This window comes from Panthera leo, chromosome F2 (genome assembly GCF_018350215.1).
Source record: "Panthera leo isolate Ple1 chromosome F2, P.leo_Ple1_pat1.1, whole genome shotgun sequence".
Classification (NCBI taxonomy): Eukaryota; Metazoa; Chordata; class Mammalia; order Carnivora; family Felidae; genus Panthera; species Panthera leo.
This window is the reverse complement of record NC_056695.1, coordinates 43853448-44373950: the sequence shown is the minus strand read 5'-3', so window position 1 is coordinate 44373950 and position 520503 is coordinate 43853448. Positions and strand designations below refer to the sequence as shown.

The window sequence follows — 520503 nt, the reverse complement described above, 5'->3', positions numbered from 1 at the left end:
TCATCTCATCTCTAAAACAGGGCAGATAATTATTGGGGCACCTGGGTGGCTCGGGCAGTTGAGCATCGGACTTCAGCTTAGGTCACAATCTCGTGGTTTGTGAGTTCAAGCCCCGCCTTGGGCTCTGTGCTGACAGCTCAGAGCCTGGAACCTGCTTCAGATTCCCTCTCTCTCTCTGCTCCTCCCCTGCTTGCTCTCTCTCTCTCTCAATATAAACATTAAAAAATGAAAATTAAGAATTAAATCATAAAAAAATAAAGTAGTGCAGATAATTCCAAGCAAACAGTGCTGTTGTGTGGATTGAATTAGATAATAAGTGTTAAGAAGCCTGTGTGCCTTCTCTCTCAAGTAACTCAATTAAATTGAACGAGTACCTAATGAGCATCTTGCTTGTCTGGGACCGCACGAGGTGCTGGGGATCCAAGTCCAGGAGCTCTGCCCCCCGGGGGACATTTTAGTCTAACAGGACAGATGTGCAAACAGCTTTTTCACAATGTGATTAGATGCCCAGTTATAGGAGGGGACACAACAGAGGAGAGAGTAGTTAATTCTGGAGGAGTCAGGAAAAGTGACACGAAAAGGGTTAGAATGAGCAGTGTTTTGAGAAAGAAATAGAGCTTGCCAGGTTCAGTGAGGCAGGGGTCTGCCCCAGGTGAGATAGGGTGTTGGGTATAAATGGTGAGCTGTGTTAGTAAGAAGGGCCCTTTTCTGGTCTCCAGAACATTCATCTCAGTCCTAAGATCCTCAGACTCCACTTTCGATTGGGGATGACCCACCCTCAGTGAGCAGCCAGGGGTGAGTGAGGGAGAGAATGAAGTTTTTTTGGTCTTGGAAAAGAAAACACAAGTTTTCATTCTTTTTTAAGGCCATGACAAACGGTCCTTTCTTTGTATTCATTCTGAAGGGAGCGACATTGTCCTCCTCTGCCTTCCCAAAGAGACCGCGTGCTCCGAGGGGACAAAGATAGACCTGGTCATGCATGTCCCTGGGGTCCCCAAGGCCGGGGGCCCGGTCTGCATATAGAACTCCACAAGCACCCGTTGAATCCAAAGGAACACAGAGCTCGGCCAGTTCTCGGGCTGCAGCACTGAGCAACAAAACCGAACGCCTCTCCCTTGGTGCTTTTTTGGGTCCCCCAAAGTCCCTCCATCCCAAGCAGTCCTGGCACTGAACTGAGGCTCCTCTCTGAGACCTATGGGGGCGCCTGTGTCGGTCCACGGCGCCACCCCGCGGCCATGCCTGGGAACTGCACGGACGGAGAAGCGCCCCGGGCCCCTGTCGCTGCGTCATCCTCTCCTGCCCACAGTTAGGAAAACCCGGGTCCTGGGCCGGTCATCCTCAGGCCCACTCTCTTCCCCTGTGAAGTCCCTGAAATTGGACAGGCACTGCTTTGACCACGGTTATTTTGATCTTGATAGCTTAAGCCCTGTTTTCCAAGACACTGAAGAAGGAGTCGCTGTGAGAACCCAAATGGTATGTGAGACACAGGGACAAAGACAGGGTGTGGCGAACCCTCACCAAAGAGCATGTTGGGTAAGGACGCTGACAGATGTGGGTTTGATCCCAACGAGTGGCGTGACCCTGGCAGTTCCCTCACCTCACTGAACCTCAGTCTCCCTCTCTATAAAATGGGGATGATAAAACTCATAGAATCGCCACGAGGATCTAAAGATATAATCCATGCCAAATAAGCCAAGGTGAGAGGTACACAGCAAGTGCTCAATAAGACACTTGGGCTTCTATGGCTCCTCTGAGTCTCACTTCAAGATAACGAGGTAGAGGGGTGCCTGGGTGGCTCAATCGGTTACGCATGATTCTTGGTTTCAGCTCAGGTCATGATCTCACGGTTTGTGAGTTTGAGTCCCGTGCCGGCAAAGCCTGCTTGGGATTCTCTCTCTCTCCCTCTCTCTCTCTCACTCTCTCTCAAAATAAATAAATAAACTTTAAAAAAAGAGAGCAAGGTAGGTAACAATTGTATTTCCATTTTTATTGACAAGAACACTGAGTTTGCTTAAGGACCCGCCCGTTGCCTTTCAGCCAAGAAGTGACAGGAGTTGAAGGAAGCATTCTAGGCGGCACCTTGAGAGGAGAAACGCGCAGGGCAGAACCGCTGAAGAAAAGTTGGGATGGCTGCAAGGAAGAAAGAGGAGATGCAGAACTTGAATCCAGCATGGCAACGTGCTCTCTTCCTTCAGGGATTTGAGACTCGTCCGGAAAAAAATCCGTATTCAAAAGTTGGTCTTGAAAGCACCTGGCCCCGTCAGGAGACCTGGGTTCTTGGTCTCAGCTCTGCTACGGGGCAGCTGTGTGACTAGGGGATCTTCCTTCTCAGCAGCATTGGGGGGGGGGGGGCGTCGAAGAAGGCACCTGCCTGCTCAGGGCCCCTCATCTCTCACCGCATCACTCAAGTCTGTGCCTCATCCAGGCGCCCTGTAGGAAAGCTGCCCAACGTTCACCCTGCGACGTCCATGGGCAGGGTGCCACCATTTGCCTTCAGAAACCTCCGGGAAGGAGGAAGCAAGGACATAGAACTCTGGCCTAGGGGGTGACAGATGGAAAGAATAACTCTTGACTCAATCACATGAACGGGAGATTAACATTAATCCTTGCCGGGACTGAGTAACTGCCCAAGGAGGCCCACACGAGCCGCCGAGGGAGCAGCAGGCTCAGAGTGATGCAGGCTGGGGAGCCAGGCCCGCTGATTTATGGGCAACATTCAAAAAGTTAAATGAGCAGAGGCTTTGGAGACCAACACGGGGCAGAGCGGGAGGAGAGGCCAATGCTTGGTGACGACCTCTCTGGATTCAGAAAAAGAATGCTGCATAGTGTACCCACTTCTTTCTAGGTGAAGGGGTGGCTGTGTGTGTGTGTGTGTGTGTGTTTTCATGTTTTGCTTTTGGCTGATGTTTTAAATACGAGCAGGCCAACTGGGAGATGTAATCACAGGCCTTTCATAACTGCCTAACGATGGCAAGATGAATGGTTTGGGTGGTGCTGGAGTCATAAATAACAGCAGCATATCAGGGCAAAATTAAACAGCAAGAAAAGCGAATGAAATAAATCTCCTGGGACTCAGGACCATCTTTTCCTAGGAAAACATCAGGATGAGAAAGCTTGACTCCTATGCCAGACCAAGAGCCAAAATCCCCAACACCCTTCACATGGCACCACAGCAACACGTCATTGACCTTGAAGTGCTTAAGGACAAGTCCACGCCTGATTCATGTTTGCATCTAACCCCTCCGGTGCCCGGCACAGAACAGGAGACACGTTGTGCCCAAATGGATGGGGGATGGGTGGAAGGACCGCATGGCATGCTGTTGTGAACTCAGACTTGAAGTCAGCTGATCTATGCCCAAACCCCGACTCTGTGTCTTTCCAGCAAATTATCAAGCCTCTCTAAACCTCAGTTTCCTTGTCTGCAAAAATGGTGATAATGATAAAAGTGTGGTTGCAAATACTAAATGGAATATTGCACATGAAGCCTAGTGTATGGTGGGTTCTTAGTGTTCCCTCTTTAGCATTACTAATGGCTGAATGAAATAACTGGGAACTAAAACTCCATTCCACAGGCCAAACCGGTAGAACCAATTTTTTTCACACCTCAGGGAGATAAAGGCTAAGGAACCATGGATGACTATGATGAGGGAGGTGTCATGCTGGGGTTTGGGGGCTCCCTTAGCCACCCCTGCTCTTGGCCTGACTCTTGGTTACCACACCCCCCACCTCCCACCGTCCCTTCCCCTTTGACTTAGGGAAGAATCTACAGATTTAGACTGGGAACACGGCGGACACCCAGCCCACAGCTAGCCTCATCTCTGGCCTCTGGGAAGGGCGGGGAGGGGGAGAGCCCTCTGTGATGATGCCTGCCCAGGAAAAACAAAACCCCAAATTCCAACCGTCATTGTCCCCGTACTGAAGGCCTGCTTCTCTTTGGCCACCACTTCCTTCCCGACAGGGAGTACCCAGCCCAGGTATGGTCACTTGTAAGAGTGCCAAGCTGTGTGGGGAGCCAAGCTCTGCCCTTGGTAAGAAGCAGTTCCTACTTTTCCAAAGGGACAGCCCTATAGGCTAGTGACAGGCAGAAAACAATGATGCATCATGGAATTTTATGACATGAGGTATTATTTTGCATGAGAGCCCAAGTTCCAGGAAGACCTTCTGAGGAAATCTTTTTCAGTCTGGAGACTCTTGTAGCCTCTCAGCCTGGTGGGGTGCCCTGAGGGCTTCGACCTCCCTCCTCTCACCTCCCAGTGCTGGGCGCTCTGAGGGCCAGTTAGTGCCAAGCCCACTCGGCTCTTCTCCTCTTGTGAGGGGGGGCACCACCACAGACGCCCGAGCCACGGCTCCCCGGGCAAAGGCTTGGAGTGCTTCCTCGAGACCACTCAGGCTTGTGTGGGCATGATGTAGGGGGACAGGAATGACTCGGGGCCATCCAAGATGCCGGATGAGACCAAATGCAAACAGACGCTCTGACCTCTCTCTGTGACGCTTCAGGCTCCATCTCTCAACAGGGAGTCAGGTCTTGGCATCTCAGACAAATCCATCCAGAGCCTAATGGCTGAGGGGCCGTCCCAGACGCCACCGGAGCATCCCCAAAGTGTGAGGTCGTGGGAGCTCGCAGGGCCTGGCAAAGTACCCGGACATTACTTAAATGCTGGAAGAAACACAAGCTCCCAACCAGAATATTTAGCAACCAGAAACTAGGCCTCACTATTAAAACAAGCAAACAAGCAAACATTTAGGCCTTACGAATGCCTAACACCCAGAAAGAGTGGCATTCATATTTGTGAAAAGTCAGCATCAAAAATACCAGAATCTCAGGATTGGCAAAAACCCAAAGATCCCCATCCTGGTGATTCTCAAGCCCGATCCCATGAATGGTCTGTGTTGGAATCATGCAGGGTGCTTAATAAAAATGACAGACTTGGGGGCCATACCACAGACGCTCAGAAATTTCTTTCAGCAAGCTCCCCAGATGCTTTTGATGATCACCAGGTCCGGAAGCCACAGACTCAGTCCACTGCTCCTGCAACTTTTCTGTGACCACGAATCCCTGTTAGCAGTCTTATTCAAGTGCAGACCTGTTTCAGGTCTGGGGTGCAGCCTGAGATCCTGCCCTTCTAATGCTGCGGGTCTCAGGACTGCCCTGTAAGAGGCAGGACTATTCCCCAACCTCCTCCACTTTACTGAGGAAACCGATCAACATGAGGGGGTGAGGGCTGGGAGTGGGGGTGATGAAGTGGGCAGGGGGTGAGCACAAGGAAGTTGCAGGCCTCGCTGGGCAAGAATGCTGGGAAAGCCAGCCCTGGAGGAGCCCACAGAACATCTCCCGACAACAGTGTCAGGGCTTGTGCCCTAATGACTGTTGCAGGCACACAGTGGCAAATATTCAGAACCATGCCGGGTAGTGCCCGCAAACAGGAGAATCAAGCTCCTTGCCCAGATCCAGTCTGAGGGCTCGCAGAAGCCCGACCGTAACTGTCCCTCCCCCGCCCCGCTTTGGCAAGATCAACTTTACATCTATATGCCAACTGCTGGTACTTATTCCAGAGTGCTCATCAGGCACCCCTGACATTTCCTCCCACGCTCCCCATGCATGTGTGCGCACGCGCACACACACACACACACAAACACACCCCTCTTGGCTCCTCACAAGTCACAATGGGAAATAGCCACCCCATCTCCTGAGAGCTCTGGGCTAGACATCTTTTCTCCCGGCTCACATTCCCTCGGCACACTTCTTGTCCAGCTCTAGCTGCAGCAACCTGCGGGGCACAGGTGTGGCCCAACAGCACCTTGTCTTAGCTGCACCTCTTGTTTCTGTCCTAGGGGCTTCTTGCTGGCCTTCCGTGGGATGCCCACAGAGCAGACTCAGCTATTCTAGCACCTGTACAAACCCGGAGGGGCAAGGAAAGGAACGCTCCCCGGGACAACCCTTGACCAGCAGGACTGAAAGCTGGGAACTGAAGACTGCCTTCTCTCTCGTGGACAATTCAGAGGTGCGTAAGCCCACAGGCAACCGGCTAAACGATGCACGCTTGGATCAGCTTCCACTCCTTCCTCCTGCACTCTGCCAGTCTCCACATTTCTGTCCCCTTAGGTCACTTCCTAAAATAAACACCCTGCAGGTAAGCTGTTCCAGGCTCTGCTTTTGAGAAACACCAAGCTCACGCATGCCTCAAGTAGTAGCGGCTGAATCCTGCAGAGCAAGGGAAGAGGAAGCCGGAGACTTCAGAGAGGGCCCACGGTGACCCAGAACATTTGAGACTCCCTGAAGCCAGCGGCCCTGCCTGAGGATCACCCAGCTGTGCAGGATTGTGCATAGAACAAATTATGTTGTGTCCAAAAAATAAATTTAAGATCCTCCGTGAGATGCTGGAAACAAGAAGGAAAGCTAAAGAAATGAGGCTTGTTTAGCCTGGAGAAGAGAAAGCAAAACTCCCTTCCTAGAAGGTCTGGCTCTCAATATCAGCGGACATAAGTCAGGAGGAGGGGAGATAGGCTTAAGCTGGGGCTGAAGGGGCAGTTCAACCACCTTATGGTGCCAAGGGAGCATCCTTGAAGGAATGAGCTCCCTGTCATTGGAGGCATTCGGCTTGTGATGGGGCGGGGGGGGGGGGGGGGGTACTTCCCAGGGATAACGTGGAAGGGATTCATTTTTGAGATATGCAAATTGTTTCTTATCTAGGACCCTCTTTAAAAATCACAGAGACTTTTCAAACTAGGATTTTAAGAGTATGGATCTTCCCCAAAAGAAAGAATATTGATTGATCTGTAACTTCATTACCCCCCGCCCCCCTTTACACAATGATATACACGACTGAATTGTATTTTAGTTGTTTTTGCCCAGCAGGCTGCTTTCTCATGAGGTCTTGGCACCACCTAGTGGTTCTTTAGTCCATTGCAACATATGCCTCGGATAAAACAGTATCTTACAATTTACTATCAACATGCTTTGATTAACGCAGCAACTCAACAAAAATATACTAAATACAAGGCACGGGTTAGGGGCTCAGCTAGAGCCTGGGGTGCAAGAGTGATCAAATAACACATGGTCTCCCCCTCGTGAGGCTCACAGCGTAATAAACAAGTAAACAACCAAAGAATGTTGTGGTATCATCAAGAAATAAACCCCTTCTGTGATAGAAAATAATATAGGCAGGGGGAAGCCTCTCTGAGAAATATGAAATCGATTTGGAAGGATGGATAAAAGGGGACAGGGGTGCAGAAACTGGGAGGAGAGGGGAAGGAACGTTCCATGAACACAGAGCACAGGGCATCCAAGTCCTGGAGTCACCAAGAGCTTGGTTATTCAAGGAACCAAAAAACAAGCCATTGGAGGGAAGAACAAGGAAAGTTCTATGTTTATAAACATTTCCTTGGTGAAAGCACGCAGATGGTCAGCACGGTTCTTCCAGAACCGTACCTGGTTAAATTTTAACTTTAAAGAAGCGGGAAAGGGAAGATGCCATTACGTGAACTTGGCTGTTTCCTCAGGTCCAGCAGGATCCTACCCAGGGCCATCAGTGTTAGCTGTGCCCCCCACTCAAGACAGCCTACATCTGCTCCCACCCTGCACGGTTCCACGTTACTGACAGGCTTCTGTGTCCTTGCCTAATTACACTGGAACCTCATATTAAAAGTCTAGAACTGGTTCTCAACCCTGGCTGCCAAGTCACCTCTGGGAGCTCTTAAGAATCCCAGACACTGGGTCACAGCCCTCACCAGTTAAATCAGCATCTCTGGGAGGTGGGCCCCAGGCCCCAGGGCTTGGAAAGCTCCCCAAGTGATTCCAGGTGCAGCCAAGTTTGAAAACTGATGATCTGGAAGGATACTCACCCAGAGAAAATATTTTATACTCCCAAATAGTGAAGGTTATACATGTAATGAGCCAGGTTGTTTTCTCTTTCAAAACCAGGCCTTCTCCCCAGGTGGAAGTCCCCACTCAGGGCCACCCGGCCCTCTCATTAAGTTCCCAGCTAGCTGCTTCACAGTGCAGTCGACAGACCTGTGAGCTGGGCCTGCTAAAGGCCCAAGAGTGGTGAGGTTCATTCACACCTTCCCAAGGTGCAGGGGCTCCAAAGAGCCAGACGTCCTGCCACCACAGCCTCAGCCCAAGTCACATCAGAACAGCCTTGGGGCTTTAAAGAAATACCACTGCTTGGGCCCAACCCGAGACTGCTTTCTGGAGGAAGAGGCCTGGGCTGTCCGGTGATTCTAACGTGCAGCCAGGACTGAAAGCCACGGTTGTCAAAGAGACCCGTGCTACTGACTTCTGGAGAGAACGGCAGTGGCCAGAACCGCTGTGTAACTGGGGGTGGCGCTCTGAGTAACCCGCAGTTGCTGGTCTTTGTTATCTTCTATTACCTGCTAAGCAGCCCAGTCCCGACCAGTTAAAACCACAGCAGAGTCCACCCAGCTGTCAACTGCCCACCTCACTTCCCCCTGGCTGGGAAGAAAGGATCCCACCCCCCCCCACCCCCCCCACCCCCGCCCAGGCTTGCAGCAGCCAAGTCAGCAATACAATGAGTGCATGATGGGTCAGTTACCTACAATAAAGGTATGAACATTCAGGGTCACACTAAACAAGCTCCATAAGGAACTGGCAATATGCACTTAACCTGCACAGGTACCATGTAGGATTTCAGATGAGCAATTTACCAAAGCTTTTTTTTTTTGAGAGAAAGGTGTGCACGAGCAGGGGAGGGGCAGAGGGGGAGAGAGAATCCAAAGCAGGCTCTGCACTGTCAGCACAGAGCCCAATGCAAGTGTCGAACTCACGAACTGTGAGATCACGACCTGAGCCAAAATCAAGAGACGCTTAGCCAACTGAGACATCCAAGTGCCCCATGAAGCTCTTTTATTTTACTGAAAAGAAAACTACAGACACACGCCTCAAGGCCTGGAAGGATATGTACCAGAAAGGTAACAGTGGTTACATCTGGGTGGTGAAAATCCAGGTGATTTTAAGTTTGTTGTTGTTGCTTATCTGCATGTTCTAAGTTTTCTTTTTTTTTCTAAGTTTTCGATGATGAATATGTATTAATGTAAAAATATTACTTATGTAAAAGCTGAGCATGATCCTACAGAATCAGTTGTTTCTCACACAACTCAGGAAGTGAGTAGCTGGTCTCCAGGCGTTCAGCTCACAACTCTGCTTTTTAGGACACTTCCTGATTTTGCAAACTCTGAGGACTCTGCCCCCATGACAAGAGGCCAGGAGCCACACTACTTTTTTGGTAGCTCTGTAGCACTCGTAGGATCAAAATAAACATGTTTATTCATTCTACTGTTGTAGAGAATAAGACCATTCCTATGTCTTTTTCATAGAAGAAATGCATCCTTCACTGAATATGTGCATATTTTATCAGTGTTTTGCAAACTATAATCTATGAAACTAGTCTTCTCTGGACAATAGGTATAAAAAAAAAAAACCAAAAAGGGGGGGCGGGTCTGTGAAAGAGTTTCCTTCCTGCAGGTATCTGCAGGGCCTTGAGTACACTCATTCATGGTGAATCTTCAATAGGAGAATACGGAATACAGCTTTTCCCCAATTTATTTAGCCATCACATTTTTCCAGGAAACATCTCCAGGGGCCAGAGCTCCCACGAACAGATTTTGGGAAATGCTAGTCTATCCTCTCAGCACCTAGTTCTTTGACCTTCTACCACAAAACAGAGTTAACTGCCCTGTTCATGACGCAGGCAGCAGGCCCCAGGCAGGGTGCTGCACAGAATGAGGTCAGGTGATTCACAGCACACTCAGACTTCTGTCATCCAGAGAGCTAAGCCACAGATGAAGTGGCTCAGAGCCTAGAAAACAAATTGAGGAATGGTCCAATAAACGTTCACAATGGAACATCAGGTGACACTTTAATTTATTCTGTTTACAGACACCCCTAAGTTACACTATTTTTTTCAGTCTCATTTGGGTTGGATACAAATACATCCAGAGGCATGGCGAGAGGAGAAACATCAGACATTTCATTAGCTACTGTAACACTTGCTGTCTCTCTCCCCAACTCATCACCCCCAAAGGCATTTATACCAAATGCTACTGCAAAAACCCAACACATTTACATGAAATAATGCTTAGCTGTACATTTAAGTTAAAAAAACAAACCACACTCAAACTCTGCTAGAAATGCGTGGTCGGAAGACAAGGGTCTGACGGTGTGACATACACGTGGATACTAAAAGTGAATGAGCACCTACTTTCTCCACAAGTGAAAAAAGCAATGACTCTACTCTTCCTGTGGGACAAGATGAGACCTTCACACCCTGCTCAAACGTCCGGTGGACATCATGACTGCATGAGTGTCTAAAAGCAGCTTGTTATTTTAATCATCACCTTGGAGGGACGCCTGGGTGGCTCAGTCAGTTAAGCATCCAACTTCAGCTCAGGTCACGATCTCGTGGTTCGTGGGTTCGAGCCCCACGTCGGGCTCTGTGCTGGCAGCTCGGAGCTTGGAGCCCGCTTCAGATTCTGTGTCTGCCTCTCTGCCCCTCCCCCACTTGCACTCTGTCTCTCTCACAAAAATAAATAAACATCAAAAAGAAAAGTCATTACCTTGCAGAGTGCTGCAGTATACAGCCACATTCCCCAAAGTGTGTTCCTAAAAACACTGGTCCTACAAAGTGCTCCTTGCAAAACGAAGTTTGGCATCAAAGAGATTTAGAAAACACTGTAAGCTGTTATCCACTTCCTGGAGAGGCACAATGTGCATTATCACATGGAAAGTTCTAGAAATCCTTTAAAAAGAAATTGCTTAACTGGGTTTAATCCAGAGTTTCCCAAATCAATCTGACCTCGGAATCTTTTTTTTTTTTTAGATAACACATTTCATAGAACATATTTTGAGAAACCATCCTTTACGGTGTTTTTGAGAAATTCTTTGCAAAAACAAAAAGCACAGAAAAATCCAGAAACTCCTAGAATCATGCGTTGTTCAACAGCAAAGAGGACAAAGGGTCCTAAAGATCAGCACCCCATTCAGATTCCACCCCAACACCTCTGCCATACACCGAGCCTGCCTGAAAATGGGCAGCAATAAATTTTCCACAATTTCCGTCTGCATGGTGTAAAGCGTTAGGCATGTGGGTTCCGGTATGGAATTGAACATGGTCCAGACGGGGGAACCCTATTTCATGCACAGAGGCCAGATGTTCAGAGCCTTTTCCTCTTCTGCAGCAATCAAGTCATTAAACAACCACTGTTGCTTATCACACATCTATAAGGCTTTTCAAACAGACTTGACAGCCCTTTGTTCCTTATAAAAAAGGAACAAGAAAACGGAGAGCTTCTGATTATTTTCAGCAAGTATTATGCAGACCAAGAAACCAAAATATAAAAGCTATGTGGCAAATAATTTTAAAGTGTTGAGCAAGGGCAGGGAAAGATGGAGACCAATGATCTTGGAATAATGGAATGATGTCAGTATTTCATCACATGCATAATACAGAATTCTTTTATTCTGGTCTCCAAGGCATTTCACGTGGTATTTTAAAACAGAACATGGCAAAAACAAAGCTCTCCAGTGGTGGGACTTGGCAAACAGTTAACATCTACGCCCTGCAAGGACGTAAACCAGCATTCACACCTCCACGGCAATTCTCGCAAACCGATACTGCAAAGAGGCAGGGGCCCTCAGCAACACTAGGCCCCTCTCTGCGGCTGGCTGGCCGGACAGCATATCCAGCAGACCCGTCAAGCTAACAAACCCCAGGGCTTCTCCACAGCCCACGGCCATGGAGAAATCTCCCTGGGTGACAAAGCCAAGGAGAACTCTGGAGCAATGAGAAGTCACATCCGGGAGAGGGCCTGACCACAAGCCCAGGGTCAGAGTGTGGTGCCCAGCCGCAGGGTATGCCCCGGCCGGACCCTCAGACACAGTGCACCCTCGGTTCTGCCTCTTCTCTATTTTCTTCTTCTCTTTCTGTTTCCGGATCTTGCTCTTGAATGGGTCACTGTGCTTGGATTCGTGGGGCCCACAGTACAGCCGATCCTGACTGAGCTGGAGGAAATCCTCCTTGGCTGGAACACAGATCATGGTGTGTGGCTCGGGGCTGCCCTTCCCCAGCAGGGACAGGCTGACCCATACCAGGGCCCTGGGGAAATGGTCCAAGATGGACAGGCAGGCCTCTCTGGTCAATGCTTGCTGCCCGCTGCTGGGAGCTCGCTGGGCTGCCCAACGGGGTCCAGAACTGGGCCCACACCAGGCTGACAGCTGCTTCAGTGATTTTCTACTCCTATATGGAATTAGAGACACACGTTTGAGGATATTTTGTTTGAGGAGAAAACATGCAATTAGAAGATTGGGCACTGCTAGAGTTAATTTGACTTTTTTAATACTCTACGTGGGAAAGGATCAAAACTAATTTTTAAAAAATTAAAAACAGACATTAATACACTTCTGTAATGATATTTTTGTTTTTATGTGACTACTATTCTTAGACACTGAAGGATTAAAGGTTTAAGAAGATGAAGGCAGAAAAAAAATAAGACAGAAAGACAGAACCTAAGGCTGAGAGAGATAGTTACAGGGAATGAAGGATATGAAATCTAAGGTTACTGTATAAAAAATAAATATAAGGCAAGAGAGGTGGGCACTTATTAAAAATATGAGCACAGACTAGAAGGTAACTTAAGCACAGTCTAATAGGCTACAGCAGGAACATGTCTTGTACGGTAGCCTCTTCAACGTGATGATGGTCCAATGAATGGGCACTTAATCGCTCATAAATTCAGATCACTGAAAAGGAACTAGAAAAAATCTAATTCAGTGATTTAAGAAAAGAACACTTGCTCAGAGCTTCGAGAGGTTCCTCATTACTGAAGGTCACAGTCATGAGGGTACTGCTTTCTAAGCAAAAACCAATGAAACAGGTCACAGGGAACAACTGCCTTGGTTTATGTCTATGGATGACAATACTTTAAATCATTTGGTCAGTTAGTATCATGCCCCAAATCAAATGTGACTCAGCTATTTCCCTGAGCCCTCTATGGACACTGGAGGACTGGCTTTCCCCTCTAGAAAGTCCATGCATTCCCTTGGGCTTTGCATAAAGGAACAAAGATAACGTTTACATCCTGTAGCCCGGTCAGTATTAAAACAGACAATCTAGAACACATCCGGAAGTCGTGTGCACTTACCTAAGAACGCAGAGGAGACTGCTGGTGGCAGCTGGTCCTGTTACCCACTCAGTCCCCATCTGGGCTGGACACTCTGTGTCCATCACTTCTCTGGGCTTGCTGGGGCTGCTCAGAGACATGCCCACTTCATCAGACATTTGATCGGATTTTTCAGGCGTGGGGGTACAAGGCACCTTCTCTCTTTTCAAGTTACTCTCCTTGCCACGTGGAGAGGAAGCTACAGGTGATTTCTCTTGGGCCTGGACTCTTGATTCCCACTCTTGAGTTAACTGCTCCCAGGGATAGCAGAAAGGTGCCAGAGTGCCAAGCTTAACATAGTTGGGCCGTTTTGCAGGAGGGCGCCTGGTGAAAATCAAGGTGGAGAACCAATTTTGAACAATTTAGGATTGGACCATTAAAATAATTATGGCCACTTGTACTACATCTCTATTTAAAACACAAACATACAAAAAAAATGTTTTCCAAGAAATACAATAAAGAATAACCACCAACTCTACTGGCCAAGCTTATGTTTTCTTCAGTTTTAATTTGATTTGATTTATTTTTATTTATTTATTTTTTTATTTTAGAGGGAGAGAGCACACAAGCAGGGGACAGGAGCAGAGGGAGAGAAAGAATCTTAAGGAGGCTCCACACTCAGCACGGAGCCCGAAGTGGAGCTCGATCCCATGACCGTGAGGTCATGACCTGAGCTGAAATCAAGAGTCAGACACTCAAACAACTGAGCCTCCCAGGCATCCCTCTTTAGTTTTAATTTCAAAAGGTAATGCATCCACAAAGTGGCCCCATGTGGCCTCTGCACAACTCCAGGGAGTGCTGTTCTTGAAAGACTACAAGTGAATGGTGTCCCTGGAGTTGTGCAGTTGGTGTCCCTGCACATTACAACATTCTACGTTCTAAAGGAACAGAAAGGATGGTGAAGTTTCTCCCTCACTCTTGACCTGTGGCTGGTGAAAAATGTTCCTGGGGTACCTGCCTCACTCGAAGACCTTTAAAAGGAAATTAATGAACCAGCTGCCCTACAAGAGATAGTACCATTTCTTAACATACCCTTCTGGAGACATTTTCTGTACATATGTGCAGATACGTACATATTTCTTTCCTTTTTGTACCCATTTTACACAAATGTCAGGTCATGATCTCACAGTTCCTGAGTTTGAGGGTGCAGAGCCTGCTTTGAATTCTCTCTCCCTTTCTCTCTGTCCCTCCCCCACTTGTACTCTCTCTCTCTCAAAATCATAAATAAACTTTAAAAATAAATAAATAAAAGTTGGTGATATCCTATGTTACTGGGAGTAAGGGGAAGCAGGCACTTTCCTAACTACAGATGAAATCCTAAATTAACACAAACAGCAATTGTCAATAGTACAACAAATCCTTGAGATGTGTATCTTTTTTTTTAAACCAGAGATCTTATTCGTGGGATTTAGCCTAAGGTCAGTGCTTTCTTCCCTTCCAGCTCCTCTCCAGAGGCAGCTGTTTGGTTTTTACATCCACGGGCCTGAGTGGGGAAGATGTCCTCCTGATGCCCACAGACCATCTTTTCTCTCCTTCCTCCCCCCAAGACCCCAGCCCCCTGAAGCACGTGACATCAGATAAACCACTGGCTCTCCCTCCTCAGCCAGGTCCCCCATCAGCTGCCCAGACACCCACTCCTAGTCCAGCCCACCTACCCCTCCCCACCACGAGTCAAGCACTGGAGTTTACTGTACATTTACATCCCCTCACTGTAAACCACCGTGCTGCACCTCTCCTTATAAAGCTCAAACTCTCCTGTTCGTGGACCCTCCACCCACCCAGGCTGGCAAAGCCCATCCGGTTACATCCAACCCTCCGCCCACCCCACACCAGCCCCTGATGGGCAGAACACAACTGGGGAAGAAGACACAGCAGTGCTGAACAGTCCTGTCGTAAACACAAAACTCAAGTGGACTACCTTACACTTCTCCAGCCAGTTCTATGTTCCATGCTCCTGGAAAACTGTCCACGTCAATTCTTTTCTCCTCAGATCTCCAGCAGCCTCTGGTCCCTTCTTATTCCTAGCTGATACCCTTGCCTCTCTGTTCACTGAGAGGACGGTCACGATCAGAAGAGTAGCACGTAATCTGCACTAGCGTCTGCCCTAGTCTACCTAAATCTGTATTCACGTCTCACTCAGAGCCAGACTTCAGGCCTGCTAAAATGAGATCTGAGCCTGACCCTATAGAACACCATCCCCTCTTCCCCACTCAAGAGCTTTGCTCTTGCAAAGTTAGCCTCCCTCCGCTCTCCTGGGTCCCTCCCACCAGCAGGGAAACATGTGCTTTCATCAAGAATACAAGTGGGGCACCTGGGTGGCTCAGTCGGTTAAGCGGCCGACTTCGGCTCAGGTCGTGATCTCACGGTCCGTGAGTTCGAGCCCCGCGTCGGGCTCTGTGCTGACAGCTCGGAGCCTGGAGCCTGTTTCCGATTCTATGTCTCCCTCTCTCTGACCCTCCCCCGTTCATGCTCTGTCTCTCTCTGTCTCAAAAATAAATAAAGGTTAAAAAAAAAAAATTTTTTTTTTAAAAAAATAAAAAAAAAGAATATAAGCTCAGTGGGTGGCGTCTGGGTGGCGCCAAGGTGGCTCAGTCAGTTGAGTGTCCGGTTGAGCTTCTGACTCTTAATTTCAGCTCAGGTCATGATCCCAGGGTCGAGCCCCACATCGGGCTCTGTGCTGAGTGTGGAGCCTGCTTCAGATTCTCTCTCTTTTGCCATCTGCCCCTCCCCAGCTCTCGCATGCATGTTCTCTCTCTCACTCTAAAACAAAAAAACAAACAAAAAGAGTATAAGCTCCAGGAGGCAGGAACAGACCTTGCCTGCCTTCCCCTGCTGTAGCCCCAGTACCTACAAGGTGTTTGACACATAGCAGGTTCCAAATAAACATATATTAAATGAATGAATAAATCGGACAAAGGTGTAAAGATGTATATGGAAAGCTATTTATAAAAGCACATAGCACAAAATCAGAAATAACCCGAAGGGCCACTGATAAATTACAGTACACCCACACTGGAGTCCTGTGCAACTGTTCAGATGTATTTTGAGCAAGGGTTGGCAGATTATGACTCACACATCAAACCTGGGCTGCTGTCTGCTTTTAAATGACCCATGAGCTAAGAAGCTTATACATTCTGAAATGGTTTAAAAAAAAGAATATTTTATGGCACATGAAATTACACGAAATTCAAACCTGAGTGTCCGTAAACAGAGTGAGACTGGCACACAGCCATGCTCATTCATTTATGCATCATCATGTGTGGTTGCCTTTGTAACACAATGCAGGGCTGAGCTGAGCGGCTGCCATAGAAACCAAAAGGCCCACAAAGCCAAAAATATTTATCATCTGGCCTTTTGTGAAAAAAGTTTGCCAACACTTGGTTTAGAGTCGCATTTATTGATATGGGAAAACCATCCGTAATACATTACTAAATTAAAAAAGCAGGTTTTCAAATAGTATTCATACTATAATCCCTTTTCAAAAAAAATTATACCTAGGGGCATCTGGGTGGCTCAGTGAGTCAAGCATCTGACTTCGGCTCAGGTCATGATCTTGCAGTTTGTGAGTTCGAGTCCTGCATCAGGCTCTGTGCTGACAGCTCAGAACCTGGAGCCTGCTTCAGATTCTGTATCTCCTGCTGTCTCTGCCCCTCCCCTGCTCGCACTCTGTCTCTCTCTCTCTCTCTCTCTCAAAAATAATACAGATTAAAAAAAAGTTTTAATTGTACCTCAAAGGCACCTCAGCGGCTCAGTCAGTTGAGCACTGAACTCTTGATTTCAGCTCAGGTCATGATCCCAGGGTCATGAGCTCAAGCCCTGAGTTGGGCTCTGTGCTGAGCATGGAACCTATTTAAGATTCTCCCTCTCTCTCTCTCTCTCTATCCCTCTCTGCCCCTCCCCAATTCGAGCCTGCACGTGCTCTCTAAATAAAGAAGTTAAACATTCTAGAAAAAAAATATTTGTACTTAAGAAAAATTTGTATGCGTGAAAAAAAATCTAAAGGATGAGAAATAAGTATTACTGTCGATTACTTAACAAACACATCGAAGTCCAGAGCTGCGTATTATAGGAGGCACAGATTACATGATTACTGCCCTCTAAGAGCCTGTAAGCCAGCAATCCAGGAAAGTGTCTCTGTGCTTTCACTCACTCACTCATTCACCTATCCCCTGACAAAGTCTGAAAACCAGGCACTGCCTGCCTCTGTGGCTGCGTGAACAGGAAAGCACGATAATTGAGCTCACGGTTAAGGAACTACGACATCCCACTTTCTACTCCTTCATCAATCAACTAATACAAGCTATTAAGGACACTGTGCACCAGGCACTGGCTAGACGTCGCAGATTCCACAACAAACAAGAGAGTTTCTGTTTCCGGGAGCCCACAGAGTCGTAGGATACAGGTTCTCAAAGTTAGCATGCACTTCATAGTATAAGGGTTGGTGAAGCCCCTCACTGGCCACTCCCCCAGTGAGAAAAAAGAAAAGAAAACTCAGTCTAGATGGATAGATACAAAAATGCAAAAATAGTGCTTATCTCTTTGGAAGGAAGGACTACACCAGTTTACAAAGCATTTTTGCACATTACCATAGTTTCAATAAAATTTTAAAATATGGGGGGCGCCTGGGCGCTCAGTCAGTTAAGCATCTGACATCCGACCCAGGTCATGATCTCGGCTCAGGCCATGCTCTCGCTGTTCATGAGTTCAAGCCTCACATCGGGCTCTGTGCTGACAGCTCAGAGCCTGGAGCCTATTTCAGATTCGGTGTCTCCTTCTCTCTCTGACCCTCTTCTGCTCACAATCTGTCTCTCTCTCTCTCAAAAATAAAGAAAACCAGGGGCGCCTGGGTGGCTCAGTCGGTTGAGCGTCCGACTTCGGCTCAGGTCATGATCTCGCGGTCCGTGAGTTCAAGCCCCACGTCAGGCTCTGTGCTGACTGCTCAGAGCCTGGAGCCTGTTTCGGATTCTGTGTCTCCCTCTCTCTCTGACCCTCCCCCGTTCATGCTCTGTCTCTCTCTGTCTCAAAAATAAATAAACGTTAAAAAAAAAAAAAAATTAAAAAAAAAAAAGAAAAACATTAAAAAAATTTTTTTAATTTCATAAATATGTTATTACCTCAATAACCAGTTATAAAAAAACACAAATTCTATCTTGAGGGGGCAGGGGCTGGTAGTGGAAATCTTGAACAAGTGTCTGAAACTCAGGCCCATAGTTTTAGGCATGCACCATCATCAATGTCAGCAAATGACCAAAGGAAGGGTCTGTAGCCTGGAAGGGCCAGATGTGAGACAATCCTAACTTAATTATGTCTTGGTCATGTGAACTAAGAACTAAAGGAAGTCTATGAAAACTCCACGTAGTGTAAGAGTTACTGAAGCTATTCCAAATGTCACTGGCCAAAGTGAGGAGGCCCTTCCCTTCCTCTTAAGACATTAGGAACCAAAGAAGCCGGTTTCTTACCTTTTGTACTTTTCAAGGAGACCCTTGGCTTGCTCTTCAGCAAAAAGAACCCCAGCAGGGCAGTCTGGGAAATCACCAGGGACGTCAGGCGATCTTTTATACTGAGAATGCACCACAGCCTCTTTTAACCCACCAACTCTTGCACCTCGATAGATCTAAAAGAAATGTCAAAAAGATCTTAACAACGTACCAACTTACAGTAAAATTAGTGCTTAATGTTTGTTTGGGGAAATGGGAAACAACCTAAATGCCCATCAAAAGGGAATGGGTAAGTGTGGGATAATCCTACAAGGGGTTATACAATAGTAAAAATGATGACACAGAGCGTCACCCATCAATATGGAAAACTCTCAATGTTGAGTGAATATGGTTAAGTTGTAAAAGCATATATATGGTGAGATATATAAAGTTTAAAAACATGTCAAATATAGTTACTTTATTTTGGGATACAAGCATGCTTAATAAGCTATAAAAATAGGCAAGGTAGTGACAAACACTGGAAATAGGAATAGTGATTCTTTTAGAAGGAGGGTGGGAAATGGAACTGGAGAGAAAAGAGAGAAAGTGCTTCCAATAAATCTGTAAGTTGGATGGTGGGTGAAGGGTACACAGGTATTCACTATATCAGGATTTATACTTTTTTGTATGCTTGAAACACTTCATAATTTAAAAATTAAAATTATTTAAAAATATTCCCATTCTTTTTTTTTTTTTTTTTAAGTAAGCTCCATGCCCAACATGGGGCTCGAACTCACAACCCTGAAATCAAGAGTTGCATGCTCTACTGACTGAGCCAGTCAGGCGCCCAAGAAATATTCCCATCCTTAAATGATTAACTGAGTATCTCTTGTACTAGGCATAATTGCTAAAATTAATCACCTGTGTGAATTAACAGTTGTACATGTCTTTTCTACTCTCTTAAAATAATATTTAAACTATTTGGAAGAAAAAACACACTGGATTTTAATAAAAATTTTAGCTGCACTTAGGAATATATGGTCAGCACTTAAAAATGAAAAATGTATTCTATACATCTGTAAACATTAGAAAATTATAAAAATTCTTTTTTTTAATGTTTATTTTTGAAGGAGAGAGAGAGACTGAGTGTGTGCAGGAGAGGGGCAATGAGAGAGGGAGATACAGAATCTGAAGGAGGCTCCAGGCTCTGAGCTGTCAGCACAGAGCCCAATGTGGGGCTTGAACCTGAGGCGAAGTCAGATACCCAAATGACTCAGCCACCCAGGTGCCCCCAAAATTCTTTTAAAATGTAACAAATTTCTTCAATTAAAAAAAAAAAAAAAAAAAAAACTTCAACATTTTGTTACCACTACTATTCAAAAATCAGGACACTTTTAAAATTTCAGAAATCCACATTAGGTCAGCCCAACTCTTATTAATGAAAATCTGGCTCCAGGGACTTTATGAAGTATCTCATATCAGAATCATAGCTCAAAGGGTAGAAAAATAGAACTCAATTTCTAAGTTGTGCGTGATGTCTGGAACACTTTCAGCTCTTGGTATTTACTGGGAATGTATTTTACACACTGTAAAGTCAGAATCGAAAAGGAACTTACAAATGGAATCCAGAAAGCCATGCCCCAGCCCTTTGGGAGCAGGACATCCCAGCCACTTCCCCAGCCTCGTCGGTCGTCACCAGTCACCCTTCCTGGCTGTTGAATCAAAAGTATAGGTATCTTGGATTCACGGGGACCTAAAACAAGCTGTGACCCGGGCACCAACAATTCACTTCTCTTCCGGTTTAAATCCTAAAGTGGAAGAAAATAATTCAAGACAAACAACCCTAATTTTCTGGGAGATTCTACTGGTTCTCCCTATAAGCAGCTTTAGAAAGTTAAATACTCTTTTAAAAAACAAGAAAAAATAAACAATGATCAATCAATAAATAATAATCAATAAATAAATGTGAGCCATTTGAAATACATGGTATTCCTCCTACAACGATTTTCCTCTATACAAGAGCTTTGTTAGAAAATGCCAAATTATCTTAAATTTGAGCTACAATATACCAGATGACTCAAAGCTATAAAATAATATACATCCATTCTACTAATCTCTTCTATCAGGATTAATCTTATCTTCTGATTCTCAGTCCCTACATTTACTTTGGTTAAGATCTGTTGTCATGAGGTGAAAGAGGTACAAACAATCAACAACTTTTTCAAGGAGGGGCAAGTGGGAAAACGCTCTCACCAGGTTTTCTCACCAGGTCTTAAAGATTTAAAAGAGAAGATGCTATAAATTATTTGTTACGTGTACTGAAGGGAGCAGTGAACAACACCGTCTTAGACTTTCTTGCCAGCTGTAAAAAGAGATGAGCAGGTAGGAGAGAAGCCTAGCACTCACCGGAGAAACTATGCAAGAGACTGCCTCCGTGTTGCCAAGTCTAACTGCTCCCTCAAGCCTGACCAAGCCCTGATTCTCCCTTATTTTTACTTCTGGCTGAGTTTTCACTACCATCTCTACATGTTGTTAATTCCAAAATATCTATCTCCTTAGCCAGGACTTTGCCTCCTGGGATCAAAACTTGTCCTCTGGGCATCTGCTCTGGAAAGTCCTGAGGACCTTCACATTCAGCTTACCCCAGACTGAAGTTGTCCCCACTGCATCTGCTCTCCTCCCATGTTCCCCACCTAGCTGACTGATGCCACAATTGTTCAGTCACTCATTCATTCATCCATTCTCATATTTACTGCCCATTCATTTACTCATCCATTCGAATGTTTACTGAGCACCATTTTTGTGCCAAACGCTCTTCTAGAACTTGGGAATGCAGCTGTGACAAATCAGGCTCTGGCTCTCTTTTACCTGAGGTGCGGAATCTAAGCTAGACTGTCAGGAACTAATCTACCAGGCTCCTCTTTTCCCACTTCCCACCATCGAAGCAACCACTGCGTCTTGTCAGATTTACCTTCAGGAGTCTGTATTCAACCCCAGGCCCTCCACTCCAGCCACCCTGCCCCAGTTCAGGCCCCCATCACATCCTCAATTAAGGACTATTTCCAAGGTCTCTTTTAAGGCCATCCAACCACACGTCCTCTCTCCAGCTTCTCCGCCTCCAGCCCCATTCCTACCTAGTCTAATGCATCTTCCACAGTGCTGCCATGTCTGATCATGTGGCCGACTTAAAACCTTCCCATGGCACCTGATATCTTCTGTTCAAATCCTTAAAATGCCTCAAGGTCTTTTATGCTCTCGCCCCTATTCACTTCTTCATCTCCTGCCTCACCCTCAACTCCAAGCCACCAATCTACTTGGATACTCTTGAACACATCATCCTGTTTTTAGCCTGGACCCTCACGCATGCTGGTCTTACTTCCAGCAGTCCTTTCTTCACTGCAGCCTTGGCTCCTGGCCCCAAGGAGTCTTGCTAATTCTGACCACCCATCTAAGAGCTCAAATTCCAGCTCCTCCGTCCAAGAAGCTTCCCCAATTTCCCTCACCTGGGCTTCCGGCTTCCCTTGACCCTATACTTTTTCGAACATACCCTAGCCATCTATCCCATCATCTACTATGATTCCTGGTCCTGGTAGGAGCTCAATCATTGTGAAATTAAAGATAGAACATTTATAAGGGGGAAAAAAAACAATAAAAGAAAAATGTATTTAAACCATGGGATTATCATTTTAAGAAAAATTCTCTGTGTTAACTTTTTAGAGAGATTATTCTTCTCTAAGAATAGAAAAAAAATCATAAATAAGGGATCAATAGATTAAAAATAAAAGAAGTCTATGAGATTCTATAAAGGATGAAATAACTTTTACAGCATCTAGAGTGAGGAATTTCAACCTGTCTTCAGGACTTTACCAATAATCCTTACACCATTAGTTACCTGATCCGAGATTTTATTCTCTGTGACATTCTTACAGATAGCTTGGTTCCAAATAAAGCTATGCGCACAGTCCACAGGCACACCCTCCAGAAGCAGCTGTCTAACTTTCTCATTATCTAAGAGGGAAAAGAAATAGCCTTCAAACTACATCCTTTAGATCAATGAAGTCAAACTATAAACATTGCCGGCTGACCTTCTGTTACAAGAAAATGTTCTGTAGGCACTCAACTTCTCTAGAAAAATTTACTTGACTAGAAATTATGTTACCCCTATAGCTGGCTTCATACTAGTCTGTGAAATAGCAAAGCCTCCTAAACTTATTATTTCCGATGTTTATTTTTAATGTATAAGATATAAACATCATATTCAACTGCCTCTAAATAATTGTCTAATTCCACATTTAAGATAACCAAATTCTAGGAACTACTGCACAGGTGAATAATTTCTTTATAATGTGCTATGACAGTACAAGCCACATTTTAACTATTGGTTTCAGGGTTCTTAATATCATTCTTGGCCCAATGGTGGTGAGCCAACAGATACCAGCCTTCTCTTCTGCCCTATTATTTCAAGTCTCTTAAAACCCTTTCTCACGGAGTATTTATTCCTTCTGTAAAACATGTTTTTCCCACTCCTTTAAGATGAGCGTATTTTCTGTGAAATCTATCGCTTCTTCCCTTTAAATAAGCTACACCGTGCCAAAAAGTACTCTAGTGGGAAAAAAAGGAGAAACTTTTTCAATTATAAACATATATATTGATAGATGAGATTTCCTACATGCAGTCCACTAAGGGTAAAAAATCTTCCAGATCTTATTTTTTTGGACTGAAAAATTAAAAGAAAAAAAAAAAAAGAAGGAAAGAAAGACAATTCCTGAGTTTGGGCTAAGGTCTAAACTGCCTATAAAGAAAGGTCACTCAAAGGCACGTACCTGCATGGGTCTGATGGCCAGAAAAAAATAAGTTGGAAGTGACTGAGCCACAGTGTGACAGATTTCAGGGGAGAACAAAGATAGAGAATATTAAATTGATGAAAAGATTGGAGATAAAAGCTCCTTAAAGCAGAAACTGCCTCTAGTTGCTGCGGTTCCTCATAGAGATAATAACCAACAGCATTCTGAGTAACAGTGCTGTGTGCCGTGAAGTTCACACAGCCTGTCTAGGAGCAAACGGGCTCCATTTCAAACAGCCCCTATCTACCCAGAATGCCTTCCTGTGGGGTCCCGCCATAGATTCTGAGTGACAGAACTGAGATTCTATTCAGAGCTGGCTGCAGACAAAAGACATGGCACAGGAAAGCACGACCTCACCTCTAAATAGTCTAAAAAAATAATAAACAAATAGATGAAACAAAGTAGGTAGTATATCCAGACAATGGAATTTTATTCAGAATTAAAAAGAAATGAGCTACCAAGCCATGAAAAGACATGGAAGAAGCTCCGATGCATATTACAAAGTGAAAGAAGATCATCTGAAAAGGATACATACTGTATGATTCCACCTATACGACATTCTGGAAAAGAAAATTATGAAGACAGTAAAAAGATGAAGGCTGAGAGAGGGAATGAGAGATGAATCGGGAGAGCACAGATTTTTAGAGCAGTGAGACTATTTTATGATACTACAATGGTGGACTCGTGTTGTTATAAATGTGTCAAATCCCACATAAAACACCAAGAGTGAACGTAATATAAACGATGGACTCTGCACAACCATGTGTCAATGCAGTTTCATGGGGGCTGTGCATATGTGGGAGCAGGAACGTTCTATTCCTTCCACTCAATTTTGCTATGAACCTAAAGCTGTTCTAAAATGTAACATCTATTTAAAACAAAACAGAATATGTCTGAAGGCAAAAGGGAAGGCCCTTTTAGGTCAACAGTCTTCAGTAGTTGAGAGAAAGAGAGTATTACCAGCTGAGTCAGCATGCACGTCAGTGGGCCTCGAATGACTTATCAATTCTGAATGTAATTCTAAGTCCTTTGCCCAAAGCTCATATTAAGCATATTTTCTTTCATACGCAGGCAAAAGCCTTCTAATTAACTACATAACTCCAGAATAACTTAAAGGTTGAAGGAAATAGCTTGTTTCCTCCTCTCTTAAGTAGATTTGAGGATGACCAAATTTTAAATTAAAACTTTCTTAATAAGTTTCCTTACAGAAGCAAAGGAAATTAATAAATGCTTTTCTCATTTGGGAATCAAATAAACCAAATTTATAATCTTTAGATTCACTCTAAATTAAATATGCAGAACAGTTTAAGGGGCACAGCTGAAGCTGAGGGATTTTTCTCCCAAGAGCAGAAACAGAGAAGTTGGGACAAAATGACCAATAATTGGACACTTTGCAGAGTCAACTATAGATCAGTGCTCTGAAGGTGCTTGGAAAAGCTGTAAAAAGGGACAATCTCTCACCTATCACTCTAAAGGCAACTTGACTCTTCCCGTGGTTTGGGTACACACTACCAAAGAGTGGGTAAAGAGAAAGATTATAAAAATTCCATGAGCACAACGTAAAGCATTGTCTAAAGCAAATCCATCTCTGGAAGACAAAGACTAGTTAAAACAATCAGGGCAAATCAGCAGATGCGAAAGAGAATACATACTAAAATAACAGTACAAGAGAAATTCGATTTTATTTACATGGTGAAATACTGTGTTACGTTGAAAAGATTTGCAAAAACACACTATTAACATTTAAATCAAATTCAAGAATCAAATGATCAAGTAAACTTTTTCTTCATTTTTATTTTTTATTTTGAGAGAGCGTGCATGCGTGAGTGTGGGAGAGAGCAGGGTGGGGAAAGAGAGAGAATCTTAAGCAGGCTCCACGCTGAGCATGGAGCCCAACAAGAGGCTCAATCCCATGACCCTGGAATCATGACCTGAGCTGAAATCAAGAGTTGGACACTCAACTGACTGAGCCACCCAGGCCCCCCTCAAAGCATCAATATGCATCGTTACTTCAGGTTCTTCACTGAAAGAAACTGTTTCCTTCTCTGCACTCTTGCTGTTCTACTCTCAATACTTCTGACACGCAAATGTGTAGCCATTTTCCCCAGAGCAAGCAATTCTGCAACACCTGCTGATGTTCTACAATCCAAATCAATTCTGACACTATCCACCTGGAGATGGTGTCAGATCCCACAGTTTCAGGGCTCAGTCCCACAAGACTGCCCCTTCCTCAGATGCCAATGCCAATTCGAAGTCCCTGGTTTCCTGTACTTCTGACCAGCTGGCTATAAATTGGTCTCACCCATGACCCCCTCCTCAAATTCAATAATTTGCTAGAATGGCTCCCAGAACTCAAGAAAACAGTTTACTTACTACTAATGTAATGTTCTTTTCTGTTTTTAAATAAAAAGATTTAACTCAGAAACAGCCAGATGGAAGAGATGCATAGGGTAAGGTATGAGGGAAGGGATGCCCTTGACCTCTTTGGACTTAACCACCTTCCCAAAACCTCCATGTGTTTAAAAAACCGGAAGTTCTCCGAACCCCAACAGTGTAAGATTTTTATGGAGGCTTAATCAAGTAGGCAAGGCTGATTAAATCATTGCTGTTGACAATGAAGCTCAATCTCTAACCCCTGCCCCTTTCCACAAGCAGGTCTGGATGGGGCAGGGGTAAAAGGGCTGAAAATTCCAACCTTCTTACCTTGTGGTTGGTTCCCCTGGTCACCAGCCCACCATCCTTAGAGGCTTTCCACCTCATTAACATAAAAATTGTGACTGAAAGGGGCTTTAATGAGTAGGAAAAGACACTCCTTTAGCCTTTAAGGTTTTAAGGCTGTTAACAGACAAAATGGACCAATTTTGGTGCTACTTAAACCATAAAGAAGGGTTTGACTTATGTGGATAACAAACTATCTTCTCATGTGTACTAGGAATTAGAGAACTCTGAAAAGAGAGGGTATATATCATTCGGATACTGTGATATAAGAAGAAAATATGGGGCCCCTGGGTGGCTCAGTCAGTTAAGCTTCCAACTTCGGCTCAGGTCATGGTCTCGCAGTTCATGAGTTTGAGCCCCATGTCGGGCTCTGTGCTGACAGCTCAGAGCCTGGAGCTGCTACAGATACTGTCTCTCCCTCTCTCTCTGTCCCTACCCTCCCTCCCTCCCTCTCTCAAAATGAACATTAAAAAAATTTTTTTTAATTAAGAAAATATGTATTTAGGTTTTGGGGCAAATGCCCCTTTCCTGGCATATAGCTCCTTAAACCCTTGTAATTTCCTAAGTCAAAAAGGCAGAGAATGACTTCAGATATAGAAAGAGAAACTGGAAGTTCTATATCAGAGAATTAAGTTTTAGATCGTGACATTGAGATTCTTCCAAGGATTAGTCTTCCATCAATTGACCCAGCTCATCAAAGTTTATTTCTAACTTTAATTTTGAATTATAATCCTAGATGATATGTCACATTTGTTAGTAATATTGATATAATACTGCTTAAAAAAGTTTACTGCTTTATGTGACTCACATATGACTATGTCTTCAAAGAAATTACTTAAAACGGTTTTAATAAAATACAATGACCGATAATACAGTAAGCTTTTATAGAAATTAAATCATGTTTTTCAAGATGAACTTTAATTTTCCTGGAACTGATTTATATTAAGATAAAAGCCTTAAAAAGTATTTAATACAGGGGTGGCTCAGTAGCTTCTGACTTCAGCTCAGTTCATGATCTCACAGTTCGTGAGTTCAAGCCCCAAACGAGGCTCTCTGCTATTAGCACAGAGCCTGCTTCAGATCCTCTGTCTCCCTCTCTCTCTGCACTCCCCCACTCACTCACTCTCTAAAATAAATAAACATTTTTTTAAAAGTGTTTAATATATAACTGCCTCATTCCAAAAAAGGATTGCAGGCAGCCAAGGAAACTAAATAGAGTTTAACTATGGCTTTAAGGCGATTATTGTAGTCAACATTTAATGGCATAGTGAACACTACAATTTTCATGGTTGCACCAGACCATAATGCCATTAAAAAAGAAAAGAAAGAGGCAACAACTCATTGAGAAAAGTCTAAGGCTCCATAATTAACTAAGTTGCCTATATATCTTCAAACACCTCTACACCTCTCTCATCCAATCCACCTTTCATGTAAGGTCCTGAGACAGTAATTTATTGCTCCCTTAATAAGCTATTAACTACATGTGGAGGTGAAAAAAAAAAAAAAACAAACGAAAAAAACAAACAAAACTGAAGTTGTTACTACACATACCTGTATTTTTCCTCTCAAAATTCACAACAGAAACTTTATGATTCCTCCAATGAAGAGTGTTTAAATGACAGTAAATACAATGAGATATTAGCACCAGTGTGGCAAACGTGAGACTAGACTAAAATTTTAGCCAGCTCCTGCCCTAGGCCACCCCCACCAAACAACTCCCGTGAGCCACTCCACTGAGTCTAAACCAAGACATCTTACCCTTCAGCACCTGGGATGGCCTTGCCAGGATTCGAACCTGGATCATCTGTATGGTCAGACAGAGGCTTCCAATGAGCACAAGACCAGCTGCGGGTGCGGATCCCTTCCTCACAATTAAAATTCTGAAATGCCAGCCATTTTCAGAGAACCCAGTTTCCAGAAAGACAGTTTTTACCAGATACTAAAAATAAAGAACTCAAGGGGGAAAAAATGAACGTAAGGATCAGGCTACATATCTCAAAGCTAAAAGACACTTCCAAACACACCATCTCCTTTGGTCATAATCACCTTGAAAAGGAGGCAGGTAAAGATCATCTCAACTTTTCATAAGTGAAGTTAATGCAGAGGTGTCAGACAGAAGTCTTCCAATGGGACTAAACTACTCAAAACTGTAAGGAAAACTAAGAGTGTTCTAGAAACTTTACCTTGGCATTTTTCTGGGTTGGGCAAAACTCTGGACCTCTTTTGAGGCAAATTTATTCGAGGATCCCCAACTGTCAGTCCCAAAATAGTACCGGCTGGAATTTCTGCTGGTGATGTTATTCCTTTAACAAAAATAAAAACAAACAAAAAAACAAGTTTACACAAAGTCACTCACAATATATATACATATGCTTATATTTTCAGTTTTTTTAATAAAAATTTCTTCTTGGGCTATTAAAAAACATGTATTCCTCTTTTTTCCTATTAATACTTTTAGAGAGTAGATTAACATTCATAAAGAATGACGTTTCTTATCAAAAACATTAAATTAACAAAACATTATTTTACAACACAAACATGTATATTGCCATCACTGATAACTACAGTAGCTTTATACACAAACGCAATTACATACAAGTAAGTTTAGTCCTTGGTTTAGTACCTGGTCTATGTGTTTACCTATCATGACAGAATGGGAGCTATTTGGAATACTAACATATACTCAAATAGCGTTTCCCACGCTCACTGAGTCAGGTACCTCTCCGACATGTTTTCTTGCTATATTATGACAAGCAGTAACAAGTTAAAAAGTACCACTCCATGTAGGCAGCCCAACTGTAAAACACTCTTTGAACCCACTTCCCACTCCTCCCTTCTTCCCCAAACCACCCAGTCAGCATTCCCTCTGAATACCTCCCAACAATTCAAAAATGGCTTCTTGTTTGTGATGAAGGGAAACGCTATCAGGATTCTTACAGGTTTCAATCCACCAATGGTGAGGTGTCTTCTCTGTGTCCTCTCCCTCCTGAAAAATAACAATTCCTATTCACCAAATAATGAATCGGACTTGATAATTTTATTATGGCTGTGATATGTGAGAAACTGCCATTATATTTAACACAGTAATTAACACCAGACTGACTACTCTTCTCACTAGAGGCAAGGACATAGTGTTACAGTTCTCTCGAGATTTCACACACTAACAACAATACCCATGGTTTTCAGAGAGACCACGCAAGCTACTCCATAGCTGCATTCTTCTGTCAGCACACTATTGACAAAAGAGGCCTGCTCCTTGCTCCTCTCCTACTACCACCAACTTCATACCAATTTAAGTAACAAAACGTTCCCCACCAAAGGAAAACGAAACCTTCTGTTTGAAAAAGCAAAAAGATATCTTATAATCACATTATTCCAAAAAACTTCAAATAAGACACACAAATGCTTTACTTATATTTTTCTCAGACAGAAACAGGAATCGAGCAAGGTTTCAAAAAGCACCTCAGGGGTACCTGGCTGGCTCAGTTGGCAGAGAGGAGTATGACTCTCGATGGGGTCACAAGCCCCATGCTGGGTACAGAGATTACTTAAAACAAAACAAAACAAAACACAAAAATCCTTAAAACAAAAAACCAAAGAGCACCTCAAGCACCAGTTACACACCAAGGAAGAGAACCTATAGCCATGATTCATACTGAAGTTCACTGAAGTAGGATGTGCTCCTACAGATTCTAAAGAAGCACCCTGTTAACATATGGGCTATTTACCTCACAGAAACTCAGACAACATAGCTTACAGGTTTAAAGTACAGGCTCTGGAACCTAACTTCTTAGGTTCAGATCCTCACTGAGCAACTTATTAGCTAGAGTGGAGCCCCCACTCTGTGCCAGGCACTGTGCTAAGCACTGGAGACAGAATCTTTGCCATCAAAGCTCCATGTGAACATCGCATAAGTACCTAAGCAGATCTAGACATATAAATTGAGGAAATGTGCAAAATATAATGAAATATAACTTATATAAGTTAACTTGGGGGTCAGGAAAGGATTCTAGAGGGAAATGATAATAGAGGCTGAAATGTGAAGAACAAGGAAGGTTTAGCTAAGAAAAGGCAGGGGCCGGAGGAGGAGGTGGGGGGCAGAAAGTTCAGCCTGGTGGGGAAAGGGGGTGTGAAGGCTCTAAAGGAGAGGAGATCTGACATATTCTGGGACCTGAAAGAAGGCCAGTGTGACTGAGATGCAGGTGAGGAGAGGTGAGGGCAGACGCAGGAAGGCACAAGAGTATGAAGTCACATTAAAGGCTTTGGATTTTACCATAAATACAATAAGAAACTATTCAAAAGCTTTTAATTGGAAAGTAACATGATGTGAATAAATTGTTAAAAGATCATTCCATTGCCTGCATGGAGAATGGAGTGAAAAGAAGGAACAGTAGAGGAAGCGAAAAAGCTGCTTCGGTATTCAGGCAAGAGACACAGAGGTTGAGACAGGTGTGGAAGCGATGGAGAGGGGAAGAGAGAGAAAGAGAGAGAGAGAGGGAGGGAAGAAGAAGCTGCCTTTGTTTTTTTTTTTTTTTAATTTATTTTTGGGACAGAGAGAGACAGAGCATGAACGGGGGAGGGGCAGAGAGAGAGGGAGACACAGAATCGGAAACAGGCTCCAGGCTCCGAGCCATCAGCCCAGAGCCTGACGCGGGGCTCGAACTCACGGACCGCGAGATCGTGACCTGGCTGAAGTCGGACGCTTAACCGACTGCACCACCCAGGCGCCCCACTGCCTTTGTTTTTTAAAGTATCTTTCTTCATTAAAAGCTCAAAACCTATTCAGGCTTAACATCTTATTTGGCCATGTCAAATCTGTGAGAGGCACAGTCAACAGAAGGGTGAGTTGCACTAATACAGAGGAAACAAATAGGATCTGAATCCGAGTGTCTGATTCCTAACTTAATCTCTCCTCTCTATATCTGCGTGGTCCACTTGGTAGCCACCAGCCACAGAGAGCTATCTCTATTTAGTTAAAATTAATCGAAGGCACAAAATCAGTTCCTCAGTAACACTAGCCACACTTCAAGTGCTCAAGAACTACATGTGGCTAATGGCTACCATACAGATGCCACAGAAGACTATCATCCTTGCAGAAAATTCTACTAGACACTGCTGCACTAGACATATTGCTCTTAACCTTTTAGGGATCACAGACCCTTAAAACAAGCCCCAGAAAATACGCACCACACAAGTACAAACAAACAAATAAAACCCGGTACACACTTTCAGTGATTTTAGGGGTTCTCTGTTACCCACAAAACTCACAAACTTGCAAGGAGAGTATGCACTTAAACAAGTTAGTTTACTTACTAGATTTCCCTAGATTTGTTCCTCTAGAAGTGAAAGATGACAAAGTATTTGATACTAAACATAAGTAGAGAAATAAACATTTATAGGGCGTGGCCCAAAATGCTACTGAAATATGTTAGGTTTCAAATTTGCTAGGAAGGACATAACTGGATTAAACCACTACAGTCACATTTACTCTTACGGTATGGACAGAAGCAGCTTTTAGTGCCTCAGTTAGGATGGAGTGGGAAAGTGGACCAATCAACCGGAGCCTGTTCATCTCCATCGTCAAATCACTGAAAGAGAGAAAAGATCTTAAGATGGAAACCTTCATCATACACAGTGTCTGAGCCACTGGCAAAAACAGAACAAGTCTTCACTAAAATTGTTCGGAGGATTCAGAGAGAATTCACCTGTACCTGATTATAACGCCCGTGGCTGGAGAGACCCAAGAATACGGTTGATGTGGATCTCTAGTTCCATCACCGATGACTTTTTTAACCGGTTTAGCATTTTCTCCATCATCTTTCCGTTTTCTTTTCTTGCCAATTCTCTCATCAGGTAGTTCCGTTTGGCTTTTTTCCTGCAATGGTATCAGCAGGGGCTCCGGGGTACAGACAGTTGATTTGATGGGTTCCATACACTGGCACGCTGCTTTTATTTCCTCTAAAATATCCTAAGGAAATATTTAAAAACTTCAGGTAGTTCAGTTCGTATTATTTTTTTCTTCCTTTAAAAATACACATTTTTATACCTTTACAAATTAAACGAAATTCATCATGATTTATCAAAAAGCTTTTTTGGCGCTGCCGAACAGTGCACAACACTTGAAACAAAAAAACTTCAAAGTGTCAAAGATTAATGAAAATAATGTGACTACTCTGAACAATTAACATTTTCCAAAATCAGATTAAAGAGAAAATTTATAGTCTACCAGAAAAAAGCAGTGACTATGCCAAGAAAAAAAAAGAGAGATTAGAAATCATCAGAATTTGGGGCACCTGGGTGGCTCAGTCGGTTAAGCGCCCAACTCCTGATTTCGGCTCAGGTCATGATCTCAGGTTGGTGTGTTCGAGCCCCACATCAGGCTCTGCACTGGCAGCACAGAACCTGCTTGGGATTGTCTCTCTCTCTCTCTGTCCCTCCCTCACACACACACACATGCTCTCTCTCTCTCAAAATAAATAAACTTAAAAAAAAAAAAAAAGAAATCATCTGAATTACTCAAAATAGCTTCTTATCATCAAAGAGGTTCTTACAAGGACCTGGATACCAACGAAGCAATTCAGACCTGGTAGGACCATTAGACCAAATGCAGCATTTCAAGCCACTGCGTACATAATATGGTGGGTTTTATCTCTACTTCCACTTAGGATTTACTAAAAAGTGAAAGGTCAAGATTTGCTTCATTTCATATTCACGTAACGTTCTTCCCTATACTCTAATACCAAGTTCTCGGCGAAACTTTTATACTATTTAAATTTCCAGAGCATTGATTTCAACAGGAATTAAGAATGCAGTAACAGAGTCATGAGGAAATAACTCAAGGATTATACCTGTTTCAGAGTTGGATGAAGCCAGATCCATAACTGCCTGCTCTCAGAAGTGTGACCAGGGGTCCACTCAGGCTTCCAAATAAACGTAACAGGCCCCAGCATCTCTCTAGGGTATTTATTTGCCCGGTAAAGTATGACACTACCTTGGCGTTTTCCAGACAAGTAGTGAACTGCTGCAAAAGTCAGTCCTGACACAAACAAAAACAAAATTCTCTGATTTCCAGTGCTGAGATAGTATTTCCTGATTGCCATCCTGTTACCTGCTGTCTATCTCTATGAGGGATGAGGTGCTGGTGTTGACCACTGCATAGATCAAAGCCTGGCACACAGTAAATTCTCAATAAACACTGAATGAATGAATGAATGAATGAATGAATGGGAACTGAGTTTTTGCCCCACTGAATTCACTACACCAAAATAAAGGTTCTCTCACCTTCCACTTAACAATGCTACAAATAATTTGAAACCACCCCACCTTTCTTACATTAACATTCTCATTGGGAACAAGAACTGTCTTACGCATTTTATATATATTTAAATTCCAAAACACTTACTTGCTCATGAAATGAACAAATACGCAAAGACTAAAAGAGCATTCAGCTTTAAAACCAGTTTACCTGCGTCTATGCTACACATCGGAGAAAGTGCCTTCAGTATTTCTTCCTCTTTGCCCTTCAGCTCCAAACAACAGTAGTAGGATAGATCCTGCACAAAGGAAGAGACGTAATCAAATACTTAGAATGGGACATGGGGGAAAATTGTAAAACGCCAAAAGTCACATCAGAAAAACTTCTACCAGTCCAAGACTCAGAACAAATTGCCAAGGCTATCATTTCTTTAAGACAAAACCTGAAACCTGTCTATTCTTAGGACATTAGCAAATATTTTTAAACCAATCTAAAGCAAAATCAAAATGAATTTTCATTTAAAATTTAAGTTACTGTGTCTTTTCTAGAAAGAAAATCTGTGGGGGTACCTGGCTGGCTCAGTAAGAGGAGCATGAGACTCTTGATCTTGGGGCTATGAATTCGAGCCCCACATGGGGTGCAGAGATTACTTAAATAAATAAAACATTTTTTTTTAATCTGCGTTTTATGCCATTTTTACAAACAAGTTTTAAGTAGAGTATAAAAACTGCTGCCTCTAAGTAAAGGGTTATTCCTCCCCCAAATCTATCTAAGAAATCAGAGTAGAATACCACGATATCAATATATTCTGCAAAGTTATGTTAAAGTTCACTTTGGTTAGCTAATTCAGGACTCCAAGATTATTTAACACTGAACCTAGAGACATAATGTCGTAATTAATTTATCCTATATTCCTCCCATGCTTAATCTTGACTAGGATATTCAACTCTGACTAAACAATGTTCAAGGAAAAATGAAAGTAATGAGAGCAAGACCTTACCGACTTAAATGAGATGGCAAGAGATCAACTGAGCTAGTAAAACAAGTATGTTAAAGAACCAAGACAACAGTAACAGTCACTGAACGGATGCTGAGTGCCAGGGCCTGGGCTGTCATCTACTACATCGTACACATACCAACACATGACGAGCCAGGTACTTTCTGCTGCCGTATGACAGACGAGGATACCGACATAGAGACTGTCCCTGAACAAAGCTATACATCAGCAAGTGGAGAAGCCAGCATTCGACTTGGGCTCACTGACCCCCAAACCAGCCCCTCTGCCACATCACATTTAAGCAATTTCAGTACACTCAGCACCTGAGACTAAAAGGGAAACTATAGCTAAGCTTCTGACAAACTCACAGAAATCAGTGCTATTACACACACACAAATCTTCCCAGCAGCAGGGATCCACCGTCAGCTATCAGTGTGCAGGTGAACCACACCCAAATCTGTACAACTGAGTGTCAGCACCAAACAACGGTTAATAGCCTGGAAGTCGTGGCATCAGACCTGGGCTGAAATCTCAACGTCACCACTCACTGGTTGTATAGCCGTGGGTAAATTACATAACTTCTCTGTTCCTTAGTTTCCTCATCTGTAAAGTAGAAATAATGCTAACTACGTCTGCTGTGGTGTTGTAAGGACTAAAAGAGTAAACGTATATAAACCATTAAAACCAGGCCTGGCATAAGATTAAGTACTCAAAATGTTTGTTACTATTAGCTATTATTTGTATTACTTAGGGCTGATCAAATGTAAAGAAAATATCTGATAACGGCAGCAAAAATCTTGCCCCAAATAAGAAGTAACTTACCCATCTGTCTTAAAATTTGGGAAAGGGCAGTGTATGGCAGAAAAAGCACAGGCCAGGGAAATCAGCTGCCCAAAGGCTACCTAGCCACCAACAAGGTGCATGACCCTGGACAAGTCACTTTATCTCTCTGGATCCCAGTTTCCACAATATAGATAAAGGATTTTACTATAATCAATGATTTCTGCTGCTGAATCTTCAAATCAAAAGCCCTTAAAAGGTTCTTGTATTATTTCACACCCATTAGGATGGCTATTATCAAATAAACTAAAAATAGTAAGTATCAGTGAGGACATGGAGAAATTGAACGCTGGCACATTGCAGGTTGGAATGAAAAATATCATAGCCTCTATGGAAAACAGTAGAGCAGTTCCTCAAAAAATTAAACACGGTATTACCATGTGAAACAGCAATTCCACTTCTAAGTATATACCCAAAGAACTGAAAACAGAGACTTGGAAAAGATATTTGCAAGTTCATTTCATAGCAGCATCATTCACAACAGCCAAAAGGTGGAAGCAATCCAAATGTCCGTTGCTGGATAAACAAACAAGATGTGGTATGTACATACAATGGAGTACTATTCAGCTTTAAAAAGAAGGGAAATTCCAACACACGACACAACATGGCTGAACCTTGAAGACGTTATGTTAAGTGATGTAAGCCAGTCTCAAAAGGATAAATATTGTGTGATTCTCCTTATATGAGGTATCTAGAATAGGCAAATTCCTAAAGACAGAAAGTAGAATGGTGGTTGCTGGGAGTAGGCGAGTGAGCAACGGGGAAGATGAAAAAGACCTGGGGATGAATGGTGATAACACTTAGACAACAATATGACTATAGTTAATGACACAGAACTGTGCACTTAAAATAATTAAAGGGTAGGGTGCCTGGGCGGCTCAGTCAGCTAAGCATCCGACATTAGCTCAGGTCATGATCTCACAGTTTGTGGGTTTGAGCCCCACATTGGGCTCTCTGCTGTCAACATGGAGCCTGCTTCAGGTTCTCTGTTCCCCTCTCTCTCCCCCTTCCCGGCTTGTTCTCTTTCTCTCTCTCAAAATAAATAAACCTTAAAAAATAATAATAATACTTAAAAGAGGTGCCTGGCTGGCTCAGTCAGTGGAACATGTGACTCTTGATCTCAGGGTTGCAAGTTCGAGCCTCACACTGGGTGTAGAGATTATTCAAAAATAAAACCTTGGGCACATGGGTGTCGGTTAAGTGTCCAACTCTTGGTTTCAGCTCAGGTCATGATCTCTTAGTTTCGTGAGTTTGAGCCTCCCATTGGGCTCTGCACTGGCAGCATGGAGCCTGCTTGGGATTCTCTGTCTCCCTCTCTCTCTGCCCCTCCCCCACTTGTTCTGTGTCTAAAAATAAATGCACTTTATTTTTTTAATTACTTTTTTAATGTTTTATTTATTTTTGAGAGAGAGAACAAGAACAAGCGGGAGAGGGGCAGAGAGAGAGGGGGACAGAGGATCCCAAGCAGACTCTGTGCTGATAACAGAGAGCCCCATGTGGGGCTCAAACTCAAAACCATGAGATCATGACCTGAGCGAAGTAAGATGCTTAACCAACTGAGCCACCCAGGTTCCCCTTTTTTAATTAATTTTTTTAATGTTTTATACACAAATAAACTTTAAAAAATAAATAATAAAATCTTAAATAAGTAATTAAACCGGTAAAATTTGATGTTATGTATAGTTTACCACAACTTTTTTTTAAAGGTTTTTATATTGATTATTCTCCTCTACTGCTTGATTATACTCCTCTACTACTTGGCCAAGGCTTCTAGTTATGGAACGAATCGGTCAGGGGGATAAAGGGTCAGGCACAGGGAATACAGCCAATGATACTGCAATAGTGCTAGATGGTGACAGATGGTAGGTAGCTACACTGTGGTGAGCACAGCATAAAATACAGAGAAGTTGAATCACTATTTTGTACACCTGCGACTAATGTAACTGTTTGTCAACTACACGCAGATAAAAAAATCTTAAAAAACAATAAAACCTGGTCAAGGCCATCCTGCCATTGAAGACAGAATCTTCCAAGAGTAAATTTCTAAATATGTCCTGGAAGAATGAAAGCCATTGACTTACCAATTGGGGAAGGGGAGAGGGACGACCAGATAAATACTATTACCAGGCATAAAACAAACTGTCCTCTCAGAGAATTTAAAACAAACTTCCTAGCATCCCACTGAATCCTAAACATCTACAACAGCATTCTGAACACTGCTAAGGGCACACAAATATTTGTTGTTGATGAATGACTTCCAAATGAATCAATGCTGAATAAATTTCAAACATGACCACCAAGACCCTGTGGTTCCTACCTATTTTTCCAGAACTAATCTCCCCTTAATGTTATCCTCTCTTTTTTTTTTTTTTTTAATTTTTTTTTAACGTTTATTTATTTTTAAGACAGAGAGAGACAGAGCATGAACGGGAGAGGGTCAGAGAGAGGGAGACACAGAATCCGAAACAGGCTCCAGGCTCTGAGCCGTCAGCACAGAGCCCGACGCGGGGCTCGAACTCACGGACCGCGAGATCGTGACCTGAGCCGAAGTCGGACGCTCAACTGACTGAGCCACCCAGGCGCCCCAATGTTATCCTCTCTTAATGGTCTCACTCTCTTCATCTTTATCACACCGAATTTACTTCAATTCTTCCCTCTTACCTGACTTCCTCTGCCACGTCAACTCTCTCCTTTCCTGATCCTTTAGAGCTGAGCCCAAACATCACTTCCATTTCGTCTAAACAAACATAAAAAGAAAACCAACTAGAGAAGCATACCTGGAGAAGGCAACGGTTTGTCATGGCTCGGTAGCAGGCTCTGTGGCTCTTGACTGTCGGCCTCTCCCCGAGACAGTAGCCCCACTTCTTGACCATGTGAAACCGTTTGGCGTGCCAGATGTGAGTCTCTAACCATATGTTCTTCTTTTGTCTACGGTTAAATTCTAGCACCCGGTTTTTGTGACATCTTCGAGCTTTATGGCATTTATTTTTTGAATGTTCTTTTTTCTGGTGCACTGCTTTCTCTGCCTGCGATTTCAAGAAGAGAGGCGGGTCCTAGTTGGTAACTATCTCAAAATAAAAGTTACATGTGAGGAATTCAAACAACTAACTTTAGATTAGGTGGGAGTACCTTTCAGACTCCATCAGTGTGCTTAATTTTTTGACTTGGCAATTTCTCCAGTGAAAGAGCAGACAGAAGGCAAGCGTGAAGGTTTCAGAAACGGGCAAACTCAGAGAGGAAGCACAGTTCTATCACTTACTAACCGGCAAGTTTGTGGACTATGAGGATTAGAGTCTTTATAAAATGCTCCACACAGTAACGCAAGCTTATTGTGGCTATTCGTGTTAGAGAGCAAGAGAAGAAGATGCCAGCTCTTTTGTTATTGGTTTTATTGTTTTGTAAACCTCTAGGATTGGAACTAAACCCAAAACAGGACGAAAAACGTGAAGTGAGGAAAACCTATACATTTCAATGTCAGTTAGGTACTGATAGACAAATGCCATGGGAGACAAACCTTACAATCTAAATCTAGAAAGCACAAAATTCCTGTTCAGTTTTCACTCTTACTCTCCTCCATAGCTGAGCTAAACTTTTATGGGGGAAAAAAACCCAAAACTCTTCTCCGTTAGTTTGCTGAACTCCTCTCACCCCAACACCAGTATAGTACCACACACAGAAGGCACTCCATGAGGAACTTTTGAATCAACTAGTAAAAGACATGGGTAGCTGAGACAACCTGAAAATGTCCAAGCGAAGAATTTTGATAAAGCCAAAAACAACTAGACTTGAGGAAAAATTAAATCCAAGTTTCAAGTTTTCAATGTTGAAAAAGTCAAAAGGCAAGTACTAGGCATTGTTGCCGCTTTTTCTCTTGATTTTCCAACTTTAAGCTGGCCACACCCCCAAAACGTAGAGCTAAAATTGCTTATGTGGTAAGAAGGTCAGGATTTTATTTTTAATCTGACAGCGGAACATCAACTATTTAACACCATTAAAAAAAAAAAAGGGACCTGAAATTAATGAAAAAAAAAATTGAAGGAAGGAAGAAAGGAAGGAAGGAAGGAACAAAGAAATGAAAGAAAGAAAGAAAGAAAGAAAGAAAGAAAGAAAGAAAGAAAAAAGAAAGGGTTTCCAAATGCTATATGTAATATCCAACTGCTTGCCAATTAGATAGCAAGGAGGAAGGTGGGGGGATAATGATTAAATCCAAAAATAATGCAAAAGAGTACATTGCTTTTGGTTTTCACTTTAATTCTATTAGGTTAACATTTCTCAATTTCTTTTATGAACTACTAACTTGAACACTTACACTAAGTGAAACATATACCTCTTTCTGGGCGATTTCCTGCAACCGCCTGGGAAGGCGTTTGACATTGTGGCTCATGGCTCTCCGTCTCATGTGCCGGGGCAGCGTCTGGAAAACCAGTGAATTAGAAGATTTCTGGGTCACTGCTTTCAACATAGCACTGATTTCAGCAGCTCGGGCTTGAGCAAAAGTAGAAGCTGTAGACAAAAATAGCATGATAATTAAAGACAAGTCTAGAATCAATACTTCTGGTCAATCTCAGAAGGAAGACAGATTTGAAGTATATGAACTTAAAATTCACCCACCACCCAAACCCTTAATTAGATTAATACAGATGGTGGCTATATCTGTATTATATATAAAGCCATTCTGTTTCTACTTTTTTTCAAGTTCTCTATAAGGATTCAGTGTTACTTTTTTAACCATAAAAAAAGTTTAAAAGCATGTTTACAAACAATTCCTTAAAACAGAGGGCTACATGCCATATAAATCACAACCATTTTTTTAATATAAAGTTATTTATTTATTTTGAGGAAGAGAGAGCATGTAAGCAGGGAAGGGGCAGAGAGAGAGAGAGAGAGAGAGAGAAAACCCCAAGCAGGCTGTGCACTGTCATCACAGAGCACAACGTGGGACTTGATCTCACAAACCATGGGATCATGACCTGAGCCAAAATCAAGAATCAGATGCTCAACCAACTGAGCCACCCAGGCACCCCAACCACAACCATTTTCAAGTGCAATAATCACATAAGAAAACAAAGAAAAAGTAAAATTGAAGTCACAAAGGTTGTGACTTCAAAAGTTTGTTTTCTTTAATATTTTTTACTTTTTCTAAATATATAATCATAACTTTACTAGTTTTCCTTATTGAAAAGCAGACCTTTTTTTGAAGTAAACAGAGTGCTGGGGACATTTAAGTGCATTTTTCCCACCAGGCACAGAGACCAGAAGGCATACCTAATGAATACAGAGTTATGCATACCAGGGGTGCAGGTGATGGGGGGAGGGAGTAACAGGAGAAGAGATCTGAAGGGGCCTGGAGACAGGTATTTAAAGGTCTTGGTTGGGGCACCTGGGTGGCTCAGTCGGTTGAGCGTCCAACTTCGGCTCAGGTCATGATCTCACATTCTTTGAGTTCCTGCCCCACGTCGGGCTCTGTGCTGATGGCTCAGAGCCTGGAGGCTATTTCAGATTCTGTGTCTCCCTCTCTCTCTGACCCTCCCCCATTCATGCTCTGTCTCTCTCTGTCTCAAAAATAAATAAACATTAAAAAAAAATTTTTTTTAATAAAAAAAATAATAATAAAGGTTTTGGTTGCCCTCGGAGTGTGTTAAATTCGGTTTCATCCTTGGAGAATGCATGTAGACGCCATTTTATATTTTAAAAAGGAGTGGGGCGAGGGAAAAGGTTTTAGGACAAAGTAGAACAGTTCACAGATAAGGACTTAAAAGAACAAGAAGAGGAAAAAAAGAGAAACTGAAGAATGGAGAGCAATCAGGCCCAAGGAAACTACAGCCACAGTCCAGACTAGAGGCGAGAAGAACCCTCAGTGGAAGGAGGAGAGGAGAGAGACCGGGAGGCAGGGCCAAGGTGGAGAGCACTGAAGCAAAGGGCTCATCGTATAATCAAACTTCACTTCTTCACAAACACCTACCAGTTATATACTTGGGAATCTCCTGAGAGGTGCCCTCAGGACCTGCTTTCCATCCTCCCTTTTTTTTAAACATTATTTTGGAGGAAGACTGTTCATTCACATCAGGATCAACTGGGGAATGGTGGATCATTTTGGTATGCCGCGGTCGTGAAGTTCCAGGAAGAAGCTCTAGTTTGTTTTCAAAAAGAAAACAAAAAGAAATATGTCAGCCTTACCAGGAATACAGATTACAGTGGAGAACATCATTTGCTGGGTGGCAATCAATGCTAATTAGGTTTTTAATCCTACAACTAGCCAGTAAGGTGGCTATTACTATCTTTCCTTAAAGAGGAGGAAATCTACCTACAATAGGGAGGTGAATTAATTTGACCAAGGTGATAAAGCTAGCAGGCAGCATACTGGCTCATCTTGTCAGCATGACAAATAAACCTTGCATATAAATTATGAGGGAACTTTTCTCCGAACTTTTCTCCAATAAATTATGAGTACAACATAAATTTTAAATCTAAGCTCCCTTCAATATTACAATTTACATGATTTTGTATATTCAGTCTTTTGTCTTAATTCTCTGCCACACTCAAGTTGGGAGCCTGTGTTAAATTAAAGAAAAGAAATAAAAGCAAAGTCTATACAAATGTCTGTGCATTGAAACCACTGACTTTAAGACATCAAATCACAGTCTGCAAAGGGAGGGAGAGACTAGCAGAGAATTTTACAGTGTTCCTCTTATTCCCATTACACTGTTAATTATTAAGCCCCTATAAACCATGAAACATGTTACAAGGTTTGTCACTGGGAGATTTAAATGAGGTAAGACCCATTAAGGCTTATGTGGCATGACAGGCATCAACTGTTGGATCTGAAATCTAAATCTTACAAATAGAAGAGTCTAAAACTTACTTCACCAGACCCAATGCACACTATTCTTTAAAGTGTCCCCCAAAAGTTCTTGCTCACCTGCTTGCTATCTTCCCAAACTGGCATTTTCTATTGCTACCCAATGAACAACTAACACCTTGATATCACTTTATAAGGTTCTAAAATCAGCACACAAGTTAAATGTATACAAAACACACTATTTCTTTTAGAAAATAAAGAAGTGTAATTTAATAATAACTGTTAAGGTAGAAATATATCTGTTCTAAGATACATACAGCCAATTCTTGTCATTCCCAATAGTTATGCTCTATAAAGTCACAATGAACGCTGAATTAGCAAATAATGAACCACTGTTCCAAGAAATATATACATGTATATACGTACACAAGTATACATACACATATACGTACATATATACACATATATACACACATACATACATATATATATACATATACATCACATGGATTGCGATCTCAAATCATAAAAACAACTCATCCTAGTAGATTCTGTTTCCCTTATTTTACAACTAGAAAAAAGAGGCTCAGAAGTGTTAAGTGATCTGTCTGAGGCCACCCACAACTAGAACTCAATCCCCAGCTAGAGCAGGGGCTTCCCGAATTATGCCGCACTGGCCCATCAGAGTCTCCACCCTCTGGCCATCTCTGTAAGAAAGTTGAACCAAGGCAGCTGGGAACCTCAGCTGAGAATGCCCACATGGAGTGACTCAAATTTTTTCCCTCTCCTCGCAAATCCACGAATAACCACCAAAGTACCATGAGTATTAATTTGGGGGTTACAAATAAACTTAACAACTAAGTGAATGGGCAAAACAAAATGTGCAAATAATGAAGGTCAACTGATCTGTTTTTAAAAAGTGCAGGTCATTTAACCATTTAAATAATAACTATCAAAAAGAGCTGACATAAGCATTTTGATCCAAACAGAGTGGAGAGAGTACCGTGTGTATCTTACCTTGTTTTTGAGCTTGGAAAGATTTCCCACCTCCATTATAGTGCTTTGTGGCTCTATCAGCCATGAAGCCAGAGGATAAAGTCACGTTGGTGGGCTGATTTCTCATTTTCTTAGCATGTTTTCTTTCTTTTGCATTAGACATTTCTGGAAAGAAAATAATAAATTTGGTATAGGGAAAGGGAACTTCCATGCAAAAATAAAAAACATTTAGTAAATAAATATTCATGTAACTCAAAATTTGATTCTTCGGTAAAATAAATCTTCATTTATTATAGGTGGATTGATGATATCAAAATGCTATCGCGATCCTGACCTACAGCAGAGATTCATCACCAGGGCATCTCTAGGGGAGCCATGAATGGTATTAACACCACAAACCCAATTTAAAAGAAAAAAAAAAAAAAAAAAAGTCTATTGATGGAAGAGACCATTATTAGTATATTCCAGATCACACCTAGCAGAGTGCCTTGCACAAAGTGGGGCTCAACATAAATTTGCTCAGTGTACACGTGCATGCATAAATGGAATAAAGTGTGCCTATAATATATTTATGAACAGAATAAGAAATATTTGGCCAAGTACCACGCCTTCTGACACAGCATGACTATCTGCCAAGAGACCAGCCTATCTTCCTTTTTGAAAGCAGATCCCAGTCACCAGGGCTCTCACTTCAGATGTGAGGGGGATGCGTGGAGACCTGTAAAGCTAGAAGAGGCACCCGTGAATGGGAACATGGGAGGGGCGTTAGGTGGACGACGCCGCCCAGATCTCAGCGTGGTCCCCTGAATGACCCAACTCATTCCTTAGAGTGGTCAGCAGGATAGGGGTGCAAGCCCATTCCCAGAACGGCGTCCGTCGGGCGGGACAATGCGAGGAAATGACCAACGCAGGGGGCTCGAGCACAGGGGCCGTAGGAGGCGCGGGGCCGCAAAGCGGGGCCCAGGCGCAGGCTGCAAGGGACGAAGAGGAGGTCAGCGGGGTCTGAGCGGAAGAAAACCGGGAGGAAAGCCGGCCCGGTGCGCGGGCGCCGGGCGGGGGACCGCCACGCACACTCCCCCCAAACTCGCGGACCCTGGGGGACACCAGCCCGTCACGACCTACCTGCCAAAGGCTCTGAGGCAGGGCTCCTCGGGTCAGAACGACAAGGCTCTGCAACACTCCCCTCCGTGGAGACGTGTGTGGCAAGCGATCTGCAGGGCGCATGCGCCAGCGCGGCCGTGGCCTCCACGTGGCCGGGAGCCCCTCACAGACTACAACTCCCAGAATGCGGAGCGAACCCCCTCCCTCCCGCCCGGGAAACAAGTTACCACCGGGATTCTGCCCTGGGTTGGTCAGTCCCGTGAGACGCAAACCGGGGCGGTGTGCAGCATTTCTCTCTTGGAGGGGCAGCAAGTAAAAGGGTTAGCTATGGCATCTTTAATCAGAAAGGTGATCAGCACTGCGAAAGCTCCAGGGGCCATCGGTCCATACAGGTAACGACGCGGGCGGGTGCGCGGATGGACTCTGGGCTTGTGGGGTCGGGGATCCGAGGTTGGAATAACTCTGGGTCAGACCTGGAGCGGGCTTCGACCTTCATCGGGTCCAACCTCCTCGAACACGCTGAACCCGGGAAACTGAACCCGGGAAAGGAGTTAACATACCCTTTCCAGTGGGAGCCCCACTGGCAACAGGAGCTTGTGTTCCCTGGGACTCTGCCCGGAACTGGAGGCCACAGAGTTCTGCCTGCCAAGTGGTCAGTTTTTTTAATGTTTGGACTTTTTTTTGTTTGTAACCATTTTATCCAGATATACTTCACATGCCCATAAAATTCACCCCCTTAAAGTGTACAAGTCAGTGTTGTTGTTGTCGTTATTGTTTTTATTATGCTCACAAAATACTCACTACTACATAATTTCAGAATATGTTAATCACCTCCAAAAGAAACCGCATACCCATTAGCAGTGACTCCCCATTCTTTCCTGCTAACCCCTGGCAACCACTAATTTACTTTCAGTTTCTGTGGATTTGCCTGTTCTGGACTTCTGTAAATGGAATCCTACGATATGTGGTCCTTTGTGACTGACTTCTTTCACTTCGTATAATGTTTGGTCTAACCCTCTCTTAATTCAAAGGAATAAATCCCATGAACAGATGTGCCTCTCTGGAGAGCTGAATTTTTTTGACAGAAACGCTTAGAAAATCGCTGCTCATCTACCTAAGACACTGATATTTACAACCCAAAGAGAAATGCAGTAGGATGTGTATAAATTAGTTGCCCATGCTTATTTCCCACTAATAAAATCAAAAACAGATCACAACGAAAATCATTTGCTAAGATTGCCCTGACATGCTCTAGCTAAATGTGTATATACTGGCCAGAAAGTCTACACCGTGTACATGTACTCCCACTTGTCAGAAGTGCTGTTAATATAAAAAAGTTAATTGCTTTCTTTTTTAAGTTTATTTATTTATTTTGAGAGAAAGAGAGAGAAGAGAGAATCGCAGGCTGACAGCGCAGAGCCCGACGTGGGGCTCATTCCCACAAACCTCAAGATTATGACCTGAGCCGAAATCAAGAGTCTGATGCTTAATCGACTGAGCCACCCAGAAGTTTCTAAATTACTTTTTTAAAAAAACTGTATTTTCTTAAAATGTCTCAGCTTTAAAACTACTAAATCTCATCCTATGCATTCTTGGAGACTTTTTGTCTCTAATATAATTTTTGTTACGTTAAATACTTCATAAAGTATACCATGTAACCCTTTCCCCATTTTTCCTTTTAAAAATGTAGTATCTGATCACGGTTAAAAGAATCACAGATGGCAAACTTCTACAACTGAACCACTTGGACTATGATATAATACATGTATTGAGTACCTACCCTATGTCAAGCACAGCAGAGGATGCAAAAAATGTATAAGAATCAATCCAGTGTGAAAGACATTCACACACGTAGGGGAGAGAAAAGGAAACATTTTCATTTAGTGCATGCTGCATGACGGCCACTGTGACAACCACCTTCTTCTCTGAGTCCCATCCTCATTTTATAAAAAAAAAAAAACCTGTGTCCGAGGTCAGACAGTCTGTAAGTGGCAGAACTGGATTTGAACAAGCCCTAGCTCCGTCCTCTAAACCACACTGCCATGAGAAATAGCACTCCTAGGTGGCAGAACAATAATTAACAATAGCAGGGTTAGAAATAAGTGCAGTGGGAATAAGGAGTTATGGGGGCAGGGATGGCAAAAAAAAAAGGAGAAGAAAGAAATTGCTGGTAACTGGGGACAGAGGAAGAGAAAGATTTAAGAGGACTCCTGCGACAGGTGGTCCTTGAGCTGGGTTTTGAAGGTTAGGTTTGCCATTTGTATAGTACTGTTGTAAAGTGATTTTTAAATTACTTTATTAAGAACTTCAGCAGAAAGTCATTGGGCGAAGTTCATTCCAGATCGAGGGAATGACTTGAGGCATAGTGGTGGAAGAATACATGGCATATTTTTTGGAGGAAGTTTTAGTAATCCAACTACGACTTTTACTCTTTTTCTTTTCCATTTGCCAAATCTGTGTACCACCTATATCATAATTTACTTAACACTTTTATTTAAGAGGGCTCACTTTAACACCTTTAAAAAGGAAACTTTACAACAGTACTCTAAATAGAAAACAACCTGAGGAAGGTAACAGTAAAAAAAAAAAAATAAGCTCAAATAAGTAAAAAGCGTTATTCTGGGAAGCTGCTGCAGTTGGCTCAGAACCTAAGACTGCTCTCTCTGTTAAAAGTGATAAATTTCAGGGGCGCGTGGGTGGCTCAGTTGGTTAAGTGGCAGACTTCAGGTCAGGTCATGATCTCGAGGTCTGTGGGTTCAAGCACCGTGTTGGGCTCTGGGCTGACAGCTCAGAGCCCGCTTTGGTTCTCTGTCTCCTTCTCTATCTGCCCTTCCCCTGCTCATGCTCTCTCTCTCTCTTTCTCTCTCTCAAAAATAAATAAACTTTAAAAAAAAGTGATAAATTTCAGGGCACCTGGGTAGCTCAGTAGATTAAGTGTTGGGCTTTTTTTTTTTTTTTTTTTTTTTAGAGAGGAAGAGCTCAAGCTGGATGGGGGCAATGCAGAGAGGGCAGAGGGGGAGAGAATCTTTAAGCAGGCTCCACACCCAGCCTGACACGGGCTTGATCCTTTGACCTTGAGATCGTGACCTGAGCCAAAAACAAGCATCCAGTGCTCAATCAGCTGAGTCACCCAGGTGCCCCAAGCATCTGAGTCTTAGTCTCAGCTCAGGTCTTGATCTCAGGATCATGAGATCAAGCCCCACATTGGGCTCTACACTGGGCATGAAGCCTACTTTAAAAAAAGAGAAAAAAAAGTGATAAGATTTTTTCCCCCTAAAAATGGTATTTTTTCTTTCATATAATTAGAGGATTGATGTCATAATCGCTAACATTTAATGATGTTCACTCAGCACAAAGCACTCTTCTAGGTGCTTTAGGTGCACAGTTATTATTACAGTACTCGTTTTTTGGGTGAAGAAATTGATCTACTTGTAGTTAAATAATATGCCCAAGGTCGACCACTAGGATGGGATATGACAGAATTTGAACTTAGTCAAGCTCTAGAGCTCAATCTTCATCATTTAGTTTGCTATCTCCTGCTATGGAATTACTGAAAGAAAATTGAAAAGGGAATCATTTCCTTACTGTGATTCAGTGTTTGTATATGACCTACACTTTGAGAAACACAGGTTCAGAGTTGGACTTTGAATCTAAATTTTTGTTTTGCTTCTTGCTAAAAATTAGCTTTTAGCAAGGTCTGGACTATGATCATTTTCAGTGCTAAACTGAAGAGTATAAACTTTATTTTGTATGCGTTGAGGAGCATTCAAATGTTTTTGTAGAGGAAATGACATGATCAGATTTCTTTTTTTTTTTTAATGTTTCTATGTATTTTGAGAGAAAGAGAACACACGCTAGTGGGGGAGGGGCAGAGAGTAGGGGGGTAGAGAGAATCCCAAGCAGGCTCCAGATTGTCAGCGCAGAGCCCAACGTGGGGCTTGAACACACAAACCATGAGATCATCACCTGAGCTAAAATCAAGAGTCAGACGCTTAACTGACTGAGCCACCCAGGCGCCCCTGGTCAGATTTCTTTTAAGAGGAAAAATTATTTGGAGAAGACATTAAAGATAGTTATGGGGGTATTACAATAAAAGTAAAAATCAGCAATCTTTTTCCTCCTCTGCTCTGATCGTTCTTCCTCAATCACCCAGTGGTTTTACTTCAGAACAAAATCAACACTTAACCAGACAAAGTGATTATAGAGCCTGGAGCATACACCTTCCTCAAGTGTGTACGTTGTTTAAGAAAGCAAGCAGGGCAGTAATATGCTGGTTGACTTTATAGAGCTGCAAGAAAAAAGAAGGGAAATTTAATATACCAGTATGATGAGAGAAAAAACATCAACCAGGTCACTGTGTGGAGACTTCCCAGGACATAGTGCCCTTAATGCTCTTTTGTATCCAGAGATCATACAAGGCCACTAAAAATGGTGCTAATTTTCAATATTTTATCTTGAAGAAAACCACACTCCCAAGTAACTAGTTATATCCTGATAAAGTTAATTAGACATGTTTTAAGAACCATTTGAAAACAAATTTTTGTGCACAGAGTTTTTATGAGCACAGTTGTTGAAAATTCCAGGTCTTCTCTAGGAAGAATTCAAATGTGTTGAACTTTCAATCCTTGGCATTGTGATGGATGGGGTGTTGTCACCAATTCACTAATCAGCTGAGCACATTTCAGGAGTACCCCAGGACAGAACCTTGAGAGATTTCAACATCACATTGCATTGCTTTCCATTTTGTTAGCGCACTATCCAAATAGTCATGACATTTGGAAGCGATAGTCCATGTGGCATAGATTACAATACATTACAATTACAATGAGAATTCTTACTAAGATTCTTTTGAAAGTGTTATTATCCTTTGAGCTGGCAGTAGAACAGTACACTTAAATGTTCTGGAAACCTAATGACTTGTCTGTGGATAGTAGGTTTCTTATTCTCAGGAAGAGCTAACTAGCTAATTATTTTTGTGAACATCTCTTCACTAATCTATAAGCGATAATTCACATAGCTCAGATAGCCTTAGAGGTCTGTTAGTTTTCTGAGAATAAATGAATTCCTTTTTACTATCATAAATTTTTACTTTTTTTGTTTGCTTTATGTTTATTTTTGAGAGAGACACACACAGAGCACAAGTGGTGGGGAGGGACAGAGAGAGAGGGAAATACAGAATCTGAAGCAGGCTCCAGACTCTGGGCTCTCACCACACAGAGCTCGACGCAGGGCTCGAACTCACAAACTGTGAGATCATGACATGAGGCCAAGTCAGACGCCCAACTGACTGAGCCACCCAGGTGCCCCAATAAATTTTTTGACCAATGATAATGCAAATGGGCTTAAACTATATTTCAAATATAGGGAAAGTTAAAATTACTTTGCAAAGGGCCTAAGGTAGCCTAATTCTACATAGGACAGTTAATAGAAACCTTGTTAGTTGATGATACTTTTCAACCTGAAGAAAGCTTACACATTAACAAACTCCATAGTTACCTGTTTCTGGGCCAGGGTGAATAGCTATCTATTATGGCCCAGATAGTTGAGAAGAATTTCTAGACTTTCTAAATCCTATTAACCAAGTTTAAATCTACCCTCTTTCGCTCTCCAAGCCCACACAATAAGCCAGTGGGTCCTGCTAAAAAGCTACTTTACTGACAGCCAAAGTCATTTAAGCTAGTAAGTGGTTAGAGAGCAAAACATGAACAAGAAGTTATTATGTGCCCACTAGTGCAAGGAATCACCTAGGCCCTGCACAGCTGGAGACAGTAAGACACAGCTCCTGCCTTCAAGGGGTTTACAGTCAGTCTGGCATACCCCAGAAATAGGATAAGAACAGAACTAGTTATACTATAAGACAAGATCCTGCTTATGGTATAAGAATGGCTCCTCTGAGGTTCAGATGAAAGAAAGGCTTAGTACTTGCCCAGGGAAAGTGTGTGTGTGTGTGTGTGTGTGTGTGTGTGTGTGTGTGTGTGTGTGAGTGATACGGTTTTCAGTGTAGTTTTGTTTACAGTAGCAAAATATTGGAATCAAGGGGTGCCCAGGTGGTTCAGTCGATTGAGTGTTGGACTCTTGATTTCAGCTCAGGTCATGATGTCACCGTTGGTTAGATCGAGCCCCTCATCATGCTCCATACTACCAGTGCGGAACCTGCTTGGGATTCTCTCTCTCCTTCTCTCTCTCTGTCCTATCCCTGCTTGCAATCTTTCTCTGTGTCTCTAAATAAATAAATAAATACATTTTTAAAATATATTGGAATCGATGGTAACTAGTAAAGTATGTCCAAACAATAAAATACTATGCAGCTGTCAAAAGAATAAGGATGCATTCTGCATATAGTTACAGAAAGATTGCAATATACCATTGAGTGAAAAAAGCAAAATGTAGAAGAGCATTTAGTATACCATATGTTATATAAACAGGGAAAAGATATATTTCATTTTTACTCATATATGCGTGCAGAAACTTTGGAAGAATACGTAAAGGAGAGCATTCGTTATCTGTAGGGGCTGGAAACTGGGCAGGAGGAGGATAAGGAGAGAAAGGAGGAGATTTTTCACTGAGATTATTTGTATTTCTAGATTTTTGATCCATGTGAATGTTCTCTTATTCAAAAAATTAAGAAAAGAATTATAGGGATGCCTGGCTGGCTCAGTCAGTAGAGCATGCGACTCTTGATCTCAGGATTATGAATTCAATACCACATTTGGTGTAGAACTTACATACATACATACATACATACATACATACATACATACATAAGTATATACATACATACTATATTTTAAATCATAAAGAGAAAAATTATGGTCAGGGAAAATCAGGGGAAACGAAGATTAGAAATGAGAATGTAATATTAGAAATGTAACGTTGGAAATGAGAAGATGCTCTTTCTAAATAAACATGGAAATGATAAAACAATTTTACTTCTAAATTTAAATTGATACTAAGTTTTCTTTATCAGGATTTTAAAAATGGTGGTACTTAATGCCACTGAATTGTGTACCTAAAAATGGTTAAAATGATAAATTTTGTCTTATATATGTATATATATATATATATATTTTACCACAATTAAAAAGAGAAACAACAGAGGTGTTTTCTTTATCCAAAAACTAATACATTTTTTTAAGTTGGTTTGTTTGACTCTTTTTCAGGTCTCAGCATGGCTTATTCTGTTTCTTGTGATTGTACCCTAATTCTGAAATTTAGTATCCTCATTACAAAACAAGCCTTTTCCAAAAACAAGCACTTTATAGAAATAAAGTGTTCCCATCATAGGTGGATCCTTAATTGACACTTCAAGAAGCAGTAATGAATCTTGTCCGAGAATAACTACTTCTTTTCTAGCAGTGCTCTTGGCATTGCATTTTTGTTGTTACTGTCTTGCAGTTCTGTTGAGGTGTAAGTTACATTAAAGTTCACCCATTTTAAGTTTAGAGTTCCATGAGTTTTGGTAAATTCTTAGAGCCATGCATTTGCTACCACAGTCAAGTTTTAGCACATTTCCATCACCCCCCAAAAATTCCCTCATACCCATTTGTGGTCAGTCCCCACTGTCCCCAGGAAGTCACTAATCTACTTTCTGCTGTTACACTTTCTCTTCTAGAATTTCATATAAGTGGAATCAAATAATATGTAGTCTTTAGTTGGATCTATCAGTGGATGTTTATTTTTTGTTTTTCTTTTTTGCTATCATAAATAATGCTGTTCTGGACAGTCATGTGAAGTCTTTGGACATATATTTTCCTTTCTTTTTGGTATAGCTGCCTAAGAAAGAAATTGCTGGGTTGTATATTAAGTATATGTTTAAGTTTTTAAGAAACTTGCCAACCTATTTTCCAAAGCATCTGGACTATTTTTGCACTCCCGCCGATGGGGTACATATTACAGGATTCTGGTCACTCTACATCCTCACCAATCCTTACTGTTATCAGTGACATCTTATTGGGTGTAATGGTATTTAGTGAGGTTTTGCTTTACATTTTTCTAATCAGTAATAATGTTGAGCATCTTTTATGTACTCTCTAGCTCTCATATGTCTTCTTTTATGAAATATCTGCTCAAATCACTTGCCCATATTTTATTGGGTTGTTTATGTTACTGAGCTATACGAGTTCTTTATATATTCTGGGGACAAGTGCTTTGTTAGATATATGTTTTGCAAATAGTTTCTCCCAATCTGTGACTTGTGTTTCCATTTTCTTAAAGATCTCTTTCAAAAAGCAAAAGGTTTTCATTTTAATGAAGTCCTATTATTCTTTTATTTTACATTTTGTGCTTTTTGTGTCCTAGCAAAGAAATCTTTTAGCATTGAATTTTGTGTTTTATATTTTATATACGTACTGTATTTCCGTTTATTGCAGTCAGGCTGTGTTAGTCGACAGGACCATTTACATTTCAGGACAGATAGGCATGGACCCTGCAAGTGGACAGCTCGTGCCAGGAGGGGTGGCAGAGGAAGCCAAACAAGTAAGTCATTTTTCACACTTGAAGTTCCCTTCTTTATTGCTTTTTAATACTGAAAGTATTAAGAATCCATTTGGCTGATTTTTTATAGAGGTTATCAGATAAATGCTTTTAAAGTTACTTACTGATTGATTTAAGACAGTTTTATATCAGCAGAAAGTCCAAACTTTGAGGAATCATTTAACAACAACAAAAAAGTCTACCTTCCAAGGGTGACTTCAAACCTGAATGTTTGGATAGTCACTAAACTGCAGTAATTATTTTATAGTATATACATATATCAAATCATCATATTACATACCTAAAACTGATGCAATATTATATGTCAGCTCTCTCAATAAAATTACTTAAATCTCAATTAAATTATTGAAATCAGATAGCATCTTGCCACTTCCACACGGATTGGGAAATTTCTTATCAGGGCCACTTAGCTGAAAAAAAAAAAAACAAACCCACAGAAGTAACAGTCAACATTTGTTAGTAAGAGAGAACTATCAAAGATTATGTGCAGGGGCGCCTGGGTGGCTCAGTCGGTTAAGCAGCCGACTTCGGCTCAGGTCATGATCTCGCGGTCTGTGAGTTCGAGCCCTGCGTCAGGCTCTGTGCTGACAGCTCAGAGCCTGGAGCCTGTTTCAGATTCTGTGTCTCCCTCTCTCTGACCCTCCCCCATTCATGCTCTGTCTCTCTCTGTCTCAAAAATAAATAAATGTTAAAAAAATAATAAATTTAAAAAAATAAAAAAAAGATTATGTGCAATATGTGTCTTTTAAAATAAGAATGAGGAGTATAATTCTAATCCAATAAATAGAATTAAATTATAATTTTATGCATTCACTGAGTCATTTATAATATCCAAAGATAGAAAACAATCTAAATGTCCATCTGTAAGGAACTAATGAAATAAATCATGCTAGTTCCATACAACTAAATTAATGTGGAAAAATCTCCCAACATAAATTGGTAGGTGATAGAATAAAACACAGATGCAAAACAGCTTTGCACAATATGCTACCATCTGTGTGTGTGTGTGTGTGTGAGGGTGTGTGGGGTGGGAGTGGTGTGCATTTATGCTGGTGTAAGTATTGACTGTCTCTTCAAGGATATACAAGAAGCTGGGGAAGAAGGAAGTAAGGGTAGGAGACATCTTTTCACTGTATATGGCTTTTTTATAGCTGTTGAATTTTTTTGCCATATCTATGTATTACCTATTTAGAAGACTTTTTTTTTTTTTAATAAAAATATCAGGGTGCCTGGGTGTCTCAGTCAGTTAAGCACCTGACTCTTGGTTTCAGCTCAGGTCGTGATCTTACAGTTGTGAGATTGAGCCCTGCGTCGGACTCCACACTAAGCGTGGAGCCTGGTTAAAATTCTCTTTCTATCTCTCTCTCTCTCTTCCTCCTCCCTCTGCCCCTCCCCCACATGCATGTGTATACTCTCTCTCAATTCAAAAAAAAGAAGAAAAAAATAAATAAAAATATCAAATATAATGTGCCCAGTAAAATAAAGAGGAATAATGAACTGAAAAAATTGTACATTAAGGAATGAGTGAAAAACTGATGTTTTTCCAAAGGCCAGAGTGTCAAGCATATGCATAATTTACTGATACTGTTTTTTGAGAAAAAGAACTCTTTAAAATCAATTATCGCTTTAAAAGCAAACATGTTTTAATGCTCACTAGCTCTTATTTACCCTCAAAGCAATACAGAGTTCTGAACTCCAGAAGCTATCTCTTTCAGCTTAGTGGACACTGGCTGAGAACTTTGCACCCTCTAGCACTGAAGAAGAGACTTCAGTCTAGTCTTTCTACTCACAAAAGGAGACAAGGTCTCACTATATTTCAGAAAGATTCATTCCATTACAGGAAAGCCAAGAAGCAATTCCCTTGTATAGAGGTGGCCCAGAAGGAGTAGAATTTCCTAGAACGGGAGGATTTTTCTGCAATATAAGCTATTTAAGGAGATATTAGTAAAAGTTGATTAATTGAGTTGAAATAAAGCTTTAATGTAACATCCATCCAGTGCCTTAGGTCTTTCTTGCCTTGCTTCATAGGCTCTTACAAACATGGGTGAAATTCTGAAAGCTGCAGGCTGTGACTTCACTAACGGTGAGCAACTCGATATTCCTTCACATTTGTTTGATACCTGTTTGATTCCTTCACATTTCTGTTTGATAACTCTTTTTGAAGAATATGGAGCATCCAGTAACATGCCATGCCATATCTTGGTTGCTTTTGAAAGCTGTTTTAATTTCAGTCCCATTTTAATCAATTCAGTCGCAGAACCATATGTTTTTCTAAGTAATATTTTGAGTGAGATCAAATAGCTAAACCTAATAACGATGTATGTATCTTTTAGTGGTAAAAACAACTGTTTTGCTGGCTGACATAAATGACTTCAACACTGTCAATGAAGTCTACAAACAGTGTAAGTAATTTGGCTTCATTACTGTATTCCGTTTTAAGAGAAATGAGTGTATTGACCTTAATGATTGTCCATTATGAATTAAGAGTGATAGGAGATGCTAAAGAAATGGCCATAGATCCTGTCCTAAAAGAATTGTCTGATTGCAAACAGTGTGCCCCCATGAAAAAGATCCAAGATACTTCTATGGGATTCCCTAGAATAATATACTACAGTCTTACAAATTCATTTTCCGAAAGCTTAATATCGATACACTCTTCTCAGGCTTTTAAGCCCTCCTAATAATAACACATAGATTGTATTTTTTAGTGCTGTGATATGACCTCGCCACCATCTCTGTTCTGGCTCTCAGAATCCTTAGCTGGTTAATTAGTTAATGGTTTTATGCCTTGGTTTCTTCATATGCAAAATGGGGATAAAACTTTATAGGGTTGTTTGAATGCTTAAATGAGTTCATATCACATAAGTATCACTTTAAAAATAAAACCCTATTCATATCAAACAAGATCAAAGTCTCAAAGCATGTGAATATTTTCCTTTTTCCCAGAAAGCGAAGACATTTTTAAAAGTATTCACTGTCATAGGAATCCTATGGCAAAATATTTTATCAAACTAATATGAATGTTAGCTTCTTTTTGTTCAGTGTTGCTTGTATCTAAGCACTGATAGATCTATGAAGCACTTACCAGATTCTTGATTGTGCAGTCACAATACAGTGTCTGAAAACTAAAATGAAATTCTTTTAAATTTAGATTTTAAGAGCAGTTTTCCTGCAAGAGCTGCTTACCAGGTTGCTGCTTTGCCCAAAGTAAGTACACTTTAAAATGACTAATGTACACGATTTTAAATGCCTACATTGTTTTCTGAATATAACAAACTAAGCACTTTTGCAGCAAATTTTTAAAAGAAAAAAAAGAAATAATCTCTGTTTTCCAGGATCTGTTTTGTTTGTTTGTTTGTTTATTTACCTTAGAGAGAGAGAGAGACAGAGCACAAGCCGGGGAGGGGTAGAGAGAGAGGGAGACACAGAATCCAAATTAGGCTCCAGGCTCTGAGCTGTCAGCATAGAGCCCAACGCAGGGCTTAAATTCACGAGTAATGACATCATGACTTGAGCCTAAGTCAGATGCCCAACCAACTGAGCCATCCAGGCACCCCTCTGGTTTCCAGGATCTTAAAGACTAAAAGGAAATACCCAATATTATATGTACAAGGAAAAAAAATTAAGAAACTTAAGAATTTTTTTTTAATTTATTAATTTTTGAGAGAGAGAGAGGGAGCACAAGCCGGGGAGGGGCAGAGAGAGAGAGGAGACAGGGAATCCCAAGCAGGCTCCGGGCTGTCAGCAGAGAGCCTGATGCAGGGCTTAGACTCACAAACTTCGAGATCATGAGCTGAGCTGAAATCAAGAATCTGACACTTAACAGACTGAGCCACCTAGATGCCCCAAGAAACTTAAGAAATTTTTAAAAGTTGTCTTAAAAATTAAGAAAATTAAAAATTAAGGCCACACATAGACCTTCTATTAGAAAAAGAATCTCAAAACCAGTGGCTCACATATTTTCTCACCATTCCTAATTTGGTATTCGAGCCTAATCAGAAGCTCTTAGTAGCACGGTATTCCTGCCTACAAAGAAGCAGCCCCTACTGACTTCCACTTGTAATTGTGAGTGGTATTTTTTATTGTTTTAATTGGCTGTTACCGGAATGCTCAGTATCATCAAACTTAATTAAGGTATTGGGTATAGTAGAATGAGCTCTGAACTTGGAATCAGAAGACATGGGTTTGAACCTCTGCCACTTAGCTCTGTGTCCTGGGACAGGTTGAATAACCTCTCCAGGCTTCAGCATATCATTCTCTGGACTGAGGAGAGAACACTGTCTGATATAGCTGCAGTGAGAATCCTATGTGCTAATGCTTATGGACGTGTTCGGCACAGGAGCCTGGCCTGTGGTAGGTTCCCAGGGAACGCCTCCTCGTCCTTTCTTTCTTTGAGAAATTTAATGTTAAAAACGCCCTATTGCTGTTAGTTGCATACGTTTTTAGTAGGTATTGCACAGCTCTCTTAATTTGTAAAAAATTACCTAAACGTTGCTTCCTTATTTTCCCTGCAGGGAAGCCGTGTGGAGATTGAAGCAGTGGCTGTCCAAGGACCTCTCACAACGGCGTCGCTATAAGCGGGGCCGGCATTATTCAGTCTGGAATCTCAATAATGTTTTTAAATTAACATCTTAATTTTTACAGTTGACGTTGGAAAGTGTATGATTGACTAAAACATTGGAAGTCACTATGGAAATACCATATAATAAGGGGAATTGAGTGTGAACTGAAGATTGGATGACAACTCCCGTTACTGGTGTTATAAATCACACGCATACTCGTGACTGGATGTGGGGAAAAAAACGTGCATTCCGTACTTCCTCAAATAAATGAAAGTAAAGGGAAATAACATGTAGGAGAGAGAGGTTGCTATTCCTGATAAATAATAAAAGCACACCTAATTCAATTAAAGCCTATTAATTTAACGATGTGCAATATTGAATTCTCACGTCAGCTGTATAACTCTGCTTTCACTTGAGTAAAATTAAAGTACTGAAGTTTGAATGATAGAGGTGAAGGGGAAGAGAGTGGACCACAATTTTCATAGATAATATTTTTCTAATGGAAATAAACAGACATGCAGATTTTCCTTGGTGTGATCTGTTCACTTATTTTTTAACAGTTTAATTTATACATTAAAGCACTTACCTAAAGGTGGGGGAACCATGAAGTTAAAACTCCAACTATTTTTTTCTCAAAACTTATTTCTGACTTTCTGCATGTTTACAGTGTTGTAGTCAGGCTGTGTATAACTATTTTGTGTTTGATTCATTAAAGTCTTTTAATTTAGATGAGGAATACATGAATACTTCCTTGCTGTAGAATAAATTCCAACACAGAAGTGTATAGATTAAAAAGAAGTACCCAGGGGCACCTGGGCGGCTCAGTTGATTGTCTGACTCTGGATTTTGGCTCAGGTCATGATCCCACAGTTCGTGGGATTGAGCCACCAGCACAGAGCCTGCTTGAGATTCTCTCTTTCCCTCTCTCTCTGCCCCACCCCTGCTCACGAACATGCACGTGTTCTCTCTCTCAAAATAAGTAAACTTTTTAAAAAAGTAAAAGTACCCTTCACTCACTGTCTATCCCACTTAACTCCCCAAAGAGAACCACTGCTAAGAGTTTTCACTATAACCAGCAGACCATTTTCTTCACATACTTGATCATCCAGTTTGGTTTCCACTTGTTTACGTAAGTGGCACTTTATGTGTTATTCTCAGGTTGCTGTCTTCTGTCTTGAAGATCTTCCGTATACATAGGTATATGTCTACCTCATTTTTTAAACTGTCAGAGAGTGTTCTTTTGTGAGAACATGCCTTAGGTGATTTAACCCCTCCTCCAAACAGTTCTGTGTTTTCCAGATGATCATATTACAGCAAGGCCGCCATAACATTCTTAAACGTACACATACCATTCTTAAGTATACAAAATCTTGTTAGAGCATCTAACAAGAGCACAGACTTTGGAGTAATTCCATTGGGGTTCTAGGCCCACATCTACCACTTAGTCACACGACCTTCAGCTAGTTATTTAACCTCTTAAAGCCTCAGTCTCCTGAGACATAATTGCACCTCTCAAAGGGATGTCATTAGGATGAAATAAAATAATGAATATGAAAAATTACTTTGCAGAGTTTAACACACAACAAAGGCTCAAAAAGGCCACCTCTATTTACCAGTATTTAACAATTATTAATCGTATGGAATAACATGCTAGATGCAAAAGTTTCTGCAATTTAAATGACTAAATTTATTAACAAAAGATAAGTATGACAACTCTTCAAGTAGGCAAGTTTGGGAGTATGGCAGAGTAAATTGATGAGATTAGGCACTGAAAATTATTTTAGACACTTTTACATGAAGCAGTATAGTTTAGTGGTTAAAGACATGTACTCTAGAGCCAAACTACCTGAGTTCAAATCCTGGTCCACCATTTATAAGCTTTGTAACTTTGGGCAAGTCATTTAAGATCTCTGGGCTATTCTGTAAAATGGCGCTGATTCATCTATAAAATGGGGATATTAGTAGGACCTACCTTATAAAGTTATAAGGATTAAATAAATTAATATGTATAAAGCATTTAGAATAATGCCTGGCACATAGCTATGATGATGATGATAATCCTAGAAGCCTTCCCATTATTTGGCAATAAAAAGAAATGAGCTGTCAAGCCATTAAAAGGCATAAGCATTTACTTAAATGCATGTTGCTAAGTGAAAGAAGTCCATCTGAAGAGGCTGTACGTAGCACAATCCCAATTATAGGACATTCTAGAAAAGGCGGAACTAGGCACCCCTTCTTCTTCTTTTTTTTTTTTTAGATCAGTCTTGCCCAGGAGTTTATCAACTTTCCTAACCTTTTTACAGAATCATTTTGGGGGCTTTCTTGATCCTTTCTATTGTATCTTTTTATTATAATTAATTTCTGCTCTTATATTTAATATTTTCTCCAGCTCTTTTATAAAACATCTCTTTCTACTTTTAATGTCAAGACTCTTCTTGGTAAATGACAGAAACGCAACTCAAACTAGTATAAGTGGAAAAAAAGAAATTCTTAGACTCGTGTAGCAGAGAAGTCCAGAGTACAGCTGGCTTTATTTACCCATCTACACACCAAAAACTTCCTGTCTCCACCTGTCTCTTAGAGGAAGTAGCTGCAGGCCCAGACACACAGACCACCAAGGTCCTAACTCCAGCATTAAGGCATCATTTCCTGGTATCTCTGGCAAGTGTCCCAGAGAAGCCTCTGATTGGTCCAGCTCAGATTAGGGGCCCATTCTTAAACCAATCACTGTAGCCAGGAAATTAGAGACACAAGCCAGACTGGGTCTAAGGGGCATAATTATAAATAGGTCATGGCTTCAATTCAAACCCTAGAATGAAAAAGCTGGAAATAAAATGCTGCTACCCAAATTAATTAACTTGTTAGTGGCTGGGTTGGGATTTTGAGTCTTCTTTTCATACTGAAAGAGAATCACTAGATTTTGTTAAAGGTGAAAAGGAACATGTATTTCAAGTTCATCTTTCAAACATACAGAAATAGCAATCTTTTTGAAATGTGCAACCACTAAATGATCATGAGATGTCTAAAAAGATATTTCCCTGCTATTGTCAAATTCCTTACCTTTCACAGAGGGTGTAATTTAAAGAATACTTTTCTTTCTGAAGGACACAAAGAGCCAAAAGTAATTTTGTATGTTTCTGTAATAAAAAATTGTTTCAGATAAAAAATACACCACAAAACATTTTCAAACACTTTATTAGTTCTAATAACATATATTCAATCAAAATTGTAAATATTGAACCAGCGGTACAAAATAATTATTAAAAAAATTGGCCACATTTTCCCCTACAGCCAGTTATATTCAGTTCTGAGGAAACCATCAAGATTATATAAAATTAAAGAGCACTGATCATCAAAAAATATTTGAGTGCCAAATTTATACTAGGCTCAGTAGGGCACCATCCCTGCCCTCTGAAGAGCTTACAGTCTTTAACATTTGGTTAGCAGTTAGTATTAAAAATGATTCTAAATAAAATATTAAGTTTCAGTGTTTTTCCCTAAGATATCAAAAAAAGTATTTATCATAAATTGTGGCCAGCTAAGTGCTAACATACTGGGGCATAGCTTCTCTCTATATAGCACTAATTAGTATTTACTAACATAGCACATATTTATTATTGGAACATTCTCTAAAACCTATTATCCCCAGTAGATTCCAATGAGGAAAATCTGGAAATGCTGCACTCAACCCTTCAATAGACTTAAAGTTCTATCCATAGCTGAGCTTAGCTAACTTTGTATTCCAATACTGAAGAAAAAGAAGAACCCCTCATATACATCAACGTGAGTTTTGACCAATTATGTGTAATATTTAGATTTCATCTTTTAAGGTTTATATTATCTGAAGTTTCTACCGTGAACATGTACTCATTTCACACTAAGAAAAAAGTGATTATTTCATAGTAAATCTTTCCTTGCAATTATTACCTAAATAATCATTGTGTCACATTCAAATACTTAGGCACTACCAGTGTTACTTTTGCCAAAAACACTTTTTAAACAAAACTCTGATACCCGGAAAACATGAAATAAATCCGTACTGACCCACTAAAGAAGAAATATCTGTAATTGAAATAAACTACTTGTCTGTCCCCTCACAGAACGGCTATGAGTGTGGTGATGGTTAGAAAGTCACCTGTGGACCTTGTGACTTCCTAGTTGGTGCTGGGGCTGAACTCTTGCCAACCCAAAGTCACCCTACCACAGTACAGCTGCCATAGAAAGCCTCTGCTCTTGTCATTGAGTAATTTTTTAGATGGTTTATTTATTTTTGAGAGAGCGCAAGCGGGGGAGGGGCAGAGAGGAAGTGGGACAGAGGATCTGAAGCAGGCTCTGCACTCACAGGAATGAGTCCCATGTGGGGCTTGAACTCATGAACCACGAGATCATGACCTGAGCGAAAGTCAGACGCTCACCTGACTGAGCCACCCAGGTGCCCCGGGTAATTTTTTAAAAAGTATTTGGGGGTGCCTGTGTGGCTCAGTCGGTTGCGCCTCTGCCTTCCACTCAGATCATGATCTCCCGGTTTGTGAGTTCGAGCCCCACATCGGGCTCTGTAATGACAGCTCAGAGCCTGGAACCTGCTTCGGATTCTGTGTCTCCCTCTCTCTCTGCCCCTCCCCCACTGATGCTCTGTCTCTCTCTCTCTCTCAAAAATAAACGTTAAAAAAATTTTTGTAAAGGTATTTGGAATGACGGTTGTATAAATCAATATAATATGCATTACTTTTTTCATCAATTTATATAATCAGACAAATGATATTTTGCTACAGTTACTTTTATTAAGAAAAATTTGAAAGCCATTTATGTTCTACAAGGAAAAAAACTGAGGCAGATTTCAAACCAATGTTTGTCAAGTATACTTCAGTGTCAAAAAAAAATTAGTATCCCTAACTGGTTTCTCAGAACTCTTTCCAGAAACTGGTAAGGCTTACTGATCTCCGTCCCCAGTAATGGGTAGGAGTAACATGTTTATTCATGTCAATAAGAGCACATTATGAAACCAAAGGGGTAAAAGGCTGGCTTTGATGTCTGGAGACTTCTTTCATTAGGCACAAAAATAACAATACAGTTGTGAGCTTGCAGTATCTCAAATATTGCCCAATAAATGCGCTGAGTGGCATTACTGAATAAAGCTAATAATGGCCTCCGATTTGATTCTACATGGGTTAGTAATGCTGGGGAGTCCCCTAGCTTTTGTTGACCGGAATAAGAACTGAACACAGAAATTCCATACCTGCCATCTGCTCTCTGGAATTACACGGATTCTGTTCCTGCAATTAAAACCTTGTATTATAACCAAATGTTCGTTAACTTTATAAACTCTGAGGAAGAGGAGAGCTGACAAAGTTTCAGATTAAAGGATATCTTGTAAACGAATACTTTTAACTTCTCAGACACACCTCTGCCTTGCTATTTGGTGCAGTGTGGGGAGAGAAAAAGAAGAGGGTCATTCTCTCCTCCCTTCCAAATGTAGGTGGCTTTATGATGTTCGCACTGCTGACATTTGTGAAACAATTCACAGGTAGGTCGCCAAATTATCTTTATAAAAATGAGATGTTTGTGGGGCGCCTGGGTGGCTCAGTCGGTTGAGCGTCCGGCTCTGGTTCAGGTCATGATCTCATGGTTTGTGGGTTCAAGCCCCGTGTCGGGCTCTGTGCTGACAGCTCAGAGCCTGGAACCTGCTTCAGATTTTGTGTCTCCTTCTCTCTCTGCTCCTCCCCCCACTTGTGCTCTGTTTCTCTCCCTCAAAAATAAATAAATGTTAAAAAAAAAAAATGAGATGTTTGTGATATTAGGTGCTCTAACAAGCTTTTGTATTTTCCAAGAGAGCACAGATGTAAACCCAGTCAAGGTTATTTGGTGATGACTCCCCAACACTATCAGATTAGTTAAATGTGGGAAAAACATTTTCCTTTTAAAGCCATTCTTAATTCAAGGCCAAGTGTGGGACAAAGCATTTGTTAGGAGGCACGTTGGTGTTCTGACTGCGCAAGGCTATGCTAGGAGCTCTTACTCCAAAGTCGAAATGGAAAAGGCAGTAAGGTCACAGGTTGACCACACACTCCTATCTTGTGGTTCCCCGGGAGACTCTGGGTACAGAGCACTTCTGGCCCAGTGTTCCTGAGTCAGACCGGGAACTTCCTAGCTTTGCTACTGGCACCCTCTGTTGGTAAATGCAAACGTTCACTCCCTATTGGGAATGCTAGCAGGCAAATCATTTGTTCACCATTTCCCTCCCAGTTAGGTATAGAAAATACTGAGATTATCTTGGTAGAACACAAACGGGGCTACAATCCTGGGGCCAGACAGCCTCCCAGGATGAGAGAATCCAGCCCCAAAGGTAGTTTCTCTATTAATTCATCATGAATAGTTCAAGCCTTTTGTCCAACTTGTGCATTTTGAATCTGGGGCAAAATTAATAATCTCTCAGAGTCTGAGCACTTAGAAGCAGAGAGCACTTGGGTGTGCTGTCTACTAGTCTTAGGCAAAAGGGAAACATTTAAACACAGGAAAGAACAGAATCGTGGTTTCACATGCACTTTGCGTAATACAAAGCCTATGTAAATTCTCATTTGTGTTTTACAATGTGGATATGAAAATATACATTCATGTTTTGGTTTATGCATATAGCATGGCATGTACATTACCTTTTTGTGGAACTATATGCAAGAAACCTTATTATCTTTTCATAGAAGGACTAAAAGATATGGGAGGAAGAACTTCGCTGCCCATTTTATAGCTTTCCGTATTATTTGAATTTTACTACAGGCACTTATTACTTTCATTTTATTTTTAAAAATAAATAATTATTTAGAAGAAATATTTCAATGTTAGAATATTCAAATATTATGGAACATTTTAATTTTCTTTATAGGTTTTGAATAAAAATTTACTAATATTATCTAAGAGAATGAGAACGGTTTCTAAAAATGTCTTAATAACCACACTAAAGGCGAAAGACAAAAGTATAAAAAGCACCAGAAATTTATACAAATTTCCAAAATTTTCTAAGAATAAATTATTTTAGTAATTCGTGGAAAAAGTAGGATTAATAAACAATTTGAAAACTTTTATATTACAACTATAAAATAATGCCTTTGAGAACGAGTTCTCTCAAGAATCAGTTCTGAATAGGTCTCTTTAACACATGTTAATGATTAAAAAAAAAATTCACACAACGGAGAATGGACCTTTATGTCTATTAAGTAAATGAATCTTACTATTTTAGTACTTGATACAAAGTACAATTCCACCTTTTAAGGTGATCAGATATATTTTACACTGAGCTCTGTCATTCTCTACTTACTAGATATCTGTATAAAAATACCTTTTGGTCAGGAAAAACACCTTTGGATTATAAAAGTCAGCTTGAGAGATGTTACATCAGTTCTGATTTATACACTTCCTGACCTCAAAATTTTGCTGTTTTCAGAAAACTACACCAAATATATAGCACATTGCTGAGTTTGAGCAGCCCTCAAGAAAATGTTAGTGCTACACAAATTGATATCTTAAATATATTCTTTTCTAATGAATTAAACATAAATGGGTATTTATTATTCATGTATTGATTTGACAAATATTTATCAAGTGCCTATAATGTTCCATGAAAGGAGATAAATGCCTGAATCAAAGATACACAAAACAGTCCTTGGTCTCAATAAAATCACAATCGAGCTACTTTGCAGAAAGGGGGACATCATCTACTCAAGTACCCCCTCTTGTTGTCTACTTCAACTCTAAAGTCAGAAACATAAACTAATATTAAAATCAGAATAAAGATAATTCTTCCCTGTATGCTATATTCTTGAAATTAATTACAAGTCATCTTAGTAGTCATTTTAATATAAAAGCCAAAGTAAAAGAGTCTACTGATGAATGGATAAAGAAGAGATTATTTATATACAATGGAATATTACTCGGCCGTCAAAAAGAATGAAATCTTGCCATTTGCAATGATGTGGATGGAGCTAGAATATATTTTGCTAAGTGAAATAAGTCAAATCCAAGAAAGACAAATGCCATATGATTCCACCCATATGTGAAATTTAAGAAACAAAACAGATGAACGGTGGGGGGGGTGGTGAGAAAGAAGAGAGGGAAACAAACCACAAGAGACCTTAACAACAGAGAACAAACTGAGGGTTGATGGAGGGAGGTGGGTGGCAGATGGGCTGTGGGTGATGGGTAGTAAGTAGGTCACTTGTGATGAGCACTGGGTGCTGTATGTAAGTGATGAATCACTGAATTCTAAACCTGAAACCAATATTGCATGATATGTTAACTAAATTTAAAAAAAATTAAAAATAACAGAGTCTAGTTAATTCATCTGAGCAGTTATCTTAAAAATACACATTTACAAATAAGAAAAGGAAAGAAAATGTTTCCAGAATATAATTCTATCCTGATATACATAAACACAGGTCCTCAATGGTAGACAAGATTGCTATTGTCATTACTATATTCATGTATAATCTTTTACCAAAATCCCTTGGCAACTTAGGAAGAATTCGTGAAAAGTAACTTTCAATGGTGCATCATTTTAACATTAATGCAATATTATAAATGGTTTCTAAATCTTGATTTCTTAGCTCCTTTCTACCTCTAAAGCCTAACATTAAGCCACAGCAATCTGAAAAACAAAACAAAACAGGACCCAGGGAATAAATTCCACATAGGCAGCAAATCTAGGTTTTAATTCTTGCTGTCTGTTGTCTCTGAAATACGTTTAAAAGTCAATAAGTTTCAAACGCCTTTAATGTCAGTTAAAAGGATAACACCAATGAAACGCTTCACATAAGTGTAAAATCAACAACTGATTTAAAATGGCACCTGGAAAAACGTGTAGCCTTTCAGTGTGGAAATGCCTGATCTTGCAACAGCACCAGAGACTGCACTCCTTTGACATAAATAAGAGTCTATGGTAGTAGACAGACTTAAGGTGAGTAGGTTCCTACCAGCTTTAAATTCTGCAACAGGAAAAAAAAAAAAAAAAAAAAAAAACGAAATAAAAAAGAAAAACCCACTAGATATATTTTGCCCTGATGTTGTTGTTCATTCTTATCCCGTTGTAATTATAACTGTGTTACTTGATTATCATATGCTCCCTAAAATTTAACTCCTTTCTCTAGCCACCTACACCTAAGGTTTATACTTTCTTTTTAGGGTGTCATTTTCTGAACCGAATGGACGTGTTGCCACAGTGAAGAAAACACCCTCACACTCTTCAGTGATCCTATACCCCAGTCCTTACTGGCCGTGGCTACTGTAGTTCTAAATGTATAACTATTCTAAGTGCCTGAGAAAACTGTTTACAGCTTAGCAGTTTTATGGAACAATGTAATCAAGAACATGATAACCATACTCCTTGTATAAAACACATAGACATTTATAGACACAATCAGATCCGAAGTCACACACTTCACTACATTTTCTATCACAACACCTGTGCCTATTCATCCTTCTGCTACCACATCCATCTACATGGCTGCTGAAAGGTCCACAGCTTCCCCTGTTTCTTCTTCTTTTGTTCCAGTCCCTTCACTTACTTTCTCATCCTCCATCTCTGTTTCAACTTTTTCTCCTGTCTCACCTGGAAAAGTAACCAAAGGAGATATTAAGATACTCTCATTTATCATTGACAATAAAGCACCTCACAGCTGACTTCCAGTGGGGCAGTTTCTGCTCTTTAGGTCAAATTAATAAATTTCTCTGATGGTATCTAGAAAGGCAACTGCCCTGGGGCACCTTCAGCTCAGGTCATGATCTCACGGTTCATGACTTTGAGCCCTGCGTCGGGCTCTGTGCTGACAGCTCTGAGCCTGGAGCCTACTTCAGATTCTGTGTCTCCCTCTCTCTCTGCCCCTCCCTTGCTGGCACTCTGTCTCTTTTTCTCTCTCTCTCAAAAACAAACATTAAAAAAAGAGAGATTAAAAAAAAAAAGATTGCAAATATTTAAAAGTCTGGACGTTGTAGATACAAATCTGTCTCCCTAAGAAATCAGAATGGGCCACACTGACCCCCATGCTCATGGATGGAGCCAAGAAGCGGTGCCTCTTTTGCTAGGACAGTGCTCCTGTTCACCACGGTCCCCAGGGCTCCCCATGCCATAACATGTGCCCCTCGCTTCACTCACGGTCATTATCCTAGGCCCTAACGACTTGAGTTTGCTAACCCTAGTGCAACAAGTACATCTGCCCTGTTTTTCCTGGAGCACTTTTCTATACCTTCATTAAAGCACTTACCTCAATAGATTGTGGTAACTTGTTTCCATTCTGCCTTCTTCCCGCTAGCCTATGAGCACCGTGAGGACAGGGCCTATCTCCTGTACCCCTAGAACTTGGCATATGATTAGCACTCAAAAACTGCTGGGGTAATAAATGAATCAAGAAACAGACAGATGTGTGCTTTATTTAATTATGCTGTAGTATGAAGCTAAAATTTACCAAAATGTAAATCATGTCCCAGAAGAAATGTTATTTTTAAATTAGAATTCTAATAAAGAACAGTATGGATACCCTTTGTTTTATGCTGGTGAGGTACATTTTAAAAACACATTTTACCAAGACATAATACATTTCCTCCAGTCTTCCCAGAAAGACAAGAGGACTATATGAGGACACAAGCAGACTGACCGTAATTTTCTAAGGATAAGATTGGCAAAGATGAAAATTATAGTGTAAGATCCATTATGTGGGTATTCTTTCATTAGAAGCTTAATTCCCCCACTAACCACCTATTCGTCTTTACTTTGGATCCTCGTACCCTCCATGGGGCCTGATGAAAAGCGAACTCAGAAAAACTCAGAAATTTTAACATGTTGCCTTCAACATCCAAGTGTATTCAACAATGAAACTCCAGGTTAAAAATTTCAGACACGGACTATGGTTTAGAAAATTTTTGCTAGAAAGCTAAGAGCTTGTTTTTCAGGTATGGAAGTCTTTTTGGTTTGGGTAAAATGAAGTTCAAACCCCTGAAATAGAGATCCCCAGGGATGATCTCTTACGTAGCACATCTAAACAACCCTGAATTTTGGACAACATCACTTTTACCTTCAATGTGTTGGTCCTCTTCATTAGTGTGAATTTTCCTGACCGTTTCCATATTAGCTCCTGTTTCTAGAATTCCCACTGGATGCTCCGTGCTTCCAACTATTCCTTCAGGTTGAATCTGCTCCATGTTTCCTAGACCATCAGGAGTTTTATGGAGCAAATCATTGTTTACAGCTGTTTCCACAAACTGACTTTCCTCCAATACTTCTGGTGTTTCATTCTCTTTGGGAATTGTTTCTAGAAGTTGGGATTGTTCATCTTTTATCACTGTTTCTTGAAGTTGCCGCTCTCCAGCTGTCTCCACAAACTGGCTTCCTTCCAATGTTTCTGGAGATTCACTCTCTTTGGGAATTGTTTCTAGAAGTTGGGATTGCTCATCTTTTCCCAATGTTTCTTGAAGTTTCTGCTCTCCAGCCATTTCCACAAACTGACCCCCTTCCAATCCTTCTGGAGATTCATTCTCCTTGGGAACTGTTTTTGGGAGCTGGGTCTGTTCACCCTTTCCCATTGCTTCTTGAGGTTGTGGCTCTCTAGCTGCTTCCAGAGGAGGAACTTTCTCCGCTGTTCCTAGAGGTTTCATCTCTCTGGCAGTTTGTGGATTCTCAGTACCTTCCACTGCTCCAGGAGAGTCCCTCTCTCCTGTGATCCTTGACGGCTGATACTTGCTATCTCTTCCTACAGATTCAGTCTCAGCATTTCCTTTTAAAGACTGAGCCTCTGTCACTGCTTCCGTGTCATTCTTCTCTCCTGCTCCGGGAGTATCATCTTTGACATGTGGCTGAAGTGGCTCAGATTCCCTGGGTCCTTCTAAAGGCTGAGCGTCTTCTGTAGGTCCTGGTGGGTCTGTAGTATCATCTGCCAGGGGCTGTTCCCAGAGGGATTTAACACCATTAGCTGTAGACGCTGCTGAAATCTTGAGCTTCTCTAATGGAGGAGGACTTTCCTTTTGTACCTTGCCGTAAAGAGTAGATGATTCTTTTCCCGGAGTATGTGGTTTGGGTTGGGCAAAACAGGACTCACTTTCTTCTATGGTTGAAAAATAGATATGCAAAGTTACTTTTTGAATATTCACTTGAAAAAGAAAAAATACAAATTTTTGGTTAGTTTCTATCCTCAGAAAATATATCACAATCAAGTAGTAGATTTAAGGGGCGCCAGGGTGGCTCAGTCGGTTAAGCATCCCACTTCGGCTCAGGTCATGATCTCACCATTCATGAGTTTGAGCCCCACGTTGGGCTCTGTGCTGACAGCTCAGAGCCTGGAGCCTGCTTCGGATTCTGGGTCTCCCTCGCTCTCTGACCCTCCCCTGCTCGTGCTCTGTCTCTCTCTCTCTCAAAAATAAATAAACATAAAAAAAAAAGAAGTAGATTTAAGAGAGTCCGGTGGTGGGACGCCTGGGTAGCTCTATCGGTTAAGCGTCCGACTCTTGAAGAGTCCGACTCTTGATTTCTGCTCAGGTCATGGTCTCAGGGTGCGTGAGACTGAGTCCCGCATTTGGCTCTGCACTGACAGTGTGGAGCCTGCTTTGGATTCTCTCTCTCCTTCCCTCTCTCTCTCTCTGCCCTTCTCCCCGCCCCCAAAATAAATAAACAAACTTAAAAGAGAGAGTCCTGTGTATAGTTGAGTAAAGAGAGGCCATACCATGACCTAAACATTCCCCAAGTCAAACTTCTTTACTGTGTTCAGCTCTAACATGTCCTCCAAAACTACAATATTTTCTTGTTTGCTCCTTAGACACATTCCCACATTCTCAATAAGCACATTTCACTTTGCTTTTTCTCATGGTCTTTCTCCTTCTCACCCTTAGCCTTAGAAGATTTTGGTGTGTGGTGTTGGGCTGCTACAGAGGTCTTACTTTTTCCCAAAGCAGAATGGGCCTCAGTGGAAGGAAAGGGCCCCATGACGGAGAAGCTCCACTTGGTAAAGATCAAGATGTCTGGGAAGGAAAGTGGCAGGGACAGTTCAACCTGCATTTCATTTCATCTGGGGGGCAGAAATCAAGAAAGAGTTGGGAACCATGCATTGTAATTCTGGCTCTTCCCCCAGCTGTGTGACCTTGGGGACTTAGCTCCTAATTGTCACATCTGTAAAATGGCAGTGAATCTCTCTCTCCCCCCCATCTCAAGGCTGCACGAGGCATCAACATTAAAGGAGGAACACAAAAGTGCCCTAGACAGCTAAGCAACTTGGCAACATGATTATACTCTTTGACCCAGTAATCCTCCTTCTGGAAATTTATCCTAAAAGCACAAATGTCAGGAAAATATATATTTTTTGATATATATATCATCTCAGTATTCTTCACAATAGCAAAAATTAAAAACAACTTAAAAGTCTAATAAGTTGGGGAAAAGATAAATATTCTGCTGGATGGAATATTACTGCACCATGAAAAAAGATGGTTATGAAGATGATATGTTAATATAAGAAAATATTTATGGGGCACCTGGGTGGCTCAGTCAGTTGAGCATCCCATTGTTGGTTTCACCTCAGGTCACGATCTCGTGGTTTCGTGGGTTCGAGCCCCACGTCTGGCTCAGCGCTGACAGCATGGAGCCTGCTTGGATTCTCTCTCTCCCTCTCTCTCTCTCTCTGCCCCTCCCCTTCTCACACTATCTCTGTTTCTCTCAAAATAAATATATAAAACTTAAAAAATATATTTATGATATAATAAGTTAAAATATTGGCACGCACAGTTGGGTTAATCAAACGAAATGATGCATATAAAATGTGTATTGGCACAAGGTCTTGCGTGCACTTAACTGCTCAGTAAGTTAGCTACCAATTTCACATATAGTATGAGTATAGCAATGTCAATGATTGGAAGGGAAAGGGGGAGGAAGAAAAAGTAAATCACAAATAGATGGTGAAAACACTGAGAGAAAATAAACCAACATGTTAAAATGGACCTCTAGGTGATATACTTCTACCCTTTTTCTCCCCCCAAAGATTGTTTTTCTTTTCTTCTTTTTTTAAATCTTTTTTCCCTGGGGCACGTGGGTGGCTCTGCTGGTTCAGCATGAACTTCAGCTCAGGTCATGATCTCACGATTTGTGGGTTCGAGCCCCATGTCTGGTCTGTGCCGAGAGCTCAGAGCCTGGAGCCTGTTTCAGATTCTGTCTCATTCTTTCTCTGCCCCTCCCCCACTTGTGCTTTGTCTCTGTCTCTCAAAAATAAATAAATGTAAAAAAAATTGTTTTAATATTTTTTCCCTAAGTTACTCCTCACCCCAGTTACATATGCATACATTTATACTGAATATCGCTTATCTAATGTAAAATGCACAACCAATACTCAGATCTCCTCTCCCATTTCCCCTTCCCTAGGGGCAAATATTTTAATTCTTTTAGCTGTCTGAAGGGATATTTTTCTTCTATATCTCTAAGCAAATTGCTACTTCACGATTTTTCGGTTTGGGCTTTTTAATGAACTCCCACTCTGGAAAATAAAGGCTTCGGTTCCTTCTCCTCCTACCTCTATCACCACACCCTCTCCCATTACACACTAACATTTCCTTTCAATTCACCAACTATATATTAGCAATCATTTAACATAGTAATCATGTTGTAATTTGGGTAAATCAACATTCAAGTGCATGTCCGTAGAATGAGTATGTCTGCTAGGAAGAACTGAGCCAAACAGTAAGCTCTTACTCTGCGTAAATTTCTTTTTGTATTTCCCTGAAATAATAATTGTCATTGTCTTCACTTCCTCAGTTTATGTGTTGTCATTAATTCAACTCACTGCCAATTGTTTCTCTTCTTAATACATGTGTTCACACTAAATCATTTCCCACCCAGCCTGTGGGGCTGGGTGGGAAGCCCTGGGTGGAGAGTAATTCAAGCTGAGGCTTAGAGAAGCAGAGTTTGGGAAGGATGTGGGGAAATTCAGGGTCCTGGCTGTGGGCCCCCCAGGGGTCATATGTCAGAATAGGGAGAAGAGCTATCCTACGCCTCTCCCTCAGGCCTCATCATGAAGAAGGTTTTCAAATTAATAGCACTTAAGGCAACTTAATAAAAGTGATTTCTCAGGCCTACAAAATAATTCATTATGACAAGACGATTCATTCAGATCACACGAAGGATGTTCTGGTGAGGGTTGTCTAAGGAAATTAACAAGGAAATGTGTTAGTATACTAATCACAGATGTCTGCCAAATTATATTTTCTGGTAAAATAGTTATTACGGTGATTAGTACTGTCAGTTAAATGACATGAACGACTTTCATCCAACTGTGCCAGCTGTGGATGCATTCTAAAGGCATCATTCTTCTAGAGGAGAAAGCCATGGGGGGGGGGGGAAATGTGTCAACACACCCAAACCAAAGTCACCCAATTCTATATTTTGAAAAACATATTATGCTATCAGACTAAGTCAAGTTTTCTTCTCCAAAAACAAAAGTTTTATAAAAAGTTATTTTCCATGAATAGTGTCACAAATACTCAAGTGTTCTATCAATTTTTGCCATAACTAGAATATTTATGCTCATGATCACAGTATCAATTTTCATTCTTAGGTACTTTTCCTAATCTTATTGATATACTTGAAGTAGGCAAATGTCCTTGACATGTAATATTTTTATAATATAACCTGAAAATAGTCAGCCAAACTGGGAAATATTACAGTAGAATGTCACTGTCTCTAATATTTTTCTAAGGTAGCTCAAAGGAGATAAAACATCTTAAAAATGATCACCAAATCTTGGGGCACCTGGGTAGCTCAGTCGGTTAAGACATCTGACTCTTGCTTTTGGTTCAGGTCATGATCTCGCGGTTCGTGAGTTCGAGCTCTGCGTCAGGCTCCATGCTGGCAGCACAGAGGCTGCTTGTGATTTTCTATCTGCCCTTCCCCTGCTCTCTCTCTCTCTCTCTCAAAATAAGTCAATAAACTTTTACAAATAAATAAATAAAATGATCACCAAAACTTTTTTTTTTTTTAATCACCAAATCTTAACTATAGAGAACAAAACTGAGGATTACTGGAGGGGAGGTGGATGGGGGATGGGCTAGATGGGTGATGGGTACTAAGGAGGGCAGTTTTGTGATGAGCACTGGGTGTTGTATGAAAGTGATGAATCACTCAGTTCTACACCTGAAACTATAATATTGCACTCTGTGTTAACTAACTGGAATTTAAATAAAAACTTGAGGAAAAAAATTAAAAATAAATAAAATAATCACCAAAAAAAAAAAATAAAAGAGAAAAGTTTAGTGACACCACATTCATTTTGTATTTATATTAATTAACTGCATTCTGCTTGAATTTTGAAAGGAATGTATTTTGGAGGTAATAGTTCTTTTTTTTTTTTTATTTCTCCTTTGTTTTTTAATGTTTATTTACTTATTTTTTTTTTAATGATCAGTTTTATTAAATCTCAACTCTTTTTTTTTTTTTTCAACTTTTTTTTTTTTTTTTTTTTTTATTTTTGGGACAGAGAGAGACAGAGCATGAACGGGGGAGGGGCAGAGAGAGAGGGAGACACAGAATCGGAAACAGGCTCCAGGCTCCGAGCCATCAGCCCAGAGCCTGACGCGGGGCTCGAACTCACGGACCGCGAGATCGTGACCTGGCTGAAGTCGGACGCTTAACCGACTGCGCCACCCAGGCGCCCCTATTTACTTATTTTTGAGAGAGAGAGAGAGAGAAAATAAGGGAGGGGCAGAGAGAGGGAGAGAGAGAGTCAGAATCCAAAGCAGGCTCCAGGCTCTGACCTGTCAGCACAGAGCCTGACATGGGGCTTGAACCCATGAACTGTGAGATCATGACGTGAGGTGAAGTTGGACGCTTAACCAAATGAGCCACTCAGGTGCCCCTGGAGGTAATAGTTCTTACCTAATAGCCCCAAAGTTCTTTTTTCCTATGCAAGAGAAGAGCACAATCTGTTTTGAAAGGCAGGGCAGAGATCATATGACCTTGAAGACAACACCCATAATGTGGCGGGTTCGAGTCCTGATTCCTGTACTCACTAGCCTGATTAAGCCTTTTTTGTGCCTCAGTTTCACCACCTGTAAAATGGGAACAGTATCAGCAGAGTCGTTGTGAGGACTCCATGCATCACATTGCTAGTGGAAAGCACCGGCACAGTGACCGGCACCACTGAGTGACAGTCCATGCTAGCCGTCACCGGTATCATACCTCACTTGATGGCCCTAGAAAGGAAGACATTATGGTGGGCAGACACGTAAGGTAATTTCATTCATTCTAGTATCGGTACCTTTCTGTAAGCTTATTCAGAAAAAAAGAGATCGAAGTAAAAAACTGAAAAGGTTGGAAAATAAATGGTAATTTCAAACCGCCTCTCAGAGAATACAGCAATGAAGTCTACAGTTGCCACAAACACTTCCTCTCAGGCACCAGACTGCATATCCTTCAGAATGTTTTTATCCCCAGCCGCTGAGGGAAGTAGGATTTTTGGATCTGTTTGATCTTCCTCCTCTTCAGCTGGAACAGTGCATTCCAGACTGTTCTGATGTTGGATGTGAATCTTGATTTCACCGTTTATTCAACTGTGCAATCTAGACAAGCTCCTAACCTCTCTAGACCTCAGTTTCCTTATCTGTAAAATGGGAATATGAGAGCTGCCTTTCAGGCCTCTTTGGAGAATTGACTGAGGTGATAATATGCGTATTCCCCAATACGGTGTGTGATGTGAGAAGGTACTCAGTAAACTGGGGAGAGCAGCATACAGCTAGGCAGGTGCGGGTTTCACTGCACAAGGCATTCTGCTGAGAGGGAGAGAAAGAGAGAGAGAGAGAGAGCTCAACTCCAGCCTTTGTGCACCTGCAGGCTGCAAGGCTGCATGTGTCAGGGGTGGGGAGGGCATCTTTTTCTAATTTCACAAAGGTCCTGTGTGGTCTAGTGGTGGCCCCTGTCAAATAAATTACAGCTAACTGAGCAACAGAAAGAATGAACGTCAACATTAAAGAGCTTGGATAGGGGCGCCTGGGTGGCGCAGTCGGTCAAGCGTCCGACTTCAGCCAGGTCACGATCTCGCGGTCCGTGAGTTCGAGCCCCGCGTCGGGCTCTGGGCTGATGGCTCGGAGCCTGGAGCCTGTTTCCGATTCTGTGTCTCCCTCTCTCTCTCTGACCCTCCCCCGTTCATGCTCTGTCTCTCTCTGTCCCAAAAAAATAAATTAAAAACGTTGAAAAAAAAATTAAAAAAAAAAAAAATAAAGAGCTTGGATAAATAGTCCTCTAAACACTATAAAACTGTCAATGTTAACCTACAGAATTGTGTCGTTACCATGGTAAGTTTTAAAATGTGATTACTGATAGGGGTGTCTGGGTGGCTCAGTCGGTTGGGCATCCGACTTCAGCACAGGTCATGAGTTCAAGCCCCGCGTCAGGCTCTGTGCTGAGAGCTCAGAGCCTGGAGCCTGCTTTGGATTCTGTGTCTCCCTCTCTGCCCCTCCCCTGCTCATGCTCTGTCTCTGTCTCAAAAATAAGATAAAAACATTAAAAAAAATTTTTTTTAATGTGATTATTGATCAATAATGTGATAGTATTCATAATGTCAGGCAGGACTTGACTGGCATTAATAAAGTCCACCGGCAGCTTTTTATAAATAAATCTCTTTCATTCTGTTTGTTGGCTTTGATTTCACTTATTCACTGAATTCAAGTATTCGAGTGCCTAATATGCCTCTTCTGAGCTGAGCAGTTTACAGCGGTTGACAAGGAAGATCTGGTCCCTTCCATCCTTAAGTTTATTGTCAGAAAAAAAAAAGTTTACTGTCTGCATGGAAATTCAAATAATGGCTACTTCCCTCACTAAGTACGACTTGGTACCTATGCCTTACCTCTCACCCAAGAATCTCCACATGCTCTGTCTGTGTGGTTTTGTGAATCCCAGATATACCTCCTTGAGGTAGAAGAAGGTACTACATCATTTCTTCTAGCACTCTAACTTGAAGCAGTGAGATTTTTTGGTCCACACACAGAAGACATTCTGTGCCTAATCTGTATTACTATATAATAAATATTGTGGAGAGATGCATTGTTTCCACATCCAAAGTTGTTTAAAGATGTGTCTGTTTTCTGAACCCTACATTTTATCAAATCATACACTGCTCTGGGCCTAATCCTTTGGTGCTCATTATCTCTCTTGATTCTGTTGTAAGTTGATCCATGCACAAATTTGTTGTGACAGCTGAACTAACAGAACCCTGGTTGTAAGCACCGTTGTGATAGGCACACAAAGAAGTTAAATACTAGGCAACATTACAGAAGGGATTAGAACTAGAGCTAACATACCTGAAATTCACATTACAATGGAAGCTTTTCAACTCCGTTCATTACCCTAATCAGAAATGAAAAGTTTCTACCCAGCGAGGAGAAAAACTTGAGGTCAATATTTCCTATCCCATGGCTATGACCCATCAGGCATCCCAGAGACCTCACTGGTTTGTCTGCTGGGTTTTCTAGAGAATCAATGAGAATGGTGGGGGGGGGGGGGGGGGGGGGGGTGGTTCCCTGGTATTTTCCCTTGCTGCCACCATTTCTAGGTTCCTGCAGCTTTTGGGCTTTGGGAACCCAGATGCCACATGAGTCAGCCCCAAGGGAAGAGTCTACTCATCTTCTTTCCCATTTTCTTTCTTTGTTTTCTCCTCACTTTCATCGTATCATTTATCCAACAAACATTTGTGGGGCTACTAGTGGAGCTATTCTAGATGTGTCTGTGCTCTTCCCTCACTAAAGTATGTAAAAACACTTTCCTCGCGGGCCATGGCACAAATGCTAAGCCCCAAGGGCGCGTTCTGTCAGTCAGTAGATGTTGGCAGGGCATTCATGTTGAAGAGAGATGAACTTAAGCAATACCCCATGTAACTGAAGTGTGAAACCATCAGGCAAAAAAAATCCTAGAGACGGTAAATAAAAATCGGAAAAGCCATATTTTTTTAAAATAATTTTTTAAATGTTATTTATTTATTTATTTATTTTGAGAGAAAGAGCATGGGCAGGGAAGGGGCAGAGAGAATCCCAAGCAGGCTCAGCACTGTCAGTGCAGAGCCCAACGTGGGGCTCGAACTCACGAACCATGAGATCATGACCTGAGCCAAAATCAAGAGTTGGATGCCTAACCAACTGAGCCCCACCCAGGCACCCATGAAGCTTCTTTTTTTTTTTTTTAATGTTTATTTATTTTTGAGAGAGAGAGCGAGCACGTGAGCAACAGAGGGACAGAGGGAGAGGGAGACAGAGGATTTGTCAACACTGCCTGATGCAGGGCTCGAACCCATGAACAGTGAGATCATGACCTGAGCTAAAGTCTGATGCTTAACTGACTGAGCCACCAGGCACCCGGAACAAGCTATCTTTTTTAATAGAACTACCTGGTTTGATACATTTAAACTTAGTTTTGACCATCACAAAGTAAATTTGATAAAATATGAAGGTAAACCTAATGTGGAAATTTAACTATAAAGAAACAAGAACATGTAGTTGGAGAGACACTTCTGGAACACTTGATGAGCATACATGGAGATGTAGGGCCTGAAGAGGGGGAAGGCTGATATCTAAAAGCTACAGAGCCAAGTAATGACAAATAGTTACCTCCTTCAGAAAAGATTTTCCAATTTCATTTTATTTCTTTTAGACTCCTAGAAAATAGACTCTTACTTCAAAGAAGCTGTTGCAGAAAACATCACTTTTGAAATTATCAACAGTATTCACCACTAAAAAAAGACAGCTTCATTGACTGATGGTCATTACTGGCACACGGGGATCCAACATTTGGGCAGAAATCAAGTCTACGAAATCAAAGGCATCTCGATGAGCAAGGACGAGGAGGGAGAAAGTGAAGATCATGTCTCTAACAGGCATAAGTTGCGACACTTCACCAACCTGAACAGGCCTTGTGGCTGATGTTTATTGAGGCATTTTGCCTAGAGCTTTTTGTGGATTATCTCACTCAATCTTCCTAAAAACTCCACAAGGTAAGTCGGTTAAGCATCCGACTTCAGCACAGGTCATGATCTCACAGGTCATGGATTCGAGCCCCAGGTCAGGCTCTGTGCTGACAACTCAGAGTCTGGATGGATCCTGCTTCAGATTCTGTGTCTCTCTTCCTGCTCCTCCCCTGCTCTCTCCCTCTCTCTCTCTCAAAGATAAATAAACATTAAAAAAATTAAAAAAATTTTTAACTATAAGATTTCAGTAAGACTAGAGTATAAAACAAAAATCTACGTTCACCCTTCTTCAAGCTTCAGAATCTTAGAAAAGCTTACGAGGCAGTAATAAGTCACACTGAGAACTTGTACCCTTGATATGATGTGATGTGAAGGGCACTTTACCTCTGTGGTCTTCCTCCCAAAACCCACAAGCCTAGGAGCATCATAAGAAAAGCAACAGATAAATCCCATTGAGGGATGGTCCTCAAAATACCTGACCAGTACTCAAAACTGTCAAGGTCATCGAAAACAAGTCTGAGAAACTGTCATAGTCAAGAGGGGCCTAAGGAAACACAACAACTAACTGTAGTGTGGAATCCTGAATGGGACTCTAGAACAGAAATAGGACATTAGAGAAAAACTGAGGAAATCTGAATAAAGCATGGACTTTGGTAAATAATAATGTATCAGTGGGGCGCCTGGGTGGCTCAGTCAGTTAAGTGTCCAACTTCAGCTCAGGTCACCATCTCATGGTTTGTGAGTTCGAGCCCTGCATCGGGTTCTGTGCTGACAGCTCAGAGCCTGAAGCCTGTTTCAAATTCTGTCTCTCTCTCTCCCTTTGCCCCTCCCCCACTCATGCTCTGTTTCTCTGTCTCAAAAATAAATAAAAACCTTAAAACAATTTTTTAAAATAATAATGTATCAGCATTGGTTCATTCATTGTGACAAGCCTGCCCTACTCATGCAAGATGTTAGTAATAAGGGAAAGTGGGTATGGGGGGACATGAGAACTCTCTGCACTACTTTCATGAATTTTCTGTAAATCTAAAACTTTTCTAAAATAAAAGTTTTTTTTTTAATATAGCAGCAAAAGTACAAGAGCATGTAACCTAGCAATGTAACATCTGCTAGCTTTAGAAAAACCGTTTCATAAAGTTGGATCATTCCCATTCCACTTTTATGATTTTTTGCTATTTTTGTACCACTTGTGCTACTACTAACTTAATAGTTTTTTTAAAGACAATTTTTTAAAGATTTTTTTCAAATGTTTATTTATTTTTGAGAGAGAGAAAGAGATAGAGAATGAGCCGAGGAGGGGCAGAGAGAGAGGGAGAATCTGAAGCAGGCTCCAGGCTCTGAGCTGTCAGCACAGAGCCTGACGCAGGGCTCGAACCCACAAACCGCGAGATCATGACCTGAACTGAAGTCGTACACTTAACCGACTGAGCCACCAGGTGCCCTTATTACTAACTTAATATTTTTAACAGTTCCTTTCCTTTTACAAATTTACCAAAACGAAAATGTCAGGAAATCAACAAACTCCAGGATTTAGAACTTGATCTTGAGGAAAAAAAACAAAACTTGATCTTGGAAAAGCAATACAAAAAAAATTGAGATTTACTAAAATTGATGTTAATGACAGGCAATTTTTATTGAGGACTTACTAGGCAATATTCTAGGTAGGGGTCAGCAATTTTTTTTTTCTGTAAAGGGACAGACAGTAAATGTTTTCAGCTTTGCTGGATTGGGGTCATTATTGCAACTACTCAACTCTGTCACCATGGTAAGAAAGCAGTCAAATGACATGTAAATGAATAGACATAATTGTGTTCCTATAAAACTTCATTTACGAAAACAAGTGGTGGGCTGGATTTGGCCAGCAGGTAAGTTTGTCAATCCTTATTCTAAGCACTATTTAGGCTACCTCTAAGTGCTTTGTATGTATTAACTGATTTTATTCCTTAGAACAAGTCTATGAAACAGGTACTATTGTTAATTCCGTTTTACAGATGAAGTCACTGAGGCACAAGGAGATTGAGTGGCTCAAAGTTATACCACTAATAAGTTATCATGAACCAGGATTTGAAGCCAGTCTAACTCCAGACCCACATTCTTAATCAGCACTCTATACGGTCTCCCATATGCTGAAATTTACACACACACACACACACACACACACACACACACACACACAAACACACTCACGTTCAAATCCTCTCATAACCATCTAGTCTATAGAGGCTACTACTCCACTGCAAAGGAAAAGGAAATTAGCCAAAAGAAACTATGTGGTTCCTATCAGTCTTAGGAAAATGGAAACGGTAAGAATAGCTCCCCTCCCCAAAATCAACTAAAGGGAAAAGGAGAAAGAGTTCCTTATCACTATCAATAACAGCAAGGTCCCTCCCTGCCCAGCTGCCTTAAGGGCTGGAAGAAATGCTGGCACACTGAAACTCATTCTCACAGGCTGGGGGACTCTGATACATGCAACACAGGGACAAATATATTGCTGTCACCATCAACAGAACTAGAGGAGTATTTAGGTGGGCAAGGCTGAGAACGTAACAATGACAGATCAATCAGGGCTGTCTGCAAAGCGTGGAATGTTCTCATCTTGCAGGGACCCTTTAAGAGGAAGTTTTAAAGGCAAGCCTCTGAAGAAAACATTTTCACTCAGTGTAAGGAAAAATATATTACAGGCTTGAGAAAGTATTGTCACCACACGGGAAAATCCTGATGAGGGGAACAGACTATTAATTGATAGTCAAAAACAAACAAACAAACAAACAAAAAAACCTTGGTTTGATGCTACATCCAAGGAAGTGGATGTCAAGGACACTTCTTTTAGTGGAGAGGAGACAGGTCCGTCACTGAGAGAGGGGGGTCTGGGAAAGGGGGTACTTAGGGGCGAGGCAAAAGGAACAGCTACAAAGAAGCCAGGAAATACTAGGGGTTCAGGTCATAGAGAAGGCTTGTTGAGTGGTCTCTTGAACATGAGTCATTTCCATCTTTGGCTTATGAGGTCATGTTCATTTTATATCTATCTTGGATGGTGTTAATTCGTGCTGTTTTGATGTCTGCTTTGTCATGTTCTACACTGTTCTACACTGTCATGGCTACAGAGTACATTGTTTATAAATGAAATGTGAGTTTTGGTGACCCTACAGTAGATCGATAGGGCAGGGGTGCCATTTTGCTGTCTACGGATGCTTCTTGATCTTCTTGCATCTTGACTTTTCTACTTAATGTACATTTGGACACTCCATTTATCTAAACTAGCCTGATATAATGTGCTCATCTCAAGCAAGTTTTCAGAGCCATACAGATTTGAATGTCAAGCAGTGTTCAGTATGAATGAAGAACATGTTATTGGGTCTTGAGTTCTTTTGTCTCATTAGAGAAGCCAGGACAGAGGAGCAGCCATAAGGAACTGTTGAGTATGTAGTCTTGAGAAAAGAGGGTCATCCCTCCTAGGTGTGGGACTCCAGCCACCCAGTCACCACAGCCCAGCCCAGTTATCCTGGGGACCCACAGATCCTTGGGTCCTTCCATGGGGAAGAAAGTGATGTCAGCTGAAGTTGCCCCTACAACACAGGCTGCCCTTTCTTTTCCTTGCCTTTTTCCAATGACCACTCCTTGTTTCTGAGCACACTGGCATCGCCTGGCCTATTTTGTTTACCTTCATAAAGTAATTCCCATGGGTGTTTAGCTGTTTAACACAATGTGGTTTTTCTTTTCAATCTTAATCTTTAAAGGGCAAACCTCTGACACCCTTGAATATATACAAAAGAATGAACTCCAGAACCTGATGTAAACTCCCAAGGAGGGGTTCAAAGAATGTGAACAATAGCAACATCCCTGGGAACGTAAAGAAGCTTCTTTTTGTTTTTAATGTTTACTTATTTTTGAGAGAGAGAGAGAAAATGAATGAGTGGGGGAGGGGCAGAAAGAGAGGGAGACACAGAATCCGAAGCAGGCTCCAGGCTCTGAGCTGTCAGCACAGAGCTTGATACAGGGCTTGAACCCATGAACTGCGAGATCATGACCTAAGCTGAAGTTGGACGGTTAACTGACTGAGCCACCCAGGCACCCCTGTAAAGAAGCTTCTGAGGTCATTTTGATACTTCCCAGACATTAACACTCACCTGGAGAGCTATATTCTGGTATTTTGCTTAAAAAAATTACCTAGAACTACATGCAGTTAAACACACCAGCTTTTGAAGCCTGGCCAAGTTTGATGCTTTTATCAGTTTTGGTGAGCCTTTCAGTAACCCCCCACAAGTGTTAGGTTTTTATTTTAAACTTGATGTTATAAAACATTAACACAGAAGTGAAACTGTGGATAATACCTGGGACATGTGGCAACCTTACAGGAACATGAATTAAAAGAACACAATAAAGCTTTGTTTTGCTGTGTTGACCTTCTCCTGCCTGATTAGGAGACCCTCTTCACAACCTATTCTCTTCCCAAGCCCACCTCAACCAATGTTTCCTTCCAGTTTCTGTTATTACCTGGGTCCTGATTCCTACTCTCCCTCTGCCTTTTTTTTTTTTAAATCATTTACTGTCAAGTTAGCTAACCACACAGCGTATACAGTGTGCCCTTGGCTTTGAGAGTAGATTCCCATGATTCATCGCTTACACACAACAGCCAGTGCTCATCCTAGCAAGTGCCCTCCTCAATGCCCATCACCCATTTTCCCTTCTCCCCCACCCCTGCCATCAACCCTCAGTTGTTCTCTGTATTTAAGAGTCTCTTATAGTTTGCCTCCCTCTCTGTTTGAAACTATTTTTTCCTTTCCCTTTCCCCAACGTCTTCTGTTCAGTTTCTCAAGATCCACATATGAGTGAAAACATACGATATCGGTCTTTCTCTGACTGACTTATTTCACTTCACATAATACCCTCCAGTTCCATCCACAGTGTTGAAAATGGCAAGATTTAATTCTTTCTCATTGCTGAGCAGGATTCCATTGTATCTACAAACCACATCTTCTTTATCTATTCATCAGTTGATGGACATTTGGGTTCTTTCCATCATTTGGCTGTTGTTGTTTTCCCTGTGCTTTTCTAAATAGGACTTCTCACTCCCCTGAGTCCCCATCTCTGTCAATCCATCCATTCTCCCATCCACCCACCAAACAAATATGGATTGTGTTTTTCCTACAGGGAAGGCCATACAATGAGTTATCGCAGAAGTGGACTAGACTCCAGATGGAACTGGACTGTGAAAAGAGTAGCAGCTTCTGAGTCACACACACTGGGCTTCAGCCCTATCACTTGCTAGCTCTGAGATCTCGGACAAGCTATTTATCCCCATGAAGCTGTAGTTTCCTAGCTGCATTTGGTGATACAGATGTTTGCTTCAGAAGGCTCTTGTGGAGATTAAATGAGATCACAGTCCAAAGTATCTGGAACCAAGGGGAGCTCCTGCTTTGTCTCCTGACTTCTTCACACCTATGTTTTGATGTGGCTGCACTAATCTCGAAAGTCCTTCAATTTTATAAGAAACTTACTGAAATGTTTCAAAAAAAAATTGTTTTTTTGTAATGTTATCTTTGAGAGAGAGAGACAGAGAAGAGTGTGAGCAGGGGAGGGGCAGAGACAGAGAAGGAGACACAGAATCCAAAGCAGGCTCCAGGCTCTGAGACGTCAGCACAGAGCCTGATGTGGGGCTCAGACTCACGAACAGCTAGATCATGACCTGAGCCGAAATTGGAGGCTCAACCAACTAAGCCACCCAGGCGCCCCTTTTATTTTTTAGTTTTCTTTAAATGTTTATTTATTTTTGAGAGACAGAGTGTGTGTGTGTGTGTGTGTGTGTGTGTGTGTGTGCGCGCAAGGGAGGGGCAGAGAGAGAGAGAGAGAGAACTATACTGTTGAGGAGAGTGTAAACTGGTACAAGTCTTATGGAAGGCATTTAGGCAGATATCCGTCAAAATCATAAATGCACATACCCTTTAATCCAATAATGCCACTTCTGGGAAATTGTTCTACAGCTGTGCTTGAACACATTCAAAATGATGCATATATAAAGGAATTCGTTGCAGCCTTGTTTGCACTAGAAAAAATTGGAAGCAAACCAAATGCCTATCAATAGGGGACTGGTTAAACAAATCACACGCTGGATTATTAAGCAAGGATAAAAAAGGAGAAAGACGTTCTCTATATATCAAGATAGAAAGATGTCCGTCTTGTTAGGTGAAAAGAACAAGGTGAAGAACGGTGGGTATAATACATTTTATAATGAAGATTAGAGAGGGAAACAATATTTACAATGTATAAGGAAACTTTAGAAAAATTAAAAAAAACCCCACCTAATAAAAGTATTTACCCATGGGTGTGATTGGAACTAAGTAGCTGGTGCAAACAGGACCGGAGGTATACTTTTCACAGCATGCATTTTTCAACTGTTTGCAAATTTTTGAACCACTCAAGCAATTCCCTCTTTGTTAAAAAGTTTATTTATTTATTTTTGAGAGAGAAAGAGCAGAGCAGAGAGAGACGGAATCCCAAGGAGGCTCTGCACTGTCAGCGCAGAGCCTGACATGGGGCTTGAACCCATAAACTGTGAGATCCAGACCTGAGCCGAAATCTAGGCCTGGACGCCCAATCCTTTGAGCCACCCAGGCGCCCCCATGTATGCAATTCTTATGTTCCATTTTAATTAGCTGTATGTAATAACCACCCTACAACAAAAACTTGCCAAACATCCTCTGTATGCCAGGCTCTAGAGGGGACACAAAGACATACAAGACTTGGTTCCTACTTCTAGCATTTTCAAGAAAGAAACCCCATTTATATAACATCTGCATGCAAGGAAAGTCCATTAAAATGAGTTTTGGGGCACCTGAGTGGCTCAGTTGGTTAAGCGTCTGACTTCAGCTCAGGTCATGATCTCACGGTTCGTGAGTTCAAGCCACGCTTCCGGCTCTGTGCTGATAGCTCGGAGCCTGGAGCCTGCTTCGGATTCTGTGTCTCCCTCTCTTTCTACCCCTTGCCCACTCACACTCTGTCTCTCTCTCTCTCAAAGATAAACATTAAAAAAATTTTTTTAATGAGTTTTAATCTTGATGTTTATTCTTCAATTACAAAGAAAAAATGTCTGCTTAGGACTGAAATGTCACTATGTGAAAATATTGGTTGAAGGCTGAAGGTATCTCCACAGAACAAAGAACAATTCACATAACAGCATGAAATTCAAGCCTCATTCTATTGCCTAGGTAACATGGACTCCAAGCAGCTAGCAAGAGTTCAGGTGAGAATAAACAAATGATTATAGCTGTCGGTGAAAATGTACACATTAACCTAGCAATGAATTTGTCAATAATTACCATCTATTTACTTTGTCAATGCTGGTGCTTAAGCTGTAAGATCTCAGGAAGAAAGTCTGCCAGAAACGGATGGCGATTTATATTAGGAAAGAGAAAAGCAATAATTGTGCATGTACACAGAAGGCTGGCAGGGAGGAAGGTTCGGATACAAAGACCTAGACACCTGTGGGTCCATTAGTCTGTAAAATCAACAAAACCTTTGTGTTCAGATTCCATCAGATCCGTGGGGCTCTGAAAAGAACAGCAATTGTGAATAGAATATTGCCCTAATAATTAGAATTTGCTTCCACAAACATAAGAAATTCCACTCAATCTGTCTAATAGTCCTTCTGGAAAGAAAAGCCTCTTTCCTTGCACATTTTAAGGCATTGAGTAAAAATCTATGCGTACCATGTACCAGGCCCTGCTCTACACTTTGAGTAGCACTGGGTAGTTAGTTGACTATCCACCTTTGTCCTGATCCCTCCGCACCTCTTTCCCTAGTCAGTCATCTGGTGTCTGTTGGGTCAGAACAAATGCATCTGTGTGATCGGTAGAATGGATTTTTCCTATTCAGCCTAACAGCAACCTAACCAAGTAGCTGCTACCTGATTTAAACTTAAGCCCAGAAAATAAACAGCTTCATATTTTAATGCTATAGGATTTTAGAGCTATAAGAGATCTCAGAGGTAACCTACGCCAACCCATTATTTAATGATTCTTTTGCTTATAGGCTAATACTGCATCATGTACAACAGTTCTTAAGCCAGTTACAGAAAATTAAGTTGGGCAGAACTGTCAACACAAATCCAGTTTACAGGCTAGTTCATATATTTTAACATCAACCCATAGGGTTTTAAGGTTGATATTGTGATGGGTGCCTGGGTGGCTCAGTCGATTAAGCATCCGACTTTGGCATAGGTCATGATCTCCTGGTTCATGAGTTCAAGCGCTACATCTGGCTATTTGCTGTCAACGCAGAGCCCACTTTGGATCCTCTGTCTTCCCCCGTCTGCTCCTCCCACATGCCTTCTCTCTCTCTCTCAAAAAGTAAATAAACATTAAAAAAATTTTTTTAAAGGTTGATACTGTAAATTTAAAGAATCTCTGGCATGATAGGAAGATTATCTGTATCTCTATGGGAGGACGCTGGTAGTTTCTCTACATCTATGTACATCTAAGGTTAGGGGCACCTGGGTGGCTCAGTCCATTGACTGAGTCCAGCTCTTCGGTTCAGCTCAGGTCATGATCTCATGGTTCATGGGTTTTTTTTTTTTAAGTTTTTTTTTTTTTTTTTAATGTTTATTTATTTTTGAGACAGAGAGAGACAGAGCATGAACGGGGGAGGGTCAGAGAGAGGGAGACACAGAATCGGAAACAGGCTCCAGGCTCCGAGCTGTCAGCACAGAGCCCGACGCGGGGCTCGAACTCACGGACCGCGAGATCATGACCTGAGCCGAAGTCGGCCGCCCAACCGACTGAGCCACCCAGGCGCCCCTCATGGTTCATGGGTTTGAGCCCCACATTGGGCTCTGCGCTGGCAGTACGGAGCCTGCTTGGGATTCTCTCTTCCTCCCTCTCTCTCTGCCCCTTCCCTGCTCTCTCTCTCTCTCAAAATAAATAAATAAACATTAAAAAAAACCTCTAGGGTTAAACAAATGTCCCCCAAATATTTCTAGTTTATAGTTGGAAGTAATATATATAAGCTTCATATTTTACCAACTTATCTAGGGGTAAACAAATATGTGTTAAAATATGTATATTATATATTAATATCCAATAAATTTATAAGTTATATATCACATCTGTATAATATATTACAATACATATCTTATTTAGGGATTATAATATTGTGATTATATTATTAAATTTATTAAATTATAATGCTCTATTACATTTTATTGTATTTCTTTTGTTGTTTGCATAGTGGATGAACACACCTCTAATGGGGATCCAGAGTGATCTGAAATTTAAATCAGATTTAAATCGGGGTGCCCGGGTGGGTCAGTCAGTTAAGTATCTGACTTCCGTCAGGTCATTATCTCACTGTTGGTGAGTTCAAGCCCCATTTCAGGCTCTGTGAGGAAAGCTAGGAGCCTGGAGTCTGCTTTGGATTCTGTGTCTCCCTCTCTCTCTGCCCCTTCCCTGCTCACACACTGTCTGTCTCTCTCTCTCTTTCTCTCTCTCTCAAAAATAAATAAACATTAAAAAAAATAAAAAAAAATAAAATAAATCAGATTTAAATCTAGTTATCACAGGTGGTTTAAAGAGAAAGAAGTCAAGCTCTGGAATCAGAGTACCTGAATTCAAAGCCTAGCTCTGACTTTTAAGAGTAGATAATTTGCCCAAGGTCACAGGGCTCCTTATGTGTGAAATGGAGATGATCATAATACTTAGTCATAGTATTGTCTTAAAGATTAAATGGGGGTGCCTGGGTGGCTCAGTCGGTTAAGCGTCCAGCTTTGGCTCAGGTCCGTGAGTTCGAGCCCCGCGTCGGGCTCTGTGCTGACGGCTCAGAGCCTGGAGCCTGTTTCGGATTCTGTGTCTCCCTCTCTCTCTGACCCTCCCCTGTTCATGCTCTGTCTCTGTCTCAAAAATAAATAAACATTAAAAAAAAAATTAAAAAAAAAAAAAGATTAAATGAAGTAATTCATTCAACAACTATGCGCCAAATATTGTTAGGCACCAGGGGTACAGTGAGTAAATGCATATACAGGACATTTAATATACTTAGATTTTTTCATCTAAAAGCTCATACCCACAGACTTAGGATTATATATAGGATTTAAAGAAGTTTTGAGCTGCAGAAACAGGAATGAATTATTTATTGAGCCTCCAAGATCATGGATCAGCATTGAAATGCTGATGAACACACAATAGTATCCAATTACAAGAGAGTATTGTGTGATTGGGCATCAAAAGCAAAATGCACCTGTTGACTGATTTAATACACGCATTGAGCAGTTTATGTAGCGTATTAATTAATTTTCAATGCACTGAAACTGGTTGTCAGGCGTTTAAATATTTCTTTCAGAACAACATCTGTGAAAACTTAGAACAATGATGAAAGCATGAATAAAAAATGAAAAGGTGTGACTTATGTAGACAGTTATTAATACTGGTGATAAAGTTTTGTTTTTTTTTAAAAAACTTTGTTCATTATTTTTTGAGAGGATTAAAAACCCTTTCCCCCTTTTGGATACTTTTGCCCTTCCCTAAGAGTAACATTCCCCTCAGTCATGTTTTTATCAAAAAAAAATCTATGACGATTTAGTTCTCTGCTTTTAAAATCAGTATGTTACTCCTAGGATATCTGGGACCATGGAGGGGGATGAGAAAAACCAAATATGGTGTACCTTTCTTGAAGCATCAATTTTCCTCAATTTTTCATACTGAAACCAACAAGGATTTATCATAGAGCAGGATGCAAAATCCACCTGACTTCATAAAATAAAATGAAACGTTAAAGAAATTGCTCCTTGTACTAGCCTCTAATTAATCAATTAACTAACTTTTTGCACTGGCCTCTTGAGAGCATATTTGGGGTACAGAGGCTTTCTTTTCTTTAGGAGAAAGGTCAGCAACTATTGTACACAAGGAATGGATATTTCTTCACTTTGCATTGTCAGAGACAAAGGGTTTGGAATCACACTTAAACATGGCTTTAATTACTTTGCTTATTTCTAAACTTTTTATTGCTTTCTGTTATCTACTGAAATTAAAAATAAATTATCACACACCACGAAAATGAATTCAACGCAACATACTTCTAACTAGGACACGGTGTCTCAACTCTGAAACAGCATTCACGAAAACCCTGTGCTACTACAAAATCAGGGAGAAAGACATTTCTGTGTTATTGGAATAACACAAGATGCTAAAAGAAGACCTGTGGAAAAGAATGAACTTGAGTGCAAATTTTCCCCTACAGTTAGCCTTGAATATGACTGCAAACTAATTTGAAGGAATTTACTTAACCTTCGAAGCTTTATCCAAAATGTCAGCCATTCAAAATCTAAGAAGTGCTTATAAAACCCATTCTCTAGTTCATTAATCTGCTTACTCTTTTCACAGGATTTACCACGGTCAGAAACGTATCTTAATCATTCGTTTAACTTGTTTATTGCCTGTCTCTTCTATCCCTGACCCTCAAAAGTAGGGTCACTTGTATCTCCAGCATCTAGCCAGGCACCTGGCTATCGCATAATAGACGCTCAAAATATATTTGTTGAATTTCGGTGATGACCGCTTTATATGGCACGCATATTCGTCAAGAAACACTGAAGCGAAGGGCAGGGGAAGTGTATCTGACCTCTTCAAAAGTGCAGGATCCTACTTGATGGAGTGAATGTCCATCTGTGCTCTCCGCATCCGTTACCATCTCTGATGCTGAAATGCTGACGGAAGGGCAAGGTCTTGGTAGAAAAACGGGGATCACGTTTCTCCTTAGAACCAGAAACTAATGGTTCCCAGGGAATTTGCAGCTTTATATGATCTGAAAGTTCGTACTTTTAGGAGATTAAATAGCACATCTTGTAAGGGCAGGACATTACTCATCTGTTTAAGGGAACCCCCGGCCAAGCGCGGTAGGGGTTTAACGCCACCTCCCCGCTCGCCCCGCGGATAACCCCGGGCCCGGCCCTCGGCCTCCCGCGTCCGGCAGCGCGCGCGGCTGGGGCGCACCGGGACCTCCACGCCGCAGCTCCAGCACCCGCGCTCCGGGGTTCGGGAGGGAGGGGCGCTCTGCCCTGGGTTCCACTCCCGTCCTCAGCGAGCAGCCCGCCCCCTGCCGGGCGGGTCGCACCTTTCGGAACCCTAGGGAGCAAGGCGACCCCGAGGCCCGGGCAAGGGTGGAGCCGGGTCCCCTGCTCACCGCTGCGGAGCCTGTTGCCGTCGCCGGCCTTGTTGAGGGCGCTGCTGGAGCAGCCCATCGCGGGCAGAAGGGCGGCCTTGTGGGTGAGCGCAGCCACCTGTCCCAGCCTGGCGCGAGCGTCGGCCAGGAGCTCGGATCCCGCGCAAACTGCACCGGCGACGCAGAAGCTTCTCCGGCGGCTGCCCCGGCTCTGGCGGGGGCAGAGCGCAAGCGCACAGCGGAGCGCCGGGGTGCCGGGCGCACCTGCGAGGGAAGGTTGCCGCCGGGAGGTGGAAGGGGCCAGGGGGCCGGACAGGCGGGAACGAGGAAGCAGAAGACAGGAACAGGGAGCCCGGTTGGCAGGAGGTGGAGGGTGGGGTCAAGGAGGAGAGGAAAAAAGACTCAAGAGAGGCATAGGGAGGATGCCCCGGAGAAAGAACGAAGGACTGGGAGGGCTCATCTGAATCATCACTAAATAGCTGGGGCGGGGGGAGGAGGCGATTGTGGCCTGTGGCTATTGATTGGTAGACCAGCTTTGGATGGCAGATCTGTTCTTACATAACAGCAGTTGTGTTACCACAAGGAAGTTTGCTGTTAATACTATTTAATCCACCTCATATTCAACGTTGGCCAATTGTCCAATCCAGGACCACACATTACATTTAGTTGTCGTGCCTCTTTAGTTTGCTTTAATGTTTATTTATTTCTGAGAGAGAGAGACAGAGTGTGAGCAGGGGAAGGGCAGGGAGAGAGGGAGACACAGAATCTGAAGCAGGCTCCAGGCCCTGAGCTGTCAGCACAGAGCCTACGTGGGGCTCGAACCCATGAACCGTGAGATCATGAACTGAGCTGAAGTCAGATGCTTAACGGGCTGAGTCACCCAGGTGCCCCTAGTTTGCTTTAATCTTATGTAGTTCCCCAGTCTTTGTCTTTCATGACCTTGACATTTTTTAAGAGAACAGGCCATTTATTTTGTAGAATATTTCTCAATTTGGATTTGTCTGATGTTTCCTTATGACTGTTTTCAGGCAATGCAGTTTGGGCTGGAATACAAGATATTATGTCGTAACATAGGCACATGATGTCCCCTTGCTAGTGATGTTAACTTTGATTAGTTAGGGTAGTGTTTGCCAGGTTTGCCGCCAAAAAGTTACGATTTTACTCTCATAATTTATGGGGAAAGACTTTAAGACTAATACCCTGTATCTCATCAAACTTTTATCTGCTACTGTTAGCATACATTAACATTCCTGCTGGGATCAGTTATTACTATGATGGCTATCAAATGGTGATTTTCTTTTTTTAACGTTTATTTATTTTTGAGACAGAGAGAGACAGAGCATGAATGGGGGAAGGTCAGAGAGAGAGGGAGGCACAGAATCTGAAACAGGCTCCAGGCTCTGAGCTGTCAGCACAGAGCCCGATGCAGGGCTTGAACTTACCAACTGTAAGATCATGACCTGAGCCGAAGTCGGACGCTTAACCGACTGAGCCACCCAGGCACCCTATAATTGCCCCTTCTTATAAGGATACCAGTCATGTTGGATTAGGGCCCACCCATATGACCTCATTTTGCCCTAATTACCTCTTTAAAGGGCCTGTCGCCAAAAGAGCCATATTATAAAGTTTAGGAATTCAACATATGAATGAGGGATCATGATTCAGACCATAACACCATCATTACTGATTTGGATGCTCAAATTGCCTGAAATTTGGCATATTTCCTTACACGGGCCATAGGGGTACACAGCTATGGTCTTTACAGTGTATTTAGAGGTCTCCCTCCCTTCTCCTCCCCTTCCTGCTCCCTTCTCTTCTCACTTTTCCCCTTTTTCTTTCCTTCCTGCAGTGCAGGCCCAACAAAGCCTAGGCCACCCCAGCAATTAATTCACAAATCCCTTCCAGTGAGGAGAAGACTGGGTGTCTTTGAGGAAGTACACTTTACAACATTACAAATACATATTATGACTCTTCTAGCCTTCTATCCAGGGTTATCATGTCCCAAGAGAAGTACTTTGCGAGTTGGCTAAGGATTTGGCTGGATTCCAAGTCCCTGAGTAAATTGACAGGATTAGTGAAAGGAAGGTTAGGGGGAGAGGTATGTGAATGGACCTGGCAGAATAGACCAAAATTTGGGGGAATATTTATGTCTTATATAAATGCTATCAAAAGGCTGTTAGGTTGGGCTGTCCTAACAAAATGCCATAAACTGGGTGGCTTAAATAACATACTTATTTCTCACAGTTCTGGAGCCTGGGAAGTCTAAGATCAAGGTACCGGCCAATTTGGTTTCTGGTGAGAACTCTTTTTGGCTTGCAGGTGGCAACCTTCTCGCTGTGTCCTCACATAGGGGATGGGGTGGAATCTTCTTCCTCCTATAAGGCCACAGCCCTAACAGATTAGGGCCCCACCCTTATGACCTCATTTAACCTTAACTACCTCCTAAACCCTACCTCCCCATTGAGTCACATTGAGGGCAAGGGGTTCCACATATGAATGGGGGAGGGAGGGGACACAAGTCAGTCCAGAGCAGGTTCCCACTTCAGCCGACGCTTTTGTAAGTTAAAGTCACATTTAATTTTATTTAGCTAGTGAAATTTTTCAAAACTCCATTCTTCCTCAAAAGAGCTGCAATAACTTACAGATTTTGTTTTATTTATTTATTTTGAAAGAGGGGGAGAAGGGGCAGAGAGAGAATCCCAAGCAGGCTCTGTGCTGTCAGCACAGAGTCTGATGCGGGGCTCAATCCCATGAACGAGAAGATCATAACCTGACCTGACTTCGAGAGTCGGATGCTCAACCGACTGAGCCACCCAGGTGCCCCAAGATTGGTTAAATATGAACACTAACTTGAAATTCTCTGAGTCCTAATGTTTTCATGCTTACTGAGCCCAGTTAAGTTTCTTCTTTTCCCCATCAATTATTTTTTGGCTGGGGTATCTTACTTTTCCTTGAAGATAATTTGTCAGCCAAGCCGTGGTCTCTTCCATTTTTCTTCAGAGGAAGCATTTTATAATCAGGTGAGTAATACTAATCAGGTGTCCTGTGGATGTTAGAAAGTCTTTCTCATGAGCCACCTCAAGTCTTGCTCAATGAACTCAGGAATAAAATGGCTCTAAGAACAGGGAGAGAAGCCATATATATGCTCAATACCATGTTCCTCCACTTAACATGGTTTCCCTGGGTAAGTGCCCAGTTTGCCAGCAGCAGTAAGAGTAACCAAGCGTAAGCCTCCAAAATGGCACCTCTAATTTGAGGGGACCTATCAGCCACCTTGTGAAAGAGTGATCAGACCTCTTTTGAAGCACTAGAAAATCTTTATTTTAATAGACAGTGGATTATGTTTGCTTTTCCTGCACTTCAGGCCCCTGGCAGCACCATCCATTAGTGGATGGTATCATCAAGACATTACATACCAAGACATTACATTCGGTGTATCTTATTAAATAACTCGCTTTACTATGAGACAAGTAATGTAATAGGTTAATTTCTATGTGATTTACTGGTCTTCTCTTCTACCTCAATAGCCAGAAGCAGCTAAACCCGTAGGATGATGGAAGGGCACAGTAAACACTCCCTTATGGCACCAACCAAGATAAAACCCCTTTGAAGGTTGGAGTGCTATCCTGTGGTTTGCAGAGTGTTCTGAACCAGTGACTAATAAATGGTACTGCTTCTCCCATGACCAGTATGCACAGATCTGGGTCTTACTCTCCAAGCTTCCTGTTCACTTGGTAAACTACAACATAATTTTCCTTTTATGCTTAACTGAGCTAGTTTGTTTCTGTTGCTCACAACTTAAGTATCTAGACTAACATACAATGATTACCCTACCTCCCCCTCTCCATGACTATTCTCCTTCTTAGCAATTACCTGTCCTGTCTTATTCTTGATAATTCCTGAACATACCTGATACTGCGATTTTAAATGCTAATAGTACCTTGATTGAGTTGTATCTTGAAAGCATAGTTCATAAGTCTTTTCACCTCCAAGGAGTCCTTTTATCATTTTTCTTCGACATACTCATATTTTGATGTCACAAATTTGCATTTATTATTTCTCCATTAGCTAATCAGTGACATTTTCTGATCAGCATGACATAGTTACATCATGTATAGTATTAATTAAGTTTCAGTTAAAAGCAAAAAACATCAGTGTCTTAATCTGTGTATTACAGCTTTATTAAGGATAAAAGTACATGTACATGGCAAGCTTTTCAAATTACTGAATATGTAAAATGTTATTATGGACACTTAGAAACATAGTAACCCCACTTATACTAAAATTTCAAAAATGGACTCTAAGAAATATAAAATAATCCAAAGACATTTATAGACACTACTTTCCCAAAATGTCACCCCTCTATAGTAAAATAGTGAAGTATTCTGGGTTCTTTGTATCCAAGAATATAAAAAACCTATGCTCCTTGGATGGAAAAATGGTTTAAAAAAAAAAAAAAAAGGAGAAAGCATTTCCCTGGCTTATTTTTAATCCAGTGCAGTCTGGAGCATTCCTAGTCTGAACAGAGAGGGGAACAGAAGAAATATTTTGGATTCCTTATTATTGTGGAGGCAGAAAGGGTGCAGAGGAATTGGTAGCATTCATTCCCCTTTGTCCTCTAATGGTTCAGAATTCTTATATTGGTCTATGTGTGTTTAGTTAGTCAAAAGGTCACCAACATTCATTCAGTTTACAGGATCTTTTCACTTGGATTCATTGTCCCTCCCTCACCAGATTTCTGAGCATGTTTAATGTCCGGGTGACTTAAGAATGTGAAGGGTGAGTTAGACAAATAGAGTTCCAAATTACAGCTGACCCTTGAACAACACTGATTTGAACCGGAAGGGTCCACTCATATGTGGATTTTTTTTTTCCAATACAGAACTGTGATGTATTTACTCTTATGATTTTCTTAGGAACGTATTCTTTTCTCATTTACTTTATTGTAAGTATATAGTATATAATACATAGAATATAAAAAATACATTATCTGACTGTTTGTTATTGATAAGGCTCTTCTGGTCAACAGGAGGCTATTAGTAGTTAAGTTTTTTAGGAGTCAAAAGTTATACAATGGGCTTTTGAAAATGTGGGGGGTCGGTGCCTCTGACCTCTGAGTTGTTCAAGGGTCACCTGTATTAATGGGCCACTTCCTAATCTGGACACTAAGTAATAGCGATGATAATGAATATGATAGTTTTAACTGCTTAAGGGGATGGGCCAGTGTACTGAACCAATGAATATCACATGAACTTGTTAGTATTTGCTCTAACCGGGAATGCAGCCTGTCACTTTTAATTCCCATAGCAAGTATAAACCAAAAGCACAATGAATGCAGGTGCCTGCAGAGTTCTCAGAATCTTGGAGCAGCGATTTTGGTGAATGGAAATCCAAAGTCTTGTGTTAATTCTATTCTATCACATTTACCTGTTGGTATTTTTTCAAAATCACTCTGAAATGCTACAGATGGGCATCCAGAAAAAAACAAAATAATATCTAGATGGCAAAGTCCTTTCTTAAGGCATATATATTTCTCAACTTTTTAGTATGATGATTTTCAAACTCAAGAAAGTTGAATAATACACCCAATACCTAAATACCCTCCACTTTAAATCCAACAATTGTTAACACTTTGCTGCATTTGCTCTACCCAACTGTCTACCTTCATTTATTTTAGGACTTTATTTACGTTTATTTTAGCAATTCAAAAATAAGTTGCAGATAATCATGACACTTCATCTGTAAATACTTCAACATACATCTCTTTAGAATGAGGACATGACTTAAAGCACCCATTTTTAATAATAGTAAGAGTAATATTTTAACACAAGGGTCAGCAAAGTATGGCCTGCAGGCCAAATTTGGCCGGCTGCCTGATTCTGTAAATAAAGTTTTACTGGAACACAGCCATTATATATTGCTTATGGCTGCTTTTGTGAAACAACAGCAGAGCTGAGTAGTTGCCTTGTAGAACATATGGCCTCAAAGTCCTAAAATATTTATTATTTGACTCCATAGAAAAAGTTTGCCAATTTCTGCTCTAATAAAATACAAAGGTGGGAAATTTAATTAAAAAATTTTTTCATTTTAGAAAGACCAAGTGAGCGGGTGAGAGGGACAGAGGGAAAGAGAGAGAGAATCTTTTTAAATTCATTTATTTGAGAGAAAGAGAGAGTACAAACAGGGCAGGAGCAGAGAGAGGAGAGAGAGAGAGAAGCCCAAGCAGGCTCCAGACTGTCAGCACAGAGCCCAATGCAGGGCTTGAACCCACAAACTTTGAGATCATGACCTGAGCTGAAGCTGGATGCTTAACCAACTAAGCCACCCAGGTGCCCCAACAGAGAGAATCTTAAGCAGACTCCGCACCATCAGCACAGACCCCAATGTGGGGTTGGATCCCATGACCCTGGGATCAAGACCTAGCTGATATCAAGACCTGAGCTGACATCAAGAGTTGGATATATAACCAACTAAGCCACCCAGGCGCCACAATTTTATAAAATCTTCTTGAGCCAAAAGATTTGACTGTCATTTTTGTATTGCAAGTGTTTCTTCCCCTAGTGCATAGGTTTTATGATGTTGTGAATGACTTTAGGTATGGGGGGGGTGGCTGTGCTGGGGAGGTTGGGGAGGTTAGGGAGGTAGGAGTTGGATTGAGGAAGAGAACTAATATTCACTGCCCATTTATTCTGTACTATGGGCTATGCTAGATGTTTTATACACCATTACATTTATTGTGATCCTCATAACAATACTATGAAGTAGACATATTATTCTAGTTTTCTGATGAAGAAACTGAGGCTTAGAACCTTTAGACAATTTGCCCCAAGTCATGCAGATATTAAATAGAAAAACCTAGAACCTGGGGTGCCTGGGTGGCTCAGTCGGTTAAGTGTCCAACTTGGCTCAGGTCATGATCTCATGGTCCGTGGGTTCAATACCCTTGTTCTGCTCTGTGCTGACAGCTCAGAGCCTGGAGCCTACTTCCGATTGTGTCTCCCTCTCTCTCTGTCCCTCCCCCACTTGCACTCTATCTCAAAAATAAACCAAAAAAAAAAAAAAAAAAAAGGAAAAGAAAAACAAAAACCAAGAACCTAAATCTGTCTCCATAGAGATACAGCAAAATCCATTAAGATCCCCTAGGAAGAATTCTCAAATATTTTGTGGTCATGTTTCATACATAAAATAAGTGTTTTGGGCTTCTCTGTCTTCCAATTCAAAATAATAATAAGATCCCTGGGAGAAAGCAACTAAGGCCTTTCTTTAAAGTATAGAGAGGACATATATAGTAAGGACCAGAAACTTGGTAACATAGAATGAAAAGTACCCCAGGAAAGTCAGATCAAGTACTTTAATCATTTAATCTCTAAAATGGGGGTGATCTCTGTCCTGATTACTTTGGGAGAAAGTTAGTATTAAAAAGCTTTGAAAATATAGGGCTCAGTATAAAAGTGTAAGGCTTCATTATTTAGTTTATGTCTTTACCTAAGCAGGTATGCCTCAAAAACAACTTGCCTGTCTCATTCTTCAGTTGTGTGTGGGTGTTTAAAAGTAACCTTTACCCACAACATGGGGCTCAAACTCATGACACTAAGATCAAGAGGAGTCATATGCTCTACCTACTGAGCCAGTCCAGCGCCCCTCATTCTTTAGGTCCTTACTCCTCAAATTCTAGTATTTATAAGAATCACTGAGGCTGCTTATTAAAACGATTCCCAAGCCCCAACCAAACACTTCTTCCACATACCTGGGTGGGGTCCAAGAGTCAGAATTCAAGGTGATTCTGAATTACGTGATCTGGGAGCCATTCTTTGAGAAATATTCTTTTCAGATATAACTGATGTTTCACAAGATCTATTTAAATCACCACTTTATGATTAATAAGGAACTTTACATAATGCATGCTGTGAAATAATTCAAGTAGTACTGAAATACTTAAGGTAAAAAATGTCCTCTCATCACCCACTTTTCTCATATCTTACCCAGTGGTAAGTTTTGATGATTAGCTTTCCAGACTTGAATTTTGTATGCATATACAAACACATGTATTGGTTTGTTTATATATATGCATTATATATTATACATATATACATACATACAGAATGATGAGCATTTGGGGCGCCCGGGGGGCTCAATCGGTTAAGCATCCCACTTCGGCTCAGGTCATGATCTTGCAGTCCGTGGGTTCGAGCCTAGAGTCAGGCTCTGTGCTGACAGCTCAGAGCCTGGAGCCTGCTTCAGATTCTGTGTCTTCCTCTCTCTCTGCCCCTTCCCCGCTCGTGTTCGGTCTCGGTCTCTCTCTCTCAAAAATAAACATTAAAGAAAAAAATAACAAAAAAAAAAAAAAATGATGAGCATGTTTCTGATTTCCTTTGCTATCAAAAATAATACCAAAATAAATATCCTTGTTCACATGTCTTTGAGCAACTGTGACTGTTTCTGATTCCTAAAAGTTGACACATAATGACAGCTTACCTATTGGTCCGATTTTACATTTTTGGTGCTGGTACATTTTGGAAGCTCTGTGCTTCCTATTTTGAATAATCCTTCACTGGACATTTATATCAAGGTCCAACGTTCACAACAAAAAGATTTCTAAATTAGAACTGTTTATTGCTCTCTGTTGCAAATTGAGCTTACAAGGTCGCACTAACACCGCCACTTAAGAGGTGAGTTTGGGGAAGCCAGCGCGGGGGCGCCACCGTTCTCCGAGACGCCGGCAACTTGGGCGAAGACAGGGGAGGGCACACAGCTGCTTCGGCCCACGCGGAACTGACGCGGGAAGGTAGACCCGGGAGCCGAGGCGCACCGAAGTCTTCCTCGAGTCTCCCCACGAGCCGCGGCTTCGGTACAGACGAGTTCAGCGGCAGCAAGACCGTGAATCCAGCCGCCTCTTCTCACCGCCCCTCCCGCCTCACCCTCAGTCGGCCTCTCTAACTCCCGCCCCGTTCGACGTTCCTCGAGTCTGCAGCTGGGAGCAACACACTAACACAGCTTTAAGTCCCGCAGCAAGAGAAGGCACAGAACCCCACCGCCACTCTAACTGGCTGTACTAACAGCGACCTGCAGCAGTCCTCCTCTTCTTGCCCTGCCCCTTCCGCTTGCGGCTTACTTCCGGTTCCGGCGTCCCGGCTTTGCAGTGAAGAGCTTTGCATTGTGGGAACTCTTTCCTTTCTCTGTCCCGGCCATTTTGGCGGTTGCTTCTGGTGAGTGGGCTCTGCGGGGCTGAGGTGCGGGCCGCACTGGCAGCGCAGTGAGTTGCTCTTTGGAGTTCCGATCCTAAACGACCTGTCCTGTCCTTTGTATGTTCTAGGTTGGGTCCGCCCCGCACCTAAGGCAGGAAGATGGTGGCCGCAAAGAAGACGGTGAGTGAAGCGGGGCAGGGCCGGAAGCCGATTCACGTGGAGGAATGTCTAGGCCGGGGTGGGCCGATCTGAGCACACCGGGGAGACAGCATGCTCACTGGCTTGGAGGGACCCGAGAGGAAACCGAGCGGTCCTCTCAGTGACTTGGGACCCTAGACTTAGGAGGTTTTTCTTAAAGGGGTCAGCTTCCAAAAAGCTGGATTCTGTTTTGAGATGGTTAAAAACAAGGCCTTCAGGTCCGTGTTAAATGTTTGCTTTGTAGAAAAAGTCGCTGGAGTCCATCAACTCTAGGCTCCAACTCGTTATGAAAAGTGGGAAGTACGTGTTGGGGTACAAGCAGACTCTGAAAATGATCAGACATGGCAAAGCGAAACTGGTCATCCTCGCCAACAACTGCCCAGCCTTGAGGTAATCAATCCAAGGAACCTTGAGTGTGTGTATCGTCCACTGCATATTCATCGAAGTGTATATCCAGGAGTGTAAGCTTGGGCAATCGGGGTAGCACTAACTCGGCTTTATGTAAAATTTGTTTTAGGAGCGAGCACCTGCAGAAAATTTACGGATGCTTCTGTGGTGTTTGGGTCTTGAACCACCCCTCCCCCCCCATCATGTTTTCTCTTTGTAAGCTTATATTTTGGAGAAGTGTGGCAAGAAAGGGAAAAACCATGGAACGTCAAACTTTGAGGGAGGCACAGAAATTTGTTTTTCCATGTATTTTGTGTCATGCCTTTTTGGTCATTCTTGAAAAGTACTCCGTTTTGGGGCGCCTGGGTGGCTCAGTCGGTTGAGCATCCGACTTCAGCTCAGGTCACGATCTCACGGTCCGTGAGTTTGAGCCCCGCGTCGGGCTCTGGGCTGACAGCTCAGAGCCTGGAGCTGCTTCGGATTCTGTCTCTCTCTCTCTCTCTGCCCCTCCCCTGCTCCTGCTCTGTCTCTCTCTCTCTCTGTCAAAAATAAATAAACATTAAATTTTTTTTTAAGTACTCCGTTTTGGGGGCTGCCTGGGTGGTTCAATCAGTTAAGTGTCCACTCTTGATTTCGCTCAGGTCATGGTCTCAGGGTTAGTGGGTTAGTGGTTTCCAGCCCAGCATAGGGTTCTGTGCTGACAGTTTGGAGCCACCTTGGGATTTTTTCCCTTTCTCTCTGCCCCTCCCCTGCTCTCTCACTCTCTCTCAAAAATAAATAAGTTTTTTAAAAAAGTACTATTTTTTGAACTTGTTACAGTATAGTAAAACTAAGGTAAGAAAAGCTCAGGCTGGCTGTGGAGCTACAGGTTCCTAGTTCCCCAAGTTTTTGCTTGACTTCACTGTTTTGAAATTGAACTTAGCATGGAAAATAAGTTAAAGAGACTTGGACTGTACAGAATATAAGCCATGTATCAGTCTGCTACACTGCATTGAGTTTTTTCTGTGGTAATGCATAACCTTCTCGTGGCATTTTATATAGGGTGTCTGTACATAATTGGCTTGCCTGGAGTGCTCTGTCCTCCATCCCATCCCATGGTTTGGTCTTCAGGCTTACCTTCTATATCAGTGCTTCTCAAACGTGAATGTGCACACAATTACTGGTAATCTTGTTAAATGCAGGTTCTGATTTGATGGGTTTGGGATGGGACCTGACATTATGCATTTTTTGTTAATTTTTTTTTAATGTTTATTTTTGAGAGACCAAGTGAGAATGGGGGAGGGGCAGAGACACACACACACACACACACAATCTGAAGCAGGCTCCAGGCTCTGAGTTGTCAGCACAGAGCCCGAAGCGGGGCTCAAACTCACAAACTGAGAGATTGTGACCTGAGCCAAAGTCAGCCGCTTAATGGATTGAGCCACCCAGGTGCCCCTGAAATTTTTTAAATGTTTATTTGGAGAGAGAGAGAGAGAGAGAGAGAGAGCGCGCGCCCAGGAGCAGGAAATGGGCTAGAGAGAGGGAGAGCAAGAATCCCAAGCGGGCTCCCCACTGTCAGCGCAGAGCCCTACCAGGGGCCACGAACCATGAAACCATGAGATCGATCGTGACCTGAGCTGAAATAGAGTCAGTGGACACTTAACCATTTGAGCCACCCAGGTGCCTCTGACATTAGGCGGTTTTAACAAGCACCCACACTACTGCTGGTCTGTGGATCCATATTTTGAGTAGTGGCAAGGTTCCGTTAGGACTCTTCTAACTTGTAAAACCATTAATGTTTGTCTACTCAATTGACGCAGAAATGTTAACTTTATGTAAGTAATATCATTCCCCATCTAGGATTCAGAGCACCAGAGAGTGATAAAAGTGGTTTATCTTTTTTTTATCATTTTTTAAAGTTTATTTATTTCTGAGAGAGCACTAGCGGGGGAGGAGCAAAGAGAGGGAGACTCCGAAACAGGCTCTGCGATGTTAGCACAGAGCCCAATACAGGGCTTGAACTCACAAACCTTGAGGTCATGACCTGAGCTGAAACCAAGAGTCCAACGCTTAACTGACTGAGCCACCTGGGCACCTCCAGAAATAGTTTATCTTTGAAACATAACACAGGTTTGGATTCTGGAACCTCCACTTACTGATCTGTGCCTGGATGTCTTTATTAGTTAAAAAAAAAATGAGTATGTTTTACTTAAGAGGTTATTGTGGGATTATATAATGTAAAGTGTCTGATGTGTAGTAAATGCTAAGTAAATATTTTTATTTCACATCCTGCCCTCTTTTCCATAAGCATAGTTATGGTCTTAAACATAGGTATTCAGAAGATATTTATTTGCTGGGTGTCCCATTTCTTAGAAAGACCAAAGGAAAGGATGGTTTGTATTGGCTAATGGATATGATACTTTTTTTAGGGTGATTATTGATTTGATGACCGTTGGAAGTTAAAACTTCTGAGGGAAATAGTAACATGTAATCTGTCAGTCATTTGGTATGGCATTTATTTATTTGTCTTTTGTTTACCAAAGGAAATCTGAAATAGAATACTATGCCATGTTGGCCAAAACTGGTGTCCATCACTACAGCGGCAATAATATTGAATTGGGCACAGCGTGTGGGAAATACTACAGAGTGTGCACCCTGGCTATTATTGATCCAGGTATGTTTTTTAAGTCATAAAAGAATTTTCCCTTTATAATGTAATTACAAGTACTCTTTGGTATACAAATATCTTTGCTAACTAGGTTCAGATATTCAGAATATGGATATATAGCAAGGGATATCCTGTAGTTTTATTTCACAGAAAATTGATAACGGATATAAGTACGTTATGATAGGTCTTGGTGTAAATGAAGTTTTTTTACTTTGAGATTATGAAAATTGTTTGAAGCCCTTAAAATTTAGGACCTTGGTAAAGGTGAAATTATAAAGGGGGGAGGAGGGATCAAATGAAATAGTAGAAAGGAATCCTTACTGGCTGCCTAAGGACAGATGGGTAAAGATTCAGTTGAGAAAAAGAAGTGGCTACAAATACAGATCATGTTATATTTTAGAAATTAAGAGTCTTTAATTAATTCATAAAAGACTGCGAATATTCTCGCTGTTCTGATTTTGTAATAATCAGGGCAGGCTAAACATTCGCTATATTAAGACCATGCATGTGTCCCCAGACTTAGTTCTTTCCCTAGGTCTGGTTTTATCAATGCTGGTGATAAACCAACTCTGACTTACATGATGCATCTGTGGAAAATGTCTGTGACTCTAGGTATCTGATCATCCTTGAGAAATGACAGCAAAGCTAGTGTAACAACTTTTGAAGATAACCATTGCCAATTTGATGATTACCAGTTGCCATTAAACAAATTGTAAAACTGTTATGTCTTATTTTCTAGGTGATTCTGATATCATTCGAAGCATGCCAGAACAGACTGGGGAAAAGTAAATCACGTAAAATTTTTCGTTAATAAAATTGGCTAGAGCTTGTTTTAAAAACTGTATTCATTTCCGTTACTTTCTTTGTATCTTTCTGTTCCCATACATTTTCCTGAAGATAGAATTTGAGAGGATGAGGCACTTAGATATGGTGGCAAGACTTGGGTTAATAGCTGTACATCCCAGTTGCCATTTTCCTTTTTATAAAGGGAGTGCAGAGTTCCTTTCCTATACTAGATTTTTAAGAGATTCCAATCTTGGAATATTGTTGGCATTTTTTATTTGAATATGTTTGAGAGGCAGCAAAGATCAATACCCAGAATTTAACCAGAATTGCAATTCATAACGCAGCTTATATCTACAAATGAGTAGCAGACAGGATTAAATGAAATATCCTCACCCGAAATGTTTTCAGTCTGAGAAAAGTTCTATTGAACTTTAATGAAGAAGGATTTTTCCAAAGGGTGTGTAGTGGTTCAGGTAGAAGAAATGTACTTAGAGCCCCTCAGAATAATCCCAGGTCTTCAATAAGTGCTAAATCCGGTTGCCCAACATTTTATATAATTTTATTCCTGGAAGATAGCACCGTGAAGTGTTTGGTGTTCAGATTTTTAGGAAGCTGCATACTACATCTTCCATGTATGTCCATTGGAACCCTTTTCCCACATTTCCCTTGGAACATTCTCAGTTAATTTAGGGAAAAATACTGTAGATTTATCTTGATTTACAGAGTCAAATGTTGCTGGTGGGGTATACTGTATGCAATGCTGTGCTCTAAGGCTGCAAAAGTGTCAGAAATAACCACATCATATCGTTTGGACTTCAGATGATCCAACTTTCGTACTACCCAAAACCGGGTGGTAGATGAGTGAGATGTTGATGAGGCCATCAATATGCTCTGGAATGTCACAAGACTTTTTTTTGTTTCTTTTGGGAGCTGAGCATGCCAGTGGGGGAGGGGCAGAGAATCTTACGCAGGCGCCACACCACCTGCCTGAAATCCAGCGCCTTGGGGCTCCCATCTCAGGAACTGCAAGATTGTGACCAGAGCAGCCTGACATTTCACCCACTCAACTACCGGGCACCCCTGAGGCTTTAATTGCTATGGTAACCATGGGTGGGTCAGATTCCCAGTTTCATTGAAAGGGGAATGGGTTTCTTTCAAGATAACATTACATAATTTTAGTTTATGTCTGGAATTTGATGTTATGGATACCATGTGAAGAGTAGCTGTTACCAACTAGTTTTACTGGTTCGTCAGTTACTCAGTATTTCTCAATTTGGGAGCACTACTGACATATTTCAATGGGATAATTCTTTGTTGTGGAGGGCTGAATACTGCAGGATATTTCTTATTCATGTTTCTTCCATATTGTGAGGACACCCCCAAATGTTACCCCATGTTTTCAAAGTAGCATCTTCTGGTCAACAGCCACAGAGATATGAAAATCTAAAAATTTTTAATGTTTTTTTAATGTTTTGAGAGTGAGTGGGGGAGGGGCAGAGAGTGAGGGAGACACAGGATCTGAAGCAGGCTCCAGGCTCTGAGCTGCCAGGACAGAGCCTGATGCAGGGCTCAAACTCATGAACTGTGAGATCATGACCTGAGCTGAAGTTGGACCCTTAACTGACTGAGACACCCAGGCGCCCCTGTAAATGTTCTTAAGTGCTCCTATCTTCACATCCAGAGACTGGTATCCCCAAGGTGGTTTAAAATGTTTGAAATCTGTCAGATAAGACTTGCTTGGTCAGACTACTGCTGGTCTCTAATGCCATTAGTCTGTTCCTTAGTTAAAAATGGTTGCCCTTGGTTAAGGAAGTCTGTGGTGCTTATTTTCTACTTGATAAATCTTGCCTTTCAAATTGAGCTTCCAGCTACTTGGGTTATTTTTGGATTATTTTTCCCTCCAGTTTGACCAGTTACAATTTAGTTAAGGGGTGTACTTAAAAGAATACATTGTTGCCAATACCAGGGTACCATGTCTTTGTAAGGATTCTGTTGCAGGACTTGTGGCTGCAGGCATTTTGGAGCGATGGCTTTTAGAAAATAATTGGTGATTTTTAGGGGCTTCTAGGTAGTGATAATATGCTCTAAGGTCATTCGGCTTTTGCCTTTTCTTTATATGTGCTTTTCGTGCACTCCTTGTTTTAAGCAAGAAAGGAATTTACAGTTCAGAGAAAACGAGCTTAAAGCTAGTAGATAAGAAACGTATCTCACCCATTCTGGCCTGGGACAGCTGTGATGAAGTGCCATTAAAATGCTGCCAGAATTGGAGAAAATACCACTGGTCAGGAAGATCTGGGAAGGTCTTAGTTGGCATTTTTAAATGTAATTTTCCGATTACAATCAAAGTAATGTGTTTGGCTAGGAAGCTCTCTTATGCAGGGGATTGTGGGAAATTCCAGCCAAATGGATTTATTCCATACTTGTACTGAGTTGTTACGTCTGGAGATAAAAATGTCCGAAAGAAGAGGTTGGTCATTGTGGAGTGTATTAATTGTAATCCGTGTGGTATGGTGGCAGGGGCAAAAGGTAGGTAGAGAAGAAAACAAGGCTGGTGGCCATGAATGCAATGAGTTGGGCCTTCTGGAAGATCTGGTTCATGGAAAATTCTCTTTGCTTTGTTGCAAATCTTAACTTCCAGCTGCCCCTTAGATGTGTGCTCCCCCTGTGTGCAGAGGCATCTGGTTTCCTTCCCCTCCATTTCCAGGCCTACTCCAACATCCTCTCCAGTCTAGATGGGGTGCCTCTGAGTTACCATAGAACCTTTTTTTATAGCATTAGTCACATTTGTTTCTCACTAAACTAAGATCCTAGAGGACAGAGACTCCGCATTTTCAACTCTGTTATCACTTAGGAGTTCAAACAGGGTGAATAATGACTTTAGGGTTTAAACATTGAATTCTCATTGATACGCTTGTGGCTTTCTAGGCCAGAATTTCATCTTTGTCTTGTTTATAGTAGGTCTTGAACATCTTGTACATTTACTATAATTTACTATTCCTATCTCTTTGCTTCAAAAGGTAATTTAGGAGTAGGAATCTTCCAAAGTACTTTCCTCAGGGTAAGGTAAGCAAAGCATTCATTTGCTCAACATATACTTAAATTACCTTCTTTGTGTCAGATAATTCTAGGAGGCTGAAGAATAAAAACATAAGTAGTGTACATGTTAAGCCATTTAATCCTCTTGACAATCCATTGAGATAGTACCGTTAGTCCCATTTGACAGATGAAGAAAGCAAGGCCTGGAAAAGTCACACAAATGAAACCTGAATGCAAAACTTTTTAACACCTGAGACATGTACAAATAACAAAATAAGGAAAATAGGGAAGTATTTCAGATTCTAGGTAATCTTAAATATCTTGGATTAATATGTAAATGTGATAAATTGGTTGGAGATCTTTTTTTCTTATGAAGGCATTTTCCTTCCCAATATGAAGAAAGTCGAAAACCTTATGATGAAATGTATTCAATAGCTAAAAATGAAGTGGGGGGAGGTACAGTCTAGAGCCACTAGGGGGAGCAGGGACTCAACAAAAAGTGAAGTACAACTGTGCCAAGGAAGCAATGCCTGAACTAGAAGTGTATCTCAGAAGGTAAGGCCAACCCAAATCAATACTTCCTCATGAAAACCTGTTTTCGGGGTCAACTGGATGACTCAAATACAAATATAAACTGCGGTTTGATACTTTGAACCACACAACTTTTATACTTAAATTCCAGTGATTTTCAGATAGGATTGAAGCTTAGATGTTCTCACTCTATCACACTGCCTTTTGGGAGGACATTCTGATGAAAACACTCATTTTAAAATATTTAAACAAGCATACTAAAGGTGTTTCATTTAAAAAGCATCATTTGGCCTCAAATACATACAGTAGCTTCCATGGGAAGGATGTCATGTTGGGGGTCTTCATTTCTTCATGAAGTTGTTACCTGTATTGTTTCCTGCTGCTCTAAGTGCTTTGAAAGACTTGATGTCTCCTTTGACCCATATATTCCAACTTTCTTATTTTCTCAGGGATGTGAGATCATGCAATCATGACCAGAAACCAAGAGCCAGATGCTCAACAGACTGAGCCACCGGGTTCCCTGATTTATTTTTTTCTTTTAGTAGGCTTCACACCCAGTGGGAGCCCAATTCAGGGCTCCAACTTATGACCCTGAGATCAAGACTTGAGCTGAGATCAAGAGTCAGATGCTTAGCCTCATAAGCCACCCAGGCGCCCCTAGTACATTCCTTTTAAATTATTTTTATTTTTTTTAGTACATTCCTTTTAAATGGATAGTAGTTCTGAGGTATGGACTGTGCTACAATTTGACAGTTCTCTTTGTGATGATGATTAGGTTATTTCTAATTTGTAAATTCGAGTAACATTCTGTATAGGTTTCCTTGCCTGTATGTGCTAAAGTCCTCTAGTTAGATGCTGGTAAGTGCAGTTGCTAGAGTGCAGGGTTGTGGGCATTTTTAGTTTCACTAAAATGTCCATTTGCACGAGCATGCCCGTTTGCATTCTTGCTAGTGTACAAGAGCTCCATTTTTTACATCCTTGTCATACATACTAATTTTTGCCAAGCTGATTGTTTTAACTTGCATTTTCCTGATTGCCAGCAAGTTTAAATATTTTTTGAGAGAGAGGGAGAGTGTGTGGAGGAGGGGGGGAGACAGAATCCTAAGCAGGGTCCATGCAGCACAGAGCCTGAGGTGGGGCTTGATCCCACGACCCTGGGATCATGATCTGAGCTGAAATCCAGAGTCGGACCCTTAACCAACTGAGTCACCCAGGTGCCCCAAATACTTTTTTTCAAATGCATATTGACCATTTCCCATATACACATACCTTGTGTTTAAAGTTAAACTAGGAATATTTACACAGAATACCATCCTCTGAAGTGGTGAACTTTAATACTGTATAAAAAAAAAAATCCCAACTTGTTAATACAAGTACATACGTTCTACGATTTTATGCATACATCCATATACATATATCAAGGTAAAAGTCCAATACAAAAAATAGCTTTTCCTATGGCCAGTGTTCTACAGAATTCAGACTGCAAACTATTTTGTAGTCAAATGAGATTGCAACACACTAAGGCAGGACAAGGCAAAAGCAAATCAGGTCCACAGTATGTTACAGAATATCTTGCATAGCTTACTTGTTCTCACTTGATAATCTCATTTTAGGATTCTGAAGGATTTTTCATTCTCAATAAATGTATACAAGTTAGTGTATAAAATTTTTGTCTTTGTTCTATAGCAAACCAGCTCTCTCAGTACTACTTATGTTTTACTTGACAACCTAGAAGTAACAACAGCCTGAGCTTTGGGGCTCCGAACTGCTTTCACTGTCAGCCTTGATATGGTGTACAAACATGTAGAGCATTTCAAATCCTCATCTGTATCTCAGGCGATTTTCCAGGGCTTCCATCCTCTGTGTCATTTCTTCTAGTAAATCTCAAATTAAGGAAGAGGAATCTGAATTGCCTGTTTTTATTTACATTCAAATACAAACTTGATTTATCTACATAAAAATTTGTCCTGGAAAATAAAAATTTTTCCATTTCTGTTAAGTTTTTTTTTAATTTTTTTAAAGTTCATTCATTTTTAGAGAGCGACAGAGCATGAGTGGGGGAGGGGCAAAGAGAGAGGGAGACACAGAATCCGAAGCAGGCTCCAAGGCTCTAACTGACAGCACAGAGCCCAACATGGGGCTCAAACCCATGGACCGTGAGATCATGACCTGAGCCAGTGTCAGATGCTTAATCAACTGAGCCACCCAGGTGCCCCTCTGTTAAGAATTTTTAAACTCTGACTTGAAGGTTTTCATTTAACACATGCTATCAACACTATAAATCTCTTTCAGGTTAAATGTTTCTTTAACATCAAAGCCAGAGAGTTCAGTTAAAATTCTTTCAGAAAAATGTTTAATTCTACTCACATCTGTGTGCTTGTAAAGTAGTTTGCCATAGCACACCTTTGGGAGCCAGAGTGATAATGTTGGGAATGTGAAGAGAAGGATGAGGCCTTAGTAAATAATGTCAGGAAAGAAAAGAGATTGGGGAGTTTTCACCCATGATGCCAGATACAGCGAAAAGGTAGCAGCCTTGAAGTCTTAAGACCTATGCTCTTTTTTTTTTTTTAATCTAATGTTTATTTTTGAGAGAGAGAATGTGAACAGGGGAGGGGCAGAGAGAGAAGGAGACACAGAATCGGAAGCAGGCTCCAGGCTCTGAGCTGTCAGCACAGAGCCCGATGTGGGGCTCAACTCAAGCACAGCGAGATCATGACCTGAGCCAAAATGGACACTTAACCGACTGTGCCACCCAGGGGCCCCTATGCTCTTTTATATGTAACTTCCTTAGTCACTTCTGAAACACCCTCAGAAGTGGGGTGGGAAAAGGCAGAGGAGAGGGGCATTAGAACAAGCATTTGTCTTCACGTAAGCTCCTTAATCCCCTCCACCCGTCCCCTTGGTGACAGAGTGAGAGCCTGGATTCATCACCCACGTTAACCACTGTCAGGTTGTTTTACTTGAGGGAGCATATTTCCAGCTTTCAGAAAGGGAATTGCTACATCTGTTCCTTATTATATCAACCCATTGGCACAGAGATAGTTCAGGATTCAACCATTTCCCTATAGGCTAATTGATGCATGTGGAGATAGACATCAGCCAGCTTTAGTAAGCTTACTGTAATTTGAAGTTCAGAGCAGCTGGCAGTATAAAAACACTGAATCCTCATTTCTCCATTATCTCAAAGCATTCCTTTTATTTGTAATAATTGGTTTAATGAATCATTGGACCCTGCTGTTCCCTTGATAGCATGTTTCATCTTAGAGTGCTGATATAAAAGATCTCTGCTGCCAAACAAACAAACAAAAAACCCTAGTCTTCTAGAAACTACACACTGACCAACTGTGGCTGCAGTATGGCTTGGGGCCAAAGGAAAGGTCTGGAGTTTAGATGGAGTTTGAAACCTCTTCAGTCCACATTCTTTGCCTGTACTTACTGTACCTTTGATGCACATCAGACCCAGTACATTTCCTTTTCCTCCCAGCAGAGAGGCAGTTAAATTTTCAGTCTGTTTTCTCTTTACTTTGCAGACTTTTACTTTCCTGGCAGACTGGCCTTGCTGCTAAACCCCTAGAACAGCAGATAGCAACTACGTGCTTGACCCTGGCCACGAAGCTTGGCTTGCCCTTGGCTCTCAAACACCTATCAGGTTGCTTAAGTAAAAAAGCCTTTCTGGGAGTTCACTACTCTTGATTTCATGGAAATAGTTTCATTTGATATACACCCACAAATAGTATTTGTGAAGTTTGGTTAAGATTCTTTGCATTGCACATAGAAGCATAATACTAGAAAAGGATATAGCGTTGTGTTAACTTTCTCACTTCTTCATTTGCAAGGTTCTGGAACATTATTAGGTTTTCACATTTGCACTGATCGTGTTTTTCTTCCAAAGGGCTTCCTGAGAAAGCACACGGAAAGTGTTCACTCACCTCTATAACCCACCAGGCTTCCCAGATGCATAATAATAGGACTGAATCAGCATACGGAAGAAACCAAGATGAAGGAACTGTTCAACTTTTTCCGCACAGCCAGATCCAGTAAATACCAGGAAAGGGCCGCGTACGCTTCCAACACTGCCTTTCGTGTGGAGTGCAGGGAAGGCTGCCCCAGTTTCTTTTCAGTTAATTTTTTTTGAGTTCTCATTTTACTTAAGCTGTTCTCTTATCCTCTATCCTGGTTCCTCCTCCCTCCTTACTTTTCCTCCTCTCAGCTGAGATTGTTGGCAAGCTAAGAGGCTGGTCTCACGTTCCCTTCTAGTAATACTGTATTTGGAATTACCTGAAGATTTTGTTGAATGGAAAAGCTTTTGTGTGGACCGTGAAACACTGTCTTCTTCAAACAGATATCGGTGTTGCACTGCAAAATTAGAACAGGAAAGTAGGTCTCGGATATTTATGGTGACTGGCTCAGATTCTGTAAAGAGAAAGAAAACTGAAGTCAAACCTGCTTACCACGGTTGTGGTTCTAAGACAGCCATCAGCTGTCTCAGTAAGGTACTTGATGTTCCTAGCATGTAGTACACGGCTTTACTTTGGGGACGTACTGTGGCAAAAGACTCAGCAGAGAGGCTATTACCAAATAGGGCTTAAAGTGGAGAGTAAATGTTTCCTATCTGACCAAGGGAAAAAAGCCATAGTTAACGTAATTCAAATCTTACTCACTTTCACTCCTTTACAACTTTTGTCTGAGGGTGGAAGCATCCACCAAAGGTTCTAGAAACACTGCTTTTTAAAATTTACCTATTGGCTTTTTAGGATTTTACCTGTTGGCTGGTGGGCCTTCTTTGGCAGTTCTCCTGCTGGGGAGTCCTGACTTCCATCGGAGTCTTCCAGAGCTGAGAGGAAAAAGATGACCAACAGGAGTGACAGCTGTCTGCATGCATGTGTGCTCTTTAGGAAACTGGTCCCAGACCAGCTCCTTACCTACCAGCTGTAACCCAGGGGATTTTGGTTTTATTTGGTGACGCCAGTTTCAAGAAGCAATTGGTTCCCAGGGTAATCCAAGATCACTCTGGGGGTGTTCTCTAGTAAGAGAAACCTGGACCCCTCAAGTGCATCTTCCTTAAGAATGCCTTCAAAAATGTCATGTCTACAAGGTGGGTGGGGAAGAAACTTAAAGTTGTCCAAGGACTAAGCTCTAGTGGCAAAGGCTCCACTGGACATTCCAGTTTGAACTAAACAGCCTAGAGGTGAAATCGAATCTACTCGCATCAGAAATTGGAAAGGCCTGGGGTGCCTGAGTGGCTCAGTCGGTTAAGCGTCCGACTTTGGCTCAGATCATGAACTCATGGTTCGTGGGTTCGAGCCCTGTGTCGGGCTCTGTGCTGACAGCTCAGAGCCTGGAGCCTGCTTCGGATTCTGTGTCTCCCTCTCTCTCTGCCCCTCCCCCACTCACACTCTTTCTCTCTTTCAAAAATAAATAAACATCTAAAAAAATTTAAAAAAAAAAGAAATTTGAAAGGCCTTCCCTCCCTGGGTCCCCCTTCATCTCGTTGTTCTTTCCTTTAGAGGAGTGAAACACATGATTTCGCTTGGGATTTTACTGGTGACTGAACCTGGGACATAAGTAGGGGAGCTGGGCAGAGCTGCTATAGAGAAGCTTCCTGGCCCAGGAGTGCAGTGGAGATAAGCAGAGGGAGCTCTTGGACGTAACAGAATCTACATTCTGTAAATAGGAGTGCTCCGTGCAGGAAGGCATTCTTTAAATTTGAAATATGAATCCCTTTCCACTCCGTCATAGGCATATCCTGAAATTGCGCATCAGCTCTCTGATGTGTATAATGGTTGTTTCTTAGTTAAATGATGATTTCTGTGGGGGTTTTCTGGGGATTAAGTATACTGGTGTGTCAAAAGATTTATCATACTGCTCAGCACGCAGCAAGCACTCATCAATTCTAGCTGTTCCTTTTGTCCTCTGTCTCTCCCGTTCCCCTTTTTGTGCTTAGTGTTTCCAGGCATTACTGGCCCTGAACACCAGGGAGGCACTTTTTTAAGCACTTTGAAGGAAGAGGTTGAGAATTTCTCATTCAGGGGTCCATGCCGTCCTGTGTGATGTGAGGACCTCTCTTATAGGTAAGCGATAGTACCTTCACATATGCCTTTCTTTAGTTTTTCACTTATCTCTCCCATCGTACTGAAGTCTTCGGCATAGAATAGATGCTTGTCCGTGGGCTCAGAGGCAATCTCTTGTAGTTCTTCCTCAATAGCTTTTCCTACCCCGACAGCATACATAGTTATACCTAAGTTGCAGAGCAAATTAAGAACAAGGGAGTTAGAGCTGTGCTCCCGGGGTCTGGAAGTTGTCTGTACGGCACCCAGAGCCAGGTGGGGATTAAGTGGTGCGACTTGAGGGGTCCATGTCCCCCTCCCTTTATTTCTCCACCATTTCTGTTTTGGCCCTACGGAAAACAAAGAGGGGTTTCCAAGAGGGAGGAAGGTGAAACCTCTGGGGAAGTTGGGAGCTAGACCACCAACCTGTTGCTCAGCTCAGGGCAAGGTCATTTAACAAACCTGCAGCTTCTGCCTGAATTAGCCTTAGGGATAAAGTAGAAAAGAGCACTATCTTATGGCTTACTAAATGGGAATCTCTTCGGGGAGAATTCTAAGAAACAGGTCAATTTATGACCTTCTAACCTAGATTCTACTTCTCCAAGGTACAGGACAGGATCCTTAAAGGAGGGGGTGGGAGGGCGGGGCAGGGGAAGCTGCTCTCCACTCACATCTCTTGGAAGGACAAAGCCTTATGAGGGGTGCTAACCTGAAAAGGGAAATCTGCAGACCAATGGAAATCCCCAAAGTGTGAAAGAAAGAACAAACCCAAGTACCAACCTTAGATTTCAACAGGGACATGAAATTGCTCCAAAAGCTTTTCTAAACAACAGAAATCACTAGACTGCCTTCCTCCATAGGTGCTTCACTTGAAAGTAAAACATGGTAAGAACTTAAATTCTGCCTGATTTTCAACATTTTTTTAGCACTGATATCTTGCTCTGGCTAATTCATTAGGCTAGATTTTTTTTTTTTTTAAATTTTAAATACACATAAAAATGGCTCTTTAAGCCAAGGGAAAAGAGTTATGTCTTGTTCTAAGTCTGTATAAGGTCAATAGGCGAGTTCAACATATTTGTCCAGGAGCCCAGTGACCTGATCAAACTCCCTAAAAAGGAGAACTACTATTTTAAGATTATATTAGCTATGCATAGGAATAATTAAAGTCATCAGAGGATGTCACTTCAGGTAAATCTTGTTGATTAAAAAGTTTTTTTAATGTTTTTTTTTGAGAGAGAGAGACATAGCGTGATCTGGGGAGGGGCAGAGAGAAAGGGAGACGCAGAATCTGAAGCAGGCTCCAGGCTCTGAGCTGTCAGCACAGAGCCCGATGCGGGGCTCGAACCCACGAACCATGAAATCAGGACCTGAGATGAAGTCTGATGCTTAACTGACTGAGCCACCTAGGCGCCCCATATCTTGTTGATTTTAGAACCAAATTTCACCTACCACTTACCTGTCTTTGGGTGATTTGTGGAAATTTAAGTAGGGGAAAGAGTAAGGTAGAGGGTCTTAATGGGACAAATAAGAGGTCTAACCACTGTCTTTGGAAACAAGATGCTTCCCCGTGTGCGCTTTAAAAATGCAGGGTAGGGGCGCCTGGGTGGCTCAGTCGGTTAAGTGTCCGACTTCGGCTCAGGTCATGATCTCACAGTTCGTGAGTTTGAGCCCCACGTCGGGCTCTGTGCTGACCGCTCAGAGCCTGGAGCCTGTTTCAGATTCTGTGTCTCCCTCTCTCTCTGCCCCTCCCCTGCTCATGCTCTGTCTCTCTCTGTCTCAAAAATAAACATTAAAAAAAATTAAAAAAAAAAAAGTAAAAATGCAGGGTAGAGGTGGGGCACCTGGGTCACGCAGCAGATTCAGCATCCAACTCTTGATCTCAGCTGGCGTCAGGATCTCACAGTTCATGAGTTCGAGCCCTGCATCAGGCTCTGTGCTGATGGCACAGAGACTGTTTGGGATTTTGTCTCTCCTTTCTCTGCCCCTTCCCCCACTTGTTCTCTCTCTCAAAATAAAGAAATAAACTTAAAAAATGCAGGCTAGTGGGGTTCATGGGTTTGACATGAGCTCTAGCAAGCTAGTCTGGAAGCAGAAGAACTGTGTATGAGCAGCCAGTTTCACAGTCCACTCAGATGATTCAGAACAGGACACTTTTTGTGGCTACTATTCTATTGGGCTAGAGGAAAAGGAGTCAATGTTCTATTCTTGGACAATAGAAAGAGGAGGTACAATACCAATAAAATGGCCTCTTTCACAAAGCGTTGTTGAATGTCAGTGTGAGCCAGCCTTTCTGTGGGGAGGAATGGAGTTCACTAACGGGATTGCTAGTACTTTCTCTCCTTGTTCATTGACTCAGATTAGTCACACGTCCTATATGCCGTGCCTGGTCAGGGAATGGCTCCATAAAGTCTTGGGCGAAGGCCTGGTCTGCACACCCTTTCCCCCCTTATAGGACTTGTTAAAGCAATGCACCCTCAACAAGTTCTTAAAGAAAGTGGCTTTCAAGCAAACTGCTGCAAAGTCTCAAGTTTCCTCATCTCCCTGAGGAATCCAGTCACTTCACCTTACGCTACCTCTCCCGACCATCCTAGCTTTCGGGTTTCCTTTTCGGAAGGCCGTATTCCTCTGCCATACTTCACATCTCTGCACAGCTCACGTGAGCTCAAGCCCCCGTCTCCCCCACCTTAGGCACTGTGCTCGTACGGCTGTGCTTGCCTGAATAAGAGCCTAGAGTGGTAATCTCTTCCAACGTTTTGATTTTCTCAGAAGCTAACTTTTGCCTCCTACAAACACAAGAGTGTTCGCTATCAGAAGGCTATTGTGCTTTCAGAGTTCACCTGAAGCACTGGTTTTAAAAAAAAAAAAAGTATCAGTAAAAGTTCCTCCCACCAGGAATCTATTTTTACCGAACTCTTGAGGTGATTCTAAAGCCACCAGACCAGTGTTTGGAAACGGTCGTATATCTATCTGTGGTTAAACAGCACGTGCAGACTCGCTTCTCTCCCCTGGAGGTCACACACTGGGAAATCGCAGTTGGTGACTACTCAGGCGGGTTTGGTGTCTAGACTAACAGCACAGCCTGCAAGATGCCCGCCTCCCAAGTCCTGGACCCCTGCGGGCTCCCTTTACAGCCTCTAGGTGGCAGTGCAGCACAGGTGAATGAGCACTTGCTGCGAAGCCTCTCCCAGTGCTCAGAGGCTCTCACTCCTGTCACCCACCACCCTTTGACCACCCTGTGAGTTTAAGAAACCCGAACCTGAAGTGATGTAAGCCACACCTCCATCCCTTATTACCGTTGGCCTGGGCTTTACTGGCCCACTCTGAGACGTCATCCTGAGCCCGTCCGTCTGTGAACACGATGGCCACTCTGGGCACCCGTGCGGAGAGAGGTCTGGCCCCTTCTACTTGGGTAAAACTTCTCTCAAACATGTGTTTCAGGGCCAGCCCGGTCATAGAGCCCTTGCCCATGTATTTTATGTGGGCCACGGCTTTCTTCATGTCTTTGGCCGAGCTGAAGTTTCTCAGGGTAAACTCTGTGCGGACCTGCGTGGAATACTGGAGCAGTCCCACGCGAGCAGCTTTGGGGGAAATCGCCAAGGAATCTATAATGCCAGTGACAAACTGCTTCACAATCTCAAAATTCTCTTCTCCGAGGCTCTTGGATCCATCGATCACGAAGACCAGGTCAACTGGGCCTTCAGTGCATCCTGCAGGAAGGAGAGGAAAGGTGAGGTAGTTAAAGGGTCACATAGAAGAAAACTACGCTTCAGTTGGAGGCCGAGCCACTTTGGAGAACTACCTTTGTTCTTCAGATAACACACGGGGCAGGCGGAAGGTGTGGGAGTCAGGAGCCACGATAATTTTCACATTTGCCTTCCCATGTGGCTTGTTAAATTGATAAAAAGAGTGTTTTTCGTAAGCAAAATCACACAACAGAGGCACAAATCATCAGGGGAATCAGGTCCACACCGTGCTCTGGGTCACTGACAGCCAAGTCTGGCAGGGACTGTGTCTAGAGTATTGTAGGGCCTGACAGCTTCCAAAAGATTCCTATAACTTCCCTCCAGGAGGGTGACATCACCCCAGTGCTGGCATTCTGACAGACGACAGAGAAGGAAATCCTTAAATTCAGCTCAGCCATCATCTCTTCCAGGGAGTTTTCCCTAGGAACCCAGCTTGTATTACTCTCTCTCTGTGTACCCCTAATAACGGCTAATGTATCCAACGAAAATTGGCTTCTTGAGCACCTGCTTCACGCAAGGCAGCAGGCAGGATTGCAAGAGGGACCAGGGCAAAATCCCCCACATGAAAGTGCTTACAGTCCAGGGTAGTCGGTACAGTAGTCCACACGGCACACTAGCTACCCGAGGATGTGTCGATCTCTCTAGTCTGCAAGTTCCTCCTCTGGTCTCACTTCTGTACCCCCATACCTGGCACGCAGCAGTTGTTCAATAAATGCTTGTTGGCAGATTAAATGAAAGAGGTGGTGCCCATTGGGGAGCACACCTACAAGTAGCCTCCTGACCTATTCAAGCTGAAAAATGAATCATGACTGTGAATTCTTGATCTATATGGAAGCTATTCAGGCAACTCAGATGGTTGGCAGGAAAGCTCTACGTGACTACTTAAGCAATCTGGCCGTGGACAGACTTTGTTATTTAGGGCCGCATAAAACAAATTTGCAGATCCTGAATGAATGATCTCATTTCAAACAGTCTACAGTATGCGACATAACATTCTCTTTTATATATCAAGCAGTTGTCTAATATTTGAAAGTAGAGCACAACAATATAAACAATATAAACACAGACACACAAAAGCTAAATTATTTCTGGGCATAGGCCCAAATAATATGCAGTGTGTGCGTGTGTGTGTGTGTGTGCGCGTGTGCGTGTTGGGGGATTGAGTTCTCCTTTCCCATTAAGTTCTTGTCCCTATTATTTACCTTATTGATTGCTTATTAGTAAAAGAAGAAAGGTCAGTTCAGAGCTTCATTTACATTCACAGCCTATTCTTGAATCGAAAGGAAGGAAGAAAAAAAGAAAGAAAAGAAAGGAAGGGAAGGAAAGGAAAGGGAAGGAAGGAAGGAAGAAAAAAGAAAGAAAGGAAGGAAGGAAGAAAGACTCTCAGGAGGCATGCACAGGGCTCTCTGGCAGATTGCAAAAAGACTGGAATAATTTTCCAGCAGTAGGTCTGTTTTCTCCCCTCCCCCACACACTCTTCTTAACGGAACAAAATCAGTACCTGCAGCCTCCATGCACAGAGGCACAGAAGGCTTCTCCAGGAAATAAGAACACTAGGTAGAGTGGAAGAGCACAAGGGCAAGAAGTGCTAGATTTTTGCTTTCAGACCTGGGAAGAATGATAGCTCCCTTGCTGGCTACTCGTTTGCAGGACAGTCACTCCAACTGCAGCTGAGCATTTTCTTTTGGTAGTTAAGTCACGGAGACTGCAGTGGAGCTGTGATTTGCTTTCAGAACGTAATTTTCACAGAGTTCCAGAATTTCAGGGTTGGACAAGACCGTTAAAGTCACTCGTGCAGCCCTCCTGTTGCTTGCATCTTTACAATATCCCTACCCAGCAGCCAGTTCAGCCCGGACCTGAACACCTTTCCTGATGGAGAAGTCATCACTTCACCATTGAAGCCCCATCTCTGGACATCTCTGCGGTTGATGATTACAAGAGCTGCCACTTGTCAAGCAATTAGTATGTGCCAGCACTGGGCTAAGAACCTTTGAATACCTGATCTCATTGATTTCTCATGACATTTCTGTGAGGTATTATCCTCATATTATAGCTGAAGAAACGGACACTCAGAGAAGTTAAATAATTTGTCCAAGGTCACACGAGTACTAGGAATAGGGTCGAAGTCCAGGTTTGCCTGACTCAAAGCTCATGATCTTAACTAATTAATCACATGGCTTCCCTGAAAGTGTCTCTGTCCTGCTTCTGGGCTGTAGTTTCTCTTCACTGTTCTTTCTTTCCCTGGGGCTATGTTATAGGTCATGAATGAAGTCACTGTCACTTTGGCATTTGAACGGTACCTTAGGTCTTTTTCTATAAAGATCCATCTCTTCCTTTATTTTTCACTTGACATCATACTGAATGAACATTGTCACTGTGATGGTTTCTAAATCTTGCTTGTCACTATCCTTTTTCTTTAAATATGTTTTCCTAAAAAATAATACATATACTGGAACTGAAGTCAAACATTACAAAAGGGTATATGTCTATGTATATATGTATGTGTGTGTATATCTATATCTCTCTATATTTACATAATACAAATAGAAGTGGAATTGCCTTTAAAATATTGCCAGAGGCCCCTGGGTGGCTCAGTCAGTTAAGTGTCCGACTCTTGGTTTCAGCTCAGGTCATGATCTCACAGCTTTGTGGGCTCTGCACTAACAGTGTGGAGCCTTCTTGGGAGTCTCTCTCTCCCTCTCTCTCTGGCCCTCCCCAACTTGTACTGTCTAACTTTAAATTAAAATAAAATATTGCCCAACTGCCCTCCTAAATGTTGGTACCAATTCAGACACCCAGTTGATAACTTTACGACTGCCTATTACACTAGACCTTTGTCAACATAAGGACTCATCAACCTTTCTGATCTCTGTAATAGGTAAGAAAAAAAAAGGTATCACAGGTTTAATCTATCACTATACATCAGCTCTTTTTTAAAAATGGTTTTTATGTTTTATGTTGTGTTTAGAAAGGTCTTCTCTATTCTGAGATCATAAAATAATTTTCTTAAGATTTTTTTTCTGCTACCTTGGAGGGGTTTTTTTGGTTTTTGTTTTATTGGTTTTTTGTTTGTTTGTTTTTTAATGTTTAAACTTTGCTCTATCTCTCTCTTCCTAAAATGCAATGCTCAGAACTGAATGTCATTCCCTGGCACAGAGCAGAAGACAAGTCTTACCTCTTTGTTTCCAGATATTCTTATTCACCCTAAGATTACTCTAGCCTTTTGGCTGATAGTGAACTTGCTGTCAACGAAAACCAAAAGTTTTTCCACAGGTGCTTTAGTTAAGCTCCATTATGAGACAAGCAGAGAGGTGAGGGATTTGTTTCCTGAAAATACTCCAAAGAGCAATTGCTCCCAAACCAAATTAAAGCAGAAATCCAAGTTCAGATCACTTACTCTTGCACCGTCTTCCATCCTCAGCTAGAACAAATCCCTCTGAGCATTTGCAGATGTAGGAGTTGCCACGATTAACACAAATGTGTTCACAGCCGTGGTAGGTCGATTTGCAGATATCCTTCCCTGAGGGAAATGCAGAGAGTTGAGAAACCCCATCGGTGCAGGAATGAGCCGGACTGAATGGTCAAGTCAGGACAGGTCACAGAAGGAATCCATTTTTAAAAAACCCATCCTTATTATAAAGGAGAATTAAGCCTTTTTTATTAAGAATTTTTTTTAGTGTTTATTATTTATTTTTGAGAGAGATAGAGAGCACGAGCAGGGGAGGGGCAGAGAGAGAGGGAGACACAGAATCCAAAGCAGGCTCCAGGCCCTGAGCTGTCAGCACAGAGCCCGACGTGGGGCTCGAATCCACGAGCCGTGAGATCACGACCTGAGCCGAAGTCGGACGCTTAACCGACTGAGCCACCCAGGCATTCTTAGACCTTCTTTGTTTTAATACTCAGGACAGGGAGTGGAAAGGGAGGAGTTTCCTCTCAGAAAGCCCCAGCCCCCACAAGCCTGAATGGTAAGATGGGTGAGCGGGTGTCCTGTATTTCTTATTAATTTTTAGAATCATATGAAGTTGCTTTGGGTTTTGATTTTCCCAAGCTACTGATTTTTCCCCGTAGATATCCCAAACACCCCAGCCTTAATTAATGAACATTTCTAATGTGTGAGGTACTTGAAACATTTCAGAGTAGTCACACCCTTCAAGCTTCACAACGTCCTGTGAGGAGAGGAAAGCAGGCACAATTAGAGCTGTGTATATATGAAGAAACTCAGAAAATGTCGTGGAGTTGCCCGAGGTCAACACGGCAAGTTGAGAGCACGGCTGAGACGGCTGTCCCCTGTGCACTCCTCCCCCATCACATGAAAGCCTGTGGCTCTTTTCTGTCGTTAGCTCCCTAGAAAGAAAGCTTCCGGTAGAACGGGGTTAGTCACTCCAGATTCCCCCAGAAGTGGGAATGGGGGTGTCTGACCTAGTGACCAAATTCCAAGAAGTAGGCGTCGTGCCCGGTGTACAAGTGTATAACCACTCAACTTACTGAGCAAAAAACACGCTGCAGGAACAAATGGTGTCCGTGTGGACGCCTGCGTTTACAGAAATAAAATCATGAGCCGACAGCTCGGGCAGACACAAGGAGCAGAGCCGTGGACGTGGTCCCCACAGTGCAGAGTGAAGGCAAGACAGGAGGGCGCAGGGAGGCCTGCAGACTTCTGCCAGGGTCCCACGGGCATCCCTGGACTCAGCCGTTCCAACAGAACTCTTGCTAAAGGTAGAAGCCCCTCTTCCCAGTGGAGGAATGAGGAACGTGGGCTCCACTCAACCCGGCTTTGCTGACATGTGGGACGCCCCCAGTTGTCTCAAGGGGAGTCTGGGAGGAGATTCCCCCAAATCAACTTCAAAAGCAAATGCACTGATTTTGTCTTAACTAAAACAGAGCCATCCTGCCCACTGGAGCAGAGTGTCATAAAAGCAAGATGGCTTCAAAAGTCCCCCAAATAGGGATTAGCAGCTCAGAATCTCACAGTGGAGAAAGATCCCTGCCCTGTGCTCTCCTAATGCCCACTCCACTGGGTGCACGTGTCTCCATCTGTCTCTCTCTGGATGCTGTGATGGTTCATTTTATTTGTCACCTTGTCTAGGCTATGGTGCCCAGCTATTTGGTCGAACACCAGTCTAGATGTTGCTGTGAAGGTATTTTTTAGATGAGATTAACATGTCAATCATTAGACTTTGAGTAAAGCAGAATACGGTCCATAGAGCTGGCCTCATGCAACCATTTGGAGGCTTTAAAAGACAGAAGACTGGGGGAGCCTGGGTGACTCAGTCGGTTAAGCATCCAACTCTTGGTTTCAGCCCAGGTCATGATCTCATGGTTCGTGAATTTGAGCCCCGCATCAGGCTTTGTGTTGACAGCATGGAGCCTACTTGGGAATCTCTCTCTCTCTCTCTCTCTCTCTCTCTCTCTGCCCCTCCCCAGCTCTCTCACACACTCTCTCTCTCAAAATAAATAATTTTTAACAAAAAAGAGAGAGAGAAAGAAGACTGAATCCCTGTCACCTGTACCCTAAGGAAGAAGGAATTCTGCTTCCAGACTGCCTGTGGATAAAAGCTACAACATCAGTTCTTCCTAGGTCTCCAGTCTGCTACCCTGCCCTGATATCAGATTTTCTCTCTCTCTCCATCTGCCTCTATCTCTGTAAATATGCGTGTACACACACACACACACACACACACACACACACACATCCTATTGGTTCTGTTTCTTTGGGGAAGCCCTAATACACCTTCTAAGTAAACTCTCACAACCTGTACCAAGTGACATACAGAAGAAAATGGTAGAGGAAAATGGATAAATAAAACCCACAGAGGGGCGCCTGGGTGGCTCAGTCGGTTGAGCATCTGACTTCGGCTCAGGTCATGATCTCACGGTCCGTGAGTTCAAGCCCCACGTCAGGCTCTGTGCTGACAGCTCAGAGCCTGGAGCCTGCTTCTGTTTCTGTGTCTCCCTCTCTCTCTGCCCCTCCCCGGCTCATGCTCTGTCTCTCTCTGTACCTCAAAAATGAATAAACATTAAAAAAATACCTAAAACCCACAGAAAATCCCGTAGTCCCTCTCTCACCCTCTACCCTTACTTATAAGGTCTTCCAAGAAGAAAAAGCACTGTAATTATCCTTGGATCCTCATAGTGATTGCTGACAGAGATTCTAACTGTCCAATGATTAGCCAGGCTCTGTGGGAGGCTCTGGGCATCCACATAATGGTTGTGGAAGGGCCAGCAACTGGGAGAAAACGGACAGAAGCCAAGAGTCTGACAGCTCAGGACCTTGACTGAGAAATTCCTGAAGAATTAAGTCTGCTCCCCAACAAACACTTTCAGAGCACCCAAGGCAGGAACTTGTCATTGTAACATTGATTATAAAGGAAGATTTTAAATATTAAATGAAGCTATGTAACTGTCCAAGTCCCACAGACGGAAAAGTTCATCTCTACCTTGAGGCCACTTACTTCTGCAGCGTTTCCCATCCTCGGCAAGCCGGAACCCCTCCCGGCACTTGCAGATGTACGACTCATCACTGTTCACGCAAACGTGCTCGCAGCCATGGTCTACGGCTTGGCAGACATCTTTCCCTGGGGACAGCACAGCAAGTTACAACAATTTCGCCAACAGAAATCTCCCCCAGGCTTCACCTTGGAGGATCCATCCACCTCGGCCACCACATACCCCGGGGCTCCTCGAGCTCAGTGGTCCATGGGAGGAAGATAAAATTGAGGATGAAGTTCAGTGGCTCTAATTTAGCTTCTTCAAACTTCCTCAGTATCACCCCCCCCCCCACACACACACACACACACCAGCACCTACTTCGGTGTCTCATTAAATTCATTCAATCATCAGCTTTCTGCAGATGCAGTTTCTGATATCAAAAGGAAACACCTTTGGTATGTCATGATTACTTAGAAGATTAAACCTCAATTTAGATTAGTGCCACTGAAATCTAATTTTGGCTTTGTCCCTGACACATGACTTTAGAGAATCACTTAACCTCTTGGAGCCTTAATGTTTCCTGTAATAATTCCAGTTACCTATGTTTTCTTCAAATCTATCAACACGAGTTGGTCTTTGTAAAGTGCTTTGAGAAGCTTGTGGAGAAAATGACCGATAGGGATGAAAATCATTTGCTCAGAGTTACACGCTCCCCTTTGGATTAAACAGAGGCGTATCATGGCCCCTCGAAGAGACTTTGCTTTCTGGGATGTAAGAATAGACTCATCATAAGGTAGTCTCTGTGAGAGATTCGTGCTACCAGCAATAACAATATTATTAAAGATGAATAGGGGCGCCTGGGTGGCTCAGTCAGTCAGGCATCCAATCTTGACTTTGGCTCAGGTCAGGATCTCACAGTTCATGAGTTTGAGCCCTTCATCCAGCTCTGTGTTAACAGTGTGGAGTCCATTTGGGATTCTCTGTCTCTCTGTCTCTCTCTCAAAAATAAATACATAAACTTAAAAAAAAAAAAAAAGATAAGCAAAGAGAAGCTCAGAGAAGTTAAGCAACTTGTCCAGCTAATAAATGATCTTGGGATTTCTTGGATTTCAGACTGTCTTTCTATTAGAGCATAACCGCTAAATCACTGCTTCTTGCCACAGGGTATAAATAAGCAACTTCACTTGTAGCTCTAACATTGGCTTTTTTCATTCGTCCATGTGTTTGTTTGTTTTCTTTCAACGGACTTCATTTTTTAGAACAGTTTTAGATTTAGAGAACCTGGGAAGATAGCCCAGAGAGTTCCTACAGACTCCATATCCAGTTCCACTAGTGTGGGCATCTTACATTAGTGTGATACATTTGTTACAATAAATGGACCAATACTGATACATGAATACCAACTAAAGTCCCTGGTTGGTTTACATTTCCTTAGTTTTTACCTTTTTTCTGATTCCATCCAGGGCCCCACATTACATTTAGTAGTCGTGTGGCATTGGCTCCGGGGGGATAACTGATTTAAACAGAGATCAGGAAGGCGGAATTCATGCAGAGAGCAGACACAGGAATGTGAGGCAACTCCAGCAGAAACTTACTTTTGCAGGTTTTCCCATCTTCCCGGAGTACATAGCCTTCAAAGCACTGGCACACAAAAGAGTCTCCCCTGCTCACACACGAATGTTCACAACCATGGTCGCCCAGAGCACAGGGGTCCAATTCTGAGAATCCAGTTGGAATAAGAAAAACAGAAGAAGGAAATGATTCATACATACATCAGTGACTTATTCAATCTTAAAAGACATTTTAAACACCTTAAATTAAAGCAGTGTCTTATCCCACAATGCACGTTTCAAAACAGAAAACGTGTCTACGAACAAAAATTGTTCATATATAGTGAATAAGACAAAATCGTCTCCATAGGAAAAATGAACAAAAGACATGAAATACCATTCATAACAGGAGAGATATAAATGGCTTATAAATACTAGAAAATAAGTTAAACTTCACTGGCTATCATATATGACTGTAACATGAACTTATCTACGTATCTACTCATGTATGCACGTATGTGTCACCCTTAGGTAATCCACTCTTCACTTGTCCATTCAGTCATCAACTACTTCCCGAGCCCCTACTCCCAGTCAGGCACCCTCCTAGGCTCTGGGGATTTAACAAGGAATAAAACAAAGTTCCTGCTGTTGAGAAGCTTACATTGGACAGCAGGCGTGGGAAGGGAAGGGGGGAGACAGATAGACAAATCTATGTATCAGATGGGCAAAGCGCCACGGAGAAAAGCAGGATAAGGGAGTGAGAACGTGCCCGGGCTGGAAGTCCCGCTGCAGTCAGATACAGTGACACTCAGCAGAGCCCTGACGAGACCAGTGAGTGTGTGGTACCTGGAGAGAACGGCACCCTCAGCAAAGAACAGCATTTGCAAACTGCAGAGGTAGGAGTGTGTGTGGCATGTTTTAAGAAAGGCAAAGAGACTAGCGTGACCCCAGCAACGCAAGCCTGGCAGGGGACAAGGCCAGTGAGGCCAGAAGCGGCAGACCATGTGGGATTTGCAGGCAGCAGGGGGATCTGAGTGAGAAAGGGGCACTGGCGGATTTTAAGCAGTGCAGGGACACGAGTGGCTTTGTTATAAAAGGAGCCGGGGCACCTGGGTGGCTCAGTCGGTGAAGCGCCCGACTTCAGCTCGGGTCATGATCTCGTGGTGAGTTCGAGCACTGCATTGGGCTCTGTGCTGACAGCTCAGAGCCTGGAGCCCGCTTCGGATTCTGTGTCTCCCTCTCTCTCTGCCCCTCCCCCACTTGAGCTCTGTGTCCCTCTGTCTCAAAAATAAACATTAAAAAAAAAAGGAGCCCTCGGCGTGGGCGAAGATGGAGGACGGAAAGCTGGAAGAAACCTCCCACAATATGCCTGGTGGCCCCGACCAGGATGGTGGCACGTGGTCAGACTGTTGGCTGATTACTGAAGGTAGAGCCCACACACTTTGCTGATGGGATGATATGAAGGGGCCACCTTCATATGGATGTGACGGAAGAGTCACGGATCACTGAGCTTGTGGGACACAGCAGAACGAATGGCTTTGCCGTCCACAGGGCTGGCGTGGCTTCTGTTAGTGCATCTGTGCAAACCAAGCTGACGTTGGAGAAGTCTGACACTGAGGACATGTGGGAAGTGACTTTTTATAAGAACGACACCCAGTTCCGAGAGTCGACGCCAATCATTTCAGATCGAGAAGAATTTTACTGACGTCGTTAAATAAAGGCTCCAAAGTACATAATCACTGCTATAATCAGTCACGGACCACACATTTATCTCTAAGCCATTTTTGCAGTATTTCTTTTTCGGAGGGGAGTCCTGAGAAGCACCCTGTGGGGTAGTGAAGGCAGCTGTTGTTATTCTCACTTACCAGCTGGGAGCCGAAGTTTGGGAAGGTTAATGGCTTGCCAAGGTCAATTGCTACTAAGTGATACCGCCAAGACTCAAAATGTAATCTTCTGATAATAAATTGCACGTTTTCCCCAACGACACTGCATTGCTGTCTCCTAAAGTGAGCTTTCAAACACGGAGGGAAATTTGCCTGTGTCTTCCTTTGGGCGGAGTGCTGCCAGAACCTTTGACCGATGGGAGAATGTTACAGTAACTAAAATGATAACTGCAGAAGAGAGTCAAAGCAGAGCTGGGCTGTCCGGTTTGCTCTGAAAATGACTTACTTCTCTGAGCACAATCTAGACTCTTGATTAATGCAGAACACTCCCCGATGGCTTGGGGTAGTTCCTCACATAGTGTTGAGTGGAAATATAATTGAGTGATCCATAATACAGACAGCTGGCTGGCTGTGGAGGTGAGCACTTTTTTCCACCGTAAATTTATATCAAGAATACTCCATCTTCCAACATAATAAAATAGCTATAACTCTTTCAGTCCAGCCTTGTCAAGCCATAATCCAGACAAATACTCACCCCCTCAACCCACCACACCTCTTCTTTCTGGAGCTTCCCCCCGCATGCCCTGTCCTGTCCTCTCAGCTCCATGTCAGGCTGCCACTGAGAAGAGTGGCTGAGTCTTCCCACACACCCCCTGAGCCATGGTGGGCCGCACCTGCCCCCGGCAGATGGGAGCTGCTTTCCTTTATCAGGAGCCTGCTGAGCCCAAAGCCACTGTCTACGTCACCCTTGGCTATAGACTATCACAGGAGCTCCCGGCCCAGCTTCTGAGTTCTCCTGGGTATTCCTATTAGCAGCTGTTTGAAACCTTATCGGGTGCATGCTTTTCAAGCATGTGCAGAGTTTGGGTTTTTAACCTTTTCCCTCCGTGCCCCTTCGGAGCATCTGATCAGTTGCCCCTTCGGAGCATCTGATCAGTTAAGCGTAGAGCAGTGGTGAGTTCTCCATCTCACACGACCATCAGAATCACCGGCAGAGATTTTTTTAAAGGCAAAACAGACACACGATTCAGAATGCAAATGTATTAAAGGGCACACTTCCCCTAAGGAGGGGTGTCTGGCAATATCTGTCAAAGTTACAAAATGCACCTCTGACCTAGCAACTTTGCTTCTGGAATTCTCTCCTGCAGATACCCTTGTACCATATGAAGGGATATACTTTCAAGTTGTTTGAGGCAGCACTGTTTGCAATAATGACAAGTGGGAAGCAACCCAAGCACCCAGCAATATGGGACTAGCTGAGTAAATATTTAGTAAGCAGCCGCAAAAAGAATGAGAACGTTCTCTATGTAATGGTATGAAATGCCCAATATATCGTTGAGTGAAGAAGAAAAAAAAAGTCATAGAATGGGGTATATACAGTATACCATTTTTTTTGTGTGTAAGAAAAGGGAGGAAATAATAATATATTGGCTTTTACTCACATAAAGAAACATCTTCATAAAGAACAAACGAACGAAAATGGTGTATTAGCTATCTGTCGCTATGGAACAAGTTACCCAAAACCTAGCAGCTTAAAATAAATAACATTTCTTATCTCACATAGTTCCTGGGGGTCTAGAATCCAGGAGCGGCTTATCGGGGCAGTTCTGACTCAGGGCCTCTCATGAGCCTGCAGTCAAGCTGTTGGCTGGGGCTGCAGTGATCTTAAGGCTCTAGTGAAGCTACAGGACGTGCTTCTGAGCACACTCACGTCTTTATTGGCAGGATTAGGTTTCTCACTGGCTATTAGCTGGAGGCTTCAGTTCCTCAGCACGTGGACCTCTCCATGGGGCAGCTTACAACAAGGCTTCCCCCAAACTGAATGATCCAATAAACGAGAGAACACTCACTATAGCAGTCACAGTGTCTTTTATAACTTAATTTGAGAAGTGACAAGCCATCATTCTTTTCATATGCTATTGGTCACACAGACCAACAGTGAGGGAGGGGACTACACAAGTGTGTGAATCCCAGGAGATGGGGATCTCCGGCTGCCATCTTGGAGGCTGGCTACCACCACTTATGGATAGGAACTGGAGGTAGGGAATGGGATGGAAAGGCAAGAGGGGGAGCAAACCTTCTTAGTGTATGTCTTTTTGTATTGTTTTGGCTTTTCAACCATGTAAACCACTGATCTATTCTAAAAATAAGTTAAAATTTAAATAAAAATTCTTATGGGAAACAAAGTGTTTACAATGAAAAGCATGCCTTTCTCTCACCCTTGATAGTCTACATCACTACTTTTTTAAAAAAAATTCTTGGGGCGGGGGTGGGGGGACACCCGGGTGGCTCAGTAGGTTAAGCGTCCTACTTTAGCTCGGGTCATGATCTCATGGTTTGTGAGTTCAAGCCCTGCATTGGGCTCTGTGTTGACAGCAAGGAGCCTGGAGCTGTCTCAGATTCTGTGTTTCCCTCTCTCTCTACCCGTCCACTGCTCATGCTCTGTCTCTGTCTCAAAAATAAATATTTAAAAATAAAAAAATAAAAAATAAATTACAAAAAAATTTTTGAGAGAGAGTGTAAGTGGGGAGAGGGGCAGGAGGTGGTGGGAAGAAAGAGAGAGAGAGAGAGAGAGAGAGAGAGAGAGAGAGAGAGAATTCTAAGCAGGCTCCACACCTAGTGTGGAGCCTGATGTGGGGCTTGATCCCACCACCCTGGGATCATGACCTGAACCAAAATCAAGAGCCGGATGCTCACTCAGGTGCCCCTACCTCATTACTTTTAAAGCACGTACCATAATTCATTTAATCAATGTTTTATTGGATGGGCATTTAGGTGGTGCCTAGTCTTCTAGTATTATGAACATCACTGCAGTGCATATTCTTGTGCACATGGTTTTACATGCACTGTGAAGGTATATCTGAAAGATAAATATCCAGAAGCAGAAATGTCTAGTTAAAAGGTAAGAGCGTTTCCAAATTGTCTTCTAATGACGTTACATCAGAGTAAGATGCTCTCTGCTTCAGGGAGGCTAGGGTGCTTCCTGGATGTCTGGCTGTTTTAAAGGCCCCACAGATGATGCCAATGAACTACCAGGGGTGGGATGTGGCAGCAGACTCAGACCTTATGCTCAGAGACCCTCTCAAGTGTCTAGATTACTCTGCGCCTCGACCACCACGAACCAAGCACCACTGTCTTCCTCTTGGGCTGCTGCATCATCTACTAACTTGTTCCCACACACCTTTTACGCCCTCCGGTCTCGTCCTGAGTCCTCTTTCTAAAAGGCACATCTTCTCCCATCACTCCCTCCTTCTGCCTGAGACCCTGAGGATCTTCAGAAAAGACACAGGATCCTTGGCAAGGTTCCCAGGACCTTCCCTTCAGCTTCATCTTGCCCGCCCTCCCCAGCTCTGAGCGCCGTCTTTCAGTGCATACCTCAGTACCAAGCCAGGGCCCTCCCACCACTGTGGTCTGCACGGCCATCTGCCTCTCCTTCCTCCCCTACCATCTCTGGAGGTCTTCCCGGACCTCCCCACACAGGGCCTCCAAGCAGCAGGCATCTGCCTCTCTGGTAACGTCACCACTGTCACTGAACAGGTAGTCATATGTTGGTTTAGGTTTTCGCCCGCCTCCTCATCGGACTGTGTTCCCATGGGCTCTGATCAAGGGACCACAGACTGTACCTGCCCTTCCCTCCATCTCCCAGCGCCCAGCGCAAGGCCTGACGCACAACAGGCCCTGTTATTACCCGGTGAGTAACAGGAGACATTTTCTCAGTTTTCTACTCTGAAAATCAAGGGTAACCAGACTCTCCTCCCAGGGGTTTAGTGTAGATGTTTTATTTTATTTTATTTTATTTTATTTTATTTTATTTTATTTTATTTTATTTTTTTTTAAATGTTTACTTATTTTTGAGAGACAGAGACAGAGAGAGAGACAGAGTGTGAGTGGGGGAGGGCAGAGAGTGAGGGAGACACAGAACTCTAAGTGGACTCCGGGCTCCGCACTGTCAGCACAGAGCCAGATGCGGGGTTCGAACTCACCAACCGTGAGATTATGACCTGAGCCGAAGTCCAAGGCCAACTGACTGAGCCCTCCAGGAGCCCCGGGTGTAGATGTTTTAAACGAGAACGCTGCGGAGGGTGGATGCTGGTGGGCCTCACTCTCTCCCCTACACCAGCCTTGCAAAGTCTACCCTTCACATTTCCTCAACAAGACGTCCAGTTTCTGCATGTCAGGGATGTTCTGGGTCACTCGTAAATTAAGGAACCACCTGTGGTAAATTAGAAAACGCCAAAATGTGGGGGGCACCCGGCTGGTTCTGTCAGAGGAGCATCCAACTCTTGACCTTGGGGTCTGGTGTTGGAGCCCCACGTTGGGTGTAGAGATTACCTAAATGAATAAAACTTTAAAAAAGAAAAAGAAAATGCCGAAGTTGTGCTGTAGTCACCTTCCTGAGCTCGGGTTCTAGCTGCTTCCTATTCAACCAAGTCTGGAAACCAGCTTGGAGTCAGCTTCTGCCCAGAGCCGGACACTCCCCTATAGGAAAGGACTCCAGTGGTTCTGCAACAGGCAAAGCGAGCCACCATCCCTGACTCATGACCACGGGGTGCCTTCAGCCCCGGGAGAATGGTGGGTACCCCAGCAAGGAGATCATTCATTCAGCAGGTGTTTCTGGAACACTATCCTCATCTTTGGGCTGGAAGGGGCCTGGGCGATAAACAGGTCCAGCCTTTTATTTTACAGTTGAGGAAGCCGATGACCAGAGAGGGGAAGTGACTCTCCCAGGGTCCCTCTGCAGAGGTGAATCGTGTCAGCTGGGCTGGGGGCAAAGGTGTGATTAGACCACAAATCCACCACCCCCGCGTTTCCAGTGGCACATGCAGTGGTCATCCTGGCTTGGTGGAGTCTACTCAGACTGGGAGGTTTGCAGAAGACAAAAGAAAATAGTTTTCTCAAGGGAGGCCAGGCATCAAAACAGTTTAGTGGAAGTCTAAACGCTGCCGGTGATCTGTCCCCTCCTATCCTTCCAGGTCCGGTTCTCACCCGCCACCCTCTGGCACTCAATGCTCGGTACTCAGTACTCCGAACACTCAACTTCCTCCAGTTCACTCTCTGCACCTGGGCCCTCTACACGCTGTTTCCTGTGCCTGGGATGCTCTTCCTCCTCTGTCTTCGGCTGTTCCAGCTGCTAAACCAAAACACCACAGACTGGGTGGCTGGGAAACAGCAGAAATCTATAGCTCACAGTTCTGGAGGCTGTAAGCCTGAGATCAGGGTCCCAGTGTGGTTGCGTGAGGACTCTCTCCCAGGCTGTAGACTTCCCCTAGTATCCTCACATGGCGGGAGGGGCTGGGGGGGCTCTGTGAGATCTGGTTTATTAGGGCGCTAATCCCATTCATGAAGGCCCTCCTGTGCTTAGGACCTCATCACCCCCAAAGCCCCAACTTCTAATATCATCACCTTTGGCGGTTAAGATTTCAACATATGAATTTAGGAGGATGCAAACATTCGGTCCATAACACCCCCCATCTCTGGCTTGCTCTCTCCTTCAATCTCCAGCTGTCACATCAAACATCTCTTTCTGCAGAAACTTTCTCTAGACTAGCTGAGGCCCCCCCCCCCCGCCCCGGCGCACCCTTCTGTGGTATCTCTTCTTTCCACATCACGAGAGAGGTTTTTAATATCTTTCTTCCCTAAAAAACTTTAAACTCTGTCAGGGCAGAAACTGAACCGGCATCAACCCCAGAGAAGCCCAGCGCCCAGCGTGATGCACCCAGCCCACTGACGGTACAGGGTAAACACCCGTGGAGAATGGGAACAAACGATCAAGAGCTTACAGAAGTACCCAGACTCAAATCCAGAGACGAGAGCGAGGACAAACTCTACTGGGAACCATCACTTACAGGAAATGGACGAGAAGACATTCGAGAAATCTCAGGATGTGGGAAGAAAACGTTTTCCCTCCAACAGCAGCCTCCTCTACCTTTCAACATTCAGGAGGCAGGTCCACACGTGTAATTAAACCCTCAGCGTGAATGAAATCTACAATTTGTGATCAGGATGATGACACATTTCGGGACAAAGCACAGGTTTTTAGGTTTTTAGGACCCACATCTAGCAGCCCTGTGTCCGGATGCGGGCTGAGCGCTCACATCTGGATCCCACATCCGATGAGTCACGGATGTCTGTGGTACAGCGATCATAAGGTCACGTGTTCCGGGGACTCGCACCTCTGCGGTGATGACAGATGGCAATCCTGTGTCTGTGGTTCCACGTAGGAGGTTGTTGAACCAACCCCACCCCAGAGGGAGGAGAGCCACAGGGGCCTGCCAAGAGGGTAACGAGGCCCGGGAGATAGAATTACACCATTTTCTGGCATTTTTTTTAGAATAAAACTAGGAGCAGCCAATCATTTGCTGACTCTGTAATGGCTTTTGCTGAGACAAACCAAAAAAACAGCTGAAGTGAGACCTACTTTTAGAGGGCATCTCAATCTGGGCAAGAGGTCCTGAATCAGGGGACCCAGGTTCTATTCCTGACTCTTCCACCGAACCTCAGGGCCAGCTTGGAGGCACCAGTTTCCTTCCTCTGCTTCTTTACCACAAAAGAAATGCAAGACCTCTAAGCTTCCTTCTGCTCCATCGAACTTACAATACATTGAGGGTGAGGGTGGTCTTCTCCCCTCATTCCCTGCTATGGACTGAATTGTGCCCCCTCCCCCACCCTCCCTGCCAAATTCATATGTTGAAGCCCTACTCCCCCAGTGTGGTGTCATTTGAGGTGGGGTTTTGGGGAAGTAGTTAGGTTTAGACGAGGTGGAGACCCCATGATGGGATTAGTGCCCTTTGAGCTTATTCTCTCCTCACCCACCACCATGTGAAGACACAGCAAGAAGGTGGCCATCTACAAGCCAAGAAGAGGGTTCTTACCAGAACCTGACCACGCTGGCACCTTGACCTTGGACCTACAGCCTCCTGAACTGTGAGAAAATCCCAACCCATGGTACTTTGCTATGGGAGCCTGAGCAGATTACAACACCCCATTTACCTTTGCTCAGAGCTGCTTCCCTTCAAAGTCAAGCCGGGGAGTATTAGGTCTTGACAAGGCCTCCACAGACCTACCTGTGGTGGCTGGACTAGAATTCCCAGCGCTCTGCAGCTTTTGGCCCAGATCCCTACCAGCACCCTCCCCTCGCCACAAGGAAGCAAGGGCCGCCCTAGGGCAGCCCTTGGGCTCCTGAGTCTGACCTTCCCCAGAGTGGCCCATCTCTAGGACCCCTCCCACAGAAGCAGGCCCAGCCCTAGGAAGCAGACCTCCACGCCGCAGGGCAAGGCGCTGCCTCAGTCTTGTCCTCAGTACAGGGCAGTGTAACCGTGAGAGTGAGAGGTAAGACCACAGCAAGGGTACCTTAGGGGTTTATGTCAATTTACAAGTTCCCAAAGCACGTCAGTTTTTGTCTCTCCCTGTGTCACTTGGCAACAGGAATAATCATTCCAAGTTGACAGTTGGGTGATCAGATCCAGAAAGGGTCAACTCTCTTGCCCAGGGTGGAAGCAACAAGGTTCAAACCCAGCTTTTGGGCTCTTCAGTTGAGCATCCTTTCTACTCTGCCACATCAGTTCTCAGATGTGTACAAAGAGTCCCATACCACAGGGCGAATCCTGGGTAGGAGAGGGCCAGCTGTGCCGGCAGGGGGTGCAGAAGAGGAGCTCCCGGTGGGGCCTGGCAGCAGAAAGTTCCCGTGGGGAACATCATCCGCAGGCTGGTTTCCACCCGCAAGAGTGGGAAGGGAAGGCTGTGCTGCGTGGAGACAGGGCAGCTGGAGGTGCAATGGGCTGGGTGCTCTGAGCACATCCAGACTGTGGACTTGCCTGAGGCTGGGATGCCCTTGCCAATGGTCTACTGCAGGGAAATCACCAGGAGCTAGAGGGTGGGAGAGGCCTCTCAGCTGCAGCTCACAGAAGACACTACCTCATTGCCCCATTACCCTCCCCACCTGACCCCCTAGTATGTGCATCAACCTCTCAAGGCAAGGAAGGCTCCTGGGGAGAATCTAGGCAATCACAGCTTGGAGGCCAAGTTCAGGATGAAGGGAGGACAGGTTTCATCCCAGAGGCCAGAGAGCCCAGGGGTGTGGGGGTAACAATGCCCACTTAGTTCCAGGGCCCTGGGACCCTGGGTCTGCTCTGGGTTCTTCAGGCCATCTGCTATCAAGGCTCTAAGTGGAGGCTGCCTTTCTGAAGGGCAAAGGACACCCTTATACAGTGAGCCAGGCCTGGTGGGCCCCCAGCAGGCCCCCCTGCTCCACAGCTCAGCAGGCTTTTCCAAAAAGTTGGAGTCATGTCATCAGGCTCTTTGTCATCTGGCACAGAGCTGGGAAACGTAGCCCCCAGTTAACTATGGCCACACTGAAAACAGAGCCCATTATTACAGGACCCGGCAGCCAGACTGAATCATCCCGGGGCAGACAGACAGCCTTCAATTAGGGGAATAGCTCAACGCCTATGTATCAGCTGCTGGTACCACCGTCTCTTAGGTACCACCATTCCCAAAGGATAATTCTAACCCATCTGAGGATCTCACAAGTTTTCATACAGTCACAACCGTACATAGATATATACACATCAAAACTCACTTCTGATTGTACTTCAATTAAAGGGAAAATGCGCAACATTTAAAAGGGTCAGTGCCATAAATCAGCGGTGGACCTGGGTAAGGAGGGGAAGGGGGCATGTGATTGCAAGGAAAAGGAACAGCGCTTGTTGGGAAGGGCCGTGAGAATTTCTTAGAAGTCCTGCAGCCAGTTTATAGTGAGCCCGTGACGATCACAGTGAGCGGAGGGGACAAAGGAAGGGCATGGATAATCTAAGATGATGGAAAATTAAAGCAAACCAATAAAAAAACCCACGCAGCTGGCTCCGGCATGCAGTCAAATGTCGATGCAATTCCACGCACCCACCCTCCTTCTGCACCCCAGTGCCCACACCCTCTCCGTGCTGGCTGCAGCAGCGGTCCAGGAGGAAGCTGGCAGGCAGGCAGCCACAAGTTAGCCATAAATGGATAATCCATTTGTCGAGACTCAAGAATCTGCCTCATACTAGGGAAATGTTTTCTCACAGTCTGCATGGAGGGGCACACCCAGCTCTGCATCAGTCCACCTGCCCATGTGAATGGACAATAGAAAAAGGTAGATACATCAGGTTGTGGCCACAATTGTATCAGTAGTTAGGGAGGCCAGCCCTGTAACCAGAAAGACCAGCAGGACAGGGAAAGAAAATGGTAGTCCTTTTCCTCCATTGCTGACACCTTCTGTCAAAGTGTCCATTTTTAAAATTTTTACCTTAGTCTGCTTGGATTGGAGGGCAGAAAGCAAAGATTCTTGAGTGAGGAGAGAGGGAGGTCCAAGGGCTTTTTTTTTTTTTTTAATTAATGGAGCAGGAGTTGGGGCCAGCTGCAAGGAAACATGTACCCAGGAAACATCACTGCCAACTTCTCCATCTGCTGCTAGGTTATGAGGATCGGAGAGGGAAGGTTTCCCAGGAGTCTCCCCTTCTCCCAGAACTGACTCTGGAGTTACACAGACCAGAGTGGAACCCACCACTCTAAAAGGGGTGACCTTAGGCTCCTTCCTTAACCCGAGCTGCAGTTTCACCACATGATGGGGATCCCACAGTATTGCTGGAACTCCGGGTTGTGTGTGCTTAGCACAGTGCCCGGCATGAAGTCAGCCTTGAAAAAGGGGTCCACATCACCATCATTATTGCGCATTGCAGGCCAGCTACCACTTTCTGCCAGATTGTGGGGTAGAGAAGACGAGGCCAAGACACAGGGCCCTGTCCAGCTTCGAAATGGCCCCGCGGCAGACGGCAGAAGTAGGAAAAAGCTGTGCTGGGGCGTAGGGCGAGGAAGCTCCCAGGCAGGGGGAGTGGCACCAGGGCTCAAATCACTGAGAGTGGCCTTTAACCCACACTCAGTGCCCGCGAAGCCCAGCCTGGCACATGCTCCACCCACAGACCGCCGGTGGCAAGTCCCGCTGGTCACCGGACCCAGAGCACTCACTGGCACAGGTCTTCCCGTCACTGCGGAGCACGTGTCCCTCGGGACACTGACAGGCAAAGGATGTGTCCGTGTTGACGCAGGAGTATTCGCAGCCATGGTTGCTCAGCAAGCAGTAATCCGCCCCTGCAAAACCGGACAGCCAGCTGAGGTGGTCAGTAAGCCTCTGAGCTACTGATGAGGGGAGTCAAGTGACCACAGTCTTGCTTATCCGCCCCCCACCCACTCCACCAAGGCATGCGGTCCCCAGGGGACATTCCCTACAATCTCCCCAGAGCAGAGAAGGAGAGGACCACGAGGCGCCCTCCTCTGCAACGGTCAGATTTTCCACTCGTGTTGCAAACCTTTTCCATGTAAGAGAAGCATAGAGGGGGACTCACTGGAACAGGTCTTGAGGTCCTCATTGATGAGGAAGCCTTCTGAGCACTGGCAGACGAAGGACTCCTCGGTGTTTAGACACAGCTGCTCACAGCCATGGTCCTGCTCCGCGCAGTGATCCACTCCTGCGTTTGCCACACGGGAAAACACAAAATAACCTGATGGAACAACACTCACCAGCACCGGGGCATTAACACAAACCTCCCTGGAGAGGGGAGCCGAAAGGGGCCTTTCACTTCACGGGCATCACAAAGAGCAGTGCTGGAGGGTTTTGTGCAACCAGGTGCAGCTGGTCTCCGGAAAATCAGCCTTGTTTGCTTGTTTTCCTTCCCGTGTCTGGGTTTAGAGAGTAAAGTGCGCGTGACTTCTGTGCTGGTGTGAATGCCAGCAGCACTTTGTGCCAGGGCCTTGGCACCATAATCTGCAGTCCTCAGGGCTAAGGGCAGGCGTGAGCCCCATCTCAGGGAGGAAAGCGAGGCTCAGGAAGGCTGAGCTGCTTGCCCAAAGCCACACAGCTGATGGTGCTTAAGACTGAAGGCTGTGGCATCGAAGCAGCTGGGCTCAAATCCCACCTGCACCAACCCCTTCCTCGCCAAGAGATGCTGGGTAGTCAGTCGCTTGGCCTCCGGGTCACCATTTCCTGGCTGGAGGAAGGGGGATGACGATGGGCGCTTTCTTAGAGGAATGTGGCGAGAAGGAGAGGAGTTGATACACATAAGGCCCTCAGAACTGTAGCTGGCACACAGTAATCACCGACTGGATGCTTATTAAGTATCGCTGGGAAAGAACTCATTGTATAGTTTCATTTTTCTCTGGAAGTGACACAGAAAAAGTGTTCTTATCCCCCATACCCAGGACACCCAGATTCTGAAAACAAACCAAAGCCACAGCCTGCATGTGTGGCCGATCCTGGCACCTGAACGCTGTGCAGCTGGCCCCTCTGGGCAGCGAGCACTGAGGGACAGTGAACACACAGCTGTGGCGAACCGCTCCCACAGACGGCCCTGCAGGCTGCCTCCCAGATTTCCTTGATGGAGAAAAAGCACACCCAAGGACTGGAGAGACACTGAGGACCTTGTGCAGGGCCATCAAATAGGCCTCTTGGACTCCTGAAGGGCCTGGGGCTAGTGCCTTCTGGAACATTCCATTGGTGGATGTGCCTACTGCAAACGCTTGCAGGACCTCAGGAGCCAGAAGCCCATATTCACATCTTGGTTCCACCGTTAACCAGTCGTGTGACTGTGGGAAAGTGACTTAATCTTTTTGTGCCACAGTTTCCCCGTCTTTAAATAGGGACAAGAATGTAGATGCCTCAAAAGTCTATTGTGAGGATAAAGTGAGTGAGTGCCTGGGAAGTGCTCACAGAGTGTGCACCTCATAAGGGCTGGCTGTCATTATGGCCTGGGGCTCCCTGAGTCCTTAAGGGGAACAGGATACCATGGTTCTCTGGGAACTCCTAGGAAGAGATCACTTGGTTTACACTTTCTTGAAGCTGACTAGGTGGTCTTTTTTCCTTTAACTTTTTTTTTTTATTGTTTATTTATTTTGAGAGAGAGAGTGAGACAGCAGGGGAGGTGCAGAGAGAGAGGCAGAGAGAGAGAACCCCAAGCAGGCTCCAAACTGTCAGCACAGAGCCTGATGCAGGGCTCAAACCCACGAATGGTGAGATCGTGACCTGAGCCGAAACCAAGAGTCTGATGCTGAACGGACTGAACCACCCAGGCGCCCCCAGGTGGTCTTTCTTATGAGATCCCCAGAGAGAAAGTATAGCCCAATCACTTCTGGCCCCCTCCCCCTGAGCTCCTCTAGGCTCCTTCAAGGCATGCTGGGAGGGAGGAGAGGCTATAGCCTCCGGGGCTCTATGTGGGCTCAACCAGGTCATGCCCAGCCTGTCCTGGGATGCTTGCCAGGGCTGTCAGCTGGCAGACGCCGTACCCTCGAAAGAAGGCAGACTGTACCCAGATCCACCTTGACCAGGGTGTGTCCTTGTCAAATGGAAGACTTCTGGCTCCCCACTCACTTCTCATAAGACCTCAGAGACTTCCAGAGGCAAATGCATAGCAGTGCCAACTTTCTAGTTCAAAAGTTGACCTCTGGGATCAGTCCTTAGAAAGCCTAATCAAGGTACTTTGTTCCCCCTAACAACTGAAGGGGAACCAGTTTTCCTGAGGACTGCTCTGCCCCTAATACTTCATCTGTGAAACTTCCCCTTCTGGCAGTTTGAGGTCCAAATGCTGAACAGCTGCACTGTTCTCATTCACAATCTATCTCTGTCCCCAAAGCTGGAGCAGATGTGAAGCCTGCCGTGTGGAAAGCCACACACACAAAGGGCCCCTTCTGCGCTGGCCATGTCACGGAGCCCCTCTCCCAGCAGACCAGGGTCCCAGGCATCGACCGCAGTGCTTGTGTGCCCCCGCCCCCACTGGCCTGGACCAGTGGAGACTGTGCCTCATAAAACAGGACAGAAGCCGCCAGCTGGCAAAGCCTGCAAGTTTCCATGCGTTTACATCACCGAATGGGGGTTTGTTGTGCCTCTTACACAAGACAGTTAAGAAAGGCTTAACAAAAAGTCCCATATTTCCCAGCTCCGCCCTCAGATCAGCCGTGTGGTAGCCCATGTACTTTCTGAAGTCTGTCTCTTTTGGCCTCTTGTCCCAGCCCAGAGCCTCTCTGGTCACTCTCCCAGGCTCCGTGGGAATAATGAACGGTTATCTTTCATTGTGCTTTCCTTGGCCCAGGCACAGGCTAAGTGCCTAAATCGGTCCTGACTATTCCCCTTAAAAACCCTCGCAGATCGGGGCGCCTGGGTGGCTCAGTTAGTTAAGCATCCGACTCTTGGTTTCAGCTCAGGTCACGAACTCGCGGTTCATGAGTTTGAGCCCCAAATTGGGCTCTGCACTGATATGCAGAACCTACTTGGAATTCTCTCCCTCTCCCTCTCCCTCTGCCCCTCCCCTGCACTAGCGCTCTCTCTCAAAATAAATAAGCATTAAAAAAACATGATATTAAATATATAAATAAATACATGAATACATAAATAAAACAGATGGGAAAATCAAAGCTTGGCAAAGTTAAATAACTTGCCCAGGGCCATACATCTAGTATGTAGTAGAGCTTGGATTTAGATTCCGGTGGGTCTGACTTAATCAGCGCTCTCAACAGCGAATAATAACATTAGCTAATATTCACTGAATGCTTATTAATATTCAGCAGCACTTTTCTTTTTTTATTTCTTTTTTAAATTTTTTAACATTTATTTATTTTGAGAGACAGAGAGCATGAGCGAGGAGGGGGCAGAGAGAGGGGGAGACACAGAAGCAGGCTCCACGCTCTGAGCGGTCAGCACAGAGCCCAATGCGGGCTCGAACTCATGGGCCACGAGATCATGACCGGAGCCAAAGTTGGATGCTTCATCGACTGAGCCACCCAGGCGCCCCGTAGCAGCACTTTTCTAAGTGTTTTATACGTATTGATTCTTTTAATTCCCATAAACAAACCTATGAGGTAGGTGGCATGAACAGTCCCATTTTATGGATGATGAAACTGAGGCCAGGAAGGCGAAGCCTGTTGGACCGTCAGGCTCACAGGAAACCCAGCAGCTTCAGAAGTGAGCCTGCGTGTGAACCGCACCCTCCCGTTGGAACCCCCGCCACGGCACACTCACGGCTGCAAGTCTTGCCGTTGGGGTCCAGGCTGTAGCCCCGACGGCAGCGGCAGGAGTAGCCTTCCTCCGTGTTGATGCATTCATGCTCACAGCCCGGTTTGTTCAGTGCACAATAGTTGATTCCTGAGGAGAGAGAGAAAGGGCAGACCTCCTGCAGGCTCTGGACCTCCCCCAGGGCTGTGGGGTTAGCCCCTTGCAGCAAATATTCAGTAAATAAGGTGTTCTATTGGATGGAGAAGAGAGCTCCTGCTCTCAGGGAGCTGGCTGGAAGGAGAACCTGGGATCAGAAGTCTAGATTCTCCAGCATGGGTCTTCTTCCCCTATGATGGCCAAGAGCTGGTGAAATGGGTTGAGGACCCCAAATCCCAGCCCATCGCTTCCCGAGAAAGATGGAAAAGCTGGGAAAATCCAATTGGGCTTTCCTTCGAGTTAACCTCATCACTAGGGCTCAAAGCATGTAGGGAACTGCTGTCTTCAATGATATCTGACAATGACATGGGACAGCGCAAGGCAGAGTAAACAAAACCTGATGGTGTAAGATATCTAACTCTCTAGGAGAGGCAGGACACGGCAGTTACATTAAGAAGGGTCCAAATGCTCAGCCCCGCTCGGGGTGAGATCGTGACAGCCTCCATATCAAGCAGCTGAAGACACATCTGATGCCCCCCAGATTGCTGCAGTTGCGTCCTATGGCGACATTCACCCCCGTCCGGGCTGTGTTTCTGCCAGCAGGTGGGAGCGTCATCATAAGCAGGAGCCAATTAGCATTTCATTTGCTGGTAGAAAATGCTAAAACCACAAGACCCCCCCCCCAAAGAGCAGGTTATGGGGGAGATGGAGAACTGTAAAAGGAAATAAAATGAGCTTGTGGGGGGCCTTTAGGAGACTGGTGCTGCAGGAGATCGTCCCTCTTGTGGCTGAGCCGGATCTGTTTAACTGCGTTGTTCTTTCTTGCAGGGACGTGGCAGACCCTGTGGGTTGCCTTGCCAACAACCGTTACCCTGTCTTCTTGGGACTAGCGCCCTGACCCCACAGCCATGAATCGTGACTGATCTCAGCCAGCCTGGCGATCATCCCTTCAAGGGTCCGTCATGTGCCCTCCCAGGGGACCGGCGGATGGAACTTGCCACGTGCACGGAGTTTGAGCAGAAGTGGATACAGACTGAGCACACGGAGAGAACTCTCACCACACACAGGGAATGGCCTGGGAGAAGAGATGCCACCACCACGGTCATCGACCCCCTGGGCACTTTCTGTAACTCATGCCTTCCGCATGAGGGGGGCCAGGAAATCGTTAGCTGTGTGTGGTTTCAGTTCATCAGCCCCGAACTCGTCAACAACCTTACCTGTGTGGAACAGAATACAATGCCACAAAACTAGGGGCTTCAGTGAAGGAAAAGGGGCCTGTCAGTAGAACACTGGCCACATACCAACAGACAAAACAAAAAGAGAGAGAGAGACAGAGACAGAGAGACAGGGTACAAAGGGTGCTACAGTCTGGAGCCACATAGGGGAGGGTCTGCAGGAATCCTTTTGTTAACACCTTAGAGAGGGGTGAAGTTACTTTCAGTAAACACAGTTTTAAAAAGGCAGCACTCAGGGGCGCCTGGGTGGCGCAGTCGGTTAAGCGTCCGACTTCAGCCAGGTCACGATCTCACGGTCCGTGAGTTCGAGCCCCGCGTCAGGCTCTGGGCTGATGGCTCGGAGCCTGGAGCCTGTTTCCGATTCTGTGTCTCCCTCTCTCTCTGCCCCTCCCCCGTTCATGCTCTGTCTCTCTCTGTCCCAAAAAAAAAAAAAAAAAAAAAAAAACGTTGAAGAAAAAATAAAAATAAAAATAAAAAGGCAGCATTCAGCCACTATGTAAAACAGTACGGAGTTTCCTCAAAAAATTAAATACAGAATTACCGTATGATCCAGCAATTCCACCTCTGGCTATTTACCGAAAAGAATCAAAAGCAGGGACTTGAATTCAGCCTTAAAAAGGAAGGAAATTCTGACATACGCTACATCATGGAGGAGGCCTGAAGACATTATGTTAAGTGCAATAAGTCAGACACAAAAGGACAAATATTGTATGATTCCACTTATATGAGGTAACTAGAACAGGCAAATTTAGAGAGACAGAAAATAGAATGGTGGTTGCCAAGAGCTGGGGGGGAGACAGGAACGGGGAGTTGTCGTTTCATGGGTACAGAGTTTGAGTTTGGGGAGATCCAAAAGTTCTGGAGTTTAAGGGGATGATGGTTGTATAAGAATGATGGTTGAATAAGAATGTGAATGTACTGGGGCGCCTGCGTGGCTCAGTTGGTTGAGCGTCCGACTTCAGCCCAGGTCATGATCTCACGGTCAGTGAGTTCAAGCCCCGGGTCGGGCTCTGTGCTGACAGCTCAGGGCCTGGAGCCTGCTTCGGATTCTGTGTCTCCCTCTCTCTCTGCCCCTCCCCCACTCATGCTCTGTCTCTCTCTCTCTCTCTCTCTCTGTCAAAAATAAATACACATTAAACAAACAAACAAAAAAGAGAATGTGAATGTACTTAATGCCACTGAAGTGTATTAGAATAGTCAGAGGTGCCTGGGTGGCTCAGTCGGTTAGGCAACCGGCTCTTGATTTCGGCTCAGGTCCTGATCTCACGGTTCGTGAGATGGAACCCCACTCTGGGCTCTGTGCTGACGGCATGGAGCCTCCTTGGGGTTCTCTCTCCCTTTCTCTCTGCCCCTCCCCCACTGGCACTCACACTCTCAAAACTAAATAAATAAGCATTTTTTAAAAATGGTCAGAATGGCCATTTTTATATTATATATATTTTCTCACAATTTTTTAAAAGCCAGCATTGTCTTTAAGAAAGATTTATATTACAAAATACCTAAACTGAAAAACATTTAGAATCTTTTTTTTTTTTAATTTTTTTTTTTAACGTTTATTTATTTTTGAGACAGAGAGAGACAGAGCATGAACAGGGGAGGGGCAGAGAGAGAGGGAGACACAGAATCTGAAACAGGCTCCAGGCTCTGAGCTGTCAGCACAGAGCCCGACGCGGGGCTTGAACTCAGGAACCGCGAGATCATGACCTGAGCCGAAGTCGGATGCTTAACCGACCAAGCCACCCAGGCGCCCCAAAAACATTTGGATTCTTAAAGATGTTCTCGCTCAGCTATCTGGCAAACAGCAATTCAACACTGACTCCAAATGGTTACTTATGGCAAAGTAACTGCAGATCTCTGCTTTCTTTACATGCTTGAGTTACATTTCTTTATGCGTGTGTTACTTAATTAGTATTTACAGAGTACCTACAATGTGCCCCGTGTCTGTTCTGGTCTCCTCGCTAAATGTATGGTACTACATATGGGACAGGCTTGCAGGTAGCTTTATCTGGTGAAGCCCAGAGTGTCCAGTGAGCCCCATGAGAGGCCAGTTGGCAGAACGGTCAGACAACAAATTGTATTTTATTTTTCTTAAGTTTATTTATTTATTTTGAGAGAGAGGGAGAGAATCATGGGGTAGGGGCAGAGAGAGAGAGAGAGACAGAGGTCTGACAGCAGAGAGTCTGATGTGGGGCTCAAACCCATGAATTGTGAAATTATGATCTGAGCCGAAGTTGGAGGCTTAGCTGACTGAGCCACCCAACTGCCCCTCCGACAACACAATTTAAACAGAGCTTATGCGTGCCAACTCGTAAAAAGCTGGAGACTTCACTGAGAAGGTAAGACATCAAAATATGTAAGATTAGTGACCCTGGACAGTAAATTATAATGCCAATGGAGTGGCACAGTTAGCAGGTCTCAGAAAAATTGGTTAGGCTACAAAACGTTAAAGCGGGACGTCGTGTTCCTTTGGTTTAGCAAACCCAGGTCCAGAGAAGAAAAGCAGCCTGTTCAAGGCCACACAGCCAGTATGAGTGACACTGCTAAGACCAGCCCTCCCATCTCCATCCTGTCTCTTCAGAGTGTGATGCCTCCAGCTCCAGGGAACACCAGCTATGGTGCCCAGCATGAGCAATCCTGGAGCCCAGCTCCCCGGCTCACACCCACATATGATTCCACCCTCGGGCCCCCCCTCGACAGCCAGGCCAGTCCTGGCTTCTGTGCTTTGCACCACCGCCTTAATAATTTATGCCTTAAATCAATGACACTACTTTCCAGAGAAAGAAATTGTGCCCAGATGAGGAGGAAGAATAAATCCCGGCCGAGAGACTTTTCTTCAGTAGAATTCTGCCTTGAACTGTGTTTTCCACCTTAATTGGATAATGTCAAATTCCTCTGAAAAATAGATGTCTTATTAGATTTGAAAATAGCCCACATCCATCAACTGTCTATTAAACGTAAATGGCTGTACCCTGAGCTTGAGATCTGTAATGCTCTTGAGATCCTCAAACTCCTAATAACAAACTCCAGATTTAAATCTAATTTCTTGCTTCCCTCTTCCATGTAATGCTCTAGAGAGACAGTGAGTGCTCGTTGCCGTGAACAGCTGTCTGCCATAATCGACTGAGTGCAAACATGAAGTCAGGGGCAGCTCTAGGAGGCTGACCTCAGGAGCCCAGGGCTGGGTTTGCAGCAGACAATGGAAAATGTAACGATGAGGCAGGATGTTGGGAGAAGGGCTGATGAGGACATCGGGTTTTAGACACAAATTCCATTTTTCTTGGATGAAAAAGTAGGGCACCTGGCTAAAGAGGAAATGGAGCTATAATCACTCAACATATATGAAGGAGCACTGGGGACTGTGGAGAGGGCCACGACCCACGAACAGGTCCGTCTGTGGTGGTCAAACTGCTCCCAATGGTCACTGCCTCTCCACTGGCCCTTCTGTTCCCCACTTCCCTCCCCTCTTGATAACAATGCATGCATGTACCACCTTGGACCCTTCTCTTAGTGCATGTGCCTCTCCTGGCAGGATGTGAGGCAGAGGTCGAGGGAATCCTAGATGACTGGTAAGAGATGAAGACTTTCAAGCATATTCCCTGCCCTGATGGCCACATGCCTAACTTGTTCCCCTTTTCCTCCACAATGTGTGTGTCTGAGTTGAACCGGATCTAATTTTTCCCCACATAAGAGCTTTCGGTCCACAAACGAGTCCACCTGCGACTGATTTTCCCTGGGTGTAGTCAGCCACTAACACACTTAGACCTAGAAGAAGGTGTAAATAGCACAGAGAGGCGTGGCCAGTCCAGAAAAGTTGGTTTTCCACCATAGTTATGCATGTGTGGTCTAATGAAAAATATTCCACTTCATTGTTTTCGTGTGTTGAATGGTGCCATCGGTTAAAATTCCCATTTCATGCTCAAATGGTTCCAGGGTTTGCATCGAGGCTAGGCAGCAGGGATTACCTTTTGTAAGGCACCAGTTTCGAAACGTGGTGTCTACAACCATCTACCACCATCCAAGGTCAAACACTTGTTAGAGTGAGTTGGTAAGTCCACACGTGCTGGGAGCAGAATGTGGCTTGTCTGGATTCAGTGACATAGCCCACAGTGCTTTTTCAAAAGAAACACATGGTCAAACTTTCGAAAATTCAGTCCTGCTTTGAGGCAGAGCACTGCCATACATATCACCAAGAAGAGGTGGTGAAGAAGCGCATAAGAAAATACACCCCTAAATGGAGGCTCCAGAAAGTTCTACAAACACCACTGCCAGAAGAACACAAACAATTCAGTGTACATAAGTGTGGACTGACTATGGAAATACTTTTAAAAAGTTCACAACCTGTATGGCTTAAAAGGGCCATCTTTCTTAATTATTTTTTAATGTTCATTTATTTTTGAAAGAGAGAGAGAGCACACGAGATGGTGGGGGTGGGGGTGGGGAGCAGAGACAGAGGGGGACAGAGGATCCAAAGTGGGCTCTGTGCTGACAGCAGACAGCCCGATGTGGGGCTCGAACTCATGAACCACGAGATTGTGACCTGAGCCGAAGTCAGACACTTAACCAACGGAGTCACCCAGGCGCCCCAAAAGGGCCATCTTTCTAACAAGATTGAGCAATTCAAATAAGAGGTGCAATTTCTCCAGGATGATAAATCTCAGAGAGATCCATTTACTCACTCGTTCAATCATTCATTCGTCTTGTGTCGCACTTTCATGTGCCAAACCCTTGAGGTGTTGAGGATTCAAGAGTGAGAAAAACAGGAGAATCTTTGTCCTTGTGGACTTCCCATTCTAGTGGTTTCTCAGGGACAGTCTAGTGTAAAGAGATCTCATTTGGGGCTCATGCTCTAGATCCCCCTTGATGTGCCAGCCGACAGGCATTTGAGTCACTCAGCACATCATTAATTTCATCCTGCTGACGCCATGTACCTCTCGAACGCTGCGGAAATACCCCAGAGTCCTGTTTTTTTCCTTCCTTTATGTCAAAGAGGATAGAGCAGCAATTTTCCCCTCTTAGCAGCCAGGAAGTGTCTCATCTGGTAAGACCGGAAGAAACGAATCCCTTTTACCTCCTGTCTCCGGGCCCAGGCTTTTCTTTCACAAGGTCCCAAATACATGCTGTGGGGCTAAGGAGGAGGGAGGGTGTGCGCCCTCATTTCATGTAGGTTAGGGCTTTGGTTTGGGCCTCAACTTTGCTCAGTGGATCCCATAGGCAGACTCAGTCTAGTCAATCTCTAAAAATCATCTCCATCACAGAACTGGGAGTGACAAAAGGTAAAATAAAGGGCAGAATAGTATCAGTGAGCACAAATGCTGAGTACACGTATACATGCTGAAGTTTTGCAAGGAAAAGGAAAATTAGCAGAGCATTTATCAGAACAAGCCCTTCTACAGCCAGTGCAACTTACTTCTGCAGGTTTTCTTATCTGGATTCAGGATAAAACCTTTTAGGCAGCGGCAGGAATAGGAGTGAACTGTGTTAACACACTCGTGCTGGCATCCATGATTAGGTGAGGCACAGTAGTCTATCTCTGGAAAGAGAAAAATCGTAAGAATGGTGAACAAAATAATAAATATCACAGAGAAAAACCAAGGGGATTTCATTCTTAATTTTCCCTAAATAATAAATTCCTGTAACCTCAAACAGTCCTGCTATGAAGGGATCTCTCAGTGAAGCTATCTCCATGTTTAGGGATATGGCCTCCCAGAGAGAACTTTCTCAACATGTTACAAAATGTTTATGCAGCAAGTGAATCTGTGAAGATGCTTTCCTTGTCTGGGTTCACGTTAAAAGCCACTAAAATAGGGGCGCCTGGGTGGCGCAGTCGGTTGAGCGTCCGACTTCAGCTGGGTCACGATCTCGCGGTCCGTGAGTTCGAGCCCCGCGTCGGGCTCTGGGCTGATGGCTCGGAGCCTGGAGCCTGGAGCCTGTTTCCGATTCTGTGTCTCCCTCTCTCTCTGACCCTCCCCCGTTCATGCTCTGTCTCTCTCTGTCCCAAAAATAAATAAAAAAAAAACAAAAAACAAAAAACGTTGAAAAAAAAAGCCACTAAAATAAAAGCGTGGTTGAGTGTTGTTTGTTGTCTCGCAAGCTGGGAAGAGAGAGCTTAGCTCAAAGTTTTATGGAATTTATGCAATGAAAACAATGGAAATCTTCCCCAAGTCGAACTCCAGACCACTTAAACCCCTCAGACACTGAGCCAAACAATAGGACACAAAGTCAGATCCTGGGAAAAAGAAGGAATAAATGACAGAGATATCCTCATTGTAAAGTACTGTCCTCGTTACATCACGGGACTCATTTGCACTTAGATTTTCTCAAGGTTGCACAGTCAGAGATTGTGATCTCTAGGTACACATTAATTTAAATCAAAACACCAAGAGAAAAGAAAGGTTACATAGAATTTTTTATAATGGGATTTTACTTATATGAGTATTTTTAGATAGGGAAAGAGACTTCTATTGAAGGGTCTGATTATTTTGCTATAATGGAATTAAACACACTGTTTAAAACTGCCTGAAATAATTAGCAGCTGATGGGGTCATAAAAGAAATATTTTTGTTTTGATGAGGATTTTACTATATTACAGAATATGTGACCTATGGATATCATTTTAATAATGAAGAATTTTAATAATGAAGAATTTCCTAGCCTGTAACAGAGGAAACAAAATGATTAAGAGAAAGGCGCACAATATCCTTAAAAGGAAAAACACGTAGTTTTTAAAATCAAGTAGTTTAAGTCCTCCAACTTTGGGCATCTTTTTCAAAATCCATTTAACTGTTTTAATCCTTTGCGTTTCACACATATTTTAGAATCAGCTTGTCAGTTTCTGCAAAAAAGCATACTAGGATCATGATAGATATTGCTTTGATGTATAGATTTGGAAAGGACAGACAGCTTAACAGTATTAAGCCTTCTGATCCATGAATGTGATATATCTATTTATTTAAGTCTTCTTTCATTTCCCTTAGCAATGTTTTGTAGTTTTTGTAGTATAAGTCTTTCACATCTTTTGTCAAATTTGTCCATAGGTAGTACATATTTTTGATGCTATGGTAAATGGTTTTTTTATCTTAATTTTTGATTCTCCATTGAAAAAATGTAAAAAATAGTTGTTTTTTGTATATAGACCTTGTATCCTGCAATTTTGCTAAACTCACTTAATAGCCCCTTTTTGTAGACTCCACTGAATTTTCTACATAGATGACCCTGTTGTCTGTTAATAAATATGCTTTAATTCTTCCTTTCCAACCTAGATTTCATTTCTCCCCCCGCCCTTCTTTTTTTTACCCCTAATACAATGGCTAGAACCTATAGTACAATACTAAAAGGAGGTGGTGAAAGTGGGCATCCTGTTTTGTTTCTGATCCTATAAGGAAAGCATTCAGTCTTTCATCATTGAGTATGGTGTTGCCTGATGATTTCTCCACTGATGCACCTCATCAGATGGAGGCAGTTCTTATCATTCCTAATTTGCAGAAAGGTTTTTTTTTTCTTTAAAAAATCATAATTGAGGGGTGCCTAGGTGGCTCAATCGGTTAAGTGTCCGACTTCAGCTCAGGTCATGATCTTGCAGTTCGTGAGTTCGAGCCCTGCATGGCGCTCTGTGCAGACAGCTCAGAGCCTGGAGCCTGCTTTGGATTCTGTGTCTCCCTCTCTCTCTGTTCCTCCCCCACTCTCTCTCTCTCTCAAAAATAAATAAAGATTAAAAAAATTTTTTTAATCAAAATTGAATGTCAGGTCTTGTCCAATGCTCTTTATCTTTTGAGTTGGATTTTATGGTTTCTGCTCTTTAGTATGTTAATATTGTGAGTTACATTGATCACGTTTTGAATGTTAAATCAACTCTGAATTCCTGGGATAAATCTTTCTTGGTCATGATGCATTATCCTTTTTACATATTGTGGGATTTGATTGCTAAAAATATTTAAACAACTTTTACACGAATTTTATGAGGGATACTTATGTGTAGTTTTCTTTTCTTGTAATGTATTTTCCTGGGTTTTGTATCACGGTAACACTGGCTTCATAGAATAAGTTGAAAAATGTTCCCTCTTCAGTTTTCTGGAAGAATTTATGTATTGATATTAGCTCTTCATCCTATATTCACCAGTTAAGCCAACTAGTCCTGGTGTTTTCTTTGTGGGAAGGTTTATAAGAACAAGTTCAATTTCTTTAATAAACAGAGGCCTTTATTCATATGATCTAATCCTTTTTCAGTTAATTTTAATTAGAACAGACTATTCATCAATCACATAACACCAAAAAACATGTATTTGTCAATTATCTCTATATATTACTACCTAATTTTATGAAGAAAGGTAATTAGACATGATAATAAAAAGAGCAGTGAGAAAAAATTTTCTCTTAAGTTAGCAAAAATTTTTTCAATCGCCTCCTCAAAATGCTTACAGTAGAGTATACATTGGTAAAACTTTTTGGAAATAACTTTCAATATACATCAAAAGCCTTAAAACTGTTAACAGACTTTGACTCAGTAAGTTTCCTTTTGTGTTTTGTTCCTAAGAAAATGATCAGAAAATGCAAAGACTTACATATGAGAACATTTATCACAATACAATCAGAGTAGCCAAAAAAATTATTGAACACTTTGTGATACATACGTATGATAGATTATCATGAAGACATTAAAATGTTTTTGATAAAGTTTAAAATGACATGTGAAAATACTCATGATTTAATGTTATACTGTATGATCTCAACTCTATAAAAATATATTCATATGCATAAAAAGGCTGGAGGGAAATGTAGCAAGTCAGTATTAACAATGGTTATCTCTGGGTGATGATAGATCGTTTCATTTTATACAACTTCATTTCTATATGATCTAGTTTTCTACAGTAAGTATATGTTACTTTTGTAGTCAGGAAAGGTATTAAAAACAAGTATGTACATTCATAATTGTGAAACTAGTTGCCATGGAAAATAGCATTAAAAAATAGAAAAAAGAACAGTGTGGGAAGTGCCCAGTAATGGAGAAGAAAATAATCAGGGAAAATTGCTGGGGACAACGTGTATAGCTTCTTATGTCTACACCCAAACATAAAATACAGCCAACAAACAAAGCCATTTTAGGATTTCAGTATAGGGAAGTGGCCATGAGCTCACAGGTATCACTGGAATTTGGGGGAGCAAACCTATGACTATAGACAGGACAGGCTGTATGCTCTGTGGACCATACTACATTACTATGTCTCACTCTGTTCTAGTCATATGGACTTCCTTATTGTCCCTCATCATTGCCAAGTCTCACAGTTCTTGCCTCAGGGCCTTTGCACTGGTGTTGTATGTCCCCTGCTTCAAAAGTCTCCTCCTTCCCTCACCTCTTTCAAGTGTTTGTTCAGATTCCACTTTCTCGTGAGCCCTGTATTCTCATCTACTCTGCTCCAACAGAATGTAAGCTATTGCCCCAAAAAACAGAAGTCTTTTGGTTCGTTTTACTTAGCATTGCATGCTTAGTGTCTCCAATGGCATCTGGCACATAGTAGGTGCTTGACAAATATTTGTTGAATGAATAAACGGTTATCAGTACCACTCTTCTTTACCTATAAATATTTATTCATTTTTGAGAGAGAGAGACAGAGACACAAAGAGAGAGAGCGTGTGTGAGTGGGGGAGGAGCAGAGAAGATGGGGGCACGGTACAGAGGATCTGAAGTGGGCTCTATGCTGACAGTAGCGAGCCCAATGCAGAGCTTGAACTCATGAACTGTGAGATTATGACCTGAGCTTAAGTCGGATGCTCAACTGACTGAGCCACCCAGGTGCCTCAATTATCAGTACTACTCTCAATGGAGTGTTTTGGAGGGTTTAGATGTAAACACCGCCCACTAGGAACGAACAAGGGATCACTAAGGATATAAGACAGCTCTTATATAGTTCTTCAGGCTTCTTTTGGCAGGCTGCTTGAAAAACCTCCCTCCATGAGGATCTCAGCTCAGCAATTAACATCTTCTGGGTACAGACATTCAGCCAGTTATAGATGCAAACAATTAATTATTCTTTCATCCAGCACACGTTCCTCCATCTGGTCTATGAGGCATAGGGCCTTCATCAGCAAATCGGTCCAATGTCTGTGAAAGTACAGATAGTCCCTACCACGTTTTCCAGGCCTAGCTAGTCTACTAAGCGAAATAAAGTTATTCTGATATGACTTAGTCCTAATGACCAAGAAAATACAAGAAGCCTAATTTGTTCTTAGTTTCAAAGTACAAGGAAGTCATTCTCAGCTCAGTTTAACGAACCACTTTCTAAGAGTCAGAGCTGCACAAAATGGAATGCACTGCATGGGGTGTAGTGAGTGTCCTGTCAGTAGGAGTATTTAAGTGCAGGATGGATGATAGCATGATGGGAATATTGTGAGATGGGTGGTTGGGCTAGAACTAGTTTGAACTTTCAGGTCCCCTCCAATCGAGAATCTTTGATTCATGTACAAAAATTCATCTCACAAAACTAAGTAGCATATTACAGTAGGTTAACCATAAGTTGGTTATGGAACCTAAATTCTATACATTCTATATTTTATGCCTTGGATTCAGTATAAAATTATTTCCTTCCTCCAGGTTTCACTTTTAAAGCAAGTATAAATATTCATGTAGTACTTTCCTCTATGCAAAGCATTCCTACTTGAAAAAGGATGGAAATGCCAATCAAGTTATCAATGGAGTCTAAAAAATAATGACTATAATGATCTCAAAGTCAGTAAATAATAAATAGCAACATGCTATTATATGTTATAAATGTCTACAATTACCTTTACTCACTAGAACAGGTATTAGATGATTAAGCAGTAGACTTGAAACCCGCAGTCTCCTTGATACCAAAGACATGAATCCCTGTCCAGTGGACTGAAGTCTTCTATCTTTCTCAGGAAAAGACCCTGAACATCTGAGAATGTTCTCGTGCCTGGCTCAGTAGTAGTGGTTTCAGATCAGACCTTAAAAAGTCTTGCCATAATATGATCTAGCAATTTGGAAGCAGGGATTCGAACAGATACTTGTACGTTCATGTTCATAGCATCATTACTCACTAGGGCCAAAAGGTGGAAACCACCCACGTGTCTACTGACAGATGAATGGGTAAACAAAATGTGATGTATACATACAATGGAATATTATTCAGCCTTAAAGAAGAAGGAAATTCTGACAGTGATGGCAGTGATGGTTGCATAACAACACGAATGTTCTTAATGTCACTGAACTGTACACTTTAAAATGGTTACAGTGGTAAATTTTATATTACGTCTATTTTCCCACAGTGAAAAAAAGTCTTGGCAATATTTTGCAAAGTTACCATACCTGCATATTTCCACTCTTCTCCCCTCTACAGAATATTCAGATAGACTTGGATAGGTTGCTTTAGGGGAAAGAATTGATATAAAAAGTGGTGCTTTTTGGGGGCGCCTGGGTGTCTCAGTCAGTTAAGCGTCTGACTTCGGCTCAGGTCATGATCTCACGGGCCGTGAGTTTGAGCCCCGCGTCGGGCTCTGTGCTGACAGCTCAGGGCCTGGAGCCTGCTTCGGATTCTGTGTCTCCCTCTCTCTCTGCCCCTCCTCTGCTCACCCTCTCTCAAAAATAAATAAACATTAAAAAAAAAATTTTTTAAGTGGTGCTTTTTGAATACTTACGTATTTTAAATCATACTCTTTGTTCAGGAACATAAGGCTCTATTATATATACTTTGGTTTAATCATAAATTAATCACGTTTGGTATATTACATTGACAGTCTACATTTTCAGACAATAATTACACTTACTAATTGGGTTAGCCTTCAAATATACTTTTGGTTAAAAATAGAGATGAAATTTAAGGAACTGAGTATCTTTTGTTTTATTTCATTTTTTTTGCAAGTTTACGAGAAGTGGAAAAAATTTTTTAAAAAAACCTCTCAACACCACAGCAGCAGCCAGGCCGACTTGGCTGGAAGCTGATGTGATGCCTCATTAATTACTAACAGGATGACTGTCTTGATTCTGAGTTTCCACCTCCATCCTGTTTCTGTCTTTTTAACTGGCCCCTATTTCACAGTTCTTGTTCTTGTCCCTCACAGATGTGGGGTGCTCCCAAGGGTCTCCATTCTTACTGCTGGGCTTCACTTTATTTCCCACTCTCACAGCTTTCCAAGAAAGCCGGGCGGTGGGGGGGGGTCTCCTTCCTCCTGGCAGTAGCCTTTCCAGGTCTGGTTCTCACCCTGCCCCAAGCATGATAGGAAGGGGGTCCTTTTTCTAGGGGACACACCTCCTGGATGCTGCCCACCCAGACCCCTCTGAGTACCCAGCCCTGCCTACTTCTGAGTCTCGACTCCGACAGGGTCCAGAGACACGCTGGAATTGCTGGGCTCCGTGCCTCACTGGCGAGGCCCCCGAGCTGGACCAGTCCTCCCCTGCCTCCCAGCCAGACCTCTTCTCCCAGCGCGCCTGAGCTTCCGTGTTGACTGGAGGGTCTCCTTGCCTGCATCATCCTGGGGCCTGTAATTCTCCGTTTCCCCAGGGATTCTGGGATAGGAGACATACTGAGCCACAGGATGGGGGTGATGGCGAGCCTCTGGGAACTAGGGGTGGGAATCGGGGGGTCTCAGGCAGGGAAGGAGTTTTGAGGAGGCAGGAGGCAGACTGGATAGGACGCGTGTTTTCCTCCAGGTCTCATCCGAGTGGAAGCCTGGGGCCAAGTCTTGAATTTTTTATGCACTATTAAACTTAGCTCGGGCATGTGGTATATGCTCAATAAATACCAATTTAAAGTCGTTGAAGGCAGTATCATCCCTGAAAAGAACTTGCTCAGCACCAGACAATTTGCTAAATGGTTTATATGGATTACCCCATTTAGTTTTCAAGACAACGCTATGAAGCAGGCAGTATTATGATCCCCTATTACAGTTGAGGGAACTGAAGCACAAATCAATTGCCCAAGGCCAGCCAGTGAAAAAGCAGAAGAGCTAGAATTTGCTCTGAGGCCGAGACTGCCCTTGGCAGCACATGGCCTCCTCTCTGAGGAACAGACCAACCCGTCAACCTGGCAACCACCTTCCCAGCTGTTACCACAGCCCGGGTTGCTGATTTACCGTTCAGAATGTTCAGAAGGGAAGGGAGACCAGGACCAGAGGAGGCCACTCATCACCCGCTTCTTCTCTCAATAAGCCGCATGCCAGTCGTGTGCCAGGTGTGGGCCTGAGCCTGTCTGGCTTATATCTTGGCACACCTTTCCTCCTCCCGGCCACCCTGGTCTCAGCCTTCTTTGCCCGGTGAATAAATGACAGCTCTGCCTTCAAGATTCAGCCAAAATATCACCTCCTCCAGGAAGGCCCTCACCTTGTCCATTGTTACTGGCACATGGTTAGGGCTCTAGAAATGCATATTTTGACTGGCCGTGTTCCTTGCAATTCCAGGCTCCACCCTTGTCTCCAGCTCCGGCGTTTATAAGCTATTGATATTTAGGGTTGAAGAGGAAGCTTACGTTTCAGGAGTTTTGTGGGGGTGCTTTTTAAAAAACTGTCCACGTATATCCTGCTTTCCATAATCAATGTGTTTTAGAAAGGCGGTGGGTACATGAACTTTTTACGAATTGAAATCCTATTTTCTCCTTGATGTATGTTTCAGAGATAATGTACACTGACCTGGTATTCAGCTGCACTTCTTAAAAATGCTGGGCCCTAATCCTTTAAAAACAACCTTCTCTCAAGTGAACCCCTCAACAGGATGATCGCCCACACACAATCCCTTAAGTGCCCTGACATACCTTTACATGTAAAAGAACGCTTTTGGAATCCTTTTGCAAAACATCTTTAGTTTGTAAGTTCTTATGGTCAGATGTTGGGAGCTCAAGTGAATTCTGACCTGTATGCGTGTAGTTAAAATCAAATAGAACTAAATATATCAAACAAAAGAACGAGCCGTTCTCTGCAAACCACCCTCCACCCGCCCCTCCCCCACCCCGAAGCAACCACATTCAACTCCTTCAGGCTCAGCGATTTTCTTATGCTCGCGTGGAGGCAGAGCTGAAGCCCACAAGCCACAGAGCTTCAGTGAAAGTATTTTTTAAGCTCTGTTAATACTGATGGGCACAGCCCGGCTGAGCCAGCATGAAGTCAGATGGTCTGATCGTCAGCACGTTCAACAGATGCTGGCAGACCATTCTCACGTGTGGTCTCCAATGAAAGACACCTCTGTCAAATGCCTTGAAGGGTGATATTGAGACAGGGTGGGCTACGGTCCTAGGACAAGTGACGAAAGGCCTGACAGAGGAAGAATGGGGCAGAAGTCATCAGACTCCGCAGCACATCATCTTGTGCCACGATATGCTTGGGAGAATTCCCCGGCCACGGTGCCCACAGCAATAGCAGGAAAGAAAGTTTTCGTTGTTGAATCACTGTGCTATGCACCTGAAACTAATGTAACACTACGTTAACTACATGGGAATTAAAAGTAAGTCAATAAGTAAGTAAATAAAATGTGCGAGCCAAAAACTGTCAAACACACACACAAACTCTTTTTGTAGGTAACTTACTTGCACATGTTTTTTTATCTGGGTTAAGAGCAAATCCTTTAGGGCACCGGCAAAAGTAGGAGCCATCAGCATTCACACACTCGTGTTCGCATCCATGGTTTTCTGAGGCACAGTAGTCCACGGCTGTAAATATGAAAACACAGAGTTGAAGGAGACACACAGACAGGAAAGGGAATAATAGTATGGAATGGAAATAACAGCATACTTATAACAAATATCAACGAGGATTAAGATGGTTGTCCCAAAAAAGTGCGGATGAATAAATATGATTCCAAGGCACTTCCCCTGCGATCACCCAAAACATAATCAGATCGGCAATTTACTTCAGAAGATAAACTAAAGAGGGGCGCCTGGGTGGCTCAGTCGGTTGAGCGTCCGACTTCAGCTTAGGTCATGATCTCACAGTTCATGAGTTCGAGCCCTAAGTCAGGCTCTGTGCTGACAGCTCGGAGCCTGGAGCCTGTTTCAGATTCTGTGTCTCCCTCTCTCTCTGCCCCTCCCCCGTTCATGCTCTGTCTCTCTCAAAAATACATAAAGATTTAAAAAAAATTCTTAAAGTTTAAGAAATGCAAATCAAAACAATCACAAAGCCTACGACACTAATAACTATCAAACTGCAAAAATAAAGAAGGGATAAAGCCCGATGGTGGCAAGGCAACAAGGAAACAGAGTCAGGGCTGGTGACATTATAAATTGACAAAAAATCCTCTTGGAAGGACGTTTGACAGTGTTCACTGTGGAAATGTGACCCAAAGAAGTAACTGATAAAAGGGAGAAATTAAGCATATGAAATAAGCTATTTATAGCAGCATTATTTACAGTGACAAAAAAATCTGGAAAATAAGATGGACATTTAATAATGGTAAATGGCTTAGTAATTTATAAGAAAATGCCTTGTCCTATTTGTCATTAAATCTACAAATGTTGAAACCAATTTGACAATAAACTTCATATATTGAAAAAAAAAATTACTAACAAATTAAAAAAAAAAATCTACAAATGTTTACTGAACACCTTACTGCCGGCCTGGCCCTGTTTTAGGTGCTAAGGATAGAGCAAATAACAAAACAAATAAAAATTCCGGGTCTCAAGGAACTTACATTTGGATAGTGGTGGTGGTGGACAAAAAATACAATAAGTAAATAAGATAGGCTTGCAGAAGGTGGAGAGAGTATCCTGGGGAAAAATAAAGCGGGGAAAAGCCATAGCTACCATGGGGAGGCTAGAAGGATGATAGAGGGTGACCGAAGTGGTCAGGAAAGGCATCATAAGAAGGCGGCCGTTGGGCAGAGTCCTAAATGAGGGTCTGAGGGTTGAGCCAAGCAGATAATGGGGAGTAAGCATCTGAGCAAAAGAAACAGCAAATGCAAAGGCTGCCAGGTGGGAATATGCCTGGTATGCTGCAGGACAAGCAGGGAGGCCAGGGTGGCTGGAGCAGAGACAGGTGGGAGAGGAGAATGAGTGCACGTCAGGAGGGACTGAGGCCACTACAAGGACTTTGGCTTTCACTCTCATTGAGGAGGGAGTCATTGGAAGGTTCCGAACAAAGGAATCGAGACTAGATGATAGAGAGCAAATGTGACAGTAGAAAACCAGTTAGAAGCCTACCACAATAATCCCAGTGGGGAATGGTGGAGGGCTCAACCATGGTGGTGCAGGACGGAGGTGGGGGCGGGGTGGGGGGGAGATAGGGGAGCAGTGTTCTGGTTAAACGTGTCCCCCAAAAGAATGCAGGAGTCCTACCCCCAGTGCCTGTGAATGTGATCTTATTTAGAAATAGGGTCTTTGCTGATACAATCAAGTTGCGATGAGGTCATATGGGTGGGCCCTAATCCAATACAGCTGGTGTCCTTATAGGAAGAGGAGAATGCCACGTGAAGACACAGACATACAGGGAGACCACCATGTGAGGACAGAGGCTGGAGGGATGTGGCTGCGGGCTGAGGAACACCAAGGGTCAACAGCCACCTCCAGAAACAAGGAAGGACTCTCCCCTACAAGTTCCAGTGGGAACATGGCCCTGCCAGCACCTCAATTTTGAACTTCTAGCCCCAGAACTAGGAGGTACCACATTTCTGTTGGCGTAAGTCACCCAGTTTGTGGTCGTTGTGATGGCAGCCCTAGGAAGCTAATACACCAGGTATGAGTTGAGGTGGGGCCAGTGGGGGTCCTGCCGGAATAGAGGCGAGCCAGGAGGAAGAAAGAAGGATTGAGGCTGACTTGGGGGATCTGGCATGAGGGCGGAGTGGCTGTAAACTGACGGCGGGGCCGGGGTGGGGGGGTCAGGGGCACAGGTGCACTGGGTTTTGTGGGAGGAGATTCGGGCATTAGGCAGTTGTTAACATTATAATCCTAACATAATTGTAAATAGGAAGACAGACAAAATGTGGTGAAAAAAGTAGATCTCAAAACTGAATATTTACAGAGGTGACACCCAGGTAAAACAGAGCTCCAAAGGCATGCCTGAAGCCTGGGAATTAGAAATAAAAATTCTTGCTGTGTCAAGGTGGTGGGATTATGGATGATTTGTTTCTCCTTTAAAAAACATTTCCCTCTATCACTTTTAGGATATTCTGACGTCAGAAACTTGGAAATAATAAAAAGGAAATGGAATCTGCAATTAATACACATGTGTGCCTTGAAAAACAAAACCCTGCGCTGCTAGGGCAAGGACATACTTAACCCAACAATCAAAAGATGCAAAGGGTAGGGGCGCCTGGGTGGCTCAGTGGGTTGAGTGTCTGACATCAGTTCAGGTCATGATCTCACAGTTTGTGGGTTCGAGCCCCACGTCGGGCTCTGTGCTGACACCTCAGAGCCTGGAGCCTGCTTTGGATTCTGTGACTCCTTCTCTCTCTGCCCCTCCCCTGCTCATGCTCTGTCTCTCAAAAATAAATAAATGTTATGGAAACCAATTTGACAATAAATTATATTAAATATAAATAAATAACTTAAAAATTTTTTTAAAGATGCAAAGGGAAAATCTACAGTTTTTTTTAAATGTTTTTATTTATTTTTGAGACAGAGAAAGACAGAGCATGAGCAGGGGAGGGGCAGAGAGACAGGGAGACACAGAATCGGAAGCAGGCTCCAGGCTCTGAGCTGTCAGCACAGAGCCCGACGCGGGGCTTGAACTCATGGAGTGTGACATCAGGACCTGAACTGAAGTCAGACGCTTAACTGACTGAGCCACCCAGGCACCCCAAAGTCTACAGTTTTAAAGGGTAATAACCTGCGTTTTGTTTATTCCTTTGCTTCCAGGCTTCATTAACTCTCTGTCTAAAGTATCATTTTTGTGACTTCACCTCCCCAAAGAGTTCTAACAGCACCTAATAATGGAGGGTTTAATACACAAGTCATTGTGGGAACAGGACATTCACATAGTTACAGGATCTGCATGTCATAGGATGTTAGCCAGTGGCTGGAGTTGAGTCAAAGCATAAACACTGCCGTAGCACCAAATCCTTCTAAAAGTTAATAGCTCATCATTCAAGAACCATTGTCATATTAAGCAAAGAATTGCAGAAACGGAGGACACAGACATCAAGGACACCAAGCCCTGGCACGTGCCTGAGTCTGTGTCACAGAAGCGGGCCATGCAGTGGCCCGCACTGACCTGTGTTGGCAGTAGGCACTTCCCACCTCCAGCCTCCACATGTTGGGCCTCATCTTAAGAATCTCCCAACCCCTGATATGGGTATCTGTCATCAGTCAGCCCATGCCATCTCAGGCCACCTACCTTTTAGTGTTCCCCCCAAAGAGAAGAGATGTTGATCTGACTTCCAAGTTCTGACTTCCAAATTCCAGGAAATTGACAATACTACAATGAGGAGTGAGCTGGTCTCTGTACCTAAAGGCAGGAGCTCAGATTCTCTCTCTCTCTTGAAACTTCCTCTTTATGTACCTATGTACCATGCGGGTGTAATTTCTGAGTCCAGCCATCTATGTCCCTCAGAAGAACTCCTGAGTATGCTGGCCCCATATTAGACTGAGGACAGGTTGGAGGTTTTGCTTAGGCCTAAAATCTGAGCCTTATACTCCAAACTTGCCTTTTTCCAGAATGCTCTAGAACATCCAGGGGTGGATCAGGGGTTAATAAAGTTGCAGATGAGCCGTTTTAACTGACCTCCACTTAACCAATCCCTAATCCATCAATGCTTTTCATTCCTTCTGAAAATATAGCACCTGATGCCCAGAGCACACTAAATGTGCATGTGTGCTCTCTCTTTCTCTCTCAAAAATAAATAAATAAACTTAAAAAAAAAACCTTAAAAAAATGTATAAGGATTCTGCTCTTAGATTGCTTTATAGAAGTCTTCAAATCCTTGCTCCAATTTAAAGAAAGCAAAATTGAAAATCATGGAGCATACATTACGGGGATGTTTTATGCAAGAAAAAAATTTTAAATCATGCATTCAACAAATGAACTTAAATTAGTAATTTTTAAAGGTGTAAGTAAAGGTGATTATTATTAAAAGTACATTCATATGTTTTAAATAAAAATAAAAAGGTTAAGATAAGTTTGGATATGCAGTTTTTAATGATTCCACTCTTTGAAAGATACCTTCCGTCTCTCAGCCAACCACAGGCCCAATCTCACAGAGTAAGAAGGCTTCTCCTGGACTTGGATTCTGTTGCTGGTTTTGTTTTTTATGCTCAGTAATATGGGGAACTGAAGGGGTGAGGAGAGATTGGCAGGGCGGGATTTAAGCATTCCTGGGTCTTAAGACCCTGGACTGTAAAACCCCAAGGTGTCAAATCCCACCTTGATTTGAGGGCCACTCTCTAGCTTACTGCCAGGCTGCTGGGCACAGCAGCGGAGGCCATCAGTACAACATTACATGTTGGGGAGCCTGCTTCCAGGCACGTGAACCTAAAAGCTTTTTAAGACCAAGAGAGATCCAGTCCATTCAACTCTGACATCCTTTGCCACACATTTTGGGTTCTTTGCATAACTTCCTTGGTTGCAAAACTGTACTTGTAACAAGAGAGGCCAAGTTTAGGGAGCAGATGTATGGATGTGCTCTATGTGTGTAACTCAGAAATGCTTCTGTTGTTCCAAGTCCTCATCTCCTTCAATAAAATCCTTTCTCAGTTATTTGCCTGACATATCTATGCTCTCATTTATAAGCAGAAAGGGTAATTCCCTGGCTGTAGGGAATTGGACCCTTCAGATCACAAAGTGTTAAAATCTCAGGGTTAGAAGCCAGTCATGCCACATTCAGTCTCTGCCTAATATGTGCAAAATCACTCAGCTGTGTCCAAGGATAAACGATACTTTGGTGCAAGGTAATGAAGCCTAAGATCAATGGTCTCTGATTTACAATGTGGTCACAATCCAAAGTTGCCTCAGTGGGGATCAGTCTGCAAGGGGATGGCATTAGTAGAAACAGGATATTTCAAAGAGGAGCATTTGGGCTTTAAAGCTTGTTGATGACAGAGTAAGAAAAACCAAGTTCATCATTAGAGAAATTGGAGAAGCAGTTGACTTGCTGAGTATACAGAAGATAACACATATAGAGTCAGATTCACAAAACCTCTCCCACCAGGACACAACTGGATTTCTCTATGCAGGATCTCGAAACCTGGAGAAAGTTTCTTATCCATTTTGATAACAACAGGGAAATATTCTGAGCTGAATTGTCTTCTCCACCCTAAATTTGTACGTTTAAGTCCTGTTCCCAGTCAGGCTGTGGCTGTATTTGGAGATAGGATCTTTAAAGAAGTGATTCGATTAGGATGAGGCCATTTGGGTGGGCCCTAATCCAATCTGACTGATGTCCTTATAAGAGGAGGAGATATGGACACACAGAGGACCCAGGTATGCATATTCACAGAGGAAAGACCACATACAGAGACAGCAAGGGAGTGGCCTTCTACAAGCCAAGGAGAAAGACAAGCCTGCTGACACCTTGACTTTGGAACCTTAGCCTCCAGAACTGTGAGAAAAGAAATCTCTAATGTTAAAGCCACTCGGTCTGCGGTTTTGTTACAAAAGCCTTAGGAAGCCAGTATAGGGACAAATCCAATACTTAATGTCTTGAAATGGGGGAGGTCAAGCTCCAAACATGAGCAGTTATCTGATGAACTGAAAACCTGACATTTCAATATAAAGATGGATCCTCCCACACTTGTCCCCCACTTAATTATCAACAATCCCCTCCTTACTGAGGGCAATTGGTAGAGGAGAATCTAGTGGAAAAAAATATCTCTGAAGGCAGCAGTAACGCCGTGCTAAATCCCCAAGCTATGTGCCACCATAGTTCTGAGTATGGGCCTCAGTATGATTTCTTTTTCTTCCAAGATTTTATTTTCATTCAAGTTAGTTAACACATAGTGTAGTATTGGTTTTAGGAGTAGAATTCAGTGGTTCATCACTTACATATATCACCCAGGGCTCATCCCAACAAGTGGCCTCCTTAATGTCCATCACCCATTTAGCTCATCCCCCTACCCAACACCCCTCCATCGCCCCTCAGTTTGTCCTCTAGAGTCTCTTGGGGCGCCTGGGTGGCTCAGTAGGTTAAGCGTCAGACTTAGGCTCAGGTCACGATCTTGTCATGGTTCATGAGTTCGAGCCCCGCATCGGGCTCTGTGCTGACAGGTCAGAGCCTGGAGCCTGCTTCAGATTCTGTGTGTGTGTGTCTCTCTCTCTGCCCCTCCCCCGCTCACACCCTGCCTCTCTCTCTCTCTCTCCAAAATAAATAAACATTAAAAAAAATAAAAAAGCACAAATTCTTTAAAAAAAGAGAGAGTTTCTTATGGTTTGCTTCCCTCTCTGTTTTTATCTTGTTTTATTTTTCTTTCCCTTCCCCTATGTTCACCTGTTTTGTTTCTTAAATTCCACATATTAGTGAAATCATATGGTATTTGTCTTTCTCTGACTTATTTCGCTTAGCATGATACACTCTAGTTCTGTTCGTGTCATTGCAAATGGCATACACCTGATGTACTATTAAATGCAAGCATTCATAAGACAAAAATTTATAAAGGATATAGAAATTCAGACTTAGCTAATGTTTATCGGTTGCCCATGTAGCAGACAATATAATGATAGTAATAATATTAACAAACACAGCACTGTCCCGATGCCTTACACATATTAACTCAGCCCTCACAACAATCCTTTGAAATAGGTATTATTGTTATCCTCAATTTACAGATAAAGTCAAACAGAGACAGGTCTTAAGAGATTTACAAAATGTGGTAACAACAGTACCTACTTCATAGGGCTGTTGCAATTCTACATAAAGTATTTCAATGACTTAGTAACATTCAATAAATGTAGATTATATTTTTATTGCCCTGCATCTTTATTCAGATACCATTGAATTGGGGGGTTATAGGATACTTTAATGCCATTCATTTGTTCCACAACCATTTATTAATTACTATACAATCAGGCATTATACTAAACCCTGGATGGTGACGACAAGCAAATACTCTACATAAGACATCTTAGAAGAAAGGCAGAAAGGAGAAGCCAAGCTTTTAGCAGTGATTACTTCCAGAAAGTAAAAGTGGGGAGGAATGACTTTCAGGTTTTGACTTTACACACATCTATACTCCGACAATTTTTTTAATACGCAAAAATTGATTTTGTAATTTAAAAATCAATCAAGAGGACAAGATTTTTTTTTAAAATACATGAGTGCTTGAGATTGTGATCAATCACTCAGCCTCAGTCAATGCACTGAGACATACCGCAAGTCTACTCTGAAAGATGAAAAGTACGATCATTGACTTCTATCCCCAAGGGTTTACAATCTGTTTAGGCAGATAAGATGCAAACAGGACCAAAGTTATCCCCAAAGACAAGGCAGTGGGTAAACACCAGAGGTAAACAAGCACAGCAGGAAATTCACCCTTAAAGATAGAGATAAATGGTCTCTGAAAAATGCTGTTTTGGGTGGAAATTAACACAGCTTTAGTGGTAGCTGATGGATTACAAATACAGGGAACTCAATACAAAAAAGGACCTTAGTTGGGAATCTACTCTCAATCACCTGAATGTGGAAATAAATTCAGTCCTGTCCAGAGTGAAATGAGCAGTTAGGGAAATGGGACTTCGACACTGGAATTTAACGTTCTACTAACTCCAAAGTGTGGAAATGCTGCCTAAAAAGTCCTGAGTCTGGCTACGAATTGAATTTTCATGCAGGTCATAGTCATACTTCTGGGATGAGTCAAAGTACTAGAACCTCAGCTTTGAAGATGCTGAAACCGAAAACAATTGCATCCATTCACCCGTAGCTGGATGTGGTGAATTTCTAGCACATCTTTAAATAAATAGTTTAGGTTTACCGCCCCCACTGTCTTACCACCTACCCCTTCTCCTGAAATCTGCCCTTTATCCCGCCCCTCTTGATCATCATCAGTGGGCTCCTGGTCATCTTTGTGTCCCTAACGCCCAGAAGAAGGCCTGGCAGAGAGTTAGGAAATATTTGCTGAGATGAATCAGTGACTCAACTCAACGGCTTTTCCCCTAAGTTCTGTTCCCTTTGGCCTCGCTGGAGCATGACATTAATATTGCCGTGGCCTAGAAATTCTCTTTCTCATCTTATCCCATGACTTTTGATTTTCTTACCCACCTCTCCCACTCCCACCCCTGCCCCCAACCTTAGGCTGTTCCTTCAGGGATATTTTTCCTGCCCCACTTGTCCCCCCTGCTCCCTACATGTGGCTCAGGCCAGCAAAGTTCAGGCCTTCACTCTCTCCTCATTCCATACTTCATGACGGCCAGGAAATGATGATGATGATGATATATGCTATCATAGTAATAACTGTCTCGCGTGTATGAGAGACTTTACTCATTACCTTATTTAACCCCGCAAAACACTATGATGTACGTATTATTACTCTACGATATGGGTGAGAAAACCGAGGCTCAGAAATGCAATGACCCATGCCCAGCCAGCAGCAGAACTGGGGTTTGAGCCCAGGTCTTACTGTATTGACGGACAAAACAAACACACACACACACAAATAAATGTTTAAAGTAAAAAATAAGTAGAAATTAAAATTCAGAAAGAAATGGACTGAGCTGCTTCCCGGCTACATCGATGGCTCTACCCATCTCTCTTCACATGGTGCTCCTTTCTCCTCCCTCTTGACACATCCTTGTCGGGGTCCCACCACAACTTCATACTCACCTGGTCTAAAACTACTCATTCTCTTTCAGAGTCATGGAAGCTCAAACTCAAGTGAAAGCACTTTTGACTTTTCATCCTCCCCTTTATTTACAGCCTCTCTTCATCTCTACTCCTTCCCTCTCCATTTCTTCAGTCACCACTCAAACTCTGGCCCTTGTCACCTCTCCCCTGAAGGCTGCCAGAGTCTCCTAACTGGTCTTTCCATCCCTCACCATTTTCCTTCTGGAATCTATCCTGCAGTGTACCACAAGGAGATTAAGTTTCCTAAAATGAGGCTTTGCATTTGCCATTCCCAATTAGAAACCCGTCAGTGTCTCCTTTCCAGAGATGAAGCCCAGACTCTTCAGCCTGATTTTCAAAGCCCTGAACACTATGGTTCCACCTGGTATCTCCGTCTTCTACTTCACACCTATAGGAATTCCCTGCTTCCGCAGAGCTGGTCTCTTCCATTGTTTAAGTCAGACGGGTTTTAACCAGGGTGATCCTATCATTTATCACCCAAAATAGAACCCCTTTGAAAGTGAAAGGGAGGGCTATTGAGAATTGAGCCAACAAGGCATAAACTGGGATCGTCCTGGATTAACTGGGATTTATGGTCCCCATATTCTTAAACGTTCCCATCTATATACGGGCCACCCAAACTAGCACCTGATGGAATGCTTCCATAGTCCTTACCAGCCTTTGCTTCTCTAAATTTCCTGTCTAAGTCTGACACCCGGGGTCTTCATCTTTGACAAGCCCCTTCAGACCGATATCTTCAGGTCAGGTTGCCTGTTAAGCTTTCAGTGTGGCATTCCTGTGACAGTCTCCCCCTCCTCCACCAGCTCCCAGGAGCAAGGCCTGCCCCTCCCAATGACCACTGCTGTCCCCACACCATTACTGCCCTCAATATCTCCCCTTGCCCTGGACACTTGTCCAATGGCTACCCTTCCTGCATCGCCCAGATGTCCCCCCACGCTAGCCGTCATAACGACCCTCTTCTCTGACCTTCTGTAGCCTATTACCATCACCACTTGTTATGCACTCAGCATAAACCCATCAAAAGCACTTGACCTTCTGAAAATTTGTAACGTATCCCTAACCAAGGAAACTGGCAACAATGGTCCACCAGCACATAATCATCTCACTCCCAGCCTCCAACAGGTGCTTGGTTGGGGAGGAGGATGACAGGAATATCTGGTGGATGACACCTCGGTCACACACAGTCTCTCCCCATTTTCCCATTCTTCTGCCTTGATGCCCCACCAAGGAAAGGCATTCTACATACACTCAGCAGCAGAGAAATGCCCATCTCTGATAAACACAGTCCACAACAGCTCCCTGGCAACCATAGAATCTACTCTCAGGCTTGTTGCTCTTCAGCAAATGTCAAACCCCCAAAGTTACAGCAAAACCCTTAGAGACACAAAGGTCCTCTAATACACAGGGATGATTAGGCAATTATTTGGCAATACTCAGAAAACTGGGTTCCTCACCACCCTCCAGTTTCCCAAGGGCCAGGGCAGGCCTCCTGCCCCAGCCATGGCCCCTACTGCTCGCCCCCCCCCCCCCCACAGCCTCCACCCCCTGTCACCCACACATGTTCTGGGCCTTCCCTGCTCCTTCCCTCACCCAATTAAGCAGTCACCCTCACCCCTTTTCCTGAAGCTTATCCCCTGGCCTTATTCCCAATGGCCTGATTTCCTTCTGACCCAATAGCACCCAAAGTTCTACCCATTTAACAACTGGTGAGGGAAAAAATATAGGTTAAACAAAATAAATAGTATGACTTCATTTTGTTAAACATTAACAAAATGTTTTGAATTAGATATTTGTATGGGGGAAAGTCCAGCAGATAATATAACAAACGATTAATAGGGATTTTCTCATGTGTTTAATCCTCATCCTCAATGAAAGTATGTTGCTTGCAGAATACAAATGAATGAAGCAAAAATAGTAAGAGTTGGTGTTTATATGTCGGCTTCTTTGTTGCCTGTGCTAGTGGATGTGGTGCCTTGCCACCTATCGCTGTCACCACTAGCAGATTAAGAAAAAAATAAACAGGGGCGCCTGGGTGGCTCGGTCGGTTGAGCATCCGACTTTGGCTCAGGTCATGATCTTGCGGTCTATGAGTTCGAGCCCTGCATCGGGCTCTGTGCTGACAGCTCAGAGCCCGAAGCCTGCTTCGGATTCTGTGTCTCCCTCTCTCTCTGTCCCTCCCTTGCTCATGCTCTGTCTCTCTCTCTGTCAAAAATAAATAAACATTTAAAAAAAATGAAAAGAAAAAAGAAAAAAATAAACAGAACCGCTTTGGAGACCAATTCCATTTGTGACAAGTGGAGTTTTCATTCCCATCAGTGTGTACAAACAAGCAAGCAAACCCATTCTATCCTCACCTGCGATGAGCAGGACACCCATGCTTTTGCTTTGTTGCTTTTTCCTTCCACATCCTTAGCTAAGGATCAAAGTGTGCTGGAAAATGTCAATTCTATGTGCAAAATAATAATCATTCACTATGGGAAGGAAGACATACAAGGCCTCTGAAAACCATGGGGTGTGGGCAGAAGAGAAAACGCAGGATTTAGAGTCAGAAAAATACAGGTTCCAGGTCTGGTGTGAGTCGAGCCCTTTCCCTTCCTTTGCCTCCAGATTTTTTGCCTTCTAAGTACTGAGTTCAGTTAATGGAACACCTACTGTTTGCCGGGCACTGTTTGTTGGAGGAAGGATGAAAGAGACCATGCAAGTTTTAGGTGTTTTGCAGACCCACTGGTCAGGGGCGTGAGGGATGTGCTGGCCCGCTCTCCAGGTGCTGAGGAGAACCATCATCCTTCACTGAAGAAATCAGATGCCACCCCACCTTTCCTACCTCCCACCAGGTCACACAATGTGGAGTTGCTCAAGTGGGAAGTCACTCACCCGATGGCAAGTTGGTGCCTGAAATTCTAAGCACTGCCCCTGAAACTTCTTCCCTGGGGTCCGCATTTGAGGCCACTGTTCCTTGCCTCTGACAATGGTGTCTTCCTGCATACAGCTGGGCTTTACACCTGGCAGCCACTTGGGACTGTCACCGAACTGCAGATCTATACTTAGGAGGAAGGCTGCCTACGTCCCTGAGGGGCCACTCAGCAAGCTCGCCCACCGGCAAGTGAGTGTGCAACACATGAGCTGTCCTGAAGTCAGGCCATCTCAAACAGCCTCCGCATTGGCTGAAGACCAGCACAGTCCTTTTCAAGCGATGTAGTATATAAAGGGACAATTCTATTTACGTAGATTACCATAAATATGCCTTTTGCTGAGGACCCAGTAGGAGAAAATGCCAGCTGCAGCCCTAAATGAAGTCTTCAGAGTTTGCATTCTGACCAACAACTGGGCCAGACACCTGAGCACTTTGTTGAAACTCAAAAGAAAGCAGCTGGGTCCCTGGGGGGCTCCCCTTCCCTCCTCACGGTGCTCAACTTGCCCTTCCTCATGAAACGAGGCAGATGAATACTCACCCACACATCTCTTCCCATCCTCGGCCAGCATGAAGCCGCTGTAACACTGGCAGACAAAGGAGCCCAGCACATTCACACAGAGCTGCTCACAGCCGTGGTCCTCTGCCGCACAGAGATCCTGGACTGGGGCAAAGTCACACCATCAGAACACACGTCCGTGACCCTCTGCCCTCCGCGCGTGGCCAGACAACAAGCACTTGCTAAAATAACCTTCGGAATAACCTTTAACGTATTGAATAACTGTAATCCTACCATCCAGAGGCAACCACGATTAACATTTTGGTGGATTTTTATGTGTAAATAAAAACAGATCTTTCAAAGTTGGAATCATTCGCCTCTATTAAATGCATTGAATAATTTCGAATTAACATCAGGTCTGTCTTTTCCTCATGTTCATGAAAGTGCTCTGAAGCATTCAGATGGTTCCCGAGAACTAGAAGTTATCATGAGCAGGCATCTGCACCAGTCAGCACCAAGTACCACTCGTGTTCTTCGAGAACGAAAATGCTTTGTAATCACAGTCTCACCGGTTTACAGGAGATAATCTGCACTGTCTTTGACATTTTGCAGACGGGGAAGCTGAGAGAGAGCACAGTGGGAAGACCTGTCACTCCACCCAAAAAATGGCAGGTCCCAATTCAATATCTGTCTTTTTGGATGTACTTCTCCTCATTCCATTTGTCTACCAGAACAATCTTTGGAAATCCTCCTTGAGCTTTATTTGTTCATGCCAGCAACACACGAGGAAAAGGCGAAGCCAAAGGAGGTTAGGTAGAGGTAACAAAGATTACTAGGGATAAATGGATGTATGGTTATTAGTGGGCCTACGTCGGTCAAGTATTTATTATGTGTCCACAGAGTGCTGAGCCCTGGGGTTTCACACAAATGCAATGTAAGAATGCACTCACAGGAATGCATTTGCTGCAATGAAACTAAAAGTATATCAGAGGATGAAAAGGTTCAAGGCATTTTCAATCCAACGCTGACTCAGTCTCTCCTTTGCACAAACAGGCTGACCCGATAAACATTACTTCTCAGCTAGGAGAATGCCTTGGCCTCTTAACTAGCTCTTCCAGTGACTTTACCATTAAAGTTGAAGAAAATCAAAGAGCATTAAAGAAATTGAATATATTAAAAAGAGTTTTCTCTGGTTAAAAGTTATCACTATGAAAGCTACAATAAAAACTCAATTAACTAGAAAGCCTGATTGATCCCTGAATCAATCCAATGGCTACACTTCAATGTAATCACCTGTGTCACTGAGTTTTATTATTTATTATGCTTTTAGATAAATATATAAAATTGATAAAAAGATAAAATCTGATTGATTCATTACCTCTATTAAATGCATTAAGTAATTTTTTAAAATAAAATCTGCTTCTTAACATTAAAAAAAAAGGCTTATGCCTAATATTCCACAAATAAGGACTCAGGCTTTCAAGTGCTAAAAAGAAGTATTTTCATTCTCAAATCAATAAAGTAGATGAAGAAAATTATAGATGTAAATTCTTCTATTACCAGTATATTTTACCTTAGATTTCCAATTGGGAACTCCAATCGAGAGTTCCATTGGATTTAGATAGAAGGAAAACACCAATAACCAGAAAAAACTTCAGCTCATGTAAAAATCATAGTGAATCATTAAAGAATGATAAAACCTACAGTTAAGTTACAAGCCTAAGCTAGAGACCTAAGAAAAATCTGAATCACAGGATACTCTTCATTTATCAATAAATGAAGCACCTACAGTGTCCCAGGCCCTGGGGATACAGTGGTGAACCAAACAGAGGAAGGAGTTCCTGCTGTCACCCAGCTTGTATTCTAAGGGTAACATGAAGCTCTGGGAAGAGCATTTCTGACTGAAAGAATGGCAAATGCAAAGGTCCTGAGGTAGAACAAACTAGCCCCATAGTCAAGGGTAGACTGGAAAAGGCTGGCAGGTATAGGCGAGAGAATGGAAAACGGGAAAGGTACTATGGGCCGAGGGAGCAGTGTGAGTGAATGTGCAGAAATGAGGAAAGTAGGACAGTTGTGGTAGCTAAATCCCATGCTGAGCATTCCAAGGGAAGTAGCAGGAGGGGGGATCAGAAGGACAACTGACACCAGATGGCAGAGGGCTGGAAGGTAGGCTGAGAAGTCCAAGCCGATTAAGCAGGTGATGGGGACCAGTCAGGGTAAAATCCATCAAAAGAGAGAGAGGGCAATGCCACCTGGGTTGTCCTTTAGAAGGAGGGATCTGGCAGCTTCTTCGGCTCTGGGAAACTTAGAGGGCTTCTAGCTGTTAAATAAAATCACTGCTTTGTTTGGGAACAGCAGTAGGTTTTTTTTTGTTTGCTTGTTTGTTTGTTTTTTAATTCCATGCCGAAATAGCTCTGGTCTGTCTGCACACGGATGGAAAAATTAACCTCCTGATATGAGGACCTTCGCTTGTTCTTCAGGGCCAGAGTTTTCCGCCTCCCCTATCAGCTGTCAGTCCAGGCCTGCACTCTTCCCCTTGGCATGTATCACAATGTTAATTGCGTAGGCATTTATTTATTTGTTTTTTTTATTTTTGTAAATTTTTTTTAACGTTTATTTATTTTTGAGACAGAGAGAGACAGAGCATGAACGGGGGAGGGTCAGAGAGAGAGAGGGAGACACAGAATCTGAAACAGGCTCCAGGCTCTGAGCAGTCAGCACAGAGCCCGACGTGGGGCTTGAACTCACAGACCGCGAGATCATGACCTGAGCCGAAGTCGGACGCTTAACCGACTGAGCCACCCAGGCGCCCCAATTGCGTAGGCATTTAAGTAGCCATGTATTTACTGTTGCCCTTGCTAGACTCTGAGCTCCCTAGTGGGGATGAGACAGTGCCTGCACAAAAGCCTCATGACTGGAAAATGTCACCCCAACACACTGGAACAACCTACCTCCCAAATCCCAAGTCCCTCTCTAAAGTGAGGGGCATGAGCTTCTTCACCTGGGTCTCCCTTCTCTGCTCTAGCTGCTGCTTTGCCTCCTTTGGTGTCTAGCAGGAACCCCGCCTAATAGCGGTTACAAAGGAATAGTGGGAGTACAGGTGATTTTTAGGCTCTTATAATGATCTGCTTTCAAGTTTTCTAACAAGAGTTTCTAACAGGAGCTTTTATAATAATGAAAAAAAAAAAACCCCAACATGCTACAAAAGAACCCCTCTGAAAGCAGCATTTTGAAAGCAAGGAACCAGGAGCTTGAAGCAACCATCTTTTTTTTCCAAAAGACCTCTCCCCAGAGGGTAGGTAGAGAGGCAATGCATATTCCTTTTGGGACAGGGCTGGGACACCCACAGAATGGCCTGTGAATAACTGCAAGATCCAGTCTACAGGAGCGGCAGCGTCCGACCTTGGCTACCCATCAGAACCACCTGGGGACCTTTAGAAAACCCTGGGGCACCTGGGGCACCTGGGTGGCTCAGTCGGCTAAGCGTCCGACTTCGGCTCAGGTCACAATCTCACTGTCCGTGGGTTCGAGCCCCGCGTCGGGCTCTGTGCTGACGGCTCAGAGCCTGGAGCCTGTTTCAGATTCTGTGTCTCCCTCTCTCTGACCCTCCCCCGTTCATGCTCTGTCTCTCTCTGTCTCAAAAATAAATAAATGTTAAAAAAAAATTTTAAAAAAAGAAAAAAAAAAAAAAAAAAGAAAACCCTGATGCCCAGGGCACCCCGCTCCTTAAACCAGACTGGCCAGAGTGGAATGCAGGCAGCAGGGTTGGCGAAAGCTCCCCAAATAACTGCAGTGTGCAGCCGGGTTGAGTGTCATCGAACTGGATAAAAAGTCCCTTACAATCATCCGAGTGGAAGGTGCCCAGACCCAGGGGCCAGTCTCCCCCCTTTATTAACGGAGACTGTGAGGCTGAGTTTCCTCTTTTAAACCAATCTCAGAATTACCGCTGTCCTTGGTTCCCTCTCCAAAGTGGCCGACGGAATCGCAGACACTACGTGAGGGCACGGAGTGTGGTAGGAACAGGAGGCTTATCACTCACATTCCAGAAGTCCGGCCCCACAAAGAGCAAGCTTGCCAGTTGGCTTCGTGTGTATTGTACTTTCATAATGTTTTTATAATGTTGGGGATTTATGGCCACTGGTGATCTGCACCGTCCCCAGGGAAATCTTTGAGGGATTAACTTAATTCAACAAAGACAAAGGAATACATGCAGACTAGGCTCTGACAAAACAACATTGTTTTTCTGGCAGTGGTCACTTCCATTTGAAACAAACACAGATATCTTTGAATGACTCCTTATGCTTTTGAAAAACAGCACTTCTTTTTCTCACAGCCGGAGGGTTTCACTGAAGGGTAATAAAACCATGAGGGATGGGAGAAGCACTGAATTCAGAGTTCCCGTGATCCTTCCAAGCCTTCTCTACCTGGCGACCCCCATCATGGCTCATGACTTCAGTCAAATGTCGCCTCCTCTAAGAAGCCTTCTCCAGGTTGGCTGGGCTTAAAGGCTCCTTCCTCTGGGAGCCACTCCAGCGCGTACGCATTTATCCAATGGTATTGGAAGGACCTGATCACGTCTGCCTGCCCCGCTGGAATGTGAGCTGATCTGACTCACTGATTTCCCAGAGCCTTGCCCACCGTCCTAGCGCGTGTGCTTGGTGCTCCGTAAGTGTTCATCTGCTGAAAGAAGAGTGACAAGGGCCCACATTCCCTGCCTCCCTACAGGGATGCTCCTAGAGTCCTAAAAAGTACTCTCTTCCATCAGAAACGGGATCCTGGCAGGATGAGTATCATGGGAACAAAATTCCTCCTGAGCCTCTACCTCTCCCTGTCCTCAGAAAGAGGTGTTCCCATACCAGAAGGGGGCCCAGAGTGCAGTGACATCTGGGAGCCAGCCCCCAGCTGCAGATGCCAGTGTGGTCACGACAGCTAAGGAACTGGCAGCCTTGTTATCTGCTGCATCCCTGTACCTAGCACGGTGCCTGGCTCGGTAAAGACTTACGAATGAGAGAATGAACCCATGTCCATGCTACATAAACATGGGGTTGTCAGGTATTTCTCCCTCATCAATCTTACCTCGGCTGAAAACTCTGAGAGGGACAGGATTAGCCTGGGAGTTCCTCCGGATGCCTGTATAATACCATGCATTTCACACAGCAGGTGCATAGTGGGCATCTGTTGATTGGACTTGACCGCCACCAGCCTGGAGTACTCAGGTGGCTCTTATTTGACTGCTCCCCATTAGAGGTCAAGTTCTCCCTCATGATCTCCACAACCACAATTTAACACTCCACTTACAATGATTATTGAATCCTATTTTCCCTACCGTCTGAGGGCAGGGCTTACTTTGCTCAGCCCTCCAGCTCAAATATCTAGCACGGTGTCTGGCAGATGGTCAATTTTTAAAAATATATTTGAGGGGTGCCTGGGTGGCTCAGTCGGTTGAGCGTCAGACTTCAGCTCAGGTCACGATCTCACTGTTCATGGGTTCGAACCCTGCACTGGGCTGTGCTGAAAGCTCAGAGCCTGGAGCCTGCTTTGGATTCCGTATCTCCCTCTCTCTCTGCCTCTCCCCTGTTAAAGATCTGTCTCTCTCTCAAAAATAAATAAACATTAAACAAATTTTAAAATAAATACAAACTAAAAAAATATCTGAATGATTGCATTGATTCATCCATTTGTCAAACTGTTCAAAGTACTGGGAAAATAACAGTGAATGAAAGAGGTAAAAAATCTATCAGTTGATCTCTGTGCCCACGGAGCCAATATTCAAATGGGGAGCCAGTGGTGTGTAGGGGGCCAGCTCCCACTAGCCCCCATGACAGATAGTGCCAACCTCTCCCCTACTCTGTAGTCAGCAAGGCCAGGCAGGTGGCTTGAAATCGGCCACGGTGTCAGTATTTACACCACAGGAGTCAGTGAACATTAGAAACCAGAGCATTTTCCCCTGCAGATCTGGTTGTTAAACATCTGCCAGCACACCACTGATAGGGGCCAGACATAAAATAAACAGGTAAAACCATATGTTAGATCTCTTAAGTGCTGCCAAACAAAATTAGCAGGAAAAGGGAGTAGGGCGTGTGGAAAGAAGGGAACTTCTGTTTTATATTGTGTGGCCAGAAGGTGGTCTCACTGAGAATTTTGCCTACATCACAACTGCAATGTAGTGTCACTTTATGGGTGCCTGTGAAAATTCCACACCCAGACATAGATTCAGATTTCTTTAAATAATGTCAACGTATCTTTGACTAAGCTGTGGTTTGTGAACTCTCTGCTGAATTGATCTGATACGGCAAAGTAGACAATTGTGAGTTTTGTAACAAAAGATCTCACCAAACGCAAGCAATGCCTTACCAGAAGGCGATCATTAGCACAGAGCTGATAGAATTTACTTTCTTCTTTTAGTTCCTTGTGAATTACAGGGAGCGATGCTAACTTCAGCTGCTCAGTCTTCCCAGGTGAGATAAATCACTGAGGGTTTGATAAGTAAGAGCCCCACAGTTGTGCTCAAATCCAACCCTAGTGTTTGCCCCGAGGCACGCACGCACCCTAGATTTAAGTGCCTTCCTTAGTTTGTGCTCTCGAAACCCTGGCGCTGTGCCTTGGCTGGAGAACTTGGAAAACCTCCCATCTGGTTACACTGGACGAGAAGCACGGGACAAAGACTGTGGCTGCTGTGGCTGACATCATGCCAGGCGAAATCAAAGGGTTTTTACTGGCTTTTCAGAGTTTGAGACAAGCCACACTGCATGCTGTTCACACCAACGACAGTTTAAGCTAGTTTGGAGCTAAAGCAAAATGAACACCTTTAAAGACACGTTCCACTTTTCAAACAGCTCCTGCTGTTATTTAGCCTGAGATGTAGAAATCAGAAGTTATCTTTCGCAGCAAGAGAGAAGAGAAATGTATTATTAGGGCTGTTACTTCACTCAAGTGGGAAACAATGGGGTTCTGCCTGCACCAATCTGAAGCCCTTCCAGAGTTAAGACTCCACAAACCGAAGCCTGCGTTTCAAGGACCATCCCCCTTCTTTCATGGTGCCTGAAAGCACTAATCTTATTTTGACAGCTGCAGTTCGGATTTTAAGACTTTCAACAGTAAATGTGAGTCATCAGCCTTGTGCTTCTACGCTGGAAGAAACAAAACAAACCCAATGTCACTGAGAAAAACAAACCTGTCCTTTTGGGCAAACCCCAGCTGTGCCTCGAATCCTTCTCTCCCCAAGAGCTGAATTATTTTTCAATCAGTCCTCCTATTCACTCACAGAATTTTCATTCTCTTAAAGGGATATCCCCCCAAATAAAGCCTTAACACGTAAGTAAATCTGACCGAATGAGGTTGATCAAAATAAATAAACATGCACAAGTAATGCCCTATTCTTATAGAGCACTTTGCAATTTCCAAACAGCTGTCACATCATCACGTTCTTAATATAAATTCCTTACTGAGTGGAGCCTCTCAGGGAGAGATTTAGTTCAAAGTGCGTAGGTCAGTGGTTTTTATTTTTTATTTTATTTTTTTTTAATGTTTATTTATTTTGGAGACAGAGAGAGACAGAGCATGAACGGGGGAGGGTCAGAGAGAGAGGGAGACACAGAATCCGAAACAGGCTCCGGGCTCTGAGCTGTCAGCACAGAGCCCGACGCGGGGCTCGAACTCACGGACCGTGAGATCATGACCTGAGCCGAAGTCAGACGCTTAACCGACTGAGCCACCCAGGCGCCCCGGTCAGTGGTTTTTAAACTTGAGCTTACATCAGAATTTCCCGGAGGGCTTGTTAAAAAAAAAAAAAAAAAAAAAAAAAAAAAAAAAAAAAAAAAAAAAAAGGAATGTGTGTTTTAAGTTTATTTATTTATTTTGAGAGAGAGAGAATCCCAAGCAGGCTCTGCACTGTCAGCAGGGAGCCCAATGCGGGGCTCGAACCCACGAACCATGAGATCATGACCTGAGCCGAAATCAAGAGTCGGACGATGAATGGACTGAGCCACCTAGGTGCCCCCGAAACACACATTCCTAGGTCCCACCCCAGAATCCCTGATCTGGTAGCGCTAGGGTCAGGCCTGGGAGTTTGCATTTCTAACCAGTTTCCCTGCAAAGCTGAGCTGCTGTCTGGGGGGCCACTCTGAGAACCACTTTTCTAGGTGCTTGTGAAAAGAGGAAAGCAGAAAAGCAGCTCTATGAGCTTCAAACTCGCTTTCCCCTGACGTGTGGTCATCCTTTCCCAATGGCCGGCTCTCTGCTCACATGCAGTCAACTCAATCCTCCCATAAGAACGCTACTCACCCCAGATTCCTTTCTTTTCTTCTTCTTCTTTGTTTTTTAACCCTGTAGCCTGGCCCAGCCAGAGGGCGAGCAGACTGCACGGAACCCTCTCCGAGTTCCGGGGCCCAGCAGCCAGGGCGGGGAGGAAGCTCCGTGACCACACGCCCTCTGCTCAGCAGTCCTCCTCTTCTGCTCAGGGCGGTCCTAGCAGAGCCTGGGGCCAGGCAGGCCATTTGTTCAGAAGCTGCGGGCTGGCTGTTTGTGGGCGCAGCCTGCTTGCTCCTCCACTCTGGCTCCTTGCTCTCCTTGTGGACTGCCCCGAAGCTCAGACCCTGACCTTCCCTTTCCACGCTCTCTCTCTCTCCCTCCCTCCAAGATTTTATCCATTCTCAGGGTCAGTTGCTACCACCAAGCACATCCAGCCAGGGCTTTTTCCTTGAACTCTAACCCCTCTCTCCAGCTGCATCCAACCACTTGTGTGGGCTCCTTCCCAGATTCACTAGTTTTCCCTCAAAGCCCGGTTTCTTCTCTGAAGTGATCTGTCATTCTAAATCGTGCGACCATCCCACACCCCTTATCCCTTCGCTATGTCATAAACTCCTCCCTGGTGTGGGAATTATTGCTATGGTCTCCTAATTAATTCTGTGGGCATAAGGAAGCGTGCACTGAACTGACCGAGCTGATTAGAATTGTAAACTGATGGCATCTTTCACCTTCTGCTCCACACGTGTGGAGCACAAGGGAAAGCAAGATCTGAGTGTTTCTTGGGTCTCAGACATACAAGAGAAACACTCATTTTCTTCCCACCACCGCGTAAGAGTGCCTGGCCCCTAGAAGGAACCAATAAGTATTGGATGAATAAATGAATGAATGAATGGACATAGGGTGGGTGGATGGATGGATGGATGGATGGATGGTACTTCCCCACCCACTCGGTACCTAATTTGAATCCCACGCATATATTACTGCTAGACTCAATTTACTACAAGGTAGTTTTACCCCTGACACCCTGTGCTCAGTGCCCCTACCCACCAAAGACCGCTGCTGGGAATCGAATTGCTCCATAATTGGTTCCAGCTTACATTCCTTCCCTCATTCGCCACCAATGCCCCAAACAAACCCTTCCAGACAGGCCGTCTGGTCTAGTTAGAACCCTCAAAGACAACAAGCCCTGCATTGTTAGAAAAACCCCCTCCTCCAAACGCCTCCCCTGATTGTTCCATGATTCTCTCTCCAATCTCTTATCTTGCAGGCTTTGTCTCAGCACCACTCACCTTCCAAAACCACCTTGTTCTGACTTTCTCTCTCTATATATATTAGCTTCATTGAATCAAATGACATACAATAAACTGCATAAATTTAGAGTATGCAATTTGATAAATTTGACATGTCAACATATCATCATCATAATCAAGATAATGAACATATCCATTACCCCCAGATCCCCAAAGTTTCCTCATGCCCCTTGGTAATCCCTCTACCTGCTCCCTGCCCCCCTGCCCCTGGTCCCAGGCAAGCACTAATCTACTCTCTGTCACATAGATTAGTTGCCATTTTCTAAAATTTTCTATAAATGGAATCATACAGTGTGTACTCTTTTTTTGTTTGGTTTATTTCATGCAACATGGTTATTTTGAAATTCATCTAGCTTGCTGCATGTGTCAATAGTCACTCTGTTCATTGCCTAGTCGCATTACATTGTATGCATATATCACAATTTGTTATCCATTCACCTACTGATGGACATTTGGGTTGTTTCCAGTTTGGGACTCTTACAAATAAAGCTGCTGTAACCATTTGTGTTCAAATCTTTGTTTAGACATAAACTTTAATTTATTCTCAGTAAATACCTAAGAATTGAATGCCTGGGTCATATTGTAGGTACATATTCAGCTTTGTAGAAAACAAACTGTTTTCCAAAGTGGATGAACCATTTTACGTTCCTGCCAGGAACAATGACGGTTCCTGTTGCCAACTTTGCCAACACGTACTTTAGGGCCAATATTTCAAAATTTATCCAATCTAGTGGAAGCATGGTGGCGTGTCACTGTGGGTTTAATTTGCATTTCTCTAATGACTGATAATGTTGAATATGTCTTCACAGGCTTCTTTGCCATCCATCTATCTTCTCTGGTTTAGTGTCTGTTCAAATCTTTTGCCCATTTTGACTGGGTTATTTCCCTAATATTGAGTTCTAAGAATTCTTTATATATTCTAAGGTCTTTTGTTGGATATACGTTTTGCAAATATTTTATCTCAGTCTATGGTTCGTTCACCTTTTCATTTTGGTAGTAGCGTATTTTGAAAAGTAAATGTTTTGATTTTGATGAAGTGCAATTTATTGAGTTTTTTCGTGTTATATCCTATTTAAAAGATCCTTGCCAAACCCTGGGTCATCAAAAAACTTTTTCCTACGTTTTCATGTAGACATTTAATTGCTTCCATTCTTACATTTAATTTAAAATCAATTTTGAATTAATTTTTATATATGATGTGAGGTAAGGGATGAGGTCCCATTTTTTCACACATGACAATCCAATTGTTATAGCACTATTTGTTGATGACATTATTCTTTCCTCATGAATTGCTTTGGCACTTTTATAAAAAATCATTTCACCATATGTGTATGGGTCTATTCTTGAACTATATTCTGGTCCATTGATGTCACCTATACATACTGTTTTGTTTATTATTACTTTATAATTAGTCTTGAAATCAGGTAATTTAAGCCCCCAACTTTATTTTTTTTTTTTAGAGTTTTCATTGATCCCATTATTTGCAGATTCCATATTTGCTAATTAATATACTTTCTAAAATTTACTTGTAACACAGATCAATATTTGCAGCATTTTCATGACCATTGATGTATGTGCACAGAATGGTAAAAATTCTAGCTACCTGATGCATATGTTCCCAGTTAAGGTCAAAAAAGGCAATGCTCTGCCTTCTTGTTTTAGGTCTCATACTACACACAAGCTTTCTTTTTGTGTTCTATTTAGTGCCATGTTTTTTGCCTTTTGTGCTTTTTGTTGGTGATTTCACTGTTTAAAATGGCCCTCAGGTATAGTGCTGAAATGCTGTCCAGTGTTCCTAAATGCAAGAAAGCTGTGATATGCCTTGTGAAGAAAACATGTATATTAGATGATCTCCACTAAGGCATGAGTAATAGTGCTGTCAGCTGTGAGTTCAATGTTAACCAATCAGTAATATATACTCAATAAGGAGTCTTCAAAAGAGGCACACAGGGGCGCCTGGGTGGCTCAGTGGGTTAAGCATCGAACTTCAGCTCAAGTCATGATCTTGAGGTTCTTGAGGTTTGACCCCACATCAGGCTAACTGCTGTCACCACAGAGCCTGCTTCAGATCCTTTGTCCCTTCTCTCTCTGCCCCTCCCCCACTTGTTCTCTCTCTCTCTCTCTCTTTCTCTCTCTCTCTCTCACACACACACACAAATAAAACATTTCCAAAAATAATAATAAAATAAATAGAGGCACACACAAAACAAGGTTATGTATTCACTGATGAAATGCTATGACCAGAAACTCACAAGAACCTAACCCTGTATTTCTTCTAGAACAATGATCTAGTAATCATTAGTTCAATGTTCACAGAGACTTATAAAACATAATTATGAATAGTAAGAATTAACTGTATTTGACTATGATAGTTCTTTTGCATGTTCATATATATATATATATATATATATATATATATATGAATCAGATAGTCAGTTTCCACCTTAAAAAGTCTGCTAGGATTTTGATAAGGATTGCTTTGAATCTACAGATCAATAGAATTGACATCTGAGCCATATTAAGTCTTCCATTCCATCAAACAGTATATCTCTCCATTTATTTATGTCTTCTTCAATTTATTGTGGAAATCTTTTGTACTTTTCAGTGTACAGATCATGCAGAATTTTGTAAACTTTATCCCTAATTTACATATTTCCAGTTTCTGACTTTTGTTGCCAGTATGTAAAAACACAATCAAATAATTTTGTATCTTGACTTGTATCTTTCAACCTTGCTAAGTTCATTTGTTAATTTTAGTAGCTTTTTGAAGATTCCACCAGCTCTCTACATAAGCAAGCACATAGTCTGTGAATACAGTTTTACTTTTTTCTGTATGACTTTCTAATTTCTTTTTATTTCATTATGATATCAGTTAGGACCCCCAGTACAGTGTTGAGGAGAAGTGGTGAGAATGAACATACTCTTACTCCTTCTCTCAGGAGGAAAGCATTTAGTCTTTCACTCTTGAGTATGATATATTTATGATAGGTTTTTTCATAGATACCCTTTATCAGGTTGAGAAATTTCCCTTTTATTGCTAGTTTGCTGAGAGTTTTTATCATGAATGAGTGTTGGATATTGTCCAACACTTTGTTTGCATCTACTGAAATGATTATATATGTTTTCATTTTTAAATATTTTCATTTTTAAACGTTTTCATTTTTAAATATGATGAATTATATTGATTGCTTTTTGAACGTTAAAGCAAACTTGCATTCTTTGGATAAACGTCATTTGGTCTTGATTACAGTATATAAATATGCTAAGTCTTCAAGAATCTTTGCATCTGAATCCACGAAGGATGTTGGTTATAATTTTCTTTTCTCTTTTCAATAATATGATTGTTTTTCTGGATCATGCCCCTTGATTAAACTCTAAAATAAATGCTATTAAGTCACTTGCATAGCTTGGAAAAAATAATGTCAGGAACATATCTGAAGACTGAAAGCAATAAAATGCATTTGATATGGTTCTTGAGAGAGAGAGAAAAAAATGCTGGATAAGACAGTTTACATTTTTTGGCCAAGTGAAAATTTCTAAATGTTGTGTTTTCAATATTTTTCCAGATAGATTAAATATTCGAGAAGGGAGGGGAAATTCCTTATTTAAAAACATAAATAAAGAAAAGGAAAGAAGATAAAGTTCTTTCCTACTAGTGGGAAAGGAATTCAAGAGGAGGGGAATGGTGGGAAAAAGACACGTGAAGACAGGCATACTTCATGAGGGTTTTTCCCCCATTTTTTTTTAAATGGGGAAAGCAAAGGACATAAACTTCTCTTGAGCCTTATGGCTATGCACTCTGCTAAGCACTTTTCCATATATCTCATACAGAGGTATTAGATGGGAAAGACATTTTGGAGGACAGAAGAATCCACAACGTTGACTTCCAGTACCTTCCAAATTGCTCAGATGGGCAGAACTTTGAAGGCAATATTTATTTAATATGCTTGGTCTAGTCTTTTAATGGAAGAGCATATTTTGAGACACTGACCAAGTAGTGTCCGGAAGAGGATAATTTGGACCACAAAGAGATTCCAAACCCAGTTACTTAAAGATGTGTTTATGCTTCCCCTGAAAAAGAGAAAATTAATGAGAGGTGGGGGGGATGACACTCTTCAATAATCAAAGGGTTTTCTCTTTATTTAGAAAAGGAAATATACTTTCTGGTATATAGCTTTAGCTGGCAGAATAGGATCAAAGGTGGGAATCACAGAGAGTAGGATTTTAGCTCAAGCATTAGTCCACACTGTCTGGAGGTGGGATGGAGGTGCTTTGCAACAACCTGGTATCCCAGGTAGTGGGTGAACATGTGCCATCACCAGGAGGGAACAGAATTCTTGGGTTATGTGGGAGAGGGAGCTCAAAGTCTGACAGCCAGGACCCATTTCCACCGGAAGGATCTCTGAATTAGTTGTGTCTGCCTCCTCTCTTCACACAAACAGGTACGAATAAAAAATGGTGGCTATGGGGGCGTGTGTGTGTGTGTGTGTGTGTGTGTGTGTGTGTGCGCGCGCGCGCGCGCGTCCGAAGGCAATTGCCTAAGAGGTCCTCTCAAATCATTGTGTATAGTGACAGTGTCACAGCAGTGGACTTGGGGAACGACAATCATTTGATTGTTAGTCCTGTTGAATTAGTTCTGAGTCTCCCTGGGGATCAGCGAGCCTGTGAACCTGGGTCTGGAGGAATTTCTCTGGTTGCAGGATTGCCCTACTGCCATCTGGGGGCCCTCAAGGATCATGGGACAGTATCAAATGGTGGTTAAGAGCTAATAATATGGACTCCTACATAACAGGGTTTCGATTCTGCTTTGGTCATAGTACTAGCCATATGACCTTGAGTAAACTGTCTAAAGTTTTGAGGGGAGTACCTTATTTTCCTTCTCTGTAAAATGAGAATGACCAAACCTACTTTAAGAGCTTATTGTCAGAATTAAATGAGATAACACATATAAAGCACCAGGAGAGCTCCTGGAACATGGTGAGCACTTAATAAGTGCAGTGGCTATAGTTAGGCCTGACCTCTCACACTGAGCTGGGAGTGGGACACAATTGCTTTTGGTTGCAATTACCTTGGTTGTTTATTTGAATTACTCCCATGCAAGAAAGTGAGCAGGAACACTGCTGTTTTATTCACTATTTTTCCCCCCAGTAGTTTGCATGCTCCCTGGCACATCTTATATGCTCAAAAATGGAAAGAACTGTGTCTTATTCTTCTCCATGCCCACTGGCTTCTCTCAATGTTGGTGGGGGAAGGTCCCCGCCAGCCGTGCATAAACAGAAGTCGGGGTATGGCCCTGCCTTCCCTTGGCACAACTTTCAACTGTCCAGCAGACCCAAACCACAGGCTGACAGGGATTTATTGATGAGACAGGTATGAATTTGTCACCACCCTTCCCATTTTATGGCTGTGGAAGTGGAGTCAAGGAATTTAAATAATCAGCTCGGCGTGAGACAGGCACAGCCTGAATGTCAAGATTGAAATTGAAGTCTGTGGACTATACCACGGGCCCAGATAGAATTTCAGACATGCAAACAAGAGTGATTATCTTTGAGAAAGAGAAAGAAAGGGGGAGCGGGGAGAGAGATAACTGCTCTTTATGACTGTACCTACTCAGCTAAGTCTGGTGCTGACAGTGAAGGGAGGTTAACTGATTCCGGGTGACCAGAGGGCTGGGTCAGATGGGACAGCAGACCCCTGGCTCCAGCTCCTTCTCTTCTCCCTTAACTCGAAGCCCTTTCCTCCGGTCCCCCCGTTGCTGATGCCAGTGGATCTCAAGAGCGTGGCAGCAATCCATGTCAGAAGTTCACTGAAAATGCATTCTCCTGCGCCCCACCCTAAACCTGTTGACTCTGAATCTCTGGGGGTGAGACCCCGGGGGTCAGCTTCCTGAGTGGCTCTTAGTTACTGGAACCTGAGAACCTCTGACCCGGGCCGCCTTGCTCCTGTCTGTCTGAAGCCCAGGCAGTTTCTGCTTCATGCTCTTTGCACCCACAGCCCTCCTCCTATAGTGGGGATCCCAGGACAGATCAACACTGGGGAGAGCCTAGGGGTCTCCAGGCTTGAGGTGGGACCAGGCAGGGGTTGACAAAACCTGGTGTGGGGAAGGCCTGGCTCATGACACTAGGGGGAGGACTTTTTATTCTTTATTTGCTAGTCCCCAAATTCCTCTGACTTGACTAAGCCAGCCCATGGAAAATGGACGTCAGCAGATGCCCGGATTGCAGCAGGCCATTGAGGCAGAAGACAAGGGGAGGACTTTCTTGTGTTCCTAAGAAGGGAAGGGCATGACGGGAGTAAGCAAGGTGGCGAAAGGCTGAGCATTCTTCAGAGCAACACCTTGCAGAGGGGAGCTCCCGAAGAGGCTGGGAGAGGGGGCGGGCGGAGCTCTTGAAGAGGGTCGGGGGATGTCTAAAAAAGATGTTTAGGTTGTTTGCTGAGCAGTGTGTGAGGTGACCTTGCCAGGGCTCCCCCATTTTCCCAGCGAATTCTATTAAACCCATGAGCGGTGGGTGTGAGCAATTTTTGTTGTGGAAACTCAAGAAGGGTCAGAGGTTCAAGCAGAAGATCAGGATGATTCAGGCTGCACTCAAAAATCTGGGACCCTGTGGTCTGGGAGGAGCCCAGGAACACATAGCACCGGGAAGCTTTGTGTTTCCAGAGGCCACAGAACTGGAGGAGTCAAGCAGATGTTCCCTAACCTTGGGGGGCAGGAGGCTTCTATCCAGCTATTTACAACCCCGAAAATGAAGTGGGAAGAAAACAGGAAAATGTGGTTTGGCTCCATATATGCGATACTAATTACAGCCATTTGTGCAGATGCTTTCCATTAATGCTTAATTGCTTACCATGAGGTATAATAACAATTATGTGTTGCATGAACTGCGTGTCAGATTAGCTGAGTTTTATATGCCTCCGTGTGGGCCGGTCTTCCTCACATCTTTTTGTTGTTGTTGTTGTTGTTGTTGTTGTTGTTTTGTCTTGTTTTGTTTTTATTATGTACTACATTGATACACTGCATAACCTTCCAGAAAGGGCAGATGAGCATAACTGAGTTATTCTTCATCAGTCGGGAAAAGGCTTCTTTAATCAATATTCTCCAAACCCTTTGACACACGGTAACGATTAACTCCAGAGATGCGCTTATCTCTTTGCATCAAACTCCAATGATATGGATAATAATGGCAACCCCTTTTTCCTTGCCCCCATTACAGACCCTGTGGATGTGCGCAGTGGCTACGCCGGGGATGACCAAGCACACGGCCATGACACCGATCCCGGGCAGAATCTCCAACCACATCGCGCCTCGGCTGCCAGGAGCAAGGTCTCCCCGCCGGCCTTCCTCACATCTTGAGTAAGCCTGGTTTGGTAGCCTGGCTGTCTATGGGCTAACACAGTGGCTTTACTTACAACTTAAAAACATACATATGTAGGCACCACACTCAGTGTATAGGGAATTCTCTCCTCTAAGAGGCAGATTACCTCTTGCTGGTTCAAATGTCAGTATGTTGTCTAGTTTGGGAGTTTGGCCAAAAAAAAAGAGAATCTGAGTTCTATCCGCACTTTTAATCTGTTTGACCTTTTTTTTTTTTTCTTTTTCATTTAGGAGACTTTATAGGTCTACTAGATCCCTACTACGAGACCACTGCACACCTCTAAAACAGAACTGGAATAATCATTCCCAGCCAATGTTAATAACTCATCCTAAGTCAATGCTTCAGAGAAGAGAATAAAATACAGAAACAATTCCTCAGGGTATAGTTAATAGAGACAGTGGATGAAAAGGCTCTCCAGTGGTTCCCCCTAAAGAACAGTTTGGAAGAAAAAGACACCAGCTCATGAATTCAAAAAGGCTGTTTCTAAGGAGATGCCTCCAACAGTCTTCCAAACTCCTCCTGCTGGCCTACTATGTGCTGTGCTGGCTCTGGTCCAAGCACTACGATGGCGGGGTGGAGGATGGAGGTCGACACAAAATACACGAGTTATAAAACCTCCTTTCTTTCCTTGAGGAGATGATGACTAGGTTAAGCGAGGAGCCACATATGAATTAAATAGGCCCTAGGAGAGAGCAGAGGGCAGAGGAGGACAGGGCAGATACACCAGCAAAGCAATCTTACTTCTGCAAGTAGTCTGGTCCGAGTTGAGGATGTATCCTTGTCTGCATCTGCAGACGTATGAGCCCGGGGTATTGATGCAGAAGTGGGCACAGTTATGCTCCAGGATGCTGCACATGTGGACCACTGTAAGGGAAGACACAGCAAGTTAAGGCAATGATGACGCCTTCTCTGACTTCATCCACCCACATTCACCCAGAACCTTCTGTGAAGGAGAAAGCAGGACCCAAAGGAAAACAAGTTGCAGTCCCTACCCTCCAGGGGATTCAGAGCCTCTCGTTGGACTAGTCAGTTCTAGATAAATGCCACCAGGAATCTATAACGGGCCACAGAAGGTTAAAGGGAAATGACGCTAAGGTGCCATATGAAATTGCTGATATCCACTAAAATAGGTCAAACATGATCTACAAAAAAGAGAAATTTCATGGTTCAATTAATAATACTCAATTGGGGAATCAGAAAGTTTGCTGATACCAGAGGGGGCTGGTATGAACGTGGATTTTCAGTAGGCAGCAATGGGGTTGTAGGAAAAGCTATTAAATGAGGATATGGTAAGAGTCAACAATTTTTGGGGGCTGTAAATCCCAAGAGCAATCTTTTAATATGCGAAAGTGTTATACACAATATTTTGGAGTAAAAAATTCATTCCTAAGTTCCATGTTTCCTTAATCTTTCTGCCAATTTAAAATATTACTGAATTTAGTATCTGAAGTACCTCAGCTTTCAGATATATCAATTCTTGCATAAGTCTGTCTGGAGCTCATAAAAATTCTCTCTCTTTTTTTTTTTACATCTTAATTTATTATTTTATTCAATATAATTCAACTTGAACATATTTAAAATTAACAAGCATCATTATAAACAGAGTACAAGTTATGCAAGTGTTCTCATAAACAAAAAAGATGTCCATATGTAGAAATACATTTTTATGAAGCCCAAATAAAAGAGGCTTTCAAAAGCTAAGAACAATCTCATTAATCCCGTGCTTAGGAAAACGGAGCTACTGGTGAAACTGATGGTGTATCTTAACATATATGTCTGGTTACTTCTAAGTAAGAAATACAGTAGGAAATAAATAAAGTAGGGCAGTAAAACTTTAAAAATTTTTAACAATACAATTAAGATTGATTGTTGTGAGTTTATGATAGCCTGTGTTTTAACTCCTGTTAAGATACAAATAATGGGGGCACTTGGGTGGCTCAGTCGGTTAAGCGCCCCACCCTTGATGTCGGCTCAGGTCATGATCTCAGAGTTTTGGGGGTATGAACCTTGAGACGGGTTCTGTCGGGCTCTGCACTGATAGTTCAGAGCCTGCTTGAGATTTTCTCTCTCCCTCTCTCTCTGCCCCTCCCTTGCTTGCACACACACGCACGTGCTCTCTCTCTTTCTCCCAAAATAAATAAACTTATCCATTCATTAGTTGATGGAACTGGAGGGTATTATGCTAAGTGAAATAAGTCGGTCAGAGAAAGACAGATATCGTATGTTTTCACTTGTATGTGGATCTTGAGAAACTTAACAGAAGACGGTGGGGGAAGGGAAAGGGGAAAAAGTAGTTACAAACAGAGAGGGAGGGAGCCAAACCATAGGAGGACAAACTAAGGGTTGATGGGGGTTGGGGGAGAGGGGAAAGTGGGTGATGGGCATTGAGGAGGGCACTTGTTGGGATGAGCACTGGGTGTTGTATGTAAGGCAATGTGACAATAAATTACACTTAAAGAATAAAAATAAATAAATAAATAAACTTTAAAAAAAGATACAAACAATGTTTGGAAAGTTAGTAGTTAAATCCTATCAATCAGTTTTACTTTGGTGTGAAAAAATATGTTTCTGTGACCATGGACAATTTTCTTAACCATTTTATATAAAATGGGGATAAGAGGCACCTGGGTGGCCCAGTCAGTTGAGCGTTTGACTCTTGATTTTGGCTCAGGTCACCATCTCATGGTCATGAGATCGAGCCCCATGTCGAGCCCCACGTGGGGCTCCACACTGAATATGGAGCCTGCTTAAGATTCTCTCTCCCCCTCTCCCTTTGCAGCCCCCTCAAAAAATGGGGATAAAAATAGCTCCTACCTCATAAGAGCCTTGTGAGGATTAAAATAATTAAGATGGTAAAATACTTAGAACCGTGTTCTAGGGACTGCTCCATACACAGCCGCATGCAGCATTGGGAAGTGTGGTGGTTTATTGTCTTATTTTATATGTGGGAGCTCATCCTACACGTAGTGGTCGTCACCTTGGATTTTCACTCAACACTAACTGCAGATTCTATCTGTACTGATGTATATACTATCTACAGGGAATCTAAGATGCACCCCAATGTGAAAGACGTTAAGATGTGAAGCTGCAAACAGAATATTCACAGATTCCGTATTCGTGAACTCGCCTACTCACTAAAATGTATTTGTAACCCTGAAATCGATACTCACAGTGAAATCAACACAGGCTCAGTCATGAAAAATTTGAGTCGCCTGATGTGCGCACTGCCAGCTGAGGTGGCCTCCTTGTTTCAGTTCTCAGACAGTACACAACTGTCCTTTTTGAGGTCTATTTGGTGCCTCGTTTTTTGATTTTTGGGCTTGTTTTTGTGGGTGATTTTGCTGTTTAACACGGCTCCGAGCAGAATGCCGAAGTGCTAGCGTTTGCTGATGTGATGTGCTCAGTGATGTGCGTCTAGTGCTTCTGGGTGCAAGCAGGCAGCAGGCGCCTTACAGGTGAAAGGTGCGCTAGGTACGTTTCAGGCTCTGGCTTCAACAACAGTGCTGCTAGCTGTGAGCAGCTCAGTGTTAATGAATCAACATGTGTATCACATAAGGTGCCTCTAGACACATAGAACAGTTTACGTATTGATCAGTTAACAAAAATGTGGAGACTAGAGGCTTGTAGGAACCTAACTCCCTATCTCCCCCAGGAGTCGTGGTTCAGTATTTGCAGATTCAGCATTCACCAGGACTTTATAGAACATAATCACTGAGAATAATGAGAATTGACTGTATATCTCAGATCTGATCAAATATGTTAGATCTGTTTTATTCCCTTCAATTGCTTTATCTATCGGTCCTATGATTCTTCCTCATTGTATTTAGTCATTTCCCCATCAGCCGTCATTTGCACAGTTCCCAGATTTTCACTTGCATTGACGCTGGGATGCATATTCTCAGATACATCTCCTTGAGCACAAGTGCGGTGGTTTTGCTAGGACTGGATCCTAGTTTGAAGAGACGTGGCCTAATTGCCTTGCAAGCTGGTTCACACCAGCAATGCATGAGAGTAAAAAAACCTCAGTGCTCGGGATTATCAAAATGTTTAAGTTTTGACAGCCTTATGAGTGGAAAATCATTATCCTGTTTTTAAAATGCATTTGCTGTGCACTGTTCTCTTTCTTTCCTAGACTGCTGGAGCCCAACTACCCACAGGCATGGCGGGGGGCGGGGGGCATTCCTGAAGAACTTTCAGTGTGTCCCTCTCTGTAATGAAGGAAGTCTCAAGTTTGGAAACCAGCCACACATCAGTTATCCACTGGTGTGAGGCCCAGGTGATGACCGGTGCCCATCTTCTCATCTGGACCCTGGCAGACAATACAAGGGGGCAGGAGATGTGAGACAGAGGAAATATCTGTTGGGCAGCAGGCAGCACAGTGTTGAAGAGGGCGGCTTCTAGAAGCAGACTGCCTGAATGCTCAGCTTCACAACTTAGTATGACTTTGTAGGAATTACTTAATTTCCTTAAACTCCACTTCCTTCAGCTGTCAAATGGGGAAGTTAAAAGAGGCTTGTTTTGGCCACGTGCCGTAAAAGAATTAGAACCAGGAGACTGTGATTTGGTATAATGGAAAGCGTACCAGATAAGAAGCCAGAAGACTTGGATTCCGGTTCTGCTCTAACTTGATCAAGGGAGGGAAGTTCAGGTAAGTTGGGTAGCCCTTTTAGACCTGTTTCTTTACCTGTAGAATAAAGTCATGAATGGTGTCTAGGGACCCTTGGTACAGACACTTATTATTTTGTCTGGGTAGCACCACCCCCCATGCCACCTTTTCAACAAACTGCCCTTCCTTCTCACTTCGAATGCGTGGGACCCGTAGGAGCTGCCCATGTGTTGGTATGAGGCAGCCCCGCTCCTGGATGCCACTGACCAGCACAGGGTGTGGCCATCAGAGTCCTTTCCTGGCATCCAGGAGCTAGAACTGAGGGAAGAGAGGCTTAAACCAAGGGCAGGTACCTGTCGGGGGCTGACAGGGTGCATGCTTTCTGCCCAAGGAACAGAGAGGAACGGGAGGCAGAAGGAGAAGGTGGAGAGAAAGTGGGACTGTCATTCGTTACTCTTCCACTTATTTCCACGGGGTAATATGATACGGCCCCTCCCCCTTAAAAGCTAGTTCAAGCTGAATTTCGGTTACTTTCAAGCAAAAGAATCTCAAATCTTTTTACTAAGATAAAGTAAAAATTTTCCGTCTGTAAAATTTTACGGATGAGTGATTGGTGTTCCCAAAAGCAATGGGGTCCTCACACCCCTGCCATCCCGTGGGACCGGCCTCTGTGGTGTGCTGAAGGGGAGGTGACTGTCCTGCCTCCTCCACTGGCAAGCAGTGGACGCATTTCTCAGAAGGCCTGGTAGGTTGTAACTGGGTCAAGGCCTTGTATTCTGGGGAAGTAATCACTCATCAGCAGACTAGGTCACTGGCAAGACTGGATTTAAAAAAAATTTTTTTTAATGTTTATTTTTGAGAGGCAGAGAGAGAGACAGAGCGTGAGTGGGGGAGGGCAGAGAGAGAGGGAGACACAGAATCCAAAGCAGGCTCCAGGCTCTGAGCTGTCAGCACAAAGTCCAACGCAGGGCTCAAACCCACAGACCATGAGATCATGACCTGAGCCAAAGTTGGACGCTTAACCGACTGAGCCACCCAGGACTGGATTTTTTTTTTTTTAACTAGGAAATATGAATGTGCATAAATGCCTATTAACAGATGCATAAATGATCGAAGGAATGGTAGGGCCGACTGGGGGTCTAGAAAGAAACAATTACTGGGTACGTAGAGTCAGCGTTTGTTGAAATCCATCTGGCCTCCCGCTTAACACCAGAGCCCCAAAGGGCTGTAATAAAAAGTGTAGACTTCGCCCAGGCTGGTGGATGAAAGGTGTGTCTTAGGAACACTATTAGAGCCTTAATTTGTGCCTGGCCTGGGCGGGGTGGGGCTGTTAGGGTAGGAACTGCCAGCCTCTAGGCTCCAAATACCAGGCTTGGCTGATACAACAGGTAGCAAGAGGTTACTTAAAATCAGCCCCGCCCAGGTTACAATGAGTCATCAGAAAGCTCAGGATAGACCTGCATTTTTCAGCGCCTAAATTCAGTGTCCTTTCTCCCTGGGTGGCAAAAATGGCAGAGCCCAGGATGTGTAGGTTTTGGTCGTCTTGTAGACAGGGCCTCAATTCATAGGCTACCTGGTCTCCAAGTTTCTCTGGTGCCCTCAGGGGTGGCCTGAGAATGGAACCTCAGCGGCCTCCGCCTTGCTGTGGCTGGTGTGGGAATTCACCGCCCGCAGATAAAAGCCGCTGCTGTGCCCAAGTTCATGTCCACACAGGCAGTGACAGCCAGAGCCAGGTCTCCCACTCAAGGGCAGTCTGGCTCCAGAGCCTAATCTCTTCCTAGTTTGACAATGAAGGACCGGCTCTGACCACACAGGAAGACTGCCTGTCTCCTCTGACCCGATCCGCAGATAAGCAGAGCTTGTCAGCTCTGCTCGAAGCACAGGAGCCCCAGCCCTTCTTCCCTCTGAAATCTTGTCCCTAGTTGCACCATGGCCTCCACTTTCCTGCCTACCCCTTCGTCAGCATTTTTCAAATGTGGGTCATGTCTTTTTAGCAGGTTATAAAACTAAGAGAGAATCTGGACTAGTTCTTTGCTGCTGCTGCTGCTGCTGCTGTTACTGTTGTTTTAATGAAATGGAAAAATCAAGTGAAAATATCTTTCCTTTCCTGGCTTACTGCTGTCGCCCACCGCACTCCCCTCAGTTAGCCAGGAAAACTCCTATTCATCTTTCAAGTTTGTGTAGCACCTAATGGTCAAGATGTGGACACTGAGCCAGAATGCCTGGGCTCACATCTCAATGCTACCACAGTGCTGTGTGACCTTGGATAAGTCATTGAACCTCTCTGGGTCTTAGTTTTCCCTTCTGTAAAATGAGAATTGTAAAAGTACCTACTTCACAGGTTTCTTGTATGAATAAAATGAATTAATATAGGCTAATAGCTCAAAACAGTGCATGAACATATTAATGTCAATAAATGGTAATGATTAGGGGCACCTGGGTGGTTCAGTTGGTTAAGCGTCTGACTTCGACTCAGGTCATGATCTCATGGTTCATAAGTTCCAGCCCCGCATCGGGCTCTGTGCTGACAGCTTAGAGCCTGGAGTCTGCTTTGGATTCTGTCTCCCTCTCTCTCTGCCCCTCCCCCACACATTCTCCCCCTGCCCCTCTCAAAAATAAATAAAACAGTTAAAAATTTTTAAATAAGTAAATAAAAAAATAAATGGCAATGATTATTAATATTATTATCTCCTTTTTAAAGCTCTCTAGAAGCTCCTAGGGAGACCAAGGTATTCTCTGACCAGAGTTCCCTCAGTCCCTGGTGACTCTCCAAGGCCTCTGAGGTGCACATTTTGGATAGCCAACGTTCCACTTCTCTGTGATGAGAGCATCTTTCTACCAGCCTGGAACCCTCAGGCCTGGCACGTGAAGGGTAGGGTAAGAGCTTGGGCCAGAGAAACTGCAAACTGAATCTCCAATCCTGCTATCTGAAGTTGCTTATCCTTTCTAAGCCTCAGTTTCCACTTCTGTAAAATGAGAATAATAATAGCATCTGCCTCATAAGCTTGTTATAAGTATTAAATGAAGAACATATGGAAAGTACCTAGCCCAGGACAAGCGGATTTGCTAAGTATCATATAGGTGGCAGGTGGGGACATTGAGACTCAAGTCTGCTCTTCCCCTAACCTACAAAGCTTCCTATAAATTCTGGGGTGAATGTCAACCTCAAAGTTGGTTTACTCAGCATGGCTGGACTGTGGAGGTGGCCACCAGAAAATGGTTTACCTTAAAAGAGGAATTTATAACCCCTGGCGTGCAGAGGAGTGAAATGAGCAAGAGCTTCGGAAGGAGAACCCACTACCTGCTGGCTATATGTTCTCGGGGAATTCACATAAGCAGTTACTAAGGTGTGAAGGGGGGAGGGATGGTATTGTGTTGCCTCCCCCAGATTTTTGTGAGGATCAAATATAAAAACAGAAGAGTAAGTGCTTTATAAATATTAGTTATTGAAATCTTTACTGCACAGTTGATAAAGAGGACTCAGGACCTCCTCAACCTGTCAAGACGGTTGACAGGTCTGCTCAGCAGAACCCTGCCACGTGGTGGGAGAGAAACTGGTCTCCTCCAGGGAGGCAGGGGGCCTGGGTTCTTGGGCCACGCCAACGAACGAATGGCATAATCCCAATATTTTCTTAAAAGCTTCCAGATTACAACAAAGTGCGGGGCGGAGGATCCAAATCGCCTTTTAATTTTGCTGCCTGACCATAAAGCACACAGAAAAGGTCCTTATTCACACAAGTCCACATCCTTAGCCTCATATCGCCTTTCCATTTCCTGATAAATCCAGAGCGCTTATAAAAGAACTCCATTGACATTTTCCAAGACAAATGAATAAACCCATCAATACTGTCACGGAACCAAATTCTTTTTTAATATTTCCAGGAAAAGGGGAACATAAATTCTGCAGAAGTCATTTAAAGTCATAAACCTTAAAATGTTTGCAGCGCGTTCTACTGGTTGAAGTTTTCCCGGGCAACCTGGGCCATGGCACCCCATTGACACGGCCCTTCTGCGTGCCAGGCCAAACGGCACTTTTGAAAACTCTCCAAGAGACATTGCAGAGAAAAAGGTTCTTTTTTTCCTTCATGGCATTGATTTTTTTAAGTACATCTTTTGACTTGAGAGTCAAGAAACAATGGAGTCTCTGCTTTTTGAGGTTAGTTCTCAGCAGGGGATTCAAAAAAACAACAACACATCAAAAACACACCATCTTTCCTCCCTGAGGCTTCAGCGGGAGGAGTGGGGGTCCCAAGGCTGTGTAAGAGTCTGAGAAAAGAGTCCTCAGAGCCCCCCCGCTCTTGGGGAGCTGGAGATGAGTCTGGTCCTAAGCTCATTCTCCACACATACTCATACTTTGGAACACTAGTTATTTCCAAATAGGTTTTTCCTTTTGCTTTCCCATCAAAAAAGCATGACAGTTGGAGGGGACAGGGACAGATGGATAAGGGCAAGGTAACACCGGACACTGTTTACCAGGTCAGGAGGCACGTCTCCAGTTTCCAAGGACTAGAGAGGAGGCTGGGTGGCCCCCTGAGCCCCTGCCCTCCTGGAGGAAGAAAGGACAAGCAGCCAGCTGCAGAAGCAGGAAACTGGGGAGAGGGCAAGTGGACCTGCTGCGGAAAGCTGAGGCAGGAGCCCTGGGCTCAGGTAACTGAGCGCAGGCTGGCAAGGAAGGGAGAGAGAAGCCTTGTGGAGAGGAGGATCAGAAAGCAAGAGAGGGCAGAGGACCCCTGAAGCAGAAGGCAGCTCAAGGATGTGGACAGGTATCCCCCTTACAGAAGGAGGGGACCAAACCTCAGCCCTCCCCGTGCACTGGGCCTCTTCGAAGAGAAAATCTCCACCACTAGCACCACCATGGGGCAATAATGCTTGGTATTCGGCCCCATCCAAGGAGACATTATGGAATTTTTTTGCCCTCCCGTCCCCATGTCTACTCCAACTCATGAATTCTAGCTTAAGGAACGCCAGGGCAGTCCAATGTGTTGGAGAAAAGCTTTGCCCATCTACTTGTACTCATTCTGCTGTCTGAGTTCAAACGTCCCTTCCCCAGAGGATTCTCCCTGGGCACCCTGGTCTAGGTTGGGTCCTGCCCTGAATTCTTCCTCTATGATATTGTTACAACTGCAGTTACTTACTTATCTGCATCATTACATCCTCACTATCTGTCTCCTTGGCCAGAGTGCAACCCCAGGAGAATGCCATGTCTATCCTGGCCTTTGCTGAACACCCCTTGCCAACACAGTACCTGGGACAAGGTAGCACAGAAACAACACGGGGAGATGAAAAAAGGAATCCTCATGATTCCCCCTGGAAGAGCCCCAGAGGAGCAGGACTTACTGCACAACTTGTTCTGGAACACCGAGGTCAGTGACTCCATCTGGCTGAAGTTGGCCACCAGAAAGACATGGTCCTCATGGGGCTCGCTCCCGATGGCCTTCAGTGTGTTGAGGTCCACCTGGCCCACACCAATGGCAAAGATCAGGATGCCCGTGTCCCGTGCCTTTGCAGCCACCTCGGCCACGGAGTCCTGCGGCCTCCCATCGGTCACGATCATTATGACCCGCAGCACATTCTCCCTCAGAGGCCGGGCCCCCTCTGCTTCTGAGAATGCGATATTCAGGGCATACTGGATGGCCAGCCCCGTCATGGTGCCCGTGGACAGGTGCCTCATCCTCTTGACCGCACGCTCCACTTCAGACTTCCTCTTGAAGGTCTTGAGGGAGAACTCGTTCTTGACGGTGCTGCCATACTGCAGCAAGCCCACTCGGGTGACGTCAGGGCCAATGTCCAAGAATTGCAAGATGTCCACGATGAACTCCTTGACTTTTGCATAGTCGTGGGTGTTGACGCTGCGGGAGCTGTCGATGATGAAGACCAGGTCTGCCCGCTTATTCTCACAGGAGCTCTCTGGGGAAAGAGGAGAGGTCAGATCCATTAGAAGAGTGCTATGGCCCAGGGCAGCCTGGCTGTTGTTGGAAATCCTAGGGCTGGGGGTCACCTTCCAGACCTCCAATCTCCATGGGCTTTTCTTCCCCGCCCGGGGAAGCTGTAAGGGTAAAAAAATGTACATGACTGTGTGATCGTGAGTATTGGCTACAAAGATACTATTTATTTTTGCAAGATAAACGGACACTTCAGTTTCTAGAAAGCCATCAATACAGTTTTTAGGTGGGCACGCACCTGAGCGGGGCCAAAATGATTTTATTATTTACTGCATGCCACATAAGCCTGGCTGGATACTGCAGGGAATATGCAATAAGCCTAGGATGGGACCACCGTCAAGGAGCTTACGATCCACCTTGGGAACTTAACTAACGGAACAAATGAAAGAATAATTAGCGCGGTGCCGACACTAGATGTTCAGAGAACGGGGATGTTAGTGGGCTGGGGTCAAGGAGACAGGACGTGAACTGGTCTCACGCGGCGTTCGCATCCAGAGAAGGAACACATGGAGGCAGACATGTGAACAGAAGCCTACGATGGCACGAGGGTGGTGGAAATGGAGTGAGCGGCGAAGGGCTGCTAGGAGGTGCAGAGAGGAACGGAGTTGGAGGGTAACCCCAAGCCAGCTACGAAAGGCCTGGGAAATGTGCACCTGATGCCACCGGTGATGAGCACAGTATATTAGCATCACACCATGTAACTCAGCTCACCTGTAGGGAGGTTACATAATAACAAGCCAATTAGGGTGGCAGTGGTTTGCAAGGTGGTTGATGCCGACCATTGCCGCACTGGTTGAGAGGGGGCCTCCACCTCAACGAGGGGAGCAGGTGCTGAAGCTGGAGAAGGGACTGACCGAGAGACAAAGGACACAGTTAACGGGAAAAAGGCAAATGTTAAGTCTCTCCCTCACCCCCACCATACTTGTTCCAGAAACCCTCAAACAAGGAGGCTAGAAGAGGTTTGAGTCTGTGGGTGAAACTCATCACATCCTGGGAAGAGGCTGATAGGGGATGAGATGAGAGGCCTCCTCCCTCAGAGCGTGGAGGAATTTCTCCGATGTTCTGAGCTACCTTCTCCGGCCAAAGGGGGGGTGCCTCCTCCCCTTCCCAGACTCTGTAGCTAAATCCAGATTTGACAGGGATTAGAAAAGGGATCCCAAATGCTTGCCCTAAATCCCAATCACCACAGCTGCAAGAAAGAGAGAGAAAGCCAAATATGAAACAGTGAACCCAGTCATCGAGATGAAAAGTGGGAAAGGCCCATGAGGTCATCCTGTCCAGGCCGGCTTGCCAGGCTGTGACTCGCCCCGAGAGCCTGCACACACACCTCGTCCACCGCGTGGCCTCACAAGTCTTCCGATCTGGGGGCGAGGAAGCACCCCCAAACCACAGCCTCCTGGCAGGAGACCAACCTTGTGCTGCACCCACACATAAAGCCGGGGCTGTGTGAATTCAAAATGTGTTTCTCAAACCAGAGGCCCCAGAAACTGCCTTCAAGGACTCTGGGAGAAAGATCAGTATAAAACCTGACGTTTGTGGGATGTTTTAAAATCTGTTTTCCAGAGTGCATTCTTCTCTATGGTCTCATTTGATTTTCAGAACAAGCTCTTAAGGGGAAAGACTAGTGTCATATCCATTTGGATACACAAGAAAATGGAGGCACTGAAAGTTTGAAAATCCCTTTTAATACAGAAAAAAAACCTACATGGAGACAATACCAACACCCACAGCATTAGGTGGTAGCTAGAACTCAAGGAACTGACGCTGGTGAAGAGCGTAGCCTTGGGTCCTGTGTGTGGGAACCCCCTTATCTGCCCACACCGCCCCCCATTTGTCTCCTGCAGGGCCCAGGCTGGGGAGAAGGCCGCTGTTCCTGCACACAGGCACCTGCCCTATGAGGCAAGGGGCTGAAATCTTGAACCCCAGGGGCTGTGTCCACCCCGAGAAGCAGCTAGAAGGGGTGCCTCTTGTAATTTTCACAAAGGTGCCGATGGTCTAGCATACAGCCCTGGGTCGGAGCCGTGGACGACAGACCCGCAGGTCCCAGGACAGAAGACAAGGGCCAGGACCCAGGCTGGCCCCTCTCCAGGAGCCACCCGCACCCCACCCTTGATGTCTGAACTCACTGCAGGGAGAATGTGACCCAGTGACCTCCGCCTGCTGAGGAGAACTGCAACCAGGCTCAGACCCTGCCATGGAGGAAGATATTAAGGAAAGCCTTCTTGGGAGGGAGAGAGGAGACAGCAGACTGGCTTCCTGAGAACTCTTCCTCGGGAGATTTTTGGAAGCAGGAGGTCCTCTGGGGTTGGGATCTTTGCTGTGGGTCTTAGTCATGGTGTCAACATCCCATCAAGCATCACAGTCAATTTAAAGGGAAGCCTGGAAGTTCCATGGGGAATTATGTGCTAAACTGGATTAGCTCCCGTCAAAACAAATGTGTAGTTTCCACAACGCCTGGGCATTTACAAAAACACCACAAAGGTTCGAAATATTGTGGGAGGTGCCAAAGGAGCTGTGGCTGTGAGCTGAAAGCCAGTCCTGGCAGCCCGAGTGACCGAGTGCTCCTCAGGAGAACTCCTCAGGTCCCTTAGGGGCTGAGGACCACAGTCTTTCAGCTTGTCCCTGAGAAGGCCAGTCCGGTGGTTCTCAAACTTGAGGTGCCTCCCAATCGCCTCAAGGATTGTTCAAAACTAAGATCCGTGGGCCACACCCCCAGAATTTCTGATTCTGTAGATCTACAGTGACACCTGAAAATCTGCATTTCTAGATAGTTCCCAGGCAAAATTGATGCTGCTGGCCCAGGGACCACACTTTGAGAACCCCTAGTTTAGGTACTAGAGGGATCTCTGGAGAAACGAAGTTCTGGCAAGTCTGGACCTCACCATCTCACTGTGAATTCCCCCAAGTGGGAGACAGTTGCATTCATCTGCCTAACCATGCAGGTGGGAACCGAGTAAGTCTTTGGTCAACATTTGCAGAGTTAAATGGAATTCTGGGTGGTGGAGCAAGGCTTCAGGTGAAAGGGATTGAGCCACAGCAGTCAGTTCAAGGAGGTGGATGAAAACCACAAAGTCGGGAAGGTCTAGAGCAAGTGTAGATTCTGCTAATAGAGACATAGATTCTGGACCCAAATCTTGCCATTTTGTGAGGAAGCATAGCCACTTTGGAACTTTGGTTCGTAGACTCATAGACCAATAAACTCTTAGAGCTGGAGGGATCGAAATAAAGTCCAAGTCACTCACTTTACAGAAGGGGAAACTGAGGCTTAGAAATGTGATTCCACCTCTGTGAGGCCTTATGGCTCGTTAGGGTCAGACCTGGAACTATACTAATGGCTCTTCCTCTACCTCATGGTGGACACCTTGGAAATTCTCAATACAGCTGGCATTACAATATGGGCTTTGTAGATGCTGGGGACATTCTGAAATATTTGCTGTGAAGAACCCCACAGCTTTTCCATGTGGGGACTGCTAAGAGGTGTTTCTAGACTCTCCTCTGTGTGTTCCCTTCACATACAGGTTCTGATAAATGGCATCCCTGTGTCCCTAGCCTGGGAGAAGAGCGTGCAATCTTCCTTCTGGCCCCTCATGACAGACTTTCAACAGCACTAGATGAGGGTCTTTGGGCACATCATAAAATGTCATCCCTTGAACCACAAAGTGACAGTCTGGACCTTGTCACCAGCACTTCAGTACAGTCAGCTTGTCTTCAAAGCCCCCAAAGTTGGGGAAACAAGTGCCTCTTACCCTTGAACCTGAGCCAGGACAATTTTAAGCAACATTTCTACCCCAGCGGGATTACAGTTGCAACCTTGGAAGGATTTCCTCTCCTCAGGGTTGCAGACCCCTGACTAATCAGCCTCCTTGCTCTGGCTAAATTCAATCACGGCCATGTAATTGTACAGTAAATATTTGGTGCCATCTGCCTGGGAAGATCAAAGCATGTTTGGGGAAGGAAAATATGTATCTATAATAAGGGTAAAATAATTTCATCCGGAGACTGAAAAGGAGCTCTGAAATGCTTAGTGATACAACAGACAGTCCTATGACCTGAGTGTAAGTCCAGCCTCTGCCACCTTCTGTCCATGTGGTCTCGTGCCTCTCCTTACCCTCTCTGACCCTCACTCTCTTCTTCTGTGAAATGGTGACAATAATACCTGCCAGGGATGTTGTGAAACTCAGAAGAATATAGTAACAATTTATAGCTACTGTTTATTGAGCACTTAATGAGTACTGGGCCTTGTTCTGAATACTTTCCAGTTGTTGGCTTCTTTGTTCTTCATGAACACCTTAGGGAGTAGGTGCTGTTACTATCCCATTTTACAGGTGATGACAATGAGCCTAGAACGGCCAGATAACTAGCTCAGGGCCTCGTATTTAGGAAGGAGGGGAGCCAGGATCTGAACCCATTTTGTCTGCCTCTGTACCCCACGCTCTTAACCGCCAAGCAATACTCAGGAAGGATTTTATTCTTTTAGACCTGTCACCCTCAGCATACTCAAGATACACCAGGACTGCACTGGCCCTTCCTTCCCTGGAATCACAGCCTGGAAGCTATGGCTCAAACTTGCCTGCCTCCTGCCAAGGGCTTCTCTCTGCTCCATGCCTATTTGTCTTTTTAAAAATTGAATAAAATGATAAAACAGATGCTTGCCTCCCTGAATAGCAGTAGCCCAGTAAATCCGGCTGCTGGTCATTTCCATTCTCATTCATCTGACAAGTGCTTGTTGAGAGATCAGTAGGAGCAAGGCCTGGGGAAACTGCAGGATGGATGTGGGTGATGGAGGGCCGAGGGAAACTGCATCCCATAAGCGTTTGGTTTATGTGAATTGTGGTATATGGGCTGGTCAAAGAAAGACAGCTGGAGAGACAGACAGACCAAGAGAAAAGACTACCATGTGGGGTGCCTGGGTGTCTCAGTCAGTTGAGTGTCCGACTTCGGCTCAGGTCACGATCTCACGGTTAGTGAGTTCAAGCCTCGCATCGGGCTCCGCACTAACAAAGCGGAGCCTGCTTGGGATTCTCTCTCTCTCAAATATTAATTTAAAAAAAAAAAAAAAAAGACTACCATGTAACACAGCACCACAACCCTACCCAGTGTCATGCTCAATGAGTACATGTCCACAGATGCCTGAAACATGGCCCCTGAGGCCACCTTGTGTGGCTCTGTCACCTTGTGCCTCCTCCAGACTGTGACTAGTTCTTGGGACTTACAGGTGATTTCATGGATATTTCAGAGGCAGTTTAGACTATTTTTTATCCTATGCCCCCAAAGTGACTTAACCTGCAACTCCCCTGTACTTAGGGCACTTGATTGGGGCACGTGCTCCTTGGCTAGGGCTGCAAAGACCACGGTCAAGTCCCTCCGTCTCCACTTCCCTTATTAGTCGCCAGCTGCTGTATAACCCCTGCCAGACATCTGACAGTAAATGTTGATGAGCTACGGCCTTCTGTGAATCCATTATGCTCTACTCGCAACCTCCTAAAGAATCCCTGGGGAACATCCTGAAAACTTGATTATATTCTATTAGGGAAACACCCTGGGCTTCTTGATGGCATCTAAAAACATACTTTGGACTCATTAGCAAATCATTCCCCACTTGGTAAGATTTTCCAAACATTTTTCCAAATGCTGGGGCACTCACGGGTCTCTCAACACCACCACACATGATGCCGGGAGCAACTGCGAATAAGCCAAACTACGGAGTCAGGACCAGAAGGGACTTCTGAGTGCTGGAATGATGAGTTAAAACTAACAAGATGAAATCTAATTGGCATAAATGGTAAGCCCTGCACATAGGGCTCAAAAACCCAAGGGTATAAACCATAGGGAAAGAACATCTGCCTGTCAGCCAGTCACGTGATAAAATCTCAAGCCAGGATGGCAAATCCCAAGCTTTGCACGTCATCCCCCCGGCTTCCCGACCTGGCACCTGTGAGACCCCTAATCAATCGCAGGCTCAGAATCAAAGCTCTGCCACAGCACAGCTCCCGGCTTGGCACCCTGAGTTCCCTCCACCTGGTGTCTGGAGGGGGCTTGGGGAATGAAACCGATTTGCCAACCAGACCCTTTGCAACTGGGCCCTTAGATCCCACCCAACCATAATGCCCCAACCTTCTTTTTTTTTTTTTAAATGTTTATTTATTTCTGAGAGAGAGAGGGAGACAGAATGCAAGTGGGGGAGGGGCAGAGAGACAGGAAGACACAGAATCCAAAGCAGGCTCCAGGCTCTGAGCTGTCAGCACAGAGTCCAACGCAGGGCTTGAACTCATGAACTGCAAGATCATGACCTGAGCTGAAGTCGGACGCCTAACCAACTGAGCCACCCAGGCGCCACCCCCCACTCCCCACCACCCCAACCTTCTCATCAATGGCTTTCCTGGCCTGAGAGAATAGAGAGACTCTCCCACAAATGGAACTTACTCTTCTCTTTACAGCAGAACTTTCCTATAAACGAATATTTTGGTGAGTTTCATTGATCAGAATCACAATAGCTAAACCTGGCAGCTGTAAATTCTCAGGATACTCTTTCATCAAAGCAATTTCTTCCAAAGCCACCACCTAAGGGTCACTGACAGCATGATCAATCATGTTCATGGGAGAGGTGCCTGGATGGTTCAGTCGGTTGAGCGTCTGATTCTTGATTTCAGTTCAGGTCATAATCTCACAGTCTGTGGGGTCAAGCCCCACATCAGGCTCCACACTGACAGCACGGAGCCTGCTTGGGATTCTTTCTCTCCTTCTCTCTCTCTCTGTCCCTCCCCTGCTCTCTCTCTCTCTCTCAAAATAAACAAATAAACTTTAAAAAATAATCATGTTCATGGGAGAACGAACTAATAAAGGCTTTGGCCCAGCCCTCCCTACCCTATACCTTATCCCCTGACAATATTAGTCTGTAGTTTCCTACATCCTCTCTAGGCTGCCTCCTCAGCTTAGGACTCAACCCTGTGGGCACCTATTTCTGAAAACCTTTCTTTGATGCCCCCACCCCACCAGCCTAAATTAGGCCTTCCTCTGAGTCCTCGGGTACCTCCCCCAATTACCTCTGCTTGGACGTGTTCCCACCAGCATCTCACGCATGGAGCTACCCAGCCACATGCGGTATCTTCTGCGAATCCCTGGTATCCACATAGTTCCAGGTATGATGCTCCATCATCTGTTTGATGTACATGTATGACTGGGAGGGGTGGAAGGACAGGGAAGAGAGAAGGTGCAGATACTCCTCCAGGAACTGGGAGCACTGGTCAGTGGAGATATAAGAAAGAACCCCCACAGCAGTAACCTCAATGTCTTGATGACATCAGAAACACCTGGGGTGTGGGGGCCTCTGGGTGGCTCAGTCAGTTAAGCATCTGACTCTAGACTTCGGCTCAGGTCATGATCTCATGGTTCAGGGGTTCTAGCCCTGCTTCAGGCTCTGCATTGACAAGGTGGAGCCTACTTGCTCTTCTCTCTCTCTCTCTCTCTCTCTCTCTCTCTCTCTCTCCCCTCAAAATAAATAAATAAACTTAAAAAAGAATAAACACCTGGGGTGTGTATTTAAAATGCCGAGCTCCAGGCAGCACCCTAGACCTAGTCAGTGAATCACCCTAGGCAGTGAATCTGACTCTCTGGGGCTAGTACCTGGGAATCTGCACTTGTAATTCTTTCTGTTGATTCTTGAGACAAATCTGAGAGCTCCATCCCAAGGGGTATGTGAGCCAGAAAGATCATGTACCACTGAGCCAAGAGTCCAGAGGAGAAGACAGTATCAAGGGAGCCCTTTCCAAGACCAAGAGAGACCTTGTAAGTATGGCAACCATACATCCTGGATTTTCCCATGTTCTCTTCTGATGTTGGATCATGTACGTGTCAGCTATGTCCTGGCTTTCAACTAGATTCAGAAAATAAATAAGGCAGGCACCATTATTGCCCCCAGTGCTGACCCTTAGAGTCTGAATAACAAGTCCACTGGCATGGGGCAAAAGAGTGGTGGTGGGATAAGGATTTCAAACCCACGCCAGTCTGGTGCTAGGACCTGCACTGTTAGCCCCTACTTCCCAGTATGTGATGTGATGTAAAGAGTCTCCTATGAGCAGGAAAATGTCCCAGAGAAGAGCCTTACCTAACTGCAACTCCTGGTTGCCAATTAACACATTTTTCCCTCGATGAAATCTGGGGAGGACTGGAAGCAGAGACTGGATGAGCCCCAGGAGTTAAAGCTCAACTCAAGACACACTCCCCCAGGGCACATGTCTTCTTCACTCTCTACCCTGGGCCAGTGCCTTGCGGTGGGGGGCACCACTGTGCCTTAGCCCCAGGGATTCACCTGCTGCACGCATCCACGTCCAAAAGTGCCTTGTGCCTCACCAGGCAGTGCCGACACTAAGCACCATTCGCGACAATGTGCCATGATGTCATCCCACAAATACCAGACTTACTGGCCTGCAAACCCACAAAACAGCAGGACAGACCTCTGGGGTCACTACTGGGCTTTATTCATCTGTATTTCACCACCCCCTGGCTCAGGGCTGGTAGACAGAGGGGAGAGAACTGAAGGCACTATGGGCAAAATACAGTGCTGGAGTTGTTGGTGTTGACGGGTAGAAGATGCAGTCCCTGGCCTCCAGGGGCTTACAGTCCAGGGGTTCGGTGAGACAAGCATACAGAAGCCTGTGGAATGACGCAGGGTAAGGTGAATCATTATCTGGTCATCCTAATCATGGCATAGGCTCAGCCAGAACAGCCCGACCCATGACCATAAAGAAGAGTCGCTAGAGACTGTAATTCTGAACAAGGAGCCACAAACAGCGAAAATATAGAGCAAATAAGTGCTCTACCTCTTGGCCAACTACTGAAGAGAAAAGTAACAAGTACAGCCAGATGGAGTTGATTTCCACGGACTCCCCCTTTGGCTCCCATTCGTCCTGCTTTGAATGCCTGCTTGGGGAAGAAAGAAGATGGAAGAGGGCTGAGGGAAGGGATGTTGTGGCTGGCCAGGCCCCCATCCTGCCAGAGCCCCTCCAGTTTTTTTCTCTGCTCTGTGTGTTCTTCTTCTTCTTTTTTTTAATGTGTATTTATTTTTGAGAGAGAGACAGAGAGAGAGAGAGCAGGAGAGGGGCAGAGAGAGAGGGAGACACAGAATCCGAAGCAGGCTCCAGGCTCTGAGCTGTCGGCACAGAGCCCAACGTGGGGCTCGAACCCACGAACCACGAGATCATGACCTGAGCCGAAGTCAGACGCTTAACCGACTGAGCCACCCAGGCGCCCCTTGTGTTCTTTATCACAGACCTGCTTGTTCCAATGAGCTGGGTAAAAAGTCGAGCCACCACATACCAAGTGCTTCTCTCAAGAACACAGGAGATACGGTCAGAACGTCAATCCTTATTCTATTAAGGTCTTTCCAACACCCACAAGCTGAATCAAAGGTCCCGGGCAGCAGCTGGAATTTCACTACGGCCACGTTTGCTCCCTGTCTACCTTCCCTGGCTATTACCAGGGAGAACGTCTGCAGAGCAGACGGAGACAAGTGCACTGGGAGGGATGGGTGATGGGTGCTATCTGGCTGTGGAGACGCACACTGGGAAGCTTTTGTGCAAAATATACTCTCCAATGTCACAACGAGATTTTGCTGCTGTTGTTCGTTTTTAAAGAAGGTTCTGGTGAATGAACTTGCATCTTTGGGTAGCAGTGAGGGATTCTGGACCGACACCAGTTCAAATTTCAGTCGTCCCTGCTGATTGTCATAAATTCCTTTAGGAACACAGCTCTCTCAGGCCCTCAGGGAGTGTGTACCAACGAGCCAGCAAAATGGAAAAGAAAAAAAAAAAAAGGAAAAGAAAGAAAGAAAAAACATGCCACATCACACCAGTCTTCTCTAGTAGCTGTTACATGAGCTGAAACAAAAGACATCATATGAGGTTCAACAACTGTGGTTTCCAGAACCCTGGACAATTTTCTTTGCAAAGGAGCCAAAGAGAAAGCTGCCCCGGTTTAGCCCTGGAGAAAACAGTTTCCAATGAACTGAATGAATTTCCTTGCAAGGTAAAGCAGTTTGTTAAAGTTTCACTAAAAAAAAAAAAAAAAAAAAAAAAAAAAAAAAAAAAAAAAATGCCCCTCACATCTTCTCTTAGAGTTTGTCTTACAAACAGGCTTTCTCCCAATCGATAAAGAAAAATATAAAGAAGTCCTAAAATAATCGATGGTTTTAAAACTCACCGAGGTGACCGAATAGGTGCAGAGTGAGTTTGGAATTCTCTATCAAAATCCCTCTCGTTGTCTTTCTTCCTTTCCCAAATTGAGAAATGACTCATATCTTAAAATCATAACCTACACACACACACATACACCCTCAAAACCCGCCCGTCCCCCCACGAGATAGCACAGAAAGTACTGGGAAACAGTTAGGTGATTTCTTCTCTCTGCAAAGTGAAAAACAGCGTAGGCGGCTTTAAAAAAGCAGTGGGCATTTAACCCACAGGAGCGTTTTAACTTAATAAATTGAGCAATTGCCTCATCTGCTTTCTGGGAGTTTGGCAAATGGAACTCGGGAGCAGAGCAGAAAGGCCCGGGAATAGCCGTGCAGGGTTAGGCCGAACAGATAACAGCCAGGAGGAAGGGGATAGAGGCCCTGACTCTGACTCTGACTCTGACTCTGACGGAGTCTTGCACCCCTTTCCCTGCAAGGGGAGGGCGCAGGCACACACAGAGGGAAGGGAGAGCGGTTTCCACAGCCCTTTGCCGGCAAAGGCAAAATGGGTCTTTGGAGACACTTCTCTCATCATTCTGGTTTGGCTGAGTTATGCAAACATTATAGAACCCCCCTCTTTGTGCTAGGCGTTGGGGATACAGTATGAGAACCAATCTCAGCCAGGGAGGAGCTGACAACCTTTTAAAGAAAGACAGATTCATAAGATTTATGAAAAACACAAGCAACTGGAGCCTGGAGGAGAGCACTGATCCCAAGATGGCGGAAAGGGAGATGCTGGAGAAGCTGATGGGTACTACATTATTTTGTAATATTATTCTATTAGTAGAGGACGAGCAGGTGTTGGTCAGGCAGAGTTGGGGTGGGCACTTTAGGCAAAGGGTCAGTGTGAGCAAAGGCCTGGAGGTCGGAACAGGGTAGGGGGCTCACGTGCATGGGTAACCACAGGGGGTGTGGTATGGCTGGGTCTTGAAGGGCACCATGGGGGATGACAGGGCCAGGTAGGGAGGGCTGCGTGCACCTCCTATTAAGAAGTTTGGACTTTACGGGGTGCCTGGCTGGCTCAGTCAGCACAGCATATGACTCTTGATCTCAGGGTCATGAGTTTAAGTCCCACATCGGGCATCGAGTTGCTTAAAAAAAAAAGAAGAAGTTTGGACTTCGCTAAAGAGCCAATGGGGAACCACTGTGTGCCATCCTCCTTTAGGGGACATTCTAGGGGCTCCTGACTCAGCCCGGACATCACTCTTCTCCATCCCTGGCCCAACCCAGAACCAGTCTCTCCAAGCCCACCCTCCCACCCCTTGCTTTCCCTTCAAGACCCCAGCCTGGTGTCAGATGTAAATTAATATCTTCTATGTATAAACTAATGGAGAAGGCACCAGAGAGAATTTTAAGACAGTTCTCTCATCTTTAGGAGTTGAGTTTCTGCCCCGTTGGTATCTAACCCTGGAGCGAGTCTGCCTGAAGGACTTTCAGGAGTGGAGCAGACAGCTTAGGTCAGCAACGGGACCCTCCCAACGCCTCTCTCTTCCGTGTCCCACTCCTGTACCTCTGTTGCTTGCCCCAGTTAGTTCAGATGTCACCTGAAATCACCACTGATGGAACGTCAGTTGGCACTCAGCACGAAGTGCTACCTCTTTCAGCAGTCTTCCAATAGTGCAGAAGCGAGAACAAGAACCATACTTCCCAGACCCCGGGGCAGCTAGGGCTCTGGGTAACAGGTACCACCAATTAGATATCCTCACAAAGGAGGAAGCAAGGTGGAGTCTGTTTCTGCTGGCAAGAAAGGTTGTAGAAAGACAGGCTTGGTGTTCTAGTATCTGCTCACCAGCTTCTTGGATGCAGTTATGGTGACAGGAGCATTCTGATCCCAGCAATGAATTCTTGTGTGACAGACCCAATTCCCACTTCTCCAGTCTTTCCAACAATTATGTAAGTACCTCATTCCCAGTATGAAATCCCTTTATTTTTTTTAAGTTTATTTATTTATTTTGAGAGAGACAGAGACAGCGTGAGTAGGGGAGGGGCAGACACACACACGCACACACACACACACACAGAGAGAGAGAGAGAGAGAGAATCCCAAGCAGGCTTCGCACCATCAACGCACAGCCCGATGTGGGGCTCGAACTCATGAAACCGTGACATCATGACCTGAGGCAAAACCTAGAGTCGGATGCTTAACCGACTGAGCCACCCAGGTGCCCCTGAAATCCCTTTCTGCTTACAATACCTAGAGAGCTTTGTTTCCCGCATTGGCCCTGGTGGTCCCCTCAACTCCTCAACGTATCTGCATTTTGCCACCACGCTCATCCGCAGTGGGTTCCTACTGAGAGCTCCAAACACACTGAAACAAACAAACAAAAATACTACTGGGCATGTTCAGTCCTCTTCACAAAGCTCACCTGAAGGCCTAGTGCCTCCAAGCTTGGTGAAAGTGGGGCCAACTCTCCTCCCCTCCCTGAAACCTCTGCACGCCTCCCCCACCCTTCTCTCCACAGTGACTTCCCCAGGCACTTAGGTCGTTCTCATTCTCCAACTCATTTGGAAACTGTCCTCTCTCCACTTTGATACGATGCTTCATTTCCTCCATCCTTACTCATCTTGGCGTGGGTCTCCACTCCCTAAAATATACCGAGACCGTGGGTTACACAAAAGGACAACTACTGAGCCTGCTATTTGCTTCCTCGTCACTCATAACGCTTGGGTGAGTGCTCGGCTCCAGCTGCTGTACTTGACTCCATTAAGCTTAACGCCCTATGTTGGGGTTGCCATGGAAGCCAGAAATAACATTTCAAGCATCCCTCACAGCCTTGGTGACTTTGGTTTCTAGGCTGTTCTACAAATAGTCTTTCTTGCAGCTGATCATTAAAATGAAGATCAGCTAATAAGACAGCATGTTTAATGAACTAACGTGGTATTTGTTACCGACCTGATAATCACAAAGTACTTAGGATGTGCAAACTTTAAAACCGAAAGGGACCTTCAAGACAGGATTCACTGTCCCTACTTTACAAGCAGCGAATGTAGATCATGCGGTGTAATGGTAGGGCAACCTCCTGACTCTCAGGCCACCCATGTGCCCCACCTAACACACATTCCCCATCCTGGGCAAGTTACTCTAACTTCAGTCTCCTCTTCTATAAGATGGGGACAATGACTTTACCTACCTCATAGGGTTGTCATGAGGATTAAGTAAGTGAATGTGTGTAAAACATGTAGAATGGTGCCTGGCACAAAGTGAGAGTCAAAAAAAATCACTTATTGTGGTTATTACGATTATTATTATCCCCACCTGGTATTATATTGAAGGCTATAGGGAGGCAACATGGCATAGCACAAAAAACAGCAGACTGGGAGTCCAGTGGTCCATGTTCTGATCCCTACTCTGCCACATTAGCTACATAACCTCCTTCTTTTGGGGAGGGGGGTGGGGCATGTCACTTTGATCGCTAGGGTTGGACTAAATGATGTCTCAGTTCCTTTCCAGTTCTAGTACACCACAGTGTGAAAGAAATTAAGTTAGGTAGGGCTGTTCCTTGACCTTTATAAATGGTTATATCCGTATCTACAATGATAGCTAATGTTTACTGAGCAATGGTTATATATCAACACAATGCTAAATGGTGTACATGTATTAACTCCTCACTTTTTGCAACAACCTGTTGTCCGCATTTAACAGGTGGGAAACTGAGACACAGAGAGTTTAGAGTAAGGTCACACTGGTAGTAAGTGGTCGATCCAGGATTCAAATCCGGGAAACTGAGTCTACAACTCATACTCTTCAGAATTAACCTACAAGAAACGACAAACTTCCACACACAGCTAGACAAGGGTGCGATCTGCATGACTTTACATTACATGAATGTTCCCTAGTTGTAACTGTAGGGCTGTATCCATAAATTCCCAGCAACTGGCACTGTTCAAGAAGGTTTTGGGAAACTTGCCACAAAATAAAACAATTCTTCATTCTTCATTACACTCCAGAGATGATCACCTCCACCAACATCCCTCACCTGGATGATGGCATTAACTTCCCAACTGGCATTTCCCTTTGCCCCTCTACAGACTGTTCTCAACCCAGCAGCCAGAGTGATCCTTTAAACACAAGGGAAATCGCACCTCACTCCTTTGTTTAAAACCCTTCTACCGTTCCCATCTTTTTGAGAGAAAAGCCAAAGTCTAACCATGGCTCCCAAAGGCCCACATGTTACTTCTCTAAGCCACACTACACTGGCATTGCTATTCTAAACACTTCAGGCATGCTTTTACCTGCTGTTCCCTCAGTCTGAACATCCTGGATTCAGTGACTTGCCACCCCCCCACCACCTTTGGGGGCGTGTAGAAAGCGCCCCCTCTCAGTGAAGCCTTCCCTTTCATGATCTAAAATTCCCCACCCCCATCCCAGCCAGCACTCCTAACCCTCTTTCTGGCTTTATTTTCCTCCATAGCATTCATCAACTTCTCTCAAATATATTTTACTTATTTATTTTTGATTGTCTGTTTCTTCTATTAGAATACATGATCCATGAGATCAAGGATTTTTGCCTATTTTGTTCCCAGCAGTGTTCCCAACACCCCCATCACTAAGTGACTCAACAGCTATTTGTTAGATGAATGAAGGAACAGGCACATATCTGGGGTCCTGTGACACGAGAAAACAGCATCAGACCGTGACTTGAAGAAGGTTTCCTACAACTTTCTTCTCACCTCTCAAAGGTTAGTCCTGGAAAAAAAGACTCGAAGCAGCATGCCTGGATATTTATATTTCTAAACTTCTACAGAAACAAGATTAAATCTACTCTTGCATGAGAGAACCTCTAAGAATCCAATAGATAACAAGGGCAAAAATAAGCATATATTACTTCCATAACAAAAAATGTTTTAAAAAGTGTTTAAAGGTTGGAGATGCACATTTACTCTAGCTCTTAAGGCAAAACCAGTACCAGAGAATGGAAGTTATAGGATCAATCTCGGCATGCTATAGGATACGGACAATATGTATGGATTTCAGCCAGCTATGTTTCAAGATTCCTAGAAAAATTCATAAAGCATTTACTATGCAAGTTTTAGATTGCATTAAACACATTTAAATTGCATTTAATACATTTCCATTTATCATACAAGCCTTAAATTTGCAAAAAAACCCAGTAATAATATTTAAGGCTTTGACATTCTTTTTTAGTTTTTTTTTAACATGCACCAACCATTTGGGTAATTTTTTTTCTTGTGCTCTCTCTCATCTGTCACCTTAATTATTCCTTCCTTCCTTCCATTTTGTGTGCTTTCAAGAAAATGGCTTACCACAATAGAGTAGACAACACTAGAGGTTGACGACTTAAAATTCATTCCTCTCCTTGACCCCTTCCTACTCCCTTGCCTAAGATTTCAAGCAGAAAAGAGGTGCCCATGAGCTCCATGAGGGCAGATCCCACCCCACCAGGAAGGATTCCTTACTGAACCAAGTCAGTCATGGTTATCTTACTCTCCAGACTAGGTCGTTGGAGTGGGCATTCAATCCAGTTTGAGCCAGTGAGGAGTAAGGGAAACTCTACTGAAATTTCCAGAAAAGGTTCTGGTCTCTGACAAAAGGCATGAACCGAGGAATGTAAAAGTCCTCTTTATTCTCTTCCTGACTTGACCATGATCATGGAAAAAAGTGATGCTTGGAGCTATGGCAATCACCTTGTGACTACAAGGCAAAAGCCCAAGGAAGGAAAGCCAATCTCCTGGGACAAAACATCTAAAAGCTAGAAAGAACTCTGGCCTCAATGACAAAACAGCTGCCACCAGCTGCTGCCACCAGCTGGGAATCACTGACCTCCAAACTTCTTGTGAGATATTTAAATCTCTTTTCATAAAACCACTGTTAGCTTAAGCCAACTGCAATTTACCTACTACCCAGAGAATTCACTACTGATACCGAGCCTGCTACAGAATAGCTGCTCAATAAAAATGTATTCTATGTAGGAAGGGATGGATCTGATGGTACAGATTTTGCCATTTGAAAAAATAAATTTATTAGACTATTTTGCTAAGTATGCATATTTTCTAAAATACTCATGTAGTCAATTCAATAGAGATTCTTCTCTAAGACCAATATCTGATTTAAGGTTTAAAATGGTTAAAAATGCTATTTTATATGTCAGTAGATGCTCAAATAAATAAATACAAATTAGTAATACTAATAATATTAATAAATGTCATCTCTCATTCATACATTCATTCATTCAGTACACGTTTAGTGGGAGGCTACTAGGCCAGATGCCTTAGACCCAGAGATGAAAAGACCTAATTCCTAGATTTAAAGATGTGACCATAGAGTGGGATCTGTTAATTCCATTTTGCAATGCACAAAGTGTGTTTTAATAATAAATTTTAAAATTGACAATAACAGCAACGAGCATTTACTGAATGTTTCCTCTGTGCCAGTCTCCGTGCTAGCCCTTTGTCTGCATGGTCATTCCCACTCCTCATCATCCCCATTTTACAAGTGAGACAACTGGAGGTTAGGGTGGTTTTGTTACTTATTCATGGTCACACAGTGGAAAGCCAGAATGCATATTTAATAAAAGTTAGCTACTGTTATTTTTAACACCAACTGACAAGCGTGGTGGCAGGTGTGGGAAGATTCAAGAGCCACAGTTGACTGCAAGCTCATAAGAAAATGGCACAAGGAGATTATCAGGAAAAAGGAAGCCATCTTAAGCTGTCTCTGCAGAGCTAGAGGCTCCTGATCCAGGAGTGACAGTTCAGGACACCATTCTGTATTTAAAGGAAACATAGGCAGGGTTATTTCTCCCTCCTGAGCTTTAACTTGTAAACCAAACTAGCAGTTGAGCATCTCCAAGGGATGTCCCTTTGGATGCCCCTTAGACCCTCCAACTGAACATGGAATTTGATCTCACACAAGGTACTCAATGTTTGTTGAGTGAATAAAAATTTAGTTGCTGTGGTTGTGTGTGGTAGTTTTAGGTTACAGCGGTTCGCATTCAGGGATTATGTCTGTCTCGTCTGTGCCTGGGGCTGGCCTCAGCTTCAGTGGCTGGTTGGTTTATGGCTTGGTTCCAGGCCTGACTCAGTCTGACCACTGGCTGGGGCAAATGTCTACATGAGAAGAGACCATGTGGCAGGAGGAGAAAAGAGCTCCCCTGAGCCCTGGGAGACTTGGTCTTAAGTCATAGGTGCTGCCGGTGAATCACTTCATCTCTGGGCTTTGGTTCCCTCATCCTAGTTCTTAACCTTTATTTGTACCAAGAACTTCCATGGCAGTCTGGTGAAGCCCATGATCCCTTCTCAGAATAAACTTGTTAAATGCCTAACATAAAATGCAACACCCACTAGGATGGCTACTATTTAAAAAACGCAGTATACCAAGCGTTGGTAAAAATACAGAAAACTTGGAACCCTTATGCATTGCTGGTGGGAATGTAAAATGGTGCAGCCACTGTGGAATACAGTTTGGCAGTTCTTCAAAAAGTTAAACAGAGAATTACCATATTTCTCAGCAATGTCATCCTTGGTATATATCCAAGAAAAATTGAAAGCAGAGGCTCAAATGGATACTCGCATGCCAATGATCATAGCAGCATTACTCATAGTAACCAAAAGGTAGAAACAACCCACGTCCATCAACAGACGAATGGATAAACAAAATAGGTATCTATATCTATATCTATATCTATATCTATATCTATCAATAGTATCAATAGTATTCCATTATATAGATAGATAGATATAATATATCTATCTATATCTATATAGATATAGATATATCTATATATATAGATATATCTATATCTATCTATCTATCTATATAATGGAATACTATTGAGCCATAAAAATGTTCAGATACACGCTACAACACGGATGAACTTAAAAACATTATACTTAGTGAAAAAAGTCAGACACAAAAGCATGAAAATTATATCATTCCACTTATATGAGGTATCTAGAATAAGCAAGTTCATAGAGACAGGAAGTAAAAAAGAAGTCACTTGGGAAAGGAAGTCACTTCTTAATGGGTACTTTCTGATTGAGATGATGAAAAGTTCTGGACAGTGATGCTGGTTGCATAACAATGGGAATATACTCACTGAATTGTACACTTCAAAATGGTTTAAGATGTTTAATCTTATATATACCTATTACCACAATAAACAAACGGATGAATAAATGTAACGGCTAAGAAAGAGGTCAAGTATTTGAACTACAGTTATCAAGATATTTTAAAAGCTGGAGATATAGTAACAAATGTACTTTTTTTTTATCAGAAATATTTATTTATTTATATGGTGCACTTAATAGGGTACTATTGCTATTGACATTTCTTTTTCTTTTTTTTCCCAATATAGGAAGTTTATTGTCAAATTGGTTTCCATACAACACCCAGTGCTCATCCCAAAAGGTGCTCCCCTCAATACCCATCACCCACCCTCCCCTCCCTCCCACCCCCCATCAACCCTCAGTTTGTTCTCAGTTTTTAAGAGTCTCTTATGCTTTGGCTCTCTCCCACTCTAACCTCCTTTTTTTTTTTCTTCCTTCCCCTCCCCCATGGGTTTCTGTTAAGTCTCTCAGGATCCACCTAAGAGTGAAAACATATGGTATCTGTCTTTCTGTGTATGGCTTATTTCACTTAGCATCACACTCTCCAGCTCCATCCACGTTGCTACAAAGGGCCATATTTCATTCTTTCTCATTGCCACGTAGTACTCCATTGTGTATATAAACCACAATTTCTTTATCCATTCATCAGTTGATGGACATTTAGGCTCTTTCCATAATTTGGCTATTGTTGAGAGTGCTGCTAGAAACATTGGGGTACAAGTGCCCCTATGCATCAGTACTCCTGTATCCCTTGGGTAAATTCCTAGCAGTGCTATTGCTGGGTCATAGGGTAGGTCTATTTTTAATTTTCTGAGGAACCTCCACACTGTTTTCCAGAGCGGCTGCACCAATTTGCATTCCCACCAACAGTGCAAGAGGGTTCCCGTTTCTCCACATCCTCTCCAGCATCTATAGTCTCCTGATTTGTTCATTTTGGCCACTCTGACTGGCGTGAGGTGATAGCTGAGTGTGGTTTTGATTTGTATTTCCCTGATGAGGAGCGACGTTGAGCATCTTTTCATGTGCCTGTTGGCCATCCGGTTGTCTTCTTTGGAGAAGTGTCTATTCATGTTTTCTGCCCATTTCTTCACTGGGTTATTTGTTTTTCGGGTGTGGAGTTTGGTGAGCTCTTTATAGATTTTGGATACTAGCCCTTTGTCCGATATGTCATTTGCAAATATCTTTTCCCATTCCGTTGGTTGCCTTTTAGTTTTGTTGGTTATTTCCTTTGCTGTGCAGAAGCTTTTTATCTTCATAAGGTCCCAGTAGTTCATTTTTGCTTTTAATTCCCTTGCCTTTGGGGATGTGTCGAGTAAGAAATTGCTACGGCTGAGGTCAGAGAGGTCTTTTCCTGCTTTCTCCTCTAGGGTTTTGATGGTTTCCTGTCTCACATTCAGGTCCTTTACCATACAAATGTACTTTAAAACAATTAAATAACAAGGACAAAAGGTGGGCCCACTAACTCATATATCTCAAAGTAGCAATTCATATCAACTGTATTTTGAATTATCTCTGACAACTATAATGTGTCATGAAAATATCTGTGGTCTCTGTTGGTGATACAGTAATGCTACTATTCCTGTGGTTTGTGGTTTTACAATCATAATAGAAGGAAATGCTCAACTGCAGTTAAGAGGTTAGTGAGAAAGCATGTCATTTTTTTCCCCATCCAAAGTAGGGACCCATTGAAGTCTATCCAAAGGCTCTGTGGTGGTCCATGCCCCACCTGCCCACCCATTAAACACCTGTCAACTACATGATCTCTAAACTCTCTCCTAGGTAAACTGGCATGATCTACGAGTAACTTCAGCTTCATCTACATGTCATAAATAAGTTAATATCTCTGACCAGATTTGTCCTTACCTGTAGCTGGGAACTGTGGTAAAATCTACCTCTCAAGGGCTATGCGAGGGAAAGAGAGAGAAGGCAAGCAAAAGGTGCTTTCCAAAACTGTAAAGCCCTCTTATAAGTGCTAGGTGTTATCAGGGAAACCTAAGAGTCAATAGAGACATCTTCCCCCCGACCCCACCCCCTGCACACCATCCTCCAGTCTCAATATTCCTTCAGAATTTTGGTATGAGCTTTGTGAACTATGGGAACAAAACACTGAGCACTTTTGTTAAAGAGTACCATGCTCCATATTAAAAGATAGTGTTATGACCTATAATGTATGCCAATAGATTTGAAAATAGAGATGAACTAAGGAAAACACCAATTATCAAAATAGACTCAAGAAGAAATAGAAAGCCCAAACAGACTAGCGACTGTTAAAGAAATTGAATTTGTTGTGAAATATATCCTCTCTACAGAAGGCACCACCCCGGATGGCTTACGAGTACGTTCTACTAGCTCTTGAGGACTTCTTCTCTCATGGATCCTATATGAATTCCTTCCCAAAGACCCATGCGACCCTAAAGCACGACAGGTAGACCCTCTTGACTCTGCAGTATCATCGGCATCCAAAACCACGCCATCCTGGCACACTATAGATACTCAATGCACACCTGTTTAACAAATGGAATAGGTGATAAAACTGAGGCAAATCATGAAACAAAAAATAACATATTAGAACTAAACGATTTGGGTACAGAAACATAACTAGGTAAAATCAATGGCTTTCCTATTCCTCTGCATTTTGGAGACAAATTCAAGTTTGACTGGACTAGGGGAGTGGAGGAGCCTGCTTCCTTCAGTAGATGGGACAATCACACAGGACAGCCACAGGGAGACAGGCATCTGAGCACAGTATGGACAAATGGTACCTCTAGGAGAAGGGAACACTTCCCTGGCTACCCCAGCAATGAGTCTCAAACTTTTAAGGATTCTGCATCTTTCACTTGGCCTAACATAGCTTGTAATGTGGGGATTCTCAGGACATATTCATTCAGTCAATGGATCCCGTAGACTGGAACAAGTCCTGATGTCAGGCTGGGGAATTAAGAGCTAGAGATGGAAAGCAGCTTCTAGCAGCCTTTGCCAGGTCTGAGCCCTCTGGACGAGATTCCTCCAGTTTACGTTATGGTCCAACCTGACTTTAAAGGCCCCTGAGGCTCATTCTCCCTAGGTTTCTCAAAGCCAAACGCCCCACAGTGTACGTCACCCATCGTGCCTTTCTGAAGGCCCCTCCTGGCTCTGAACCCATGTCGTCAGATGCCTACATTCCTCTTGTTTCTCCCCCCAGACCCTTCCCCTGCATCAGCTCTTTGTACATCTGGCCATCAGCTTCCTCTTTGATGTTCTCACTCCTTGGCTGGCTGCAGCCTTATGATAACTTCTCCCTCCTCCTCCCTTCCCAGCCCCACCATCCTCTGAGCAGCCAAAATACACGTTGCCCTCCTTTCATCTTCCCCTGTAAATCAGCCTATTCTGGATATATTGAAAGAAGGCTTTTCTGAGCTAGTGGTTCTAATTCTTGGCTTTTGAAAAATCTTATTCGGACTTGGCTTCCCATCCTGGCTATGCTGCATTCATTTCCCATCTGCAGCCCTAGGACGTTGGCTGTCCAACCCACCATGTTTGTCCAACCCGCTTTAAGGACTCAGAAATATCCACATCTCTGAAGTCTTTGAGTGTGCTTCTCCGGTGTAACTCAGCAACAGTTTTATCACAGGAACATGTCAGAGAAGACATGCTGTCCTCCACAAATGAAAGTGAAAAGCAAAGCAACTGGCTGTGAGGTGAACTGCGTCCCCCACAATTCACTAGTTGAAGTCTTAACCCTAGTACCTCAGAATGTCACTGTATTTGGAGATGGGATCTTTAAAGAGGTAATTAAAGTGAGGTCTTAGGCTGGGCTCTAATCTAATACGACTGGCATCCTTATAAGAAGAGGAAATTTGGGGGCACCTGGGTAGCTCAGTCAATTAAGCATCTGACTCTTGATTTTGGCTTATGATCTCACAGTTTGCAGAATCGAACCCCAAGTCAGGCTTGGCGCGAAGCGTGGAGGCTACTTGGGATTCTCTCCCCCTCTGCCCTTCTTCCCTGCTCGAGAGTGCCTGTTCTCTCTCTCTCTAAAATAAAAAATAAAAATGAAAAAAAAAAAAGAAGAGGAAATGTAGGTGTAGACAGGTACAGAGAGAAGAGCAGGTGAGGACACCCGGAAATGGCAGCTAGCTGCAAGCCTAGGAAGGAAGCCTTAGAAAAAACTGACACCTTGCCAACCTTGATCTTGGACTTCTAGCCTCCAGAAAGGTGAGAAAATAAATGTCTGTCATTTAAGCCACCCAGTGTATGGGACTTTGTTATGGCAGACCTAACAAACTAATACACAACTCAAGTCTCCATAATATTTCCTCTCCAGGATAAATGAAATGTTTATAGGCTGATCATTCAAGGCAACTCTTTGAAACAGCTCCTCTTGCTATTTTCAGTACCTAGTGGTCATTAAATATTTAAGTGTGAATTTTTTTAAGTAAAGATGATTATTGTTTATAATCATTTCAAAAGAATATAGAACATTCTTTTAATATTTTCAGTGGGGACATGAAGATATATAAAGCATGTTATCAAATATGCAAATGACTCTAAATTGCTACATTAAGAAGGAAAAAGATATGACTCAAAAATGAGGAACTGAAATGAAGAAGATAAAATTTAGCACAAAAAAAGCGAAGTATCCCACTTATGTTAAAAACACCTGCTATATGTCAGCTACTAAGCCAAGTGTACTAAAGGTCTAGTCTTAATAACTGACTACAAGCCCTCCGTGAATTAACCAAAAAAGCGAACACAATTAACCTGTAATCATTCTTTTCATTCATTCAGTTACCATTGCCAGAAGTGAAACTCAGGGATTCAACAAATTATATGTTGCCAGTCACTAAAAATTTCTCAGTTTCTCCCTTGTTTAAACTATGTGCTTGGAAAGGCTCCTAAGGCAGATTGTTCTTGGAAAGCAAATATTTAGCTTTTTTTTTTTTTTTTTTAAATAGGGAAGAAAGTCCTTATCTTCCAGTTCATTTCCTAATTCCACAGGCAACTCCATAGAATCTTGGAATGTGAGGGTTTGCCGAGGAGAGGTTTATTTAAGCTTCTACACCCAAGGCTTCCAACATCCCTGAAGCCTGAGGAGGCAAGTTGTTTCCTTCCTGGAATAATCTGGTGGCTACAAAACTTCATATGAAAGAAAAATCTGTGTCCTTGAAAGCACAAGTGTTTGGTTCTGCATCTCCTCTTCAAGGTCTTAATAACAAGTCTGGACTCATCCATAACAGCCTTCAGAGAGCCCTTCTGCATCTTCTATTTGTTCAAGCTAAACTTTCTCAAGTCTTTCAAATGTTTTCCACATGCCCTAGCTTCAGAAACCTTCACCAGCCCTGTGGCTCCTCTCTAAAAATGCCTCTTTGCTCATTTGTTAGTTCATTTACTCTTCTCTAGGTATCTACCGAGTGCCTGTTGTGTTCCTGGCACGTTACTAATCACTGCCAATACAACATAGACAATGAAGCAGGCAATCGCTGTACAGGCTGTAAGTGCTGTGCTGAGACATATGGCATGCTGGGGGGATGCATTGTTGGGGTATTAAATGCCAACCTAAAAGACTGGGAATGCTTCCAGTGAGTCCTAAAAGATGAGTCCAATTCGGTTGGATAAAAGAGAAGAGGCAGGGTTGCAGAAAAGGGTTTGAGCAGAGGAAAAGGTAAATTGTATTCTCATATTCTACCTCTGCCGCTCAATGGTTACATGACTTTGAGCAAGCCATTTAGCCTCTGTAAGCTTCAGTGTCTTCATCTGTAAAATGGGAATAATAATACCATGCAGAATAAACTGGGAACTACCTAGTACAGTGCCTGACACATAGTAGATGACCCCCCAACCCAAAAAAAGATAGACCTCATTATCATTACTTTATTATCGTCAGTGAGGGAGACCTGGGACGTGATTGGCCAGAGGGGTAAGACTGTATGGCTTGCCTTTCCAAGAGGACAAGCCATCAAAGAGAAAAGAAGAGTGGCTATGTCAGTCACAGAGAGGGATGTTCCCCGCCGTGATCCCCATGCACGCACACTGCAGCTGCCAAACAGATAGGCAAGCTGAGGATAGAACATCCTGGAACTGAAGAAGGAAATGAGGGAGGGTGGGAAAGATTTAAGAGGGAGAGATAAAGGAGAGTTACAGAAGAAGAAGGGGATAAAGAATCTAAGAGAAGAGAAAGGAAGAAAGAAGGAGAGAGAGAGAATCTGTAGGAGAAAAAAAAAAAAATCATTGTTTTCCCCATTGGCTAGGAAAGCTTTTAACTTTGTAGCTTATTGGAAGTCACATACTATGCTTAAAAAAAAAAAATTCTGGGGCGCCTGGGTGGCTCAGTCGGTTGAGCGTCCGACTTCGGCTCAGGTCATGATCTCACGGTCCGTGAGTTCAAGCCCCGCGTCGGGCTCTGTGCTGACAGCTCAGAGCCTGGAGCCCGTTTCAGATTCTGTGTCTCCCTCTCTCTGCCCCTCCCCTGTTCATGCTCTGTCTCTCTCTGTCTCAAAAATAAATAAACGTTAAAAAAAAAATTAAAAAAAAATTCTTCCAATGTTAATTACAAGATAGGAATGAGGAATTCAGTTTATGCAGTTTATTAAACACGAGTGATAACAGAGACATTAGTTTATATATAAAACAGAGCAGAGGCATGAAGAGATGCATTTAAAGATCTTTTTTTAAACGTTTATTCATTTTTGGTAGAGAGAGACAGAGTGCGAGAGGAGGAGGGGCAGAGAGCGAGGGAGACACAGAATCTGAAGCAGGCTCTGGGCTCTGAGCTGTCAGCACGGAGCCTGACGTGGGGCTGGAACTCACGAACCGTGAGATCGTGACCCGAGCCGAAGTCGGACGCTTAAGTCTGACTGAATCACCCAGGCGCCCCAAGCGAGGCATTTTATGCCTCTGGGCTGAGCAGCAGCCATGACAGCCCCTCCACTGAGTCCTTGATTCCAGCTGCAGTTGTAAAGCAGAGGATGCTGTGGAGGGCTGAAGAGGGGGGTGTGATTTTACTTCAAAGGATTTTATTTTTGAAAAGCCTTTGCTATAGTTAAAACAATTTGATTAGCTCTACGCATTAACCTTCAGTATAATTGGTTCTGATGACAAAGACACACACCAGCCGCTTGATGGTTCAGATGTGTGCTAATCACTCTGCTGTAAGAGGCCGGCTCCCAATGCAGGCTGGGGGCCCACCTTTGCCAACTCCCCACCCCGGGGTAGAAAATCGCCAGCAGCTTATTTTCAAAGCTTCAGAAGGGGTGGGCCCAGCCCACAGTTTATTCTCTCCAACTGCAGTTTCTTAGCAGAGGTTACTCATCCTGCAATGTTTCTGGCTCATGCCCCACAGCATCTCCTCCTTAAGATCTTTGCCTCCTGCCCATCCCCCCACCCCACCCCACCTTCTAGATTTCTGTTCTACAGTGGTTCTCAAATGGAGATCTCCAGAAATGCGCCCAACTCAGACCTACTGAATCAAATACTCTGGGCTCAGGGACCAGTAGTCTGTGTTCTAACAAGCCTTTCAGGAGCTTCTGATGTGCAATGAAGTTTGAGAACCACTGTTCTGCTGCCTGATCCCAGTGCCCCCTTACCCCCTTGCCTGATCCTACTGCCTGATCTCACTGCCCCCAGCCCCCCACCCCCTACCTGATCTCACTGCCCCCATCCCCCACCCCCTGCCTGATCTCACTGCCCCCAGCCCCCCACCCCCTACCTGATCTCATTGCCTCACCCGACCCCCTTGCCTGCTCCTATTGCCCCCAACACCCCTGCCTGATCCTACCTCCCCACCTTTGCTCCCAGCTCAATCCTACTGCCCCCTCTACCTCTCTGCCTGACCCTACTACTCTATCCCACCCCTCTGCCTAATACTGCTGTTTCATCCCCTCTCCCACCCCCCCACTTGATTCTACTGCCCCACCTCTTCTGTCTCCAAACTTCTGCCCCCTCAGTCTCCAGAATATGGCTCCGCCTTGGCTCTCCCACCTGGAGAAAGTGGAAGAAAGCCAAGGATCGAAGTGGGCGTTTCACCACAAGAGCCAGAGAAGGAGCGTCTGGGAGGCCCAGAATCAGTGATGTCACCACACCTTAGATGAGACATGAAGATCACGGACTTCAACCACCTCCCTTTGTAGATGAACAGACTGCAGGACAGGGCGACTTGCCCAGTGTCACTTGCTAAGTAGAAGTGGAACCAAGACCAGAAGCATCCAAACGGGGATGAAATCAGCCATCTGTGCATCTCATCCTCTCAGTCGTTCAACAAGCACTGAGCTTTCCCGAGGACAGGACGGACCAGTGCAGGCCTTGAGGTCCGCAGACCTCGGGGTAACTGACAGAAGCAGCAGCACCTCCAAATGCAGATGGGCATTTCATGGCCTGCTCAAAAACTCCTGGTCAGCGAGCAAGCTCGAGGGTGAGGTGCCCTCTTCTTTGTTCAAACACATATCTTTCCCTGAGCTGCGCATCTTCTCCCTAAGAGGGGTGGCAGTGGGCACCTTTTCTTTCTGGGTTTGCAGAAGCCTTGACAAGTTTGCCAAATCGCTTAACTTCTCTGAGCCTGGGCTTCCTCTTCTGCAAATGAGATAAGCCAGTAACCACCTTGCAGTGTTTTATCTCTTTTCTCTCGGATTAAATGAGCTAGCTGGTCCCAACTCACAGCAGGGGCTCAGTAAATGAGAGTAGCCTCCAGAGGTGCTGTGAGACGTGAGAAACAGTCTTTATCTTCAAAGGTTTGTAGTCTAGCGGTAAAAACAAGTACAAAAATAACTAGAATAGGAATCCATCTTGAGTGGGTGCCACTATTACCCCCGGAAATACAAGGCAGATGGGGTTGACACCTTGGGAGAGGACCTGCGGTGTCTGTGGCCGAGGCCAAGAGGGTCCCACCTGGTTGGGAGAGGGAAGAGCTGGCCCTGGATGATGCACAGGCCTCCGCTAAGGGAAGATATTCCAGGTAGAAGAAAGAGAGTGTACAAAGCCCCTGAAAGCACAGGGAATGAGACACAAGTTCAAATCGTGATAAGGTGGCTTCAGGGCATGTAAGATTTGTGGCCTCAATGGGTCTGTCACTTGAGGAGCCAAAAGCTCTGATGGCCTCTGGCATGTGCTTTTCCTCCCTCACTGAGAGTGCCAACACTTGTCAATTAGGAGGATTGTTTTAGGATGTGGAAATTCATTTACTGGCAGCCAACACTTGAAAATGTGAATAATTATCAACGTAAGCAAAAACTGCCATTGGCAACAGAGAGTAGGACATTCTTACACTTAATTCTCTTGGCCAGCCAATTCCTTCGGTCATGCGGCTAATTTAGGAGGTTTCGGGTCCTTATATGAAACACATTGCATTTTTACTAATATTTTGATGTCAGATTTAATTGGAAATGTGTGCAAAGATGGAAGTAAGTCCCTTATAAGTACTGTGACTGCCAAGGAACAGAACTTGGGGCTGTATGCTATGAGTTCTTAGACTGTCTTCATTAGCTTTATTTTTAACTGGTAAGTTAACTGTTGTTAAATTTCACTGAATTCTGTAGCCTGTACCCCTGAACACCTCTGACCCCTGGAATTTTCCCTAGCAGAGCGTGTGCGTGTGTGTGCACGTGTGTGCGTTCGCTGGGGGAGTGGTGGTTCAGCTCCCACCACCTGTTAACCGTACTATGGGGCTAGTCTCCTTTAGAGGCTCTGCCTCCCACTTGTCTCTTAAAACATAAACATGAATTCCATGTGTACTACTGATGTGAAGGGGAATCTATCACAAGGAAAGGAAAAGGTTTCGAGGTTACTTAGCAGAAATAAAATGGGCTACATTGGTAAACTGAGAGAAGGATGCACGTGTCAACAAGACCTTGTAAAAGACAAAAGAGGGAGAGCCAGCTGGCAGAAGTGTAGACAGTTTGTGTACTCTTGCTCTAGGAGTAAGGAGAGTCAAGAGTACAGTGGGTTAAGGTTTCCAAAAAGGCTGATATGAATCCAGTGGTTGTCCTGGCAACAGGTCCACCCCCCTCCCCCAAGTAATAAAGAGAAAAAATGTGCACATGCAAGACAGAGGTAGTTCGGGTGGAGGCAACATGACCTCTGGTTAGCCCCTCCTTGAAGGGGGCCTAAGGAGGAGGTGGGGAGTTTGGGAGGGGATGTGGGCCACTGATAAAGGAGGAGTACAGAGGGGAAGATTCTGGAGGCTTCCGCCGGCTTATTCTCTGGGTACGGCCCATCCTGCAGCTCCAATTCCACTTACTGGCATTGTTGCCGGGAGGGGACTTGGGGCTAGAGAATGCGTTCTGTCATTTTCTGGTGGCCTCGGCAAGTATAGGCTCTCCCTGCCCTTTGCCACAGCCCACGAGGACTGAGACTGTCCAGATGGCACAGTGAGCGGACAGGGAGTCAGCAGTGATCACCATTGTTGCCTGGTTAAAGTCTCCCAGGCATTCCCACCCCTGCCCTAAGTGATTTGGTTCCCTCCCCCAGGCTGTCTCCAGCTCAGACCACCCACCTCACAAGCATGGCGGTCTCCAGTGCCTGACCAGGTCCCACCTCCACGCTCCAGCCTCACTCCTCCCCCCTGCCCGCTCAGATCCTCAGGGAGGATCTCCACCTTCACTAGGAATGCAGCCCTGAACCAGCTGTTTGCAAAGTGTGGTCTGGGGACCCATAAGGGTCCCTGAGAGCACTTCAAAGGGTCCATGAGGTCAGAACTATATCCATAATAGCACTAATGTTTGCCTTTTATATTCTTATTCTCTCACGATTATATAGAGTGCAAAAAGTTTACTGATGTGGTTTTAGGTTCTGCAACTAAGCTTTAAGAAACCATCATTTGTCAAGTTTTGGTGTCATATCAAAGAAGAATATCCACGATTATCTGAAAAGGCTATTAGAATGCTTTTCCTAACATGGACAAAACTAGAAGGTATTGTGCTGAGTGAAATAAGTCAGTCGGAGAAAGACAGGTATCATGTTTTCACTCATGTGTGGATCTTGAGAAACTTAACAGAAGACCAGGGGGAAAGGGAAGGGGGAAAAATAGGGAGGCAAACCATAAGAGACTCTTGAATACAGAGAACAATCTGAGGGTTGGTGGGGGAACGGAAGAGAGGGGAAAATGGGTGATGGGCACTGAGAAGGGATGGTTGGGATGAGCACTGAGTGTTGTATGTAGGCGATGAACCATGGGAGTCTACCCTAGAAACCAAGAGCACACTTTATACACTGTATGTTAGCCAATTTGACAATAGGTTATATTTAAAAAAAAAAAAAAGAATGCTTTTCCTTTGTCAGACTACATATCTGTGTGAGGCCATATTTTTTTCATGTAGTCCAACCAAAACAACATTTCATGACAGACTAGATGAGGTGAGAATCCAGCTGCCTTTGATTAAGCCAGACATTAGGGTTGCTTGGGTGGCTCAGTCAGTTAAGCATCCAACTTCGGCCCAGGTCATGATCTCACTGCTCGTGGGTTCAAGCCCCGCATTGGGCTCTGTGCTGACAGCTCAGAGCCTGGACCCTGCTTCAGATTCTGTGTCTCCCTCTCTCTCTGCCCCTCCCCTGCTCATGCTTTTTCTCTCTCTCTCAAAAATAAATAAACATTAAATTTTTTTTAAAAAGCCAGACATTAAGTTGGTTTATAAAAATGTAGAACAGTGCTGTTCTTCTCACTATTTTTTTTAATTTAGAAAATGTCATTTTTTTATACTAGTATTTTATGTTATGGCTTATGTTGGGGGTTTATTTTTTTTTAATTAATGAATTAACTAAGTAAAATATTTTTTAAGTGTTTATTTTTAAGTGTTTATTACATGTCTGTCTGCCCCACTACTTCCTAATGGCAGTTGTTCTTTCTAAAGCCCCCACATCTGCCAAGCAGCAGAAACTCCAGATGGATGAATGAAGTACGGGAGGAGCCTACGTGGACACACATCACCACTGATTACCACCTGAGCAGCCTGGAAACATGCACAGGAGGAACAGATAAATACTGCATTATTTTTTTTTTTAATTGGCTCAAGCTGTTACTGGAACCCTGACTTGAATTTAGACATAAAATATAAACTTCTCTTTAAAAAAATCAGAAAGCCCAAATGAAGAATTTACCCTAAGAAACAATTCTGTTTCTCTGTTAAACTTGCACGGACCACCCTTGCAAGTAAGCAGCTAGTGAAATACAGCATGTAGTGCATACCATAACTACAGCCAAAATGATTTGCCACAGAAGTGAAATGTGCCTGGGCAATGTTTAGAACATAAAAAACAAAAAGTCGAGAAAAGCAAACGCCCATAAAATGTCAGACACCATATGGGGCGCCTGGGTGGCTCAGTCGGATAAGCGACCGACTTCGGCTCAGGTCATGATCTCACCATTTGTGGGTTTGAGCCCCGCGTCAGGTTCTGTGCTGACAGCTCAGGGCCTGGAGCCTGTTTCGGATTCTTTGTCTCCCTCTCTGCCCCTCCCTTGCTCATGCTCTCTCTCTCTCCCAAAAATAAATAAATAAAATTTAAAAAAAATTTTTTTTAAATGTCAGACATCATATTTTAAGAATGAAGAGAAGGTCACATGACCAGGGCAAGGACTACAACGAATGTGGCTTCTGTATCTTCGTTCCCTGTCAAAGGAGACCAAAAGCAGGTAACACACGAGGACCCAGGCCAAAGTTGTGGTGTTTGCCCTTCCGGCTTCATGACTCTCACTGAACCACGTTCACGAGTCAAGCAGCCCTCTGGAGCGTCCGGGAGTAGCCACTGGCCACTCTCTGGGGTGGGGACATGTGCCATGCTCCATCCTCCTGCGTGTCCCTGGCGCATTCTCCAAATGGCAAAATGAGAAACAGGAGGCAAAACTGGATGTGGGGTTGATGCCTTTGGCAAAACAGGACGCCGTCTCTTGTGTCAGAAGACAAGGGGTTTCTACGTCAGAGCCTGAACTTGGGGTGAAGGAGAGGACAGTGAGTGCTGACAACTAGGGAAGACCCAGTGTGTGTGTGGCTGGGGAGGGGGAGGAGGCATTTAGGGCTGAGAGGAAGATGCTTTTCCAGCTAAGTGTGTGGTGGCTCATACTGAAAGCCCCGTCAGAAACCTAACTGCTGGTGATCTAGGGGTCAGGCATTTTCCACTCTCTCTCTCTCTCTCTTCCTCCATGTGTGTGTGTGTGAGTGTGTGTATAGCTATAGATATATGGATATATGGATATCTAGATACAGATATCTATATAGATAGACAGATGGACAGGTATATTTGTCATCTTGAAATTGTTTTTAAAAAGCCCTTCAGTGTAGTAAACATCCTCCAGTCCTTGCCATTTTTGCAAAAGTCTTACGTTTAAGTCACTATGGAGATGGAGATTCTCAGAAGACTAAAGACATGGAAGGCCCAGAATCAGGGGGCCATCATTCAGTTAACATGAGTGAGGATTCCAACCTCTCAAAACAAAGTTTTTTTGGGTTCCCCCTGGTCTCTGATTATAATTTTGAATGCTGAGGCTACCAGTCAATAGGGTAGTTCTCTCAATGGACTTCGTAGGGAGTCCGATTCTGTCAGCTGGCCCACAAGCTATAAAACACAGTTTCAGAGAACGACTTCGTAAAATGACAGTTGTGGTTAAACTACCATTCATGGCATACCTACAATTTACATGTATTACCTTATTTTCTCCTCACAAAAATATTCCGAGGTCAGCATTAATATTCCCATTCTATGGATGAGGAAACTGAACCTCAGAGAGACAACACTGGCTAAGTATACACATCTGGTAAGTACCAGAGCCAGGACTTGAACCCAGGTCTATGCCAAAACCCACTCCCTTTCCACCGGCCAACCTTCCTATTGCTTCCACACCCTGGGCTTCCCAGAGCCCGTGTTTACAACCAGATTCATTTATCCATATCTATGTGTTTTCATGACCTTTTCCTTCTCTTGGAGAAAGAGGAAGATTCACCTGAAGAAAACGTGTTTGCAACAGAAGCCCAACATTTTCTATTCCTAATATCTTGATCTGGCTCACAGTGCCCTCACCTCTCTTCTGTGGCCGCTCCCACCTCCCACAAGCCGGCCTGCTCTTTTCCCCATGCTGCCATGCAGATAAGCTGAACAGATCCAATAAAAAACTCCTATCACACCCCTGTCCAGATAAGTACACCAGGACCTTTTCAGATCTTTTCCTTGTGTATTGGAGAAAAGTCGTGAACCTCAGATTAAACGGAAGGCCTTGAAATAGAAGGGTGTGATTTCATTTGGAAAACCCCATGCACCCATTGCCTATGAGATCTGCTCCCCACCCCTCCCCACACACCCAGCAGGAGTCCCAGGGAGGAGCTTCCCGACTGACGTGTGTCCACCTCCTAGCCTGGACGTCTGCCCTCAACCACCTCTTCCCTCCTGCTTCAGCGACAGAGGCATCGACACTCACCCAGGAGGGCCGTCTGGGGGTGAGTCCGAGCGTGTCTCCCTCTGGACACGGACCTCGAGGGAGGCCGCTCCCTGGCCTCAACAGGGAGGAGAAGGAGGATCTGTCCGAGGACCAGCAGAAAGCAGCCCACCAGCATCTTCTCCATCTTCAAGAAGAGGAAGAGGGGCAAGGCTGTGACAAATACAAGAAGAGGAGAGAGCAGGGTGAGATTTCCAGAAATCCTTGAATTCTAGGTGCTATAGACCCGCCGTTTCACCTTTTCAGTGTCAGACATGCCACTTGTCTTTAAAATGCCATTCGTGGGGCGCCCGGGTGGCTCAGTCGGTTGAGCTTCTGACTTCAGCTCAGGTCATGATCTCACGGTCTGTGAGTTCGAGCCCCGCGTCATGCTCTGTGCTGACAGCTCAGAGCCTGGAGCCTGTTTCAGAGTCTGTGTCTCCCTCTCTCTCTGACCCTACCCCTCATGCTCTTCTCTGTCTCAAAAATAAATAAGCATTAAAAATTTAAAAAATAAAAAAATAAAAAAAATAAAATGCCATTTGTGGGGGCGCCTGGGTGGCTCAGTCAGTTAAGCATCCGACTCTTGATTTCAGCTTAGGTCATGATCTCATGGTTTGTAAGACTGAGCCCCGAGTCGGGCTCTGCGCTGACAGTGTGGAGCCTGCTTGGGATTCTCTCTCTCTCCCTCTCTCTCTGTCCCTCCCCCGCTCTTGCTCTTTCAAAATAAATAAATAAACTTTTAACAATGCCATTTATGTGTTTGATCCTTAAGAACTCTAGCAACTTCCATTAGTAGGTCCTTGGATACTCTGATGGCATGCATACTAAAATTTTTCATCACTTTTGTATCTGTAAGACCGAATGGAAAACTTGAGGGGAAAAATACATATATCTACTGAAGTTTCTCCTCAATTAAGTTTATTATCAATTATTTATAATCACATTCTACCTCTTGGATTTGAAAAAGGAAAAACTAGGGGTGCCTGAGTGGCTTAGTCTGTTAGGCATCTACCTCTCGGTTGCGGCTCAGGTCACGATCTCATGGTTCATGGGATTGAGCCCCACGTCAGACACTGGGCAGCTCAGAGCCTGCTTGGGATTCTCTCTCTCCTTCTCTCTCTGTCCCTCCCTCACTCACACGGGCACACACACGCTTTCTCTCTTTCTCTCTCTCTCAAATAAACTAAAAAAAGTTTTAAGAAAAAGGAAAAATTATATCTGAACATTACAAGTAACATTATTCCTTCAGTCTAATAACAGTGGATGGCACAAATTAATATATATAAATTTCCCAAGGAAATCATATATGGCTGGCCTCACGTAGCACTGCAGAGTGAGCTTCCTAGCCTCCCTGCCTCCCACACACATCTATTTAGAGGCAGCATGGTGTAGTGCTTAAAGGCTTGGACTCTGGCATAGAACTTCCTGGCTTTATGCCTTGACTCTGATGCTCACTAACTGTGTATGACCTTGGGCAAGCTACTTAACCTCCCAAGCTTTATGCGAAGATGCGGTAATACTAGTTAACTGAGTGAGTTGATACACATAACTAAAGCATTGAGAATAGTGCCTGGCACCCATGGAGAGGTGGGGACAAGCAAAGGAGCAAAGGGGCTGGGGGACCAGAGAAGAATAGGATCAAACCCAATTTGAGCATGAAGCTCTCAGATGCATAAGGAATTTTAACCCTGAGTTGAGTTTCAGGTATCCACAGGAGCAAGGGGTCCTTCAAACCAGAGGGGCACTGTCTCTACAAAAATAGCACTGCCTTTACCCATTTTCTGTATTGGTGCCGGAGGCCAGCTGGTATAAAGGCTTAGAAGGATTCTAAGCAGGACAGTGAGAGGGTCACAACCAGGTTTTCACAGGATGGCCAATCTCAGTGCTTCACACGAGATGAGAAAGGTACTTGGCCACATGGTGAATGGTGTCAAGACTGTTCAGCCTGGAAAAACCTCATGGAGAAGGCAGTGTCCTGGAACTAGGTTTAAATTTATCCTCCCATTTTCTATGTGTAGAGTAAGTATCATAGCAATTTATTAATTTATATAAATTAGGTGGGGAGGAGGGAATATTTAAGGAGGAACAATAATTCAGTAACATCATCTGCATGTAAAATCTTTACTAAGTCCTCATCTTGTGCTTGGCGATTTCACCCAACTGACTTCATTTAATTCTCACACCTGTCTTGTAGAAATCAGGATTATTACTTCTGCTTTTTGGAGATGAGGAAACTGAGGCTCAGAGAAGCTCAGCGATTTGATCAAGGTCATGTAGCTAAAGTAAGTGGCAAGCAGAGATTCAAACCCAGGATAAGAAGGCCAATTACCAATTCTCTGATTAACAGAAAACTCAATTAGCTGCAAGTCAAGTCCCCAGAAGTCAATTCATGAAACGGCATAGCTATCTTCTCGTCAGAGGCAGGAAGAGGGCAGGGCCAGGGCAAGAACAGTTTCCCAAAACTTAAAAAAAAAAAAACAAAACAAAACCCAGTAATTTAGTGAATTGCTTTCAGGAACTGACCTGGAGATAAACCCAAGCCTGTGAACCTTCAAAGTCCACAGTTTTTCACACTTGCTGTATAGAGCTAGCTCACTTTTCACTACGCGTTAAATTTATTTTAAAAATAGCAAATGTTTATTCAGTGTTTACTATTTGCCAGGCACTGGGCCAAATGCTTTAAATGTATTAAGTCATTAATTCTTACAGTAACTCAGAGAAGTTAAGTAATTTGCCCAAGGTTATACAGCTGATAAAGCAGTGAAGCTTCAGAGAATACTGGCTCATTACTGATAACTACTACCCCCAACTTTTTAAGTAAATTAAACTCTTTACTAGATTGGTCCCTTTTCATAACTTAACATTTTTTTTCAACGTTTATTTATTTTTGAGAGACAGAGAGAGACAGAGCATGAGTAGGGAAGGGGCAGAGAGAGAGGGAGACACAGAATTCAAAGCAGGCTCCAGGCTCCAGGCTCTGAGCTGTCTGCACAGAGCCCGATGCAGGGCTCAGACCCACAAATTGTGAGATCATGACCTGAGCCAAAGTCGGACACTCAACCGACTGAGCCACCCAGGTGCCCCTCCCTTTTCATAACTTTAACTGTGAGATTCCTTCTGAGAAAAAGAAGAAAAGCTAGATTTTGCCTCTTTCTCTGGTCTTAAACCTACTATTTACTTTCAAGGTTCCTGGATACTTATCATATTTTATATGACATTATTAGTGTGTTATGTTATTTATATGTGATTTATTATTTTAATGTTCTCTCCTTCCTCCAAACTGACCAAATACAAAGTCCACCTTCATTTATTTCAAAATATATACAATGAGTTCTCAAAGCCCACTTCCAACCTGACATATTTGCTCTCAAATCCAAACATTTGCACACATCCAGGATGTGGTGAATAATTATCATTTTCAAGAAAACAATACCATTTCACGTGGTCGGGTTTACTGCTGATTCCAAGAAGTGTTTGTGTTTTCAGGTCCCCATTATTAACCAAAAGGCACTAAGAGTAGGTGAAGGGTAGGGAGTTAAAAATCAGTAGAACTTGGGGTGCCCGGCTGGCTCAGTCAGTAGAGCATATGACTCTTGATCTCAGAGTCATGAGTTCAAGCCCCAAGTTGGGCATGGAGCCTACATTAAAAAAAAAAAAAAAATTAAAAAGGAAATAAAATAAACAGCACAAGGGGCACCTGGGTGGCTCAGTCAGATAAGCGTCCGACTTCGGCTCAGGTCATGATCTGATCATGGTCCGTGGGCTCAAGCCCCGTGTCAGGCTCTGTGCTGACAGCTCAGAGCCTGGAACCTGCTTTGGATTCTGTGTCTCCCTCTCTCTCTATCCCTCCCCTGCTCACACTCTCTCTCTCAAAAATAAATAAACATTAAAAAAATAATAATAACAAAATAAAATAAACAGCACTAAGTACTTCTAGCTGTCTAACACTGAGCAGACAACACTGTGCCTCAGTTTCCTCATCTTTAAACTGGAGATAACAAATAGAGCTGGTTGCTACATTGATCAAATCAGTCCATATATATAAAGCACACAGAACACTGAGTGGCACACAGTAAGTGTTCAGTAAGGTTAGCTACTTGTTATCATTATGCAATCAAAACAATTAATATAAAGTACAAGTTATTCATGTTGTCATATTAAGCCAATTAATGAACATGAAATTAACCTCTGTGCTTTTTTATGACTATTATAATAAAATGACACAAAAATATATAACTTAAAAATACACGCTAGTATCTGAAAGAATTTAAACCTTTCCGTTCTTACAATGCAATGGCATGGCAAGTCACAGGCTGGTAGAAAAGATTTGCACAACATATCTGATCTATTACTGTTAGCCAGACTATATAAGCTCTTATAACTCAATAAGAAATTCTTATAACTCAGTAAGAAGAAGACAAACAACCCACCTGCAAATATGTGAAATATTTGAGTGGTCACATCAGCAAAGATGGTTGTCTAATGACAAATGACTGTATGAAAAGATGTTCAACATTCTTAGTCATTAGAAAAATGCAAATTAAAACCAGACTGACGACCACTCACAACTACGTGGATGGAACTAGAGGTATTGTGCTAAGCGAAATTAGTCAGTCAGAGAAAGACAAATATCATCTGACTTCACTCATATGAGGACTTTAAGATACAAAACAGATGAACATAAGGGAAGGGAAGCAAAAATAATATGAAAACAGGGAGGGAGACAAAACATAAGACTCTTAAATATGGAGAACAAATAGGGTTACTGGAGGAGGGGGGAGGGGGGATGGGCTAAATGGGGAAGGGGCACTAAGGAATCTACTCCTGAAATCATTGTTGCACTATATGCTAACTAACTTGGATATAAGTTTAAAAAATAAGTAAAACATGAATAATAAATGATAAAAAATAAATAGAAGAAAAAAAACCAGACTGACGGAGCACCTGGGTGGCTCAGTCAGTTAAGGGTCCAACTTCGGCTCAGGTCATAATCTCACGGTTTGTGGGTTTGAGCCCCACGTCAGGCTCTGTGCAGACAGCTCAGAGCCTGAGGCCTGTTTGGGATTCTGTGTCTCCCTCTCTCTGCCTCTCCCCCACATGTGCTCTGTCTCTCTCTATCTCAAAAAAATAAATAAACATTAAAACAAAAACAAAAACAAAAACAGAGTGAGATTCCATGACAAGTCCACTAGAAAAACTAAAATTAAAAAGACTGATATAACCAAGTACTGGTGAAGATATGAAGACACTAAAACCCTAATATATTGCTGGTAAGAATACAAAATGGTGCAGCCACTTTGGAAATCAAATTTCCAGTTTCTCTTAAAGTTTAAAACACACTTGCCAAATGACATAGCACAGGATGACCAATTGTCTTGGTTTGCCCATAATTGTCCATGGTTTAGCACTGAAAGTCCTGCATCCCAGAAAACTCCTCAGTCCTGGAGAGACTGAGATGTTTCACCTCCCTACCAGCAGCCCCAATCCTTGGAATTTACCAAAAAGATACGAAAACACAGCTACATAAAGACTTCTACTCAGATGCTCCCAGAAACTTTATTTATAAATGCTAAAAATTGGAGACAACCCAAATGTCCACATAATAGCAAATGGATAAATAAATTGTGGTGTGTCCATACAGTGGAATACTACTTGGCAATTAAAGTGATGAGGTACTGGATGAATCTTAAAATAATTATGCTGAGTGAAAGCAGGCAGATACAAAAAAATTATATACTGAATGGTTCTATTTATGTAACATTCAATAAAGAGCAACATTGTATGACAGAAAGCAGATCGGTGGTTCCAAGGGCCTGTGGGTGGCAAAAGATCAGCTACAAAGGGGCATGAGGGAAGTTTGGGGGGTGACAGAAGTGGTTAATAGCATGATTATGGTGGAGGTTACATGGCTTTATGCATTTGTCAGATTCATCAAACTGTCCACTTAAAAGTGATGAATTTCATCGCATGAAGTTATATTTCAAAAAAGCTGTTTAAAAGAAACTAAAGTGAATAGGGGAAAGAATACTGGATGCATGTCGACATAAAACCAGTAATGACAATATAGGCAAGACAGATTTTTTTAAAAATGCAATGGCAGTGAGGGGTGCCTGGGTGGCTCAGTCAGTTGAGCATCTGACTCTTGATTTTAGCTCAGGTCACAATCCAAGGGTTGTGGGATCGAGCGCTGTGTTGGGCTCCATGCTGAGCATGGAGCCTGCTTGGGATTCTCTCTCTTTCTCTCTCTCTCTCTCTCACTCTCAAGTTAAAAAAGAAATGCAATGGCAGTGGGGGCGCCTGGGTGGCTCAGTTGGTTGAGCATCCGGCTTCAGCTCAGGTCATGATCTCACGGTTTGTGAGCTCGAGCCCGCTGTCGGGCTCTGTGCTGACAGCTTAGAGCCTGGAGCCTGCTTGGGATTCTGTGTCTCCCTCTCTCTCTGCCCCTCCCCCGCTCACGCTCTGTCTCTCTTTATCAAAAAATAAATAAAATGTAAAAAAAAAATAAAGAAAGAAATGCAATGGAACAAGCATTTTGAAACAAGCAAAAATAAATGAGTGCATGGAACCCATATTCATAATGTTTCTCAGCTGGACACTTACAGCTGCTAGTATGTGAAGACCAGGAGCCAGTTCTAGCTGGAAAATGGACTGATGCTTGAGAAACAGTCCCTTCATGTATGGGCATAGGAGGATTGTTGTGCTGGGAAACAGAGGTTAATTCAATCTGAACAGATTCCATGAAGCATTTAGGGTCATGGAAAGAATATTTTTTAAAAAAATACATCAGCTTTGACTTTTGTTTGAACAATTTTTCTCCTCTCCGTGGGACAATGAATCTTTTCATTTAGCTTTAGCAAGGGGATGGGGAAGAGAGAGAGGAGATTGTTCTAACTCTGGGTTCTTCTAGGCATCACCATTCCAAGTAAATGGTCAGGCGAGTAGAATCGCATCAGAGCCAATAGGATGTACTATGGGCCTTAAGAGGAGAGGCCTGGCCCTATTACAATACCCTGTGTGACCTCAGTTAGGTGACTCACCTTTCTGGGCTTTAATTAATTAGCCGTAAAATGAGAGGCGTGACCTGGAAACAGTGTTTCTCAACCTAAACGGGACCACAGGCCAGTACAACCCTGCGATCCTAAGGCTGATATGACCTCCTACCAACGTGGGAAACTCTGCCTTCTGGACAAGAAGAGAAAGGGGGGAGGGCCACACCGTGAACTGGCCATTTTGTATATTGTCATCTCATTTAACCCCTACAATCATTCTGCGAGGTGGATGAGTTTCCAATTTTATGAATGGGACACTAGGATTCACAGATGGGAAGATACGCTTCAAGGCCCGAGAGCTTAGCTAAGTGACAAAGCCTATCCCTGCCATCTCGCAGGCAGCCTACTTGTTAGAAAAAAGATTTGGAATAGCCTCCCTAATGTTGAAAATTCTTGGACCTCAGATTCTATTGTTTTGCTCCTCAAAGGCCTCCCCTGTCAGCATGCTAACCACTCTCTGTGTTCACAGAGTCCCCCAGGACTGGAGCCACAGCAAGATCCGAGGCTCATCTTCCACCTGAGACCGGAATCCCCACCTCCTTCCTGCCTGTCTGGCCATCGGAACCCAACCACTGCTCAGACTCAAGGCCATGGCTTGCACGTGGCTTTAAATGTTAGACTGCCCTTTGCCTTCAAGTCGCCCTGACATTGCCTGTCTGTGATTTTTTCACCCAGTGAAAAAGGCCTGCTTGTCAGCTCAGCCTTTCCAAAGTTCAAACTCATCTTCTTCCACTCAAGCCCTTTCACGGTCAGGGTAGCCCATGTGCTCAGCCACCAGCCAGGAAACTTGCAGCCAGCCTCCATGTCTTCCTCGTATCACCATCACATTCACAAGTGGGCAAACCCTGGTTTCCCACCTCTCCCCGTCCCACCCTCCTGACTGTCCTATTGCCACAGCAAGGCTCTGTGCTCTCCTTTTCTCGCCCAGACTCTTCCCGGAGCTTCAGAACTGCTCTTTCTGCGTCCTTCACCCACTGGTTCTGGCCCTCCTCTGTTCAGAACCCATCTATGGCCTTACTACATCACATTAGTGGTCAAGGCTCTCCTTGACTGACCGCTGCCCACCCCTCCAACAATGGCAATCCCACAGCCACCCCGGACCTCCCACTGGGGCCTGAAGAACTGAGATTCTTGTCATAGCTGAGTGCCTCCATCCATGCTGCTCCCTTGGCCTGGAAGCTCTACGTTAGTCAAAAGTGCATTCATTCCTTGAGGCTCAGCTCATTGTGTCACCCACTCTCTAACATGTTCTCAATTTTCCCAATGAGGATCGACTTTCCTATACACCCCTGACAATGGGTTTGTTGTCTGCTCCAGCACTTGAGTTTTCTTGCTGCCATATCTGTCTCCCAGCCTCGTCTGTGAGCTGTTCCCTGGGACCATACATCGTCATCGCTGTATCACCCACATGCTGGGTGCTGAATTTTATAAATACATTTTTAGAAAATAGACAAATGTTGAATAAGCACATTTGTCGATGAATGAAAGATCGATAAATGTTGACTCAAACTGGCCCTAGTTCTGTAGCTGACAAGTGCCATGCCCTAACTCATGTCTTCGTATACATACTACATTTGCCTAACTACAGGTGACTCCAACGGCTATCTCTTATGATGGGAGGATCCCCTCCCTCAAATTTCTCAGCCAAGTTTCTCTGCCTGGGTGAAGGACGCCAGGCAGAAAGAGCAGTTCCGAAGCTCCGGGAAGAGGCTGGGTGAGAAAAGTTAAATATATAATTTTTAAAAGATATAGATAAAATATCAAATATCTAGTTATAACAACTCATGTATCAATTTAGTCACAAACGCATATTCAAAACATTTTAAATTACAAAATAATACATCACTTTACAAATAATGCTCTTTTCATTAAAAACGTTTCATAGGGGCACCTGGGTGGCTCAGTCAGTTAAGCATCCAACTTTGGCTCAGGTCAGGATCTTGAAGTTTGTGAGCTTGAGCCCCGCGTCGGGCTCTAGACTGACAGCTCAGAGCCTGGAGCCTGCTTCGGATTCTGTGTCTCCCTCTCCCTCTGCCCCTCCCCTGCTCTGTCTCTCTCTCTCTCTCTTTCTCAAAAATAAAGATAAAACATTTAAAAATGTTTCATAGAACAATGTTTTGTCTTGTTTCCTAAGACAATGTTTTCAAATGCTTGCCTAACGTCAATATTTTGTCACCACTAAAGATACTTTTTGAGTCTTCTAACATCTTCACTTGTGTCTAAGTTGTCTGAGATTCAGCACTTTCCAAATCCATATAGGATGCTGTCACTGGAAGTTTTACCTCAGGCCAGCAATTCCCACTCATATACCATGAGGACCGTATATGTTCCAGAGGCATAAATTCACCATCTCTGCAACTTGCTCATTCATTGTGTTGCTGTTTAATGGATTATATCCAGCATCATCCAATCCTTGCAATTGTGAAATTGTGCTCTCAAGAATAATTACAAAATCTGAGTTGCTTTTTTTATTGTTTTGGTCAATTGACTTCTGCATGAACCCAAACCAGCACATTGACTGAAGACATTTTGAACTTATGTGTATTCCCCAAACAACGGTTTGTTCAAAATATTTGATAGATTCCTTGTACTTTGAGACACTTTGCAGGGACTCAAATATAGGGCAAGTTCTTCTTTTCTGAGGAAAAATTTTTGGGGGGGTGCCTGGATGGCTCAATCGGTTGAGCGTCCAACTTCAGCTCAGGTCATGATCTCATGACTCATGGGTTTGAGCCCCACATCAGGCTCTCTGCTGTCAGCATGGAGCCTGCTTCAGATCCTCTGTCCCCCCTCTCTCTCGCTACCCCTCCCCCTCAAAAATAAACATTTTTAAGCAAGGAATCATTTTTTTGGGGGGGGAACTCTCTTCATCTTATGGTATATATGGTCATATATATATATATATATTCCTTCCATATCTTTTTTCCCTTTCATGCACTCAAGCACCAAGTCCTGCCATTTTTTCTCAGTGATGTCCCTCATGTCTTCTTCCCTCTCCAGTCCATACCAAGGTCGCAGACCTTATTCCCATCAGAGAGACCACAAAGGTCTTGGCAGACACTGCCAATTATCCCCCAATACCTTCCTTCCTCTCCTTCCTTAGTAATAGAAACCCCACTTTTAAGTGGACACGTGATGGGCTGGAACAAAGACCACAGCTCCTAGTCCTTGCTTCTTGCCTACGTGACTGCCTGCTGGCCAGTGGATTCCAGTGGATATGGTACGTACAACTTCTGAAAGGACTCCTTAAGGAGGGATGAGGGAATGACCTCCTTTCCTTTTTCCTTCCTGCTGGCTGGAATGAGAACATCCCGGCTAGATACCTAGTACTCATTTTGAACCCTGACCCACCACGGAAATGGAAGCCGTGCTGCGTGGTGAAAATAACGAAGCGCAGGAGTGTGGGTCCCTGACTTTACTCTCACTTTGAACTCACCGCCTCCAGGCTTCTAGAACGCAAGACAGAAATAAACTTCCTCCTTTAAGCCACTGTTATTTCAGTTTTTTCTGTAACTTGGAATTGATCATACTCCTAATTAACAGTTTCCAAGCCTCTCCTATTGAATCCATCTAGCGCCACTGCTGAATTCAATCTTCCCAACACAATATCATGCTTATCATGCTCTTGCTAAAAAACTGCCTGAGATTTCCACATACCAATAGGATAAAATCTAGATTTCTTAGCTTAGCATTCAAAGCCCTGTTATCTGGCCCTATGTTGTAAATGCTAACCTCAACTACTCCCCCCACCTACCCCACCAGTACACACACACACACACACACACACACACACACTCTTTCTTTCTCTCTTTCTCTCTCTCATTAACCCTTCATCCAGTCCCATAACCTCATACAATGTCTCTTTGCTGGTTGGATTGAGTTTATGACAACTGACACATGGGTAGGTGGTCGCTCCCTTTCAAAAGGAACTGTGAATGGAAAGAACGCGAATGACCCTTAACAGTAGAACAGACACACTGTGGCGGAGTGTGGATATTACACAGCAAGAGAAAAGAATGAATTCCCACTTCATGCATTAACATAGTAAATTTACAAACATAATACTGAACAAGACAGAATTCAAAAAGGACAAAACTAATCTCTATCATAGGAATCAGGATAGGCGTCAGTGCACAGAAGGAGGCATGCGGGGGGGTTCTGGAGTGCTGAAAACGTTCTACTGATTAAGCAGAACGCTGGTTACACATTCACGAAAAAATAATTGTGCTGCCTCCCTCTTTTGTGGCACTCAAAGCCCCATGACCCGGCTCTGTGTTACAGTGCCAACCTCAACAACTCCAAGCATCTCCCCCTGCCCCGCCCCAACACATATACAAACACACACATGGGGCTGAGACTGGAACTCAGCTCCTTCAGGTGCCAAGATCGGTGTGCTGTGGGTTGTACCCGCACTACCTGTCATCACTGTCATCATCACGACAACCCATTTCTGACAACAGCTGAGACCTCCGGAATCAAGCCCAGCCCTGCCTTTCCCTCTGAGTCCTGAGAGTCCCGAGTCCCAAGTCCTGAGTCTCAGGGTCCTGCCAGGTAAGGCAGTCGTGGCTGTCTGCCGAGCCACATGGCAGGCTTCAAAGATGACCTCACAGTCTGGAGCTCCAAGTGGCAACTGGTTCCTTGGAAAGGCCTGTCTGGCACTATTTACTAGCAACAGTGATGACAGGCTCCTCTCTGTATGGGGCTTCGGCCTCCCTCTTCCCCTGACCCTCCTGACCTATTCTCACATGAATGCTAAACAGGGCAGCCCTCCTGAGCTTCCCTAAAGGTGGGGAGTCCCAGGTAAGGGCTCTCTTGAACACGGGTGCTGCAGGCCAGAGGACAGCGAGTCCTGGGGAAAGCACCAGAGCCTCCCTCACCCCCTTGACTGGTCTTAAACCCAACCACTCATCCCCGAGTCTTAGCATGTCCTCTGTCACTGCCTGCCCAGCTGCACGCCCAACACTGGTGCCCGCCGGCGTTTACATCCATCACACCCTCTTCGGTCTGCTTTTCCTGAGGCCTGAGCCTGTCTCTGCCTTTCTCCAGACACACCTCTGCCTCATCCCTTGCCTTCTCTTAGGCACCAGCCAGAGCTGTTTCTAGGAAACTGTGGGATTTCCTTCTAGAACCTCCAAAGACCCTCTTATTTCTTTTGGATTTTTCAAGGCTCAATCATCCATTTCCTTTTCTGTAAATCTTGGGCTTCCCTCCAAATACCTCTTGCGGAACAGAGAGACACATGGTGTTTGCTGGTAAGAGCTTAGGGCCTGACAACCAGCTCAGGAGATCTCAGAGGTAGATCCTGCTATGGCACCCCTAGCGCGTGAGCCCAGGCCACAGTGGCTCTGGCTTGCCTGGGCCTGGATGCTAGGAGCAAGGAACCCTGGAGCTCCGGTTTATAAGAGTCCTGGCAACTGGGGGGCCTGGGGCTGAATCCTACCGTCAGGAATAAAAGTTTGGACAGGTAGTGAAGAGCCACAGATACCCGCATTCTCAACAGGGGATTCTAAGGGACCAAGCTTCAGGGGCCGAGAGGGAATTCATAGGACTTGGTGCCTGAGCAGATCGAGGAAAAAAGAGAAAAGGAGATGCTGAGGACGGGGCTGATTTTCCTGGCTCGGGCAGCCCAGTGGATGGAGAGGCCATTACCACAGCAAGGAACTCAGGTCTGAGGGTCATCCTTGAGAACATCAATCACCCTGCTGTGCTCAGAAGCCCTTGGGGGGTTATTGAGCCATGCTGGACTGTTTGGGGCAGGCCATAAGCCCATTTTGGGATCTTGACATGGTTTTATGAACCTGTCCCTTGGAAAGCAGGCAGGGAGAACTATGTAGGAGTGACTCCTGAATGGAAAACTCCGGTTAAATACATGTGGATTATCTGCCACCTTCATGTATCTGTGGAGAGGCTATCTTCCTGAGTTGAGGAGGAGGTGACTGGTCATAGGAACGCCTTGCTCTTTCTGGAAAGAGAGGTGGTGAAACTCACTTTAGGTTGTGCCTGGAACTGTTCTAAGGACTTTAATCCTCACAGCCCTGTAGGTATTATCATCCCCATTAGACAGATGAGGAAACTGAGGCATAGCATAGCTGGGTAAGTCTAAGGTTACTAACCTGTGAGCCTCACAGCCATAATGTGAACTTAGGCAGGCTAATCCCAGACTCCATGCCCTTGGTGGTAAACCCTACAGCCTCCCATCTCCTGGAAGGCAGGTTCAATGCACTTGGCACAGAAGCACACGGCTCCCTGCTTTCTGACAATTTGGAACTTTGTCAATTGGGTTAGTTCAGGGTGAGGGTCTGTTCCCGAGGAGGTACCTTCCTGCGCATCCAGCCCTGGAGATCTTAAAGAGAGAGGGTCCCCCCTCCCCAAATTGTCCTCGGGGTTTCTAGTAACTACCACAAAATGCCCTCCCCTTTCCCTCCTTTCTCCACAATGGAGAGACACAAGAGGGAGGACCAAGAACAAAATCCAGATGAAGGGCATTAAAATACCAGCCGGCCGAGGGGAGGAATCCGACTGCATCTGGCCTGCCAGTATTACACGAACCACACCGATGCCCGCTCAACAAGTCTCCCTTTCCCCCGGTCGCTGGAGCCCAAGTCCGGAGTCCCCGCGGCGGCTGACAGCGCCCCCACGGGGCACTGCGGTCTGGCGGCCGCGCGGTGCGCCCCGCGCGGGGAGCGCGTCCGGCTCGCCCGGCCGAGGTGGCCGGACTTCTCCCCGCGCCGGGGGTCCGGGCAGCGCCGCCCTCCGCTCGCGCCCGCCCAGCGGGGTCGGGGCGACGGGCCCCGGGCCGGAGGGGGCGCCTGGCCGGAGGGGCCGCGCGGAGCCGCAGGGGCCCGGGGCGAGGCGGGCGCGCAGGCCTGGGGGCAGCACCCGCGTGCGCCCGTGCGCCCGAGCTCTGCGGCTCGGCGGTCTGCGGTCGGCGTGTCTGCGCCTCGGGGCGGCGGGGCCGTGCAGAGCCCCGGGGAAAGCGCGCCCCGCTCACCTGCAGCCGCTGCCGCCTCGGACGCCTGGGCAGCGAGACGGGCGCAGCCCCCCGGGTCTTCGGCGTCGGCTCCCTCGCCGCTCGGAGAGGCGCGGTTCTCCTCGGGGGTCGCTCGTGGGAGCCGCGGAAGAAGCCGGAGCCGCGGCCGCTGTCTCCTCCTTCGCCGCTTGCTCCAAGTCCCATCCCAGAGCGCTCCCCTCGCTCGCTGGCTGCCTGCGAGGCTCGGGGCCAGCGCGGGAGGGCGGCGGGAGGCGGCGCCGCGGCGAGGGTGGGGAGCGGGCCGGGCGGAAGGAGGGGTGTCGTCTTTGGGGATGGGGAAGGCGCGGACAGGGAGCGGCCGCGAGCGCGGCCCCACCCTGCAGGCAGCCCCGGCGCTGGGCACCCTGGCCGGACGCCCTGATCGCTGCCACCCGGCTCCGCTCGGTGCCTCCGCAAGCCCAGATGGGATTCGGACTCCAGGGGTCTGGACCACACCCTTTGAAGGGGCTTGGCGGGGTGGGATTGGGGGGAGAGCATCTCCCGAGGGAAGGCAGGCATGGCAGGGGGACCGTATCCTGAACTTGGGGTCATGATCTCCAAGAGGCGTCCACCGATGACGGGGATGAAGAAAAGATGGTGAGAATTGGGATAATTGGTGACAAGTGCCAGGACCTGTCTTGGCAGTGCCCGGAACACCCCACCAGTGCCAGTTCATATTAACAGAGCGTCCACTGGCCAGGGGCCAGACCAGGCCGGGGGGTGGAGAGGGCAGTAAGGACGCCAGGACAGAGAGGAACAAAGATCCTACCCTGGAGGAGCAGAGAGAGTCTAGTTCAAACAAGACTTTTGCAATAATGGGCGAAGCCGTTTGCAACTTTGTGAAGTGGGAGAACATGACCTCCAGGTCCCTGCAGAACTTTGGAGGTTCTGGATTGGTCAGTGGCAGGGAAAGGGCCTGGTATGCCACTCCACAGGCTACATGCCCACCAGCAGGGGTGAGTGGGAGTGCCCACCAGCACCATCTCCTAATAATGGATCCAAAATTCTATCCCCAAACCACTAACCCAACACACCCAGGTCAGGTTGTAACAAGCTGTGGAGCAGAGGCAGCAGAACTAACCAGTTCCAAAACCTTTGGAGGTGCCAGAGTCTGATAATTTAAGTGATCTTGGCTGCCTTTACTCCTAAACCATCACTCCTATTTTATGATAGAGTGAGTTTCCAGAATATTAATGAACACCATGTACAAAATCAATTCCTTCAAAAAGCTCCAGGAGTGGGGAGTAAAAATTCCAGTCATAAAGCAAGGGGTTAACATATTCAAGCTATCAGGCAACTCCGTGGTGCCATAATGCAGAGAAAGAATCCTGGGTTCGTGTTCCCTATTCCCCTACCCTGCACCTTAGGCCCACTGGGCACTCCTGGATGCCTGCACAGATAAGAAATCGTTTCTTTGTATGTCTTTGGGAGGAGGTAGGTAGAGGTCAGAAAGCAGAGGAGAGTCTTCAGGAAATGTTTGGTCTCTTAAGTCTTGGATCCCACAGAAGAAAATTCTTCCTGAGTCTGGGCCAGTGAAAATCCCCTAGGAGCTGGGGAAGTTGAGTTGCAGTTTATGGAAAATTGCATTTAAAATGTGTTGCCTTATTCCAAGACACCAGTATGATCCAGTAATTTACCAAGAAAACAACAGCAATTCCAAAATCCCTCCAAATTTTAAGGGATTGTAACTAAGTAACTGATTCCAGGGACTCTAGTATATGCCAACTCAAATGGGTGTTTTCTCCAGGGAGTTCTATCAGAATTCTTCCACACAGGAAATCTCTGTATGAAGCACTCCTGGGGCCAAGTCAAACAGGCCAATGAGTTGTTCTACCTTGTGGAATGATCTTCAGGTCTGCCAGAAAAAATGAAGCAAAAGTGAGCTCAACATCCTGAAATATCAAGTCAGAAAAAAACAATGCCTTTATTTCCCAGTTACCTTGGAGGTGAATGCAAGTTGATAACAATAGAGGCTTTGGGGGAAAGCCCAAATTTGCCTTTTCTGCCAGAGGCCTAGCTACCAGCTTAGGGTACAGAGAATCTTATTCAGAAGTGTGAGGTTAAGATTTTCAGTTCTCACACGGGCAATCGTACAAGTGGACAGAATGAGGGCATATAGTATCTGAAAGTTCAAGAGCCAGTTGGAATCGGGGTGCCTGGGTGGCTCAGTTGGTTAAGAGTCTGACTTCGGTGGTCTGTGGGTTCGTATCCCGCGTTGGACTCTGTACTGGTAGCTCAGAGCCTGGAGCCTGCTTCAAATTCTGTCTTCCTCTCTCTGCACTTCCCCCACTCATGCTCTGTTTCTTTCTGTCTCTTAAAAACAAATAAATGTTAAAAAAAATTTTTTTTAAAGAGTTAGTTGTAATGGATAACTTTAAACTCCTTATACCTGGAAGCTATATCAGGTTCAAATCGGTTCTCTCTGCACATGTGGTCTATTGTGGAGTAAGGATTGAGGTGGGGAGGGGCGTCGTTTGACCCAGACCTCACGATCATGACTAACCTCACATATAGACTTTTGACATATGAATTCATTTGTTCCTTGTAAACATTAAAACTTACTGTTTTGTTTTGTTTTGCTTCCTAGAGGGCAGATTGAAATGGGACTATTAAATGGAAGGGGACCAGAAACCAAAGAGCAGACAGGTTGGTTCACAGACCCATAGCCTAAAATTAATCTTGTACCGAATGGGTGAGGAGAAATGTAAAACTGCAGTGTTACCTCACTTACACTGTGTCTCTCAAGGTGGTTGATGACGTTTGAGTCCCATGTAAACTGTTGGAGGTCCCCATTCTCTCATCAAGGAGAAGGGCAAGATGTCTCATCTGGGAGAGGAGACATTGCCTCTTTGGGCCAGCTGCCAATTGGTTGGGATGGGGGGTTAAAAGGGGAGCATTGCGAGGCAGGGGCTGGATTTGAACTCCAGCCCCGGGCAGTGCTTCCTTCTGGATGCCCCATCAACACGGACAACCAGTTCCATGTCCAGAGGATCTTCCTTGAGGACAGGCTGGCTGAAGGTACTGTTGTTCCAGATAAAATGATTTCTAAAAAGACATACTATCCCACCTTGGAAAAATAAGATGAAACTGAAAAGGAAAAAAAAAAAAACTATAGCAAGTCAAAATTTTATTTAAGAAAACAACACACATTTCAAAGAGGACTCAAATGTTTTCATGTGATCTTGAACTTGAACCTGGCATTCTGCTTGTTTCCTGATATTGCCCTATGCCATGCAGTGGAAGGGACTGGGCTTCTATGGCCTTAACCTGGAGTTTAGAGCCTTGTAATGTCTGTGAAATCGGGTTGATGAGGCTACCTTTCAAAAATGAGATTATAGCATGGAGTGAGGAGTTTTAATGGCTAGGCAAGAGTGAGTTAAAATCTGACTTGTTTTCTTGGATATTGGCAAGGCTAAAACACTGGAGACTAGTCTCCCCTTTTGAGTGGAGGATGGACCCCTAGGCGTGAAAGCATCACTCAGCAACACAGACTGCTGCCTCTTTCATCCCTAAACCCAGGAATTGGCACAAAGTGGTCTGCTGTTAGAAGCCAACAGCCTCATCCCTGTGACACTCAACTACCTACCTTCTGTCAATGCCATTAATAAGTCTATGTCTACACTGGCCGCCCGGTATTGAATCAGATTACAAGATACTTGAGCAATGGCTGTGTGTATCTATCCTACAAAACCCTCCAGGATGCTGGCAGGGCTCAAAAATGGCGACTCAAGAGTGACAAATACAACAAAAATATCAGAAATCGGGACTTTTCCATGTTCTCTCTTGCTGAAGAAAATAACTGGGGCACGGTTAGAACTGGGGTTCAACAGGAGGGGAAACACTACAGACAGCCCAGTGGAAAGAATAAGGCAACAGACACGCTGCTGAGAGCCACAATAAATCATATGATGGAGAAAAATAAGAGGCAATGCAGTACAGAGAACAATTTTGTTGGGAGAGCAGTCTCTGAAAAGAAGCAACGGCAAATGTCTCGATGCATTTAAAACAAGAACTGACAAAGCAATTCCCAAGCACAGAAAGCTCCAGAACATTACTGGCTGCATGTTGTACTACATGTGAACAAAAAGAAGTTCAGAAGAGGATGCAATAACCAAAGTTTTAAAGAGTTGAAAATGTCTTTAATTTTAGTTAGAGCAAAATGTCTAAGACCGCTCAGCGTCCCTGGCCAGGCCGAATGAGACAGCGCTGACCAGCACTGTTTCACCTTCAGCTCCAGCCTACGCTTGGGGGCAGAACAGTAGGTCAGAACCATTTCTGAAAATCAATGACAGGCATACCTCAGAAATATGTGGGTTTGATTCCAGATCACCCCAATAAAGCAAGTATCACAATAAAGTGAGTCAAGTGAATGTTTTGGTTTCCCAGTGCATGTAAAAAATTACGTTCACACTATACCAGAGTCTATTAGGTGTGCAAAGCACTATGTCTAAAAAATGTACATGCCTTAACTTAAAAAGATTTTATTACTAAAAACTGCTAACATCATCTGAACTTTCAGTGAGTTGTAATCACTGACCACAGGACTCCAAAAGCACAAATGACACAGGAAACATAGATAAATTGGAATTCATAGAAATCAAAAGCTTTTGTGCTTCAACGGACACCATCAAGAAAAGACAACCCACTGAATGGAGAAAACCTTTCACAAATCATCGACTGATAAGAGATTTGTATCTAGAATAGGTAAAGAATTCTTACAATAATAAAAATGCAGCCCAGTTAATAAATGATCAAAGTTTCTGAATAAACATTTCTGCAAAGAAGATATTCAAATGGTCAATATGCAAGTGAGGAGATGCTCAACATAGTTTGCCATTAGAGAAATGCAAATCAAAGCCACAAGACATCACTTTGCACCCACTAGAATGACTGCAATAAAAAAGACTGGCCAGCGGTTGTACCAAAACCTGCGGGCCAGCACCCGCCCCTGCACCCACCCCGTTCCCATGGCCCTGCCATGAAACAATGGGAGAGATGGTTCCTGGCAGGCGACCGCTCCCAGGGCACTGCACAGACAGCAGACTGAAACACACCCCATTCTTCCTGTGAAAAAGGCCTATTTACTTGTCCTGGAACTGCTCCAAGGGACAGGCTTCAGGTTTACTACGCATCCAGAGGCTATGGAAGTGCTCTCAAGCAATGTGGGCTTGGGGATGCCATATATGCACTCTCCCTTGGCCTCACTACGGCTTGGTAGTACCATCCAGCAAACAGCTTATACACTTGTCTGGAACCCCAGTTTTTGCAATGTCACCAAGAGGGCACCTCCAGATCACCTGGTCTGGAGGCCAGTAGGATTTACAGTTGTGGTCTTGTAAGTCTGTATACATTTGCATACCTTAAAAGCTGCTGCCTGAGGGACCAGCTCCCAATCAATCTGAAACTAGGTGCTGACCGAGGTCCCTCCCTGGGGAACACACAGGTCTTGGCATTTGCTCACCAACTGGGACCCATCAAGAACAAATCAGGCTGCTTAGACAATCACAAAGGTTCAAGAGACAACCAAAAGCTAGGGCAAGTTTCAACAATAAGTTTCATCTACACAAGACCACTCCTTCAAGATAGAGAGGTGGCCGGTTCATCTAATACACAAAAACAAACACAAGAGTCAAGCACAATGAGGAAACAGGAATGTGTTCCAAACGAAAGAACAAGATACAACTTCAGGAAGAAACCTTAACGAAACAGAAATAAGTAATTTACCTGATTCAAAGAGTTCAAAGTAATGGTCATAAACATGCTCACCAAGCTTGGGAGAAGGCTGGATGAACACAGTGAGAACTTCAGCAAAGAGAAAGTATAAGAAAGTACCAAACCGAAGTCATACAGCAGCAGAATACAATCACTGAACTTCTGCCACACAAAATCTTACACACGAATGTTCATAGTTAGTGGTCGCCTTGAGCTGGGGAGGTTGGGGATGGAGACAGAGAGTGACCTTTTCTGGGGGTGGAGTTTCTTTTCGGGGCAATGAAAGTGTTCTAAAATTGATTGTGGAGAAGGTTGTACACCTCTGAATAATATTAACCACCATTATATTGCAGACTTTATTTAAAACATTTTTTAATGTTTTTTTTTATTTATAAGCAGGGGAGGGGCAGAGAGAGGGGGCCAGAGGATCCCAAGTGGGCTGTGTGCTGATAGGCTGACAGCAGTGAGCCCAACAGAGGGCTCGAACCCCAAACCATGAGATCATGACCTGAGCTGAAGTCAGAAGCACAACCGAGATACCCAGGCACCCCAAGTTGCAGACGTTAGATTGGTGAATTGTATGGCATGTGAATTACATATTAATAAAGTTTTGGTTTATGGGAAGAGGGCACATTTTAAAGAGTTTTTGTGTTTTCGTTTTTAAGAGAGAGGGAGAATGAGCTGGGGAAGGGCAGAGAGAGAGCAAGAGAGAGAGAATCCCAAGCAGGCCCTGCTAACAGCGGGGCTTGAACCCACAAACCGCGAGATCATGACCTCAGCCGAAACCCTGAGTCAGGTGCTCAACCGACTGAGCCACCCAGAGGGTACATTTAAATTCTGAGTCCTCATGCAAACATGTTGGTCTCTTTGTGAACCAGACTGCTCCGTTTCCTCCTCTGCACTCTGTTTTGAACGCTTTTTCCTGGAACCAGGTCTCTCACACGTTAGGCAGGAACGGCTTCTTGCCCCTCTTCACCGTCCTTGCCTGTGCGTTCCCATACCTTTTCTGATTATTCTCTGGTTATTGTTCTACACTGTAGGACTCCTGCTGGTGGTACTTCTGTACTAGTGTCTGTGGTCCCTGCCACAGGGAAATTCACACGGCTTTACTGTCAAGAGTCTTGTGATATTCTTGTAAAGGATGAAAGGCAAACATGCTTCATCACACAGTCTTTCCGGGGGCCTTTTTCAATCTAAAGTGCCCCAGAAGTGGGCGAGCACAACTGCCCTTTGGGGTCACGGTGGCTGTTCAGAATTCTGCCCCCTATATCCAAGGTGTCAAAATTCTGTGGGGCCTCAGATTTGGTCATTGAGTGCTTTAACAGTACACTGATCTACTGGGAAGGGACAAGAAAGTTCCGAGGGGGAGACATAGTAATTTCACTTTTCATTCACAGCCCTAGTGAATTAAGCTCACATAAAAGGAACTTGATCACAAGAATAGTACGAGCTAAGAATGCCATTTTTCTTTGGATTTCAAATTGAAGCAGAGGATTAGCTAGCCTCTCATCTTAGCTGCTCTTTAATCTTTCTTCAGAAATCAATCCTTTTATTACCGTGTTGCTGTTTTTTACCTATCACCTTTACAACTTTTTTTCTAGAAGTCAGGATGCCCACCCCCCAAAATTACACATTACAGCAGCTGGCATGTTGGTAGGGTTTTCTGGAGGAGTGACTGTCTCTCTCCTTGCACAGTCGATAGGAATGATTTTTTCCCAATGGGCTCCTCTGTGAGAATTGATCTGTGTGATGCTTCAGCCCCACTGAGTTGTTCTTCAGAATTTGCCACAATAGCCACGGGTGGGATTACAGGTGGTTTTCACCTCTCTGGTATGCTTATCTTATTCTTGTTCTAACAGCTACTTGTTCCTTCTATCTGCCAGACAAGTGCCAGGCAGTGAAGACAGAACACTAAGGAGGACAGACACAAACTCTCTATGAGCTTCTTATATACTGGAGGATTACAGACAAGAAAAGCGCCAGGAACCATGGAGTGTAAGATGTGCCTTGACTGGGTCACTGGATATGCTACGGAATAATACCTTCCAGACCAGTGGGTCATAAAGGCTTCCACAAGAAAGTGATTTTCAAGGTGAGATCCAAATTATTGAATCCAAATTACTGAATTATTGGCTTCTTTTTTTCCCTTACATTACTTACGTTACTTTTTTAAAAACCCACAAGTTTACAATGTTCCCCGGTGCCCAAATCATACCTGGATTCACTATAGAGATGTCTAAGGAAGGAGGCTCTCGGGGATGCAGGTGATAGAGTGCATTAACTTCACAGGGCAGAAGAAAGCCTACAGCCCCCCAAGGGAAAGGACTGCTCTCTTCTGTCTCCTTCGATAGGCGTGAAAATAGACACATGGACACAAGCTTCCTGGGGCAGGGGCAGGGAAGGAAGGTGAGTCTCAAGGCCTCCAACTATTCCTCCAAGATAGTACAAACCAATTACACCACTGTTTTACTTACATACTAGTCTGAGTTACGATGCCTGAAATCTTAATATGCATATTTTCCTCAACAAGGATAAATCCGTGCAGTTTAAAATGGTGCCTAATTTCCTCAAAAGCAATTGCTCACTTAAGACAATTATCCACTCTGAAAGGCCCACTGCATTTGATCTTTCTTCCTGCCTGAATACATTCTTTAAAATAAGAATTAAAAGCTGATATTTGCAGAACATCTTCCAGCCTAACTAAATAGGAAATTGACAGCTTTCCTTGTGTAATGCAAACCTCAAGGTTAAAAGATCCACCCAAGTTTACAGCGTTCACATGGCTTTGCATGATGTGCTTTCCTTCTTGGGACGTATTCATTTCAGTTTGTGGAAATCAACTGTTGTAAGTGAAAGGTATTACAGAATTCTGAGCTTCTAGAGGTCTCAAAGGTACACAGCACCCACATACATGGACTCAACTGGCACTTAAATCCTGTCTCTGCCGCTAACACTAACCTGGGATCAGTTTTCCTTTATTTTTTAACATTTATTTTTGAGAGACAGAGAAAAACAGAGCATGAGCAGGGGGAGGGGCAGAAATAAAAAAAAGGAAGACACAGAATCCGAAGCAGGCTCCAGGCTCCGAGCTGTCAGCAGAGCCCGACGTGGAGCTCGAACCCACGAACTGTGAGATCACGACCTGAGCCGAAGTCGGATGCTTAACCGACTGAGCCACCCAGTGCCCCAGTCCTTTTCCTTTAAAAGAAAAGTCTCATTTCCACATCCGTACAAAAGAGATGAAGAGTTAGGATACGTAAAGTGCTTAGCAGACTGGCTGGCACATAGGAAGGGCTCAGTAAATGGTAAATGTCATTCCACCTGATCAAAAGATAGAAGCCACAGGGCTGGAGACTGATCGGATATGAGGAAACAAAGAGGGACAAAGCAGAGGACCTACATCTCAAGGAGGGAAGGAAGACTGGGATGGGGAGGCCACTAGCTGACACATGAGTCAACAGGTGCAGATCTGAGGAAATGGAGGCCAGTTTTCCACTTGGGGCACAGTGAATATGAAATAAGTCATCAAGATAGAGAAGACTGAGCATTGATAAAAGCAGGGTTAGAGCTGCTATGGAAGGGAGCTCTATGTAGAAAAGTGTCATTTTTTAAAATGTTTATTTACTTTGAGAGAGCATGAGTGTGTGTGTGTTAGCAGGGGAGGGGCAGAAAGAGAGGGAGAGAGAGAATCCCAAGCAGGCTGTGCACTCAGCGCTCGGAGCCTGACATGGGGCTCAATCTCATGACAGCGAGGTCATGACCTGAGCCGATATCAAGAGCCGAGCACTTTTAACCCACTGAGCCACCCAGGCGCCCCCAGAAGATCTACGTAATTTTTTTTTTTTTTAACGTTTATTTATTTTTGAGACAGAGAGAGACAGAGCATGAACGGGGGAGGAGCAGAGAGAGGGAGACACAGAATCGGAAGCAGGCTCCAGGCTCTGGGCCATCAGCCCAGAGCCCGACGCGGGGCTCGAACTCACGGACCGGGAGATCGTGACCTGAGCTGAAGTCGGACACTCAACCGACTGAGCCACCCAGGCGCCCCAGATCTACGTAATTTTAAAAAGCCTGAAGTTAAAAAGAACTAAAGGAACATCCTGTGAAAGTATATTAATGACAAAGCATCATTACAAACACATTCCTTTAGCCAAAATGAGTATCGGGTGAAAAGTGACATCACACAAAGGCCACCACACCGGGTCAGAGGGGCATCTCCGCCACACGGGACACAGGGTCCTTTGTACTGTTGCTGGTGGCCCAGAGGGCAGAGCCATTGTTCCCTTGTCTTCTTCAGGTGGACACCACAGAGGGAAGCAGCTCTTTAGGCTGGATGTCCCAAACCTAGGATCCCAGAATCTGGGAACTTAGGACTTCTCCAGGTCTGAGCAGGCGGAGTGGGAGTTGAGACGTCACAGCATCGGAGGTGGGAGCAGTGAGTAGCAGACAAGATGAAGACCCATTCAATCTGAACCTTTCCTGAGAGAAATGTGGCTCAAACCTTCAATGCTGGCTAATCACGCCCAATCCCCCGGGCTCACACAGTTCTCTTCCAAGCTCTCTTTGCTCCGTTGCAGCAATGCCCTTGGACGTCCTGGCACACAGCAAGGAATAGATGCTACGCTTGCATTTGCTGAGTTAAAGAGGTTCCCATAATAAGCTTACTTAATACACAAAAACCGTGTGTGTACCGTAAATGACTTTTTAAAAAGCATGTGTAAGTTTTAGACGGGATAAAACAAACCAAACTGGAGTCCATTATGCTGTTTTGAGCCCAACTCCTCATCCTGAAGCAGCAGCTGTTCCTGCTAATTGGGATCACATTGATGGGTGGATAGCGCTAAGACTCTTGCCTTGATGTAATTTTTTCTGGGTTGGCCAACGGCAGCTTCTCTCTTCTGATGTCTGGGTACTCCAGTCAGCAAAAGGCATGCGTGGGCTTCTGGGCAGGTCACAGATCTGGCTGGCTTCCATAGTCCAGAGTCATTTGGCAGAAAACTTGGCCAGTGAGCAGAGACACTTTTAAGTGAATTCCATGGGTGTGGAGACATCCTTGCAATGCCTCCTTTTTCCTTCCCTTTTAGTACATGTGTCTGAGCTGCCAAAAAACCCATTTTACACAGCTACAGGCACACTGTTTGGTGCATGTTAGATGTGAAGGTGGGGAGTGCTACAGTGGCCTAGCTTGTACTTTATGCTGGCAGTGTTTCTGCATGACTCTTTTTTTGATACCTTGGCAAAGACACTGCTCTCTCCCCTCCAGAACATTAGAGACTGTCTACATGACCAGCAGCCATATTATTTAATGATATTTAAGTCCGTTTCCAGACAGGCTGCAAAAACTCACAGCTTTTTTTTTTTTTTTTTTTAAAGGGAAATGTTTTCACAGTCTCATTAGTTTTCCTTTATCACAAAAGCTCAGTGTGCACAGCAGGATTTTTTTCCCCCCGTGAATGATGAATATTTCAAAAACAACACATCCCTCTACGGGGACAACAACTTTAATGGTTACAGTCCATAAAGATGGTCTATTGAGATCATTACTAAGAAGTATTGCTGATTAACAAACTGAGAGTGAAGAGGAAAGACAAATGAAATGAGGTGTGGTTTGGGTGAGCAGTCAAACTAAAAATATTTAGGGCCAGAAAGACGAGTAATTAAAAAAGAAAAAATGGGTGGGGCAAAAAGGATGGGAGGGGTAAAGTTTCTTGCATTCTCAGGAGACAATAAGACAGGGTGGAGGGCAGGGACAAGGACACCAGATTTGGGGAGGAGATGCTGCGTATGATGTTTGTGTTGGAAGAAGGGACAGGAAGGGGTGGGCAAGTCTGTTGGGTCTAAAACTCTTCCATATGGCTGGGCATTCTGGAAATCTGACCTGCTTGTTCAATGAAAGCTCAGTGTGTAGGGCTGACAGACCACATCTAAGCTGAAAGGTATTAAGCGCCCCGTTCCCTCTGGCCCAGAAAACGGACTCAAAACTCTCTACATGGGCTGCCTCTTGGTGGGTCCATTTGTGCACCTGGTGCTGAGCTGAACATTCAAGACCCGGGAATAAAGATCCGGGGAGGGTGGTCGAGATGAAAAAGACGGAGGCGCTCTCATCAGTTTAGTGACTAAGAGGCGTACAGGCATGGGAACCACGGAGGTAATGACTGCAGACAGCAAAACAGAGGAGAAAGGGGGCAGATATTAACGCTGGATCTTTTTTTAATTTTTTTTAAATGTTTATTTTTGAGAGTGAGAAAGCAAGGGGCAGAGAGAGGGAGAGAGAGAATCCTAGCCCGCCGCAGGGCCCAAACTTATGAACCACGAGATCATGACCTGAGCCAAAGTCAGATGCTCAACCGACTGAGCCACCCAGGGACCCCAAAAGTTGGATTTAAAATACATTTAAGAAAAGTATTTAACTAGATTGGCGATAAGATAAAGACACAGTGAATTGCTGGGTCACGGAATCTGCTCTTTAGAGCCATTTTATTTTTATTTTTCAAAGTTTATTTTGAGAGAGAGAGAGAGAGTGCAGGGTAGGGGCAGAGAGAGGGAGACGGAGAATCCCAAACAGGCTCCAAGCTGTCAGTGCACAGCCCGACGCAGGGTTCAGTCTCACGAACCGTGAGATCATGACCTGAGCCAAAACCCATGAGTCAAATGCTTGACTGACTGAGCCACCCAGGCGCCCCTCTGTGGGGTCCAAACATCACAACCTCCCCACAGCGGAGTTGGGAGGACGATTCCTTGCCCTGCAGAGGTATGGAGGCAGATTTCGCGCAGCCTGGGTGATGCTGTGAGGCAGCAAAGGCCGCATGGCCAGCCCCATTGTGGATGCTCAGAGCGAAGAGATACTCTATGGTGTGGACTGAGGGTCACGTGAACAAGATCCACTCTGAGGCTCCTACACAGACTCTCAAAATCAGCACTTCTCTCTGCCTGCCCATGTGTGCCATTTTTCATACCACCACCATTAGACAAAGAGCTGGAAAATCACAGGGAGGAACATGCAAACCACCGTGACATGCCACGTGCCTTCGAGGGTCAGTGAAACTGCCAAGAGGCCTTTTTCCATTCCTAACACCTCTTAATATGATTAACTTAGTGTGAGTCTTCTGGGCACAAAGCTTCCAGGAACAGCATTTCTCAGGGTGAGTTTATAAAGAACACTCACGAGATATACCAAGAGAAATCACCGAGGCTGATTCTCAGGGATAAAAATCTCCCCTCCCACCTCTCTCATTTAATCTCCCTTGGCATGGAGTAAAATCTGAACTGCTTATTAAAAGTACACCATGGACCTAAACAACCATACGCAAAACAGCCGAGCACGCGGAGCTCGGCAGAGGTGGGGTTTAGGAACGTTAGAAGCTCGGGTCAGTTTGGCTCCATTTCTCTTGGCCTAAGATACTCTGATTTTATCAGCACCGAAATATTAAAAAATACATATGTGTGAAACAAGCTGTAAAGCTGCCTCCTCAGGCCAAACTACGTGTGTCGGCATGGCCACATGTGGGTGGGAAGGGTCCCTAGGTACGATGACCACAGAGTCAAAAGGTTATTTTCTCAGATGTGGGCAAATGTCACTTTAATTGCAAAGCCTTCATTTACAGCACACTCAACAATGAACAAACAGGAGAACTGTGACTTCTGAATATATGAAATGTATAAAAGTCCCTTGAACTTCAGATAGTCGAGATACGAGCATTCCACAAGAAAAGCACCCTTCCTCATTTTTCTGAAGACCGTCTTATGTTTCAAAGATGACAAGGCATACTCAGAATCTCAAAACAGTAGGATGTTCCTTGCAGGGAGAGAAGAAGAAAATCTTGTTTCATACTATTAGGCAAATACTTAACGAGAAGGGTCCTGGGTAGGGATGGGAAGCCAGGAGGAAGGAAGCACCAGATACCATGCGAAACTAAACAAATCAGTTCCACCTCTGTAACACAGATGGGACATGCCACTCCACGACCCCCGACACAGGGTGTGCAAGAACAGCCATCGGAGAGCGGCTGCCGTCACTGGCTGGGATTGCTGAAGGGTGTCAATTTAGCCCATGGACAAAATCCTTGAACAGCAGATACAAACTGTCACTGACTTTAAGTCAAAAAGAATCTTAAGGAAATTCTTGTTTTATTTATATAGATATGGACTCCTATTTACCTAATTAGAGCAATGATTACACAGTTGACATTCCTGTTCCATAAGGGTTTGTTCAAACACTGGAATGGCTTAAGAAAAGCATCGTCTAATTTCGATTTTATTTTACACTTTGAAAAGAGACAGAGGGAAGACAGAGAAAAAGGATGACTAATTCCCCCCGACTCTGGGGCCCAGCAGGTACAGACTTCTCTGACTCCAGGTTCATCCACACTGCTGGGAAGTTTCAATGTCTAGGGAAAACCAGGGAAGACTAGGTAAGCCCGCTGCGCCCCACCCCTACACAAAGAATTCTACAGTGAGTCTATCACAGTGCTCTAGCTGAAGCGTGTCTTTAAAACTAAAGAGGGATTCAACTGAACATCTAAATTTTAAAACTGTAGCGTTTCAGCAACAAATAAGCTCAGAGAACTCAACCCAGAAGTGAAATGAAAGAACTATTGCTCTGACATCTGAAAATCAAGCCGCTGCGCTCAGCTCTGCCCCACTTTCAGGTTTAGGCAGACACATAAGGGGGTGGTGGCTCCTTGGACGCGCCATTCACAGTGGCATCATCATAAGGGGGTAACAGCACCTGAGAAGAAACAGAGAAGACGAGGGTTAGTGTGTAAAAGTGCACATACATTCCCCTGAGCTTTAACTTTAAAGGAACTTCCATGCAATTAAACGTTTACCATAGCCGGTACCAAAGATCAACTTGCCAGCAAGTGGCTACCCTTCGATGAGAGACTTTTTCTTAAGGAAGAAAATGGGAAGAGACTTTTGGCCCTTCTGTAGGTTCTCCTAACCCTGTTCACATGTGCCTGGAGGGACATAGGACTGTCGCTAGGACTAGGAAGCAGGCGACTGTGGCTCTCCAGAGCACGAAAGGCTTCTGCGTGAGTTCCACGTGTGCACACAATTGGGGCAGGCACCTAACTGACCACAGGAGCCACGCTCATGGTTGAGATCAGCCACAGTATACCGGCACAGCCGTGGTAAGTTACTTAACCTACATTTCTGCAGCCATAATAGGTGGATACCTGAGGTCTATAAAATACTAACACTGCTTGATGCACCCCTGAGATGGTCGATATTATCTGTCAATGGGTGAAGAGAAATAAATAAGAATAAACACTCATGTTGATCGACAACCTTTCTGTTCACATTTCAGGTACAAAATCAAGCACTTCTAATTGTTCATGAGCTGTCAGCATAAGAAAACACTGACTGATTTGGGGAGTAAAAAACAAACCAGGGAATAGCAACTCAATATAATTAGCCTTGATTCAATCAACTAACATTTATTATGCACCTACTGAATGACAGGCATTGTGGGTACAAGATAATTAAAATAAAAGACAGTCTGTGCCCTTAGGAATTGAGAGATGAGATGAACGAAAACCTTACCCACCTCAAGTGCTTTGGGGAAAGAGGAAGAATATTCATTCACAAATGGAACAGAACAAAACAAAATTATGGACATCACTTAAACTGAAAGTAGTAAATAAATGTAAAAGTCAATTTCCTGCCTTTTCATTTATTTATCCCTTTAGCTTCCATAGGGACATTAAAATTTTCTTTTTAAGTTTTTGTCACACCCCCTTCCCCCAATACCACATACAGGCACACTCTTCCCTCTCTTAACACACCTGATTGCTGATTTTTCTCTTCTTCCGGTCTGGGAGCTCCTCTTGAGGTGCAGCCCTGTCTCACTTAGCCCCAGAGATGGCCCCAGTCCCTATTCGCTCGTAGGAACTCAGATGTTTGTAGAATAAATGATGGAGGCATCCCCTGGGCTGGCCCTGGGAGAGTCTGTATGGTACATCAGAGGGAGAAGTGCAGCCGGGCATTCTAGGCAGAGGACATCTACACTGGCTAGAGGCCAATTAGGAGACTGGAAACCACCCAGTCATTTGAACAGAGAAAATTTCATAAAGAGTCATTAACAGAGGACTGGAGGTAAAACAGGTAAAATCAGGCATGACCAATGCATGGGTGTGAACAGGATGTTAAAGAACGCACACGGAAAACTCCTTTAGGCCTCTCGGGAGGATACGTGGCATCAGCCCCAGAGCAAAGAGGAGGTGCTGCAGGTAGACAGGTAAGAGCACCGGCAAAGGGAGGAAACCTGAACATAGAGTACCTTCTGGGACCGGAGGGAAAGACGGACAAGGGTCAGAGCATGACCGGAGCCCTGTCTTTCACGAGCAGGCACTTTACCCAGTAACTGGCAGGAGCATCTTGACGAGGGATCCTAAAGGTCTCAGCCTGACGTGGGAGAAAAGTGTACTCTCTACAACAAAGCCACAGCTCCGCTCCCTGTGTCTGCACATAGGTGTGTGTGTGCGTGTGTGCACATTCGATGTGGCTACTTAGAACCGGTGGCAACAGCTGGGATCGACACTAAAAACATTTACATTTTCCACGACTGAGCTTCAGCATGATGCTCCTCGGCCTCATTAAATAACGAACTGATTCCTATCTATCATTATCCTTGGAGAAATTATTCTAAAACACAGCAGGGCTACTAAAAAAGGACTGAAATCAAGCCATTGTATCCAATTTATTTTCTTTCCTGAGCAAAACACAACACTCAGATTCTCCAAAAATGTACACCAAAGATTAAACATGAAATTAAAAAAAAATTTTTTTAATGTTTATTTTGAGAGAGAGAGAGAGAGACAGAGACAGCAGGAGAGAGAGGGAGACACAGAATCTGAAGCAGGCTCCAGGTTCTGAGCTGTCAGCACTGAGCCCAATGCGGGGCTTGAACCCACAAGCTACGAGATCATGACCTGAGTCAAAGTTGCCACTTAACCAGTTGAGCCACCAGGGGGCCCCTGAAATTTTTTTAAAAAAAGAAAAAAGTACTGTAACTTTGTAATTTTGTTTGTCAAAATATACCTACTTTCACATTAAGTTTGGCAGTTTGTCACTATTTCTTGTGATTTGTCTTCAAACTTGTATTATTATTATATTTTTAAGTTTATTTATTTATTTTGAAAGGGACATAGAGAGTGCGAGCGGGGGGAGGGGCAGAGAGAGAGGGAGAATCCCAAGCAGGCTCTGCAGGCGGTCAGTGCGCAGAACCTGATGCAGGGCTCGAACTCATGAACCGTGAGATCATGACCTGAGCCGAAATCAGGAATCTGACATTCGACCGACTGAGCCACCCGGGTGCCCCTTCAAACTTGTTTTACAGTTTCATTTTACAACAGTTATCTTCACATCCCAATATTGGCCTTTTGTCTCAAATATTCCTATTGCCTTGGACCCTTCATCCAAAGTCAAGAGGCCTGGTGACAAGTTTGCCCTTTCAGCGGGGCTCGTGACAGTCTCACCTATCCTCACGTCCCCACAACCACACTGAAGATGGTCTTCACACAGTACCTCACGCTCTTTTCACTGAAAGTCATCCAAATGGAATCAGTTTTACATTCAGAAGGGATAGCGTCATTTTTTTTAATCGAAATGACGTGAATATCATTGACAATTTCAAGGAAGGGTTGGTGACATGGGGACTGCCATACTGTTTCTATTACAGTCTGACAACGCTGACTAAAAACACCTCCTGTTGTCCTTTTCTTCTAAAGATCAATAAAGTACTTAGAAATCTGAAAAAACAACTGTAGATTAAGATGGGACATGCCAATTAAGATGCCACATAACAAAACTGGTTGAAATCCAATTACTTTGACATTTTTAGAAGTTGGCTTTTAGTTAAACTCAGTCTTTCATTTTTAAAAATTTAGTCATTCACAATGAGTGACTACAAAAATAATCTCTGAGGACTAAGAATATAGGTCATGTCCTACTTCAAACTAAAGGCACTGCCTGGAAAACGGCAGCTGCTCGATGAGCAGACAAACACAGAGACGTTCCAAATCTCAACCACAGAGGACTTTACTTCAAGCAATATTCAATCTAATGAAATTCTAATCCAAGTACAGTCCCTTGGAGTTTGTCTTAACAGGAGCTCAACCACAGGGTGACTGTGTGATCGTGTCACTTTCTTCCATGCAGAGAGGAAAATCCCTCTTGCCAGTGACCCCAGAAGGCAGCTGTTCACTAGGAAGATTAGAGTCTGTGTGTCCGTAGTGTCTCCTTCGTTGGGAGTTACCTTGCTAAGTGACACTGTGCTTGTGGGAAAGCAGCTCCCTGGTCATTGCAGTTCAACACAACAAATACATCAATACATGAAACAGTTGGAGGGAGAAATAAATTAACACCAAAGGTCAAAAAATGTAACACGGAAGTGATTTCACAGAAGGATTCCATAAATCCACAAGTCATTAAAATTTGGGAAACGAATTCATTCCATCAAATACTAAGAGATGATAAAATGGTCGAGAGAAAAGAACTATTTATTGGTAAAAACAGGAGATGTTTGGGTACTATGGTTAGAGTTGGACTTCAACCATAATAGTAGAGCTTAGGCATTAAAAGCTTACATGGAACTCTACAGTTGTCAGCTTTACACACACACCCCCTAAGTATTATATGTAAGTTACATACATGTCTACAGACATTCACAAAATTACATGTCCAATTTTGTGTTTTGGGAAGAGTGTTCAGAGCTTTCGTCATGTTCTCAGAGAATCTTCCCCGGAGATCTGGGGGTCAAGACCAGAGGTCAATATGAGGCACAAGGTAAAGCGCACCAGAAGGCTGCTTGCTGGCCCCTGCATCCTACCAGGGCAATGTAAATTAAACTGAAACCAGTGACCAGGACGATGACTGTGTGGCACCTTGTCCACACTGGGGCAGGGGGAGGAGAAACCCTAGGAAAAAAAGAGAACTGACAGATGACCTTACACAGTCAAAATACTTGGAAAATAGTATTAGTAGGTGGTTGACAGATCTAATAGCCACACAGAAAGGATGGGGGCTTAGGTAACAGGAAAAAAACATGGCAGCTGAAAAAACAAGGCAAATGTTTACTGGGAAAAAACAAAAACTATACAAGAAAATGTATACCACAGAGCTCTGCACTGAACAATATTCACATATGTGCATCATCCAAAGTAAACACTGACTGATGGCGGCACCAGAAAATCTGATATGACTGTACGAGGAGGACAAGGGAAGCAAGGAACATGAGGAGGTGAGTGAGAGTTAAATCCTATCCAACAACAAGAAGTCAAAAGAGATCTTGAGCAGATGACCAAACAGCAAGGTAGACACTATTTTAAAATACAGAGGTAAACCCTAGAAGAAACAAGAAAAAGAGTCTGCAGCACTTACTGCTGGGGTAACAGGCAAGAGCTGGGCAGGATAAGTAAGAAAGCAATCTTTCTGTGCAGGATCTTCAGCTATGTATATGTAATACTATGTTAACAACACAAATAACATTTAAAAAATGAAAGAGTAATCATGGCAGCGTTGAAGTCGAAGTCCGTCATCAAGGGGCAACTTTCAACCTGAGGGTGGTGGGCAGGCTAAGGGCTGCGTCATTCCTGCTGGCTGGAGGCAAGTTGTGGATTTGACAGGAGCTTCTGCAGGGGGCCTGGAAGATGAGCCTGACTGGCCAGATCTGCAACTCTCAGAGCAGGGAAGGGTGGGAGGGCTTGGACCCCAGCAGTACAGACACTTAACAAAGCAACTGGGGAGCACTGTGCTGGCTGAAGTTATCACCTCAGGTGCAACATGCTCCCACAGAGAGGGTGATCAGGACCAGCCCCCACACCCACCTGAGACCCCCCTCCAGTCCTGTGAGTCCCAACCTCCACACCGGAACATAGTGCAGAGCACCCCACACTCCAAAGAAAACTAGAGAACTATGGTGCCCTGAGGTACCCCCAAGGAAACAAATGTGTGCAACAGGAAAACGAACAATTCCCTCATTTACCGTGTTCTTCCCGCTACTCATGCCCAGGTCAACAGCAGCCCCGTATCTGACCCCACCCTACCCTACCCCATCCCATCTATTCCCAGGATTCCTGGCATAGTGCGCTCATTACCGATCTGACTCCTTTTTCTCGTGATTTTTCTCTCCTGGAACGCTCCTTTCCTGTCACTCCATACAAACCCAAACAACCCCAGGCTCATGTTAAATTCACTTCTAATATGGAGATCTGAAATGTTCCAGCCTTGGTTACACTCCTCTCCACTTAATTATGCTGTACAATCACAGTACAATAAGTTCTTGAGATAAAAACACCACAATGATAGATTTTCATACTCTTTATAGATGATATGAAGTCGTAAGAACAACACTGGAAATGGCAGTAATTATAATACGACCCTCTGAACTCAAACCACAAAATCACTTTCCTGAAGCACTTATGTAAGTTATCAATTGTATATTATCTTGTACTATTAATAGTCTCTCATATACACTTACCTTTCTCCTCTCCAAAGAGTTCCTAAAAAGCAGGAGTCTCACACTTCTGTATCCCTCTCTCAGAGCTTGTTCTCAGACAAAGGGGTGTTCAAATGTGAGTTCCATCACTTACTTGATGTGTGGCCATGACCATATTCTAGAGGCAATATGGTGGTGGATAGCCATCAGGATCTGATATCAGACCCGGGTTCAAATTCTAGCTCTGTGATTTATGATCCTTGGGTTATGAAATCTACCTGAACTTCAGTCTGCAGATCTATACAATGAAGACCACGACAAGTTCCCTTTGAAAGGGTGTTATAAGGATTTAAGGGAGTTAACATAATGCTAATGTGCAGGACAGGATCAGCATTTGGATGCTCAATGAATGGCAGCGATTTTCCAACTACAGCCAGACAACTGAAACAGTATTATTTTATCTTAAACTAGCTCACCTACGCAGCACGCTCTCCTCAGGAAAGTGACACCAGTAAGCCCTCTACTCACATCGTTATTTCCTTGGGTTAGAAAAGAAGTTCTCTCTTCCTGCCCCAGCTCTGGTGGTTGCAGAGAGTGTTAGAGGCTAAAATTGAAGCTGCTCTGGGCCCTGCTTGTTGAGGCAAACAGATGACTGGATAAATACCCATGAGGGAAGGTCACTGAACCAATAACCTATCTGACATGGACCCTCTCTCAAGAATCCTGAAGATATTCCTGTTCTTGAATATGGAAGGATAGTCCTAAGGTTGTGCCGAGAAACTCCTTTGGAAACAAGCCAGCTCATGATTCCTTTTACCTCAAAAGCTAGGGGGGCGCCTGGGTGGCTCAGTCGGTTAAGCGTCCGACTTCAGCTCAGGTCACGATCTCGTGGTCCGTGAGTTCGAGCCCTGCGTCGGGGTCTGGGCTGATGGCTCAGAGCCTGGAGCCTGCTTCCGATTCTGTGTCTCCCTCTCTCTCTGCCCGTCCCCCTCCCCCATTCATGCTCTGTCTCTCTCTGTCTCAAAAATAAATAAACATTAAAAAAAAAATTTTTTTTTAAAAAAAAGCTAGGAGCAGACAGTATACTCATCTCCCCCTACTATAGGATTTGCCGTCCCCACACCTCCCACGTCCTCCTTTACCAAATCTAAACAAAAGTAACTGAATGATGAGAAAAGGCACTATTTGTCCATGAAAAGTGGATGCCATTTTTACTGTAAGAGATGTGGGCATATAGTTATAATTCTAAAATCCACGGCAAGGTTTGGTTGAAAACACCATAGCCAGCACTCACGCCTTACCCACGTACATGGGGGCACCTATCAGAGGGCAGCTGGGCTGAAGGCAGAGATGATGATAGGCTGAAATGTGGAGCAGGATGGCCTATGTCAACAGCAGGGGTCATCCCGGGAGGGGGAAAAGTACACGCAAACTGTATGTCATGAAAGACCGAGGCACACCCAAGAAGGTTTAGGTAGTTTGCTGCCTGGAGACCTGGGTGCGTGAGGTGGGATTACAACGGATGAGTCTGGAGCCTCAGGCGGGACCCCAGCTGGTCTTGGAAGCAACGGCAGGGAAGTGGCACCTTCTTTCATAGAAACCAGCAGTCCTCGCCATTTTGGGGAGGGGGGGTGGATACGGGTCTTTGGTAACTGAGGAGGCACAGATTGTTTTTACAAAATCAACCGCCCTCCTCTCCCCACAAAACATGAAAAAGCCAAGAAAATACCACTGTGAATTTAGACTTTTCTTGTTTTGGCTCCTCGGGGGAGGGAGGGGGTGGTTTTCGTGAAGGGGCCTGGTATTTGTGAAAGCACGACAGCTCACGAGAGCGAGAGCAGCCGCTGTTGACAACACATCAGTAACAGTCCCTCAAAGCTGCTTCACAAATAAGATGGAGTTGGCAGGACGAAGTTAGGATTCTGCTCCCTCCTCTCGTTTCAAGGAAATACTAGAATGCGTGCAGCTGAGACTGAGGTTATTGTAGGGGTAAATCCTGAATCTGTTCCTATTTATTAAGAGGGAAACAATACCAAACCACCCCACAAGTCACAAACAGCCATCACACAGCAAAGTGGAGTAACCCACAGTGGAGAAATGTTGCAGTAATAATAAGTGGCACAGAACCCCCTGAAGACTTAAAAACATTTTTTTTTAATGTTTATTTTTGCGCGCGCATGCGAGAGAGAGAGAGAGAGTGTGTGTGAGCGGAAGAGGAGCAGAGAGAGAGGGAGACACAGAATCCGAAGCAGGCTCCAGGCTCTGAGCTGTCAGCACAGAGCCCGATGCGGGGCTGGAACTCATGAACCAGGTGATCATGACCTGAACTGAAGGTGGACGTTCAACTGACAGAACCACCCAGGAGCCCCTGAAGACTTTTTTAATTTTTTGTTTTTGCTTTTAGAGAGAGTGTGTGAATGTGTGAGTAGGGGAGAAGGAGGGGGGGAGGAGGAAGGGGAATAGAGAGGGAGAGAGGGAGAGAGGGAGAGAGAGAGGGAGAGAGAGAGAGAGAGGGAGAATCTTAAGCAGACTCCATGTTCAGTGTGGAGACTGGTGCAAGGCTTGATTCCACGACCCTGGGTTCACAACCTGAGCTGAAACCAAGAGTCAGACACTCGTCCGACTGAGCCACCCAGGTGCCCCCTATGAAGACTTTTAAATAAAGGGTTGACAAATCAGTTTTATGATTTACATCAGTCTGGCAGCAACAGAGAGAAGAAAACTGAAAAGTAGAGCTGAAAAGACTAAAGGACTAATTGTAACAAGTTTAAAGATGACTGGCCAAGGTGACAAGGTAGACATTGCTACCATTCACTGGAATGGAAGAAAAGCAGCAGATACGGAAGAAATCGTGTGAGCTCCGCAGTGTGCTCTTTTGTGGATGACAACTGGACGGTCAGGGGTATAGGCACGGAGCTGGTCTGGTTCACATCACCTAAGTGATTTCCACCAAATGAATAAAAAAGAGAGCAAGACAAATGATTTATTAAATGTTTTCCATTCATTTCATCAATGAGTGTTGGTGCTGCTGTGTGCCAGGTACTGAGGATACCCACTAACTGAACCATACAAGGCCTGAACCAGCAGACAGCTCATCTGCTAGCCGAGGGGGGCTGATGAACAGAATTTACTTTCCATGGGGAAGAGCTTCTCAACCAGTATCCATTCACAAGAGTGTGCCATACAAACACTGTTTCTTCCTGTTTGCCACTGTGTCAAGAAGCCTGAGGCCCACTGGGGTAGTGGCTAAGAGCATGGGCTGTGGGGCAGACCATCTGGGTCTACCAGTCCCAGCTCCGAGGCCTCGGGCCGGCCACGTACCTCTTAAAGTCCTACTTTTCTCCATCTATAAACAGGGGCCATAACAGTGTTTCTCTCACAAGGTTAGTGAAATAAATAAACCTCAGCAATGTGCTTATTAGTACATGGAATGTACTAAGGCTCAACAAATCACTTTATCCCACACAGTTTTGAAAGGATGTTGTGGCTTGCAGTATTGGTCATACTGCAAAATAAGACAAACGAGTGTTGAAATGACCTAGAAATAAGACAAAATGGAAATTAATTGGGTCAAGAAGGTTTTTTTCCACATATGAATGGATAGATACAGAAAGAAAGGAAAAGAGAGGGAGGGAGAGAGAGGAAGGTGTGTTACTTTTTTCTCTTTTTTAAAAAATTTTTAATGTTTACTCTTTTTGAGAAGGAGAGAGAGAGCGTGAGCATGTGCAAGCAGGGGAGGGCCAGAGAGAGAGGGGGACAGAGGATCCCAAGCAGGCTCTGCATTGACAGCAGAGAGCTCGACATGGAGCTTGAACTCACAAACCATAAGATCACCACCCAAGCCGAAATTAAAGTCAGACGCTTAACTGACTCAGCCACCCGGGAGCCCCTACTTTTTTGTGATAGTAAACTACAAGACTTTATGGAGCCTGGGTGGCTCAGTTGGTTAAGCATCCAACTTCGGCTAAGATCATGATCTCGTGGTTCGTGAATTCGAGCCCCCATCAGGTTCTCTGTTGTTGGCACGGAGCCCTCTTCAGATCCTCTTCAGATCCTCTGTCTCCCTCCCTCTCTGCCTGCCTCTCTCTCTCTCTCTCAAAAATGAATAAACATTAAAAAAAAAAAAAAAAAGACTTTAGGGGCACCTGGGTGGCTCAGTCAGTTAAGTGTCCAACTTTGGCTTGGGTTGTGATCTCACAGTTCGTGGGTTCAAGCCCCGCGTTGGGCTCTGTGTGGAGTGTGGAGCCTGGAGCCTGCGTTGAGTTCTGTGTCTCCTCCTTCTGCTTCTCCCCAACCCCTGCTCACTCTCTCTTGCAAAAATAAACATTAAAAACATTTTTTTAAAAACCTTATGGAATAAATCTTTATATAAAAGACAGTGGGTAATATATACTAACACATAATAGCTTTAGCTACTATTTTTCAAGGCTTTGTGACTATTTTGCAAGCAAATTATTCTTTTATTGATTTTCTACTAGAGTTTGTAGAAAATGTAAGCTTGATTTAATCTAGAGGCAAAACAACAAATAGGTGAGAATTAAAACTTTCTCAGGAAAAAGCTGTCCTTTACAAACGCCAAAGGGTTAGGTGCTGTTTGTGAACCCGCCTGCAGGAGAAAAAGCTCAACTCTGAGATCTACCAAGGCCAAAAGTTGGGATTCTTAAACTCCCCAGGATGGTTCCAACAGTTGTCCTACAAATGCCTAGAGAACTTGGCTTAAACTTCCACTAAAGCAGAGGTCTGTGAACTACGTGGGCCAAATCTGGCCTGCCACCTGTTTTTTGTGTGGCCTATAACCTATGAATGGTTTTTACATTTTTTAACGGTTTAAAAGAAAGAAATGCTTTGTAATCTGTGAGCATTACATAAAATTCAAATTTCAGCACCCATAAATGAGGTTTTATGGGAACACAGCCATACTTACTCATCTATGTATTATCTACAGCTGGCTTCACACTACGACAGCAGGGCTGAATAGTTATGACAGAGACCATCTGGCTCACAAAGCCTAAAGTATTTACTCTCTGGCTCTTTATAGAAAGTTTGCCTTTGCCCGTACTCAGGAAAAGCATTACCCTGATTTCTGCCCTTGGAAGACAGAATAATGTCAGATATGAAATTACACGGCCTCAAAACAATCTCAGAATTTCGAGGCACTTAGGTCTTCCAAAGGTCCTTTTAAATTAATTCCAAGAAGTCAACATATTTTCTCTTCTTCACCATTTCTTACATCCCACATGGTCCACAATGTATCTACAGTTACAGTGTACCTTGTTTAAAACAGGCGGCGTGTCTTACATTGGCCACACCATATTGGCCTGTTTAGACGAGCTTTTCCTTACTCATGCCAAACAGGAAAGGGGAGACAGCTGGCTTATGAATCCTCACGATTAACAGAAATAACCATTTGGGCATTTGGGATAGGGTCACCACGGACATAAAGTCTGGGCTATCTTTAAGGAACCTAGATTAGCTATTTCCAAACTTTTTTAATATCCTCCCGTATGATATAAATAAGTAAACATACACATAATCACATTTTTTACCTCTAAGATACACATTTTCGTACATTTTAACCCCTGAATGGAGGCTTCACCTTGTAATCGACAGCACCTTACAATAAGCAGTACCTGAAATAATGGTGCAATTTACAACTGATGGCATCTTGTTTCCAACATGCCAGGAGGCGGAGAGAACACAAACAGACTTTTTGGGAGGTTCTTGTAAGAAATCCCCACTGAGCCCTGTCTGCCTACATAATAAGGAATCATTTCCAAAGGCAAGTAAAACAGAAGATGATTTTATCCTCAATTCACTGCAAAACTACTATAAGCTGCAATTACTTGATATTATAGGAGGAAGTCATTATTTCTCTTAATTCTCAACAGAGAAGCTACTCAGACTCTTTTACAGATTATATCCAGAATATAGAAAGAACTCATACTTCAAATATTTCAAATTGGGTCAAAAATTCTCACCAGTGAGTTATTTGGTCTGGAAATACCAAATTAACATAGCTGCCCGAACTGAAAGTTAAAATGGTTTTGAGCACTTAAATATCTAATATTTAAATAACGCTATCTAAATGAATACACCTTTAAAAACCTGTACTTTTGTCTAAAATAAAAACACCTCATTTAACTACAGAGGAAGTGGAAGGGATGGCTGGCCTGCTATCATGCTGTCTATGAAAGGCATCCCAGCTACTTCCTCTCCGCGACCCCAGCCTGATGTGCTACGCCACCTACTGTGCCTCCTCCTTAATGATTCTACACGGCTCCTTCCAGAGGCGGCCAAGGCGGCAGGAATAACGCTCAGTACCTCAGATCTCAGCTTCCCATTTTACCCAGCTCCCCCTTCCCTGTACACCTCCCTCCCTCCCTCAAGTCAGTGGAAAGGGAGAAATGTCTCCTGCTTTCATTTCCAGCATCCAATGAAGCAATGTTTAATTTTCTATTACAGTCTAATTTGTGCCTACAAGCGTCATTTTTTCATAGCTATAAGTGCACTACCAACTTCCATATTCTGCTTTTTTTTTTTTTTATTTTTTTTTTTAAATTTTTTTTCAACGTTTTTTATTTATTTTTGGGACAGAGAGAGACAGAGCATGAACGGGGGAGGGGCAGAGAGAGAGGGAGACACAGAATCGGAAACAGGCTCCAGGCTCCGAGCCATCAGCCCAGAGCCCGACGCGGGGCTCGAACTCACGGACCGCGAGATCGTGACCTGGCTGAAGTCGGACGCTTAACCGACTGCGCCACCCAGGCGCCCCCATATTCTGCTTTTTAAAGCATCACAAGCCTTTCGTCTGTTGTTACGCTGTTCGTAATAATTTTCATGACAATAATGATATTTTGTCAAGTGGATATATCCTTATTTAACCAAACCAGTCTCTAATTATTAGAAAATGAGCTTAGGGGCGCCTGGGTGGCTCAGTCAGTTAGGTGTCCGACTTCAGCTCAGGTCATGATCTCACGATTCATGGGTTCGAGCCCCCACATTAGGGTCTCTGCTGTCAGTGCAGAGCTTGCTTTGGATCCTCTCTCCCTCCCTTCTCTCTGCCTCTCCCCTGCTCTCTGTGCTCTCTCTCTCCCAAAAAATAAACAAACGTTAAAAAAAACATAAGCTTGGTGTACTTTTGCTGTTAAAAACAATGCTGCACAAACATACATTTTTTAAAATTGCTTCCTTAAAATACATACCCAGAAACTTTTCTTAAAATATGTTAAAAAATAAAATCCAAGGTCTCATTTGTTCCTAGAGCAAAAATCAATACACACTCTTTTTTTGGACAAGGGTGATAACGTAAGTCCATTTCTGTGTTGTTTTAAAGTAAACTGCAATGAAAATTGAGGGTAACTTAATCCTCTGTTCACTGCAAAACTACTATTAATTGTTCTCACTTGCTATTATTACAGGAGGATTACAATTAAGCAATTGATTAATAGCCTCTTATCCAGGGTCACAAGGAAACTGGGTTTATTTGAAATGTTCTTCCAGAACTTTTAGGTTTCAAGTATTTGTATGTTGACTGGACTGCTCCATGTCCTCATTGGATGAAATAACTGAAAAGTTATATGGGTCAGAGATAATTTCTAGCAGACCAGGAGATTTTTTTTTTTAATGCTGTATTTTACAATGGAAGGAAAGAAACATGAACTGAGTTAACATCACACCCGGTCAGCTTGAACTGTAGAACATACATGAGAGCAGGTGAAAAGCTTTCAGGAGGAAATCTCGGGGGCAGCCAGTGCAATCTCATGCACAACCAGCCGTGTGAATGTGGGAGCAATCGGAAAGCTGTGTGGGGCTGAGTTACAGGAAGTAGGACTGCTTAGCACAACTCTGAAGAAGGCAGCTGCCCTGCCGTTACAAAGCTTCCTTTTAACCTTTGCTTTTCTTCCCGCTCTAAGTCACCCTCCCATCCCTTCCACTGTGCTAAAAAGCAAAAATAAGCAAGCAAAATAAAAAAGTCCCACGGCTTCTTTTTTTTAATTAATTTTTAAAAAGACTTTATTTTTAAGTAATTTCTACACCCAACATGGGGTTCGAACCTACAACCCCGAGTCGTAAACTCCACCAACTGAGCCAGCCAGGTGCACTCCCCCCGCAAAGTACCGCTGCTTCTAAGGTTTGTAACTTGACTTGAGAAGAATCAGCTCAATGAACTGTGTAGCTGCTTCACTCCTCACCCTGCTCAGGCAGGTGCCAGGCACAGGAGGTGAGAACACATGGTCCTGGCTGCAGTCTGTCGACAGTCTAGGAGGAAGCTGATGCATAAGAACAGCACACCAAAAGGTGGTTGGACCAGGTACCTTCCAAGGTACTGTCCTACCCTCAGGCTAAGTGGTTTTATGTTTTATGTACAGTCACACACAAGAGATATCCCTGAGACTCATCTTACTCCGTATCCCCTCGACTATCAACTTGCATTTCTACCACCTACAGCTCTCTCAAATCCTTCTCCTCTTCCTCTTTCTCTCCACCGTGGCCTTGGATCAGACCTTTATCGTCTCCATCATCATAGTCACCTTGACTCTGGAGATAGTCTCCTAACTGCTCTCTCTGCTTATTGGAGAGTTTACCAAATCTCTATCAACCTCTCACATCTGCCTTGGCTTTTTAAAATTACAAGGGGAAAAAAAAGAAGCTTAGGGAGATCATATAAACTATTAAATTGCAAGGCCAAAGGACACCTACGATTGAGATGTTACAAGTAAGATCCCCCTTTTGTATTCCAGCAGGTAGCAGGCCAGAAGCTTCAGGGTCTAAAGTCGCAGGCTACAGTTTTAAACTCTCTAGCAGTCGTGTTCTTAGAGCGCCTTTCTCTCCCCCCACCCCTCACTGCTTCTGGACCCTCAGGTTCCTACAGGCAAACGACAGTGATGAAAGATGTGCGCTGTTTGTAAAGTATGTTTAATGAATCCGAGATGCCCAGGACTGGAAGAGATCTTGAGAGCCAGCCTAGTAACTTAGTTTTCTGGGGAAGCCCCCCTTACACAATCTCAGAAAGTGATGAGTTTTCTCAAGAATCTGCAAGATGAGAACTGTACATTCACCTGGCATCAGTCTAGCTTCTCAAGTATGAAGGACCTTCTTCTGAAGTATAACCAAAAATCTCTCTTTGGGGGCACGGGGGGAGATAAAAGGACTCATGTTACTTGGTCGGGAACTTGTTTCTAACCATACCTAACCTATTCCTAGGAAGGAATGAACATCTGATTTTTAAAAGCAACAGGAAGAAAAAATAATAAAGAAATAAAAGCAACAACAGGGGGGAAAAACAGGGGTATTTTTTATGCACAAATTTTAAAAGTCATTGAGACCACTACTAAATCCCACTCCACTCCACCCCCAGCAACCTCACCCCACCCCCCGCCCCGGCCAACCAAGAACTTGTTTTGGGGCTTTTCTGACAGTCCAAGGTCAGCCTTTCTTAATCTCAGGTCCCTCAGAGGGAAAGAGCTGCTGGGGAGATAATCTGGCTTTCATAAGGTCCCTGACTTTTTTCTTAACTGTGTTTTTCAAGCAGTCAGACTCAAAACAGGGCCCCACACGGCAAAATACTTTCTGAAGTCAACACAGTAAGCCTGTATATAATGTTAATCTGGATTAGCACCCACAATGTGACATGGCATAACAGGCTCTATGTTATGATGTTTAAAATTTTCCTGTTTATCCATAAATGGTTAGGAATTTTCCTACATTACTCAAAGTCTATGATTTTTTTATCTGGAATCAGAACTTCAGACATCATTTTGGCTAAATATTAATCTCACTGCTTTTAAAGTGCTCCAATTCCAAAGGAATCAGGTTCCCTACTCTGGGATTTAACTAAATACTGGGTATTACCATGACTCAAATCTTCACTGGTGTTAGCAAGACAAGACTGCATAGATTAAAATAGTTTTTAAAATCTCAATTTGCATACATTTTAATGTGAAGGAAATCTGTTTCTATAATCTCCATGTTTAGTATTTGATACATTTTTCTTCTTAAGGCCAAATTTTGATGGCAGTAGGGGAGAAAATGTGATATTATATAATATGTATCTGGAAAGTGATTTCTACAACAATGTCCTCAAAGGAACAGTGTGTCTCCTCAGGGAACCCAACAGCGTGACACAGGGACTCAGAGGGGACACTGTGGGATTTTTTTAAATTTCAAGGAAAACACAGCAACAACTGTTAGATATTATACTCATTTTTCTTTTTTTCCAAGTTTATTTATTTATTTTGAGAGAGAGAGAGAGAGAGAGAGAGAGAGAGTGAGCAAGGGAGGGGCAGAGCTCAACATGGGGCTCTATCTCCCAAACCACAAGATCATGACCTGAGCCGGGATGCTTGGGTGGCTCAGTCAGTTAAGTACCTGATTCCTGATTTCAGCTCAGGTCATGATCTTATCACTTATAAATCCAAGCTCCGTGTTGGGCTATAAGCTGACAATGTGGAGCCTGCTTGGAATTCTCTCTCTCCCTCTCTCTTTGCCCCTTCCCCACTTGTGCTCCCTCTCTCTCAAAATAAACTTTAAACAAACAAAAAGATCATGACCTAAGTTGAAATCTAGAATCGACCCCTTAATTAAATAAGCCACCCAGATGCCCCTATTATCCTCACTTCTACTCTTAGATTCTCTGGACCTGACTACTTAATGCAACGGACAGTTAGGTATTCCTTTTGGCTTATGGGCACCATGAAAAAAAAAAAAATACCAAGACCCTAGAGCATTATATGAACTAACAGTTTGTGACCACTCTGTCTTAATCATTTCTTTTAAAGGTTTTGCTGTAGTTTGGTTGGGAAACTGGAGGTTAGATTAACTCAGGGAATGAGTTCCAGTACCTGACAACTCCTCTGTCCTCCACCTAAGCAGTATTCGAAAGAGTACATATATGACTAATAATATGTGTACTATTTTAGAGAAGAAAAAAAATTTAAAAAGAGAACACATTTATTTTCTACCAACGAGAGCCCCCAGAGGATGCTTCCACAGAGGTCACCCTGAGACTATTCAGCCTGGGAGAAAAGCCATCTGGCCTAATACTTGATAGGAAGTGAAAGGCAACATGATATTATGTCAGTGTGGATTCCCAATAAAGACAGGGACAAAAGAGAAACACATTATTACATGCTACGAGGATCTTAATATAGCTATGGAGTCCAGGGAAAATGACAGAACTAGATCACTCCAACCCCCACTCAGGTCTCAGAGTGAGGCTTCGGCATATTGGGATTTTTAAAGTTGGAATGCTAACATTAACTCCTTTCGTTCTAGTCAAAACCATTCTTAAACATGCGGAGCCCTGCTTAAAGAGAAATATGTTGTCTTGGGGCGCCTGGGTGGCTCAGTCAGTTGAGCAACTGACTTCGACTCAGGTCATGATCTCACTGTTTGTGAGTTCAAGCCCCGCATCGAGCTCCACATCTGTGCTGGCAGCTCGGAGCCTGGAGCCTGCTTCAGATTCTGTCTCCCTCTCTCTGCTCCTCCCCCCACTCATGCTCTGTCTCTCTCAAAAATAAATAAATGTTAAAGAAATTTTTTTAAAAGAAATATGCTGTCCAAACCTAGAAATCCAGATTATGGTCTCCACCTAAAGAAAGCAGTGCTCCTTGGAGAAATGGCTGATTCTGAGTCTGGGACAGAAAATGGACGAGAGGAGCCTGGAGCATCTTGTCAACCAGACAGCAAGGAAGCCACACTTCTGTCAAAAGATCTGGGTGCCAACCTGAAGAGGCTCCAATTGGCCAAAAATGGCACAATTTGAACATTAATACAGATATAAACTATATAATATACGAGCTTTTTAGAGAAAGCTTTTATATTTTTCCCTTAGAAAGTTCCAAAAAGGCATGGAATAACAGGTTAAAGTTTTATTTAGGTTTACTGACAAAATTTATCAAGACACTTTACTTTCCAACTGGACACCCCCAGACTCTTCTCATAACAGGCCTTTTTTTCCTGAGTTCATTTGTTCCATAAAAAGCAAAATAAAACAAAACAAACAAAACCTTCACTGGTCACCACTAGAGAATGACAGACCAATGTATCATTTTGAAAACTGATAAATAACAAAAAGAAGTATATTTATCCAGGTCACAAGTACCTCTGGGTAACCCAATCGAACATAAGGGAAAGTTTCTCTTTACAGAAATATTCCAGCTAGTAGTGAACAAGGACTGGCAGCCTGTCACCATCCTGCAACCCCTCATCAATCACCAAATCCAGGCATTAGGTATCACTGGTTGCTGACGTTCCAAAAAGGCAGAATCAGTCAGACATTATCTGCCTCTTGACGGAAGAACAAATGATCAATTATAAAGTCGTGTTGCAAAAAAAAAGGTGGGGGTAATGAATATGGAAAATCCCTAGATCCGAGTACTAATCTACTGGGAATACAGAGGACTACATTACAGGCATACAGTCAGACAAATCTAGTCTGTAGGACAAACTAGTTTCTTTAACAACAAAATTAGAGTCTTAAAATACAGAGTGACCCATTGTTCCTGTTTCAAACCACTAGAAAAATTATGACATTTATGAGGCACTGGAAATCTGAGCACTTACTAGGTATTGTATGATATTAAAGCATTATTAATTTAGTATAGTAAGGACTCTTTTAAAAATAAGCACAATACCATTATCTTTTTTTTAACAATGTGGTTTTTTTTTTTTTAATTTTTTAAAAATATTTGAGAGAGAGAGAGACAGACAGACAGAGCATAAGCAGGGGAGGGGCAGAGAGAGAAATGGAGACACAGAATCCAAAGCAAGCTCTAGGCTCTGAGCTGTCAGCACAAAGCCTGGTGTGAGGCTCGAACTCATGAACAATGAAATCATGACCTGAGCTGAAGTCGGATGCTTAACCGACTGAGCCACCCAGGCGCCCCTAAAAAAATCTTTAAAAATATGGTCAGAAAGCTGAGACTCAGGTGATGATCTAACACTGTATTTTGGACTAGACTATCAATGCAATCCAGTTATGAGAAATGATAAATCTCCCTTCCCCAGAAATACTCTTCTTTAAACACACACAGAAAAAGAAAAAGTTCACTGGGAACTCTGAGAAAGTAGAAACATTATCAGCAACTCAGTGTCCCGTCTTAAAGACAGCAAGTCAGTACAGCACAGTCAAGAAGATAATGACCAATAACCACTACCAAGCAATCCCCCAACACCTTTGTCAAAACATCAGGAAACCATCGGCAGTTGGCAGTCGTCCAAGGTCCCAAATCCTAGTTACTCCAAACCACTGCCAAGCTGGAAGCTTTTCTGAGGAAAGAGGTCTATTATTAGAGGAGCTGAAGATGTCCAGTTGAAAAGTACAACTATTTTCAGTTTATATTCGCCTAAATAAAACCTACCTGCTATCCCATGTCTAATTCTGAATCTTTCAAAGGGAGAGAAAATAAAAGCTTTCTCTAAAAAAGCAAGTTAGCTGCATTTTAGGGACTTACTCATGGCTCTTAAATTCTCTAAGCATCCCAGTTTCTACAAATATCAGAATATCCTTGGATTTGAAGGTATATCTATACAACGTGCACCCTTTTAGTCCTTCCACCTTGCTTCTATTAAGAATACATACCACTCTTTGGAAAGCACTGAAAAAACAACCACCACTGACAGTGTATCGACACAAACACGTGCAGTACGGGCATTATCTTCTCTGAGATACTTCTCAAAGTTCTGTAAGTCCCATACATCATGATATTTAAGGATGAGGTTGCTTGTTTAGCAACTTTATTGGTTCTTCAAACTCAATAATCTCAAACTTTGTTTAGATTTTTCATTAGATCAGCAGGACAATAAATGTACTCTGGGATTTCTTCTTGAAGAAAGGGCAGGAAAAAAGAAACTTACAGGTAACTAAGTACTCAAAAACTCAGAGAAGGAAAAAATTCTTTAAGCCAGTCATTTTATCAAAATTATGATAATTACGAACAGCGATTTCTTTAAAGAGACTACTGACCCAAGAGGAATTCTTTAAAGGGTTGAGCAGAACATGTGTTTACTGTAATCAGGGCATAGGATTCTGCAGGACCCATCCCCACCTCACCCCCCACAAAAGGGCCTCTCAGCATCTGGTATGTTGGGCTTCGTGCACCTGACCATGGCCTCTTGTTAAACCACTGCTCACACACACGTGCGTCAACTCAACAAATGTTTGGTGAGCACTTAGGAAAACGATTCGTGTACAGCATGCTTTCTCTCAGAAATCCCACATAGTTCTCAGTGTATCAGCTTGTACCTATATATTTAATATAAAGCACGATACTGTTTTATTCCCATCTTATACACAGGGAGGTCGAGTCAGGGACAGGTTAAATCACTTCAGTAAGGTCACAAGGTGAGTAAGTCACCACAATTTAAAAACCAAAACAAAATATAAAACTCTGTTCTGGTTTAGACCTAACACGCCATTTGTATTTACCCTTCCATGTGTCCTGTCCATTCTGTCCCCTCCAATCCCATCTGTTACAAGCCATCCCACACATTCATGTCATCCATCACCAACCTTTGCATCAACTGCTCCTTGAGCACGCACTTGTCCCAAGCACTGCGTCAGGCACTGTGCCGAGTACAAATTCGATGGAGACATAGGCAGGTTCCTATCTAGAGGGCTTACACTTTTCCTATGAGCCAGGCAGTTCAAGATAATTTCCATAAAGTACAAATGATTTTGAGGACTCTTCCAGTAAAATCATGTTTTCCACAATCCTATTAAATAGGTTTAAAAATTTTAAGTATGAACAACCATAAGCAAAACAAGAGTTAAAAACATAGGACCCTCTGCCACCCTCATTTCTCTCTCTGTACAGTCACGTTTCTCTAGGTTTCAACTCACATTCTCAATTCTCTCTCAAGTGAGAGCACACAGTCATAGTAGGCGGAACTGATACCTAGAACTTTATACCATGGTTTAATAATTCAAGTTTAAGATACATAAATATGGGGAAGGCACATATATTATCCATCTGTAATATTTTTAAAAATAAGCCAGAAGTTGAGCCACCTAGGTTTTTTAATATCCTATAAGGAAAACAAAACACATTTCATTCAACTATGAATCTTTTGATGACTAAGCAGCTCATGAGTATGTGTCAACAACAGTAAGATCACAGCAAACACTAGAAACATCTAGCAGCTGTCACATAATATGGCAATCTCCACATTAAATGACTTTGCACCTACCGTAGTGTCATTGCTGGTAACATAAACCAGGACATCAGAGGAGTTCCTGCCATTGATGTATCGGTAGCAGTTCCAAACACAGCTAATCAAGTAACCCTGTAAGTGAGTAATAACTATTAGATCTTTCATTTGAACTTCATACGATTTTAAATAACCCCCCCCCCCGTTACAAAACTTTTATTTACATAACTAGTATGTGCACATAGTAACTCTACTAAACCAAAAAGTCTCTAAAATTACAAGTGTTGGGTACTTTTCTGCCAAAGGGTGCTGCTATAGCTTATTCTATCACACCACCCCGGAAGGCAGTGGGGGGCTGGGGAGGGGGGGATAGGGAAGAGCGAGAGAATCTGTGAGAAAAGGTAGTTGGAAAGATCAACGGCCACAAACATTTACTGCCCCCAGTGTCACAGGTCAATTTATTAACCCATTTCTCATCACATTTTAATTCTCTGTCTTTGGGATCTTTATTTTACTTTTATTATACGTGATTAAACAAGTCATACACAAGTTAATTTTTTCAAAAACGTTCACAGCACATAAATTTGCTTCATGGTCAATAAAATTCACTAAAACATTTCCCATTTTCATAATGAAATATCCAAAGAAGATAATTAGAATTAGTCTCGAATAAAGATATGAATAAATAATGTCAGGAGCCAGGAATAAAGCGTGAGCTCGTGGGAGGTGTTCTATGTAGACTATGAGCCGCTTGCATTCCGCTCCAATCACCTGGAACTGGATTAAAGGACTTCAAAATCCCTTTCTAGCTGTACAATTCTTTGATCAAAAAATGTAATGATGTGGAAAGACTGGAACCCTCGTATGCTGCCGATGGGAATGTAAAATGGTCCAGCCGCTTTCGACAACAGTCTGGTGGTCCCCAAAAGGTTAAAGAAGGTACCATATGATCCAGCACTTCCACTCGTAGGTACATCCTTAAGAGAAATGAAAACATGTGTCTGCACAAAATCTTGTGCACAAATGTTCACAGAGGCATTATTTGTAATAGCCAGAAAGTGGAAACAACCCAAATATCCATCAACCGTCGAGGAGGTAGATGAAATGTGGTACATGCATACGATGGAACAGTGTTCAGCCATAGAAAGGAAAGGAATTCTGACATATGCTGCAACCCGAATGAACCTTGGAAAATATTACGCTGAGTCAAAAACGGTCAGTCACAGAGGACCACATGCTGTATGATTCTATTTACATGAAATGTCTAGAACAGGCAAATCTACAGAGACAGAAAGTAGGTTAGTAGTTGCCAGGGGGAGGGGGTGGTGAGTGATAAAAATGTTCTAAAGTTATGCTGCTTAACCACAGAGCTGTGTTCACACAACTCCATGAATATACTAAGATCCACCGAATTGTACCCTTTTGATAGGAGACTTTTACGACACATGAATTACACTGCAACAAAGTTGTTTGTATAAAACAAAGTTGTTTGTTATAAAAGAAGACATTTAAGGACGAAAGGGGTGCTTGTCAACATTTCTCGGAAGAGTGAGATAAAACACTCTGTCGTATACTCAGAATGCTGTCTTAAGCTGCATTCATACTTAATGGTGATTACTTCTTATATTTAAGTATGCCGTGAGGATGTTAGGATGAAAATGTATAATGCTGTTTTACAACATGTTCCTGGACAGCAATAATCTGAAACCAGATATCAACAATGAGAAAGAGAGGAAGGGCAGATTTCTTGAACAACGTACACAGTATGTTCAATTTACTCAAAGCTTCAGTTTACTCAGTAATGCCATTGTTTCTTTAGTGGGAAAAAAAAAGCCTTAGACTTTTTGGGAATTCCAATACAAATGAAGAAGAAAGAATGTTTGGACATATCAGTTACGTGTTATGTAAGAAGACTACTCATCCATTTTTTTAGCAGTGAACTGTAGCTATTCTTTAAGACAACGTGAGGCCCCTGCAAAGACAAATCTGTAACAGAAAGGCTGAACAGCAGAGGGGAAGTGCCCGGGGACTGGGACTTCACAAGCTCAGGCGGCATTCTCGAGGGCCCCCTGCAACACCACGTGCATTCACTTACTCAACACTCCAACAGGGGGGAAAACCTCTGGCCTATTGTCACTAAAAACCCAATAACTGACTTCAGCGATCTTATTTCTTTCTTGACATTTCTGTAAGCTTATTCAACTTCAGGAGAATTAAATATCTAATATGTTTCCCAAATAACCTTGCATTGACAAATCATGTCCATCATGTATTTGCAGAGCTAGGTGGTAAGCATTGCTCCCTTTGTGGCCTTGGAACAGACTGAAACGGACTACGCGTCCTGGTTTGGGCTCCTAGGGAACCAGTGTGGTGATTAATCTTATTAAACAGTAACAGTGAAATCAGGTCGTGAGAGCCACTGATCAGGTAAACTGATATGTGAAGTCACAACATGTAGACTCATATTTATTTAATCATTACTGAGTCTCTACGTGCAAGGCATCAGCTTAGTGCTAAGCGGAATATAAACATGAAGGCATAGTCTACGTTCCCAAGGAAATGCAGTCTAGTTAATAGATATGTATGTAACGAAATATTAGGAGAAGTACACATTTCCCACAGGTTGGAGGCAGATTTGTATTGTGCCTTTTATTAGATCATAATGATAACTAAGTGTTTTGCAATTTATAAAAGCACCCTCGGGCAGAAATTGTTCTTATTCACGACCAAATCCCAGTACCTAGAACACAGCCTGGCACACGGAATACCCTTAATAAATATTTACGGAGAAAATGAATGAATGACACATCTTCCCATCCATTAGGGCACTTAAACCTCACAGTCACTGTACAGAATGTTTTCTTCACCATTATTGCTAGTTATTAAATGAGGAAACCATGGCTCTGGCCACTCGGCGAGAAGCAGCAGTGACAGAAGCTAAATCAGACTCAACAACTCCAAGCATTTCCAGTACAAATGAAAATGCCTACTAAGTAAAAATGCCTTCAAGAGCACTCGGAGGTCCCAGCCTCTGAGCTCCTGGTAATGGCAGAAAGCGGCTTGGTCAGACTAACCTTCCTTCAGGCAAAAATGATAAAATCTGGAGTAAGACATGTGCACAACTTGAAAGCATGGAGGGTAGGTGGGGGGACCGAAAGCAGGCAGAAACTAAAGAGTCTACCTGTGAAAGACAAACTGCCAGGAGTAGAGGATTCATAGTTGGTGACCTTTTGCCAGAGGGTGCTGCCAACTCTGCATGTGACAGGGGTGACCTGGGGTGGCAAAGGACAATGTTTGGGGCTAACTGCACAGCCGGAAGGCTGGGAGAGGAGCAGAACCACACGGAGGGGTAAAGCCTCCAAATCCGTGTATAAAATTGGCCCAAACCTGAAGCACTGAACTACACGGGCAACATCAACATATTCAGAGTTTCGTGGGGAAAATGTAGACACAAATAATCCCCTACTCCTCTTCATCATATTACCTGCTTGAAGTGACTTTTCTCCCTAAATGAGGCTTCTTCAAGCTTACTGATGCTTGATTATTTAAAAAAAAATTTTTTTAAGTTTATTTATTTATTTTGAGAGCAAGAGTGCACAAGTGGGAAAGGGGCAGAGAGAAGGAGTGACAGAATCCCAAGCAGGCTCCACACCGTCAACACAGAACCCGAAGCGGGGCTCAAACTCCTCAACTGTGAGATCACGACCTGAGCGGAGACCCAGAATTGGACGCTCAGATGTTTAGCCGACTGTGTCACCCAAATGCCCCAAGGCTTGCTTTTTTAAGAACTGGGTAAGTTTACACCAAAATAAACACAATGAGAGACGTTAAGGATTAAAAGTTCAAAGTCTAGTAACAATTTAGAAATTTTTACTTATTGGTAGCACACAAGCACAAATTATAGTGATGTTTTTACCATCAGGTTCACAAAAATGAAGAAGGAGAGCTGGTACTCAACTGTTGAGGTGGGGGAAACAGTGCTGACAGGGTGTCAGTCACCCAGTTTGGGGGGAGATCAATTTGACAACCTATCAAAAGCCCTCCAACTACGCATACCCTCTAAGTTTAAGAAATGTATCTTGAGGAAATAAATATACTGAAGATGAAGTAAAAATATTCATTGCAGGAGCGCCTGGGTGGCTCAGTCGATTAAGCATCCAGCTTCAGCTCAGGTCATGATCTCATGGTTTGTGAGTTCAAGCCCTGCATCAGGCCGTCTGCTGTCAGCACAGAGCCAGCTTCAGGTCCTCTGTCTCCCTCTCTCTGCCCCTCCTCCATTTGCTCTCTCTCTCTCTTTTGAAAATAAACATTTAAAAAAATATATTCACTGCAGCACTATTAACAAGTGAAAAAGTAGAAACTGTCTTGATGTCCAACAAAAAGTAATTTATTAAATAATGATAAATTCATACACCAGATGGTTAGAGAACACTGTTCAAAATATATTACATTTTAAAAACAAATTACAAAAGAAAGTGCACACAGACATTGTAATGGCTGTTGCAGTATATAAGACATACAACCTAATGTATAACATTAATGTATTCCCATTCAAATGGATTTTGGAATAACCTTTGGTTGGCCTGTGGAAGTGTGGTTACTGTTACTCTCATATAAAAAAGAGAAAGAACAGAATTGTTAGGAAATAAAACAGTTCAGAAATCTAAAGCAAGAAAAAAAACTGACATGTTTGCTTAATTCTTCAACATTCATGAATACATTTAATAATATTTAAGCCGTAAGTAAGATATTCACACTTACCTTAAAAGTCAAGATAATGCTGATAAACAGAAGAATAATAAGGACCAAGCAGGTAGGATTCACGGACATGATATCATCTCTGTAGGGAAAATTAGGAGGCTGCAAATAAAAAGTGCCTCATTAGCAAATCTCATTAATTATTCAGGATTATACTCTTTAGGCATTCACCAGCTATGCTTATTAAAAAGCAATTAGTTAAAGCAGACAGTTATTATGTAAGACCCCTACAAACTTTCTAGCCTACCTCTACTAATTAAAGAGTAACAAACGGTTTGTGGGGAGAGGTCAGTGTACTCATAATTCAGGCAATAACTCGTGAAAAGAAAAATCAGAGGAAGGTTCATTAAATGAGACCTGAAAATGTAACACTGCCTCCTATGATCCAAAAAGTTAGAAGTCAGTAGTCTATATATACCTCTGACATTTAGATTTTATGCAAATTCTGGACCACTCTCAAGGGCTTGCACAGGGCAAGGAGGAAAAACTATTAAAATCCTGTTTTATTTATACAGAGTATTTTTGCTAATGCTGCTTCTCTTCAAAGAGCAAATCTTTTACACTAGTAGATATTTACAGCATTAAAAACCAAAGACCGAGCCCTACCATCTGACCATACGGATGAAGTATCAGGTCAAAGAAGTCCCTTCAGGAGGACCCAAACCTGCCCCTATGATTGGGGGTGACGGGGCCCCACCATGAAGCCCCTGCTCCGCCTGGGGGAAGCCCTCCTCTAACCGGCCTGGGTCAGTGTGCGTGGAAGGCAGCTTGGGAAACCATGTCCCCTTTCCTCTCTTCTTCATCACCTTAGACCATAACTGTTTGGATTCCACATGAGCAGTATTCTGAGACATAACAAAGAGGTTCCAAATGTGAAGAAAGAATACAAAGAAAACCCATGACTCATGTGCCCGACTCCTCCTGCCCCCAGGAAACATCACCAACTGGTTTTCAGTCTCCTTTCGCTTTGGGCAAAATACCCAAGAAATAAAACCTGTATCATTCTTTGTGATCAGCTCATGAAACTGGTCCCTACCCTTGGAGACTGGAAGGGTTTTTGTAGTACTAATCTTAAAGGTAAGAATAAAACAACTTGGTGCTGGTTCACAAGACCAACATGAAATCATATTGTTTCTGTGTCTAATAAAAAAAAAAAAAAAAGGATTAAAGTGGAAGTTTATGACTCCTTCCACAAACATCTCTACACTCTTTCCTCCAGAAAAGCGAGCGTGGTTTCCACGTCCAGTTAAGGCCTATAGAGCACAGCCACAACTTGTTTTAGCTGCACTTTACAAGACTCCACATGAACAGAACAGGCATTAGAATTAAGTGGGTGCCTTCCGCCAGCTTTCTCAGATAACAGTCCCCGCAGACTCCTGTATCTCAGCTTGTCAGCGGGGCCTTGCTGTCACTGGAGCTTTAACATCATCCTTAAGCATCGTGATAATCCATAAGCCTCACCACTTCAACTCAGACTGATCTTGAAGTAGAACAGACTGAAGACACTTGTTTTATTTGGTTTGTAATTACAAATAAAAGTAGACGGTGATTTTTTTTTTTTTTTTGCTGATACTATGATTACTGTCAGCAGTATCCCCGATATTATCATTTTACCACTGGCAGCTCTAAGGCTAGGTGACTGAACAATGTGGGGTATAACAAAGTCAAGGTAGTATTCTGAGTGTTCTAAACGCCTGCCTGCACCTTATACATTTCTGCAATATATAGGACAGAGCACACAGGACACTCTTCAAGCAGTCACAGGGCTGCCACAGGGCTTGTCTTATAGTGTCTCCTAACTCAGCACCACTCCCTTTACCAGCCCCTCAAGGTGACAGGCTATGCTGAAATCATGCTTCCTGCACACTTCCAAGGTTGACTTTAGGAACCCAGCACTAGGTCCTCATTACAGAGTAAAAACACAAGTCCTTAAAGAAAAAGGTAATTCTACAACCTGCTCATTATATAGAAACCCTCTCATGCAGAAATACTCAAGCTATACCACAAGAGATAACGTACAATTAGGAAATACACGTGGCAAATACGCAAAAAAACACACGTGGCAAATACACAAAATTTTTCTTGACACTACAGGCTACCGAAACATGGACCTGCTGGGGTTTTTTTTAATTTTTTAAAAATGTTTTTATTTATTTTTGAGAAAGAGAGAGAGAGAGAGAGAGGGAGGGAGGGGCAGAGAGAGAGGGAGACACAGAATCTAAAGCAGGCTCCAGGCTCTGAGCTGTCAGCACAGAGACCGATGGCGGGGCTCAAACTTAAGAACTGCAAGATCATGGCCTGAGCCAAAGTCAGACACTTAACCAACTGAGCCACCTAGGAGCCCCTGGACCTGTTATCTAAACGAAGGATAAGTTATTACTAAAAAGAATGACAACCATAACAGTGACAACCTAATGCTTTTAAGGAGCAAGACGCTGGAGGCTTTTCATGCGAGGTCTGCTAAGTATTAGTTACGTGATCTGGGCATGACTGCCTTAAGATTGGAAACTTCTGAGGCCACATTTCCTTCCCTCCCTTCCTCCCCCTGCTCCATCTCTCTCTTTTCCACTGAACTTCCTCTTGGCCTCCCCTGTCACCTGAAATCCTCAGCTTTGTATCTCCCATCCCAGAAAAACCCTGCTCCTTCCCCAGAGCTCATAGACAATGCAAACTTCCAAAGAGTGAACATTCTCCCCCTTTAAAACATTCTAAGATTTTGAAGAAATTAAATTTTAAGGCACATTCACAATTTTAAAAATGAAGGCTAAAAATGTAAAGGCACAGAAGTATTCTAATCTCACACCTTCCACAAGCTTCTGAACACCCAGCGACCCACCACATTTGCTCAGATGATTACAAAGGACATTTAACAGAAAACCAGTCCCAAAAAGATACTTGAGGAAGATAGGGGTTCTATGGTCAAATCAGTTTGGGAACCAGCATATAGTATAGTTCCACTTTTCCCATACAACAGCGGAGGCAAAATGCTATCCTTCGCTAATAACTGAGCAAACTACATCTTATAAAAATAATAATTAGTAACTAGCTTATTGATTTATGTAGGTGCATCTCATAGAGTCACTACAGCCCCTACTTATCTACCTCCAGAGGTTATGTTGTCCTGACAAGCATTCTAAGAAACCAAAAATCTCATCTTTAAGACAACACTCAAAAATTTCTAATCAGTAACTCAGAAGCAAGTGAAAGACACACAAAATCACAAGTGTGTGTATGCTGATGTCTTGATCCCTGACTTGCGGGTTTCCCTCATGAAGGAACCGTGGTGGGGACGGCCACATACCAGCTGTCGTATGTATTCCTGAATGGAGTTCGGATACACAAGCACAGTGATGGCAACCAAGGTGTTGAGGGCGAAATCAAAGATCTGGTAACAGAAGAACGGGATGATCCAGGCAGCGCGTTGCTAAATAGGACAGAAAATACAACGTCAATGTGTTCCACGTGAGAAAATATGGTTTCTTCCCAATTCAGACAAAACCTTTCTTGATCTGAAGGGAAATGGAGGACAAGAAATTCAATAAACCAGGTCATGACAACTGACAAGCCAGACAGCGGTGGTCAAAAACAAGCCTCTGGACATTTCTGAGACTACAGCACTGGTTTTCCATCCACATCATATTAATGTGAGATTTACACTTCCAAAGATTCTTACAGGAAACTGAGACTCATCACTTCTTCCTTCTTACAAGTAGCTGCACAGGTTACAAGTGTAAGGAATCAAGGAAAAAGCCCAGCCCCTTATTTCAAGGCTGCCTACCTTGTATGCTCCGTAAGTAGCCATTGCACAAATCAGGATCATGAGAAGAGAAATTGCAATCGCAATGCACATGTCTGCCAAAAGAAAAAAAGAAAATCAGTACTAGATCCACTGTTTTAACATTTTTTTTATATTATTTATTTTGAGAGAGAAGGTGTAAGCAGGGGAGAGCCAGAGAGAGAAGGAGAGAGAGAATCCCAGGCAGGCTCCACACTGTCAGCACAGAGCCCAATGTAGGACTTGAACTCATAAGCCATGAGATCATAACCTGAGCCGAAATCAAGACTCAGACGCTTAACTGACTGAGCCACCCAGGCACCCCGTGTTTTAACATTTTTTTCATCTCTCATCAAAGGCATTTTGTTTATAAACCAATTATAAGTGAGAACTTTATACGAAGTAAACCACTTGGAGCTCTTTAGGAATTTGAGAAGATGATAGTTAATGGACATAATGTGTCCAAAGAAGTTCTCCCTGAATCATAAAAATGTCTACAGATAACATACTGACTTACGCGTAAGTTTATTTTGAAAATGGGAAAGCGATCTTTGTTACAGATATTTTTTTAAAAAAAATTTGGTCATCTGGTCCACTGAATTAGATATACAATAAATTAGGCATTTTTTTAAGCATGAGTGCCTAACATGTATTTTATAAACTCATGTGTGTCTTATGCCCCCATTAAAACCCTCCACTGGCTTCTCATTTAAAATAAAATCTCAGTTTATCATAGCCTTTATGTCTGTTATTTCTTCTAGAGCATGCCTAATCTCTCTCTAATCTCCTCACACTTTCTCACGTACTACAATCCAGCCACACCACTCGGTTCACTAAGTACAGAGAGAACACCCTACTGTAGGGCCTTGGCACCTGTAGATCCCACTGACTGGGGCACCTTCACTCCCAGTACCATAGGACTAGCTCTGCCTTTGTATCATTCACACCTCAGCTCAAACATCAACACCTCCAACAGCTCTTCCCTGAGTATTCATCCTACTTCCAGTTCCTCCCATACCAATGTCGTGTTTTCTTTACAGCACGTATCACTATGATCTTGTTTATACCTGTTGTGTATTATCAGTCTCTCTTTGCTAGAGGACTCTTCCTGAGGGCAAGAACTTTCTGTATCTTCTTTACTACTGCAACCCCAACATATAGAAGGGGACAGATGCCCACCACAGGAGCCACTAGCCACATGTGGGCCCCGAGCACCTGTGACGTGCTCAGTCTGAAGTGAGATGTGCTGTAAGATTAAACTATACTCCAGAATTCAAGAACCTACCACAAAAAAAAAAAAAAAAAGTAAAATATCTTGGGGTGCCTGGGTGCCTTAGTCAGTTGAGTGTCTGACTCTTAATTATGACTCAGATCACGATCTCACGGCTCATGAGATCAAGCCCCAGGTCAGACTCTGCACTGACAGCGTAGAGCCTGCTTGGGATTCTCTCTCCCTCTCCTCTCTCAAACCCTCCCCTGTTCGTACTCTCTCTCTCTCTCTCTCTCTCTCTCAAAATAAATAAACTTGAAAAAAAAAAACAAGAATGTAAAATATCTCAATCATTTTTATACTGATTACATGCTAAAATATTCTGGATATACTGAGTTAAATAAGACAAACCAGTCGGTTAAGCATCCAACTTTGGCTCAGGTCATGATCTCATGGCTCGTAAGTTCGAGCCCCGCATCGGGCTCTGTGCTGACAGCTCAGAGCCTGGACCCTGCTTCGGATTCTGTGTCTCCCTCTCTCTGCCCCTCCCCCACCCACAATCTGTCTCCCTTTCTTTCTCTTTCTTGTAAATATTAAAAAATTACAAAAATAAAGATTAAAAAAATAAACAAAAAGTAGTACAGTTAATTTCACCTGGGTCTACGTTTTTAAGTGTGGCCTCCAGAAAATTTTAACTTACATATGTGCTTGCACTCTCTTTCTATTGAACAGTGCTGATCTAGAACACTGCCTATATCACAGCAGGGACTAAATGAACATTTATTCAAGAGGTCATGTTATTATGTCTTTAGATTCAGATTAATTTTTTTTAATGTTTATTTATTTTTGAGAGAGAGAGAGAGAGAGAGAGAGAGAGAGACAGAAGATGAGCAGGGGAGGGGCAGAGAGATAGGAAGACACAGAATCTGAAACAGGCTCCAGGCTCTGAGCTGTCAGCACAGAGCCTGATGCAGGGTTCAAACCCACGAACTGTCAGATCATGACCTGAGTCAAAGTCGACGTTTAACTGAGTCACTGAGGAGTCCCACACCCCTAGAGATTCAGATTAGTACATATGACTGGGTTTCTTTCTTTCTTTCTTTTTTTTTTAAATTTTTTTTAATGTTTATTTTTGAGAGAGACAGAGACAGAATGCGAGTGGGTTAGGGGCAGAGAGAGGGAGACGTGGAATCTAAAGCGGGCTCCAGGCTCCGAGCTGTCAGCACAGAGCCCGACGCAGGGTTTGAACTCAAGAGCTGTGAGATCATGACCTGAGCCGAAGTCGGATGCTCAACCGACTCAGCCACCCAGGGGCCCCCCCCATATGACTGGGTTTCTAAAGCAGTTCTACTGTGGGATTCTCACTAGCTAAGACGGTGCAAAAACCCATGCAGTAAAGCATCTGTATGGTGCTGGCAGTTTCTGAGGCATTTCATGCATACCTCATTTAGTCCTCTTAACTCTGAGACGACATTGCTCCCACCAAGCAGACCGCAAAACGAGGCTTAGAAGTTATGAAACTCGCTAAGACAGTATTTGCACCAAAAGGCTGAACTGTGACTAGTCCTGCTCTTGGATTTCAAATCTCTGGCTCTGCTAAGACTGATGCTTCCTCTTCAGCTTTCAATACTGACCAATGAACCAATGTGGCCAATTGCTTCCTACAGGTGATCCTCCAAAGGAAAACACCCCACTTCTAGAACCATCCTCTCCGCATCCTCAGCTTCAGAGAGGAGAGGACATTTTAGGCAGGAGGTTTACAAACAGAAGAATTGGATAAAAGTACATTCTAGGACAGCAACGCAGGTATATCAACAAAGACCATCTGCCATATTTAAAATTTTTAAAATGAAGGTTCCTGAGATTAATCTATATGGATGTAGTGGAATAAATTCAACATTTCATTCTCAAAAAAGAAAAAAGATACGGTTATGAAAGCCTCAGAGGATGACCAGTACTAGCCAGTACTTAAAAATTTCTTTAAAGTATACATACAGATTTTGTAGTTTATAATTTTAATGTTAAATTGGCTTACCTTTTCCCTCTTATGAGGGAAGAGATACCTACAAGGGAAGTTCATGTATGCCCTACGGTATTCTTGTAGGATCGTGAGGGGAATAAACTTGAATGCATTTTATATGCAAAACAAAAGCTGAGAGACTTAACTCCTTAACAGCAAAGGGAAAGTCTCTCACACACACACATATGTAAGTCCACGTGGATGCATTCTAGCATGCCATTTGCATATGAAGCATGAGGGTTATCAGGCTCTCCGTTCCTACATAAAGCTATGACCACCGTGGAACGTCCCTTGTCTGCTTTTACGGTCCCCACTTATATGTGTGCTTTCTTTCCGCAGTGAAGTAGGCGCTGTGTTATTATGTTAATCCTCAGGACAACCCTAAAAGGTTAGTACTATTAATAATTGCATTTTAGAAAAAGATGACTAGAAGAAGGCAAGTCACTTGCCCAAGGCTGCCCAGCTAGTAAGCGGTGGATGGGATATTCTCCCCAAGGATGAGTCTATACTCTTCGCCAGGATGTTACCCAGCTGGGGAGGAAAACCATGCAGCCTCCCTAAAAGGAGTTGGACGTCGGTATGTACTTGCTATGTGCAAAACCTATGAGAATTTATAGCAATCTCTGAAACCGGAACTCAGGCAGAAGTTTATTATTTTCTTCTTTGTCTACTGAGATGGTTTCCAAATTCTGTACAAGCATATTTTATAATGAGAAAAAAAATTAATGGAAGCCAGCCCATTTATAGGGTATTCTTTACTTCACAGATCTTAAAAGAGACTCTAGGTATACAAACTCAAGGTTGTATTCAAACATTTTAAATATTAATATAACCTAAAAAACACTAATATAGCCTGCATATCCTATTCTGAAGTAAAAAGAAACTCCAGAACTAAATCTCATATAATTATAAAAAATGTTTACATTTACCTCTTTCTCCAAGAAGAGAAATTAGGGGCAAAGGGGCGCCTGGTGGCTCAGTCGGTTAAGTGCCCAACTCTTTATTTCAGTTCAGGTCATGATCTCACGGTTCGTGGGATCGAGACCTGTGTAGGGCTCTGCACTGCCTGCTTGGGATTCTCTCTCTCTCTCTCTCTCTCTCTCAAAATAAATAAATAAAACCTTGTTAAAAAGATAGAGAAATTTAAAAAGCACAAAAGTAAGAGAAAAGTCATAGAATATCCTTTTACCATTCATAGTGAGATACTACTTACCATAAAAAAAAAAAAAGGTAATTTGAGATGAGGAAATTTTCAAAATTCTGTTCGTACAAATGATTATACCAACCACACCGACCGGACTGAATATATGACAAGCATGTGAAATAGCTTAGGTAGAATCAAAGTGTAAATCAAATAAAAACACAGAGCAGAGAAGACAAAGCAGGCTAATACGCCTTTTATCTCCTAGCAATCTGGAGCACATGCTGGCTCCTCTGACAGAGTGTGTAGTGAGTGCACCCTGGTGGACATGAGTAACTCTGAGGGATTAAAATTCATTCCTTTTAATGACGTCAGAGATAAGAGGAAACAGTTCCAACAACAACGTACAGATTTTCAAAATTAGTAACAGTACTGGTCGGTGACAGGGATGGATGCCTTTTACTTATTATTTTTTTTTAATATTTATTTTTGAAAGAGACAGAGAGAGAGAGAGAGAGAGAGAGAGAGAGAGCGTGCATGAGCAAGTGAGGGGCAGAGAGTGAGACACAGAATCCAAAACAGGCTCCAGGCTCTGAGCTGCTAGCACAGAGCCCGACACGGGGCTTGAACTCACAAACCGTGAGATCAAGACCTGCACCCAAGTGGGATGCTCAATCAACTGAGCCACCGAGGTGCCCCACCCTTTACTTATTCTTGGCACATTATTTCCTAGTAGCAACCCAGTCAGACACACTGTCCTCACACTGTTCCCTAAATTAACGTCCTGCCTCAATAATGCAGCTCTAATTTGAAAAGGATCCTAAGAAAAGCTATACCACAGGCCACAAATGGCATAATTAGATAATGTTTTCTGATAGTCAATCACTGAAGTAAAAAAGGCATATAACGGAGTTCTATGAAATGCGTCTTGGGGCGCCTGGGTGGCTTGGTTGGTTAATCGTCCGGCTTCGGCTCAGGTCATGATCTCGCACTCCGTGAGTTCGAGCCCCGCATCGGGCTCTGTGCTGACAGCTCAGAGCCTGGAGCCTGTTTCAGATTCTGTGTCTCCCTCTCTCTGTGACCCTCTCCCGTTCATGCTCTGTCTCTCTCTGTCTCAAAAATAAATAAACGTTAAAAAAAAAAATTAAAAAAAAAAAAAGAAATGCGTCTCTATTTTTTTCTAATTTTCTTTCTATTATTGGTGAGACTAATATTTTTCTTAATCACCCAAACCTCTTGCTTTTTTCCTATTTGAGTTGGTTTCAATCTCTTGTAACTGAAAGTGTTCTGCCTGACACAATTTGCAATATATTAAGAATATTACCTTTTTGTCTATCATAAATGTTGCAAACAACTTCCCCAATTTATTTCTCTTTCAACATTATTATGCTAGCCTATGATACAAAAAAGGTGTATGTAGGTGTGCGTGTATATGTGTGTTTTCATATAATGATTCAAATCATTTCTTTCATTTTTTTTTTAGTGGCCTTGATTTCATGAAATGTCTTTGTTTAAATATTCAATTTCTATGGGACGCCTGGGTGGCTCGTCAGTTAAGCATCCGACTTCGGCTCAGGTCATGATCTCATGGTTGGTGGGTTCGAGCCCGGCGTCAGGCTCTGTGCTGACAGCCTGGAGCCTGGAGCCTGCTTCGGACTCTGTCTCCCTCTCTCGGCCCCCTGCCCTGCTCATGCTCTGTGTCTCTCTCAAAAATAAACAAACATTATAAAAATATATTTTTAAATAAATATTCTAATTCCACTTTCCCTTATATTTCTTGGGTTTCTTTCCTTCCCATAAAACTTGGAGCTAGCTAGATAACTACTTCATTCATGTACCCATCTTACTTCTTTAGTCATAAGTCACTGCCACGTCTCAAGTTTCTGTCATTTTGGCCACATTCCTGGCACCGCAATTTATGAAAACAGACACTCTGTGGAGTATATTCTCACCCCTTAGGTCTAGAGGAGAACTATTTTCAGATGGATTCACAGCAACAATATGACCTACTGAAAGCAAAATATAAAGCCCTAACCACCCAGGTTCAAGTCCCTACTATGGGGTCCCATGTTCTGAGGTTGAAAGTTTGGGGAAGAAGAAACAATAAGGCACTAGTTTTATTTCATTAAAACAGAAGGAAGGTTCTAACACACTTTTTGTATAAATGTGTGACAACTGTTTGCAACTTTTTATTGAAGTACATTCAGACAGAAGAGTTTTTGGGCAACATGCTAATTTACAGCTTTATTCTTAAACTCAAAATTTATTTCATAAACACTCAATAGGTGTGTAATATGGGATAAACACTGTGAGGACACCATCAGGACATAACCTCTGTTCTGATGTTGAGCATCAGAACTGGGAAGGGAAGGAACAATCCAAGAGGAGTTCGTTGATGAAGAGCTAAGGGAGGTCAGAGGGGCAGGATTACTTTTAGACAAGGGGAAAAAAGAATTTTTTGGAGGAAATGGTTATTTGGGCTGGGTTGTTTTCATATATATGTGTGTATATATATATATATATATTTTTTTTTTTTTTTTTTTTTTTTTTTTTTTTTTTTAACTGAGCTATAATTCACAGAGCACTAGGGTGGCTCAGTCGGTTAAGCTTCTAACTCTTGATTTTCAGCTCAGGTCATGATCTCACAGTTTTTTAGTTCGAGCCCCGCGTTGGGCTCTGTACTGACAGTGCGAAGCCTGCTTGGGATTCCCTCTCCCCCTCCCCTGTGCTCATGAGCTCTCCTCTCTCAAAGGAAATAAATACACTTTAAGATAATAATAATAAAATGAGCCATAAAAAAGTTAGGAAGGACTAATTAATTCAGTAAACTTACTTAAAATGTCAAGTTCACAGAATCTAAGATAAGGAAATTAGTTCCTGCCAGCTACATGCTTATATTGAGATGTATACTGATATAGTTAAGTCTCTATATAAAAACAGAAAAAGCAATAAACAGCATTTACATTTTTTTGTGTGATTAGTGATTATGTTCACTGGAGAACCAAGATGTCATGACTAGACTGTGAGAAGGAAATAAAAGAAATTTAATTAAAAACATGAATGATCTATAGATTTAATGCAATCCCTATCAAAATACCAACAGCATTTTTCACAGACCTAGAATGAATAATCCTAACATTTGTATGAAATTCTTATAAAATAAAGAAGTTTCTACACAGTGAAGGAAACAACAAAACTAAAAGGCAACCTACTGAATTGGAGAAGATATTTGCAAATGACATATCCAATAAAGGATTAGTACCCAAAATACATAAGGAATTTATAAAACTCAACATCCAGGGGAGCTTGGGTGCCTCAGCTGGTTAAGCGTCTGACTCTTAATTTCGGCTCAGGTCATGATCTCACGGTTTGTGGGTTCAAGCCCCACATCAGGCCCCACGCTGAAAAGTGCAAAGCCTGCTTGGGATTCTCCCTCTCCCCCTCTCTCTCTGCCCTACCCCACTCACTCTATCTCTCAAAATAAATGAATCAAGTTAAAAATTTTTATATATAAAAAAAAACCTTGGGGCACCTGGGTGACTCAGTCGGTTAAGCGTCCAACTCTTGGTGTTGGCTTGGGTCATGATCTCACACTTTGTGGGTTCAAGCCCCATAATGGGCTCTGTGCTGACAGTGTGGAGCCTGCTTGGGATTTTCTCTCTCTCCCTCTCTCTCTGCCCCTCCCCCACTCACTCTGTCTCTCTCTCAAAAATAAATAAGTAAACTTAAAAAAATTTTTTTAAAAACCCTCAACACCCAAAAAATGAATAATCCAATGTAAAAATGGGCAGAAGACATGAAAAGATGTCTCCAAACAAGACATACAAATGGCCAACAGACACATGAAAAGATGCTCTATATCACTCATCAGGGAAATGCAAATCAAAACTACGGTGAGATATCACCTCGCACCTGTCAGAATGGCTAAAATCAACAACACAAGAAACAAGTGTTGGTGAGGATGTGGAGAAAACGGAACCCTCGTATAGTGCTGGTGAGAGTGCAAACTGGTGCAGCCACTCTGGAAAACAGTATGAAGGTTCCTCAAAAAGTTAAAAATAGAACTACCCTATGATCCAGTAAGTACACTACAGGATATTTACCCCAAAAGTACAAAAACTAATTCAAAACCCTTATGTTTACTGGAGCGTTCAACACTCAAATTATGGAAGCAGCCCAACTGTCCATCAATAGATGAATGTATAATGAAGATGTGGTGTGTTTGTGTGTGTGTATACATATACATAAACTATTATTTGGCCATGAAAAAGAATAAGATCTTGCCATTTGCAACAATATGGATGGAGTCAAAAGGCATAATGCGAAGCGAAATAAATCAGTCAGAGAAAGACAAATACCATACGATTTCACTCATATGTGGAAGCTAAGAAAACAAGCAAAGGAGATAAAAAAGAGACAGAAACCAAGAAACAGACTCTTAACTCTAGAGAATAAGCTGATGGATACGGGGGGGTTGGGGGTGGGGCGGGGGGGGGGGGTGGAGAGATGGGCGAAACAGGTGATAGGGATTAAGGAGTATGCTTGGGATGAGCACTGGGTGTTGTATGGAAGTGATGAATCACTATATTGTACCCCTGAAACTAATATAACACTGTATGTTAACTATACTGGAATTAAAAATTTTTAATAAAAAATAAAAACATGTATGATCTATATGGAAAAGTTTTGGAAATATTACTGATGGATGCTGAAGAAGATGTGTATTAACTGGAAAGTTGTAAGCCGTAATCAGACATTTAACAGACATTGCACACATCTCTGTAAATTCAAAAATCATTGACTTGTACATTTAAAATCGGTAAGTTTATGGTATATAAATTATACCTCAATAAAGCCATTTTTTAAACAGTTGTAACTAGACAAAATACAACATATAAGGTATCACTTCCCCCTAAACTAATCTGTAAGTTTAACATTTGTAATTAACAAATTCGCAACAGGATTGCTTGAGAACTGGACAACTGATGCGAAAAAATAAATAAGCAAAAATGGTCAGAAGATTTCTGAAAAAGAAGGACCGGGTCAGGTTCACCATATACTAAAGCATGTTTGCTGAGGACATGGGGAATTGGCACTGAGTGTTCATTCCCACCTAGTGTGTCTGCCTATTCTACAGAGGCTAGAAAGCTAAAAACCTGAATTTCCCAGACTCTCTTGCAACTGGGTGCTGCTAGCAGAAAGGTCTCCCCAGGTACATGTAGACACATAACAACGACTCTCTCCTCCAACCAAACACCTTGGGTCCTGCCCATGGCCCATTTAGTCTGGTTTTGGCAAGAATCCTACTGAGTCAGCTTACTAAAAACCCCTCTCCTCAGTATCTGATCACCCTGATAATCTGATCAAATTTCCTTATCCCCCAGCCTCTGTAATTTGCCATGCTGGTCTGCTTTCAGCAAGAATCCTGTTGAGTTGTCTAGAGTTGTCTAGCAAGAATCTCCCCAGCTTTGATGTTTCCTCTCAGTAATTTTCCATCCACTGACCCCCCACCTGCTCCTTGGTGACAATGCTCCACCTGTCCTTGCTGGAGAGGTAGTTGAGTCTGACCTCTTGCCTACTGCAAAACTCCTCTTGGGTAAAGTCTTCCTTACCATCTTTAACAAGTGTCCGAATACCTTTCTCATCAGCACAGTAAAACTGAAAAAACAAGTCTCAGAAGTAGGCATACTGCATGAATCTATTCTATAAAGCTTATTAGCATGAAAATTAAACAACAGATCAATTAGCGACACAAATCTATGTGGACATCTATAAAGAAACACAAAGGAATGATCAACCATTCAGCAGAAAGGCTAGTTCTGAGATCAGAGGAAAGAACATGCCATCAGGATGGGACACATAGTGCTCTTTCGAAAGTAAGCTAAAATTCAGTGTCTTAAATCGAGTGATGAGTACATAAGTACTTGTACCATTGTTTGGTATTTTGTAAATACTGTTTTATACCTATTCGCTATTTAGTAAGAGATAATTCTATAAAGAATGAAAAACTCCAAATTATTATTAATGAAAAAGGCAAGATGGGGCAGCTGGGTGGTTCAGTGGGTCTGACTCTTGGTTTTGGCTCACGTCATGATCTCATGGTTTGTGGGTTCGAGCCCCACACTGGGCTCTGTGCTAACAGTGTGGAGCCTGCTTAGGATTCTCTCTCTCTCTCTCTCTCTCTCTCTCTGCCCCTCCTTCTCTCTCTTAAAATAAATAAACTTAAATAAAAAAAGAAAAAGCAAGATGGATCTTCACTGTCCATAAAACTTCTCTGAAAGGTTTGAATTTTTTCAAAATAAAGATTTGGAGAAAAAACAAGATCTTCACACTAAATCCATGCTGCATGGTAAATCACATCCTGATTTCAAACACATTAAAATGCAAACAACAGCCAACAACAAAATGCGTCATCAGAGAAGTTACAGGTAAGAAAAGAACACAAAAGGAAGAACACTGGATGCTTGAGCTAACTTAGTTCCTACTCAGCCTCTGGCCAAGCTGGGACCTGAAATGAATCCAGGGAACCTATAGGCTTCACGTATCCAATTTTAAAAAGACACCTGGCAAAGTTCTTTATTATTGTAGGCAAAGGGGAGAAATGCGCACCCAGCAAAGTAGTTTGGTTAAGAGGAACAACCAGGTACGAAGGTGAATGACTCTACCAGAAGTCTTCCACTCGCCTTTCTTTTTTTTTTTTTTTTTTTTTTTTTTTTTTTTTTTAATTTTTTTTTTCAACGTTTTTTATTTATTTTTGGGACAGAGAGAGACAGAGCATGAACGGGGGAGGGGCAGAGAGAGAGGGAGACACAGAATCGGAAACAGGCTCCAGGCTCCGAGCCATCAGCCCAGAGCCTGATGCGGGGCTCGAACTCACGGACCGCGAGATCGTGACCTGGCTGAAGTCGGACGCTTAACCGACTGCGCCACCCAGGCGCCCCTACTCGCCTTTCACCATCCAGTCCGTTCTCTGCCCCAGAAGGCAGACGTGCATGGTTCATCAACAGCCTCCCTTACCCTCTGGCTTTTGTGGAGTTCAGTCAACGAGAAGCCTAGACAGGAGATCAGAGGGAAGGTGATGTTGCCTTGGGTTGGCCGTGGGCCTAGACCTGAGGTCACTGTTCCTAATGAGGAGGTTAACCCTGTAGGAGTCTCTCATTCCCAACTCCAGTAACCACAGCCTCCTACCTACCCCTCCTTCAGGTTTAGGGATAACAATAGCTGGCCTTGATTTTCCACGTCCCTTCATTATCCCTAGTGGTCTTCTTACAACTACATCATTACAAAAGGTCTTCTTGAAAATATTCGTTGGAAGTAGCCTTAAAAAAAAAAAAAAGCAAAAAAAAGCAAAAAAAAGCAAGGGGCGGACTCAATTGGTTAAGCGTCCAACTCTCGATTTTGGCTCAGGTTGTGATCTCATAGTTCATGGGATCAAGCCCCACGTCCCCATGCTTGGGATTCTTTCTCCCTCTCTCTCTGCCCCTCCCCCACTCACGCAGCCTCTCCCTCTCTCAAAAACAAATAATAAACACTAAAAAAATAAGCGAGATATAGTCAAAGCATAGAATATGCAACCCTTTGAGTCATGTGATGTAAAAGATAAATACATAGATAAGAGACTGGGAAGGTGGATAGATGAAAATAAAGGGCTAGGATGGTTCCTATGGGCCGGCTTCCCCTGCTGTTGCACATGCAGGTCTATTTCCTCAAGACTGTTGGGATCTTTATGCACAAGTGGACAAGCTGTGTAGACTGACTGCCAAGCCTGTATTGGGGTATGTGAACAGACAGCAGGTAGGCAGCCTGGGGCCCTTTCCAAATGACAGGGCAAGGAGAGCTCTACACTGTGGTGCCAAGAGCCATATGGAAAGCCCTAGTTGATTGTTCTTTTTTTTTCCATTTCTTACTTTTTTTTAATCAAAACTTTCAAACACCCAGAAAAGTATAGTGAATCCCCATCACTCCTTTTGCTTGTATTGTTTCATCTCTGATCACTCCGTTTCTGTCCATTCTACCATTGGCGGGAATCTGGACTGTTTCCAATTTTTGGCTATTATAAATAAAGCCACTATGACCATTTTTATAAATGGCTTATGATGGACACAAGCATTATTTTCTGCAAGGTACAGATCTAAGAATGGAACTATAGGGTCACAGAGTAGATAGATGTATGTTCAGCTTTAGTTTTCCCCAAGTGGTTGTATGATTTACACTCCCAGAAACATCCTGGGAGCTCCAATACTCCCACATCCTGATGGACAGGTGGTATTATCAGTTCTGTTAATGTTGGCCATTTTGGAGGGGTGCAGTGATTCACTGCTATGCTTGTAACTGGCATTTCCTTTACAACTGATAAAGCAGAGAGTATTTTCATATGCTTATTGGTCATATGGATATCTTCTTTCGTGAAGTACCCGTTTTCCCCTGATTGATTACACTCAGGACATTTATCAAAACGCTCATCCTTTCTCCAGTAAGTGCAGTGGTGTCTTTATCCTAAATCAGATGGCCATATGTGGTAACCATCCATTCTTGATTAGTTTTATGGCCATTTCCTTCCTTAGGCCAGGTGTGTCCATTTGGTAAATAAAACTAAGTTTGACTAGAAAGACCAATCTGCTGCAAAATTAATCAGAAATTAATTTGAATGATCTGTTGTTTGACACTCTGCACAGTCCTGACACTTCCAGTCACAGTTCTTTGCCAATCCACTAAAATTTCACAAATAAAATGAAATGCTACAAAGCCTACTTCTACCCAAAATAAGTTATGAGTGTCTAATATAGTGTGCTACACATACATGCTTTTCAATCATTATCCTTCAGTCCTCTAAATCAATAGATTATAATCATTCTGAAATTATTTTAGACTTATAGGAAAGTTACAAGAACGGTAGAAAGTTCAGGGCTCCTGGGTGGCTTAGTCAGTTAAGCATCCGACTTTGACTCAGGTCATCATCTCACAATCTGTGGGTTCAAGGCCCGCACTGGGTTCTGTGCTAATGACTCAGAGCCTGGAGCCTGCTTTGGATTCTGTGTCTCCCTCTTTCTCTGCCCCTCCTCTGCTCTCTCTCTCAAAAATAAACAAACTTTAAGAAAAAAAAATTTTTTTAAAAACAAAACAGTAGAGTTCAAATATACCCTTCATCTTGCTTCCCCTAATAGTAACCATTTATGATCAAAAACAGAGTAATGATCAAAACCAGGAAATTGACACTCCTATAATGCTATAATAAACTACAAAACTTATGTGAATTTCACTTGTTTCCCCTATTACTGTCCTTTTTCTGTTCCAGAATCCCATACTACATTTAGCCGTATCTCCTTTGTTTCCTCTGATCAATGACAGTTCCTTACTCATTCTTAGTAGAGACAATTGAGGGGATGGGCGTGTCACATAAGAAATATACATTCATAAATTATAAATATGTATTATCACTAATACTTTTACATTATATAAAATATATATAAAAATACAAATGTTAAAGGGCCAGATTTTTTTTTTTTAAGAGAAATCCTCATGTTTTCTTTCTTTATCCCAGTGGATTCTCCCATATGCCTCATTTTGATTTAAATAATACATCTTCTACCAGATCATTTTAGGAAAATATCATAAGGAAAAGTGAAACATTATTCCTGCTTTGTCCTTCTGGATAAAATCTTCAGATGGCCACCACCATTCCAAAAAGGTATCAACTTAAAATTGCTATATTCCATAATTTTGAAGCACAATTTAAAGCAATTGATTGTACCCATTTCCAGGACTATTTGTGAGTTAAATATACAAAGGCTTGTCAAACGCAGTGAACTTTTACTTACAAACTTATTTTCAAAAGGAGATCAAAACATATGAAAAGGAAATGTAAGAGGAAAGAAGTTAAAAAAAGATTCACTCAAGTGAATATCCACTCTTCTCTACCTTTTTTATAACCATGAGATTTAAATGACTGATAGTCCTAAACGTAATTACAAACTCTTCATTCATTTTTTTCAAATATATGAAATATGAGCGAGACCTCAAATGCACTGGAACTAATATCCAGGACATTAGAGAACAATTACTATTTTAAAGTCTTAAGTACCAGCAAGCCTTTGAAGACAGCTAAATTAAGCCTATACGGTCAGAAACTCATTACCCAGCTTAGTCTCGAGCAATTAGAACAAGGCATATAGTGTTACTGTTTAATTCAGAGAGAACAATAGCCATATCATTTAACACTTCTTTTTCTAACCTCAATTACCTTAGAAAAGGAAATCCCGCTACTGGCAATGGTAAAAGATCATTTGTTTTTAAATGTCAATCAAACATTGTATTTATAGCTTACATAGTCTTTTAGCTCAGGGGAAGGAAGGCAGAGATATTAATTTAATATTAATGGAACTCATTAGCCTTTCTGGGAGAATCCATAAGAGTAACAGGGTTATTCAAAATAGAGAGAAGGAGCAGGTCTCAGTCTGAGAAGGTTCCAAACCCCAGGAGAATATAATGTTCTGACATTTACTGTTGGGGCTCCTACAGGGCTCAATCCAGGACCACTTTACTTTTCTCTTTACTATGTCCTTAACATAAATACCATTTTTAGGCTGATGTCCTCAAATTTGTATCAGCCCAGACATCTGAGTTCTGGGTTATAGGGTCACATAACCAACCACCTTTTTAATCTCTGCACTTTAAGACAGCTCGTGTCTCAACTGTAATATACCTAAATAAGAATGGCTAGTAAAGCAGCAAAATATACTGAGCACTTATTATGGGCCAGACCCCATTCTAAGCATTTTTCATGCACTAATTGATTTAATCACTGCAATGATCCCGTGAGGCAACTATGATCACCACTCTTTCAGAAGGAAGAATGGAAGACACAGAAAGGTAGTAACTAGCCCATGCTAACATTTAATACACGGCACGGTCAGCCTTCTGCTTCAGAGCCTAGACTCTTAATGACCCTGGTGAGTCACTTAAAGCAAAGTCAAGTCCCCTCCCCCAGGTGAGTCACTTAAAGCAAAGTCAAGTCCTCTACCCCCAGGTGTGTTCTTATCTCCTGACCCCAGACTCTCTCTCACCCCAGTGAATATCAGCTCTTTTACTCAAGGTGAAAAGCAGGGATCATCTTTGATTCCTCACTTTCCTTCTTCATTCATACCAGCAAGTTCTCTCAATCCTACCTCCAAACCCACCCTCTTCCTCATCCTCAGTACAGTCTGGATCACAGGGAACCGCCCCCACTCCCCTCGCCCCACTGCAAACCAATCTCCTAAATGCACCCTCCACTCAGTGACAAAAGGGATCTCCGTAAAACACACATCAGCACATAACTGCTGAATTACTAAAAACCACTGAAAAGCATTTTTATCACTCTGAGAACAGAACCCACAAGCCTCAACGTCTTCCGAATGTTCCCGGTCTATCCCTAAAACTGCATCTTGAGTCACTGTCTCCCCACCTTACTCATTGTGCCCCAGCATTTTTTTTTAATGCATTTAAAGTTCTCCAAAGCCAAAGAGAACTAAATTTGCATGATCTTTTGTTTGGGATTATGCACAGCACTGCCCCTTTCAGTTAGTGTGGACACAGTGTGACTGTAATTATAAAAGATGCCCATGAGCTTAGAACTGGGGTGCCTAGCCTCCTTCTGGCCTATCCCACACCCACATCCCTGTGTATGTTTCTATTTATTGGAGAAAGGCCTAAGTCCACTAAATAATGAGCAACACAGTTTCTGGAATGGAAAATGATCATCTCCTAGAAGACAGGGAAATACAGAAAGTAATAGAAGATACAGTGAGGTACGCATGACCCTTTTGACCTTGTTTCCTGCCATTTACTCCCCATCCTCTAAAAAAGGCCAAAAGGCCCAGGGTAGAAAGACCAGGACAAAGCATTAATTTAAAAAACGAGAAAGTTAATGTAAAGAAGAAAAAAAAGAAAAAAACAAGAGACTTTATTTAGACTCTTACACCTAGAACAGAGGCAGAGCACATGTAGCACATAAATATTTGTTGATCTGATTTGTAACGATGGAAAGAAAGTGAAGTATCAGTTCAAATGGCCCACGAATCAATATTTGTAATTTAACAGGAAGAACTGGAAGCAGGATTCCCTGCCCTTGAAAGTACCAAAATATCTACAACTGCTATCTGATGTACTTACTGGCATCATCCATGAACTCAAAGTCACCTCCTAGCTCAGAACTTGAAAAGTGATACTGGTCTGGGTCAGCCAGGGCGCTCAACAGAATCAGCAGTACCACAGCGTTGATAATCTGCAATAAGAAAGAAAAAAATTTAAGTGCCCCAAGGATATGGTCCTTATAATAGGAACTTAAACTGACCATATGGAATTCAACTTCAACAGAGGCTCACAATATTGAAACAAACAACAGGTAGCCCCCCTGCGGGAGCAGGCTAACATTCCCAAGCCAGAAGCACCACCAGTCCATAGCCAAGGGCTCATGGCTTGGGCGTAGCAAACGGCCAGATTTCACCCCTTGCCCACCTTGGGGCTGGCATCCTAGAACAGTGAGCAACACACACAATCATACACAGCAGCCCTGATGCCCGGGGTTGGAAAAACACAAACTCTCCAGTTAGCCAAGTGCACCGTGATAAGCAACCACAGGTCTTTCTAGGTGATCAAACATTTTCACAGGGTCAGACGATCTGAGCTTTGAGACCATGTAGGGAACAGAGAGAATGAATGCAAAGTCACAGTGGGAGAGGCATGATGGTTCCTCCTGTTGTAGCTCAGGTGAGCCCCTTTCCACCCCAGGCCCATATCTCTGCCTTCTGGATGCTGCAGAATACATAGCCCTCAGGTACTCCAAACTTAGCTTGTCTAAATGGAAATCACCATCTCCCATCTCTGCTCCTCTTTTTATGTTCTCTATCTTTAAAAACAGCATCACCATTAATAATTAAAGGGGAAAACATTCAGGCACTTTGCTAACTTCTTTATGTGGAGTCTCTCTCTTAAGCTGTCCAATAACCCTAGTGAAATAGGCGCTAAATTATCCCCATGTTATCGATGAGAAAACCGAGGCCTGTGAGTTAAGAACATTACTGAAGATCAGGCAGCTAACAACCTGCAGAAATGAGACCTGAATCCAGGAATTTTAATTCCAAAATGGAATCTCTAAGCCTCCTGTTTATATTTGAAACCTGATTATCTTTGAGCTTACCATCTACATTACCCCCACATCTGACCAACTGGGAAATTCTGACCATTCTACTTGTACATCTGCAGTTCCTTTATTCTTCCTGGCCATCCTTGCTGCATGCGACACACGTGTACCAACTGTGGTGGGGCTAGAGAGGCAGGTGTGCTAAGAGCTTGGGTGAGGCTTGAGATGAGACTGGGTTGTTATCTCCTTTTTGTGTGTATTACTCTTGTCCAAATGGGGAGGGAAAAAAATGAACAACCATGAAGATTACATAAAGGAAATTCTTTTACTAACAACAGTAAATAAAAGCATATCCTACTATAAAAGTTGTATTTGGAATACCTATTTACAGAAGAGGTTCAAAGGGAGGGTTAGGTTGTCTGCTCTATAAAACATGCACTCCAGAATCCATTTTTCTTTTTCTTTCTTTCTTTCTTTCTTTCTTTTTCTTTCTTTCTTTCTTTTTCTTTCTTTCTTTCCTTACTTATTTTTATTTATTTATGAGAGACAGAGTTATGAGCAAGGGAGGGGCTGAGAGAGAGGGAGACTGAATCCACGAAGCAGGCTCCAGTCTCTAAGCTGCCAGCACAGAGCCCGACACGGGGCTCAAACCTGTGAACCATGAGATCATGACCTGAGCTGAAGTTGGATACTTAACCTACTGAGCCACCCAGGTGCCCCCAGAATTCATTTTTCAATGGCAATCCCAAGGTGGTTGTTTTAGGATTATTGTAGGATTTGGAATAATTCTTTTTCTTCCTCTTTGTTCCAAATCATCTCATATGGTCTGATTGTTTTTTGACAAGCACATGGTTAAAAAAATTTTTAAGGCACAAAAGGGTATATAGTGAAAAGTCACTCTCAGTCCTATTGCTATCCAATTATCCTCCCCACAGTGGTTATTAGAACCACTTATTTCTCTTCAAAGATCCAAGAAACTTCTTAGCACATTTTAAGGAGAGTGTGTTTAGCCAAACTCTATTTGAACAAAGCTTTTCAGAACACATCTAAAGCTTAAAGGAAGGTATGAGTTTGTCCCACAACTGGCATGTGATGTTTGGCAAGGATGTTCCTTGATAAACTGTCAAGTTTTGCTGGCATTTCGTTCCCTCTATACTCTTGTCTTTGAAAAAGGCAGCCCAAAGATTATGGGCTGAAGTAAGATCAGATGAAACAACCTAAGAATGTAGTTTGAAAAAGCAAAGCACCACACGAAGACAGCATAGTCACTGTTACCACAATGGGTCGGTTTTAAGGTTGAAAAGGGAACTCTGAGATTCATGGGCAAAGCTTTAACCTAATGGTAGAGTAGGGAGGGTAAGAGCAGATGATGGCAGAGTGAGAGGCAGTGCAGTGTCTGGTTAAGGTAATGCAGGCCACGTTTAGAGATTCCATGGGGCTTGTGTTAAGAGAGTTTGGATTTTATTCTAAGCATAACAAGAAGCCCATGAAGAATATTAAGAAAGGGAAGACAGTGACCTGGCTGGGGTTCAAATAAGTAAATCATGTAAAACATCTAGAAGGGTGACTGGCATACAATGGCCACTCATGTTAGTTCACTTACCTCTTCGCACCTCCATGGGACCCACATAAAAGCTCCTGGCTAGCATGGAATATTGCCTGGCTGCCAGATCTGAACCAGTGCTACGCCGTGGCTTCCCTGTCCTTATAGTTCCAACGCATCTGTCAATTCTCTGGGTTTTTTTTTTCTGATTTCAGATTTTATTACAAAATTCATACTAATCAAAACAGTGCAGCACTGGCATAAAACAGACACATGGACCAATGGAACAGAATTGAGAGCCCAGAAAAGACTCATGCATATATGGTCAACTGATGCTTGCCAAGGGAGCTAAGAATACTCAGTGGAGAAAACAACTGTCAGCTCTTAATCAGCTTGTTATTATCCCCATGCCTAGTTTACTTATCACAATACATTTACTAACTGCAGCAACAGGTAGGCACTGTGCTAAGTGCTTAGCAAGGATTCTCCAGGACTCCGAATACAGGGCTAAGTAAGTCATGTGCCCAAATAACACAAAGCATACAGCAGTAAGCATGCCAAGAGTTCAGAGAAAGACTAATGGAAGTTTGGAGAAAGGTATTACTGAAACTTGAGGCTGAGACTGAGGTCATGGGGAGGTACAGCAGAGATGGGAACACTTGGACAGGGGCTGGAAAGATGGGAAGATTTTGGAAACTGAGCGGTGTGGAAAAGAACACGTTCAAGTCTGAGTAGGGCCACTGGGATGGGGCCTGTACTGAATATAGCAAGTAGTTAGATGTGACTGAACACAGCACACGAAGGGTAAGTATAAGGGAATGAGAAGAGAAATGCAGGTTGGGGCCGGATGGTGAAGAGTCCTCAGGGGCAGGACAGGAAGCTGGGGCTTCAAGCTAATAGCTAATGAATAGCTCATAAGCTGGGATGAGACATGATTAGAGCCATGTCATCAGCAAGATCAAGCTGGAAGAGGCAGGGAGGCTAGGCAGGAGGCAGGCTCCGGATCTGGACAGCAGTGCAAAGGTCTGCTGAGGGGAAACCAGGGTTTTCTCCACTTCCCTCTAATTCTCAAGACAGCGCTGAGACTCTGGTCTTACACTTTACTTTCAGAGGTTATGGGACCTTTCCTCAGGTCCTAGAGTGGAAGAGCCATGGTTGGAACCACAAGGCCTTGCCACGTGGAGGCAGCATCATCACTAGAGACAGGAAGTGACTAAATGCAAAGACAAAGGGACACAAACCAGATCGGAGATTTCAAGGCTGGGTGACGGGATGTATCTTGTTATTACCAGAAATAAGAGGGAAGATCACAGAGGGACTAAGATGAGGCTGATTTTAGAGACGTTGAACTGGAAAGAATTTCCAGGATGTCCAAAGAATCACGTTGTTAGCTTGTCCATCTGCCCCTCTCTTTTTATTCTACCTTTGGTGTTCAGGCCTGCCCTCAGTTTTGTTCTGACCGCCTGATGCTTAGTCTTACTGGTGCTCCTGCTCGCTCCGGCTCACGTCATTCCTGACAGCTGAGTTCTGGCTCCTGGTTCAGTGTTCTTCTTGCTCCACGGCAGGCCCTGGGTCCGATTCCTGGCTGTGCCTGCGGCTCTCTGCACACTGTCATCATCTCCTCTGTACCGCCAGCCCTGTGGCTCTTCTCTCTGTTCCCCAGCCACAGACCACAGTCCTGGGGCCGAATGCCCTGCCAGCTGCCCTAGTTCTTCACGAGACAGTCCAGGGAGAAGGGACACAGATAAAACAAAAATGTGATGGGAAGGTCATTATGACCAGTCACCGTTGTGTTCTTTTCATCACATGGTGAAATTTTCATAACAAAAACGTGTGATGACACATATTTACTGTGTCCTAAAACCTCAACTGCTGACAGGAATGTGGCATGCCGTGGGTGGTATATATAGTGAATAGAGTAGGGTGACAGGGTGATCCGTGAGGACCGAGGTCTGTGCAAAGGGGCCGGGGAAGGACTAGCCATGGTAGTTACTACACAGAATCAGCTGGAAAAGGCCGAATTAAGTCAAAGCCCTAAGAACACCTGATAAGAAGGACTTCCTCTAAGAGAGAAAATGGAAGTTATCCAATCGTCAGTTCTGACCAAGAATGAAATGTCACCAGAAATGAGAACCAAGAAGATGATAGGACTTTCCAGGAGCAGATGATGCAATGACCACAGCTGAGCTAAATGTAAAAGAGTGGGCATATTTGTGATCTTGTTCAGCTAATGCTCACCTCCTTTGGACTTCGTCTGTTTTGGTAGGTCATATACAAACTGTTCCTATTCTATTGACAAAGTGTTCCTGGGGTATCACACATTTTTTCCTTGTTCTTGACAATGATTACTTCCATATGTTAATAAACTCAACTTCTGTCCAATTACTTAAGTAGTCAGGCCCTTGTATATTCTCCAGGGATCCAAAGTGCTTCTACCCTTAAATCATTTTTCAGATCCTAAGTGAACAGTGATATCTGTAGTTTGAATCACTGAAAATGTTAAATGTAATTATCAGCTCATTTTTTAAAAGCATCGATAAAAGCACCTTAATAACACCCCAGCCCACTGAGGTAATAATAATTACACAACCGCCAAAAATTTGCACAAAAAGGGGCGCTTGGGTGGCTCCGTCAGTTGAGCGACCGACTTCAGCTCAGGTCATGATCTCACAGCTCATGGGTTCGAGCCCCGCGTCAGGCTCTGTGCTGACAGCTCGGAGCCTGGAGCCTGCTTCGGATTCTGTGTCTCCCTCTCTCTCTGCCCCTCCCCTACTTGTGCTCTATCTATCTCTCTCTGTCTCTCAAAAATAAATAAATGTAAAAAAATTAAAAAAAAAATTTGCACAAAAGTGGTGTCCAAAAATGACTGTTGTGCAGATTTATCTATAATGAAAACTTGAAACAGAAGTAGGAGAAGGGCGGGGCACCTGGGTGGCTCCGTGGGTCAAGCGTCCAACTTCAGCTCAGGTCACGATCTCATGATTCATGAGGTCAAGCCCTGCATCGGGCTCCATGCTGACAGCTCGGGGCCTGGAGCCTGCTTTGGATTCTGTGCCTCCCTCTCTCTGCTCCTCCCCTGCTTGCACTCTGTCTCTCTCTGTCTCTTTCTCTCTCTCTCAAAAATAAAGAAACATTAAAAAAATAAAAAAATAAAAAAAAGAAATAGAAGGGCTTAATATTACTACAAAATAACAGAATCCTAAGGATAAAAACCCATATTTTGAAAAAAGTTAACAATAAGAAATGTTCATAGTATGTTAAATGAAAACTACAGTATAAAAATGTTATAGGATTCCAATTCTATTATTTATATGTGTGATATGTTCACAAGTATAAATCACAGACCAAGAACGCAAAAGTGTACAATGTTACTTACATACAAACCAAGTAGTAGGTTTGTAGATGACGTGTACCTTTAATTTTCATTCTACCTTTTTTCATATCTTCCAGAGTGTCTAACATCCGCATATACTGCTTTTAGAGTTAGAGACAATTATTTAGAACTTCAAAAATATTTTTAATATAAACTATGTTACAAAATATTATTATTGAACTTGCTTCTCTAAAAAACAGTTAACGAAAGAAACTGACCAATGATAAGTAAATCTGGCTGGGCATTCAAGTCAAATCTTGGAAAATAGGTATTTCGGGGGAGAAATGTCATAGTAAAATAACAGTAAATAAGGAATCTGCCACTTCCAATAATGGTGAACCAGGTAATACAAACCAATGTCCCTCTGAGGACAACTAGGAAATCTGAACAAAATACCCACGTATGTGAGAAGGCGTGGCAGCTAATGAGGCAATGAGAATTACTGGTCCAAAATCCAGAAAAAGGCAGAAATACCCCAGGGGCATTTGTTGATTCTGGAAAAGACGGATAAGAGCTAAGAGCCTAAGCAGCACCCCTGACAGCCTTGCTGGGCCAGGGCATCAAGAGGCTGCCGGGTGGGGGTGGGGCAGATTCTCCAGGGTTTTGCCCTAAGACCCTGCAGGGTCACCACTGGAGGAAGGTACACCGGAAGAAGACCAGCCTTTAGAGGGACACAGCCCAGCTTTGCAGCATCTGAGTCTTGAAACTGGATAAAGGCAATCCCCAGTTGCTAGACCCCTAATAAAAGCTATTAAAATCCTGGAGGAGAAAGAGATCATCCTATGCCTTGAATTATTTTTTTAATTTTTCAAATGCAATGTCCAGAATACAGCGAACAGGAAAGACAAAACTCTCAGAATAGAAACCAGAAAATCCAATAAAATACCCACTTGTTTTACTAAAACAAACAAACAACAGACAATAGAAACATAAGTACTCTTGATATAGAAGTTAATGAGCATGTACTTTAAAGTGAACTATGATGAGACACCTGGTTGGTTCAGTCGGTTAAGCATCTGACCTCAGCTCAGGTCATGATCTCACAGTTTGTGGGTTTGAGCCCCGCATGGGGCTCTGTGCTGACAGCTCAGAGCCTGGAGCCCACTTCAGATTCTGTCTCTCTCTCCCTCTGCCCCTCCCCTGCTTGCGCTCTGTGTGTCTGTCTCTCAAAAATAAATAAACATTAAAAAAAAAATTTGTTTTAAATAAAGAAAACTATGCTAGGGGTGCCTGGGTGGCTTAGTCGGTTAAGTGTCCAACTGACTCAGGCTCAAGTCATGATCTCATGGTTCATGAGTTCAAGCCCTGCATCGGGCTCTGCACTGACTGTGCAGAGCCTGCTTGGGGTTCTCTCTCTCTCCCTCTCTTTCTGCCCCTCCCCAGCTCATGCTCACTTTGTCTCTCAAAATAAATAAGCATTTTTTAAAAATCAAAAAAATGAAAGTATCTTTTTAATAAATAAATAAATAAATAAATAAATAAATAAATAAAGTGACTATGCTTATGAAAATCAAGGAGATGAAGAAACACAAGGAGAATTTTGGCAGGGAACTGGTATAAAAAGAAGCATATGACAGAGTTGAAAAGAATACAGAGGCTCTAGAGTGAGAAACTACAGTAGCCAAATCAAGAACACAGTGGATGAGTTTCATCCATTAGACAAAGTGAAGAAAATTAATGAGTTGCTAAGACAGAAGAAAACGTTCAGATGGTTGGCTTTAATTAAAAAAAAAAAAAGAAGCCAGAAGACAATGGAGTTCCAACTTCAAAATGCTGGGGAGGAAATGCCAACCTACAGTTTTATATCAAGAAAAAAAATCCTTCAAGAATAAAAATGAAACAAAGAGGCTCTTGGACAAAATGGAGGGAATTTGTCACCAGCAGCTCAGCAGTAAAGAAGCACTGAAGGGTATTCTTTGGGCAAAAGAAAAATGATGCCAGATAAAAGGCTGAAGAGGTACAAAGAAAGAAGAATAACAGAAATGATAATTATGTTGGCAACTGTGAATATCGATAACATAACAATAATAATGACTGCAAAATATAAATAGATTCAAAATAGACAATACCATGTAAGTCAAGAGCAGATCATTGGATCTTAAATCCTTGCATTGCCCAGGAAAAGAATGAAAGTACCAGTTAATGGGAGATTTTAAAGAGTCCAGGATGTTATGTTGTAATCTGTAGGGCAACCTTTAAGAGAATAGTCAGACTCGAGTGGTACGTAGACACATGACTGCTTGTTCGGTAATAACCAAGCTGTTTATGTTTTGTGCATTTCCCATATGTGTGTAATATTCACAGTAAAAATGGTTAAAAATAATTTAAAAAATAAATATAAATTATAATCAGATATGTGGTTTTCACATGGTTGGCTAATTTTTTTCAACTTTTTTTTTTTTTTTTTTTTTTTTAAAGCAATCTCTATGCCCAATGCAGGGCTCAAACTCAGGACTCCGAGATCAAGCATCACATGCTCTACCAACTGAGCCAACCAGGTGCCTTTAGATGGCTAACTTTTATATTCCCACATTTGAAAAAAAAAAAAATTAAGCTAATAATGGCAGCTGTGCCTTTCACTTGGGTCCAACATCAATGGGCAAATCAAAATGAAATGAAAGTTTGAACTTTTTACTTGAAATATTTTTAAATCAAATTTTAGAACTCTGATCCAAATGTGCTTCCTTATTCAATTCAAATAAGCCCCTGTCTAGAAGGTCCTGTTCTGATATTGAAATACGTTTCTGACATTTGCTATTTCAATTCAAACAATTGTGGTAAATATATTTTGGGAAAAAAACTGGATTTATTGTAAAATCCTATTTGCCTAAGAAATTTTGTAAATCAGTTCACCTATTATGTTCCCAACATTCTTCTTGAAACTAGGCTATACAACGACGAATAACACACGGTCCTAGCCCCGAAGATTAGTATTTCAGTGGGGCAAACACGTCAACAGCCAAGTAAAATGCAGAATGCTAGAACATTCACTAAGCAATTCATTCAATTGTTCAGAAGTTCAGAAATTACCTATGAGGCAACAAACATATGCCAAGCACTATGCTAAGCATCACATCCATATTACAGCAAACACCACAAGGTAGCTTATTATCTAGTGGGGAAGACAGTCAAACAAACCGGATGTTCGTTCAGAGTGAAAAAGAATTCTGCCGTACTAGTGGTTCAGGGAGAAGCTGAAAGACTTTGCAGGGAGATGACATTGTTAACACCACAGAGAGTAACAGACTTCTGGAAATCTTGAGAGACAAAAGATTACAGCACAAATAATTTTAGGGTATCAGACTCAATGACTAAGAATTAAGTATTAACAGACAGTCCCAGGAAACAAACACATAAAAATGAGCCACTCTTCTCGGCCCTTTGTGTTGAATTAATATTCTAGGCTAAATTTTTAAACTCCTGAAGCTATAAACCAAGGGACTACGTCCAGGTTACACACAGTGAGGGAAAAAGGCTCAGCAGTGAAATCAAAGTTGTACCTTTCATGAGTGCCACGTTTCAATAGGCAAATTTTTTATTTTTTTTTATTTTTTTTTATTTTTTTAACGTTTATTTATTTTTGAGACAGAGAGAGACAGAGCATGAACAGGGGAGGAGCAGACAGAGAGGGAGACACAGAATCTGAAACGGGCTCCAGGCTCTGAGCTGTCAGCACAGAGCCCGACGCGGGGCTCGAACTCACGGACCGCGAGATCATGACCTGAGCCGAAGTCGGACGCTTAACCGACCGAGCCACCCAGGCGTCCCTAGGCAAATTTTTTAAATGTAGAAATGTTTTCCCCAAATTCAGTGAGACCCTCCTGATTCACCTTGTAGCCCACAGTGCCGTCACGTTAACCTGTCCTCCTCAAGAAACCACCACCACCAGTCCCATTTTATACCACTGGAGCAGTCTTGCCTCCCCTGTGAAGAGTGACTATTATTGCATACTGCAAACGAGCACACTCAGACTGCACAGGAAACCCCACACAAGGTCACGTAGTGCTCAGCTGAGACTCAATCACTGATCCTTTGATCACAAATGTCATATATGCTCTTTTTGGGGCGCCTGGGTGGCTCAGTTGGTTGAGCATCTGACTCCTGGTTTCAGCTCAGGTCATGATCCCACGGAACTGAGCCCCACATCAGGCTCTGCATTGACAGCGTGGAGCCTGCTTGGGATGGATTCTCTCCCTCTCTCTCTCTGCCCCTCCCCACGCACTTTCTCTCTCAAAATAAATAAATAAACATTTTTTTTAAATGCCACACATGCTCTTTCTAGTAAACAGGTTCCTCTCAAGAAGCCACCACACCCAGTTCACAGATCCCACGAACTCTGCTAACCAATCCCCTAGCACTTGCTCCGAATTCTTCTCAAGGGAGTGTTCCAGGCAGCCACTCTCACTGTGACCGGAGCAAGCAAAATGAAGCAAGCAAGCAAAATGAAGCCGATCTGCCACCCCAGCAGAAGCATTCCCATTTCTCCCAATAGACTTGGCTGGGTTCTGATTTTCACCCTCAGGCTGAAGCACCATTATATGCTCTCACAAATATAGAGCCCATGTAATTAATGAGAAAGCTGTCTGGACAGTGGCAGAGGATGGTCGCCTAGAGGAAGCCAGCTAGGGGAATGCTGTCCAAAGAGCCTCTGGGAGAGTTGAGAGTGAGGGGTGTGGATGGGGAGGACAAGCATGTTCCCTTTTATGTCTTAAAGAATATTCTGGGTCTCTGAACATGAAAAGACAGGCCTAGCCGCAGCCTAGTTTAGAATGGGCTATGGAGATCTAAACTCCATGCGTAAGAAAAGTATCACATGCTACAGGGTTAGAAGACTGGCATTAGGAAAAGACCAGAGAAAATATAAAGTGCAAAAATGGCTAAATTAACATTTTTATACAGCAAGCATGGTCTTTTTGTGTTCTGATACGCTGCTCTCTTCGTTAGGTCTATTAGTCCCTACCTGTAGCATCCTATTCCAACAAGGAGGATTACCATAAGATATGCTTTGAAAGACAGTTTGAAGTGATTATATTATTTTACTCTGTTTAGTTTTAATATATATAAGAATACTTTGTTCCTGTAGCTATTCCTCACGTAGAAGTGAAACTGATGAAACAGAATATCTTTACTAATGAAAGAGTCAATAACAGATTTAACCACTAGAATACAAATTTTGTATCCAGTTCAAGAACAGTGTTGTTATATTTTCCTTTATCGTTAAAATTTTCTAACAAAATAGCAATACATTCAAAACATCCCCAAACAAAACCAAGTATCAGAAATTAAAGACAAGGGCACCTGGGTGGCTCAGTCGGTTAAGTGTCTGACTTCAGCTCAGGTCATGATCTTACAGTTTGTGAGTTCGAGCCCTGCATCGGACTCTGTGCTGACAGCTCAGAGCTTGGAGCCTGCTTCAGATTCTGTGTCTCCCTCTCTCTCTGCCCCTCCCCCACTCATGCTTTGTCACTTGCTCTCTCTCAAAAATAAACAAATTAAAAAAAATTTTTTTAAAGAAATTAAAGACAAAAGACATATATACCTTCACAATTGAAACACAGCTTGGAAATCTAGAACAGGAGCTGCGAAAGTATAACCTGAAAGCTAATTTTTAAACAGTCTTGTCAAATTAAAATCAAATGCAATGACATAACCTAACTATCTCTTAGATAATAAATGTTTTCTTGGGGCACCTGGGTGGCTCAGTCAGCTGAAGCATCTGACTTCGGCTCATGTCATGATCTTGTGGTTCATGAGTTCGAGTCCCGTATCAGGCTCTGTGCTGACAGCTCAGAGCCTGAAGCCTGCTTCAGATTCTTTGTCTCCCTCTCTCTCTGCCCCTCGCCTGCTCACACTCTGTCTCTCTCTCTCTCAAAAATAAATAAACCTTAAAAAAAAATTTTTTTAAAGAAATGTTTTCTTCTCTGAGTAAGGTAAGAAATAATGCTGAATTGTTTATATATGGAAAGGAGAAAGATTATAGTGTATGTCATAAATATTCATTACTATGAATCTAGGCAAGAGAACATTCTTGAAGGTGATGTCAATATCTGATAGTTACTTTTAGTTATAAAAGAGTATCAGATTACTTTGAAAGTAGATAGCCTCTGAAGATCATAATCCCTACCTATATTCTCAAAATGAACAAATGAAAAGATTATCTAGTAAATTATTAACTACCTGTTACTAACGTAAATACATAACTATCTTTAAGATTCCATTCTTATTTACATACTTTAGAATATGTACTAAGATTATCTGAGAAATTCCCATTTAATTTCTAAACTGCTAGTAAGGAAAAAAAACAGGCAAAGAAATATGCTCAGGTAAAAATAACAAAAGAATCTAAGAAAGTCTCTTGTGATTTACTAACTTATTTTTTAATTAAAAAAATTTTTTGTTAACGTTTATTCATTATTGAGAGACAGAGACAGAGCATGAGCAGAGGACAGGCAGAGAGAGGGGGAGACACAGAATCCGAAGCAGGCTCCAGGCTCCGAGCTGTCAGCGCAGAGCCCGATGCGGGGCTCGAACTCACAAACTGTGAGATCATGACCTGAGCTGAAGTCAGATGCTCAACCAACTGAGCCACCCAGGCACCCTGAAAGGAAATTTTAAAATATACTCAGAAGAGTGAACCCACACAACAGGTCTGAGGTGTGGAAGCAAATGATCATGTACCATCTACAGTTTGGGTATTAAATATCCATTTTTAAAATAAAAACTATAGTGATTGCAGAAAAAAAAGGAGAATAATGCACAAAGAGAGACACAAATATATAGGTAATTCTAAGCAAACACTTACAGATCAATGTTTAGGAGCTTTTAAAAAAGACATTAATGGGACACCTGGGTGGCTCACTCAGTGAAGCGTCCAACTCTCGATTTCAGCTCAGGTCATGATCTCACTGTTCGTGGGTTCGAGCCCAGCACGGGCTTTGTGCTGACAGTGGGATTCTCAGTCTCCCTCCCTCCCTGCACCCGGCCTCGATCACGCATGTGCTCTCTCTCAAAAATAAACAAACATTAAAAAAAAACACTAAATTTTTTTTTAAATGACTGGAGTTCAAGGACTTGTTCAAAAGAAAGGCAACGATATTATTAACTCTAAATTTTGATGAGTATACATGATTACATTTCTTGAGTGAACAACCAGAATAACAGAAATGGAGTAAAACTTCCAGAATAGCAGACACAGGGGAAAACAGCGGAATAGAGGAAAAGAGGTAAGCAGCAACACAGTCCGCGTGAAAGGTGGCAGCAAAGGAGAAGGAAACGGAAACAGCGACCGGAATAAATCCAGATATGTTAACATTGTTAATGTCAGTGGACTAAGTTCCGCAGTTAAAGACCAAGACGGTCAGGCTCTCCAACGCTGCTGCTCCCATCCACAAGCCCTCGTCTATGCCTCACCGCAGCGCCACACGATCGCGCAATTACGTACCAATATTTCTTTGTGTGATCATTAATTAACTTATATTAATTCTGATTAATATTTATTGCCTCTACTAGACCACAATTCGATGTTGGCAAGGACTGGGTCTATGCTGAATCACCACTGTATCCCCAGCACCCGGCACACTTCCTAACACACAGTTCTCAAAAAAACAAAAACTCTGTTAAAGGACGAGGGATGAGGAAAGGAGGGAGGGAAGACAGCATCACGGTACCTTCTAGGCTTCAATTTTCTACAACTATTTTCTTTGGAGATGGGAAGTCCTTAAACCATAAGCGCAGTGAACAGTTTTCTGATCCCTAAGTTAGCGGCATTTTATCTTATATAGATGATCGTATGTTTTCATGCTGAAAGTGCTATGCGTGTGGCTTTCATTTTATCCTTTTAAAATTTCTTAAGCAGCCAATAAAAACTCCACTAATGCAGGACACCTTGGGAAAAATGCATTCACATTGTATACCACTTATTTTTATCCACAGTCATAACTATTTTTATGACTCATAATCATTATTTACAATTATTCATTTTTTGAATCATTAACTCCAATCTGGAAAGAGAAAATGAAGTCTTGAGAATCACCCAGTACTGCTTTGTAGACTAGAAATTAAAGCCTTCCACAGGTAGTACAGGTTGCCCGCTGGGCAACAGGATCTTAAAAATTGGGTCACCTTTTGGGGACATGTCAGACTAGCAGATGTCCCCCAAATCTTCTCTCCCCTTCTTTCACAGTCATGGACTTATCTGGATACATAAATGCCCAGCGACAGATAACATCTCCCAGTGTCCCATGCAATTGGGTCACAGGTCTTATTTGGGACTACCGATATATAAATGAAAGCAATGCGTGCAATTTCCATGTCACAACCTTAAAACACAAAGTTGCTGGTCCTCCATTTGTCCTTTTTCCCTTCCAGCAGGGATACTTGGGATAGCACAGCCGCTCCAGCAGAATAGGCCCCTGGGGGACCTCATGGAACAGTCTGCTACCCACCCTGGACTGTTCTGAGACAGAACGAAACCTTTATCTTGCATAAGTCCTGCAATTTGCACCTGTTATAAGACTTTACTTACACCGAAACAAATACAGAGGTTAAAGTTCATCTTAACACAAAAGAGAAAAGAACAGATAACAGAGAATCCAACACTACCTTAAAAAGGAAGAAGAGAAAAAGACCCCTAGACCAGCGGCACTAGATGGAAGTTGGGGTAATCAAAACAGACCTCAACAGGACCATCGAAAAGCAAACCCCTCTCTTTAAGCATAGTCAGAAGACCTCCAGACCCAGCCTAGAGACTTGATGTTTCTAGCCCTGAATGTTACCTCTTCTGTGAAGCTGGACTCACCAGGTTGTCTTCATGAAAAGCAAGTCAATACTCAAATCATTCGATAATCATAATTTAGTGTCCTCTACAGAAAAAGGATACAAAGGCCTAGAGATAGGAGCATTCATCTCATCAACGATTCTATTATGAATATTAGCAAATTGGCATTCTGGTTTTATATGTCAATCTACTATCAGCTGGTGTGAATCAGTCATTCAACTTTAGGGTGTTGACAAGATCCAATCTCTGGTCCAGGGAGGTTGAGGGCTCACAAAGAATGGACATCCCACCTGGCCTTGCCTAGGTGACCTCCTAAGTGCTTCTTTCTTTCCAACTTGTAACGCCTTCGTGTTTGCAACCCGCGAGCCCTCTGCTGTTAGCATGTACGTCAGTACCTGCTATCGTACCAAGTGTCACTGCTTCACCATCTTTGCACCATGGAATCAACTAGCCGTGTAATTTTAGCAGCTCAAGGTGAATGAATGAATGAAATAAAGAGCTCAACCTTACTTTTATGAACAATTTGAAATTATATTTCTTTTAAGCATTTTTTGGTGTTAGTATTTTTCCCTGAGAAATAATTTTCCCTTGGAAGCTGCATCTGCAAAGATGCAACTCTAAACCTTTAAAAGTTTGTTAAAGGGGCACCTGGGTGGCTCAGTCCGTTGAGCTTATGACTTCGCTCAGGTCACGATATCCTGGTTCATGGGTTCAAGCGCCAAGTCGGGCTCTGTGCTGATAGCTCGCAGCCTGGAGCCTGCTTCTGATTCTGTGTCTCCCTCTCTCTCTGCCCCTCTCCCACTTGTGTGCTCTCTCTCTCTCTCTCTCTCTCAAAAATAAACATTAAAAAAAGTTTTTTTTAATATTCATTTAATTCATTTTCTTAATTTACATCGAAGTTAGTTAGCATATAGTGCAACGACGATTCCAAGAGTAGATTCCTTAGTGCCCCTTATCCATTTAGCCCATCCCCCCTCCCATCTCCCCTCCAGCAACCCTGTTTGTTCTCCATATTTAAGAGTCTCTTATGTTTTTGTCCCCCTCCCTGTTTTTTATTTTTGCTTCCCTTCCCTTATGTTCATCTGTTTTGTATCTTAAAGTCCTCATATGAGTGAAGTCATATGATATTTGTCTTTCTTTAATTTCGCTTAGCATAATACCCTCTAGTTCCATCCACATAGTTGCAAATGGCAAGATTTCATTCTTTTTTGATCTTCTTTTGAAATGAAGATCAAATGAATGAAAAAAGACTTCATTCTTTTTTTCATCTTCGTTATCCATTCATCCATCGATGGACATTTGGGCTCTTTCCATACTTTGGCTATTGTTGATAGTGCTGCTATAAACATGGGGCTGCATGTGCCCCTTTGAAACACCACACCTGTAGCCCTAGGATAAATAACCTAGTAGTGCAATTGCTGGGTCGTAGGGTAGTTTTATTTTTAATTTTTTGAGGAACCTCCATACTGTTTTCCAGAGTGGCTGCACCAGCTTGCGTTCCCACCAGCAGTGCAAAAGAGATCCTCTTTCTCTGCATCCTCACCAATATCGGTTGTTGCCTGAATTGTTAATGTTAGCCATTCTGACAGGTGTGAGGTGGTATCTCATTTTGGTGTTGCTTTGTATTTCCCTGATGATGAGTGATGTTGAGCATTTTTTTCATGTGTCTGTTGGCCATCTGAATGTCTTGTTTGGAGAAGTGTCTATTCATTTCTTTTGCCCGTTTCTTCACTGGATTATTTGTGTTTTGGGTGTTGACTTTGATAAGTTCTTTATAGACTTTGCATATTAATCCTTCATCTGATACGTTGTTTGCAAGTATCTTCTCCCATTTAGTCAGTTGCCTTTTAGTTTTGCTGATTGTTTCTTTTGCTGTGCAAAAGCTTTTTATTTTGATGAGGTCCCAATAGTTCGTTTTTGCTTTTGTTTCCCTTGCCTCCAGAGACGTGTTGAGTAAGAAGTTGCTGCAGCCAAGGTCACAGAGGTTTTTACCTGCTTTCCCTTCAAGGATTTTGATGGCTTCCTGTCTTACATTCAGGTCTTCCACCCATTTTGAGTTTATTTTTGTGTATGGGGTAAGAAAGTGGTCCAGGTTCATTCCTCTGCATGTCGCTGTCCAGTTTTCCCAGCACCACTTGCTGAAGACAGACTGTCTTTATTCCACTGAATGTTCCTTCCTGCTTTGTCAAAGATTAGTTGGCCATACGTTTGTGGGTCCATTTCTGGGTTCTCTAATCTGTTCCATTGATCTAAGTGTCTGTTCTTGTGCCGGTACCATGCTGTCTTGATAATTACAGCTTTGTAATACAGCTTGAAGTCCGAAAAAAATTTTTTTTTTAAGTTTGTTAAAACACTTGAAGAAGTGTGATCTTTACTTAAGTTTTCTTTTTCTTCAAGTAAAATGGGTTAACCAGTTTATAGCTCAAGAACTCCTAAGGCTCCAGAAACTCTACTAAGAGACAAGGGAGTTGGGAGAGAAGTAGAAAGTAGTAAATTATGCTGTTAGGGCTCACGTATTATTTCTGTTGGCATCCTTTCACGGTCAGTAAAGGATCTAACCCAAAGGGGAAGGGAAGGGAAAACTGAAGCCTCTTCCTTTATGGCAAAGATTCAAAGTAAGTTGACAAAATAAATATATTCTACATTTAAACATAATACACATCATAGTGTAAAACTCGTGTTGACTGCTTTAATACCTGACATTTTGTTAGTTAAGTTAAATATATTTAAAGTGAGTCCCAGAGAAGTTGATATTAATAAAACAGGTTTGATGCCAATCTTTATTTCACGGCCAGCCTATCTTTAAACGTCCTGATGAATGTCTATCATAATAAGCCACAAGCTAAAAGACATATTAAATATCACTGAATACAGAGAACTGACAGTTGCCATAGGGGAAGTAGGTGGGGGCACCCAAGGGAATTATCTTGATGAGAACTGAGAAATGTATAGAATTTCTGAATCATTACACTGTACACTTGAAACTAATATAACACTGTATGTTAATCGTATTTCAATTTTTAAAAATAAATAAATATCACTGAAATTTACCAGTCAAAATTTTATAGAGCTACCTTTGATCCTTTATATTAGGTTGGGGCAGAGGGTACCTGTGCTTTTTGAAAAGGGCTCAATGGAAGTGCCTAGGTGGCTCAGTCGGCTGAACATCCAATTCTTTTGATTTGGGCTCAGGTCATAATACCAGGGTTGTGGTATCGAGCTCCACATCTGATTCCATGCTGAGCGTGGAACCTGCCTGAGGTTCTCTCTCCCTCTGCCCTTCTCCCCTTCTCTCTCTCTAATAGAAAAAAAAAATTTTTAAGTAAAAAAAATTCAAAAGGGCTCAGTGGAGATCTCTCAAAAATCAAGTATCCCTCAGTACCCAAATCTATTTGATTTCTGAATTCAGATGGGGAAAGTCTAGATGTCAAGACAGACTTATATCACTAACTGCTAAAAATTCCCATCCATATTATCCGCAGCCTTAGCCAATGAGAGACTGGTGCTAGAAAGAACCAGTATCTTCTATACCTCATATCTGGAGGACTGTAACACATCCTTTCTAGTTTTCCAGCCACCTAAAATGGCCTGCTATTTTAATATTCCTTAAAAACTGAATATTAAAAGCAACTAGAGGAAAGCACTTGGTTACATTCAAGGGAACCCCCCACAAGACTTTCAGCAGATTTTTCAGCAGAAACCTCGCAGGACAAAAGGGAGTGGCATAATATATTCAGAGTGCTGAAAGAAAAAACTTCCAACCAAGAACACTAGCAAAGAGTTCACTCAGAAGTGAAGGAGAGGTAAAGGGCTTTCCAGACAAGCAAAAACATAAAGAGTTCCTCATCACTACACCAGCCTTACAAGAAAGGTTAAAGGGAAAAGAAAGGGCACTACTTAGTAACAAGAAAACATGTGAAACAATAAATCTCACTGGAAAGATAAATATATAGTAAAGGTAACAGATTAATTATTTATAAAGCTAGTATGAAGGTTAAGAGAAAATAGTAAAAATACCTTTGATTACAATAATAAGTTGAGGAGTATATGTGTCAAATGTGACATCAAAAAAAAAAAAATAACATGGCAAAGAGGGTAAAAATGTTGAGCTTTAGAATGGGATCAAACTTAAGTTGTTATCAACTTAAAATAGACGGTTATACATAAAAGCTGTTATACGTAGGCCTTGTGGTAACCACAGAACAAGAACCTATAGTGAATACACATAGATAAAGGGAAAGGAATATATGTATACCACTAAAGAAAGAGAAAAAAGAAACAAAGGGAAACTACAAAAACAGTGAACAATTAAAAAAATGGCAATAAATACATACCTATCAATAATTACTTTAAATGCAAGTGGACTCAATTCTCTAATCAAGACAGAGGGGCTGAATGAGCCCCATCTATATGCTGCCTATAAGAAACTCACTTTATTTTTTTTAAGTTTATTTATTTGAGAGAGTGAGAGAGAGAGAGAGAGAGAGAGAGAGAGCGAGCGAGCAGGGGAGGGGCAGAGAGAAAGGGGGAGAGAGAATTCCAAGCATGCTTTGCATTGTCAGCACAGAGCCCAACTTGAGGCTCAATTCCCATGAACCATAAGATCATGACCTGAGCCGAGATCAAGAGTCAGATGCTTAAACAACTGAGCCACCCAGATGCCCCAAGAAACTCACTTTAGATGGTAAAGGCACACACAGACTGAGAGTGAAGGGATGGAAAAAGAAACTCCATACAAATAATAAGTAAAGAAAGCTGGAGTAGCTATATTTACATCAGATAAAATAGACTTTGAAATAAAAACTGTAGTAAAAGACAAGGTTGCTACATGATAAAGTGGTAAATCCAACAAGAAAATATAATATTTGTAAGTATTTATGCATTTAACACAGGAATACCTAATATATAAAGCAAATATTTATAGATCTGAAGAGAAAAACAGACACCAATACAATAAGGGTAAGGGATTTTAATACCCTACTTTCATCAATGGATAGATCATCCAGACAGAAAATCAATAGGAAATACTGGCCTTAACACATTAGACCAGATGGACTAACAGATAATCACAGAACATTCCATCCAAAAGCAACAGAATACAAATTCTTCTCAAATGCACATGGAACATTTTCCAGGACAGATCATACATCAGGCCACAAAATAAGTCTTAACAAATTTAAAAGGATTAAAGTCATTATCGGGAATCTTTTCTGACCATCGAAGTATGAAACTAGAAATTGATTATATGAAAAAACCTGGAAAATTCACAAACAACATGCTACTGACCAACTAAATAGTCAAAGAGGAAATTAAAAAAATTTTTTTTTATCTTAAAATGAACACAAATGGAACTATAACACCAAAATTTGTGAGATGCAGCAAAAGCCTTCTAAGGGGAAAGTTCACAGTGATAAATGCCTACATCAAGAAAGAAGTCTCAAATAACCTAACTTTACACCTCAAAGAACTAGAAAAGGAACAAAGCCCAAAGTTAGTAAAAAGAAGAAAATAATATAGGGCAGAAATAAATAAAATAGACACTAAAAAGACAACAAAGATGATCAATGAAACTAAGATCTGGTTCTTTGAAAAGATAAACAAAAGTGACAAGACTTTAGCTAGACTCACAGGGGCCGGGGGGGGGGGGGGGGGGGGGGGGTACTCCAAATCAGAAATGAAAGAAGAAATGTTAAAACTGATGCCGCATAAATACAAAGGATCACAGGAGGCTGCTATGAACAATTATTTGCCAACAAATTGGACAACTTACCAAAACATGAATAAATTCCTAGAAACCTACAACCTACCAAGACTGAATCATGATGAAACAGAAAATCTGAACAGGCCGATCGCTAGTGAGGAGATTGAATCCTTAACCAAGAACCTCCCAACAAAGAAAAGGCCACGATCAGATGGTTTCACTGATAAATTCTATCCAACATTCAAGGAATTAATACCAATCCTTCCTAAACTCTTCCAAAAAATAGAAAAGCAAGAACTCCTACAAACTCATTTTATGAGGCCAGCAGTGCCCTGATACCAAAGCCAGACAAGTATACCACGAGAAAAGCAAATTACAGACCGATATTCCTGATGAACATAGATGCAAAAATCCTCAAGAAAATGTTAGCAAACCAAATTCAACAATATATTAAAAAGAATCATATAGCATAATGAAGTGAGATTTTTTATCCCAGGGATGTTAAGGAGGGTTCAACATCCACAAATCAATGTGCTACTTTATATTAAAAAATGAAGGATAAAAAATCATATGATCATCTCAATATATGAAGCAAAAGTAATTGACAAAATTCGACATCCATTGATGATAAAAACTCTCAACAGAATGGTTATAGAAGGAATATACCTCAACATAAAAAAGGCCACATATGACAAGCCCACAGCTAACATACTCAACAGTCAAAAACTAAAAGCACTGATCAGGAACAAAGCAAGGACATCTCATTCTCACCACTTTTATTTAAGACAGTATTGGAAGTCCTAGCCACAACAATCAGGCAGGAAAAATAAATAAAAAGTAAAACTGTCACTATTTGCAGATGACATATATAAAAAACCCTAAAGACTCCATCAAAAAACTATTAGAATAAAGGAATTCAGTGAAGTTGGAGAATATAAAATCAATACTCAAAAATATGTTGCATTTTGGGGTACCTGGGTGGTTCAGTCAGCTGGGCGTCTGACTTCAGCTCAGGTCATGATCTCCTTGCTCATGAGTTTGAGCCCCACATCAGGCTCTCTGCTATCAGCACAGCTGCTTCAGTTCCTGTCTCCCTCTCTCTCTGCCCCTCCCCCAGCTCATGCTTTCTCTGTCTCAAAAATAAATAAAAACATTAAAAAAAATTAAAAAAATATGTTGCATTTTTATTCACCAATCATGAGCCATCAGAGATAGAAATAAAAAACAATCCTATTTATAACTGCACCGAAAGGAATATAAAAACTAGGAATAAGTTTAACCACGGCGATAAAAGACCTGTATATTTAAAATTATTAAGGGACATGTGGGTGGCTCAGTCAGTTAAGTGTCCAACTTTGGCTTAGGTCATGATCTCACGGTTCGTGGGTTTGAGCCCCATACTGGGCTCTGTGCTGAGAGGTCAGAGCCTGGAGCCTGCATCTGATTCTGTGTCTCCCTCTCTCTCTCTGTCCCTCCCCTGCTTATGATCTCTCTCTCTGCCTGTCAAAAATAAATAAACGTTAAAAAAATAATTAAAAAACTGAAAGAAAATAAATAAATAAATAAAATTATTAAGACATTAATGAAAGAAATTGAAGACATAAATAAATGGAAAGATATTCTGCGCTCATGGATTAGAAAAATCAATACTGTAAAAATGTCCACACTACCCAAAGCAAGCTATAGATTCAATGCAATCTCTATCAAAATTCCAAATGTCATTTTTCAAAGAAATAGAACAAATAATCCTAAAATTTGTATGGATCTACAAAAAAACCTCAAATATTCAAAGCAATCTTGAATAAGAAGACCAAAGCTGAAGGCATGACACTCCCTGATTTCAAACTGTATTATACAGCTACAGTAATTAAAACAATATGGTATTGGCATAAAAACAGACACATATATCAATGGAACATAACAGAAACCCATGTATACATGGTTAATTAATTTACAACAAAGGAGCCAACAATACAGAGTAAGGAACAAAGTTTCTTCAACGAATGGTGTTCAGAAAACTGAAGAGCTAAGTGCAAAAGAATGAAACTCGACCACAATCTTATACCACACACAAAAATTAACTCAAAATGGAGTAATGACTTGAATGTAAACCATAAAACTCCTAGAGAAAAACACAGGCAGTAAACTCCTTCACAAGGTCTTAATGATGATTTCTTAATCTGACACCAAAGAGAACAACAAAAAGTGGGACTACATCATACTAAATAGCTTCTGCACAGTAAAGAAAAACCTCAACAAAATGAAAAGGCAACATACTGAATAGGAGAAAATATTTGCAAATCATATATGTGATAAGGGACTAATAGCCAACATACATAAAGAACTCTTACAAGTTAATGGCAAAAATCAATCCAATTTAAAACTGGGAAGATCTGAATAGACATTTTTCCAAAGAAGACATATAGATAGTTAGCAGGTACACGAAAAGTTGCTCAACATCACTCGTCATCAGGGAAATGCAAGTCAAAACCACAATGAGATGCCATCTCACACCTGTTAGAATGGCTATTATCAAAAAGAAAAGAAATAACAAGTATTGATGAGCATATAGGGAAAAGGGAACACTTGTACATTGGTGGTGGGAATGTACTATGGAAAGCAGCCTGGAGGTTCCTCAAAAAGTTAAAAATAGAACTACCATATGATCTAACAATTCCACTTCTGAGTATTTATCTTAAAAAAAAAAAAAACAAAAACAGTAACTTGAAAAGATATCTGCACTCCCATGTTCACTGCAGCATTATTTACAATAGCCAAGCTACAGAAACAATCGAAGTGTCCATCAACAGATGAATGGATAAAGAAATGGCATGATATATATATTGAGGCTACACACACACACACACACACACACACACACACACACACTGAATCATGAATGGACCTCAAGGGCATCACCCTAAGTGAAAGAAGTCAGATTGAGAAAGACAACACCACAGGATCTCTCTTACATGTAGAATCTAAAGAACAAACAAAAACAAGCTCAGAGAACAAGTGGTGGTTGCCAGAGGCAGGGGGTAGGAATTTAGAGAAATGGGTAAGAGGTGTCAAGGATAAAAAGAAAAAAATAAATACAGTGCATTACAGAGCAAAAAAAAAAAAAGAGAGTCTTAACACGGGGCGGGTGGCTGCTTTCATTCTAACACCCTTGTTCGTAATTCTTTAATGCCTCCCCACTGCCTACAGAATAAAATCCAAACTCTGTAACCTAGTATTTCAGTCTTTTACACTCTAGTATAGTAGGGAAAACACTAGGCAATGAGGATTATATAAGTTCTGGGTATCAGCCCAAATTTTGCCCTAGACTTATAGACTAAGTCATAGCATCTGACACCTAAAAAGAAACTATCAATCTTAAATGAGCATATCACCACCTATCCTATCTGACCCCAGGGCTGTTTCATGATCTAAATAAGAGTAAATGTGAAAGCCCACTAAAAACTATCCATCATTCTACAAACACAAGCTGTCGATTTTACTACCCAGTATTACCAACCAGACAAAAAAAAAAATCAATATTTATCACACCAGAATTTCTTGGGCTACAAAAAGAACCCATCAGGCTTGAGTCCACAAGCATCCTGGGACTTTCAAAGTGAACTGGTTGGTCATTTGAAAGGTCAGGTCGTAAAGCTAATGAAATCAGTTTCTCTGACCTCTTTAATCCTTTATAATCTGATATACGGCCAACTACCCCATGAATGGGGTACAAAGAGGCATTCAGTATGTATTTGCTGAATGACTAAGTTCCTAAAATACACTTGGATGATGATGAAAAGGATGACACATACAAAGGGTTACTCCTCCCAGGTGTCAAGTTCAGATGCTTCCAACTACCAGTACCACCTTTCAAAATACTCTAAGAAAATCACATGGTAAAACAATGAAAGAAATTACAAAGGAAAAAGTATTGTTTAAGTATGTCAAGAGGAGTGCAGGTTCTGATGGTAAAACATATTCTATACGAAATGGGGGCTGTAGCCTAAGGAGGGGAGCAAGTATTGTTACTGTCCTCTTTCTCCCAGTAACAGTCTCGGTTTCTCTGGGAAATTACTCATCCCTCTGCTCTCAAACGGGAGAGGGTTGTGAGCAACGTTAATCCTACTCCTGGCTCACATCCCTCTAATCAATAGTTCAAGAGCAGGAGAATATCCCAGAACTACATTTATCCGGATATTCTAGTCACAAAAACCTGGTCTGCTTGGTTTAGGGGTGGACAGGTAACTTACATTTATCAAATCAGAATGAATCTCAGGATTTAGGGCTTAAGCAATGGCTTGCAAAGGAGGGTAACCGGAAAAGGAAGGGGTGGGAAACAGGGGAAAGACGTGGCAGAAACCACTGTGCTGTTTAAGCCAACTGAAGTTGGCTTGCAACACACAGGTCATAAAATTCACAGACTTCCCTAGAATAGAGGACCAAAGTTCTTAGAAGTAGGCTAACAAGTTCATATTTATGCTTGAGAAAAATACTTCAGGGAACTGCATCTATAATAGACTGAAAAAAAATGGATTGTTGATGGCAAGGCTAGAAGCAAGGAGACCAGTTATTAGACTGTTATAATAGCCAGGTGATTGCTTACGAGAGCCTAAATGAGGAAAATGTTAGAAAGAAGAGAGACCAGAATAAGGAGGTAATCACAAAATCAATAGGACATGGCAACAGAATAAAGGAAGAAATTAAGGAAGGTGGCAGGAGAAAGGCATCTAGCCGAGGAGTCTAAATGGACGGTGAGAGACAGACTAGAGTATGGGCGAACGTAGGGAGGCAGTTAATGGATTCAGGTTTAGAACAGGAAGTTTTGATGAAGAAAGAATGGAAACCCCAGAAGACTACATAGCAATCAGCCTGCTTCAAGTACTCCTTTTAAATTACGAACCCTCTGGAAACCAGGACAAGTCAGCCTTCATTCTCTGTGAAGATGGATAATCATCTTATTTGTCTCTCTGAAAATGTCTGTAGTTATTAAAGGTTATGTAAAAATTCAACTTTTTTTCAGGGCAAGAGATGAAACTGCCTTTCAAAAGAAACAAATACAAACCTCTACCTCACACTGTAACACAAAAATTAATTAGAGGTGGATCACAGATGTAAATATAATAGCTAAGCCACAAAGTGTTGGAAGAAAATAGAAGAGAGTATCTTTACAATTTGGGAGTAGGCAAAGATTTCTTAGAATACAGACAGTACTAACCATAAAAGAATAAACTGACAAATTGAACTTAAAATTTAAAACTTCTGTTCACCAAAATATACCACTAAGAAAATGGGTAGATAGCCACACACTGGGAGAAAACAGTCACAAAATGCAGAATCCAAAATATAGAAAGGTATCTTACAAATAATTAAGAAAAAAAACAAAACCCTGGGGCACCTGGGTGGCTTAGTTGGTTAAGCGTCCAACTCTTGGTTTCAGCTTGGGTCATGATCTCACGGTTGGTAGGTTGGAGCCCCACATCAGGCTATGCGGAGCCTGCTTGGGATTCTCTCTCCCTTTCTCCGCTCCTCCCCTGCTCATGCTCCCTTGCTCTTGCTCTCTCACTCACAATAAATCAACTTAAAAAAAAAAGTCTTAAAAAAAAAAAAAAGACAAAACTCAAACAATGAGGTGCCTGGGTGGCTCAGTCGGTTGAGCGTCCGATGTTGGCTCAGGTCATGATCTTGCGGTTTGTGAGTTCGAGCCCCTCGTCGGGCTCTGTGCTAACAGCTCAGAGCCTGGAGTGTGCTTCAGATTCTGTGTCTCCCCGCCCTCCACCCCACCCCTGCTTGTGCTCTGTCTCTTTCAAAAATGAATAAACATAAAAAAAATTTTGTTAATGGGCAATAAATAGCACTTCACAAAAGATGATATATGAGTGCCAAATAAACAAAGATAAACTGTTCCACATCATTAGTCACAAGGGAAATGCAAATTAAAGCTACCATAAGCTGCAACTACATACCCACCAAAATGGCTACAGTTAAAGACTGACCACCCTAAATGTTGACAAGGACATGGAACAACTGGAACTCCATACATTGCTGGCAGAACCACTTTGGAAAACTGCTCAGCAGTTTCTTATAAATATATTTCTACTCCGTGACCAGCAATTCCACTGCTAGGCATTTATTCTAGAGAAATAACAACATATGTCTGCAAAAAGTCTTGTGCAAGAATGTCCAGATCAGCTTTATCTATAATGGCCCCAACCTGGAAACAACCCAAATGTCCATCATCTGGCAAATGGATAAATAAATTGTGATTTATTCAGACAATAAAATAATACTCAGCAATACAAAGCAACAAACTATTGATATACTCCAATTAACATGAATGAATTTAAAAGATGTTGATGCTAAGTGAAAGAAACCAGATACAAAAGAATACATACAGTATAATTCCATTTACATGAATAGGTAAAACTCTAGGGTGGGGTTTGAGGCAGTGTGAGGGATTAACTGGGAAGAGGCACAAGGGAACTTTCTGGGGTTTTGGAAATGTTTTCTAGGTGTGTGGGTAACACAAGGTGTATGCATCTGTCAACTCAATGAACTGTACACTTCTGTGGATCTCACCCTATGTAAATTATGCCTTCATCAAAAGGAAAAAATAAAACAAAAAAATGATCTCTAATAGAAATACCTGAAATCAACATGCTTCATTACTGGACTGAAGGAAATCTTTGTTATTCCAAGGCAAAAACAAAACACACACCAACTTTAAAAAATTTTTTTAACGTTTATTTATTTTCGAGAGACAGAGCGTGAGCAGGGGAGGGGCAGAGAGAAAGGGACACACGGAATCCGAAGCAGGCTCCAGGCTCTGAGCTGTCAGCACAGCATCAGACACGGAGCCCGAACCCACAGAACGGTGAGATCATGACTTGAGCCAAAGTCGTTCACTTAGCTGATTGAGCCACCCAGGTGCCCCAGAAAACACACACACAACTTTTAAAAGGTAAAAACAGGGGCACCTAGGTGGCTCGCTGGTTGAGCCGACGCACTTGATTTTGGCTCAGATCATGATCTCACCGTCTGTGGGATGAGCCCAGTGACAGGCTGGCTCTGCCTCTGCACTGAGAGTAGGGAGCCTGCTTGGGATTCTCTGTGTGCCTCTCTTTGCCCCTCCCCCAAGCACTCTCTCTCTCAAAAATAAATATAAAAAAACAAATAAAAGATAAAAAAAAGTGGAAACAGGCAGACTAAAATATCACTCAGACCACAAACCAACCATGGAATTTTATGTAAATCACCTATGCTCTCTTGGCCTCTATTTTCTCATCTATAAAATGGGAGTAAGAAAATCTACCACACCAGGAATATGTAGACATCAAGATTATGCAAAGCATCTAGTATGTACCTGGCACACAAAGCCTTAGTAAGTGGTAGTGGTAGGAGCAGCAATTAGAAAATGCGTTAAAATGACCCACTTTACCCATCTGGTGTGAGAGTTCCACTGAACTCTTATTTGAATATCTATGCACAGCCCTATCCTTTTTTCATGACAACTCTTCTCCCGTCTGATAACTGACCCTATTCCACCCAGATGACAGGTGGGGTGAGAAGGGTAGGGGAAGGAGCGTGAGATGCCTTGCTCTTCAGTGACCCTGTTCCCTCATCTTAAAAAAATGTTCATGTAAGTCAAAGTTATGGAAACCAAATTATATTTAAAGGTATAAAACTCACTATTAAAAAAAAAAGGTCTAAAACTGTTTCATGAAATGCAAGACTTTTTATGAAGATTACCAGTACTATAAAGTCAGGTTTCTCATTTATTAGGTTTACCTAATGTAGCACTCTTACATCTGCTAGAAAGCTTTCTAATTATCTTTCAAAAGGCCATGCCGTTTCCAAATGCTAACACATGCACAGCAATAGCTACTTTCCACAAAGAGCATGTTCAAACAGTACACAAAGCATGCAGAGTACTGTCCTTTTATCACACCAGTACTGTCTAGTTGGATTACAGCCAACAACAGGGCTCAAGTAGATTTATCTTTCCTGCAGATCATGTAGTACATTTGCCTAATGCAGTGCCCTAGATTTTACAAATTACATTTACTGATGTACTTGCAAGTCTGCAGACTTGAACATTTTCAAGAAGGACGCAAGACATTTATATAAAATAGTATGTCTTGATCATCAATAAAAGCACTGTTTTGAGGCCACCTACTATCCTTTTGCTGGAATTTAAAATTTCCGTAAAGCATTTCTTGGCTTTTAGCAAAGTCAGGGTTGAGCCAAGACGCCGATGTTCTCTCTGCGTTCAACTGCACAAAAAGAATCCACACATACCAAAGATCTGTTCGAAAGCTTTTAAGGCCAAAAATGTCTATTGTGTGGCCTGTGATAGGCACTGACTAAAGGAAACTTGAAACTATAAATAGGACACAGAACACCATATGCCTGGGGGAAAATATTTTGCTTAAAATGGCACAACGACACAATTCGACACGATGTTCATATTATGTCAAAAAAAGTGAGTATGAACCAACAAAAAAACCCCTCTGACGATTAAGAATTTATTCTCACGAAAAAGTTCAGTATGCCATCTTAACACCATTTTTAAGGGATTTCTTCATGATGCAGTGGTATTCACTGCAAAGTGGCTCGGGTCTAACTCTCCAACATGATGTCACAAAACCCGAAATGCAATGGAATCCGATTCAGTGTTGGCGCAGTCCGGGGGTGCCAACAATCAACCTGGAGGAGGCATACAGGGCCAGAAAGACTCCATCAGGTTTCCTCAGTGCCCCCTGATAATCAGTGCTCCCCATACAAACAAGTTCTTAAAAGCTCCAACCTAAAAAATAAATAAATAAAAATTAAAAGAAAAAAAAAAAAAAAAAGATTTGCCTGCAGCGTCTGCTAAGAAAGGTACAGGGATCACCTGTCAATGGGCAGGAAAGTAAGTGGGTGTAAAATGGCTTCCCCGGGCACACTGAAACTGAAACGCAGTAAATCCTAGCAAATCCCTTCCTAGAGTAAGGGCTTCACACCAAACGTGTGGAGGGACACATTCACGGAGCGTGCCAAGAACCCCCAACCATTCCTCCTCGGGACCCGAACGCGAGCTGAAGACCGGACAGCAACCCCGAGGCCGGGATGCGAGCTGGGAGAATGGGCAAGCCGGGGCTGCAAGCGCGACCACAGGGGTGGCAGAACGCGCCCCGTCACCCCACGACCCAGTCGCGGCGCGGCTAAACACAAAGCCCAACGGGTGGTGAGGAGAAAGAAAGGAATGGAAAACACGTGGTCCGCAGATCCGATCAGGGCTCTCCCGGCCACCAAGTGCACTTTTACCGGAAGCGGGGGAACCCGCCGCAGCCCGCACGGCCCCGGACTCTGGGCCATGGCTGGACCCCCGCCACAGGTTGGCTGAGCCGAAGATCGCGGACAGGCTCGCGCACAGAATTAAGTTTCTAATAATACAACTTTAAGCGGATTAGCGCCGGCGTAGCCCAATGCCGAGGCCGCACTCGGGGGTGTGCAGAGTGCAGCGGGCGCGTGGGCCGGGGTCCCAGGGTCCCGGCGTCCCGTCCCGGGGGTGGGGGCTCGCGGCGCCGGCGCCTCCGCCCCGGCAGGTGCGCCCCCCGCGCGTCGCCTCGCTCACCAGGTACCAGACGCCCAGCAGGATGGTGCCGGTGCGGACATGGCAGCACAGGCAGCAGCTATTGGAGTAGAACCGCGTCCAGGGCGCGACCATCTTCATCGCTCGGGCCGCGGGCGCCGTGGCGCGAGCGCGCGCCCAAGTTTGCAGGAGCGTCGGCCGCGTTGCTCGGGGCCCGCCGGGGGGCTGCTGCCGGCTCCCCCGCCGCTGCCGCTGCCGCTGCCGCTGCCTGCCCCGCTCCCCCGCTTGCCCGTGGCCCGCGCTCTGCGCCTCTGCCAAGAGCTCCGAGCGGCTGCGGCGGCCGGACCCTGCGCTCCGAAGGCTGCGGGAGGAGGAGAAGCGGGAGGAGGAGGAGCGGGAGGGGGCGGGGCGGGCCACGTGACTCCCGCTCGGGCTCGTGATGTCACCGCCGGCTCCAGCCAGCTGCGGGCGCCCCGGGCCGGGGGTAAATAAATCAATCATCCTGCGCCCTGGGCCGGTCCCGGAGTGGGCCCGCGGTGGAGTTCCGGGCCTCTCCTCTCTCCTGTGGTCATTTGTGTAACTCTGTCACGGGTTTGAGATTCTTTTACAGTCTAGCTGGTTGTGGTTTCTCCCCTTCCACTTCTATTTGGCAGATAATCTGTAGATGCAAATGCTATCACTGTTATCTTGCGAACTGGAAAGAGGGAAAACTGCAGGGTGTGATTCCGGTCAACTGCAGTACTTTGAACCGCTGCTGGAGTCGCCAGGAGCAATTCGTCTCCTCTTCCCAGCTCAATTACTGTGGTAGTAGTAACCTTTTCCCAGAAAATAGGATGTGTGTCAAGGACATCCTCGCTGTGCTTCGAGTAGCATTTTTAATCATGACTGCAGCTCTAAAGAAACAATCATAAAGCCAATTACTGCCACAAGGGCTCTGAAGGACACAACATAGAGCGTTAAGAGGTACTGAAAGAAAGGACTCCAGTTTGGAGTTATTTCTTCCCATCTGTTGTTTTTTCTAAAAGCGCCCTTGTCCTAGGTTAGCCTCTAATCACCATCTAAGCCAAGCATCTCAGATGAGTTAGATCATTAGCGCATGTCAAAGTTTCATTTCAGACTTGGAGCAAGAGAAAAATTGGTTGGATTTAAATTTCTTAAGGACAGGTTATATAGGAAGGAAGGAAGGAAGGAAGGAAGGAAGGAAGGAAGGAAGGAAGGTGTTAGATGAGGCTGTTTAAGTGCAGGACTAGTTAGTTTTACAAGGCTGTAAAGCTGTTACATTCTTAGTGTGTAGCTTAAACCTGGATCCAGAGGGACCAGAGAGGCATCCCCAGAGATGTCAGGTGTGGGCCCTTAATTGGAAATTATAAGTAACATCATTGTGGGAGATAATCAGAAATAAGGAAGAAGAAAGATCAGCTTTTGTTTTGTTTTCTCACTAAGAAGTTCTGTTTTCTCTCACACAAGAGAGAATTTTCTCTCTGGGGTCTTCCATTTAATGTGTAATTATAAGGGCATCTGGGTGGCTCAGTCAGTTAAGCATCTGACTTTGGCTCAGGTCATGATCTTAAGGTTCCTGAGTCTAATCCCCTGGATGGGCTCTGTGCTGACAGCTTGGAGCCTGAAGCTTGCCTTGGATTCTGTGTCTCCCTCTGTCTTTTTCCATCCCCCATTTGCATTCCATCTCTCTTTCTCTCTCTCAAAAATAAATAAAGATTTAAAAAAAATTTTAATGTGTAATTATAGCCATAACCATTTTTAAATTTTATATTTATTTATTTAGTTATTTATTTACTTATTTATTTTACTTTAGAGAGAGAGCATGAGCAGGGGAGAGGAAGAGAGGGAGAGAGAGAATTCTAAGCAGGCTCCACACTCAGCATGGAGACTAACGCAGGGCTCTATCCCATGGAATCAAGAGTCAGACACTCAACCGACTGAACCACCGAGGTCCCCCCAATTATACCCATAGCCTCTCTTAAACTTCTGTGGGACAAACAGGAAGTGCACTGGCCAGGAAAGGAAATCGTGAATCAGGATGGGGAGTGCTACTTTCCAAATTCAAACTGCCAGCATGTTCCTAGAGTTACCTCCAGCTTTGCCCTCCCCACCAGGATTTCAGATTCATTAGGTAAATGATTCATTGACTAAAGGGAATTTCATATTTCACAGAGCTTGCTATTCAAGAGCTGAGTTTACAGACAGTTGCCAAAACGCTCTAGATAAGAAGAGAGACAGAGAGTAGAAAAAAACCTGGCTGGAGCAAGGAGATAAGGAGAGAAACAATACATCTGCAAGCAAAGTTTATGAAATAAAACTTGGAGTTATATTTATTTGGATGCAAGGGGATTGGGGAGATTGGCAAAAACAAACAAACAAAACCAAAGAAAAAAAACCAGAGGCTTCCCACAGAACTTAGTCACAGCTGGGTTACATCCTCAAACAGCAGCATATGTAACTGGAATACGGATTGCAGGGGTACAGTTATGTAGACAGGTCACCTTGTTTTCATTCCCTAGGCACCTCAGCATCTGGGGTCACACTTGCTCTGTTTTCTGTAAGAGCAAAGGGCGACAGCCTGCGTGACCTTGGTCAGTCACTCACCCCTCCTCTCCCATTCTTCTGTCTCCACGGTACCTTCGTCACTGAGACAGGGAAACTGAAAGGTCTCCATTTTAGGAAGGCTCTATGCCGGATATTTCTCTGCTAGGCTCCATTTTCTCATACTCCATACTTCACCTTGCATCTGAGTGAATCAAAAAAGCTATGTTCCCACTCCACAGGGCGAAGCAAGAAAGTTAATCATTCTACGAGTTTCATCCTAGGCCCCTAAACACCTAATAACATCTCAAAAGAACCGAATCCCAAACATATTCCAGGACGTTAGCTTCCAACAAACCTCCATCAACAGCATTGGCATCAATCCCCCCACCTTCAGTGATTTATGGAATAACATCGTTCATTTGCCTGACACTTGCCTTTGATGGGACCAAACCCTGGGTCCCTGGAGGAACACGTACCCTGGACCCCTTTCCAATATAAACTCCTAACCCCAAGTGACGGGGAGGCCCACATCTCCTTTTCTGAGTCTCCCAGACGCACCACCAGCTATACTCTATCACTTACACTACTCAATAAACTCTGCTCTCACTTCCTTCTGGCTCACGTTTGATTTCCATCCTTGGTGATGCCAAGGACCCTTTGGAGTGGTCCTACAGGGACCCTCTGGGTCCTCAGACTGGGCCTGCCTACAACATGACCAAATTTTATATATTTATTTTTTAAATTTATTTATTTGGAGAGAGACAGAGACAGCGTGACCGGGGTGGGAAGGCAAAAAGAGAGGGAGAGAGAGAGAATCCCAAGCAGGCCTCGCACTGTCAGTGCAGAGCCTGATGCAGGGCTTCAACCCAGGAACAGTGAGATCATGGCCTGAGCAGAAACCAAGAGTTGAACGCTCAACTGACTGAGCCACCCCGACGCCCCCATCATTACCAAATTAAAACCTTACCATTAGGACTTGAGGCCTTGCAACTTCTCTGTCACCTAGGTCCCTTCCCTTGCCTTCTTGTACTTCCCATTTTTCTCTCCCTGTATCCTCCCCGGGCCCCCTTCTTCCAAGGGCGGGTATTTTCCAATGAACTGACAGAAACTTTTTCTTTCCATCAGATAAAGCCACTCTTGTTCCTTTTTCAAATCTCTTTTTCTCTGGAACGAATTGTATTTCAGACTATCGGCTAGTGACCCAAAATGCCCAGGGTTAATTTGAGTGATGACTATTTGTAAGAAGTAAAGACACAAAGGCTGGAAGATGAGAACACTCTGCTCCTGATCCCAAAATTGACTGTGTAGTCTACAGCACAGGTCACCATGGCATTAGTCAGAATGTGTGCTGAGTATCCCTACAGATTACAACAATGCAGTGGGAAAGCCTAGAGCCATCAATTACATTAAAACGGGGGGAGTTAGCATTTCAATTGGGCCTTGTAGGGGTGAATAGAATGTAGACCAGGAGCACAGATATAGGGGATGGAAGAAACACTTGATCTTGATCCAGGACTTGCACAGGGCCAGACACTCTTTGGAAGTAGGAAAGGTCTCGCTGGAGCTTCCTCTATGACCTGGGCTAGGGTCTGTCCCAGGAGAGACCTCAGGAACCCCCTCAAAGGCTAAGAAATTCAAAGAGCTGCTACCATGTAGCTCTCCTGAAAAGGAGAAAGGGAGGCAGCGCCTTCCCTGGAGGAGTTGGAAAAGGAATCCACGTGCCTATGACAGAGGGTGTTCTTGAACGTCTTCTTCAATGATGTAAGTACTGCTCAGTCCTTGGTGGTTCAAAAGGAAACCTTATAGGTCTCCTCATGCACTCTCCAAATAAACCAGGGATCTGTTCATTCATGCAGTCATGAATCTGGTGAATGGAAACTTAGCAACTACCTCCTTGGAGCTGAGTGTGGCTTTCAGCTCAGAGAACATGAGACACTTTCTACCTAAAGGGAACTCACAACTTACAGAGGGAAATGGAGAAATAAACGGAAAATAACATGAAAGCAAGATAAATGCCACTATATGTTTAGCACAGGGTGCTAGGAGAGCCCCGTATCTCAGTTTTGGGGAGATCAGGGAAGGGACATCTAGGTTCACACCTGTGAAGTAAGTTGGTGTTGGCCAGGAGAGAGACAGAGGGCAGCCCCAGACAGGATGGGAGCAGGATATGCAAAGGCCCAGCATCTGGCGAGCTCACAAGTTTAGAAGCAGCAAGTACTATGGTAGCTGGGAGTTTACATTTGAAGGGAAGGAGGTCAGAGTAGAGGAGATGGGGCTAAGGAAGTTTTAGGGCTGTCAGTATAGGCGGGGGGCTTTTCATACCATGCTGCACTGAGAGGTCTGGAGCAAATCTCCTAAGGAAAGTGGGGAGCTTCTGAACTACTGAGAGTTTCATAAATATTAAACCCATATGCCTCTAAGCTCAATTAATGTCACAAGGTACATACAAATGAGACAGGGAGGACTGGCCAAATTATTTTTGGGGTCCAGTGCAACACTGGGAATGGGGGGCCTCTTGTTTACAAATATTAAGCATCTCAAGATGGCGACATTAAACCACGCGTGGGCTGTTCTAAGCAGGGGACCCTGTGCTATTGGCCCGGGTCACATGCCCATGAAGCTGGCCCTGAAGATAGGCCCCGTGTCTCTCTCTCAGATTAAAAACAAGACTCAACAACAACGAGAAAAGTGAAAGCCATCAGATAACAAAGAACTGTTTCGTGGAAGCTGTGATAAACGCCAATTTTATAGGAGTGTGCGTAAGAAAATAAGTAGTATGTCGGATGATTCATCGAAGAGTCTGGATCTTGTCCCAGTCGGGGGTCAGGACTGTGAAGGTCAGAATGTGGAGCTGGCTCCAGGCCTGAGCTGCAGCCAAGGTGGAAGTCAAAAAATAATGATTGATGTGCTCTCAGAGACCCACGTAATTAATCATATATTAATTAAAGCACACATTTGGGTTTGATTGGGTTCTGGTCTGGGGTTGTGAGAAGCAGGGCATAAGACACAATCCCTGCTTCTAAGAAACTCCTAAAATAGTGAGAGGGACAAAGATGGGCAGAGGGATTCATTAGAGGGAGATAGTGTGGCTAACGATAAAGCAACAGCATGCTGGTCCACGGTGATACTAAGATGTTACTCTAGTTGTTTATCAGTGTGTAAAGATTTGGAACGCACTGGAATACATCGTATCAGTCAGAGTCCAGGCGGGGAAAACAGGGATCATTCTAGATACTTCACACCGAGGGAAGGTAATACAGGGAATTGGTTGCTGCAATAAAGTATTTTCCGAGTGCCAATTTTGTAGCTACAGCTCAAAGCGATCAACTCCCCTTTGCGACAGTTTGCTGAGCCCCCACCCCAACTACTTCCCTTATCAGGCCCTAACACCCCTAGGTTACAACACACACTTACCCAAGGCCAGAGGCCCCAAATACCTAACCTCAGTGGCCCTTTCTTCCTCGGGTCTGCAGAATTATTCAAAAGACCCAATCCCCAGTGAGCCCTCAAAACCTGGCTAACCTCACTGTGCTTGCCATACATAAGCCATCTCTTGCCGTTCCAACTTGCTGTTACCCTGTTCCCGGCACAACCCTCCAGGCCCCCCACCCCTGCCCCACGCCTGGCTGTCTTCTTTCATTTGGAGCCATAAGTAACAAAGAATTCTGCCTTTCGTCTATCCTCACGTGTTACCGTATTGTGTCCCACCATCAAAAGAAAACTTAAATTTTATGGCAGAGTTGCACACAGATGAGAAAACAGAGGAGAGACAAAGAGGCAGTCGAGACACTGGCAAGAGGAGAAAGGAAGCCATGGCCTCCTGCGTGGCCGGGCAGAGACAACAGAAAGGACCACCAGCAGAGGTGGCTGAGCAGCCATCAGGGCCACTGTTGGGAACACCTCCCAAAACGGAGAGAAAGAGGAGGATGCTTTGGCCTCTCCCCTGCTCCTAACCTCCGGTCTTTCACCAGTACTTCCTGTTGGCTGAACTCCCAGACACCAGTTGATGAGGGGCCTGGGACACATACTTTCCCGTTTTATAAAACCAGCAGGGGGCACACCCACGTTCTGAGCAGCATTATTCACAAAAGACCGACGTCAACACAGGTGTCCGTCGGCAGAGGAACGGATAAGCAAACTGCAGCATATACATACGGTGGAATATTATTCAGCCTTAACAGAGGAGGGAATCATGTCACATGCTACCACAGGCATAAACCTTAAAGACATTATGCTAAGTGAAATAAGCTAGTCACAGAAAGACAAATACCGCCTGATCCATTCATCTCAGGGATCTAGCCTAGTCAAATTCAGAGAAAGTAGAATAGCGCTTGTCAGGGGCAGGGAAGGGGTAGGAAGGGAGGAGGAAATGGGAAGTTGTTGTTTCAATGGGTATAGAGTTTCAGATTTGCAAGATGAAAAAGTTCTGGACACCTGTTTCACAGCAATGTGAATATACTTAACACTATTGAAATAGACACTTAAAAATGGTTAAGATAGTAGATTTTATGTTACATGCAGTTTTTTTTTTACCATAATAAAACTTCTATTATTTTTTTAATGTTTATATTTATTTTCGAGAGAAAGAAAGAGAGAGTGCAAGCAGAGGAGGGGCAGAGAGAGAGGGAGACACAGAATCTGAAGCAGGCTCCAGGCTCTGAGCCGTCAGCACAGAGCCCGGTGCAGGGCTCAAACCATGAACTGTGAGATCATGACCTGAGCCAAAGTTGGAGGATTAATAGACTGAGCCACCCAGGTGCCCCAGAAGATATTTGCAAACAATATATCTGATAAAGGGTTAGTATCCAAAATCTATAAAGAACCTATCAAATTCTACAGCCAAAAAACAAATAATCCAGGGGAGAAATGGGCAGAAGACATGAATAGACACTTCTCCAAGGAAGACATCCAGATGGCCAACAGACACGTGAAAAGATGCTCAATATCACTCATCATCAGAGAAATACAAATCAAAAGCACAATGAGATACCATTTCACACCTGTCAGAATGACTAAAATTAACAACACAAGAAACACCAGGTATTGGTGAGGATGCAGAGAAAGGGGAACCCTCTTGTACTGTTGGTGGGAATGTAAACTGCAACGGTCACTCTGGAGAACAGTATGGCGGTTCCTCAAGAAACTGTAAACAGAACTCCCTATTATCCAGCAGTTGCATTATTAGGTACTTACCCAAAGGATACAAAAATATGTATTCAAAGGGGCACATGCACTCCAGTATTTATAGCAACATTATCAACAATACCCAAACTATGGAGAGAGCTCAAATGTCCATCAACTGATGAATGGATAAAGAAGTATACACACACACACACACACACACACACGATGGAATATTACCCAGCCATCAAAAAGAATGAAATCTTGCCCTTTGCAATGACATGGACAGAGCTAGAATGTATTATGCTAAGTGAAATAAGTCAATCAGAGAAAGACAAATACCATATGATTTCACTCATATGTGGAATTTAAGAAACAAAACAGATGAACATATGGGAATGGTGGGAAGAGAAGAGGGAAACAAACCATAAGAGACTCTTAATGATAGAGAACAAACTATGGGTTGATTGAGGGAGGTGAGTGAGAGACGGACTAGATGGGTGATGGGAACTAAGGAGGGTGCTTGTTGCGATGAGCACGTGAGAAAACAAAGCACACGTATAAAGCACTAAATAAAAGTGATGAATCACTGAATTCTACCCCGAAACCAATATTGCACTGTATGTTGAGTAAAATTTAAATTAAAAAAAAAAGTGCCATCAGGGAGTGATGTCACCAAGATTACAACATAGTAATGATAAAATGCATACATGATGAAAAGAAGTGAGGTGAATGAAGCATTGTGACGTGGCATTGGGCTACTATTGACCTTCTGAGTATAAGTCAGAAGCAGGATCCTCTGCTTCTCCACCGCAGTTGGCTGGGGGTAACTGAAATCATGGAAAATGAAACTGGCAATAGGCACAGGGAGGGCTACTATACAGGAAAGTTGTTAAGACAGTAAATCCTATGAGTTCTCAACAAGAACATTTTTCCTTTTTATCTTTCTTCTTTTTATTGTATCTATATGAGAAGATGGCTGTTAGCTGAACCTATTGGGGTAATCACTTTACAATACATGTAAACCACACCAACTCCCTGTACACCTTAAATTTATATAATGATGTATGTCAATTATTTTTCAATAAAACTGGAAAAAAATCGAATCGTGCTTAAAATGAAAACACTGTAGACTTTCTGTAAAAAAAATGGGACTGCTAATGGTACTTTTATGGGTGTCGGGAGGTTATTACAGAGCAAACAAAGCATGTTAAATGCTTTGCACATAGAAAATGTAGTCAATGGCAGATTTAGGCAAAATTAACATTACGCAGCACCTCCTAGTGTTTTACGTTTGTTAGGTAAGGCTCACAACAAACCTGGGAGCTAGGTATTAAGCTTCCCATTTTTCCCAAGTTTCCCATTTTTCTCAGATGAGAAAACTGAGGCTCAAAGACTTTAAGTGTCTTGCTACGAGGCAGTTGTGAGGACTAGGATTTGGATCCGGAATAGTCTCACAGAACTTAAGTGCATGCTGTTCTCCATGCTGCCACTTAGATCCTATCCTCAGAGATTTAGAATCTGAGAAAACAAAACACACGTATAAAGCACTAAATAAAAACATCACCCAGTACAGATTGCCCCTATACAATGTGTTCCCGAAAATACATATATGGAACAAGATTGTCCAAAATTTGGTGATATTCTTTTTGTTCCTAGAGAGTTAAAAATATTTCTGTTTCTACCCCAACTTTTTAAACAAGCTTTGGTGCCCTTGGTGGCTCAGGCGGTTAAGCATCTGACTTCAGCTCAGGTCATGATCTCACGGTTCATGAGTTCAAGCCCTGTATCGGGCTCTGTGCTGACAGATCAGAGCCTGGAGCCTGCTTCGGATTCTGTGTCTCCCTCTCTCTCTCTGACCCTCCCCTGCTCGCGCTCTGTCTCTCTCTCTCAAAAATAAACATTAAAAAAATTTTTAATAAAATAAAAATAAAAACAAGCTTCAATGATATTGCTCTAGCTTTTTACAAGTTTCTTAATTTGTTTCCTTCACAAACGAGGAGGGTCAATTAGCTGAGATGGCGCGAGAGACCTCTGATTGGGGTATTCACAGCTTCTGGCACACCCAAGGGGTCCTCTCGAGTGTTTTTAGTTTATGAGACCTAGGTTTCTTATGACTCATATCAGCACTTTAATTTTCCATTTTCCATCCACGGTTATAAATTAATAAGGGCTAAGATGCAATAAAATATTTAAATGCTCGTACAAAGAGTTCCTTAAGAGAGCAACACTACTGAAATTGGCAGCATCAGCAGGTGAGATCACAGGATGGGTTGTTTGTCAGCTGAGAGATGAAAGTCCAGGGTCCAAATCCAGCACAAGAAACGTTTCCTAAGAGAGTGTGTTAGATTGTGTCACTATCTATTCACCAAATCATCAGATTCCCTGTCCTTGGTACCCTTCCCACCAGGAAGATTAGACATCCCTGCCCTACTGAATTCAAGAGTCCCCATGTGACTTGATTTGTCCAACAACATGGTTAGAAGCCAGGTGGGCAGAAGTTCTAAGAATCAGACGTGGGTTACCAGGCTTTTCCTCCTCTACCTGGAAACAGTAAGTGTGACAGGTAAGACTACGTCATCCGCAGTCCCAGAGTGGAGACAATGACATGGATCAGAGCCACAGCCAACGCATTTTGGGCAGAGAGTATGAGCAAGAAATGACTTGTGGGGTTGTTTGTTAGCACAAGGTGACCTTGCCCCTCCTGATGATACTGGGTATGGGTGTGTGTGCTGGTAAATGTGGGTTGTTGCACCAGCTGAGTGTTAAGTAAGGAGGGGATCGAGTGCCCCAAAGTGGCACCGATAGCAACGGCACCAGAGAAGTTGGCTGAAATCTTTTCATAGGAGATTGAGGCAAACAGAAAGGCTTCACAGAGGAGCTGGAACCTAGTGTGAACTATGAAGAACAAGGCCTTGGACAAGGGGTGCTACCTCTTCCCTATCCTATTTCAATGTCTGGCTATGCATTTCCAAATACCAGATAACTGAAAGGTCAACAAAAGGAAAGATAAGGATATAAGATGTTAAGGTTTTTTTTCTTTTATTTTTATTTATTTTTTGAGAGAGAGACACACACACACATAGAGTGCAAGCAGGGGAGGGGCAGAGAAAGAGGGAGACACAGAACTGGAAACATGCTCCAGGCTCCACCCTGTCAGCACAGAGCCGGACGCAGGGCTCAAACCCATGAACGGTGAGATCATGACCTGAGCCAAAGTCGGACGCTTAACCAACTGAGCCACCCAGTGCCTCTGTTAAGCTTTCATTCTTAGGAAAATGATTTGAGTAAAGTGAAAAATATTCACAAGAATATAACAAACCCTTGCTATAACCATCACTGAGATTTCATCACATCCTCAAATTTTGCCGACTTTGCTTCCTGTTTTTTCTAAAGAAATAAAATATTACAGACACAATAAGTTCAAGCTTTCTGCATACCCCTCCCTGATTTTATTCCTCTCCTTTAAAGAGTCCACATTTACAAAGTAGTCATTGAAAAAGGCTAGAAACCATCAAAATGAAAACCCCACTTTGAAAAAAATACATTTTTTGAAGGCAAAATTGAAAAGCATACTTCTTTTTCTAATGAAGTACAATTTATTAGATCCAGGTGTAAACACCACACAATCATCAGTCAGAGGAAGGAAATGAGAAAAAGATAAGACAATTTTTAATGACCACATTATTGTTTTCTAGTTATTCTCACATAGAATTGGGAAACAGTATTATTCTAGGTCTTAAGGGTTTAACAGGATCATAACATCTCAGAGTTGGAAAGCATTTGGAATCAACTTGAATCAGTGTCTTTATTTCACACTTGAGAAACTGAGGCCCAGAGAGACAAAGCAATTTGTCCAAGGTCACACAGGCAATTTGTGTCATAGTAGAGCTTTGTCCCCACGCAGCATTACCTTCCAAAACTGATAAGAGACTGAGAGGGGAAGGCCAGCTATCCGTCTGTGTGAAGTATGGGCAGCTGTAGGAGGTGCAAGGAGAAAATTCCCTAGGTGCTGAAGGTAATGGGTAAGGGTAAAGGGAGCAGGGCGCCTTTGTGGAGAAGACTGGTCTCCTTCCAGTGGAGCACGGGCACCTTAGCAAGTCAGGAAGTGCCCAGTGACTGTACCCCAAGACCATGGCCTGTAGTGGTTTTCTGAAGGCGAATGCTGCCTGTTGGGGTCCCCTGACAACAAGGAGCCTCCCTGGAAGCTCCCATGAACTGGCCTTAGGACTTGGTAAGACCTGGAGTGAAACGGAATTCTTGGGGCCTCAGGATCCTGAAGACTTCAGGCCGTGATGTCCCAGCCTCTCCTCCCTTTCTCTCTGACCAGATCATCCCTGGGCATGGCTGTCGGTGTGTTTTAGTTTTGTTTTTGTAGTCTGAGGGAGGTTTTCTGGCTTTTTTTTTCCCCCCTAATTGATGTGTTTCTTTTTGCCGTGGTTTAAATAATACTCAGAAACAAAGCATGCATTTCAATGTTGTTTCCTTCCTGAAATGGGGGATTTAGATTAAGCAAATACCCGGGAAGTTTTCACAAGGGTATTTTAATTCAGTGAGTCAACCATTTTAGATTACACGGAGCAATCCCTCTTTCCCTGTGCCAAGTCCCTTGCTGCAGAGAGGATTGAACGCATTCCGGGAGGAGTGCCGGAGAAAAGGCTGAGGGCGTTTTGTTTATGCAAATGTTTGGCAGCCTTTCCTTTTCTCCCCAAGGGGAAAAATTTGCATTTTGAAAAATGAACTGTGCTAATACCCCTGAGTCCATACTGAAGTAAATAAATGATTGAATAAATAAATAAGTGGGGAAGAAGAGATAAATCCCCTGGTGGAGGAAAATTCCAAATAATTTATGTAGCTACTTTGCCTGCAAGGAAAAGGAGCACCATTTCTCACTCCTTCGGTGTGGGCTGTGCATAGTGACTTTCTTCCAAAGAGCACCATACGGAGAGTGGGGCAAAGGGTGACTTGGAGAAACCTGACAAACACGACCTTGGCCAGGTGATCAAGGTCAACAGCAGCAGTGATTAAGTCCTGTTGATGGCACGTACCCTTGATAGGGTGTAATGAGAACTTTATCTCTCTGATCTTCTTCCCCAAGACCCATTACCCGGGTCTCATCATGAGAAAAATATTAACAAATCCCACTTGAGGGACATTCTACATATCTGAGAAGTACTCAAAATTGCCAACGTCATCAAAAATGAGGAAAATGAGAAACTGTCACAGCCAAGAGGAGCCTAAGGAAATAGAAGTAAATGTGGTATCCTGGATAGGATCTTGGAAGAGAAAAAGGTCATTAGAGGAAAACTAACAACAGCTGAATAAAGTCTGTACTTTAGTTAATAAGAATGAATAATAATAATAATAATAATAATAATAATAAAGAATGGGGCACCTGGGTGGCTCAGTTGGTTTAGGTGTCCTACTTCGGCTAAGATCATGATCTCACGGTTTATGAGTTCAAGCCCCACACGGGGCTCTGTGCTGACAGCTCAGAGCCTGGAGCCTGCTTAAGATTCTGTGTCTCCCCCTCTCTCTCTCTGCCCCTCCCCTGCTCGTGCTGTTTCTCTGTCTCTCAAAAACCAATAAACACATTAAAAAAAAAAAGAATGCATTAATATTGGTTCATTGTGACAAATGTACCTTGCTAATGTTAAGGTGTTAATAATGGGGGAAAGTGAGTGTGGGGTATCTGGGAACTTCGGTATTCTAGTCGTCATTTTTCTGTGTATTTAAACTGTTCTAAAAAGTAAAGTTCATTTTAAAAAGATAGAAAAGTGAGGTGTGCAGTAATGAGGAGAGGGGGAAATTATTTTAAAATTGTGTTAGGGTGCCTGGCTAGCTCAATCAGCAGAGCGTGGGACTCTTGATCTCAGGGTGGTGAATGCGAGCCCCAAGCTGGGTGTAGAGATGACTGAAAACATAAAAATTAAAGAAAACAGTTTTAGACAAAATTTTTAAAGGCTCAGATAATTATGAAAACAGAAGTTTTTTTGCAAACTTTAAATTTGCTATGGCATCACTTATGCCAGGTAATTCAGCCTCAACTTGTTCCCTGTAGAGGGAGAAAACGATGTTTTGTGATTTAATGAAAATATGACAAACATTTAAATAAATTAAGTGAATCTGTGATTTCCTCAAACTGCTTTTTGCTCATTGCTGTATACATGCCCCTTTTGGGATCCCTGGTAAATTTTAGTTAAAATTGTTTTTATTGGTTAAAGGATTTAAAGCAAAGGAATATGCCATTTTTGACTTAAAACGTTCATAAAGATTTAACTCATTTGACTCATTTAACTTTTCATTAAGCCTTTATTATTCTAATAAATATGGCCATTGTGTGACAGTTTTATTTTACAGTTCACCTAATTTTACAGTTTCATAAGAAAACCACATCAAGTTTGAAGCAGCTGGTAGCAATCTTTGTTGTTATTTGTTAGATGAGTAATGGAGAACACTTCATGTTCTTTTTAGGTCCAGTGACAACAGTGAAAGGAAGGGGGAAATTTCTCCCCCAGTATATAAAGATTAGGCGAAGACTTAATTTTTTTTTAATTTTAAAAAAATGTTTATTTATATTTGAGAGAGAGAGAGAGAATGAGGGAGGGGTAGAGAGAGGGAGACACAGAATTGGAAGCAGGCTCCAGGCTCTGAGCTGTCAGCACACAGCCCAATGTGGGGCTCAAACTCACGAGCTGCGAGATCATGACCTGAGCTGAAGTTGGATGCCTAACTGACTGAGCCACCCAGGCGCCCCAGGAAATGACTTCATTGAAAAAGTGGAGAGGCCCCTCAGCTCTAATGTGAAAAATGCCAATATGGCACCTTGGTTGGACAGCATGGCCTGGGGGGATGAAGCTGGCATTCAAAGTGTAACACTTGTCTGGGGACCTTCAACAAACACTGAGAATTTAGCACGTGCCAGGCACTCTTCTGGATGCAGATTGAATAAGAATTCATCAAACCCACTTCTCTTCCCTCTGCACGCATGTGTAGACCATATTTCCCAGGTTTCCTTGCAGTTAAGTGAGGCCATATGTCTGAGTTTGGGGCATGCAAAAGGGATCAAAGTGATGTGCCTTTTCCAGGATGTGCCCATAAATATCCCCTATCCAAAGCCTCCACTTTCTCTCTTCTCTGACCCCCCCCCCCAAATTTAAGTTTTAAAATTCTTGCTGATGGAGCATAGTAGTCAGTTTTAGACAGATACTTAGTGGGTGATCTGTGTGTGTGTGATTCTATGATCTCAAAATGCTAACACCTGCAAGAAATCTATTGGGTAGCTGTTGCTGGGTTACTAAAACTGCATTAGCAGTTTTCATACTTAATTACCTCAAAAACACATGCATACAGTTTGGCCAACTGAGTGATAATTGAAGTAAAATTCCTAAATATCATTTATCTCCTATTAAGTCAACTGTCCCTTCCATTATCTGTTCCATTTCGAGCAACACAATTCCAATGCAGTTTATCTTGAAGTCTTAGCCCAATCTCGTTTCAAACATTTCTTCTGCACTATGAGTAATATGCTTAGTGAATTGATAATAAACCATTGTTATCCTTGTAAAACATTTTGTTGTGTAGCAAAACCTCTTAGATTCTGTGGCCTGCTGCCATTTTTTTCCCTGTGTTGTGATTCTCAGATCACTTATCGCTGTTATTTTTCTTTTAGATTCCAGGAAATGTATAAAACTTGCAATAAAAATAATAACAAGAACTGTTCATCTTGATACAGCTTTCCTCAAGAAGTCCAGACAACTCCAGAGAATGGTTGTAAGATATGAAACAAGAGCTAGACAGACAGCAGCTGAAGCCAGACAGAATTCTTAGGTGTTTGGAAGCAAGCTATCCACATCTGTCTTATTAAAAAGATGGCCCATCATTGCGGTATTAGATAGAACAAGAGGTCAGAATTCTCCTGTGCTTCATTCAGCACTCAGTGTCCCAGCCATGAACAGGTCAAATGAGGTCAATTGTCAAACAAGGATAATTGTAGCAAGAAGAATAATGGAGACTTACAATGAGATTGTTTGCATCCAAAGCATAATGTTATTTTTTAAAAATTTTTAATGTTTATTTATTTTTGAAGGAGAGAGAGACAGAGCATGAGCGGGGGAGGGGCAGAGAGAGAGGGAGACAGAATCCAAAACGGGTTCCAGGCTCTGGGCTGTCAGCACAGAGCCCAACGCAGGGCTCAAACTCACAAACCGCGAGATCACGACCTGAGCTGAAGTCAATCACTTAACCGACTGAGCCACCCAGACGCCCCTGTTATTTTTTTGAAAAAAGAAATTTATGAGACCTTGTCTGTCATGATTTATCCCTCTCCTTGAATTCAGTGGCCCTGTAGTTCTGGCCAGCAGCCCTCTGCTCACAAAAGTTCCCCTGGTGTGATTTCTGAGTGAGGGAGCTCTGTCCAAGCAGAACAGACAAGTGGCGTTTGTATCACTGTAAAGTACCCTGGAGGCTTCTCTGCATCCTGTGTTCCCACCACCATCCCTCTCACCTGGAGTCCTGCGGCAGCCTTAGGATGACAGGGACTCGGGGTTGGAGCATAATGAATGCAGAACTTCCAGTGCTAACTAAGCCTGGCAGAGTCTTGGGCAAACTGGGGCGAGTCTGTCACCCCGAGCAGCCTATTACCTGTCGTCCTTGCCGTACCTCTAGTTTCTTCCTCGGATCCATTGCCCGCAGAACAGAACTTTAGACAAATCTGGTCATGTCACTCCCATGCCAGAATGTCTCTGATGGACTTCTTTTTTTTAAATTTTTTTTTTTTAACGTTTATTTATTTTTGAGACAGAGAGAGACAGAGCATGAACGGGGGAGGGTCAGAGAGAGGGAGACACAGAATCTGAAACAGGCTCCAGGCTCTGAGCTGTCAGCACAGAGCCCGACGCGGGGCTCGAACTCACTGACCTCGAGATCATGACCTGAGCCGAAGTCGGCCGCTTAACCAACTGAGCCACCCAGGCGCCCCTCTGATGGACTTCTAACATGGTTAAAGCTAAGCCACTTTGCAGGGCACACAAGGTCTTTATAATTTAGCCCCTATTGCCCCCCTGGCTTCATCACTCATTGACATCTTCCTCTTCGTACCTTCTGGACCCTTCCAGTGAGCTACAGTGTGCACATGCTTTCTTTGGCCTGTGCATGAGGAGACCTTCTCGTCCTCAGGCCTTCTTCACTCACGCTGGTCTCTCTGACCAAATATGCTCTCCACTTCTGTGATTTGTCTGCCCGGGTCTCCCCTTGCTGTTGCCTCCTCAGGCCAGTCTTCTCTGACTTACCCTGTTTTGAGTTAGGTGCCTGTATCCATTGGCATGATTTTGGCTCCCCATAACAGAAACACCATTACTGTGGCTTAACAGGGTAGAAATTCAATTTCTCCTCCATGTGGAATGGATGTGGAGATGGATGGCCCAGGGCAGTTTGGAAACTTTGCAGCCACTGGGAACCCAGGCTCCTTTCCTTCTGCACCCCAGTCCTAGCTTGGATCACCTCGTGGTCCAGGCTGACTCTTTTAGCCATCGTGTCAACCTCTCAGGCAGTGTTTTCGATTCTGTGCTTGTCTAATTGGTAGCTATTAATCTTAAGACTTTGGCCTTAAGGTTGTTTGCATCTCCCTGTGATCCAGGGCCCATTCTCTGAACCACCTCCCTTACATGACTCACACACCAGGCCGGCATTTTCCCTGCTCTAAATTGCCCCAGGGCCAGAGACCAGACAACTAGAGACAGCCCTTATGCCCCAAAGCCTGCTGGGATTATTCAGACGAGCCAATGCCAAGCTTGCCTCTCCCTCAGAAAGCGCAATCAAGGCCTATGCCGCCCTTTGCACCTGCTCCAGCATCCTGACTGAACCTGGTGCCTCCCCACGTGGCCCCGTGTGGCATGGAGCGCCCCTTTTTCTTATTGCAAGTCCTAAATTCTTCTTCCCAAGACATCAGCCTCTCCATGCCATCACTCAGTCTCCTTTATGAATGAGGACCCAGACACAGATCACAAAGTGACTCCCATCCTTTCAGGAAGGCTTCCTTGGCCCACGGCACACACAGCGTTTGGCCCCGACCGGTGTCCTCCCATGACTTGCTCCCGAGGAGGCTGGGAGGGTGCGGTGTTGTCCCAAATACATCAGGGTTCTGTCGTGATGATCTTACTGTTTGCTCTCCTGGCACTGGATGCTTCTCTATATGCATTTATCCTCTTGTCCGCAATTACCTGCTCACTCGTTTGTCATCTAAGTTGGTAAGACAAGGAATGGATTTGTTATGTCGCCTTGATGACTGGTGTGTCCCTGCCCCTAACGCAGTGCCTTGAACACTGGAGGTGCTCAGTATTGCGTAAGAAAAGCACAGCTTGGGGCGCCTGGGTGGCTCAGTCGGTTGGGCGGCCGACTTCGGCTCAGGTCATGATCTCGTGGTCCATGAGTTCGAGCCCCACGTCGGGCTCTGTGCTGACAGCTCAGAGCCTGGAGCCTGTTTCAGATTCTGTGTCTCCCTCTCTCTGACCCTCCCCCATTCATGCTCTGTCTCTCTGTCTCAAAAATAAATAAACGTTAAAAAAAAAATTAAAAAAAAAAAAAGAAAGAAAGAAAAGCACAGCTTGTTGACTGTTAACCTAGGAACACGGGTGACATGTCTGCATTGCTCGGTTAAGCATACCTTCTTTATAAAACAGGTAACGCATCTGACATCGATTCATCTATTCATGTGGTCATTGAACAAATATTTGTTTTGAGCAGCGAACTGGGGCTTGTTGTAGTTCTAGGTGCCAAATGAGCTAAACGGATTGTCTCTTATTCAGGACTGTGTTTAGAGCAAATTCCTGCCAGCGGATCTAAGCCTTGTTGGGCTCACCTTCCTCTTTCCTTCAGACACATTTAATTCTATGCTTTTCACAGTAAGTAGTCAATAAATCTCAACTGAGCTGCCGGTTGAAATAAGAAGGACAGAGTGAGAGATTTTAAATGTCCTCATTATCATCCCAATTTCCTCTTTAAAAATGTTACTTGGCCATTCTTCCCTTTTAAGTTTTATAGTCCTAAAGAAATGAACAATTGGATAATAAGGGCTGGATATAAATTCTAATTCCCTTTCCTGGAATGTGTCTTTGTAACACTCTGTACTGGTTTCCTTTGAACTTCAATATTGTAGAAATTTATGCAGAATAGGTTTTTGGAGGGAGCTGAGCCACACAGTGTCACATGATGTTATCTTCCCTAGTGCCAGGCTCTTAGACTTAAAGTCTGATGTGGCATGAAAGCCCCCAGCTACCATCAGCTCTCTGTACAGATTCTCTCTCTCTCTTTTTTTTTTTAATGTTTTTATTTATTTTTAAGAGAGGGAGAGACAGAGCACGAGCAGGAGAGGGGGGGCAGAGAGAGAGGGAGACACAGAAGCAGAAACAGGCGCCAGGCTCTGAGCTGTCAGCACAGAGCTCGACGCGGGGCTCGAACCCACGAACCGAACCATGAGATCATGACCTGAGCCAAAGTCAGACACTTAACCGACTGAGCCACCCAGGCGCCCCTGTATAGATTCTTAAAGATGTTTTTCCTAAGTCTGATATCTGAGAAAATAAGTTCACTTCCCATTAGTTATTCAAGCAACAATGATATTTTTCTGTTTAAAAAAAATTTTTTTTAACATTTATTTTTGAGAGACAGAGAGAGACAGAGTGTGAGTGGGGGAGGGGCAGAGAGCAAAGGAGTCACAGATTCCAAAGCAGGCTGTAGGCTCTGAGCTGTCAGCATAGAGCCCAATGCGGACATTGAACTCACAAACCATGAGAACATGACCTGAATTAAAGTCGGATGCTTAACCGACAGAGTCACCCAGGCGCCCCTGTATTTTTCTATTTTTGATCATATATATGTGTGTGTATATATATATATATATATGTATATATATATATATATATATATGTGTGTGTGTCTGTGTGTGTGTATACATATATACATATATATATGAAACTTTTTCTCTGCTCACCTTTCTTATAGCAATGGTGATAGAAATGAATTAAAGAACTGTGTCCTAACTTGGTGGGGGGGGGGGGGGTCTGTCAAACAATAGATCACTAGTTTATTAGTGTCTGTGCAATGGGGCATATAACATGAAATGGGGTCTCCCAAACAAGATAATACCATTTTTTTTTAAGTTTATTTATTTATTTTGAGAGACAGAGTCAGAGAGAGAACTAGCTGGGGAGGGACAGAGAGAGAGGGAGAGAGAGAATCCCAAGCAGGCTCCACTCTGTCAGCTCAGAGTCCGATGCAGGGCTCAAACCCACAAACTGTGTGATCATGACCTGAGCCGAGATCAAGAGTCAGATGTCTAACCAACTGAGCCACCCGGGTGCCGCGATAACACCATTTTAATTAATTAATGTTAGTGCAGTGGGGTCCAAACACAAAGTGGTTTCTTTTGTTTCATCCATGCCTTTTGTCATCCATTTTCTATTGAGTCCTCCTTTCCTGTCCTGTAGAGACATCCAGAAGATTCCATCCTTTCCCAGTTGTTTCTTATAATTAATGCTTAGTCTCCATATAGCTCATGTTTAAATTTCATCCCCCGTCCTCTTCCCCCTTCCTGCACTCAGCAGACAATAATGGCATAGGGATTTGGAGGTGAATGGAGCAAGTCTCTGCTTTCATTTCTTTCCCAATCTTGCCTGGGGCTTGTGATTGAGCCTGGGGCCTTCCCCCACCCCACCCCACCCCACACTCCAATTTCTCCAGTGTGTTAGGGTGGCCAGCTGGGAGAGAGACAAGGTCTGAGCCTTTTTCGACTGCTGACCTTCTTTTAGGGGTTGTGATGCTTAATTAAAATTAACCAGGTCCCCTCGTCTTGGCTATGGTGCCCAGTTGTTTGGTCAGACACAAGTCTAGATGTTGCTGTGAAGGTATTTTTTAGACATGATTAACATTTATATCAGTAGACTTTGAGGAAAGGAGATTATTCTCCACAATGTGGATGGGCCTCATCTCATCAGTTGAAGGCCTCATGTGAGAAAAGCCCAAATCCCCACAAGAGAAGGGCTTGTGCTTCTTAACTACCTTTGGACTCAAGACTGCAACATCAATTCCTGCTGGAATTTCCAGACGCCGGCTCGCCACGCAGATTTCAGACTTGCCACCTCCCACCATTGAACATTGCATGAGCCAGTTCCTAAAAATCAGTCTCTCTCTCTCTCTCTCTCTCTTTCTCTCTCTTTCTCTCCTCCTCTCTCAGAAATGAGCTATCAAGCCAGGAAATGATAAATGATGTGGAGGAACTTAAATGCACATTACGAAGTGAAAGAAACCAATCCGAAAAGGCTACATACTGTAGGATTCCAACTACATGACATTCTGGAAAAGGCAAACCTATGGAGAGGGTAGAAGGATTGGTGGTTGTCAGGATTGGGGGTGAAGGGAGGGATGAATAGGTGGAGCACAGAGGATTTTTAGGGCTGTGAAAACAATCTGTATGACGCCACAATGATAGACGCATGTCATTATACATGTGTCCAAACACATACAAGGTACAACACCGGGGTGAACCCTAAGGTAAACTATGGACTTTGGGTGATAATCATGTGTCCCTTGTCCTCTCCCAGCAAAAGTACCTCTCTGGTAGGAGATGTTGATAATGGTGGAGTCTGGGCCTGTGTGGGGGCACGAGTATATGGGAAATTTCTGTAGCTTCTGCTCAATTTTGCTGTGAACCAAAAACTTCTCTAAAAATAAAGTCTTAATTTAAAAATCATTTTAAAATCTCATATATATATGTACGTATTTCCTCATTGGATTAGGCCCACCCATGTTGAGTGTGTGTGTGTGCACGCATGCGTTTTAGTGGTTCCGTTTCCTGGGAGAACCCTTAGGGTTTTTCTCTGCGTCGCTGCCATCCCTGACTGGTCTGTGTCTATGGCCTCCATTGCAGGGCAGGTACCCAGATCTTCAGAAGCGCTTCTCTTGGAGAATGTCTTCACCTGCCCTGCCCGGGATGGTGGTGAAGAACACCTCCTCCTTTCACCTCACAGAGAGGGGAGGGAAAGCCACAGAACGCTGCCCTAAGCCAACAACACTCTACTCTCCTCACTCTCTTCCCTTCTCCCCTCCCCCGTATTTTTGGGTGGGCATTAAGTGATTACGGGGAGCAGAATGGTGCCCCAGCGATGGCAGTTGTCTTTAGGACATGGGGTTCTTCGTGCTCCTTAGTCCTCAGCTGTAGACCTTAGTGGTCAGTTCCAAGGCAGTGGGAAAACTTCAATAACTCCCAAAAGTGTTTCACAGAACACTGGATTCGGAAATACCCAGTAAGTGAGGCAGCTGAGACCTTGGCTCCCCCTTGCTCCTTCCCAACTGCACAGCCTCTCTGGGATTTGGGACTAATTACTTAACTTCCTGAGCTTTTGTGAGCATCTGAGGATAACATACACAAGGCACCTGCTACAGAATCAATGTTCCATGAATAATAACTATTACTGTGAATAAGATCTGACGTTCATGGGTATGCAATCAACTCATGACCCACCCTGCCATCAGTAAGTATATGTCACCACTGGCTGTTCTGTTGTAAGAACAACCAAATGTGTGATGTACTCTTAAGGTGCCTAAATTCTGAGCTGTGTTTTAAAAACGTTTCTTCTGTGAGGGCGCCTGGTTGTCTCAGTCGGTTAAGAATCCAACTCTTGATTTCAGCTCAGGTCATGATCTCACGGTTTGTGGGTTCCAACCCCTTGTCAGGCTCCATGCTGACAGTGCAGAGCCTGCCTGGGATTCTCTCTTCCCCTCTCTCTGACCCTCCCCAGCTTGCACACAAAAGCGCATTCTCTCTCTCTCACAAAAATAAATAAATAAACAAAAACCCATTTCTGTTGTCATCACACTTTATTTTTCCCTGTTTTGAAATTGGTACATGGAAGAAATCTGATGCATTCTTCCTAAGAATGTCCAAGAAGGTCTGGACAGTTTGTATACTGGTCAAGTTAACATGAAAGAGATCACTGAAGTCACAGACAGTGGGTTAAATATTAGAAAACTCAATTTACTATTAGAAACATGGAATGAGGAAACACAATTTCCTACAACAAACAAACAAGTAAAGCTGACATGATATGCCCTGAGATAAGAGGGATTGGGCTATAATTGGATTGTTTCTATCCTCTGCCCATCCCCCCTTCTTTCAGGGAGGTTGAGAAGGAACTGCCTTGTGATGATCATTCAAAACTTCAGTCCAGCGTTTGGACAGATGTGATAAAGTCCCTTTTTCTTTACTTATGTGCTTTATGAGACAGTATAGATCAGCTGAAAACTAATGTTTTTGTTATTTTGTAAGAATACTACCACTTCGGGGCACCTGGGTGGCTCAGTCAGTTAAGCGTCCAACTTCAGCTCAGGTCACAATCTTGTGGTTTGTGAGTTCGAGCCCTGCATTGGGCTCTGCACTGAGAACGTGGAGCCTGGAGCCTACTTCCGATTCTGTGTCTCCCTCTACTCTGTCCCTCCCCCACTCACGCTCTGCCCCCCCCATATCAAAAATAAATAAACGTAAAAACAAAAGAAAAGAATACCACCACCTTATATTTTATGTGATTTACATGATTAAATATTTTGGAGTCCATACTTCCATTATGACTGTATTATACAGCATCGAAGTTAAAAGCTATATGATGTTTAGTCATTAAAGTTCTCAGAAAGAGAGATTCTTGTAAATAAAATATTTAATTTTTTTTTTAAATTTTTTTTAACGTTTATTTATTTTTGAGACAGAGAGAGACAGAGCATGAACGGGGGAGGGTCAGAGAGAGAGGGAGACACAGAATCTGAAACAGGCTCCAGGCTCTGAGCTGTCAGCACAGAGCCCGACGCGGGGCTCGAACTCACAGACCGCAAGATCATGACCTGAGCCGAAGTCGGACGCTTAACTGACTGAGCCACCCAGGTGCCCCAAATATTTAATTTTTTTAATGTTTATTCATTTTTTGAGAGAGAGAGACAGAGCGCAAGCAGGAGAGGGACAGAGAGAGGGAGTCATGGAATCCCAAGCAGGCTCCAGGCTCTGGTCTGTCAGCACAGAGCCCAACACAGGGCTCAAACTCAAGAACCAGGAGATCATGACCTGAGCCAAAGTCGGACACTCAACTGACTGAGCCACCCAGGTGCCCCCAAAATATTTAAATTTATGGTGACAATATACAGAGTACATATACATTTTCCATGAAGGACTCTTACCCCAAACTGACCGCTGTTCATATTGTTGATGTCTTCAAAGTATCTGACTTGTAATATCCTCCAGCCCCTTCTCCTCACCTGTATAAAAAAAGGCAAAAATTAAAAAAAAAAAAAAAAAGGTGACAACTGGGGCAGTGCTTTCTCTTCCCCCAGTTTAACATCAGAGGTCAAAGACTCTCGATCTCTCAAGAATATTGCTGTCAGAATCTTGTGTCCTTGATTTTCATCAAAGCCGTCTTAAAAATGTATTTGTTATTATGGTAAGGACACATGAGATCTGCCCTGTTGACAAGACTTTTGTAAACATTTTATTTTTAAGTCATCTCTATGCCCAACATGGGGCTTGAGCTCACCGCCCCACGACCAAGGGTCACATGCTTTACCTACTGAGCCAGCCAAGCACCCCTATCCTCTTACCAAATTTTTAAGTGCACAGTGTGTTGTTGTGGATTATAGACACAATGTTGTACAGCAAATCTCTAGAACTTATTTATGTTGCATAACTAAAATCTTGTACTCATTGAAGAACCATTTCTCCCTTCTCCCAGCCCCCCGCAACCACCTTTCTGCTCTCTGTTTCTATGAGTCTGACCCTTCTACATATTTCATGTAAGTGGGATCATGCAGTATTTGTCCTTCTGTGGTGGGCAGCATTAAATTCGACAGTACTTAACGTTTCACCCTGAAACCTATCTTTGTTATTTTTCTAATATATCTCCAATGACCAGCCCAGAACTCACTGGCCTTACCACATTTTTTATCAGCTACCCATAGGGTGTGTGAGGAGATGACTGTTCAGAACCTCACATTCACTTCAGTTATTCTGACATGATTGAGCTTGAGGTGATAACAAACCAAACCAACCGTCCTCTAGGGGATTTTACGGTCTGTTACGCAGCAGCAGAATCTAATGTGGAGACCAGAGCATACGTTGGTCAAAAGCTTTATGTTGGTCTAAGGTACTTTAATGAAACACCTGATTTTCAATAGATTTTAGAGTTATTTTCAAAATGGCCTTTATTTTGAAAGCTTGGCTTTTTGGAAATGTAAAATGGGTACATCCACTTTGGAAAGAATTTAGCCGTTTCTTAATAAAACTAAATTCCCAGGGGCACCTGGGTGGCTCAGTCGGGTAAGTGTCCGACTTCAGCTCAGGTCCAGATCTCACAGGTTCTTGAGTTCGAGTCCTGCATCACGTTCTGTCTTGGCAGCTCAGAGCCTGGAGCCTGCTTCAGATTCTGTCTCCTTCTCTCTTCGCCCTTCCTTCTCCTCTCTCTCTCTCTCTCAAAAATAAATAAACATTTAAAAAATATTTTTTAAACCACACCATGTAGCAATTTCCATCCCAGGTGTTTATCATCGATGAATGAAAACCTGTGTTCACTCAAAAACATGGACACAAATGTTCATTGAAGCTTTATTCATGATAGCCAGAATCTAGAAACAATCCAACTGTCCCTCAGTGGATGAACGGTTAAACAACCTTGGTACATATGTACCATAGAATGCTGGCAGCAACGATAGTGACAAGAAATGAACTGTTCTGTTTTTGTTGTTTTTTAAATGTTTATTTACGTTTGAGAGACACATGAGAGAGACAGAGTGTGAGCAGGCGAGGGGCAGAGAGAGAGGGAGACACAGAATCCGAAGCAGGCTCCGGGTTCCGAGCTGTCAGCACAGAGCCCGACATGGGGCTTGAACTCACGAACTGCGAGATCATGACCTGAGCCAAGTCAGACGCTTAACCAACTAAGCCACCCAGGTGCCCCATAATGAACTGTTTTTGATACAATAATTCGGATTGCTCTCAAGGGAATAATGCCGAGCGAAAGAGGCCACTCCCCATAAGTACATACCATATGATTCCATTTAAACAGCATTTTTGAAATGACAACATGATCAAGAACAGAGCACATGTTGCCGTGGTTTAGGGACAGGGGTGGTGCTGGGGAGAGCGTGGGTGGTTGTAAAAGGGCAGTGCAGGGGAGCCCTGTGGTTAAGGGCTGCTCTGGACCTTGACAGGCACCGACCACATGAATCTACGTGCGATAAAGTTGCGCAGTATTAAATTAAAAACACCCAGAGAAGGGCACCTAAAACTGAAGGAATCTGAGTAAGATGATAGATGGTATCAATATCCGTACCAATATTGGGACGGATATGGTACAAATATGGCACCAATTTCCTGCTTGAAATATTGGACTATAGATTTGCAAGAAATTACCTCGGAGGGCAACTAGGTAAAGGATTCTGTCTTATCCCTTACAAGAGCATGTGAATCGACAATTATCTCCAAATAAAAAAGTTTAATTGAAAGAAAGGCTTTGCTTGTAGTTGAAGATATTGCAGGGAAAGCAATCCTTTACATCTGATAGACCATTACGGAGCAAAGGGAAGTTTTCATTAGTTTCTCCTGAGGAATAGCCTGCCTTGCAAAATAGAACTGTGGGCCTCAGGAAAGTTATAAATCACTTCTGTTACCGAGAAAGCAATTTGGTATCTTCTAGAAGTCAAGGCAAAGAGAAGAACAGCATGAGATGAGAGTAACCTCAAGAAATACTCAATGACTTCCAAAGATGAACTTTTTAATGGCCTTTCTTATTCTTCAAGCTCAGAGTTGGACTCTACTTATGCAGGTCCAGACCGCAAATATGCATATAGGCCAGTCTCTATGTTTGGACATTAACCATTATTCTTGTCACTTAAAAACATTCTATACAACAGGGGCGCCTGGGTGGCTCAGTCAGTTAAGTGTCTGACTTCAGCCCAGGTCATGACCTCACGGTTTGTGAGTTGGAGCCCCACCTCGGGCTCTGGGCTGACAGCTTGGAGCCTGGAGCCTGCTTGGGATTCTGTGTCTCCCTCTCTCTCTGCCCCTCCCCAGCTCGTGCTCTATCTCTCAATAATAAATAAGTGCTAAAAAAAATAAAAAAATAATTCTATGCAACAAAGGGCTCTTCTATTCCTACTGTGTGGAAGGCACTGTGGGGTGCAGAAAGATGATACACAAGAAAATCTCCAAGAATTTACAGGAGTCCACTGAGGAAGACAGGGCAGCAGTAACACGGAGTGTAATGAGTACGCCTTTGGACAGGTGCAGACGCAGGCCAGGGCTGTGCAGAGGGGGAAGAGACTATGTGCGTGCGTGCGTGTGTGTGTGTGTGTGTGTGTGCGCGCGTACAGAGGGTTGGAGATGAGGACTAAGGAGAGAAGAGAAGGATTACAGGAGATGGTATCTGAACTGATCTTGAAGTGATTGCCTCTGTGGCTCTTTAAATTTAAATACAATACAATACAATACAATACAATACAACTGAATTAGAAATTTCGTTCCTCAGTTGCGGTGGCCACATTTTAATTGCTCAATAGTCCCATGTGGCTCAGTGGCTTCTGTGTGTGATACACACAGAATACGGATACAGGGCATTTCTATCACTGAGAAAGTTCTGTAGGGCTATGCTTGCCTAGCATTCGGCTGTGTGCAGGTGGGGAAGGGAACTCTAGGTAAGGGGGCAGCAGGAACAGTCAGGGGGGTGTGAGTACAAGGGAGCAGTGGGGAGATAAAGTGAAAGGTAAATTGGAATAGGTTTCTGAAGGACCTGACAGGAGGTTTAGGGATACCAAGGGCGGCACCTTTCTTTTCTCGTGTAACAAATTAAATCCTGGTGATCATGAGATATCAGCAGAGATTTTCCTTCTTCCTTTCTACAGCTGCATAGAACTCCATCATTGAACGGAACGTAATTTATTTGATGAGCACCTCTTGATGGGTATCTGGGCTGTTTCCAGTCTCTCACCGTTACAAGCAAATGCTTACGGTATAGGACACTTCCATTTTTGGCAACGTCCCCTTGAACTCAGTGCTTCTAGTGGTGGCCTTCTGGGGGCCACCCCAGAACCCACTTCTCTAGCTCTTCCTCTTTTGGAAAATAGCAGTCAGGGGATGGAGGGAGGGCTGAGAATACCCTGTGTTCAAATCGCTGTCTCGTGGTGGTTTCAGATTCCTCTGGAAGGTTTTTAACCCTGCCTCGAGGTGAGCAGTGGTAGACAACCAGGGCTGGAGGGCTGGAGCTCAGTCTCAAGCACCTTCAGCAAAATTGCTTGGAGTCAAAGGTGCCCTCAGGACCGGTCAGTGCCACGGTCTTCTTGAGCTGTTACACGGACTGTCATGTAACACCTGCCACTTAAGGTCTTAAAAAGACTGCACGGCTCTGGGTTTGCACTGAAGCCAGGCAAAAGGAGTGGGGTGGCCTATACTGGAGCTTAGAGTCCTGGCCAAGGTGAGTGAATCTTGGGCTTTCCTTTCTTCAGGTACCCTCAGTTTGATTGCCCTTTGCCTCCTGCCTCAAAAGGACACGTAAGAGGCCCCCCCTCTTCTAACAAGGTGAGGTGACTTTGTCTTGGTCCTATCCTGCAGTTCTCAGAACACTTTTTATACTTCATACCCCCCAAATCACACTTTTAGGTACTTTGAGTTGATGGATTTGCTCACGTGACGTTATCTGCAATTTACTTTAAAAGGCTTTAGGGTGGAGTGCGTGATATAAATATGTGCGTCAGTTTGAGCTACACACGGGGGACGGGGGATGCTGGTTACTGTCATCCCGTGATCAGGGGGCACTGTATCAGAGAAGGGCCTGCTCCGGAGGGGGTCGCCGGACATCCTCCTGTTTTCCCCATCTTTGATCAGCCCTGGATGAGGCATTCGTCTTTCGACACTGCTTTAGAGCGCCTTTTGTGTTTTCCATGTCAATGTTTTTATTTTTATCTAGTTGAGTTTGAGCAACCTTTCTTCACTGCACCTGGATTTTGAGTCATAGTTAGAAAGCCTTTCCCTACATCCACATTATATAGGAAATCGTCCATGTTTTCTTTAGTACTTGAATAGCTTGGTTTCTTATAGTTGGATTGCTGATCCCCTGGAGTTTATTCTTAGGCACAGGGCGAGCAGTAGTTTGGCTTGTTCATTTGTGTGCCAGTACCACACTTAACGACAGGGTTTTAGCGTTTGTTACAGTCCGGGGGGGGGGGGGGGGGGGGGGCGACTTTCTCTTCCCACTCTCCTTTCTCAGTATTTTCTTAGTTATTCCCACATGTTTCTTTTTGCATGAAATTTAGAGTCCATTTGTCTAGCTTGTTATGGTTACTTTTAATTTTTAATTTTAAAAATAGCATCGGATTGCTTTCCCAAAGGGCTGTGACAATTTATGCTGCCACTCGCGGTGAATAACACTATTTTCTCTATATCCCCATTAGCAGTTGGAGTTATGGCTCTTTTTGATTCTTGGCAGTCTGATAGTTATAAAGTGAGACGGTCATTCTTTAAATTTTCATGGTGTGCCACTAAGTTTAAGCATTTTTGGAGATGTTTGATTACAATTTTTTATTTGCTTACTCGTGAATTACACACTTATTCCTCCCCTTTGCTTGTTTTCTCTCTTTTTTCTCCTTTGTCAATTGTCTTTATGTATTATAGGTATTAGCTTATTAATTTGTAAACTGTATTGCATATTTTTTTTAAAACTCTGACTACTCACTTTGTTATATGCTATCTTTTTGCTACACAAAAGTTGTAAATTTGTACATGGTTACCCACGGAAATACAGCCATTAAGCTTTAATAAAGGTACAAAAGCAATTCAGTGGAAGGATAGTTTTTTCATTAAGTACTGCTGTAGCAATTGGAAATCCATAGGCCAAAAAAAAAAAAAAAAAAAAAAAAAAGCACTGAGTAAATATATTAAGTGTTGAATCACTTCTTTTTACACCTGAAACTAATATAACATATTGACACTGGAATAAAAAAAAAAAATTCACACATTATACGATAATTAACTCAAAGTGGAAGTGGATTATAGATTTAAATGCAAAACATAGCACTATAAAATGTTTCCAAGAAAACAGAAGAAAGGCTAGATGAGGAGTTCTTAGACATGACCCCAGAGACATGCATGGCCCATAAAGAAAAAAATCAATAAATTGGACTAAATCAAAATTTAAAACTCTTGCTCTGTAAAAGACCCTGTTAGGAAAATGAAATGACAAGCTATAGATTGAGAAAGAATGTTTGAGAACCACATATCTGACAAAGGATTTTTTTCTGGAAAATATGAGGGGCTCTCGAAATCCAGTAGTCAAAAAACACCCTAATGAAGTTTTGGGGTGTGGTGGGGTTCAGAGCTGACGGCCAAGAAAGAATTCTTGAAGACGTCTTTGGTGCAAAAAGGTGATTTTATCAGAGCACGGGGACAGGACCCGTGGGCAGGAAGAGCTGCACTGGGGTTGTGGAGAGTGACGCTTGTATACTACGGAGTTGGGGGAGGTAAAGTCAAAAGGGAGGCCTCCAGGAGGACTTTGATGTGAAGAGGATTCCTAAGATACCTGAGGCCTTGCTGTTGTCCAGCTCAGGCTGTTTTCCCCTAGTGAGGCGTTAACATTAGGACTCTAGGGGGTTCCTGGAGAAACGTTATAGTCTGTATTTGCCTCAAGTATTTGCCAATGGGCTGCAGGTTATAAGGAAATTTAATTTCACCTGCCATTTCCTTCTCGCCTTTGTTCCCCACATCACTATGGAGGTGAGGGTGATATTAGGGGCTCCAGGAAACTGAGTCTATAGGTTTCTGGAGATTAGGCTATTGATAAGATTGTCTTTTTTTTTTTTTTTTGTAATTTACTAAGATATTTGTAAACTGACGGATTCTCCTGTCCTGCAAGACTGTGATCGCTATCAGTTAACCACTTGTTTTCTTTCCTTTCCTTTGTTCTTGGGCAGCCAGGAGTGTCCAGAGAATATCACACACTTCCCACTTGGGTGAGGGGGCGTGGGTATGTGTACTTTGCCCTCAGCTTGCCTTATGCTCCCTTATCAAGACCAGTGGAGGCGCCTGGGTGGCTCAGTCGGTCAAACGTCTGACTCCAGCTCTGGTCATGATCTCATGGTTTGTCAACTGGAGCCCCACATTGGGCTCTGTGCTGACAGCTCAGAGCCTGGAGCCTGCTTTGGATTCTGTGCCGCCATCTCTCTCTGCCCTTCCCCTGCTCACGTTCTGTCTCTGTCTCTCTAAATGTTAAAAAATATCTTTAAAAAAATCACCTTTTTGCGTCAAAGACATCTTTAAGAGTTCTTTCTTGGCTGTTGGCTCCAGACCCCACACATCCCACTATCACCGCCCAAACCTCATCACCATGAGTCTATAATTGTTTTAAAATAAAACATTTAAAATGTTTGAAAAAATTGTATACACTTAAATATGTACATCTTTTATAGTGTGTAGGCTTCCAGCCTTGGTTAAGAATATCATCTTCATATACAGTCAATTATTTCTCAGTAAAACTGGTAAATACCCCACTTTTCCTTCATTAAAAGGTAAGGGTATCTCTCCCACCTCTATGTTGTATATGTAGTTTTCTGTATTGTCTAAGATTTTTTTTTTTTTAAGGTCTCATTCTTTAATCTATTTGGGATTTATTTTCCTGTAAGGTATGATGGGGTCCAGCTCTAACTTCTTCCAGTTAGAGAAGTTGCCCCCAAACCATCTAGTAAGTAAATCATCCCTTTACAAAGAACTAAAACATGACCTACACCGTATTCAAAATTCTCATGTATATAGGAATATATTTTCTGGTTTCCCACTCTGTTCTCCCGACCTGTTGGACAATCCTTGTGTTGATAACAGATGACACTGGCGTGGACATTAATCAGGGTTTGGTTGCTTGACATTGACATTTTGAATATCCTTTATGTTTGGGGTTCTCTACATAGTCAAAATTCATTCTCCAGGTTCCCTTGCTGCTTGACAGACACAGATATGACCTCGAGTCTGCCAACCACTGACTAGGAAAGGGGTGAGGTGGGAAGAGGCTCGAGCAGAACCCAGTTGTGGACCCCCAGGGGGCGCCAAGAGGCTGCAGGGTGAAGGTCCGGGCACTCAGTCCTGAGCATCCTCACGGGAGCTGGTGAATGGATCATTTTTTGCTTGGGCAGCCTCTGAATGAGCATGTGGCAAGCTGTTATTCCTGGTGGGGTCAGGGCCTGGATCTCCGGTGCTCCCGGATTCCTTTTCAGTTTAAACTCGCTGGAGGGATCCCGGGTTTTATAGTGAAGAATACTGATGGACACAACTCTTCTGTATTTTATCTGACATTGGTTACTGATAACGCTAGTCCCCTGCCCTGCCCCAACAGCTGCCTACTACTTTTTCTGACTTTTGTCTTTTTCAAATTAGTTGTTTCCACAATCTTTGAGGAACTTAAAAAAATCTGTTGCGTTCTAATTAGAACTGAACTTAATTTCTATACTAATTTTGGAAAGAGTGGCGTTTTTGTTTTCCAAGTAATGATACAGCTTTTCATTTGTTATATTATTTTCTGTCCTTCTCGAAGACTTTTTTCATTTGGTCTTTTTCTTGAAAAATTTATTTCTTAATATGATAGTTCTGGGGGCGCCTGGGTGGCTCAGTTGGTTGGGCGACCGACCTTGACTCAGGTCGTGATCTCGCAGTTTGTGAGTTCCAGCCCTGCATCGGGCTCTGTGCTGACAGCTCAGAGCCTGGAGCCTGCTTCGGATTCTGTGTCTCCCCCTCTCTTTACCCCTCCCCTGCTCATGCTCTGTGTCTCTCTGTCTCTCAATAACAAATAAATGTTAAAAAAAGAAAAATGACAGTTCTGGTTGCCATACTTGGATTTTTCCCATTCGCTTTTCTAGATGCTTATTCTAATACAGAAAATTCTAGACAATTTTGTGTATCTGCCATTTGAGTGTATTCTCTTCCTAGTGGTCACAGCTTGTTATTAAAACCTCTTGAGCTTTGTAGGTATATATATAATCAGGAAAAAATAATTTCACTTTTGATGTTATGCCAATTTTAAACTTTTATTATCTGTTAATGCTTCTCCAAGACAATCTGGGCTAACAGATAACCCTGTTTTGCTGATTTCAACTGAGGTGACGTTAGTATTTCCCCTATTTTAAGTTTTTAAAAAATCTACATTGGGCATGGCTATTGGATTTTGTAAAATACTTCTAAGTGTCATGCTTATAGGCTTTTTCTGCTTTAATTTTGTGATGAAATGAAATGTTAATACATTTCCTGATATCAGCACACACTTGCATCTTTGATCAGTGTTTTATTCTGTTAATAAATTACTGGATTTTGTCTGCTGATAATAGAAATGTACCTAAGGCAGGTTTTCTTCCATCTTTCATTATTGTGATCATTTCAATATTGCTGAGAAATGGGAATACTTGCAACTTTTCCAGGTAATCCTGTATTTTAAAATTATGATAGTTTCAAGGAGAAAGAAATCATTCATAATTACACTATCTTAAATTACTCACAGCTTCTGCTGTTTTGCCATAAACCCCCTTGTGGTATTTGTCAAAGTCTGCAGCCCCTCAACAAATTTCACAAGGAATCTACACCCTCGACAACCCCCCCCTTTTTTAAAGTTTTTAATTAATTAAATTTATTTATTTATTTAAAGAGAATCCCAAGCAGGCTCTGCACTGCCAGCACAGAGCCTGACACAGAGCTCGAACTCATGAACCTGAGCTGAAATCAAGAGTTGGACGCGTGGATGCCTGGGTGGCTCAGCCAGTTGGGTGTCTGACTTCGGCTCAGGTCATGATCTCACAGCTTGTGAGTTCAAGCCCCCCGTCAGGCTGTGTGCTGACAGCTCGAGACTGGATCCCGCTTCAGATTCTGTGTCTCCCCCTCTCTCTGCCCCCCCCCCCCCCCCCCCACTCTCTCTCAACAATAAACAACAAAGAAGAGTTGGACGCTTAACCAACTGAACCACCCGGGGGCCCGAGGAATCTGCACCCTAAACAGGGGCACGTGCTGCCCTTCTGAATCCCCAGATGGAGGGTGGGGTAGTTCTTATACAGCCTTGTTACCCTCCTCCCTCAGGGAAAGGCTGTCATGTTCACTATACAACCTGGGGGGCACTATTCACATTCAGTCATTGTGCCTATTCGTAGTTGTTACAACTTCCCAACAGATGTCAGTGGAATACCTTGGCGAAGGGGCATCAGTGAGCCATGACTCCCTTCCAAGACCGGCTGAAGTCACTTGGGATCCTCAGCTAGTGTTGGCACGAAAAAGGACCTGTGCCATGTCGGGGTATTTGAGAGCAGCTATTTTCATCCGTGCCTTTGCCCCTTGATCCTGTTGCCAAACGACAAACGTCAAGCTCACTCCCAATATCCCCTCTACTGGTAAGGTTCTATTTCTTAAGCAGAATGGTGGTTTCAGAGGTGTTCGTTTTATTATTAATTTATGTACATGTTACATATATTCATTTTGAATGCTTTGATACAATAAATAAGGAAAGCATACATATACAAATAAGAATGCCATTACCATGGGGAAGACCTTGAATCTGCTTAAGTTTTTCTTCAATTAGCCTATTCGTAAATCTCAGTACTGTAACTATTATTAGTTCGCAAACATGTCACAATGAACCTCCAGCCTTGATGCTCGGGTTATAAAGCATTCTCCCGTTAAAGCATTTAGAAAGAATAGTAATGCTTTATTTTTTTTTAAGATCGCTTTAGACACTAGGGCAATTTTTCTATTGAAACTTGTTACAATTTGTACTTGCGGGACAGGCGTGATGGCAGGCTATTTCTTCAGCCTGTCTCTAGAATCTAAAACAGCCACTGGTTGGCAGGAGTTTCTTTCAGAAAGCTAATACATAGACACTCGAACATAACTAGCTGCTCTTGGCGGTATCCAAGAGACTTCAAAATTTCCGCTTAGTTGGAAAACTTAAAACCCGACCTTAAAAATGACGTTTGGGTGCAGGATCTCCTTGAGGTGTCAACCCCGTGACAGGGACTGCTGGCTGTGCTTGTGGTCGTCCCCCACGGCTTCCTCAGCAGCGAGTCCTGAATTGGCCTGTGGCAGCCAGAATAAAGCCTATTGTTTCCTATTCTCTTCGTGGCTAGTAGGATCAAGTGTCTTAAGTTTGCATTGATAAGCCTACGTGATGTAACTTTGTGAGAAGCGTTGCTAAAGGAAGCGGGCAGAAATGCTCACAGGAGGTTTCTAGCGAGCAGCTGTCTGCAACCAGGACGTGGAAGCCACATGTTGAGAACGGGGAGGACCAACGTAGAAGGGACCTGGATTCCGGACCCTGTAGTGTCACAGCAGCCCTGCATGGCCTTCCGGACTTTTACATGCACAAGAAAATAAACATCTCTCTTGTTTAAGTCACTACTGTTTCGGGACACAGCCACACTAATATATAATGCCAAATCTGAGTCTAACGTCCTTAACCTAAGAAGTGGACGCAGTGGCAAGTGACATCTACTGCTAAGATGACGGAGGGTGGAAGCTGTTTCCTCACAGAGAACATCGTGTGTCACAAGCGGATATTTTACGAGGTGCTTAACTCCATAAATATTTGACTTCCTGACGGTAAAGCCTGCAAGTGCACCTATGGCTTTGGAAAGAAGCATCAAGAACATCAAAAAGTAACTGCCTTTAGACCAGCTTAGGATGCAAAATGACTGAAGTCCCTTCCCATAAGCGAACTATAACGAGCAATTTAAACAAAACAAAAATGGTATGTTTTATTTACAATACTCAATGCATTTTACAAAGAACATATTTGCATTCCCTAAGTCTTTTGGAAAGTAATTCCAGTTTGTGCAATGAGTTTACAGTAAAGTCTTAAGACATCTCTTAGACATCTTAAACCTAAATTCTCAATTTTGAGAGATATTTCACACTACGTTAATAGAGGACTGCTTTTAATTAAGAAAAACTAAACTCTGTAGTTAAATATTGCCCTTCAATTATTTTTAACCCAAATACAAACTGGACTAGCCTATGAAATAATACCATTAGATTTGGATAAATTATTTTCACTGTTCCCCTCCCCTCCCCAAATGCATGCACAAAGTAAACATGGTAAATTACATTAACAACATTTTATTTCAACACTTTTTTTGGACTCTCTCAACTATTGTTTTGCTCAAGGTGGGGTCGGATAGGTAGAATTCCAGTCTGGGGAAAATCCTAAACCCTGCTCCAGAACAGGAAAGGATTTGCAGTAAGTATACGGACTCCAGCCAGGATTAGAGAGATTTTTTGAGTAGGTTCTTTTGCTAATCAGAACAAGGTTCCACTTCAGGCCTGACAAAGCCTAAAGAGATCACTTATTTCCCTATTAACAGTTTGGGGAGCATCTAATCCAAGCCTCCAAAGGACAATAGGCTCCTCTCTCTCCTCTTCTCCCTGAATCACTACCTTCATTTTAGTGCCTTCTGAGGTTGATGATGGAGAACAGTTCCTATGTTCAGATTCCAGAAACTAACTGGATGCCATATAAAGATCTTCTGGAACAGGTAAAAAGCACTGAATGACACTGTAATTGTGCAAGAATTTTCACCTCATGCATATGGAAGAAAAGAAACGTATTAATTTATCATTCATAGCTGCCATCTTTTAAAACATAAAATCCATGTACTGGCTCTTGAGCTAGAGAGAAGAGACAGAGGCATCTCCACGCTGGCCCCACCTGCTTAGCAATGTACTACAACTCTCCTCAAAAGTCAGGGTCTCAAACACCCACCGTGGGGGGTCATACAGAAGATACTAAGCTGGAGAAATAAAGTCCAACATTGGACATGGCTGACAAAATTCTAAGACAAAGAAATGGTGAGGTAGAGTTGAGAGAGTTCAACTGAGTTTTCTGAGCACAGATCTTTTGGCACATTCTAAAATCGTACAGACCCCTTCTCAAATTCTCTCTTGTGACACCTTTACAAAGTGCTGGCAACTTAGGAGTCCTTGGATCTATTGAGGAAACTTCTATGTAAAGCTAACAGAATAAAGTCATTTGAAGAAACGAACTCCTGGCAGTTTAGCTAACTTACCCCAGTGTTGAAGCAAATAAAAACAATGCTATCCATTTGCTGAATTTATTTAAACAAATCAATTTAGAAATATCATAGAATTAAACAAAACTTCTGACATGTAAACATACTGCCATGTTCCTGAAACAGATGTTAACACCTGATAAAAGTTAATAACCGCTTGTTAGGAAAGCTGTCCATTAATAAGGCCAGTCTTCAGCAAAACTAAAACCATTTTGTTTCTTTAGCTTTCCCAGTATGACAATGCAATACTATCAAAGCACAATCAGATATAATAAAGACAAGATTGGATGGACAGATCGGTACCATTGGTTACGCTGTTAAACAGTTTCGTTCTTGGCGCCACATAAAAACGAGCCAATCACATCAAATAAATCATGGCTTTTTTTTCTTTATCACAACTCACTAAGTGATGTTAATTATGGTCCTTGTCAAACACGTTTGGTAAAGGCTATTTACAGTGTACATGGCTGAGCATGCACTATTTATAGGTACAAAGATGCCTGCCAGTTTATTACAAGAGAATTACACAGTGCCTGAAAATGGTGAAGCATCTCACACGTCATTTAAATCAATAGTTTCAAGCAGAAAACGTTCCTTGTTTGACCACAATTGCAATAATTACATGAAAATTCTTATAAAAACACGAATCTCCCTCAAGAAATTGATGCATATTCTACGCACTATAGGTTAAGGCAGTAAAAAAATGTATTCCTGATAACTGGAGGTCTTGACAATGTCAATTAAAGCTGTCTGACTCTAGTTTTTCATTCTCCATCATATACTCAAAGTTCTGTCTGTATAACTAATTCGTGAAAGATTTCACTTCTAAAGTTGGAAATGGATTAGCAATGAAGAAGATCTGACGTTGGGAAAAAGTAACTGCTAAGGAAAGGGGAAAACGTTAAGTCGGACTTTGCCTAGAAGTTTTCAAATCCTAAACAAGAGCATTATTTGTGAGTCTGAGCCTTAAAAGTATAAAACAAATACATATAGTTTACCTTTCTTAATTTAAAATATACTGAACTTTGAACAATTCAAGTAATAATGTAAGACTATCAAAAATAACTTCATAAGCCATACAAGCATCAACTGCATGTTCAATGTTTTAATTAAGAACTTTTTAAAAATTGTAAACTAAACCATGAGTTTAGTTAACAAATGATAAATGACCTTTTATTTGCACTTGTGATTCCTTTAATACAAATTGCTACCAACATATATGTAAAGATATGGCAGATTATGCATTTGATCAAAGCACTTTGATTTAAGCATAAAACAGATTCAAATGGTTTTAAGTTCCGTGCATAAGATCCAAGAGGCCGCCTACCAATTTGTAGGCAACCCTCTTTCTAATCAGAATCCTTTATTCCTCAGCTGCAGATGAGACAGGGCACAATCTGTTGTAAACAGGGCACTGCTGTAAAACCAGGGTAATATTCTTAAATTAAGATCGTTCTTGTTCAATTGAAAAGACTTTCCCCAAGTGTCTTCCAGCACTGTAGTATATTCTGCTGACCTCTTAATTTCATAAATTAACTTTCCTTTGATTCCATTTTTATGGTGGTTGTTTTCACAGTTTTGTTTTAAAAATTGGTTTAAATTTATATAAAACTCTGTACATGTTCACAAATTATTGCATAAACAGCATAATCTTCCAGACAGTGTTTACAAACACATGTCCAATGCAGGAAAAATATATTCACGTTTCCCGTCTGGCTTTTTTCTTCTTTTTTATTTGTTTGGGAGATTCCCAGCTAGTTTCAGACTTGGCTAAGAGGAAAAAAAGAAAGAAAAAACAGGAGAAAATACTGTTATGTCTCAAAAATATCAAAGTACCATCAATGAAAACATGCTTTGAAATCCACTAATGACTCTTCAACCTTTATGTGTAACTTCTCAAGTCCCAGTCACATGTTTTTAGGTTATTCTATGGCTACCTTCCCCTTTTCCTTTGAATGCCAATGTATTATTTTGTTTAATCACATGAAAAGTACTTCACCGGTTTTGATCTAGAAAACCCATCATTTAACATGGCATTACCCATCTACATAATGAAAGTGAAAATGGGCAAAATGGATACTGAAGGTAGCTAAAGGGAGGAAAAGGGGACAGAAGGCACAGGACAATTCACAGCAGTCCCAAGAACATGTGCACAGAAAAAGGGAGGGACCAGATGGACAAGGGCATGTCTCAAGCCCTCCGCTGTCTATGTCCCTGGACACCCAGTCTCTCCTGGGGTGATTTCAGCCTCTTGACCCTCATAACTGACTGAGGTCCACAAGATGCCAAGGAATCTAGCCTGTGCAAAGGAAGGAAGGGCTGCTCTATTAATCTCTATCAGACTTCCAAGATTAGAAGTCTAAATATTTCAGACTTCTAAGAAATTAACTTTTATATAAATAGTACAGAAAACATACAAAAGAACTAAAAAGGAGAATTACTTACTCTGTGAAGGAGGCACACTATTTTGCTTAGTATTTGACTTGGATTTATCTGTTTCTTGTAGCATCGGTGGCACTTGGGAAGAGCTTTTGTCAGAATCACTTTTTGATAAAATAACAGATGGCTCGGTAGAAACAGCAGGTGGAAGAGTCTTGATAGGCTATTTTGGAATAAAATTACCTTAAATTCCTCTGTAAAAAGTTTCATATAAAATTAAATATCAAAGTAATACCAAGAGGCTGCTGAGGAGCAAGTAAATACTTAAAATGATTTCCAAAGAATTTACTAGCAGAAGGGCTACAACTCGTGCGTGCCCTCTAGTGGCATAACCAAATAAACATTTACCTACAACATCCATGAATAGAGGTGGAGATAAAAAGGGATGAAAAGCACAGAATTACCAGATGTTTACTGAATCTCAAGTAGGAGCGAATAATTCCATTTTCATGAACTTTTATATTTTCCTGTTCATTAGAAACAGGACGATTTGATGTTTCAGTGATTCAGTGGTTTGTCCACTTCTCACCAACTCTCAACTCCTTGAAACTTTTTCATGTGAAAGACAAAGAAAATAGCTCCCTTCTGAACTCCCAGTAGGTGATACCACCCCGTTCTCTGCTTCTGGAGATGTAAGGGTTACTCAAACAGAGCAGCAACAGCTTGCTTCCCATGCAAGGGCAAAGACAGCCCATGCGGTCTATGCTAGCCTACAACACTAGCAGACTAGGACTACTAGTCCTTCTCCATGAAAGTAAGTAGTAAAACTCATGTTCAAATCTTCAGAGTTTTATCCATTCTGGCAGTGAAATCATAATGTTGAGGGCCTAGACTCTTACCGCCTTGCTTCTCCTCTCCAGCCTGGAAGCAGAAAGGAGGCAAATTAACTGATTTGCCTCAGTGAGGCCTAACTGTTAATGGACGGTCAGGAGAGGCAGTATTTGGAGCGCCTGGAGGCTGGAACAGACGAGCAGGAGGTCAAGTCACCCTTTAGCTTTGCTTACAAATCCTGATTCTGAATATCGGAACAAGGGTAAGAAACATCACTATGTTTCTCTCGCCTCTCATTCTTCCAGGCTCTCTGGGTGTAAGAAAGCTCAATGGAAAAGGAAACAAGAGGAAGCTGTGTGCACCCCAGAAATTACTAGGATCCCTTTCTTCTATTTTAGGTATCTGAAGCTGCATTTGTCTTGGTTGGTTCAGCTTTCTTAATGTTCTATTTACTTCATACCCAAAAGTTTTAGTACTTATTTCCAGTATTCTCCCCTCTATTCTCTCACTTAATCTATGTTAAGTCACAGAGGGACTCAAATAGTCTTTACAAGATGGCTTCTGAAAATGACTTTCTAACAACTACAACATCAAAATGTCAAATGACCTTCTGCAACCCTATTATTAAACCTACGCATGTACTGAGATTGCAGCCTTTCATCTCAAAAGGGAATTTTCCTCTTAGGGAATTAAAATCCAAACAGGAAGTATGGTTAAGATTTTATTTTAGTACAAGACTGTTACAAATTTCTTTTAGTGGTAACACAGGTTTTTGTTTTTGTTTTTTTTTTTAAAGATTTTATGTTTAAGTAATCTCTATACCTACAACCTTGACATCAAGAGTCACATGCTCTACCAACTGAGCCAGCCAGGCATTCCTGTAACTCAGGTTGTCTAAAGCTGTTTCATTAAATATGTATGTTCCACAAAGGCTGAGATTGTTTTTTTGTTTTTTTTAAAAGTAGGCTCCATGCCCAATGTGGGGCTTGAACTCACGACCCTGAGAACAAGAGTTGGATGTTCTACTGACTGAGTCACCCAGGTGCCACAAAGGCAGAGATGTTTATGTTTTGTTCTTTGATATATCCTTTGAAATAGCGTGTGGCCCATAGTAGGTTCTCAACAAGTTTTTTGAATGTGTATATAAATGAACCGTGAAACTCTAGTATACGATTTCATATATTTGTATATAACTTACCTTATGAGAAATCAGATTAAAATTTTTCTTAAATGTTTGTTTAGTTTTGAGAGAGAGACAGAGCGTGAGCAGGGGAGGGGCAGAGGGAGACACAGAATCCAAAGCAGACTCCAGGCTCCGAGCTGTCAGCCCAGAGCCCGATGTGGGGCTCGAACCCATGAACTGCAAGATCATGACCTGAACCGAAGTCGGACACTCAACCAACTAAGCCACCCAGGCACCCAGAGAAACAAGATTTTAAAAAGCTATAATCTTTATGTCACTGGCTTAGACCTTTTATAAAATGGTCCTTTCTGATACCTCAACATTTTCTACCAATAGCACATATTTCAAGAATCTGTCCCCAAAATGTACATAAATGTCCCATTTTGAGAGGCTGGATCACAGTCCTATTATATATTATGCACTGGCTTTTATGGAAATGCAACCAGCTGCATTTTCTCTAGCAATCTATCCCTTGTATGTCTAGATACTTAACAGGAGAAAATACAGTCCGGTGGTTCTGGTCTCACCACTGATAGTTCTGCAACTCGGGACAAGTTATTTAACTTCTCCAACCTCATTTATATAATAGATCTCAGCTTTCTGGGAGGTTGTTTTGAGGGCTAAATTAGTGTCTTTAAAATGCTTAGCACTTTAAAATAGTGATTAGTAATGCTTAGCACTCAGTACTTCGATAAAATATGAGTTATGGCACAATTTTCAAGTCATCAAAATTTTACTCCTTAAATATTAAAAAACTTACCTGGCTATTTTTGATGAGTGCTTCAGCTGGATCACTAGTGCTTATGGTCTTCAAAGAAAAAGCTTTTTCCTGTTTTGGACGGACTTTAGAGGTATTCACTGGAAGCTCTTCTCTAATCTCTTTTTCTAATTCTTCCGTGTCCTACAGAGAAGAGTAGTCATTAGATGATATGAATCACTTTTTTACTAATTAAAAATCTACTTGGTTGGTGCTATTAATGTCCAAAAGATATTCCAAGAAAATAATTTCACGTCAGTAACTGTCCAAATGGCTTAATAGAGCATATAAAAACAATTGTTCGGGGCACTTGGGTGGCTCAGTCAGTTAAGCATCCCACTCCAGCTCAGGTCATGACATCACGGTTCACAGGTTCGAGCCCTGAGTCGGGCTCTGTGCCGACAGCTTGGAGCCTGGAGCCTGCTTTGGATTCTGTGTCTCCCTCTCTCAAAAATAAATAAACATTAAAACAATTTTTAAAACAATCATTCAAAGATTTAAAATACACAGGTACATTTGGAACAGTCATCATCCCTGCTTTCTCCAGGGACTTAAATCAACTGTGAATTAAAAAACAATATACTCCCATCTTCAAATGCAAACCATTCTAATTTACTAAACGAATTCAAACAAAATAAACTAGAAATTTTTTCTTTTAAAAAAGCACAGTTAATCAGGTGATACTTGAACTAAGTATACTTTAGAAATAACATTTCACTTAATGACTTCTTCAAGGAACAAAATATTTGTACCTCAGTGCATTCTGTAGGTAAGTTAGGCTTACCTAGTAGAAAGGACAGTTCAGTTCTGGCCTGCTGCAGTCTGCCTGCGCAATGTCAAGGACAAATCATTTAGTTTCCCTTTAGCTTCCTCAACTATAAAATGAAATGTGCCTAGATAATTTCTAAGGTCCTACCTAAGCTTTAACATTTCTATTCTTAGGCCTTTGGACTTTAAAAAAGTTTCAAAAAATACTTCTACAGCACATTACATGCTTAGATATGTGAAATAAATATGAGCTAGAATATGTTAAATAGGACCATCGTCGTTAATTGTATTGTTCTTTAGCAAACACATACATATAAACACCTGGCTAGGATGATCTTGAAAGTCTTCTTCCAATACTGATTATTTTATAAAACTTGTTCAGGATGGTAGTTGAGTTTAGACAATAATTCAAAATTTTACTGTGAATTTAAATTGAATGAGTAGCTTTGGGTATGTGTGTAAGATTTACAATCTGTGCAAAATTAACGTGAAGACATCTCAGTTACTTCCATCCTAAGCTGCACTATAACTAACGGTAAAGAAGCCCGCCAACCACATACCCACAATTAAAAAGAACAAATTCCAAAATGTATTACAGATAGGATGCTATACACTATGTACCTGACACAGAATTTTATGGATAGCTCATTTAATTCTCAAAGCAGCTATGCAGTTAAGTCACGTGTGCAAAGTCAAACAAACAAAAACAAGTAGTAAGGCAAAACTGAAATGTGAGTACAGATCTGACTCAAAAGCCCGTATACTTACTTCTCACTGTATTTGAAAACAGACCAAACATTTGAAAAAGGAGTATCAGAATACCAAAATAATGTTCACAAGTTCATGACCTTTAACCAGTAAACTGAAATTTACAGATTACATCTATCCCACAAAACTTCTTTTAAAAGGAACTCACCTAATCCACAAAAGAGAAAATAACAGGCTAAGTAAAGGCTATCCTAGAAATCACAGAAATCTAAGAAAAGTTTGGCTAAATAGATTTCAGACAATATCACTAACAAAAGGTAACTGTCAATAACATTTCTCATAAACTAGCTCAGCTAAGAGAAGCACTCCTATTAGTTTTTCATATCCATTGATCTCAGTCACGTTAACTTTACTAGTGAGAAAAAACGAATACTGAAAACAGATTGGGGTCATTTATAACAGGTCACGTTTCCCTCAACAAAAATTACCAAACCCGTAATTCCTTAAAAACCCATGCAGCAACTTTTCCCAAAGAGAACAATAAATAGGAAAATTCTTTGTAGGCTATCTTCCAGAAACTCTGGCTATCTCCTACATTTAAAGGAATAAAAACAATTAGTCACATGGTTGTAAGTAAGGAACAAGATTTTCTAAGTTGTAAGGTAATGGTGATGGAACTTTTTCAAAGAGAAACCCATGCAGACTTCTAGTAACCTAGTGTGTTTGAAATTGTAAGAACTTTGTTTTCATCTATATTATAATCTAAACATTTTACCCAAATAGGAAAGACCAATGAAGAAGGAAAATGTAGGGGTGACATAAATAGAAAGTTTCTGTTAGAAGCCAGACGAAAAGGGACTAAGTGAAACTGGGTGCAAACGCAGGGTAAGGTTCTGCCCAATTGTTCTAACTGTGCTAAAATTCCTTTTTTAAAAATTGTATATGCTTTTTTTAAAAAAGTTTACTTATTTCAAGAGAGAGAGAGAGAGCAGAAGCAGGGGAGAGGCAGAGAGAACGGGAGAGAGAATCCAAGCAGGCTCCGTGCTATCAGTGCAGAGCCCGACACGGGGCTCGAACTCACAGACTTTGAGATCATGACCTGAGCGAAACCAAAAGCTGGATGCTCAACCAACCAAGCCACCCAGGCGCCCCATAACTGTGTTAAAATTCTAATTTGCTAAATCCCAGTTACTCAAAAGAAGTTTCTGTCTGTGAACAACACTGCATCTCCTTTTCCATTCCACCCTAATATAAACCAAAATGCATCTAATTTAATTTATTTACCTTGGGGTTTACACCTTTGGTAGGATTGTTCCCCCCTTCAGTACGATTTTTTCAGAGCAATACAGTTTTATTACGGTAGGATATGTAAGATCTTTAAAAGATTCTGTGACTTTTTGAATACTTTGCAAGTAAACCCGAGAGCTCATATTGTGCCTTTTATCTCTACGTATACCTTGGATCTGCATGTTCTTTTCACATTTTGGCAGTAGGTGCTTTATGAGTCACATCTGTTGTTTTGATGCCCTACCTGTGCAGGAGAGTTCTCGTCACCTTGCTTCTTCTTTTTCTTTTTTTTCTTTTTAGATTTCCCAGTTGGAAGAGCTCCCTCTCCCTTTTCCTTGTCATCATCTGAAACCTGATGTTAAAAGCAAAAGTATTAAAGTGAACCAATTGGTTAAGTTTTCATTATTCAGAAATTATGGCATAATCTCATTCATTAGGCTCAGTCTTTATCTCGTAAATTCTAAGCAAGAATTAGTAAGGAGTAATAAAATGGATCTAAAATTATGTATTAGAAAAGAACAAAGTAAAGAGAACTTCATTCTCCTATTGTCTACGATAGACCACTTTTTTTTTTTTTTTACATCTTTCATCACTCACTGCAAGACAAATTAGAGGGCTGTGCAAACCTTGGTTTTTAAAACTCACTGGATAGGTAATTCTGTTTTGTTTCAGAGTTTAAATGCAGCACTATGTGCAATAAAAATGAATTTGACTCTGCTAAGAGAAAGACAAGCTCCAGAGTAGGAGAAAATATTTGCAAACCACATATCCAACAAAGGATTTGTATCTAAGACTACATAAAGAAAATTCAATAGTAAATACTCCAATTAGAAAATGTGCAAAAAATATGAACAGACATTTCATGAAAGAGGACATACAGATGGCAAAGAAGCACATGGAAAGATGTTCAACATCATCAGCTATTAGGGAAATGCAAATTAAAGCCAAGATGAGTTCACTACATTCCTATCAGAATAGCTAAAATAAAAAACAGTGATGGCAGCAACCGCTGGCAAGGATGGAGAGAAATATGATCACGCATTCATTGTAGGCGGGAACGTAAAGTGATACAGGCACTCTGGAAAATAGTTCGGCAATCTCTTAATATATTAAATATGCAACTACCATACAACCCAGGATTATACTCCTGGAAATTTATCCTAGAAAAAGGAACACTTATGTTCACACAAAAGCCTATACACGAATGCATAATAGCCGCTTTATTCACAACAGTGACAAGCGAAGAACAATCCTAATGTCCTTCAACAGGAAAACAGTTAAACAACCTGGGGCATATCCAGACTATGACTACTAAGAAGTAAAAGAACCAAGTAATGATACGTAACAATCTGGATGAGTCTTTAGAGAATTATGCTCGGTGAAAAAAACCCCAACAGTACAAAAAGGCTGCATGCTATATTATTCTATTCCTAGAACATTCTTGAAATGACAAAATTATAGAGATGGAAACAGATTACTGGTTGCCAGGGGTTACAAGGGGGTGGTGACAGGAAAAAAGAAAGGGTGGCTATAAAAAAAGGGAAACATGAGGGATCCTTACAGAATGGAAATGTTCTGTATCTTAATTGCATTAATGCCAATATCCTAGTTGTGATACTGTATTATAGTTTTCCAAGATGTTATCACTGGGGGACACTGGGTAAAGAGTACAGAGGATTTCTCTGTATCATTTCTCACAAGTGCTTGTCACTCTACAGTTACCTCAAAATTAAAGGTTTAATTTAAAAAAATTGATTTTGAGTGGTGCCTGGGTGGCTCAGTCAGTTACGTGTCAGACTTTGGCTCAGGTCATGATCTCCAGATTTGTGAGTTCGAGCCCTACGATGGGCTTTGCACTGATAGCATGAAGCCTACTTTGGATTCTCTGCCATCTTCTCTCTCTGCCCTTCCCCCACCAGTGTTCTCTCTCAAAAATGAACATTTAAAAAAATTGAATCTGAGACGGAATGTCACTGAAAACAACATTCTGCATGATTAAAATAGTGAATTAGAACTGTTAAACTGGTATCCATAAGATCCTTTCAAACATACCATGAAGTTGACTTTTCTATGAAAAAGTGCTTTTTGTGTCTTCTGCACAGATGAAAGCCAAGATTCCTAGCCTACCCTTACAGGACGAGATGATGGGGTGACTACTATTTGTCTGCTCAGCAGCACAGTCATTAGGATGATTATGGAGGTCTCATGAACCACCAAATAGTTCACAGAAATTACTAGCAAATGGAAAAACAAAACCCTATACAAACTTAGCTAAGAGATTTTCAGTCCAAGTTGGTTGCCAGCTGCGGAGAAACCTCCACAGAAGTTTTCACCACAAGCTCACAGTGATTAAAACACCACGTGCAAAAATGCACCCTCTGAAGGATATTCAGGTCCCAAGGACTCTGGGCAGTCTGCTTCTTAGCCAATTAAAATCCAACCATAAAGGAAATATAGTTCCTCATGCCTAAACACTATTTTTGTTTATGGGGGAAAGGCTGAAACCAACTCCATACCATTTTTAACTCCTATGAAAGAACTTTTGACAAATTTATTTTAGACTAATTGAAAGTAAAAGAATTACTGATAAACTTAAAATTCCTTTACACGCCCTCTCCCGATCCCATTCCCACACTACCTCCCCTAGGGGTAAACCATTTACCATGAACTTCTTTCATGTCCATTCCATCAAGTTTTTTATAAATTCAGGTGTGTTTACACACACGCAAAATTTACACAAACGGTATCATATTGTATCTTTCTGTAAACCTGTCCTCCATCATTCAGCATGTTTTTTGAGATTTTATTCATGTTGACATTAATGTACCTTATTTCACTGATTTTTAACATCTAATATGCAACTGTACAGACCTATCACATTTTAGTTCTCCACTCCTCAACTGATGGGCATGTAGACGGCGTCCCATTTTTACTAAGAAATATGAAAGATGATCTCTGAATACACTCAAAAAAAGAACTGCTATGATATATGATAGTCTTCATTCCATTCAGTGGTTCTACTCTGTAATTCTGATGATAAGGCACAAGGAAGTTTCAGTTAGAGAAATATATATATATATATTTTTTAATTTTTTTTTTAATGTTTATTTATTTTTGAGAGTGAGACAGAGTGTGAGTGGGGGAGGAGCAAAGAGAGGGAAACACAGAATCTGAAGCAGGCTCCAGGCTCTGAGCTGTCAGCACAGAGCCCGATGCAGGGCTCGAACTCACGAAACGTGAGATCATGACCTGAGCTGAAGTCAGACGCTTATCGACTGAGCCACCCAGGTGCCCCGAGAAATATATATATATATATATATATTTTTTTTTTTTTTTTTTTAAACATTTATTTATTTTTGAGACACAGAGAGACAGAGCATGAATGGGGGAGGGGCAGAGAGAGAGGGAGACACAGAATCGGAAGCAGGCTCCAGGCTCTGAGCCATCAGCCCAGAGCCTGACGTGGGGCTTGAACTCAGGGACCGTGAGATCGACCGTGAAGTCGGACGCTCAACCGACTGAGCCACCCAGGCGCCCCCCGAGAAATATATTTTTGATTGTACATTCACTAAACATTCAACAAATATCAGAATGGTTACTATGTGTTAAGGTACTATTACCAGGAAGCTTTTTTCCCTAATAGACTTTATTTTTTACAGCAATTTTAGGTTCACAGCAAAACTGAAGATAGAGATTTCCATATACTCCCCCACCTCACATGCACAGCCCCCCACTATCAATACTCCCCCTCCTCCCCACCCTCCAGAGTGGTACATCTGTTACAATAGAGGAGCCTACACTGCCTTATCATTATCACTCAAAGCCCCTACCGGTTACCTTCGGGTTCACTCTTGGTGTTACACATTCTACTGGTTTGGAAAAAATGTATTATGACATGAATTCACCATTACAGTGTCATACGGAGTAGTTTTACTGCCCTAAAAACCCTCTGTGCTCTGCCCATTCATCCCTTTCTCCCTCTAACCCCCTCAACTTTCATATTACCTGTTAACTGTCGCCCTCTACATGTATTTACACACTTAGTAATAAATCCCATTACTACCTCTTCCTTTCTCTGGTCTCTAAAGATCAGAGGTACTACCATCCTATCAAAGGCCAACCCACAATCCACTCATGCCTAAGGTTCCCCCACCTCTACTGCCAGTATCTTACTCTATTAGCCAAATCTCTCATTTATGTGTAACTTTTACTTTGTTCTAGACCCTTTCTCTTTGCATCTACAGTAAAGCAAGGGCTGACAAACCACAAATCTAGCCCAATGCCAGTTTTTGTAAATAAAGTTCATTTCCAAATTGTCTATGGTTGCTTCTGCACTGCTGTATGAACCTTTAATAAAAAGTTTACCAACCCCTGCACTAAAATCTCTCTTATCATGAAAACACAAACAACCTCCAACAAAACCCTTCCTGGTACTAGAGTTTCACTGTCATCCACTACCTCTCCTCCATTCCTATCCTTACTTACTTTTTAAAAAAACACATTAGGGGCGCCTGGGTGGCTCAGTCGGTTAAGCGTCCAACTTCGGCTCAGGTCACGATCTCGCGGTATGTGAGTTCGAGCCCCGCGTCGGGCTCTGTGCTGACTGCTCAGAGCCTGGAGCCTGTTTCAGATTCTGTGTCTCCCTCTCTCTCTGACCCTCCCCCATTCATGCTCTGTCTCTCTCTGTCTCAAAAATAAATAAACGTTAAAAAAAAAAATTAAAAAAAAAAAAAACACATTAAAAAAGCATACTGTTTTCTAACCCTCATTTACTCAACTTACTGCAATATGGTTACTATTCTAAGATTTCTAATGAAACTGGTCTTTTATTTTTAATGTTTATTTTTGACAGAGAGAGACACACACAGAGTGTGAGCTGGGGAGGGGGAGAGACAGACAGAATCTGAAGCAGGCTCCAGGCTCTGAGCTGTCAGCATAGAGACTGGCGCGGGGCTTGAACCCACGAACTCTGTGATCGTGACCTGAGTTGAAGTTGGATGCTCAACCAACTGAGGCCACCCAGGCGCTCCTCTAATGAAACTGCTCTTAATTACCAGACAGCAAATGCTTCAGCCTCTTGTGACCCAGAACTCTCTTCTCTCAGTCTCTTTCATGCGCTTTTGTTTCTTCTTAGAAGTTGGAGGAGTTTCCCTTTCCCAGATTCCTATTCATTCCACTGCGCTTTTCAGGTCTACAGATTTTTCCTAGATATTTCATGCACCCTCAAAATGTTTAACAACCATATGCTTATAACTTCCAAACACAGACCTTCTCCCTAAGCTTTAACCTGGTATAAAACCAACTTCTCTTAGGCATTTCTACAAAACACTTCGTATTTAACATAGTCCAAATGGAACCAACCATCTTTTCCCCCAGTCAACTAGCTTTTGCTCCCATATCTTCTCTGTTGGGAACACTACTTCCACCTTCCTTCCCAGTTACCCAACCCAAAATCCTGGAAGTCTTTCGATGACTCTTTCTCCATTCAATTCTAATCACATGTCCTGTGGATTTTATTTCAATCAATCAGTTTATTTCTTTATTAAGTAGGCTCCATGCTCAGCGTGGAGCCCAATGTAGGGCTTGAACTCACAACCCCGAGATCATGACTTGAGCGGAGATCAAGAGTTAGATGCTTTCACTGACTGAACCACCCAGGCACCCCTATTTCAATTTATTATTTTAAGTCTGCCCTGTATTCTGTATGCCATTCTTTTTTTAAAGATTTTATTTTTTTAAGTAATCTCTACACCCAACATGGGGTCTGAACCTACAACCCCGAGATCAAGAGTCGCAAGCTCCACTGACTGAGCCAATGGGACCCCTCTGTGTACCATTCTTACCATTACTGTCCCGGACTAACTAACCAACCTCTAACCTGGCCTTCCTACCTTTATTCACATATGCCTCTACTCCTTTTTTTCTACATGGGCTGCCAGTAGAATCCTTCCATCTTAAAATCCCTCCATTATTTATAGCATAAAATCTAAGTTTTTAAATGACGTTCAAGAACTTTTAGCATCTGGTCCATGCCTCTCTTCTCCAGTTTAATTTCTGACCACTCTTTGTTTCACATTCTGCTTTCACCTCTAGGATGCTTTTGCTACAACTTCCAAGTGCTTCTGTAATACCTGACACAAACTGTAACATTACGTTCACCCGCTGATATGCCTGTCTTCTTCCTCTCCTCCCTAACTAGACTGTAGGCTCTTTGAAGGCAGTAACTGTGTCTTATTTATCTTGTTCCTCCACTAGCACAATACCTGACTCATGGCAGATGTTCAATTAGTAATTTGTTGAATGACCCTATTACCCTTCAGAGCCTCTGGACTTTCCAGCCTTATTCCTACAACCAACCAGTTGCAAAGTTTGATCAGTAGCTTTAGGACTTGTAAATTACTTCCATTTATTTTTCAAAGCTCTCAGTTTAGTTAATTATCTCCTACCCAATTCATGTAATTGCCTCTTTAACACTTACCCCAGAACAGTACAAAATAGCTTCCCAAGCTGCTTCTCTTTCTCCTGTATCCAGCCTAAGTTTCCTAACCCTAGTGATGGTTAGGTTATCCCTAGTTTAAAAGCTGTCAGTAGGTTCTAATCACTTATAGAATTTCATAAAAATGTGGCAAGGTATGTATCATTCATTTATTTACTGAGTGCCAAGCATGTTGCTAGAGCTACAAAAATAAAAACTTCACGGTTCCTTTCTTTAAGGAATATGGCCTACAAGGGGAAGATCCTGTCATTAATGGATTCCACACACGTGTAATGTTTACCTCTCCACTAAACTGTTCACCTATCTTCCCTCCTTGACACCTTTTTCGTGGTGTTCTCGTCATGAGCCTCCCTTACTCTTTCACTGGCAACCGTTCTGTTCTTCTCTAAACACACTTAGTTGCTGTTATAATATATCAACTATTATAGTAATTCTGATAAGAGAAAAGAACTGTGTTTTCTTATCAGTGCCTAATAGTGCTTTCCACATATTAGAATCCTCAATAATTTGTGGAAAGAAAAAACAGTGATATAGAGAAGGCATGCAGGCACAATGATTAAAGCAAGTATGATCAGAATGGCTCAGAAGCAATTCTACCACTGGATGTGTTTATGATACAGAATGTACCCTCCAGTAATTCTAACATAGTTGGGTGCACAGAGAAATAGACATACCCGCCAATGCCTTTACTCACTTTTTGATCATCAGGAATTGGTTCCTGGGACTTTAGAAGTGAAGCTCTTTCTTCATCTACCCAATTTCCCCACTCTTCTGCTGGAGCATTCCAATCAGAGCTGGGATCAGCAGAAGACAGACCATCTAAAATTTAACAGTGCGAATTAGGTATCTATCATTTCTGCCAAAAACTAAAATGCAAAAATTAAAGTTCCTTATGTTGAACTAAGTTGTAACTATAAACTATTGTTCTTCCTTCTTTCTCCCAAGCATATTTTAAGAGCTAGAAGAGAACCCAGTAACATGATGGTAAAAACCTTTGTCAAACTTCTGCTAGGCACATCATATGGCTAATTAAATGGAATTTCTAAAAAATCCCAGAAAACTTAAGAATTACCTGTTTAATTCCACTCCCCCTAATTCCTTTGTTACCTATCTCCTAATTTTGCTCTCTTTTCACTGTTTAGGTCTAACTTGGTTTGGGACTTGGTCATTACAGTTTTGTAACTGATTTATTTTCTAGGGTACAGAAGTAACCAATCTTTAATAGCAGTGCCAAAATTATACTCCCACCTGTCCTTTTACATCATGTCTCCTGCCCTTTAGCAGCTTTTCAAGACTACATTCCTCTTGAAATTCACCAAGTCATGACAGAATAATGTCTTCTTTCCTCTTTTTTTAAAAAAAATAATTACTTTATTACTTTTAATGGCTACAACCTCTTCCTCCTTTAATACTTAATAACTTGTACCTTCTTACATTTTCCAGATCATTCAATGCTACTTTTATTATTTCAAAATAGGCCAAGTCACTTTCAGGGTTTCTATCGTCTATTCTTAAGAATAAATTTTTATTCTAGACTCCTAGATTCCTTTCTTTCACTCCAGAGAATTTTACTTCCTTGCTTATTCTAAAAAGGGAAAAACAATCTTTGGCTTTATCCTGGTTAAGTAGCTCTCAAAGTCAATTCTTGCCCCCTCCCTGGATTTCATAAACGCTTCCACATCTACTTCTGCAATGACTACTTATAGCCAGGTTTCATTCCCAGTGGTTTAAGATGATAGATATTAAGCTTTATTTCTAAATGGTTAACAAGTCATTCTATAATTGCTCCAATGAAAAATCCAATCTTTTCCCATTAATGTCAAATGCTACTTTTATTAACTAGTAAGTTTTTTCACATACACTTCAGTCTGTTTCTAGAATTTCTACCCTATTTCACTGATATATTCCTGGAATGGTGCCATATATAATTCTGTAATACCTGTTAGTAACTAGAATGACAAATCTGCCTGCATCCTTATTTTCTCTTATTTTTGCTATTCTTATTTTTTCATGTGAACTCCATTATTTTTGTTTAAAGGGGAGGTATTATGATACCACATGAAGGCTTTAAAACCAGTGTTTTAGAAGAATATAATAATCTGGGAAAATGCTCAAAGTAAAAAAAAAAAAGACAAAACTGTAAAACAGGATACCAAATTTATATGAAGAAGAGATTAAAGAAAATAATACATTAACAACAGATATATCTTGTCACTGGAATTACAGGGATTTCACCTTATTAAGCACTTACTATGTACTAGAACTTGAGCTGGGCAGGTACTAGAGATAGAAAAATGAGAACAATATACTTCCTCCCCACATGGAGTTCCTGGTCTTATCTATTTAGAGGTGAAGATAGGTAAGTACAAGAGACAATTAAGTACAGAGAGAAAGATTCTATCATGGGGGTGTGGAGAGGGAGAAGAGGGCTCAAACAGTAGAGGATGGAGACTGAAAACATAAGAATTTATAGTCTAGCAGAAGAAAAACACGGAACAGTTGATTACAAGTGTGAAGTATATTACAATACAGGAAGATCCTTCTTAAATTTACTACCAGGAGCAGGTATCCGGAGGCATTATTACATAGTAGTAACATAGGGGTTAAGAGCATGGACCTTAGAATCAAACAGATTCACATCTGAATATTGGTCTGCCCCTACCACTTAACAACTATGTGATTTGGGTCAGATTTCATAATCTTAATGGGCTATATACTAACTTCATAGGAGTGCTGAGAAGATTATAGTAGATACATTTAAAGTAGTACACAGCAATGCAGTAAATGCTCAATAAATGGTAGGTGTAGTGTTTATGTATCACTGATGACATAACAATAGAAAGTCAGTTTCTAAGCTATCGGGCATAGACAACTAAAAATGTATTTCTTACAATCCTGATAAATCTCTCAATAAGATACACTGGTATGTCTTAATGTGGAAATCATTTTTATAAATATAGATGTCGAACCAATTGCTCATCTTACATTAAGCATTCATTAGCAACACCATTAAGAGATTTGAATGTCACAGATTTTGCTTAAACCTCACAAATAAGAAATGCAGATCTGGAAAATTTCTCTTCATAAGCTAGTCTCTAAGGCCTCTTGTCAGAAAGGAAACTTTATTTTCTTTTAAAAGAAAAAAAGTCTAGACACATGAGTGGGCAACATACTAACATATAAACAAACTATTTTCTTAATAAATACGGTGGTGGGAGGAGATAAGGAGTAAAAATCTCGTAAAGTATTTAGTAACATTATTTTTTTAAAGGCTTATATAACCAGAAAGTCTGGGGAATGAATGTAGCCTATGATTTAACTTCTTAAAGAACATTAACAGCAGCACAAATCTCTACTGGCTTTATAAAGCTTTCTGTTGATTGTTCCAAGTTTACTGGTTTTAGGTTAGTTTCTTTTTTGAATATTAACTGGAATAAATAAAACTACTTTATAAGACAACAGATAACCTAAACATAAAAGCTGTCACCAGAAGACTTCTCAACACATAATTCTTTTTTATTTTTTAATGTTAATTTATATTTGAGAGAGAGAGAGAGAGAGAGAGAGCATGAGCAGGGGAGGGGCAGAGAGAGCGAGTGGGAGACACAGAATCTTAAGCATGCTCCAGGCTCTGAGCTATCAGCACAGAGCACGACATGGGGCTCGAACTCACAAGCTGTGAGATCATGACCTGAGCTGACACTGGACGCTCAACTGACTGAGCCACCCAGGCGCCCTCTCAACACATAATTCTTAAGAGTCATGAGCCCTAATATGCTAATAAAATTTCTTTCCCTTAAGGAAACGATGTAGTATGGTTTCATCCATTGTATAGTTTCTTCCATTTATAATAGAGTAACTTCTCATTTCTCAAAAGTCTCCCACAGTTTGCCAGTATCTTTTCAAAGGGCCATATTAGTGTCCTTTCAAAATGGTAAAGAATTTATCTATTTAATTTGTGTGAAAAATGTTTTAAGTTTAAGCATCTCATAACTAATCTCTATTTTACCTCAGTAAAAAAACAGCTGTCAGCTGTTTCTGACCAGAACTTACTTTAGTACTGACTTTAATAAAACAACTATGCTAGAAAGACGTTTTCTAGTGTTCAGACAATACTAACTAGCCCCACTGCATAGACTAATTTTGCCCCAAGAAGAGTATCAGCAGCACCATAGCACTTACTATTTACTGAATATTCAGGCAGTGTTCTCAATGCTATATATGTACTTTATCATTTAATTCTCTCAACTGTGGGAGAAGAGCTACTCTTTACAGATGAGGAAACTGAAGCACAGAATGACTATGCACCTGTGTAAGAGCAAACCCAGGTAGTCTGTCCTTGAAGCTCATGCTCTTAACCCCTTTATATGCTGCAGCAAATTCATTCATACTCTGCTGTGAATTCATAATCTGACTTTTTACAGGGGTTATGATGATGGCTGTTCCTTTACGATCAATTACAAGATTATCAGTCTTTAAAAAAATGTTATCTTCTGTACTATAGCATCTTAACTTTATACTCGAGTGTTGCCTTCTTGTCAGATAATGAGGTCAATGCCTCAAACAAGAAGGTCAACATATTAATCACATCACATTGTTAAATGGAGAGCTAGTGTGTGTGTATACATACACATATACACACATATATACATACTTTGTGGATTAGTAATCTCAAATACTAAATCATGCATTTTATAAATTTAGAAGGAATACTTCAGTTCACTGAATACCAAAATCAGACACATTAAAGATAACAAAAAATAAAATTCAGAGAAAATGAGGTTGGTTAAACTCAAGTAACTCGGGACTTAAAAGACTGATGGGGCGCCTGGGTGGCTCAGTCGGTTCAGGGCCCGACTTTGGCTCACGTCATGATCTCGCGGTCCGTGAGTTCGAGCCCCGTGTCCGGCTCTGTGCTGACAGCTCAGAGCCTGGAGCCTATATCAGATTCTGTGTCTCCCTCTCTCTCTGACCCTCCCCTGTTCATGCTCTGTCTCTGTCTCAAAAATAAATAAACGTTAGAAAAAAAAAAAGAAATTTAAAAAAAAAAAAAAAAGACTGCCAACAGCCTAACAAATGAGACAGTGTGGAAAGATGGACGGTGTTGATACTTTTTACTTTCAACAGAGTTCCATGTATACACACTTTTTTTCAGTCTTTTATTTTAGCAGTCTATGGTGTTTTTCACATTACAAGAATTCTAAAACAGATAAAAGTGGAGTCATTCTGTCCAAGTAGGGAAGCCCAGAACCCGGAAGGCTCAGTTTTCCTCAGCTTCGGCCCAGAGCTGCCCAGATTCTTCACTACTATTCTCTTACAATCATTCCTATAAACACTCTTCACTTCTATTCTGTACATAGCTGAGCATTCTTCTCCATAATTTACAAAAAGCTTTCACATGCATTTATTACCACATTAAAACCTCACAACAATCTACAGAAGTAGTATGCCACATTATTTGTTCCATTTTACAGTTCAATTAATCTAGATTCCAAGGTAAGTCTGAGCCACAGGAAGTATTACATTTTAAAGTGAGGACCAGAACTAGGAAATACCTTCTAAACTAGTATGCCAACCCCACATCCCTAGTCTTTAGCCAGGAGCTCAAGACTTTTCACTGCCTAACCTACCTTTCCAAACTCACTTCCCTTGATCTGTAAGAACTGTGCTTCAGCTCATCTACAAAGACTAAGTAATCCAGGGGCTAATTTTTGTATTGTATTGTAAGTTTTTTAATTAAAATAAAAAAATTTTTTTAATGTTTATTTATTCTTTATTCTTGAAAGAGAGACATAGTGTGAGTGGGAGAGAGGCAGAGAGAAACAGAATCGGAAGCAGGCTCTGGGCTCTGGAGCTGTCAGCACAGAGCCTGCCGTGGGCTCGAACTCCTGAACCGGGATCATGACCTGAGCTGAAGTTGGATGCTTAACTGACAGAGCCACCCAAGCGTCCCACTGTGTTGCAAATTTTACCTTAGAGATTACAACCATCCCTAAGGCTGTACCATATGGTGGGTAAGAGCTTGAACTCTGGAGCCAGACTACCACCTCCTGCACTTAACTGTGTGACCTAGGTTAGATAACTTTTCTTTGCCTCAGTTTCTTCATCTGGAAAGTGTGGGGGAAAAAAAAGACCTACTTGGTAGAACTGTTATAAGCATTCAACAGAACATACAAAACTTACACGAGGGCCTGGCACATGGTCAAGGGTTTGCATTTCTTATCATCACTACTACTGAACACCTGCATGTAAAGCACTGCACTAAGTACTGAGGATGAAAGAGTAATTGAGAGTTCCCATTTCTAGTGGGTTTGTTTCATTTCATTCCTTCAACTCAAAGAAACCATAATGTCAAAAAAAATTTTTTTTTCTCACACTGGCCACATGGTGGAAAAGTCCACAAAGTAACATAAAAGTGCTAAATAAGCAGTAGAAAAGGATGTGCTGTAAAATTTTTGAGAAAGGAGTACATTCTGAGGTTTGAGGTGCTGGGGGGAAAAAAATCTCGGATTTTTTAAAAAGAAGGTGCTATAAGTTTTCTGAACATAAAAACGGTATTTTTTTCCCCTTCCTCTTTTTTTTTTTTAGAACTCTTGCCTTTAACCTTCCACTGGGAATCAGGCTAAGAAAACAGTTTTCTAATATAAAATTTGCATACCTCACAAACTAAAAGCCATTCCTGCATATTATATTCACTCTATTATGCTAAAACTAAGAAATAGAACATTCATTTAAAACAAAAAATAGAAAAAACAAAAACTATAAAGCAACTATAAGAAAGTCATGTTTAAATACTGCCTCAATTACAGAAAGTGAATTTAAATTCTACAGTTATTGAGTAATTAGCTTATAAGTAGTACACACTTGGTATTATATTACTATGACCTAAGGGGTGAAAATTAGGATTAAAATTAAAACCTAAAAGCATGAATTTAGGGTGCTAGGAAGAAAATTCTAAAAAACAAAAACAAAAGCAAAAGCATAATTTTTAAAAGGACATACTTAACCCAGACCATTCATCATCGATATAGGGTTGATTACGGCTAGCATCCCACTGATAATCAGAAGTGGTAGAATGAGAAACTGGCTCAGCAGTAGACCCTTAAATGAAAACGAATGCAATAAAATTAAAAATGGAATTTTCTAGTGATGTTTCATAACAATAGTTCTATACTTTGCACACGGAGACTAAATTATTTTTTACTTCCCCTAAAAGGAAAAATTCAGACATTAGAAAGAGTTAAGATAAGGAAAAGTAGAATTGAGGGTAATTTCAGATTAAGCATGATAATCACTTGATCTAATTCACGGATTAGAACTACATTTTGTCCCTAGTTTTTGTCTTTATGATATGTATTTTGTCTTTTATAATACGTATTTCAAACTGAGTATCTACAAATTTCAAAAAAATCCAAAAAAAGTTCTTTTATTTTTGTTCTCAATGAAAAATAATAAAGCACAAAAGAAATCCTGAATGTTTCAAGGGTACACCTATATCCTGAGAGCCCCAAAGGAGAGAACTAGAAAATGTCTGGGTTCGCTAGAACCTTATGCCTAAGGAAAAGTTAAAGACCTAGATGATTACCTAGAGAGGTGAGGCAGAGAGAATCAGAGGCAGGAGAGTTGTGCTGATGGTCGAGAGACCATGGTAAGTTCAGGTGTGTTTAAAGAGAAGCGTCTACCTTCGTCTGAATTTCTTCTGTTTTCATTTTTTTGGGAGGAAGGAGAAAATGGGGTCACAGAGTCCTTACAATCTGATGAAAGCTCTGATGGGACTACTGCCCGGAACATAACACAAAATTTTGCATATAATTTTGGGGGCTCAGAAACTCATGGATGCCAGGTGAAAAGCCCTTGTTCTATAGCCATAAATTCATTATCTATCAGGGATATCTATACCTCAGACTTTCTCAATCAGAATTTCCATATGTACTGGAAAGCTTGGGAGACTCTGATACTCCCTTAGGACTCAGAGCCACTGACAGAAAGAAATGCGTAAGAAAACCTGTTAGTATAAAAGACTTACATACAATCATGTCCTCTTGTGAAAGTCCTTCCTAACTTACACATTTCACTTGGTTATAGATTATCTTAGCAGCCTTCCTCTAACTTACCAGCCCGTAACTCTTAATATAATGGCTTGATATATAGTCAAAGTTACATACTTTTTAATATAAATTTTGACAAGTAGAATAGCCCTATAAATCCATATATAATTAGCATATTAACTGCTTACTAAAGTAAGCACTAAAGTAACACTATTGCTATTTTTTTAGCCGCCAATGCTGCTTTCTCTGAATATATGAAGAGAATAGCATCTGCATTGCACCAAGTCATCAAATGAAAGAGGCAATTAATTTGTATCTGTGGAACTGAAATGCAGTCTATGAGACCAGGGGTTGGTAAACTATGACCCATGGGCCAAAGGTAAACTCACTTTTTTGTGTGGCCCATGAGCCAAAACCAGTTTTTATATTTACAAATGGTTGGGAAAAAAAATCAAAATAATAATATTTCAAAATCAGACAGTCATCTGTTTATGCATCCTCTCCGGCTGCCTTCCTGCTACAATGTCGAATTAAGTAGTTCCACAGAGACAGTATGGCCCACAAAGCTTAAAATATTATTGTGCCCTTTATGGAAAAAAATCTACGAACAGCTATTCTAGTGACTCCAGACACTGTGGAGCTACATAATTAGTACACTGGGTCCATGAAGTCTGACGTGAACCAAATGTTACAAACTAAACACCTCCCATATTTACGTAGTATTTGTTAAGTACATATGACTTCTACATGATTAATAACAGGCATATTCACTTAAGTACTGCTGAATTGATAATAGTTTATTAGTAATACTGTATTTTCTACATCAACAGATACTCTAAGTAGAGTTCTTATGTGAGGTTCTACATAACCTGAAAGGCTCAGCTATAAACTCATGATGAACAAAATAGATAAAAGGGCAAACAGAAATAAAAGGCAAACTGCAAGTAGAAGCATGGCAGAAATACGCTAGTAACAGCAAAGTATCGTGACCCTAAAGGGAAGGAAGGCCTTCTATTTGCGTTCCTGTCCGTGTGCCAAGGCACTTTCAGTTATGTTAGGTCACAGAATCTTCCCATCTCCACTACAGAAAGGAACCACTTGCAGATAAAAATGTAGGTCTTTCTTTCTCCCCCTTTTGTTAAGGCCTCTGCTATTTTCTACATCTATTACTTATGTTGATAGCAGCACTTGACTCTGGGTTATTTTCCAAATAGCAAGAGCTAAAATGAATTTAAACAGAAATTTTTTTGTTAACTAAATGAAAGACTGTTTTCACATACCAGAAACAGCAGAGTTAAGTGTGAGAGATGCAAAAGAAGCAGAATTCTGTTCAGAGGTATTCATTCCCCTATCCACACTAGACCAAGCAGCTGTTAAAATAAAGAACGTCACTTGGAACCTTCAATTTGCAAAAGAGAAGTTGAAAGATATGTACAGATTTAAACTACGATAACAATCTTAAAGATAACCTTAGTAATTAGGACCACAATATAGCAATAGCTACCATTTACTAAATGTCTATTATATTTGCCAAACTTCGTATCAACCACTTCTAATCCTTAGGGTAACCCTGCTAGGCAAAATTTCAGAGTAGTTAAGTGGCTTGCTGATAGCCAGAAAACAGCTGAGCCATAAATGAAACTTAAGCTGATTTCCAAAGCCTATGTATGCCTTTCTCCACTTTAGCCAGCTACCTTATTATTTAACTTTGGGTCAGGCACTGAACTTGGTACTTGACATTCATTATAGCCAATCCTCACAACTACTTAAATATGAGATTCATACAAGTTAAAGAACTAACCTAATTTCCATAAAAATCAGTATGTGGGAGAATGGGATTCACACCAAATAGGTCTGTCTGAACTAGTCCACACTCATTCCACTATACTGTACTATTTCCTTAACATTTTCAAGATATTTCTTACCTATAAATGAGTATTTTAAGGCACATACACTTCCTTGAGGCCAGTCACACCAGTCTCTTCTCAGTAACTCACTACAAACCCAATTTAATATAGTTCCCTCTCAATTTCAACAAAGGTCCCAATCCATCTAGGTGGGAACTCTAATCTGCTGCTTAATTTTATCTGTAGCAACATTAAGTACCATCAAATTTATGTCCTAATTATGAAAATGCTACATAGCTTTTATAAGTAAATTGCAAATATCTGGTAAGGCCAAAGTTTTTAACATTACTCAATAAAACTACCATCTTTTGCTAAATATGAAAGGATGCTTTACAGCATAGACATTTATGCTTTCTTCATTGTTGAAATGAGGCTGGGAATTTAGGGAATGACTTCTTCCAAACAAATTTTGATATTTCTACACAATTCCTGGACATCGTACAGGAGAAAGGAAGAATGAGCTTGAGAAAAATTATCAGTAAACGATCTAAAGTCTGTTTCTTGGGGACATTAGTCAACCGGAGTCTTTCTAGACTGATGGAAACTGATGGAAAAATAATATAGGAAGAAACAGGTCTTTTTTCCTACTTAAACACTAAAAACTCTAGTGTCTACTGCTCTCCCAAATATAAGAAATAAAACTAACAAAAGTATCTGCAACAAGCACAACAGAAAAGAGTGTATGTTTAATGCACAAGGAATTACAACTTGATAAAAAACAAGAAACAAAAAACAATAAGAGGCCATTAGACAAATGGGCAAAGAACACAGACAATTCATAAAAGAAATAGAAATGATCAAGAAAGTTGTAAAAAATATGCAACCTCATTAGTGATCTTAAAAAGTTAACCGAACAATTTATGTATTTTTTGTTTATCAAGTTAGAAAATATTTTTAAAAATAAGAATACCCAATCTTGGTCAGCACATAATAAATGGCACTCTTACCAACGCTGACAGTATAAACCAAAGCTACCCTCTTAGAAAATACTTTGATAATATGTCATAGAGCACTGTACACATACTCCCTTTAACCCAATAACATCACTCCCAAGAATCTATCCTAAAGAAATAACCCAAAAACAAATATATTCAATGCAATGTCATTTACATGGTTAAAAAAGGGAAAAACTTCTCTTGATAATATGGGAATAGAAAAATGATTTATATGCTATGCTTACATAATGTATTATAGGGACTTTAAATAAAAATGCTTACAAATAGGAAAATGTTTATATTACAATATTAAGTGTGTTTGTGGGGACATAAAAATGAATATCCAATTTGGGTTATGTAAAATATTGTACACAGGAAAAAAAAAAAAAGATCATTAAAGAAATATAAAAAAACAGTGGTTGCCATTGTGCGGTGTGGTAACAGTGGGTTTTTCCTTTTCTTTTTGCAGTTTTCCATATAAAACATGGATTTCTTTTCCATAACACACACACACACACACACACACACACACACACATACACATTGGAATTACGCTGCTTTATATTTGATGACTTTCAACAAGAATAAGCTTCTCAACTACTAGTCTTTATCTTTAAAATCAAGGGGAAAAATTATAAATAGGCATTCTGCAGACTGTAAAATAGTATAAAAATGAATACTGTAAACTACTTCTATTTATCATTTTCATTTACACTCAATAGCAGAACTGTTGAAATTAATCAGAAAGTCTGCTCACACATCACACTTATCACTAAACATATATAATTACAGCCCTTAGCTACGCTGGCAATCAAATGTGATGAAAGCACATGAGAACACGAGGGAGAGAGCAAAAAATACATTTGCTATTAGTTACTTTTTAGTTCCCACTTTGCTCCATGTAAAAAGGATATGAGATGTGTTAATTATTACTATTGTTTCTGTATGGCTTTACGAATTTTTCTACTCATGGAATTTTTTTTTCCATTCCTGGAAAATTCAAAATGTACCAGAAATAAGCAATTTTAAATAAACTTAAAATGTTCTCACACTTCTTACCAATGCCAGAAAATATTGAACGGTCACTCCAACTCCTTCCCCAGTCTTTTCCATTTGCATTAGCATCTCCAGTGTCTTGACCCCAAGCAGATGGCTCATTTTTCCTCTTGCCTGCAGAAGCAGGTGAAACAGAGTTCCACTTCTCCTCACCTGCACTGATCTGTGAGGAGAGTTTTACAGACTTCTCATTCCAGCCTCCTCCATTTACAGTGAGGTTTTCGTTCATTCCTGAAGAAACTTAAAGAAAAGAAAAGAAGATTAAAAACTGATATGTGACTCCTTATTAAAACTGGGATATTATTAAATTTCTGTGATTGCTTGGTTTATATTTATCACTCATTTTCTCCCCTACTGTCTTCTAAATAGCTTGAGCTTCAAAGATAAAAATGAAGACTTTTAAAGGGGAAATGACCACCACGGATGACTTTTAGTTTAAAAACTAAGAGGAGGCTTGAACTTTATATATTAATAATGTTTTCAACAGCAGAATGACTTGCTCAAAGAAAGTATAAAAGAGCAAACGGGGAAACAACACATATTCTGGTATACTTGGTATACTCACCCACTAAACATATGAAGATTTCTCCTTAGTTATTATGTTCTTTCTTTAAATATTTACACACACACACACACACACACACAATGTATAAGGCAGTGATTCTAAAACCTGGCTGCACATTAAAATCAATTGAAAATTTTCTTAAAAGTAGACAACGGAGCCTCAACCCAGACTAATTAAAATCAGAATCTCGAGGGGTGTGTGCCTGGTTGGCTCAGGTCAGTGAAAAATGTGACTCTTAATCTTGAGGTGGTAAGTTTGAGCCCCACATTTGGCATAGATTACTTAAGAAAATAAAAAAAATCAGGGGCGCCTGGGTGACTCAGTCGGTTGGGCGTCCGACTTCGGCTCAGATCGTGATCTCCTGGTTTGTGGGTTCGAGCCCTGCATCAGGCTCTGTGCTGACAGCTCAGAGCCTGGAGCCTGCTTCGGGTTCTGTGTCTCCCTCTCTCTCTGCCCCTCCCTCACTCATGCTCTCACTCTCTCTCTCTCAATAATATAGTAAACATTAAAAAAAAAATTTTTTTAAAAAGAAAAAAAATCAAATCAAATCAGAAGCTCTATGGGTGAAGCCCAGGCATCAGTATGTATGTGTGTATATATGTACGCACGCACATGTTGTGCGTGTTTTTCTAAGCTTCCTAAATGACTGTAACGTGTAGCCAGGATTGAGAATCATGGGAATGAAGGAAGCTGACAGAGTTAAAACAAGCCTGAAATAAGGTGCTTTTTCATTTCTGAATTTATAGTATACTACAACACTTTTAGTTTTTAGGTAAGATATACTACTCTACTTAATTCAATCTTTATCATAAACGAGTACATAAAATATATTTTCTAATTGTGGAGCACTGGGTAACTTCAGACTGTAGTCCATTTATTGTAAAATATTTAATATTGTTAAAGAAGCAGTTTAAACGATGATAGGTATTAAGGTTTTTTCCTTAATAAACAGGGGTAAAGTCTTTTATCCCATATATTAAAACCAAGTCCTCCCCCCCCCACTCAAAATCCTTCTTTTCTCTATTGACTTACACAATGCAAACAAGAATAAAAACTGCATATAAGCTATTACTAAAAGATTGCTTTTACATATGGGGGAGAGGGAGAAACAACTAGAACATACCAAAGCCTGTTAGAAGTGGGAATGATTTTTCTTTTTATCCATTTTCCAAAATGTCTGGATTGTGATTATATTACTTTAGTAATTAAAAATCATTTCTAAGCCTTTTTTTTCCTTCTGTATCATTCATGTGAGGAAAGAGACATGTATATAAGTTTCTATTTTGATGGGCCTTCAATTTAAGTTACATGTAATTTCTCTCACCCTGAAGTGTAGAATCTCCTTTTCCAGACTTAAAGTTGCTAACTTGAACATTTAGATGAGAATCACCTGGTTGAAATAGAAATAAAATTTATTTAATACTAAACAGGCCACTATGCACATTAAATTAGGAGTTAACACACAATTTAATTTTCACTTATTTTTAATAAATTGCTTCAAGTACTAAATTCTTACACTGGAAAAGAGTCAGTTTTACCCACAACATACATGACATGTCCTTAGGGAACTGAGTTCTTTAGTTAACATATTCTTAGTCAACTAAAATGGCAATATAGGACCTGGAAAATTGCTCAAATATATGGAAAGTCTGCTGTTCAATAATGGTTATCAAGATTCTTTTCAGCAGAACTGGAGAACTGGGCTCTGTAATTGGATTCAACTTTGCCACCTCTCAACAATACCAGCTGCCTTTTCAATAATCCTGGAAGCAAACACATCCAACTTAAAAACACTGCCAGTATTTGGGACCAGGACTTAGGAAATATGGCAAGAGGGGCGAATACATGTTACAACAAAGATACTATTTCTCGGACACTAAAAAGCAGAATGATCACAATGTATTAAAAAACTAGCATGACACAGGATTGTGCAGCAAGGAAGGCATGCACAAGACAGCGAAAAGGGGTCACCAACAGAAGTGCTAAAGCATGGCTAATATGGGATAGTGAAAATGCATAAATAGACATTGTTGCTACACCAAAGCGATAAATTCCAGCAGGTCATCAAGCAAAAAAGTAAAAGGCTGAGAAAGTGGTCTAGGGACAAATGTGGGGTAGGGAGGCAATTAATAAAAAGGTGAAGGAAGAAAAGTCAATGCCCAAGTTGAACAGTATCACTCTGCAGACTGATGTTTCCAGGGTAAAATGATGGCAATGTAAAGAGCTACTAAGAAGCCATCAATATTGGATAGTCTGAGCATTTGAAATACTTGGGAAGACCATTAGCTCCACAACCTCTGAAGTTCCAGTCCAGCTTTATCAAACACCAAAGCATTCTCAAAAAGTTGGGGTGATAAGAAGTCCAAGACAGAGCCTGCACTATCCAGAACATGCTAGTTTCATCTTGGAATGCAAGCATCCAACATGCAGAATGGTGACAAACAATTCCACTTAAATGTCTTGTCCACTATAAAAATGGAGATGTAAGAGAGCTGGGGCAAAGCATTGCACACAAGGAAAAAGGCAACATCATTTTCTCATGTGACTCAAGGCAGAAAGGCAATTTTAATTTAAAAAGCCATTCATTAGGCGGTATGTAATGAGTAACACTGCTGGTTATCAGGTAAACCGATACATGGTCCACAATGCTCTCACGAAGAAGGGTATATCAGCACAATGATGTAAGCTGTTCAAAATAGTCAAATTTTTGACGTAATGATATTTTGTACATCTGATTAAAAGGAGCTGGATTTGATGTATGACTCTTATGTTCCACTAATATACCTTTATTCTTCTTGGAACCAACAGGAAATGATGCGGTTGTAAGTTGCTCGGTGGTAACTGTGATGGTATTTTCTATCCCAGGGATAGTTGAATCCAATGAACCAGAATCAGTCTGCACCTTATCACGTTTACGCTGCTGTCGTTTCTCTCTGTGACTAATTTTAGTTTCCCAGGCTCCTGACATAGCCCCAGAGAAAAAAGTGTTATTCAGTAAAGGGGAAGAAAAAAGTTGCAGGTGTTTTTTTTGGGGGGTGGGGGGGGGTGGGGCACACAAAATATCATGATAGTAAACTAAAAACCAAGTGTACTGATGATATTAACTTATCCTAAGAATTTACTCGAATCTCAGTATGTTGTTTCAGGCAGCTAACTGCCATTATTATTTATTCTGCTAATTTTTATCAACTCTGTCCTCTATGATTTATAAAAAAATGATAAATATATGTTATCTTATATATATTTTTTATCCTGCCAGACAGAATGGATAGGAGAGTATTATAAATAAGTACTAATAAATGGATTTATTTGTTGATGACAATAAAGGGCTTACTCAAGAATTTTGTACACAACCTTTTAGGGATAGTGTATTTAAGAATAGGGAAAAAATTAAAACCATAGTTCTAAGAAACAAAGACAAAACAATCGCTCAACATATTGAGCTAGACCCTCAATTTGAAGATGGTTCCCTTCAGGAAACGCACTTAAATAAAAAAAAAAGTGTTTTGTAACAATGTCACAAATCTGTACATTAAAATCTGTAGTTACTAAAAAGAAAAGCTAGATACAAGATTAAGCAACACAAATGCAGCTTTTATATAATCCACCTTGGTAAAAAAGGATTAAAAATGTTTCTATAGTCCTTTCACTTGCTCAAGTACCTTCATCAACTTCCTTTCCATCATGGCGTGAACTGTTTTGCACTGCTTTAGCATCTGACTTTGATTTCTTCTTATTTTTCTTTGACTGAAAGCAAAATAGAATGTTACTTAATATTTCATTGTTTTTGAAAAGGTAGGAGTCAGTAAAATACATAATGAAATGTATGATGCTGACAACCAAAAAAATTTAATGTTTGATAAAAGAAATTAACATTAAATGGCAATAATAATAGGAGGGTACAATTTATTGAGTGGTTACTACATGCTAAGTACTTTGCACTGATTTTCTTCTTTATTCCCTAAAAAAACTCATTAGGGAAGGTATTATTCCCATTTTAGAGATGAGGAAACGCAGACTTAGAGATGTTAAATATGAAATTGGTTATCTAGGGTCACATTAAGTTAGTAAGTGGTAGAGTCAAATTAGGAAACAGGTCTATCTGGCTTCAAAGTCTGTGCCCTTAAAAACATGCTATCCTAACTTCCATCACAAATAAGGCAGTGTAATATGGTGTTTTCAGAGCAATAAAATTAAAAAAATATTGCTAGCGTTGAGAAAGAAAATGATGCACTGATTAGTGGCTTTTGGATTTTATAAAGCAGATTGCTGGAATACCCTGCTGTATAGCAAATTAGAGAGTCAACCAGAAAAAGCAGTTAATATTTTGTCAGTTTCAAAGCAATGCGAAAATACCTAGGATTTGCATATGGTAGGTATTTAGTAATTCATTAAAAAAAAAATACCTACACACATACAAGATGTGGGTTATTTTGAAACAGCCTTCCAATTCCATTCTGTTAATATTATTTTCTCCTCTCAGAAGCTGCTCATTAAAACTTGGTAAAGCCACGATTTCTATATTTAGATTAGTGCTTCCAAGAAAGTACTAATATTCATCAAATATTGATTTTACTTATAATCTATATTCACTCTTTTAACTGAGATTGGCTATGTATATCTTATTATCTTCAAGTTAAGTTTACCACCAGAAAAAAGATTATATCTTGATACTAAGTTTTTTTTTCTTTATGGGTAAAGCAGTAAATGATAGTTTGAGTAAGCAATAAATGACAGCTCTTAAGAGTGATTAAAAATTCTTTGACAACAAGAGTATATAAGCAACTATTCACAACAAACTTTTTATGTTCCCTGTAGTTGATCTGTACTTGTTTTTTTCCATGTTCTCATTAACATGTATCATGTTTCATGTACTGCTTTATGACATCTACCAAACCAGGTCATATCTACTTCACAAAAATTGAGGTATCATCTACATACCATAATACTTATCCTCTTTAAAGTGTACAGTTTGGTGGATTTTAGTAGATTCAAGGTCGTACAACTGTCACCATTTTCTAATTCCAGAACACTCTCATCATCCCAAAGAAGAAACGTGGTACCAATGACCAGTCAGTGTCCCTACCACCTTTTTCCCACTAGCATCTACTACCAATCTACTTTCTATCGACTGTCTGTCTCTCACACCCACTCAAGATAACACATTGAGCATTTTTCAGTTATAGCCTAAAGTAGAGGTCAGCTAACTTTTTCTATAAGGTATCAAGTAATAACTATTTTAGGCTTTCCAGGGCACATATAGTTCTATACATAGTGATCTTACAACCCTGCTGCTGTAGCATGAAAGTAGCCATATACAATATGTAACTGAATGGCTGTGACTGTGTTTCCACACAATTTTATTTACCAAAATAGGCCTCTGGCTGATCTGGGGGACCAGAGTTTGCCCATCCCTGGTCTACAGCAGCACTGTACAATAGAATATAATACAAGCCATGTTTGTAATTTAAAGTTTTCTAGCATACAGATGTCAAAAAGATGAAAGAAAGAGGTCACATTAATTTTAACATATGTTAACTCAACATACCCCAAATACATTTCAAAAGGTAATGAATATAAAAAGTTATTAATAGTATGAGAAGGAACGCTAAGTAGCCATTAAGTAGCTACCACATTGGACCGTACAGACCTACAGGAACTAACTAAAGTTAAGTACCTCCATTTTACAGATAAGAAAACTGAGGCCATAAGAGATTATATAAATTGCTTAAGACAATAGGGTTATTAAGTGGTAAATCCAGAAGTAAAATTCAGTTCTGACTCTAGATCCTGCCCTCACAAATACTCTGCTATCCTGTTACTCTACACTGAACTCTAAATACAAATTTAATCATGTATTACTTATGTGATTTTGGGCTAAGTGCCTCTAAATCCCTTTCCCCAACTGCCATTTGGGACAAAAATTCCTAACCTCATATGAGGTTCCTTTTTTTTTTTTTTAATGTTTATTTATTTATTTTTGAAGGAGAGAGAGACAGAGCATGAGCACGTGAGGGGCAGAGAGAGAAGGAGACACAGAATCTGAAGCAGGCTCCAGGCTCTGAGATGTCAGCACAGAGCCCGATGCGGGGCGCAAACCCACCCACGTGCAGTAAGATCGTGACCTGAGCCAAAGCCAGCCGCCCAAACGAGAGCCACCCAGGTGCCCCCACATAAGGTTCTTTTAAAGATTAAAGAAGATGTGAAAGCAGACTAACTACAAAATAGTATACATAAGCATATATAAGACTTTAAAGGAGAGAAAGTATGAAAAAAGGAGAGAAGTTATATTCACACTGAAATATACTGTGATTCGTCACTAAAATGAAATCTGCAGAAAAATAAGACAGACTACCTTGATTTAGGCTTAGGTCTTGTTTGATTTTAGTTAAGTAACTAACCAAAGAATAATGCTTACCCAGACAAGACTTAGGAACGTATTTATAAAAAGCTTTAACACAAATATGCATTCATGCTACTATTTGCCTTAGCCGTCCTACTGACGTAAACATCTTACTTGTGGGCAGCTCCACTACAGTGAACACTTTTGAAGGAAAATGCAAATACAAAGTGCCAGCTCCTCTGTTACCACGTTCTTCCCTCCTATTCTTTGTCAGCCTCTACCATGGAGCTAGTTAACCTCTCCTAACGGCTGTCATGCAATCAAGATTTATTAAATCCCTACGATATGCTAGACATACACTCCCAAGATTGTTTCTTTGTAAATTTTATACACACCCTCCTGACAGTGTATATACATTTGTAAAACAACTATTTTTTAGTGACAGCAATATGACTGAACATGCTTCATTATTTTTGAATAAGCTTCTAAATTCATGTATTTTGATACTTTAATACTTTTAATAACTATCATACTTGACAAAAGTATAGAGATTCACTTAAACGAAGGCCATGCTTGTCAAAACATGACACTAATTTTTCAACCTCATCCTCTAAGTATGCAAAGGTTTTTGTGGAAATCTAACTAGTAAAAGTTAATCTTCCTCAACACCAGCAGTTCCTGCAATCGAATCTGATGGTTTTTTACTTTGGTATTTTTAACAAATGGATCCACTAAAAAGACTTAAAAAAAGTTTGTTTTTGTTTTAACTGGTTATATCACTATCACTTATATAGATCTTCCTAATTAACCCAGTCAGGTTTCAAAATAATTCTATGAGGCAGATGTTATTACTTCCACTTTACAGATGAGAAAAGAAGGCACAGAATGATTAACTAACCAACCCCAAGATCACCTAATTATTAAGTGTCAGAGCTGGGATTTGATAAGCATGCTCCAAAATCTGGGCTGCTATGCTTCTGTTAGGAAACTGCTCCCAAGCTGTTAAATTGTGCAGATATGAGAATTTTCACAAGTAACAGACAAATTATTTTATTTTAGAAACAGAGAGAGCATGAGCGAGGGAGAGGGGCACAGAGAGAAGGAGAGTCTCAAGCAGGCTGCAGGCTCCAGGCTCAGTGTGGAGCTCAACGTGGGGCTTCATCCCACAACCCTGGGATCTAACCTAAAGGTTGGAAATGGATGCTATGATACTTTTAGTCCGCAGGTAAGTGGCTAGTGTGTAAGATTTCCCCCTAACTCATGGCAGTAACTATTCTGTTTTCTGAGACTTTTGTTCTATTTCCATTGGGTCAAAATTTTTCTTTTTTGTGATGGTGACAGTGATTTTAAAAATGTACATACCTGACAAAATTAAAAGCGGTCAGTGAAGTTCATCATTTTGAAAACTAAGCAATTGCCGCTTGAAAAGTCTGAAAACTACTGCTTTAGGATCAATTTCATCCACCTTTTGCCTAAACAAATATGGTAAGTCCCTATTTTATACTGCTCCACATTCAGCACTATTTATTTTTCTCACTTGTCTCAAACATATAGATGAACAAGGCATAAATGGCAAAGGATGGATGATCCAAAGAACATATTATTTACATTTCTCTGAACTATCTATACCAACAGTTCTTAATCTTGGTAACTTGGTGACACGATGTAAGGATGAGATTAATTACAAAAAGTGTCACAAACCTTTTTAAAAGTAGGGAGAGTTCCAGCAGATTTTCCTGCTTTTCGGGGTGGTGGTGGTGGTGGTGGTATAATTTAAACTACAGCCAAGATTTTTCCACCCACTACTAGTCTGATACATTTCCCTGAATGCAAGGAAGGAGTAGGATTGTAGATGAAGGGAAGTACCCACAACCTGTACTTTACCTTTCTCCTTACCCTGGTTAGTTAGATTTTCTTTCACTGCACTTACCACCACCTACCACTAGAGAATATATTTGCTTTATTTTAGTCATCCCTTTTCCCATTTTATCCTGTTTTATCAATCGTTAATATTCCTAGTGCCTAGAATAATACACCTTGCAGACAGCAGTTATTTGGTTAATCAGTAAAAGAGCCTAAAAATAAATTGCATTATATATGGCCCTGTCTGCCCAACTCTCATTGCCCCCAAAATAAAACCTCTGAGCTACTCTATTTGTATACTTGAACACTCATGAGAGCCATTAAATTATTTAAATACACTTGGTGTGAGCTCACGAATTATGGTACACCACACAAGCGGCATGACAACCAACCCAGAATCTTAAAAAAAATTTACAAGAAACCTTTCTTAAGAACTTTATCTAGTCCCAAACTCTTTCCCAGACATGGTTTTCAAATTTCCAACAGCTTAATAAATTAATTCCACTTGGAGACTCCATTTATTACCTCAATCTTAGCATGTTTAAAACCAAATTCATTTTCTCACTCTATTTCAATCTCCTCTTGCCACTCCCACTTGCCTCATTCAACTACAGCATCATGGGAAAATGATGGGCTAGAGAAGAAGTCCTGGTTCTGGTCTCCTTTCTGCTATTTGTCAGGAGTTTAGACAGAAAAGTCTAGGGGGCAAAAATGAGGTTTCTCTCGTAAGATATTCCCTCTTTGATGGAAACTACTGTGTTTACCTTCAAAGGGGGCACTGAAACTACTAATTCTTGGATGGAACCCAAGAATCATGAAGCTATAGATTCTATGGCACAAGGAGCCCAAAAGGTCAAGAGTCCAAGACCTACACAATCAGATTCAAAGCATTCCAGATAATGAAATATTTTAATGAATCCAAAAGATTGTATTACAAGTTTAAAAGAGGGGTTCAGCAAAAAAAAAAAAAAGAGCCAGACAATAAATATTTTATGCTTTGCAGACTATAAGGTCTCTATTGCAACCACTCAACTTTGCTGTTGTAATATAAATGCAGCCACAGACAATAAATAAGTGTGGCTGCATTCCAATAAACTTTCAAAAAATAGGCAGAGAGCTAGATATGGCCAATGGTCATGGTTTGCCAATCCCCGATTTTAGACTATTGTTTCTAAGACGTATTATGGAAGGTAAAACACAAATGCATGTAAATTCACTGGGCACGCAGTGTTCTCTGTTTTGCTAAGAGCTACTACACCTTACAGTTGTTTAAAATCTATGATGCCTTGGAATAAGTTTGTCTATGGTCTTCTAAACACTGATCACTCCTACTCCACAAACGTCTTGGTGATAGGATACTCTTAAAACAGACCAAAGATATCAAAGAGCCTTTGTTTACATGGGTTGTATCTACTGGTATCTAACATACTATACATTTAAACTAAGATATTATTTAATATATTAATTTCAAAATAATAGACTAATTACATACTGTATAATTACACCTATATAAATAACTGTATTTTCCAAAACAAACAAATAAACATTTTAGTGAGCAGCATGGTTGGTATGTTCTACAGTTTGCAAATATCTTTAATATCTGGCTTCATAAAAGATAGCTGGATTCGCATACCTCCTTTTGCATTTAATTTTACTGTGATACGTTATTTAAAGCATGTGAAGAAAATCTGACTACATACACATAGATATATAATTGGAAAAAGGATTTTTAAGACTTTTAAAAGTCTTTTAAGACTTTTTTTTGTGGGAGAGTGCAAATGGGGAAGGGGCAGAGAGAGGGGACAGAGGATTTGAAGCCAGCTCCTTGCTGACAGGCTGACAGCAGTGAGCCTGATGTGGGGGTTCGAACTCACGAACCATGAGACCATGACCTGAGCTGAAGTTGGACACTCGAACCAACTGAGCCACCCAGGTGCCCTGGATTTTTTTTTTTTTTTTTTTTTTTTTTTTTGAGAGACAGAGTGTGCATGAGAGCGGGGAGAGTGGCAGAGGGGTAGGTGGGGGGTGGGGGGGATGGGAGGGAGAGAGGGAGAGGGAGAGAGAGGGAGGAAGAGGAAGAGAGAGAGAGAATGAATCTCAAGCAGGCTCCACACCCAGCATGGATACCACGACCCTGGGATCATAACCTGAGCCGAAATCAAGAGTTGGATGATCAACTGACTCAGCCACCGAGGTGCCCCAGGTAAAAGGATTGGTTTTTATTTTTTTAATGTTTATTTATTTTTGAGAGAGAGAGAGAGAGACAGAGCGAGAGAGAGAGAGCGGGGGAGGGTCAGAGAGAGAGGGAGACACAGAATCTGAAACAGGCTCCAGGCTCTGAGCTTCCAGCACAGAGACCAACGCAGGGCTCGAACTCACAAACTGCGAGATCATGACCTGAGCCAAAGTCGGACACTTAACCGACTGAGCCAACTAGGCGCCCTTAAAAGGATCGTTTTAATAGTTTTGTTGTTGTTGTTTTTTGCTTTTTCAGCTAATTGTGATATCCTTTGACATTACACCAAAGGTTAGTGGTTGACAGGGGCTGGGACTAAGAAGAAACGGAGAAAATGGGGAGTTACTGGTAGTGGGCAGAGGAAAATGTTCAAAAACTAGACTATGGTGAGAGCCGTACAACTCTGCGATACAACTAAAATCATACACTTATATGAAATAAATTTTGTGGTATATCTCAAAATAAAGCTGCTTTACAAAAAAGAAAGAAAACCAATGAGTGTAGACTTAAAGAGGGTGAGGGGTAGGAACAGAGACCTGAATCACAGGCAGGACCTTTAGGTTATGTTCAAGGTTGTAGAGTAAGAGCAATGGGAAGTCACAAGGGACTTTAGGTAGAGGCAGGGGAAAGTATTATGCTGAAACTTGTCAAGTGGTAGTTTCTTAAAAATTGTTGCAACATGGAATCTGAAAGTGCATCAATGAACTTTCCACACTCTATTGGTCTACCTTGTGCATTTAATGAAACTTTCACAGTTGTCTGATTTTGTAACATGCAAGTACTGGTCACTTGGAAAATACTGGTTCAGTGAGTTACACACATCTTCTAAAATGTTAAAACATTCCATTGTATACAGTATTTATAATAATCCCATTTGTTAATATCACAACTGATCTCATCAGAAATTCTTTAAGCACAGGGATGCTGTCAAGCTAATGGTGGCAGATACAAATTTTCCAGATTTCTAATTTTCACTCAGAAACAAATCATTATATCATTTGCAACAAATACTAAGTATTCTTTTCCTTGAAGTGACAGGATCATTTCAATTATTTTTGAGAAAATGTCTGCAAATACCCAGGTCTAAATAACCATTGGTATCTATCAGCTGTTCTTTCACGTAAAAACAGTAACTAGTCTAGGTTGCAACTCAATTACACAAATGTTTTTCCTCGAGACAACCACTGTTCTTCAGTACACAGCATACTGTAGGTATACTTCCTATTTCATCATGCAAAATAATTAAAAAGCATGTGTTCAGAGGTCAAGATTTAATAAAATTAATAATGATCATTTTTTTTTCCAACGTTTTTTTTTTTTTTTTGTTTTGTTTTTTTTTTTTATTTTATTTTTGGGACAGAGAGAGACAGAGCATGAACGGGGGAGGGGCAGAGAGAGAGGGAGACACAGAATCGGAAACAGGCTCCAGGCTCCGAGCCATCAGCCCAGAGCCTGACGCGGGGCTCGAACTCACGGACCGCGAGATCGTGACCTGGCTGAAGTCGGACGCTTAACCGACTGCGCCACCCAGGCGCCCCAATAATGATCATTTTTATAGCTTCATTAAGAATACTCTTAAGTGAAACTAGCTTTTTTTTTTTTTTTTTAACTATGAGTGGATTGCATAAAGAATACAGTTACTAGTAGTTTGGTGTCTCTGTCACGATTTGTGCTCGGAAGCCAGCAGTTTTACTTGCTATTGCTTCTGCACCATTAGTGCAACTATCAACACGGTGAAGAAGGCAAATGTCCTAATTATTATAAAAACAGTTTCATTTCCCAGGGCCCAACAAAAGGGTCCCTGGGACCCCATCCCAAGGGTCCACAAACCACACTTGGAGAACAGCTGCCTCCGTGAAATTGAGGGAGCATTATTTACTAGGTATGTGATGCTGGGCAATCCACTAAACTCTTTTTAATGAGCTGTATTTAAAAAAAAATGATAGTACCCCTCTCCTTCCTCAACGAAGACTTAGTCAACAGGGTCAAAAGAGGTGAAAATATTTTGTATTATGTAGCAACATAAAAAATGTAAGAGCTTATTAATACTAAAAATGAATGATATTTCAGTAGGACACCATTGACTTCATTCTGAACATAAACATAAATTTGATTGTGACCAAATTTTATACACTTTGGTTTTTGTTGTTTCTCGAACAATCTTTACACTTCTATCTTAATTCAGATCCTCATAATCACTGATATAAGCCTGACCTGTTAATCATAAACGTTGCTGCCAGCTAAACATATCTATTTTTATCATACCCCACCCCCACCTTGACCAGTCAAACTTATCGAGAGCTTTCCATTAAGAATATCTTCTTTTGTTTCAGCTGAATAATGTCTGATTGTGTCCATTTGTTTCTCTCTCACTTGCCAAAGCTGGCCTCCCCACTTCTACTTACTAAAATACCATCCCTAGCCTTAAGAGTCCAATTGTCAATTCTTTCTGGCCACCCAAATTGGATAATCTTACTCCTCTATCTGGCACTCAAAGTCTTGTTACCTGGTATCTTCTCCTGTGCTTGCCTTTCCTTAACTAGACTGCAGTCTTTCTGAGAGTAAGTACTTCTTCCATTCTTATTCTCTTCAGCATCCAATAGCACAATGCATTCAGCCAGCTAATGGTCCTAGGTCTACTCTACTAGAGACCAGTATCAATGAAGTATTGACCTTCACAGCCAAATAAAGACCTAGAAAACTATGGTAGTTTAACTTGCTTATAGACCCAAGATCTATAACTCTTGTCATACATGGTTTTTAGACAATGTTTTACTTCTAAGGCTTATTACTCAAGTGACAGGGCAAGGTATTCAATATCACAGCTTAGAGTGCTTAGATGTGGCTCTGAGAGAAAAACAAACATACAATGATGCATATTAAGGTACATAAGTAGATCTAAGAGAAGCCTCTTTAGAAAGAAAGTAATAAAAAGCCTTAAAACACATATTTACAACATGCAAAAACAGTGCAATAGCACAAAAAATGAACTGAAATAAAGTCTTTTGGGCTAAACCAAGTTAAAAAGCATGAATTCAAGATGCAGACAGCAAAAAGAAACACTAGCCATGAGCTGTAGCATTTACTATTATGCAAAAAGCCTAACCAAGTAGACAGCAAACCAAAGGCAGAAGTTTTGTTCTGAAAAAGCAACAGCAACTGAAAGCAGGCAGTACTGTCAAGTGATTGAAAAACGCATAGGCTTTGGCACCGGAATGAGCTGGATTCAAATCCTAGCTCAGAAACTGTGCACTGAGTAAAACTGCAAAATCCCTCCATGCTGACAGTCCTTATTTGTACAATGGGGCTGTTACTACCTGCCTGCTAGAGTTTATGAAAGGATCAGAAATAATACACAGCAGTAAAAAGCACAGACTTTGAAGTCAGATGGGTCTGGGTTAGAACTGACTACATCTAATAGCTTAGATAACTTATGCCTCAGGTTTCTTATTTGTAAGATAGGTATAATACCACCTCCTCTGTGCTCTTATGAGGATAAATAAAATAACATGGATAAATATTCTATAAAGTCTTAAAAGTACACCCGATACGTACTTTGTCCCTACAAGATATATGTACATACATTCATACATTATACACACACCCCGCCTTGCATAGTGCCTGCCATTTTATAGATATTTAACAAATACCAATTATTGTAATTACTTCTTAACATAAGAAATTTCAGAATGATTATAAACTCTAAACTGTGGTTTTTTCATCTTCCTACACCCGATCTATATATGATTAACCAATCAGAGATGAATGGCAGTTCATCAATTATTCCAACTACAAATATTTCAGGATAATTCAGGGAGTGGAAAAAGGAACAAGTATAAAATGCTCACTAGTAGGAAGAAAATCCAGAAACAAGGAAATATTATAGGGAAGGAGTACAAATCCGTATCAGACATATAAACTATTCACACTTTAAATTTACAATCCTGAAATTGTATGCTTACTTGTTAATACAAGTTATTTCCTATTTATTTTTCTGCCAAAGGCAAAATCAGGCATAAATTTAACTTTTGCCCACAACTATCCTTCATTTTACGCCATCCTACCTGCAGCCATCTTGGCCCTAGACCAATTTTACTGGGTTACGGAGGAGAACTGATCTTGCCAATTCTTCAAAGACACTTTAAAAATTGTAAGCGTTAAGAAAGTGTAGCAACCATTTCATACTATTATTCTGTAGGACTGGAATTGTTGCATTCTGGTTTCTAGAAACCACTTATCTACCTTTCGTTATTTTTTGGTTTGTCTTTCTTTGTTAAAAAGGAGTTATGCATGCACAGGGTTTTAAAAAGGAAGTGGAAGAGCACAAGTATTAAATGTATCGAAAGGACTTAAATGAGAAGTTTCTCTCCCACAGCAGGACAACGCACTGTTAACAATTCCTTTTTACATTCTGCCTAAGTCAAATAAAAAATGGGTCAGTTCTAACACTGAAAACTGAATAAAACCCCAGGAATGTACCATTTATGGGGTATGACAGATTGTCTTATTTGAAAACTTAAGAGTGCACAGAACATTCTCTTTTGTTCAACAAACTCAAAATGTCTAATAAGTAGACAATTATGTCTCCATCAGAACAGAAATCTCTTTCAACACTTAATACCATCGAACAAGTTGGTAAGCTTTTTATGTCAGAAGTGTACTATTAACAAAGATAATACAATCCTGTTTTCAAATAAGAGGGTGTTACATACCTGCAACCTTACTCCTATAAAAGACACTCAAGTCATAAATAAAACTGTTTTGGTAAAGTGAATATTTAATATTGCCACAGCATGTTTAAAAATATTTGGTGATACATCCTTCCTTTTAAAAGTAAAAAAACAAAACAACTTACTTAAGCCTTTACCACCCATCTGCTATGATAAATTCATATTTTCAGTTGTCCTTAAATGGGGAAGTATACATACAATTTTGTGAAACAGAAAAACATCATTTTTATATGTCACTCTCTTTATTAAGAGACTTGCATGTAATTTCATATGTTCCCAAACTTACCTTTTCATTTTTTTTATCTGTCTCTAAGGGCTGCTTTGCTGTTATACTTCGAGGAGTTCGGACAACTTCCTCGTCAGCCACTTCAACCGTCCGTCCATTCGGCTGCACAGGTAACAAAAAGAATCTTGTTGTCAAACTGCTTGGAGGGTCAAATCAAAGATTTATACTCAAGAAACAGCATATACTACAATCAAATGCTACCCCCGACCCACCTTTAATAGGTTTCTGTACAGCCATGTTGTAAGACTTGATGTGCTACTATCTCTAATAACTGTGTTTTGTAATATGATAATGAACCTATAAACAAAAGCCTGTACCACAAATAAATTTTCTGATCTCACCCAGGGTATCAGTTCCTCCAACAAAAACTCATGGAATGAAAGCAGGAATATGGGGAACTAAACTATATTTGCACGCTCACCACCAATTAGTAGTGTAATCTCAAAACGTTTCACTCATTATCTTTTGAGTCTTATTTCCACATATATAAAATTATAGATGTGGTCTATTTAAAAGTCAGTAAACTTTTTCGATAAAGGGATAGGAAATATTTTAGGATTTGTGGGCCATATCATCTCTACTGCAACTACAAAACAGTGCAATTTTGTACAAAAGCAGCCACAGATGAATAAATTGAGTGTGGCTGTATTCCAATGAAACTTTATTTGCAAAACACTAGTAGAGGGCCAGATTTGGTCCCTGGTCCATAATCTGTTGGCCTCTATATTAGATTATCTCTAATGCCTCTCGTAATTCTATTATCTAATGGCTCTATTGTTCTGGGATTAAGAAATTTACCAAGCCAGTGCTACAGCTTAAAAAGGTGACCTCAGCTTCAACACTCCGAAAATAAAAAGATATGAGTAAAATTAAGTTTGTGAATTCCAAGTCTGGGTTTTAATTAGAATCACTAGTTTTGGGGGTTAATCCTCCCCCCTTCCCCCCCCCCCAAAAAAACCACATTTCTATGTTCTATCACCAGAAATATATTTAGATTCAAGAGTTTGAAGAATGGAGTCCAGGTATCTGGTATTCTAACCTCTTCTCTCTGGGTCCTACTATTTCTTTTCACTTGCTTATTCTCATACTCCAATAATTCAATGAGTTAGTAAATCAATATACTAGTTTCAGTTGCCTTATTTCCAGTTCTTGCAGAACAGACTTCCACAAGATTACTCATTATAGCAGAACCATACTCCAGAAAACAATAGGATGCTCGAGTTTCTATAATGTGACTTTGCCAGAGTTTGTTCGAAATTATCAGGGATATACAGTTAGAGAAACAGACCATTAATATTCTAAAACCCGATTTGTAGGCTTTTCAAAGATTTATGGCAGAAAAGCCAAAACAAAAGCTGTCTTTTAGCTGACGAAAATCCTAATTAACCCCAATTTAATCTGCTGGCTCTTAAGCAATTTGTTAAACTCAGATGCCAAAACCAGGCCTCCTTGCTCTTGATTTGGTTTTCTTTCTCCTGTGCTGTTGTGTCACTTTCGTGCTGCTTCCTCTCACCAGCTTCCCTGTGTATGTACATGTTGGGGGGGGGGGGGGGGGGGTGGTACACAAAGAAGGGTAAGAAAACCCTGAAAGGAATCTGGACTTAGAGCAATAACCACATCAGGAATATAAAACCGTTTAATTCTACTTCCAAGATCAGCATCTCAATTGTCAGTTCTCGTATGTTAGTTCTTATTATCCTCTTCAGCCAAACCTTTTCTGATTTCCTGTGGTCTGCTTCAGCTTCACCCTCTCTATACAAGCCTTATGCCCCCTGAACGATCTTGCAGCTTCAATTTCAGTTTCCAGTCTCTAACTGGAAGCTCACAGGCTTACATTTCTGAAACTTCACTTAACTAATCCCTTCAGGAAACTTTCCATCACAGTCACTACTATAGCACTTCCATTTTATTCATGTAAATGACTACATGGAGTCATCTTAATTTATTAACTGCTAAAAGGTGAGGAATTAATTGGTCAAAAACTACAGAAAATTCAATGCAATTCCTTTGAGGCCAAACGCAAACACTGGTGATACAGCCTCCCAAATGAAAGATGAAACAATCTCCTTTTGAACAAATATAAACTCTGAAGTCCTCAATCCCGTGAGCTACAGCAGGAACACCGTTTCCATTTCACAGACTCTGAAATGACCGGCAAGCCAGAGGTGGTCCCACACTCCAACCTGTGCCATTTTTACTTCCTTCTTCGTAAGATGAATTTATGCAATTACTGTAACTGTAGCTGTTCCTTCGGTCTATGCAGATTTCTCAATGTTCCACTAACATTTGGGAGTCAGCAACAACCCTTCCTCAAAATGCCAGATAACATGAAACAATACTCCTCCTATCCCAACAGAACTCTTGGGCCCTATGAATAAAGGATACACAATGCCAGCTGTGCCTTTCCTACCCACCAGCAACACTCATCTGTCCTGCCACCAGCTGGTCAAGAAGGCCTTGTCCTGGAAAATCATTAACCACATTTAAATCAGCAAATCCAGAAATGGAGGCATATTACGTAAATCTGCTCACATGAAAGTAACTAAATGTAAGTAAGTAAGTTAATTAATTAAGTAAAGGGGTGCCTAAGTGGCTCAGTCGCTTGAGCCTCCGACTCTCGATTTCAGCTCAGGTCATGATCCCAGGGTTGTGAGACTGAGCCCCAAGTTGGGCTCCATGCTGAGCATGGAGCCTACTTGGGACTGTCTCTCTCCTTCTCTCTCTCCCCGCTCCACCTCTCCCCAACTTGTGCTTCCACTGTCTAAAAAAAAAAGGAAAAAGAGAAAAAGAGGAAGAGAAAAAGAAAAAGCAACTAACTGCAAACCAACACTTCAAATTCAACCTGACTGCCAACAGGGTTTTATCTTTTGTATCTTATACAAAAGGTATTATCTTTTCTCATCATGAAGCCTTAATATATACGTTTCCATAGATTAGCAATTATGTGGGCCTCTCATTGTAACCTAGTATAAAATTTTCTGGAAAACTTTGAGGTGTTTCCTTCCAGGGCCAACCAAAGTTAACTTCACATATAGAATATAAGCTATATTTTAAATTAGACAAGAACATCCTCCGAATTTGGTGAAAATCAACCAGAAACAGAAAAATGACATAATCATTTCTTAGATGGATGAACTCCTTATAGGCAATGCTATGTCTGCTTTATTATTATACATTCCCCAACTCCTACGCCACATCCTTTTAAAAACGTATTCATGAAAGAACATTGTGAGTGTGTGAGTGTGTGTGTGTGTGTGTGCGCGTGCGTGTGTGTGTTGGGAGGGGTGGCGATAAACCAAAATGAAGATACCTAGCTGACAATCAAGAAAATAAAATGCAAAAAGGAGACACACAGCAGGGGAGCAGGGTCTCTTATTGAATAATACCTGATTTTGGAGCATCTGGGTGGCTCAGTCAGTTGAGCTTCTGACTCTTGGTTTCAGTTCAGGGCGTGATCACATTGTCCCTGGGTTCGAGACCCGCATCGAGCTCCACACTGCCAGTGTGGAGCCTGTTTAGGATTCTCTCCCTCTCTGACTCACCTCTCTCTCTCAAAATGAACAAACAAACTTTAAAAAATGCCTGATTTAAAGGAAATATAATTTTCATGTTAGTCAACCCTTAAATTATTAATTTCATAAATGTTTATTAAGTACTTCAGGCACTGGGCTAGGGACCTCAGGAACAAGGACAAATGAAAGGAATTTGCCCTTGAGGAGTTTTGAGGTTCAGAATAAGCAGATATGCTTAATAACGGACATCTACTCCAAAGGAATCTACGTCTAAGATAACCATATGTAAAGTTTAACATTTGACTTCTAAAACGAAACCATTTAGAATCCCATTTTCACTTAGTTATGTGAATTTTATTTCTAGATAGAAAATATAAAAACCATGACTTCAAATTACTTGGAAACACCTTAAGAAACTAGAAGGGCAGCCTACCAACTACTAAAAAAAATGGAAGATGAAGAGACCATGGACACTGGAACTGGACAAACCTGGGATTAAGACTCGACTTCTATATTTAATCACTGTGATTATAAGCATTTTCCTTGACTTAACCCTTTATTTCATCATTTGTAAATATAAAGAAAATATGTACTCATACAAGTTTCTTGTTAAAACGACAATAAATGAGAGAACATGGCTATAATGGCTCAAATCCTCATCTCCTTGTCCAGCTTTCAGGTCACAACTAGCAAGCCTACAACCAGCATTAAGTCCTGGTGGTCAAGAGGGTCAACAGACACTACATGCATCCATCAGGCCCAGTGCTCCAGACACAAATTCTTTTGGGGAGTTAACAGAATACAAATGGTAAGTAAACACAGCCTCTCAGAGGCTAGAAATAGTCCAGGCTTGCTGTCAAAGACAGCAATGTAGTATCTTTCTTTTTTAAAAAACTGCTTATAGTTTCACCATTTTCTAAGAAAAGAAAATTACATCATACTCACTTATGTTCATTCACTTACTATCCAGTAAGTGAACATAAGAGTAATACGTAAAACCCTTAAAACCTTGAGACAAAAACAAGTGAGACACAATCCCTGCCTTCAAGAAGCTCAGAACCTAGCAAAGGAAGAAGACACATATACAACAGCATACATTAAAATACACGACAAAAGGTATACTCTGCCCCTGTCTCCTAACCCCTCCAACCCTACTCGTAAAGGAAAAGAGTATGGGTTTTAAAGGCAAGCTGAAACCAGGGTTGAATTCCCCAATGTGTGTAATCCCGGAGAAGTTACTATTTCACCAGAGTTTCAATTTTCTTAGCTTAAAGTTATTCTGAACATACAGGAGGCATAAGTAGACATATTACACCCATCATAAAAAAAGATCAAGGGCAAAATGTTATGGAAATTCAAGGTGCATCATCTTTAGCTGACAAAGTGAAGACGGCCTGACACATAATTCCCAAGTATCTGCCGTGGGCCAAGCACCTTGCTAGATGCTTTACATGCATCATCTCATTTAGTGAACAAGACCTTGCCTTGGTCAGTATATTTTTAGTTTGAAGAGTTCTGATATAAATTCAAGATAGAACAATTTCTTGCCATTTATTTGAAAGTGTCTTTTTTCTGCCAAATGTGAATATGTCAAATATAAATATACTACAGCTTTAATTATAGTAATTTACTAACTTATTTTTAAATCCAACCCCAATTTTAAACTCTTAATAACTGAGAGTACAATCTTACAAATATGGCCTATGATTCAAATTTGCAAAATCATGCTATATATATCCTGAGCTATTTCCTTTAGTGTAAAGATCCTGTGCCTTCCAAGCAGCTAGCCAAAGACTCAACTCTCTTCAGGGATTCCGAACTATCAACTTGTTAACTGCACCAGGAATCCTCATGCTGTCAGCATGGAGCCCACTTCGGATGCTCTGTGCCCCTCCCCCACTCACCTGCTCACTCTCAGAAATAAACATTAAAAAAAATTAAAAAATAAAATTAAAAAAATACTCTCAAAGGTTTCATAACCTTGAGAAGTAGTACATTAACCAATAATGTCAAAGTGCAAAAGAAACCTCAAGTGTTAAGAGGGTTTATTGCTGCTCTTAATATCTAAGATAAGCATAATTATTAAAGGTCTTCTCTGTTAGGACTTTGGCAGAATACAACGACAAGATGAAAAAGTCCTGTCATTTAACCAAACAGAGCCAAATTTCTGGAGCTTTGGTAAGAGTCACTACAATTTTCAGCACAACCTTTTGATTCTATTTTTTTAATGATTATTTACTTATTTTTGAGAGAGACAGGGAGACAGTGAGCAAGTGAGCAAGGGGGGGGGGGGGGCGGAGAGAGAGAATTCCAAGCAGGCTCCATGCTTGGCGCAGAGCCCAACGTGGGGCTTGAGCTCACGAACCTTGAGATCATGACCTGAGCCGAAATCAAGAGATGGACGCTCAACCGAATGAGCCACTTGGGTGCCCCCAAACTTTTGATCCTAAAAGTAAATTTTGAAAGAAATAAAGAGAGGGGCGCCTGGGTGGCTCAGTGGGTTAAGTGCCCATCAGCTAGTTCACGATCTCCTGGTTTGTGAGTTTGAGCCCCACGTGGGGCCCTGTGCTGACAGCTCAGAACCTGGAGCCTGCGTTGGATTGTGTGTCTCCCTCTCTCTCTGTCCCTCTCCTGCTCGTGCTCTCTTTCTCTCTCTCAAAAATAAATAAACCTTAAAGCAAATTAAAAAAAAAAAAAGAAGAGAGCTGTAACTTACTGGGAAAATTGGAATTGTTCTCTGAATGCAATGTAATAGCCTTGAACATGCTATGAAAACCAGAGAGGTACACGGACATAACAGCAGAATTCATAGGCTACAAATTATCATACCATTTAGCCTTTGAAACTCCTTTGCTCTATGACCTCAAATAAGTTATTATAATCTATAAATCTCAAGATTCCATTTCTGTAAAATCAGCAATGTTTATCTAGAACTCAGGAGTTTTTAATCAAATGATTTTTCTTTTTATACTTATAACATGGGGAATAGTGATTTAAAGGTAAAAAGAAAATCCTGTTTGTAGGTAGCAAGCGATATAATTTACCTTTACTAATACCTGGGATAATACAGCAAAATTACTACTTAGAATAAAAGACATACTTCTTTTTTAATTTTTTTTTTTTTTTAACGCTTATTTATTTTTGAGACAGAGAGAGACAGAGCATGGATGGGGGAGGGTCAGAGAAAGAGGGAGACACAGAATCTGAAACAGGCTCCAGGCTCTGCACTGTCAGCATAGAGCCCGACGCGGGGCTCAAACTCACGGACGTGAGATCATGACCTGAGCCGAAGTTGGACGCTTAACCAACTGAGCCACCCAGGCACCCCTAAAAGACATACTTCTATTGGAATATCTTAACAGCTAAATTTACTTAGCCAAATAAATTATCCAATTAAACTATGAGGTATCATTATACTTTGTTCAGAACTGAGTTCGACAAATAATCATCAAAGGCACTTTACATGCCAGGCACTGTTTGCCATTGTATATATATCAAGACATACAACCTAGGGGCGCCTGGGTGGCTCAGTTGGTCAAGTGTCTGACTTCTGCTCAGGTCATGATCTGATGATTCATGAGTTCCAGCCCCATGTTGGGCTTTGTGCTGAGAGCTCAGAGCCTGGAGCCTGCTTCGAATTCCGTGTCTCCCTCTCTCTCTGCCCCTCCCCTGCTTGCTAGTGCACATGCGCTCACACTCTCTTGCTCTCTCAAAAATAAACATAAAAAAAAAAAGACTTACAACCTAGTGGAGGGAAAAGACCTCTGAAAAATAAATGGGTAAGTAATTTACAAACTGTGATAATTACAATAAATACATACAAAAAGTTGACGCAGAAGACAGAAGGGGATGCCTATTTCAACTAGGGTGACCAGTAAATAGTCTTCTAGGAAGATGAGGTTTTTTTTTTTTTTTTAATGTTTATTTTTGACAGAGAGAGACAGACAGAGCATGAGTGGGGAAGGGGCAGAGAGCGAGGGAGACAAAGAATCCAAAGCAGGCTCCAGGCTCTGACTGTCAGCACATAGCCTCGCGTGGGGCTCAAATTCATGAACACTAAGATCATGACGTGAGCCAAAGTGGGATGCTTAATTGATTGAGCCACCCAGGCATCCCTAGGAAGGTGAGTTTTAAGGTAAGACCTACAGGCTGATTTGAACAGTAGGCAAAAGATTATCCCAGAAGTGCTAATAATAGTTCATGCAAAGGAACTGGGTTGTAAAAGAGTGAAGAACTGAAAAGAGATCACTATAGTTGGAGGTAATAAAGAGAGGAAATGAACTCAAAATCAGCCTAGAAAGAAAAGCAGGTGCTGGGCCACACAGGAAAGAGTTTAGATTTTAAATGCAAAAGCTACTGAAGTGTTGGTTTTAGACAAGTGTTGGCTTTAGGACTGGGGGGCAACGTGCAGAGGTTACTACTCTGTAAGTGAGCTAAGGGGCCAGATAGACATTAGAATGAGAGTAGTCAGACTGAATACACATCTTGGAGATAAAATTGATGGTACCTGCTGACGGATTAGATATGAGGTACGGAAGATACAAGGGGATGAGGAAAAAGGGAAGAATCAAGAACGACTCTTAGATTTTTGGACTGAATAACTGAATGGGTGGCAGTCATTTACCATTTACAGAAATGGGGAAGACCAGGAGAGAAAAGGGAATCATGAATTGTTTTGGAGATGTTAAAATTTGAGACAAATGTCAGATTTCCAATAGAAGAAATCAAGTATAAACCTAGACATGAGGTTCTGGAGATGAGAGGAATGGTCCAGTTACAGTTACAGACTAATATGAAGTTGATCCCCATTATTCAGGGATTCCATATTGGCAAGTTCACCTGCTCACTAAAATTAATTTCTAATCCCAAAATTAATACCTGAGGTACTCTCCTCATCACTCACAGACATGCACAGGGCTGGGGAAAAAATCTGAATTGCCCTTCAGGTACCTTCCCAGGCAATGTTCAGTTTTGTTTCAGGTATCATAAAAAATATAAAATAAAAATATAAAAGAGAGAGACTAACCCTAGCTGCAGAACTAGGGAAGGCTTCAGAGTAGAGACAGCACCATAGCTGGGCCTTGAAGGATAAGTAGAAATCATAGAGAGAAAGAAATAAAGGGCTTTTAATAGAACAAAATAGTTTGAATAAGAGACACTAAAGTCTAGCCAATGGTAATGTGTTTGGGATAATAGTTAAGAGATAAATCTAAGATGGGGGTTACATTATAAAGAGGTTTGAGTGCCATGTTGTAGACTGGGTTTTATTCAACATGTGATGAGAAAACTACTGACAAGACGCAAACATGAAAGTCATGGTCAGAGCTGGGCTTTAAAAGATTTAACTGGCATGAGTGGGTAGAAAGGATTGGCCACAGAGAGACTGGAAGCAGGAAAACCAGTTAGGATGGTATTAGTACAGTCTAAGCAAAAGGTAATAAAGTCCAAAAGTAGGGCAGTGGCAATGAAACTGGAACAGAAATAATGACTACGAAAAATGCTGCATACTATTAGAATGATTTATTGGCTATAGAATGACGGACCTTATAAAATTTTAGCCAGAAGAGGCAAACACAGCCATCTTCCACTGTAAAAATAAAAAGGTGGCTCACATGGCTGTTTACCAGGCATGAAGAATGGGAATGAGTGGTATAAATACTTTGGTAGGGCATCTTACTACTTTATGCATTCAGTAATTTTTTACTGAGTACTAAGCACTATGCAAGGTTATACAAGAGCAAACAAGACAAAAACACTACTTATTCAGTGAGCTTATAGATATCAACAATTGCATTATGGCAAATCTTTATGAGAAGTCCTACACTAATATAAAAATAACCTTTTCACTAATACAAATTTTCACTGAAGTTGACCCTGGTTATAGGTAGGCTTCTAGTTGAAATTCAAGGCAACAACTGTTAAACACCAGTTAGTTATATGATATCTCACATCCATCTAAATTATGGCTCAGATTAAGTCAAGTTAAAAAATATTTACTGAGTTCCTATTTAATACTTACATTGTACTAGCTGTCATGGGAAAATACATGATTTCCAAAAATGCCAAGAAATAAGCCCATTGAAAAGTGCCACCCCCTTCACTTTTAGTAGGAAAACAAACTGCAATTCATACCCTGAAAGACCTTTGCCAAGAGTATTAGGGGATAAAAATCAAAATGATATAAAGATTTTAAAAAGTGCTAATGTGTTGGTTTAAAAAAGCTAAATACCACCTACTCTATAGATAGAAATAAACTACTAGAAACAAATTTTAAAAATCTGAGTTGCAAAATTTGCAATGATTTAAGAGAGAACTAAAAATAATGGGATAAAAAGATGAAAACAAAACATTTAATATGTAATAACCCTTCACAAAACTAGTTAGTTGGATCAGAGTAAGTATATACTAAAATGTGTATCAGAATGATATAGTAATGAAGAGATAGATTGTAAGATTAAACATGACACCCCTTAGAAATCTCTCCTTTACTATGGATCTTATGGCTCTATGCCAGTGAGTGATTTTTAAACTAATAGCAAGGATTTACCAAGGGAGCTTGTTAAAAATGCAGATTTCCTGGACTCAGTTCCAGAGATTTTTGAATTCTGAATTTATAAGATCTGTGCTGGTGTTCAGGAATCTATAAATTTTAATAAGCATTCAAAGCAACTCCATTGCAAATAGAGATAACATTTTGAGGAATCCTCCAATGTTTTAACTCAACTAAAATCTTCAATTTATAAACAAGATAAGCTAAACAGAGCAAGGTTAAATGCCTTATTCAAGTTTAGTTCCTGCCAGGCTGACAGAGTTAAGTCTTCCTCTCCTGGGCCTTTCCTGTTTCTTCAGCCTTTTCCACTATCTTGCTCCTACCGACTTTCAAAGCCAGATTCCGTGATAAGGTCTTTCACAGCCTCCTGGGCCCACAATGGGTTTGCACTGTTAATTTTTTTTAGCGTATCCTTTTCCACAACTGGAATAAAATCTCCCTGGGGAGCAACTGAGCTTCTACTTTTGTATCCCCTTCACAATGAGACATATGAATATTTTTTCCTTTTTACTGCCTTCAAATTGCAACCTGTATGCTGCCTTTCTCCAAGTAAATACTTAGCACAGTGCAAAGCACAGGAGTACTACATAAATGGGTGCTTCTATTTCTCAGTCTCATAAAGCAGTGTTTTTCTGTGGGTCATGCCTCCCAGTGAAATGTGAAACCAATTTGATGGGTCACAACTATCATTAAAGAAAAACAAACCGTATGGTTTGATATGTGTGTGTTCTCGATAAGGGGGTGGAAGTTGGGAGGTACTGTAATGGAAAATGTGTTTTTTATTGTAAGTTGCAGTCAAAAAGCTAGAATGCCACAATTTTGTTAATGTTGATAAACTTCTCCAACACCTGTATACCATGAGGTAGGCAAAGATATTTTCTCACCCAATCAACACTGAACAATTTGATTAGTCATCCCATTCTTCACTCCCCAAAGCTTAATACTAAGATTTATTTACTCATTCACTGCCCCATTCCTCAACTAAGATGAAAAAGAGGAGTAAGTCCTAAGTCTGATGAGTATTTTTCACAGGAACCTGTTCCTTCTTCAGATAGGTCGTCTGAGTGTTATGATGCATTTCGGATGGACTCCTAGAGCACCTGTCTCTCGACTCAAGTCTACCTGAAATTCTAGATGTCCCAGACAGGGCTTTGAAATGTTCACAACCTGCTTCATCCACACAGGGTTTAGGGTTATTAATGTGCGTGGTTTTTTCAAGATCACTTCTTCGCTTATTTTGGAGCCAGGTTCTCTATATCCACCGTAACATTACTTTCCGGTAACCTCTGCTCAAAAAATGTAATTATATATATTCGAAATCAGTTCTATTTCCTCTTCTAACTTAAGGTAGAATTCATACTGACAAAGTCCTATCCTTTTCTAAGTTTTGTATGTTATCTTAATCAGCAGACTAAATGTGAACACTTACCTAGGCCTAATTATGCACCAACTGTGACCTGTCACTTCTCTAATACTGACTTATTCCAACAATACTCTCATTGCTTTAGTTTGAACTCAAATCCCACTTCCTCCAGGAACTTTCCTAAATTCCTTCAATGGAATTAGTCTCCCACCCTCCAAGCCTCACCTGTCTGTGCTCTATTAGCATAATTGATGAATCTGTCTCCTACATTAGTCTCCATGACTGATTCTCACTCCTATGTGTATACCTCCCACCGGGCAACACACATCAGAGTGCATTTCACATGCTACGACTGGGTTACATTTACTTTGTTGCACTGAAAGGTAAGGAGCTTAATTCAGTGTATATAAAAATAGCCTAGCTGTTTCTAATTCTACACACCCTCCACTTGTAAAGTATTATAAAAAAAACTCTAAAAGATATAATGGGAGATCCACTGGTAATAAAGAATGTACAAATAAAACGGGAAAGCATGGTAAAATGGATGTGATGCTCTCTGCATTTCCACACGTGGTCCGGTAAAACGGTGCCTAAATCTCTTTCAGACAGCACCATTCTGCTCTGTCATTCCCTTTCACTATTTCAAAACCTCGCACACCGCTTAACTTGACTTAGCTCTCCCTCATGGGGCCATGTACCCCGAAGTATATTAGGCAACGACTCCCTCTTGCCTTGCTCCTGTTCAGGCCTCCATTGGCTGCATTCACAAGAGTAAGAGTGGGCAACCATTTCCCTTAAACAGTTTAACTAAAATGGAAGCGCGTCTAGACCTGGGTACCTTTAATCCTCCGTAAACCCCAGATTTTTTAGGTCATCGTATTTCCTCCACCGGCTACCGTCTCAATGTAACTTGAAGTAGACATCTGCCTTCCAGGCGCAGTCTTTCCACAACTTCCCAGCACCACCGTAAGGTCCCATCACTCTCCACACACGCAGCCTACCCGGTAGGCCTCAAGAAGGGTTGGCATGTTATTCCGGCGGTCAAGGTTCCCGAAAATGGCCTGACCTCCCGGCGCTTTTATTTAAACGTACCCCACGCCGCCGTCTAACTTCCTTCCTCGAAACTAGTCTTCCCCACTCGTCCTACACTTCCCGAGTTTCCACGATTCCCCAAGTAACGTGTCCACCGATCACCTCCTCCACCTGGGGAGAGCTCAGTCCCAGCTCTCGACTAACCTCACTCTTTTCCCCTTCCATTCCCCGCTGGGCGGACTGGGACTCGGCCTTCCGCTCGCTCGAGGGTTTCCACGCCGGGCCCTGGCCCCTATTCTACCGCCGCTCCACCCCTACTCACTTTGGGCTTCTCGGGCAATTTCTTCCGGTTCTTCTTCTTCTGCTCCTCGCTCCTGAGATTCTTCAACAGGGCTACATCGTCGGTGGCCGGGGCCGGCAGGGCCGCCGCCTCCTCCCGCTTGCGGGGCGGGCTCCTCCGCTTTTTTCGGGCGCCGGCACAAGCCGCGGCCCAGCCGTAGCAGAGCAGGAGGAGCAGCAGCAGTCCCAGCGCGCCGGTGCCCACCAGGATCACCCAGCCCGGGTACCGCTTCGGCTCCAGCCCCAGGTCGAGGCCCAGCTCGGTGCGCAGAAAGCCTAGGCCAACCGACAGCATTTCCCGCAGCCGAGCCGAGCCCTCCTCGGCCTGCTGGGCCAGGTCGTCCTGCCAGCTCTGTGCAGCCATCTTCCCTCCGTCAAAGAGACTCTCAGGGTGACGCTGGGGCGCACAGACGCCGTAGAAGAGTCAAGGGAGGCGAGGAAGGGACGGGCCGGACTGCCTCAAGCCGAGCGCATCGCGGCCGCCCCTCGCGCCGGAGCCGGGGATCGGCAGCTGCCGCCGCCAGGAGAGGGGGCTCCCAGTTCCCCCTAGTCAGCCTCACTCCGCCGCCGCCAGGAGGAGGGGGGCGGCGGGAGGGAGTGTCTCCAGTGGCGGCCGCTAAGCGGCGTCTCGGCGCCAGGGCCAGGCCCTGCTGTCGTCCCTTGGCGGAACAATGGCGGCTCCGGCCGCGATCCACGCCGCGCGCGCGGCGGGGGGGGGGAGGGGGGCGGGGGAGATGGCCGCGGGTCACGTGGGCAACCTGGGCGGGACGTGGGTGTCACGTGGGCAGGGCGGGGCGGGGCGGGAGCCGTTGGGTCGAGGGCGTGGCTCTCGCGGTTGGTGGTGACCAGTCCTGGCCTAGTGGAGGCTCCGAGCCTGGGGATCGCTGACCTTGGACGGGAGTCTGGGAGGGGTTAACTGCAGGAAGCCTCCGCCGGGTGGCTGGTGCCCCGGAGCTAGGAGACGTGGCGCTTTGAATGGGTCCGGGGGAGGGGCTCTCGAGGAAGTCGGGGATGGGGTGGGGGTAGGGAGGAGTGGGTGAAGAGTGTGGAAGCGGGTAAGGGGGTCTAGGTCAAAGTCGCTCAAGTAGGGTGTAGGTTTTCTACATTCTTTTCCTGGGAGTGGTGTTGGGGTGGAACAAACATTTTCTCCCTGGGTCACACGGCTAGATGCTTCCAGAGTAGGCTTAACTGAGTATGAAGCCGGCACTCCTCTTGCAAGGCCTAGGTTTCATTCACAAACTGGCTATTTCTCTTCAGGGCCAACTAACATACTGCGTGCCTATCATTCGCTAGCCTGGCTCATTCACTGTTGATCTGGGTGTTCCCCAGAAATCAAAACTTGGAAAGCCCGTGGGCGGCACTATTTTCCTAGTAATTTGTAGCTTTAATAAGAAATAACAAGAGAAGCACATTGAACTGTGTTTACGCGTAGAGGTAGCTCCCCCCTTGTGTTTTATTTTAAGCTTTTATACAAGACCACAAAAGGAGTTTGAAAAAATTCTGTGTTTATAATCTGTGTTGACCATCTCTGGGTAGAGTTAGGAAGAAATGAATTGCCTTTTCAGATTTTAATTACAAAGATAATGTTTGCTGGATGCCTTCAGTTTTTTCCTTTTTGCTATATGGAAACTTTAATCATTAAATGATAGCAAACATTTAAGCAGGTGTCTTGACTGGACTAATTACAGTTGACCCTTGAACAACTCGGGGGTTAAGGGCACTGACTCCTGGGCAGTGGAGTATAACTTTTGCCTCCCCCAAAACTTGTTGACTGGAAGCCTTACCAGGAACAGGAACAGTCACCTAACGCATATTTTGTATATGTATTACGTACTGTCGTCTTAAATAAGTCTTAAAGTAAGCTAGAGAAAAAAAATGTTAAGAAAATCTTAAGGAAAATACATTTACAGTACTGTGCTGTTTATTTGTTGAAAGAAATGCATGTATAAGTAGACCCAAGCAGTTCAACTTCGTGTTTTTCAAGGGTCAACTGTGCAGACTTTCTCAAAGAATATAAATGGGATAAGATTAATAAGCACCTAATGCCAAAACTGTATTAAGGAGTATTTTGACCTACTTTGCAACAGTATTGTAAATGCATGTTGTGATTAATGGGTGGAAGGGAGTTTTGTAAATAATAATAAAAATAAGCCACTCTTGCTAAGCTTTTATAGACTTATAATTAAAGACAGTGTAAATTATAAGGCCTAAAACTTTGAAGATATCATTGGGATCTGCTTTAACTCTACAAGGTTCCAAATTCCATTTATGTTTATGAAGTTAGATTTATAATCCCATTCTTAACATTTTGTTTCCAGAGACGGGAAATGTGATGAATTTCCTAAGAGGTTCCACTGCCCATTCTAGGTTAACACCTGTGGATTTAGGAATTGGGCAGATTATACAATAAGAGTAGCAGGATTTCCCTGTTCCTTGGGCAGCCTAGCAAGTATTGATTACGTAAAATCATTTCACCTTGCTTTTTTCTGTGACTGTCCCTAAAAATACCTTTAAAAAAAAACTTTGAAATAAATTTAAAATTTTACTTTGTTCAGTAATACAGATAACATCATTTTCATATATAACTTTATAGTCATTTTTCCAGGTTTTGTAATATATGTATATGTTACCTATGTATATATATGTATATATTATATATATATGTTTTACACATTTATTTTAAAGTTTATTTATTTGTTTTTGAGAAAGAAAGACAACATAAGTGGGGAAGGGGCAGAGAAAGAGAGGGGACAGAATCTGAAGCAGGCTCCAGGCTCTGAGCTGTCAGCACAAGATGTGGGGCTCGAACCCAAGAACAGTGAGATCAGGACCTGAGCTGAAGTCGGACGCTTAACCACCTGAGCCGCCCAGGTACCCCTCAAGTATTTATATTTTAAAAACATAGATAAGGTTGTACACTATTTACTGTTTTGCACTTAATGTGGTCATGAACATTCATGTCAGTGGATAAAGCCTATCTAAAACCAGAAACACACCTGTAGTTCCACAAAGTTGGGCTTATTGTAGCAGAATGAAGTTTAGGTAAAGTTTAAATGAAGCAATGCTTTGAAAGACTCAAAGCAAAACTGGTTGTGTATAAGGGAGTTATCAGGCCTGACCCAAGTAGACTCAGAATCCTAATTCCTTGGAAATGGCAAAATTAAGATAAATGTGAAATGTTTCTGAAGCCTGAAACGTGGGTTGGAATTAAAACACTGCTTTATCCTTTTTTTTTTTTTTAAGTTTATTTTTGAAAGAGAGAGAGAGCTGGGAGGGGGAGAAAGAGGGAGAGAGAAAGAGAATCCCAACCAGGCCCAATGTCACCAGCGTGGAACCTGATGTGGGGCCCTGAGATCACGACCTGAACCAAAATCTAGAGTCAGTCGCTTAACTGACTGAGCCACCCAGGCACCGCCCCCCCCCCTCAAAAAAACCCCTGCATTTTCTAAGTGTCAAAGTGACTCATACAGTGGAATACCACTTGGGAGTAAAAAGGAATGAATTATAAATACGTGCAACGACATGGATGAATCTCCACATAATTATGCTGAGTGAAAGAAGCCAGGCAAAAAGAGTACATAGAATATGATTCCATTTATATAAAACTAGGAAATGCAAAGTATAGAGACAGAAAGCAGATAAAATAGTTACTTGCAGGGAGGGGTGGGAGCAAGAAGTAGGAGGGAGCGATTACAAAGGGGTACCAGAAAACCAGGGAGTCATGGATATGTTCATTATCTTTATTGTTGTGATGGTTCTATGATGTTTACATACGTACAGGTCAAAACTTATCAAGTTGTATACTTTAAATATTAGAGTTTATGTTGCTACACCTCAAAAAAAAAAAAAAAAAAACAGTTCAAGGAAATTTTTAGAAAGTGAACTGCATGGCTCAGGTCCTTACAACAGTGCGATGTCGTTCCAGTCTCACTGAGGGGATTTCTAACAAAATTTTTGCCAATCTACGACTTTAAAAAACAAGGTTTCTCAATACTATATCCTTGATGTTTCTTAACAAAAGCAGTTTTTATAGGCTTACACAATAAATATTCACTTATTCTACTGTCTGGCTCTACTGTAATTTAACGTACTTTATTGTTGGATAGTTAGATTACAGGGGTTTTTGTTTTTGTTTCTTGCCATTGAATGCAGTTCTGGCATGAACTAAATCTTTGTGACTATCCATAATTACTTCTTAAAGATAGAATCCTAGCAGTGTAATTGCCTGAGTCATAGCCCACAAATGTAATCTAACCCTTTTAATTAGGAAGTTTTAAGGGACCTGAAGAAGTTCTACTTAAAGCCTCTCATTTCACTGAAGAAAAAAAAAAAAGCTTCAAAGTGTCGTCATACCCTAGAGTCAGAGTAGAAGCCAGCCTTTTCCTTGCCTTTGACCCCTTGGCTGCTCCTCTTTTTCAGTATCCTGTGTGATCAGTTCTTGGGAATAGAGTGTGTATCTGTATGTTCAGGCTGCCATAATAAAATTCCCTAGACGGGGTAGCTAAAACAAAAGATTTATTTTCTCGTGGTTCTGGAAGCTGGAAATCCAGGATCAAGGTGTCAGTATGGTCAATTTCTGGTAAGGGCTCTCTTCCTGGCTTGTAGATGGCCGTTTTCCTACTGTGTTCTCACAAGGTAGATAGAAGGCCAGTGAACTCTGGTGTCACATAAGGATACTAATCCTTTTTTTTATATATGTAAGTATCGTTTTTTAAATTTTTAAATTTTAATTATTTATTATTTTTTAATATAATTTATTGTTGAATTGGTTTACATGCAACACCCAGTGCTCATCCCAACAAGTGCCCTCCTCAATGCCCATCACCCACTTTCCCCTCTCCTTCATCCCCCCATCAACCCTCAGTTTGTTCCCTGTATTTAAGAGTCTCTTATGGTTTGCCTCCCTCCCTCTCTGTTACTATCTTTTTTTCCCCCTTTCCTTCCCACATGGTCTTCTGTTAAGTTTCTCAAGATCTACACAGGTGAGTGAAACCATATGATATCTGTCTTTCTCTGACTGACTTATTTCACTTAGCACGATACCCTCCAGTTCCATCCACGTTGCTGCAAATGGCATGATTTCATTCTTTCTCATTGCGAAGTAGTATGCCATTGTATATATAAACCACATCTTCCTTATCCATTCACCAGTTGATAGACATTTAGGCTGTTTCCATAATTTGGCTCTTATTGAAAGCGCTGCTATAAACATAGGGGTGCGTGTACCCCTATGCACCAGCACTCCTGTATTAAAGATACTGGTCCTTTCAGATCAAAGCCCTACCCTATGACTTCATTTAACCTTAATTATTTCCTTAAAGGCCCTATCTCCAAATACAGTCACACTAGGGGTTAGGGCTTGAACAGATGAATTTGGGGGGCAGGGGAACACAAACCTTCAGTCCATAACTGTGCAGGAAGCTTCCACTCAAGTAGCTTATCTCTGAGGGCTCATGGAAGGAAAATGTTGACTTGGGTCTTCAAAATGTAGTCTGCTGCCGTTGTAAACTCCTGGGCCACAGGATTATACACCAAGAGAGTGATTTTACAGTAAAGCAGGAAACTACAGTTTGAGTGTGCCAAGACTTTGGAACTATGGTCAGGAAAGGGTTATCCTCAGAATAAATAAGTAAGAATTAATAAATAATGAAATTATCTGCAGAAATATCCTAAGCTGAAAGATAATTTATCTTTGCTGAAAGGGCCAGGATATTTCGCATTCTCTTTAAAAGATCAGAAGATATGCTAAGAACCTGCATGGAAGTAAAAACTGGTTGGGGCATGAAGGTAGGGGCCAAGGGAAGAAGAGAAGACTGAATGTGATAATAAAAGCAAAAGTTACTGCAAATTCATTTGGTGGAATGCCATGCCACAATAAACCTAGCAAAGGAGATGTACATTCTGATATCATGTGTATAAAGTTTAAAAGACAGATTTATAAATAAAAATGCAAAACCATGCACGGGAATAATGAACACCAAATTGAGGATAGTGGTTATTTCTAGGGAGAGTGAGACAGAAATGAGACTGGAGTGAGTCCACAGGGGACTGCAAATGTATCTGTCATGTTTTATCTCAAACTAGGTTGTGGGTAGAAGTGCCTTCTTATATTATCTCTACTTTTTATATGCCAGAAATACTTTATAATTAAAAATAAGCAACAAAAAGTAAATGACAAAAGCAGTAGTTTGTACAGAGGCTAAACAAAATAATGGAGGCCCTCCTTGACTACTCAACTATTGTGTCACTATTATCTTGCGGTGGGGAAAAGGGTATCAGACCATCTTGGCTCAACAGGTGACTGCTAAGGTCATTTAACCCCCTTTGCACTGATTTCATGCTCAGCACACCACACCCATGTGGCATCTCATATAGACTCTACCACATAAGAGAGAATGGGTCGAAGAGTTGGCTTAAGTACTCTGATTCTCTTAGCAGTTACATTTATTGGCATAAATCGTGCATTCTTGATGAACCAATGTTGTTCCCATGGTGGTACAAATAACTGGTTCTTGGGGCAAAAAATACTTTAAGAAACGTATAACACACAAATAAAATATACTAGATGCAAAGATATGCAATATATCTGTGGCATTACTAGTTCACAGGGGGTAATTAGGGAAAAAATAACTAAAAAGGCACTTAGCGGGGTGATAATGAAAATATGGTTGAAAAATACTGGTGTAAAGGAAGAAATTGACATTTGGTTTCATCAATTAGGCTCCCATGTTTTTGGTTAATTAGTCTCCTCGGGTCATTTAGTCATTTCTTCACTGTACTGTTATTAAATTGCAACTCTGATTTAAATGCATATTGTCCTCAGAAATCTCAGAACCTAGTGAGTATAATGGACCCTTTTTAAAATAGCCTTAATGCAAGATAGTATTGCTATAGTAAGTTGATTTGAACATGGGGATTATAGTGGATGCTGTGATGTGCTTCTCAGATGCCCCTTCAATAATGAGGAACTTATCCCCAACTCTGGGAGTATTACTAGAAGGCATCCCTGAGGTAGGTGTCAGACTTTTGGGAAGATTACTGAGGAAAACCTCCTCAGCCAAAGTCATGTCTCCTTCCAGGAATAGCCTACATCGAGTCACCCAATAGCCTGGGAGTATAAAATCTTGGCCGCCTTGTCCTAACTTGGGACTTATTTTATTTTACTTCTTAAAGTTTTTTTTTAAGTTTTAATTTTTATTTTGAGAGAAAGAGCATGTGCTCAGGGGAGGACCAGAGAGAGAGGGGGAGAGAGAATCCTAAGCAGGCTCTGTGCTGATGGCATGGAGCCTGACACAGGGCTCGATCTCACAAACTATGAGATCTTGAACTGAGTCCAAATGAAGAGTTGGACACTTAACTGACTGAGCCACCTAGGCGACCTTATCTTATTTTATTTGAGAAAGAAAGAGAGAGAGAGTACAAGCAGGGAAAAGGAACAGGGGAGAGAGAGAGATAATCCCAAGCAAACTCCACGCTCAGCCCAGAACACAACACAAGGTTCGATCCCATGACCCTCGGATCATTACCTGAGACAAAATCAAAAGTCTGAGGCTCAACTGTCTGAGCCACCCAGGCACCCCCCTAACACCCCCATAACCCCCCTGGGACAATTTTAAAAGACCATCCCAGCCCCAGAGCACTCCATGGGCTTGGCTGAGGATTGTTAGCACTGTATGATAGCTCAGTTTTCCCTCTGCCCAGTCCTACTTCCTTCCCTCCCTTCTACAGGCACTGTTTCTGAGAGCACTTCCTAATATGCTGATCTATCTCGAAGTCTGCTTCCCAGAGAACACAACCTGTAACAGGGATGATAAGATATATACAAAATATTTGGCATCACTAAGGTGGGAGAGATTATTTCCAGAATTCAGTGATTCATCACTTATATACAACTTCCAGTGCTTATCACAATAAGTGCCCTCCTTAGTTACCCATCACCTATCTATCCCATCTCCCACCCACCTCCCTCCATCAGCCCATAGTTTGTTCTCTATCATTAAGAGTCTCTTGTGGTTTGTTTCCCTCTCTTCTCTCCCCCCCTTCCCATATGTACATTTGTCTTGTTTCTTAAATTATACATATGAGTGAAATCATATGGTTTTTTTCTTTCTCTGATTGACTTATTTTGCTGAGTATAATATATTCTAGCTCCATCCATGTCATTATGAATACTTCATGCTTTTTGATGGCTGAGTAATATTCCATTATATATATATTATATATATATACATATATATATATATATATGTATGTATGTATTTTATATAATATATATACCACATCTTCTTTAACCATTTATCAGTTGATGGACATTTGGGCTCTCTCCATAGTTTGGCCATTGTTGATAATGCTGCTATAAACATTGGGGTGCATGTACCCCTTCAAATCTGTATTTTTGTATCCTTTGGGTAAATACCTAATAGTGCAATTCTTGTATTGTAGGGTAGTTCTATTTGCATTTTATTGAGGAACCTCCATACTGTTCTTCAGAGTGGCTGCACCAGTTTGCATTCCCATCAACAGTGCAAGAGAGTTCCCGTTTCTCCTCATCCTCGCCAACACCTGTTGTTTCTTATGTTGTTAATTTTAGTCATTCTGACAGATGTGAGGTGGTATCTCACTGTGGTTTTGATTTGTAGTTCCCTGATGGTGAGTGATGTTGAGAATATTTTCATGTGTCTGTTGGCCATCTGGACATCTTCTTTGGAAAAGTGTCTATTCGTGCCTACTGCCCATTTCTTAACTGGGTTATTTGTTTTTTGGTGTTGAGTTTGATAAGTTCTTTATAAATGTTGGATACTAACCCTTTATCAGATATGTCATTTGCAAATATCTTCTCCCATTCTCTAGTCTGCCTTTAATTTTGTTGATTTTTTCCTTCTGTTTAGGTTAAGTCTTGAAGGATGAGTAGGATGTTGCCAAGAAGAGAAGGAAGGGGGTGGAGATTAATTCTAAGCATGGAGACCAGCAAAAGTAAAGGCTTGGGACATGAGAAAATTTGGTATATCTGGATTGTGGTGAGCATTTCTGTAACTGGTGATAAAGTCCTTAAGATTTTGGCAAGGGATTGAGGACGATGGAATTTTCAAGAATGATTCCTATGCTTCTCACTTCCAGTTGCACAGATGGTGGTGCCATTCACTGAGATAGGGAATATTGGGAAAGAACTAAGTTTGGCAAGCCAAGATTAGTGGTATGGTTTTATATGCATTGATTTTGAGGAGTACAAAATATCCAGATGAAGATAGGCAGGTGAATACACAGGTGTAGACTCCAAAGCACAGATGAGAATCTGGAGGTGACTCTTGGTTTCTTTGCTCTAATCACATTTTTCATTCCTCAATCACTCGATGATTTCTGCTCTTATAAGCCCCTTGTATTTCTCTTCCTTGGGGTTTCCCTGGTTAATTCCTACTCATTCTTCATATCTCAAGTGAAACATCCTCCCACAGGCTGTGCTCAACCACCAGATCCAGTCACTTCCTCATATTACATATTTTCATAGCACCACAGATTTTCATAGTATTTGTCAAAATTGTAATTTCACATTTATTCACAGAATTATTTTTTCTCTCTCTCTGACTATAATTTCCATGAGAACAAGACCTGTGTATGGCTTTGTTCATCATTATACCCTGTACCTAACATAATGCCTAGCACATGTAAATGTTCAGGACATATTTAAAAGAATGGTTGATGTTCATATTAATGGGAATAAAAACCCAATGGCCATTTACACACGAAGATAGGTCCCTAACTGAAGGCACCAGTATTTTGTGGATGAAAGACTCTTAAGATGCTGCCCAGTTATCCTGACTCCTGGTATTCACATCCTTGTGTAACTTCCTCCCCTGGAGCATGGGAGAAACCCATGACTTACTTCTAACCATAGAATATGGCAAAGGGTGATTACATTACATAAAACTGTAGCTGTCGTCTTGCTGGAAAATCCTATTTTCTCGTCTCTTGCTTGTTTGGTAAAGTGAGCTTCCCTGAGGAGAGGCACATGGGGCAAGAAATTTGAGGGTGGCCTCCTACCAGCAGCCAGCAAGAAAGCAAGATGCTCAGTCGGATGATCCAGAAAGAACTAAATCCTGCCAACAACCACATGAATTTGGAAACGGAATCTTCCCTGATAAGACTCCAGTGCTGGCTAACGTCCTTCTGAGGGGCACCAAAGCAGAGCATCCAGTTAAGCTGTATCCATATTCATGATTCACAGAAACTGTGAGATAATAAATAGGTACTGTTTTTCAGTTGGTAAATTTGTGGGAATATTGTTTTGTAGCAACAGATAACTAATTGTGGGATTTTGGTGCCTAATAGGGGGTGCTGTAATAAATACGTGAAAATGTGGGAGTGGGTTTGAAACCAAACAGTGGTCGAAGGCTGGAAAAATTTTGAGGAGCACAAAAAGGAAAGCCAAATTGTCTTGAACGGTTTGTGAGAAGAAATAATGGACTTTAAATACAGTGCCCAGGAGGCTTAAAAGGACATGAGGAACATGTTTTTGAATATTTTAAATGTTTATTTGTATTTGAGAGAGAGAGAGAGAGACAGAGCACAAGTGGCCGAGGGACAGAGAGAGAGAGGGAGGCACAGAATCAGAAGCAGGCTCCAGGCTCCGAGCTGTTAGCAGAGAGCCACACGCGGGGCTCGAACTCACGAAATGTGAGATCATGACCTGAGCTGAAGTTGGACGCTTAACCGAGTCACCCAGGTGCCCCAGGAACATTTTTTTTTTTTTTTTTGTAATAGCAGAAAATTTAGCCAGGTGTTTTCTGCAATTACGTGGAAAGCAAGACCTCTAAGTGATGAACGTAGACATGCAATCATGAAAATTTTCAAGCAAAAGTGTTGAAGGTGCCACTGGGTTTCTTCTTGATATTTATAGTAAAATGTAAGAGGAGAGAAATAAGAGAATAACTATTAAGCAAAAGAAGCCAGGACTTGATAATTCTGGAATTTTTTAGCCTCTTCAGATGGGAAAAGATGCTAAAATGGAGGACTGGCTTTTTTTTTTTTTTAATGTTTATTTATTTTTGAGAGAGAGGCAGACTGCAAGTGGGGGAGGGGCAGAGAGAGAGGGAGAGACAGAATCGGAAGCAGGCTCCAAGTTGTCAGCGCAGAGCCCAATGTGGGGCATGAACCCATAACAGTGAGATCATGGCCCAAGCCAAAGTCAGAAGCTTAACTGCCTGAGCAAGCCAGGCCCCCCGGGGGACTGGCTTCTAAGCACTGACTGAGAAAGTAGTATGGAGAAAAAGCTGAGAGTGTGACTTAAGAACCTTTTGTTAAAACCTCAGAAAGATCGAAGGATCATACTATTCAGTCACATGAAGGATCTTGAGAGAGTTTAAGGGTATGCTTCAAGGAACCTCTCAATTAACCCATAGATCTTCTAGGAAGTTTAGGAGCGGTTGTTTTTTTTTTTTGTTTTTTTTTTTTCTTAGCAAAATCAAGAGGGGCCCACAGTAGAGAAGGTCTTACCCAGAAGAGATTTTGGATTGGCTTTTGTGCAGTAGAGTGAACCCCAGTGAAATTCATAGTTGACCCACAAAGTTTATGAGAAAATTGCATCACCAAAACACTGCCACTTTGGACTGGATGGGACAGAGACAGTACAAAAATGAAAAGAAGGTGTTGGGCTTCCCAAATTCTACTGGCAGGAGTCAGGCTGAGAAAACCACGTACACTGCCAACTTCTGCTACTTTCGCGAAAAGGAACAGAGATTCAGAATATGGGACCAAGATTCTAGGGGGTGGAGTCAAGGACCACAGAGAACTATACCTAGACCTTGAAGCCTAACCAAAGAATGTCCAACATTTGCTGAGGAGTTATTTCTGAGTTGCTCTGGATCACTGATGCTTTTGTATCTACCATTTTCCCCAATGTGATTGGCAATGACTTAGCTGTTTTCCTTCGCCTGTCACACCACTGTCTGTTAGGTGTCTAGGAGGAAGAAAATCTATCTCTTTAGTTTCACAGTCCCCCTAAATTGAAAAGAACTGTGCTCCAGGAGATATACCTACCAAAACTACACCTAAGTAGCTTCCTTTGTAGCAGGACCTGATTTAGATGATGAGATTCTGAACTTTGAGCAGATGCTATAATGGGATGAAACCCCTGAGGGCCTTAGGAGAGGATGATGTGTTTTGCGTGTGGAAGTGATGTGAATCATTGAGGACCAGAGGGGGGATTTTGGGAGGCATGTTCCAACATGGACCCTAATAATCTCTTCTTCTGGTGTTTATGGCTTTGTATCATCCCATCTCCTTAAATAACTTGCTTCTAAGAAACAATAGACTACTTCAACATTGAGGGAATGTCATTTCTATGATCAGATTGCAAAAGATTCTGAGTTCCATCTGGCCAGCAGACTTACTTCCTTGATGGTTTTGATGAAGCAAGTTGCCGTGTTGGAGAGGCACACGTGGCAGGGAACTGAGGGACAGCCTCTGGCCAGTAGCCAGCTGCAAACTGAAGCCCTCAATCCAACAACCCAAAAGAAACTAAATCCTGCCAACAGCCATGTAAGTCAGCTTAGAAGCAAATCCTCCCTTAATTAAACCTTCAGATAAGTCCCAGGCCCCGGCTTATGGTTTGATTGCAGTGAAAATTTTGAGAGAATTTAGAGGGACCCAGTTCAACTGTGCCTGAATGCCTGATTCTCAGACCCCGTGAGATAATTAAATATGGTTTCAGTTGTTAAGTTTGTGGTAATTTGTTACACAGAAATAGAACTGATGCACCTATTATATTGCCAAAGTTGGAAAAGATGGACAAACCTCAGTGTTTGCAAGGCTGCAGGGGAACAGACATTCTCATGTAGTTTTGGTGAGAGTACAAAATTTCTGAAGGCAATTTGGCAATATAAATTTAAGAAAATTCAGGAGCACCTGGGTAGCTCAGCCAGTTGACCGTCCAACTCTTGATTTCTACTCAGGTTATGATCTCAGTGTTTGTGAGTTCAAGCCCCGTGTAGGGCTCTGTTCTGACATTGTGGAATCTGCTTGGGATTCTCTCTCTCTCCCTGTCTCTCTGCCACTCCCCCCACTTGCGCTGTATCTGTCTCTCTCTCAAAATAAAAATAAGAACTTTGGAAAAACAAAAGAAAATTCAAAAGCTCAAAGGTGGATATTTTTGATCCAGCAAAGTTCATTGCTAGGAAATTGTCCAAAAGAAATAATTGGACAAATGTACAAAAGTAAAATCACATAGTCATTACACTGTAATTTATTCTCTCAAAAAATTATATGCAATCCAAAGTGGTGATTCTTTGAATACATTGTGACACATGCAGGGATAGGATATTATGCAGCCATTAAAGAATATGATGTGTATTTAGGTATGTCAGTTATTCACTGACCTGGAAAGCCACACTGCTAAGTGAAAAAACTTAGTTACAAAATAACATGTTTAGTAGTAACTCATTAATATTTTAGAATGTATTTTTATATATCCATGAATAGACATCTGGAAAGATATTCCCCCAAATCTATTTTTTTAAGTTTTCATTTATTTATTTTGAGAGCATGAACAGGGCAGGGGCAAGAGAGAAGGAGAGAGAGAATCCCAAGCAGGCTCCGTGCTGTCAGCACAGAGTCCAACAAGAGGCTTGAACTCATGAACCATGAGATCATGACCTGAGCCAAAATCAAGAGTCGGATGCCTAACCGACTGGGCCACCCAGGAGCCCCCCTCAAATCTTTATAATAATGTATAGCAGCCATATGTAGGAACTAGAGTTTTTCAATGGTTTTTATTGTTTCTATACAACTTTAGAAATGTTTGAATATTTTATATGAACATGTATTATCCTTTTAATCAGAATAAAATAAGGGTTCTTTTTGCCTTGCTGAAGCTTAACCTACAGAATAATTGTGCACCACATCACATAAACAACCTTAAAAATCATAGAAAGAGAATGGCACAGCTATGTCTATATGCTCAGAGAAGCCATTGAGTTTTGGTGACATTTAAAATTTGAACAGTGGGGCGCCTGGGTGGCTCAGTCGGTTAAGCGTCTGACTTCGGCTCAGGTCATGATCTCGCGGTCCGTGAGTTCGAGCCCCGCGTCAGGCTCTGTGCTGACTGCTCAGAGCCTGGAGCCTGTTTCAGATTCTGTGTCTCCCTCTCTCTCTGCCCCTCCCCTGTTCATGCTCTGTCTCTCTCTGTCTCAAAAATAAATAAACATAAGAAAAAAAAAGATTTTAATAAAAAAAATTTGAACAGTGACTAAGAATGAAAACAAACTCTGAATCATACAAAAATCGTTCATTGTCTACCAGGTACAGCTAAAGCAGTGGGCACTGTTTTGTATGGTATGTGTTTCGGCCTCACACGTGAGCCGGGTCATGGAAGGAATCTGTTCAGAGAGGCTAACCTCTGTCTTCTGAACCATTCTTTTCTTCCTTCTTCCTAAAAGAATTTTTCATTCACCATTTAAAAATTGGAAAGAAGCTTATTATTGACCCATAGAAAAATTTCTCCCAAGAGGACCAAGAGGATAATCATTTTCTGGGTAATATATATTAGTTAGTATAATTTAGATTTAAAATGCCTTCTTGGGAAATGCTTCCTAAGAGTTATAATATTTAGTTAAGTATTGTGTTTCATTGAGGCTCACTTTGCTGAATCATGCCAGTACTAAATTTTGAGATATGCCAACCCATGTCATTTATTAATATAACCAGTGGCTTCTAAAGTTCCAGTTAAATTTTAAGATTTATCTCTTTGCCTGTGAAACGTTTATTTCCTCAAGGAAAACTTCTTTATAAGGTGATAAGTAGCCTCTGCTGAAAGAGAGGGGAAAAAAATAATACCTCAAGCCTCATTGAGACCTCATGTCCATAAAGATGAGTAGCTCTTCTGGTGGCTGAGTAGAAAGGAAAGACACAGGTGCACTTGCTGGGAAAGACCAAAGTTTATGAAAATTAGTAACCTCAGATACTGAAAGAGAACCAATATTGTAATCTAAAAAAATAAACTAGGCAGTTAGTGAGTTTATTACTCCAATGTGGCCTTACTACATCTAATAAGTTCTAAATTTGATGAATTACTTGAAGTCAATTTGTGTGTGTGTGTGTGTGTGTGTGTGTGTGTGTGTGTTGTTAAAGCTTAGAGTATGGTACAAGTGAATTGCAAATATGAACTATGGTTGCTATTTGGAGAAATTCCTTTATCCATGCTGTGACCCTTAATCTTGATGAACCATGTTGTGAAGCTACGTGACAGCTTTAACCACGTCAGTACAAATTCGTTGTCTTCACCTTTCAAAAAGGAATATTTTTGATAAATAACATCTTTTTCAGATAAGTGTGTTACGACATTATTTTCTTGGAAAAATGGAAACAAAAAGTTGCAATGTGGAATACCTTATTACTTTAAAATACTGTTTGATAGTTGCATCTGGTTTGGCCGAGACGATTATCTTGGCCTGCGAGCATCTTCTTACTCTTCTGCGAGTGTCACATGAAATCTGTTTGTGAAAGGGATGTATACCCAAGCAGGCAATTACTTTGTGATTCTTGCCCTTAAGAGGTTCTTTAGTTCCCTACGTGCACTTTGTCTGCAATTAGAGTAAGAAAAACCTCATTAGTGCTTTAGTTATAGCCTCCTCTTCCAAATAGACTTCCATCACTGGCAGGAAGAACAAAGAGAGAGATTAACAAACTTTGCCCAAATTATGCCTTAAGAAATAATGACGTTTCTCATTAAAACAGTGGGGTAGAGTGATGACGAGGAGTTACATGGACAAAGGTTTGGAGTAGAGAGCTGGTGTGTCTTTGGAGAATTTCACTTAACTGGAGCTGTGGACTGGCATTTGAGAATAGTGCCTGTGTGGTGGGAACAAGAGTAGCAGGATGTCTTAGTCAGCTCAGGCTGCCATAAAGGAATATCACAGACTAATCCACAGACTGGGTAGATTAAACAAAAGACATTAATTTCCTTACAGTTCTGGTGACTGGAGGTCTATGATTAAGGTGCCATAATATTGAGGCCTTTCTCCTTGTCTTGAGGCCTTTCTCCTTGGCTTATAGATGGCTGCCTTCTTATGTCTCCACATGACCTTTTGTTTGTGTGCGAGTGGAGGGAGAGAGAGCTCTGGTGTCTCTTCCTCTTTTCCTTCCTTTCTTTTCTTTTCTTTTCTTTTCTTTTCTTTTCTTTTCTTTTCTTTTCTTTTCTTTTCTTTTCTTTCCTGTAAGCTGTATGCCCAGTGTAGGGCTTGAGATCAAGGGTTGCATGCTCTACCAACTGAGACAGCCAGGCACCCCTCTTCCTTTTATTAAAAGGACACCAGTTCTACAGGATTGTGGTCACCCTTATGATAGCATTTAACCTTGGTTACCTCCATAAAGGCCCTGTTTCCAAAGGCAGTCACACTGGGGGTTAGGGTTTCGATATGAATTTGGAGTTGGAAGGGTGGGGACACCAACATTCAGTTCATAACACAAGAGATCTGGGATTGTTCTATAGAGTCTTTGAGGACAAGATACCATAAAATTGACTTGCTATCATCCCTTGCTAGACCGTAAGTCCCTAGGGGACAGGAAGAGTGTCTGACTTGTGTACTATGGTACCCCTAGCACTTACTGCAGTGCGTGTTAGTACAAATATTTGTTCCACTGATGAATTAATGAATGTGGTGACTGGAGAGTAGGGTGGAAGGAAGGATGTTTCAGTGATCTGATAAGTGAAGTACCAAGTGCCTGAACTTAGTGGTGGTGGAAATAAAGTGAAAGGGTGACAATGAGTAAAAATAAGAAGATGGGATAAAAGGGAGTGGAGGGAAGAATCATAGATGTGATTAAGTGACATGATGATCACTATCCTATCAGATAGAGACATTGAGAGATTTTATTACGGTGAATCCTAATGTTGAAATGAGATGCCTCTTAGGACTTGCTCCACAGTTTGTGAAACTGAAAGTTCTCATAGCTTCTCCCAGATGTCCCCTAAGGTTTCCCTGAAGGCCGTGTGATTCCTTTCTCTTCAAGCAACATTTACGGCTTCTCTTTTCTGACTTAGCACTCTCACCCAATTTTGGTGTAGCCCAAAGAATCAGGAACACTGGAGACACACATTTCTCCTCCTCTTTTAATAATACTACTTCTAGCTTTACTGCCTTTTATTTATGGTAACCACCACAGAAATAGAAATTATAGTCATACTGGGCATCACAGTGAAATAAAATTTCTAATCATGAGTATTCTTTATTTTAAGATGGTTCCTCTTTTCCTGACTGCTTCCTTGTCTTCTTAATTCTAATAGCAATGACTCATAACTTTCTTTCTCACTTTGTTCTCTAGCTGAGTAATTTGTGAGTGGAAATTTGCATTGAATAGTAATCTACTTTCTGAAATTGCTGGTAGTTACAACAGCCTCAGCTTGTACCAGAAGCTTTTTGAACATCTCCATTACCTTTTCCGAACAAACTATTCTTAGCCAACTTTAAAACTGAAACTCAACAGGTTGTTAAATATAGAATTAAACTAATTTGTTTACATCTGCTAAGAGGATTTAGCAACAGGAAGTTAATTGTTTATCTCGAATAATTGAAACTCATTCTTCTAGCTTTTGCTCTAATTGCACCAAAAGTAAAATGTTTCCGTGTACTCCCTTAAAAGTTTATGTTCATTTTCTTTATGAGTCAACAGCATTGTGCATAACTTTTAGAATAGAGTTTGTTCACTGGATGTGGACTTTTATAATTAGCCAATAAAATGACCGCTTTGTATATGTGCTGCCGAAGCGAGCACTAAAATGACCACTTTGAACTACTAGATGATGCAATGCCCATCAATTTTAGTGACCTTATCATCCTCTTTGTATAGACACTTGTACAATTCTTTGAACGTTTTATTGCTCCTTGACTTAAATACTCTGCAACATCTAGTGAACATGAAATAGCAATGAGTCACCAAAAGCAAACATGCTAAGTGTAATAAAACTGAGGAGTACCTGGGTGGCTCAGTTGGTTGAGCGTCCAACTTCGGCTCAGGTCATGATCTCGCAGTCTACTGTCTGTGGATTTGAGCCCCGCAACGGGCTCTGTGTTGACAGCTTGGAGCCTGGAGCCTGCTTCGGATTCTGTGTCTCCCTCTTTCTGCCCCTCCCCCATTGGTGTTCACTCTCTCTGTCTCTCTCTCAAAGTAATAAACATTAAAAAAAATTAAAAAAATAAACATAATAAAATTGAAATTGTAAGGTGTTTCAATTAGGATCAAGATTAATCTGCTTTAACAAAGACAGAGGTTTAAACAATATATAATTTTATTTCTCACTTAACAGTCTGATTTATTTCTCACATAATGTTGAGACGTTGGCTCCTTCCATCCTGCAGTACCACACCATGTCCCTTAAATATTAGCCCTGTCTGCTTGTTCTTAGGTGGCTTGCCACCATGTCCAAGTTCTAGGGACCAGGATGGCAAAAGAAGAGATACATTTTCCATTCAAGGAGCACAACTCAGACATTGTCACTTCTGCTCACATTCTGTTGGTCAGAAATTAGTCATATAGCCACACATAGACACAATGGAGGGTGGGACATATGCCCAGCTGGAACTTGGGATTCTATCCCTTAAGGGAATATAGAAAGATGGATATGATATGCCAAAAATTGTGACTCTTCAGTCTCTGATGAATGGTCATTGGATTAAGCCGGTTGGCTGTGGATTCAACCGTGAAGGAAAAAAACAGAGGCAAGATCACGCACCATTAGCAAAATGTTGAAAGTGTGTTGTCAAAAACCAAGTCTAAAAGATATAGTATAATTAACTATTTTACAAAACTTATGGGTCCCAGTAACTGAAGCTCTCCTTATAACTTGCAAGTTTATGGTTTGATTTTCAAATATCTGGCCTTTGAATTTATTTAGAGTAACACGCTTTGTGTGAAAACAATGAACAACATATCTGCATGAAAATTTCTGGCTTGTCTCTTGTTTTGAAATTTTATGGCAGAATCAGTGTTACAGAGAAAGCTAGATGGTTTGAGTAGCCAAGTTTTCAGTGAAGAATATAATGTGGTGGGTGTCAGTACTTTCTAGACAAAGCTTCTCTACTGAACCTTAGAACATGCTTTTGAGTTTGTGTACAAGGAAGACTTGGTCATCAGTCATCATCAGTGTCCACTTTAACCAGAGCTGCTCTTGAGGGAAGCAGCATTTTCTAATATCCTGCTCTTGTGTGGCACTGTCAGTCTGCCTGGAGAAGGGAACAAGAGCACAGCCTGAGAGCAAGTGAAGTGTTAGGAAGCATGGAGTGCCAAAGCCCAGCCTGGGTTCCGGTAGACTGGAGAACAAGATGAGTGGAAAAGTCCGGGATCTCACTTTAGAAGGGGGAAGAGTCACATGGTACTCTTCTGCTCTGGTCCATTTGAGCGCCTCAGAACCTCAGCAGCTGGTGAGGGAATGACTGGGGTGGCCATCTTGTTCAACACCAGAGCCACTATGGCTTGAAGTGTTTAATACCAGACCAGAACTAAATAGCCACATGCTTGGGGTTCTTTGAGGAGTCCCCCCAACTCTCCCCCCCCCCCCCAGCCATTTTATATTTCATCTATTAGCCTACTACAGCCCTTAGGGACTCTAACAAATATGAGATGCTATAGCTTCCTTTGGCTCTAGTGGCATGAATTTTCTACCACTGAAGGCAATCTTTCAGGTTAAGTAATAAAAGTGAAGACATTGTCTCTGAAAGCCACAGTCTGGCTTTGGGAGGGCAAGGGAGTGGGATGTTGTATCTCTAGTTTTCTTTAGCTCATAATCATTTATAACTGACATATTTATTTGATCAACTGTTTGCCACATTGGGAGTCAGAGAAGTGTGAATAAGTATGCCAGCAACTATACAGTCCGACTGAGCAGGGGCTGTTTTGCAGGGGATAAGCTAAGGAGGGCAGGGCCTGGGAATTACATTGTACAGAGGCAAGTTGTGAGTGTGGAGCAGAAAAGTAGGAGTGGCACATAAGCGTCATGCAGTGAAACATATTCTCCAAGGCTGCTCCTGCTCTGACTTCTTCTAGGCTTAGAACGTCTGGGTTGGAAGCAACGTTATTGTGATTGTCCAATTCACTGTGGTTCGGTAAATGGAATATTTTTTCATCTTAATTTTTTTCATAATATATTCATAATTTTTTTTGCTACTCATACCACTGCATTTTCAATACTTTGATCTTTAAATAGTTATATTATGATGAATTATGAATTTGGGTTAGAGCTTTTTTACTATAGCCTTTGATGAGATTAGCGTGTCTCTGGGAGAGGCCTGTATCTTATGAATAGTACAGATCTTTAATGATACGTCTCTTTATCTAACCCAAACAAGTTTGAAAAAATAACCACATTTCTTTATGTATAAATATTTTTATAAGTCTTTATGGGATTAAAGATAGTTCCTTTAATAATGGATGAGAAACTATCGATCAATGGAAAATGCACTGCACCTAGATTCAGAGGACCTAGGTTGTTGTCATGGGTCCTGCTGAAATGATTTTGTTGTATTTTTAATCAACTGGATACCTGGTTAAAAACTTACAATGAGAAATACACCTTCCCCATGATCAGAACAGTCATATCTATTGACTATGGGTCTAATCCCAGTATTAGGGTATTGGGAAATAGGTATAGTATTACTTCTGATGTAATTTCTCATGATCTTAATTCATATTTTATAATATTAGAGGTTTGGATAAGATAGCCTTTAAAGTTCCTTTCAATTCTAAAAATTCGTATTGCATGGTCTGCATCATGGGAAAGGGAAGCCCCGCACAGAACTTGGAATGTAGATGGGTTCAGTGCCAGGCACTGTGGTAAACTCTCACTGTGCATTATTTGTTTAATCTTCACAATTCATGAGGTAGGTATTGTTATCATCCCATTTTTACAGGTGAAGAAACTGAGAATTAAAGGTGTTAAGGAACTTGCTCAATATCCTACAGCTAGTGAGAGGTAGAGTTGAGATTTTGAACATATGTATGTGGGACTCCAGAGTTTTGGGGATGAAGACTGTGCTTTATTTTATTTTAATTTGTTTTAATGTTTATTTATTTTTGAGTGAGAGAGAGACAAAGCACGAGCAGGGAGAGGAGCAGAGAGAGAGGGGGAGACACAGAATCCGAACCAGGCTCCAGGCTCTGAGCTGTCAGCACAGAGCCTGACGCGGGGCTCGAACTCACAAGCTGTGAGATCATGACCTGAGCCAAAGTCGGACGCCTAACCTACTGAGCTACCCAGGGACCCCAGAAGACTACACTTCTTAACTATTATTTAGTAGCAGTTTTGAGGAATGTTTAACTACCCAAGAGCAATAAACAGTCTGATCAACAAGTTTTTACTCTATAACAAGTGATGTAGCAGCAATATTTCTCTAGATATTTTCTATATGCCTATTATTATAAGTTTATAAGATTTGAAAACTGAAAGGGCAAAGTGACCTCTGATACAAATAGCAAAATAAAGTCGGATTAGATCATCTTCCTTCAAATCTAATGAAATGAACAGAAGTGGTGAAAAAAACAAGGCAACAATTCATGAACGAACAAAGGAGAACACCTTTACAGCATGAACTTCAGTGTAAACTTCAGAGTGACGGCTAAGGCAAGTGACGAGTTGTGCTGTGGCTCCTTTCTTCATACCCACTCACCAGGAGCAGTACTGAGAACTCTGAGCATTTTTATTAATGTCATCCACTGTGGACGGAAGCAGCCTGAGGGAGTAAGTAGGTAGCCCTGGATAAGTAAAGGGAAATGTCTCAAGTGTAGTTGACCCAACTTCTCTCGATGGGGCCTTGAGGTGGGTGGGGTGGGTGAGGTGGAGGGGGGCAAGAAGGGCCTCCATAGCTTCTGATCCTTCAGGCCCCCGAGGGTGGGTAGGATGAATGAGAGGCTTATCTCCACAGCTGGGTGGGGTGGGCACTGGTGCAAGATGTTTAACTGGCCTCCAAAGGAGAAATTAGAGGCTCCCCCCTACCTAGTATGGGTTTGACCTCACTCACATGCCTCCCAACATGCCCTCGGCTAAAGATAAGTGTACTGAAAGCAATTCCAATACAATGAATTAGCTTCCTATGGGGCAGACAGACTGGTCCTAAATAAAGTGGAAGCATTATATCAGACCAAATAAAAGTCACAACAGAGCTAGCTAATGAAAATGAAAAACCAAAAATGGCATGGCGATAAGTAAACACCTTAGAACAAGACGATGAAAGAGAAGGAAAAGAAAAATGAGAAAAAAAAGGAAGAACATGGTACAAAAAGACATGCTTTAAGGGGGAGAATGGCTTTTAACATAATAAAAGTACAGCTTTTTCAAATAAGATTCCCCGAGAGAGCTTTAAGGTACAGAATTGCTTTATGACCCTATTATTCTATAAAACTAAGGCCTTAAAATAAGATAATAAAATAGCAGAATGAACTCAACAGGGACATTTCAGAGCTAAGAAAACTAGTTGCAACTCCAAAGAGCACCATGATAGATCTAAAAAATTATTTAGGAAGAGCAAGGAACAAGAGAGACAGTGGTTGAAAATAAAATTAGTGGAATGGAAGAAATGCATGACATAATCAGTGAATGCAGAGAAAAGGGACAAAGAAATTAAAATATGTAGAAGGCAGTCAGTATGGAGGACAGAGACCAGCCAATAGAGACAACAAAATGGAATAGGAAAGGTAGTTAGATATGTAATAAAAGAAACTTTCCCTGAAATTAACAAATGAAATCTTAAGCTAGAAGGTCACTCTGTATGCTAGAAAAAATTGATACAGCACAATAAACATGCAGACACCCTTTGGTTAAGTTACTGAAATTAAAGGATAAGAAAAGAAATGTTTAGCTATTCAGAAAGAAAAAGTAAGTCACCTATAAGGAGGAAAATGAGGATTGCCTTAGACTTCTCAGCAATATTCAAAGCCAGAACATGATGCAATAATATTTACAAACTTCTGAGGACAAGAAAGTGGGACCCAGTCAAAAACTGTTTGGTTATAAAGTCAGCAAGCAGGCTATCTCAAACATGGAAAAATACACAGAAAGTAGTGTTTAGAATCTGGTATGAAAGATACAGAATTTGAGAGACTTTCTTGGGAAAACAAAAGAAAACAAAACACAATACATTTGACATTGAAATTCTGCCAAAGGAATGAAGATCAAGAATTTAGGACTGGTAAAAGAATCAGAAATGGACACTGGACCCATTTTTAAAAAGAACGAAGACAAAATAATGAGGAGTATTGCAGTTACAGCACACAATGTGATGGTTTATAACCTGGCCAAGTAAAAATATAAGCAATGAACAATAGAACAGGGAAAAATGTAGGTGGGAGGACTAACCAAAGTGTATCACTTCATCTTTCAGAGCACAGTCAATTCATGCTGTCTCAAATTAAACCACATAGTTTAAAAACAAACAAACAACGAAACAGCAGCAGCATTTCCAAAACTTTGATTTTTATAATCTCTGTGCTTAACCTAAGAGCCAGCAAGGCAAGGCAGCCTATGTGTGCCAGATTCACCTGCAGCTATGTTTTGGTTTTGTAAGGTCAGTTCAGCGTTTTTCACTATTTTAAAATATGAATGTTTTTAGGTGGGGGGTGAACTTGCCAGTTAACCCCAATTTCCATCGTATTTCACCCTTTTGGGGATCTGCCTGGCTTTGCCTGTGGGGGACTCTTTAGGAACTAAAATCTCTTGTGAAGAATTATGTATCTGAACTTCAATCATTCCTAGTGTAAGATGAAATAGTAATTGATCAATAGATATATTCCTCTCATTTGTTTTGTAAAACAAGGTATTTTTCTCTGGCACAACAAATGACATTTTCCCATATGTTAGAATGACATAAATCTGTCTCTTGGCAAATCACTGTTTCCTTAACTTGGCTGCCACCAGGCCTTGGCTCCAGTGGCAATCAGAAGTGATACAGAGTAACTTTCCTGAAAGATCCCTTTTACCACATAGGAACACTCCTGGGAAGCTTCTCCTTAGGTGGTGTCTTTCTTATGCTATTTAAAGCCTTAGGGCTTAGCTGTTGTCACCTGCCAGCTATTTCTTTGGGTCAGTTTTAACTTTCAACCCTTTAAATAGAGTACGGATTGGGACTGAAAAGGAGCCAGAAGGAACAGCTGATTGGCTGTGAAGGCCCCGTGGGGAGGATCTGACACCCGCCTTAGAGGCTGAGCTGGTCATTCTAAGAAAAACTACGTGGGTGGCCCCAGGGGCTACTCTGATGGCTTTAGAACTGGCATCTGATGGGCACTGGAAGGACTAGTCCTCCAGCAGGAGACTAGCGAGCGGGCACTGCAAAAAGAACTGCACAACTCTTAAGTTAGTATTTCTTTTCTTTTCTTTTTTTTATGTTTATTTATTTTTGAGAAAGAGATAGAGTGCAAGCAGGGGAGGGGCAGAGAGCGAGGGAGACACACAATCCAAAGCAGGCTCCAGGCCAGAAACTGTCAGCACAGAGCCTGACGCGGGGTTCAAACTCACGAACTGAGTGATCATGACCTGAGCCGAAGTCGGACACTCCACCGACTGAGCCACCCAGGCGCCCCTTAAGGTAGTATTTCCACATCCAGGTACTTCATCAGATCTTCAGCCATTTGCGATGGCAAAAGACACTACCTTAGAAAGGCGAAACTAGCCTTTTATTTAAATTAAATCCTGCACTAATCAAGAGAGAGATGCCTCTCACTCTTAGGTTTCTAATTTATAAATATTTCCATATTTGGAAGGTGTTCCGTAGGAAAGAATAAATGCTGGACCGTTTAATGGTAGCAGTGAGAATGGGAGGGGGGGAGTTTCATACTGACCTGCTCCCCCACCCTGTTCTCATGGCTGCCATCACACAGGCCACAGGAAAGGAAGACTCAGAGTTTGTTTTCTGACTGGATGTGGGAACAGAGAAGGAATCAAGCTCCGTAACTTGAACAACAGGTAACATGAACCATGGACAGGTTGAGGGTTTTATACACTTAACACAAAGCGTTCTCACTTGCACACGTACTGCTTTGGTAGGGAATACCGTTGCGGGCAGAGCATCTCCTTTAGTGAGAAGACGTTTCTCTGTCTTAGCAGTGCTTACAATGACAATTCTCTTAGGATAACCTCTGAAAGCCCCGGACAGATTACCAAGTACAGACAGACCCCTTGTACATCGCATTTTTCTCATGGAAAAAGGTTCATGAATGTGTGTAAAGCTGGTCACCATTAACCTATTGGTTGACTTCAAAGCTCAGCACTGAGAAAAGTAAATTGCTTGCTACTAAAATATTCAGGTATATAGAGCTGTCACCCTTTCCGCCATGTGAGGACACAGCAAAAAGACAACTATCTATGAGCCAGGAAGTGGGCTGTCACCAGACAGTGAATTTGTTGGTGACTTGATCTCGGACTTTCCAGTCTCCAGAACTGTGAGAAATACATTTCTGGGGGTGTCTGGGTGGCTCAGTCAGTTCAGCGTCTGACTCTTGATTTCAGCTCAGGTCATGATCTCGTGGTTTGTGGGACGGAGTCCCAAGTTGGTCTCTGTGCTTGGGGTTCTCTCTCTTCCTCTCTCTCTCTGCCCCTCCCCCACTCTCTTTCTTTGTCTCTCAAAATAAATAAATAAACATTAAAAAAATACGTTTCTGCTGTTTATAAGCTATCCAGTATATGATATTTTTGTGTCAGCAGCCTGAATGCACTAAGACAATACAGATTTCTTTTTTTTAAACATTTTTTTTTTAATACTTACTCATTTTTGAGAGACAGAAAAAGACGGAGCATGAGTGGAGGAGGGGTAGAGAGAGGAGACATAAAATCTGAAGCAGGCTCCAGGCTCCAAACTGTCAACACAGAACCTGATGCAGGGCTCGAACTCACTAACCGGGAGATCATGACCTGAGCTGAAATCAGATGCTTAACTGACTGAGCCACCCAGGTATCCCAGACAATACAGATTTCTAAGTGTAGTATATCTTAAGTCTTTAAATACTTTTTATAAATGTAATTAAATTCAGTTACACATTCTAAAAGAAGGGGAAACAATGAAAATTTCAATAAATAATAGGGTTAATATCCAATTTCTATAATATGCCAGATTGTCTTCAACATTTTCAAACACCTTAAATTCAAACACACAAAGATTTTCTTGATATTTGTGAAGCTTACTCCCAAACTTAACACAAAAGAATGAATAATGGATTTGGTTACCTTACCATCCTTGTTCTTATTTCACTGTCTTCTTAGTGTTATAGAGTCATTTGTCCAATGAACAGATTTACCAACTCAGTTGGGTTGGGGTTACCGGTTCTTAACCCCCACCCTGCAATTGGGTTATGAATTAGATCAGTGGTTCTCAAACTTTTTGGTGTCAGGATCCTTTTATACTTCTAAAAATTATTGAGAACCACAGAAAGCTTTTGCTTATGTGGTTATAACTGTTAATATTTACTATAACAGAAGTTAAACCTAAGAAATTTAAACAATATTTTTATTGATTCATTTAAAAAACCAATATTAGGGGTGCCTGGGTGGCTCAGTTGGTTAAGCGACCGACTTCGGCTCAGTCATGATATCGCAGTTTGTGAGTTTGAGCCCCGCGTCGGGCTCTGTGCTGACAGCTCAGAGCCTGGAGCCTACTTCAGATTCTGTGTCTCCCCCTTTCTCTATCCCTCCCCTGCTCACGCTCTGTGTCTCTCTGTCTCTCAATAATAAACAGTAAAAAAAAAAAAAAAAAATTAAAAATAAATAAATAAATAAATAAACCCAATATTAAACACGTTACATTTTAACATAAACAATACATTTTAAAAAAAAAATTTTTTTTTTTAACGTTTATTTATTTTTGAGACAGAGAGAGACAGGGCATGAACAGGGGAGGGTCAGAGAGAGAGGGAGACATAGAATCTGAAACAGGCTCCAGGCTCTGAGCAGTCAGCACAGAGCCCGACGCGGGGCTCGAACTCACGGACTGCGAGATCGTGACCTGAGCTGGAGTCGGCCGCTTAACCGACTGAGCCACCCAGGCGCCCCTAAACAATACATTTTTATGGGAAAAGACCCTGTTTTTTTCCAAAGCAAAAGAAATTAAAAGAAAATTAAAGTGGCATTACTTTACAATGTTGCAAATCTTTTCCTGGCAAATTCCACTGTATACTAGTGAGAGAATGAGAGAGAAAAAGGCCAATAATTTGTTAGTATTATCACGAAAATAAGTTGACCTACTGGAGCTGCTTGAAAGGGTCACTCTCAGGAGTCTCTGAACCACACTTTGAGAACCGTTATGTTAGATAATAATGAGTTAGATGACTCAGCCAGGACCTGAGTGTTACACACCAGGATAATTCACCCAAAGCCACGGGTTAACTTGCTGAGGTTTCTCTCACAGTTGACTTGCCCTCTGTGTCAGTGGGGGGTGAGGGGCAAGTCTATGCCTTTCATCACGTGTCCCCTAGGCAACTTTTAGATTTCATCCTTACTTAATTTTTTTCAACTTTCAATCACCTGATCTAGGAAGATGGAAAGCTTTTTACTGAATGATTGGGACTTACTGAACTCTGCACTATTTCACCTAGATCTTAATAATCCCCTTTGTTTTCTAGTTAGACTGTACATTATTTTTTATATTTTTCTTTTCTGCCAGTTGACCGCAATTCTTTGGGCAATTGGTTACTAGGGCCCTGAGCCCAGTTTTCTTGCATGTAAATAGTCAAGCATCTGGACACCACTTAATGTTGTTTGTTTTCACAGAAGCTGGATCACCCCTTGTTAGAGAAATTGTCGAAGTGGCTCCTTCACTAGGTGGGAAATTGGGCTAGATCAATGATCTCAAAGTTCTTTCCATTTGGAGATTCTATGCTACTTTTGCTTTCTCCTTGCAACCCTGAAAAACACGGGCTGCTCTGAGGAACACTGGAGGTCATGACCTCTGCTTGCTTTTTTCATGTTCAGTCTCTTCTTTGTCCTTCCTTGAAGAGACTCAGTTGGTGTTAGAGCATTCCTGTGTCCAGTTAAAAAGACATAATTCTCTGGATTCTTTGCAACCAGGGATGGTCTTGTGACCTAGTTCAGGCCACTCCTAGTTGCAAATGATCCAAAGACTCCAGAATGGAATATACAAAATGAGATTTAAGCAAAAGGCCACATGATGGTGGTTCTCAGAGAGTGATTATTCCCCTTATAAAAAAGAAGCACACTTAGGAAATAAGTGTCTTTTTACTTCTGCCTGTCTGGAACATAGATGTAATACCTGGAGGTAGTGTTGGGGCAGAGGCTCTCTTATGCCCATAAAGAAGAAAACCACATGCTGAAGACTGATGAGCAGGAAGCCAAAGGAAGCTGAGGCCTTGAGAACTTTCTCAAGAAAATGTGTGAAGCCTGGTCTGCCTCCTTCTCGACTTCTTGATACAGGAGTAAAAGAATCCTTTTATAAGGCACTGTAATCGAGTTCCTGTTACAGGCGGGCTACATTTAATCTCAGTTGTCCAATACATTCACTAGTTGTGGCAGCTAGTGCCTTAGTCTGTCATCTGACCACTTGAGCATTCTTGACAAGGTTAATACCATGGTACAGTGTAAAACAACAACAACAAAAAAAACCCCTGGCTTTGTATCACTAGCTATGTGACCTCGGGCAAGTTCCTTAATCTCTTTGAGCCTTAGTTTTCTCATCCATTGAATCGAGACTATGATTTAATATCTCCCGGTTATTGTGAGGATTAAAAGAGGTAACAGACAGGGACATGTGGGTGGCTCAGTCAGTTAAGTGTCCAATTCTTGATTTTGGCTCAGGTCATGATCTCAGGGTCGTGAGACAGAACCTTGCATAGGGCTCCATGCTGGGCATGGAGCCTGCTTAAGATTCTCTCTCTCTCTCTCTCTCTCTCTCTCTCTCTCTCTCTTTCTCTCAAAAAAAAAAAAAAAAAGAAAAAGAAAAAGAAAGAGGTAACAGACAAACCCCCTAGCACAATGCCATGTGGGTCAAAATATGTATTCAACAAATGCAGGCTCCATTTCCCTTTTCCTGTTACAGAAGAAAATTAGTTCTATTTGTTCTTAATGGCAAATATTCGAGACATATCTCTCACTAGTTTGAAGCTGAAAACGAAAATGTAACAGGATTTTGGTAAGCTAATGCCTAGGCAGATATTTGTACAATAAGCCAGGTAGGGTAGGGTTGCCGGTGACAACTGGCAGTCTGCACAGATGGGAAAGGTGGGATACTGATCATCTACGGAAGCACCGAATGGTGACCACTTTGCAGGGTAGGATAGTAATAAAGATGATGATGATGATGATAGAAGGTAGTGTTTCTTTTTTTTTAAACAGTTTTTAACGTTTATTCATTTTTGAAAGAGAGAGACAGAGCATGAGCAGAGGAGGGGCAGAGAGAGGGGGAGACTCAGAATCCTAAGCAGGCTCCAGGCTCCCAGCTGTCAGCACAGAGCCTGATGCAGGGCTCGAACCCGTGAACAATGAGTTCATGACCTGAGCCGAGTTTGGACACAAACTACCATGCCACCCGGGCACCCCAGAACCTAATATTTCTTTTTTATTAAAAAAAAAATTTTTAATGTTTTTTAATTTATTTTTTGAGACAGAGCATGAGCAGGGGAAGGGCATAGAGAGAAGGAGACACAGAATCTGAAGCAGGCTCCAGGCTCTGAGCTGTCAGCACAGAGCCTGACACGGGGCTTGAACTCATGGACTGTGAGATCATGAGCTGAGCTGAAGTCGGACACTTAACTGACTGAGCCACCCGGGAGCCCCTAGAACCTAATATTTCTTAAGTACCTACTATGTGCTAGTTGCTACGGTGAAGGCATTGCTTCATTTCCAACATTCAAGAACTGTAAAGTAGCTACTATTATCTCCAGTTTATGGATAAAGAAATGGAAGCTTAAAGAAATTAAATAAGTTGTCCAAAGTCACCCAGTGCTAGAGTTGGGGCTAGATTCCAACTCTGTCCAACTCCAAGGTCGTGCTGATGACGATAGCCTATTGATAAGATGTAAACTAATGGTAAACTGATTGTGAGAGCCTATTACATGCATCTTTTCTCAACTCTGAGCTCAGTGAAGTCACATAGGTAGCTTGAAATCAGCCCCAGTAGGAGTATTTACACCACAGAAATTGGCAATTGCTACACGTCACATCTGTCCCTCCATTTCCTGCTCTGAGAACTGGTTGTTAAACATTTACCAGCACACCACTAGATGGAATATAGCCGCTTTTGAAAGGCTATGGATCAGGAAACAGTGAATCTGGTGGATAGCAGATATTAAAGTATTGAGTAAATGAGGACAGGAAAGCTTCTTGAACATTTCTCTTGAGTCGTTTGCCAGGCGAGATGGATTCCTACGAACAAGAGAATAGAAGAATCCTTGGGGCTACAGAAAGGAGCATCAAGCCTGAGTGAGGGTCTGAGAAAGATACAATGTACATTTCCCTATTATCCCAAGGTTCTTCTTTCAAATGCCTTCTCTGTGTGGGTACTTCTACGTGTCACATAGAGAAACAAAATAGAATCTCTTGGTGACACACACACACATATACAAATAATTACAATGTAATGTGAGAAAAAGTAATAACAATCTGTGCACATACGTTTTTGGTGAAGTGGTGATTTGTCATAACTACTGTGAATAACCCGTTTGGTGCTTCACAGATCTTCTGAGGGGAAAACTCTTTTATTAGGATGGATTATGTTCATAAATCAAGGCTCATGTTGCACAACATTGTCATTGTGCTGTCTCAAGCCGTGGTGTAAATGTGCACAGCTATGGAGACCAAGAGCACCCTAACAACATCTCTTTGTCCAGGTAGGTTGGTAAAGAAGGCCAGTGTTAGCTCTTTGAAGTTGACTTTCTGTCTCTCTTCAGTAGCCTTCATGTTCCTAAGTGTTCTCTGCAGGCCATCAAAGGAGAAAGGATCCAGTATGTCACTTAATGTTTATCACCATGCTGCGTGCTTATCCCTACTGTGGACTGTTTCCATCACTGTGTTACCTGAACACATTTTCAGTCTTTTCTTTTACGAGGTATAATTGACATAACATTATATTAGTTTCAGGTGACCACATAATGATTCCGTATTTGTATGTATTGTGAAATGATCACCATAGTAAGTCTCCTTAACATCTGTCACCATACAGAGTCGTGATTTTTTTTCTTGTGATAAGAACTATTAAGATTTACTCTATTAGAAACTTTCAGGGGCATCTGGGTGGCTCAGTTGGTTAAGCATCCGACTTTGGCTCTGGCTCAGGTCATGATCTCACAGTTTGTGGGTCTGAGCCCCGCATTGGGTTCTGTGCTGATAGCTCGGAGCCTGGAGCCTCCTTCAGATTCTATGTCTCCCTCTCTCTCTGCCCCTCCCCCGCTCATGCTCTGTCTCTCTCCCTCTCTCAAAAATAAATAATAAACAACAAAAAAAGAAACTTTAAAATGTGCAATACAGTATTGTTAATTATAGTCTCCATTCTGTGTATTATATACCATGACTCATTCCTAAAAATGTTTTATTTATTTTAGAGAGAGAGAGGGAGAGAGAGAGAGGGAGCAAGCAGGGGAGGGGCAGAGAGAGGGAGACACAGAACCCAAAGCAGACTCTAGGCTCTGAGCTGTCAGCACAGAGCTTGACGCAGGGCTCAAACCCACGAACTGTGAGATCATGACCTGAGCTGGAGTCAGATGCTTAACCGACTGAGTCACTCAGGCACCCCAATGACTTATTCCTTTTATAAGTGGGTTTGTACCTTTTGACCCTCTTCGCCCATTTTGCTCAACAACACTGCCCACCTCTGACAACCACCAATCTGTTCTCTGTATCTATGAGTTTGGTTTTTTCCTTGAGCACTTCAACATCTATTATTCCTCTGATTGTGTACAAAATATTGACACATTTTCTTTAATGGAAAAAAATGATTAAAATAGAAAATCTACTGCAATACTTTTTGATTTACTAATTTACTTATATTTATATTACTACATATTTTTTCAATTTCTCAACAATTTCATTATTCTTTCTTTTTATAATTCCCTTGAGCATCCATGTGGGTTTTTTCCCCCTAAGGTTTTTTATTGTTTATGAGAGCATTTGCATTAAACAGTGATAGATACTGAATTTTCTGTACTCTCTCTCTCTCTCTTTTTTTAACCTCTTATTACCATGTGACGGGCTTGGAATTCGGTGACACTGTGATAAAACAACTCTGGTTGTTTATCTTTCAAGATGGGGAAAGGGCTATTGAAAATCTATTCCACACTCACTTCCCCCGTGAATCTGGTAAGATTTAAAACCCATCTTTTTTTATGATCAAGTATTTTATCTCTAGTGTCTGAAGGATCCTTGTGAATATTGTATCTTTGTTTCTCAGAAAAGAGTGAAGAATTAGGCTGGTCTCTTGCTGTATAAAAAGCGATTTCCTCCCAGAACAGAATGTTTAGGGGAGATAACGGTTTTCAACCTCAAAGCTATATATTCATGTCAGGGACTTAATGTCTGGGTTGTTAGATACAAGCAGAATGATAAAGATAGCTTCCCTGAGTTACATTCAGAGGAAAAGAGGATACTGGCCTTAAATTAGACCAGGGATGCTCTCCAGGCGAATTTTTAAAAACTTGGTAATAGGTCATTCTAAGTTTGACTCATTCCGTTGCTGGAAAGTCCCCTTTACTATCTCGATGAGACACTTTAATTTCTTTGAAGCTGTGGATGATTTTGGAGTTGCTATCACTCTTGTATAACTACCCCTCATGGTTCCACAGGTACTGTAGAAATGAACAAACAAGCCAGCGCTGGGGTCAGCCTGACCAGCATGTGGCCAGCACTTCCCCGCCTTCCAGATGGTCTTACAGGTGGGCCAGCTGGCCACTTCTGGCATCTTCTGATGGCTACTGGAAATGGACCAAACTTCATCCATCAGGGGATCTAAGAAGCAGACTGATTTCCATTGTTTAAATTTTTACATTCAAATTCATATTCCCTTAAGGACCATTTGTCTTTTTGCCGGTTTATAAGTGTTATGCTGGCCTTTTCATTCCTTGAAAAGCTCAGTAAATACTTTTTTGGGGGGGTGGGGGGTGGAGAATAATGAGTTGGCTTAAATAGGCTTTTATTATGAATAGAAGAAGAGATGCATTTTTCCCTGGCATGGCTTGGACAAGCTGTTGTTATCCCTAATAATTTTTGTTATATATTTTGGAGATTTAACATTTTTTAAATGACTGAACCCCAGATGTCAACTGTCCCCCAGGACAGCTTCTGTTTTCACTTCATGTAAACCTATACACGGGATTCAGCACCATTATGAAGTCTTCACAAAACCCACTTGAAGGATGGTGGTTAATATAATGAATTTGAATCTTTGTTCTGGATGTGGAATCTTTACAATCTTCATTAACCTCTCTGCCTCAATTTCCTTATCTCTAAAATGGACATGATAAAATAATACCTACCTTACAGAGGTGTTGTCTGGGTCAAATAGAAAAATTCATATTAAGCGTTCAATAAATTGCAACTGTTATTAGTGGGCCATATAGATTTAAAAACTTTTTATTTTTTAGTGTTTTTTTAATGTTGTTATTTATTTTTGAGACAGAGAGAGACAGAGCATGAGCAGGGGAGGGGCAGAGAGAGAGGGAGACACAGAATCTGAAGCAGGCTCCAGGCTCTGAGCTGTCAGCTCAGAGCCTGACGTGGGGCTCGAACTCACAGACTTGAGATCATGACCTGAGCTGAAGTCAGACGCTTAACCTACTGAACCACCCAGGAGCCCCTTAAAAAACTTTTTATTGAGGAATATTTCAAACACGTGTAAAAGTAGAGAGGAAAGTACAATGAAACCCCCTGTACTCATTTCCTAGCTTCAGTGATGATAGCTTTATGGCCAGTCTGATTCATCTTATTTCTTACTCTTCTCCCCAGGATTCATTTGAAACAAATCTCAGATTTTGTGTCTTTTTACCTGTAAATATTTAAGTATAGATTTCTAAAAGATTAAGAAAAACATCCTTTTTAAAAAATAACCATAATACCATTATCACGCATTAAACCTAAGAAAAATTCTTTAATATCAACTATCAAACCACTGTTTAATTTCCTAACTTTCTCATAAAGATAATAATTAAGAAAAAATCCGTTTACTTGTTTGAATCTGGATCCAATTAAGGTCCATACACTGCGATTCTCAATATGTCTTGAATCCTTTTTAATCCATAGTTTTTCTTACCCTACCTTTGTTTTTTCCCAATTACAATTATGGAAAAAACCGGTCATCTGAATTTTGCTAATTGCTCACCCATAGTGTGTAGCTTTTTTCCTTTGTCTCCTATGGTTCTTGTGAACTGGTAGTTAGATCTCCAGGCTTTGTCAGATTCAGCTTTGAGTTTTCAGCAGGACCGGTTTTCACGGGTCATGTGATCCTTCCATCTGGCCGTGTCTCCTTGTAATGCCAGCAGCCATTGATGGTTCGTGCCCAGATCCTTTCATTCATTTGGGATTGCAGAATGGTGATGTTCTAATTCTGTTATTTATTCTTCATTTCTTAGCTGGAATACTATTTGGTTACACAGTGTACAGTTTATATAGGAAAGGCAGGATAAATGCTTGGTTATTTCCTTTTATCAGTTTTCGAAAAAATAAGCTGTCTCACTAGTATCCAACAGTGACCAATAGGTTTTAATTTGCTTTATTCTCTTTATAAACTAATGAAATAAATGTCTTTGATGTATTTAAATCCTTTGCTGTTAGAATTCATACTGATGCTCAGTGGTCTCACCTTTGGTCAGTGGGAGCCCCTTTTAAATTGTCTCCAGAGCCCTTTAGGCAGGACTCTGTAGTCTCTGACATTCTCCGTTGTCTGGAATGACTAGATGTTCGAAGCTCACCTTGCATTCCTCTGCCCCTAGAATTAGTTCTTTATAAGAAGCCCTTATTCCTTTTAGTGGAAAGAGTATTTCAAGGTCACAGTTTGGGTACGAGGGTGCTCATTGCTACGTTTTTGGCCATTCCTTCCAGAACTTTTCATCAGACAAAGAGAAAATGCATCATTTTCAAATTCATGACTATAGGATTTTTACTCAACCTCTTTTATTAAATTTATTTTCTTCTTTTCATACCAAGAATCTCATTTCTCAATAATGTTGGAAATAAGAGAGTTGGGACATCACATAATAACTCATTTGCTTTATCCCAGGTTATATACATGACAATCGCAGATACAAACAGTATAAACTTCAACACCTCCTTATTAATGTTTTTGTTTGTTTGTTTTACATAGCTCCTCTCATCCTTGGGCTATATCTCACAGAGGATGCCACTCAAATCACTTTGTTTTAAAATCACTTAGAATGGCTTCTTTCTGATGGTTATATCACCAACTAGATACACATTTGTTTCCTTTCATTTTTTGATTTTAAGGATTGCTTTTCCTTACGAATTATTTAAACATCTACATGATCCCCAAGTTAAATCTCCCAAACAAGACCCATCTTAAGAAGTCTAATTTCTGTTTGTTTCTTCTCTACCTTATTTCCTCTCTACTTTCCCAGATAGGTATTGTTGTTTTTACTTTACGGTTGTCTTTTGTTGTTTAAAAAATATAATCATATATATTTATTAAATATAAGCGAATATATTTGTATGCTATGTTCTCATATGAGCTGTAGCATAGTATACAAATTACCTAAATCTTGCTTTCTTCACTTAACTATATATTCTGCAGCTTTTAATAGATTTTTATTAATGAGTTGATAGATGCAGGAAATGTAGACTTAAAGGCAGGCGGACAAGAGATTTTTTTCCCAGTATTTCTCTTCTCCCCGGCCTTTTTCCCTACACCAAGTACACTGTAGCCTCCAGGCTCCCGACTTTCTAGCTTGCTCTTTTTATTATGCAGATCTCTAGGACTCACCTCTTCCTGTTCCCTCCCCTGCCAACCCACACCCAGCAAAAACTCCAGGTACCAGGATCCTACTGTTGGAAGCCACTGGGATCATTTTGAAAAAAAAAACAAAAACAAAACAAAAACAAAAAAAACCCACAACAGGCCCACAATGGAGTCATATATGTAAGCTCCATGTTACCAAACAGAGACTTAACTACAGTTTCGGCTCTCCCAGAAATGGAATCTTCAACCAGTCGATCAGGAATGGCTTCATCAGCACTAGTCAGGTAATCTGTCCGATGGATAAATCTCTGCCATCCCCTAAAGGAAAGTCATCTTGCAAGAACCAACTTCTCACCTGGTATAACTTCCTTATTTTTCTTCTTTCTAGCCATATAAGTCTTTTGTATAGCATTTCAGAGGTCCTTTCTATCTGCTAGATTTCATGCTGCCTGATTCATCAGTCACTGATCTTTAAAATTTACTCAGTTGAATTTAGTTTTAACAGACTATATATAATACATATATATGTATATATATGTGTATATATGTGTATATTTATATATATATGTATTATATATATTAGCAGAAAAAGTTTTCAAGATGGACAAGAGAACTGAAAACTATTGGTGTAAGTGGATCCATTCTTAACTGGAAATGTTAACAAATTCTTAAAAATGTTAAGACATTTTTGATCTTTGGGATGTGTAACTGCAAAACACAATTTGGAATATCCATGTAAAAGAAGAGGTCTTATCGGTTGGGAAGTAGGAATATTGTTGTTTAAATGAATTCCGTAGACAGAAACCCAGTTAAGAATGGATCCACTCCCATCGGTGGTTTTCAGTTCTCTTGTCCATCTTGAAAATCTTTTTTCTGCCAAGCTCATCTGGTTTCCATCCTAAGCAGGAATTACTTGCTCATCTCTATTTCAGTGCCATGAACACGCACTTCCTACATTTGGAATGTCTTCTGTTTCTATCCACTGTTTCTGTCAGCAGTTGGCTAAAAACTCAGATTCTGTAGGAAGCTTATCTGACCAACTCCACTCTCTTAGGAGCCTTTCTCTAGTCTACTTGCCTCAAGTTCAGTGTTGCCAGATTTAGCAAGCAATAATACAGGATGCCCAGTTAATTTGAATTTCAGATAAATAACAAATACCCGGTTCTCTTCTTTTTAGCACGAGACATGCTTATACTAAAAATTATTTGTTGTTTATGAAATTCAAATATTACTGGGGGTCTTGTATTTTATCTGGTGACTCAGGTTTAAAGATCTTGAAAAAAAAGTAACCTTCCAACCTTGTTACACTTTATTATGTTGCTTTCACATTTTTCCATGAGTTATTTTATGTGTATATTTTGCTTTCTAAGTAGATTATAAACTCCCCCAAAGTGGAAACTGTCTTTTGTTTTTGTAGCCTCCTCCTCCCCACCGTGCTCCCCACACAATGCTGATCATCAGTTTTGAGCTCATGTTTGATGAATGAATACATCCAGGGAGCTTTGTTTTGGGTTAAAGAGAAAACAACCTGCATCCTTGAGAGAAATCTTTGACTGAAACATAAAATACTGTAAAGCTGATGTAAAAATTATTTTTAGAACCAATCTAAATTTCTAAGGCTGATTAGAGTACAGTCAGAAGTTATTACCGTATTTTCTTCTCACAAAATTATACCATTATCTCATCTGTGATACACATTTTTATTACATTTTGTAGCTGCTTCTTGCTTCACTTAAAAAAAAATTGTAGCAGCAGTTGCTTTCCATGGCTTTAATCACTAAGCCACCGCAAACGACTGCCTTATACCAGATTCACTATCTGCCACGTCATAATCTGTTTTGGTAAAACCTGGGCCCTTTTGAATCAGCAGAGGGAGCCAACTTCAGTTTTGACTTCTCCCTGCGGTTTAAGAATTAGCTGACTTCTAAAAGTTCAAATGTAGAGGCGACTATTTGAAGGCCATTTATTCGTTTTTAGGATTGACAATGTGGGCCTAGAGGTAAGACGCTAACGAATTCAATAACCAGTATCAGGTTTTACGTCAACAATGGAGTGGGGCGCGATTAAAGCTAGTACCACGGATTGCGGTTATGAAAGCAGTTTAATTTGCTGTTAATTCTCTGCACAAAATGTTCTGGTGTACGTCAGGGTTTTGACATTTTAATCTTGGGTTTTGAAAGAACTGACAAGATTGCAAAGAAAAAAACAGAAGGAAGGGGCAATGGCTGAGGAGTGTTTCGTCCCTGGGACAGTTGCGGAGGCAAACAGACAAAAAAAAAAAAAAAAGGAAGGTGGTTTGAAGGGTGGGGTGGGCACAGGAGGAGGAGGGAGAGGAGGAGAAGGAGGAGGAGCTGTTCTTTTTATCTAAAAGGAACAAAAAGGGAAGTAGTGGTAAAAAGGGGGAGAAATGGTGTGTCTGGAGAACCTAATCAGAGGAATTCTCAAGCAAAGAGTAGTTTGGGGCCTGTGGTAGGAAGAAAGGAAGTAGGAACAGAGTAAGAGGAGCCCTTTTTAGCCCACTTGGAAGGCTGGAAGGGGCCCTGGAAGAGAAAGCAGCGGTAGCTGCTGCTTCTGAAGTCATTGTGAGCTAGAAAGGAGGGCCCTGACCAGGACAAGCTGGAATTAAGGGTGGGTATAAGAAAACTGTCGAAAAAAGCTCTGGTAAGAGGAGAGATGGACTCAATTTGAAAAAAGAAAAAAGGGAAATTATTTTATTTAAAATTTTTTTTTAATGTTTATTCATTTTTTGAGAGAGAGAGAGTGAGAGAGAGAGCTAGTGAGCATGAGTGGGGGAGGGTCCGAGAGAGAGGGAAACACTGAATCTGAAGCAGGCTCCAGGCTCTGAGCTGTCGGCACAGAGCCTCATGTGGGGCTTGAACTCACAAACTGTGAGATCATGACCTGGCGGAAGTGGGATGCTTAACCAACTGAGCCACCCAGGTGCCCCAAAAGGGAAATTATTAGAGAGTTACATTGTAGAATCTATTTTAATTTAATTTAATTTAATTTAATTTAATTTAATTTAATTTAATTTATTTCAGGGAGGAACATTTTTAATTACCATTTCAAATTCTTTAATGGTTGTTAATTTGTATTTTCTTCAGCCTATTTTGGCATTATATATGTATATATATATTTAATTTTATTTTTTATTTTTTAAAATTTACATCCAAATTAGTTAGCATATAGTGAAACAATGATTTCAGGAGTAGATTCCTTAATGCCCCTTACCCATTTACCCCATCCCCCCTCCCACAACCCCTCCAGCAACCCTCTGTTTTTTTCCATATTTATGAGTCTCTTCTGTTTTGTCCCCCTTCCTGTTTTTATATTATTTTTGTTTCCCTTCCCTTATGTTCATGTGTTTTGTCTCTTAAAGTCCTCATATGAGTGAAGTCAGATGATTTTTGTCTTTCTCTGACTGACTAATTTCACTTCGCATAATACCCTCCAGTTCCATCCACGTAGTTGCAAATGGCAAGATTTCACTCTTTTTGATTGCCATGTAATACTCCATTGTACATATATACCACATTTTCTTTATCCAATCATCCATCGATGGACATTTGGGCTCTTTCCATCTTTTGGCTGTTGGTTGATAGTGCTGCTCTAAACATGGGGGTGCATGTGTCCCTTTGAAACAGCACACCTGTATCCCATGGATAAATGCCTAGTGGTGCAATGGCTGGGTCATAGGATAGTTCTATTTTTAGTTTTTTGAGGAACCTCCATACTGTTTTCCAGAGTGGCCGCACCAGCTTGCGTTGTAGAATCTATTTTAAGACAATTATTTTTTTGTTACTAAATTTAAAAATTTAAAAATCTTTTAGGTTTTTTAGAAATCTGTTATGGAAGGCTGTCATCTGAGGTCTCTTCTATTTGAGCGTATAGGGCCACCATCAAAAATTTTCCCCCAAGCGATAAAGAGCTTTAATTAAAATATCGCCTGTAAGTTCACCACCCAGATATAAGTAACATTTTGATACTTACCCTTCTGGAAAATGCATGTGTCCACCTACAGATAGAATGGATATGTAATCAGGCAGTGGGATCACACTGTATGTAATCATGGTAGCAAGCACTTGCCAGGAGCTTAGGATATGCTGGGCCCTGTTCTCAGGGCTTTCCCTGTAATACTGCATTGAATCCTCACAAAACCCCAGTAAGGTCGTACTTTCATTCCCACTTTAGAAATGAAGCCCAGAGAGGTTAAGAAACTTGCTCAAGATCACACAGCTAATAGTTGGGGTGTGATTCCAGACCATTTGATTCTGGATGTGTTTCTAACCCTTATAACCATCTTTCATGTTAGTGCTCTGCAGTCCGCTTTCTTTTCACTTAAAAATAATGTATAAGGGACATCTTTTCATGTCAATATAGATCTTCACCATTAATATCACATGTATGTACTCAATCCTCTTCTGATGGGCATATGGGTTGTTTCACGTTTTTTTGCTACTGTGTACATACATCTTTGTTCATTTACTTTTTGAAATAATATACTTCTAAAAACGGGATTTTTTTTTGTGGGGGAGGGCATTGTGAACTCATTGTGAACTCATTTTGAGAAAGATTCTCAATGAGCATTCTACCAGCAGCGGGCTCTGAAGGCTTGACAGCTAATCTTGGAGTTGGACTCCCAAGCCAGAGGTTCCCTAGTGCCACCTAGTGGTACTATCTCTAAATTGTAGTAGCAGCATTTTGAGATCATTCAAGAATGAACACTCCAGGAAGGATTTTGAGCAAAATGTTGTTCAGTTTTCACTATTGTAAATAATACTGTAATTATCCAAGTTACTCATATTTGAGATCACTGTTTTAGTGAATAGAGTCATTAACAATTATTTACATTGTCACAAGGTATAAACATATTTTTTTTTTTGTCTATCATAGAATTTCACTTATATCTTGAATCAAAAAAAAAACAACAAAAAAACAAACCCAAACAGAACAAAACAAAAACCCAGACTTACAGATACAGGGAATAGTGATTGCCAGAGAGTAGGGGAGTTTGGGGGGTGCAAAATGGGTGAAGGGTATCAAGAAATATGAACTTCCGGTTTTAAAATAAGTCATGGGGGGGGTGCCTGGGTGGCTCAGTCAGTTAAGCATCTGACTCTTGATTTCAGCTCGGGTCATGATCTCATGGTCATGGGATTGAGCTCCGAGTTGGGCTGTGTGTTGAGCCATTGAAATGAGCTTGGAGCCTGGTTCAGATTTTCTCTCTCTCCCTCTGCTTCTCTCTGGCTTGTGCTCTGTCTCTCTCAAAATAAATAAATAAGCATTAAAAAAAAAAAAAAAGAAAACTTACTGTAAGAGAGGAGAGAAGTAATCAGGCAGGTGATTCAGTGGGGCGAGCCAGGGGCTCCTGGCCAGAAAAACAAGGTTCAATCAATATATCCCTATGGTCATCCCCTAGCCAACCCTTTGGTTTCCTCGTGTAGAAAACATCAGGAGTGTCTCTAGGGGCTTTTGCAGCTCCAATCATCTGGGAGTTTGGAATCCTGATATCTCTATGGGGCAGGGCCAGGGTAAGTGTCATCTCGAACCACGAACCACGGAGAGGCAGATGTGTGAGAAAGGAGACACCAGCAGAGAAAGGGAGAGGCGGGGCTGGCTGAAGGGGACCCGTGAAGTGACAGGTGGCCCCAATGCACGCAGAAGGGCCAGAGCTTTGGTTAGTGTTCTGTTTTCACCGTCCTGAACATTTTCAATAAGCTTTGAACAAGGGTTCTCACATTTTCACTTTGCACTGGGTCCCACAAATTATTAGGTGGTCCTGGGTAGGGAACAGAATGGAGGTGGGAGGACAGCAGAGATGTGGCACGGATGGAAGAAAGTACAGGGTATGCAGAGAAGGGGGCCCGGTCCCTCTCCTGCCCCGTGCTGTTGGGCCCCCCAAGCCCACACCAAATGCTCCCCCCATTACCTGAATCCTGGGGTCCCCGTCAGCTTCCTTCGCATAGCCCACAGCCCCCAAGTAGACAAACTTTCTGGTGTTTACTGTTCACAGACAAGTATTGTGTCAGGAACCCTCTTTTAATTTTTTTTTTAATGTTTACTTATTTTTGAGAGAGAGAGAGAGAGAGACAGAGTGCGAGCAGGGGAGGGGCAGAGAGAGAGGGAGACACAGAATCTGAAGCAGGCTCCAGGCTCTGAGCTGTCAGCACACAGTCCGACACGGGGCTCGAATCCACGAGTCGTGAGATCATGACCTGAGCCGAAGTCAGATGCCCACCCGACTGAGCCACCCAGGTGCCCCAGGAGCCCTCTTTTAGGCTAGTTTTTTTTTTTCCCTGTGAATTTGGCAGAACTTTCACCTTAATACACAGTATTTTCAGGCGCTGGCTCGTGTTTGCAGAGGCCTGCAGAATAACAGGGTTAGAGAACATCTGTCCAGTGTGTGCACCGTGGGTGAGGGCCGTGAGTGGCCACCCTCACCCTGCTCAGGCATTCCTTTGTCTTCACAGGCACAAAACAGCCACGAGAATCTAAAGACATTCTTTGAAGAGTTTGTGGCAGCTCATCCTTTGCAGAGGCCGCAGAGGTCAGGCAACAGGAGTCTAGAAGTGAAAGTTGGCCTAGAAAGAAATCCAACATAATCACTAAGTGTAAGCAGTTGTCTTTAACAGAATCCTGGACGATGAACTCACACAGCTGAGTTGACAGATTACCTGTTGGCATTAGACAGAATCGAGGGCTAAGTTACCAGGAGGGAATTTAATACATATTTATCCATCTTAAACAACATGCCAGGCGCTGTGATAGGCGCTTTAAATATATTATTTCATCTAATGTTCACAACACCCCAGGGTGGTTAAGCCCAGTTATTGGTCTCAGTTTGCAGACGAGGAAACTCAAATACAGAGAATAAAAATACGTCTTAGGTCTCTGTAGTGGAATCAATAGGCAGAGAGGTTTGTGAGGGTGGTGAAGGCGGTCCTTAAGGGAATATGGGGATGACTGATGTCCCATGTAGTCATTCCTAGATGTAAACAAAATGACTTATTTGAGTCTTCAAGGTCCTCCTCTGTCCACTGAGTTTCCTCCAACACTAAATGTCTGGAGTTGGGGGCTCGGGGCTTAGACTTCTCAGTCTTCTTATCTTAGATTTCTTAGATTCCCCCCTTGCCCCCATCTTAGACTTCTCATCTCTAAAGGACCAGTCAGAGCGACATGGTCTATAACAGCAGAGTTGTTTATTACACCTTTGTTGTCACTAACCTCTAACTGAAATGTAGTATTTCCTTCAATTATGAACATTGGCAGTGAACCACAGTTTGCAGGATCCTTGTTTGCAGGATCTGAGACTTCCTTCTTTTTTTTTTTTTTTAATGTTGTTATTTATTTTTGAGAGAGAGAGAGCAAGAAAAAAGAAAGAAAGAAAGAAACAGAAAAAGAGAGAGAGAATGAGCAGAAGAGGGGGAGAAAGAGAGGGAGATACAGAATCTGAAGCAGGCTCCAGGCTCTGAGCTGTCAGCACAGAGCCCAACGTGGGGCCCGAACTCACAGACCACAAGATCATGACCTGAACGGAAGTTGGATGCTTAACCGACTGAGCCACCCAGGCGCCCCAGGATCTGCGACTTTCTTGTCAGCAGAAATCACGTATATTTTCATTTTACATTATGGGAGTTGTAGAGAATTCTGAATATCACTTACTCCCTTCACTGCTTTGAAATTATAGTAGTTATGAGACCCATGGCTAGATCTTGTTACTGAATGCATAGTACTACATCACAAACTTCTGAGCATTTTATTCTTGTGGTAAAGATAAATAGCACAGAAGTTGCCATTTGAACCATTTTGAAGTGTACAATTCAGTGGCATTAATTACATTGATGGTTGTACAACCATCCCCAGGTTTGAACTATATTTTGATAGCTGTATTTTAATGTAATGGGTTTCCCCTTGTTTATATTATATTAAAAGCATTAGTCTCAGAACGGGTTATATGCTTCATCAGACTTCTAAAGGGCTTTGGGACCCATAAAGATTAAGAAGTCCTTATTTATAAAGTCTTTCCAGTTTTAACATTCTGTGATTACATGATTCTAAACCAATCAAGCTTTCTTTTAACAAATGGGGATTATAATATTTCTCTGCTCGAGACCTAACCTTGGAGATGGCCACTTGACAAGCTTTGGGTTCAGTGTTGTGGAATACGGAAGGCAGGCGCTGAGTGTCCTTCAGCGCGGCATTGACGTTCTTGGCAAGACTTTGGCATGTCGAAGGCTCCCTGGAGACCCAGGACCTGGGATCACGCAGCACAGGCCCTCTCTCTGAGAGCCGCCTGTGAATGCCACGGTCAGGAAGGGGACAGTGCTTCACTCCTGGGGCTCAGAATCAGGCCAGGGACCCAGAGACCAGGAGGAGGTCTGCTCCCTCCCGGGGGCACGCTCAGGATGGACCCCGTTAGCTGGCTGGTAGGACCCATCTACCAAGCGGTATCAGACATTTGGTATAGTTGCGAAAGTATCCATTCATTCGCTTTATTCATTTGTTTAGCCATGTAATACATTTTTACTGAGTGCCTACTCATGTGTCAGGATTACTTCAATGAAAAAAAAGGACAGAAGTTTTGCCCTCGTGGAGCTCACATTCTAGAGGAGGGAAGGCACAGGCAATAACCAACATTGAAAAGTGCATCAGGGGCAACTGGGTGGCTCAGTCGGTTGAACGTCCGACTTCGGCTCACATCAAGACCTCGCGGTTCATGAGTTTGAGCCCCCTTTCGGCTCGCTGCTGTCAGCCTGTCAGCACAGCATGGAGCCCGCTTTGGATCCTCTGCCCCCCTCTCCCTGCCCCTCCCCTGCTTGTGCTCTCCCCAAAATAAATAAACATAAAGAAATAAAATAGCATATAGTAATGATACATTTTGGGAAATGATACAGGGCTCTGGGAGGTGGGCTGGGTTGTAATAGCTGCTACGGTGTCCAGGGAGGGTGTTACTGAGAAGGTGACATTTGATTAAAGGCTTGAATGAGGTTGGGAGAGTGAGAGCGCAGACATTTGAGGCCAGATATACCAGGCAAAGGGAGCAGTGCAAAGGTCCTGAGGCAGGAGCACACAAGACATGTTTAAGAAACACCAAGGAGGCCAGTGTGGCTGGAGCTGAGACATGAGGTAGAGACGACAGACTGGTTATAGGAGTCAGCTCCTAGAGGGTCCTTCAGAGCACTGGGTTTTTATCTTAGGAAAGATCGGAAGCTGTTGGAGGGTTTCGAGTAGCTAAGGAAAATATCTGCTTTCAGTTTTTGCAGGATCAGCAGGAGGACAAGGTCTGAAAGTGCAGAGACCAGTAGAAGGCTGTTGCACTCATTCAGGAGAGGTGATGGTAGCTCAGACCGGGATGGTAATGGTGGCAGGGGCAAGAAATGGTCAGATTCTGCATATGTTTGAAGGTCAAGCGGACGGGATTTGCTAATAGATGGGATGTGAGGTGTGCTAGGAAGACAGGAACTGAGGATGATGTCAAGGTTTTTGACTTGAGCAACGTGAAAGATGGGGGCAGTTATTTTGTGGGTGTCTACTTTATGGCCGGCCAGAGTTAAACCTCAGGGAGACAACAGTGAGTGGAGCACAGTCCCTGCCTTCAAGCAGCTGATAGTCCAGAGGGTGGGGTGAGGAAGGCGGAAAAACAGGCAGCCATCGTACACCTTCATAAGCTTTGTACCATCTCAACGGCTTCCAGGGTGTCCTTACGACTCTTGTCCTCATCTGTCTAAGTAGATACTAATAGTCCTTATAATGGGTTTCTATACTGAATAAATAAAATAAAGCATGCAAAGCACTTAGCACAGCGCCTGGGACATAATAAATGCTAGCCAACATTCAGCACCATCACACATTAGCAATCTCTGGCATAGATTTTATTTGGTGCCTAAAGGGCTACTATATTTCCTAATTATAATTTTTTGGTTGGCATTTTATCGGTTGAACAGTTAAACTTCTTGCCCGTCGATGGATGTCTATATGGTAAAACAGGAGCAGCTTCTGAAATGAGAACTGATTTATGTTTTCATTGGGATTCAAGTAAATGTGGGGTATGGAAGGGCAGTGGAAAAAACATGAAATTCATATTATCAGTTGAAAATGAATGCATGCCACACAGTATTCCTTTCATCTGTTGTGCTTTGAGCTTTCTGCTGGTATTATTTCGAAGGGTTCAAATTTCTGGATTTGATAGCTTAGGGAATTATCTGTTGATCTCTTTGGCAAAGAGGTGTGGGAGTTTATAAATATTAGTTTAGATAAATATAGCTTATGATGGACATTCGATTGTTCTATTACCATCTTTGAAAGACATAGTTGTGTACATCCAGATACGATCTCCCCACAGCCTGGCTACTCTTCACAGGGCTAATGAGGAAATAAGGGAGGGGAAAGAGGAAGAATTTTTTTTGCCAGAGGCCCAGAGCTGCAAAGCTCCTCATTTCTTACTTCTATAAACCAAAATATCAGCCAACAAATACAGCACCTGGCACGTTTTGCTTGCACATAGTCTGCACTTACTTACATGAGTGACTGAGTGAGTCGGAGGGCTGAGTCAGGCAGGGGCAGATAGAAATACGCTCTACAGAAAAATAATGGCACTTATCGTTCAGCGCAGGATGCTTTTTTCCCCAAGTTCTATCACTGACATTACACCCTGCCATCCTGACACCTATGTAGTGAGCGGCCAGATGGGTGTCCTCAACTGCATTTTACAGAAGACACAGCTGAAACCCAATCACCTGCCCAAGGTCAAACTCTGAGAAGGTGGTGAGTCCCCGAATCCTCGTGGGATGTGCTGCCACCAGCATGAGCTGCTTTGTGAAACTGACACACCGACACTCAGATTCTGAGGTTCCAACTCAAATGAGATGGGCTCACAAAGCACAAGATGGCCTCCCATATGAGATCAGGTGTGGCCCAAATCTCTTCCCACTAGAAGCCTCTGGTCCCTCTCACTCCAGGCGCAGGGTCTCAGCCTTTCTGCCTCGCCTAAGACCAGATGCCACTCTGGGAAGTAGGGATGAGGGCTCTCAGGGTCTGAGTTCCCGGCCTCATCATCAAGTCGCCGTGCTGTCGGCACTGCCCTCACCCTGGTGGCCCCATGTTTGAGGGCAGGTTTCTGTCCTAGGTAACCCAGTCTTGGGACATTGCGTTTTAGCAACTGGGTTCATCTCTCGTTAGTTACTCACCTTCTTTGTGGCTGGTCCGTGTTCCCGGTAGATCGATCTGTCTGGATTTCGGGGTTTTCTGTTTCTCAGGTCCTTGCCTTCACTGCAGCTGCTCAGAATCCCTTCTCCAGCATCTATGCGTGCCTCACACCTGCTCCACAAAGGTAAAATGCCCTTGGTACTAACCATCATTCTGCCACCGCGCTGGACTTTGTGTCTCAGCCCCCTTCTTAGCACAGAGTTCCCATGGTCTTGGGAAATCCTCCCTGCCTGTCCTGGAGCAGGCCTGTTCTGTCTGGCCCTCCGATCACTCCTAGCACAGAGCAACCTGGGTTCAAGTAAGTGCAGCCGAGGTCAGTCTCCACCTCCCTGCTGAGCCACATAAGGAGAAATGTGGGCCCCCATGTACACTTAGCCAATGACCTCCCATATTTTGAATAGTCCCCTAACATGGCTGTATATGAAGTCTTGTGTCATTCGATGGCCTGCCATTGTCAACTCTCATAAACTTGTCCCGTGGGAGACTTGACGGGGAGGGCCTGGGAACAGTGGGCTGATTGGAAATGACGATCATTATTGTACAACATGGAGCCATAAAACAGTCTGTCTTCATTAAAAAATTTGCTATTTTGCCCGCCATGGATTTTTGACATTAATTTTGATTTTTTTTTTTATTTTTTTATTTTTTTTTATTTTTGGGACAGAGAGAGACAGAGCATGAACGGGGGAGGGGCAGAGAGAGAGGGAGACACAGAATCGGAAACAGGCTCCAGGCTCCGAGCCATCAGCCCAGAGCCTGACGCGGGGCTCGAACTCACGGACCGCGAGATCGTGACCTGGCTGAAGTCGGACGCTTAACCGACTGCGCCACCCAGGCGCCCCCATTAATTTTGATTTTTAAAATTTTGCATTAAAGTTTTATTTATGTCGGTTAATGAGGGTTTTTTGGCACCCCTCTAAACTTTGTGTTTTAGGCAGGTGCCTCAGTTTCTTCGTCCTCCCCCCAGCCCTGTCCATCACTTGCAGCCGGTCCTCTCTTCCCTGTGGTCCTTTATCACCATAAAAGCCAAATGCACCTCCTCCCCTCCCCTCGCACCTCTGCTGTCTTGTTTTCTCTGTCTTGCTCTGCACCTGTTCACCTCTGGGTCCTCCCACATTCGTCCTCCTTCCCGGTACACACACCACAGCATTTATTTCATCGTTTGCAAACTCCTCAACATCTCACATGTGTTCAGACTCACTTTTTTCAGTCCTGGTCCTCATGAGAATCTGACTCAATGCCCTGAGACGCCACGTCTGCAATCCTCACAGCCTCCCACCCCAGGAGCACTGCTGGATGAGGGGCAGGAAGACTGCTGGCTTCCTTCCGGCTCCCCTCTGCCATTCCTTGGTTGCCCATTCCCTGTTCTCACGTAAGAGGACATTTGCCGTCGAGGCTCACTCAGGTATCCACGAGGACCTCCCTCTCCTTCTCGGAGTCTCCCGCTGGTAAGCTGGAGCCTGCCCACCTCCCTCACTAAAGACTGAAGTGGAGCTGACTCTCCCCACTAAAGAAGAATCCTACCACAATCTAGGATATTCTGTTGTCTTGTAGCTTTCTTGTCCCAACCTTGGCCTTGCTCTTGAACTTCCCCTTGACTTTCACTTCTAGTCCTTTATAGTTACCTGCTTCATGGGCCACATCTTCGATTGTTTGTCACTGGAAACAACTAGCAGATGTAGCCTTAATTTGCGACCGGTTCACCCCAAACATTGGTCATTTTCTCTTTCCCATGGACTTACTCTTTCTTGGACTCCTCCACCTCCTCTCCGCTTCTCTGATCCTGCTCACCTTCTTCCAGCCTTTCAACCCTTTAGGCTCTTCATCCCCTATTGGCTATTTCGTGCCTCTTCACCTGAACTGCTCTATCAACTCCTCTGCCCACAGACCCCTCCATCTCTCGGCCATATAATTCAAACCCTAACCTGATCTGTCTCCTGTCTTCCTAAAGACTTCTTGTTGGAAATTGTTGGAGAAAGACACAAAATGGTACCGCCTCTTGATCCAGCATCAGCTTGCTCCTCTGCTGGGACCCCCTCCCCATAGTATAATAATGGCCCCCTGTTGCAAGGGGGGGCGTATTCAAGTAGACTCAGAGGGTTGGTACATTGTACCTTTGCCACCATTTGCAAGCCTCATCCTCAGTGGTTCCAGTGGTGACTTTCTTTTCCTCTGGGTTCTCTATATTCTATGGTAACTAGCATCTAGAAAATTCCTCAGATGGATCTTGGGACCAAAACAGCACTTTGAACCTCATAAATCTTAAGTCCAAGAAACCAAAAATTTCATAAATCTTAAACCTCTCAGCTGGGAGTATACCTATGTAGACACCAATTAAAAAGGAGACTAGAGGGGCTCCTGGGTGGTTCAGTCAATTAAGCGTCCGACTTCAGCTCAAGTCACAATCTTACGGTTGTTCATGGGTTTGAGCCCTATGTTGGGCTCTGTGCTGACAGCTCAGAGCCTGGATGGAGCCTGCTTTGGATTCTGTGTCTCCCTCTCTCTCTGCTCCTGCCCCACTCATGCTCGGTCTCTCTCTCTCTCTCTCAAAAATAAAATAAACATTAAATTTTTTTTTCAAAAGGAGACGAGAACACATTTTGGGCTAAAAGGGAATGTTAGACATCATTAAGGAGTGAATTACACCACAAAGCTACCATCCAAAGGAAAAACCAGGCCAACTTTGAAATAACTACTGATTGAGACCCATGTCCCCTGATCTGAGGGTCTGGTGTAAGTCCTACTATTTCCCACCAGGGTAGCCCCACCTTCACATTGTCTGCTAACCAGATAGCTAGGAGAGTTGCCCTAGGACCCCCCCACAGCAAGAGGCCAGGGGACTCTCAGTCTTGGCTTGAGAAGTGTTTGGAAGATGGGGCAGAAACTCGGGAGATCTACAGGTGTTGGTTTGCAATCTCAGGAGCTTCTCAGGGGTAATCTGGAACCAACCCCTGTATGTGGAGTTCAGGGAGAGACTGAAGAAAGAGGCAGGCCACACCAGATTGGTAGGTGGCAAATTTAATAAGCAAAAGAACTTATATACAAGGCTTGTCTCAGATGCCATACGGTGAGTACATCTGTGTTATCTGCCTGCCAGAATCTTAAAGATTTATATAGAGGACTTAACTGGGTTCAGTCACATATACTGTACAGACGGTCTGAACAACAAGTCATTATCTCAAGGCTATGTCTTTAGGGCAGCTTCTAGGAGTGGAAGGGCAAGTGGAATGCACATTCCAAGGACAGGGGGAGGGGTGGGGAGCTCTGATCGCCAGGGTCCAGATCCTGGGTAAACTGGTGGTCACATCCTCTTGAAGACCTCCCCCAACAACAGGTGCCAGTGAAGGCAGAGGTGAGTCTGAAGCAGCCAGGGAGTCTCAGCCAGCTCTGACAGAGCAGAGAGCCAGCCTAGGGGTGAGTCTATTTGCAGAAGTAGGAATTAGCAATATGCTGGTAAACTAGTTCTCAGGAGGGAAAGAAAAAGCCCAATTCATAGTGTTTGCTGATTTCTGTGCTGTAAATACTCCTACTCTGGTTGATTGCAAGCTATCAACATGATGTTACTGAACATAGAGCTGAGAAAAGACATATATGGGGTGCCTGGGGTGGCTCAGTCGGTTGGGTGCCCGACTTTGGCTCAGGTCATGATCTTGTAGTTCATGGCTCTGAACTACAGCATCGGGCTCTGTGCTGACAGCTCAGAGCCTGGAGCCTGCTTTGGATTCTGTGTCTCCCTCTCTCCCTCTCTCTCTGCCCGCCCCCCCACCCCCACCCCAGCTCATGCTCTGTCTCCCTCTCAAAAATGAATAAACATTAAAAAAATTTTTTAAAAACACTAAAAAAAGAAAAAAAGAAAAGCTACATATGCTTGGTTCTCGATAGCCATTATGAGCTGGCTCTAGAACACTGTTATCATTAGTGGAAGCAGTGACAAGAGGGACAAGGGACCATGACCCTGATCACTACAAAGGCTAGAGAGAATCCAGAACCAAGAAAAAGGATCCGGATGCTGTTTTCACACCCTCTTTCCCTGTCTCTGAAGTAACATTCTCCATAGAAGGCCTACATTTCTCTGCATATCTGAGTTAAACTAATAGTAGGTTTGGGGCCATCCAACATATGGCATAAAACCTAAGCTCACGTATGTGACATTTGGGGCTAACTGATCTGCTCCTGCCTGTTTCCAGACTCGTTTCTTATTTTTTGCTATATGTGCTTCTTTTTTTTTTTTTTTGCCTGTCTAACTTCTATGTATTTTTAAAGACTTAACTCAGACGTCAAAAAGCCTTCTCTGAATTCTTTAGAATTCAGTGCTGTCTAGTAGAATGTTGTACAACAGTGGAAGTATTCTGGATTTGCACTGTCTCACATGGTAGCCATTTGCCGCATATGGTTTTTGCCACTAAGGAACTGAATTTTAAATTTTAGTTAACTTTAGTGAATTTAAATTTGAGTAGCCACATGTGGTTTAATGGCTACCATATTGGGTAGCACAGCTCTATATTGACGTGGGTGCCTCTTTTCATGTTCATAAAATACATTTTGTGTTGCTCTCACTTTGCATTTACCTTATTATGTCACATTTGTTGTTTTTCTTTGCTTGTCTCTCCTCACCAGATGTTGCCCTCATTGAGGGAAAGGAATGTGCTTACGACGCAGCAGACCCTCAATGTCGTTGAACGTGTGAATACTGCTGGATTTTTCCGACACCGGTATCTGCCTCTTAGACTTTTCCCTGTAGGCTCGGCTGCCTGAATGGACCTTTATCTGCAGGCCACCAACTAGACTTGACGTTCTTCTAGACTTACTTCATTCCACTTGAATTTCCACCCCCGTAATTGGCTTTCCTGGAAGAGCAGCTCACTTTTCATTTCTGTACTCTACCTAGATTAGCATCTAAGGCTTTACCTGGACCCTGACTTAAGGTAGCCATCTTTCCATCTCCGGACTGATATGTTGGTTTCCTTTTCTTCTGATTCATGCTTTTATGTGCTGGCCCTTATAGTTATATCCCCTGACTTTATGTACGTATAGCGATATTTTAACCTATATCAAAAGTGTACCTACATTTGGCCTGAGGCTTGCCCTCTCTCAATCATTTCCAGCCTGCCACTTCTGAAGAATTGGGTTTGCTTCACTGGTTTATGAGACATACACATTTTCTTTTATGATCATCATTACTCTCTCTATATATGCCCTTCCAAGAGTTTCCTCCAGGCCCTTTAAAACTTGATCCTATAATTACTGTAAGCCTCTCTTGTACCCTGGTCATTTTGCCTAACTATAAGATTTAAAATAAGCCAGGTAATTAGCTGAGTGGAAATTAATATGTATTGTTCACTCTTTGTTTAAAAAAAGTAAAAATGTCTAATAAATATCCAAACTGAATATTAAATAACATTTTATGTAAGTGGTCATATAATTTTCTTCTTTATCCTGTTCATGGGATGAATTACACTGATTTTCAAGTATAAATCAGTATTATATTCTTGGAATAAACCCAGCTTGGACATGATGGATCATCCTCTTATAGCTAAACTTGGTTGATAATATTTTGTTTTGGATTTTGGTATTTATGTTCATAAGACATATTGGTCTGCACCTTTCCCTTCTGCTACTATCGTTGTCTATTTTTGGTGTTATGGTCATGAAGGTCTGATGAAGTACAATTGGAGTATAAATACTCCAGCTCTCTTGCAATTTGGGTGATAGACAGGAGGTATTGCAGATTTCCCCTGTGGACTCAGGCTTTGGATAATCCCAGTGGCAAAAAAAAAAAAAAAACCCACAAAAAACAAAAAATAAAAAACAAAAAAAACCACACACAACCAAAAACCAGCTCTTTTTTGTCTGCCTTCCCTTCCTTGTCTCACTTCCCCACTACCCTACCAATGTTTCCTCTAATCATCCCTTACACTCAAATCATTCTCTTGGAATCTGCTTCTGAGAGGAACATAAACTAAGGATTGTGGGCTCTCAATTCCCGACTGTTTTGGTAGCTTCTGAATGCCTTCAAAAAGATGTGTGGTGAATTCTATCCAACTTTTCTAGTTGTTCTTGGTGACAGAGTTGGTTGAGTATAATCTAGTCCATCGTGGCTGAAAACAGAAACACTTAATGATATTGTATTTACACATCATATATCTGTCATAAAAAAGAAAATGCCCTATGGGCATTTTGGTAACTTTCCTAATAGTAGAGTTCAGTCTTTGATATCTATGAGTTCTGATTTAAAGTAACCCTGGTAACATAGACACTTTTTTTTTAAGTTTATTTATTTATTTTGAGAGAGAGAGAGAGAGAGAGAGAGAGAGAGAGAACGCACATGAGGGAGGGGCAGAGAGAGAGAGAGAGGGAAAAAGAATCCCAAGCTGGTTTGAGTCTCAATCTCATGAACTGTGAGATCATGACCTGAGCCGAAATCAAGAGTCAGATGTTTAACTGACTGAGCCGCCCAGGCGCCCCAACATAGCCACCCTTAATGTTTATTATTTACTCTGAAGGCTTATCTTGGAGTCAGATCCCTCCTGAGGAAGGTTCACGCTTCTGGGACTCAGGCCAGTTTGGGGTTCCTCTACTTCTCCATCACCTGTGTTCTCCTCTGTATGTGGCATTACCCTGGTAATTAAAGGTAAGCCTCAGTTTATCCTTCTAGCTTCCTTATTGCCTTGGAAATTCGCTGTGCCTCCTGATTCCCCTACATCTCTTCAAAGCAGAAAAAGACACAGTAGACAATGAACCTCATGTTCACTATGACAACAACATTTTGTTCTCCTGAACAACAAGAATTCAATTTCCACTTTACTTTCAAAGAGGGAAACATTTCTGTTCTCAGCCACTACTGCATCTTGAGCTTCTTACATACTGCTAAATTTCAGTATGAGAGCATTTCACTCATTGTTTGAGTTGTCCCCCCTAATCTACAACTTCTATAGGTAGCACTTCTTGAAAGGGACACATACCTTTTCCCAGAATACGTTTCTAAACAACTTTGAAACAATGTTTAGCATTTAAGAAGCAGAACGTTCTCCTATTGTTTTTCCTCATCTGTTTCCCATTCTTTTCTCTGTAGCTCAAAAGCCATTAGGTGGGGTTGAGCAGCTCAGTGATCTTGTTGGGAGCGGGGAGATGTCAGTGACCCAAGGGCGGGGCGGGGGGGGGGGGATCAGAGCCCAAACAAGTTCAGGTGGATGCGCCTGCAGGGAGACAGGCCAGCTTGATTCGCTTTTTTCCTCACAAATTGCAGTCAATCCAGTAGCGTTCTCACCTTCCCCTCTAAAATAGATTCTAAATCTGACCACCTTTCATGCTCTCCAATGTTGCAACCTTGGTCCAAGACCCCTAGACTATTGTAACAGCCTCTCCACTCCTTTTCTGGCCTTCACTCTTTGTCTACATAGCAGCCAGAACATAAGTTAGAAAATATCACTCATCTACTTCCCATCACAACCAGAACAAAACCTGTGCTCTGTTATGACCTACAAGGGCCCACAAAATTGGGCCCTTAACATGCTCTTGGGCCACACCTCTTCATTCCCTCTTGTTCACGTGGCCTATATTAGTGTTCTATTGCTGCCATAACAAATTACCACAAGCTTTCGCGGCCCAAACCATACACATCTATTTTCCTATGGGTTTGGAGGTCAGAAGTCTTAAAGTCATGGTGTGGGCGGGGCTGTGTTCTTGGTGGAAGCTCCAGAAGAACAGTGTAGGTTAGAAATAGCAGTAGGAGGAACAGAAGATGGAGCTGTCTGTAGACATTGACTCCTGTGTCTGGCCCAGTGCTTTGCACATAGTAGGTGTTCAATAAGATAAATTGGATCAAGGAATAGACACGTTAGAAAGACTCTTGGGTGACACTGAAGTGTCCGTTGAGGTTAAGATATTGAGTTAGATGGTGTTACGGGCAGGGAACAGTATCCTATCTGGTGACTGCTTATAGCTGCTAAATGCATGGTGTTTAGCCTACTTGCTGAGAGATGGCAGGGTAGTTTATCCTGAGGCACAGGCAGGGCAGAAGCTCCAATCATCTGGATGAGACCTTCTAGTCCATAATACAACCTGAATGCTCCTCTTTGACCACTATGGATGCCAAGAAGTTGAAGCCTGGCCACACCTGAACTCTAAGCATATTATAGAGCAAACAAGAATTGTTTAAGTCATGATATGATCTGAGAATAAATTCAACAATATGACCTCATTCCAAACGGGATCAGTTTTTATTTTTAATGTATTTATAGAATCAAGGTTTGGACTTCCAAGGGAATGTGAGAAAGGGATCGAGGTCAATAAAGGGGGTGAGAAAATAGCTCAAAATGAGCCCTGGGACATTCCATTTAAAAAGAAATGTGTTTGTGGCCAGCCAGAAAGTGATCATAATGGTTGTAAATAGGCAATAGTCATAAGAGAAAGATTTAAGTAACTTTTCATTACTTGGCAGTGTTTTAAATTTGGCTGTATCTGACACTAACAGGGGAGGGAGAAAAGCCAGCCCATCATCCTAAAACTAAATTAAAACTGCTCTTGAGGCATCTGTAGATTTCAATCTTGGTGAATAATTGGTTTTTGTTTCAGTTCATGCAAGTCAGCAGGCAGGGTGAGAAAAGCACTGACCTGCAACAAAGCATTAGCCTTCCAAGCAGCGGGCCTTGGTTTCAATAAGTGCAGTTTAGAAAAAAACCCTACAAACCTTCTGCATGTAAACTGAACGGTGTTTTACAACTTCGACCTACAGGAAACTCCACCCGTATACATTTGGCAGGTGTTCAAGGATACTGGCAGCTCAGGGTCTTGACTTACAGCGAAGGACAGCGTGATAGTACCTCCTAAGAGAGCGATCTATAGGACACTAGTGCCTGTTATTTTCTTTAACTCTCATCTAATTGATCTCAATGTTTTTGGGCTCTGCCACTTATTTCAACATTAAATTATAGGTTTTTAAAACTAGACCATTATGCCTGGCCATCCAGCAGTTTCCTATTACTCACCTGCCACTGCTCGGGCAAGTTGTCTGAGGAAATGTAACAAGATCACCGGGGTGACCCCTTTCCAAGGCTAATTATTCCAGCACACTCTGTATTGCATTGTTATTTTTAACTTACTAACATTAGCTTTTGTCTTCCTAAGGAGACGAGTCCACTCGATTTCCTTAACTGTCAAAAACGCAGGTTGCAGTTGTATTTTTTTCTGATTTCCTGGGAAACTGTAACCCTCATGTCCAGCTCCATCTTCCCGCTTCTCTTTGATTTTCTCACGGAGCAGGGGTTAAATCTGATCACTGTAAGGTGGCATTGCAAGAGCAGGCTGGACACATTTTCAAGTGAAGGCTGTTGGGAAGAGGGGCTCGCATCCGGGAGGGCAGCAGCTCTTAACACGGCTGTTTTGCCCTGACCCCTCTCCAATCTGTTCTCAATCCAGTGGCCAGGCGATTCTGTTAAGACCTCAGTGGGTCACATCAGTCCTCCATCCCAAACCCTACCAGATCTATTTTCTCTTCCGGGAATGCTCTTTCCCCAGATATCCTTATCATTTGCTCTCTCACGTCCTTCATGTCTGTACTCGGTGAGGCCACCCTTAACCGTCCTATTTTAAATCACAAGCTCCTCCTCCAGTCCCCAACCGGAACTCCCTCTTCCCTGTTCCTGTGCTACTTTTCTCCATAGCATGCATCACCCTCTATCTTACTATGCGCATTTCTTGTTCATTTTTTCACGTCTGTTTTTCCCTAGTAAACCTAAACTCCAAGATGGTAAGACACGTTGTGCATTTTGTTTATGGCTGTATTCGTACAGCTTAGAAGAGTGCCTTGAATCAATTAGTAAGCATGTTGTCTAACTAGGGGCTCATTTCACGAAGCCTATTGATGTTTTCTTTTTTTTCTTTTTTCTTTTCCTATTGATGTTTTCTAACGTCATCCCTTAATATTGCTTCCAGTCTCCCTTGTCCAATGGTGTGCTGGTGAAATCCTTCCGCAAATAGAAACCATAAATACCCATAACCACCGCAGAAAAGAAACACAGAAAGATGCAATGGGTTCCTAATGTATGTTTCCATTTTCAAACACTTGAAAAATAGGTCATTCATGGTTCTTTCCCATATAATTAAGAACTCCATTAGCACCATTAGCAAGTTATTAGCAGTGACTTGGCATTAAGTATGTGTGTCATAATCTTTCCCTAAATAAAGAAAATAACTTTCATAGTTCTGAAAGATGTCTCCGATGGAATTGGCTCAACTTCATTTTATTTTTTGCAGAAGTGATTTCTCTGCACTGCAGAGCAAGTTTTTGACTCGTTCAATATTTGTTAAGCACCCTTTATATTCCAAGAAACCATAGCATGCACTGTGCTGTAGTTATTTCATTTATTAACTTCTATTGGCGGTCTTGAATTGGGGTGCTTGGTTTCCGCTGAGCAAGGCCATTTGGTAAACATGTTAATTGTGTTCCCTTTTAAGAATCCCCAGGAGGGTACACCACAGTTCAGTTTCCTGGGGGAACATCTGGTTCTTTGGTAAGTTCCAAACTTGGTCTCAAAAGTCTGTCTCACTTCCATCAAATTCCCGAAGCAAGCAGCAGCCAGGATTCCCAGAGCAGCTTTTGCTGTTCTATGCGAATCTCGGTTTTTGTGGGGAATTAACATATGGAGTAACAATACTCTTTCGTAGCAGTTTATTCATTACTCTTTCAGGGACCGGTGGGTTCTGGTTGTGGTTTGCACTTCCTTCTTAAACATAATCAACATGTATCTTCTGATTTAACTTTCATTCATTCATTCATTCATTCTTATATAGTGGTTACGCCTGTGGATCTTGGTGTGCCGGATAAAAAGTTCAGTACATTAAAAACATAACTCTCATATAGAATGAACATGTGTCACACATTTAATTAACCCATGAATGAGGGAACTAGCAGGATGGTAAACCCGATTCAAAGGATTACAGTTGAGACTGAAGTATTCATAGTCACTGAAAGAAAGGATGCCAGAATAAGATTGCTGCTTTAGCTGGGAACTGGCTAAATGCCTAGACGACAATGGAGCTGTCACCTTTGGAGTTACCTTTTCTGCTAGAGAGAAACTCCCTCGCATTGCTGCAGGTCAAGGATCATTTGAGTCACTCTCAGCTTTGTACAAGTTAGCATACACCCTCACAAAGTTGTGGAAGAGCCTATTCAATAGTGAAGAGTGAGTCATTAAGGTAAACCCCCTGGCGGACAAGATAACTCTGGAGTGAGTCTGTATTGTTCCAGTATGACACTGGAAAGGCGGCCAGCCGTCTTTTCATCTGCTTCCAAGCTTTGGATATTTTTGTCTTAACACTTGTTAGGTTGCCTGGAGTCAAACTCTGTTTCCCGCACTCGCTAGCTGTGACCTTGGCCAAGGTATTTAACTTCTCCAAGCCTCGGTTTCCTCATCTGTAAGGTAGAGATAACAATAGTTTCCACCACATTGGATTATTATGAGGTGTCAAGGAGCTGACCTGTGTGAGGAGAATAGAATGGAATAGAATCTCCTGGCATACAGTAAGTGCTCCACAAGGCTTGGCAACTTTTATTTATGCTGGCATTAGGCTGAACGGTGGGTGATCAGGGGAAAGGCTGGTGTCCTCCATGTTCTGGCCCTGTTGGGGAGTGCTGAGACTCGAAGGCTACCACAGGTTGGGTTGTAGTGGTTAGAGAGAGCTCATGTCATTGAGGAGTCGCGGCGAGCTCTCACATCCAGCCTGTGGTCAGAGTAGCTATTGGCAATCCAGAGCAGAGCCTGGGTGGAGGCAGAGATGGGGACCCACGTGCAAGAAACGAGGTGGAACAGAGAACGGGAAGGGAGAGCTCAGGGTCTGGTGTCACTCGCAGGTGGGGCTGCTGAGCCAGTAGACATTTGAGTCTTGCTTTCCCTCTTTCCTTTCTTCCTTTCTTTCCCCAACTGTTGGAGTCTGCATACAAGTACCAGGTACTCTTCTCGTATTTCTCTACTCTTCAAAGTTGAATATGATATAGTCCCTACACTTAGGGAGTTCACAGACTGGTGGAGGAACCAAGTGTGACCAATCAGTTTGGAGTGTGTGCAAAGTGCGGTGTATCAGATGAGAGATATGTCTGCAGAAGGAAGGCTTTTTGCTCCCTCAAGGTTTGTGCCGGCAGCTAACTGGTATGAGATGGACCACAGAAGGGTGACACTGGAGCTTATGAGCACATTAGGAGAGCAATAGTGACTAGTTATGGGTTGAATTGTGTAACCCGATATATATATATTGAAGTTCTAACCCTCAGAACCTCAGAATGACCTTATTTGGAAATAGGGTCATTGCAGATGCAATTAGTTAAGATGAGCTCATGCTGGAGTAGGGTGAGCTGGTGTCCTTATAAGAAGAGGGGAATTTGGACACGGACATGCATTCAGGGAAGCTGATGTGAAGACACACAGGAAGACGGGCATGTGAAGATGGAGGCAGAGATAGGAGTTATGGTGTCACAGGCCAATGAGTGCCAGGGGCTGCCAGAAGCTGGAGGAAGTGGGGAGGGATCATCCCCTGGAGGCTTTGGTGGGAACGTGGCCCTGCTGACACTTTGATTTCTAACTTCTAACCTCCAGAACTGTGAGAGAATACATTTCTGTTATTCTAGGCCAACCAGATTGTGGTACTTTGTGACATCAGCCCTAGGCAACTAGATAGCTTTTTTAGGAGGTGATGTTATTTATAGCTGTCTTACAATTTTGCATTAAAAAAATCATAGAAGAGGGAAACAGTGGTATAAGACTTATAAAGCAGAGCTGACATGGCTCATTTCTGGAATGCTCTGGCCAAGAAGATGGTCCATCCGTCCAAAATGATGAAGAACATGGGGGTAACATTCACTGAAGGCTTGTGGTCACCCTTTGAACACCTTCTGTGAATTAGGTATTATTATTATCTCCATGTTACAGAGGGGGAAGCTGAGATATGGCCCCAAATCACAGTGAGTACTTTAGCAGGACTGGGATTGACAACGAGGAAGTCTGGCTCCAGAGCTTGTGTTCTTAACTGTGACAGTGCTGGAGTCCTCCCCTTGGACCTCAGGGGAGGGGAAGGGACATACAATGGCCAGCAGTTCCTCTCCTGTCCGCTGCCCTCATGCTCTCTTTTCTCAGCTACTGCCCTCAAACAATCACCCTGCAAATTGCTCCCTAGTGCTACCTTTTCTTTTCTGTTTTTAAAAACTGATTTAAAAAAAAGTTGGGATGAAATTCACAAAACATGAAATTAACCACTTTATTTTGTTTTTATCTTTTATTTGAGAGACAGAGAGAGAGAGAGAATTTTAAGCAGTCTCCATGCTCAGCATAGGGCTCAACTTGGGGATTGATCCCAAGACTCTGGGATCATGACCTGAGCCGAAATCAAGAATCTGATGCTCAACTGACTGAGCTACCCAGGTGCCCCCAAATTAACCATTTTAAGGTGAACAACTCAGTGGCACTTAATAAATTCATAATATTATGCAGCCACTACTTCTAGTTCCAAAACATATCGTTCTCCCAAAATAAAACTCTGCAGTCACCCCCTCTCCTCTCCCTCGACCCCAGGCAGCCACCAGTTGGCCACCAACTGGCAGCCACCAGTTGACCTACTCTGACATTTCACATCAATGGCATCCTACAATATGAGGCCTTTTGTGTCTGGTTTCTTTCAACGATAATGCTGTTTTCAAGGCTCATCCAGCATGTATCAGTTCTTTACGCCTTTCGATGGCTGAATAATATTCCATTGTATGTATATACTGTAATTTGTTTATCCATTTATCTGCTGATGGACTTTTTTTTTAAAACCTCTGGCTAATGTGAATAGAGCTGCTGTAAACACGAATGCACAAGTGCTCATTTGAGTATCTCTTTTCAGTTTTTTTGGGTATTCCTAGGTGTGGAATTTCTGGGTCATATATTACTTCTTTTTTATTTCTGTCTTTTTTTTGGGGGAGGGTCATATATTATTTCTGTGTTTAACTTTTTGACCTGGTGTCTCTTCTTTTTTTTTTTACTTTATTTTTTATTTTTTAAAATTTACATCCAAATTATCATATAGTGCAACAATGATTTCAGGAGTAGATTCCTTAGTGCCCCTTACCCATTTAGCCCATTCCCCTTCCCACACCCCCTCCAGTAACCCTCAGTTTGTTCTCCATATTTATGAGTCTCTTCTGTTTTGTCCCGCTCCCTGTTTTTATATTATTTTTGTTTCCCTTCCCTTATGTTCATGTGTTTTGTCTCTTAAAGTCCTCATATGAGTGAGGTCAGATGATTTTTGTCTTTCTCTGACTGACTAATTTCACTTAGCATAATACCCTCCAGTTCCATCTACGTAGTTGCAAATAGCAAGATTTCATTCTTTTTGATTGCCAAGTAATACTCCGTTGTGTGTGTGTGTGTGTGTGTGTGTGTGTGTGTATATATATATATATATATATATATATATATACACCACAGTTTCTTTATCCATTCGTCCATCGATGGACATTTGGGCTCTTTCCATCCTTTGGCTATTGTTGATAGTGCTGCTAGAAACGGGGGTGCGTGTGTCCCTTTGAAACAGCACACCTGTATCCCTTGGGTAAATGCCTAGTAGTGCAATTGGTGGGTCGTAGGGTAGTTCTAGTTTTAGTTTTTTGAGGAACCTCCATACTGTTTTCCAGAGTGGCTGCCCCAGCTTGCATTCCCATTCTGGTTACTGGAGGGGTTGTGGGAGGGGGGATGGGCTAAGTGGGTAAGGGGCATTAAGGAATCTACTCCTGAAATCATTGTTGCACTATATGCTAACTAATTTGGATGTAAATTAAAAAAAAAATAAAAGAAAATAAAAGAAAAATAAAAGAATTGAAAAAGAAAAAAAGAGAAAAAAGAAAATTGAATAGATGGAACTGCTAACAGATTGAAATGGGACTGAAATTACTTCGTTTTCTCCTAGATGTTAGACTATGAATGCTTTATAGTCCATAAACTAAGTAGGTGGTGAGACTTGCGTTCCTGAAGAGCGAGGTTGGCCCAGTTGGGCGGGGCTCAGTGTAACGGCTCCATTCTCCACTAGATGGCGCTGCTAGCCTACTGGGGTGGAGGGTTTGGCGTTTGTAGGTGCATATGCGCATGCACGGGGTTGGTGAAAATGGCGCCACGCAACTACCCAGTGTGTTCTCCCCGGTCAGCAATCGCGCACCCGTCCTCTGTCTTCAGCTCTCGTCCACTCCCCGCTTTTTCACTCTCCGTGACCAGGCCCCAGGCAGTACCTCTCTCCCGGGATTTGTCTCAGATGCGGCTGTTTTCCCCGGCCCCTTACTTCCAAAAGACTGCGGCTTTGACCCGTTCCGCCCCTCTGCGGGAGGGTCTCACTGAGCAATGGCTGAATGCCGGCTGCACCCAGGAACGCTTGCTGGACCCTGCTGCTGCCGGTGCCCTGAGACTGCGGCCAGGTGCCAGCTGCCCCAGAAAAAGTTCACGAGATAGTGTAGCAGCAGCTTTTCAGGGATTATGGAAAATCACAACACACATCTGGCACCAGGCTTCACCCTTAAGGACCTTGCCCCAGCACCAGCAAATGTGGCCGCCTTCTGGGGTCTGCTGGGACCAGATGGATTCAACAGTTTCTACCAAATGTCCTTCCAGCAGTGGAACCGCTTTTCCCCGTGTGGCCCGAGAACCTCCCGGACCCCACTCTGCTCCTGGGGATTCGCCCTTCCCGCCAGAGCACCGCCAGGTATGGAGCTGTGGAGTTGCAGGCTTTGCGCTCCCCTTGTTTACAGTCTTAATGGAATTTAAACCCTCTCCTTTCTCCTTTCTCCCTTTTTAGTTTAGTCCCTGTGGCTGTTTCCAATATTCCACTTTCTCTCCAGCTGCTTTTGGAGAGGGGTGCTTTTCCCATATTCCACCCCCCCCCCCCCCCGCCCCTCCATCCTCTGTCCACCTGCAAAAGCACCTCCCTTCCCTGGGCTTCTTGCTCCCCAAGTTCACCTCTCCACGTACCTAGGGAATTCTGTGGTTCAGGTTGTGCAGATTGTTGTGTTAATCCTCCAATCAGTTTTCTAGGCGTGTAGGATGGTTTAGTGTTGGTCTGGCTGTATTTCATGGATGTGAGACACACAAAAAACTTCCATGCTGTTCCTCCATCTGGGCTCCTCCCAACCTGGTGCCTCTTCTTGATTCTCATTCTTCAATGTTGATTCCTCTTCACCAAGCCCTGCTTGGGGTATGGGGAAGCTGAAAAGTCTGAAATAGGCCAAGGAGTAGGGTCAGAATCAAGGAAAGCCTGGGACCATGCCCACTTTAATTATCATTTACTCTGTCTGTCACACTTACTATGTGGGACTATTCTCAAGTTTGGGGAAAAGAGATTAAAATTTTCTCCTTACCATTGAATTGTAGAACTTTCAAGATGGAAGAGACCATAGAGATTTTCCAATTTGGTGAATTCTCAAACTTTCCTTGGCTGACTTCTGTCGGGCCTCATGAGGAAGGCCTTGGGGTCCTCCCATGTCCTATCCATCCTTTAGTCATGTTGGCTCTAATTTTTATCTGTTTTACATTTTTGTGTTTTGGGGAAATATTTCACAGGAAGAGCAGAGGAATGATATTTTAAAATCTAACTTGTTTTATTTCTGGCATTTCCTTGCCTCCCTGGGTCCTTGACCCATTCAGTGAGCATGGGTTTCTGTGTCCATTACCTTAGGAGAAAGATGACTCAGAGAAGACAGAGGGACAAAAAAGAAAAGACATTCTTGGGCTGTAAATTTCAAAAACCTGGGTTTCTGCAAGGGCAGTTTTCTGTGTGTAGGACAGAGATTTGGGAAGTGAGGAAAGGCAAAGACTTCTGCCTTAGGAAAGACTCTCAGAGATGGGAGACAGGGAAAGATGGGGGGAAGTGAATAGGAAGGGAGGTCGGTGGGGTCTGAGTGGGGGACCAGATTCCAATATGTGCAGAGTCAGCATCTAGAGCCTGGCAGGCTCCCAAGCACCTAAGCCATCAATGAAAGGCTTACCTGTGTTGGATGTCAAAGGAAGCCAAGTTTCCGTTGGAGTGAGCACTGCATCCCCCACAAGGAGGAGCTTTGGCAATGGATTTCTTGGTGTCTGGTGAGGACTCCCTCTTAGAAAGCCATCTGCATATCATCTAATGACTAGCACGAGGACCTCCATCTGTGTCCTAATACTTTCTCATTCCTGTGGCATCTACAGCTAGTAGCCTACTCGATTTCCTCTCACTTGTTTCCCCTTACTATTATATCTCCGATTTGGTTCAGGGTGGCAACGTGTTCATCAAAAAATTCCTAGGTTTCCTTCAAGTCATGTGGTCATGTGGACAGCTTCTAGGAAATTTATTGCTTTGCTAAAAGAAATGGAGGGACTCAGCTGGCATGAACCTTTGCCCTCTCCTTTCCCTTCCTTTTCTGCCTGAAATGGAGACATGATGCCTAGAGATGCCCCAGACACTTTGTGACCATTTGCTAAGGATGGAGGAGTTAGGGATGTAGGAGCCCCTGTCCTTGGGCAGCCACATTAAGGCTGGCTTACCTGGTACTCAGTTTCCTTGTTAAATGAAAGAAATAAATCCCTCACTTAATCTACTATTTAGCTTCTGAAACATGTAACCGAGCACGCTTGGGATAGGTCCCGTGACTCCTATTCCATGTGGACAACTTGAATTGGAATGTTTGTCCCACGTGCAGGAGTCCCATACCCATGATTGATGGGGGACCTGGAGAGGTGGTGCAGTGAGGAAGGGGAAACCTCCAACATTTGTGTGAGGCCAAATGGAATCCATTTACCATCTCTCTAGAGCCAGGACATTGATAGACTATTCTTCCATTACAGAAGAATGGGTTCACTTAAAAATAAGTTTCTACTTACTTATTTTTGAGAGAGAAAGAGTGCAAACAGGGGAGGGGCAGAGAGAGAAGGGGACAGGGGGTTTGAAGCAGGCTCCAGGCTCTGAGCTGTCAGCACAGAGCTCAACACAGGGCTCAAACACAGGAACTGTGAGATCATGACCAGAGCCGAAGGCAGATGCTTAACTGACTGAGCCACCCAAGTGCTCTGAATTTGCTTAAAAATAAAAAGTTAAATCCTCTGTTGCAGTCCAGCCCTCTGTCACTTTACAAAGGAAGGGAATGAAATTGAGGGTCAGGAAGTTACTTGCCCAGGGTCCTGCAGGTAATGGGTGGCTTATGTGGACTGAAAGGTAGGTCTCTTCCATCCTCCATGCTGTTTCCACCAACTTAGTGGTTCCAGTGCTAAGTTCCATCATATTTTGTTCTGTTTTCTGCTAAGGCAATAAGCTGAATATCTGGTGTGCTAAATTAGTGAAATTTGAGGGCTGTTAAGTGAAAGTAAACAAGGCTTAAACAAACCAGATAATTTAAAAGAAATCCAGATGGTAGTTAAAAGGATTAATCCTGGTGTTTCTAAATGACAAACCGTTCTCTTAATCTTAATTATTAATTGCTAAGTTAAATGTTACAGCCTCATATGTTCTCATATTGTTATGATTTATTCATCACCAGTGTACTTAAGAAAAGTGGAAACCATAAATTAAGCATATGTAAATTTCCATAGTCACAAGCAGATGCAAGAATAGGACCGCTCCCACTACTGCAGAAGGATTATAGCTGACATAGAACTCCAGGCTAAGGCAACACTGATCCTACGTGACTCTGTCTCTAGGAAATGGGGTACTGATCTCGAAATCTGGAGCTGAAGATACAGTACTTTTCCATGGAGCGCAGTTTATGGAGGATTGGTTGGGAAAACAGCCATGAGCGCTTTGTGACTTCAAAATCTGAGTGCTCCTCAGGGAGCTCATTGAGGTAGTTCCTCAGGATTTTGGTGGAGCACCGTCTGGTGGCTCAAAATTTTTCCTGCAGGTTTTTCTGCAAGAATATGGAACCTTACCTCTAGGAATGGAGTAATTTGGGAACCACTGTTTTTTGTGGTGATTTTGTACCTCCTTTAGGAAAGCATTCTCCTGCTTCACATATTTTATGTTCAACAAAATTTTACTAAGTCCCAACCTGCCTTGCCTTTGATGCTGCTTAAATTCTTGTTTTTTTCTTCAGCAGGTAGTGATGCTTCTCCTACCAACTGAAATACATACTTTCAAATCCCGCATTTAAAAACTAATATTTAGTGGGCCACTGAGAAGGAAGGAGCCAGCTTCTCCTAATTTCGTTCAGTGTAAAAGGGAAACTTACTACCGCACCTGTGGTCATTTTGGGGATTAATTTCATTTTAAAATTATTTTGTAATATATGTGAGAGATTTGGAAAATTTTTAAGCCTAAGTATTATCTGCATCTCTGTCTATCTCAAGAGAATAGGAAACAGTCACCAAGCTCAGTTATAAAGGCAGAGAATCCTCAGCTAGAAGGTTGGAAGATCATTCTTTCATTCCCTCATCAAACATTTATTAAGCACCTGCAGCAAGCAAATACATAGAAGTTCTTAAAGAGCAGATAGTTTAGTGGGGGAGAGAAAAACAAATAGTTACAGTGTCTGAGCAAGTTTATAAGACTTCAATTCCATTTATATTCACAACAACACAAAACCACTTTAACCCATGGAATTTGAACATACTATCTAAAGACATCATTTGGTAGGAATTACGCATTTTTTAAAATTTATTTTTGAGAGACAGGAGAGACAGAGCATGACCAGGGGAGGGGCAGAGAGAGAGAGGGAGACAAAGAATCCGAAGCAGGCTCCAGGTTCTGAGCTGTCAGCACAGACCCTGACATGGGGCTCGAACCCGTGAGCCATGAAATCATGGCCTGAGCTGAAGTCTGATGCTTAACAGACTGAGCCACCCAGGGGCCCCAAGAATTACACATTTATATCATGTAATAGAAAATAAACTCACCTCTATTAATCACGCAATAATTCACTGGCTTAGATGATACCTTAAAAGTTTCCTTCTATCCCACTGGTTTCTGAAACAAAAAAGTGCTGACATGTTAAAAAAAAAAAAAAAAAAAAAGCAAAGCAAAGGAAACCAGAAAGTTTTTGTGGCAAGCCCAGTGTCTGGCACACAGTAGAGGCTCAGCAAATATTTGCGATATGAACAGATACATGAATAGCAAAAGAGGGAAGGGATTTTTCTATTTCTTATCCAAGCATTGTTTAGAATGTCCATTTTGGAACTCAGTACTAGGCTCTTGCACCCTAGCTATGAACATGTTAGCATCTATATAACTTTCTATGATTTCGGTTTTGAAAAGAAGCTGGGGCTAATCTAAAGCAGTGGTTTCCTGCACAGGGCGATTTTGTTCCCTCTCTTTGCAGGAGGTTTGGGGGGCTTCTCAATGTCTGGAGATAATTTTGGTTGTCACAACTTCCCGGGGGATGCTACTGGCATCTAGTGGGCAGAGGTGAGGGATGGTGCTAAGCATCCTGTAATCAAGAATTAAACAGTCTTGGGGCGCCCAGGTGGCTCAGTTGGTTGGTTAAACGTCTGACTTCGGCTTGTGAGTCCGAACCCCACATCAGGCTCTCCGATGTAAGCACAGAGCCGGCTTCAGATCCTCTCTCTCTCCTTCAAAAATAAACATAAGGGGGCGCCTGGGTGGCTCAGTCGGTTAAGCGTCCGACTTCAGCTCAGGTCACGATCTCGCGGTCCGTGAGTTCGAGCCCCGCGTCGGGCTCTGGGCTGATGGCTCAGAGCCTGGAGCCTGCTTCCGATTCTGTGTCTCCCTCTCTCTCTGCCCCTCCCCCATTCATGCTCTGTCTCTCTCTGTCTCAAAAATAAATAAACGTTAAAAAATTAAAAAAAAAACATAAGAAGAAAAGAATTAGAGAGTCTTGAAAGTTAATAGGGCTGAGGTTGAGAGTCTGTGGTTTGAAGTTATCACTCAGTTCAGCCAAATTCAGAAAAAACTGTTAGCAGCAGCCCTCTTGAGTTAGGAAACACCTCTGATTCTTTCAGGGCCTGTCACTTTGTGCACACCCCTTGCCCACCTGCTGGCACTTCACGGGGACTGCTCCCATCCGCTGCTCCCCATCCCCTGCAAACTGGACCAAACTGCCTTCCTGCCAACTAATTGATTCCTCTGACTCGGGGACAAGGGGCTTTGGAGTCCGCCTGAGGTCAGGCTTAGCTACTGGCTCCAAAGGGGAGGTGAACAAGTAGATTTTTGTCTCTGATGAGGAAGCATGCTTAAATCAATTGAAAACCTGGCCAAGGCAGCAAGGTAAATGCCTCTGAGATATGAATGATGATTTTTACATATCTTCTCTCTCTCTCTCTCTTTAATTTGAGGTCATTTAACTTTTTTAAATTTTTTAAAATTTGAGGTCATTTTATTTATTTTATTTTTAGAAAGAGAGAGCGCATGAGCATGGGAGAGGGACAGGGGGTCGGGGAGAGAGAGTGAGAGAGAGAGAGAAAGAGAGAGAGAGAAACTTGAGCAGGCTCCACACTCGGGGCAGAGCCTGTCAGGAGCCTGGATCTCACCACCCTAAAATCATGACCTGAGCCAAAATCAAGAGTTGGTGCTCATCCCTGAGCCACCCAGGTGCCCCTACATAGCTTGTCCCTTTATCACTTTGTCTTACAAAGAGGAGATAGGAAAACTCTTACCTTTGGTAACTTTTGAATCGCCAGCAGAGGGCAGACATTGCTTACCTAAAGGAAAAACCCGAGTACAGCCTGCCAAACCTGTATCTGCAGAAACCGCCTGGTTGATCGACCACCTCTCCTGTCATTCTCTTCCTCCATGTCACAGCTGCATGACTGAAGTCATCTGGGTCAATTATAATGTTGTATCTGGAAATACTTGATTTCTTTTTTTTTTTTCTGTTGATGACTATTCAGGGTGATTTGAAAATCTTTCTTGAAAAAAATATCTATTTTTTCCCAATTAAAAATAATGCATGAGCATTGAAGAAAATGAGAGAAATACAGAAAAGCAGAAAGGAAATTTTTGCCTCGCAGAGATGATCACTGGTAGTTAGCTCTTTGGTGCCTTTCCTTCTGATCTCTGTTCCATTAAAATTTCTGGAGGGATCCTTGACACACAGGGAAATGTGTATACAGCATGTGTTTTCTTGTCCCTGTCTTTGCTCACCCAACTCAACTGGAAATTCTTTTTCTAATCTTTGAAAATCCAAGTCCTAGATATTTTTCAAGGTCAAGCTCTTATGTCTTGCTTGATTCTCCCCAGGAGGAATTGATCTATTTTCTCTGTATTTTTGTGTCACTGTGTCTATGACTTTGTTATGGCGATTACCACCTTCTGCCTTACATTACAATTTTTATGTACAGTTGAATCTTTCTGCGTTCCAAATCTTCCAAATTTTTTGAACGTGGGGACCTCACTTTATCATTCTGTCTTCCATAGGACCAACATTGGGCTATCACATAATAAGTACTCATAAGTATTTATGAATAGTAAGGAAGGGAAGAGACAAAGGAAAGAAAGAGGAAGGAGAGAGGGAAGGGGACAAAAAAGGAGGAAGGAGTGAAGGAAATAAGGGGGAAAGAAAGAAGAAAATTATTTCATTATAACTTACAGCAGGCTTTTCGAGGAAGGCAGGAATTATTCCAGTTTCACAGGGGAGGCCCAGCGAGTCTAAGTGCTGGCTCATGTTTATAATGCCACTTGGAGGAATTTTCTCAGATTAGAAGATTCAGTGCGCGCGCGCGCGCGCGTGTGTGTGTGTGTGTGTGTGTATGTGCTCTCTAAAATGATGTATTGAAGTCCTACCCCTGGTACCTGTGAATGTGACCTTATTTAGAAATAGGGTCTTTGCAGATGTAATCAAGTTAAGGTGAGGTCACATACTGGATTAGAATGGGTCCTAAATCTAATGACTGGTCCTTACAAGAAGAAGGAGGTTGGGACACAGAGATACACAGAGGGAGGATGACCATGTGAAGACCAGGCAGAAACTGGAGCGATGCAGCTACAAGCCAAGGAAAGCCAAGGATGGCTGACTACCACCAGCATCTAGAGAAGAAAGGAAGGATTCTTGCCTAGAGGCTTCAAAGAGAACTTGGCCCTACTGACACCTTCATTTTATACTCTAGTCTTTAAGACTTGAGAAAATAAATTTCTACTATTTTAATCCACCCAGTTTGGAGTAATTTATTACAACAGCCCAAGGGAAACAATGCTTCATCTTGACAACTTTCTAGTGACAACAGGCCCACCTGGGTCATGAAAGGAAGTCCTATGGATACTTGGAAGGAAGTCAAGATGCGAAGGAGATATAGGGAGTCCTTGGTGAGGATCATACAGAAGGGAGTTGTTGGCTGGGTTCAGAGATAGCTTTCAGTTGTTTCTTTGCCAAAATTTTAGCACAAGCAAATCCTTCTTTTCCTTCATTTATCTTTCAAGGTATTAGGCCTTACCAAAGGTCTTTGGAAGATGTTGCAAAAGGTAACCATCTAATTTTTCTGGTGTCATCAACAGGCTATTTCTAAATGCATGGAACAGTGGTTGGCATCTTGTTAACTCCTAAGTAGTTTCTTTTGTATAATATAGTGATAAATTTGGAAAGATGATGTGAAAAGCTAAAAAATGGTAGCCACCCAGATCAAGTTTTGAGAATAAAAATGAGGATTTAATGCACTGCAGCCATTCATTTTTCCATTACCATCCTAAGGTTCTTATAGGATTCTGAGAATTAAATTGTAACTGGGAAAATATTGCCAAAGTAGGGGAATGGGGTTTCCTCTGCAAAATAAGCCCAAATGTCCCCCACTCTGACCCCTATGACTCAGGTAACTTAGATACTATGGCCCCAAAATAGAAAGATCAATTCTTTTTAATGTTTTTTTTTTTTTTTAAATTTTTGAGAGAGATACAGAGTGTGACATACACAGAATCTGAAGCAGGATCCAGGCTCCGAGCTGTCAGCACAGAGCCCGACATGGGGCTCGAACTCACAAGTGGTGAGATCATGACCTGAGCCGAAGTCAGATGCTCAATGGACTGAGCCACCCAGGAGCCCCAAAAGATGAATTTTTAGAATAAAACAACTTGCAGGGAGGTGTAGGTGAGACTGCTTGATAGATGTCATCATCTCTCCCTGTGGTGGGAAAATAAGTCAGCAGACATAGAGGTGACTTTTCTTAGGTTCCCATGGTGGCCTTCTCCATCAATGTCTCCAACATTGCATGAATAATGATGAAGATGATGGAGATAGGGATAACAATAACCATTATCACTGGAACAAAAACAACAACAAACACTATTCCAGAGAGGATTTTAGCTTAGCAGTGTCCTGCACATAGTATCCCCTCAGTGAAAATTTTCTGAGTGAATAGAATACACAATTAAGTGAATGAATGACTTAGGGGAATTGGATCCTAGCAGTGCCCTTTATTGCTTTGTAACTGAGTTTGTTTCTGTAATTTCCCTGCAGGATGTCTAGGAATGAGAGAAGCTCTTTAAACTGACAATATATGGCCAAAGTCATGAATTTCAAGTAGTAGTGAGTTTTGGTTTTCCTATATCACCTTCTGTCTTTTCAGGGTTACTGGTTTCTGAGTGTATCAGTAGGCTGGGACTGGATACTAGACAACGATTTCAGGGATGCCTGATGCATTGTCTTCAAAACCAAAGGCAACTACATTGAGTGTAGCAATGGCCATGACATTTCTGCTTTCAGTTTATGCTAAGTCCCTGGATTAAGTTCCTATTTGGCTAAAAATGATATTGCCATTTGAGTATTTCTTGACCTTAGGATTCAAGCCTTACTGATTTATTAAACAAATATTAAACATCTAGTATGTTCCAGCTGCTTCTTCTTTTTTTAAATTTTATTTAAATCCAAGTTAGTTAATATATAGTGTAGTAATGGCTTAAGGAGTAGGATTTAGTAATTCATCACCTACATATAATGCTCAGAGCTTATGACAACAAGTTCCCCCTTTAACACCTGCAACCCATTTAACCCATCCCCCCACCCAACACCCACCAGCAACCCTCAGTTTATTCTCTGTATTTAAGAGTCTCTTATGGTTTGCCTCCTTCTCTGCTTTTATCTTATTTTTCCTTCCCTTCCCCTATGTTCATCCATTTTGTTTCTTAAATTCCACACATGAGTGAAATCATATGGTATTTATCTTTATTTGACTGACTTGTTTCACTTGGCATAATGCATTTCAGTTCCATCCACATTGTTGCAAATGGCAAGATTTCATTATTTTTGATTGCTGAGTAATATTCCATTGTGTGTGTGTGTGTGTGTGTGTGTGTGTGTGTGTGTGTGTGTGTATACACTACATCCTCTTTATCTATTTGTCAGTTGATGGGCATTTGGGCTTTTTCCATACTTTGGCTATTGTTGATACTACTGCTATAAATATTGGGGTACATTTTCCCATCTGAATCAGCATTTTTGTATCCTTTGGATAAATATCTAGTTGTGTAATTATTGGGTCAGAGTATAGTTCTATTTTAATTTTTTGAGGAACCTCCATATTATTTTTCAGAGTGGCTGCACCAATTTGCATTCCTACCAGCAGTACACAAGTGTTCCCCTTTGTCCACATCCTTGCCAACATCTGTTGTTTCCTGATTTGTTCATTTTAGCCATTCTGACAGGTGTGAGGTGGTATCTCATTGTGGTTTTGATTTGCATTTCCCTCATGACGAGTGATGGTGAGTGTCTTTTCATGTGTCTGTTAGCCATCTGGATGTCTTCTTTGGAAAAGTGTCTGTTCATGCCTTTTGCCCATTTCTTTTTTTTTTTTTTTATTAATTTTTTTTAACGTTTATTTATTTTTGAGACAGAGAGAGAGCATGAACAGGGGAGGGGCAGAGAGAGAGAGAGACACAGAATATGAAACAGGCTCCAGGCTCTGAGCTGTCAGCACAGAGCCCGACATGGGGCTTGAACTCACGGACCGCGAGATCATGACCTGAGCCGAAGTCGGACGCTTAACCGACCAAGCCACCCAGGCGCCCCGCCTTTTGCCCATTTCTTAACTGGATTACTTGTTTTTTGGATGTTGGGTTTGCTAAGTTCTTTATAGATTTTAGATACTAACCCTTTATCTGATATGTCATTTGCAAATATCTTCTCCCATTCAATTGGTTTGCCTTTTAGTTTTGTTGATGTTTGTGCCAGCTTCTTTTATTGAAGATTTTTTAGTAAACAAAATGCGTCCAAAGGCTTAAATCCCAGGGGGGAAAGAGTGACAATACACAAATAAAAGTGTAAAACAGTGTAAAGCATTGATCATGCTATGAATCAGAACAGCAGAATAAGGAGATGGAGAATGTTGGGGAGGCAGGGGTCTCTCTTACAGATAATGTGGCTTCTCTGAAGAGGTAATATTTCAACAGAGACTCAAGTGAATGAAGGAGTGAATTGTGTGAAAACTTCTGGGAAAAATTCATTCCAAGATAAAAGTCTAAGACCTTTACCTCATGCCTCCAACAGCCAAAACAATTGTCCTTCACGAAAGTGTCTAGGAGTAGTGTACTTTAGAATAAGAGCACTGGCTAGAAGCTCACAGCCTGGTATCTGGTTCTTTCCATCTTTGTTTAGCCATCCTCAGCATTGGTCATACCTTCAGGCTGTCAGCAAAATGACTGCAACACAACCTTCTAAAAACAATAATCAGCAGAGTCTTTCATTGGCCCTTTGTTAAGAATTGCAGTTGACTAACTTCAATTAAGATAAAAAACAAAACAAAAGAGAATAGTGACCCTAGCTGACTTCTTGCATCTCATTAACTGTCACTGGCCAGTCACTCCAAAGGAGTGTCAGTGCCCTTAGCGGGAGTCACCTTCCCTGAGGCACTTGGCTGTGTTATATCTGAGCAAAATTGTGGTTCTAGTGGAGAAAAGAAGGGAGAATGGGTGTTTGGTAGGCAACCAACAGTGCCTGCTACACAAGACCAGCACAATTCAATGTGGTACAGATGATAGGTAGTTACTTTGGTGAAGTGTGGTAACACAAAGAATCACTAGTGTTAGTTACTGGATTGCCAGGATCTTTAAGGAAGCCACAGGGAGCAGGAAAGCACTATATATGCACTGAAGTTTCATAGTCAAGAACGCAGTTATATATAGGATTGCCATGTTGTTGTTCTGCTGATGAAGTCAGGCTTCCGCAGGGAAAACAGATGTTTAGAGCAAAGAGTTGGAAGGGAGAAGAAATGAATCCAAGTTCTGCTGCATAATATTCAGGTGTTTCATCAACTTAGCTGCTTGAGTCCCTGGAGACAAGGCAAGATACTCTGAGTCAGATGTTTACACGTAAGTAGTAGGTCAAAAATAAAGTAGCCTTTTGCTACATCAGGCAGCCCGTGGTGGTGTTTAGTCACATCAGATTTCTTATTTATTCACGTTAACGGTAGCAACTAACAGGATGAGTATAATAGGTAGGACTGGATCCAGACCGTGTTCTCCTTCGGGAATAGTGGGAAGTTCTGCTGCAAATTCTTGATTATTCACAGCAATGGATGGGAGCAAGAGCACAGCTAATCTAAACTGGCAGTCAAAAGGGTTTCTTTTTCACCAACTGTGACTTGCATACGAATATGACTGTTATCTGCTATTTTGTTACTGAAAAGCCTGTCTCCAGAATTAGAAATTTCTCCATTTCCCCACTTCTGTCCTCCTGCTGCTCTTTGGCCTTCTATTTCACTCATATGGAGTCAACTCCATGCCTTTGTACATGTTATTGCTTCTTAGAATGCCCTTTTCCTGCCTTGTTGCCCTGGCAGATTTGTGCTCTCTTTTCTAAACTCAAATCAAGGCTCTAGAAATTCTCCCTCAACTAATAACTCCACTAATAACTGCCACTGGAGTGATTGAAATGTTCTGTTGTCTTCACAATGTTCCCAGCCTAAAGGGAAGTTCTTATTAGAAGGATGACAAATTGTCCCAGTTTGCCTGGGACTGGGTTGCAGGAAAAGAGTGTCAAGGGATGTGGGATCTTTGATGCTAAATCACAGAAGTCAAGGCAAAACTGGGGATGAGTTTTTTAAGAATAAGGAGGAAAGAGAGCCAATAGGGCTTGGGAGGCAAGACGCAGGAAGTGGAAAGTGAAAAATTTATGGAATATTACTCAGCGATGAGAAAGAATGAAATCTTGCCATTTGCAACAATGTGGATGGAACTAGAGGGTATTATGCTAAATGAAATAAGTCAGTCAAAAAAGACAGATACATGATTTCACTCATGTGTGGAATTTGTGAAACACAACAGATGAACATAGGGAAAGAGAAGGAAAAATAAGATAGGACAGAGAGGAAGACAAACCATTAGAGACTCTTACAGAGAACAAACTGAGGGTTGCTGGAGTGAGGATGGGTTAAATGGGTGACGGGCATTAAGGAGGGCACTTGTTTGGATGAGCACTGGGTGTCATATGTAAGAGATGAATCACTGGGTTGTACTCCTGAAGCCAAGACGACACTGTAAGGTAACTAACTTGAATTAAAAAAAAGAAGTAGAAAGTGAGGGACAGGGTGAAATGACAAAAGAGCTGTCATGAATCCCTTCCCCCTCACACTTTTAAAGCTCATCACACACTCCAGGGTATGAAAAACAATAAATGAGAATGGAGACAATTTACTTTTGGTCTTTTCCCTTTGAAGTTGGTGTTTTCTCTTTAAAATGTGTATATTAAAAGTATCACTCTTAAATGGAAGCAATGACTATTGAGTTGTTATGATCATTTAGGCACTTATTGAGAGCTCCATCTCAAAAACTGCCCTTGCAACTTATTCCTCATTCATTCATTCATTCATTCAACAGATATTCACCAAGTGGCCAGGTGCCATGTGGGTGCCATTAGCCTGGAAGTGTCCTGGTGAGGACCTTGTCTCTCCTAGGAGTTGTGTATCAGCTCCTCCCTGCATATCCTTTTGTTTGTGGCTGAGGGATTTACTGTGCAGGACATCTTGGTAGACTTCCAGAGCAGCCTTTGGAATAAAATGGCCAGTAGAATGTTGGCAAATTTGAATAGAGCTTGGGACACAAGTAGTCTGACGTATCCAGGAATGAGAATAGCCAACTACAATTCATCCTCAGCTTAAATGCTGAGACGGGGAAAGCAAGGCATGCTTCAGCTAATGAACCCCACAGCTTCATTTCTTTTGTCGTTCCATCCACCTACCCTGGTGAACTATTTGTGGCTCCTTGAACTTGCCTGCTTCTCTTTGACCTCTAGGGCCTCCCCGAGCTTGTTAAGTCTACTTGCACCATCCTTCCCAGTACAGCGCCTGCTCCTACCCCCGTTAAGTTGTCTTATGTAGACTTGCTCCCAGACCTTATCTTTGCCATCACCTCCTCCTATAGACCTGCCCAAGCCCTTTCCTCTGATTTTGCACAGCCCACTGTACCTGCCCCACTGCAGCATTTACTACCTGGTATTGAAATGATTTATTTAGTTATGTGTCTTCTGTCACTAGATTGTGAGCTTGCTGGGGGCAGGACTGTGCCTTGCTCAGCACAGAGCAGGTGCTTAATAAATATATATGTATTGAATAATTGAATAAATAATTGAATAAATAAATAAATATATATTGAATAATTGAAAACGAGATTAAAGACATTTCACTGAAGCTATGGTAAAGGTAGGTTTCATGATTTTTGCAGTCAGCTGACACATTAGTTTGGTTCAAGAATACGATATTCAAAATATTTATTACTCTTGAACTAGATCATCAGTGGGAATGGACCAAACCCAGTGGTGCTGAATGAAGGTGGTATGCTAGATGTTACCCCTTTAGTTGCTGGACCCTGGGGAGGTGTGGGGTCCCTAAGGAGGAGCCCAATGTCTGGGTGGGGTCCCTAAGGAGGAGCCCCACCTCTGGGTGGGGCACGATGGAAACTTGGTTATTTACCAATTGATTGATACCGAAGTATTTCAGTATTTTAACAACAACTGCTATGGTCATCCATGTGCATTTGGACCACATTCCAGCCCTGGTCAGGTTCATCGTCTCATTAAAATGGATGCTTAGGGTTTGTAGCAGGAAGAGAAAGGCTGCATTTTAAATTGCCCCAGTTTCCCCTGGTGGGATGATCTGTGTAATCTTATCAGATATGTTTATGCATGGGGGAGACTCGTTATGCGGTTCCCATCACAGAGCAGAGAAATATCGATTTCATCTAGAACTCCCTTCCCCGAATGCCGGGCTGAGGGGGTTCACTGGGGTCCACCGTGGCTCGCTGTCTCTGATGTTGCATTTGGTGAGCCCGTGCTTTGACAGAAGGCAGGATGTGATGGGGAGGCTGTGGTGGGGAATGCTGGCAGCCATGTGGTACTGGGGGCTGCTATGCCCCTGGGAGCTGCCTGAAGGATGCTGGCCCTTAAATCAGAGTTTCATAGCAGATAAACAACCCCCAAACTGATTTTTTTCAGAGCCCGAGAGTGCCAAAATAAAATGTGAATCATTAAGACATGAAGACGCTAGGATATATTTGAAACCCTGGATATATTTGAAAGCTCTTTGTGTTTCCAAAGACTTTAAAATTTGGCTTCATTTAATTTAGCCATAGGGAGATGGCTGGTATAGGTCTGTGGGCATGTTTTGCGCAAGCACTGAATATAGAAAGGTGTTTAACTACAACTTGGATGCTAATGAGTGCAAATTTCAGCAACTCTGCCACGTTCCCCAGTGAAACTCTGATCTAAAAGAATTATACAAAGCCATACTTCCTCTCTAAGCATAAGGGATTTCCCATGGAAAGAGATAAAGTTCAGAAAGTACAGGTTTGTGTGATAAAGGCTGTTTTCTACCTATTTTAATATATGCTTTGAAAACGCAGGGGTATTAGAAGAAGAGGAGAATGTAAGATCCAAGTTATGTACTGAAAGATCCCGGGGAATAGCTTGCAAGGTATAATAGGATGTAAGATGTTGAGAGATTGCATCAGCTACCCGAGAGCACTGTTTCTGATTAAGAGCTCAAATCTAATGGCCAGGACACCTGAAACAGCTGAATGAAAATAGAATCCCCAGAAGAATCTTTGAAAATAAAATAGGACAGAAGCCCAGAGGCATATCCAGAAATTGCTAAAGGCACCAAGTAAAGAAAGGTCGCAAAGAATAAAAGAACATGGAATCGCCAAAGGAAGGGGGAGAACAAGAAGGGGTATCTTATTAAAATTTAGTGTGAAAAACCGTACTATTGCTACTCCTTGTTACGTATCTAGAGGAAATAAGCTGCTGTGCAGGCCATGATTTATGCTCGGAGATGTTCATCACAATGTTATTTATGATAACTCAACAGTGGAAACCATCTTAAAAGTCAACAGTAGAAGAACGATGAAGCCAAATACGGCATGCCTGTGTAACACACGATTGTATGCAGCCATGAAAATAATGGTCTTTGGAAGGTTTTACTGAAATGAAAATACTTGTACCATACATACAGTTTAATCTCATCCCTGTAAACAACAACAAACATTTCTTTCTTTCTTTTTTTTTTTAATATGAAATTTATTGTCAAATTGGTTTCCATACAACACCCACTGCTCATCCCAACAGGTGCCCTCCTCAATACCCATCACCCACCCTCCCCTCCCTCCCACCCCCCATCAACCCTCAGTTTGTTCTCAGTTTTTAAGCAACAAACATTTTCTTGTTGCAGGTTAATTTGTTGAAATAGTAATTCATGTTTTTCCTCCTATGTTTTTTTTTCTCCCCATTAAAAAAATGTTTATTTATTTGTTTTTTTGAAAATTTTTTTTAATGTTTACTTATTTTTGAGAGAGACAGAGACAGAATGCGAGTGGGTTAGGGGCAGAGAGAGAGGGAGACACAGAATTGGAAGCAGGCTCCAGGCTCTGAGCTGTCAGTACACAGCCTGACGCGGGGCTTGAACTCATGCACGGTGAGATCATGACCTGAGCTGAAGTTGGACGCTCAACTGACTGAGCCACCCAGGCGCCCCTATTTATTTGTTTTGAGAGAGTGTGAACAGGGGAGGGGCAGAGAGAGAGGGAGAAAGAGAATCCCAAGCAGGCTCCGCGCTGTCAGCGGAGAGCCATGATGCAGGACTGGAACCCATGACCTGAGCTGAAATCAAGCGTCAGAAGCTCACCTGACTGAACCACCCAGGTGCCCCTTTTCTCCCCGTTTTTAAGAAGAAGGCAGGTTTTTGTCACTTTCTGTCTCAGAGATCTGATCAGTGAGCAGAGGCAGTCTGAAGTCAGCTACCTTTTGAAATGTTACTTTTCTAATCAGAAAATGACAAAAAATGGCTTTTTAAAAAATGCTATTAAAACTCCCACTTTAAAGATCATGGAAAAAAAATCTTCCAACGCCATTTGGCAAAATGGTGCTGCCTACTCCAAAGTAGCAATGTCTGCTGTTGCCACTGAGTGTCCCCGGCTCATCTGCTACATTTACAGAGGACAGGAAGGCTGGCTGCGGCTTCTGGACCCAGGAGAAATTGTAAGCCTTCCTTGTCCTTCCAGACTGGTCTCTAGGCAGCACCTCAGGTTCCATTAAGAGCAATTTTGAGGGTTGGTTATGTGTACATATCATGTATTGGGAGAGCCAAGAATGGCAAGGGCCATTATCATCATTCCATTAACCAGAGGTTTTACTGACCACCACTTCCATAAGATCTTGCAGTACTTTCCAAATCACCCAAAGTGGCTCAGTACAGGTAGTCTGAATCACAAGTTATTAACCAGAACAGTGGTGTTTAAACTTTCTTTTCAACAGAGCGACAGCCTGTTCTTCAAACCCCAGCTTGTATGAAGTTTAATGGGTCACCGAGATAAAAGGTGATTTGCTCTGGTAAGTGGTGGTAGAGAGCCTCCAGGACCCAGCTCAGCCCTACTTTTTTCCTGCAGGTTACCTTCTCCTCACCCTCAGGGGGACCCTCAGGCCCCCCTACCCACCAGCGCTCTGTGAGCACAAATAAAAAACTGTGGAACTGTGGGGCGCCTGGGTGGCTCAGTCGGTTGAGCGTTGACTGCTGATTTCAGCTCAGGTCGTGATCTCACGGTTCATGGGATCCAGCCCCGTGTTGGGAGGACACAGAGGATCCTGCTTGGGATCCTCTCTCCCACTCTCTCTGCCCCTCCCCCGCTCTCTCTCTCTCAAAATAAATACACATTAAAAAAATCAAAGTTTAAAAACATAAGAAAATAAACATTAAAAAAATGCAGAACCTCAACATTTTCAAGAGAACAAGTTGTGACCAAACAGAGAAAAAGAGCAGATGGTCTGAGCACATTGCACATTACATCTTGCTGTGGTTGGTGGGGAGGTAGAGGAGAGAGTAAAAGGGCGTCTCTCCCTGAAAAGCGAGACAGGTTTGGAGATCCTCAGCCCGTCTCCCTATTTGAAACATCATCATCAATACTTGTCTTTAGACTGGGAAAACTGGGAGTGAGATAAGGCTGCCCTGTGAAATTCCGTACAAAATTAAGTTAACTCCCTAATTTTAATATATTCCAGGGTCAACTGTATGTTTGGAATGTGAGGAAGAAACATGTTATAACAGTGCTGGATCAGAAAGCCTTTGAGTTTTCAGATCCATCTGGCATGAAGAATTTCTTCACCTTCTCTTTTTTTCCCAATTAAAATTGGAGTTTTCAGCATTCCTCCTGGCTCACTTATCAACTACTCGGTGGCTTCAGGGGAGGGTGAGATAGGGTCCGGGAGGACACTGCCCTTGGGTCTGCAGCTGAACAGAGCTGAGTCTAAATCTTGCCCCATTATTCAGTGACTGTGTCAGGGAGTGTGACAGGCAAGCTCCAGTGGCCTTCATTTCCTCTCTGCAAAGGGGGGTAGGGTAGTAAAAGTGCTTACATCACAGGGTGGTTGTGAGGAGTGAATGAGATGATACGTTTAAATACCTATCACAATGCCTGGTACGTTGTATCTATTTATTTTTATTATGAGTGTAGTTTGTGAGCCTCTACAACAGTGATTAGAAAAAAATCATGGCTACCAATTAGAATCACCAGGAGTGCTTTAAAAACTATAAATAGCTGATGGCACACATCAATTAAATCAAAGCTTTTGGGGGGGGGGCAGGCATTTGTAATTTAAAAAGCTACCTCAGTGATTCTAATGTGCAGCCAGGGTGATGGCTGTGGGACTGAATATGAAGCAGAGGGGTGGTGAGAATGTCCCCCAGTGTGGGGGAGGGGCATGGCAGGTAGTCGGTCATCTTGTAGCTCATCTTGTTGGGGACGCTCAGAAGTGCTTGCGTCCCCTGTCATGGCCTCGTGGGGCTCGCTGCCAGGCAAGTGGAAGAGCAAAAACAGTGTCAGGGAGGAGGGGGGGTGGGGTGGGAAGGGATTTCAGAGAGATGCCTGGAGGTGAAGGAATCAGTAACTGGACCTTGATTGCGCATGGCCCCATCCCATTTCCAAAGTGTTTCCCATAATTAACCAGTTCAGCCTTCTCAATAACCCCGTGAAATACAGGAGGCACACGTTATACCAAAGCAGAGAAGGGAGAATCGAGTCACGAACTCATCAAGTCATCTGCTTACCATCAGTCAGTATCTGGTGGGCAGGGTCATGACAAAACCCACATCTGCTGAGCCCACTTGTCTTTCTGGGATACCATCTATGTCTCTTGCTTAGCTCCTCTGCCTGGTGGCTGTTCCACACCCACTCTCAACCAGCAAGGGGAAGTTCTAGAGAACCTCCTGGTTTTGAATGCATGGACCCGGGAGTGTCTTTTTGCCTCTTCCACAAATGACGGGAACAAAGTAAGAGAAGGTTCTAGTGGAGACAAACATTGTAATGTGACTCTCAGTTTTGCATTAGCTAGTGTCCCTCTCCAAGCTCTGAAGTACAGGCAAGCTGGCACAGCGGGAGGAATTCAGTTCTCAACGTTGTGTCAACAACACGCCTTAGTGCTGCTTTTGTGCTGAGCTCCCGGAAGTCGAATAATGTTTGTGAACATGATGGATTTCAAGCTACTTGTGTTGAATATTCCAGGAAAAGCTAACCTGAGAATACATGATGTCCTCAGTGTCCCACATAACTTCTTAGAAGAACCTGTTCCAAAGTAAACTGTCGTCTGGGTAACAGCGAAGTGCTTACACATAAGTGCCCACCCACCATCCCCAGGACAATGACCAAGAATTGGCTTTAGCTCTTAGGTACTCTGTGGCCCATGATTTCTTTGACACTCTAGCACTGTTCTGTTAGTTCGTGTAAACTATCTGGTTTCCCTATCCCTGGGGATCTGTTGTGACTTTAAATGTTGTAAGCAGATGATGGGTTTACGGGAATTGCCTAGCCAGCATTGCATCTTGATTTGTGGTCTCACAATTGGTTATGGAGTTGATCTGGATTCAAAGGAGCAAACGACCACAGCGTCAGGATGTGGGTTGGTCTTAAAAACAAGGGTGGATGTTCGTGTAGCTACAGCTGTCTGGGAACTAGCTAGTTTGTACCATGAAAGAGACTATCAAGGTGTTTTTCTTTCTTTCTTTTCTTTTTTTTTTTTTAACTGAGGCTTGGGTTAGTAATTTATTCTGAGACTTCACACTACATCTGAAATCCCCTAGGACCTGAAGGAGTGAAGGGAAAGCTATTTTAATCATGTTTTAGTCATAGCTATGAAGAGAAATATTGTCCAGAAAACCCCTGTTCCAACCTTAGGGATTTTTTCCCACGAGGAACTCAGAAACATAGAGAAACATCAGGTTCACATCTTGCTCTCTGGATTCTGATCAAGGTAATAATCACAATTCTGATAAGCTATCATCAGCACACAAGTGTAAGCCAAGAAGAAGTAAGACTATGGGATAATCAGTCACCTTGCCTTCTTGCTCTTCTTCCAGTATGCTACCCTCCTTCTGCCACAGGACCTTTGATCAGCCTTTCTCTCTGCCTCACTTGTCTTCTCCTAGTAAGCTCGTAACCATCTGCTATGCGTGAATTGTGTTCTCCAAAAAGGTATGTTGAGGTCCTGACCTCCAATACCTCAGAAAGTGATCTTATTTGGAAATAGGGTCATTGTAGATGTAATTAGTTGAGGTGAAGACATATTGAAATAGTGTGAGCCCTTAATCCAATATGACTGCTGTCCATATAAGAAGGCCATGAGAGACACACAGGGAGAATACCAGGTGATGGTTGAGGCAGATATTGGGGTGGTGCAGCTGAAAGTCGAGGGATACTAGGGACTTATGGCCACCTAGAAGCCAGGAAGATGCAAGGAAGGATTCTACTCAGAGTCTCAGAGGGAACAGGGCTCTGTTGGCACTTTAATTTTGGACTTGCGCCTTGCAGAACTGTGGGAGAATTGATTGCTGTCATTTCAAGCTGCCCAATGTGTGGAGTTTTGTTATGGCAGCCCCTGGAAAAGAATACACCATCCTTCTGATCTGAACTGAAATGTCACATTTTGGGGAAGTCTTTCAGATCTTTCTGCAGCCCAGAGTACATCTTCCTACCATGCTGTCCCCTACCACCTCATCTTTTCCTTCATGACCCTCATCATGTTTAGCAATTATCACTCAGTTTGTCTTTTCTATTAGACTGCAAAGTCTCTGAGGGCAGGGATGACATTTCCAGGACTCATCCCTGCGTTCCCAGCAACCAGGGTTGTACCTGCCATTAGCATCCACTCTCTAGATGTTTGTTGAATGAATGAAAAAGGAGGAAATTCTATTTAAAAATGTTATTTCTAGCTTTTCAGAATCATCTGGAGGTTAGCACTTTATGAATGGAAATTTGCTCATTAAAACTCACTTTATCTGAAAGAAGGGATTGTTTTTTGGGAGCTTGAAATCCAGCCTTTTTATATTTAGTCACAATATTTCTCTTCAAAGTACAAAAAAAAATATTTAGGCTTTCTTTTATATAAATAGTTTTCAAGATGAAAACAGTGTGAAAAAACCCTGCTTGAAGTGTTTGAAATCTCCCTCTCCTCCCTCCTCCATAAACTGTAATTTAGAATATATTTTGTATATCCTTTTCTTGATGGATTCACCACTTAAGGCAGTAACAGTGCCATTCACTGAATATGAAATGAGTCAACAAGTTGTTCAAAGTATTTTCCTTGCATTTTCCTCAATGCCCTCCACCTTTCTTTGAAGCTGCTGGTGTAGATTGTAAAGTATCTTTCTAAAGCTTTGTATTCCCTTTTGGCCATGTGTGATAGTTACAGGGAACACTATGGAAGAATGAAAATAGGAAGCTCAACTCTAAAGTAATACATGGATGCTAAGTATTTCCTCACCTTCGAGTATTTAATCCAAAATTGTTAAAAACATCATTCTGACTTTTATTCTGGAAGAGCTTCTAAAGTTTGCAAGAAGACCAGGCTTATTACTGTGTTGTCATGTCTGGTTTTGGAGGGAAAGAAAGTAAATCTTTATTTCCTTGGGTTATCTCCATATGATTCTTGGCCATTTGTCCGTGAAGGAGAAGTTTGAAGGATGGGCCCTGAGAGAGGACAATAGAGTGTCAGCGTGGTGCTGAGGGAGGTGCTATGGGTGTGGGGTGGGCATGGCTGAGTTTGAGCTCCCATTGGTGATGTCAAGCTAGTCCTTAACTTTCTTGAGTCTTAGCTTCCTCACTTGTAAAATGAAAATAATATTTGTAATGTTGCAAAGAAGATGACTTTGGAAAATACGTGTAAAGATGCTTGACCACATATTAAGTGCCGTGGATATGAATTGAGGGTAGAATGATTTAGATACAATTATACTTTACACTCTCATAACACTTTACCACTTAACAAAATGCTTTGGGATGCATTCTATTGCTTGAGATTTAAAATAATCTGTTGAGTGAAATGGGCTAGGCAGTAAGCTACATAGATGAACAGGATATAGTTTCTGGTGGCAAGGAATTTATGGTCTAGGGGAAGAGACAGACAAAAACTAGATAATTTCAATAGTAAGTGCAGTGTACCTACTTTGCATTGTACTTTATATGTGCTATCCCATGAATCCTTATGACCAACTTATGAGGCCATAATAATTATCTAGGGGACTTGCCCACAATCACACAGCTGGTAAAGGACAAAGTTGGGACTGAAATCTTAGCATATCTCCAGAGTATAAAGCTTGACTACTGCACTTGGCAGAGATTTCATAGGTGTTCCAGTTTTACTGCTGCATATCATATCACCCCAATCTTAGTGGCATTAAACAACAGCCATTTTACTATGCTCATGGATTTTTGTGGGTCATGAATCCATAAAAGGGCACAGAAGCAACAGCTTATCTCTGTTCCACGGTCTGGGCCTCAGCTGGACAGACTGAAAGGCTGGGGTGACTCAGCAGTTGGGGTCTGGAAGGATAACTTAACCACATACCCTGTGGTTGATTCTGGCTTTTGTCTGGGACCTCAGCTGGGGTGTTTAGCCAAATACCTATATGTGGCTTCTCCATGTGACTACTTGAATTCCCTCACAGCATGGAGTCTGGGTTTCAAGAGCAAGCTACCCAAAGAGAACCAGCCTGCAGCTGCATAGCCTTTTATACCCTAGCTTTGGAAGTCACACAGTGTCATTTACAAGCCCCACTCCACTACAGGTTTGAGGAGAGAGAACATAAACCCCATTTTCAATGGGAGGAGTGTTACTGTCATATTGCAGAAACATGTGGGATTGGAAAATCCAATCTGCCACAGTCTACAATAATTCATATTCCTCCCATATGAATTACACTCATGCCCTCCAAGTCTCATCCCCATATGGCATCAGTTTGAAGTCCAAGATCTCATCATTAAATCTGATTCAGTGTGTATGCAGCTCCTTTTATGTGGTTCCTCTGAAGACCAGTGAATTAGAGGCAAGTTATCCATCTCCCTTCTTCTCCTTCCAATATGGATGTTTGTGGGACAAACATTAGATAACTGTGATAAAACTTTTATTTGAAAAGGAGGAAATGAGTAGCACGCAGCAGTTACTGGTCCATAACAATTTTGAAATTGGTCTGGGTACATTTTATTTGTTCCTTAGTTAAGGCCCAGTCCTACTGCTTGGGAGTTGTTTTCTTGGCTCTTAGTTCCAACCTCTAAGCTATCCTCCTTTTCTATAAGAAACCACAGGTGTTTGCCACTGAGTGATTTTCTCAGCTGATTTCCTGTCCATAGAAATTCAAAGGTCAAAGGTCTCCTGTCTATGTCCTTTTAAGTCATGTGTGATCTAATTCTTTAGAAAACTATGGATGTTCTGTGTATCTATTTACTGCATTGGATAAAAGTCACACACTTGGAACCCTTTGAGATAAGCTCTCTCTCGGGCTTCCTTTGAGACTCTGGGGTAATGTCCTTATAGTTCTTAGAAGATCTATCCTTTAATAGAGATTTGTGAAGCATGCCCTTAAGTTCCTTAGTAGGCCTGTTGTCTATTTGAAAGATTCTATGAGATTTTAACAAAGGATCTTAGGACCCCACCTTGGATTTGATCTTTAGCTTGAGGTCCTTCTTAATTTAAGAATTATTGCTGGCTGAAAACACTGGGAATGAGAAGCAGTTTTGTATTTGAACCTAGTAAGTTATGGCTCATTTATATTTAACATTTCATTCATTAATTTCTTTCTACATTTTGTTTATTGGAAGCAAAAAGAATCCAGGTGCCATTTTCAATATTAGGACTAGAAATCTACGAACCCAGATCATTGAATTCATTAGGTATATTCCTATTTTCCATGTTACTGTGACAGTGTTGCTAAATTCTCTGCCCATAAATAATGGGGATCTCCTTTCTTTCAGCTTCCAATGACATTTTAAAATAAGGCTCCTTTAACTTCTAACCAACAGGCTCCCCAAAGCTTTATTGGTTTCCACCAACCAGTCCCGAAGTCAATGCTGTAATTTTTGGGTTTTATTATGACAGCACTCTACTTCCAGGTATCAAAATCTATTTCGGATACTATGGTTGCTCTACAAACCACCCCAAACTTAGTGGCATAAAACAGCAAACATTTTATTATGTGGGCCAGGAATTCTGAACAGGTATAAGTGTCTTGTTTCAATCATCATGTCTGGCTCTGACCAATGAGTATCAGTTGGGAAGACTTGAAGATTGTAGGTGAATTGATGGTTGAGGGCTAAAATCATCTGAAGGCTTGCTCAGTTACTTGTGTGGTAGTGGGTGCTGACTAATTAATGTCTGAGACCTTAGCTGGGATTGTTGACCAGACCACCTACACATGGCCTTTCCCTGTGGCTGCTTGGGCTTCACAGCTGGGCTCTAAGAGTGACTTCTAAAAAGAGTCAGGAAGAAACTGAAATTTTTAAGATATAGCTCTGCAAGTCAATAACATCTCTTCTGCTCTTAGTCACCAGCCTGCTCAGATTCAGGGAGAGGGAATATAGAGCCTCTCTTAATGGAAGAAATGTCAAAGTTATTGAATATGATGGGAGACGTGGGTGGGAGATGCTGTTGCAACCATCTTTGGAAAATATAATCTGCCACGATTAGAAACTATGGGATTACAGGGAATGAACACTTGAGGATTCCAAAAAGTCTGTCAGGGGGAGATCATCCCTGGTTTGAGTCTTAAAGTTGAGCTTGGCAAGAGTATCATCATTTTCCTGACTTCATGGCAAAGGAAACAAAGTTCTGAGTATAATCTCCTAAATGGTTATGGGTATAATCTCCTGAATTACTACTTTGAGATATATATCTATATATCTACTGTTTTGTACATCATATATATGTGATAAGATATATATTATATATATATATATATATATATATATATATATATAAAATATATGCACTGTGTTGTATATCATATATATAATGTATATATACTGTGTCATATATATATGTATATATATACATACACATACATGTATATATATACTATGTTAGAAATGTTCACTTTATTTTATAGCCAAACTCAACACTGAAGAAATGTTTAATGATGATCTATAAATGGCAAAAAAAGTCACCACTTCAAGAGATATAATTCAAATGAATTGGTAACAAGGAGCTATAAATAGGCAGAAACTGATAATCATAGTTCAATGAAGAAAATTCAGGCAGGGGCACCTAGCAAAAAGAATTCTGTAGGAGGAAGAAAAAGAACTGAGAATCTGCCACAGCACAAGGCGAAGGGATTCAAGGCAGCAAATGAAATGGCTATACAATTTGGGGCTAAATATAGCCAGAACCAGTCAACATCTGCTAGTACAGAGGGATGACATCAATTTTCCCCTTAATAACTCTAGGCCACTGTCCCCAGAGCAGTGTTCTGGATGAGGTTGTCTATGCAATACCTTTCCTTGTTCAAATAATAGTCTGGCAGTGAATGGAGGGCCATTTGGATCTCTATATGCCCCTCCAAATTGCTGCCCTTGTAATGGAGCTTTGTAGATGGTTACACAAAACTCCTCAAAGTTTTATCTCACCTTTCTGTCTCATTTACAGCAATAGGGGCCTGGCCTAATATTTATTTCTTTATCTCTAAATTTAATGTTATGAATAGCTCTAACTTCACATCATTCAAAACACCAGAAGGTATCAATAGACAAGGCATGACATTCTCTCTGCCAGCTTTGTCTCCATTCCACTTTCTCATAGGTAGCCGCTGTCCTTAGCTTCCTGTGTGTTGTTTTAGAAGTTTTTCATGTATAGATAAAAAAATACCAACACAGATTTTTATTGTCTTCCTACCTTCACCTCTTGCCAATTTTTAAACTTCAAAGACAGTGTATTTTTTAAAGTTCTAACTGATTTACTTTGAGAGAGAGAGAGACAGTGTGAGCTGGGGAGGGGCAGAGAGAGAGGGACAGAGAGAATCCCAAGCAGGCTCTGCACCATCAGCATGGAGCCCCATGAGGGGCTCAAGCCTGAGCTGAAACCGGGAGTTGGTTGCTTACCCGACTGAGCCGCTCATATACCCCTCAAAGACAGTGTAATTATGTAATGTGTTTTGCAACTTGCTTTGTTCACTTACTATATTTCTTGGAAATTATTCCCCTCACTTCATTACATGGTGAATTTGTATGTATGTATGTATTACAGGTCTACGGCCATACCACCCTGAATGCTCCCGATCTCATCTGTGCGTATTACAGTCAGTAAGAGAATTCTCAAACCTCATCTCATGGGAGGTAGTGGATATAATACAGATATTGGGATTAGAGCCAAGATGAGTTTGAAATTCATCTTTTCCATTTAAAAACCATGCACGGCACCTAGGTGGCTCAGTCAGTTGAGGGTGTGACTTCAGCTCAGGTCATGATATCTCGCTTTGTGAGTTCAAGTCCCACATCAAGCTCGCTACTGTCAGCCTGTCAGTGCAGAACCCACTTTGGATCCTCTGTCCCCCTCTTACTGTCCCTCCATCACTTGCACTCTCCAAAAAATAAATAAATATTTTTAAAAAGCCCATGTAATATTGGGCAATTTCCTTAATCTTTTAGAGCCAATGTCTTCCTATGAAAGTGGTAATAATGATACCTTGAAGGTTTATAATGAGGCCATCAATAAAAGACTACATATAAATGCCTAGAACATAGAAGATGCTCAACAAAAAATGCCTATCATTATTATTTCATCATCTGAGTTTGGAATGACACTGATTGCTCTTCAGGTGCCCCAATAATCATCCTGATATGGTTCTGGATCTAAGGCTTTCACCCTAAATAGTCTCCATCTCCATTCTGCTAGCACTTCATAAATCAAGTTCTATTGAACTTGAAGCCCTTGCAATCTCTAGTGAACATTGCAGTGCTGCTAAAAATATCAGTTATGTCGATATTTTGTGGTACTTAAGGGAACAATAAGAAATACGAGATCTTAGACTGAAGCTTGTGTGTTGGCTCAGATGCATTGGCCACTGTGGCAGACTGCATTTTAGTCTCGATTTGCCACCCTTTCCTGGATCCATGCCATTTGCCATGTGACTTGGTAGTTCCCCTGCTGAAAGGATCGAGTATATTTCCTGTCCCTTGGCTTTAGTCTGGGTCATGTAATTTGCTTTAGTCAGTAGAAAGAGGGGGAAGTGATAGTGTGTCAGTTCCCCATTTTTAAGAGGCCTTGTGGGTTTCTACTTCCTTTTTTCTGTTCTGCCATTGCTGTGAGGAGAACATGTCTGAGTTAGGCCTCTGATCCTAGGAGGAGGACAAGACATGTGGAGCAGAGCCATTCCAGCTGAACTATCCTAGTCCAACCATCCTTGCAGGGCCCGCCTTGATCAGCTGACTCCCAGACAACCCACAGATGTTCGAGCTAAATAATGGTTGCTGTTAGACACTAAGATATTATGGTTATTTGTTACACAGAATAGCAAGCCAACACAACTCACACCTTCCCAAATGGTTAAAAACTGTTGAAAAATAACAAGAAATTTCAGAAAGAACCACAACTACTTGCATACTGATTCATCATGTATATACATGGGCAGGATAGGTGACAGGGAGAGTAAGAGGTGAAATGGTTAGGTATGTTTACAATGCAACCAAACAGGGATGAGGAGGGAATATATAAACTGTCCACAAGTATTTAAAGTACAACTATCCGGGGAAGGGGGGGCAGGTAAAGAGTTTATTGAGCTCCAAGAGGAAACATCTAGGAAAAAATGCATCATTGGTGAGCCAACAAAAATTTCTTAAATTGGAGGGGCGCCTGGGTGGCTCAGTCGGTTGAGCGTCCGACTTCAGCTCAAGTCATGATCTCGCGGTCTGTGAGTTTGAGCCCCGCGTCGGGCTCTGTGCTGACAGCTCACAGCTGTTTCAGATTCTGTGTCTCCCACTCTCTCTGCCCCTCCCCTGCTCATGCTCTGTCTCTCTCTCTCTCTCTGTCAAAAATAAATAAACAAAAAATTAAAAAAAAATTTCTTAAATTGGAGCAAGAAAAAGTCTTCCTGATCAGATCTGCATCACTCTTGCTCCTGAGAAGCATTAGGGCCTCCTTGCTCTGATAGTTTTACATTTAACGAATAAGAGAATAGAAACATATTGTGGAAATAACCTCTGGCCAACTGGATGGGGGCTAGAATCAATAATCCAGCAAAGCTGAGCATCCAAATCTCATTAGACAGATGGGCATCTATCCTGTCCCCAGTGATCTTCCTGCTGTCTACAGCTGTTTGTGAATTTTAGACAATTTAAAAGAGGAAATATTGAAAATAATCTCTTGACCCAGAAAACTGTCTTTTAAAATTAGACATACGGCACAAACAGACCTGATAGAAAGTCTAGGTTAATGAGCTTCGGGTCAGAAAGGAATTGCAGTAAAGTCAGGTTGGTCTTTTTAAAGATGGTGCACAGCCTGAGACTATTGTAGAATCAGCCATGGCCAATCTAGGCAGAGGTCTCATTCCTGTCATTGCTAAATACTTGGGTAGGCTAGTAAGTACTGGGCTGAGAGTCTTTCTTTTTCTTTTCTTTTTTTAAAAAATATAACAGCAAGCCTGAACATTTTAGGGGAAAGTAATTCCAAGAGAAGTTCCTGTTCCTTTGGATAAACACAGGCTTTCAATGCTCCAAATGGCCATTCCAATTTCTTCTTCAGGAAACACATTTTATTCTAAAAGACTCATTTCAAAGTCTTTCTTGCAATTTGGAGAGTCGAATAGTCTGTTGGTTATACAGGAATGGGTTTTATGGGAGTGTTTCGGGGTTCTCTTGATGGGAAGGAATTCACAAGGGGACAGGGCAGCACAATGTACCTTCTTGCCATTAGCTAAGAAGGAAATGTTCTATCTTTGGTTTTAACAGGGGCTGGGGCTGAGTGAATAACTTCTCCTGGTATTAGTAATAATAAACCTCAGAATGCTTTAAACATAATTTGGATTGGCTTTTGTTGGTTTCTCACAAATGAATTCCTTTCAGCATCTGGAAATCGATACTTGGGAGACTTGCCATAGCTGTCTTCCTAAGGTTGATTGAATTAAAACCATTGCTTTCTCCTTTTTTTTTTTTGGATCTTATTCTGCATTAATTATCTTGACTTTCATGGGTTAATACAAAGAATAGAAACTTGAAAAAGTGGGTTGAGAACTGTCATTCCTAGGCATTAAATATTTTAGTGACAGCAGGGTAAGACTCGATTCGAGGCCAAACTAGTCATGTTTCAGGCCAGTAGATTCACATATGTGTGAAAGCCTTTTCTATGTGCATGACAGAACACTCTCCTATATTTGTACATATAGGAAATACTTAAATCTTCCATTCTCATTTTCAATAAACAAATGGAGACATTCTCAATATCTTAAAAATGACTAATTCAAAGTCACATAGTAGGTGAAGGAAAAAAAATTCTTATCACAAATGGGATATGTTTTATGATAGAAATTTTAGAATCAGATGACCAAAAAGAAGAAAACTTCCATCATGTAGAATCTCCCTGACTGCAAGTAACAAAAGGTTCTAGGAATCCATATGTGGCAGGTAAGCACTCCCCTCCCTGTGGTCTCCACCTCCATTGGCATGAGGGAGGTAGAGTCCTCAGGACTCTGCAAACACCCCTTCCTTCCCTCCCCTGCAGCTCCCATGGCTTTCTCACCTCTCCCTGCCTTGAGATGGCAGGATGAACTATCCCAGAGCTACTTATTTCACTTGGTCTGGTCCTCCCTCTTGCCCCAAGGCTTGAATGCCCTAAAGGCTCTTGTGCCCAATGTCCCTGACCCTAACCCCCAAATTGTCAAGTCTTTTATATCTTATATATCTTATCAACCTTGAGCCTCCAGCCTTTTCTAAATCTTCTCTTCACCTTCTTGCTGTATCCCTCTCACACAGTGGCTGCTTTCTTTTCCACACCCTCCATACCACAGGGCACAGACAGGGGTTGGATGTCCTTTTTATTCTTCATTGCCACTTCCAGATCCTTCTGCTTGTCTTCTCCCTGAAAACCCTAGCTTTGAATCTCAGTCAGACTGGAAACCCTCTTTTTCCTATTGCAGACATCTTCCTACCCTACTTCCCCCCATTCCTCATTCTTTGAAGCATGTTCTACGTCATACTTTCCATAAGGACTATAACCATTCTTGCTATAAATCTTAGAGGTTTTCAGTATTTACATAAATAATGATTCTAGTTCACTCCCCTCTCATCTCCTTGACTTCCTCCCCTCCAGTGATGTTGTTCTCTACTCTAGCTCACCCTTCTCTTCCTGGTCATGCGCTAGACCTCACCATTACCAATAACCATGGCATGTCTGCATATTGGTTTGAAGCATACCCCTCTGATGTTCTCTGTTTGCAATTCACTCCCTCTAGTATCCCAATGACAAAATTTTTCCAGCATCACTGGCATGCATGGTCCACAGATCCTTCTTCTTTTCAAAGTCTTTGAACCCCCTCATGTTCTCACCTCCTTCTTTACCATACTTAGATCCTATGGTCCAAATTATATCACTCCCTTACACATATTGTTAATTTCTTTTCTTTTTCTCCCTTTATCATATTCTCTTGGCAAAACCCTGCTTAAATCCAACTCTCTGCTGATTCTGTGTTTGTTCAACTGACCATGGCTAGAGAAAAGCTCATGATCATGCTGACTGGAGCCCCTTTCAATTCATGGCCATGAACCTCAAGTGGGCCTTTCTTGTCACCAAGGAATCTCATTACATTTTCCAAGCTCATTTATGCTCCTGCTCCTCAAGGGAACTATTTCACATATTTTTCTCTCTTTTCTAGTCTCTTCCACTATCCTTCCTCTCAGCTTGCTGCCTATCACTAAGAAAATAGAGACAATTAGAAGAGGACACTTCCAGATGTTTCCATCACCATATCTACCCACCTAATTGCATCTCGTTTAATAAGCTCTGCCTGGTCTCCTCGGTGGATGAGGCACCTCTGCTCCATCTACAAATAATGCCTCCACTTTAGCACAAGTTCCCATGCTTTCACCTACTCAGGAAAGTTACAAAAATTTTTTTTGAGGGAGCCTCTGTCTATATAAAAAATTTTTAAGTTTATTTATTTATTTTGAGAGAGAGCGAGAGAGAGAGAGAGAGCGTGAGCACAAGCAGGGGAAGGGCAGAGAGAGAGAGAGAGAGGGAGAGAGAATCCCAAGCAGGCTCCATGTTGTAGGTGCAGAGCCTGAATCAGGGCTCAATCTCCCGAACCATGAGATCATGACCTGTGCCCAAATCAAGAGTCAGACATTCAACTAACTGAGCCACCCAGGCACCCCTCTATAAAATTTTTGATTAAAAGATGTATTAGAAAATTCATGGGCCCATGTGAGGTATAGTGATTTGTTGATGAAGATTGAGGATAATGGGTAGAGAAGTTCTTTTTTTTTTTTTAATTTTTAACGTTTATTTATTTTTGAGACAGAGAGAGACAGAGCTTGAACAGGGGAGGGGCAGAGAGAGAGGGAGACACAGAATCTGAAACAGGCTCTGGGCTCTGAGCTGTCAGCACAGAGCCCGATGCGAGGCTCGAACTCACGGACCGCGAGATCATGACCTGAGCTGAAGTTGGACACTTAACCGACTGAGCCACCCAGGTGCCCCGAGAAGTTCTTATGTATTTATTGTCCCAGGAGCAGAAGTGAAGAGTCTGCATAGTGCTCGGGCACCATTTGTCTTTCCATTCAGATCAAGGGACCATCCCTTTTGTTTCTGATTGTCAGTGTGATGCTTCTGGCTCCTTTCACATCTCCCATCTTAAGAAAAGGGAACAAGGCTGTAATTACTTTGTCATGGCTCTTCAGAAGCATTTGTATCAAGGTAATATCGATCTTCTTGCCTCTGCATTTCCCTAATACCATTTATTTAATGCTGGTTATCTTATTACTCATAAAGTTGCATCATCCATTATGTGGCCTGTGAATGCTGACTTCCAAGGGCTCTCGTGAAGGTTGGTTCTGTGCTTCACTGTTGACCACCACAAATGCAAGTCTTACCCAGAGCATGGAGGGAAATCTGAA

General features: G+C 42.4%; 8 protein-coding genes, 2 long non-coding RNA genes and 2 other non-coding genes across 18 annotated transcripts; 5 read left to right on the top strand and 7 right to left on the bottom strand.

Annotated features, from left to right (window-relative positions):
- Positions 1-10512: 10512 nt before the first annotated feature.
- Positions 10513-44231, bottom strand: POP1 (POP1 homolog, ribonuclease P/MRP subunit). Its single transcript, XM_042924248.1, has 16 exons — positions 44162-44231; positions 43061-43204; positions 41207-41374; positions 39572-39747; positions 38022-38270; positions 33618-33705; positions 33001-33188; positions 31864-32120; positions 31647-31740; positions 29027-29138; positions 28336-28455; positions 22483-22598; positions 20207-20398; positions 18633-18787; positions 13156-13497; positions 10513-12251 (listed from the first exon to the last, which is right to left on the bottom strand). The coding sequence occupies exons 2-16, from the start codon at positions 43200-43202 to the stop codon at positions 11597-11599; spliced, it is 3054 nt and encodes a 1017-aa protein (XP_042780182.1). The 5' UTR covers positions 43203-43204; positions 44162-44231; the 3' UTR covers positions 10513-11596.
- A 115-nt stretch (positions 44232-44346) lies between these two features.
- On the top strand, positions 44347-57924 carry RIDA (reactive intermediate imine deaminase A homolog). Its single transcript, XM_042923593.1, has 6 exons — positions 44347-44532; positions 52510-52615; positions 54662-54716; positions 54967-55035; positions 55785-55840; positions 57148-57924. The coding sequence occupies exons 1-6, from the start codon at positions 44468-44470 to the stop codon at positions 57208-57210; spliced, it is 414 nt and encodes a 137-aa protein (XP_042779527.1). The 5' UTR covers positions 44347-44467; the 3' UTR covers positions 57211-57924.
- A 7540-nt stretch (positions 57925-65464) lies between these two features.
- Positions 65465-90470, bottom strand: ERICH5 (glutamate rich 5). Of its 2 annotated transcripts, none has more exons than XM_042923665.1 (3): positions 90324-90470; positions 68250-69275; positions 65465-66790 (listed from the first exon to the last, which is right to left on the bottom strand). In XM_042923665.1, exons 1-3 carry the CDS (start codon positions 90379-90381, stop codon positions 66678-66680), a joined length of 1197 nt encoding a protein of 398 aa, XP_042779599.1. In that variant the 5' UTR covers positions 90382-90470; the 3' UTR covers positions 65465-66677. The 2 variants fall into 2 exon arrangements, with proteins under 2 accessions (XP_042779599.1, XP_042779600.1); XM_042923666.1 differs by lacking the exon at positions 90324-90470 and adding an exon at positions 84095-84184.
- Positions 90471-99448: 8978 nt separating this feature from the next.
- RPL30 (ribosomal protein L30) lies at positions 99449-103561 on the top strand. The gene is made up of 5 exons (XM_042924220.1): positions 99449-99508; positions 99616-99667; positions 99930-100075; positions 102598-102728; positions 103462-103561. Exons 2-5 carry the CDS (start codon positions 99647-99649, stop codon positions 103509-103511), a joined length of 348 nt encoding a protein of 115 aa, XP_042780154.1. The 5' UTR covers positions 99449-99508; positions 99616-99646; the 3' UTR covers positions 103512-103561.
- LOC122211313 lies at positions 103155-103286 on the top strand. Its single transcript, XR_006198623.1, has one exon. It is a non-coding gene; the product is annotated as a small nucleolar RNA SNORA72 (small nucleolar RNA).
- Positions 103562-108272: 4711 nt separating the features above from the next.
- Positions 108273-243674, bottom strand: MATN2 (matrilin 2). Of its 2 annotated transcripts, none has more exons than XM_042923821.1 (19): positions 243425-243674; positions 229385-229555; positions 196114-196683; positions 186912-187034; positions 169283-169405; positions 156658-156780; positions 147540-147662; positions 140769-140891; positions 137107-137229; positions 136730-136852; positions 124890-125012; positions 123318-123440; positions 120263-120385; positions 116416-116829; positions 113161-113313; positions 111838-111909; positions 111354-111431; positions 110875-110973; positions 108273-108952 (listed from the first exon to the last, which is right to left on the bottom strand). In XM_042923821.1, the coding sequence occupies exons 2-19, from the start codon at positions 229527-229529 to the stop codon at positions 108897-108899; spliced, it is 2817 nt and encodes a 938-aa protein (XP_042779755.1). In that variant the 5' UTR covers positions 229530-229555; positions 243425-243674; the 3' UTR covers positions 108273-108896. The 2 variants fall into 2 exon arrangements, with proteins under 2 accessions (XP_042779755.1, XP_042779754.1); XM_042923820.1 differs by having other exon boundaries at positions 111354-111488; positions 243425-243671.
- On the bottom strand, positions 185880-186094 carry LOC122210886 (NADH dehydrogenase [ubiquinone] 1 alpha subcomplex subunit 1-like). The gene is given in 2 exon segments (XM_042923822.1): positions 185880-185975; positions 185978-186094. Coding segments are annotated over 2 exon segments (213 nt in total).
- TRNAR-UCG lies at positions 205879-205963 on the bottom strand. The gene has a single exon. It is a non-coding gene; the product is annotated as a tRNA-Arg (tRNA).
- Positions 243675-256703: 13029 nt separating the features above from the next.
- LAPTM4B (lysosomal protein transmembrane 4 beta) lies at positions 256704-334230 on the bottom strand. The gene is made up of 7 exons (XM_042923602.1): positions 333772-334230; positions 303796-303907; positions 287278-287351; positions 286801-286923; positions 283503-283601; positions 278781-278876; positions 256704-257882 (listed from the first exon to the last, which is right to left on the bottom strand). The coding sequence occupies exons 1-7, from the start codon at positions 334228-334230 to the stop codon at positions 257805-257807; spliced, it is 1041 nt and encodes a 346-aa protein (XP_042779536.1). The 3' UTR covers positions 256704-257804.
- Positions 334231-369160: 34930 nt separating this feature from the next.
- On the bottom strand, positions 369161-426370 carry MTDH (metadherin). 5 transcript variants are annotated; one of them, XM_042924435.1, is made up of 13 exons: positions 425655-426370; positions 412876-412977; positions 401080-401164; positions 400202-400378; positions 398742-398807; positions 396856-397092; positions 394235-394324; positions 391909-392007; positions 385601-385725; positions 378655-378762; positions 375651-375791; positions 372943-373099; positions 369161-372267 (listed from the first exon to the last, which is right to left on the bottom strand). In XM_042924435.1, exons 1-13 carry the CDS (start codon positions 426033-426035, stop codon positions 372197-372199), a joined length of 1839 nt encoding a protein of 612 aa, XP_042780369.1. In that variant the 5' UTR covers positions 426036-426370; the 3' UTR covers positions 369161-372196. The 5 variants fall into 5 exon arrangements, with proteins under 5 accessions (XP_042780369.1, XP_042780371.1, XP_042780370.1 ...); XM_042924437.1 differs by having other exon boundaries at positions 397006-397092; XM_042924436.1 differs by lacking the exon at positions 394235-394324.
- A 2142-nt stretch (positions 426371-428512) lies between these two features.
- LOC122210779 lies at positions 428513-436227 on the top strand. Its single transcript, XR_006198238.1, has 3 exons — positions 428513-428542; positions 434560-434688; positions 435655-436227. It is a non-coding gene; the product is annotated as an uncharacterized LOC122210779 (long non-coding RNA).
- Positions 436228-463403: 27176 nt separating this feature from the next.
- Positions 463404-478518, top strand: LOC122211042. Its single transcript, XR_006198432.1, has 3 exons — positions 463404-463543; positions 468015-468155; positions 477367-478518. It is a non-coding gene; the product is annotated as an uncharacterized LOC122211042 (long non-coding RNA).
- Positions 478519-520503: the final 41985 nt, after the last annotated feature.

Bases quoted from the DNA above. Each gene is read 5' to 3' on its own strand.
- POP1 (XM_042924248.1), bottom strand. From the start codon at position 43,202: ATGTCTAATGCAAAAGAAAGAAAACATGCTAAGAAAATGAGAAATCAG. The intron at 33,706-38,021 runs GTATGCTTCTCT...TCCTTTGTGCAG, and splicing joins CAAACCGTTGCCTTCTCCAG to GATCTATCCTACTACTGTTG. The intron at 22,599-28,335 runs GTAAAGTTTCTA...TTTCCCTCTTAG, and splicing joins CAACCCAGAAAAATGCCAAG to ATAATGAGAAAGTTAGACAG.
- RIDA (XM_042923593.1), top strand. From the start codon at position 44,468: ATGGCATCTTTAATCAGAAAGGTGATCAGCACTGCGAAAGCTCCAGGG. The intron at 52,616-54,661 runs GTAAGTCATTTT...CTTGCTTCATAG, and splicing joins TGGCAGAGGAAGCCAAACAA to GCTCTTACAAACATGGGTGA. The intron at 54,717-54,966 runs GTGAGCAACTCG...TGTATCTTTTAG, and splicing joins AGGCTGTGACTTCACTAACG to TGGTAAAAACAACTGTTTTG.
- ERICH5 (XM_042923665.1), bottom strand. From the start codon at position 90,381: ATGGGCTGCTCCAGCAGCGCCCTCAACAAGGCCGGCGACGGCAACAGG. The intron at 69,276-90,323 runs GTGAGCAGGGGA...TTTCAACCATAG, and splicing joins CGGCAACAGGCTCCGCAGCG to AAGAAAGTGAGTCCTGTTTT. The intron at 66,791-68,249 runs GTAAAAGTGATG...TTACTTTTCCAG, and splicing joins AGAGGACCAACACATTGAAG to GTGAGACAGGAGAAAAAGTT.
- RPL30 (XM_042924220.1), top strand. From the start codon at position 99,647: ATGGTGGCCGCAAAGAAGACG. The intron at 100,076-102,597 runs GTAATCAATCCA...TGTTTACCAAAG, and splicing joins AACAACTGCCCAGCCTTGAG to GAAATCTGAAATAGAATACT. The intron at 102,729-103,461 runs GTATGTTTTTTA...CTTATTTTCTAG, and splicing joins CCTGGCTATTATTGATCCAG to GTGATTCTGATATCATTCGA.
- MATN2 (XM_042923820.1), bottom strand. From the start codon at position 229,529: ATGGAGAAGATGCTGGTGGGCTGCTTTCTGCTGGTCCTCGGACAGATC. The intron at 156,781-169,282 runs GTGAGTATTCAT...TCATATTTACAG, and splicing joins GGATGGGAAGAGATGTGTGG to CCGTGGACTACTGTGCCTCA. The intron at 140,892-147,539 runs GTAAGTTGCACT...CTCTCTCCTCAG, and splicing joins AGATAAGAAAACCTGCAGAA to GAATCAACTATTGTGCACTG.
- LAPTM4B (XM_042923602.1), bottom strand. From the start codon at position 334,230: ATGATTGATTTATTTACCCCCGGCCCGGGGCGCCCGCAGCTGGCTGGA. The intron at 287,352-303,795 runs GTAAGTACATCA...TTCTTTTGGCAG, and splicing joins TGAGTTCATGGATGATGCCA to ACATGTGCATTGCGATTGCA. The intron at 286,924-287,277 runs GTAGGCAGCCTT...TGTCCTATTTAG, and splicing joins CTACTTACGGAGCATACAAG to CAACGCGCTGCCTGGATCAT.
- MTDH (XM_042924435.1), bottom strand. From the start codon at position 426,035: ATGGCTGCACAGAGCTGGCAGGACGACCTGGCCCAGCAGGCCGAGGAG. The intron at 392,008-394,234 runs GTATGTGAAAAC...TTTTCATTTAAG, and splicing joins ACTTAACTCTGCTGTTTCTG to GGTCTACTGCTGAGCCAGTT. The intron at 372,268-372,942 runs GTAAGTAATTCT...TTTTCCTCTTAG, and splicing joins TAGTGTGCCTCCTTCACAGA to CCAAGTCTGAAACTAGCTGG.